Source organism: Corvus cornix, chromosome 1 (assembly GCF_000738735.6).
Source record: "Corvus cornix cornix isolate S_Up_H32 chromosome 1, ASM73873v5, whole genome shotgun sequence".
Classification (NCBI taxonomy): domain Eukaryota; kingdom Metazoa; phylum Chordata; class Aves; order Passeriformes; family Corvidae; genus Corvus; species Corvus cornix.
The window spans coordinates 44828439-45405154 of NC_046332.1; the positions used below are offsets into that span (position 1 = coordinate 44828439).

A 576716-nucleotide genomic window follows, 5' to 3' on the forward strand; every position below is an offset into this window, starting at 1 on the left:
GGCTTTTTCTGTTTTGGTGTTTGAGTTTTTATTTTTACTCTATTGTATTTTTTCTCTACTGATGAAATTCTGTAGTTTTGTTCTCACCATAGCACAAGCCATAGCCATATGAAAAGGATAACCAGCTTTAATTAATATTAAAATAGATTATTAAATTCTAATTGTAGAATCTTTCCTGTTGCCATTAAGTCTAAAAAACTTCTATTAGCTTTTTCCCGGAAAAGCCCCTCAACATGTTTAGGGCTGGCAAACCAACTGCACATTGTTTTGGAAGGCAGCCAAGCATGCAATGCTTTACAACCATACAAGGATTATTTCTAGTTAATGTCAACATAATCCTACTTCTGATGATGGAAAATAGCAAAGTGGAAATATTCTAGTTGGAGAACAACTTCCAACACCTCATCTTTGTAATCAAAGCACTTTCACTCCCAAGCTGTTCCCCCTAGAGATGGAGAATCAAACGTGTGTTGGAGCAGGGCAGGTGCACTACAGCTTCCCAAGACCTTGTGGCACAACATGAAGACAGACTGGCAGTCAGCCTCTTAAAAGCTTGCAGTCACTCCATGAATTCAAGTACAGTAGTAAGCTTTCATCTTCAAGCAGGTCACGTAGTCCCAACTCTTTCTCTATGGAGATATAAATCTTAGAAACATGACAGTGATACATGATCCCTGCGACTTCTTTCTCTTTTGCCAGGCTTTGTGCATCCCTTGGAAGTGACTCAGGGTTCACAAAGAGGGCTACAGCTTTCAGATAGAAAAATGCTCTTCATAAGTGACCACTAGTCACTTAATACCACCTAGTGGTATTGACATTTAAAACAGAGTTTACAAGTATTTGAAAGAAAACCCCCAACCCTTCAACAGAATTGCCAGTATCTATACTTTTGTACATTTTCACATCCCTATAGATTTTACCATGGCTTCCAACTTACACAGTTCTCTCAAAAAATGTCCCAAGATACAGGGCAACATCCAACCTTCATGGCATTTTCTGGCCCCAAAGCCTTGTCATGGTTGTTTTTGCTTTTCCCCCCAAAAGATGTAATCACTCTGCCATCACAAGAAGCAGGAAGGAAAATATATAAAATATATTTAGCAAAACCAGTAAAATTAAAGTGGAACAGAAAATGCAGTCAAGTAGCAAACATATACAGCAGCAGATTTTACAGTTTTTCCTAGACATACCTCTGCACTTTTTTCACACACGCTCTTTAAGGAGAAGGAAGAAAATAGAAATCAGATAGTGTTATGAAAGAAAACATTTCTTTTCCTGAACAGTAAATGGGGTTTATTACTGCTTTCTGCTTTTGAAACTCCAATTCAGACTATATATACCTCTAAGAAAAATAAGAGAAGGACACCCTTTTCTCTGTCCCTAAAGCAAAATTACACTGTCCTCCTTTTACAGACTATACTGGTATTTTAAATAGTTACACTCGCAGGATCTAGACATTATCTGGCCATCTTAAGGGATGCAGGTAACAAACATTTTAACCAAGATACAAAACAGGTATCCAATTTTTCCAGCTTTCCTGAGGCTGAGTGAATTGTTTAAATACATGTGCGCTTATCAAAATCCATGTTACAGTACATTTTAACAGTAGTTTGTTAAGAAATCATGAAAGTGCATAACAGCCTAAAAGCAGGCAAAAAGTACTTCAGAAGAACAGTCTTTCCTTAAAGTGGCAGAAGAATATAAGCTTTCCCCAAAGCAGTGTTGATCTTACGTGAGGACATCGGTGATCATCCTAAAGATTCCACAGTGTGGTGGTGGGCTTTTGGCTTTGGGGGTTTTTTTTTGTGAGTTACAACAATCATTTCAAAAACAAATAACCATTAGCAGTATTGGTGCCGTTCCGAAACTAAAGCAAATGTCCTGACAGCTTATTAAACCAAGTTACCAACGAGGCTTTCAAATCAATACTTGTGTTGGAGTCTATTGATAACTCATTCAGGGAACACCAAACACAAAGACCGGAAGCAGTTTGAATATGCCACAAACCTAAACTGCAGCATCCAAAACAATAAGTTAAAGCAAATCAAACATACATGTCTTTACAACCAGTAACAGTAGGCCAGACACGGAGGGGAAGAAAAAGGGAAGTACATCACACCCATAGCTTTGCTTTACTCTAACTTGCAAAGGCAACATGGCATGTCAGGAAAATCAAATCCGATACCATCTAACAGATGTTAAAGTGAAAACAGCTGTTCCACAAGATTCAAATATAGACAGGAGAAAAACTAGTAGTGAATTATGTATCAGTCACAGTGGGTAGCTTCTTTGTTCTCTTTGGATATAGAGATTTCTGGAATGTTTTCCAAAATAAAGAGGAATTTATTATTTAATCAACAAAACTCACACTGATAGTATCACATTTCATTTCAGAGAATTCCAAAACAGTACTCTCTTTTCCCCAACCAACGTGTTGATAAAATGGCAGACTTTTACTAATCCCTTTCAAGATGACATGGGTTAAAAGTTACGGGATAACACTTGTATCTTGTAGATTGATCTATTTTTCTTTCTCCAGATAAGATTGCAAAGTTATCACTTTCTTCTCCTCCTCCTCCTCCTTCCCTCTTCCAGGTCATGTACAACCTGCTCCTTGGTTGGCCGACCAGACAAATTGCACTTGGAGGGTTGTGCTTTCCTACTTTTCTGTTTGTAAGACATGGCAAATCACTGAAGGAAAAAGTCCACCACCAACTCCACCATGCGCAACTGAAGCCAATATAAGTTTCATAAAGGCAAAATTGATGGGGTTTGTGTATACTTAGACAAACAACTGTGAATAAAGGCTTTGTACCCAAATCATTCAAGTTTATTCCAGAACTTGTATTTAAGGTAAAGCAGAATAGTTCCACTTTCTACATGAAAGGCTCTTGGATACGCTGCTGTTAGTCTTACCAATTGCTTTCAGGAATTTCCTCAAAATGACTTTAAATGTTTCTGTCCTTCCCCAAAATATTCACTGAACTAGACCATGCCAATAGAAATATATAACTGCATAATCTTGCTTTTGAAACCAGTAAAATTCTAGTGATACATACAGCCAAGATATATAGCAAGCTGTCACCACCATAGTTGTTGCGTAGTTTTACTTTCAGGATTTGTGAAGCTTTTTTTTCTTTTCTAAATGATGTGAGTGCATGGAAGTAAGAGAGGAACAAAAGAAAATAGCTGTAGTTTATCTAAATGTAATTGTATTATAGCACATTAGGAACTGCTGCCTGTAACTGAACTTCTCTGATATCCATGAAGTAACATACTGTTAGATGTTCCTAACATGGGAACAGATTATGAGTTTGGAGAATTCTGTGCCAGATATCATCATAAAAACTGTTTAGATTAAATACACACACACACTCTCACACAAATTAAAGACCCAGAAATCAGTATTCCTTTTGAGTAGACAAATACCACTGATAATAGTGACCTGAAAAGTCACTGTTAAAACTTCTTTTGGAAGATGGGGGAAAAGATTAATTTGATTGTATATTCACAGCCGCTTCTGGTAATTGCAGTCCAGTGTGAGATACTCCTGTGGCACCCCTAATCACACTTTTTTCTGTTGATGGACAAACTCATTCCTTAAGTGCTGATGTAAACTAAAGTTACTCCACCAACTTTTAATCTAATTACTGTGCATTCACTGTAGCCAAAGAGCGAAAGGTGTAGCCTAAGCTTTCATAATGTTCCTATTTATGTTTCCACTGTAAGGAAGTATAACAAATGCTTTTTCAGGGATTCAACACAGGTGAGATTTTAGAAAAATATTAAACAAGAATACACACAAATCACACATGGCCAAAACAAAATAATAAAAGTCTTTAGTGGAAAACAATTTTATCCTCTTCCTGCTTATGGATCTTAAAAATACACAAAGTGATCGTTCCAAAATTGAAAATTCAGTCGTGATAAGGCTTGATTACACAACCATTTCCCAAGTCTTATTGCAATAAACTGTGAAATACTTCTATGCAACTTCATATCTTCAACTGTACAGGTAAAACAATACTTGAAATCAACTAGCACTTCACTCCCTGTGTTTTTAATATATAAACTCAACACAGTACTGAATGACACATTTAAAATATTTACACACCTGACCAACAGCAGTACTAGCATTTATTGCCTTAAAACTGCATGTTCACTGCATGGAGGTTCCTTATTTTGCACAAAGAGAACAAATAATATAGGTCTTTTTTTTTCTAATTAAAAACTCCAGAATGGTTCAATGGGAGATTCAAATGTGTGGGGAATGCTATTAGAGAGGTTTTCATCAATTTCAAGTATCAAGCTGTAACAGACTGGAAAATTACATGGATAGTATCTTTCTCTTGAGGTTGGAAGGGCCTTCCAAATCAGCTTAAGAGTGGCTTAAAAGGACAGGAAAAGCAGAATAGGGAATGGGAAGAAATGAAAAAGCAGAATCATTTTTAATTCATTAAAGAGAAGGGAAAGCCTTCTCTTTAATGAATTAAAAGGGGTATCTTACTTCTCAGTTTCTAAGGCCCCAAGAAATCTCACACTGAAAAAAGGGTTTTATAAGATAGCTGAGAGCTTGAGGCTCTAGAGCAAAACATACTTCATGATTTGCTTCATGATCAGTGCTAGAAAACATTAATCTAATTTACTGAAAACAGAGCACAATCTACTCAAATGCAAATTTATGGGGGGTGGGGGAGCAGGGCTGGCTTTTAAAATTTTAATTGTAATCATTAGACTTTGGTTATACTGAGTGACTGGAACAGACATGGGAGAAATGAGTGGTGTTTGTTCTTTGCAGAAAAATGTAAAAAAACCAAAAGTAAACCAAACAAAAACCCTACCACCACAAGCAGCACTTGTCACAAGCAGAGGCACCGAAGCCTGAATAACCAACAACTGTCCTCTCCCTCTGTAGATCAGAACTGAGGCACACTGGTGGGGAATCTCACCTTATTTAAGAAGAAGCCGCCATTCCAATTGGCTGTAATTAAAATAATTACAATTTACAGCAAGCATGACTGTACTGCAGTAGATCAGTCCTGGGAATACTGCACCACTGCTGCCGCTACTGGGCTTTACAATTACGAAAATCTTCTGTTTTCATTACAGTAAATCTTACACCTCACAAAACTAAAATTAAAGTATATAATATTTACATAGCATCTCAGATCCTCAATGCATTTTACAGGCATAAGCTAATCCTCACAACATCCCTGTGAGGTAGGTAGGTGTTAATGCTACTTTAACAACAATACAGTTCTAGTGACTTGCCAATGGCCACCGAGGATCCAGTGGAAAAACATTACAAAATTAGAGGAGCCTGGCTCCTACTCCTGCGCTTATATTCATCAAGCTACTTCCATAAAAAAAACACCCCTTCTTATGTAATTACTTAACCAAACCTGAAATTACTTGAAGTGTTTTACAAGCAAAATGCTGCAAATTTGTATTTTTTAATAGTTTTACAGATCACAAATTAGAATTCGCTTTCCCTTTTAAAGAACTAGATTTTAAATGGACAACTGACTGCTCTGAGCAAGCTTATTTTCTAGAACTACATGGCTTAGACATAAAGGGATTTGCCCAGACAAACACTGGGGCTTTAGTGAGTTCTACTCACTATGAAAGCGATGACTCCAATTCAAACCCCTCTCTTTTAACTAGTAGGATTTGGACATGCTGAGAAAACAAGTTTCTCATTCCTGAGAAAAAAGGTGAGCCCTTTTATGACTAAACAGTGAAACACAAACCTCTGGGCAAAAAGTAGCAGATTCTGGCGGTAATTCAGTGAAGCGAATTAAGGCATAAATGCACATGAAAGTGGAAGTTTCATGCATCCAGTCCACTTCTCCCTGTCCCTATGTATCTGTGCTTTCAACAAGGTCTTGAATTTTATGATTGAACTCAATGGTCATGCTTGTCAGTGTTGAAAACTATAGGTTGAACAACAGAAAATTATTATGCCAGCATTAGAACTAACTATTATAATGGGGAAGGAGCTGGCAAAATGGGAAAGAAGCTACTTAATTTCTAGTCTCAGACTGAAAACACTGGTCTAATAATCTGTTTTAGCAAGAAGAGTCTAGACAAATATATTTGTTACAATTATATCACGCAGCATTTATAATTCGGTTTGAATTGTCTTTTTTCTTCCTTCAAAAAACAGGTGCATTTTTAGAACCATTATTCACTTTGCACAGTGAATGGAAAGTCAATGCAATGATGCTATAAAACTTTCAGAACACTTATGTGGAGTCAGCTCTCAGTGTTCACTACAAACAGTCTATGAGTCTTTCCTGTGGACCTCAGTGTGCTTTCACATCCAGATTTACAGCAACTGGATGTGTAGAAGTTCACAGAAGATTCTTTTCTTTTTTTTTTTTTTTTTTTTTTGGTAGGGATACAGAAGCCAAATAGCTCAGGTAGAAGCAGTCACCAAGCCAGCAGGAGTATGAATGAACAGGACTTATTCCCAGAAGCCTTTGCAACCATTTCATGGATGTCACTAAGCACAGACATCTTAGCATTGCTCTAAAAGAAACATAAAAAGGCATGGAAAGATCCCTGTTGAATATATGAGAATGAAAGAAAAATTAAAAAACAGGAAAGTGTAACATCAAGCAGGAAAATTACAAAAAACTCCAAACCCTTACTAGGACAGTTTTCCTTTAACACATAATATTATTTTTAAATGAAGGTCAAAGGAAATTTTTAAACCACCTTTAAAACTAGTCTTTGAAAGTAAGTGTTCATACTTTAGCTGATGTCTTGATACTCAAAAGATGCTGTGTGTCTCTTATTGTTACAACACAGTGGGCCTGACAAGAAAAATAATGGGCATGCACATTACTTTGCCCAGAATACAAACTCAATTTGTGCTCCCATTCATCACAATATGCAAGGGGATTTCAAAACTTTAAAGTTAATAGATATTTTTAAATAGTGAGCCAGCTTTAAGATTAATTAAACAATAGTGACAGAGCTAGTTAAAAAGGATGACTGAGTGTATCAGTTAGTCAGACCCAAACCATGGAATATTCGCTATGATCTCTTTGAAGACTTCAGTCTGGATATCTGACATCAAGCACTTCATAACACACCAGCAGCTCCTACTGCTGCCGATGTTCCCAGGCTTCAGTGCCCTTCATCTGAAAAAAATGAGGTTTCAGAACTTCTGTCCCATCCAATGTACAAACTCAGAAAAACTCCAGAAGCAGTTCCAAAAACAGCAAACCCCAATTTAAAAATAAAAATTCAGCCATCACTACAGTTTGAAACAGAATGATCTGCCAGGATCATTGTATTTTGTGCAAGTGCACAGTCAAGAAATCCTTTAAAGAAAAGCACTAGAGCTTCAAGAAAAAATTGAGAGCAATACCCCTGTTCTAAAATACTACGCAAAATCTTAGAAATAAAATACTATCTGGGAAGGTACGCTATTATCTAAGAAGTTTTGTGGTCACTTTGTAATGTGTAAATCTGCCCTTGCCCAGTTTTCACATCAATTAAAAGAGAAAAGTATAATAAAGAGATGGCATTTTTGGCCTTGTAGATCCATGCTTGAGACACTTACAGATTTAACTTAAAAAAAAAAAAAAAGAAGAAGAGCCTTAGATCACATAGCACAGTATTAGAGATTTGCATCTGTTGTGAGATTCTGGCTATTGTGAGTAATTTTGAGATGAATAGCTGAAAAATGGCACAGAATTGCAAACACGAAGCTCTACATAGCCATATAAAGGTGTATACCAGACTTTTTATATAAATTTTAAAAACACATGGGAAATTTTCAACAGCATAATCTAGCACAGATCTTAAATGGAAGGGCCCACTTCTGCCTCTGTGTATTTCCACAGAAATAATTTTACTAGACATGCAGCATTTGTGTTTGCTTCAGTTTCCTCTGGCTCATGACAGGAGACAAAGCAGGCCTTGCTTTCATAGTCATGTGCTGCTCTCCCTTCTTGGTTCTTTATACTCAGGGCACTATATTCTGCTATGATAAAAGCTTAAGTGCTGATATAAAAAAACCAAGCAAGAGCAGAGCAGCTGGGAGACCTCTGCAGAAGTGGGGCTAGATTCAGCAAAAACAAAAATCTCCTACAGCACTAGACTTCCCAATTACCCTTCCCCACTGGAGTCAGACATGCTTGAGTAAAAGGGTTTGATGCCCCTGTGCTAGCATAATTGTTTTAGCTAATGCCCCAACTTTGTAAAGTTTGCCAGTAATTCACACCTTTTGGGTTGTTATTGCTTAAGCAAACAGTTCAGTGTAGAAATACATTGCAGTTGCGTGCAACCCAGGTGAGAATCAAAACAGATACTGAAAGTAAAACTACACATGAACCTTGCATTAGACACTCATTCCAAAACAACACGTCAACATGAAGGGCTGCAAAAGGTACACAGCAGCTCAGTGCCAACATCCTAAACCAACTCTGAAGAGTAATATCTTGCCTTAAATCTTGCCTTAAATTTCTTACCTAAAGTATATGAGCTTTTTTTTTTTCTTTTAAATTAAGGCAATGAAATGGCTACAGTTCCTAAAGTTCATTTTAGGGGAACAAAAATATACACCTTTTTTTCTCTCTGAACTTTAGGCAGCAGAACATAATGTAAAAACCTGCATTGCATTCAATCTGCAATGTCAGACTGACGTAGAAGAACAGAACTAAACACAAGTTAAAATACCATTTGGTTTTTCTTCCCCATTGGAACACAAACTCAAACTTTAAGAGAGGAAAAATAAAGCTTAAAATCAGCTAAACTGTTTAGAGCTTTATATGTATCTGCATCACACTCTAACATGATTTTGGGTAGAAAAGAAATCTGTGTGTTTATACGACCACTCATATTTTAAACCAGTGCAGGGGGAAAGGCACTGCATTTATTTTATTGTGCCCATATCTGCACATAAATGGAAAAAAATTCAATTCAGATTTTCTGTTCATTTTCTTCCACACCCAAGTATGACAGATTGCAGCTAATACATAATAGCAAAAGCTGATTCAAAGTTGACCTCTCCTATTCCATGGTGTTGCGTTCAAACTTCCAGGCTCTCTAGAATCTGAGATGGCTGCAAAGAACCCAGAGACAGGTACAAGATTTAGTCAGCATTCAGCATTTCTCAGTGCATTTTGCAGAAAGGGTCTAAATTAGGCATAGAGTTCTGTTGTTTATTTTACACAGAGAAGTCCACCAACATTTGCCATAAATTCTTCTAAACTCTTTAAGAAGGCCATCTTCTGCTTACGGTCCAGTGTAGGAGGAGTGCTGCTTGCAGTAAGCTTGTTGAAGGCATCTGCTAACCGCTGGTAAATTACTGGATCTTGTTGAGTTGATAGCAATGTTTCAACTAACTCTGAATATTCAGCCTGTTAAACATAAAAAAAAAAAAAGATACAATATATACAACTTCTCTCATCATGACAAGAGCCAGAATAAAGGCTGTGACAGAAAACCATCAGTACCTCCTCACCTGTCCTCACAGCCTTTCACCTACCTCTAAACCAGATAAAATCCTTCATCCAGGCTGGGTATTTTAGTAAGGCTAAAGAAGTCTTCAAAGCAAGGTACAGTGCTTTGCAGTGCAGAGTAAGATAACCATTTTAAGGCAAAAGGGCCTTCTGGCTCTTTCTTAGCATAGGCTTATTCTTAATGCCTGCCCCATGTTCCACACCAATCATCTCCTCCCACAAGTTCTCCATTTTCTAGGGTCCCTTCCCTGCGACAGAGCTTAGATTCCTTTCTAAGAGCTTCCTACTTACTCTCATGCTTACTTGGACAGAAACAAAAGACAAAGAAACATGTCAAAGATGACTGGAAGGACACTGCCAAGGAACACACACCTGAAGCAAGTCCAAAGGGACCGAGCTCTGGGAGTACAAATGAAGGACACAGGAGTTAGAATGGCAGTTCCCTCCACTCTACCCATGAGGGGCTGGGTAAGGGTAGACACAAGAAGAATTTGCCACCAAATATCACAGGGTCCTTTTCTCTTACATGTTCATGAGTCCCTCTTTGAGGGATAAGGGCTGCTAACAAGAGAGAGGATCCATGGGACAAAGTGGCTTAGCATCGTCTTTGCCCAAGGCTTGCCAAGCCAGCAAGAAGGGCTTTAAAGGGCATGTTGAGGGATGGTGGTAACAACTTGTAGATAAGTAAAGAGAGAGACCAAAAGTATTAAGAACACAAAGAAGTGTGATGGGTTTAAAAGTGCTCACCAGGAAGGGTGAAACAGGCTGAAAGGAGGCCAACCTGAAATGCCTGTATAAAAGTGTGTTCAGCTTTGGAAACAGAAGGAGCTAAGAGCTCCATGGGCAGGTTCAGAGCTGCAACCTTACTGCAGGCATTGATATGTGGTGGGACAGGTGGCATGACTGGAGTGTTTCAAGGGACAGATGGAAGCTTGTTAGAGCTCTTTAAGGAAGAAGATGACAGAAGATTGACATTTCTTGAAAAGTCAGCTCAAATTAAAGATGGTTTTCTACAGACTGGGCAGCAATCTAGTTGAGTGCTTATGGATCATGATCAGAGGAGAAGCAGTAAAAATGACATCATCTTTTGGGGTGGGATCTTGTTACAAATCCCCAGAACAGGGCTTTTAGTGGACTGAGTCATCTCTAAGCAACCTGAGGAAGTTTCCAGATCAGACTTACAAGAGATTATCTCCCTGACATTTGCTCAAATACCAGATGGGCTACCCAGGGGTGTGACTTTGCATCTGCTATTCACAGCTAGTAAGAGCTGGTCAGGGATGTGGTAATTAATGCCAACCTTTCAGCTATCATTAAATAGTGGAGTTAAGGATTCTCAGGAAAGCAAGGAAAGAGGACAGGCAAGTAAGAACCTGGACATCATGAGAGCAGATGTCACCTTATTCAAGACAGGTGGGTGGGATCCTGTGGGAGTGAGCTCTGAAGACAAAAAGAGCTCAAGAAAGCTGACAGGCCTTTAAGGACAACCTCGTCCAAGCACAAGAATGGTCCGTCCAGATACTGAAGAAAACAATAAGGACACAGATTCAGCTAAGCAGGGACTTAATGACTAAACTCCAGCCCAAGGGCAGCACATGCAGGAAATAGAAGCAGGAACAGCTAGAAAGGAGGAAAGAAGAAACATTGTCTGGACAAAAACAATGACAGAAAAATGAACTTCAGCTAAAGTTGAATTTAGCAAAGGACATCAAAGACAAAAAAAGCAGCTTTTACCAGTACTTTAAAAGAAGGAACAGGGAAAATATGGGTTCTACTGCTGAATGGAATAGAAGATTTAATGATCATAGACGAGAGGTAAGACTGAAATAATCAATGCTTTCTTTTGCCTTGGTCTTTACTGACAGGTTTTTCCAGACCTTTGTGACTAGAGACAGGGTTCAAGAAAGAGAGGAATTATGCATAGTAAAGAGGATCAACCCATGTATCTCTTGAGAAATCTTGATGCATGCAAGCTCATGAGATCTGACAGAATCTATCCAAGGGTTCAGAAAGCTGGTTCATGTCATTCATTACTGGCTGCTCTCTATCATCTTTGAATGACTAAGAAAATCATGAAGCAAGTACTCTTGGAAATTATTTCTGGGCAGGTGAAAGTCACAGAACCCAAGGGAATGGCCTGAAGTTGTCAGGGAAAGTTTACATTGGGTATTAGGAAAAGGTTCTTCACCCAGAGGGTGGTTGGGCACTGGAACAGGCTCCCCAGGGAAGTGGTAACAGCACCAGCCTGACAGAGTTCAAGTAGTGTTCAGACAATGTTCTCAGGCACATGGTGTGATTCTTGGGGATGGTCCTGTGCAGGGCCAGGAGTTGGACTTGATGATACTCATAGGTCCCTTCTAATTCAGCATATTCTGTGATTCTGAGAACAGACAGTGTGGATTTACCCAGGGGAAATCATGCTTTACCAACCTGCCTTCTTTGACAAAATGACTACATCTATGGCTAAGACGAGTGCAGTGGATGCCTAAGGTGAGTCTTTCGCAGTTGTGTACTGCACCCTTGCAACCAAGCTGGGATTTTATTGTCTAAATGGGTAAAAACACATGTGTAAAAACACACCTGTACCATCAGCCTATAAAGGATTGAGGTTAATGGCTCATATTCCACCTGGAAGCTGGTTCCAAGTGGCACTGAGAGCTCTCATCTGGACCTTGTCCTGTTAAATATTTTAGTCAATGACCTGGAGGGGGAGGGAAAATACACTCTTCTCAAGTCTGGGGATGAAACCAAACTGGGGAGTGCAGCCAGTGCATTCAAGGCCAGGACTGACATTTAGAGACACTTACTCAGGCTGGTGCAATGAGCTGACAGGAAAGTCACGAAACTCAAAAAGGACAAATGCAAAGACCTGCAGCTGAAACAGGCAGACCTCCTGAGGGTCCCTCCTTCCAACCCAAATGATTCCATGATCCCAAATGATTACCAGGGACACAAGAAATAACCACTCTCCTTTAACAAGTGACTTCTTTTCAGGGTGTGTCTGAATGCCATACCTGATGCAAACACACTAACGTGTAGAATGCTTCACCTGCTGCCGTTGTCATTTCTGTATTGTGCTTCTGAAGTACCAGCATATCAAAAACCATCTGAAATTGCAAAACAGAAGTAGTTGTGTAAGTGTAAACTTAACTTTCTACTTCACCAGCATTTGTTGCTGAAGCTCATCTTCACTTCTGATAATAACAATGAACATGTATTACAAACATCCAAGGTTGCTGTTTGCTTTGTTGCCCCCTTTTTTTATTTTTGAATTTAGGTACCAGTAATGTAGAGGCCAAGTTCTTTTAGAAGTTGAGTCTTGGCTTAACAGCATAAATTCACATCTCAGAGCACTGGAACCTCTTGTTGATTTTTATCAACTGTTCTTCAGAGAAACATGACATCACTTATATTTTTCTCCAAAAGCTGCAGATGTGTCAGAGAAATAATGAAAAAAGCCTTTGCTCTTTCAGAATAAAATACGGAACTTTTCCTCAAGTTTTGGAGACTCCTATAGCTCACAGAAAGTCAACCCGGGAACAGATTAGTAAAGAGTAATATTATAATATTAAGTGAAAATTTAGGATTAAGGAACAAAACTATGTTAACTTAGAAGACACATAAAGACAAAATTATTTAAGTTTCTCATTCTCTCAGCTTGTCTGATGGAAGCTTTTAATGAGCAATCCTCAGAAGTCCCCATGTCAGTTTGGTAAGAAAAGTTGTCTTAGGTAAAACTGAAGTCTATACAAAATCAGAAGATAAGTACACAAATTCTGCAATTACTTTGTTGCCAGTTAGTAGGAACCTGGTTGCTACCAGGTCACTTCAAAATTTATTAAAGTGGATAGTCCTAAAAGGAAAGTACCGAATGCGATATTGAATTAAGAAAACACGTAGTTCATTAGATACATTGAATAAATGACAGCATTTCCTTTCTAGTTCCCAGCTATGATCTTTTTCATGCCTTTCCTTTTAGCACTCTACCCAGCCTCCAGTTCACAGAATCCTGGAAGCTTTCTGTTCACAGCTTCCACAGTAACTGCTAGAAGTGTCAATCAGTTCAAAGCTCAAGTGCAGAGCATGGATATATAAATTGCATTCTGAGAGACTCAGGGCTTTTGTTTATTGGCAATAATGGAGTGGTTCCCTCTACATCTCCATCCTCTTTTGTACTCTAGTCCGATATCTTCAGTTCTTCATGCCCTTTTTCTTCTTAAGCTGCCACTTTTTTTTTTTTTTTTTTTTTTTAGGTGACAGGCTGTTTCCTACTATATGTGTGATCCTGATTAATCTGGATATGATCACTGTTTGGCCTCTGGATGCTACCTTTATGCAAAAAAACAAAGTAACACAAAACGTAGATGCCTTACCTTAAGAAAGTGCCTCGTTGCTAGAAAAAGGGTTGAATCTGTTTCTTGTGCTTTTGCACACTGTTCTGCTAATGGTGTTACAGCCTCCAGACAGAGCTGGCAAACCTCTGAGCTCATTCTGATAATTGGTGTTAAAGAATTGAAGTCAGAGTTTAATTAAATTGTGGTCAAACCACCCAGCTGTGACACTAGAAAATATCTGAAATTCTTGTATGTTTCAAGGTTTCTTTTCACTACAAAGTTGCTAATTAAAAAAACACTAGAAAAAAGGGGGGAAAAAAGGTTCCAACTTCATTACCTTCTTTTATTAGCTACATGCCTTAAGGTAACATAACCCTCTCTGACATAACATTTTCAGAAAGAGTCCCTTATGGTCAAGCTCATCTGTTTCTGACACGTGCCACAGATTAGTAAAAATGGTACTCCCATTATGAGAGGGAGAGCCCATTGGCACCCTGACAGGAAATGCTCTGGAGCCAGCCCAGTAGAACAGCAGCAATGTTTTGTATTACCAGCTGAGAGACTAATTCAGGAATGGCTTTGGGATACCAGCTGAAGGCTTATGAAGTTACACACTCTGAAATGAAGTAATGGAGGAGGCAGGAATGGCTGCCAGAAAAAACTTACATGCTAAGCTACTTAAAGGCTGCGCCCAAGCACCACAAGTTAGAGGCAATTCAGCAAATGTTGGAATCTCAATGGACACTACAGCGAAACTCTCAATCCCCAGAGAGCAGAGCAAGAGTCAATTACCGATATATAATTATAGATGCAGATATTCATAGAAAGAGGAAAGAAAAAAAAACAAAGATGAAAAAATTGTTATTTTTAGCAGGTCCTTATAAAAGCAACTTAGTTTTTTTTTTTTAAACATTCCCAAGCTCTATAAAGGATACGATGACATCCCTAACTCCAGTGAGTACATTAGGCTCTTAAAGAGGTCCTCTGGAAGTTGTGGGATTTTCTCAGGGAATATCTCACATATGAAAGTGATTAATTTGTAATATTGATTACACAGGGATGGAAACTGTCAAAAGAAAAACATGATATTTTTAGATTCAATCACATAACTTTTCTGGCATAATTTTCAACGGTAGAAAGAGACAGGACTGATGCTTTGCACTAAAGAAAAATTAGAATGGCTACAGCTTTATATAAATACAAACACTGTGGTACAATAAAAGATGATTACTAAAGATAAACAGTTGATGGTGGCAGTCTGGTATCTGCTCTACACAAATTAAAGGAGTTTTACTTCAGATGTGCATAAATCTAGTCCTGTGGGGTAAAAGCCTTGCAATCCTTTGGAGCACAATTGAGGGGCTCCCATGGTACATTTTCAGTTTGATCTAAAATGGACACAGCCCTTGCACTCAGCAAGTGCTACCAGATGAGAAGCCATGTGAAGAGGGGACAGCTCAGACACCCTTCAGAAGTGTTCCCCGGGTTCAAAGGAAAACATGAACACAGTGCAACCCAATGAAATGCTGCTGCCCCATTGTTTCATATTTTACTATTCTACTGACAAGCTGCTGATGCCTACAATTGAAAGCCATCTGTATTGTGAAAATAAATAGTTACTTTTAACTAATATCACAGTTTATACTTCTTGTCACATTTCTGACACAATGAGAAAAAGGACTCCATAAGCCACATTTCAGGTTTGGCTGTTGATCTGCAACAGACTTGCTTTTAGAAGAACAGTTTTGTTTAGGATCTTCAGATATACATTTTCTCAGCTTACAGTATTTATTTTCAAAGAGTATCTAGAACTATGGAACAGTTGTTTACATTTAGGAAGTCTAGAAAATTCAAGTTATAGAGGTCGAATGCATATAGGAACAAATTCTGGGAATTCATTACTATAAAGCTTTCACATTCTAGCAGCTCTGTGTAAAAATATACTTACCTTCAGCAGATCTTGTGACATTAGAGGCAGAACTAAATTAACCCCATATAAGACCACATCTGCTGCTGATACAGATCTATTTGTAACTTGCCCAGGCTCATGTCCTCTAAATACTTCATCTGCAGGAAAGACAAAAAATATTTTGCATAAAAGGAAGATTAAACATATTGAAGTAACAGTCCCATTTCTTTATAATACAGACATTTTTAAAAATAGGACTAGTCCCCTCTCTCCAAAAAAACCATGAGGCACTGTATTAAAATAGAAATGTAGTGAGTGGAGGCGGTCACTTCACTCTATATTTACATTCATTAGGACTAAGCATTTCATAATCACTTGTACCAGATGGCATGCTAAACCAGAACACTTCAGACACTGAGGGCTCCCTTCCATTACAGAACATTGCATTTGTTTCTAGTGATAGCTGCTTCATGCCTGCACACATAAACACATAGTGATTAAAATACTACTGCATTTTTATACTTTTTATATATATTATATATTTACATATGCTTTAATATCTTTTATAAAGAGAAAGAGAAAAAAATGGGAGAGTTAATATAGAAAATTCTGCAGTTTGGATGCTGCCAAGTTTTCTCCAGTTACAGGTTAAGGCCTATGTTTCCCATTAACTGGCAGTGACCTTACTTTTATAATTCCTGCATTGAGTCAGCAGCAGTACGTAGAAAACTTGCAATACATTTGATCTCTGGGCATTGCATCTAGGTTTTATTCACATTACTTCATTTCATGGTAAGTATTTTAGTGTTTTCCACACAACTAACATCCAGATCTCAAAGCAAATACTTTACATAACACTGGGTTGTCCATTCAAAGGACAAAGTCTAAATCTGGTTCTGTACTTGTGTTGTGCATGCATGATGAAAAAATAAAATGATGTACTGCATTTTGGAGTACAAGGCTCTCTCTTTCAAGATGTACCTCAGAAAAGCAATTAATATCAAAATATGCTTGGTATCAAACTGAATCTGCCTGGGTTGTTATCTGTGCAAAGTGTATAGAACATTGTGAGATATGAACCATGCAAATGTTTGGCTTATTCAAAAGCAATGCACCACAGCTAACTGCCAGAACATACAACTGCAATTTTACGTGGCAAATACATGTAAGAAAGTAACAGGCTGGGATACAAGAAGGAACCCTTAACTACACCCAGAAATCATAAAGCATGTTCTGTGAAAGAGGAATACAGAAAACCCTCACATGGTGGAATTTTAATGAGCTCAGCATTTCACAAAAGTTCAATCCCGTACTAAGAAGACGATCCATCTGCTTTCTAGCACTACTTTACTACTCCAACTTTTCTACCTGCTTTTTGTTATAAAACTGCTGGTACAACATGTTCAGACTCGCAACATTCAGATTTCAAGCTGTTTTATACAACCCCAATTTATTTTGTAACAGCAGTAGTAATTTCAGATGTTAGAATATTGTGAAAAGTCCTTCCATTGCTACTTTAAATAGCAATTTTCATATCCGGATCTAGTCAAGCCTAAACTTCAGCTTTTCCTTTATATGGACTGAACACAAGCCCCAAAATGGTTCTTACAGTTTAGAAAACAACTTGTGGTTCATCAATCACCAATTCCTTAATACCTGTATCACTGAAATCTATGAATTCTTTTGATAGAAGATTAGTGAGAAGCTCCATAATAAGAAGGAGATCCTGGTACTGGTCTTCTTCTGCTGTAACATCTATCCGTTGTCGACCTAGATTATTCTTGGAATACACCTGGAGCAGAGTTAGGCAGGCCTCATACAAGTTCATGGCTTTGGCCTATAAAACAATGTTACATAATAAGAAAACTTCCATATGCTAAAAGTGACACACTTTGTTCTAAGATGGCATTACTTGGTAGACAATACATCAAGATTTTAATTTCAGTATATGACCACTTTTGTACCAACTGTAAACAAAATCATCAAGGAAACAGCCACCTGAGACTATAAGAACACTTACAGCCATATATGGATGTGCTACTGATTGAAAGAGCAAAACATTACTTTTCTTGATTCCTCAGTCTTAACAAAAATCCCAACAAGAGTGGCTTGGAACAGACTGACACATCGCACTAATCTCACAAACTAGATTACCAACAAAATCCCCTGGGGACACACTTTAGTTATAGAAGTTTGGAGCCACAATATGCTGTTTGTACATACCCAGTTTGGAATAGGCAGGAACTCTTCCAGACGCAAAAACATAATTAGCCAACACTGCAAAGATCTAAGTGCACTGCACAAACTCAACATTTTAACTGTTAACTTCTTGGGATCTATTAATGCCTTGTCGAGGACCAAGGCAGTGTCTCTATGGTATGCATTTGCCACATAAAACAGTGCTGCAATTCTCCTAGACTAGACTTCTGAGAAGTTTAATATTGTTATAAAAAAATACTCAACATTGTCTGTCCTCTTCTGCCACCCATAGAGTCAGACTAGTGATGAATTGCGGATAAATTTATTGGTAAAAAAACCCTAGTCTAAATGTCTTGCTTTTAATCTTTGCAAGTGTATGTTTTAAAACATAGGAATTCCTTAACAGATGTGTCCATATAGTCTTTCTTTCTCTCTATAAAAATCACTACTTTTTTTTTTTTTTTTAAGGAATAGCACTGTATACACACTTACACACATGCATGTGCACACACACATACTCTGCCCCCTCCTTCCCCTTATGGATGTATTTACCTCTCCAAGATAGCAAATTTGTTTATGTGCAACTTCAACAAAGACTTCTATTATGAGATTGACAGTCTCTGGTGTGTTTTTGTATACTTCCATTAATCCAATGCAATTATTAAGGAAGTCCATTAGGAAATTGAAGAGAATTGCTACATTATCAATCTGGGTAGCCTCAGCAATGCCACAGAGTGCTTCTAAAGTAGCTGTGATTTCCTGTTTCACTTCCTCCTCTTGACAGATCTGCTGAAAGTTTTCTTGGTTTATCACATTCAAGAATCGCTGCTGAAGTGGCTGAAGAACCTTGACATTTTTCAGAAAAGTCACATTAAGATAAGCATACTATTATATGAGATGTGAGATTTAAATAATTTAGCAAATTCATTGCTTTTGGCATGGCAGTACAAGAATCAATCACTTCCACTTTCCAATGACTCAGTTATGTTATCTGTCACATTAATGTAAGCAGAAGTGGTAGCAATTAGTGCTTCTCATTGTCCATCATGGTCTGCAGGCAGGTGTCAAAATGAGCACCTCCATAAATATTTTAGGTAATTTTGTAGTGTTTAAACAAATAACAATGACTTTCTCTGGTTCAAAGCATTCCATTCCCTTCAAATGCAGCATTAGGGGAAAAAAATTGTTACGGCTCATTAATGAAACCACTAAGATTAATGCCCACAGTTATCTTTGCCACATTATGATTCTCAATAGTGAAATCACTTCTCATCATTTGTATTTGGAAACAACTTAGAAACTTCCATAAAAATAGTTAAATGTTTTTTCCCAATTACTTCTAGTACATTACAGTCTTACCTTAAATCACTAGTTTCGTAGCTCTGCCAATAAAAGCAAGTTTTTCTCAGAAGGTCAATGCTTTACAAAGTTATGCGGTGCTTCCTGATACCATTTCAGCTACTTTCTAGCATCAACCTTTCTGGTGTTAAATATTTGATCTTTAATGGAGCCAGGGCATAAAGAGCTGGTCAAGATTCTTCACTATGTTCCACATTAGCTTTTCAATTACTGTCATTATGATTAAGTGATAACAGAATAATTCATAACACCATAAAATTAAAATGAAAGGAAGAAATGTCCTGGTACAAGGGAAATTTCTAATGTCCTATTATAGTCTCTTTCAAACATATTGCTCTACTGTCTGCTTCACAAATCCTCCAATTAATTATTAGTGGTTTCTCTTTAGGTTGAGATATTCTAGATACAATTTAGATACAATAGATACAAGTATTGATCAAAGAGATAATAATTAAAAAAATCATCAGTATTAAATATCAAAATATATTATACAAATTGATTTTGTGTCACCATAAAATTCCCTAAACTAACTTGTTGTACTGCTTGCTTATATGGAGGTAATAGAAGTATCAAAATAGCTTACCTCTGTCCAGTATTGTTGCTTTGTTTCTGTATCCATATGAGCAAAACCTCCTAGAACTAAAGCTTTCATTAGCGTTCTCTGCACAGAACTAGACAAATAGTGAAGAGGAGGGCTTCGCCTTGCAAACTGTTTAGCTAAATTCCACCAGTTTTCACACTGAATAACTAAGTTTGCCCTAAAAAAGAGGGAAAAAGATTTCATTAAAGACTTCACAAAATTGTATGAACAGAGCACATCATGTTTCTAGCAGTTGCCAGAAGTTTTTTGTTGCTATTTTTAAAAAAATTCCTTTATTCTGAGGCCAAATTGCCTTTTGATTTTCATCTTACTAATGCCTCAGCTTTCAGATTTCTATCTCAGATACTCTGAAAATAGATCAATTCATACAGGAGAAAAGCAGGGAAGTGCTTTAGTTTTACACACATACACACACAGAGTTAATGGACATACTGCATGGATTAAAAGCTTAGTCTCATTACATCATAATAAAATAAGCAATTTATTCTAAAACTAGCTCCTGTGGGGTTTAATTTTTTTTTAAAAGAAAAATCCTCAAACATTTTAAATCCTCATACTTCAGAGCAGTCTTTCAGTAGACTGTGAATGCATGATTGCATGTATAATTGCAGGTCAGTTGACAGAAATAAAGCATTCAAGAACTTCCTGCTTCACAGGTTGCAATACCAAAGAAAACTTTGAAATTTGTCTGAATCCACAAAATCCTGTATTTAAAAAAAAGAAATTTAGGTTTACAAAACATATTTCATACTGGCTTAGCCAGCACCTGAACTCCTAATCAACAAAATTAACAGCAACACAAAAATCCTTGCAATAAGAGTGGAGACCAGGACAGTTTTCCTTTCTCACTGTTTAAGAGTGAGGCACAAAAGTAAGAGAAGGAGAGTGCACTTCTAAACAGTAATAAAAATTAGGTGATGTTTTGTCAAATACAGGTCTCACTCCTCAGCTTATCAGACAAGTTTGTGGTGTTTTTTTCAGTTACAGTATGTTACTAATGTAATTTGACTTACAGAGACATGAATATGAAGTGCCCTATATCTGGATTACTGTGGCCAAAAAACTTTAAAGGAAGCAAAAGAAACTTTTTGACTTCCAGAGGTATAGCAACTTACCGCTCTCTCCTTTCCACTAATGTTACTAGCAGTTGTACAGTATCATTTGCAAGGTCCTGCTCTGAACTCCACACTGCCAGGTTACTGATCACTTTTTCTAAAAGGTAACCCACAATCCACTGGGAACCCTCTGTATCAGCACCAAATGCTGTACTAAATGGCAGACTTATCTATAAGAAAAGCATTAAAATGAGTGAGTTTTACAGAAGCCAGAACCCCAAAGTGTATGGCAATCATTGTCAGCAAATTCTTTTCAGGCTGTCACTTCTTTCCTACTTAAATTACACAAATGTTACATAGACAAAGGCAAAGAATATCTGTAACAGAAAAATCTTTGCCAAATTTATCTTGCGATTTTAAGGACAACACCTAAAACAAAGAAAAGTTTCAACCTCATTACAAAATCAGGTTTGAGTATGCCTAGCTTTTAAGGCCAATGAAAGTTCAAAAGCTTTAATAATTAAAAGAAAGATCCCAAAATCACCTCCCAAAAGTGTTTCCATGAATTTAAGACATAAATCCTCAAAATTCAGTGGTAAAAATTATTAGAAATAAACCTAGTTCTTGATCTAAATAGAAACTTGTAAAAATTAATTTTCACCTCAATTTTTCTAAATGTGCTTTCTGCAGGTGGTTTCTTCAATCTACATATCTTTTAGGAAAGATGTCACACTCTGGTCCTGGCACATTAAAATATGCTTCCTTGAAATTGCCTGTTCTCCTATCTTTAAAGGAAGTTTCTCAAGAGCGAAATCCAAAGACTTTGTAGTAACTGTGCAGGGGCTTCCTGTCAGCACACCACTAACGATTGTACCTTTAAGGACTCACGATATATACATGACTGAGGTTTAAAGGTAAATAAATAAGGTTTAAACCTAAAAATAAGGTTTAAATAGAGGTTTCAATCACTTTCACATGCCAACACAAACAAAATGTGTGCATTTCCTAGACACTCTGTTTTGTTTCTTTACACTGTTTTTCACGTGGATCTCCTTCTAACATGATCTCCAATTCTTGCCCAACTGGTACCTTTACAAATTCTTAGCTGTGCTGTATGTATGAGCCGAATAATATGACTTCAAGTATTTACAAGTCTATGTGATACCTATTGCTGTTAAGGAGAGGCCTCCTGAAGCGTTAGTATGCTTAGTTGCTTCAATAGTGGAAATAAAGGGGAGGAGGAGGAGACTTCCCAAAAATTAGAGCCAACAGGACCTCCTCAGGATGGGAGGATGGGTGGCCTCTGTGAGCTAGCTGGATTACAGTTAGTTCGATAAGCAAAATCAGGATCAAATTCTAATCACGATTAGTGCTGTCCAAGCACAGTGAGAAGTTGCCCTTTACAAAGAACGCACCGTTGAAATAATGATATATACAATGAGAATGAGGAGAGAAAGTAGCATGACATTAGCTAATGTATACTACCTTGTGGTGGTGTTAAATATCTAACTCAGAATCACAATCAAGAGCAATCACAGTATTAGAGATGAAATGTAAAATCTGATGGACAGTCACAATTTATAACATCACTGCAGTCAGTGAGTTTCACTCACTACACAGCCTAGGAGCACTGTGTTATTCTGATATGGCAATGGCTATCCAAAAAAAAAAAAAAAAAATCACATTTACAGCAAAATGTGCAAGAAGAGTCCCCTAACAACTTGTATTTCTAATTAGCAAATGGAAGAAAACATCAATTTTCAAACAAATTCCAAAACGAATCACAACCCATTTAACATTAAAAATACTTTAGCATTGCACTTTTAAATAGCTACACTGACATCTACATTCACAAGACAATATTATTGCTAATACTCACAAATAAATTCATAAAAGTTATATCCTTACCTGATCATACAACTTTTCATCTACTAGGAGATAAGTCTTTGCCCAGCGCTTGAGAAACCATACAATATCTTTGCCCATCTGGGGGCTCAGGAGGTGCGTGAGATTTGCCCTTATTGCTCTAGATTCTACTTCTGACACTCTTAAAATAGCAGATAACAACCTGCAGATTTAAAATACAATGAGGATGCTGAGCGTGGTTTTTGGAGAAGCAATGCAACTACCAAAACCACTTTCATTTTTCACAAAATATGACAGAAGGATAATACAAAGCACTTCAACTTTAATCAAGTAAAAACACCTGAATTTATTGTTTTTGAAATGTGAGGCAAGGGGGAGAGAGAGAGAGAATAGACCGGCAAATATCATCCAAAAAGTAAGAATTATGCTTTAAAAGACAAGATTTAAAAGTAATTTTGACATCAAAATTACTGCAACAAAGAATCTTCACAAACATTGTGACAAATGGACTACTTGGGAGTGCCTGAAAAGCTGTTTCGAAAAACTGCTTTTCCCTTCCTTGCACCATGAAGTTTAGTGACCAAACGGGTTCTAATTGTGCAGCGCTTGCAGTGTGACACATACCAAAAAGCAAATACAGAAATGACCAGTTGCTTTGCTCTTGTTCATTACTGCAGGGAAATAGTCTGAAGTAGTAAATCACCAGGTGACTGCATTAATACAATCAGTCCATAAAACGACTTTAAATACTAGCTTCGGTATTAAATACTAGTATGTCAAATTTTGTAAGAATGTGATTGTACACAAGAAATTTAGGAGTTGACAGTGGCCTGTTTCTTGAAGAACTCTGAACTATTTCAGAGGTATTGCCAAAGGGCCTCAAATCTCTCCTTATTTAGATCTGGTTTTTTTTCCTACCACCACTGAGACACTGCATCAAGAAATGCTGTTTGGTGGCTATTTCTTGAAGTGGACAATAGTATAAGTGAGCAATATTCAAGCTTCTGAACACTAGACACCCCTCATTGCTAATGAAGATCTGCTTTTTCTACCTTCTTCACAGAAAAAAAACATTTAAAGAACACAACAATTTATCTTGTGTGAAGCCTCTTCTGTGTCAACTAAGAGTGGAATGCAATCTTCTGAAGTGTGAGGATTCAAACTGAGGAGTCCATTGTGAGCATCAGCCTTCTTGCAAAAAGAGAAGGGAAATCTCTCCTGCTTCTTTTATAGGCTGACAGTGATGTGTGTACATAACTGACAACAATTCCTCATGCCCTGAGGATCAATTTTGCTGCTACTGCCAAGCTTGGGCAGTAACTCATGTTCAAAGTAGAGAAGTTCACTGATGTTCTGGAAAGCATTTGCTAAAGCTGTATGTATTATCTAAAGATTTTGAACTGCCAACTTTTTTTTACTTAAGTAGTTTTAAGGATTTTCTGTAATAGATCAAAGATAGGTTTTCAGTAGAAATATAAAAAACCATTTCTGTTTATTTCCTTTGGCTCATTACCTCTGTTAAGACTATTAGGTCAATCCTTCCTTTTTCAAATGTTCGGTGTTTACATATTGCTTACTTTTCACATTCACAGAAGTCTACTCACATTCTAGGTTTGTTTTTTTATCTCTAAAAAAGCATTTAACACACTTAATAGTACAAGATGCATCCTTACCTAATTACAGAATCAGTTCTGTTGTACCCTGGGATGGAAGAGGCCTTTTCTCCTGGAGATCCCAGTATCTGAAGTGTGGTATTGATGTCAACCTCGGCTGAATGTTTAATGGAATATTCCATGACTTCTGGAGGTATTAGCGGAGTCTCTCCCTGAGTATCATTAGCCAAGAGGTAGCCTTACATTAAAAAAGAAAGAGTGATCACAACTTTCTACCCTAGGTTAACTTATGGCTTTCTGATTATAGAATCCATAGGCTTAACTGCAGACATCACACCAGAATCAAATGTTTATACAGACCCTGACTAACACTGCTTAAATGCATACAAATTAACTTTAGAATCCTTAAAGCCATTCAGTAGGGAAGAAACCTGAAGTGACAAGAAACCAAGACTGGAAAAAGAAACCACCAATTTAAAAACAGATAAAAAGAGACAAGATTTGCATCATGTAAAAGTGCTACAGTCAATTCATCTACTTGGGAGAGGGACAAAACATTTCGTTGTCATTTTTTTCTTCTTCTGCTATGTGGTAAAAAAGCCTTGATTTTACAGCTTCCCCACAGAGTCCATATCATTTGGGACTTCTGTTTCGCTAACATTCCAAATCTGTCAGAGTCTTTCAGGCCTCAAGTCCATGTGCTGTAACACAGTTTTCCTCGCCTAGCAACTGCAGATCAGGTGAAGCATGTGTTTTCATAAAATACTCTGGGCTCTAGATAATATTGATTCCAGCTTTAGTTGTAGTCTTCAATATCTGAGCTCATAACCATCTGTGAGCTACAAACTCCATCTCACAGTGTTACAAAAATATTATAATCACATTCATGTCAACATCTGAGAGCAACTAAAACATCAGATCTTCAAAAAAGTACCACAAAATATTTCATGTATTATACATTTCTCCTAGCAAAGTACAGACCATCTTTAATTGTTATTATGTTTGCCAACTTAAAATAAAATATTTCCATCTAAAAATCAAGCCCAAAAAGGTTCTAAATTCAAGTTCCCTGAAACATAACAAAATGGCAGGTCATAGATCATCAGCACTGAGAAATTCTAGAACTTACTTGATTATCTGTCACCACTGAGTACCACCATTACCCTGATCTCATGTTGGTTCCCTTACAAAGCCATGTGCACCCACACACCACCACTGATACCATGAACGGACTAATTTCTTGAATAGGTTGACTGATAACACAACTCAAAAAAACTGTAACAAAATTAGTTGCAGGAGTTTCCAACGGACATTGATGAAACCTTTACATGAGGTAATCATTAGAGATAGTATTCCTGTTACACAAAGCAGATGATAGAAAGACAAGGACTTTGCAAGTCCTGTATGTAAGATGAAATCATCGTAAGGGATAAAATGTATAGTCAATCAAGAGTAGTTGATATACAGGGATTTTTTTTTTCCTGAGGTGTTCCAGCTGCAGTAAGACTACTGGAATAAGTACTATTTAAAGCTGTTCACTAACCTGTAACTAAAATAAGCCAATGAATATCCTCATACAGGTCATCAAGCACTTTATTGTCAATTGAACCTGATGCTGGTGAGGCAAGTAACTGCTGCTGATGTCTTTGCAACTGTCCATGGAGCCTTGTCACTCGGTCTTCTAACAAACTGTGGACAAATAACAAGAAAGTAGCTTCAATGTTTTTAAACTGTTTTGGCAAATTCAGGCTTTTCCTATGGGACAGCTTTATTGATTTGCATTCGTGACTACTTTCTTTGTACTTACCTTGTGAGAAGAGGTATGCAGTGCTCTGCAGCAATCCTCCCCAGCATGCCCACACTGGCCAACTGGTCACAGAACTGGTCTCTATCATCTTCCTGCAGCTCACTTATTTCTTCTTCTTCCCGAGAGGCCACACCATTGGCAGTCTTTGGTTATTTCAACAAAATTAGAAGCAACCAGTTAGGGTCATACTTGTTAAATTCATTATCACCACAATTTTCTGCAAGGTAATTTGCATATATGAACAACAGACTTGTACTAAATTAGACACAGAAGAGTTAAACAGAGTCAACATGGGTTCATACTGTTTTAAAATCAGTATTTCACAAACTCATTAGCAAAATGCCACATTCAGTTCATTTGCTACCATTTCAGTAGTTCTCAGTTGTCTGAGATCTTACATTAATCACATAATAGGCAGTATTTTTCATGATGAAATGAATGTTAGCCCTTTCATTAAAGATTTTCCCGAACCTACTGTTTGAGGGGACACAGTAGTTTAAAAAGTACCACTAAATTTTAAAAAAAGTACCTTAAAAGTAAATGCCATAATCTCAGTAAATAGCAGACTAATAATCCTGATGATCTCAGTTTTATTTCTTGCTGATGCAGGAGTTGCACTGTTCAATTTCTCAAAACTTATCTTGGTTGCATTATAAAATTATTTAAATTATAATCAGACCTTATTCCTTGAAGAGATGAACCATGATATGCAGAAACCAAGTATAAATACTAAAAGTGTTTCTTATCTCTTAAATAATCATAAAATTTATGCAAGTAACAAAGTAAAATAGAAGAGGCGGAGAAAGCTATCAGTCTGCTTTGTTTCTATAGAGGCCCTGGAAAACTGAATCCACACACAACTCCTTATGCAAACTGCTTTTAACCCATCTTTTCTTTATGCAACCCAGCAAATCATTCTCTTTTGTCAACTTCAAAGTTGCAGCTGTTTACTGAAGGGTGAGCCTCTGCTCTCAAAGCAGAGACTGAAAGTTCCTGTTACCGCTTTGATATTGAACAAGAAGCATTCTAAAATGCCAGCTGTGGCTTTTAAAGGTTACCCATGGGATAAATGACTTATCTCACAGAATGACATGAATTAACCTGTGTATACAAGTTATGTCAAGACCGCCTGATATGAATTCAAAGTTCTCTTGTGAAATACTTCTCTCAGTTTTGGCACTGTTATTACCATCTGTTACATATTGAGATAGCAGAATTACATTTTACACAGCTCTTTTCAGAATGAGGTACCTCTGAGATCTTTGCACAGCATCAAATTAAAGAGAGATTTTATACAGTTATTGAATTGAATCTATGCAATAACTAATTCATCCAACATTTACATCCAACTTTCTGCATAAGAATCTGTTTTAGTAAGATCCAGATTCCTGGCAAATGGACTAATCACCTTTCTTTCTCAATGGCTCAAGAGATACTTGATTTACTTTTAAGTTTTCTCTAGATAGTCAACTGTTCAAAAGCTCAACTGGGAATTTATTTTATCCAAAATGACTACATGATATTCCAAGTTTCTTCTACTTTGAGCATAGTCACTCTACATTTTTTCAGGTATTTATGCACGTCAATTATACTTTGAAGATAGTGCATGGGAGGCAACAATTATAAAAAGGGCCCCCAATTTCACTGAGGATTTTAACTAGAACTCTAATCCAGAAGGAAGGTCAAAAGTTTAGTCACTATTTGTGGAAAGAACAAGATACACATCGATTTGAGTTACAAGTTTACTTATTTTCTTTTTTTTAAGCGATTTCCAACTTTGCATTCCTTTAGTTCCTCTCCAGAATGAGAGAAACAGACTGGGAAATCACAAATGAGTAACAAGTTCAGCATTTTTTTTATTTCCAAAGTCACAAATGGCAATTCTATACTAGCTGCCTTGAGCTACGTAATATACACACACCAAAGGACATGGGCTAGTTACTGTATGTTATCATCAAAAACTACTACAATGAAGGCTTACCAAATTCCTTGTGCCATCAGGAGCAGCTAGATGGCACTGAATGTAGGAATTAAAGACTTGAACAGCATGTTGGGTAAAGAAACCTTTATGGAAATGTTTATCATCTTGGACCAAAGTAAGCCAAGATTCCAGCAACTTATCATATGCCTCCATATATACCATGTCATCTTTGTCAAGCTGTAAGAGATGGAAAACAAACCAAAAACAAATAAAAAATCTAATTTCTAAACTAAACCAGAGGAACATACTTATATTCATCATTATTTTTCAGATGTTCATGTACTGTTGAAACAAACACAAAAAAACCAGACACAAAACCGATCTAAGGATAGCCAAGAAAATATCAGAGTGAACTGATGGAATGCATTGAAAAGGTCACTGCAGCTTTCATGTCTGCTAAGCTTTAAAAACCTGTCAATGTGTTCAGCTATTTCTCTTCACCTGATATTGCAGATAGATTTATAGGTATTCCACTATTTCTGAAATAGAGAGAAAAGACAATGATTCTCTGTTCCAGAGGAAATCACTGCAAGACTGCAAGTGTTCAAGAAACCTTATTTACAGGTAGCCAGTTTTGATGATGAATCACAACTTCTTGTTCTAGGAACAAACCAAAACCCAATTAATTTGTACAGAATAAGCCTGCAACTCTAATTACTTAGTGCATTTCAACTGATGCTTCTTGGTTTTAATTATTCATGTGCTTCTATATAGTACATAAGTTGCAAAAGGAAATACCTTATCTGAAAAACGAAGTCCTAAGTTGCAGGAAAACTAAAGAATCCAAACAGCAAAGAGGCAATTTATTTTAAAAATATTTTTAATGTAACTATCAACTTTTTGTTTTGATGCAAAAATTGAACGTTTGTAAATACATCCACCTTCAAATAACTTCAGCATGACTGTATAGATAAACAGCCTGCTAAATTTCTTAAGAGGAAATCTTACAGGATGGCTCACAGAAGTTACTCTGAGATAGCAGAGCTTAGTAAAATGGTTCAATGATGAAATAAAGAGATATTAAGGCCTTAATCATGCTCCAGACACAAGAATTCCTGACTTCCAGTGAAGTTACAAACACGGTTGGATAAACAGGCAAGGAAAAGAAAACACTGGCTGGATGACTGATTAAGAGGAAAAATTGATATCACATTGGAAGCATTCCAAGATAGCTCCACAGCATCCTTTTGTAACTGCAATGCTGTCATATTTCCAAAAGTTAAAACAGGGGACATACTGATGCAATTGTGAAAACAAAACCTGAAGATGACAAGGAGAGAGGCAAAATTGTATTCAACACTAACATAAGTCATAAATTTAGGAAGGACACCACAACATGTCTTTCTAAAACTTGGCTAAAGGACACACAAATTTAGAGACAGTCATTCAATCCTGAAGAATTTTGAAACGTACATAATATATGTAAATATATAACTTACATATATGACTTTTAATAATTTTTAATAATTGAGAGCATAAACAAACAGACATGTTTTTATGAACAACAAAATACCCTCAAATATATCCAATTCATTTATTTGAAAAGGTACTAAAGAAGTTAATGCCATGAAGAAAAATTAACACCTGGAGATATTCTCATAAGCAATCTAGACTAACAAGTGCCTCCATAAAATAAATGCCCAAACAGTAAGAAGATTTTATCCATATTGAACCAATCTGGTTCCAAAGAAACCTTACTAAAAAGTCCCAGTCCTTATTTCAAATTAGCTACAGCTAGGCTACCAAAGATGTCAGGCAGGCAAACTGCCGTGCTGTCGACTGGGAGCTGAATCATTCTGATGGATCAGAACTCAGATCTTCAGGAGAGGCAAGATAAACCCAGTAAATATAAAGCAAAGATTCTTAATTCCTCCTTATTTCCTCTATGGGAAACAAAAAGAAATTTGGTCCTTCTTCCTTCCTAGCTGTCTGACCCTTTAAAGAAAAAATACTGAAAGTTGGTCAAGCAGCAAGAAGCTGCTAAGAGTTGGAAGCACAGCAAGGGGACTAAATTCAGAATGGTCTCTGTCATCACATGATATTTTTAAAAATATCACTAAACAGGAACAGCACATTAATATTTGTTTTGAGAAAAAGAAGCCTTTGATACAATTTTTATTTGACTTCTCATCCAACATCCTGTTCATACTCTTCACTAATTCAGGTGGATTATTTGATTCTACTTCTGCATAAGCATTAAGTGTTGAGCATGGCAGAGCATAGCTGTGGATGAGCATCTTCTCACACACCCAGTGCCATTAAAGGCAGAGATTACTGGTCCACCTTGCCCCATAAACTAACCCTCAGCACTGCTGAAGCTTACTGCCCTCTGTCCACCAGTGTAGCTGCTCAGGCAAATGTTTCAACCTCCTTCAGCTGATCTCCCCAACCCCAACGAGCAGGTTAAAGCAAAAGAAGCATTTGAACATCATGTTTGGATTGTGGAGTTTTTCCCGTGGTTGAAAATCAGTATTAGATGCTTTGCAGTGGTTTGCATATTTTGATTCAGAACCTCCATATTTTGACAGTTTTCATGGTAGGTCTTCCCCGTCAGGCACAAGAAGCCCCCCTAGCTGTTTCTGCCATGTTCACATGGTAAGTTCTGCTGGCATATGAAGAAGCAGAAATATGGGGAAAACAGCTTTACCAACCAGCAAAGCTTAAGGAGTACACCCGCCTGTGTTCTGCTGCATTTTGTATTTCTGAAAAGCTCCAGCAATATTACCTGAGGATTCTACTGAGCTCAACACACAGAGTATTTTATCTATCAGAAAGCTCTTCATTACAGACAGCACATGAGCTCACAGAAAGTATCACTGCACGCATTCTAAAAGAAACTTGGGGAATACATTAGCTGTGGCTAGGACATTCCTCAGCCAAAAGATTGTTTTCAGGGATGCAAAGTAGTACTTCTACAGGCACAGCACGCTGTATCATTGCACCAGACAGTGGTACAAGTTAGTGTAAGCTCTTGCTGAGAGATTAAGTGTTTTAAATGGCACCATGTTAAGCGCTGTTTTCATTAAACATGATTGTGTATTCCAGTTCTCAAGTAACAAGACGCTCCCTTTAGTTCCTTTGAATTTAAATGATAGCTGCCTATGGTTTTGCTGAATCTTATAAAGGCTTCAGGAGCATTTCTAGATGTATTGGTGAGCACCAGAATACATATTCAATATTCTACTAGAAAACCTCAAAAGCATACAAACTTTGACCAGTGAGGTTTGGAAAGGAGCTGTATTTTAGATTCTAAATTTAAACACCAATTTTTTGGTTAAGAAATGAAAAAAATGAAAAGTGTAAGTTAAGCACTTAATATAATAAATATAATAAATTTTAACCTTGCAGTGAAGACACATCTAATGTTCTTCAATGCATGCTAATTAATACACCTGTGCTCTCTGGTAAAGAAACACATCCATCAACTTTGTAACTAAATACTTCTACAATTATTTTCAAACTCAGGTAAATAACCTCTGTTACTACACCAAACTGTCAAAACAGAAAAAAAAAAAATCATACTTTCTTATGATAGTGGGGAAATATTGGCTAGTATTTTGATAGTCTCATTTTAAATCTACAGCCACTGCACATAAATAGCTTAAGTGCAAGATTACTCACCTTAATTCTTACTTTTTTTTTCCTTAAACTATGTGTCCTTGGTAGTTTTTATTTCCAATGCAACTTTTAGGAGCAGAACACTTGGGCTTTGCCAACTGCTCTTTAATGTTACAACCAAAGTTTGAAAGAAAAAAATCCTCTTAATTCCTGTGCTAGATTTGTATGGACAATTACCATTTGAACTGTGTCAGCAACGAAGGGATGATCTGAACAGCTCAGAAGTATGATGTTAACAACAGACCTTAATGGCTACATTCACTTAAAACAGAAACTCCTGACTCAGAACTCTAGGCAGCAGTTAAGTTACAGTCTGTCCATATGTTCATGTAGTCATTTTAAACTTTCAGGACTGCAGCTTGTTCACTATCTACAACAGTTTCCAGAGGAGTCCTACAACAGCAAGTCAGCAATACTTAAAGCTTTAATATTTTAAATGAATCCATTCACTTAAAATTAAAAACTTAAGAGGTGCTTTAAATCAAAACAAAGTCTGAAACAAAGTCTGAAAGATGCACGCAGTGTGTAATTACGTTCATTACGTTGTGTGAAATAAAAAGAAAATCCTCTCATATGTGATTTCAGAAATACCTGAAACCACTGAATTCACAACAGTTATTAACAAAATACCTGAATTCTCATGTCACTTATGCTTATCACAAATAGAAGCAAAAAAGGCTACCCATTTTTTTTGAGAGCAGTTACTTACCACTTCTTCCAAGGCAGCACTTCTTCCAAAAGAACAGGTGAGGTGTGCGAGGCAGTTAACAAATGAAGAGAAAAGTTCATTTGGAATGGCCGTTAAAATATTGCGAGGAAATACAGTTATCAGATTGCTGATAATACTGGAAATTCCCACTGCTTCAGAGTCTTCTATTTCAATTCTATAGATAGAAATAGCAGGTTTTTGCCATTAAGAAAATTGCTAAAAGGGAATTGGTTTTGTTGATACACATTCAATCAATAAATCTATTTCATAATAAGCCCCACCTACTTTAAACTACTCTTTCTCAATTTAAGCAATCCAACAGTAAGCACAAATTATATCCAGAAATAAGCAAGCCATACCACTTCTCCACACAGATATGCTACAGTCCAAACTAAAGATTAAAAGATGCCATCTAAATTTAGAGAGCAGGCATACATACCCATTGATAGTATTCAGTAATCCCTCAATGAAGTGTGCCAGGTAATCAACTTGTGAACCTTCATCAGGAAAGACTGGCCCATGCAAAGACGCCAGCTGTGCCAGGCACTGTAATGAATCTTGGGCCATATCTGTATCTTCTCTGATTTTTCTATGTACCTTTCAGGAAGTGAGGTAGTTAATAATACATGAAAACAGGGTGTTCTTACAACAGTCACATGGCTCTCAATCCAAAAGAGCACACACCAAAAAAAGCTTACTATAACTTCCATTCAGTCTGAAATACAAGGGTTTCTGCAACTCCCTAAACCATGGCAAACATCAAGATCGTGACTCAGCTCACACAATCTCAAGCCTTGAATTAACTCACTGAAACAAACATTTAGTTAAGGCTCATCAACATGTTGAAAATTGAACTGCCTATTGAATGTTATGTCTTAAAGAGAGAAACAGATGCCAGTCAGTCAGACATGCTGCTCCTTCTAAAAACAGCAATAATGACAGTCATCTCTATTATGCTAACTATGCCTGGGCTATACAGTCTTGCTAAAGTTAGTCAACAAGTTCAATCAAGATTATATAGATGCTTCTTTAGCAGAGGTAAACACTGAAGACATATACAAAAATGAATGCATCACTTCCTTGGCAACACCCTTATATTATACAAGGCCAACAGTAATCTTCCTCTATTTGTGCAAACTCTTATGTCATCATTTTTGTCATTGAGACTTTCTACATTTGAATCTTACTATTTCAGTAAACATATTCTCACTCCTTATTTTAATCAGTCAAGTATGGATTTAAATAATTTTTTTAGGCTCATGCCTATTTATTCACAGAAGATTTATTGAATAAATAAACAAAAAAATATAAAGTAACTTTTTCACCCAGAAGCAAAATTTAGCTAAATTATTTCAGCAATATTATACCAAAAACTACATTAAAACACTAACCATTCCTCTGTGGTGTTATAGTTGCAAGTTCACCTAACTCATAACTAGTTGGATTAGCTGCACAGTTAATCCCTGAAAGATCAAACTAGCAGGAAAAACAAACCCTGCAACAGAAATACCCCTCCTAATATATGTCCCACATGAGGCTGAGATTAGAAATGAAGGCGCTCATTCTAACATAGCAGTCCTGCCTGCCAACTTTTGCAAGGTTATTAAAATTTCTCAGATCACATAAATGAATAAAAATTATTACCATTTACTTACATTACTTCAAACAGCAAACTACTGCTGCAAGCCTCAACCATTGCAAATCAGGAATCTAAAACCAGAACTGACAGCATACTGCCCTGGCTAGTGTTCATTCAAAAATAATGGAATACAGGCAAGCCTTTGTTACTATTAAGTAAAACATAAATGTATTAAAACAAATCTGCATATTATTAAAAGTATTTTTCTTATCACAAATAAGTAATTGTAAACCAATCAAGGAAACAGATATGCAACTCTGACAACTTCATACTGTTAAACAAAGAAGGGTTAACATGTAAGCCAAAAAGTTATTTGCATGTGGAGATTCACAGCTGACAGTAGCAACTGTCTGGATAGTCTAGACAGCTGTTCAGATTGTGTGTAGCTGCTGAGAGTTCTGCCAGTGATTTTTTTTTACCTTTTCAAAACTGCTGGATAAACTTGCAGTAAAAAATATAAAAATAAAAATTTAAATTTATCAAAAATCCTATCAAGTAAGGACATATATCCAAACACATACTGTCAAGCAGCACTGGAGAGTTACATCTACACTGTATTATAACAACTTCGTCCAAGTTTTGAGCACATTTCTCTGCTTTGCAAAAATGAAAAAAAAACTGAGAATGCTGAATTCTCAGATCCCAAGAGATGTAACCTAAGTCAAATTGCATAGCAAATGAATTTATAAGCCAATATATGTTGCTGCTGCAGTAAGTCCTGGCTGAGCAATGACTACAAACTTCTCCCAACAGCTGTAAAAATAAAACAACACAAGTTCTATCCATTTTTAATATTGTGGGGCTTTTAAGTTACAGAAATTGAATATTACGTTCGCCCAACACTACCTCTTCCACAGCCCTCCTGACTTACTCCATTTTAACTTGCATGGATTTCCTTTGTGCTGAGAAAAGTGATGCAGAATTCTGTATGCTGAAACTGGCTAGAAAACTACAACTACATGACTTATTTTCAGCTGTTCTGTTGAGCAAATGCTATAACATCAGCGAACACATACTGTTCGTTTGATCTTTTCTGAGAGCCGTTACACCTTATCTGAAAGAGTCACTACTCTTCTATTGCTCATCGTGCTTTGTTTTGCCTGACGAGTACATGCCCAGAAGTATTAAATGTATAAAAGTTTAGATAACTACAAGCCTTTTTCTGTTGCTAGTAGTCATCAATTTAAAGCAATTAATAGGCAAAATACATATTCAGTACCCTATGAAAAAGACAATACTTCTGTCTGCTTCAATAAGCAAGGTGAAGTGAACAGAATCAGTCCTACCTGATGCAAAAGGAAGAGTCCGACAATACAGTTTTAGAACAGGAAGGAGCTGCTTTCCCTGTGGTCTGGACTATGAAAGTTGAAGAAAGAAACTTACTGTAAAGAAAAGCTCCATAACTCTGCTGTCCAGGAGGGTCTCGCGCCAGGATTCTGTTGGCTTTAGCATCACATTTTGTGAGGATTCAAACATAGCTATATAATGTCTGCCCAGTTATCTGGTGTCAAGGTCAACAATAACATTCCTACTTGGCTTTTAAAAAATCCTAGATACAACAGGATCCATTCAGAAAGAATGTAATGGAAACAAACTTTAAGCCTCTTCACATACACAGCATAATTCATGCATGAGGCCAAGGAATAAAAGGTATTAAGTATTGAAAAAAAGAATGCTCCAGGAATGTTAGATAACAGTTTGATCGTAATTATGAGACATACCATAGTGATACGATCACTTTGATAACCAGGGTGTCTAATGTGACACAGCGAGAAGGGAAAAAAGCAACCGCAATTAACAGGTGTTAAAATTTATGCAAAATAGAAAATAATTTTCTAAAAAATTTTCCTGGCAGCTTTTAAAAAGTCCTTACCATAGCTAAAGATAGCTCATTGAAATCTATATCTTATTTTTCTAAATAGCCAGATATGTGTCACAGAATGCAGATATGTTAGCCCTGCATTAATCTACATTTTCTAATTACACTGAGAAGAACAAAAGCACAAGTCAGCACAAGGCATTGTCATATTAAACATGTTTGTGAGAGACGCCTATGAAAAATGTGCAGGCTGTAAAGACAATTTTGCTACACTCATTTCAGCTCCCACCACGCATAACTTAATTTACAAAATTCTGCAAATGTTCTAGTACAGAAAAAACAGAGACATGAGCAAAAACATTTAAACAAACAGGTTCAATTCTTTGTCAGTCTGATCACACAACAGTTTTTATCAAAAATTTTTGGAAGTACTTCCCTTTGTGACACCACCCATTTCAAGTAATAGTTGCTAAGTTAAAGCAGTTTTACTAATGTTTTATTTGTCTTTCTTAAACCCAGATTATCCTCTTTGATCCCTTTCTAACCCAACCATCAGAGTAAGTAACAGCATGTTCAGCTGCACATAATTTACTTACTGGTAATGAACGGCATTACCTTTTGTACTGTAAGTAACCCAGTGTGATAAAAAAAGTGTGTAAGAAACTAATTCTATGTCTAGAAGCACATAAATTTTACAATGGTATTGTTCAAAACAGTAGACCCCATAACTGTTGATGGGTTTTGTTTAAGGGAACAATATTTAAAACAAGCACGTAGTTTAGTATGAAAAATTGTGTCACAAAGCAGGATGCACGGTTTCAGTTTATTTATACTTGTCTTCTGAGTTTTGCCACAAAACAAAATTCCTAACGACACTGTGCAAAACCATATTCCAAAAAAGGGACTTCTTCCACAGTACAGTACCAAGTGGACCTTCACTGGTGGTATGTGCCCAGGACTGTTGTCAGCACCTTACGCTGCGTAAGAACAATCAGGGGTTTTCACATTAGTGCAAAATAAAGCCAGTTTCACAATTTTCAAAATTATCAATGTATGTTGAGCTATACCAGATCTGCATTATTTCAGATGGCGAAAAACTAAAAGTCACAGAATTTTCTACTTTACTTCCATCTGAAATACTGATGCAATTTAATTGATCAAATATGCTTTGGTTCTACCCACTTAAAAAAAAAAAAGTGCATGAAATTATCACACGCAAGCATCCTTTATCAGGAGTAATATTCTAAATAAAAACTAATTTTATCTGGCAAATTAAGCTATGCCTTTTTTCCTTTCCATTTAGAATGTTTTAGTCAAAATGGTATTTTAAAATTGTTTACTTACAAGAACGTCCTTTGCTGTGACTCTCCAATAAGCTATTGTCTTCCCACAATATGTCCAAGCCAATCATAAACACATTATCGGTCTCTGAAAATGAATTTACTCTTCGCTAGGTTGAGTCTATGAGGGGACCAGCTACAAAATGCTTTTCACATGGAATGAAAGAAGCGCTAGTTTGCTGTCACTATTTTAACAAGACTCACTATTCAGCAGCCCTATCCTGTTATTTTTAGTCCTGTTTCTATGCTAATGGTCCAATGACACATCTGACAACAGGCAATTTGTGGGTAAAATATCTGTTCACTGAACACTACAAATTTTGACTCCACCTATCATGGAGATCTGCACCCGTTTTCCATCGTGTGCTAAATGTACGCAAACATTAGCAGAAACTGGCTTTGGACATGCTTACTGCCATGAAGTACCCCAGCTTATGTTGTGCTATGGTTTGGTCTTAGTAACAGCAGTCTAGCTATACCAAACCTGAAAAAAATTGCACTAAATTACCTTGTACATGGGTGTACACAGGACAAATGCACTCTTCATCACCCAAAATTAACTTACTTCTCAAAACTTACAAAGGAAAAAAAAGTACAGAACAAGCATAACACTTTTTTTCTAAGCACTCAAGCTTATGATTTAGACTTACAACATAGATTTATGATAAGCATAGATTAATCTACTATGACATCCTGGACAGTTTGCGGGTTTTTTTGTTTCTAAAATGAAAAACAATTGTAAACCACTTCTGGTAATAATACAAATGTTTCTAACACTCCCAGGTCTACTGAGCAATGGCTAACTCTTAATACAATTCACTTTGAATGATATGGAAATCCAGGCTAACAAACAGCTACCAGAAGCATGTCAATGTTTCACCCATTTGGCAAGACTTAGGACACTGATTCCTTCAGACACTGGAATCTTCTGCATGAATCAGATTATTCAGTGATGTGAACCAAACTCTATTAAAAAGCATAAGAATATAATTAGATGCCTTCATGTATGATAAGGCTCATATGCTGGCTATTAGTGCCTAGACAGGAAGAGGAGAAGACCATAATGTTAAAGAAGACTCTATTTATGCATGTAGACATTAGCTCTATGCTTGGTTTTGTTTCATGAGCTGGAGAAATAAGAGTAGTATTTTATACATTATAAATTTTTTATTTTAAAACTGACTTAGAAAAAAAAGTTTGAGGTTTTATGTGTTTCTTGGAGGAGCATCTAAAGCAACAAAAATAAAAGACCAACAAATGCGTAGTTTTCCTCTCACTCATAGCCTCTGTCCCAGGAAGGGACTGATAGGTGAAGATGAATATCAAAATATTTCATTTCCACAAAGAAGTAAGTTTGGAACTCAAAAATCAAAGCTGAGATTTCTTCTACTAGAACCCCATCCATAAGTTTGTGCACAGAAGTTAAAAAAAAAAAAAAAAAAATCTCAGAAATGGAAGAAAAAATCCTGAAGTGTTAAGGTCTGAATATCTTTCTTAAAAGTTATTCTAATCACTTTACTTCTGTTGTTTGAAATATTTCTGGACAACTTTGTGCCAGTCACAGACTTGCATTTTAAAAATAAAAAACTGCCTTAGAAAGTTACCTGCCCTCCAGTGATATGTTAAATACTGATTTTATCTGGATTTTTAAGACCTCCTCTGGCTTCCTAGCTAGTGAGCCAAGCACATGGGATGAGTCTAAGGAGCAACCGCCTAAAACTGCTGCAGAGGATTGCTGCCCCCTATAGAGAAATCCTTCACAGACCTTTCCATACCTCATACTCTCAGCAAATACATCCAGCAACCAGGGCAAGGAGCATATGCTTAAATGTTATTAAACACAAGTAGTCTTAACAGTCACGAGAATGAAACAATACTTTGTGATGGAGACACTGGACTCAGATTGCAGGAACAGGAGTAGGAAGTGTAGGAACACCCAAGCTAATTTTAAACCCTGCCGATTCCAGAGCCATGCCAGTTCCAAGGCTCATGACCACCCATATGGATTCTGCAGCTCTTGGTACATTCTGCTGCTATGGTTATGCAGCTTATGGTATGCAAGCTGATCACTTCCAGCCTAACTTGCACTTAAAGCACCTGTGCACAAGTGGCTGCCACACAGATGTGGCTTAGGAGTCACACCTTTCCACCACACACCAGCTGCCATCCAGGGTGTTGTGACCATCGCTGCAAAACTGGAAAAGTAAAACCACTGGGGCAAGAGAGCACAATATCCGCTCCCTTTCATAAAAAAGGTCATTCCTGGTCTCTTTTCCTCTTCTGATATTCATGCTTTTAAGATGTTCCTACATTGCAAACTGATTACAGAATTCATTCAGGAAAACCAAAATGATGAAAGACTAATTGTTAAAAAGTTCAACATCGAAACAAATATGTTTAGTGCAATTATGACAGAATTCAGGAGATCTGCCAATCTTCTTGGGTTTGCCCAAAGTCATCTTAAAAAGTTGCTAGAAAGGATTGACGAGAAAACACATAGTGCCCTAGAAATAATTTCTAAACATCAGGGATTTCAAAGTCAGGTCAGTTTTCACCTAAAAGTGATAGGTGATAAAAGTCTGATAAGAGTAAAATGCAGCTCTCTTAAATACAGCTATTTCATTTACATTGAATGAAATGTACAGTGTACAGTTATATTGACTTTTGCTCTGTATCCCAAACAATAGACAGGATAGTGGCCCAATGCTTCATTTCTCAGATAAAAACAGACTGCTGCAGTAAATTCAGGATAATTCCAGGCTGCTAACAAACACAAAGGCCTATGGAAAGCGCCCATGTTGCTGAAGAAATCTGTGTTGTCACTCCTTTGTACAGGTAGAATAATGTCTGTAGTTGTGCAACAAATCAAACCAGGGGCCACAACCTGCTAAAAAACCCCACATTTTCAGCCAGGTGGTTCCCTGCTCAGCATCATGCTCATGGGAGATGATAAGGCAGGATGCTTTTTCAGCAGCAATGCCAACTTGAATCATTCCTCAAAACCAACCTTGAATGCTCTGTGTGGTTTTCACGCACTCCCATTATGCACAACAGATGCTACCAATCTGGGTTGGACTGAGTTCAAATCTTAAAAGTCTGCAGAACTACATGGTTCACAGAACCTTCCAGACAGGTGTCTCATTCTGGCCTGAGGTTTAAAAGACCTTTTGAAACAGAGATATGATGAGCTTTCTTCCTTTAACTGCGTGGCCAAGGAACACAAAAATGTTCAGATCAGACAAAAACTTCAGTCAGTTCATACAACTGCCGTGGCACCATCAATTCCAATGGAACAGCAATGATGTGTATTAGTAGAGTGCAAACCACTAGGTGCAAACCACATAACCTGCATTTTAAATCCCCTATTCTACATTCACTTGAAAATTTGCCAGCTTGCCTCCAAGCAAGTACAGGCACTAAAGAACTAAGGCTCAAGTATCTCTTTATTCATATACTGTAATCCATACATTGAAGAATAAGGGATAAGTACTTCTATGACAGCTTCTAATGACAGATAATAGACATCTTTCTGTAGATGGGAGACAGCTGGACACAATTCTAATGTTCTGTTAAAGAACTTTTATGTTTGAGGACATTCAGTCAAAGTCCACTAGAATATGGCTACCAGGAACAGAAAAATCCCAAAGTCAAGACGACGACAGAAATATCTCTGGAAGTAAAATGATAAAAATTATAATTCTATCCTCACTTCACAGGATGTGTATGTCCATGCCAATGTGCATTAAAGCCCAACAACATTCAGCTTCTTAACTGGACACTTTGGGTACTCACAATGTACTAAAAGTCAGATGCTTGAAGGACCTTTTGTAAAAGAGAGGGCCGTACTTTTTAGTATTGATCAACTGTACTTCCTTAATTAGTCAAAACATTCATTTAAGAAAAGATGCAGTTAAAACTAGTTCCATCAGAGTAAATAACATTTAACAATACTGTAACAGCACTGAAAAAAGAAACTGTACAGAAGCCAACATGCCACAAGATACTATCTCTGAAGCATCCACAAACACCGGGTAAACTAATATCTCAAGGTGGCAGATAAAAATAACAATAGATGATTGTTGGAAAATGAAATGGGAGAAACTGCACATTACTGAAGGGAGGTTTCCTAGGTCACTGTGCCATGTCCGTCCTACTGCAGGCACTACATCCCAAGATAATTTAAAAATACTGAGCTCCAATTTGAAATTAGGTAGGTGACAGAGCTTCTTCTTTTGTTGCTCCAATGAGGTGGGTATTCCAGAATGCATCTTTCATGGTAGCAATAGACAATGCAGACTTACTGCAACTTTTCTTGCAATTGGTGGCAACACTGTCCAAGACTGCATTTAACAACGCAACACTTATCAAGTTTTCCTATAACAGCACAGAACTCTTGAGAAGTGGTATGTTTTGATCCAATTCTAACAGCTTGGGGATTTGAAGGTGCCACTTTGCAGTAGTCACAATGTGCCACTTCGCAATAGTCACCATACGGTTAATGCACTTTTATGTTACTTCTCCTTTTTGGAGATACAAGAATCTTGCTAAAGATTACATAAATATGCTGCAGATTACTGTGATGCTGCAGGAAATACTGAGAATCAATACTATCTTGCCAGGGGAAATACCAACTGAAGGGAAAAAGTTGTATCTGAGAATACAATGGATCATTTTACTCCATGCTTCAAGTATTAAATTTATGCCCATTGCTTCAGCATATGTACTGTCAAGATTTAGAAAGAGGACACCAAAAGGACTTTAACCAATCAATCAACACAGCAATTCTTACATTCTTACATAATGTGCTATCTATTTAGAAACTACAGCCAAGCTAAGTTTCACTGCCCATGAGCTGACAATCAACAGTTAAACAGGTCATCTTAAGGAAAAGATTTATGCCACAATACAATCAACATGGCACTGTAAACCCCAATAGTTACTGAATATTTGGCAGCTAAGGCCAGCTTTTCTCAAGGATGACTGAAGATGGTCCAACTTCTCTGAAAACAGGTTGATACATAAAGAAAGAAGACGCAAGCTGGTGCTGCAATTCTTACAGCAAAATGAAACATCCAATGGTAGAAAACAAAAAGACAGTATCAGGTGGATCAGAAATTACAAAAATATTTGAAATGGATCCATCAAGAGCACTTAGGTCCGTCCAGCTTCCAGAAATGGCCAGAACCTGCTTAAGAGCTGTAGTATCTAAAGGCCAAATAGCAGAAAACGATTAACCTTAAGCAGTAGTATGGCTTGCTTTGCTATTTCTAGTAACATTTATTTACTAGCACCTAAATCACTTCATATTATATAGACATATAAAGGAAAGCTGGAATTCCAAGACTCCATAGGTTGCATGTATCTATCAATCTATCCATATGGCTCCACCAGTGCAAAGACTAGGACAAAGAGCTCATGAAGAATTACAGCCTTCACTTTCAAACTATTCTAAGATCCCAGACACACCTACAGGTTAGAAGTGATTAAGAGCAGCACTGCAGAGAAGCACTCAAGGGTGATGGTTGATGAAAGACTCAACATGAGCCAACAATGTGCACTTACAGCCCAGAAGGACAACTGCCTCCTGGGCTGAACCAAAAGGTTGAAGGAGGTGATTTCTCCCTGTGCTTGGCTCTTGTGAGACCCCACCTGGAGTACTGACTACAGTTCTGGTGTCCCCAACATAAGAAGGACACAGAACTGTTGGAGTAAGTCCAGAGGAGGCCATGCAGCTGGTAAGAGGACTGAAGCACCTCCCCTATGAAGACAGGTTGAGAAAGTTGGGGCTGTTGAGCCCGCAGAAGAGAAGGTTGTGTGGAGACCTCACAGCAACCTTCCAGCGTCTGAAGGGGGCCTACAGGGAAGCTGGAGAGGGATTCTTTGTCAGGAACTGCATGACAGGACAAGGAGTAATGGGCACAAACTGAGAGGAAATTCAGGTTAGATAGTAGGAAGAAGTTCCTTATTGTGAGGATAGTGAGGCATGGGAACAGGTTGCCCAGTTAAGCTGTGGATGCCCCAACCCTGGAAGTGTTCAAGGCCAGGTTGGATGGGGCTCTGAGCAGCCTGGTGAAGGTGTCCCTGCCCATGGCAGGGGGGTTGGAAATGGATGATCTTTAAGGTCCCTTCCAAGCCCTTAACATTCTTTGATTTTGTATTTAAGACTACATCAGAAGTTTGTGCAGAGGCAGACTAAAATTCAGATGGAACCACCACTGCACAATACAAGAGCGTTTTCTTTCTATTTCAAATCCCAAATCCACTTCCAAAGTGCAGTAATTTGACTACAGTCTCCATCTTATAGGCACATGGGCTAAATTCCTCTCTGAACCCCTGCCAAACCACTTCAGGGACGATAGAAGTGGGATATTGACTTTTAATTCACAGAACCTTTCTTAAAGCCAATATAACTGGCATTCTGCTTTACAGATGTGAACCAAGGAATATCCAGTTTCAAATAAATTTACTTTTGCTGCCTGCTGCATAATGAACAGACTAAAAGAAAACAAAAATACACAGATATCACCTTCTGACTGTCACACCAGGAAAGCAAAAAAAAAATCCTTCACAGTGGATTTGAGAGCAACATCAAGATTCCTGCAGTATGTATAACTTGGTAGCAATTTCAAAAGTTTTAGGAAAAAAGTTTATAAACCAGTTTAAAAATTTGGCTCTTGGGAAGTTTGCTGAGCTTCTTAAAGGCAGTCTGGCTATTAAAACAGATACTATAATGATTTACCAGACATGCTGTCTAAAACCTCTATTAAATACAGAGTATTATTGAGTATTTCTACAATATTTGTCTAGCCTGAACATTTTTATATCTTTTTTTCTTCTCTCCTTCACTAAGACCCTTTCTCTTTCTGATTCCCATTTCCTTCTCTACTTTCCACTCCACCTTTCTCTGGACTAATGATCAGCATATATCTCAAAAATATCAAAACAGAAGCAATGGCACCTGTGTAAAATGAAGTTGACATTTCTTTTCTCTGCTACCAAATACTTTTTTCAGACTGAAGAGACTCTATTCTGTGTTCTAGTATATACCATGTTGTTTTGAGGGGAGTTGGTTGAACATGCATATTCCTACATGATGGGGCATTTTGTCTGTCCCTACCTCTTCTCTGAGGGAGAGAAGTAGGACAGATCAGGCCTCTGCATAAAAATTTATCAGGGCTTAGACTCTTCCTCATATGGTTCTACACTGAAGTAGCAAATTACATGTTTCCTGTTCCCTGCACCAACCAGACAGACCATCAACCTGTAAAACGGGGGTGCTCTGTTTTCTCTTTTATGTAAAATACTTTTAAACTTTAATGAAGAACAGCAGCTTCCATATGTAAGCATCTCTTAGTAAGCATGGTGGAGACAAAAAGCACTAATGGAAGGAAACATAAATCAAGGACTAAACTTAAAAGTTTATACGTTTTATGGTTTACTCTCCTTACAAAGACTTTACTCATCACCCAAGAAGTGACGCAAGTCAAGGGAAAAAAAGGGCCTGACATGAAAAGGATATAATTTGGAGGAAGGAAGTTCCAGCTTAAGACCTGATTGGCTAGTGCAAGATAACGCTGAAACACTGAAGACATCTGAGCATTGAGGTTTTCACGTCTGCTGAATTCCTGAAGTACCTCTACTGTGAGCATGAAGATCTGCCGCAGATCGTCCTCCTACAGTCAGGACGAACACAATACATTCAGTATCTCAGACATTTAGAAACGTTGATCAACAAGAAATACTTTTCCAAAGAGAAAAAAAATTTCCAGCTTCACCCTATTTTTCATTAAAATACAGAAAATACTCTGAAATTGTGAGAACCCCCCTTTTGTCAAAATTAATTGACTACGTTTGCAAAGACTATGAAAAAATCCTCCCATAAATACTAGTCGTTAAAAGATAAAAAACCAATATGTTTTTAATAAGTGGTGGAGAAAAGAGTTGGTCTTTGGCATGAAAAAAAGTTGGTAATTTGTTCCACAACAGTCAGTTTAAAGCAATGCCTTCACAAAAACATTTCTGACTGGCCAAACAATACATCTGAGACAACCAGACTACACCATCTGCAATAATATTTTTAAATACATACATAGCTCTCCTTGGCTTTAAACCAAAGCTATATTTAAGACTATCATTGTTCCACAGAGTATTCGTTTTGTTTGCAATTGGTAGCCAAGGAATTAAAGAGTCCAACAGCATAAAGATCTGTAGCTCTACATTCATAAAATGAGCACAAAGGGGTTGCACCTTTTTGATATAAGTTTTTAAAAAATACATTATCAATTTTCCTGAAGTAGCCAGTATCTGCATTATTTTCAGTATCTGGCCTTTTAAATGATTTTAGGCAAACAGTGTACCTGACTGCACCTGCAACAACAAAGTATTTCAGCTTCTCAATGTTTAAATTCTAGAAAGAGAGGTAGCATATATCAATACAGAACTAGTTTACCTGAAATATACGTTTACAGTTACCATGGAACTCCATGCTTAGTCCAATGTTGCTGGTTTTACTTGAACTTGAGAACTCGCTCAACAACGCCGTTAGAATGGAACAGGCCAAAGTTTGCTATAAAAAAAATAAGGGGGAATAATATAACTAAAAGGTGTCCAATAATGCAATAGCACCTACAGTGTCCTTCATTTTTCTATTAGCATTTTAATACAACTATTACTTCAGTTCCATCTAACACAAACTAGAACAAGGCAAACTTTCAGGAAAATAGATTACTGGATGAACCATTTCTGGAATCATCAGGGCTCCATCCTTAAAAAAGAAATTCGAGTATTTGAGCAATATAGAAGCTGGTACCTGTGTGATCATCACTACAAATAGAAACCAACTTACTGCAAACCATTTCCCAGCCTTTCCATTTACCTTCTCTCCCTGTGCACAGGCCTTTACAGTTATTAGTTTCAGGTAAGATTCATTTTCCACTTATTTCTATTTATCTAACAGTTCAGGTCGCTCTGGAGGTTTTTTTGGCCCTTCTTTGCATTTGCTACACTTACCATGTTGGTATTTGATCATGATTAACTTTATAGCAACAAAAGTGATACAAGTTTGTCAAAAACAACACCTGCAATAACACTCTCCACTACATCTTTTCCCTCTCTCCCCATCAAAAAAATTAGAAGAGGAATCCACAGAAAGCTCGAATGCTTGAAAGGTCTTGGATATCTCCCTCCAAAGCACCACATCCACAAGCCTCAGAAATAACCCTTAAAACTACTCTATTAAAATTATGTCTCTGAAGAGATATAAAAATTGGTGAGAAAAAGGCATATGTTAATTTTAGAGACACAGATTCATGAAGACTGAAGGTTTAAGTATCTTTTTCATTCTCAAAATTGAAGATAAGGTAAATGAAACGCTTATCTAAAATACAACTTAAAAGCCAACTTTGTTGTTTCTTGAAATATAAAAAAAAGCTTTTTTTCCTGATGCCAAAGTCCAGAAACCATCATCACCAGTTTTAATATCTTTTAACTGATCCCTGCACACAAAGAGGAGTAAGTATTGCACAGTGGAGATGCAAGTAGTACTTCAGACTTGTGCTGTACACTACTGTAACAAGCAGAATAGAAAGTGTATACTGCTGAAATGAAAAGACTTTTTGTTAAAGAGATGTTCTTTACAAAAAACTCCAAAATTACTGGCTATCCTCCCAGACTTTTTGGAGCCAAGGTGCCAGGCATGGACAGAGGGATAGGAATTGTTAAAGGGTCATGCATGCCAGCAAGTGTCCAGGGGTTAAACAGAAATATGCACACTACCTCTGAACACCCGAAAGATTAAAGTGGAGATGATACTATTTATGCAAGCTCATACAACAGCTGAGACCAGTGCCATCCACCCACCAACTGCAACATCTTTGTTCAGAAATGCCTCTGAAGTCAGTACCTTGACCCCCCCAGACAACTAGTTATCTTAGTCAGTGTACACTAAATTAACATTCTTATTCACTAAATAAGTTCCAGACAGATCAAACATAGTGGCTTTGTGATAATACACAGGTTTTCTCTTCCACTATGCAGTAAAGCTGTGTAAGTACAGCAGACCAGCATATTGCTGATCAGTTGCTAAGTAAAAGCTTTCCCATTTTAAAGAAATTATTTGTTTCAAGTGCACTATTTCTCATTTACAATCAGCTCTGTCAAACAACATATATGACTAAAGAAGCACTTAGACAGTGAAAACCAGCATCACAATTTAAACTACTCCAGTAAAAGTGCAACTTTGTCACTTCTATACTAGAAGTATTTCTATATTAGCTCAAACATCTCAGTATTTTATTTCCAAATTTTATTTATTTTTTATTTAATTTAGTTCCAAAATTTTATTTATTTCTGTGCAAGGTATTTTTTTAGTTAGAAGAAATACAGATTTGATCTAATACCAAAAAAATCAGTATAGGCTAGTATTGAGTTTTAAATCCAACACTAAAAGTTCCATATGAAAAGAATTAACCTGGATTTTTAAAAAAGAAGACAAAAAAAAACCAACTAAAAAAACCCCTCAGGTTTGACTTCAGGACAATGCTTCAGATAAGACTACATGTTTTAAAGAAATAAGGCAGAGTTTTCTCACGTGACTTTCTAAACAGTTTAAAACACAAGTTTTTATTTGATGCTTAAATTAGTGACTCACTCACATTTTTCAGCTCAAAGCAACCACAATGTAAGGACATCACTAGCTGCAATTACAAATCTGTACACTTTGATGCTCTGTAACATACCCTGATTACCAAGTGCTATCAGTGGCTCCAACAGTACAACCAACCAGGCTAAAACTAAACTGCTTCTGCTTTATCATATTAAGATCTTGCCACCAAGACACCATCCAGACCACCACAGAACAAGCAGGGCAGCAATGCAGACTACCCATCATTTGCAGTTCATTGCCAATTGTTGGAAAATAAATCACCAAGTTCAAATAGGCAAGAACAATAGGAAAAAAGTTTGTTTCCACTGTGATTACAAATACTTAATATTAGCTGCAATAGCTCCTTCCTTTTTCTCCAATTTGTTTATAGGTATATAGTAATTTATCCTTTCTCTTTGGAGAGTAATGTGTTACTGCATGGTAAAAATGTGTTACAGATTTTCTGTGTGCTTTTCTCCTGATTTCAAGGAAAAATTAAAAGGAAGGTTAAATTTTATGACTGATAGTAAAGACATCTTTTTTAAAGTGTAAAGAGCAATGGGTACAGGTAGGCTGACTAAATCTGCTAAGAGTCCAATAAAGCAGCTTGAGCAGTGACCTATACCCCTGATTACAGTGAGAACTAGTTCAGATAGTTTTGGGACATCAGCATCTGCTTTGAGCATGACAAGAGAAAAATGATGTTACTAGATTTATACACCTTATTCCGTCCAGCACACTAGCTCACAGCAAATGCCAGGGCACACTGCATCCCTCTGGTTTACTCCCTCCTACTGAATTCCCAGCATCCCATCAACTTCCTTAACTTGGTATTTCAATACCTGGGGTGCCTGCCCCATTCCCTCACCATGCCAAGGGCCTCATGTGCAATATTTGCACATCCGTACACTTCTGTCGCCATCTGCACTTGCGCTTACCCCTTGCATCCATAAGGAATTGTAAGCACTCCCATATATTCCAGGTCATCAGGGGAGGAGAAGACCAAAGAGAAGATACTGGCCAGTAATTTAAAATTTACTGCAACAACAGGATGAGGTGAGATGGCTTGAGACTGGTTTCCTAGAAGGCAGGTGCCAGCCTCCATGAGTTCAGCTCTCAGACAAGAGCAGAGGAACAGATCAAGACTCTAACCTGTCCTTGCAAGGTCAAGTATTTGCACAGAGCTTTGCAAAACCACCACTGCTTCCCAAAATTGCCATAAGGCTACAGGAATTTATATAGACTTGTGCATAGCAGTAAGATGGCCATTTTCATGAGTACTAACAAATTATTAGCTTAAAAGAATATTTGCCCTGCCATCTAGTTAACTTTCCTGAATATGCAGTAGTACTTCAGAAACTCCGGAATAAAGCTCAAGTAAATTTTACTAAAAATAAAATTTTATTTTCATAAAGTAACTTTACTGAAGGTTAACTACTAATATTTTGAATCACGTTTTTTAATATACAGCTACATTTGGTGTGAAGACACTAAGTACCTCAACACAAATACTATCAGAAGAAAGATTTCAAAAATTTTAAAAGCAACAATTTCAGTGAAACCAATACTGGTGTGCTCGGTGAACTAAAATTTCTTCCTCATAAATGTAGGAAAATTCAATGCACCTAACACATAAAAAATTCTAGGGTGGAGGGTTTGGGGATTTTTTGTGTTTTGTTTTTTGTTGTTGTTTTTGGTGTGGGTTTGGTTGGTTCGTTTGTTTGTTCATTTGTTTTGTGGTGGGGGTTTTTTGGTTCTTTTTTAAACGTTTTTTTTTAAGGTTTTTGCCACACCACAGAAGAGATTAACAATGCAAGTTAATAATACCACACTGTAATAAGTAGAAAATGCACGTGACTCTGGGCATCATATTAAAAGCCAGATCTGAGTGTCTATTGTGCAGCAATGCCATTAACTTCATACCAGTAAGAGTACACCTCTGAACCTAGTTTGACTCATTCGCTAGCAATTTCACTAGTTCTGCCACAAGTACATGCCCAAACAATAAGCCCATCTAACAAAATAAAATCCTTCTCTTGTTGAGAGAGAGGATTGCCTCTGAGAATAGCTTGGCACTCACCCCAGTTAGCTTTATTACCAGGAGTAAACTTCATGAAAGATCGCTATACAAAAAATAGACACTCAGCTGCTCAAACAGAAGATCAATGGGACTTGTGATAAGAGATTAACTTGGCAATCAGACACCCAGTAGTAACACTGTTTTAGTGGTTTTCTTTTCAAATGACTTTAATAAAACACAGACACTACAGAAAGACCATGCACCATTTTAACAGTAAACAACATTTATATATCATTCATAAAACTCACACGCAAAAGGTAAATACAACTTATTCCTCCAAATGGAATGTCCCCTACAAAAGAAGCTAAAGTCATAATGTTTGAAGGGATTTCACACTCGTGCCTGGGCTGCCCATGGAATAAATGAAGTGCTTCATTTGAGGGTAGTTGGATTACAAAGCATCTGAAAGGAAGAAGAGTTCAAATACAGCCTAGGAAAAAATGGACATGTGGTACACCAGCTCTGCAGCAATAAAGCCAACAGACAAAGCTGAATGAACTCCAATACCAGAATTGTTTCCTTGTTTTGAATTCAGAGCAGAGATACAGTTAGGTTGTGAGAGGTTTGATTAAAGAATTCATTTTACAACAAAACCTACAAAACTATCATGCAGTGCCTTTTGCAAGTATCATTTACACCTACAGAAAAAGCAGTAAGCATATCTAAAAGAATTAAGGTCTTACCTGAATAGAGCAAATCATAACATCTACCCTGTTACATTAGATCACTGCCAGCTTGACTATGCATTTAGAGGACTTTTTGTCTCCACATGTATAATGTAAACTCTGTTACTGAAACCAAAAGTAAGACATGTGAAGATTTAATAATATCCCTAAACTACCTAAATTTAACTTGCACAAGAGCAGGAAGAATCAAAGAGTAAATGTATCAGAAGCAGAATTTTCTGTATTGCTCCTAGGTGATAGAATTCTGTAATGAGAATGTATCAAAAGCAATTTTTCCAAGTAAGTTGTTTAAAGCAAGGCTTTCTTTATAAAGGCAGTAATACACTTCTAACTTCCTTGAATAAGCACAGCTGTATTTGCTAACGTTTTCAGAGTATCTAAATCTCCAGAATGTAAGCTGTAACTCCAAACTGAAAGGTTAACAGGATGGCCAGAGGGCCAAAAGAAATATCTTTATGTATGCAGAGTAACTGGGGCCACTCCAACTTTTCAGCGTGGGACTATTGCAAGGTGGGTGGGGGACCCAGGAGCTGAAGTCATGGTTCCCAACCAAAGAAAACCAGAACATATCTGAAGAAATGTAAGCAAGCACCAGGAAGAACCCCCTGATTTTTATCTGTTTGTTCCTTCCCAAATGAGCCAACTGGTGGAAAAAAGCTGTAGAGCAGAGACAGGATGATAGCAATAGGACCCACAGCTGCAGTTCTGTGCTGTCAGCAGTAAGGGACTGGCTGGGCAGTGCACTCCTTTCCTCTATTCCCCTTTCTGCCACTGTGCAAAGACAGATGAGCAGCACCAGGTTAACACATCAGAGCTACAGTGGCACAATAGGCAAGACCTTGCTTCCCTTCCTTGAAGGGAACCAAGCAAACCAAGGGAAACACCCAGGGTTGAGCTGAGAAAGAGAAAATCAATTTGCCTGTGAATCACCATGGGCCAGAGGAAGATAATCTTGTGGCATGTGAAGCATGCAGGCTTTGGACAAAGAGAGAAGGGAAGTAGCAGCCTCTACTAATAATGGAAGAGGTCCAGGCAGAGTTAGCTGGAGCATAGGGTGCAAAACAGGCTTTTCTTTGTTTCTCTGGAGACAGGCAAAGTTGTGAAGCAGAAATCAGGAGGAGAAAAAAAAAGAAGTAATCTCATAAAAGAAGTTGAAGGCCTGAAAACCATTTATAAAGGTAACATATCCTTCTCTAGGTTCTTGTCTGAATGGCATCAGTTGGATCTTCACTCCTATCATAGCTGCATGAACAAATACAGGACTTTCAATTAAACTCAAAATAATGAATAGTAAGGCTAGCTATGCAGTTCGCCATCAGCAGCACCCAAGCTTTAAATATACACCATCCTGACAAGTGCTCTTTGGTGGGCAGGTGTCCTCCCTTCCCCCACTTTTCCCAGTACTCACTCCTGGTCTTTCTTGCCTGCCTCTGCCTGCCATACTGCCAGCTATGTCAAATGAGCTGCATTACACGGCTGTGCTCCACAGCAGATCACCCAAAGAAAAAAATGAGAAGCTGTGAGGGAGAAGGGGCTGTTTCCAAGCAGACTAACAAAGATCCAGTATATTACTGAACACATTTATTCTGAAGGGCGGTACCTTTGAGAGGAAGAATGACGAAACACCAAGCAGCTAAGGACAACAAATGTCTTAAAGAGGCTTTTCCCCTCAAGCCTGTTTATTTGTGTGTCACCACTGTAATAAAAAAAATACATGGTGTAACACATGGAAAGGTTTAATTTCTTCTTTCCCAGTGAGTCTCTGAGGTCACAGGTGAGGGACTCCACAGGTGCAAATCTCATGAGACGGCAAAACAGAAGAAAGAAAGGGTTTGGTATGCTATACCTAGAACAGGTGATGCACATCTCACCACTTGGAACACATCTCCTCACTTCCCAGCCCTGTCTTTGAAACTGTGGCTTTAGTGTAAATAATACTGGGCAGTTATCAATTTCTAGTAGTTATTAAGCAACTAAGCTGAAGACTTGCTGTACTGCATCTCTGGTAAAACCGGTTCCCTTTCAACAGAAAAATCTGAAAACTGTAAAAGCACCCTCATTAATTCAACTACTAAAACCACTTGTATTTTAAAGTTCTCTTACATTTCTATTACTGAATTTTAACCTCACATGTGGACTAGTTTTTGGATTCCTAAAATTCCCAAACCAATCTTTAACACACTAACTTAGGCCTTTATAGAGCACTTATCAGCTTAAATATCCTGGTTCACCCTCTGTTTTTTATATTCAACATGTTTGAAGGGCAATGAGGTTCGTAGAACAAGGTAATAATTTTATTACACCAGAAGACACAGCTTGGGAGTGGGATAATATATATGTTTTTGTCAAAACATGAAAGTCAGGAGAGCCTCTCCAACTCCTACCCTACCACATGAAACAGTAACAGCTAGACAGATTTCCAGAAGTAAAACTCCCTTTAAATAATAAAAACAAGAACTGTAAATACTAAATAAATATAATTAGCTATCCAGGCAGCTATTATAATGGATAGATTAACCTCAATAAAGATGAATGCCTAGAGTTTTGCTTATTAGTATTTCCCACCGCTCACATGAAATCCATTCACAGCACATCCCTCAAAAGCTTTAGGTAATCTGAAGCAGCTGGATCTTCTCTCTAGCCCAACTAGGAACACTGGGAAACAGAAAAACAGTTTTACAAATTTTACAAGAGAAGGAACGGTTAGGATTCCAGAGCTTTTCCAGTGAGTCTTGACAAGTCATCTTCCATATACAAAAAAATATGTAGGCTTCAGATATGGAGCTTTATATTAAATACATTCTACATGCCTACAGTATGCACTGTAGGTCTTAAAAAACATAGCTTCTGTTGCTCCCCAGTCCCATGTCAAGTCTAGCAGCTGGACCCCTCTGCATCTGCCTATACATATGCTGGAAGAAATTGAGGTGTGATCCATATCTCAGTCTGGTTTTAAACAAAATCTATCTGATTGTGTTCACATGCAGACCAGATCCTCCTGGGAGTCAGTCACTTAGCTGCCAGGATTCCTGTCCTTCTGGCAGGGATGAAGGACAAATGAAATCCTTCAGCTGTGCAAAAGCAGAATATTTTAACACAAGAAGAAAAAGCCAAGAAATTGAAAACATGTATACTTGAGAAGAGCTTGGCCCATGCAATTCTCCAAAATCTTGAAATCAGTGATAGAAAACATGTATTTAGAATTTTAAGATTGGCTCATGATACTGTGTCTGCTGCCAGAATCTCTGTCCCCCAGAGATGAAGATTTTGAAAAGAGATCCTGAAATTGCTATTGGAGGGAGATTACAGATTCTCCTTCCTGAGCAGAGGGATGGCTTGTATCGATAATATGGGAGGAGGCAGGAAAAACAAAACTAAGAACTCCAAAGCTAATCCTTGTCCTCCTAGAGGATTACTACCTAAACTCAGTTACAAATAAATAGGCAGCCAGACTAAAAGTTTACTTTCCATTCTCAAAGTTTCTTCTGTGAGATTCATAAAGCACCAAATGGCAGAGAACCAGCAGCAGAAGCCAACACTCCAGGTTCTAAAGCTGGCTCTAACCATGCATCCTTCCCATCCCTGAAGTATTAACTCTCCTTAGTGTCCTGTTATTTCCTTAACATGTACACTGTGTTCCACTATTAAAAGATTACTCAATACTAAAGCCATTTTATTACTCTCATCACAATTCCTCTCCTTATCTTCCTTCCAACCTCCTTATTTTTTCATTCTCAACAGTTCATCCATCAGTCTTGCTCACATGACAGTTTGCTGCTACATAACTAGCCTCAAAATAAATCCATCTCTAAAGATCTTTTTAATCAGTACTTGAGAAGTTGAGGTATTAAGCACATCAAATCCTGCAAATGGACACACACAACAGAGACTACCATCTACATTCACTGCCCTCCTTATTACCCCAACTATCAAGACTTGACCCTGACAAGATATTACTGAAAAGTCCCAAAGATTTCATGTTGCAGGACTGTCTAATGATCACAAAGTTAGTAGAGATGTCTGAGAGAAACTGGGTGGAGTGTTGCAGGGAATGGAAAAGATTAAGTACCTACATTATTCTTGTGAGGTAAAGATGGGTCAAGAAGCTTCACAGCCAACAGGGACAAAAAAGTAAGCAAGAAGCAGACAAGAGAATGCTTTGCTTTTTCAAAATGGACTTTCTCTCATTTAAAAACTGCCGTAGAAAGCCATTACCTCAGAATACTCTGAGTTGGAGGGGACCCACGAGGATTGAGTCCAACTCTTAAGTGAATGGCCCATATGGAGATCGAACCCACAACCTTGGCATTATTAGCACCATGCTCTAACCAATTAGCAGCAGCTAAGAGCTGCCGATAGTTCTTGTTTGAGAGCTTTAAACATTTTTAAATATGAAGTGACCTGCTGCTGACTCCATGTGTAGTGAACCTCAGGCAGGACAACACAAATGGGTGAGCAGAAGGCTGAGAAGGATACAGAAAGTGACAAAAGAGACTGGAAAAAAAATTAGGAGTCACAAAGGTATGACAGACTTCTGCAACTTGAGTGTACAAGGAGGCAAGAATGCGTCTCACGCCACAGAAAAGACATGTCAAAAAAGTGGAATGATTCCTTCCACAGGGAAGCACAGAGGACTGGAAAGTATCTGCCAATCTTTTTCAAAACCTACATCCTAGCCTCTTCCCTGATTTGAACAGACGCCTATAAGTAACTAATATAAACGAATCTCCAGAAACACTTGTGACAGTGCATGGCACTGTCCTGACAGCACATCTTGGATCTTGAAAGCAGTACCAGTCCCTTCAGGATGTGGGCTTCACACCATACCCTGAAGCACTTAGCTGAGAATCCCCACGGCAGCAAGGCAACTGCACCACTGGGGTCCCACATGGCCCCACAGGCACGGCTGAATGCTACAGGGACACTAGTAAAGAAACAAAACCACCCAGCCATATTTGAAAAGATAACTAAAATAATAAATAATTCATTGTATGAATTATTTCATACAACCTTTCAGAGTTGTTATATATTTATACAAGAGGCATGCCCTGACCCCCTTCAGAACGCAGTTTTGGCAGGTACTGTGCTAAAACGCCATTTTATTACAGCTTATTTTTGTACATGCCTGTCCTGGGTGCCAGTACCAGAGTCTCCCTTGCAGCTAAGTCTCAGAAGATTACAAGAACATTTTCATGAATGAGAACTGGTTTACAATATAAACCCTCATATATACATGGGAGCAAGTGCTTATAACCAGTTTGCCAAAGACTAACAACCATATACCGTGCCGTACAGAAAAGACGTTTCAGCAGCATCACGTGTCTTTTTTTTTTTTTTTTGGTATTAAGTGCTATTAGCACACCAGAATAGAAAACATCATTAAATACCCTAGACATTTTCAATACCATTCTTAAAACCTGAGCACAAATATTTTGGAAAAACTATGGAAAAATTCATGCTTGTGAAGAGAGGGAAATTAAATAAAGGGAAATGAAAAACTGAGCTCAACTTGGCAGTGAGCTGAACTTGGAGAAGAGCACCCCTTCCCCCAGCCAGAGCTCCTCTGCAAAGTGCTCTGCTCCACAGCATGCCCAGGATGATATGCTTGGAGCAGGCAGTCTTAGCTTGCTGTATGCTGTGGTCAGTGCAATGCGTCTTTGGACAGTGCATGCCCAGAGTACAGCTGCACAAGCTGGACCGTGCATGACTCAGTTCACAGCCCACACTTCTATTTGCGCCACTTTTGTATCTTTACACAAAGATCCTACAAACTACATGAGCATACAGAGTGTCATGCATAAAACTTGAAAACCTCAGCTGTAACACTGCTTTAATAACCAGACTATGCTTCCTGGAAAAAAACATTAGCTCAGTTCTTCTTAACAAATACCCATTTCTATCTGCATTATTCAGAATCAAAAGGCTAAAACAGTTACCTTAAGGTAAATAACTGTGAAATTAAGGTTTACAAGAGTAAATGAAATTTCCATACCCTGGAGGGATATTACTTGTTGCTCAGAGGTGACACACTATTTTTAGGACCATGACATGAGCTGGATTACTTCTAGTACACTTTGATTGAATTTTCAGAGTTAAACATTTGCCACTCACATCTGTGTAGCACAACTGCTGCTCTAAACGCTCAGCAGTGTTAGGAGCCAGTTCTCTCAAGGTTTTTGTCTGAGAAAAGCTTCAGTTAAAGTTTCAGCATGGAATCTATATACTCTTTGATTTTCATTTGGTAGGAGACAAAATCACCACTCTTTAAGCTCTAGTTACATGCCTCTATTATGACCTATTCTAAACTTATCCCCTGGCATAGCAAACGGAATTTCACTAAATGCATAGATAGATATTGGACACCTTGTTTCCACTTTGAGCTCAGTATGGAAGGTAACACTTACCCCTAGTAGTATGACATTAAATCAAGAATAAGTTTTGTATTTCCATTCCATGTTTTACTTCCGCACACCCCTTTCTCTCCACCTACTCGTCTCCCAGAGAACAGCAGAGGCCTATGCCTCCTGCTCACTATTTCAACAGCTGAGCTGCAGCAGAGAGCAGCACCGCACAGATGGAAGGGGAACAGAGTGTGCAAAGAACCTTCCAGCTAATGGAAAATCTGTTTTAAATCTTACGATTTGATTAAAGAAAACCAGAGAAAAAAAGAAAACAAATTAAAAAAACCCATACCAAAAAAACCCCAAAACAAAAAACCCCCAAAACAAACCACCAACCCACAACTATGTCACTTAAAGCAGCTATTCAGAAAACCATTCCCTAAAAATATGGTCTCATTGTATACCAAAGAAGTACACATACTACCCCCAGTCCCAACACATTAAAATGTCTCCAACTTGGTAAATGATTTAATAGCTATCAACTTAATTACTAATTGGATAAGAGAGGTATAAAATATTTTATAGCCACTAAGTACAAAACCTAAGCTGCTGATACAGACTGCTTAACTTTTGAAGAAAAAAACCTGAGTACTTACCACAGTGGGGTTACCGCTGCTGATTAGCTGGCTGACTTCATGAAAAATGCTTTTGCAGTCGATTGATTTGTCTAATGATCCCCGTTTCACTATCACCGCTACTGCTAATAAAATCTGCTCCCGAACATACTTTTGAAGGCTGTAAACAACATTGCACAAATATATTTGCAAATAATTCTGGACATCGATGCTCAATAAAATTTTAAACACATTTCTTTTTCAAATATTTTGCGTGAATTCGTAAGGGAAAGGTGACAGAAGTTAACTGCTAAGACTAAAAAACAAATTATTCTTAAAATGATTTTGCACTGCTACCCAGGGAAACAAAAATGATAACCCAGCCTTTATGCAGAATTCTGCATGTTCTGAGGTATGTTTTCTATACTTACTTAGGCCTTTGTAAGACATAGGTTAGAAGGAATGTTCGCAGTGACTCAATGCTCGCTTTTTCCAAGAGAATCCATTCTCTTACAACTGCTTCCATTATCGCAGTAGCAGCTTGAAAAAGGACATAGTCCACTTTGCTAGTTTCTGTGGGAAAAAACAAAGGCAACTTGAGTATTAGAAGACGTGTATTCAGCTTGACAAAAAAAATTTTTGGAATTTACTATCATTTATTATTAAATAGAATATTGGTGCTATGAAAACAGATAAAGAATTTACAGCTCAGAAGGGGGTGAAATAGTCAATAATACAATTATCAAATTGTCCAACATTATTCAAGTCAATGACCTAGGAGAAAAGTTGTCTGCACTAGAAGGCTGGTTCAAAGAACAGGAATAAGAATGCTAACAACAGGGGGAATAAAATAAACAAGATGACAGCTTTAGTTCCAATACATTAATTGGTAAAAGTGATTAACCCTACAGGCATGTCAAAGCTGAAAATTTCTGTGCTTGCCTTTGAAAACAACAGTGCATAAAAGTACATGTATTTTATGGGTAATAAAAAGAAGCAAATCCACTTACACTAAAAGGTAACATTTGTGTTTAATTATCCAAGAAAAATTTTACACTGTGGTGTACTTAAAGTGTTCTACTTCATGTTCAAGTTTCCAGTATTTTGAGTTAATCAAAATATAATTTCTGACCACAGTATAGGAATCATTTGCCATTATTATCTGAATATGGGATTACTATGTATACAGATGCACTAAGGAAAGTATAAAAATATGTTACAGAGAAAGGTAACAGTTTGGTGACTACAAAGTACAATTTAAAGAGAAATGCCAGAATATTAATGTAATTTCTGTGATGATAAAAAGATACAGAGATGTTTTTGTTGTTCTTCTTTGCTTTTAAAAATTTTAACTTGGAAATAGCAGGTAGTATCTCAGAAGCCAGTTTCAAAACATTCTGAGCTGTGTAGAAAATACAGACAGAACTTTCAGAAAGGGTGCAGCCACAGGGTGGCAAAAGCATAAAATATGAAATGATGAAATAAAATTCCCAAACAAGAAGCAGAGTTTGAGCTATACTGGGTGACCTGCCAGGACTAGAAAAACTGGTTTTGAAAAAAACTCAATCATGAGATGAAGGGATTTAAATTACTACAAAATTTTTCTTCCCCCAATTGCATACACACAAGTTTATAATATAAATTTCCTTTATATGCAAATACTATATCCAAGATAACAGATAATTTGCTAAAATATTTTAAAGTAATTTAATCAGGCTCCAAATCTAAACCCACACAGGTAAACATGCTTAAATGAAAATAAACCACCTTTAAATCTACTTAACTTAATAATTACTTAAGTAACCACTTAAGTAAAAGATTAATGCATATGTCTAACACATACAAAAACAAATTAAATTATTCCTGCATGGGAATTTTAATTCTGGCACTTGTTACCGTGGGTCTTCAGCTTTTCTAACTGTAAAAAGCTCACACACCCAAAAAAAGAGGACGTAATTAAAATAGGACAGTTTCCCCTTTGCGCCAAGTGCCACAGCCACACAACTGCGATCTCCGACAGCACAGACCTGCAGCCCCCAGCACAGGCCTGTAATTAGCCAGAGCACCATGATCCCCCACAGGAACTTACTAAAGAAAGGAAGGACAAGTTTTGCCAGTGCACTGAACAGCTATAAGCTTGCAGCAGAACACAGAGCCTCGTGCTTCCTGGGTTCAACTCCAGGTTTCTAAAGAACAACATAGTAGTGGCTGTTCCCCTTTTCCAATATGCTCACTTTCTCCATTATTCTCCCTGTGTCCTTCACACACTCTTCTTTCTACGAATGACATCAACATCCTTGTTATCTCTCTCTACCTCCATTCCAGTTCCTGTCTTGACCATTTTTTTATTTCTTTTTAAGCCATCTACTTAGTTCTCTGGTTCCAGCACACCCTTACCAGCACACATCCCTTCAGTACACTTCAACTCTTATTCTTCATCATGAACAGCTTGTTTCCCTTCCCTGGTTCCTGATTTCACAATCCCCGCCTCTTCTTCCTCAACTCCCAAATCCTAACTACCTGTTCTTTCTGTCCAGACTGTACAGATCCTTACTGAGGAAGCACAAAGTTTTGAAAAAGTCTCTAAGTTCCAGGTCTCAGCATTGTAACTGCCTACATTCCTACAAAAAACCTGCCCCACATGGAAACATGCTGGCTTCTCAGTGGTGGTAGCATATGAACAGTTTAAGATGTAATATTTCTAGACATCCAAAAGGTATTAAAACCAGCATCATATTCTTTCCAACCAGCCACATTTAAGATTTCATGAAATTTCATTATTCATTTCTGATCGATGATGAATGTATCACTTAGTTCCAAATGGTCTGCAAACAAAGTTACTTAAGGATGTTTTTGCCCACTTAGTTTTCTCTAAAAATCAGTGTGAAAACAAGAAGCATCAATTCTGCTGACCCATCAAGCAAAAAGTGTGATTGCAGTCTTCCAAACCAAATGGAGTACTACTATAATATACTAAACGCAGAAGAAACTAATTTGTAGAGAGAAATTTTGGTTGCAGGAAAGGAAGCACATCCTGGTCTATATATCACAGTATAACATACGAGTAGGTCTGCAATACTGACATCACAATATTCATGAATTGTAAGTCTCTAACCCAGTAAATTTAGAAATAACTGTTAAAAAAATACTGCAGAATGAATTAAATATGAAAATAATATTTTAAACATAATTCTAATATTTCTCTGTTCATTCTGGCAAATTCTTTAAAAGAAAAGTCACTTTTTGTGGTTTTGGCATGTGTTCTTTTGAGCAAACTTTGAGGTTTCCCCCATCAGCTCTCAGAGTCGGCTTTCACTGAAACTCCCCCTCACCCGTCCCCAGCACTCGCATCTGGTCAGTACCACAGCGCTGAGCAGCAATCTTACATCCCTACTGTGCCTGTAATTTTCAGATTTAGCTGCCAAACTCTAATAAGTCTCTATAGCACCTGTAAAAACATTTATTTTTAAAAACTTGCTACACAACCACATTTATAGCATTTCCATTAAAACCGAAGAAATTTCTGATGAAGGGTGGTATCTGCCTCTTTCCTTTCTCCACACGTACAATCACACAAAATTTCAAATCAATACTCTCTTGCTTCTACCAGGTGAACAGAAACTTCTCTAGCTTTTCCCTCTTTTCCTCTGGCTGGGCTGTCAACAGCAACTAAGTTGTTCAACTAGAAATAAACTAATTTCAGCACCAATGCAAAATCTGGTAGAAGTGTATAAAATTGGATCATTGGCTGATTTAATGGGGAGCACAAAGCCAAGCAGCCACACTACTGGCAGCTGCACAAGCTGCATAGATTAGACAGTATTACAATAATCATGTTGCAGAGGAAATCTATTAAATCAGTTTAGGAACTTAGCTACATGAAGTTACACCTTACAGCTTTGAAACTGACAGAAATAAAACAGAAAATGACAGTAATAGGCTTCACCCTCCATCAAAAAGTACCCCATATCAAAATCAAAACTGATGTCCATAGTCCCAGCTGTAAAAGAGCAGCACAGTTCCAGTTATAAAAGAATGTACACACCTAACTCCATTTATTGAAACTTACCCAAAATATGTTTGCAAACAGCAAATGGTGATTTTGATTTTCTAAATGATAAGAATATGTGCTCAGCATGTTGGCGTTGTTCATTATTGACCATGGAAGGTGGTGCCTGAAAGAAAAAAAAACGTTATTCAAGCACTGATCAAAAACATAGTAAGAGCTATATGTCATGAACTTATAAATGTTTAACAAGTCAAACACCAAAACCAAGTATTTCTTGGCAAAACTGCTTGCTCTCAGGCACAGCCTCTTCTTATATACCACTGTGTATTTACCTCGCATGCACATAGGTGTGAATATCAAGATATGAGGCAGAGAGTGAATAATTTAAGTATAGTTTCCTAATGATGTTTCTGAAGAAAATTACAAGTCAGATCTAAATTCAAACCAATCCTTTTTCTGCTCAGACCAAAAATACCACTGCACATCACTAAGTGCTGCTATGCATGCTCACAGTCCTGGAAGCAAAGCACTGTTTTTTCTTTAGTTCTACATTTGTTTTAAAATATTTAATTGTATAATAAATTCAAGGGATTTAAAAACTACAGTTACGTTCTAAAATAAAGTATTACCAGTAACATACTACCCTCTAGTGTTTAATGTTAAAGTTGACATCCTGAGGACTGGGTGTGATTGAAGAGACAAGCAAGCCCATTTGGGAATGGCTACGGTGGTTCCTCAGCTTACACCCATCCCTATATACACCCACCCCGTTACATCCTGGGCACCTTGGCTGCTAAGGTAACCCTTGCTGCTCTCCTGTTGAAAGCCACCTCCACGGTGGTTTCTACCTGAAAATCAGCTAGAGGTAAAGCATGAAACCATGCAATAACCTGGACCTCTGTGAGGTGCCTACAGAGCACAGACAAGCTGCCTGCACTGCAGCCTCACCTCATGGAGCAACCCCAACACCCCCCTCCCCCACCCTACAAGGTAAACACAACCATGCAGAAAGTACCAGCAGCTCACAGCACCACGCTGCTCTCCACTTCTGTCACTAATAAATATTCTCTCACTTCTGCTATTTGGGATTTATCTGAACACACACATGGCACTGCATTCTTGCAGGGAATTGATACCACAAACAGGGTAAGCAAAACTGATGCACCTTTGAGAAAGGAACGTGCACACACCCAAAGATCACATCCAAACTGCAGAGCAGGATCAAGGTGACAGCGTAGGTTATTGAACGTCAGTGGAACTTCCAAACTCCACATTCCAGCTCTGTCCCTAGCAGTTTGAGGAGAACATGTGTGCCACCTATCTTTCAGTTGTGAGTTATAGCCACTGCTTTGGGAATAAAAGCACCAAGACCTTAGCATACAGACCAAGGTTTTTAACCCAAGTGAAATATTTTCCAGTAGATAAACCATAAGAAATCTGATTTAACAGACATTTCTGTGATGTAAGCTCAACTCTCCTGCATGCAGCAGGAGCTGCTCCTAACCATCTGTGTTTTCCACAGTCTGAAGGACAGTCCTCTGCATGGACTCTAGCTACATTCACTGCAACAGAACCAGCTGTACAGAATGCCAGAAAAATATTTGGAGCAGGTTATCAAACATTCAGGAATGACCTACACAGCAACAGCACTTCAGTCAGAGCTGTGGCAAATAAACAACCAAAAAAAACCAGTCCCCACTTTTCCCCCCATTGTATGAGCAAGCATTTGTGCAAATGCAGAGAACCAGATTGGGGAAGTGATTACCAAAAATCATCCCAGGTTTTTTTCATCTGGATCAGCTGGAACAACAACAAAAAAAGCAGGGGTTTTTTTTCCATCTGGATCAGTTCCCCAGTCTGGTTCACCATAACCCAACAAAAAAGCCTAAACCAGCACAGTAAGGGACATATTGGGTGGTGATAGGCTGCTTTTTTTCAGTACCAGTTATCATTTAAGGTGCATTTAATCTACAGCCTCTGTTGCTGTGCAGTGCCTGGGAATAAATTTTAAGTCTCAAGGAACACACAGCTCTTTCCCAAAGATACAGCATGAGAACTAAGAATCAAATTTCTTGAGACAAGTGACTTATTTTAGTAACTTTCTGCTACCCAAAGGAGAGGTCCTATTCCTTTCTTGGTCCCAACTGCATGGTCTTGTTACCTCTTTGCATGATACTTTCTATCACCTAGTCCACAAAAGAAAAAGAGGATAGAGGTGAAATCCTGGGGCAAGGGGAATGAACATTTGTTACCCTAACAAACATCAAAAACCCAGACAAGTGCCAGAGCCAGTTGCAACGATGGGGAGAAAAGGCGTGGAGAGACATTTCCCTTTCAACACTACTGACCTTGCAGCTCACAGCTCTGCAGTCTCATGAAGCCCCACTAACTACAGCCATGTTAGAACAAATTCTTTGGGTGTGACAAAGCATAACTTTTTGCAAGCCTGGGGTCATTTATATTCACATCCTTAGAGCAAGAAGACCAAATCAGGGCTACCTGATCCAAAAACTATTTTTGCATTAACACATTATATTTAAGCTTGCCATACAGAGATCCTATCTGTTTTCACTGTTCTGTAATACTTTAGGGCACTTTCAGGGATATCAGCTTCAAACTATTGGCACCACTGAAAAAACAACCAGAGAAGTAAAGTTTTACAGGAAATACTTCCTTTATGCTTATAATAACTAGAAAATAGACCTCTTGCTTTATATTATTTTAACTCTTTTACTTCTCTGAAGTCCAGTTACAGAAGACCTTTGACACCTTGGAAAGGCATATGGCACATCATATTCCTGTATTAATTTTTAAAATAACAATAACTTAATAATATGTTACAAACTTTGACTCTCAAAACTGTCCAGAACAGACAAGTGCAACAGTTAAGGTTTGAACTGTAAAGCCACCAGAGGGAGCTTAAAGCTCACAGTCTACTGCCTTCACTGCATTCAGACAATATTTATCTGTACAATGAAAGTAAAGCCCAGCTAATTTTTGCTTTAAGAAAAGGCCAGCATACGCACATTCTGTGGAAATTTCATATTATAAGAACACTGGCTTAGTAAGCCCAAGAGCCCTGTACCCTTCTGCCAGCACCTCCTTGGCACAATAGGGTTAGAAACGTACCCAAGGCATTCATCATGTTTGGAAGGTCCCCTAGAACACATACATCCATTCACTGTTTTCTTTCTAATTGTCTCCTTCAAACTCTTCTCTACTATCCAACTAACAAGGAATTAAAAAACAGTAAGGTAATGAGCAGGCTCTTTTGGCATATTGAAACCATTTGCAGCTATATCACTTTTCTTCCTATACTGTCTGACATTACCTCTAATACCCATTTGTTCACTCTTTTGCCCTGCCAGTTATGTACAAAAACTTCTCCAGGACAATGATCATCTTTCTGATTTTAGCATAACAAGCTACTGCCCCATAAGAAGAGAGTTCCTATATGACACGGTATTATAAATAAAATTACAACCTTTTAGCTACCAAGGCTGTCTGGATACAGAAAAGGACCAGAAGCAGCAGTGCCCACAAACAGGATCCAGCAGGACTGCTGTTTCAAATGGCAGCTATCCACTCAAAGGAAAGAGATTGAAATAAGTCAAGACTAGAAACACTGTAGCAGACTAGCACTAATACTTGTAGGACCACTACACTCATCTGAAAGCCTGGCCAACTAATAAGAAAGTAATGTAACTGCAGAAGACAGAAGACTAACTGGAAAGTACACACATGACTAGGAAACATCTGTTGATGTACATGTGGAAAGAATAAGGGCTTTAGGATTTTTTTATTTTCAATAGGAATAGTTAGATGTATACAGAGGAACTGAACCTACACATATGTATTCAGAAACATCTGCTCTGTACAAGCATTTCCTACCTCAGTAATATACCTTTTAAAAATATAATGTAATGATGACTTACTTGCCAGGATGGAAAGTGCCAAGAAATTAAGGTAATAGATGACAAAAGAAGCAAACAGGTTGCAAATACAAGATGTTCATTAAGACTAAAGTTGAAGTCGCTGTGTATCTGCCACTAACTGGCTGAAGAAGTAACACCACATCCACACTTGAAGTCTGCTTTTTTAGCTCCTTCCTCTTATTTGAAAACACTTTTTGCTTTAAAAAAATAAAAGCATCAAATTCCACCCTCCCAAGTGATTCTGTTCAGGCAGTTTCATGTCAATCATCACAGATCTACAAAATACAACTTTTTTTGATCATATATTAGAAGTTACATTATTTTCTTAATGGTTTTAGACCACAGAATAGAATTGCAGGATCCCATAAAAGTTTGAACTGGAAGGGAACTTTAAAGGCCATCTAGTACAACCCCTTGCCATGGGCAAAGACACTTTCACCTTCCACCCAAATCAGGGTGCTCAGAGCCCCATCCAATTTGGCCTTGAACATTTCCAGGGATGGGGCACCCACAACTTCTCTGGACAACCTGTGCCAGTTCCTCACCACCCTCATTGTAAAAAATTTCTATCTTCTTACAAGGCCAATAAAAAAAGACTGAATTGGCTCCTGACTATGAATCTTGACCTCTTCAATATCTTCAACGCCTCGATTGTTTAGAAGTTTCTTCTAATATCATTGTGCATCCCAGAGAATATTACTTATTGCTTACTTAAGACACTGACAGTATCTTAAAAGTAACAACTTCTACCATTCAAGTGACAACATTATTATTAAAATCAATAATGGAGTAGTTTTTTATTTAAATATTTCGTTAACCAGCTTGCATTGCTACTTCGGCATCATAATTTTACTAAGAAAAATCCTGGCCATGATCAAATATAAACATAACTAAGGATGGGGTGAGCAGCATTCGTTCCTTGCAGGAAAAAAAACTTGCTAAGACAAATTTCGATTTTTCACTTTTGCTATGGCAAGACAGCACTGAATACAACCAAAGTTAGCACCTTTCTACAATTACACTGGGGGAAATCTGCAAATTACCATGTCACAAAGAACAGTCATGCACTCCTCCAGACTTTGCTTCTTGGGAGAACATGGAGAAAGTACGCTGGAATGTTTTAAGCTGACACCCACAGTATTTCCACCTAAAAAAAAGGTCCCCTATGAACAGTACAGCCTAAACACTAGTAGGATTATGGAAAGGCAAACATGCCTACTAAGAGAATTTTCTTGGTTTAAAAAAAATAAAAAGGATCAAATTGCTTGTACCTGCTAGTACTAAAGCCAAGTAGGAGCCCTTCTTGCCAAAGGCAATGTTTATGTCTGCAAGTGAAGTACATTACAAACTTGACAAGGGCAGAAACAAAAATCTAATACTTCTACTGAAGTGTGACTTCATAAAATTCACCACAAACTCTCCAAATCTTGCCTTCCTCACAGTCAAAAGGTACAATAAAACTGTTCCCAAACTCTGGTCTGTGGGCCACTCTTGGCTTATGAAAACCCAGTTAAAGACATTCTTGTTCTTCACAATGGCATCTAGACTCTGCTGCACAGAGCCTGGAAACCCAACAGGGAAAGCTTAGGAAACAGATCTCTATCGATGCACAGGGATAAGCAAAAGCTACCACAGATGGCAATGGCACTGCTGGGTCTGGACTTTGCTGACAGCCACCATCAGGCAAGACATGCTCAGAGAAGCAAGGAATAAAGGAAGCCCAGATGGCTTGCCAACATGTCCCAGCAGGCAGGGAAGCCTAGTAATAGTGAGGCATATGCAAAGGAGAAAGATCATGAGTGAACTTGAGAAGCATGTGCAGGGGAACACCATGTGATGGTGATAACATAGCTGAGGAGTACAGGCAAAAATAGAAGGAGAAAGAGAAAAAAAGGGAAAAAGTAATCAACACAAGGGCAAGCAACCATTTTTAACTAGTGCACGTACTGCATTTAGGACAGCTAAATATGTAACTCCACCCATGTAAGCAATTGTTATAGCTGCAACATAACTAAATAATCAAATGTCATTCAATTTTAAATTACTGGGCTATTCTACCAAGAAGACCAAAACCCACTAAAAACCGATTTCTGTATCTTAAATAACAAAAATACCTTGAAAGAATTACTTCCCAAAATAGTTCTGCTGTATAAGCAACTTATACAAAAGAATCAGACTCTCAGAATAAGGAGATTTCCAAGTTTAACTCTACCAAAGTCATATCAAGCAACATCCCCCAAGACTGCATTGCCCTGACTTCTGTGGAGTCAAGCCATAACAAGTTTCCATTCCAGTTTTAGCAGTAACACTTTTCAAGTGTTTCAAATAAGCTTTTTCCTACAATATATCACAACACCCTCAAAAACTGTCACTTGTCTTAATAAAGTAGCTAATCCAAGAGATTAAAGGGACAGGTCAGGCACAGAGAACTGGACTATTAGCCACACTTTTGTTCTTAGACATTCACCCTACTTATCTAGCAGACACTGATACTGAATGATGCAAGGATGTCTGGTCCTCTCATGAAGCAGATGTCATGAGCCAGCAATTCAGACTAGATGAAGATGCTCAGCTCTGCAGCGTTTGGCAACTGCTTTACATGTGGATCAAACATTACTTGGGCACAAGGCCAGAAGACATTTAGACAACTGGTATCAAAAGCAGCTTCTGCTGTCCCAGTCAGATCTGTCATGGCATGACTTCCTTGCTTTGAGTAATAGTTACTACAGAAAACTTAGCTAGCATAAAAAACATCTCCAACTACGTTCCAATGACTTCCTTTACACTTACCTTTTGGAACAATCATTTAAATTACAGCAGTAACTCATCTTCCAATTTAAAAGATACTCAAGATTATTTCTGAAGATTGGTAAGAAAGATGCAATAAATAACTTCCAATCAGACCTGCACTAGAGACAACATGGTAGAGATGCAAGACTTTCTGAACAAAAACTTTCGTTGATTGTTTAAAAAAAAAATCTTCCCTAAAAGTAATTATGACTTGAATTACTTAAACCCCAGAGTGCCCAGCATTTTTCAGTATATATTTGGAACAAATGTGTGACTGCTGGTGGAATTGCATCCTACACACCTACTCACTCACATCTTGCTTTCATGACGAAACTTAACAATAGGGAAAAAAGAGCTATTTTTTTCACATCAGCTTTTGCTTTGTATTTTTAAGCTGAAATATGTTATTAAGTCTTTTGCAAGTAAAACAGGAGACAAATTGTGGTTTGTAATAAGAGCTATTCTCAGTTTGGTAATGGTCTTATATAAGATACTATACATATACATTAATTGACTAAAGAGCCAAAGTAAATCATTACCATCAGTAACAAAACATTTTCTGAGATAAGACTTCTCTCCAAGGCAAGCAACAAACACTACTGAGATTTTATTTCTCTGCTAACCATTTGGTCTACAAATATAGATTATTACAGGCTCTCCACTGAAATTGCCCTTCATTTATGTGCACAACACACTTCAGATACATGACTTTGCGGCAACCACACTGCAGAGAACTGGATACAAAAAGGTCAAAGTGCCCTTACAACAACTACACTCACACTAGCCTCAAGTCCTGCTCTCCTGTTTCCTTTCATTGTGTAAAGGCAAAATCTTCCTGTTAAGAGATGGGAGATTTAGCAGAAAATAACCCCCCATGCATTCTAGTAACTCCTCAGGTATCACAGGGGCTGGTGGTGGCTGGCCTTAAATTCTGAGTGATAGCCAATTTGGCAACACCATCCTCTGACCATCTCCTGGAGCTGGAGTGAGCTTGGCCTCCTTATCCTGAAGCAAGAAAGAGAAGACTTGATGGAAATGAACCAAAGCTCTCTCTCAGCTCCCACCAATTCCAGCTGCTTCTCTCTTTCCACACAAGGAGGCAAGATACTCGGGTACTGGGTGGAAAGGAGTCTCACCATCAACACACACCACAAACTTCATTGCAAGGTGGACTATCTGCATGACAGGTCCTGGTTCTCCAGCAAGAGACAGGATTCTAGCCTATCCACACCCTCCAAAATCCTGATTGCAACTTGATCATAAGATTCAAGTAGCTCACCCCAGTATTGCTCATTTCTGTGCCTATAAGACAGCACAGACATCACTTTAAAAAAAGTGCCAGGATAGTTACAGTGAATTTCAATACAAAGTTTGAAGTAAAGAAAGAACCACTGTGATCCCTCTTCTACTACACAGAACATAATAATGCTGGTAATGGCAATAGTCATCTTCCAAAGTTCATAACTTGAGATGTACTAATACATGAGCCCTTTATCAGGCTCTCTATACATTAAATACAGTCAGTATCTGCTCTCCTTCTGCAAGAGAAACTTTTATATTGTGTGTGAAGAAGTGTCTTATACTATCTATTTTTTCCTATTGTCCAATTTCAAATTATACTTGCTGAAAGAACAGCTATAACCACCCACTGCTGTAAGGGTGGCATTACTTTTACTTGCATGTAGCCTTCTACAGTAAGCATATGAAGTGGAGTGAGACATCACAGGGATAAACCCCATGCACCTCACAAACAGACCCCAAAACACAATTCAAAAGCCATCACCACATGAAATATTTAAACTGAGAGAGTGATAAATTTTGGGTTCTGAGCATTTTAGGCTTTGACTCCTACCAAAAGGCATTTCCTCCCACCAAGCTGAGAAAGAAAGGCAGGCATACAGGGCAGCCAGTTTCCCTGCCAAAATTCAGAGTTTAGCACTTCCTCTACCATCAATCTTGTTAAAATGTCAAAATCATTTTGTCCTATCATAATTATTTAGGAAGAGTTGATTAAAAGCAAGATAGGGCAGTTTTTAAAGTTGATCTAAATTTGATTTGGAAAACTCCTTTGGGTTTATTGTACTTTCAAAATGGCATGGCCTAGAACACCTACCTTTATTAATGGCTTTTAACTGTTAGGGCATTAATGAAAACTTACAGACACAAGTCAAACACACACAAAGTACAATATCTGAATCATGTAAGAAAACAGATAAGATACAGACAGATACAAGGTACAGGTAAGAAATTACAGTTTCGCAAAAAAGAGGAGCAGAATAGAGGCCAGAGGAGGAAGTTCATCATCTGTGTTAGGTGGAAGATAAGAAAGCCAAGTGAAATTGTGAAATTGAAATTAATTTTGTGAAGAGAATAACATCTTTCACTCAAACCCAGGAAAAATTATGAACTTTCACTGAACACACCTAGAAAAAGGTCCTTCCCCATTTTGCCCATACTGGGAAACAGCAAAAATCCATCTAGTGTTGTACGTAGTTGAGACAGTAAGTGTCTTCTACTTTTACCTTGTTTCATCACTTTTTTCCACTCTTGCAAATACAGCCTGAACAATGATACTGAAGAAGTTACACATCTCCGTATTCATCCTCCAATATGAGCAGGATGGCTCATATTGGAGGATGAATACAGGAGAGCAGACACACAACGTGTATTTTGAGAAAACCTCTTCTAGACAGGAGTTTATTATTACAAAGTTGGGGTTTTTAAATTCTATATAGAAACATTTTGGGGTTTCATTTAGAAGATGCAATTTTTAGGACTCCCTTAAAGTGAGTGCCTGAGTTCACTCTAAGAAACCTGCACAAATTAGCCAAGTCTCAAGTTCTGAACAGTCACAGGGCTCCATATATTCAGGCTTCACTGAAAAATGATCTTGAAGAAATGTGGTCATAATTATATATTCTATTCTCACCACTATTAGAGGGAATATTACTGTAAAATGAACAGGAGACTAGCTCCAGAAACAATACTGTCATTTCTCTTGATATTAGAATTCAATATTTATATATTCCCCACTAAACAATTCATTATCCTGAAGCTACCCAACATCTGTTCCTAATCCCACTTAAAACAACCTCACAAAATAAAGGGTTTGCAGCTTACCCTCCCTAATTCTCTCAGAAAGAAGCACAGTTGTTTTTCTGCTTGGGCTTTGGTGGTTCTTGTTGACAGGTGAGGAAAGCACTATTCATACTCTCATCACCAGAGAGGAGTGTGCCTGTTTTGTAAACTTATTTGCACATTTCCTCAATAACAATGCAAGATGTAGCCATCTGGGAAGCTACCAAGACTATGGTTGAAAGAGAAGTCAAACAGCAGCAACATTATTAGCAAAATAAACAGCAGAAGCTGGTGACCTAAGAGATTAAAAAGCTAAACTAAATGTGAACAGTTAAGACCTTGATGAAAAACAAAACGATGACGCAGAAAAAATGCAAAGTTCTCCATGCACCTAAGATCAGTGAAGGTTAATGTAACGCTTTTCAGCCACTGCTTCAACAAGACACAATTCAGCTTTAAGGCACCTAGTATCAAACCAGCAGCTAGCTCCAAAGGGGGAACACATTCCTTCCCCCCCCGCCCAGGGCCGCAGTCCTGTGCAACAGAGATACAGGCTCCCACTTGGGGATCTCCAGTTCCTGTATACACATATCTACATAGAGATGCTGCGGAGACATCCTCATTAAATCTACCAGTGACAAATGCGTAAAACGTGGCTTTTAGATGAGGGGTGTAACATAAGAGGAAACCAACTGAGCTGTAAGGCAAAATCCAGAAGAGGCAGGCAGGGTCTGCCAGCACAAACAGCAACTTATCATGGCAAGATGATTGAGCAACTGACTTAAGGGATCATGTGAATGCCAGGACCACCAATACAAGACCATGCTGCGGCAGATCAGTTTTGGGGAAGTTAATAACAAAACCTTGTTATGAACTTGAAGACCACCTATTTGCAGAGCCAAACAAAACAAGCAAAAGGAGAAGAGCCTTTGCTGCTTGCCCAAGGCAGAGAAGTGACGCATGTAGATGTTGGGCCAGAAAGGATGACACTTGATCCCACATCACCAGCTTGGATACCTTCCACCTGTCCCCAGACATGCAGTGCACAGAGATGTGACGTCTCTTGTGCTGCCACAAGATACAGGTGGCAGTTCTGCTGTAACTCATCAATGAGCACATCAATGAGCCAGTGTGGTTTGTGCTCATACAATTGTTTCTGCTGCTTATTAGCTCTGATACTGCTTGCGTGCCATCACCAATGCCACAATTAATGATAGTTGGAACATTGTTTCACACTAATAAAGGAAGGTATAACTGACTGTTGGTTATCATCCAATTGCACCACTGATCTACGAGCAAACCAATGCTTAAGTCCCAGAGCCACAGATGCTCTGCGGCACAAGTCAGTGCACCAGCCTCTGGAGTACACACAGCTACTGGATTTTCACACTCCATGTTAATGATACTGCAACTCATTATTTGAATTCTACAAACTGCCCCTGCCCTCCTTCACACACTCTTGGAGCAAAAATCTATGTAGCCAGGATATTTACTTGTGATGTGAAAGAGGCAAATTCAAGATTCCTTCAAAGCAGCCTGAAGAAGTAGTTGAACATGGCTCAATCACTTCCTGCTGTCTTAAAAGCTATCAAGTTACCCATTTCTGAAAGACTGGAAATACAAAGTTGAGGAACATACCACTCACTCCAATACAATACCACGCAGCTTTTCTGCAGCTCTTTCAAGGAACAGATTTCAAAACACATTTGTGAAGGATGCTGGTATTATTATTTTCCATCATTACAACAGGATCCTAGTCTAAGTCGACAGTAACGAAGAGAGGCTGCCTCTCCAAAACTCCAAGGCTGTGGTGCCTGGAGATCTTCCTCTCTTTCCAGCCATGTTAATTCCTTTCCGCCCCTAGACACACATCATTATCCTGTGCTAGCTTTGGCAAGTGGCAAGTCCTTCCGACAGCCAGTCCAGCTCACTAGCCCAGAAGTTAATCAATCCAGCAAAAAGACAAGTAATGTTTTTTCTCTGCCACTCAGTGTTAGGCTAGTTTAGGCTCCTGTGAAAATATAGCCTATGTCTGCAACACACTTACAAAGCTTGGGACTGCAGATGTTCTTCACCTTGGCCAAGGTTTTTGAAATCCCAGGGACCACCATCATAAACTGCAAAATTCCATGGCAAAACACCTTTCTGCACTTCATCAATTTCACAGCCACAGATTAATTATATAAAGCCTTCAAGAGCCCGGGCATAAGGCATATTTTTAACACTACCACAGCTGTGCCTCTAGCATTTTGCACAGCTGCACATAACACAGCTGGCCTGTATGACAATGAAGACCGAAATTCATAATTTCAGCACAAATCATGATATACCTTTAGTCTTTCTTCATATTCACTTTTGTAGTTCTGTAAATTTTGAATTTGGTAGGCACCCTTAAACCAACTTATCTGACTTACAAAGCAACACAAGCAAAAACCTTCATTCACTTGCTCCTACACTAACTTAAATAACTTTTACCGTATTTTCCACTAAAAAAAAATCAGTCTTGATTTGAAAAGAAAGAGAAATGTATATGCTAATTCCTAAGACGTTAAACAACATAATTTGACCAAAATTTCTTACAGGAGCATAGGCAAGCTCTCTTATCTCAGTCAAGGCAGTAGAATTGTCTCTAATGCAACACAGTGAAAATTACTGTAATTAAAAGACTCTTTTCTCCCTGCATTCACTTCCCAATCTAGTTCACTATGCAACCACTCAGGTGGGTGTACTATTATCCCGTGTTTTGGCAGAACCAAAGACAGCACTGTACAGCAGCCACTCATGGTTATGTCTCTGAAGTAGGAAAGTTTGGGGTTTTCCTTTTTGGGAAACAGGAAAGAGGAAGAAGAGGGACTATTTAAAAAATATCCTCCTGTCAGTTTTCCTTCATTCCCAGAAATCCCTATCTAAACAACCACTCCCTATTCAACAAGATGTTTTGGACTTCAAAGTCCAAAGGACCAATGTCTCCTACAGCTCAGATCTGATACCTTGCCTTGTACACCACATCTCCCAGCACATAGGTGGGTTTATGCCACTCACACACCCCACGACACATCAAAATTGCAGAGATCTTATGTACACCTAACTCAGACAGACTTTTTAGAATCAAAACACTGTCAGAAACTGACGAAAAGGAATATTTTACTTATCTGCTTGTGACAGGATCAGCTAAACTTAATAATCAAGAGGATTTCTTCCACCCCTCCATAGGGAAAGCTGTTAATTAACTAATGAACACAGATTAGCATAACAACGATAAGACTCTTAGGAAGCAGGTTAAAGTGAAAACAGCAGTAGGTAGTGCCTGAAGAAGAATTATCCAGATGGAGTTATGGACTAATGAAGCACCCCAGCAGATGAATGTAGAAGCAAGCACACAGTATTTACATCAACTACTCAGAACAAAATATAGAAATATGCCAATATAACGGTGACATGTCAAATGGGTGTGAAACATATTGATTCGAAAAGACAAATACTCCCTCTGTGAAACAGGGGGAATAAACCCTAAGCATGCAGAATCCCATTTCACTAGATTTTCACTTCATCAAACACAATGTTTACTTCTCAAAGATATCAGAATCTCTATCAGTTCTCACTTCTCTAATCTCAATTCTTCACCTTAGTACAGATATGCTTCATGCACATTTATTCTCAGCTCCCAGGTAAGAGTTTCACTAGCACAGTGCACACTGCATGTACTTACCTCCCAGGCCGTAATCTGAACTGTGTGCCTGTAAAATGCACCAACCATACCAGTTCTTAAGCAAAAGAAGAAAAAACTATACATATATATGATGGATTCTTAAGTTACTCAGTACTGCCCCAAAAAAAGAACTGGATGGCTTGGGTATGGTTTTCTGAAAACATCACCTTGCTGCTCTGAAGCAATAAAGAAAAGTACAATGCTAAGTACTATTAGGAAAGGAATACAGAAGAATATCAAAAATTTACAACCATCTAAAATCCTCAAGTACCTACATCACAAAAGAATTTAGTTCTGGTCAGTTCATTCAAATACAATATCATAAATCTAAAAAAATTACAGAGGGATGATTTGATGTATGGGGGACTATCCCACATGAAAAAATGACAAGACCCTCCAGTTTAGCTAAGAGATGACTGGAGTGTGAAATACAATAGAAAATTATAAAAAATCACAAAGGATACTGTAGAAGAAAAATCAGAACACTTTATAGGTATTTCTCATAATTTAAGAATTATTATCAAACAGCAGGCTTCACTCAACTATATTGTGTTTTTCCAAAGACACTTCTAAACCCCATTACATTCAGACAAGCATGTATATATATACAGAGAGGGAGAGAGAGAGGCACTAAATAATATACATAAAAACTAAAAGAAAAAAAAGCATTCCAAAAACAACTGGACACATTTGAGGAAGAAAAACAACGATAACACATCAAGCTTTTCAAATTGCTAATTCAAATAAGGTAAAGTGTCCACTAGTGAAAGGATTATCCTTACTTTTCAGACCTTCTCTATATCAGCAGCTAGAGGCCACCACTGGAAAAAACTCATCTGAGCAGATGTTTTGCCTATTCCAGACATAATATAGCACACATCCTGCTTGTTTTATGGGTGACAACTTGGAGGACTTTCACAAATCTTCTCAGCATTGGAATGATTCATTTGTCTGATTTCTTCCAACAGGCAACCTGCCATAATAAAAGCAGAGCTAGTCCATTTCACCCTTACTATGAGCCATGTTTCACAGTCTGAAAAACTGCCTCACAATGAAGACAAATTGCAACAAGAAACTGAACTTCCTTGTGGAATAAGGATTGTCATGGCCCTTGTGGAAGACAGACTGGCTGGTTATGTCAAGATGTGAGATGGAGAAGAATTGATGAGGCTGATTCAGGAAAACCACAAGCTAAGCCACTTGTTCATCTTGCACCTGAGCTTGAGCAAGGATTAACAACTGAATGGTGTCTGGGCTGAAGCAGAGGGCCCACAGCCCAGTGTTGTCTCAGTGAGGTGCAGAAAACCACCCACGTCTCGGTGCCAGCCCTCAGCCTCACTGCCCCTTCACCGTGCACAGCAAGCCTTGGTTCAGATCTGTTCCTCTGAGGAGACAATAACGGGAATAAAGACCTGGTGAAGGTCTGATGGCTGCCACTGCTGCCCCAGACGTGTGGAGGAGCATACTGAAGTTCCACAGTGCTGCCTTTTTTCAGCCACAAGTTAGGTAGCTCAGTTTGATGAAGGTAATCAACGACCCTCATTATCCTTGTTTACATATTAAAAACCACACCTACCAATACAAAGATAAGAAAACAGATGTCCCCCTACCCCACATCTATGATGGCAGCAACAGGCAGCCAATGATTTTTGACTACAGTCATTCACCCATTTGTCCAAGTATAAAATTGATATTTGAACTCCTCCACTATGGAAGGACAAGAACACAACCCCACTCTGCAGACAAATCGATGGGCTTGCTCATCTCCCCTCCCCAAGGCAGGCATAACTCTGCGTTAAGATTTGTGTCTCTGTGTTGGAGCTTACCTGGGAACACTTGTACACAGAGGTATGCACTTATATTTTGCAGGTCTAATGCAGTTATCAGCAATCTAACAAGAATCTGTAATCTGCTGCTTCAATAAACCAGACTATTCATGACTCCACAACCATGAAAGTTCTTATTCAATGTGACCAGACTTTAGTGCCTAACTGGTTATAAATGAGAAATTAAGCCTATCTGCACCCAGCTCCTCTGATCTCTGAGGAATAGCTAGAAGATAAGGGAGTTTATTTTCTGACAATTTCATACACTTACCGCAACAGCCCTGATCTCCAAGAAAGGTAGGCCAAAAAGAGCCAGCCATACAAACTGTCATGGTTGATGGTATAAACAATCTGGTCTTACTAATGTGGTCTCTCATGCTCTTATTCTGTAAGCTTATTTGAAGCTCTGAAAGTGAAGTTTGTATGACTACTGTCACACTACCCAACTTCAGCCTGAAATATCCCTCAGAATAGCAGGATAAATCACAAACTAAGTGGTAGCCTGAGAAGGTGGTGATGTGAGAATCCACATCACCCCACGCACACACCCAACACCCACCCTTCGAAACAGACCACAGTCAAAGCAGAACATTTACAAACTTTTAAAGAATGGAATTCTTCTGCAAAAGCCTTTGCTCAAATGTTCTTTGCACCTTCCAAGAGCCACACCACACAGAATAGCCTAACAGGGACCTCTGGACCTACTTCGCTCAATCCCCTGCCCAAAAAGGAACTCATTTCAAAGTTAGATCAGGTTGTTCAGGGACTTGTTTGGTCAAGTATTAAACATCTCCAAAGACAGGAGATCCTATAGCCTCTCCACACAGTCTGCTCTACTGCCTTCACCAATCACACTTAATGTGATTTTTTTTTGTCTTCTCTCCAGCTGGAATGTTCCTTTCTGAAACTTGTAACCTCTTCTCTTTCAGTGTGCACCTCTAAGCGAAGTCTGGCATTTCTAATAACAGGAGAGTCTGAGTTAGCAAGTAAATTGTACAGTGAAGGTATATTATACACTTGAGCCAACCTGACAGCTCACTGCTAACAGGAGCAGACCAGCCCTGTACATGTCCAACAATCTAATTTCAGTGCCCCTGTGCTAGCTCTGCAACCTAAATGGCTGCACAGATAGCCAATACATCTTGCTAACCTGACAGAAATCCATTCTCTTGTTTAATTCCTATGTCATCTCAGCAATATTAATATCTTCTGCACAGGGTCACAAGAGAGAAAGCAGAGCTGCAGGTAGAACAGAGCACCCCTTTTTGGAGGGAGCTGTGGTGAACAAGCAATAACCTGTGAATTTACATTTAGGTGTCAGAGAATATCATATGCTAGAGAATTTCAACCTGCTTTAATAAACAATCAGCAATAACTACATGGTGTTAGGCATGCTTCCTACTTCATCCTCTCACTTCTGGGACGAAATTTACATTACTTTCCTTAATAATACAACCAATGTCTTCTCTAATCCATGAAGACGGCTATTAGAACAGTGCTTAGCTAGTACTAATTATATTTGGCATTAATTACCACCTGAGCTAAACAGAACATAATAGATAGGAGCTACATGGTCAGGGGACACCATGCCAGTAGGAAATGGAGGGGGAGTAAATTAATTCAGATCATACAGATGTTGGTGCATTACTAAGCCAAAGTCACATGGGCCAAAGGTGGATACCAGACTGTGGCACTGAAAAACTTCACAGCAAAGCACTAATGGGGATCTTAGCTCAAGTAAACACCATGTAGCTTTACTGGAAAGGAATTACATACCCAATTTTTTATTGCAAATACTTTTACACACATTAAAGAGAGTTGTCACAGTACTAGCCTTCAAAGTCTTATTTGGCAGCTAATGACAACATAAGTTTCATCTTTTATAACAACTCTTCAATTATACCAAATTCCAATTCTTTTTCAAATTAAGCCTTTTGAATGTGAGCTACCTCTAACCTGTTGAAAGGCATTACTGGTAACAAAGGAAAAGCATTTCTATGCAGCTGTAGAAGAGCTTGGTGAGAGAAAAGATTGAGCGTTTCCAGTTTTCAAACACGGCACACCATGGCTTGTAAAGTCCGTAAAGATCAGCAACTTAGAAGATCAGAAGTTAGGCATACTTTATCTGATATCTAAAAAGTAATTTTCCAAAGGAAAACTCAACTAACCCAGAGCAATGAAAAAAAAAAAAAAAGAAAATACTTATCAACGATTTAGAGAGTTCACACTAATCCATACTTATCCTCAAAGAAAGTTAATTAAACACATTCAGGTCTTTTTATTAGTATGCCATTATTCTCCTCAAGGCTCAATATTTCAATTTGAAATCAAGACAAGTATCCAGTAAACCACCACCACTCCCTGCTCTGTGTTTTGAAATGCTGAAACAACTTTGATGCATCCCTAGCCATTTGTATTTTGCAAGGATTGCTACTGTCTCAGCTTTGACAGACTGTCACAAGAAAACCTTACTGAATCCCTCCACAGCTCCCTGCCCAGTTAAAACCTTCTGCCATCTATTGTCAGACCATTCACAGCTCTGTCCTTTCCCATTGCTTCGGGTACGGCTCCACTGCAAGGTGCCCACCTTAACTCATGACCTCCAACACTAGCACCAGGTTCATCACCCTCCACCCCACAAGTCCTCAGATTTTTACACAAATACCTTCCTAAGTCATCCCAGAAGTTTGCTTGATCAGTTCACCCCTCCCATTTGTCACACAGAGATAACTTCCTGCCCTCATCCCCAAGCAGACCTTTTACAATACAGTGCAGTCCCCTGGCTAAATGAAATTCAGATCATCACTGTCCAGGTGCAGTCCTAAAACACAATTAGGCCCCTCTTTTTGCACAGTTGCTAATGAGACAGAACAGGAGAAGGACTCATAACTCTTTCAGTCTCTGGGGTCTCACGTCCACCTTTGTGAAGCACCTGCTGAGCTGCACTCCGCTCCTGCATCCCTCCAAAGACTCGATGATTTTTGAGAAGGAACACAGAGCAATAACCCTAAACAGTTCTCACAACTCTTCCACAGCCAACCCTGCTTAAAACCTGATTCTGGGTCCTCACCCTCATGGATAGCTTTAGTGAATATCTCTGCTTCATGCAGCTTCCTCGGTAAGAGCCATCTAACTAATTATTCTCAGTTTACTGTTGTCTATGAAACTTCCAAAAATCAGCTGTGAAAAAGAAATAGAAGAAGAAAAAGCTGAATACCACAACAAGTCAGGTTTCATACTGTCAGAGCCTGTGGGGAGGAAGGTAGAAATTCAACAAGGATCCTAACATCCATGTGCTTGCAGACCCAAAATGTATTTTTACCAGCAAGTTCAGCAACTATTCTTCAACAGAAGCACAAACACTACCATAAGAGGCCTGCACCTTTTCACTGTATTAAGGTTTTTATTTAATTCAACTCCGTAAGCTGCTTTTCCCTCTCTGTGTTAGCAGAGCTATGCTAGGGAAACAATGCCCACACAAGTTACATTTAGTCTTCAAGCACAGATGCAAGGCTTTGGAGGTGCCACTCCACATGCTATCAGTTTGATACTGAAAACTACTTAACCACCAGCTTCATTCCATACACGTGTTCTGTTACACAGTAATACTTACTAGCGATTTTCCTTATGCAGTCAAACTCTCCTGGTAATTACTGCATTTGTGTTATTTTTGAAACAGAGATACGTACACCTTACCAGAACATCTAACGATCTACACAGACATGTTTTGTACAGCATGCCTGAATCCAAAGCAGCTCAAAGCTTGAAACCCATCACTGGTGGCATACTTTGAGAAGTATTTTTCTAAAAGGACTAGTGCTTGCTGCCAAGCTATTTACCTTTACTGTCCTGCTTGGAAACACATCTGTGTTTTTCAGGCTTTGACCTCACAAACATGCATGTTTTGATGGAACACCCAGGAGTAAAGCCGATCACCTCTCACTTTACAGTCAGGCTACTTCAGCAAGACATTAAAACACAATCGTTCAGGTTTTGGTCATTGATTAATTATTGATATCAGAAAAACTTTGCTACTATTTCTTTGGCTCCTTTGAAAGCCCATTAATATCAACACCTTACAAACTTTATTTCTGTCCGAATCACTTTTTGGTAAGATAAATTCAGTGGGGAAGACTTTCAACTAGACATGTATAGAAGATCTTCAATAAAGATCTGTAAACTATACCTCCCAACACAGAGCTTTTCATTCAAACAAGGCTTCTACAAGAATGCAAAACTAGGATGTTTTAACACCAATGGTCACTACCGGTATCCAGCTCCATCGCACTTCTGATCTTTGCCATATGGGCTTGCTTTTCCACGCAGTTAGGAAAACAAGATAACACACACTCAGCAGGGACATTTAATTGATAATAAACAGATCAAGTGCGAAGCAGCACTAATGGCTTTGCTTCAAGGCGGCAGCACCATGAGTCTCTGGCTCCTCGGTGCTCCTCCACTTAAAGGAAAACTCTGGAACCAGATCGCGCCACTCCCGAGGCCGCTTCCGAACTGCCCAAGGCGCTTCGCTGCCCGCGCTGGGCTGGGGACGGGCGCGACCTCCCGCCGTTCCTCCGTCGCCGCGGGAGGTGCCCGGGGCCCCGGCCCCGGGAGAGAGGGAGGGAGAGTTGCTCACTGGCAACTTCGGCGAGGGGCTCGGCGGCGAACGGTGGCGGTGCGGGGGCTCGGGGACGGACACGCCGCAGCCGGGGCGGGCAGCGCGGGCAGCCGGCAGCCGGCAGAGCCTGCCGGGGGCGGCGGGGAGCGGCGGCACATGGAGGAGCGGCGCGGCATGCGCGGCGGGGCCGGCCCCTACTGCGGGGGCCACAGGGACGAGCCGGCGCGGCGGCGGAGGGACAGGAAGGGAGGGAGGGAGCCCGGCCGAAAGGAGAGCGAGAGGGGGCGGCGGAGGCGACGCGCCCCGGCGGGCTGCGCCCCGAGCCCATCGCCCGAGGGGCGAGGGCAGCGGGAGCGGAGGCGGGGAGGGGAGAGGGGTCCGGCGCGGTCGCCCCATCGGGGGCGAGGCGGCGCTCCGGGCGCGGCGGTGCCGCCGCCCGCCTCACCATGAGCACTTTGGCCGCGTTCTCCAACTGGGCGATCACCTCGGGGGCGCCCCCCGCCGCCGCGGCCACCGCCGCCATCATGGTCTCTCTTCAATGACGCGCCATGCGCTGCATTCTGGGGCGAGGCGGCCGCGCGGCCAATCCCGGTCCGGCCCGGCCCCGCCGCGGAAGCGAAGCGGCGGCGCCGCCGCAGCACCGCGACCGCCGGGCGGGGTCAGCGCCCGCCCCGTGCGCCTCCCTCCCGCCTGCCCGGCCCGGCCCCTCCCCTCACGCCCCTCCCGGCCGCCTCCGGGGCGGGCCCGGCCCGCAGCACGCGGCGGGACCTCCCGAGCCGCGGGCGGGGCAGCCGCTGCTCCCCGCCGGTCGCAGGTCGCTGCACGTGCCCGGCGCGCAGGTTGTTAGGGGGTGGAAGGGACCTCTGGAGATCATCCGGTCCAACCCTCCTGCCAAGCCAGGGTCACCTAGAGCAGGTTGCACGGGAACCCGTCCAGATGGGTTTGGAATGTCTCCAGAGAGGGAGACTCCACAACCACCCTGGGCAGCTTGTACCAGTGCTCTGCCACCCTCCATGGGAAGAAATCCTTCCTCATGTTGAGGTGGGACTTGTTGTGTATTCAAGTGTGGCCATTGCTCCTCGTCCTGTTGCTGGGCACCACCGAAAAGAGCCTGGCACCGTCCCCTTGGCACCTGCCGTGGAGACTTACAGGCACTTCCTTGTGCTTCCCAATGAGCTCAGGTGCCGGCGCGGCTGCAGGCACTGGGTGCTGGCAGTCCCTTGTGCGTAGCAGTGCTTGCAGATCTGTGGTGGGATGAGAAGCTGAGTTTATAAAATATAGCTTAGAAAATGATGGAGGGGGGAGAGGGTAGCCAGCGTCTTTACAAATGAACTGGTTTACAGCAGACAAAAAAAAAAAAAAAAAAAAAAAGCCAATGTTTAAAACAGTTCTAAAACACACTTTTCCCCCCTTATAACCACCATCTGGAGCTCCTTTCATGATACTGGTTGTGACTTACAAGACAGTGTCAACTCTGAAATATATGCTGAAGAGAACATCGTTGTGCACCCATAGGAGCAAAAGGACTCTCAGATTGTGCCTTCACTGGCATTTCATTTTTCACTGGCATTTGCCTTTTAAGCAAATCTGATGGTTTCCACTTCAGTTTGCACACTGGAGCAGACTTGGAGCTTTGATACCTTCAGATGAAGCCAAAATGGAAGATCTGCAACTGTCAAGGAGGCCAGATCCCCTTCAGAGCACATCCCTCACAGTGCAGAGCACTGAGCACCATCAGCTGTTTTGTTCCCCTGAACCCACTGGACCACTCTGCTCTTAACAGGCAGGTGATTCTAGCCATAGTTCTCCCAGCCTTGGGGAGGCATTAGCTGACCTCAAGTGCTGAATTTATGCAAGGTTTGGAGTTTATCAGCCAACTGAGCAGGCTGATAGGAGTGTTGAATGCCTGTAGACTGTTCACGTAATCTGAGTGTAAGTGGACAATGTTTCCATGCAGGTGATACAATGTAATAGCCAAAGGCGGAAGAAGGAATCAAGGAAACGAATGACAGCAAGAAATCCATCTTTCCTAGTCCAAAGAAAAATGCAAGTATTTTTCTCCTAAGAAATGACAGCTGCCAATGCTGAAGAGGGCATGGCAGTGCTTATGACTAGACAAGTTTAAAACTAGCAATAGAACCATGTAAGTGATTGATTGTGGGGTAAAACCTAGGAGGTAATGTAATTCATGCTAGAATATTACATGCATTTCAGGGTAACGTTCAACTTCAAAGTTGAAATGTGGAGAGATCAGCAGGGCTGAACTGAAAGGAGGGATGAATATACAACAGTCAGAGATGGAGCAGTTCGAAGGTAGTGAGAGTGTGACAACACACTTAAGCCCTGGAGTGTGTTAATTGGGCAAACAGTGCAATGTACAATGAGTCTCAGTGAAACAAGAGCTAAAGACTTAGAAGTTAGAAGACAACAAAGAGGTAAAATGTCAAAAAATCCTTGAAAGGTATGAAAAAAACTATTTTAAAGAATTCTGTGTTCAGTAAAGGACTGCTTCAGTCCTTTTTTTCTGTATTTGTAACTTGTATTCAAAATAAGATTCTTCAACAACTTTTTCAGCATGCTCAAAGGTCCTTCATTCTCCTGTGGCCTTGTGTGTTTAGCAGCACACTTGAATAGCCATGAAAGCAATAGAAGTAGTATTTTTCAGGTTGGGAGGACTCAAGTGGTCCCTACACACACCATCTCTTTCTTCAGCCTTCTGATCAAGTTGCTTAGGGCTTTGTTCAGCAGGGTCTTGAAAACCTCCAAGAATGGAGAGTGAACGACTCTCTGGGCAACCATGTCAATGCTTAATTGGTGTCATGGTGACCTCTTTTTCCACTTAAATCAGAATGTCCTCATGTCACTGTTACCTCTCATCCTGCTGCTGTGCACCTCAGTAGAGAGTGTTCCTGCATTTTCTTGATAATCTCAGGTACTGGAAGAAAACTCTTGGGTTCCCTTTCAAGCCTTGGGTTCACTTTCAACCCAAGAAAACTCTTGGGTTGCCTTTCAACTGGATGCAGTTCCCTCACCCTTTCCTCACAGGGCATGTGCTCCCACCCCCACACCAACTTGACTGCCCTCAGCTGCACTCACTGCAATTTGTCAACTTCTTTCTTGTAGTGCAGGCCTGAGAGTGTAATGTGGTTTTCCAGACGTGATGTAACAAGTGCTGAGTAAAGAGGACTAGTACTTCTTTTGATCTACTGGCTGCATGCCTGTAAAAACAAACTAATACATCTCTGTAAAGGTAGCCTTGCTCACTGCTGTGGTGTTCTGCTCACTTATGTTTAGCTTGGTTCCTGTCAGGCCAAGAAAAGTTCATGGCTGGGCCTTAACTGCCCTGACACCCTCACCTGGGACTTTAGCATGTGCAGTGCTGTAGGTTTGCCTGTGCCAAGTCCGGTCTCCTCTCATTGTGGCTCATCAGTTGTATTTTCTCAATGGACCTATGTATTAGATAGCCTTGTTTTCAACCCTTTCTCCTGCATGGACCTTTACTCTGACTCTGTCTTCTACTGTTTCTGGCTTCACTTTCTGTCTGGACTCTGGACATGACTCATTATCTTGCCTTGTCTTGAACTCTCAAGCAGACCTGTCACCACTCCAGCCCTACCCAAATCCTATGGAACTGCACCCTGGTTGGTGAGAGCACTGCCCTGCTGGTCCTGTGGTCAACCTCAGCTTATTCATCCTCATGGAGTGGCCCTGCTCATGCTCTCCTTGCCACAGTCCACCAGGATCTCCAGATTCCCACTTCGGTCAGACTTCAGCCTATACTCCTGTAGTGGTTATTCCATTTTAGGTAAGGTATGACACCACAGGATCCATCTCTCACTTCCCTGAACAGGCATAGTGGTTTGATCAATCTGTATCTATCCCTTCTGCCCTGAAGTTGTCTATTTGTGCACACTTTAGCATGTTCATTAAATCCACTCTTCTTTCACAAGTGGTATGATACGTGCAGACAAAACCATGCATTTTACCATATCATCATCAGGTATATCTTGTCCTCATTTTGAGTGGGAGGACTGAGTGGAGTAATCTTCAGTAAAAATTACATGTTCAAGTATAGAATGAGGGCTTTGGTGGATCGATGCCGTGTTTATTCCAGAGGGTCCCTCGTGGAGACGCTTAGGCAGCACTCTGCCAGCACCTACGCGTGCACACGATCTCACCTTCGCAGGTGGTTGTGAACAGCCGCTCACACACACAGTCTGTGCATGAACCAGAGATGAAGAGGCGAGAGGGGTTCTCTGCCTGCAATTCCGAGGTGTTCAATGGCAGCACACCCGAAAGGAACAGAGGCAAGAAGAACCCCGAACTGAAGGCCCGCACCGGTTTTATCCCGAAAGCTCCCAAAGGCGGGCAGAGCATCCAAAACCAATAGTCTGAGAGTTAGGGGGCAGAGGCAAGGTTGAATGGCATAGTAGGGGCCAATGGGAAAAGGGATAGGAGGGGAGAGAGGGCCAGGGACCAGAAGGAGCTAGACAAAGAGAGAACTTTCTAGCACAGTGTTGTAGGGAGAGACCACTTTCAAGGAAACTTGGGGCATGTAAAGTGGACTTAGCCACCGCAACATTCAAGTAGTCACATTTTCTCTCAGCTGTATTACAATCTTAATGTTCTCTTGGCTAGTCTTAGAAAAGCTGATTGTTCATTTATCTTGTCAGAGGGAATGCTGAAGCTATTTCTGCTGTCGGCTAAAAAAGATGCATCACATTGTTCCTTCACGCTTTCCTCTTTTGTGGTGCTAATCCTCTTAAAATAGTTCAAAGTTTTGGACTCGTTACCAGAAAGAGTGTTGTTGGTAGCGGAGCCTGGGCTTCCTGCTCTAGCAGTCCTTCTCTAACTTGTTTTCTCCTGCAGCTGAGAACAGCCAACTACTGCCAATTTGGGCTAAAGATTAAAATTTTAAGGAAAATGAAACAACAGTTGGTTGTTCAAACCAGTCGTGGATTTGTGTTTGTTTTGTTTTAAATGTGTGAATCATTGCTGTGCACACATACAATAAAACTAGCAAAGGTCTGTTGTAGCCAGGAGCATCTGACTAAGTCTAGTGCAAGGAAATAGAAGTGACTGAGCAGTGAATTAGATGAGGTAAGGAAATCACAGTCAGTAGGGAAGTGGATCACTAGTACAAAAGCACAGTAACAATTGAACACATGCAAGTGGCAAGCTTGGGGAGGAATTAATCTTTCATCACTGGTTAGGTAGAAGCTTTAGAAATCATCCTCTCCTATAAGGATGTACATCTATTTTCTGTGCTTGATTTCCTAAGGTGTTCCTAAGCTTGATTTCCAACTGTGTTCAAGAGATCTCCTCCTACATAGCCTGCATTTATTTTCTCCATAGACCTCACTTCTCTGGCTGGGACGTCCAATTGGCTTCCTTTCCCAGGTTCATTTTTCCTAACACCTACCTTCATTGCATGGATTTCTGCAACAATTCCTGCAATAAATTGTGTAGATGAATTCTGAAATAAATTTCTGCAATACTTCCTGATTTATTGCTGTCTTTTCATCAGTCCCTAGCAGAGGTCTGTTCAGAGTACTGGTTCCAGTACTAGCTATTCCACTTGTGGTGGTCTGTGATGCTCATCTCCAGTGACACAGAAGATCTTCCACCAGACACTTCAAAACAATTCAGATTAAGTCCTTCAGACAACCTGGCTAGACTTCCATACAAATGGCCTCAGTCAAGTTACCTGGGCACAGTAAGTCACTGTTCCCCTCTGGAGGAAAAGCTTCTACCAAAATTATTGTAAGCAAGTTTGATAACATCACCCAGTGCTGTTGGTCACTTGTGCTCAATTTCTTACAAAACAACAGTAAGCAGTGCTGCAAAGCTGGATTAGTCATTCAAGTAATTACTTTCAAGTTCTCAGTTTTGTTAAGAATGGAGTTTGACAGGGAATGCATGAGTCACAGATGAGTTTAACTGGGAAGAGGCAAAATATTAGGTATTTAGCCTCTGCATTGCGAGACTGGGTCTTACTGGAAGCAAGATTCAAAACAACCATATTACACAGACAAGGATACAGGGGTTAAGAATGAGGTTATAGGGAATTGGTGTTTTGTGTTGTTGTGTGTGGGCACACACTTGTAACACTGTCAGAGCAGTGAACAGTCACAGTGGCCAGGAGCAGCCACAACACACACAAGCAGCAGTTGACCTGCCACAACAGCAGCCTGCAGAAGGGGAATTCAGGAGGATGTCAGACACGCAGATGACTGAGTCACATTCAATATTTATTAAACTAATAATCTGCCTGAGAATTGAGGCACACACCTTGCACTTAAACTGGCTTTTCACAAACGAGTCCTTACATTGGAGTAGATTGACATTGGGTGGCAAAATGTCAGTAGAGTTAAAAAATTAGGCTAGGTGGGCAGTGTTACTAGATACAGACATTTGGCATCTTGTGATACTCATTCCTGTATTTGAAGCTGTAAGAGCTTAAGCATTGTTTAAAACAAGTGAGTGCATTAATTGGTTTGCAGGAAACCCGCTATATTTGGTTTTGTATCTGCTTACGTCCTGTGTCTTCCTGACTCCACTTGTCTGGCAACCACTGTGTCAGTGTTAGCAGTGTGTTGAGAAAAGGGAGAGCTGAACAGAACAGTCACTAAGTTTAGCTATTTTGACCTTCAGAGTTATCTTTAGGATTTATGACTGGTTGACCAGAATATGTTGCTTATGATTCACACTTGGAAGTGATAACTTACACTAAGTATTTGGAAAATATGTATGCTTTCCTCTACACAGCCTCTGTGCTGCCTCTACCATGGACTTCTGGAGTATTTGGGAACACTTTCCTAGTACACTAGATGGAGGATGATAGCTTAAGCTAGCCTTTTTCAACATGTCTGTAACAAACACTTAAAAATCTTCATGCAGCAGGATTCTCTGTTGAATGACACAAATGCCAGCTCAGACTGCCAGCTTACTGCCTCTTTCATCTCAAGGCTGTTGTCAAGGCAAACTTACCAACCCAAAAGGGTTCAGTGCAGCACCAGTATATTTTAGGCTACTGTCTTTAAACACTTGTTTCATGTAAGTGTCATTCACTTAAGATTGAGTCGCTTTTGATTAGTACAGGCTAGAGTACTGATGCTTTAGTCTGTCCTCTGAAATTTTTCTGTTCTGACCCTCCTCTAAAGATGCCTGCAAAGGGCTTCCTACTCCTATTAGTTTATTCCTAAGGTCATCTGCTTAGGAGGTGACTTTTCCTTCCTTTCAGTAACTTACGAGTCACAGCCAAGTTGTCACTGATCCTGCATAAAAAGCAAGGACCTAAGTGGAAATCCTCAGCAAGACCCTTAGGTAAGACTTACCACCTTCATGGGCCTAATCTGGATGTGTGACTCTCCCTGTGTGTTGTATAGGTACAAAAGAGTGGGGTCTGGAGAAGCTGACAGGTGAAATATCTGTGGTAGTTCACAGAAGGTGCCAATGGAGCCTTTAACGCAAACACACACACGTGCACACCCACAGGCTTGTTTTACTTGTGTTTGGAAATGCTGCCATACTACTTTGGAGGTTTTCCCTTAAGCAGCTCTGACACAAACTTTTGCTGAAAAATTTTCCTCCTGGATGCAGAAATACCATGGAGTACTCACAAGTTGGTTCATCATCTAGCCATTTCCTATTTTGAAAGGCAGTCCATGGAAAGCAAGCTAATTGCTCAGCTGGCCAGTCCTCTGTACAATCACCATAAGTGTGTGCCATATAATGAAATCAACTGCAATAGAGAATGCAAGGTCCAGTAGTTAGCTAGGCTATCTGAAGGTGGCTAACTTCTGAAGTTGCAGCAGAAGTATGCAACAGGACTTGTCATTTAGTTTCTCTTTACTTTTGTCCCATATACAGAAGAGGCAAGTAGTAGAAATACCTGCCCTGCCAGTGACAGATTCTCCAGTAGCTGAGGGTCCATGGACAGAATGATCATTGCATAGAACCCTTTTACTGCTTCAGTTTGGGTCTGTAGTTTGCACCAGCTCCCTGAAAATCTTATCCTAAGAATGAGAAGATTTTTCGGCTTTGGCAGTTCCAGAATAAACTTGGATTTTCAAAGAATTTCTTTCTTCCCTTGAGTTTTATGGATGGAACATGACAGTGCACCTTAGGAGGAGATTTCTGTTAGTATGAAGTTAGTATGAGCTGTGGCCATCACTCTTACCTGCCAAGTTTCCTGTGGGGATAACTACTGGCACCCTCATTTTGAACCACTGAAAGCCTTGCCTGGATTTTGCACATCCCCCCTGCCTCCCGCAACACATCACAGCACTGCACTGCTAGAAATGGACTCTTCTTGTTAGCCTCATGTGGGTTTGACTGTTTTATTGAAAAAATTAGTATTAATGTTCATTGTGTGTTGACACATTAGAAAGATCCTTTAGCAGGTCCAATTACAGCAGATAGCCCAAACATTTGGTAGCCTTATTAGAGAGATTATTATTAGATTAGTATCCATATGGATCATTGGTATGACCAGAACTATGACAGCCTAATGAAGTCAAATGGGAAAAAAAAATGTTGTCTATCACCTAAGAGCGGAAGCTTACTGCCTAAAATAATCATGTCATTCTGATAAATCAGATAGTGATAAATCAGAAGTGATAAGGGTCCTAAATTTAAGCCCCTCACTTTGCAGAGTCATGTGCAGCCATGCACAAGATGATAGTGTCTAAGGGAGTTAATTTGCTTTTCCTCACATCTCTTGTTGAACAGCTATTTCAGAGTTTGACTTGGAGAGTTGTAAATCCTTTTGGCATAAATAATAAAAGCTTATTTACTTTCACTATATTTGCTGGCACTTGGACAGATAGTATTCTTTCTCCCAATTGGATTTTCTTCCTTGCTTCCTCATGTTTATCCTAGGTATATTTAGAATATTATGTTGCCCTTATTCTTCATTTTGTGAGTTCATATAGAATTAGAAGAGATTTTTCCCATAAATAAATTCCTTTCCATAAATAATGCTTCATCTATTCTGACATGTATTGATTTTTCTCAAAAAATGACCACCAGAATGGTGATGCTCCAGATGACATTTTACAAGGCCATTGCTTTTTTTGTAGCTGTTGGAAATGCATAGACCAAGGTGATAAAATTGTCTCCCCTAGTTTCACATTTGTATCGTTTTAGTGGCTTAGGTGTCCCCAAAGCAGCTGATGCACATACACACATAGGAATACACACATGGCGGGAATTTTGGAGGGCTAATCCCAGAAGTCGCACAGTAAAAAACTTCATGGCATTTTTGTTATTCCATGTATCAAAGTCATTTAGTTTTCCCTTTTACAGTGCTGTTAATAATCTTTTACTGAATGTGCCTGAATACTATTTGCAGATTTCATTAGTGTGCTCTACTTTTTGTTCTCAAGCCATTTATAAAAGTATTAAAATTTGATCTATTTATAGGCTCTCCAGGCCTCACCATGTCCCTTTGCAATGCAGTCTGTATGGCAGAAATACCATCTCTCTTCTTCAGCAGCAGCCCCTCAGGGACTTCACCATGGATTTTCTTAGTACTAGAATAAATTCTGCATAGGGCAATTAATTTAAGCAACTATAAAGAAATTCCTAATCCTTATAATAAATAAGGAACAGGAATTCTCCATCTTGCAGGTGAACCTGGAGGTCTCAGGCAGCTGTATACAAATTTTAGATTATATCACCATCTGTGTATGTGCCCACCTCCTAGCCAGCCCTTCCTAGCAGGAGTTCTAGAGACCCCCAGCCAGCCCCTCTTTCAGCAGCTGAGATCCCTGACCCTGCTTTGTCTTCTCTGTTTTGAGATTTGATGTGGTAGCAAATGGGTACCTTGGTGGCCAGCCCTGTGACCTTAGCTGAAGAAAGTGGCCAGCAAATCCTTTTACTGCCACTCAATTTCCAGTATGAGCATAGGGGAACTAGGGGATAATTCTCTGAAAGTGTTTATTTCCTGGGTTAGGTTTCCCTTTGGTCCCCAGATGTGGTGTTCTAGTCCTGAGAGGTTGATGGACAAGTATTTAATCTTGTCTCTTGTTTTCAAGGGGAGGTTTAGCAAGATCACAGTTCTTCCCATAGATATCTCACCTAAGTTAAGGGCTTTTGCCTGGAAGTGGCCAGAGAAGCCCAGGTGACTGCTGCTGCTTGCTTGCCAATAATGTGCTGTGCACTCAGTTTTGATCAGTCCAGCTGGGGTTCCCTGACTGCACTGCTGAGACACTGGATCTACTGCATGGCAGCTGTAAGCTGCCACTGACAGGAACATGTGAGGAAAGTTATCAATGGATCGATCTTTATGGCTCTAGACACTCCCCTAGACGATCCTCTCATCTCATTTTCTTTCCAATACAATCCATTCTAGTTCTTTCTTTGATAATTTCTATTCTAATAAACTTAAGCATCTTTAGTTTAACTAATAATTTTGTGTGCGACAATGGAGCAACTGCTTTTGAGCTCCAGAAAATTTAATCTAGAGTAAAATAATGGTTTGACTCGTAGTTTTTTGTTTCTATAAAATAAATGCATATCTATATAGGCTTTCCCATTCTGGATCAGCCTTTGTATAGATCTGATGACTATCTTGTCTTGTACAGAAAGCATGTTAGTTAAACCTTAGCATAGCATTGCACAATTTTCTAGGCATTTTTGCATCCTCTCTTTAACTATCAACTCAACAAATTTGTCAGATACATATAAAAGGTTTGCTGACTTATGCATGTCAGCATAGAGTTATTTTACAATGCAAGAACAATCATGGCCAGCCCCTTAACCCTTCAGCACTGCAGCTGATTTAAGAGATGGATTCACATAATGGATGGGGTTGAAGATGAGTGCTTTGAACAATAAGGATATGAAGATGTTATGAGCCAATGCACTGTCACAATCTGCTTTAACTCCTTGATGCCATCACAGCTTTCTCGTGTCACAACTTCCCTGTCAGCAGAGTATTAAAGGAATGCATTGTGAAAAGGTTTTCAACAGTGACTTAATTATCAGTTGTCCATGTGTAATGTTGTCAGTGAAGTTACACTCACGTGACTATGCAGATAAATTCAGGTGAAGTTGCATTTGTTTCTTCAGATAAAGGTTTTGATTTATTTAACCACACAGAAGTTTTATTTTGTGATTACATTTGCATTGACCAGAAAAGCAAATACATAATAATTTGGTTAGCCATAAAGAAATTGAAATATTACATTATAAGGCATTATATCTCTCAGATAAGCAGCCTTGACTTCTCAAAGGGCTATTTGTAGTAGACAGCTGAAATTTGCTGGGAACACATCTTCCCAAACGAAGTCTGTTAAAATTGCCATTGCTTGCAAATATTTTTGTGAATAAAGAAAACCATAATGTTGAATTTCTGAAACAATCTTTTTTTCTTAATGAGCTCCTGATCTCATAGGGGCAAAACCTTGAGACCTATTCCAGATGTAATTCCCATGGAAGCCTGTGCCCAGGGCAGGATTAGAGGTGAAAGCTGATGCCCTGAAATCAATGTGTGATCTGTTCCAAAAGAAAAACAGTAACGTGGAAACTGATGGCACATGACAGGCTCGATTGTACTAATGGATTTCCTGCGGTGACAGAACTACTTTCAGTAGGATTACACTGACATTTTTCAGCAAGAGTAACACTTCTGGCAGTCCCCACCCTGCCCACGCTGACATTATCCTTCCATTCCCTGCACTTCCATTGTGCTCCTCCATTGTGCTGGCATGACTGTCCATGTCACCATGCCCTGAAGTGGTTCAGAAAATCAATCCAGCTAAAATTAGCAGCCAGTGTTTCACTGGGTTGTTTTTTGGCCTAAGCTCTCTGCTCTCAGTGTGCTGACCAGTGACTCAGTTATGCCAGCACAACCAAGGAGACACGGCAGGGCCAGTGGGCAGCAGCAAATGCAACAGGCAACATTTGGATCCTGCCATTGCTGTCTCCTCTGCCTCCAGCACTGCTCTGGCACAAGCATTTGTGAGGCTGCACACTGACCTTTGTTGGACAGCTTTCCTAACCAAAAAAAAAAAAAGGTCATCCCTCCAGGTTTATTTTTCAGCAAGATTAATTCCCTAACTTGGAAGGTCCTGTGGTCACAAAAACCCCGGTCCCAGGAAGAAAATGACATGGAGCTGAAAAGTCATTGCAGTACAGAAAGAGCGAGTACCAAGCACATATTCAGATAGTGCAGTTCCTGAATGTCACATCACAGCTTTGGGAGCCCAGCAGTCTTATTAGTAGCCTAGTCTGCCCCCAAAACAATACCCATTGAGAAAAGAACAATAACAATCTTATAATGGAAATACATCTTGTATCTTACGCATTTTAAAAATTTGCTTCCCAAATACTATGGATTTGACAGAACAACTCTTACTCCTCAGGGATTGAATTGGGTTTGGTTTGGAGATTTGGGAGGCATTGATAGCATGCTTCATTATGAATTTACTGTATGAAAAAATTGAAGTTTAAAACCAACTTAAACTAAAAAAAACCCAACACAACTTAGTGAACAAAAAACCAGTATCAAATTTAAATATTGAGAGTAATTGTCCGATACAATCAAAAACAGTAGGTAAGGGTCCTGCTTTGGCAAATTGAAGACAGCAATCCTAATTTATAATCAGTATTTACACATCATTTCTACATGCTGTGACAGTTTACCTTAAAATTTCAAAAGCAAATTGATAATGTAGTGATAATTTGTCATAAGGAAAATATTCCCAATTAGGAGTTTAACTGAAGAAGACAAGATAATTTCTTGTATTACTCATCTTCATAAGCAGAAGTCCGCCCCGTGCAAATCACCTGCTTCACATTACTCTTAGCTGTAGTGTCTGCCAGCACATTTTTCAGTAACTTTACATAATGTGTCACTTGAAAGTGAGCAGCAGAGTAAACAGTCTTGCCTAAAAGACTAGAACTGAGATAAACAGTTCTGTTAGCCTCGAGGAGAGTAGTATTGATGATTTACTCAGAGGATGGTTTTTCTCAGACTCTAATTGTTCAACAGGCCAGAGGGGTCAAGTTTTCAGTGTGTCACAGTAAAATGCAGTGAAAGAAGACATTTCTAAGGCTTGGAAGTGACATTTTGTGTGCAGAAATGCTGACTAAAAATTGTCCTTTACCTTGTCTTAGAGAAAATGGTGTCATCCAAATGAACTTTTGGCACAGATAAAGGAGGGAGAAATGCCACATGTGTAACAAGAAGGTGTTATGCTGAGTTCAATTTGGTCAGTTCATGTTGGGCATTCAAAGGACTTGTGCACTGAACAAAATGCTAAAGGAAGTTTCTGTTGGGGTGTTGGGAGAGTAAGCGTGATAGGAGTCAGGTCAAGACTGTGTTTGCTTTTTCTCTAGCTGCTGTTTTGAATCTCTCCATTCTTTAAAGCTGTTAGTACAGAATTTGTTTTATTTGCTAGCATAGGTATAACTTACTGTCAGCAACTTCATTTAGAAATAACCCCTCCAGAATAATCTAAGTAGAAGATGCATTAGTGTTCATATGTTGGAAAATGGGAAGAAACACAACACAACAGGTGATAGCAGGTCTGTGGGATCCAACAGAGGGACATTTCAACAGTTCAGACAATGTAATGTCCCCGTCCTGTTCCTCTGCTAGCTGTAGTTATGACATTAGGATGTGTCTGAAAAATAAAACAAGGAAAGAAAGAAGAAATGCAAGAGCATTGTTTTGGACTGCATGAACTCTGAAGCGGAAGGCCAGGGTGATTAAGGCAAATAAACTATGGGACGATGTTTATTAGCCAGGAAGTGGTCATTACTAAATTGTCAGGAAATGTGCTGGAGGCTGATGTACCAACGCCAACATAGCTGTATGTATCAGTCATATTTTCTCAGTGTTGTTGAAATCCTGGAATAATCATGGCAACTGCATTAACTTTTGTTTGAGAACAAGCGATTTCATCTCTCAGCCACTCTTGCAACTGCATCCACCTTTATTTAGAAGGGGTGAACCTGGTTTCTCTGTTGTAAATATTTTGGTGAAGATGGTGCTCATGAAACAGGACTGACCACCACTGTCACAGAGAGTGTTTGGAGAGATGGCAGCTGCACTGTGTCATGATGTGAAATGGCAAGAGCAAACAGGGGAGGCATGAGGAGCACCTGAGAGACCCCTTCAACAGCTGTCACTGCTGGAGGCAGCTTCTTAAAAAATGCCATGACACTGTTTGGAGGGAAGTGGGGTCCCAGAGGCACCCACCTTCTCTCTATTTCATGAAGTAGTTTTGGCAAAATGCCCCCTCCCATGCTGGTAGCAGCCATGCAGCTTCCCAGCTGATTAACAGCATCCTCAACTGGAGGAATCTCTTATGGAAACCACAGCAGCATTCAGCCTTCATGACCTGTTTAAGTCAGGACTGTATCCAGAGGCTCCCGAAAAGGACACCAGCTGCCTATGTGTGGATCCCATCCTTCCTTTCCTATCTTCTGAAGTAAGACATTGTTGCACTTATTCCAGGGGTGCTGTATATTTGCAATGGTGAATGGAGGCAGAACAGCTGGTCTAGCACAACTAAAGGCAAAAGAAAAATTGTCTCCTCTGTCTGAGTTGAGCAGTGGTCCTGTACATGCTCCTCCTCACCTGATGCAGTTGAGCTTCTCGCCATCATCAATCTGTTCTGTTACATCACCATAGGTGGAAAGGGAGTTGTATGGCAACAATCAACCCTAAACTGGGATCCAGGCTGGGAAAGAGAAGAGTAGGTCTCACCCATCAAGCAATAGTAGTCCCCAGAGTAACACAGTGATTCATCCAGTTTCTCTGGCATGAAGAGAAGATGACCTTTCTGTGTGCTTTTTTCTAACTATTTTTGTAGGTACTGGAACTGCTCTTCAAATATTTTGCTGTCACCTGTCATTTGAAGCAGAGTTGACCTTATAGTCAACTCTATGAATGGATGTTTTTTTGAAAACTATTAAAAATCAGATAGGTAAGTGCCCCTTGTTAGATATCAATAATTAATTAAGGATACAGTGAGAACAATATACAATACATAATGTAGTTCAAATTCAAGGCTTCGTTGGTATAAAGTAAGTTATTAAAGTGAAATAAGAACTCTTCTTATTTGGTTTCATATTTGGAAAATTTCAGACCATCAGTTTGCTGCTGGTTACAACACAGCGTAACTTGGTTGTAAGCACCTTTTGAGGTGACAGATATCTTGGCTTTGCTTCAAAGAACACTGAATGTGTGCAAGTGTCTGCACTTTGGCCAAAATATGCAGCAACAGAGAACTTCCATTGCAGTTTCCAAAATTATTCAGGTCTTGGCAGCACCCTGTTCACTTCCTTGACTGGCTGTACAGCAGTCTGCTGTGCTCTGCTCCAGCATGAAGATGATGACCTGACTGTGGCAGCCTGTGTTTAGCAGATTTGTTACAGTCTTGTTTTAGCGTATCTGTGGAGTTGTCATAACTATGGCATTTATTTTAAAAAGCATTCTTGGACACCATTTTTAAAACTGCCAGGCAATTAAATCTGAAATGTGAGAAGTTTCTAAAATCTACCTCAAAAAGATAAAATTCATTTTCCTTCGCAGCCCGGCTCACACTGTGACTGGGGCCAGACTGTCTTTTGTCCTTGTTGGCAAGCCCTTGCCCAGTATGTGCCTACTGGAAAATGCCATCTTCACTTTTGGCTCCCTAAAATACCATCAGTAATGCAGAAAGGTTGGGGGTGGCTCAAGTTATTTCTTTTAACCTAAGGGCATCTCCTGATGGACTGTTTTTAAATGACAACACGAGTGCCTTGCCATGAGATGGCCTTTACCAACCACAGCTTTGGCTTCCATCTCCTACAGCATCTGGGGATTATTATCATCACTACATTTTACTCCACAGAATGGTTTTCCAACACAGCAAGCCTGTGTGATGGGATTACCCTTGGGCTCCACAGTTACTAAACAATGAGTCCTCCTCTCTGCCCAGCTCATGAAGGTGCAGACATCATGGACATAAATTTTTGCACAGTTAACTTGGTTGTAGTTATGTGAAAGCCAAACAACACCTAAAGGGATCAGATTTAGAATGAGATTTCAACACGGAATCAGCATGTCCCTCAAAGGTGGTGCCTGAGGCGTTCTGTGAGAAGACAGTCCAGCAGCAGGGATGAGCCCCATGCAGGACACTCATGCTGAGAGATTAAATTAAATTTCCAGAGCATTTTTCCTGTCCTTGGCTGCTGGAGTGGGAACATTTAGATCAGCAGTTATTAAGGTTAGCACTTAATCTAGTGAGTTCATGGGGTGCTCTCAGCTCTCATTAGCATCAGCAGATGCTGAGGACATCCAGACCTCAGCCTTAACAATCACCAAGAGTAGATCAACAAAAGGGACATCAGTGCCTGAACTTGTGGTGTCACTTATTTTATACAGCCTCAAAGTACACAGCCAGGTCCCATAAATAACTCTTAGGGTGAGCTGAATATCTTATTAGAAGTTTATAATAAATGCAGCCCTTTGTTGAAAGAACCACCAGAGACAACCAATTTTGGTCTAGAGAAAAACCCATCACCTATGTCACCTATTTGGCACCTCTGACCAGAGCTCTGCATGTGTTTGTGGGCAGGAGACACCCAAGCCCAGCTTTCTCCCCTGTGAACAAATAGGAGGCTGCTTTCTCTTGAGCATAGTCAGTGGCCTCATGGCTGGAGCGGGGCTCGGGATCTTGGACCTCAGATCTCAGATCTCCTGGAGCCAAACTTTCTCTTACCCCTCTTGTGACAGTCCATCTCATCAGAGCACTGGCTCTCATATAGTGGAAGCTCTCTTGATTTCACATGTTAAAGATGTTTTATTTTGTATAAATAGCAATATCAAGCTAGAGAGGGACCATCTATCTCCAGTTAACAAGGCACTCCTTTGAAAGATGAATACATGCACTTACCAAAAAAATCTCTTGCAGAAAACTCATATAAATTTATACAAGTTATACAGTAGCATCTGCCTTCATATATGGAATAAAGAAGCTGAAAAATCCTGTTCTGAAGCAGGAACTTCACCCTACACCCCACTCCAGTACCCTAATGAGCAAGACACAATTAGCCACCCTTTTCCTTAGAGATACCCACAACATGTCTAACAAAATAGGCTCTCCTGGTCAGGTCAGCACTCCCTTGTCCACAGTGAGAATCTTGTTTTGGCCAACCTGGCATCAGCTTGAAGGACCCCCAGCAACTTGTAAGGAGTGGAGCAAGGTTTGATGTTTGAGCGTCTTTGCACCATGAATTCAGGGACTCCATGGGATTTGGACTTGGGAAGGAGCAACAGTTTGTGATGGCTGTGCAGCAGCTAGAGAGTTGCCAGAGCTGTCTAAATGAAGGAGAGGCAGCTAAGAAATCAAATGCTTGTAAACACCTTTTAGGAATTGTGGTTCAGCTACTTTCATAGATTTAACATATGATACATTCATCTTTCAACCCACTGCTCAAGATTCTGTTAGGGAGAGGGAAGGGAAGATAATCCTTGTGACAAGTCTTTGCATCCTCTCTGCTTAGCCTCAGTGCTACAAGTGAAGCCAAAGGTAAGGGCAGGCTGGAGGCACCACAGAACAACACATTTTCTGAACCTGCATCTCCCTTGTTTCACTTTTTGTCCACTGAAAGGAAGTGTGGCAGAGGAAGGAAAGCACGCCACCCAGGCACCGGCATTTTCCCCAAAAATCTCCACTGATTCCATACTGGCCACCTCTTGCTTCTTCTCACTGATCAGCTATAGCTGCCTGTTCAGGGACTCGAAGGGAAATGTTTCACCTTTGACTCTCATCCCAGGATTTAAAAATAAACTAGAACCTGATCTGCAAAGGCACAGGTGTTCTTTAATGTCTTTTCCCTGAGCTTCAAACATCCTTTCCTGTCTCTCCATTTCTACTGCTTTTGTCTCAGGACATTTACCAGTATCTTTTCTGACAGATTCTGGTTATCCCCCTTGTGACCACTTAACTGCTGTTACTCGCTTTAAAAATAAATACAGACACCAGGGGAAAGAATCTGAATAGAAGCACAATATGCTCATGTTAATATAAGTACATATTAACTCTGGGCTTCCCAGCACAAGACAAAACCATCTGAAAATCAGGCTACGGAGACTGGATAAATTTACAGTATTCTCCCTGGTATTCTGCAAGCAATTAAAACTCATTTAAAACTCAGCCTGCAATGTGAGTTTGTGATCCACAGTGTCCTGCAGCACAGAGTTTTTCAGTGCCCACAGGAACCGTAGAAGAGAACAGAGGTACAAAGAAACCACTGACTGCATAAATCCTTCATAGACAAGCCACTGTTGATTGTAAAGGACAAACAGCACGTGGAATTTGGGCTATTCAAGGATATTATGTTGTATACAGAACCATTCCACCACTGTGCTCTCGACGCAGAGTTAATTCTGCGTCTGTTGGTGGTAGGGCATCCCGACAGAGATGAGCAGTAATTATCCTACCCAAAAGAGGGCAGCAGTTAAACTTCTACAGCGCAGTTGGTGTTATTTTCAGAAATGGTTTTTAGCAATGACAATGTTGTTTCAAGTAGCTCAATGACTGGGAATTGTGCCAGAGCCTGACAGTAGAAGCTGTTATTTTATTGATATTTCTCAAAAGGAAGTCAAGCCTGATTATGCATGTTGACACTCAGAAAATGCAAAGTAATGTTTAAATTCATAATAAAGGGATGAGGATGATTTCTGTAAGAGCGAGGATGTTAATCATTTAATTTAAGTTAGTCATTGAGCTGCAAAGTGAATTTCAATGTATCAAAAAAGAGCAGACAGAACCAGAGATCTGCAATCTATTTCAGAAAGTTTCCTCCCTGCCCCTTGAGCTCCAGCTGCTGTCACCGGGGTTGTCCAGTTGCTGTCTGTGCCACACCACGACTTGTCCTTACCACAAAGTGACTCCTAAGCCCACTGATCAGCACTGTTTTTTTCTTTTTGCTACTTACAGCCATGCTTCATGCTTTTCCCTACTGCTACTCAGCTGCTAGAAAAGAGATTTTGTTCTTCCAGATAAACTGCTTTCCATCTTATTTATTGGGTCTTTTATTATCTGCTGCTGATGCTTCCACCTTCTGGCCAGGGGAACCTCCAGAAGCTCCTTGCCATCCCTGCCCCAGAGCCCCAGAGTCCCGAGGCTGGAAGAGGCCCCACAGGTCCAACCTCCTGTGCTGAACTCAGAGCAGGCAGCATAAGGTCACCTCAAGGTGTCTTACAGCTGAGGCAGACTAGGAACCAAAGCAGGAATGTGCTGGAAGCAATTTACTCTGCTTTGGCAAAACCACATATTAATCAGGTGATTCCCGAGCCAGCTGTTACAAAACCCTCCAAGCTATCGCCACACCGAGCAATTAGAATTTTTGCAGCTTGCCACCAGGTTTCTCACCCTGTGAAGGAGATCTTGAAGTGGGCTGAATTTAATAGAAACCAAACACAAGAGTGAAGCACTGCAGAGAGAGACACTGCCGTCACGGTTGCTCAGCAGGCTGCCTCCAGTTGCCTCCAACCTGCTTGAGGTTCTTCATTTTGCTGTGACTTTGAGTAACAGGCTTCAAGGTTGTAACAGTATTAACTACCAGGGCCAGGTGCAAGGCTGCTAGGAATATGGAATGGGCTTTGGCTAGGGAGCTACATAAGGCAGGGGTTGGTCTTGACTGCCATGACTATGTGGAATTTGAGTTCAGTCAAAAAAAACCAGGTCTCTCCATCAAACAGTACCAGTTTATGGTGAGATGAAAACATGGAGGCACCACAGAATAATTTTTCCTGGGGGCATCACATGCCACTCTCAGCCTGGCACCTGTAAGGCACCTCATGTGCCTTGCTTAGCTGTGACAGTGGAGACATATGCTTGGCTATCACCCTGGGTGGCTCCATGTCCCCCACGTGTCCTTCTGTAGCAGCAAGATGACAATCTCCTGAGCCATGACAATCCGTGCTGTTTAGCTACTCACTGTGTCAGGCTGTCCCAACTAGTGGGGACAGAAAAACATCCCCAGGGGATGGGACATTAGTGCATTAGTGCCACTAGTATGGGCACAAATACTTGGCTACCACTTGGCTTTAGGAGTGGTGACTGCTCACTGCTCCACTTATGCCAGAGCAGGTGTAAGAATTCCTCCCCTGGCACCACACTTGCTCCCGCTGGTCTGCTCGGGGCCTTGGGTTAAAGGCTTTTAAGTGCCAGCCCTGAAATGCTTTCACATCGCTACATCTTGTCATCCACACTACTCTTTACCTTCCACTGGGAAAGCTGCCAAGCACATCCAGGCTATGGTTAATTGGGCTATGGTTAATTCTGAAAACACCAATAACAAGACATTCCTGCATTGCTGCAAACATGCAGCCACTTGGGACACCAATCCCAGCCACCACTGTTCCCCTGACTTAACCATAGTAGAAAAGAATATTTCCAAATCAGCAAACCACAGCATTTCAACAAACTAAAGCAAACTGTACCCAGCAGTGTCAGTGCCTCAGCTCTGAGCTGGGGTAAATAACCTTTGCTTGTCCCGCTCTGGCACTTCGCAAAGCGACGCTTCCCTGCCATTGGCTCGGCCACGGGAATGGGCTGCATGGAGCAGGCCCAGCAGCTTGGCCAGACCCCGACTCAGGCCGGGGGTGCTGCTCTGTGTGCTCCTGGTCTGTCCACAGCGTGTGGCACCCTCCACCGACAGCACTGCAGGCACCGGCTCGGACCATCACATCCTCAGAAGCCTCCTGTTGTGATTCCCATTTCTAGCCCTGGCTGGAATATGGATTAAACTCCAAAAGAGGGCAAGAAGATTGATAACATCAGAGCTACATGCAGGATGAGGCTGTCAATTAAGTTCATTTTAATTTCAGATATTAGTTGGATTTGTTTGACCGCTTTTATTATTTTTAGAGCTAGTTTAAGTTGGCAGGTCCTCCTATGTGGGAAATTGAATGTTAAAACAATCCTTCAGGCCTAAATTGGAATGCACAGTTGGAAATTTCCAAGAAATTACATTTCCAAAATCTGTTCTGGACACTTCAAAATGACATAGTCGCAGCAGTTCATTTTAATGTTTGCAATTCTGAATATACTGTGTTAAATATAAAATATAAGCCCTTGGCCTTTTTATTACATTCTTTTGGTTTGATTTCTTTGGAAACAAAATATTTTTATCATGTTTTAGATATATGATTGTAAATGCACAAATACTTCCATTTTGTCAAACCAATATTTTCCTATGTGAAGTGTTTTCTTTGGGGAACAAAAACCCACTATGGATTTGAATTTGCCTCCTTCTGCCCAGGGATTTGGTCTTCAGCAACACAAATAGAGTTCCCTGAGGGAAACAGCCTGTCCCCAGCCGATCCCTGGGAATGGAAAGACAACGTTCTTTTGGGAGATACTTTTATTTAGATAATTCTTCCAGAATTAAGCATTTGGGGGGCAGAGCACTGACATGTGTCAGTGATGCAGTCCCTCTGCACAGCAGGGACAAGGTGCACATTGAGAAGATGGATATAGAAAAGGTGTTATTACTCCCCTCGGTGACATGCCAGGAGTGTCCCAGCAGGCTTGCAACAGATCATCATCATTGCTACCAGTGCTCTGCCATTTATCTGGCACTTCTGTCTGTGAAAAGGTGCCTGATCTGTGGCAGTCACCTCATTTACCTATGGCTGTGTGGGTGTACATTTCCTGAAATGGGCTCCTTTTAGGTGAGAGTTGTGTTCTGGCTGTGCACGGCTCTGCTCAGTGGTGGGCAGAGGCTGGGGAACAGCCAGGGTGGTCTGTGCCCCAACACCTCAACAGCTTCAGAATCCTTCATGCAGCCCTTTAGCTGTACTTTCTTTCAGGATATTTTGGCTGGGCACTGTCTGTCCATGCACTCCTGCAGCTACAGTACAATACTCGGTGAGATGAGGCTTCTGTGCAGGGCCACAATGCCAAGAACAACCACACAACCCCCACAGCCAGGCTCCCAAAGGCTTGGAGATCAGCAGATCTGGCTGATGATACCCATTTCCTGTCCCATTCAGCCTGAGGTCCTTGTGCTGGGGGAGGACGTGTCATCCCTGGAGGCTTTTCCTGGACAAAAGTCTGGCTGGCCAGAGCCAGCATGGTGAGTTGGAGGTTGGATGGCAGATCTCCAGAGGTCTCTGCCAACTGGCATTTCTGTGCTCCTATTGTTTGTTCACCCCTGGCCCCAGCCAAAGGAGATCCAGCTGTAAAGCCAGCCTTGATACCCACTGCTCTTTCTGCCAGTCTGTTTGGGTACCTGCAGTCTTCTTGGTTTCCAGCCAAGTGAGTTCCTCCTATAAGAAAATCTTTCTTTTGTTGGAGTTCCATCATAACACCAGGTTAAGCCACACTCTACACGGGTGCTTTTGAAGCTGAATTTTGACCTTTCTTACCTGTTACATTTCATGCCTAGAAAACCAAACCAAAAAGCCTCTTACCCATCCTTCAGTGTTGAGGCAAACGCAAACATATGAACAGCTAGAAACATACATGAAGTATTGGACAACTGAGCCTTTCATAGGAATGTGCCAACGCACACTTTTGTCCTTGTGCCAAGGTGCCAGTAGCAAGTTAGACACATAAAGGTAAATGTGTATTCCCTCCTTTCCTTTTTGCTGGCTGGACTATTGAGAACGATCAGGTCTCTCCAGTGAAATTAACTGCTTTGAAATTGGCATCAAACCAGTAAAAGCCACAGGCAGCTGCTGAGCTGAGCTTACTGCTGCTATTGAGGCCAAGAATGACCAATGCTATGGAAAGCAGCTATCAAGACAAAGTAACCCATCAGAGCATGAGGCCACCATGAGCGGCTGAGGAGAGGCTGCCCCCAGGAGCAGTGATTTCATTTTCAGACTTTGCATTACTAAAGATAACCCACTTTACTGGGTTAACTTTGCCATGTTACTGAGTGACCTGCAGATCCTTCTCCTTTCTAGTTCAGTTTCCCCTCTGGCCACTGAAAGCTATCAGTGCTTCCTTTGGAAAAGAGCACAATTGCGCAGCCAACTGTTGCCCTGAAGAAAGAAAGGAAAAAACCTCACCCATAGCTACCCAACAGCATAAAAGCAGGAGAAAAAAAAGCACTATTACTTATGACAAGCATATTTATGGGACATTTGATGTGGCCTTCACAAGTACAGCCAGGAGTTTAAGGGAAAAACTTTCCATCTGTGGCTATACTTCGTGGCACTTGGTGACCTCCTTTGTGGCACTTGGCTGGGCAAACCAGCAGCATCGTGGTGAGCTCTTGCTCCATTTTGCTCTAAAGCAGCCCAGGGACAGAGGCAGTGTGGGAGCCACATGGCAATGCAGCCTCTCTCTTCCCTGTACAGCAGCACCCAGAGCTGCAGGCCTGGCTCACACGTGCAGGCTCCCTCCTGTCCAGCACTACTCCCTGGGAAGGCTGCTGTGCTCCCAACAAGGGCCAGACCAACAGGAAGTGGAAGAATGTTCTCCCCAACATGTGTACCCCCACAGGGTAACCACTGCACGCTGCAGCAAGGCTGGACCATCTTTAAAGTCTTTTCCTGGCTGCCACTCATGGCCTAACAGGATCAGCTATTTCCCCTTGCCCATGTGTTCCCCTTGCACACTTAATTTCCCCTTTTCATACAATAGTCAAGGGGTCCAAGTACCTGAGGTTTTCTCAGGTCATGGGGATGAGATGGGATGCGGCTTAACTCTATTTTTTGAGCCCCACTGAAGTCTGAAAAACACTTGAGATGACCCAAGGCCTGCTTCATGAAGCCCCATTCTCCTCACACATGCAAAAATAATAGATGCTGTCACAGGTATTTTTCATCTCACAGCACTGACGTAAAGGCACTTTGAAGCCACGAGAGCTGCAAGTCAGTGCATCCGTCAGTCCGTTCAAATCTCTGCTGTCCGTGTCACCAGGCTCCAGTTTCTTGTGCAAGGCCTGGAGCTACTGTTGCATTTGCAGAAGGTGATGCCAGCTTTAAGGATCAGATCCTCAGTTTGTTTTGGTAAGATGGAGCCCAGGACTGCGTTTTTACAAAAAGCTGCCCACTGCTCATTCACTGCTCAAAACAGAAACACAAAGAAGGTACAATTTCCATGTTCTTGCTGCAGCAAATCTCTCTGCCAGGAAAAACATTTTTACACTTCTTTTGGGGTGTGTGTGTGTGTGTTTTAATGGTTGCTATTTCTACATTATCTATTCCTAAGATTATTTCCTGTGGGAAAGATTTCTTACTTTTAATTCCAATAATAAATTTAGTAACAGTTGCCATTTTCTGCCAATGTTTCTGCATTTTGGGATAGTACCAAATTATATGTTCTAAATTCCTCTCCTCATTGCAGTTTCTCTAGGAAAGCTTTTAAGGCAGTTATTTCATACCTCAAAAATTACAGGGAAAAGAATTTTCTTATGCTCATGAGACCAATTTTCCATCCAGTTCCAGGCTATCGCCTGCTTCCTGCATAGCCTCATTCTTCCATTTCCATTTAAAAGTCAAATGCTTCTCTCCCTCATTTAGCTTTCATGTTGCTCAAGCTAGGCACCTGGTTATAACTTCCACTACCAGTTCTTTTGTATCCAACTACAAAACAGTTGCTTCTCAAGAATTGTTGCTGCTGCTCAGCACTGCTCAGCTGCTGGCCCCACTGAAGAGTAGAGGTATGAAAGGCTTGCAGAGGCTCCTTTCTGTTCCTGGCAGCCCTGCTTTATGAAGTTTTCTGGTTTTTAAAGTTATCTGGGATTTCTATGATGGTTTGTTTTGTTTTTGAGGAAGAGGTATTTTAATACCAACCCTGAGTTTTTATAACCTCTGAAAAGAAGATACTTGATGATTTTGCGGGAAGTTCAGCAGAAACAAGAATGCTTAGAGCCAGCCTCAGTACGCGGCACAAGGTTTGCTTGTCCAAATTTCATAAAATTTACTCCTAAGTTTCTGTTTACCTCTGAAATGTCTGCAAAGGATGAGAGGCTTCTACAGACAGTGCCTGATAAACCTGAAAGATTGGTTTTTCAAATCAGTTCTTCTTTAGGTGAAAGGAGAGTTGGCTTCTGTTCCCTGTAGCACAGATTGTAAATCAGTAATGTTCGTGTGGTGGAAGCACCTGTTTCCTTCTGGGCTAGTTTCTCTTGTTTTGCTTAGTTGCAGAGATTCTGTATGTGCAGGCAAATTATTTACATTTGAGAAATGAATCAGAGGCAACAGCCAGAGGGGGCAAGCCAGGGTTGTGGCTGCCCTGGCAGCACCACCGCTGCACAGAAAGTGACTGCGTTCACTTTTATGCCATCCACTGACCTGGTCATGCCAGACGAGGTTTTACCCGGAATCCTGCTCCTTATTCTTAAGGGCCATGAGGACAGAAGAAATTGTCTGAAGGTACCCAGAGATTCCACATCAAATGCTGATGCAGCAATGAGATTTGGGTCTTATGTTTGTAGCTCAACCCCATCAATAACATTACAGAAAGAAACCCATTAAAACTTCTGCCTTAAAGGACGAAGAAGTTGTCTGTTTGAATAATACATAACACATTGTAGATTTTGATTCAGATTTTTAATAAATTCTGCCAGTAGAAGCTTTCAAAGGCAATGATATATCAATAAATAACAGTTAAATTGAGTTCCTGAGAAAGAACCTACCACATGAAAGAATGTCAGATAGATGTAAATAACAAAAAAATGGCATTACTATATAAAAAAGCAGTAATACTGAATCTTACATGAACTGTCACGACACAAGCACTGCATACCTCAGAACATTCCTTTCATACAAATGTAAACAAATACACAATCATTTTTGTTTAGTTTAGGCTGATGAATTCATATGTTGTTGCTTAGATATCTAAACAATGGATAGGATAGGATATGCTAAAACATTAAGGAATAATATGTGGAATAATATATGGAAAAAATAACGAAGCTCCAGATTTAAAAATAAAATAAAGCAAAAACACATTAAAGGAGTGTTTTCCCCAAATGTTATTAGGTCAATCACTTTAAATAGGACTGTTACACTAATCTGAATTAAGGATTTTTGTGTGTGTTTACTTATTTAGTTATATATAATATATATGCAAATACATATGGCTTAATTATCTTTAGTATTCTGATATCATCTTGAATAATTCTCACTTATACATACAAGAAAAAAATGCATATTTTAACATAGTTAAGAACTGATATTTCAAAGTATGCCTATAATTTGACAGAAATGAAGGCCTATTGTGCTCCATCACAGCAACATTTTAACCTCTGGACAACGGGACAGAATGACCTACCAACAATGCCAACATTTTCCGATGTCAGTGCCCAAAACACTAGGATCCTAAACAGATACACAGCCAGTTACGTGTGGGGATGTGATGTGTGGAAAGCCACGTACCTCCAGGTCCCGTAGGTGTCCATGGAGCTGCAGGCACCCAGCCTCAGCCTCAGCCTCGCTGCACCCGGGGCCTCGATGTGTTACGGGAGCCCCGCTTTGGGAGATGCTCCGGTTTGGACGCTGTGCTGCCTCTGCCAGCTGGAGCCACGGCCACTGTGCTGCTCCCTGCCTGAGCCAGCCCCATCCAGGCTCTCCCCAGAAATCTGCTCCGTTGTAATGGTCTGGCTGCTGATCCTCGGTGGGGAAACGTGTGTGCCCATGACACGTGCTTACTAAAACCATCTGTTACATCAGACCACAACATCACTACTCAGGTATAACCTTTGCAATCTGTTTTACAAAATTAATATTGGATACAATCATAAGAGGAAACCATCCACACAATACATTATCAACACACGGTTTAAAATGGTCTAATTTTAGACCCTTAGAAAAATGGATCCACAGGACCTGCCTGTGAATGGCAAGAAAAGGCCATTTCAAATAGAAAAACACTGCTCATGCAACATTCTTCACACACTAGACAATGAAATCACACCCAAGTTGCCACTTGCTCACACTTTCTATTACACTCCAATAAGCAGAAGGAAATAAAGCAGCTTTAAGGTTACGTCACAATTTTGAAATGTGGAAAATACATATAATAAACAAAAATCACGGTGTGAATACAATGGCATCAGTAAATTTAGAAAATTAGAGAGCAGTTTTCTTTTTTTCATTTCTCTTCCTTTTTTTTTATCTTTCTTACATTATTGCACAGAGACCTCTCATCACATGTTCTTCAGCTTAATGCATCTTCCTAAATGTGAAGTAAGTGCTAGGGATAAAATAAAAATGTAGAAAAGAAGAACAGCAGCATGATTTGTCAAAGTTAATCCCTATAATTTAGTAGGAAAAAAACCCTGCTATAAACAAAATATAAGTGCTCTTTATTCATTTAAAAAATAACGCTGACAGTTGCAGAAGTCTGTAAATGTTAATCTGAGTAAGGGGGATGCTGACCTCAAATAAAAATAGGCCTAGAAACGACAGACTGCTGGCCTTGCAGATTTTGGTGAAGACCAGGATTTCAAGTGTAATTATCAACAAAGTTATTTACAGTAGAACTGACCTGAACTTTCAAGAGTGCTATCTTTAGGACCTGGCCCTGCAAGCTTCTTACTCCCCAGGATGTCTCCAGCCTCAGCTGAAGGTACATCTGACCAAGTGCTGCAGGATCAGCTCCTAAAGGATCAGGTAAGGGCCCTATTGGATTTGAGATTAGTTTTATCTGGTACTCTATACAATAATTTACACATATACAGGCTGACAAGCTCCAGTCTGATCCACCACACCTTTGTCTTCTACATCAGACTTCTCAGACTGGCAAACTTCCATGCCAGAAGGTTTGGGATACCTGAACGGATAGCCGTTGTCATCAAAGAATCTTCGGAAAGTAAACTCGTAAAAAGCATGTTCTGTGTGTTTGCTGTTGGAAGAGGCTAGTGGATCCCAGGTCCTGGTGCTGTCACCACTAGTATCATTCCAAGGACTTTCTTCCTCAACTGGATCAAAATTTGAAGTGTCCATTGGATGGCTGATCTTTGGAACATAGGGAGCTGGCTGCCTACGGATATCGGTAGAGAAGTCCATAGAGTGAAAGAAAGAATGGGCTTTAATATCATCTGCTCCATTTCTTCCAAGCCTGTCCTCAGCAGCACAGCAGAGCTTTGTGATAAGATCAGTTGCCTCAGGGCTCAGCTTGATCTGTGAGGGAATGTGCAGTGTGCTTTCCCAATTTATCACCTGCAGGTAACAAAGGTATTAAGGAACTTCTGATCTGGAAACAGAACCCTTCCGATGGCCAACATGAACTGTACAGAAGTGCACATGTAACAAGTCATCTCACAGTCTGCATAGTTCAGAGCTTCAAGAACCCAATTATCAGATTGCATTGCCTGTTAGAAATTACTCTAATGAACCAGAAAAACATTGTTGGCTAGCAGACAAAAGGAGCAATTCTTTTTTTTTAAAAGGCAAATTCCTTCCTGAATGCTCCTATGGTCAGATTTGAGAACATATTCAGTTTACACATGATTTTGTGCAATGACTTCAAGGAATTACTTCTCTTTGTCTCCAAAACATAAAGTAGGAAAAGTGGTGATGAGATAGATCCTTTCTAATAAAGAACTAATATTGCTCAACTTTGAAACACATTGCCAACTGCAACTGTCACTGGCATATCAGGTACTAAATAGGCACTCTAAGGAATTTAAATGGATGAACTTGTGCTTGAGAAATGACAATTCTGCTGAGAAGACTCATAAAACTAATACCTATCACTGCAGTTGCACAAGTCAGTTCTAGTCTGATATTTTGTGTCTTCATTTACTGGCAAAGGATATGTGCTTGCACAGAACAATTTAAAATCAGACTTTTTTAACCATTACTCCTTTCTCTGGCAGAAGAAAGGGGAGTAGGTCTGTGCATGAAAGAGAAGGGAAGGGAAAATTTTGCTACCACAGATTGGAACTTTGCTTCAACTTACCTTCAGCTGGGTTTCTGTGGGTGTAGGAGCCAGGAAAGGAGGCTGTCCCACTAACATCTCAAAGAGGATCACACCAACACTCCACCAGTCACAGAGCTGAGTGTATCCTGAAAGACAAGTCAAAGGGTTGACCTCCACTAGTCAAGGAGAACATGTATAGAGCTACTTGCAATTAAGTATTAAAACATACAGCACAAACTTCTGCCTTTTCTCACACAAAAGGTTTGTGACTTCTCTTGCTGACCTAAATTTTACTGCTGTCAGTAAAGACCTAATCCTGTTGTCCTTGAACCTTTGTGAATAAATTAAATTCTCAACAAAAGTGAATTGTGAAACTGCATCATTAAAAAAAATGAAGGAGTTTTTTGTGCCCAGTCCCACAGCTACGCAGCACAAACTGAACCTCAAAGAATAACAAAAATGTTTAGTGACTGATGTCCACCCTAGGTTCAGTGGAGGTGAATCCACAACTTTGAAAAGCTGCTGGAAAGCACAGCCTGGCTCTACAGACAGAGGAAAGCCACAGATGACTTTCTGAGCAAGTTCCAAGCAAAGGAACAATCTCAATCACCTAACTGCTGAGACAAGACCAAAAGGTACATGTTTAAGGTCTCAAAAAAAGATTTAAATACTGATTTCAATGGAACTTGTGTCATCAGATGATGTAGGATCCAGTGTGAAATCTCTGTTAGAGCAGATTAGCCTTAGGGTCTAGCTTGCAGACAAGTCTGAACACCTGATCTCCTTACTACAGTGACCATGTCAGTTCTGCATGGATAGTCACCAAGTACTGTCCAAACTCCTCAAGCTAAGCTTTTGAATGCAGGGTGTCCAGAGTAAATGGTGGAAAACTTTCTCTTGGGTTCCACAGGTTCTGGCTGGGAACGTGGAGGACGTATTTCCACAAGTTTACATCATCCATACTTAAGTGGCCCGTCTGAATCAGTGATCCAGACCTATCAGCTGGCTACTCACTGGTCCGTGTAAACTTGATAGGGATCAGAGTCGTACTCCTCAAGTACAGATAATCTGCTTTATACTTGAAAAATATCACTTAAAATTATCCAACACATTTATTAGCAGTCTCACTCAAAGGCCTCAGTGTGGACATTACACAGACACACAAAGTATGGCCAAACCCAGTGTCAGTGAGGTGATGCTAAACACTGGAGCACTGAGAGTTCTCCTTAGTCTGACTGAAGTGTTTCTTGCCTTCAGAATGACAACCTTCCAAAGCAGCAAGCTTATTCAAGGAAGAAAAAAAAAAAAAAGTGAAACAGGAGAAAAAGGTTTACCTACCTTTACGAAGCAGGACTTCAGGAGCAATGTAATTAGGGGTTCCAACTAACGAGTGGGCCAGACATCTCTGGTGCTGCTTCTTAGCTCTTTGTTCCAATGTCTTCAGCCTATCTCCACATCGACAGTTGGACACATCATCCCAAAGATCACTGGGCTCCATGCTGTCTTGCCTGATATGGCTCCCTTTCAAATGGGAGAGAAAGTTTACACTCATGGTCATAAAACACGACACATTAAGAGAGAAGTATTTACCCAGATCTAGAGCCATCTCCTACTCTCAGTGAAGAACAGCATTTGAACTTTAAACCCAAAGTATTTTCTTATGCCCTCCCATTCACAATTGGATTTCCATACAAACTGTCCAACAAAATGTCTCTGTCTCAGCACAAGGAAGTATACTTCCCATGGGGGATACAGTACCATGGAGTATACTTAAATCAGCTACACCAATTGCTTATGACCTTTTTGCCAACAGAAAGCAGTACTCAATAGAACATGCAGAAGATGTGTGGACTACTCCAAAGCTGTGACTAAATCATTTCACCACCAAAAGAGACCCTCCAAACAAGAATAAACTGAAAAATTGCTGCTGCTGCCACATTACTGACAGGGTTTTGAACAGTATTGGAAACAAAAGGACTGGAAACAAGCTAACTGAATGAGTCAGAGAGAGACAGGCACATTTTATTGCCATTGACTGTTTATAGAGTTTCCTGATCTGGTGCTTCTGCCAAGAAGTAGGTGCTTGTTTCAAAACAAATAACACAATAACATCCCAGAAAAAGGCTAAAAATACTACCTTTCTGATAGTATTTTGAATTGTGAGTCCACCTGAATCCAGTACACAGTCCAAAGTCAGTCAGTTTGATATGCCCATCGAGGTCTATCAGAATGTTGTCAGGCTTGATGTCTCGATGAATAAATCCCATTTTGTGCACACTCTCTATGGCCAAAGTGAGCTCTGCAATATAAAATCTAGCCAGACGCTCTGGGAAGACCTCCATCCGAATCAGTAGGCTCATCATATCCCCACCAGGGATGTAGTCCATCACAAAGTACAAATTGTCTTTATCTTGGAAGGAATAATAGAGTTTAACCACCCACTCATTGTCTGCCTCAGCAAGTATGTCTCTCTCTGCTTTGACATGAGCCACCTGATTCCGGTTCAGCACATCTTTCTTTCGCAGAGTCTTCATGGCATACAGGGCATGGGTGTCCACTTTGCAGGCCAGGCACACTTCTCCAAAGGCACCAATACCCAGAGTCTTGATTTTCACAAACATAGATTTGTCCATTTTGGCCCTTTTAAGTCTGTTGTAGTTAGACTCCTTCTGGTAGAGAATTTTCCTCATTTGTTCCTGTTCTGCTTCACAGAGGCCAGCCTTTACAAAGGAAAGCAAACCACAAGAGCTAGTACTGTTATATTCATAGCAAGAGAACAATAAATGAGCATTCCCAAAACACATTTCTCAGAAAAATTAACCAAGAACCAGAAAAGATGTATTCATGAGAGATATACTCTCCTGTCTGTCTGTTGAGGTATTTCTGAAAAAAGGGCAAACTCACTGTGCCCAAACTTTGCCTGAATTTGCAGTATCTGAGATTGGTCTGCCTGTCTCATTTGGCTGAACAAGAAGGCATGGGGCAATAATGTCAGACAGGGGAATACAACATAAACCTGACCATGGGATTTGGTTTACACTTCAAATGTGCACTTTGCCACTATACTCCACTGCACATATGTGCACTTAAGCCCACCTTAATTTAAACTGAAACTTAAACCTATGTGCAGCAGTTCACTTTGTTCACAAATGGTTCCCTACTGCAACTCACATTAACAGTTCCTAGCTTGGATGCTATTTGTTTGGTTTTGTGTTGTAATTAAGGAGTTGCCTGTGACCTACACATTCCCAGGTGCCTTGGAACCTTATTTAGAAATTGTGGTTTTTCCTCTACCATATACAGCCTCCACTCTCAAAGTTTTTAGATCTCCTGAACATCTGTCCTACAAACTTCTCTTTTTCCCCTCCCAAAATATGTGCATATAATCCTCAGGTCTGGTCTCTTCTCAGCCACTGCCACCCAAACCCTGGTGCTATTTCCCTCCCAAATGTACTATTTTCCCTCTGCACCCAAGCTGTAGAACAGCTGGCTTGTCTACCTCCTGTCTCCAGAGAGGCTCTACAAGTAACATTTCACAGGGCTGTGGGGAGAAACCTCCTGGAAAAGAGAGAAGCAGCAGTATCCAATCAGATTTTCCTCACCTTTCAAGACAGAGCCTGCAGAGTGCCAACTCTCCCAACTTCAGTACCCGGCCCTCTACTGAGAGCCACTGGTGGCCTCCACCAGCAGAAACCCCCAGGCTGATCCCCAGGCTCCTCTGACAACTCACTTACTGCAGCATGCTCTTTTCTTTCTGCATACCCCAGTTCCAAAAGCCTGAATTAATTGGCATCAACTGAACTACTTTTGAGAGAAAGATCAGTGCCTGGTGAGAAGGGGCCACTGGGAGGGTGGAGGGGGCTGAAGCCGACTGATTAGCAGGCTAGAAAAAGGGCTGCACCTTAGGTTGATTTAATTCCACATCTGTAGTCTAGGTATCTAAAGATGAATGTGGGCAGCCAGACTATGCAGAGAGATCCCCATGGTATAAAAATTAAATCTGTATGAAGAAAGAATGGAGGAAATCTACAGAAATGTGCAGAACAGGTAGGATGAATTTTCAGACTGAAGGAAACAGCCAAACCAAAACAAGGAATACTGTTTTCAAAATGAAAGGTAAGTACATCAATCCATAATAAAAGAAGAGTTTCCTTTTTAAGGTAAAATGACAAGTGTGTTCTGTTCTTGCTAATTCTAGAATAATGTAATATTCAGATAGGCAAAATCTCCTGCGTGCATATTTTCAGTCAGTGATGAGGTTTCTAGGGGAAGGAGTTGTTTTTGTTTGTACCTGAATTATCTCTGAATGAGGGAAAGCTGAAGAGTCAGAAGAGAAGAACTAGCACAATTAGATGCTGTTATACTTCTCTAGAGATCATTCTCTATCTCAGTCTCACAGAAATATTCACTAAATTCAAGCAACACAATACAGCCTGTACTTGCAGTGAGGACGAACTATTAACTGTCACTAAAATGCCAACATTTCAAGAGATTTTCCAAGAATATTCTTTTAATTCTAACCTCAACAAACAAACTCCGGAGTTTTCTGGTGCAATATGAGCATCAAATTAATTGACTTTGGAAACTGACTGCGCTAGGAAAGATTGGGTAGTTAATTATTACCCATTACGTGTTAATAACAGCTTTCCTTAGAGCTTATCCTTTAATGCAAAAGTAGACTAATCATATTCCAGTCATGCCTGGGAAGAAAAAAACCCCTCTTCCTCTTCCACATATAAAAATTACAAACATAACTGCCAGACCAACCATCAGAGCCTGGCAGCTTTGTTTTAAGCAGCACTATCAGAGAGTCAGCTTAGATTCAAAAGCTACAGTTAGGCATTAAAGAAGTTCTATCACCCAAAGTGCATCTCCCCGAGACCTGCCTCTAGAACAAGTTCTGGCAACGGTCCCAAAATCAGTTCAAGCTGGTCCAGATATGGTTACTTGCACAACAGTATTACTTACATGTGTTCAACAGACAACTTTCAGTCAAGTATTACACACTCAGCTGAAAATATGGCACAGTGACTACACTGCCAAGCTGAACCACAGCTTTGGTGAATGAGCAGCAATCATGGAACAGTGAGGAAGAACTAGACCAAAGAGTTTTGCAAGGGCTGCCAAAGTATTGGCAGAATAATCTCAGCCTCAATCCTGCCTTCTAAGTTCTTACCTATAATATGGGGGGATTTTGCTTCATTTTACTTTTCTGGTATGAAGAAATATCATTTCACATCTCAGGTTTTTCAAACAGCCCCCCAGATCTGCACCTACACTTCTAAGTGGATGCAGTCTGGTATAGGGAGGTGTCTGATAGCTACTACTTTAGTGGATTCTGCCTTTAAAATTTTTTTTACAAATTAAAAATAGTAATAATCAATTTGACCCTATTAGATTTTACTATAACAAAATAAGAATTACTTTTGCCATTTCTTGCTCCAATTGTAACCTTCTATTAATTTTCTGCTGGTAGGTCTTTATGACGTTCTCTACATGTTGCTCCATGTAGAACTTGAAGGCAAAAGGTGAGTAGCTCTTTATTCGGGATTCTCGCTTTTCCTCATCTTTGCCATTTTTTCGTACAGGCACCGGAGATGTCTGAATCTGCTTTTTATCCTTGCTTGGTTTTTCAGCTTTAGTGTTCTTGCTGTTTTTATCATTTCGCTCGTTGCTCTCTTCAGCCTTATTGCTCGTTGAACTGGGGACCACACGCAGAGTCTGCTCCACGCCCATGCACAAGCAGTTGACATCAAACTGCTCAGAGGTGCCAGGAAGTAACAAATGCTTGGGATAGGGTGGTGGTGGACACCGCAGTTCCTGGTTACCGTAATCCACATCTAGCTGATAGGCATTAGCTGCTCCAGATGGTGGCACGTGCTGCTCCATGATCTCCAAGCCATCCACAGCCGGTGCCTGCGCAGGCAACCAGCCAGGATGGGAAGGTCCCACTGCAGTCTGAGGCTCGGGTCTCATCACTCGCATGCTCTTCACTGGCTGGAGGATATGAGCAGATGTGACTGCTGTGATTGTGTTTGGAGATGCAATGGAAGGATCAGGTTTTCCTGGAGGAACCTGCCTCATAGACACTGTCACTTGTGGCTGTTGCTGGTGGTTGTTGAAGGAGTTTGTTCTGCTTGGCACTGTGGCATCAGGTCTGAAGGATACGTGTTGCCGTGGAGATGCTTCTATTCCCGGGTTTTGTAAAGAATCTCTGCGTGACGGGGTTGCTGCCTGCCACTGCTGAACTTGAGGATTATTCATGTCATAGAGGTCCATGTTTAGGCTATTTCTAGATGGAGTTAATAGATTTTGTGGTGGACTGTCTGAAAAATCATTAGCAAAGGCTGGACCTCTGGATATCACATGCATTTGATGAGAAGAAGGACTTGTCTGCTTGTGATGAGAATGTGAGATATACAGGCTTGCTGGTGCCTGCTGAAATGCATGACCAGTATTGTTCTGAACAACTGCCCCTTTATTTGGGAGATTGGCATATCCTCCCTCCTGCTGCATCTTGTTTTGGAAGGATGGACTCCGCTGAACACCATATCCCATAGGTTCCCCCTGCACCATAATGTGCTGTCTACTGTAATGTTGGCTGTTGGAGCCATGAGACGCCTGCAGCTGCAAGGCCTGGCTGCTGTGATTAGCCACTGGATAATTAATCACAGAAGACTCCATATTTGCAGGGTATGCTTTCTGCTGGTGGCTCGTTGGTGTGCTGTGAGTGCCCACTCCAGAGGGTCGCTGCACAGGAGCAGTCATAGCTGAAGACTGAGAAGTAGAGATTAAATAGTCCATGTAGGGCCTTGGAACTTCAGTAAGCATATTTGCACCTTCTGCTCCAAAGCCTGTCCCTTCATAGGCTGCATTACTGATCTGATGGTAGGACGGAAAAGATTCATTTGATCCTTCAAAGCTCGGCCTGCGGGTTACATTATTTGGCACAATACCCTTTCCTTTACAAAAAGAACACAGAAGAATGTTAGGAAACAATTCAGGTGAACCAATTACTTTGTATTACTCACCCATCTATACATACAGACATACACCACACACATGCACACGGCACAGGGAATATGTGTTATAAAAACACCTTTCAAAATCTAAATTAAGCACTCTGAACATTTGAAGTTATAAGTGCCAAGTATTCCTACTGATAACGAGCTACTGGCTCACAATATTGCTCATGCCAGGAATCATCAGGGAGTCCTATCAAATCATGAAAATAGAAGCACAAATTCCCTAACTATGAACTCATCAGATTACTCTACAGCCTGTTTTTTAAAGCTGGACCAGTATTACCAGTCATTGCTCTCAGACAGGAGGAAGCCACAGAGCAGGGTGTTAAGTACAACACCAATGGGCAGGAAATAGCTGCTGGAAGGACTTTCCATATAACTTAAAGTCAACATTGCTATAAACTACTAGGCCATCACAGAGTCCATCTTCTGTACAGTGAGCCACCTGCTCACACTTGTTTTCTATTTACATCTCTCTCTTCCATCATTCTCAAAAATCCTTCTTTCCCTCTCCTTCATTTAAACAAAGGCATCATACAGTTTGTCCTGTATTCCTTCCAATGTGTTGGACACAAAGTACCCCCTCATATTACTCATCTTCCATCTGTTGGGAAGGAAAATCTTTCAGGGTGTCAACATATTAATCTTAGCTTGAAGAATGTGCAGAGACAAGATAGCAACATTCCTACAGTGGAAATGTTAACGGCACTTTTCATCAGTTCTTTGATCTGAGGACAAATTGCAGGTGTATAAAACACTGGCTGCGCTAAAAAGACAAGGGGAGACTCTGTGCTGTTGTTATGTTTTTGTTCCTCTTCTGGTTCTTTAGCTTTCACAAATCACAGGACTCGGCCCATCTATGCCTAAACCATTTCCTTTTAAAATCCTGACTTCACAAAGCCTGTAAGAACAGTCATGCAGGCTTGAACATTAGATTACAAGCTTTTTGCAGTACACCATGTCCCAGCTGGACCAGATGCAGCACACCTGAGCACAGCTGCTGACTCCTCGCCTTGACACAAAAGCCCTGCTGCCTACAGACACACAGGGATGTGCACGGCATTAAGACAGGTTCATGCACCCTCTCTGCACACTGAAGAGGCTGCCACCACACTAAAAGATACCTTCATAAAGAATGCAACGTTTTGAAATGGAATCAGAGATCTTTAAAGTGAAATCGGTAATTGGCAGCTCTTTCTCCTGTCATAACATAAGGCCAGCATTACTGAGGCTGTTCTTACAACAACACCCCTGACAGCTCATCTGTTGGGACACAGTGAGATGCACTGATGAGGCTGTGGCAATCTAAAGTATCCGAAAAAATGGGTACTCTGGTGTGGAAGTGGGAGGCAGCCGTAAGACCCATCTGTCATCTCTGTCAGTAGGATTCATGCTGAGCCTTAGGGACAAGCGGACTTTGCTTTCCCTTATCAGAGGCCATAAAAGAAAGTAGCAGCAATAACTGCCCTTCTTTGGGACACATAATTCAGCTGTGCAAATAATCTTGATGTCAAGAGAGCTATGATGTCCACCTCCTTGATTTGTATACCAGTAAGTCTGTTCTGGTCTGACGAAGGAATATTTGGATTTGAGTAACAGATTTCTATTTGAGAATGTAGACTATGAATGAGTACACAGACCACTCTTTGGAAGCAGGTGAATTGTACTGAGGTTCCAGCCCAGCTGGCCTTGCAAGGCCAGGTTCACTTCACTATCTCCTACAGGGCTGCTATGGAACACTGCTGTCCAACACTTCTCCCCAGCTATGACCCTACTTTAAAAACTAGCTTATTGCAAGAAAGAAGAACACAATTTAAAAAAAAGAAGTTCATGCTTACCTGGTGAGGTTTGCTTAATTACACGTACTATCTGTTCATTTCTAGGATCCAAGTAGCTCATCTTACTGATGTACTCCAGGGCTGCTTCAATACTCCTGCTCCCTGTCTGCTTCAGTGCCCGAACAGCCATCTCCTATACAAAGCAAACAAGAATTGAATCACGTCTTGACAAACCCCAAGCACCGGATTGTGAGTTGTAAAGCAGTTAAGTGTTCTTACATTAATAGGAACATTTTGAACACCAGATCACAGCTGCCTGAAGCACAATGGACTCATATTTTGAAAGCATTTGCATGCCTTACACAACTCAAAACTTGTAAGAAGAAAATAACAAAACACACAGCCTACCCAGAGTCTGGCAATTAAAGAAGCCTCAAATTAAAATGTGTCCTTTGAGATCCCTTAAAACAATCTTTGAATCAGGTATGGAAAAGGCAGCATAGTTTCACACTGGATGAAATGAAATGAAAATTTAGCTGCTAGTGTTTGAGAGTATGTCTCTTAGTCACATCTGAACATAGTTAAAACCTTATTCTTTCACAGATGCCACAAAGAAGCTAATTAGGCAGGGTTTGATTTCTGCTCACTAGAGTCAATAGGGAAGAAAAACTGCTGTTTTCAGTATTTCAGACATCATCCACTATTTGTTTGGAAAAGGACTGGGCATCCCAAACTGAAAGTCAGTCACACCGTCAGTCTTTTTAGCTGTATTTTATTGGGCACACATCCACCACTGAGAAGTTAATATGGGTGCCAGACACACGGCCTGAAAACTAAAACGAGAATACGAAGGCTCCAGCTAAACTTCAAACACAACCACAGTTAGCAACCCCTGCTCTACAGCTCCCTGCAGTCTGTTTATACTTTCACTTACGCCTTTCAACAATGACTCTAGCATTGCACAGTTGCAAAGCAAAATTCACAAATCCTCATGAGGCTGCATGGCCTTTGCTGAAATGACGAAGAAACTGAAATCCAGAGCTTTGATGTTGAATTTAACTCACAGAACTTTACCCATCAAAAAGTTGGATACCTACTCAAAAGTAGTTGCTGAGGACCTTTCTATAATCACCTCCAAAAGGCAGTTCATAGAATAGATATAAGAGGAGATAAACTTTAGTGAGAAATGATTAGGGAACTAATTTGAACTGAACTCCCAGCTCTTAGATGGCTGAAGCTGGATGAAATGAATGCCACCACCAAGGATTTGCACGCAAACGTCAGTATCCTATTCTCTTGCCACTTTACTGCTATTTTTAGGGGAATTCTGTCATTGCAACCTGCCCACTGGGTGCTGAATCAGATGGAGGCTGTGCCTCCCTGGCCTGGCTGACTGGCTGCAGATGTGGCAGCGGGGTTGGCACCAGTGCATGGCTCTCCCATGGGTCAATTCTGGGCACTGGCTGGCAGTCAGGAACCTCAGCTGGAGCAAGGCAAGCACATGTCACATACTCTCCAGTTGTTTACTTAGCAAGGGAGGATCATCTCAGGTGACACCAATTCACACTTAGCACAGAGCCACACGCTGGCACTTGGCTGGCCCTTGGCATCTTGCTCTGCTTAACTCAGACCCCTCCTACTCCCTCCAAAATGGCAGCGTTTTCTCCATTAGTCAGAGGTTCTGCTTGGGGAACAGCTATAGCAAGCTGAATATTTTTCATACAATTTATGACTCATAATTCATAGAAAGGCAGTAGTTGGTTTCACATTTCCTATAGCTGAAATACTTCACTGGCATCAACACATTACTAGGGGCAATTTTAATTCAACAGAAAAATATTATGTATGAAGGAAAGAATTTCCCACAATGTTTTTTCCTCTTTCTTTTTTCTTCTTGTGGATACATTTCTAAAGTATTAGCAAAGTCACACCCTAGCGCTCAGCATTCTCATCATCCAGGGACTCTGGGCTTTACAGCCCTGTTCCACACAGCTGCTAACACACTCTGTCCCATTTACAGCAGTTGGATCTAGCCTTAGGTCACAAGTCTTAGCTTCCAAAATTAAATGTTCTCCATAAGCACATTTGGGCTGGTTTGGATGTTGGGCAACAACTGAATTAATGATTAATAAAACAGCCTACATAGTCCATTTCTCCCTCTCTTATCTGTGCTGGCTGTACACAATTCAAAAGGACTAAAATAGGAGAAATTTTTATCACTAGCATAGTGATATCATCTCTGAAAGCAATGCTCTGACCCTCCATACTATAACTTTCTCCTCTTTTGACATTGCCTGTGTCTGAAAAGCAGAGTGAAAACAACGCTGGCCTTCCTGAAGCTGCATGTTCTACCTTCAGTACAGTTTAGGGGGTTCATATTTAAACTTCAGTGGGAATAATGTGAGGAAACAAGCACAATACATTCCACTGTGCACAGCTGGATAACGTAAGAGGCCAGCAAGAGCTTGGGACCAGCAGGTGTGTCACTGGCAATCTCACCCTCGCAAGCCCCCAGAGCAGCAGCAGTCCTGTGCTCCAGCTCCCCACTTCTCATCTTTCATTAGGTCAGCTCCCACCCTCGAAAGGGTTTCCTCATTACACACCCTGTTTGCTCAGCATTTACATTACTGCTGGAAAAAATGAAGTAAGTTTTTTTGTGATTCAAAAAACACCTGTGATTCTCCTGTACAGCATCCCACAGCTTGGGCCCTTTCCCCTGTAACTCTCACAAGACACCAATATCCCCAGTTTCTGATACTATTTCACAAAAACCTCACATCATCTCCAAGCAAATGGAGAGTGACCAAAAGAAAAAAAAATCCAAAAATCCACATATAAAAGGAAAAGGTTTTTCCTCAGAGGTAGATTACATATAATCCTAATTCTCCACCCAGGAGACAAATCCCTCTGGAGGCATGGGATACTCAAGGAGAGTGGAGGGCACCAAGAAGCTCGAGCACTGTTACAGGCAGCCTTTGTCCTCCTCTGCATTGTTTTTCCCACTGCCACTGTCCAAGCCTACAGCTCCCTTCTCTCTGGCAGTCACCTGAAAAGGGCTGTTACTTCCAGCACCTTTTCCTTAGGGACAGAGGACATGCTGATGCATGGCTGAGGATCACAGAGTGTGCTCTGTCCACGGTGGGTGCTGGCTCCTGGGGCACGGTGGCTCTCTCCTTCCTATGTGCAACACAGGAATGAGCTCTGCTGAGCAAGGGAGCATGGCTGGGATGAGGCAGCAAAGGGCTGGCCTCCAGGAGCCTGCTGAAGGGGAAGTTGGCTCCCTGCTGGCAGCTGGGGCTGAAGCCTGGTCTTCATTTGCCAGAAATCAATATAAAGACTGTTTTGAAGTTTAGGAAGAAGGGCAGAGGATGGATTAAACAGTGTCAGTAATTACACTCGCTGGAGAGCAGAGGTTTAAGTGAGATGGAGGGTGTTTGTGAGAAGCAGCAGAATGGCTCAAAAAGGAGGGAAATCAATGCCAAAATCTTGCAAACCAATACACAGACAGTAGAAGGGATGAGGAAACGAGGACAGACACCGGGAGAAGATAAAAGTGCACAGCTACACTGACATGGATGGAGGTGTCTTGATTTTACACCACTCAAAGGTAAGTACATTTTAGAAAGAGAAGGGAAAAAAAGAACCAGAAATGAGCCAGGGGAAAAAAAGCCACTTGGAGCCGTAGCCAATGCCAAAACACTCAAGTAGGCACAGGATCAAATCCAGCTCCCACTGAGGTCAATGAAGATTTCCACTAACTGCAAGGTGGACTGCATAGGGGCCCCTGCTTCACAATGTCTCCTTTTCACCAGGCCAAGCGGGGTCAGCCGAAGCATGGGTTGGGAAACCTGGCTGCTGGCTGTGCTCTGCCGCCCCACAGCCAGCTGCCAGGCCCACGGCAGTGTGCACAGAAACCTCAAGAGAACAGAGCGCACCCAGTCCATCTCATTCTCTGTATTCCCTCTGGAGGATTCAAACATCTCTCTGTGCAGGGCTTTTATGCACCTTTTTGCTTCCAGACATCACTAAGTATTGATGAAAAAATCAAGCAGAAAAAGTAAAGGTGAAGAGCTACAGGGAGAAATGTGCATTTACAATTAACTCTAATAACTCTGTAATTAATGTAACAGCTGCAATATTAAAATGAGGTTTCAGTGGTCACCTACGGTTCTGGACAGATCTAATGGAAAACCAAAGTTAGGCCACAAACCACAAAGCAGATTGAGGAAACTGCAGGATCTCAAATTTGTGGACTCAAAGAAAAAAATGGGGAGGGTGGAGTTTCCCAGCTAGTTCCTACAGCAGGCTACCTAAACCCAACTGCTGCATGGTCCACATGCTCTCTGTTATTTCCCCAGTCCTGCACTGGTAGATGGCGATTTTCCAGCAGATTTCAAGATTTTGCTAGAAGGAAGGCCACCTTTGAGCTCAGATGCACAACAGGAAAAATCCTTATTTGATGGTAAACAGATATTTGGATGTGTGCATATAAAGACTTCATCTCACTCTGTGCTCTGCAGGCAGTGTGAAAGGCTTTCCCCATTTTACCCTCCCGCCTGGCTGCACTCCACCAGCATTGGCAGAGGTTTGCGTTCTTGCTGTACTACAGGGTTGTCCAGCAACATTTTTCATTCAGAAAGCTCCTTGTTGCCAAGATGTATTTATCATCCAAGCGAAGATTGCACAAGAGGTTACAATAAGTAAGACTTTTTCCCAAGAACATTGTGTCTGAAGGAGACAATAGGTCCTCCAAGATTTGGCAAGGGTAATTAATTGCTAACAACAACAAAAATTAATTACTTGCTTTCCATTCACTAAGAAGGATGGGTGACAGATGCAGGAAACAGATACAGGTTCCCCGCAGAAGGGAAAAAAATAAAGCTCATGCCAAAAGAGATGATCCAGCATTGATTACAAGCTTTTCTGCGATAGCCCCCCATTGTAGGATTTTTCATTCATGATTTTAAACATGCAAAACCCAAGCAGTTCAGGAAACAATGTGTACAATGTACTCTATCAGAACCACTGCAGCCCTACAGAAAAGAGAAACCTATTTTGTAATATTCTCTCTCTGCAATTATTCTCTAGTTGGACACTTCATCCACTTTAGTACTCGTACTTTTGTTTTGCCTGTTTTCAGGTTGCTAACACCAGGGGCTAAATTTTTGCACATAAATTCCCATGCCTACCATAACCTTGATTAAAATATTCTAGCCACATAATTAAGATATTATCCTGAGTATCATTAGTGCTTTTCAGTTTTAGTGCATCAAAAAAGCAGGAGAAAATTAGCAGTGGCAGAAACCTACTGAGTGCTGCAGTATCACTTAGTCCATTCAGAAACCATGTAAACCATTCAGAAACTAATGGACAGCTACCCCATGATTAGTTAAGGATTTTCTGCCCCCACTGCTCCTGTTACAAACTCCTCCAAAGCTATCCTGCTTAGGCAGGTATAAACTTCCCTCTCACTTTCAGCCTAAACTATGCAGGATCAGTTTATTGTCTCTGATTTTAGTTTTGATTGTCTTTACATAGCAGTTCTGCTGTTACCTACACAGTGAAGCCCCCTTCACACTAAGGGATGCTCATAGCTGGGCCTCCAGGGCTGAACTTAGCTTTCTTTTGTTAAAGAGGATTTTCATTCCCTTTATTGGTGTAGTAGCCCATCTCTGTATCAAGAAGGATCAGACTGGGACATGATTTTGATAAGAGCTATGCACACCATTCTTGATGATGTGCCAACAGTGGTGGAAAAGTCATCCTTGTGGTGAAGTCACTCGGGGCTTTAAACCTGGCTTTTAGTCCTTGCTTACAGCACTTCTACCTTTTGTGCTCCTGAATTATTTTCAATTCTGCTAGCACTCCAGCTCTGGAGGTCATCCATTCTTTTGGCTGGATGCTCTAGCTCTGCTTTGCACTGACTGTGCATTCCCACCTCACACTGTCAAAGTGCTTCCTCTTTTTTTTCATTCCAAGCTTACTAGGGGCTAAAGTATGCAGAAGAGACACACTGTAGTACACAAAACTGGGCAGACAGAAAAAGAATACAGACACATGACAAAATGTAAGACTCGCTAAGTTAAATCACATCAACATATGGAAAAAATACATGACTGTAAATTAGGAATGGGGAATTGCAGGTAAGGAACAACTTTAACCAAAAGGGTTTTATATATATTTTCAACAGATATTTGCAGAACTAACAAAGGCAGTATGTGCAAAAGACAGAGGGAGGATTTTGTAAACGATACAGTGCTCTGGTAAATGCCCTATCAGAAGAAAAACAAATACAAATAAATCTAATGTGACAGTCATTGCTATGCCACTGCTCATTCTGTTTGCCTTCCAACACTTTTAGTCTTTATTTAGACATTCACCAACAGAAGACTGGTATATTTACTACTCTGCTTATATGGCATCCAGTACAATGGGTTCCTGTTATTGTTTTGTTTATGGCAGCATGATAACTTATTATTAAAATAAGGTAATTAAGTCCAGGTCAAAATACACAACTTGGAGTACTAGGCAAAAAGATGTTAGAGGGTTGAAGTGTCAATTCTACTGGGTCCCACCATGGAAACCCTTGTATCACGACCACCACAAACCACGTCTGAAATAAATTACCTTAATCCTCAAAGCCACAGAATATGGCACATTCCACAGAATCACAAAAGTTGCAAAAGATCTCCAAGATCATCAAGTCCTACTTTTGACCAAACATCACCACGTCAACTAGACCCAGGGATGGTGACTCCACCACCTCCCTGGGCAGTCCACTCCAATGCTTAATCACTCTTTCTGTGAATAAATTCTTCCTGACGTCCAACTATATTCCTTCCATAGATATATTTGCTATTGCTATGGAAGGAATGAGACAAAATAAAACAAAGTAACTAGATCATCTGGTTACTTTTTTTCACTTACACAAACCATCTTTTGGTGATCAAAATGTTTCTAACATCTTTTTGGATTTAAAACAACTCTGGATAGTTAAAAATTAAACAAATGAACCAGACAAGTGATACTAATATTTGAAATCTATCACTTTAGTTTTTGTATTTTACTAGCCCTATAGTGAATACAAAGTTCTTTCACAAGTATCACAGAAAAGACTTTTCTAGTGTTTCTTCCCAGAAGCTTCTCCTTAACTTGATGACTAATCAAAGCTATTTAAGTTCTTCCAAGAGAAGAAAAAAGTGCTATATAGATTTAGCAGCAGGGTACTTATAAAGACCAGCCACCGTAACACCTTCGCCAACTTAAAAAGGTTAAGAGAGGAGAAAAACAGAGAGAACAGCGACTGGAAATACAACATAACTTCTTGTCAGATGCCTCAAAAGTTACCAGTTACATCAAAATACTTTTTAACACTATGCAACTTATACTACCTAGCAGCATAGAACTTCTTTTATTTTTTTTCCTGGTATTTGTTTGTTCTTTTAACTAAGCCTGTGTAGTCCATTCTCCCACCACAGCTCATTGCAAGACTGTGTTTGGCCATGGGAGCTTCATGAGGGACACCTCCTATTTTACACTGCAGTCCTTGTGTTCTATGAGTTGTTCAAATATGGCTCTTCCCCTGAAAAGGAGAGATATGAATTTCAGGCTATAAGCCAATCCATGGTCCCAAAGCTAAGACATTTGGAAATAAACCAAGCACAGTTGCTCAGCATAATTCCAAACAAATGCCTGTAAAAAGAAGGAAGTATTTATAACAAAGCATCTCCAGACAAAGAGCGCATACGTAAACACTTCAAGAAGCTCTCATGAACTATTCAAGAGATGCAATCTGCTTAAAGAGAAAACACACATGCACTGCAATGTGAATTTTCAAATCTGATCAGAACATTTCATCAGACAGCTCCTGTTGATGTTCCAGAGAGTGTGTGTGTGTACTGACACGCATATAGGTATTCTATAACCTGTGCACAGCTGTGTATATGGTTTCCTTTACATTAATCTAATTTCAAGTGAGCCCCCTAAAAGCAATATGTAAAAAAAGACATTACTTTTTTCTTATTTCTTCATGAACTTCTTTAATGAAGAAATAAGACTCTTATTTGCGTCACCAGTCAGATAAAACAAATAATTTTATTATATTTACATACACATTTACTGTACCATTTCTGGAAGCACATCAGGCACTCTGGAAAGGATTTGGAAAGGGGGAGGCCTGAAGGAAGCTGGAAGAGGTCCTGCCCCAGGCAACAAAGCTGCACTCTGCACAAAGCTCAAGTGCCATGAAAGAACAAACAAGCAAGGGAAGAGAGGCCACAACACTAACAACAATAATAAAGTGAGTGAAAATAACAAAGAGCCACCATGAATACCACTTTTTTTTCCCTTTCTTTCAAGTAGGCTGGGAAGGAAAAACAGAGCTGAGCTGCTCTCTTCCAGCCAGGACACAGGCATGAGAGGAAGGGGACCAGGGTGCAGACAGCTTTATCATGAAGGCAACTTAATAGATAGACCTGAGGAACAGTGACAAATAACCTGTTCTCCCTGTCCACACCAGCCTTGGAAAAAGCACATCTGTATCTGAAAAGCTGATGGCAGAAGCCTTGTTTCCCCACATATTTGGTGAAGAGAGTGATGCTGTAAACACCCAAGATCCGTGGTGATTTGCTGCCTATTCAAAGGCTCTAATGTCCCTTTCTGAAGGCACCTGCTCACTGCCCCAGCTTTTCAGAGAGCACACACTCCTGCTTTAGCAATCATACTTGGCCAACAGTACAGAAAATTCCCATTCTGGAAAACACACTGCTTCAGATCCCACATCAGCACAGAGCTGTAAGGAGTGAGCACACAGCATTCCATTTTGAACACATGTAGTACTCCAGGACTATCTATATTACAAAGCTCATAGGGGTTTACATCAATGATAAAAATAAAGGAGGGGGGAAAAATGTGTATTTGTACATCTGCAGTGTTCTAGGTTATCTCCTAGCTACACAAAATCCTTTCTGCTGTGATGGTACCCCAAAGCCTTCTGCACTGTGCTGAGCCCTACACAAACACAAGAGAGGAATCCTATTTTGAAAAGGATTTCTAATTTAAAACAGAACAAACAATTGTATATACAGCCATAACTGTTCCTCATTACACTTTAAGTATGCTCATTGGAGAGCTATTTAAACTATTTGAGTTCAAGTCTAACCAAATGACCCATGGCGGGTCCATCAGCAGACAGAAAGTTGGACAAATGTCTCCTAATATTTCCTAATAGCAGGAGCACTATTATGTGCTAATTCAGAAACCTTATAGTGAGGCAAATCATGTTATAAACAGCATTTACAAATTACTGCACTGGCAAGATTACATTACAGAGCAGCATGGAAGAGCTTTGCTTACTTCATGTGTGAGTGAATGCACATGCACACACATGCAAGCGCATACAAACTCCTTTTCAAAGATCCTATTTTACTTCCCTGAAATATTTTCGCTTTGGTTACAGGAACAGGGCACTTCCCACCCTCTGGACACAGTCTGAAGCAGTTTCAGCCTGGGCTCCAGTTCACTTTTGTCTGGCAGCCACTGCAGTGACCTGCATTCTGTCACACAGTGCTCCAGCCATATGCCTTGCATTAACCAGTGTGGCTTAAGAGCTTCTCCTGATCCCACAAGGTCACACCTTTAGTATTGCAAAGGTAAGGTAACATCCTACAACAGCTTCTGAACCCTGAGGAAAAGGAAACAGAGGGCAATTAGAAAACAAATTCAAATATAAGCTCCTGAGTTGTCTCAAACCAAGCAGCACTATCATCTTTACCGAAACCCCCTTCCAGGTTCCTGTTCACATTTTTTATTAACTAGAGGCGTTATCGCACACACCATCCCCTTTTCAAACCGAGTCCAGCACTGGGCAAACTCTGAGGCTTACGACTATAACTCAAGGAACTACCTGGTATTTCAAAGCAAAACCTTTCTACATGGCACAGAAGTCCAAGACAGTGGAGAGCATTTTACTAAGCCTCTGGATTTTAATTCAAGTTACTAAAGTGTTGAATGCAACACCTCCCATCTCCCTGTTTTTCACTTCTTTTATCCTAACAGTAAAGCAGTTGGGTTGATGCAAAGAGAAGCAAACAACCCTTTCAGCAGCAGCACTGAGTAGCAGAGTTCACCAGAAGCTAATAGCAGACAATATCAGGAGTTACAGCCTTTATAACTAGGAGGAAGGTATGCACGGGGCAAGAATCTTCAAATTCTTGATTCAAGCCACCATTTGGTTTGAAACTTTCCTCTGGATTGGTATGATCCACATCCGGAAAGCAACAATGAATCCAGAAACTCAATTTAAAGACAGAACTCAGCTTGAAAAGACAAGAAAAGTAACACACAGAGGAAGTGTTTTATTATGACTTCTTCATAAGGCACACTGAAGCAATCAGTAGAGCAGGAGAGGTGCTGTGCATGTCACTAATGCTATCAGAAAGCTTTCCCGCCCAAGAGAATGGATAGACTTCCACCAGACTAATTCCTCCACTTTCGCCCTTGTCTGACTCAGCCTAATGAAACACGTAAATTCGGCCAACAGTGCTGATGTTAATACCAATGTAATTATTAATGTGAGGATGTCAATAACACTGCAGCACCCAGCAAAGAACCTATACAAATCCCTGGAGAAAAAAAATCACAGCAAGCTGCCTTCAGGAATTTATTGATTCCACTGGAATCTCACAAACTCTCAACACACAGAGAACACAGCAAAGAGCCTTGCTCAGAAGGCATCTTCAAACCTGGGGTAGCACTGAGCCCAGCCTTGAGGGAAAGGTGCAGCACACAGCAGAACAGGGCTGCTGTTTTCAGAAGGGTGCTCCAGGACAGCTTCACTGCCAGTTGTGGGCCAGGGTCCTCATATATGAAATCTGGCCATGAATAAGAGACGAACCTGCTACTCTGCACTCCGGGAGTCCAGATGAGGGTCCCTACACTCAAGGTGTGCAATCTTAAAAGATAAAAACCAAAACCCAACCTATTCCTGATACAATGCATTTTAAATCACTAAATACATTAAGATGGCAATTCCTGCAAAAGCAACACCTTGCTGTGCAAAGGCCAGCTGTCATTTAATAAGCACCATACAAACTCTTTTAAGTCTGCTCTTGGAATTGGGCTCTTTCATGTTCTTTCTCTAAGGTGGGATATTCTGCAGTATTAGTATTTACACTTATTAGAAACTAGGGAATATTTGCTGCAAGAGCAGCAGGCCATCCATGCTCTCCTCCAGACCCACTTGTCATATCCTGGGCTGCCAGAGTGATAGCATGACCCCTTCCTACCAGCGTACGTATTCTCCCCTTTTTTCTTTCTTTTTAATTTTTCCTTTGAGACAGATGTTTCTTACTCTATCAGGGCAAGTAAATAAAGCTGGATAGAATAGCAGTTCAATGAAGGTTTCATGATGAGCTTATTCCTCTTCATTAGCAGCAAGTGATGTGTTTGCTAATTTTATTGCTCACGCATTAGCCAAAAATGCATTTGGCTGGCATTACATTTACAATAATGCTATTTGTATATCAAAGCATTTCTTTTCAGTGGCCACAGACACCAAGATAAGGGCTTCCCATTGCTCTTCCTTCTACTAAAAAGATACATATATATTATGTAGAATACCGTATTTTTACAGATATTCACAGACTTTATAAATTATTTCTTAGACAAATTGGATACAAGGAACTTGTAAACTGGGTATTCAGATTCAGCAAGATGAGTTATGAGGTTTGCTGTCCAGGAATAAAGCCCCAAAGCATAGAAAAGAATTGTGTCAAAGACTGGAAGAGTTTTTTTGTGCTGCCATAGACAGCTGTTCCCCACAAAGTTACATGGTGCTGCAAATGTGCAATGCATTAGTACTGTTTATTGCATTTCTCCATATTCAACTCTATAAACTGAATTTTGTGCCTAATCCTGTTAACAGTGCCTCTGTCATTTTTACTGAGTGCTGCCTACTTAAGGCACTACAAATTTTCTTTTACTTTATAAGATTTTAACATTTAAAGAGTGATATTCCTCTACCTGCTTTTTCTTGTAACATTATATGGTGATTTGTTCAGTTTTAAACCATTAGAACTTTCAAGCATTGTTTTAAAACCTCCAAGGCAAGGAAAATTCAAGTGAAGACAGCAAAATTAAGCTGCCCATTCATATTCAAGGTCAAGTACTAACAATTTTTAAAACAAGGTTCCAGCATATTCCTGATCTGGCCTTTAGAACTTTACGAGAGTTTTGCTCCCCTAATTTTTCTTTGGGGAGTACTTTAATAGAACATATAAAACCTCCAGGATATCTGGTTGGAATGCATTACCACTGAGCTGTTCTCTCTTTTGAGGATTTGTACCACAATGGGAGCCCAGCTGACATCAAGCAGTAATGCAGAGTCTAAAAGAAAAAATATATCTGAGAAATACAGCTCTGCTGTGAGACAAATGAAGGCTACTTTCTCTCTCAGCCTCCCAGTGCAACACAGCACACCTCATGTGACTGAAGAAACATCTGGGTTTTATCTTGAGATTCCTAATATTTTTCTGTAGAGACACATACACACCGAATGCAAGTGCTGTGCAAGGCAACTTGCCGTATTTATTGTTCACAGTAGGAAGAGACAACACTTTTACATAAAGTTATTATTTTTTAATATTTTGTTGGCATTTTTGAATTATATGCGTTGATTGTAATGCTATCTTTCTTTTCTTTCCCCCAGTTCTCCTTCAGGTAATATAAAAAGGCCTTCATTCAGCTTTTAACATTTTAAAATCAATACGCTCAATCTTGTAATGCAATATACTCCTACACTGCAGCACTAGGGACCTTATTAGACATTTTCCAGAGGTCTCCATGCAGTGCTTAACTTAGTTTCATTAACCCTATCAAATACACATATATAACTACAGGTCCAAAAGTAAGAACTGCTAAACAGCAGTGACTGGCATTTAACGATTTTCAAGGGTACAAAAATATCTCTTTGTACTAAATGCTTTATACGACTCAAAGTTACCACAGCTTTCTGCAGTTGCAAGATAAAACTCTCAAATCTACCAGTGCTAGAGGCAAAAAAAGAAAAAGACAAAGAAAAAAAACTCAGCTGGATAAAATTTCTTAAGGTCAGGCTTTTTACATGTAAAGCAGCCGCAGCAAAATTATTCACATTCTTAGCACATAGCTGACCAGGACAAGATTCCACAGAGAGGTAAACAATTCCCCAAAGAGAGCAGCTGCATCTTCTTCAGATCAGGAGCTACTGGGGGGAGGGAGAAATGCCCACTGAGGTCCCCAAAACTGACGAGAAGCATGAAGACTACTTCTGCTCTGTGATAATGCTCTGCTCGACTGCTCCTGTGCTCCACGAGAATAGAGAAGTGTAAAAATAAGTAAGCAAATTAATAAATAAATGAAAAAGAAATTGAAGCCAGTTCATAACACGCTTTAATTAGTGTCCTAGAGGAACAATGTAAGCAGGAATCCAAGACCAGTTCAACATACAAGAGTAGGGGATAAATATTAGATACTGTTGAACAGAACTTAAAGGAACTGAAAGAACTAAGTCATCCAGCTTTGCTTTTATTGTGTAATTATTTTCAAAATTATACTTTGAAAGTATAAAACTATTTCTTTCTACGTTTTCACATTAACGCTGAAATGGTCCTTTTTTAAACTGGTTTTTTTCCTTATCTTTAGTCAGTTCACCTCAATGTTACTTCTGATGGCTACCAGCCAAGTGGCACACTTTAATAGTCAAGACACACAGTACTGAAGAAGCATCTTTCTTGCTCCACTCCATTTACATGCAAAAGCTGTGAGATGTATTTAGGTTGTTGTAAGAAAAGAAATCCTCTGGGAAGATTCTCCTCAATGCCATCCCCTTAACATTAGTATCATCTCACAAACCTGTCACGAGCCATCAATGAAATCAGCACAGCCAGTATAGAAAACAACTACATCACTACTTTTAGCATTCAGAACTTAGTATTCACATATACGTTCCAGCTGCAAATGTGTCGGCAGAAAACTATTTCTGTCTTGTCCCTGGCTGCCTGTCACTTCTCCCTGTGCCGGAGGTATCGCCTGCTTCCCTCTTGCCTGATCACACTTGCCACCAGGGCCAGCTGGGTTAGCAGAGACCAGTGATTCAGCTGTTGAAGCATTTTGCCCCAAGACAGCTTGGGGTTAACTTCAGCAGCAGCTCAGCTGGGGCAATAAGACCTTGGTGAGAGAAGGAGAAAGATGAGACAGCAGCGAGCAGATGGCCCTCTCTGGAGCACAGCTGGAAGGAGGAGAGCATGTGAGTGCAAGGCTGAGCTTTCTCTCGGCATTTCCTCTGATGGTGGTTGACAGCCAAGGGTGCCGCCACCACTCTCAACTTCTCTGCTGCTTTCTGTGCCTCCCTGTTGTACTCCGCAGTTGTGCTCATGTCCCTTCCATCATCCCCAGAAAGTTATTTTTAACCTGGATCACTTCTCCAATCAGTCACTGTTCAGCTCCACAAACCCTGTGCAGGCACAGCTTGCAAGAATGAACTGGGGAGGAACAAGAGGGAAGACAGGCAGCTCTGGCAGCAACAACAAAAGCTGCTCTCCTGGAGCTCCAGCCCAGGAGTCTCCTCTACTTCCTTCACACCAACCTACAAACTTCCCAGGTGAATAGAATATGCTTGTGATATCTAAGACCATAAGGTTTTTCTTTTTTTTTTTTTTTGCCTCTATGCTGCCCTAAGGAAGTTTTTAATTGCCATATTTTCATGTTGGTTTCATACTAAGTTTAACAAGCTAATCCCTCCCTTACTTCTGCAGTTATCACCTAATATTTCAAGGCAAAACCAGGACATTTTTCAGAAATACATGTGATCATTTAAAAAGATATAGCCAAGGGGAAACAGTCTTACATGACAGGCTATAAATCAACATGTTAGATGAGTAATCTTAAACCACAGGAGAAAGGAAAAAAAAATCTCACTGTATCAAGCCAATAAAAACCCTCTAAAACTCTAGAATATATTGGATCTATTCCACAGCAACTATGTTTCTTATGAAAATACAGTATTTTCAACACTAGAGAAGTCTGAACCTGATTAAACTGAAACAAAGGAGAGGGAGGAAAGCAGAGCAGAGGACATGATTCTACTTATCCTTCCTTCATGGCTGAAGTCTGAGGAGGGAGTCTGAGAAGGTTCAAACAGATACACTCTCTTGAAAAAGTCACTTAGTGCTGACGCATCTGCTTAGTAGTTCCCAGTAATACTGGCAGTGGATCAGTATTCCTCACCTCTCCAAGTCTTTACTCAAACTTTTAGGAGACTCTTATTTTCCAATGCTTTCAACCCGTATCACTGGATAGGAGAACTGGCAATTGTTTTTCACACTTCATTATTACTATTAAGTTCAGTACTTGGCCCAGTATCATTTAGGTAAATGTTCACTGACGACACAAAGCTGGGAGGAGTGGCTGGTACCCCAGAGGCCTGTGCAGCCCTTCAGAATGACCTTGACAGGTTGGAGAGATGGGCAGAGAGGAACTCTCTGAAATTCAACAAGGGCCGCTGCAGTGTCCTGCACCTGGGGAGGAATAACCCCAGGCACCAGCACAGGCTGGGGGCTGACCTGCTGGAAAGCAGCTCTGTGGAGAAAGACCTGGGGGTCCTGGCGGACAACAAGCTGTCCATGAGCCAGCAGTGTGTCCTTGTGGCCAAGAAGGCCAGTGGGATGCATTAGGAAGAGCATTGCCAGCAGGTCGAGGGAGGAGATCCTGCTCCTCTACTCTGCCCCGGTGGGTGAGGCACATCTGGAATGCTGTGTCCAGTGCTGGGCTCCTCAGCACAAGAAAGACACAGAGTTCCTGGAGGGGGTCCAGCAGAGGGCTACGAAGATTATTAAGGTACTGGAGCATCTCTCCTGAGGAGACTTAGGGAGAGGGACCTGTTCAGCCTCGAGAAAACAGAGGGGACCTCAACAATGTATACAAATATATAAAGGATGGGTGCCAAGAGGATGGATCCAGGTTCTTCTCAGTGGTGTCAAGCAATAGGACAACAGGCAATGGGCAGAAACTGATGCACGGAAGTTCAACAGGAACATGAGGAAGAATTCCTTTACTGTGTGGGTGACCGAGCACTGGAACAGGTTGCCCAAAGAAGTTGTGGATCCTCCCTCACTGGAAATATTCAAGAACCGTCTGGACAAAATCCTGTGCCCTGTGTTCTAGGATGGCCCTGCTTGAGCAGGGAGATTGGACCAGATGACCCACTGTGGTCTGTTCAAACCTGACTCATTCTGTGATTCTGTAATTCTTATCATCATCATTATTATTGTTACAGCCCATGCTCAGCTGCATGAATACTATTTAAAGACAGCAGTGTTTCTTTAAGATCTTTAAGGGTGCAAAATATTAAGAAACCAAAAAGAGACATGTGATCGCTTTTCTTTCTTGAGGAAACAGATTCTTAAAATTGAGGTCTACAGCAAAACCACACTGAGCAATATTCTTCTTGAGTGTTTCAGAAGCAAAATGAAAACTGGCCCGTGCTTTAGTGGGGTAACACTAGCAGTAACAAGCACAACCTACATGGCATGGGAGGGAGGATTCATAAGACAGAGTTCCTGAAACTAAGACTCAACAATGTGCAGGACTGCACAGGTGAGTGTCTTGATTTCTGCATGAAGTAAAAAGAATACAGTTTCTCTGCACCTGCTCCACAAAGATGCCAAAGTTAAGGACACATGCCTGGTTAGGCAATCAAGTTTCAACTTCCTAAACTTGCCCTAAGATAACTGGGTGGAGACAGTACTCCTACTGATTGCTAACCTGTGTGCATGTTGCCAAGTACTGTTAAATACGTCCCTGCATCATACCACACTGCAGGTTCATGGGAAGATCTGTGTTTGTATTCTTCCAGCATGCCAAGCCCAAAACAGTGCTAAGCCTCCATGGTGATGATACATGGAGACGGCCCCTTGTATTTTGATGATCAGATTCACTCTACGCTGAGAGGTCATCTTGCAGTAATTCCTACAGCTCCAGAGAAATGGTCTTTTCTCACTTTCACTTTGTGTGCATCTTAACTTGGGCTTCCGGCTGTGTGCACACTGCCTGGGATAGTGCTGTGAGATGCAGAATCACAGATGCAGTGACTCCTGAACAGCAGTGTTCAAGCAGTGCTTCCAAGGCCAACATCTGCTTCCTGTAACAGGCATTGTAACTGTCTATTCCTCTTCTCCAAGGCATCCATCAGCATTTAAAATTGTTGACATTATGGTTAATTTCTTTTAATCAAGCTCTCCAGTGTCTGCCACTACCTTCAGAGACTAAGCACAGAGGCCAATGACAGGCAGGCTTAGACGTTCATGCATACATAAATTTATACACATACAAAACTACGTGTGAAAACCTGAATTCAGGCTTTTTTTTTTTTCACAAATGAAATGTGTAGGATTTATGTTTCAGAACATGCAATAGCTGAGATGTTGGAACTATCTGAAGTACTGCCTTGCAAAAGAAAACAGTAATACAGCCATAGTAGTTCCATATGCAGCCCATTACTTGAGTGACTGTAATGATTCTTGTGTATCAATTTTAATAGTTTTGCAGCTTTTCTCTGTAAAAGGTTAGAGCCAGGAATCTAGAGTAGAAGTACCCTAAACTGTAACAATCTGGCAGCCCAGATTTTAAATAGGATCTTTGTGCTAAAAGCCAAATGTGCTTTCAATGAGTATTACAATGCTCCCATCTAAGCAATCTCTCTGCCAAGTGACTTTGCATTCTTTCCATACTGAAGCGTATGGACTGGGACATCCCACCAGCTGACTACTCATTTATTCCTGCTCTGAACATTTAGCCATGCTTCCAATACAACCTCAAGGTCTCCTCTTGTAGAACATTAAATAAGCAGACAGTAAAAACAACAGAGATCTCTATGCAAACAATAAAACCACTGAATATCATTATCCTTTCATCTTTTCTGCATTGCAGCCTTCTTACACCTCTACCCTAGAGAATCAATCCAGGTTGTAATGTCTTCCGGGTAAAGACCTCATTTTCGGCAACAATGTTGCACCACACAGCTTCACTCCAATGTCAGGGTGTAATGGCGGCTTTTTATTTGGTAACCACTGCAGTGCAAATGTGAAACCCGAAGTGAGCAGCAAAACTCTTGTTAGCAATTTACACTGGTAACACCATCCATATCACACCAAGGTTTTATCAGTTTCTAATATGCAGGTCATAAACCAAAGACCTTGTTCTGCCAGGAAAGATCCTTTTTTTCTTTTTATTATTAATGTCATTACAAATGCTTGGAAAATTATGTGGAAAGTGACATCATAATTTAGAGAAGAAAGAGGGAAAATACCAGGTATGCTACAAGTTACAGGAATATCCTGGCTGGTTATTTTAACTGGTTATTCAGTCGTCCATGTAATCTGAAATCCAAGCTATCAATATTAAAGAGATTTGAATGTACTTCCATTTAAGGCCAAAATCTGTGCCAAACCCTAAGTAAATGGACTTAGCATGTGTGTGTACTGGTGAAACAGGAGGACTCTTTTATTGCTCAAAATAGGCAGCAAAACTCTAGCCTGATAAAATCACTAGGAATTTTACAGCTGATTCCAGTGAGGGCAGAAATTCAGCTGAAGAATCTTCATATTCTAGCATGGTGGGGCTGGGAATATGATCCCAGTCTAGATACATGCACAGTTGATCTGAAATCCCAAACACGCTGCTCTTTCACACAGCTTTCACACAACTTTCTCATCTCACTGCACTCTGCACAGCAGTGCTCAGACAACAGACGGGTTGTGAGCAGATCGTGCAGGCTGTTCACTTTTTGTCTTCTGACCCAAGCAACCACGGTGGATCCCCTGTTGTTGCAGGTGGGGTCTGAGGAAGGAGGACACTGTTACTCAGTAGCTGACGAAATTAAAAGGCCTCCCCATCCCCCTGCAGCACTTCCTGCAACGCTCCATACACTAGAAGTCAAATACCACTGCTGGATCGCAGCTCAGTGCATTCCACTGCACTTTGTCACGCTTCCCTGACCGATACTATGCCAAAAATTACTAGCTTTAACAGTTCTCTGGTGAATAAAAGAGCTTTTGCAACTCTGAAACAGAGCTGAGTTTTTAATTCATGTTAAATCTGCTTTTCTGTTCTGAAGGAACATTTTTAATGCTGCCTGTAATTCCCCTTCTGTGCTTTTTTTTACTTCTGTAGTGACTTTTGTGAAGCTAAAGGAAAAATTCCAGCTGACCAGTTTTAAAAGCCTTAAAGAGACCTCTATAATATGCCTGAAGGAAGTAAAAATATGAACTAGCAAAATACAAAGATGAAAAAGATCCATATCTCGTTCATACAAATCTAGAAATACATGGCAATAAGAGTCAGAAGGCTAACATAGATAACAAAATCCAAAGCACAGCTGAAGTATCCAAAACAAGCCTAGAGCAACATTGCCCGAAATTTGCACATTTACTGTTTATTTACTCAGTACCGAACTGAGCACAATCTTGGAACAATACAAGACTGCTCCTGCAAACATCTTCTACTCAGATACTCTTGCAGTATAGACTATGCCCTAAGAAACTTTCCTTTGTAATCTTTTATGCAAAACCCATGCCTACAATTACCAAAAGAACCTGATTATGAGAAAACTGTAAAACAAACATAAGCAGTTAACAGAGTTAAATGCTCATTATGACAATGCTCGGCTCCTCTCCATAGCAGAATACCAGCATGATGCCTGTGCACCCCAAAAAGGGATCCCACCTCCCTCCAAGTCAGTTAGCTTTGCTCAGCAGATCAAGAGCTGTTGCCGGCTCCAGCCCATTTTTGGAACAGCAGGTTTCACTATCCAACCCCATCTCCAGGCTGACCTGGAAACATGCCTGCCCTGATTTCTCTTTGCATATGGAAATAATAAAGCTATTTTTACATGAAAAGCAAATCCTTTATTTTCTCAAAAGCAAGAATAGCCATTGCAACAAGCACAGAAGCTGGGTGTTTAGAATAGAGGAGGGTGTTACCTGAAAGTACAAAAAGCAAGTAAGCCTTGTGAACAGAGCATGTGGGCAGAATGAGAGGTTAAGCATGACTTTAGACAGCAAGCAAACAAAAAACCGAAAAGAGGGTGCGGGGAGGAGGAATCCAAGGTAACCTGGAGCTCTTAAATTCAGTAAGCTGGGAAGGTGGGGAAAGCACCTCTGCAGTGATGCCTGCGAGAGCCAGCAGCAGGCACACACTGGGGGAACTCTGGTGGGGAACCCCACACCGCTCTCCCTGCTGTGCAGGGAGCAGTTCAGGTTCAGGCTGCTGCTTCTTCCACCCTACAGAGTGGAAGGGCTTTCCCAACACCTGAGCATGATCCCTTCAAGCCAGATACTCCAGTTAAAACAACCAGTTTTCTCCTAATGGCTGAGCTCAGCACTACCACCTTTGCGACCCAACTGCCCTCCCCACCAAGTAAATGCCAAACATCATCCTCTCTACTTTTTAGCACGAGCTTCATCCTTGTTACACTCCCCATCTGCCATCATCATTGTCAGATAACACTCTCCTGTCAGAGTTCAAACCTCAACAGCAATACTTCCTCTATCCATTAGCTGCCATGATCTGTGAGTCAGAAAGAAAAAAAGAAAAGTCTTCCCAGACTGGGAAACCACAAAACTACTAAGTGAATGTGGCAAAACAAACTAGATCTCTGGTCTAGTGGCAGGAGTTTCCCCAAATTCATGGGCTCAATAGTTTGTGTGAAAGGAGGGCTCTGCTAGTTTGCTTCAGGGTTTTGTCTAATGCTAGACAATGGTCCTACTTCCCTAAGTTAGTGGGAGAGAGGAAGAAAAGGAAGTTTTATGCATGGCAGAAACTAAGAGAACTGGCCTGCCCCAGGTAGATGCAGATACTGTGCTGATGCTACAGCTGTTGGTGTTTGGCCTGTGTAGGGCAGGATGAAGACCGAGTTCATGCTCCACTGCAGAGTGGCGAGCTTGGGAGCACAGGCCCTCCTGCACAAAGCAAGAAGTGGTTCTTTGCAAAAAACCAAGGAATCCTGCTAAGCATGCAGCACTGCTACTTGCCCAAAATAGTGCTCCTGCTCCTGGAGGTGCTGAACACATAGCAGGACACTCTGACCTTCCCAGGAATCTGGGAGAAGGCAGCTCTGCCTCCAAATCAGAGCTGTGTCTCAGACTCTCCCTCCTGAGCTGTGTTCCAGTGTTCCAGGCTTGGGGGGCTACAAATTCTCCCTGGCAGCAAATCTGAGCACCCATTTCTGCCCAAGTGAGGAACAGGGCCTGCAACAGCAAGTTCTCAACCTCCACCAGCTTCTAATGCTTACAAATCACAGAGAAGTTCCTGGAAAAATCTGTTGCAAATGGTTTTACAGCACCAAAGTAATACTGAAAAATACTTTTTCTAGTTACTTTCATGTGGTTAAGAGCCCTGAAGGTTCACTTCTCAGCAAACAGAGATGAGGGGTGGGGGGAGGCACACCAATGCAAATGAAAATTCTTGTGGTTTGCTTTCAAATTTGCTGGCACTTCCCAGTGAGGTCCTCTTGTAGTGTGGGGAGCTGGATCGCCACATGTCCTGGCAGACATTGATGACTTTGGCCCACGTGTAGACTCCTAGGCTCTAGGTCCTCAGTTTGCACTGCTAAACACTTCTCTCCACTATTTGCATGACCGCAACACCACACATTTCACAGGTTCATGATAAAACACCTTCCAGAAAGCACTCAATGGACTTAGTGCTTGCAGTAAAGAACATAATAAAAAGATTTTCTAAACAGGAGGGATGGCCAGCGTGCAAGAAATGATCACAGGAAGGAGATGGAAGTGAGCTTCCAGAATAGTAACTGCTGAAGCACCTGGAAGAAAAATAATTCCACCCTGCTCCAGCACACAGCCAGCAAGTTGCTACCACGTCTGGGCAGCACAGATCACATGGGCAATCAGGGAATCATCTAAAATACAGGGATCATCTGAAATAGAATCAAACTGAGCCCGACAACCAGAGAAAACAGGCTCCAGCAAGGTGGAATGAATATCATTTGGAGCACTCATTTGGAGCCAGGACAAAAATAGCCCAATATGGAGTGAATTTATCTTAATTCAAAGGTCTCTGTCTTTTGACCACAACTTTCTATGTTTTTAATTGGTACAACCAGAATTTTTTTTAAACAAGGATACCCCACACAAATTAGTATTTCAAAGGTTCCAATTACATTGATTAAATTGGATTTTAGGCATCTTTATCAGGCTGACGTCTGGCAGGATGGTGGAATGAATACAGCAACTGTGGCAATGCTGAAAGAAAAGCATGAATGGGACAGGTGGCTCATTTAAGCACAGCCTGTGGAGCCCTGACACTGAATGGAAGAAAAGACACAGAAATGAAAACTTATGGGGTGTGCTGGCAAAGTCACGTTACAGTTGCATCTATAATTCTTTAAGATGTCACATAAAATTTTTTTAGATGCAAGGCTGAAGTCTATAAAAGAGTTCTTCCTTAGTAGTTTGCAATTATTAAAAAAATCAACTCATTTAGGGTATTCAGAGGCACACAGAGAAAGGCCTGTAGGAGGTGTTGAATATTAGTCATTCAAGCCAATGGAGCAGAAAAAGCAATGTAATAGGACAACAGGTAAGGAAAGGGAAGTACAGACTTGAAAAACCTAGAAGATAAGAACTGATACAATGGGAAAACAAAACAAACAGGGAGGGAATGAAGCTGCAGATCAGCAACAGTGATCTCTGAATCTCTGCTGACATTTTCTTTTGTTTTGAAATAACCCCGATCCAACAGATTCAAATGGTGGATAAAATCCAAATGTAGCTGTATAAAGACTTTTACAGGAGTAATTTTACACTGCTAGTTGTCCTTCTAAAGTCAGTCTCTTTAAAGAGCAGAAACTTAACTATATTATCACCCAGTAGCAGCAGTCTTCTTTCTAGTATTTTATGCAAGTGGGGTGCAAGACCCTGCGTCTTCGCATGCTTTGGATTAAATGAGCAATTTACAAATCTTGCATTAGAGTAATGAACGACACAGAGAAGGAGGGTAATGAAAGGTACAGAAAACAGTTGCAAAATGCTCGGTCCTTCAAGCAGTATACATTTAAATCTCCCCATTTTCCCATTTACACTGTGTTTGTATTTCTCTAAGTGCACAGGAGACTGTGTGTGCCGCAGTAACAGTTTCACACACGCGCCCATACACTGATAACAATTAAAGACAAAGCAGCAGCACAGAACAGAGTTATTTTCACAGACTTGTCCTTGCCACGGCCATTACCTGATTCACAAAGTTACGGGTACACAGTGTTCTTTGGCTTCAGCCTTCTGAAAATTAACTGACCTAGAAATAATTTTTTTTTTTTTAGGTATTCCCATATCGTCTCTCCATCCTTCGCCTCCCCAGGGAAATATTTTTAATTGCTTGGATTCACTCAAAATGGAGAGCACAAGTTTCTCATCAGGAAAAATCCATCTCTTACACTGCAGGGAAGCAGAACATAACCTCAAACACTAGAATCCCGTCTCCTTAGACTGAAAAAGAAATCTTCAATGCAGTACCAAATCCCATAGATTAAGTTCTTCACAAACAGCTGGTACCATGCAAACACTGCAATCATCCCAATACATACATGCACACATGCATTGCTTGTATGAAACCTAATTCCTACACGTCAATTTGTAACCCAGAAGTTTCTTGTGAACTGCCAGTGACCGCCCAGATGGCAGGACAAGACCATTGGCAACAAACCAGTTTTGCCATGCTGCAGCCATAGCTGCATAGCTGGGAGACCCCATCAAGATCAGGGCTGACAGAACCACCTCAACGGAAGCTGCCTGGTAACATAAAGCCAAAAATATTTCTATCATCAATAGTATTTTGGGTGACCTGCAGCAGATGTGTAGAGCAGGCAAACAGCAAGAGTTTGACTAGCTGAGTTTCATCAGGCTTTTATTAAAGCATCTTCTGTAAATGAGAAACTGGGACCCCTCTCAAGCCTGGACAATACAAGACTGCTACTGCTAGGATAAGACCACAGACCACAATGCCACAGCAACTTCAGCCTCTAATTTGGTAATCAGAGGCATTGTTAAATTTATTTTTTTTCCAAAAAGCTAGGGTATGATAAAAACCTAGAAATAAGGACCAACATTTCGCACTCTAAGCCTCAGCTAAAAGCAACGTAATAATGTCAGATCTAAGCTACACTCACAATTAGGTCATGACCATAATCAGAAAGAGTGAAAAAAGTTAAATGTATTTCACATGCTACACACATAACCTACGTAAGTATAAAGCCCAAGCTAACACAAACACTTGTACCTTTAAGCACACAGATCATATGTCCGTCCCTCCCTCATTTTACTAGTGCAAATTGCATTTGTTCCAGTAGTACTTGATTGTGGAACATCTACTCTAGAGTAGCTACATCCATAGTGAGGCAGCTCACAATCCAGTCAGAATTCTTTCCTAGGTCAAAGAAAGGAAAACCTGGGTCTAACCAGCTGTTTCTTAAGAGTAATTCAAGGAAATTATGGGGAATTAATGGACATAGTCACTACATGAGAAAAACAGCAGCTGGCACCAGCAAGTAAAAAGATTTGAAAGGGCTCGTTCATGTCTCTCCTCATCTACTTTAGATAGCACTGCATACAAGCGTTCATGAGTCACAGAGACAGGCAGCACCCAAGGAGCAAAGAGTGCCAGTACTGGAGCCTGATTTATGGAAGATTAGGGGGACACATGGACAACACACACGGGACATGGATATTCTATAGGAGCTGCCACCACAAGCATCTGCTGAGCAGAATTTGAATGCTGGGCCCATGGGAGCACCAACAAGCTGTGTTCTGCTCGAGATGAGGGTACAGCAACAAAAAAACTGAGGGAAAACAAATGCAATTTTAAGTTATTTTATGTATATTTGCCCATGCTTTAGGAAAAAGAAAACTATCTTTTAAAAAATCACTCCACACAAGGTATGGCATGTACCTGGCATATCACGTGAGAAGTAGCCATGAACTTTTATTTGCATTCTACTGATATTCAATTAGCAGCTTTAACATAAGCTTTTAATTAATCTGGTAACTACTAGAAAAACATTCCTAGGTTGAATTAAATGAGTTCTAAATGCACATCTTTACCTACCTCTAAAGACTGTAGCCTGCAAAAGTCTTGTATTGAGTCCTTCTACTGAAATCTCTGTTTAAAAGTGCCATTCAGTTTTTTGAAGAAAGAAAAGAACCCCCACAGACAACCAAAAAACACTCCACATCTCACTCCCAATGAAGAGATGCTATCTTTCAGTCTCATTATAAAATCACATTTGTTCCTCTCAGATATAAGCTGAAAGAACAGCAGAGATTTAGGCTGAGAACAGCATAAAAAATGCAAAAGGAACAGTTACACCCTACTACTATTGTGATATCAGCTTCCTGTTATAATAATAACAGCAATCTTCACTTTTGGTCACAAGGGCTTTTTATTCAGAGACTGAAGTAAATGCTTATACAGATTTTTTAGTGACTGTGAAGAAGTCATTTCCTTTCTCACTAAAAAAAAAAAAATCCATAGCTCAAAATTCTACTGGCAATTAAATTTTAATAAATACAATTTAAGTATCCAGTGCAAGTTAATCCTGTACCTTGATACAGCAAGATAAAATTTCTTGGTTTTTTATTAACTCCCAAGCTTCTAGAATGTTTATCTGATATGAGGAATAGGCAAGTTTAAGATAACTCGAGATTCACACTTACCTACTGTTGAAGTCTAGCATCTGATTCCTGTCCGGTCATTTCAAACACAATCCTACTACCAAGACGTAATTTATTCTATAGTTTGATGAAGAAGAAAAAAGACTAACAAGAATTAAGGAGAGTTTAAAACACTCTCATTCAGCGCCATATTACTGCCCAGCTGCCAAATCTTGTCGTGCGAAGAACATGCAATCATTTACTACTGTTAATAAATATTTCCACCACCACAAAAAGTCAAGGGAAAATACCTTTCTTCCTTCTGCAGGACAAGCATATTCCAAGTCATGCTCACACAGAACAATAACTACCAAGAGCACCTTCTCAAATACATTGTGGGAGCTGTCATTACACAGACAATCTAAGTATACTCACTAAGCCACTATCATCAAGAAGTGACAGAAACACAGGAAAACTGGAGACAAGAGAAAGGGCTTAGGAGAGACATGTCAGCAGGTATCAGCTGAAGAGCAATCTTCACCTCTTGCTTTCAGCCCCTGGAAAGCTATGACTCACTATTTTTCTGAAGCAACTAAGAACTGAAATGACTTAAGTTGCTAACCTCAGGCATATTAGTGGGAAAACACATTCCGTTACATGCTTTGATGGAAGAACACTGCATTATACTGGAAACCTCTCAGACAGGTTGAAACCAAAAAGGGAGGTTAGAAAGAAAAAAGTATAGGAAAAGGTTATGAAACAAGCCCTCAACACATCTGGTAAAGAGAAGGCAGAGTGAACAACTTACCTTCAAATGATGGATGCAAATGAAACACCCAAGAGACTGTTGACCTGAATTATCAGATCTATTTCAGTTGCTAAAATAAAACCTTTCTCCTGCATTCAGCAGCGAGTGTCCTCATTTGAACATCCCTTTTTCCCTCCCTGCAACCCAGAATACTTCTACAAGCAGCACAGCTTGTAATGACTTGAACCACATTAGCTCAGTTGGTCAGAGCATGGTGCTAACAACACCAAGGGCACATGTTATATCCCTATATGGGCTATTCACTTTAAGGGTTGGACTTGATGATCCTTGTGGATTCCTTCCAATTAAAAATATTCTGTGATTCTCACCTTTAACATATGTCCCACAGAATAACCCAGGCAATCCTGTAACAGCTCATTCTTCAGTCATTTTTCATTATCCAAACAATCTGGACTGAAAACATCCAGAAGATGACTAAGATGTTCATCCTGGAGGTTTTGGTAAATGGCTGGGCAGGCAAAACTCCTAACACAGGGAAAGTTTACTCAGGCAAACACAAAATTTTGTTACAGGACAGGCCAATGTTGTGAAATTAATTCTCTTACTTGCTATTACAAAATTTGCTGTCCTTCACCTTGAAGGCAAGCTGTCTTTTTAGACTTGTCCTCTTAACAAATACGTCACAACAGATATTTTACTACAGCAGAGCTTCAGCAAGTCTGTTATCAAAACAAAACTCTACACTGTATCTGCTTCCTGTCATCACTCCAACAATATGGTGAGAAGTCATACTGCTCAGTAACACACTGCTAGATGGCACATGGATCATAGGTGGGCAAGCACGACCTATATACAACAGGAAGAACAGAATACTAGTTCTACACGCAAAGTGCAAAAGAGGACTTTTTGCCCAAGCTGTATTTGGCAGAACAGAATTTCCCTCACTTAAGAAGTGCAAATATTTGTTCAAATTGAGATAAATACTTTATTTCCCATTCTCAAAACCTGCAACCAAACAGCATTCCCAAATCAGGGCAGAATCTTTGCCAAATGGGTTCAATAAAAAGAAGGTAAGCCATGACGTACAGATTGAAAGAATCCTGGAATGCAAGGAGGACTTAAAAAAAAAAAGCAACCAAAAACCCCACCTCTACAAACTGAATCTCATGAATACAGCATATCACTGATGACAAGGCAGTCAACTTGATATTCTTACACACATTACACCATTCCACAGACACCATTCACTTCCTTGAAAGACAATGCAATTAGTATCCAATGGACAGATCTTCCCCTTCAAAATATCCTGATACTGGCACAGGGCAGTGGGGCAGACTGGTCCATGCTTTACTATGGACATTTATAAAAGCCTCTGGAGAAAATAAAGCCTAAGAACTTCCCTGCTTCACATATTCATAGCTGTACAGCAGATAGCATGGTACTAGCAGTATGTAGCCTGTAAAAAATCCTAAAACGTGATTTTTTTCTTAAAAATAGCAGCCCAAACAAACCATGTCTAGAAATCTTCACCCGGAAAAGGCACCCTTTGCTCAAAGGAAAATTTGCTTGAGGGAAAGAAAAAAAAATAACCCACAAAAGTGACAAGTGTGTAACGTTCAACGGTTCATCTAGAACTGCTGCAGCCCACTCTAAATTACAATGTCAGTGGCTGTTTATGCTCCAAGGAAGTACAGTAAGTACAGTACAGCCCATTCAGGTTGTTGGAATGCCACTGATCATATGCTCAATTGCATCTATTCATCAGAAACACTCAATCCACAACAGCAGCTGCATTTACCACCACACCCCAAACGCCACCCAGTTGCCCCAGGTGATTCCAGTGGCTTACCAGCCCACAGGACAGACACACTCTTGTCCCCCTACAGTGACTGCAAGTTACACTTCCAAGCCCAAGGACTTTTATTTACTAAAGAATGGCATATTAGGTGTGCTTTTGGCTTCAAGCTGTTACAACGAAAAAGGTCTGGTCTTTTGCAGTCATGTTCTATGAGTTTCAAAACTGTTTACGCTGCACTAATTATTTTTGATTGAAACTCACTAAATAATTACTGTTGAAAAGATGACTTAAGCAAACAACAGACAAGTTACTCAATTTGTTTCAGAAAAACAATGACTAATTATGTGTGTTATTTGTTTTCTATCTCTTAAAAAAAAAAAAACCCGGTAATCCTGGCTTCTTTCAGGTCAATAGTGAACTCCCCATTAAGGGAGCATATTTCACTATAAAATCGTAAACTACACAATGGTGGAAAAAGAAAGCTTTCTGGAAGAAAACATGCCATTTAAAAGAACACTGGCAACTTCCTAACCATTTAAAAAAAGTCTGTTTTCACAAGTAACACCTATGATAACTGTAACTGAAAGACATGAGAATTTAATACTTACTTCACGAATTACACTGCATTTCATATACTTGTTAAGTTTACCAAGTGGCTTATAACGAAATTCCTGGCTGTGTGGGTCTTTCATAGAGCAAGAGTAAAGTAACAAAATGTTATGTTTCCTTTTTATTCAATAAAACCAATTTCAATTTCGTCTCAAAACTTAAGAGTCACTTAGGCAGAACAGGGAGCATCTCCTGTAGGATGTGAAATGGTTGTTGTTAAAATCTATCCATGCTACAGATAGAATAGATGAGTGGAGCTAGTAAGAGTATTAAATAGAAGTATCCTTTCCCTAGCCTCTAAAATAATTTTCCTTTTCAATTGTCACTGCTTCCCTTCATCCTTCCAAAAACCCTTATTGTGGCCTAATAAACAGACCGAAGAAGAATCTTGATCCTTGCATGGTGTCCACCACAACAGATTACCCACAAGGTTAGCATTACTTTTCAGTGTTCCATCTAGAACACCAAAAAGCATCAGCCCAAATCCAGCTGGAAAATGAAGTTCCCATAAGACCAAACTGAGTGTTATAGCCATCTATTCCTTCTTCACAGCTTCCTAGAATGCTCACAATTAGAGCTTCTAATGACAAACTGCCAGATGCTTCAGGATGACTGCAGCTGCTGAACAGCTGATGTCTGCACCATGAAGCAGGATCAGGAGGGGTGAGATTTTGTATTCTGCAAGCTTGCTGTAGGGGAAGGCTCAAGTACAACATTAGCTATTCATGGACTGAAATCCTTAACCTCAAAACGGCTGCTCCTGGCATTTGAAAAGGGACAGTGGGGTTTGGGCTTCAGTGCCCATTTACCAACCTCACACTGGCACTGGGTTCAGAGGTAAATAGAAGCATCCCCAAAGAAACTGAAGCTGCCTTCACTTCTCTGTTAAACAGAGATCTGTTAGCTGCCTACAGGACTACAGAAGGTGTCCATGTGGTAGGCATTTAAAGGCTTTGATTCACAAGCAGGGACACGGTAGCTTGGGATCGCTGACTTACTACACATCATAGTATGAAACAGTTCAGCATCTAATTCAAAACAGCTCAGGCATCAGGGGGAAAGGAAGAACCTAGAGGTAGTAATCAGGTCTGTCACCCTACACCATACCACCCCCAAGGTCAGATACTATTCACACCATCTCAAGAAGCTCCACTCATTCACAATCCTTCGGGACAGCGAATCTTCATATGGTCTGGACTCACACTAGGAAGCTCAGCATTTTTATTTACAGGATTCCACTCCTGAAACCTCTGTTTGGACTCTAGCCAAATGTGATCCTGATAAAGCCTAGACCTGAGTGCCAAACACACCTAAGGGACAGGCCCAATAGTGCCATTGCCAGGCAACAAGTCACAGCTAGGGAGAAACAACAAATGGGAGGATGGAAGGGTCATGGCCAATGAGGAGGGGCAAAAAAAAGCCCTACCAAAAATGTGAGCAAAATTTAAGGATGTAGGCAAAACCTCCACATCAGAGTCAGAACCAGGCTCAATGTTCTAGAAGAAGCAATACCATTGTATGAACATTGAAGTCAAAATAGCTGAATATAAAAAAAAATTTACACACATAGTTCATTACACTGCTTTGCATACCAGGACATTTTAACAGGTGTTCAGGTATTTCTGTTTTATACACTAGCTTAACATTACTGTGCTGTAGTGTGCTCAAAGTACTTTCCAAGATTTCAGTCCAACAAGCTAAGTTCTATGTGCGAATGATTTGTCCATGTAACCTACCAAATGTGCATTTCCAATCCAGAATCCAGCTGTGCTCATTTAACCTTGGCTCATACACACAGGGAGTGTTCCCATCCTAAACAGCTAGGGACATTTAGAGGGTAGAGTTCTAAAAAACACTGTTTTCATGGCGTACTAGAGATCAGAGAAAACTCTTGGTTCCTCCAGTTAAATAATTCAGTACAGCATCTTGGTTCACTGGACTAGGAAGTGTTTAGTTGTACTGCAGCACTTCTTATTAGATATGCAATCTGCTCTAGCTCTGATTATCTTGTACAGCATAAACTCTTTGGCATAGAAACAGCACTAATTAATATTTACATAGCTCCAGGGAAATGCATACTGTTACACTGTTTACAATAATGCTTGATGTTAGTTCTGTTATACAGAATCAGAATATGGTCTAGGAGAGCCAAGAGACTCACATTCTGCCATGAATGAATGAGGCCTAAGTTTTGAAATCAGGGAGATGCCACTGAAAGCACTTTGGTTTTAAATCTCTCCAATTTTTATCAAGGACTATAAATGGAAATGTTTCAGCTTGTCAACAACCGCTATTCAATCACATGGGAAAAAAAGTGCTCCTACAACACTCAGAATCTGAACCCAAACCAGCACTTTTTCTCTAAAAAGCAAAATTTTGAACTACTCCTGGACAGAGGTGAAAGTTAATACTGGAAGCACAAGCAAGATGAATGCAGCTCAACGCAAAATGACCATGTTCTGCACCTAGTGAATGGTCTCTGAATTAAGAATACATTCTAGCATTAATGCCAGGATGACAAAAAAAAGCATCTCTACATCAAGTCTCTTATCTGAGCAGTGCTACCACCTCTTAGTAGAAGCAGAGAAAGTGAGAAGAAAAGGTGTGGACAGAATCACTGCTGTCAGCTGAACATCCATCCAACCCCTCCTGCTTTCTGGCTAACAGCAAGTGAGCTTCTTCAAATACTTCTTCAAATATTGTGTCTATAATTTCTTACAGTTACTTCTGACAGTGAACTGGGTTTAGATGTGCCAGACAAAATTCTACCCTATTACTCACAGCTAAGGCTTGTTACTAAGCATTGCAGGGAAAATTAAGAAACAAAAAAAAAAGGAAAAAAGAAAGGTAAAAAAAAGACAAGCTACCCTGTTCAGTCTCAGATATCAACTGGAGAAATCATAGAAGAATCCTAGAGGTCACCATAACTGTCTTTAACATAAATGAACCCCACAGTAGGCACATCTGCCCTGAGTAAGTCCATCTACTCTGCTGCTCATACAGCAACATGACTGCCAGAATAATCAGTGTATTTCCAAGATTTTGACAGCCACCATCAAAATCCTTTCTTTGGTCCAGATAATAAACTTGCTTTGACAGCAGTGCCAATCCCCCCTCCCACCTCATACGTACCTGATCACAACCTGCATTCACCAGTTCCTGGAGCATCTGCCTGTTGACTTCCACGGCTGCTGTGGTGCTCGACTCATTAGCAAAGGGCAGCAAAGAATATCTGATTTCTCGCAGAGCTTTCTGATATGGTCCAAACTTGGGCGTTTGTCTCATCTGCTGCTGCCTTGCAGCATCCTTCCCTATTAAAATCTTAGGGTCCAGAGAAGTTTCACTGCCTGCTCCAATCGGTAGTCCCTGACCTGAAGATTTGGATGGCTGCTTTAAACCTTCTCGAATCTCTTGTAACCTTTGTCTGCTGTTTCCAGAATATGTCGTAGCAGGAAAAGTCTTTGGCCTCATTGTTAATCCAGTTTTCTCTGAGCATAAATACAGCTTTATTCTTTGTTTCTTTTAAATTATTTTGAAAAAGTGTCACTTGATGGTATCAATTTCCTGTAAACATAATCCTTCAAAGAGAAGAAGAAAAGGCAAAATTCTCAAGAGATTTCTGCCAAAGTTTTACTTCAGCTCACAATCTTCACATTTCCTACAGAAAATGAAAATCTGTGGAATCATCATTTTGCAGACTGACAGTGTCTGAAACGAAAGAAAATAAAAGGTACATTCAATTAAGTTGATATTGTAAATGCCTCTGAAGAGACAGCATGAGAATTAATCAAGTGAAAATGAATCCGTTTAACCTCTTAAGCTGTCACAGTCGGATACCTTTTAATGATTTTCACTTTATCTGTTTTCAATAACAGGATTCTAAAAGACTTTCTCAAAATAACCAAGTAATAATTAATTTTTCTTTTAAGTTTAATTTTCAAAATAAAATAAAACCCCTAAGAACTAAGGTTTAAAAAAACTCATTTAAGAATTGTACAGTACCTAACTGTGGCAAGTTTCCTACCCAGTTGCATAACCAAATTCTGGAGAAGCCTATCCTATTTCATAATTAGGGAAGAGTATGCTCATGAAATGTTTTTCCCCCACTTAAGATTTTGTTTATTTTACACTAGCTGAGCACAGTTTCAGAAGTTTATGAAAAAGATTTATAATGGAAATATTGATGACTCTAACCATACCAACTTCTAGCATTTCAATAACAAAGTGAATAACAGAAAGACAAGATATTTTGCCTTTCCATGTGAATAACTTATCAAAGCCTGAAGGTAACAATTCTCACCAGAATTGGAAGGAGAAGGGGGAAAAAGAAGAATAGAGGAAAGGATATATGATACTTCATTAGCTGTGCCTTATAGGGAAGAAAAGGAAAAGAGGTGTAAATGGAGCTATACAGTAAGAGCAGAAGATGAAGAACCAGATCATATAGCGTCCCAACACAGAAAAAGAAGACTTTGAGACAGCTTTATGCACCTCTTCTGACAAGCAGCAGAGAACACCAATGCAGCACAGCTGAGCTATCATACAGCTTGTGATCTCCACGCAGCACAAAGTTACAACAAGAATCCTACCTTAACTAAATCTTCGTGCATCACCGTAATACAAACATGAAATAATGGTGCATTTGGAACAGGATTAAAAAGACAGCCTCATCAAAAATGTAACCTAGCTACTGATGCTGCTTATGCAAATTGGCTTCTTCTGCTATCATTTGCACTTGCGAAGTGACTTCTGAACACTGCACCAGCCACCTTGCTGGTAAGGAAAGAATTCCATTCAGTTGTTTCCAAATCGCCAATACAGAGGATGGTAACACACCGTATGTTTCTCTCTGGCACTCAGAAGCCAATTGGATTTTTTTTTTTTTTAAGGTGCTTCACTTTTGATCATAGCACCTTTATCACTGATAAGAGTTTCTCTGGGAAGTATTGCTCTTTATTTTCACATGCTCATATTAAAACCTCTTTTTGTTGTGATAGCTGCAGCATTTCCCAAAAAACCAACCATTTCCATACATTTACCAGCACTTCTCACTGCCAAGCAAACAGACTGCTACTGTGAAGCCCAACAGAATCTGGACACATTCACTTCTGAAGCCCACCACCACTTCCTCATCAGTACAGTCTGCTTCAAGCTTTCCTCTACAACCAAGGTCTGAAATACAACAGTGAAGTCAGACACCAGACTCCTCTATGATGGTTCACCAGTCTGAAATGCAGGAGCACGGATTAATCACTTGAGATTAACCCATGTCAACCTCTTTTGCTAAGATTTAAATGCTCTGTTAACTAAAAGACACCAATAATGTGTTTGAGGTCTTGAGTTCCTCTACTCAGTGCTCTCCACGAATACCCTGTGACACTAACTCACAGAGAACTGACAGTGACATTTGCCAATTGTTTTAAGGGAAGTGCTAAAGCTGTTCATCCAGATTTTGATGTTTCCACAAATCAGCTATTGGTCAGTAACAGATCAAGCTTTCACTGTCCCAAGAGAAGACAAAAGCAACTGCAGGATCTCAAGAACAGATTTTTTTTTCTACTTGGACAGAATATAGCAAAAGGTAATACACAGACTTGGTAAAAAATAAAACACAGTAGTATTGCAGCCTTCTTTGGATTACATCATAACTAGCTAGAAGATACAGAGCAATTAATTGGTCTAAAATTGTCTTTCTTTTCCTGACAGCAGCAGGCACCATATGGCTGGGTTTAGGCATCTGGGTTGTTCTTCCTTTTCAGTCCCTGTGCCAATCCTCAGGCCTGGGACGGGCTGGGAAAGCTGGCAAGCCCCCCACCTTTTTGCAGCAAAAGACTGCTTTCCCACTTACACACATGCTTCACATAAAGAACTTCTGTGACCTTTAGCCTAAGCTCAAGTCTAATAATGCTGGGTCAAGCCAGCTGGCAACTTCATCAGCTTACATTTACAATACTGCTTAAACCAGAAAGAAACGTTGCTCGTTTAGACAGTATGAATGAGAGCAGCAACAACAGCAAGTACTGGAGCTAACTGAAAACCTGTTTCATATTTTGCAGGGCTTTTTTTCTATAATGAAATATGTAAGATAAGCAGAAAAACTGGAACACTAAATATTACAGATAATTTACAAAGAAAGACAAGCTGCTGGCTTTTTAAAATCTTCATAAGATTTGCATTCTTAGCAAAAAAATAAAACGGCTGTATGCTCTAAAAGATATGTAGTGTGTCTCATTCTGTCTAAGCATTTCTAACTGTACATCTAGATTTGGATAACTTCAAATCCTTCTAATCTGCACCCTGCTTACAGCATAAATCTATCAATAGATTTCTTTCTGCCATCAGGAGAAATTAGAGTTCTAAGCCATTCTGACTAAACAGTCCTAAGGTCTTTTCCAAACTGTTATATGTTCTGTACTAATTAGAAGCTTGCCCATTATCCTGAAAACATGACATTTCAAGGAAGTTAAAGAATTTTTCAGTAACTGATTGTTTCATTTGATAAATACCAATAGCTGCTCTGTCAGCAACCAACCAACCGACGACACTGAAATCATATGCTGGTGTCTGTTGTCCCAGCAGCACTATCTATTCACTCTCCCGCTTCTTCATCCACCAACAGGCTGCATGTGGTAGTGGCTTTGTGGAGCTGGGACACAGGCAAGAAACTAAAGCTCGCCCGAGCTGGTGAGCTGTTTCCCTGTAACTGTGCAGGCACCGGGGTGAGCTGAACTTGCAATCACTGCAGTATAAGAAGGAGTAAAGTTTTAAGAAGCTGCTAGAACTACCTCCCCCTCTCAATTTACAGGTATCGCTTTGGGGGTTTTTTTGGAGGTTTTTTTTGGAACACAAATTCAAGGAGGCAGGAACTGTTCACTTTGTATTGGAGGTCTACGATGGGGGGGAAGCGTTTCAGGAATTTCATCATTATACAAACCGTGCTTCTCTTTATAAGTGGGCACATTGTGGAAGTGAAGAAAAGTGGAAAGGGGATTTTCCCTAAGACGATTCCGCCACTCCTTCCCTTCCTCCTGCTAACAGAACTGTCCAAAAGTGACTCTGTGCCCGTGTCCCACTGCCAGCTACAAGCACTGGCCCAACGCAGAGCTGTGGGAAACATCTCGCTTTCCCCCTCCACAGCAGCCCGGCAGTGACTGACCGCAAAGCCCGGGCACTCCAACGAGCCCTTTTTGCGTCATTTGCGCGAGTGCCTTTCCCGGGAAAGGGGTATTTCAACACGCACACCGCTCACGAGGTAGCGGAGAGGGTGGCGAACTGCTGGGTTTCGGCAGTGACCTTCAGCTGACTGGGAACAGCGGGCCCCCGCCGCAGCCAGACGGGACCCGCGGGCTCTGGATGCCCCCGGCCGGCTCCCGGCGCCTCGTTCCCTGCGACACCCGCCCTGCAGACTCTGCCCGGCGGGTCGCCTTCCCCCCCCGTGCCGCCGGGAGTCCCTTCTCCCCCCACTCCTTTCGTGGGCAGAAGCATCCCAATAACTCAGGCCATTTATTAGCAGCTCCGGCCTGCTGGGGCAGAGGCTCGGACAGGCGGACCCCCATCCCGCTGCGCCGGGGCTGGGCTGCGCTGTCACACGAGTGTCCGGAAATGTCGGAGGGTGCGGGCAGGGCGCCCAGGCTGCGCGGGGGGGACTCACACACGGGACGCTCACTCCCGCTTCCGAGGACCGACCCACGTCCGCTCACCCGCACCCCCCGCTTCTCCACAGGACTTTCCCTTCCGCGCAAGAGCAGTTCTGGGGGATGGGGAGCGCTCCCACTCGGGGCTGAGGGGGAGCCCGCGCCCCCCGCGCCCGCTCCGCTCACCTCCCCGGGGCGCCTGGCGCCGCCGCTCGCCCTCCGGGGGTCGGCACGGCGCGGCTCAGCGGCGGGAGGCGGCCGCGGCGGCGCGGGCCGCTCTCCATCTTCCCCCCTGGCCGTCCCGGGCGCCGAGTGCGGGGCGCAGTCGGGACATTCGCTACATTGTTGGCATTCCATTCGCGCCACGTGACCCCGCGGCGCCCGCGTCATTCCACTCCTCCCGGCGCATTCCAGCGGGGGGAGGGGCTTCCAGGGCGGGAAGGGCCGGGAAGGGCTGGCGCACCCTCAGGGGACCGAGGTGCCGGGGGCCGCCTGCCCTCCGCCCGCCGGCCCCCTCGGGGCGCCCGCCCGTAGGTTTACAGGCTGTACGAAGTGACACTTTTTCCTCTCCTGCCTCCACTTGCTGAGGCGAAAAGGGCTGGGGTAGAATTATGGCATGGCTTGGGTTGGAAGTGACCTTAAAGATCATCTGGTTCCAACGCCCCGCCCATGGAGGGCACCTTCCACTAAACCAGGTTGCTTAGAGCCCCATCCAACCTGGCCTTGCACACCTCCAGGGATGAGACATCCACAGCTTCTCTGGGCAAGATAGGTGACTTGGAAGTGCTCTTCCTGTCACCCCATGCTCCAAACTTACTTATATTGAAATGTCTGTGCTGATAACTGTCATTCCTACCACTATCCATTCCATGCTGGACTAACCAGGCACACAAAGTGGCAGTACTATCAATGCCTACTTGGGGTTTCCTTGGGGTTTCCTTTTGGTTTCAGGTTTGCTTGGGTTTTTTTGAGGGGGTTACTTGTTTTTCATGTTTCATCATGGTGAGGAGACAAGGGAGCTATGAGGTACTGGAGGAGGGCAGACAGGGAATCCACATCTGGAACAAAAATGCAGAACCAAGCTGCAAAGGCTATTTGGATGCAAAGTTCATGTTTGACCTTTTTGTGGATGGAACTACCTGGAACCAGAACCATCAAATCACTAAGACTGGAAAAGATCTCTGAGATCATTGAATCCAACCATTAGCCCAGCACCAATGTGTTCACCACTAAATCACATCCCCAGGTGCCACATCCACATACCTTTTGAACACTTCCAGGAGTAACGACTTCACCACTTCCCTGGACAGCCTGTTCCAATGACCAACCACCCTTTCAGAGAAGGTATTTTTCCTACTATGCAACCTAAACCTCCCCTGGCACTACTTGAGGTCATTTCCTCTTGTCCTGCTGCTTGTAAGCGGGGAGAAGAGACTGACCCCCACCTCACTAAACCTCCTTTCAGGTAGTTTTAGAGAATGATAAGGTCCCCCTATTAACCCATTTTTCATGCAAGCAGGAATATTATGATTTTAGGTATCTCTCTGGTTTTTAATAAAGACAATTCACAATGAGAAATAATCCCCACACTCCCAAATACAGTAATTTTTGGATCTGGAAGGCTGGCTCTGACCCCTCAGCATGACAGATATGCATGCTAGTCATAACCATGCATTAATACAGAGTAAAAACCATAAGAGAGCAAACTTCCATACATATAAGCATATATCTTTAGATCATTAACATGGAAGAAGCCTGCAGTCCTGAAATTCTTCAAAATTCTTAAAATCCTGTTGCAGAGCTGAGAGGTGCTCATTGTAGAGTTTCTCTGTTTGGCAGGGAAAATGTAAGTCTTGCAAATTGTTAAGACCCGTTTAATTATGCGACGAGCCCCAGTGTCTTCCACTGGACTGTGAGCACGTATAAAGAGAAGTCTGTGCATAACTGTCTTTCCAGGATGGGAGCTATTTTTACAGCCTTTTCCAAGCCATGGAGACTATTTTTGTAAATAATATACTCATGGGCAGTCCTGTCTCAGGATATTTCTCTGAGCTTGTTTATCATAATTTTTTTTCAATGTCTTTCATGCAAAATTGTCAATAGTGCCTATACATGAATAATGCTTATTAAAAAATAGTGCTTACAAAAGTGCTGGTTTGGGAGGAGAATAGAGTGCTACATGGCATGAGAAAAATGCAGCTTGGTGCGCAGAAATTGTTTAGCGTCTCATCTGAGGGCAGTCAGTTACTGTATTTAAATTGCTGTCAGAATTTCAATAGTGTCATTGACTGGAATATATTGTACGGCAGGGCGGGGTGAAAGAGGAAGCCTCTCACTCTGGAAAGCTGAAGATGAGGAAATCCACTAGGTTCAGACCAGATTTCAGTGTTGGCAGAATATTGCAGGATAATGTGGCTCATTTTGCAATCTTCAAATACCTGCAAAACTGAAGTAAATTTTAAGTGATATGACAGATGCATCATGGCTTCATTTTCTGAATTACTGCTGTGCTTATCCGATGAAGCATAGCAACATGATTGCCCAAACTAGACATTGCTCAATGGCTTGAGACCTTTTCCCAACAAAGTTCAGACTGGTTTAAAGGAGCAGCATCAAGATAAAAATTGCTTACTCTGTGCTATTATGCTCTTTTGTAAGATTTGCTTGTTAACCACTTTCTTAAATCTAGGTAAAACAGATCTTTTAATTTGTTTTTCTTCTTTGGAATTTTTTGTTCCATTTTGATGCATTCTGATCCATCTGGGAATGAGACTCAGCTGCACTATTTTGCTTCCTGGTTCCAGCCAGCTGCACTTTCTAAATTTCATGCATTTGCACAGAGTTCCTGGGATAGAATTCCCACCAGCAGAGCAGCAAGTACAGGTGAGATGGGTTGCATCCATTCTCCAGAAAGAGCCAGATGTAGAGACTCTGTAGACTATTTCTGCTTTTACCTTTTAGAAATGCAAACTATATGTTCCTCAGAAATACTAGGGAAATTGAAATCAGCTAGGTTGATACAACGACTTGGTTAAAACATGATTTGATCTTTGTAAGTTTTCTGGAGATTACTGTAAAAGTCATCTCTTTGGAAATTACTATCAAGTCTTTCTTCCCAGCTATCTTCTCCCTAGTAAGGTACCTCCAGAAGGAAAGATGCCCCATAAAAAGAACAATGCAATTTGTCTGTGCAGAGCAGCAAATCTGTTCCCAGACGAGACTATGAGATAATAATCGACCATGAGTAAGGGTCATTGTATTTATTCATGGCTCTGCTTCAGTGGGTGATGCTGCTGGATCTGTGGTGATTACAGCACTCACCTCCTGACTTGCCTGAGCAGCTGTCTGCCCCGCTGTGTGGGCAAGTGGGAAGGACCACAGATCCACTATTTCACATTCTTTCTCCTTCCACCCACCTACAACAGCGAGGGAGGTGGGAGCTCTGTGCAGCTCCATCCTGACATCTAATGCTGTGTGTTGCCTCATCCCCTCCTTGTATTCTTGTTACACTGTTTGCTGGGCCACAGTGTCTCTTTCTAAACTATTGTATTTGGAACCAATTACCAAATCATACTGCTAAAAATACTCCTAGCAACCAAATAATTATGATGTGGGTGGATGAACTTTTTCTCTACACAGTACTAATCGCCAATAAAAGCTTGAACCCGTTCAGAAAACTTGAAAAAGAAAGGTAAAGGAATATCATCAGCAATACCTAGTTCTCTGCTAGTTTTTTTCAAAAAGAGGAACACACACATGAAATAATAGTGAACATGTGAATGTATGTATGTATGAGCATACAGACACAAGGAATTTGCTGACAGTGACATTCTCTTTAGAATAACAGTGACATGTTTAGGACAAACCAGTGTGATGTAAAATGAATGATGTACAAGAAAAAAGACTACAACATCACTGAAATGTTCTTGTTTCAATACATTGATTTTCTTTGCAGAGTGATACTGGGGAATCATTCTTCCCAAATCACCAACGCAAAACCAGTTTGAAACAGCAGTTCTGAGTTCTACAGCACAGTACAGACAATACAACCTATATGTGAATATAATATACATGTTTAACCCTGACACAAAATTGCATTTCTGGTGGTCAAAAGTAGGCTCAGTGCTTCAATAATTGAGTAGGTGAAAAAATAAACTCTAACCAAATTCTAAGTATGGTTTAGATATGCTTTTTTTTTTTTCCCCTAGGAGTATGCCTATGGGATCTATCACAGAACTCTTTTGGGGTGGCAAAGATGCAGCGAACGTGAGACCTGGTATTTGAGAAATTCATTTTATTTTAACACAAAATAGTGAAACAGGATAAATCTGACTGGGAAACTGCCTCAGCTTGCACACAGACTCTGGTTAACTGGGTAAGGCATTCTGGATACTCAGACTGCCTTTACAGCACTCACAGGTTCAAAAGGTTCAAAACTCTGAATTTCAAAAGGACCCATGCTCCTATGTACTCTGCTCCCAGCCCCAGACTTTGTATCAATCATTGACTGCAGCTGGAGCCCAGCAGAGCCCAAGAGGACTGTAGGAATGTCGGGACTTTGTGTGGAATTTCACCAGTTGTGCTCTCCATTTGGAACTGAATTGCTGAGCCAGTTGCACCCCCCATTTGGAAATGAATTGCTGTAGTGTTCAGGTCCCTGCAATCAGATTGATGGGTCACTTTGTTCAGATGCAATGCAGATGGCTTTTGAGCAACACAGCCACCCAATCCGGAAATTTCAGAAGTTTTTAGGCAGTGCCCTTCTGATCCTGGAGAAAAAGAGAAGGGTAATGCAGGACATGTGGAGCCCTGGTAACAGGTCTGGGCATCCAGCAACCATCAATCTAGCCTGCAATTATCTTTTCATCAAAGGCCTGGCACAGCAGCATCTCCCAGCACAACAATACCCCCACCACAGCTTTGTCCTTCCTGCCACAGATGCTCTGAATGATTCACACTCTGGACAGAAGGAAAAGGTGTGGGAGGAACACATGCGTATTTAAAGCCCTTGGCTTGGTGCAGAAAATGAGGGACTTTGGAAGTGGTGAGGACAAGGGTAATTTCCCAAAATGTCTATGTGGGAGAAAAAATAAAGAAGGAGCTGTGAGGAACCCCTATCCTGAGGGAACAAATGAGTACTCTAGAGTACTCTGGAGAAGAAAATACAAAGGAATTCCCAGAGCAACTGGTGTGGAGGTAAGGATTCAGGACTAGGAAACTCGAAAGGAGTGCAGCACGCAAAAGCAGCACCAGAGCACATGGGGAGCAATGAGCCACATGTGTAGCTTATGGAGACTACAAAGTGCCCCATGCTCCATGCACACACACACCCCCCACACACAGTACAAGGGCATTCTGCAACCGTAAGGGACCATCCACGGCTTCAGAATGCTGATACACCACTGAAATGTTTCACGTTGATTTGGGTGAGGGGCTGGTAGCCAGGTCTGTAGAGCCAAAGATAACACAGATCAGCTTTTTTCCACTCTCTGTCCCATTTTGGGACTGACAGCAAACCGTTTCACTTCTCCACCTGAACTTCCCTGCCTGTAAGGAAAGAGGGGTAATTCCCATATTTTGGAATTTCCAGGAAATCTCTTTCTGTGACCTATCATTATGTTAAATTGATGTCTCAAAGCCCAGCATCAGAATTCAGCATTAATGTAAAAGAAAGGTGTGTTCATTTCTCTGATCATTTACTGTACCTATTTAGAAGGCCTGGTATTAAAGCCCCGTGCAGCTCTATCCATGAGTAACTCATACATAGGGAAAGATCCAAGTCTTGTTTAAAGATCTGATCCCATTAGATAAGACCCTGGAATAAGAGGCAAAAATTACTCATGTGACAAAGACTGCAATTTACTCATATGAAGCCTAAAATAGCAGTGAACAAAACTTTACTGAAACTGGGTATTTTCAGTTAGTTACTTGCTTGCAAATAATGCCTGGTCACTAAAGCTAAATGTCACATTCCCCAAAAGCAGCACTAGGAAGGCACCTACAAGACACCTCAACAGAGAAATCTGATGGATAATCACCAAGAGGGAGACAAAATGTAGTAGTCACAGCAGGGAATGCACACAGCTCACATTCTCAGGGTTAGTTAGGAACCCATGTCCATTTGGTTGCAAACCAGGCTGAGTCACAGGCATTTTACCACAATTACTCCTAACCCTTCCCAGAGCAAAAAACCAAAAGCATTTCAGGAAGCCTTAAGGTGTACAATATTTAGAAACGTATCAAGATCCTTCTTGTCCTAAGGAAGGACAAATAGGTACAGGCTAGAGAGAATAAATATGTTAACAAAGGAGTTCAGCAGTGAGGGCTGGCAGTCCAGTGCCCTTGGAAGGTAACACTAGATAGACTATAATAATCTCAGTTTACAAACATAGAAATGGTCCTCTCCCAGCTAAAGGCTTGAATGGAGTCACAAGTTAGCACATTTAATAGGCTGCCTTATCAAAAGACTTAATAGGAAAAGCAGTACTTCAGAAAAGGACTAGAAAGTGTCAGATTAGATATAATTTGAACACATTTTGGGTTCCCAGCATAATGTGTGGTTTGGACTTCATGTGGGTCCCAGAGGAAACTATTCCTCTTCTGAGATGTTGCTGGATCTGATGGAGTCTGTAAAAGGAGGGAAATATAGCTGGAAGATTATAAAAAAAATAGTGACCACGGTAATGAGCCTTGCATCAGATCTTTGAACAAGACTTGGATCTTTCCCTGTAAGCCTTGTTATTATGACTAAGTCAGCTCTAAAGGAAAAAAAAATAACAGCAATGAATTTCAACTGATTAAATTCTGAGAGAAACTGGACATGGAACAGAGTAAAGGAAGGAATGGAATAGAAAAAGCGGCAGTGGCATATGTTAAGAAGCACTATTAATGTGTATTCAAAGACAATTAAAATAATAGTACAGATGGGTAAGGAAGTACATGGATAAGAAAAAGACACAGTGCAGAAGAAGAGAACTAGACAGATTGCAGACTGACATCAGTAATGCACAAGCAAAAAGGGGTGAGTTGATATAAAACATGGAAGTCGAACTGTAAGAGATTGAACTATGTGCATTTAAATACTCCAGATACACTGAATAGGACTTCAGTGGAAACAGGGAAACAGAGGTAGATGTCGGTTATAGAAGCAGAAAAAACCTATTTCTACCTCTATTTTTAAAAAGTCTGCTTTTGCATCAAAGAGTGACAGAAGTAGGTGACAGAAGTAACCATAAATTAAAAAAGAAACAGAAGTAAAACCGTGCTGATGCAAGGCAATTGCATGTGTGGAATAGCTACTAAACAAGAACATTCCAGGGAGGCATAGGGAAAATATCAGTTAATCTCGCTATATGTGATGGTGCACCAGAAGGCTGCAATTGCTACCAAAAAATCCCAAACCCATAATAGGGACCACCTCTTCAGAGCAGAGATTACATCTCTGCAGATAAGATGGACAGAGGAGTTGAAGAGAGAAGCAAGGCTAGGCTGTATGAACATTCACAAGGAACACAGCAATTCAGCGGCAAAGCCAGGACCAGAATCCTCATCTACCAAATAATGATCAACAACTAGATCATACTGTCAGTAAAAAAGAAACAAAATTACAGAAGGATGCAAAACACAAAGAGTCAGAGGGGATGTCCAATTTCTCACTTCCAGGCTATTGCCCAGATACAAAACTCTAAGGCAAACCTGTAAGACTTAGGTCTTGCCCTAGTTAATCTGCAGAAGTTCAGATCCTAGCTGCTTAGCCTCTCTTTGACACACAGTAATTTTCCAGTGGTGCTGTAAGCCTATTGCTCCATCTCATTTTCCTAAGTAAACTGGCTTTTCACAGTGACTGTGCCAACAGAGCTGGCCTTACAGCGGCATACCTGCCACATCTGCATGATGGCGCGGAGCTGCCCAGCGGTGCTGCTGGCTCATGGCATCTCCTGAGCTTGGCACAGCGAGGTTGCAGAACTCTCCTGTTCAAGGTCTGCCCTCAGAAGTGGGCACCACGTTTCTTGTGCTGTAAGAGAGGGCCTGAGAGCTGAGCAGTTGTGTGGTGCAGTAGTGAAGGGCAGGGCTCCAGTGGAAGCCTCCACTGTTTGGATTTCCTGCAGGAAGGAAGTGGGATAACATACAACTTGGCAAGGCATCTCAAAGCAGCATAAGAAGCTCCAGTCAACAAACCTCACATATTTTCTTGGGGGAGAAAAAATGATACTGAGTAGAGGAAAAACTACAGTCACACCTCTATGTACTCTGGGAGTCAAAATCCTGTGTGCTTTGTACTTGTTTACACAGCTTTATCAGCAAAGGATACCAGAAAACCGAGAGAAGCATTTGCTATTGTCTGTGAGGTGAGTGACTTGCACAAATAAAATAACTTGGCCTGACCCATCGGTATAACCACAAGCAGGGTGGAAAGATGGGGATTAAGTATCACACGGCCTTGGCAATAGAAACAAAAAATTGCACATTGGGACTTCTCATCCATACGTGCCATATGTCCATATTAAAGCGAAAGTTTTATTGAAATCGGATTCAGGATTACAGCCCCTAAAATGTTGTTGGGGGAAGTTCTGAGAGACCGCTGTGTAGGTCTATTGGGTTTGCATGGCAAGGTTTCTGTAGTGGAGGACTACAGGGGTGGCTTCTGTGAGAAGCTTCCAGAAGCTCCCCCCATGTCCAACAGAGTCAATGCCAGCTGGCTCCAAGATGGACCCACCCACTGCTGGCCAAGGCAGAGCCCATCAGTGATACTGGTAATGCCTCTGGGACAATAGACTTAAGAAGGGGTGGAAAAAAGCTGCACAGCAGCAGCCAGAAAGAGTGAGAAAACATGAGAGCAACAACACTGCAGGCACATAGTTCAGTGAAGGAGGAGCAGGAGGTGCTCCAGTTGCTGGAGCTGAGATTCCTCTGCAGCCCCTGGTGCAGACCATGGTGAGGCAACTGTGCCTCCTGCAGCCCCAGGAAGTCCAGGGGGAGGCAGAGATCCACCTGCAGCCATGGAAGAGCCCAGACCAGAACAAGGGGAATGCCTGAAGGAGGCTGTGACCCCACAGGAAGCCCATGATGGAGCAGGCTCCTGGTAGGACTGGTGAATCTCTGGAGAGAGGAGCCCATGCTGGAGTTTGCTGACAGGACTCGTGACACTGTGGGGCACCCATGTTGGAGAAGTTAGGGAAGAATTGCAGCCTGTGGGAAGGACTGACATTGAAGAACTTCATGGAGAACTGTCTCCTGTGGGAGAGATCCCACACTGGAGCAGTGGAGGAATGTGACAAGCCTCCTCCTGAGGAGGAAGAAGCAGCAGAGACACGTGATGACCTGACTGCAGCCCCCATTCTCTGTCCCCCTGCACCACTGTGGGGGAGGAGGAAGAGAATTCAGGAGTGAATTCAGGAAGGGAGGGGTAGGAGAAAGGTATTTTAAGAATTAGTTTTTATTTCTTATTATACTACTCCGATTTCATTGATAATAAATTAATTTTCCCCAAGTTGAGTGTTTTGCCCATGACTATAATTGCTGAGTCCTTTGTCCCCCTGTCCTTATCTCAACTCATGAGCTTTTTGTTATATTTTCTTTCCCCTGTCCAGCTGAGAAGGGGTCATAGAGCAGCTTTGGTGGGCACCAGGCATCCAGTCAGGGTCAATCCACCACAGAAGGAGAATGAAAAATCCTCAGCTTTCCATAATGCTTTGCTAGAATATCATCACAGAAAAATACAACATGAAAACAGCATCGAAACTGACAGAGTTTCCCCTCAAAAAATGCTTTACCACCACATGTTCCTGTTTGGTGACTGTCATTATCACCGCGTGTCTCCTAGTCTTCTACACAGTCTTTCAACCCACATCTATTTTGAATTAACTTCCCACACCAGCCACTGCTTTTAGCTCACTTCAGGAATACACAGTTCCACCTCTAAAAAGCATCACAGTGGTCCTACACATGCTTTCAATTTTCTAGCTATTTTCTTTCAGTCTCTGCTCTATGTTACCTTTACATACTCTGCTAGAACTCATAAAACCTGAACTCCAGGATTAAAGAAAAAAGGCTCTGAATGTTAGGGGGTAGCTTTTATTCATCACCAGTTAGTAAACTGTTGGTTGGATAATATGTGATTTGCAAATAATTAAAATACAGAATTTGGTTATAATGAATCTGTAACTTAAATGAGTAAAGTCTTCTTAAAGTCTTGGAATGTGATAAACACAGGAATAGGAATATTGTCGTGCTGTAAATCAAAGGGAATAGAGACACAGAAGTCACAACCAATTGTCTTAAAGCAGCATCTCATGACACCATGCAAAGCAACTCGAGCGGCCCTTGCTTTTCTATCCCCATTATTACAAATCATAGAATGGTTTGGGTTACAAGGGATCTTAAAGATCACCTAGTTCCATCCTGCTGCCATTGAGACAGGGACACCTTCCACTAGACCACATTGCTCTGAGCCCCATCCAACCTGGCCTTGAACACTTCCAGGGAAGGAATATCCACAGCTTCTCTGGACAACCTGTGGCAGTGCCTCATCACCCTTACAGGGAAGAATTCCTTCCTAATATCTAATCTAAACTTGCCCTCTGTCGGTTTAAAGCTACTCCCCTTGTCCTGACACTACATGCCTTCATAAAAAGTCTCTCCAGCTCTCATGTGGCCCCCTTCAGGTACTGGAAGCCTGCTCTAAGGTCTCTTCAGAGCTTTCTCTTCTCCAGGCTGAACAATCCCAACTCTTTCAGGCTGTTTTCATAGGAGAGGTGCTCCAACCCTCTGATCATCTTCTTCATGGTCTTCCAATGGACCCACTCCCTTGTTACGTTGGGGACCCCAGAGCTGGATGCAGCACTGCAGGTGGGGTGTCACCAGAGCAGAGCAGAGGGGCAGAATCACCTCCCTCGCCCGGCTGCCCACGCTGCTTTGGATGCAGCCCAGGATGCAGCTGGCTTTCTGGGCTGTGAGAGCACATTGCCAAAACACACTAAACTTGTTGTCAACCATCACCCCCAAGTCCTTCTGCTCAATGCTACTCTCAATCCATCCTCTATCCAGCCTGTATGTATGCTTGGGGTTGCCCTGACCCAGGTGCAGAACCTTTACACTTGGCGTTTTTGAACTTCATGAGGTTCACATGGACCCACCTTTCAAGCCTGTCAAGGTCTCTCTGGATGACATCCCCCCCCTGGGGGGGGCATGTCAATCTCACTACACAGCTTGGTGTCACTGGCAGACTTGCTGAGGGTGCACTCAATGCCACTGTCCACATCACTGACAAAGTTGTTAAACAGCACCAGTCACAATATCAGCCCCTGAGGAATGCCACTTGTCATTTGTCTCCACTTGGACACTAAGCTGTTGACCACAACTCTTTGAATGTGACCATCCAGCCAATTCCCAATCCATTAAGCGGTCCATCCATCAAATCCATGTCTCTCCATTTTAGAAATAAGGATGTCATATGGGACCATGTCAAATGCCGTGCACAAGTTCAGGCAGATGATGTCCGTTGCTCTTCTTTTATCCACTACTGTTGTAACCCTGTTGTAGAAGGCCACCAAATTTGTCAGGCATGATTTTCCCTTACCAAAACCATGTTGGCTGTCATCAATCACCCCTTTTTCCATGTGCCTTAGCATAGTTTGCAGGAGGATCTGCTCTGTGATCTTGCTGGGCATAGAGATGAGACTGACATGCCTGTAGTTCCTTTTTTCCCTTTTTAAAAGTCTTCTCTGTGCTCTGGCCATTTTTTGCTTCAAGTTCTGCAATTAATGCACAGTTTCTCACCATGCTCCTTTGTCCCTTTAGCCTAACAAGAGCAGTCAAATTGCTCTTCTGTCTATTTTCCACTTCTCAAAGATTCACACATAAGTCCAGATGCTCAAATGCCATGCCGAGCCCATGGTGTGTATGGAGCAAGAGGGCAGGCTCCAGCTGTGACATGAATTTCAACGCACACCAGGTCTGTTTAGCCATTCTCTGTGTACTCAGCAATATGGGTGTGCAAATTCAGAGATTACTTTTTAAGCCTTGTGAAATGTTGTGAAATGCAAGCAAAGACTGTGTTTGTATGCAACAAGTGTTTTCTTGGCCACTTGGAATTTCAGTTACTGCTGCTTGTCATGACCATTTGAAACATCACACTGAATCCTCATCTTGACAAATGAGGGGAAGCGTGGGTGACACAAAATGTGTAGTTGGAGATTTTTGTCTGGTGGCCCCTGAAACATGGCACTGCTGATCATTCCATGCTCCTCCCCTGATTGCACCTGATCATTTCTGCCTGCAGCTTTCTAGAGGGTAAATGATCTTCTCTTCTGTCCATGACTATCCAATTGTAGATCCCTGTGGCTTTTAAAATTTCTTCTCCTGAAGCTCTTGCTACTATTACATGTTAATTCTGCCTCAAATAGATTTTGTTTGATATAAAAGTATCAGTTCTCTCAAATCTGATTTCTGTACTTCCTCTATTTTTTTCTGAGTTCAGGGAGGGGTTTTTATCTTCTTTCCTTTTATTTCACATCACTGGTCTCTCATGAAAGGCCTAATCTGAAGCATTTCTCTTCTGTCTCAGTACTTGTTCTTGAAGTGGTCCTTGCTTTTCTATCACCATGACTACAGTTCTTCTCTATGCTCTGGCCATTACCTGTTTTAGCTACTGTAATTCACGGATAGCTTCTCTTTCAGTTTTTCTGAACTCCCTTTAGCCTAACCAAAAATTTGTTAATTTACCTTCTCCTCCCCTACACTTGAAGGATCCCATCTCATTTCTTACTCTTGCCATTGGCTCCCTGACTCCTCACTTTTTAGAGGTTTTCCTCTTCTTTGCCCCTGTTTCCTCTCTTGCTTCCTGAGTGCCTCCTGATGCTATCCCACCACAGTACCTCTTGTCTCCTCCCAGCCTCTGTTCCACAGCCTGCCTTTATTGTGGAAACTGAGTGAGTTGAAGTAATGCCAGTTTTACAGGGAGGACTCATGCACAGAATCCTTGACTCCTGAAGGTCACCTATGAGGTTCATGGCAGATCAGGAATGAAACTCCAGTGTTTCTGAGTGACATCCAGTTATTCAGCCCAACAGTTCCCTTCTGCAGATCTGTCATTCAGACCTGCTGCCCTGGTGATTCTTCATCTCTGCAGGATCCATTTTTCCCTGGAGACAATTTCGTTGTGCTTTTTCTTGACCACATTTGACTCTGAATTCTTTGGGAACTACTTTAGTGGTTTTGTACTTGCAAAGCACCCAGAGGAAATCAACAGACTCTGCTCACTAATTGAAACATTTCACTGACTTTAGCTTGAGCAATATAAAGCTGCCTTGAACAGCCTAAATGTGCCTCTGTTAAGATTTCAGATAAGATCTCTTGCCAGAACTGTGATGCTGCCGTGGTAACAGTGACGGTCAAGGTAAAGCGTTGGCTCCAAAGCATGGGAACAGAAAGCATGACCCCATATGTTCCCTCGTCTTCTGGAATTTAAGGCACAAATATTCTCAGAAAACTCTTTGTGTTTTAGAGGATGAAAAATCTTCATTGTTTTTCTGGATTTATTATTGTAACAGGTTCAGAGACTCTTGGTCCTCCTTCCACTAAATTAGCACAGCACTGACTGGAGTAATGGCTGCTGCTGTCCTGAACTTGGAGCGTTCCCATGGGACCACAGTGTGTTAATCCCATGTAGCACCCAGCTAGCTCTTTGACTGTCTTATTCCCAGAATTATGCAGCTGGATTAAGTATGGATCAGCCTTGGTCCCCATAATTTTACACCCAGTCTCACCAGAACCAGTCAATGAGTGAATATCAAGTACATTTATTTAGATTGTACTTTAATAATTTACCATAAAGGTGAAAAGTGTCAAAATTGTCTGTACTGACATCAGGTCTCTGGTCACTGCCTGTCCATTCAGTTGCCCAGAGAGGCTGCGGAGCCTCCATAAGTGGGGATTTGCAAATCTGACTGGAGATGGTCCTGAGAAACCTGCTGTAGTTGACCCTGCTTGAGTAGGGGTTTGCAGTGGATCACATCAAGAGGTCCCTTCCAACCCCAGGTATTCTGTTACTGTGTGAACTCTTCCAGGTTTGTATCACCTACAATCTGTATGTTCCTTCCAGGCAGCAAAGAGAGCTCCTACACAGCATGCAAAGCCCTTTGTCTGAAATCAGACAAAGGGTGGAGGGAGGAGGACCCCTGTTCACCCTGTAAAGAAAGTTTAGCTGGGGAATTGTTCTTTTCCTAACCTTATTCTCCTTATTCACATTTTTTATGAGTAATACTTGAGAACCCAGAGTACAACAGGCTGAACTTATTCATAGTCTGAGCATTATGAAAGCACCCTCTGAGGCAGTTTCCTCTCATGCTGCCACACCATTGAAGGCAGCCCTGACCTTCGGGGACCACCCTCTTCAGGAATGGAGGGTTATTCAGCCTGCATCCTGTTTGAGAACCACACGCCCCTCCTGAGTACTGGCTCACGGCTGGAGCAAGGGCATTGCCATCTGTTTCAGTGTTCTCACTGTGGACCAGCACTCCTGAAGGGAGCAGTTGTGAGAGTGTGACCCACTCTTTCTGGTACTGAGTCGGAATGAGCTCCCTCCAGGCATGCACAGCTAAAGCAAGATTGATCCCACAAACTGCAGGCAGAGGTGTCAGCAACTTGGCTGGCATCAGAAGGAAAACACACCCTTGGGATAGCCTTGCATATCATTTAACCTCAGCTGAATTCATGTAGGAAACAGTGATCTGGCTCCCTCAATTCATATTCAAGATAAGCCCTTTGAAGTCCATGTATTCTGCAGGCAGGGCCAGCTTGGCATTTTTGCCAAGTCGGTGAAACATTTTAACATCAACTGCTTTCTTTTCCCCAAAACAACAACTGGCTCTTGTTCTGCTTATTTTAATCCTGGAAAAAAACTTCATCCCATTTCCATCTTGTTCTGCATTACTACTACCATTGCCGCCGTTTCACACTGATTCCAGCAAGAGGCTGGAGAAGGAGAGAGCAGGTTGCAGAGCACAGAACAGACTGTGCTCGCCATTCTTTATGCTGCAGAGAGTCAAAATAGTCCTTCCTTATAGGAAACAAGGAAGGATCTAGTTTAGGCTGTCCTTCTTCACTATGGCAGATACTTGTCTAATCTTAAAAACTCCAGTGCAAAGATTCCACATATTTGTCCTTGGGAGCTTGGTCCAGTGCTTCATGATGTGTTGGAGGCTCAGACTTGGAGCTACCCTCTGTCCAGATTTGCTAGATATTTTCTTTTTCTGCCCAGAAAATTTGTCTGCACAGATGTTTGAGGATTGTCTGTACTGAAGCTTGGATAGGAAGGCTACACATGTGGAAAACCTGGATATATCCCCAGGACTGACCTATTGTACAATCTGTGTACAGGAAACCAGACCAGGAAGCACTGGTCTTATTCTATGAATGGGTTGTGGTTGCTTGGTGAATACACAGTACATTCCATGTCCCAAAAGTGTGGGATTTAGTACATAAAGACAACATAATTGATTGCAGAATCAGAGAGAAGTACTGGATTCACTGCATGGGCATTGCAGAGCATGGCAGAAGTGAGAAACATACTGAAACTGGGATCCTGAAGACACACAACAGCAATTGTGTGATGCTGAGGTTATTACACACCGACACTTCTGCGGTATGTTGGGTCCTGCTTTGAGTTGCACTTCTCCTTTCGGGCTTGGCCCAGCCTGCCTAGGCCTCTACCTTCTCATTCTTCCCCAATTATTTTTTCCCCCCCACATTAGGTTCACTAAGTACCAAATATATTTTGGCAGGACACCCTGAACAGAAGCACAGCAGCCCTATGCTGGCTGCAGGACGTGACACACTCACCTTAATCATCCAGAGGTGCTGCAGCCCCCGTGTGCACTGCAGGTGAGGGCAGAGCACTGGGGTGAAGAGCAGGGGAAATCAAAAGGTACTGGGGAGTAGTACTTCCCTTCTTGTCTTCCACCACTCCTCACTGTCATGCTTTTATACTGACACAGCTGTTTGCATGACCACAGGATGACCTAGAAAAAGGGAAATTCCACTCAATAATGTTTTGGATTTTGTTTGGGTTGTTTTTATTTCAGCCAACAAGCAATTGTGCTGGTCTCATTGAAGCTGCCACTTGACTGTCTCTGATCAGAAGGGTGCAGCAGGGCGAAACGCCCCTTAGACCAGTGCTGTGTAGAAGATCACAAATGAGGTGGCACAGTAGCAGTGCATGTCCAGCTTCTTCATTCCCCCTCTGCCCTGTCCCCTTACTCTTGCCATCTCCTCCACCGACACTTGGGTATATTGTGCAGTGTCATGGGTGGCTGCTTGGTGAACCAGCCCAGGCAACCAATCCAGCTGAAAAAGAACCCATTAGAATAAAACTAAAAGGGACCATTTTCAGTGCCATCACTTCCTCAGTGAGGTCCACTGCACAGGTGGAGAGGAGAAGGACGGCATGGATTGGCTCACCCTGTGCTCCTGCCTCAGCCTTTGCTGTGTGAAATGACAGCCTGAACATAGGCACTTTCCTCTCACCTAAACTAACTGTATTCTCATATTTTGTTTCTCAGCACAATCTTCCATTCTGAAGGGAAGGGTGGTAATTTTTCATGAAAATTCACATTGTTTTGTTAGCAAATAAACTCATGTTTGACACAACATCTGCCATGTCTGCCAGATCGACAGGGGTTTTCTTTCTCTGCTCTGGCTCTTTTCCTCCTTGTTTTATTTTTCCCTCCCAGTACTCTCTTAATTTAGACTGGACTCTCTTGTAACAACAAGTCAGTGACTTGCTTTGGGCAAAACAATTTGTACACTAGATTTATTGTCTTCCTGCTTGGATGTCCATCTTGTAATGTCTTCCACATCCAAGCCCATCCAAGTTTTTTTCTCTCTTTTTTCCTCTGTACTTTGAGCTTAGTGTTTTGAAGGAAATTGATCAAACTGAGCATTCTTGTGAATTTGAGCTTGGTTGCCAAGAATGTAAGTGATTCATACCCCTGTAAGGAAAAGTGCTGGCAATAAAACATTCCCCATTCCCCCTTTTTTACATGCAAAATACTGTTACTGCTCAAAACAAGCAGATCTTTTTACTCAGAACAAAGTGTTACCCTATTAATTGCACAACAACTAGAATTCTTAAAATACCTTTAAGCTCTATTCTTAGAAGGAAATATTACCAGCAGAGGCCTTGAAAGTGATGAGATGTAAATTACAAGCACTAGTACAGCACAATTAAATGGTACCTTGCCTCATATCCTTCACATTGTTATCTTACCCTCAGCAGGACCAAATTCCAGCAGTTTTTCCTTTATGCTTTGTGTCGTGGATATTTTAAGAACCCTTCAGGGAAATACTAAATAGTTTCAGGGGAGAAATGTGTTATTTCCTTGCCTGAGGACAGTGTAGGAGCTGAATCAGCTATTCAGTGAGAGGAGTTTAATGTCCCAGTTTGTTCCCTATGGCGGTGCTGGTGTGGCTGGACAGGTGCACACCTTGGCTCAAACTCCCCAGGGACCTGCCATGGCCACATTCCCTGTGCAAGGACACCCTGCCTGCACCATGCCTGTCTCATTCCTCTTCTGCTACAGTGCTCCAGCTAGTGAAGGTTTTCACACTTCCATCAAACAGCAAGCCTGGTGCTCTGCACACTCCTTCCCCAGAAGTCAGAGGGCTTGTTTATAATTTGGCAGCAAAAAAAAAGGTGGTTTGGGATTAAGGATGCATTGTTACAGCCAGGAAAGCAGGATTCATCTTTTCTGGAAGTCTTTTAAAAGCTATACATTAGCAAAAGACTGCATTGCTGTTTGTCATAGTTTTTGGCTTTGCTCCTGGCTGGACCAGGAAATGGCGTGCACGAAGTACAATTCCCACATTTCAGCAATGCCTCTGCAGCCTTGTTCCATCAGTGACACACAGGTAGGGCCAATAACACTTGCACCTGATGTTTTTCAATCTTGTCAGGGACCAAGTACCTTTCAAGTACCTTTTCCCATCTATTATCTCTGCCAGGTAGCCACTCACAATCCTGGTGGCTGGGATCACGGGATTGCTGTCCCAGCAAGAAGCCAAGACTCATTCAGGCAGCCTAAAGAAACTGTAAACTCTCCTGCAGTTCAGCTGTCAGCATCTGTACAGAGCTAACAGAGCTGTATAACTCACATCCCGCAAGAGCAAGAGGAGGATGAGTTTTGGAGCTCCCAGGAGCAGGTGCACAGCTCACTCTTGGTGGTCTTCCACCACTGACACCACAAAAATTACCAGCTTAAGACAAGAGGCTCAAAGAACGCAGGATGAAAAAGCATTCACCAAAATCTAGGCATTCCTGAGTGCAAATGCAGTAGGAATTTCTCCATGACTGAACAAAAACGTCATCTGCCATCTAAACATATAATGAAAAACGTGTAATGCCTCTGTAGGCCAAATCACTTGCATCAGCTGGCCACAGCTCAAAGAACAACTACAGCTATGTTCACACAAATACAGAAATCTTCCCACTTCGTTTGCAGCCCAAGATGGACGGATGCTCATGAATCTCTCATTCTGACTGGTCTTCATGGTTCCTCATCAGAAACCAATTAATAACTTCAACAGTGTATCATTTCATCCTTGGTCATGGCTAAAATCCTTTCTGAATCTCATTCATGTGACTGTTTGAAGCATGTTTGAGCAGCAGCTCCGTATTTTTTTGGTTGAAGCCAGGCCCAAGTCTGAAAGAAGCTCTCTGTTGAACTTCAACAACATTTTAGGATCTAGCCCATACAGCAGAATCTGTATGCAGGACTTTAGCAATAACTGTGCCCTGTGTTCTTAATATTTCACTTTAAAATTTTCAAACCTTTGTGCTTAGTAATTGCTCACCTCTAACAGGCAGGGGGATCTATCCAAATCTCTGGGAACAGAATTCTTGTACTTTTCATATTTGAGAGTTTCAATTCCTTTTCATATAATGGGTGTTTCTTTTTCTAGTATTAGTTTGGTTTTTTTATTTGAAAATCCTGAGGTCTCTTTTTAAAGGTAACTTTGAGTCATTATCGCTCTTTATCTTTCAAAACTCTGAACACCTGCATTAAATTGGTGTATCAGCTCATAATTACTATACCTTTACATTCCTTAAGCCCAAATAAAATAGAGCTTATTTTATCTTGCTTCACATTGAAGAAATCTAATCTAAGAGGTGTAGAAGAGCTATTTCTCCTGCTCTTCTATGCCCTGAAGTTTTATAAAAATGATTCTGAATTATTCCTAGCTTTGTAACAGGGATAACAAAACATAAACCTAGCTGTAAAGAAGTGTTAATCCAAGATTTTTTTTTCTTATCCTCTTATTTTTAAATAGTTTCTTTCCTCCCCCTTTCTTCACTTCCAAGAATTTTCCCTTCAGCCAGTCTGTGAGGCACTTACTTATTTTTTGGAGTGCTGTGCTTTCTGATACAACTTGTGAACACAAACAAAGAGTGCTGCTCACAGCAATCTGAAATGTGACAGTCTGTCATGCTGTCACATAACTTGTCACATGGTACAGCCAGTCATTTGAAAGCACCAGCTTATGGACAGATGTCATCTTCTGACTCCAACTGAACCACTGCAAGAAGGATGCCTTTTATTTCCATCCCCTCTGGCTCTCTGATGTACCAGCAAAGCTGCTTGTGTGAACCCTTCCTCACCCACTCCAGGCAAGAGCAGCAGGATTTTTGTAAATTCTTTAAGCATGAAGCATTTGCCGAGCTATTTCATTGCAATAACTTTATGGAGAGCTCACCATGACCAGCTCTGCCAAGAGAGCTGATGGGGAAGGAACAGCAAGAAACATAAAAGCAGTGATTTCTTCCTGCCAGCACCCTGGGCACTGTGTGCACTTCTTCCCATGCCCTTATGATCGCTCACTTACAACCCCAACGGGCCTTCGTTGCTCTGCAGCAAAACTTCCTACATTTACAATTTCCCCAGCACCTTCTGCCATGTTCAAAATGAAATGTAACACAACTGATAACCACTGCCAGCAGTACATACAGAGGTTACCCTTTTTTGGTCCAAGGAACAGGCATGCACAAATTTTCTAGGAACTTTCAAAGTTACTGTGTGCGGGAGCTGAAGTGATTCCACCTTGCATTGTGCCTACAGCACATTTTGTTTTACTGGCGCTGTTCCTGCCACTACCATTAGGGTTATTTCAGTGTTTCCACCAAGCACTGTGTCTCTAAGGAGCTTATGGTAACCAAGCTGTCAGAATTCATTCTGGACTCAATCATCACGTATCGTAAACTCCCAGTGATGGACATTTCCTTCCTTTAAAAAAGATTGTTAGAGTTAATTGATATTGCATAGCATTCAGAAAAGAATTTGGTTTTGTACAGAATTATTCAAAATGTTGTAGGTCATTTATCACAGCCAGAACATTTTTGTCAAAAGTGGCCACTCAGAAAAAAGACACAAAAGAAACCAAAAATAAAAAGAAATTGTGCTTTCTGACCTTCTTGTTGAGCCACAAAAGATATTTCTGCAAGACAGCTGAGCTGTCTCAGGGTGCTGAGACTTTGCTTTGTGCTTGACAAGGCTGGCCACATGGAACTACTTATTTTGGAGAAAAGTTTTGCTTGACTCTTTATGACGATGCTTCTGGAGGCAGGACCCACATAATGGCTTACACAACATCATTCTTTCTTATGGAGGATATGCACTGCTCTCATAAACCTTCTGTGGGGCTCTGTGAGCCCAGAATGAAGCCAGAAAAAACATGCCTCTTACTTGGGCTGCCCAGAGAGGATTTACTTGTCAACAGTTTCCTCATCGTTACAGGATCAGTGTGAAAGGCCACAGACACGGGAGGTTCTTTGTGTTAAGATCCATCATACTGGGGCAGAAAACAGAGAAGGAAATACCTGTTCTGGGCATGCAAGATCCATCTTTATCCATTTACTGTTTTCAGTAAGAACAGTGCGTGCCACAGACTGGAAACTTCTAGGAGTGTATGGCAAGATGAAGAGAAGTGTAGCCAGGGAGCCACATATAAAATATGTATGTGTTGGTACACGCAGTTGGAGTTTTCTTCTTCAGGAGAAAAAGCTTAAGTACTTTAATATTCTTTCATGGGAAGGGGAAAAAAAATATTTAGGGGAAGATACTGAAATAACCATCAACCGAATCTGTTAACACTTACTCATGGAAATGTTCCCACCAAAGCAGGAACAGGAATGTGTCTATCTGATGAAGACACTTGCCCCCTTCTCAGACTTTTGTGTTGTGTTCAAGGATGGGATCACATTAATCTAGGAAGCAGGCAGGGAAGGGATTTGTCTGCACAGGAAATGTGGAAGAAAATATGAAGGACATCACTTCCAGCTGCTGCTGTTGCGAGGGAACACACTGGCTGTGCCATGCAGGCCACTTGGAGGATAGTGCTGTTGCCCTCAGAGCAGCCAGCGCAGGGCTGAGGGTCAGGCAGCCTCTGTGTCCTCAGGGAAAATCGGTTCGCTCAGTGGGTGGCAGCAGCATCTGCAACTGGGGAAAGCACCAGCAATGAAAGTAACCTTCACACTGGGTTGGTTTCTCACCACAGCTTCCAGTAGTGGAGCTGACCCAGTGAAGGAAAACCAGGAAACACAGCTCCCAGGGAGCACAGGCAGGGACCCACGCTGCTGACCTAGCTATCTGCAGTGATATTACAGGCTGACCAACTTCCAGTGTTGGTTGTCCTCTCTAAAAAACACGTCTCGTACACAATTTTTAAAATTTCCACTTATTGAAATGACAACCCATTTGTTCCTCCCTTACAGTGTAGGAACATTTTTGTACTGAGGTAATTTCAGACAAACAGTAGGGGGGAAATCAGGAATCTATGGTAGAGTATTACCCAAGTTATAAAAGCAGTTTATTACTCTATTGTGTGTCTAAAATTTCTGGAATAGTGTAGCAGATGTATTTTATAGAGAAATGACAACATGTTTTAATGAGATCCAGGTTTAGATTCTGGAAACATTTCTTCCTTACTTTTATATTTTGTAACTGAGTCTACAACTCCACCAGGAAAAATCAATAGAATATTTAGTAGACCTCACCATCTCACCTTCACGGGTATTTGTATAGAGAAGAAAATATCTCTATGTGACTTTTTCTTTACTTGAAGTCTGTTTTCCTCTGCTGACAGCTACAAGTTCCAGTTTGTTCTGATCTCCTCCAGGTAAAATTCAAGCAGGCATTACAATTTTTTGCTGGACCTCTCTTGCATAACCTATACTCTCTAGCTGATCTAGATTGTGAGCAGTTTTGCACTGGCTCGGCCTGAAGTGCTGTGGCTCTCCAGCTCCCTCCTCACACTGCTCAGTGGATGCAGGCAGGGTCACATCCTGCATCCTTCATCGCTGCCCACCGTGGGGAGCAGCACCCTAAGGAAAACAAGAGAGATCCCCACTGTTCCCAGCTCCTGAGTTCAGGCCTGTGGCAGAGCTCAGGAGCAGTGTGGACATCCTTCTAAATCCCTCACATGCCCAGTTGTCCAATATTGGTCTCAGCTGGCTTCAGATAAATCTCAGGGTATTTTTTTTAATGTTACAGTTCAGTCAAGTGTATTTGCTTTATGAGACTATTTCTAACACAGAAGCACATCTGAAAAATGTTATTTCTTTCTCAAAAGTACGTGAATGCTGCAGGTTTCTGACAAACTGCTGTTGGTATCAAAAATGAACAGAAGTAACAGAAATGTGAGTGATAACTCTCATCTGCCTAATACATTGTTCTTGGAATATTTTTTTTCTGAAACTGAAAAAAAAAGCATCCTGAGGATACTCTTTTAGGAAGCACCTGATGTGGAATAGTTCCAGCAGAATGGCGGAATTATAACAATTGGCAACATCACAAACCACTTTCAACTTTAATCAAGGTCTTACACTGGCAAGTATGAGGCAGCTTGTTTACAAGGCACAGCAGTGGCTGTGCCTCATGTACGCTGCCTGTGTGCCTGGAGCGAGCACAAGGCTGCACAGCCTGACTGGTGCTACCGCCACATGAAATCATTAATGTTAAATCATTTTGCAATATTGTAGATCAGTAAGTCATCTTCAAAGCATTTTTACTAACTTTTGGTCCTTCTGACGACTTTACAGAAAAAAAAAAAAAAGAAGATAAAAATATATATGTAATTTATATACAAGTACAGATTCCTCCCAGGTAGCTAAGTCTTGGTGCTCCTGAATCAGGATGCTGCCTCAGGGGTCTCTGCAGGCTTTACACATCCAGTGCCAGAGTACTTTTCTACATCCCAGCCCTGCCAGTCTGTCCTGCACTGACTCATTCACCTCCTGCCTCACGGGCAGGTTGAATAGGACCACAGAAGCCCAAGAATTATGGTGCATTTTTTTAGGAGCCCAAATCACCTAAATTCAAAACATGGAACAAAAACTGAAGCTTAAATGAAACCAGTGTCATTGTCTAGCAGCACTACAGGCTTCTTGAAATTCACACTAACTTTGATACAAAACACAGGAAATTAGAACACTGTAGTGAAATCTACTGCACACAGAGCTTTCCGAACATAAAAACACACCCATGACATCACCATGACACAAGGAGTAGGAAATACCAGCAACTGTATTGCAAATCGTATTTGCTAAGAAATTGTGCCTGTGTTCTTCCTCCAGCAGTTAAAGCCAGTCTGCAGTAGAAGCTCCAACAAATTTGAGACTTTGCTCACTCAGTTGATTGTAAAGATGTTCAAAGTTGATTGTACTGTTGCCAGAACAGGGTAATTGAACTTTCCACAGTCGAGATAAAGACCAAGTCCTCTATCAAGCAGGCTTTATGGGATACACATACTACCAAGAAAAATTAAGGGGCTGTATGTAGTCCTGGTTAGAAAGAACTCAGAAACACAGCCAATAAGCCAGAAGTCCTGGGAGCTTTGGGAACCTGGAAGTAGTATGCTGCTGAGGATAATTCAGCTTCCTTGAAGTCAGATTCATTACACTCATGGTTCTGAAATGTTTGGAGTTCCTTATTCTGGTCATGTTACAAGTTTTCTACTTTCTTGGAGGTTTGCCTCAATGGTTGATATCCCAGGCTCAGCTATGCCATTACTTTCTGTATCTTCCCAAGGACATTTGTTATTTGCTACAATCCTTCCGTTCTGCCTAGAAAGTTTTAAGTTACCCTGTACCAACTGCTCCTTTTGTTTTTTCCTTTCAGTCACACTTTACTCACGGTAAGTGTTTTGTAGGCTCCTTGACCCACAGTGCTCTTCTCTAAAGGGCTGTGGCAGCTTTGCCCAGTCCCATATCCTATCAGCACCAACTCGCCATCTCATTCGTACCTGTCCTGGATGCCCCAACAAACAATTCACGGTTTGCTATTTAAATAACCACTTCCTTAGGAACATCTGGTAACAATACTTAAAGAGGCAATTCACACTTCCAAACCACTTGTCTCCTGCTCTACAGGCACTCACAGCTGAAAAAGTTTTTGAGTCATATTTTGGGCCTTCACAACAACAAAGGCTGGAGACTTGCTCCTATGCACAGTCTTACCCTGCCTCACTACCTCGGTGAGGAGCTTTCATTTTCCTTACAGCACACCCTATATATATGTGTTTGCATGTACAGACATTTTTTGCACAGCATACAGCATCCCTGAACAAGCAGAGGAGACCTCACGCCTCGCACAACCTAAGGAAATGTGAAGGGAGGGTGAGGCAATCAACCATCTCACTGGCACTGAAGGGACACCCCCTACTCCAGTCCTATTCTCTCCCTCCACCTCCCAGCTGCTCCTGGACCTGCACTTCCCACCACTCACCCTGCACCAAACAGGTCTAGCAATCGTGGAATCAGTTTAGAAAGTGTCAAATGAAATTAACTGACAGAGAGCCAGCCCCCACTAGATAGTTTCCTCTTAAACTGGGGAACTTAACTTATTTTTGGAAGCATCTAGTGAGATGCCTGGCAGAAGGGAGGGAAAAACCCCTCACGTGACTAAGGACAAGCAGCGGGAGCTAAATCCCCCTCCTCTGGCAAAAGCAAGCAGTTGGACCAACTCCAGTACACGTGAGACCTCAGCCTAAAGCTGTGGGAACCCAGCTTATGGTGTTATGCCTTGTTTAACCAGACAGCCCCATCCTGAGTAAAACCCGCACCCCGCAGTCACATCACTGCATTTTCATCTCCACATAATTTTCAACCTTTGCTTCCAAACACGTAACATAAGAATCTAAGATTTTAGACTGATAATAAATTTTGTTGATACAGTTCATGCATAACAATTAATTAATGTTTTAATTTACTTAAAACTCAGGCCCACTAGAGTAATTTTTCACATAAATAGTGTACTCCAAAAGTTCTAGCAGAAGGAACTACTCAGATTTGTAGCAGAACTTATTTGTTACAGCTGTTCCTTTAAAATACTTGATTCTAGACATAAATTCCTTTGTTTCGGAAATGGTAGTTCACACACTGAGCCCAAAGTGTGTATGATCATGGCAGATGTAATTAAATTTAGCAGAGTAATAAACTGCATAGTTGCCTGAGAAATCAAATCCCACAAATGGTGGCAAGGCTGAGTCATTGCCCATGGCAACAAAATGATGATATGCTGTAACTTAATGTAGATTAAAAACTGTACAACACTATCCAGACTACTACAAAAAGAAGTTAATAAAAACTGAGTGTGAACTCAGTTCCTCAAACCTCAGTAGGTTGCTGGTTCTCTCATCTTGTATTTGGTGAGCCATAAATCAAAATTTTAAACCAAATACTGTTGGTTATATTAGAGCGAAATGCAAGAGCTTTTTTTTTATAGTATGGACTCATAACCCTTTTTCTTCTTTATGATGTACACAGAAACATATGTGAATATATTTTTACAATATTTTCCTCCCCTAAATATTTTTTTAATAATTAATACCTTTGAAACATGCATCTACAGTGTTTGGAAGAGTGAAATCAAACCACAACATCACCCTTAGAGCACAGGTACTCCAACACTTACAACACCTTTACAAGCACCTGCTTTTTTTAGGATGCAGAACTTACTATACTTACATCTGGTGCCAGACTTACACTCAGGACAGCAGCCCAAACACACCCTGAACTCCCTGACTCGGAGACGTACACTGCACAACAGGGACCCTGAGACAGAGCTCCAGTGGCACCCATGCTGATCTCTGCTGCAAGCACCAACAGAGAATTGTGCAACAGAGCAGTGCAGGCACACCACAATAATATAGCATTGAATACGGCTTAGCGGGGTGGTTAAGGGATGGGAGAATGTGTGGCATGAGGACAGGCTGGGAGAGCCGGGGCTGTTCAGAGAGATGGCTCACTGTGTGGGAATACTTGGCAGGCAGGAGAACACTGACAGCCAGGCTTCTCAGCGATGCCCAGCCACAGAACCAGAGGTAAAGGGCACAAACTGACAAAAGAAATGACCTTTTTTTTTTTTCTTTGTTTTAACTGCAAAGGCAACTGAGCACTGGAGCAGGTTGCCCAGAGATCTCCATCCTTGGGTATATTTAGAATGGACACAGAGCTGACCCTGGGCAACCAGCCCTTGCTGATCCTGCTTTGAGCAGGGGTTTGGACTCGGCAGCCTCCCCCAGAGCTCCCTTCCAGCCCCAGCGAATCTCTGCGTCCCTGACATGCCATTATTTTGCACCTGCAAGCACATATGCTTCTGCATAATTTTACAGAGAAACTTAATTTTGTTTTACTCTCAAAATGAGAAATAAATTCAGAGGAAATAATCCAAGTGTAAATTCTGCGAAAACAACTGAACCCCTCTCCCCACACTGCTCTGAGTAACAAGCAACTCTCGACATTTTAAAAAAGCTATCACATCACAAAACCACGTATTTTTTACTCTTTTATAGACGGTATATATTTCCACTTATTTTGTGAGACACAACCACAGACTCAAATTTAACCTAATGAAAGAGTCCACTGATAGAATAAGACCCCAAGACCGTAAATGGGAAGCGTATGCATTTGATCTTTCCCTGAATGCAACATTAAGGGAAATTATAGTCTAAATAGATTTCCCGCTAATTCACTTCACCCTGCTGCTACTTAGAGCGGCGGATGGCGCAGCTCCCCTACCTCAAAGCCCTGCACTAAGCCCAGCTCCACCCGCGGCTCCCCGAGGGAAGGGCGGTGCCTCAGGCCCGGGGGAGGAGCCCCGCCGGGGCCGCCCCCGCCCCTGCTCTCGCGAGATGGGCGGCGCGCGGCGGGACATCCGGGAGCGGCGCGGCAAGATGGCGGTGGAGTCGCGGGTGACGCAGGAGGAGATCAAGAAGGAGCCGGAGAAGCCGATCGACCGTGAGAAGGTGTCCGGAGTGCTGGGTGGTCGTGCCGCGCCGCTCCGCCGGCCGCTCCAAGGGCGGAGCGGGGGTGGGGGGAGTGTTGAGCGTCTGGTGACGACGTGGGGCCTCAGGCCGCGGGTGGGGGGGGGGGGGGCGTGGCGAACGGCCCCTCGTCCCAATCCCCACCCCTGCGGCTCCTCGCCCCCATCCTCACCCCCATCCTCGTTCTCACCCCGCAGACGTGCCCGCTGCTGCTTCGCGTCTTCACCACCAACAATGGGCGGCACCACCGCATGGACGAGTTCTCCCGCGGCAACGTGCCCTCCAGCGAGCTGCAGATCTACACCTGGTGAGTGGCACCTCCTCTACGCCTGGCTGTGGCAACCGGGTGAGCGCGGCCTCGCCTGGGTCCCAGGTGCCGGGGGGAGTTGTGCAGGCTCCGGTCGGAGCAGGAAACGCAGGGGAGTTTTCGCCGCCGCTGGATTGGAGCGGTTCTGGCTGTGCCCTGGCAGCTGAGAGGAGGCATGTCTGGAAGCACAACTTTGCGCAGCAGTGAGCGCTCAGCCACTGAGACTTAGTGCGGCTGAATTGCCCAATTACTGCTGCATGTAATCGGTGGCTTGTGCTGTGGCGATGGTTATCACAACGCATCTACTCAACGCAGACGTTTTCCTTTAATGTGTATATTTGTTCCAACAGCCCCGTTTATCCAAGAGAAGTAGTTGTCCCAGAAGGCTTGAACTGTAGTGTGAATGGTTTGTTGGTTTAACTCAGACCCTTCTGAGAGTGGAGTAATGAGTTTTCTTTTTGCATAACAGAGAGCTGCTTTTTATCACTGTCAGATTTATTTATTTATTTATTTATTTATTTTTGAGAACTTGTTGTAAACATGTTAGGTATTGTTTGTAGTATTTTGAAGAATGCCTTTGAAAAGGACTTAGGCTACTTTTTAAACCTGCCTTTGTCTTCATGATGTTTGCCAGAGTTGTAACTCAGTATGTTGTGTAGTTGAAGAAATCCATTTTTGTGGCTACCAAAGCATGCAGTTCTAATTTACTTCTAAGTGGGATTTATGGACTCTGTCCAGGCTGTTGGTGGTGTCTGAGTTGTTTGCCATCTGCAGAAGTCAGAATGGGCATTGTCTGTCAACACACTGCTCCTTGGTTGCCTGAAGCTTGAAGTGAGTGCACAGTCTCTATAATCAGAGACGCTTTCGTTGCGATGATTGAGTCCTTCTGTTCTTGAAATGCTAGACATGAGCTGTAGCCCTGCTCTGGTTGAAGGCTGGATAAAGGACCGCTGCCTGCTAGGGCACAAATGGAAAACTATTTTTTTTTCTGCTTTTCTTACATTTCCACTAATAGTTATTATTAGAGCAACTATCTCTAATACAGATGTCAGCTTAAGTGAGGAAACTCTTACATTGTGCCTTGTACAAATGCATTAATGCATTTAAAAAAATAGGCTCCTGCTGTTTAAATGGTAACTGTTCAGAGAGACGTGGAAATGCAGATGTTGAAATGTGCATAGAGGTGAAGAGATTCCTCTTGAGTATGGCAGTGAATCAGACACAGTTGCACTGGAGCATGTTGGCTCCAGTGTGCAGTAAGCGGTGAATTCTCCCAGGTGTTACAGTCGATAACTGTGGTCACAGGGTATGCCAAGGCAAAGAAACGTATGGTTAAATTGGAGCAATGTATTGATTCTATATTAAAAGTTTTGGGAAGCTTTTATGACTGTTCCTTTGAGAGTGTGAAGCACTTTGGTTTGTTTGTTTAATCTAGGATGGACGCAACTCTGAAAGAGCTGACCAGCTTAGTGAAAGAAGTTTACCCAGAAGCACGGAAGAAGGGCACACATTTCAACTTTGCAATTGTTTTTACAGATCTCAAGAGGCCTGGCTATAGGTAAATGAAATTTCTTCTCTGAGTTAATAGAATACTTTGGGCACCAGAGCATTGGATTATTCTTCATTAACACTGATTTTAAAGTTCAGAACCCACATACTAAATTTCTTAAGTTCTGTATTATGACTGCTACAAACTCTAAATTGTGCTTGATGACCATCCCTGTTAATGTGTTCCCAAAACAATGAGCCAGTGTACTTGAAGGCTTTGATTGCTGTATTGGCAGCTGGAGCATGGCCCTCCAACTTGAGATAATGCTTTCTTCCTGGTAGGTCTTGCACCTGAGTTACAGCAGTGATCTTGTTGCAGGTGTCTCTCTTCCGAAATGGCATGAGCTAATCTTTGTCAGTATCCAGTGGATGTACCCTACTCTGGAATCTGGCGGGGTCTTGTGCTTTGTCTGTATGGGAAGGGGGTAAGGGGTTCTTGCTAGTATTTAACATAATAGGGTAGAGGGCTCCACTGCCCTGTCAGAAAGAGAGTTTGGTGTAGCTTTTCTTGGTGCACCCAGGAGTGCAGAGAAAACTGAGCGTTTTGAGTACACAGCCACATGTGTGCAGTGCAGGGAATGGCATGGGAAAGGGGTTGTGATCTGGTGCAGTTCCTGTTTTGGACATCTGGAGAGATTGGCCGCTGATAACTAACTTGCCTTTCCTCTGCTACTCACAGGGTGAAGGAGATCGGCAGCACCATGTCAGGCAGGAAGGGCACAGATGATTCCATGACACTGCAGTCTCAGAAATTCCAGATAGGAGACTACTTGGATATAGCAATTACTCCTCCAAATCGTGCACCACCCCCATCAAGCCGCATGAGACCTTACTAAACTCTTCCTTCTCTGTATGATTACATATTCTGTTTACTCCTACTTGCTGTTCTAAAGCAGGCTTATTTTTTTGCTTTTGTTGCTAAGCACCTGAAGACAAAGCTGAACATTGTAGAAGAAAGTTAACTCTTAAACCTTAACTTTTAGTTTGTTTAGAAGAAACCCCTTTAGCAGCACCATCATCCTATCCCTCATTGTTATAGTTTGAATAGCAAGTTAGTATGTCCAGTGTTTAAAAGACTTCCATGAAATATGACCAGGAGGATTACAGGTGTTCTGTAGTTTTGTCTTGTTTGGAATAAAAGTTGATGTTATTAATCTTTTGATCGTTTGTGGTGTATCAATGCTCGAGGCTGCTCTGTGTTAGAAGTTACTAATGAAGCTGGGGGGTGTTGAGGGATGGTCAGCAGTCAGCTTCTAGAATCGGAAAATGGAGGACGGGGTAGCTCAGGGATCTCAGTTGTCCACGGGGCAACTGGAAAACTGGTGTGTGTGGTGTTGTTTGGTACCTGAAGGAGCAGGAGGAGGAAAGGGTGACCCATTTCTCAGCAAAGTGGTGCAGTGTGGGACTTAGCTTGCTGCTTGCCAGATGCTGAGTTATGCAGGTGCCTCTGGTCTTCCAGCAGGGTCCAGCTGTCCTCGGTCCTTGGCTGAGAGCATCCAGCTGGTCCAGGCAGGACCACGTGCTTGGTTTCTGCACCTTGAGCCCCTGTGCTCAGGGCAAGGCAAGAGCAGGAGTAGAAGCAGTAACTGCTCATTAGAACTTCCACTTTCCTCACCTAAGGCCTGAGCAGAGGCTTGGACAGAAGTAAATGTTCCTGTCTGCTGAGGACAAGGTGTGCTTTGCTTCATGAGCTGTGATCTATTTTGGGGTTTTTTCCTCAAAGGAGTCCCTTGGTTCAGTATAGCCTGAGGGATTTTAGGTTCAGTTCAGCTCATGGCTTAACCCTCTTCTATCCCCCTTCTCTGGGTTCTGAGTTAGGGAGCTGCAATTTCAGCCTTCATGAATGTCTCTCATTTGCAGAATCACCTACATCTGAGTCACTTCTCCCCTAAGACTGAAAAGTGCTCCCCACCTTTTTTTTAAAGAGAGCTCAAGAAAAGACACTTATAAATGCTGCTTGTAAAGGACTGAGCCTGAAAGTGGCAGTGGAGCTGATTTATTGCCAGAATTGTCATGGGTGGGATGTTTTTCTGTGGCACAGTCACCTCTGATCTGAGGCAGTGGTGCTCCAAATACTGCTGCTGTGAGGAATCCATGTCAGAACAGCTCAGGGACTTGTGTTACCAGGGGCAGGCTTGCTCAGGTTGGGGACGCTTGACAGACCTGGACAGACAGAAAAGCAAAGACCACTGCTAAGTGGTCTCACTGATTGCCCCAGGGCCTCATCTGTCATGCAAAATGAGTGCGGTAACCAGCACCTAATTACAGAATTGCACAGCTCCCACTAAAGGGAAGGACAAACCTGCCATTAGAGGTACACAGGAATATGGGCATTTCCTCAGTTTTGTGTGCTGGTTTTTGCTTTAATTGCATTTAAGGATAATTCTTAAATGTAGTCACTATATAAGGCAACAGCAGCAACTGAGCCTGTGGCTGTGACTCAGCTGCTCTGGGAGGTGACTTGACTTTGCTGCTGGAATGGGAGACATGGCCAGGGAATGCTGGTGTCTGCCCAGCTGGCGGAGAAAAAGAACAGCTACTGCCTTTATATGTGGTGGCCAATATGAAGCAAAATTGCCAGGAAATGAACGTGCGGAACTGCCTTCAGTAGCAAATAGTTCATTCAGCTGGTTTGGTTGAGGAGTTTACCTTTCCTTGACTGCCGTGAATGTATCAACCTCAGCTGATTTCTTCCCCAGCTGTTTCAGGATAAACATCTCTTGTCCTCAAATCACACGGAAAAGTAATGCAGAAGTGCAGAGCCTATTATTATGGGAAAAGACACTTGAGAGATTAGTGTAGTTCAGGTTGGGGGTTTCCTGCATCAACAATCCACCTGGCAATCCAAGCTGATGGCAGCAGCTGTGAAAGCAGACAGCACCAGGGTGCAACCATCTAGATGTGGCAAGAGGTGGAAGGGAAATGAAAGCTGTCACCAGCTCAGCTCATAGTGCACAGGAGGGAATTCAGTCAGTGACCTGGTTGTGTTTGACTCCGAAAGCTACTATGAAAGTTGAGGAGGGATGTCAGTCCTTAAAAAGAGCAAAATATGTAGAGCACTGTGGTTTGGGGAAATTAAAACACGGTCACCAACAGTGAGCAATCCCATATGCTCAGGAAGTGGTGTAGACAACACTGTATCCAGATTTGTCAATCCACAGGATTTGCGTTGTATGCAGCAATTTGATGAGGAATTTTTGTCCCTCATCAATGCAGCTGGATGAGGTATTTTTCTTTCTTGGATGTTTAAAGGCCTAAGAGACACAACTCTGATACACGTCTACCCTGTCAATAGCAACCACTCCTCCAAAGCTTTTTACCTCCCAGTTGAGTAAGGCAAAGAACTAGGATGACAGCTCTCCAGAAAAGGTTTCCTGAATTTGACATTTCTCTGAGGTAACCCCCCCTGCCCAGCAGCCCAGGCAGCTCTTGCCTCCTGCCCATGCCCTGCCAGGGATACCACACCTACCCCCACTTCCCTTCCAGGTGTCTCTCCAGGCCTCTCCTTCTCCCTGTCCTTTCTCAGAGGGCCTTTCTTCTCTGCCTCCAACCAGTGACAAACATCCAGATCACTCCCACAGGTCTCCAGCCTGTGTTCCCTGGCTTCTGGCTGCAGCAGCAAGCCCGGTGAGCTGGGCTCCCTGGCAGGTCAGAAGCATTCCACTTCCTGCCTGTGGGGTGCAGCACCATCAAACAGACCCAGCTACAGAACCGAGATAACTTCCCCTAATTTCTTTTTTTACCCTCAGCAGCACCTACTGGAGGCTGCCCTGCTCCCATAGATGGGGCTTGCTCTTTCTGTGTCCCTTCTGGTGTGTGTTTCCTGTCTGTCTAGGTTTGGCTTGCCATGAAGGACTGTCTGCTGTGTGTCCCCAAGCAAACTTGACTCTTAGTTTCAATTTAGTCCCCTCATTTTATGCACCTAAGGCAATGGTTTTTTTCAATCTAATAAATAGAAAAGAAGATATATCAAAAATGCTATTTTTTTCCTCACCAAGAACCCCCCCACCGTTACCTTGTTACACCTTACATAAATATTGCTGCCACTGTTGATCATTAGCCAGGCTTTCAGTTAACAAGGGGAGGAAAAATGATTCTTTTCCACATGCTCAGGCCTTAATTAAGTTTTCACAGTCACCTTCTGATTTCATTACCCCTCCAATACAGGTACATATGTGTGTGTATACACATGTACATATGTCCAGGAACAGAGACTACAGCATCAGAAGAGCAGCCAGCTCCTTTGCTGCAGTGGCAGCACAAGCCTGATATAAATTCTGCAACACCTTTGGGAAAGGTCCTGGTGTGGGGGTTAATTCCCTCCGTAGTTTAAGGAGTGAGGACAACTCACTCATACACACATACATCAGTAACCTGGGCACTACTAGACACAGTCCTCCTTCCATGTTTGCTGTCTGACTGGAGCAGTTGTGGACACTTAAATTCTACTTTACAGCTCTGGTCAAAAGCAGAAACAGCTGCAATGCAGCAGGAAAATATTAAGCATTATCAGCAAGATCTCACTTTTGTAATGGAAAGCATGGAAAAATGAGGAGGTCTCTGAAATCCTATTGTGTCAGAGCAAGTGAATGATGACAGCCAGGGTGGTGTTCAAAGATCAGCACTGTAAGTAATGCAACAGCTAAGGTTCAACCTGCCAAAACCAAAGCAAATCAATTATCTGCTGTTGTTGTCTCAGCTCTCGTGCCTGGACTTTGTGTGACTTGGGTTTAAAAAAAAAGAGTATTTCCCACAAATGCACATTTGTGCTACTTTTTTTTTTTAAACTCTTCAACTTGAGTTAGGCAAGACAAGTTCAAAGAAATTAATGGATCTGGTCAGCTCCCTACTATGATGTCAATTGCCTCTTTGTAAAAATAGGTATTGGTGCAAGAACAGCATAAGGTTTTACATTTAAGTTGATATAGGCAACATCAGCCAATGTCTTCCTGTTAGAGAGTTGTACTCCTCTGGACTAACACACACATGCTTCCATAGTGTGGCCACTGGATATCTTCTTTGTTCCGTATAAATGCCACAATATCTGTATTATTGTCCCATGGGGAAACAACAAGGTACTCCCAAAACAGAAGGCAGATCCAACACCAGCTACAGCTGTTGATGGAGCATGTGCAACCACTGTGAGTGCTGGAACATTTGAATAGTGACAAGTAAGAACAAAGCAAATATGACATTTTACAGGAAATTTAAAGCATCCATGGTGCTTTAAAAAAACAAGGAAGCCTGGACTCCAATTATTGCTTCAGTGGTTAATAAAAACATCAATAAAAGCACAGTGGGAGGCACTAGAAGTAATGCTTGTCAATTATCCCTTTGACAACCATCTGGGAAGTTTCATTTCACTGAGAGATCTAAAATTGTGTTCAACCTTAGGCAAAGTATTTCCCAGATAAGAAAGCACTGACCACCTTATTAAGGGGCTTCCTGGGCAGAACAATTGAGATGCTCCTTTGACAATAAATGGCATTAGGGAGAGAAGCTTCTGTTAGCTGACAAATTTTATATATTTAAAACAAACAACAAAAAAAGAGAAAATATTAAGAACCACAGCAAATGAAGGAAAAGTAAAGGCTACGCCTTTTTGGTTACTTTTCAGATGTTCTTAAATACTAAAGAGCAATTTTGTGCTGGTTTCAATCTTTTCTGAGAGCAGGCACTGCTAGGAGATGTGATCCTGTTCTTGCCCTTCCCTTACATCTGATCCAGCACTCACATGGGCAAAAGCTGAGCTTGAGATTACTGCTGGGAAGGACAAATGAGAAGAGAAAACAAAAGTAATTAGCCTTTCAGTGTCTTGGCAAGTGAAGAAATCGATTGTAAAACTGTACAATCCCTAGATTCTGTGCAGGGGAATTGGTGAAACAGCCTCTAGTGGAAGCAGCCCCCCCGCCCAGTTAAACTAAATAAAGCACAACACAGAACCATACTCTGGGAATTTTGCTTGTTTTCAGGTGATGACTGTACATTGCTTCTGCAAGAGGTTTGCTACTTATTTAGCTGTTTATCCAAACTGCACTTCCTGACAGGCCAATGCTGTTGAAGAAATTCACTCCACAACAAACCAACATGTAAAATTTAAGTACTTTTTCATCATTCCCACTTTGACACGTTACTAACTTTAGAGTGCAGCAGGATGAGCCTTTCTCATATTAATGATATGTAGCACAAAATATTAATAGGCAAGCAAAATGATGCGAGTGCCTTGCAGTGAGAACCCCAGCACTGCAAGGTGCAACTCCACAGTTCCCTAATGCAGGAAAGTACAGTGGAGTGCTGAGGTGTTCCCAAGTTTAGGGGAAAGACTTCCCAAAGCTCTTTTGTGAATTTTGTTAGTTGAAGGCAAGGGGAATACAGCAAGGTCTGGGACAGAAGTGCTGTTTGTTCCATTTCATATTAAAAGGAGATCTGGCTTGCCTCTGGGCAAGAAAGTAGTCATAAAGTGCTGTGGAGGGAAAATGCAGGCTGTGAAATCCCTCCTGTTTAGCGGTGGTAAATCTGTCGGGTTGAAACACTCTTGCTCTGCAGCAAGAATACTTTGTACCTTTCCAAGGCCATGAAATTTCAGAACCAGCATTCACCCCACCAGGCTTCAATCTATGAAAAAGCTGGAAGTGGGTGTGGCCTTCACTCTCTAAAGAGGATGGGTAGAACAAATAAATGTTCTTATAGTAGACAACAAGCATTTGAGACAGATTTATTTTGTATCCCAAAGTGTTAATTAACCTCACAGACTGACACATTAATACATACTTTTCTTTTAAACAGAAACTAGCTTTTTCTATGACAGCGTGCTCAGGTCAGAACTAGTAGAAAATCACCTTCTCCAATTAATTTGATGTACACTTATCCTGGAAAACGACTGTAATAGCAGGAAAAAGGCACCTTTACTTGTTAAATTTTAATCAGGACAAGTCTGTCTAAGCAACTGAAGAAATACTTGTAGGCATCTCTAGATGTTTGCATATTCTGAAGACTTAAAAAAATGTGGAGCTGAGAGTTCAGAAAAGCATCCCCTTATCCCTATCTCCTGGGACAGTCTCTCCTTTCTCATGCGTTGCATGTTTGCCCTCATATAAATGATAGACTTTCAGTCAACAACTGGAAGACAAATGATAAGAGCAGACCTGGAGTCAGAGGAATAGCTGACACTGCAAACAGCAAACTGGCTCCAAACAAGGGTATGCAGCTGGGTTTTCTAGTGGAAAACAGTAAAAGTGCTAGTAGAACAAAGTCCTAATTACTATGACTACCAAAAGAGTGCCAAACAGCTCTGAGAACTTAAGCTTGGTCAGCTACTGCAGGGTTAGATGTGCACATTTAGAAGTGACAGCAGCACTGAAGAGAATACACATGGCAGCAGCAGGAGCGGAAGCAATCACCTACACTCCTGCCAGCCAATTCTTCCAGCAGTTGAAGATACACATAACCAATATCAATTCCACATTTTCAAATAATTTAACAGTCCAGCCAGACTACAAAGAAACCAGATGCGTAGCACCTGATAACTATGTCGATGTATATTAAGAAAGAAGCTGCATGGGAAACACTTGTCTGCCAGAGAAGTAATAGCCAGTCTGATGCAGGAATGCGTCAGATACATCTTGGCACTGCAGAAATCACTAAAAGCACCAAAGTGCTTTAAACAGTAAAGACGGAGTTACTCTTCCAATACAAAAAAAATTACTTGTTTCTGTTGATGATACCAAAGACTGTTGAGGTACCCGACTTCAGCCTCAGCCCTGAAACGGTGTAGGAGTCACCAGAAGAGCCAGAGATACCCACTTTTTTAAGCACTATACTGGACTTTCTTTCTATTACAACCTAACTGCACTCTCTACAGCCTACTGCAAATGCAATCCTACACAACAAACAACTGAACATGAATCTCCATTCCTCTTTGAAGTGTAATATATTTAAAACCCCTCAATATATTTTGGCAATAATGTCCATAGAAAATTAAGCACAAGCTGTTAGTTCAAACAAGTTTATCCACATCATGGATAAAGAATTTTTCTCCATTAAAAAAGCTTTTTCTTGGTATGGCTCTTTCTTCCCACCAGTATTTCCTTTTGCTTTTTGAACTTGTTATGATTTGGTGACAAGATCCATGAATGTGAAACAGTTTCAACATGGTCTTCAGTTTCATTTCAGATGTTTGGCCTGAAAACTCCACGATACCCTCTGAAAATATACCCAGATGTGTTTGTGAGCTTATTTGAATCGTATTTTGAATTAGCAGAAGACAAAAATATTGAAAACTTGTCTTTTTTATCTTGACAACAAAAAATGAAGGATCAGCTAAAGTGAGATTACTCAAATGGATTCCAACTCCTAAGTATAGTAAGATACCAACTTTTATCAGTCTCACTCTGGGTTTTGTTCCTTACTGGAACTCTGGGGTTTGTACCTTTTGTACCTCCTATTAAAATAATCTGTAGAGACTCTAAGTTTAACAGATAATCAACTAGCATAATATATATATTACATTGAATCAGGAATATCTACACTTTGATAAAGTTGTCATAAAAACTTCTTTATATTCAAATTGATGGTGTTCTTTATAAAACTATTATTCACTTGTTCTAAGGTTACTCATACTTATTGTACCTTTTCAGTTCAAAGAATTTTGTCTTTGTCAAAACAACTGTGAAAACAGTTCTCACTTAGATACTTTTCACCAAATTCTTTTGGTTTATTGCCTAAATTTACTCAGAAAGCATTCACTGGTGCTTTGATTGCCACAAAGCAAAGTATACCTACAGATAAACCCACAGTAAAACTCTGCCTTCCTTTTCATTGGTGGTTTTGTTGGTTTTTTTGTTTGTTTGCTTTAAATTTGGGAGGATCCAAACACACCATCAACTATAATATCTGTTCTTTAAAAATGGGTAGTTTTTACCATGCCAAAATCCAGTTACTTAGTCACAGAAGCAAGAGCTGTTTTGGTAGTTGAGGAGCAAGCAACTGCATGAATTTCTCAGTACATTAAAGCCTCTTTGTACCTCCTACAAATAAAATTTCTTAACCAAATTTGTAAAATGTAATCATACCTGTTCTCTTTGTTGCAGTAATCAGTGGAATCACTTTCATATCTTGTAGTATTTCCTGCCTTGGTCTCCATTTCCTTGGCTTTAGAAGAGTCTACCTTATGATTATATTGGGAAAGAATCTATAGGAAACATTAAACAGGAATAAAAAGGATTACCTAAGAACTCAAAACAGATGGATTACAGATAGAACTAGGCCCTTTTAATTTTAGTATTTTGATATTAAAAATAGGGGAAAAAAGCATATTAGCTAACCTTTAGAACATCATCTGGTATCCTTGTTATTTCTGGAGGTGGAGGAGTATTGAGTAACTGGTCATAGTGTTTCAGTTTGGGAGGGGAAGAGTCCCCAAAATGTTTAAGATTCTCATCAGAGCGCCCAGCAAAAGGAATTCTATCTTCTTTGTATTGTGTATCTTTTGCATCCTTCTTTGTCATTGACTCAATCTTCCCCCCTGGCTTTACCTGCTGCTGCAAAAGTAGTATTAAATGCCTTCAGTTAATTTACTTATGTTAGGTAAAATATTTAGTAAATGCTCTTACAGAATTATGATTAGAAAAAACTTTTACAGTGACATAAGAAAAAAACAGTATTGGAAAAGAATACCAAACTGAGATTTAAAAATCTGCTTATGGCAAAGTAAGTGAAAATGTATATAATTGCTATTTACTACCTTAGCTTCTGCTTTTAGCCATCTTGTTTGAAAATCTGGACACTGTGGTGTTGCTGCATGACTGGGAAAAGGCTGTTCCTTTGTCTCTGGCGACCTTGATGATACTGTACTATTTGTTTTGGAAGAGACCTTCACATCAGGAGTACAGAACACAAATACCATAGGAGAAGCCATCCAGTCAGCTGCTGCTATCAAGGGTGAGCGAAATAAAATTAAAAATATATGCGTGCACACACATATATAACTATTAGCAGTTCCAGTCTCATTTTCTAAAACATGTTTATCATTTTAGTTGATATTTTGTTTGATCCATCCAAATTACAATATTCCTTAAAAGCAGCAAATGCAGAAACAAGTAGTCATTCTAGTCCCACTACTGAATATAACAGAAGCCCAGCTTAAATCAACATTGCTTTCCCTTCTCATTTACCCAATCGTCACTATGTTTGTCCCAAGATTTTTACGGATTTTTAAAATAACCTATTTCTCCTCTCAAAGAAGTTTTAGCATCACTCTTAAAAGTCTTAAATTACTGTCTTGCTAGCCCCTTTCTTTCCTGTCTTTAAACAGATCCAATGGGTATTCTCAGAAAAAAAAAGGCTAAGTTGGCAAAACAGTACTTTTATTTCAAATAAGGGTAAGCTGCAGTTACAAAATGATTAATTCTGCTGCATAATTCCAGTTGGATATGAGTGCAAGAATGAGGAAAGATTTATACCTTATAAAGTGAGAAACTTTCCCATGGAAGCCATCAACATTTTTTAGACATTAGTACTCATACAATGACTTGCCCTGAATTAACTATATTTAACCAGAAATACAATTTAAGTTTACCATGTGCTTACAATGCATTTACACATGCATTCTGTAAAAATTCATATGTATATTTATTTCATATATTTTTAACTTACCATTCTCAGCTCTCGTACTTGATTTTGATGCAGGAGTAACCATGATTTCCCTGACTGTCATTTCTGGCAAATTCCCTCCATTATCATCTCCTTTAACCAACCTGAAAACCAAATCCCCAATTAGCTCTCAAGTATTATGAAGAGGTCACAATTAAAGGAATTTTGCCAACCTGATCACTTTTCTAGTATTCATTAATGAATACGCAAGTAAAAAAATAGTTTTCTCAAATATGAATGTTTTATAGATTTATTATCTGTGATTCTTCTGCAGTTTGTAGTATGCACATGTTCAGTCCAGCCACAAATGACCAAATACATTGAGATTTCAAGCTAATGCATTAAGAAAAAAAACCAAACCCAAACCAACCAAAAAGATGTCCGTGGTAGGACAGATGCCTATTCTGTGTTGGGGGTTTTATTTTGAACTGCCTGTTGCCTAAGCAATTCTATAGAACAAGAGGAAATCTTTTCTGCTTTTAAACAAATAAGAGTCTTGTGAACACTGAAAGATTTTTAATTGAATTTTTAAGTTTAAATAAGATTGTTTATCTTAATCAAATACAATAGAGCTTTAAAGCAATTTTAGTAATTACATAACTATTTCAAGGGAGAAATTCCAAAATTATTTTAAAAGAAAATTTAGTGATTTCAAAGTAACAAGCTATTTAATATCAATTCCATAACACTGGAAACAGAAATTTTAAAAACTATTTTTTCATATCCAATATATTCTAGTGAAAAAATGGCACATGCAGTTAAGAGAGAGTACCAGGCAAAATGTGGAAGCTTCCCTAACCGACACACAAAACTGTCTCTTTAAAGAAAATTGTTTTAAGTGTTTAAAAAGTAATCTTAACTATGATAATCAGATTTAGATCTTCTCTACAAAATGTCCAAGCTTAAAAAACCCCCCAATAGACAGTATAGGCAGGATATGAGGCAGTATATTTTACTTAGATGAACACATCTCAAACTTTGGGTTAAATAAAAAAGTAACTTTTCAAGTCAGTTTTATCTTTGAAGTCTTAGAGATAGTTGAAACCCTATGATTTTTAGTTTTTACAATGGGTAGAACCCATAGAATTTTTTAAGTGGTTTTCATGCATATGATCCTTGTTTTCCAAACAATTTCTCTAAATATCAAGTATTTAGGTACTGTCAGCTTTTAAAATTGAACATATTGCTAATACTAACTATAAAAACATGACCTATTAACTACGTGCATGACCTCACTGCTGCAATTATTTTTCTTTATAATTAGAACAGTGAAAATCTAGAGAAGTCTTTTCAGCTCCAGAAGACTGGAACAAAAGGAGCAAACTGTAAGGTGGGGCTTATGTTAGAAACAACACAGTGCTTCTATAAATTTACTGAATGCTTTACAAACTGTTTTCTGTTAACACTACTAAAGCTTCTGAAACCTTTACACTGGCTGTATAATATTTATGGCAGACAAGCCCAGGCCCAAACCCATGGTTAAGGAAAACAACAGATCACATTGTGTTTTTCTCTTTGCAAATACATTGTATATGGAAAATTCTTATGGTGCAGTCAAGGCAAGGAGCACATCAGATGTATTTCATGTCAGCATTTGGCACTGCAATGGGTATGTGAAAAGATGTGTACAGAGTTAAATAACGCAGGACCAACCAGCTAAGAGATAACAATCACCCACCTGAAGACAAAGAGAAGGGTGATAGCAGCAAGTAATTAGTACAGCAAGAAGAAAATACAGAAAATTCAGTAGACAAACAGTCTGAACTCCAGTAACTTACTTTTTGATTGTCTGCGAAGTTTTATGAATAAGTGACATCGTATAATCTTCATTCATACACATGGTATGTTCACTAATGCCAAAGTGTTCAAGTTTTGGTGTCACACACTCATAATCATCCATCTTCAGCTTACATTTCGGTGTTTTGGGCAAAGCACGGGGTGTTCGCAGGTTTAGTGGAGTCTCATTCTTTGGCTTTTGTTGATGTGCGCTTGTTGTGTGCTGTGCTTTCACTGCACTCCAAGGCCTGGAGAAAGCGTATTGTGAAAGGCCAAAATCAGAAAGCTGGAGGTTGTGCAGTGGGTCTTTGGGCAACAGTGGCTTCTCAGTACAAGCAGATAGATGAGGTACATCATTTGCTTTTTCTTCATCAGATTTATTCTGGACAGACATTGCTGATTCACGGTTAACTTCCTCCTCCTCCTCCTCTTCTTTTTAAGAAAAGGAATGAAAAGAAAATTACGTCAGAAGTTCCTGTTTTAAGAATTTATAAAATAAATTCGGACACTTCCCCAGTATTCAAATTTTTTTACTTGTTATTGTAAAAAATAGATTCCTTCTTTCACTTTAAAGTATTGAACCTGAAGCTACAACAGATAGCAAAAGCTTGTATCAAGCTAAACTATATTTATAAGTCACATATTTACTGAATTTCACTCTGCTAAATATTATTCACTCTGGTAAATATTATTTCTAGTGAAAATGAAATTCAAAGATTTTTACACAAGAGTATTTTTCTCCCTGCATAGAGATGAAAGGTTTTTGGGGAAAGAGCAAAGGCTGCAGGCAGTACTAGAATGCTCATTCTTCAGAAAAACAGTATTGAAGAAAGGTTATGAAGCAGCAACTAAAAACTTATGAGAGAAGATAGTTTTTTAGATGACAAGAGTCCACTGCAAAAATATGTAAATGTGTAATCTGTACATTTCTGGAGTTAGATAAACCAAACCACCCCAAAACATCGATGAATTTCTGCATGATGTAGTAAGTGAAAGGGTCTGGAGCGCAAGTCCTGTGAGGAGCAGCTGAGGGAGCTGGGGGTGTTCAGCCTGGAGAAAAGGAGGCTCAGGGGAGACCTTATCACTCTCTACAACTGCCTGAAAGGAGGCTGTAGCCAGGTGGGGGTCTGCCTCTTCTCCCAGGTAACAAGTGGTAGTACAAGATGACACAGTCTTAAGCTGCACCAGGGGAGATTCAGGTTGGACATTAGCAAGAATTTTTTCACAGAAAGGGTGATTAGACATTGGAATGAACTTCCCAGGGAATCACTGTCCCTGGAGGTGTTTAAGGAAAGACTGGACACGGCATGGTCTGGTTGACTTGGTGGTGTTCAGCCACAGGTTGGACTTGATGATTCAGAAGTCTTTTCCAACTTAATTGATTCTGTGAGGTGGGTAGGGGGAGGGAGGCTATTTAAAGTAATGCACCTTCTGGGATGCACTGGTATTTTGTCTTCAGATACGCTTAGCTTAAAAATACAACTTAAAAATAATTTAACCTTGTAACTCTGTTTGGAGACTTATTTAAAAGCAAAGAGAGTATAGGAAGAAAGGTACTATAAAAATCAGAGCCTTCTGCCTTATCTGTGTGAAACAGCTACAGTAGCTTAACTTGGACATCAATATGGTTCACAACCATAATTTTGTGTAAAGACTGGACAATGCTTAGGGAAGGTTAAGGCCCCATCAAAGGCTTTTTGAAGACTGATTGGGCTCTTGATACCAAAAGGAGTATGTGTAGTACTGACAGCTGTAGTACTTTAACTCATTTGGCACATCTGGATTTTTCAGACAGTTGTGTGTGCATTTTCTGACTGGATTAAGGACCTCCTTCCCCCAACAATCAAGCTGCCACTGCTTGTCACATGCCACCTAATTCCTGCACATTCTTCTCTTGCCCCATTTGTGCTGTGAAACAGACATTTTAAGATTTTCTCTAGGATGGTTTAAGTTAATGAAACCACCACATATGAATACAAACCAACGGAGGTGCATCTACAATAGTTCCTCATGCGTGAGAAGCTGAAGCAGCGTAATTCTCTGGGTTACAAAAACATGCTTGCTAACACGTTTTCTGAATATAATTACTGAAAAAAAACCAAACCTCAACACAAACTAACCTAAAGGCATGCCAGAAGATCTAACTCCAAGTGTTTGTGTTTTGGTTTATTCTTATGGCACCAATCACAACAAAATCTTTTACCCTCTGGATATTATTATAAAGCAAATAACATGGTTGTACTTGATCTCTTAATTAATAGAAATATACACATAGATAAAGAGAAACATTTTACAAAAATGATACTGTTCTTCACATACTGTATTGACAAGAAATATTACCTGTAGAGTCTTTGACATGTGGTTTGTAGCCATATTTCTGGAACAGCTCTCTTATTTTTCCAAGATCTGCTGAATTTCTTTGCATCAATATTTCACTTGCCTTTATAAAGTCACGAATTGCTTTTTTTTCAGAGCAACTGCTATCAAGACTGGCACTAATATCTTCCTTTGGGGACAGAGAGGGGGAGTGGAACATAAAAACACTGGTTTTCAAATCATCACAAGCTAGTTGTTTACACATGAAGCATTTTGGAAGTAAGTATTCAACTGCAATTCAGATGAAGATAAGCAGTGAATTTAGGTCTTTTCTACAGCTGAAAACCATGAGGTATATACACCTACAGAACACCAGGAATATATGGGGCATAAGTGTATAAAAACTTCTAAAGGTAACTGTAATGACAGTTCACAATATGATAACTACTTACTGGTAACCTTGAAAAAAAAAAAAGCTTTAACTCCAGAAAAATATGAGATTAGTTTGGACTCTTACTCTATATGTACAAAGAATTATTGCAGAGCAAAAGGTAAATCTCACATTTATATCACTCAATTATTTCTATATTGCTCATTTCTATAACCCATTTTTCCTACTTCTGTATAAGAAATAAACAACATTTTCCACAAGTTTAACTGAATGGCTGAAGGTACTGAAACTTCTGTGAAGATTGATATTTTTCTAAAGGCTGCTCATGGAAAACAAGCAAGCTTATATTTTTTGTTGGGAGCTGCTGCTCCTGAATCATTCTCCTCATACCTTGGCACAGCTACAGCTTCCTTGTAACCTTTGTTCCCTGCTTACCTGAGTGACGATAGTGACTGCAAACTAATAAACATTGCTAAACGTACTTCAGGTCACCCACAAGTTTTTGGGCATTACCCCAATACCCATGGCCATTATGAGGACTCAGAGGTAACTGAGTAAAAATAAGGGTTATAACTGCTGACCAACAAAGCTGAATTGTGGCTTACTGATCAAAACAGAACCGTAAGTTTATGGAACATGCACATGCATGTAATTTTTCAAGAAGGAAGTGAGGTAAGATTTTACCTTCTGAGTCTTGATTTCACAGTGGAGGTCATGCAAGACTGTTGTTGGAGATTCATCTTCGTAGTCTTCGAGATTCACGTTCACATAAAAGAGTTTGGAAAGTAAAAAAGGTGTCTTAGTGTTTAGCATGTGAGTAACATTCTACGTGGGAATGCAATTTCCTGTATTAGCAGACGAGAGGCTGGACATGACCCAGCCATGTGCCCTCACAGCCCAGAGAGCCAGAGGTGTCCTGGGCTGCATCCAAAGCAGCGTGGGCAGCAGGGCCAGGGAGGGGATTCTGCCCCTCTGCTCTGCTCTGGTGAGACCCCACCTGCAGTGCTGCATCCAGCTCTGGGGTCCCAGCACAGGGAGGACATGGAGCTGTTGGAGCGAGTCCAGAGGAGGGGCACCAGGATGGTTAGAGGGACAGAGCACCTCTCCTACAAGGAAAAGGCTGAGAGAACTGGGATTGTTGAGCGTGGAAGAGAGGCTGCTTCAGGATGAATTAAGTGCAGCCTTCAGTACCTGAAGGGAGCCTACAAGAAAGATAGAGAAGGTCTTTTTACAAAGGCATGTAGTGACAGGACAAGGGGGAATGTATTCAAACTAAGAGAGAGCAGATTTAGATTAGATATTAGGAGGAAGTTCTTTGCTGTGAGAATGGTGAGGCTCCGGAACAGGTTGCTCAGAGAAGCTGTGGATGCCTCATCCCTGGAAGTGCTCAAGGCCAGATTGGATGGGGTTCTGAGCAGCCTGGTCTAGTGGAAGGTGTTCCTGCCCATGGCAGGGGGTTGGAACCAGGTGATCTTTAAGGTCCATTCCAACTCGAACCATTCTATGTTTCTATGATATTAGAGATGTTGGATTTGTACATTAGACAGAGCGAGTCAATACAGAAAAAAACAGAGAGAACCAGTTTCTGTCGGGTACCCCGCACAGCAAAAACCTGCCCTTTGTACAGTGTGTTAAACTCCACAGAGAAACTGCCCAGGCTTCCACTTTAATGTTGCAGCTAACACTGTAGAAATTAATGTATAGAAGATATTGATAAAACGGGTTGGTCCCTGGGCTGTCAAGAATTACTTAAGCTAAAATTTTATCCTTAAGGAGCTTGCATGAAGTCGGAAAAAAGTGATACAGACACCAGTGAAAAATAAGTATCAGCAGAAAACTGAATTCTTCCACCGAACTTGCACGTGGGCAGATGCATTGTTCCATACACGACGCAGCAGTCGTTACTTTTTTCACTGGAAACCAAGCCTAATGCAAATGGTGTAAAAGAGGGCACCTGCTACGTAACATGACATAGAAACACAATTAGAAGCCTGAGCTATCTGCCCAGAGAGAGAACATGAGCTGAAAATGTTTTCCTATATCGATCCACGAAAAGAAGGAGAAGCAAGAATGTGATTCCCATTTCATCCCGATCATCCTATCTTTCTCCACGACAAAAACTCAACCACACACCCACAAAGGCGCTCAGAGAGACAACAAGGAGCAGCCCAAACAATTCACAGCCGAGCAACCCGCAGGCTCACGCCCGGGCCTACCAAAGGCCCTCCCAGAGGAGCACAGGGGGACAGTGGCAGGCGGGAGCGCAAATCGGGCAAGGAGCCCCGAGGAACAAGCGCGAAGCCACCAGCCCCAGGCGTGCGGCCCATGGCCGGGGGCTGCACTTACCCACGTCCTCCCGGAGCATGGCCCGCTCCAGCTGCTTCACATCCTTCTCCACCGTGAGGGCCAGGTCCCGCAGCTTGCCGAAGAAGCCCCTGGTCACGTCCATGGCTCCGAGTCGGGGAAGCGGAGCGCGGAGGTAGCGGGGCCGGGGCGGCCCAGAGGGGAATGGAGCGGAACGGGCCGAGTCGCGCGCGCCACTGAGGGGCTTCAAACTGCCGCCAGCGCGAGCCTCATTGGCGCTGCCGGGCCCCGCCCGCCGCCGCCTCTCGCGAGAGCCGCGCTCCCCGCCCGCCCGCCGCCATCTTGGCTTCTCCGTGGGGAGCGGAGCCGCCGCCGGAGCTTCCCGGTGAGTGAGGCCGGGAGTGGAACTGGGGCCTGGGGCAGCGGCACCCTCACGGGTACCCGCGGCTTCGCTTCTAAATCGGGCCAGAGAGTGGGACGCCGGCGTGCGGCTGCACCGTGGGAACGGGGTGGGTTAGCTTCACTTAGCGGCAGTGCTGGTAAAAGTCCCTGGGTGACTTACGGCACCAAGGCTGACAGCGTTCATGAAGCGTTTGGACAACTCTCTCAGGCACATGGTGCGGCTCTTGGGGATGTACTGTGCATGGCCAGTTGGACTCGATGGTCCTTGTGGGTCTCTTCCAAGTCCGCGTATTCTGTGATTCTGTAAAGCTGATGAAATCCGGTGTAATGAGAAAGCCGGGCGTGGGCGGGTTTGGGACTAATAATGAACACGGTAACGAAGAGCACGTGTGTAAAATCTAAACGTCATTCGGCCTTTCCTGCCCACTACAGCCAGTGTGTTGTGTCAGTCTGTTCGTGCTTTCCGCTTACGCCACTTGGTCTAATTCAGGGTATTGCTTCTCTCTACCATCCGATTTCCCTTGGACAGAATACAAGACTAGGTAATTACATACTAATAAGCTAACGGAGAGCCTGTAGTTCAAAACCTAATGCTAGGAAAGGCCAGATTTGGATCGAGAAGACAGAGCTGGAAGTACTCCGTGTACTAAACACAGCTGTTTGAAGAAGGCATGACCAAAATGAACCCTTCATTCTTGAGTATCTGACTGGATTTTTCTTAAATAACTTATGGAGTATATGCTTTAATTGTGGAGTAAGGATAACTGAATAAATTCTTAAGCTACACAGATTTCAGTTCCCCTTTTCTGATAAAGTTTCCAGTATATCTGGCCTTGTGCTGCCTGCTGTGTGTGATGGTTTGTGAGTACCAAGTTCTGAGCTTGAACCTTCAAACCAGCCAGCTAAAAGGCAGTGGAGTGAATGCAGGGCTTTTAATTTTTCTTGTCAAAGTTTTATTTTTGTCCCTAAGGTAATGAGTATTTTATATTTCTGTTTATGTTTTAAGGCAAAATGTTTTTAACAACAGTATTACTGCGGAAGAGAATTCCTGGAAAACAATGGATTGGGAAGTACAGGCAGCCAAGACAGGTTACCACTTCAATGAAGCAAGCAATGATCCGAAGGTTGGAAATTGAAGCAGAGAATGAATATTGGCTCAGCCGACCTTACCTGACACAGGAACAGGAATACAAACACAACACAGAAGAGAGACGTGCGAAGTGGGAAGCTTTCAAAAGCCTGAAACAAGCCAAGTTCCCTGAGCACAGATACATCAGCGATCATTTAAACCACTTAAATGTGTCAAAGAAATGGACATGTTGAATAATACAGCATATTTATATTTGGCACATGTCATGCACTACCCTAGAATCTGCTCTCGTACCTGTTACGGTAATTCACTGTAATTAGGGTGTGTGACAGATAAGACTTTGCTGGGGTGTACGAAGTACAACATTAAAAAGAGTTCTCTGGAACAGTGTCTATTTTCTTATTGTTTTGTTAGAGAAGTTCTGTGTGTGGCTCTCTACCATCTGCCCACCCTCTGTTCTTCAGGGCTTAAACAGCAAGTTACCAGGTGCAGTGGTGGTGATTTATAGATAACCTAGCTTACAGCTTCAGTGGTTGCCTTCTGAAAGCCTGGAGAACACTCCTGCTGTGTTGAAAGGGCTCATGTGCTGATACTGGCCAGATGGCTCGGGCTAGCCACTCTCCCTTCCTCGGGGATTGTTCTGTGTATACCAGTACTTGAGACACGACTATGACGCTTGCCATCAGGCGTGCAAGGACCAAGGGGAACTAGAACTGCAGAGACAGGAGGATGAGGCTGGAATTCATGGAATATTACAAAATGTTCCATTTTTAAAAAAACTTTCTGGAAAGAATTGTTGATTTTAAATGCCAGTGTCATTGTCATGTTAGTGTCAACTTGGGTGTTAACAGCCCTCTTACACAGATTGTTCCTGATCTAAAAGGAACGTGGCTGATTCCTGTTTGAGTGGCTGACTTCTAAGTCAGGCTTAGTGCCCTGAAGGAATAAGTTAGCCACAAGTCAGGTTTTTTATTTCCCCACAAGACCCAGTGACCTGGAAGATGTGTCAAGAGTGAGTGTAATCTAGGTTTGTTGCAGCTGAAGTGTAAAAACTGGAACAATGATGTTCTGTTTCCCAGGTAGGCAGTTCTTGTCACTGATCTAATATACAGATGCTACAGCTGAGCACTTTTCAGATTCTTTCACATACTTTTATTAAGTTGATGTTGCATTCACTGATGAATTCAAGTGTCAAGTCCATTCATATCACTTTGGAAAAGAGGCTTAAAATAGTACTTTTTCATTAAACATGAATTATACTTCAGAGAAGTATGAGCAAGTCTGAACACTGATGTACAAAATCTTGAATGCACTTTCATTGGTTATAAATGACTTGAGAGAACTTTATGGAAAAGTACACATACAGGGAAATTGCAAATTCAATTAAAACATGAAGGAACTTCCAGGCAAAGCAATGTGATTTTGTATTTAATTCATTTATAAAAGCCCGTTTTAAAAAGTTACTTCAAGTATTAAACTATAAATGGCAACATTTTCTCTGTGCATAGGATGAGTCCTATCTGTAACATACAAAAAAATACAGTAAGTACGTCATTATTACGGGTATCTTTTACACGTCGTCCCAAACTTAAATACAGCTCATTACAGGTTTAGGCAGCACAATTAAAAATAACTTTGTGGAAGCAGAATAGCTGGGACATTGTGATTAGTGCAAATGTTGATGACCCTTCCTGGCAAATACAAAAGGAACTGCAGAGATAACCCAGGGATGTTTCATTCATCTAAGTTAAAAAGGGGACAGACTTAACAGCAGGAATGCTGCCTCTTTCTGGGATAGCTTTATGATTGTGAATCGTCCTTCAGGAAGATTTAAGTTTCCCACAATAAAGCTGGTAACAGGATAAGGGACAGGAAAAATCAGAGAGGACCACGCTAAGTCCTTAAGTTGTCAGTAAGCAGTGTAAATGGAAGGGAATCAGCATGTCACCACCAATGCTTTGGTGACAATAAAAGTAACCCAAATACTTCATGTCTGACATGTCTGCTTGACTGCTGAGCATGAGCTCTCTGTTTCTTGGGACAGGGGGTGGGAAGAAAGATGGGGAAACCTCCCCAAACCAAAGAAAGACATCCTGTAAACATTATCAGACTTCACTACCTAATGGAAACAAATTCAAGTAATTGCTTCAGAAAACAAATGGCCAAACCCCAGTTTTAACCTGCATTAAAACAAACTACGACTTGTAACTTCATGTTGTTTCATGACAGTTACATAATTAAGAAAAATGTGTATAAAGCTCTATATACAAAATAAATTGATACAAGTAACAAATGTGTTCAGTACTAAATCACTTCATGTGCAGCTGCTCACTTTGGTGCCACTTAGGGATAGAAGAGCCTCTGACATTGCACACCTTGCTGTTTTTTAGGTACTGTGAAAAGACGTGTTCTTGAGCTAAAAGTAGCTGCTGTTTGGAGCCTCTCCAAATGGACACCCAAATCCCCCAGTTAGACACAATTTTAGAGGGTGTCTTTGGAGAACATACACTATGAAGCTCAAAGCTGTTGTGGTTTTGTTGTTATTTAACTTCCAATAAAAATCTGGTCAGTCTGCTCCAGATCCAGGCAGATTTGGTCAATCTGTGTCAGAATCAGCACATCTTGGTAAATCTGCCAGACATAAATGCTGCTGCAAACACTGCTGCAGTTTCCCTCCTCTTGGGGCTCTGCTTAGCTACAACTGGACCATATTTGAGTTAGATCATGAAGTCTTTGTGTGCATACCCAGTGGGACTGAAAGTCATCCCAACCCAAAAGATGATTTATAATAAAGAACCACACAAGATCAAAGGAAAAACACAGTACCTGAAAACTGTAGGTATTCAGCACTCTGGAGAACAGGACCAATTTGTAAGAATAGCATACCAAAAGTAGCTTGGTACTTGCAAATTCCACACTCAAGAGGCAGCTTTAACAAAAATGTTACCATAATTTCTACTCAAATCACTAAAAATAGAAGTGCCCAGACTTCCTCTAAAGTAACCCTCTGAATATTTAAAATGGAGGTTTTTAATCACATCTGACTTGTATCACGACAGTCTCAAAATAATACTGTAGGAAGTCAATTAATTAGTGACAGAAACCTACTCCTCTTCCTGCCCTCCTCCCATAATACGCCTTCACTAGGCACAGCAATGATGCATGTGTTGTACACTCTGTGAGTAAATAACACTAAGAAAAACACCACTATTGTGCAGTTTTAAGTAATTTCTATTTATGGATTTCCCTGCCTCATATTCACAGGGACAGGTTTATTTCAAGACATTTCAGAAATACGGAGGATAAATCACACTGAAATCTTGCCCTTCATCAGGTTTCTGTCCTCACATTGGGAATTTAAAGCCATTTTTTTGATTTTTTTGAGTGTATGTAGATTTTTTTAAAAGAGAAAATCAGTAAGAAACACGAAAGCAGTTTCTAATTGCAGTCAATCTCAACTATCCTACAATAACTACTACGTATGGCTTGCAATAGTCATTACTTTGATGGATCTAAAAGCTTAAGGGCTGCTATTTTTAATGACAATCAAGACTCCCTGATACAGAGTAAGTTAAAGCACAAACCAGCATTTACAACACGGCCAAACACCCTAAACAGTTGTTTTCTCAGGATCCATCCCCCTTCTGATCTGAACATGTCCTTCTCACTGCATTCACTGGAAGGTTCCAGCTCTTCTGTGCATGGGCCAAAAGAAGCCACTTCCTGCAGCCCCTGCCTCTGCTCGCCGGGACACGTACAGCTCCCTGCAGCCCAACAGCCAGCCAGCCATCCTGCTGCCTCACAGACTGCCTGGCACAGCACAGGGAGCACTCAGGACAGAACCCAAAGGCACAGGATGTCATCCTGCTGCCTTAAGACATGCCCTGACCCCTCCATCCCACTCACTGGCATGCCCTTAGAGTTCAGCAGTGCAATTCCCTTAGAGAACTTAATTCCTTTATATCAGCCTGGGGTTTCCCTTAGTCCCCAGTTCCCCAGATGAAAAAAAAAATAAAAGGGGTTGGGGGTGGTGAATGTGGAAGAATCATCTGTGACTGATTTTACTGTGTTTCATATTTGTCAAAGAGACTTTCAGTAATGCCTGCTTTTACACCAACAGTAACTCTGGCTTTAGGATTATCCTAAAACCACTGCTAACTCTGGCCTCAGGATTATCTAAAACCACTGCTCTCCTTTTCTCACTTCAAATATGAGGAAAAATCTAGGACAAAATACTCCTGTGATCTGCCTAAACATGTCAAAAATGTCAGTTCTTCATGAAAAGCCACAAAAATGTCCATCAGATACACAGAGAGGTGGTTTCAGAAGAGCAGCACTCGCTAGAGAATGCACATGGAGTTAGCCTAGTCTGTTTACTTTCAGTTTTTCCTGTAGATTTACTATCCTGACTTAAGAAATCAAATAAGTTCTACTGATGTTGGCCTACAGGATACATACATTCATGGGGGGTTATATGAAGCACTTTGGGGAGCAGGTGGGGGGAGCAGAGACCATACTGCTGAATCAGTGATACTTAGGATTCTGACATGTACTTTGCTTATAGTTCTGCTAGATGATGTCTGTGCATGGACATGTTATTTCAGCTATAATACACTGATGCAGTAAAAGCCGGATGATATCCCAGGCCCTCCATGACAGTTCCACCAGTGTTTGGGGCTGCAAATTTTGGTATTCAGAACAAGCCATTTGAATGTGCAGTCTTCCTTCTCTCTTATCTTCCCCAAGAAATTTTGCTGGTGCAATACTGCTGAGAGCTTATATTCAGATGGGCACTTCTCACTTGACATTTGAGAAGAAAAAGCTAAACCTTTCAGACTAATGTGTAGCAAACGTTTTTGTAAGTTTTGGAATTAGCAATTGCAAAATTTCTTATACAAAGTTTGAAGAAACATTCTGCAACTTCTATAAAACATGCAAGTTTGGACCATTACGTCTGTCTCAAGAATATCCAACAGTGAAATCATGTTCACAGGTTCTCAAAGAGTTCTTTTTCCAGAAGATTAATATTTAAGAAAAATTTATTATATCCAAAGACAAAAAAATACTTATTTTAAACCTTGAAGTATACTTGATACCTTAGTATTTCCATCCTAAACATATTTAACTCAAGTAGCAATCAGTCTGGGAGACAAACCAAACAGGTTCTTTTGGACTAGAGCATCAATTTGACTACTACCTTTAGTCTGTATCAAAAGGGCTCATGTTTGTTTGTAATCAGCATCAGCTGAGTATCAGAAAAGTTACAGACAGAAAAATCGTATTTGTCACTTTTTCCACGTGCAAAATTCCAATACCACCCAAAGATGAGTTAGCAGTCTTCTCTATAGAGGGGTGAGGAGAAAAAAACCCCATGTTGTTTGCTGTAGGTCTTGAGCTAAGGATGGGATGGACTTGATTCCTCACACAGGAAACACATTTTGGCTTTTGTGAACTGGTACATTGCTGCACAAAGCCATCAAGTCTTTAGCAATTTCAGCATCACTTAAACTGGACTTGAAAGTGGGAGACTAAAGGATGCAATTTTTCAGTGTGCTAACACAGATCTATGATCCAACACTAATCTTCTTGTAAGTACTTGATATTTGTATTTTAGAACCAATAAAACCTCGTGCCTTTATTAAAAAGATAAAACAAAAGTATAAAACAGTATTTATAAACCATGAAGAGTCCCATGGAAAAAGCAGTAGTCTGCTGGTTCCATTTTCTAGCAACACACAACTGCAATATGGTTTTTCTCAGGGGTACTTTACATTTTACTGCTGCCTTACACAGAACACAGCGAAGAGTAACAGAAAATATAAGAACTTTTAATTCCTTTTTGGACTGTGGCCTTTCCTTGTAGGCTGACCAACAATTGTTGGAAAGTAATAATCCATGTTTTTTTCAACTAAAACCCAAGTTTTCTTCTTTGAGCTCTGTCCTTGATATGGTTAAATAAATCAAGTTAAAATGATGAGGAAGCTCAATCTTATAGCAAAAAAGCAACACCCAAGTTAAAGGCTTTTATGTTGTTGGCATTGCCTTGCTCCAAAGCACAGCTAGTAGAAGGAACCCTCAGTCCCAAAAGACTTGGAGAGCTGTGATCATAGGGTAGACTGGTTAATAGGAAAAGAGAAGACATCATCCAGTCCCTTCCCCATCACCTGCAATCTGAACTATGTATACTCCCACTTCAGACTTGCTGACCATGCTCTATGCTGATTTTTTTTTTCCTTCCTTTTCCTTTTTTTCCCCTTCTGTACTCTGGAGACCTTCTATGGAAGTGACTTCTGCAGTGCCTAAGGTATGAAGTTTGCCCATGAGGAGGTAGGAGTCTCTGCAATCTACCCCCACCACTGCAGCATAACAGAAATGCATAGTTCCCACTCTGGACCTTGTGCATCCAAGCAGGGCACTTCTGGATCTGGCCCTTTGGTAGCAGTATATAATTCAGTGTTGCATAAATGCACATTAAGAATCTTAAGGCATCTGTCTTAACTTCCCTGCTCTGCAATAGTGCTTACAAGAATCCATTGTACTGTGCAGAAACTTGAATTTCTTTTGTCTCTTCCTAGAATGTTCATGTTCCATTTTTTCCTGCTCAACTTCTTCCAAATTAAATTAAGTAATATTCAAGCTCAAAATGTGTTGCAGAAACCTAATGAAACAAAAAAAGTTATTAATGGAATTATCCAATTAACTTTGAAAAAACACATCATAGTGCATTACACAAATGCACCTGGGTAAAGTAATTTACAGACTTCTGGTTAAGGAAAGTAGTTAAGGCAACTTTGACTCAGAAATAGCCTTCTGGGAGGTGTGGGTTTTTGTTTCACACCACTTATGTTTTAGAAGATTATCTGTGCTAGGAACATCAGTCCATCACCACTGATCTGTCTAAAGTATCCTGGATCCCTGACTGGCAATTTGATTTTTGAATTAAATGGATAGATTTGAGGACACAAATGGTATTTGCCTAGATGAGGCTGGGGGACTGGCCTTCTTTTGCAAATCAAGCTCTGTACACTAGAATAAGCCATGACTTTGCTTCTGCTGCATGTTAACAGGCCCAAAATTTAAAAATACAACTATTGGCTTGTTACAGGGTATTATGGAAGTGCATTGGACAGATGCTGGATCTCACAGGTACTGCACAGTTGCTTACAAATGCAGGACTGGAACTAACTATCTTGGCCTACAGAAACTGTGATCAAATCCAACTGAAATCAGAATGGTTCAAACATTGTGTTACTGAGTTAATTTAAGGTAACACATACCCAAATGCTTTTGCATTGGGTGCAATTATGCACTTTTATTTATACAACTTTTAAAACTAGTGTAGTTTGGGCAAGTGTGACACAAAGTACAGATTCTTCCTTTATCAAATCTGGCCTCACTTTAGGAAGATAGAAACGAAATTAATCTCACACTACTACCAATTAACTGTCCAACTTAAGACAGTCATTTATGCTCCCTCTCTAGGTCAGTGGAAAGAAAGATTAAGACATTTCTATAATACCCTATCAAAGGCTGCTGGGATGAGCTGCTCTCAGGGACTTCTATTCCATTCTATGAAGAACAGAAAAGCCTCTGTAACCTACTTAGATCTGATTAGGTTTTATATAGCTAGAGGCTGAAAGGAACCCCTTCCTTTGGACATTCTTCTGCACATATATATAGAATTAAGAAAAGTTGGAAAGGGGAAATGTACCATTGGTGAGTTCTCACGATTGAGTAGGTTTTTCAGAAGTCCCACTAACTAGTCTAATTTTGGTTTTGTATGAGTTTGCACTGAGCAGTCTGACCAACATCAGCCCAAGCATCACACCATCACCTGCAAAGACCTTTTAGAAAGATTTTTTTTCCTTGAAACAAGCCAAACCCCTTCCAAAACTATAATTTTAGGTCAGAAGCCTCCTTAAAAAAAAGGAAAGGAAAAAGAAAAGTGATCCTAAAATTACTGAGCGTACCAAATTCAAATGTAGTGTTTTGTTTCTGATAAAAATGGGAATTACTTGCAAAATCATCCCCCACCAAAAAACCCAGAACAACCAAAAAAAAAAGAGGCAGTGTGTAATGACTCAGCTCTAGCTTCTACAGCTATTAGTTGACCAAATAATATTTGTTTCTCTTCCAGAGCAAAAAAATTAATGGGAGCTTATAAGCTCACCACAGTAGAAAGTCAACATAAAAGAAGTCTAATTTAGTCACTGAAAATATACCAAGAGAAGTTTCATATATGCACCAACACTCACTGTATTTCCTAAATGCAAAGTGCATGCAGAGCACTTTAATGCAAAAACATTCCAGAAGATCACTGTCAATTCCAAATGTGACAGAGCTGCCTATATGCAGACACCTGTATTTACTTACCTTCCTTCCTCGTGCACATGCAGCTTCCTAAAGAGCAGAACATGGCCCACCAATGTATGACCAAGACATTTAAGGAGCTCTTCCTTAAGAACAGCTCTTCCTCAAGACAGCGTTTCATCTTGGAATTGCATTTAGCATCAGATTCTTTTCCCTAGTCAGGTAACAAATCCAGCACTACCCACTTCAACCTGAATTACAGGATTAATCTGACCCATCCCAGACCTAGCCAGCCCATGTTTCCTGCACTACAGCATTACTCCCATTCTTGTCTTCTCAACAGTCATTCTGAATTTTGTTTAGACTTTTCTATTACTCATCCAACATCAGAGGACTCCTCCGCATTCCATGACTAGTTGATTTTTGACTTTGAGATGTCTATTTTTATTCATACATGTACAGAAATAGCAACCAATTATGTTAGTCTTACCTGTTTCTCACTGAGATGGTTGGTTAGTAATTAGCTGAGATCAGCTTTCCAATGAAACTATAATATGCTTTTTTGCACCTAGAACGTGAGAGAATCTCAATTATGTGTTTTTGCAGATTTGCATAACAAATAGCAAAGACTTCAAACCAGAAAGCACATTTACTGTGTTGTGCCTATTTTACAAAAATATTTTCTTCCCCCTAATCAAGCATAAAAGATCCCAAATCTCAGAACTGAAGTGCAAAAGTGACAGTTATCTATCCATCTACCACCCACTACCTTAACATAGTAACTAATTTTGGAGCAGAGCACGGGATGCAAGTTAGCCTTAAGTTTTAAACATGCAGACTTGATTCCATGGAACACATTTTCTCCTACATTACTCCAGCCAATTCCGAAGGACTTTCTAGGCCTCAAAAAAAAAAAAAAAAAAGGAAAAAGGAAAACCCCACTATAAACAAAACCATTACCTGATTTCACATTTTCCTCTTCAGGGCCAGTTTCCACCCACTGACAATCACCAGCTAGCAACCGATTTTGTGATTCACTGAGTGGTCGAGTAGGAAAGGACTGATTGGCTACAGAGCTGAAAAGTAAGCAAAGTCAGCAGGAATTCTGTAATACCGGTAGCTGCTTCAGACAATTCTAGAATAGTGAAATTACTTAAAAGCAAAACTAACAACAAAAAACCCTACAGTGCCAACTGGAAATGGCCGCCTGCCCCCAACCCTAATTCCTCTATAAGCTTGTTCCAGTCCTCAGTCTAAAATAAGCCCTTACCTGACACAGGGCACTCAGTTCTAATGGTAAAAACCCACAGACTGATACACGAGAAATGGCACCCTGACAATAACACTGCCACACAGCTAGAAAGAAAACCTACGCAGCACCATCTGGAAGAGCAACCAAATGCCATCTTATCCCATGCAAATGCCAGGGCCTTCTTCTGAACAATCTTCTGAACATAAAAGGATACTTTGCCGTTTGCATAAGGGTCCTGCTCTTGTGTAAATTCCACAGGTTATGTTGTACTGGAAGCAACTTCTTCTCTGTATTGCCTTTGAACCCTCTAATGTCTGGTAACTCAGGTGACTGCTGTTGGCAACAACCTTCAGCTACAAATTCACCAAACTATGCAGAAGACTTCTAAAGTGGCAAATGTAAACACCCCCAGAAACTGCACACAGAGACTCTTGTCTCTTTGAAAATACACGGAAGATACAAAACATGCAAATTTGGGAGTGATAAAAAGTAATGAGCTAAAAACCCCAGCATCAGAGATCTATTTCTCTTGCAAACTGTCTCAGCATTACCTGTTTAAGCATGCTCAAGGAGATGAAATACAAATAATACCTTGCCTTACACAAAAAAACCCCAAACAAACAGACAAACCACTTCATTTTTTTTTCTATGGATGATTATTCAGTTTTTCCTAGGACTTTTTTGATTGCTGTTAAGAGCCAGTAAACTCTCTTACTTTCTATATTACTGTTTCCTTAGAGCCATATCCTCTGTTACCACAAAACCACGACACAGTCCTAAGTTTTTAATGTTAATCCATTCTGTCCTTCACTGAAGACTTACAAACTTACTTTGAAGATCATAAGAAGCATAAAGAATTCAAAAACTAACTCTGAAACAATTTTTTTCTCTAGATGAAGTACTAAACAGTACAAAATCAGTATCTTAAGTGCTGTAGTTACCTTTTGGCAGGTTCATTTTGGCTTGAGACTGCAAGTTGCTCTGGATCCATAATCACCAAACGAGTTGGGAAAGTACATCCATCACCCAAACTAAATGAGAAACAAAGACTCAAATCACTGTTGGTAGTTGACTTAAATGAACTGAACAAGGACCCATGCAAAAGGCAAAGGCTACAGGCTTGAATCAATTACCTGAGTACAGTGTTGAACTCCAGACTTTAGCAAGGCAGTTCTACCACTAAATCAGATCATCAGTTAATTAAATCTTGGAGCTCAATTAATTCCCACCCTATCACTCAGTATGGATTGCTGTGCACAGCACAAGTCTGTGTATTTCAGAAACACAGACATATTTCTGTAGACTGTAGCCCTAATCTTCCCCCAAATCAGTGTGCACACATAGTGAAGACTCTCTGGTGTTTACGACCCCAGAAGTTGTATCATAAATAACATTCTGGTTGCCATGCTTTCCCCTTCACTCATAATTCTGAAGTTAGCTAAGCCTTCTCTTAAAGTTTATCAGGATGAAATGTGGTAGCAAAACAGATTGATCCATCTACAGTGGGGCTTCTGTCTTTAATCACATGGTAGTTGAGCAAACAGCTGAGTCACCTTAAGCTTTTGGTATTACCTCTGCTGTTTGATACCAGACCTCAGCTTCACAAACAGGTTCAGCAACAGTTTTTACCTGATACACAGCACCTCAAAAGCAGTGTTGAAACAGAGTTCCTACTTTGTTCTGCTGAATTCTGGTAGTGGTGGGAGAGGGCAGCATGTCAGTCTTGCTTCATCAAGCTTGTCTGCAACTCCTTAATGCTATCTCAGCTGACATTTTAAATCCAGCATTTTTCATATCAGATTTTTTCCCCTCTGTTGCTTATTTACATGCACATTCTTAGATGGCTTTCAATTCCTAAAGCGTCATCTACAGCAAAAGAAAGCTGTCAAGTTTTTTCAGGGGCAAGAGGGGGTGCTTTTAAACTGAGGTTGTTTTGATGCAGCTGTTTGATCTCCTCTGAGTTGCTGATTTCAGGTCTATCATCAAACACTAAGACTACCACCAAAAGGTGTACAATTTTTGCAATACGCTTCTCAAAGCTTTCCAAACTTCTGCATTTAAAAGGTTCTTGTTAACAAGCTCCCTGTCTTTGAATGAAAACCCTGTGCAGTTTGATAGCTTTCTCTTGCACATTTTCCCTGCACCAGTATTTATTGTACCAGATATACAAGTTGGCTTTTCAGCTGTGCTTTATTTTTTAGTAGAAAGGGAAGCAAGGCAGAAGTCATGGAATCAATTTATTCCCTAATTCATTACTGTTCAGACTAAATACCTGGTAAAGATAGGGAGTAGCCAATACTTCTTTTCATCTCCAAAAACTTCCCTTAGATTTTTGCTACATCCAAGAGAAAAACCGTTTTTATCAGGACCATTTCGAAATGTGGGTGCACGAAATGTTTCTGTAAAACAAAAATATGCAATTCCTTAAACCAGTAAAGAGTTGGGGAACATGAAGAAACAAACTCACACTTCTCTGCTGTGGAACCAGTGATGGGCAAGGTGAGGCGATCTTGATGTATATTGGGGGAGGGGGGGGAAGAAAAAATAATCTCAAGTAATCAGAGAGAAAAAAAATCACAGGGTTAGTGAAAAATAAGAAAATCAGGTAGGCAGAACAGTCACCTTGTCAACCTTCCCTCTTTACATTTAACAGAGTCTGAGACAAAGCTAAGTACCATCAGCATGCCAAAGATAACCACATACATCCCTTATTCCTTGGTGACTTGCTCTCTCTTCAGCCTTCTTTGTGCAGAAGACTTTCCCTTTTAGAGGTAATTTACTATAAGCACTGCTGGACCTAAGCCCATACAGAAGAGGTTTTTCCACATCTGCCAAGTTAGGAAGCTGAATTAAGAGCATCCCGTGCTATCAGAGGAAGATGAAATCTATTACATTAGAAACAGACACAACATGAACTATAGCAAACCACTACCATTTTTCTACTCAGTCCATTTACACCCTTGGCCAAGAACTGAGAAGAGTCATTCCTCTCCCTCCACACCAGTAGCTTGTCTTTTTACATCATGATCCAGAAAGCAGATAAAGTACCATGTTGCCAATTATGACCACTGATTTTTGGGTAAGGAATATGTTAAAGTTTTCTTCAAAGCTAAAAAGAAACTGTGAATATTCCTTATTGTAGATATGTCAAAAGAAAAAGAATTCAAACAACTCTCCTGCCAACCAATCAAAAAAATTCTAGCAAAAAATTTCTACCTGAAAATTATTTTACTTTTAAGCAACCCACTTATTTTTGAGGTTAGAAATTTAAATTCCATTGAAAGATATAAGATTTTGACTTACTCAGTTGTGGAAATACTCATCAGTCCCTGTTCCCCCGCACATCACAAAAAACACCCTGAAGTGGTTCCTAGCAAGAACTTCAAATATTTTAATTAACGCTTGGTTATGCTGATCAATGCCATTTAAGACATCTAGACATAAAAATTACGGGAATCTCTTATTATGTAGGAAATGTGCATCAGTGTTTTCATTTTTATTGCACTTTTACAAGCCACTTCCTAATAATAAGGTCCGTTTTCTTTCACAGGATTTAGGAATACTGTTTTGTATGTAGTTCAAAATGTAGTGCATGTTCATATACAGTAGAGCCTCTGACTTGGTAGGGGCTACCCAGCTACTCAAAGTATTAGAACAACAGATTGGCAAGTAGCAATTGGGTTACATACTTCACACTATATAAGAACCCAACAAACATGCATGGTGCCTCAGAGGTCTCAAAAATACAAACAAAAGAAATGAACAGTCATCATGAATCTGAATGCTTGGCTCTAGCAGAGGATCCCCCACAGGCTTCATTTTCCCATATGTTTCACCTTTAATTATTTACACCAAATATGCTTTTTATTGCACAGTATTTAAAATTCAATTTATATGTGATGGCATACCATGTAGGCCTCACATTCTCACTGAATTGTCATTTTTCTGGACAAGGAAAAGTTCCATAATCCAATTAACTGACCTATAGTTGATCTGTTTTTGCCAACTAGCCAGCAGTGGTAGCTGAAGAGTGACAGTATGCTGATGAAGAACATGGCTGCCACAAAGAAAAGGAATAGTACGTGGAACTTTGCATGGGTATCTGGCAATTCATTCTGGGGAGAAAGAGAGAAAGAGATTAATATGTTAACACTTCCTAGCAACTAAGGCAGTATTGTTGCTGAACATTTCCTGCCACACCCAGTCTGCTATAGGTCTTTCACCTCAGTTTTCATGAAAGAAGAAAAGCACCAGCCCAGCTTTCCTTTCATGTAATGTTAAACTGGTATACAACAGCATTTAAATCTCATGGGTACCCCTTCCCCCAGGTTTAGTATTGTGAGTGCATGCGTTCATCTGTGGTTTTCAAATGCACTGTAGGAGGCAAGGCAAAACATCTTCTATACCAGAAAATGTTAACTGCGCAGCCACAGCCAAAGAGACACGGGGAAAATATGTCCAAAGTCACTTCCTCGGAAAGGGAAAAAAGTGCAATTCCTGGCACACGGAGTAATACTGAACCTAATTCTGAACTGGTATAATGAACGTAAAAGGGAAATGGTTGTCATGAACAAGTCCTAAACAGGACATCTTCGATTTTTGATGACCTCAAATGTTTAAGCAACCACAAGCATGTACCTAGCAAACCGCATTTGCCACGTCTGACCAGGCAGAAGTGATTCACCAGAAATCTATGTGAGAAACAATTTCAGTATAACCACCATAAAGACACCAACTCCCACCCATATCAGATTGTCCATTCCACCCCGGACTATTTTCAGACTTCCACTTCCAAAAGGCCAATGGGATTTGTAAGAATACTATTCCAGTCTAATATCCTCAAAATCACAGCACTTTTAAGCAGCTGACCTTTAACAACATTATGAAAGCAGAGAGGCTATTTTTACTCAGCTATTTACTTAGCATTACTGCCATTGCTTTTTCCATTAGTGCATTCAGTACACCCATTTATCTACAGCTGACTTTCTTTTTTAAGCTAAAACACATTTCAATTAAGATCAAGTGCACATAGGTATATCCATTTCCCTGTACATGGCCTGTATTCACAGGAAACAGATTACAAGTCTCCTTCCTTCTGTGATGATGTAAATACCTGCCATGAATGCCTGGACTAGAAAAATTGTAGTAGGAACAATATTTAAATAATGACAGCAATATTTTACCTTTGGACAATTCTCTGCAGCTTTCCTGTGGCAAAGCTTCGCGCAAAGAAAGACAATTTATTAAACACTAGTATTATGTTAACACAAAGTGTTTGAAAACAGCACAGGCTTTGTTAAGAACAAAATGGTTGGTGTGCAAATGTGCTCTTGGATGTGCTGATTTCCAAAGCACATCAGCAGCTTTAGCCCCTGTTCTCCAAGAAAATGGAGAAGTATGCAAGAGCCCACTACTAACTTCCAAGGCATGAAATTTTCTACTGAAGCATAGAAGTATTGGAATTCAGATTGTGACTGGATCACTTTCAAGTGGTGGCTCAGCTTGGACAGCATGACTATACCAATTTCCTTCTTTGCTAGTTGTTTCCATCACAGGTAAGGTTTATGTGAATATTCTGTATGATGAAACCGTTCACAAAGGTCTGAAAGAGCTCAGAATACTCCTAAGGTATAAAGTAATGGTTTATTAATTAAAAAATCTTTCTGACTTCAGAACATATCCATTACCATTAGATGTAGTTTTAGCCAAAGTCATAAAAAATAAATTGCCATTCTTTGCACAATTTTCTTCGTTTAAAAAAGACCAGATAACACATCAGTACAGTTTTTCTTCTTCCTAATTTCCTTCAATACAGAGCAGTTTGTAGGACGTATCTTTAGTACAACTCCTGAAATTGAACCAGTGCTTGAGAAAACAAAGGAAGAAACAAGAAAGCTGTGTTCAGATTAGCTTTTAAATTCCAAACTTTATACCTAAAGAGTGGTAATTAATCTTGGCTAAGAGGTTAGCACTTAACTAATCCATTGTAGGCAAGATGTATGGCTTTTAAATTACATTAATCTGTGCAGAAAGCTTAGGGAGAGCCCAAGCATCTACATTAGTCAGGCAGATACACACAGCATTTTGAAAATGGTGCTGGCTACCATAACATAATTCTACAATAAGCAAATGACAAGCAGAGTCCAGCTCTCTAAACTGCCATTTAAGTTCAGTTTCCTTTTTACTGCCCATCTTATTACTTATTTACTGACAATTTATGCAACAGTCCCTATTCCACCTGCAGTAGTGCTATGTTGTGTTTTACGATCCCCTGAAATCCAGCCTAGCAAAATACTCCACTTGCTGCTTATTCCTAAGCTTCATGTTGAAGCCATAAGTCTTTCTACCTCAGAGCACATTGCAGTGTTCCCCAGTTGCCCAAGTGATTTTTGTAACTTGAATTCCTATGACTCTTTTGAAATTACATATTTAAACAAAATAATTCTCTACAAGGAATTCTCAGGACAGTTTATTTTGATACTGAGAAAGCAGCAGCAGCTTAGTCTTTGTGTTTTCTGTGGTTCAGAAAATCTAAGTTTATTTCACTTGCATCTTCCCATACCAGCAGCTCTATAACCTGGAGGATTTTTTGAATTATGCATGATTAATCTGCATGATCCCCAGGGTGCATTTACCTCTTCTGACTACCCAGTTTCAGCCACTGGTTGTAACTTCTTGAATGACAGTTGCGGAACTGAAGCATCTTTCAAAAAAGGCCAGTTCTTTACTGGAGAGAAGCATGCAGTCTTTGAGTGTGTATAACAGGCTTATTCACAGTGGTCTAGCAGCAGTCCACATGCCCCCCGCATGTGAAAAGAGAATGAAACTTCACACATTGGTTATTTAAGATCATTATGCTTAGCAGCAGCACAGAAGCAGAGATCTGCAGCTGAGAGAGCTGTAGAGTTTACAAAAGGAAGCAATTTGCACAACACAATCTGAACTACTTAGCACACAATAGGCTGAAGCCAGTCACTATTCAAGAGTCCCCAACAAACTCCTTCACATTCATTTGACTGTGTATCAGGTCATAAAACCCCTCAAACAAAAAAGTGCTGTCTGAGCTTGATTTGTTCCTCATTTTTTAGTAGATAGGTCTAGCCTAATCTTGGAAAAAACCTCAGATCTGGTCTATGTCCTTAGTGTATAGGCAAGAGGAATGAGTTCTAACTAATGATGTGGAATCACTCCGTTTTTTTACTCCCACTTTTGTTAATACAACCAAAGTTTTGCAGAAGCACATGCCATCCACCCAGGGCATGTATCACATCCTTTATTTAGCTATACTCAGGACAGAAAATTAATTTGGAGGACAGTGAAAGACACCAAAAATGACTGGAAAACATAACGGTTTCAAGAAAGAGGCAGTGCAGCAAGAGTAAGAGTAGACACAAATATAAGCTGGGAAGCACCACCGTGCACTGTGTAAACAAGGCACCAAGCACTGGGTGTCCAGCCAGTGAGGTGTTTGTGTCAAATACATTTGGTTAAACTGACATTTTATCTGCTCATCTTTAACAACCTCTGAGGTAGAAATAAAAATGTCATGAGTATAGAAAAAGCAGTTATGAGTATAAATAAAGCAGTCACGTTCCCTTGATCTACAGAACAGATTTTAGCATCAGGGTGCAAGCCTGTGGTAAACATTTCCAGCGAGTGCACCTGTTCCACTATGGTATGCACAGAATCAAGACCTTTCTTCAGCACTTCTGCATAGAGCATGAAAGGTGCTGTGTGAAAGTCTTGCACATGTAAGTGAGAAACACAAAGGCTTTCTTCAACAGAAGGATTCGGTAGGTGTGCGTGTCTGACAATGTTTCCAAGTATCTGCGTAGGAGCATCACATCTCTATGCAAGTATTATCAACAGTGCAAAACAATGGATTGCTACATTTGTGTAGTTAGCATATACACCTCCACAACCTCATTACAAGTTCTTCCCCCAAGCTACATTCCACAAGAAGCAGTTCACACTTCTGTTCAACACTGGATATATCCAGCAGTTTGTTGCACAGTCTCTGAAAAACATCTGTGAGGAAGCAAAAAAACCGCACTACCTTCTGAAAGTATACTGTAACATTTCCTATAGTCAAACTTTGAGGGGAAAAAACAACATTGATTTGCTCAGTTTGTTAGAGCATGGTGCTAATAACATCAAGCTTGTGGGTTTTTAATCTCCATATGGGATGGTTACTGAAGAGTTGGACTCGATGTTCCTTGTGGGTCCCTTCCAACTCAAAATATTCTGTGGTTCCGTGCATCCAGAGAGCCTCCAACAGATAATGTCCGAACAGCAATCTGTCTGATACTGCAGCAGACAAAGCTGAGCACTAGAAATATACTGAAGCAGTCTACAGACAGCACATGTCAGCAGCATTCTGCTTTGGTTTGCATACAGATGTAGAGAGAACCTTCCAGTCAACACCACTTGCCTAAAAGCTTACATACAAGTGATATACAAAATTTTGCAACCCTACATGATTATGGAGCTGCCACCTCCTTCTGGAAATGTACTTTAATAAATCGGTTATAAGATCAGAGGAGTCTTAGCTTTGTGGAGTGGGTGACTTAATGAGTAAAGTGAGTCAGAGACCTGCTCTACTGATAAGATCAGGGCATCGCCAGATTCTGTCTTGGCAGCATCTGGAACTGAAAGCAAGAAGTGCAAGTACACAACTACATTGTCTATTGTTACATTTCAGAAGTAGCCCATTCTTGCAGGAAGCATTTTTAAAAACTAAATTTAAAAAAAAAAAAAAAAAAGAAATCCCTCTTAAGTTAACTTCCTCTGCTCAAGAGTCCACTTCATTATTGTGTCCGGTGAGCTTTGGAAGAGTCCTGCTGCAAACGCTGGTATTAAATGTTTGTTCATTGTAGTCAGTTGTCCTGTGGCCTTTTTTGTTGCACTAGCAATTATAAAATAAGGTAACAAAGCAAAGGGGTTTTTTTTGGTTTTTTTTTTTTTTTTTTCTCGAGCACTGACTATAGTAAATGTGCAAGAGCACATCTACAGTTTCCTTAGAAATTGTGTACAAAGCACTGGAAAGCAGCCAGGCAGATGTTTGGAAATGGCACATTTCACGGACTGAAAATTTAACTATTTATAGCCAAGCAAGACTGAACAGCAGAATCAGACCATTTAATTTGAAATATCTTTTAAGACCCAGCTATGACTGATAAACACATTTATGGCTTTCATCTCACAGTACTGACAGCTCAATTCCCACATAGTTCCTTGCTCTCCAGTGACAGGCTGCTATACAAAACTGACAAATTAAGAGAAACAGTACTTTGGCAGATCAGACCCACAGGTTTAGATGAGCATAAACAAATTTTTTTGCACCATTTGCAACTACCATTTGCAACTTACCTAATGCCAATTGTCTCAAAGTACAGCTACTTTGAATACATGAGGAGCAAGCTTCTCTTACCCTGACATGGCAGCAACCTTTTGCTCCAATAAAGATTATTTTTACTGCTGCAGATAATGACTGCTTTTCCCAGTTAATCTGACAGCAGCCAGCATCTAAGAAACACATGGTGTTATTTACTCAAGGATGTGCTTGAGACCCTTCCACTTGCGGTAATTTTTCGCATGCTCGTTAATGGAAATGGATTAAGGGAATTCTGCCACTAACACTTCAGCCTAGAGACAGGAAGGCACAGTACAAGTTTTTGTAGATGAAAAGGAACAACTACAGAAGACACTCAGTTCAGCCTGGAATGTGAAAGGAACAAAACTGATAGGAGCAATATAACACTGACATACAAGGATGGTTGCCTTCACATAAATGTTATTAAACCTACTAAGTTGCATGTATGTGTATTATCCCTTTGACAACTGATAATAGTTGCAAGGAAGATGTATAGCATCCACACTGTACATATCTTAGCATTCTACCCATACCAGATCAATAAAAGCCACTAATATCAAGTTCAGACATGCCTACATAGGGACTCCAAAACAGAGCTCAGTCAGGTCCCAGCAAATTAATCTGCCTTATCTGGCAGCAGATTATCCACAGACAAGTCTAGGAAGATACAAAATTGTTATTTATATTTCACATTTGTCAGTATTTTTATATATACATATATATACTCATACATACATGTAATTGTTTGATATGGCCAGTTCTTTCTTTATCTACATATCTGTACCCCATAGTCTCATAAAAATCTGAGCTGTGCCACTCAATTTTGATGGAGCAGAGAAATTGCACAGTGTCGTCATCAAAACTCCTTCCCCTAGTTACTCATCCTGGGCAGTGTAATACATTTAATTCATCAAAATTCATAAGGTTCTCCTGCTTCAGTCACTTTGATTGATGTCGTTAACGATAGTGAACCACAGAACAGAGTAAACTGTGAGTGACAACATGCTGATGCAGCCTTCAATAACACATGCAGGATTAAACAAATGAACAACAACCAAAAAAAGCCTTAGAACTTACTGTCCAAAACTTTATGAAGTACTGCAAGACTGTAGCAGCAACAAACAAACAGTACAGTAAGGAATACATTAAAAACAGGAGGAAGAATTTGTAGTTAGAAAATCCCACACAATTATTCACCCTAGAAGGAGGGGAAAGAAAAAGAGGTTACTAAGGTTTACAAAAAATAAAACAAACAAAAACCTCACAATACATTCAGCTTTTGCAGAGCAAAATGTGTATGATGTCAGTGGTATGTCCAAAATATTCTGGCACTAGTGTTTCAGAAGCATTTTAAGCCACTATTTGGAAGGAAATTTCTTCCCTCAGGCCGAATGATATGGGCCTCTCAAATGAATTTTGCCCCCCATGATTCTGTAGGACAGGACATGAGCTGGCAAAGCATTATGATACAGACAGTCTGCATAGGAAGCATCTCCCACTACAAACTAACTGCAGTCACCACAGAAAGTTATATGAACCTTGCCATCAATTTCAGTGGACGCTGCTTTGGTTACAAAACCACCTCTAAGTCAACTACTGGTAGCAGTGTTTTTCACAGTGATAGCAGGTAATATTTTTACTGACTACCAGTGAATACAAAGTGCAGAAGAGTGGGTCATACATATCATCTAGAATCGAGAAATGATTCTCCCAGTGCAGTGGGTATCTCCTCTCCTGCTAACACCACCAGCGTAAACAAAAGAAAGAAATGCCTTTTCTCACAGTCTCATTAATGCCAAGATTTCTCTATACATGGAGAAACTGTACAATTTGGACTCCTGGGCTTACAACTCTATGCCACAACAAACATTAGGAACAAGATTTATTCTCACACATTAAAGGACTTCTGTGAAAATCAAGGTTTACTTCAGAAGGGCATTTTTGAAGCAGCATTTAATTCATCATTCTTATACTGAATTTATTTTAAAATAAACTTACCATGGACAGTGGTGGTCCATTTTTAATACACATCTGAAAGAGAGAATTTCCAGCAAGTTAAGACAAAAAATACATTTTCTTTCTAAGACGCAACTTTAGCTTCTACAGTTTTGGGTGCTGTATTTTATTTATTGATTTGTTTCAAGTATTTTGCCCTACTGTATCTTTTTCAAGCCCTTCTCAATCATACCCACATTCTCTATATTAGAGCAGCCATTCTGTCACCCTAAAGGACCAATTGAGATTCAGAAGAGTTATGAGGAGAGTTTCTTAAATTAGCATGGGGAGCATTACTGAGCAACACCGTGTACCAGTTCATTAAGCCACACTAGTTTTATGCGTGCCCAGAGAAAACAAATCCAAAGGATCTTTCAGGGTTGTGTGGATAAGGTATGTTCGCCTGGCATTCACTTCAACTAAGTCTACCTAAGGGCTATTTTTGCTACCATTTTGTTTGCTGCTTGCCTTTTTTTTTTAAAGCTAATAGAGGAAAAGAGCAGCACAAAGGGTAATTTGAATAGTCCATATGCCATTTTAATCCAGTTTTAATGTAAAGACAGATACTAGACACTTCAGACACAGAGATGTTCATTGTATTTGCTAACAAATTTGACTTTAGCCAAAAGACGTTTATTAGGTTCTTCAGTTAACGAGATTTCCTCAAGCTCAGCCTACTGAAGTCTCATGCAGAGCCTCAGCCTCCAGTGCCTGTGCAGACTTCCCTGATGATTCACAAAGAAAACAGGGAATAGCAGTGATGACTTTGAAATGTTAAAGGCATGTGATTCTCCTGTCAATTTTTGAGATAAACATTTTTGGCATTATTAGTAGAACACATCTGTTTAGTACTACAGGAACAAGATACAATGAAACAGTTCAATAATAAGCCTTTGCTGGTGCTGGTATCTCAGACCTACCTTTCTTTACTTTCAATCTATGATTTTTTACTTTGTAATTAACTTATTTTTTAATATAAGATTTGTTTTACAAAGCTACAAGCAGGTTTCCTAAAAAGTTCTACCACTTCAGACAATAGGGCTGCACCATAATATTGTACCACTGGAAGGAACTGACCCACTGAAGACATGAACACACTAAAGTGATGATTTCAGGAAAGAGAAAAATCTGTAATTCCAGATTCAGACACTTACATGTCACATGCAGAACAGTGGTGGCAGCGGTCAGGTTTGATCAGCTGGCATCGATCACAGTATCTGATTGCTGTATTCAAGTGCAAGGGTCAGGTCAGTAGAACTCATCTGATTTTATGAAAGCTTTCCCCCTTAACATGAACTGGATCTTAAAAGAGCTTCCTGCCCTCCCCTGCTACACCTGTTCTCACAGATTGTCACACACCTAATCCCATATGACATGTAGTTTTGATTTTTTAAAGAAATGTAACATACAAAAGTATTCAAAAGAATCTATTACTACTCTACTGAGTCCATTTTCATTTACTCTTTGACTCCCAGTTTTTCCCATCCTTCATCCTCTGGCACTGATCCCCCTTTCACCTCTGCAGAGGGTACTAAGGCATCCCATTGTGAAACTACATTCTTTCAGCAAGTCAACCTTCTGCACTGGCTTTCTCTATCCACTTCACCAAACAGTGATCTATCAGACTGTTCAGTATATCAGTTCTTCCTCATCTTTCCTGGATATTTTTAAACAGACTTTCAGGCTTTCCTCAATGGAAATAAGACACCAGCACAGGCAGCTTGAAAGCAGAAGGAAAGCCAACACCTACAGCTAAACAGAATTGATAAGAGCTGGCAACAGCTTCCCAGACCACTCCAGGAACTTATGACTGGGATTCTCTTAAAGGGAAGCTTGTATTCAAAAGAGCCAGGTGTCCTTAGACTTTATTTGGAAAAGTCACAGTAAACTTCAGCAATGGTTATTCTGCGTAGTTTATGTTTCTGGAAACTCTACAGGGTTGCTAGTTTCAAGAAAGAGAAAAAGATAGATACACATATAAAAGCTATGAATTTTTAAAGAATATACATATGCATAAGACAGCACTTTCACAGATCATTCATATATAAATTGGAATAAAATGGCTACATATATTAAAAGCAAATGCAGAAATAGTCCATAACTAGATTTGTACTGAATTGCAGATGGGAATGAAATAACGCTTATTTGTTTTTCAATTGCAAAAGTATGTTAAGATCTTAAGTACATTTCTCCTCATGCTGAACCAAAACAGGTCAGAAGGAAAAGTTTAAATGGGGATAAAGATGATTATAAAATTGAGCAACACGTTTGAATTTCCCTATTTCAAGCTATCTTACCTATATTTCTTTGTTGTGTTTATTTTTAATAGCCACAGCTAGAGATAGCTGCTGTCATCTCTCTGCTTTCTAGAAGATATTTTTTTCTTTTAAATTTCAAGTAGTGGCTTTATGTTGAGATCACCAGAAAAAGGACTGCTGTTTCTCTCAGGAATTAAACACCAGGCCCAACAAATAACAAAACATATGGCATTTGCAATATGTGCTTAATATACTGTTCATTCAATAGCAACAAATGAATAAACCAGCAACTTCAGGAGCATGGAATTATCTTTATATCTCACCTCTTGATGCTGTTGTTGTATAGATAGGCAAGTCTTTAGCAGCTCTTCTCAAAATCTCCTGCTGGGATTCTGGTCTCTCTTCTTTTTCATATTGTTCTTTATCAGCTTTTGACAAGCAGAACTAGGAGGGAAGGAGAAAATGGATAGAAGGGAAGAGATTAATTATTACTTTGTTTTCCAAGGAAAAGACCCTTTGGGTGCCCCCACCCAATGACCCAACAGCACCATGTAAACAAAGAAAAAGAATGCTACAAGAGATCCTTGAAACTCCATGTTTCTGGATGTATTTTCGAGAAAATAATCTTTAACTCCATTCCATTATCTATAGCATCTTCTCTTCAACACAAGGGAAGGCAGAGACTCAGGGTGAGCTTTAAGGTGCAAACCTTCCTTTAATTCTCAATAAGCATAAATTAAGTAATCTGTGAACAAGAGGAAGGTGCAACAGTCCTTCGCTGCTACAAGGCGCTGAAGTTCTCTTATCCCACTTCCTCTCTAACACAGAGAGGAATACAAACCACATCGTGGGGGAAAAAAGGCAGGTGGGGGTGTGGTGGGCTTCACAGTTCCAGCACGGAAGCTGAAAGAGTTTAACTGGAATTTTAACTTAGGAATAGTGAACACTAAAGTTGTATTGAAAGAAACTCCAGCAAAGCCTGTACAGTTTGAGAGTGCGTTACAATTCTGAGTAAAGCCTGACGAGCATTCCTGTTGAAGCCTCACTGAAATATAAGCCTTTACCAGAAAAACCTGGAGAGCTTTTACTCATTTGTGAAACACTTAGCTTGGTATCCACTGAAATAGTATTTACCAGTAAGCCCCACAAAACACAGCGTGCTGACAAGGCCCTGTGCAGCAGGGGCTGAAATTGCTATTTTCTTTGGTATTTTTCTGTTCTGAAGCACTTCTAAACTCTGAGCTTCCTGCATGGACTACAAGAGCCCTCTTTATGAGCACATACACAAAGCATTCATGGTAAAGAGTGGAAAATGCTATGTGTGCAGCTGGAACAAAAACAGGCTTAGTGTGATTTATTATGACCGTATTTTCCTACCAAAAACATGTGCATGATTAGTTCACATGGATTTTCCCCTCATCTTGTACTTTTTCCTCTTCTGGATTACAGTCAGTTGGTAAGCAACAACGAAGACTCCACTTACAGAAAGGAGGAAGCAGTAAGACATTGCTGCAATTTCCCTGTGCTATTTCCTAACCCAGAATGCAAGCAAGATGCCTCATAGCTCACAGAATCTAGTTAAGCCTCCTGTCACATATAGTATCATCCCAGTAATTGAGCCTACCCACCCTTCAAGGGTGAAACATGAAACATGTTTAAATAATACCCTTTTAAATAACCAGACACTAGAATTAATCTATGTGAAGGATGAAATTAAAGTTTAACATTTCAGCCATCACCAAGAGTTTGACCTCATTATTTACATTTAATCACTCAGATATTTATTCAAGTATGAAAACTGGAGACGCTCACATCAAAAGTTTAAGACAGATGTGAAACATCATTCCAGCAAACAGTGGTGCAAAACACCTTAATCCCTACTACCCTTGTGAGTCTGCTGGGTGACCCAGGTCTCTGTGACCTGCAATCAAGCAGCGGTTGCAAGAAACACGAGTACTCCCTCTAGATGACATTTCAAGGAAAACCAATGAGTGAATAGAAAAGGAACCAAATAACAATATTTAAAACCTTTTAAATTTGTCCACGTAACATCATAGTATTACTCCAAAAATCCTGGATAGGATTTTGGTTTTCTGAAAAACTACATTTCTGTTCTAATTTCAGAACTTAACAGGGCCATGAGACCACAGTCTCTTAGGAAAATAGCAGGATATGTTAAAAGACATCAAAAGTTGTCTGTTACCACATAGCAAACAGAATTCCCAATGAGGTTCCAGCAGTTCTTATTGAAAACAGAAAGAATCCCTTTGTTTCCTTCCTCTTTCTGGATCTTGTATAATGCTGATTGTTCTTTCTTAGGACAAATGTACAGGGATTACACTAAGACAACAGCAGCTGCAGAATCTTTTTTTTAGTTCAATAGTAAGATCACAGGATGCTATTTGTTTTGCAAGAATGGCCAATTTGAATGACTAAAAATATATACGTTTACACTCTCACACAATGGAAAGATTCTGAAGTCATGTTTGTTTTTAAGTATAACCAGCATAAATTACTCACTGGTACATGAACAGAAGGGATTTTCCCAGAAACAGAAAAAGTGGTGCAGGTTTTTAATTTGGTTGGCTTTTTGCTTTTCAAAATTTTTTTGAGTGTTTTTTTGCTGTTATGGTGGAATAAGTCTTTTTTCCCTTCTTTTTTTCTGTTTAAAGCTAGCTGTAGAAGAAAATTTTATTACATCTGATCTATCTTCACAGTTAATATACAAAAAATTCATTACGTGCCATATGCCCAAGCCATCCCTTTCACTTGCTGAATACAAAAAGCCTGCTACATAATCACTCTAACTACAGGAAAACTACTGTCAGAATAAGTTTGCTATTAATGAAGAATTCAAGCAGACAGTAAAAGTTACTAGGCATTAGCATTAAGAGCAGCTCTAGTTCATACAGCTTTATAAAACTTAGAATAACACCATTTCAACCATATTTTAATTACTTAATCTGCTTAACTTTACAATTTTCCTGCAAAACCATCCCAGAGAAAGCAAAAACAAATTACCCTGAAGACAAGCCCCTCTGAATTTTTAGGTTTAGCAATTCATAGAATCATAGAATCATTTTGGTTGGAAAACACATCTGAGGTCATGAAGCCCAGCCATTAACCCAGCACTGCCAAGTCCACCACTAAACCGCATCCCCGAATTCCACATCTATACATGTTTTAAAACCTCCAGGGATGGGGATACAGCCACTTCTCTGGGCAGCCTGTTCCAGTGCTTGACAACAAGCCCTTCAGTGAAGAAATTTTTCCTAGAATTCAATCCAGACCTCCCCTGGTGCAACTTGAGGCCATTTCCTCTCATCCTGCCACTTGTTACCTGGGAGAAGAGGCCAACCCCCACCTGGCTACACCCTCCTTTCAGGCAGCTGTAGAGAGTGATAAGGTCCCCCCTGAGCCTCCTTTTCTCCAGGCTAAACACCCCCAGCTCCCTCAGCTGCTCCTCACAGGACTTACTCTCCAGACCCTTCAACAGCTTCATTTAGACTTTTTGCTTAGCTAAACAGCAGAATAGTGTTTAGCTTTTTACACTTTATATTCTATAGCTTTAACATACAGATCTCTAAACCATAATTGAGCACTACAGTGCAGTGTTTGCTTTTTCTTTGAAGCATGGGAATAACTCTTCTCAAGAATGTTTAAGGTTGACATTAGCACTGAATGTCAGTCTTGCCAAAAACAGAATAAAAATTCAACCCCCACAGAGCAACCTATGCCTCAAACAGTTTAGGCAGTCTCAAAGCCTTGTAAAAACAAGGAAGAGAAGGGCAGTATTTTAAATTCAGTGCCAGTATTTAATCCTTACATACACACACATTACAGAAAACAAGATATTCCATCTCAGGCTTATTGGAATTAATATGGTTCTTTTTCAAAACACAACTTCTTACAGTCATCATGCATTCTTTTGCCATTATATAAAGCTTCTTTATGTAGTCACGTCTCAATGTTCCTAAACCTTAACCCTTGCTTAATAAGTGGGTTCAGTCCTAAAGGTTGTAAGTATACATTGCATTGCTATCCTTTCTTACCCAAACAAAGGTCCAAACTGCCTAAAAAGGAAATATAAAAATGTCGTCACCGCATTTCGTTTACCAGTTTTAAAAATTTCAGGCTTCAAGCAAGCTACTTCATAGCATAGCACTGTACAAGACTGCCAAACTTGTGATGATTTAAACACACATTTCATATAAGGAAATGTCATTACACAAAGCATATGGTATTTTAAGAGTAACTTGATCATTTTCATTCATGATGCACTGTCATGCTGTTCTATTTTAGATAATGAGAAGGGCAAGGTGAATCACACAGTACTGCAAACAAATTTCATCACTGAAAACTGTTCAGCTATTTATAAAAAAGGCATTGACACTTTTTCTAACGTTGTATTTACCTCATTAGAGGGGGTTGCAGGAGATGTGAAAATTGTCTTCCCATAGGACCATACAAACATGACAAATGACAGATGAAAAACCACAAGGTAGACAACTGCAATAAAATACAAATAAGAATTCGGTGAATATAGCTGAAAAGAACAAGAAACAAACCTCCTGATCTTTGAGGAGGGCTAAATAACTACACTTAGCACTCTAGGACTGTTCACTTAAAAAAAATTCAACACCCACCCTCACTCCCCAAATGTGATAGCTGTTCTACCTCAAGGAAATAATATTTTTATCATAGATTCACAAAATGACCTTGAATGCTTCCAGGGATGGAGCACCCACAACTTCTCTGAGCAACCTTTGCTTCTGCCTCGCCATTCACACAATAAAGAATTCCTTCCTAATACCTAATTTAAATGTGCCCTCTTTCAGTTTGAAGTGATTCCCCCCTTGTCCTATCACTCCGTGCCCCTGTAACACATCTCTCCCCAGCACTCCTGTAGTCCCCTTCAGGTACTGGAAGGTGCTATTAGGACTCCCTGGAACCTTCTGTTCTCCAGGATGACAAGCTCCAGCTCCCTCAGCCTGTCTTCAGCTGGAGAGGTGCTTCATTCCTCTGATTATCTTTGTAGCCTCCTCTGGACTCACTCCAACAGATCCATGCCTTTTCTGTGCTGGGACCCCAGAGCTGGATGCAGCACTGCAGGTGGGGTCTCACCAGAGCAGAGCAGAGGGGCAGAATCCCCTCTCTGGCCCTGCTGCCCACGCTGCTTTGGATGCAGCCCAGGACACCGCTGGCCTTCTGGGCTGCGAGCACATGCTGCTGAGCCACTGGGGCTTCTCATCAACCCCTATGTCTTTCTCCCCCAGGGCTGCTTCTCAATTCATTCTCTGCCCAGCCTGTACTTGTGTTTGGGATTGTCCTGACTCACGCAGGACCTTGCACTTGGCCTTGCTGAACTTTCCAAAACAGATTTTGAAGGAAAAAACAAATCGACAAAACCTACCCCCCAAAAACCAACCAAACAAAATAAACCACAAAAAAAAGCCCCCACAAAACAAAACCACCCCCACCAAACAACCAACCAACCAAAACAAAAAAACCTCAAACCCCCAAACCCCAGAACTGAACACAGCCTCACATCCGCACTTCTGGCATGTAAGTGACTAACCTTTTTGAATAAAGACGACACTGTAATTCTGTTCTAGATTATCACACAGTACTTGATTACTTACTGACCTACATAATTCAACATAATTTCTACTTCTAATAGAAACAGCACAGTACTGTGCCATTACAGAAGGCACTGGACATCAATGACAGTAAAAATCCCCAAACAGGGGTTTGGAGAGTACTGCACTCCAGTCATGCCAGCTGTGAGTTAAAGATTTTTATTATCTTCTTTCAAATCACCTGAGAAATACCAACTGGAAAAGTCCTATTATAGTCACAGTGGCAACAAAATGTAGCTGGCTTTAGCAGGGAGCTCAATTGATTTACTAATGAGTCTGTGTTATATGGCTGTGTTAAAGACCAGAAATCCAGACCTTATGACCCAGGAAGCTCCTTCCACTCTTGTTTCCTCTAATGGTTTCTTTTATCACTTGTCAAGAGGAAACAGATCAGCTGTGCCAGAACTGCAAGTCTTAGAAAAGTCATATTAAATATTTATATTATCTTCACTTGCAGTAAGTAGGAAACTTGACCTACTTTTCTGTACAGATAGAGTCCTCTAAGAAGCTGCATGATGTACTTCATGGATGGCAAAAAAGGTTCAAAACTTTGGGAACTTCCAACAGCTCAGAAAATGCTTGTGCACAGTCACAGAAGACACGGCTTTAATTTATCATCTTTCAGGATTTTCACTGTTTATTGCAATGAAAACAAAAAACTGCATTTGAGCTTTCTTCAGATAATTATGCTTTTTACTTTTGCCTCTGATTCCTCCAACCTTAGAGGCAGATTTGGCAGATTTTCAGCTGTGGAGCTGACTGAAAATGCAACAAACAAAACCTTTTTCTAAAGTAATCTTAAAACTGTCTCCTAATAGGAAAGAACTTGTGTATTACTATAGTAGGCACTACATAATTAGGAATTGTCTTTCATTAAAAACATACTGTACATTCAAACACGTGGTTAAGCAATTAAAGCATGAGAAAATGGTTTGGAAGAGAGGAGAGAAGGATGTGAAACTGGAGTGGAATCAGTGGCACACACCAGAACTTAGGTGGAAAAGAGGGCGAGAGAAATTGAATAGAAGGAAAGAGGAAATGAGATACGGGGGAGGGCAAGGCACAGCAAAACTCACACAGTAAACAGTTCTATTCTGTCCACAAAAATCACCCCAGAATTCAGATTCTTTTGAAGGATTATTTTTAGTGCACACACAATGCATCAAACAGCAGAACCTCAAAGCTTTGTCACAGGCTGTAAATGCCCCTAAAAAACACAGAATAACAGGGACCACGGCTGGCTGTGTGAAGGGTACAGATCTGTGCCAGTGCTACCAGTATTTATTAGATAGAGGCAGCTATTAAAGTGCTCTTGTACTCTTCATGTAACTGAGATCTTGCAATCTGTCACCATCATTAAAAACCAAGGGTCAGTACTCAGTTGCCAGTGACGGGCACCATCCAGGGAAAGAACCTGCAACTGGCAGTCCATACTGGCTTCACTCTGAATAAATTCTTGCTTCTTTTCCTACTCCCATGCTGCCACTCCTACTGTGATTACACATAACTGTCCTGTCAGTGCTCCCCAGGAAATGAGAGGGAGGGAAGATACCATTTTTGACAGCTTTACTTTAGCACTCCACCTACCCACCACTTTGGGTATCAGTAGCTCCTCTACAGACTACTCCCTGAAGCATCTTGCATCTGTTTCCAGTACAAATGTAAACCAGATTCATTCCTAGTCAGTTCATTTTCTTGTAATTACAAGCTAGATAAAAAATACAACAAAAATCTCAAACCCCAATATCTGCCAGTTTAGCCAGACTCAGTCACAAGGGAAGTCTTGGCTAAACTAAGGCAATCCAGGATTCTCAGTGCCATGCTGCAACCAAGTGAAGTCAATTCTTTTTAAAGGCACTGATGCATACTATACCGTAATTTATGGCTTCAGGAAGACAGTGTCTTAAGACATGCTTTCAGAATTCTTCTAAAATATGCTAAGCCCTCCTAAGATTTGCCCTTAACATTCTTTTCTGAATAATTTTTAATACTACTTCCAAGGCAGAGTCAGATTACAGGGAGGCAATAATACAGAACAGTAGTATATTATACTGTTAACAGAGATTCAGAGTTGACTTTATTCCCCTATCCTAACGGATATAAAACTGGACAAGAATATAAAATTACAAAGAAAAAATGAACCTTAATGGGGTGAAGAAATTGCCACTAGTTCAATCAAAAGTTGCTGTTATATTCAAATCATTTTGCTGCGTACTTATTACACCAAAATATGGAGCAAAATACACTTGCTAAGATGCATGTTATTGATTTGCATAGCAATGTTCCTGGTACTTTGGTCTTTTGACTCTTCTGATCTTGATTCCTGGCTATCACAAGCTGGCTTTTAAGAACTTTAGAAAACTTATGCCAGCTTTCTTTTCAAACAAAAAAAGACTTCACATCTCATTTTTAAATCAACCTTCATGGTTGATAAATTTACGCATACAGGATGCCTATGACATGGTTCAGAATGGGAGGTGCAAGCAGCATGCAGGTGACGGCTATTAAGAGCCTAACAGGTTCCAGTGATACCGTCACTCTCATTAATTAATCTCACATTTTCCTTCTCTGGTAGATTTAGAAGAACCTGTTTCAGTCAGATAGGCACTGCATTTGAAATAGAGCTCTGACTATGTGACAAAAACATTGCCAGGTTTCCTTAACTGAGACATGGATCTTGCCTTTCCAGCAGAAATTAGAACGTAAAACTTATTCATCTACAAGTCAACAGCAAGCACAGCAGCAACTTGCAGAATTTTGTGAAGTCTATGTAAAGCCCAGCTGTGAAATGGGATGAAAAAATCCAATGTAACACAAGCTCACACCTTGAATGGCTTACAGTTTATTTTGAAGATTTTCCTACTCTTTCAGCTCTCCATTAGAAGTTGAAAAACAACAACTTCCATCAAGAGTCCTTCTTTTTACAGTGTTCTGGTAGATATTCACTGGGAAGAAAACTGCTAGATTAGCTTCCAGTTCTTTGCTCTTTTGCAAAATATTTAAGAGATGAGAACCTCTTACCAGTCTGAAACAGCCATCTGTAGACGGTTAAAGTACAAATCTGTGCTTAATCTACCACTTGTGCTCCCCCATAAGCTGAAATGATCTCCCAAATAAATAACCCAGCAATAATATGATAGAATTTTTTTTTCTTAGTTTGTATCTCTATCCTGTGTACGACCACCTGCTGTGGCATATACTTGCTAAAGCCAATATGAATATTAAAATTTCTCAAAACAAGGCCTCAAACACTTGACCTGGAAATTTAAAATTATAATGTGCGGCCACTTTTGAAATGGTTGTGTTTTGCACAATTCTAACTACTCCTTAAGAATGGGATTCTGAGGAATTTGGTAAGCTGTTTGGAAAACATTAAGCGCTATAACAAAAATTAATCCTCTTTCAGAAATCTTTCAGGCCACAGGCCTAAACAGAAAACAGAATTCTGGATCTGCAACAGTTCCTTCTCTCCTCTCCTTTTTCTGTTTTTAGCAGGTACCCATTTAAAAATAATTGCAAACTTAAATCATAGTTGCATTACTTGCATTAGTCACAGGTCTTGTCATCATCCCAAGTTTGTGGTATTAGAAACAAAACAGACTCAACTGTACAATATTTACCTTGTTTCTTAGCACTAATCTACTCACTACACAGAGCTCACACATAAAGGAGTACATTTAAACTCTATGTCCCTTAGGATTTGCATGCAAAGCACCTATTCACATATTCATAAAAAATTTTAAAAATTACCTTTTTCTGCAGTTGAAGAAATAGTAACTGGAAGAGAAAAAAAAATTGTTAAGTAAATTCATACAGAATTAAATGTTTGGCTAAAAGTGAGATCTATGAGGCAGTTGACTTGTTTCAAAGCATACTTCAGGTGTTAGCAGGGCCTCCCCACCCAAGACCGGGGTAAAACAGGAGTCAGTGTTCCTCCTGCCAGCCCTCGCCCATACTTGGTGAGTTACTGGAAGAGCTGAAGGGATGCAGTTCCCTGCGCTAATGAAGTGAGCACACTCCACAGACAATAATTAGACAGATATTATGCTTATTCCCCTTCCTATATGCACCTAACTAATTTTTCATAGTCAACAGCACTGGAAAGCAGAAAAGCAAATTAAAGCTCCTACAGAAATCCCTGTGAAACTGTTACATGTAACCTACTTCCTTCTCTTAATTTCTTCCCCCCACTTCTCTCTTCCTGTCGCATACTATTTTTTGCTTTTTTTCCCCGTGACCTGAATTCTTCAGGCATAGTTAAAATCTCTCCACCTCCTTATCTCCTATAGCCTCATCTCCTTTTATGCCAACAGCAAATTCCATTGTTCAAATCTACCTTGTATACTGCCTGGCTAGTACATCTTCCTGCCCTCAGGCTTCTCCAAAACCTTCACACTTAGTTTATCAGTTCAGGTATGATGCTGAACAGAGAGCTGCTGTACTCGCTGGTTGCTGTGTTCATATCACTTCCCTTGCTGGATCTCTTCCTCGGACACTGAATTACTGAACCTCAATGAGGAAAGGATCCTTCCTGACTCCATCTTACACAGTAAATTTAAGCTTCTGGTCCCCAGCATGAGCAAAATCTTAATAGAGCACACTGTGCCTCCTGCAGTTTACCTCACTACACATTGCTTCCTCTCTCCCAGCTCTGACATTTCTACTGTCATTAACCTGTGTAACGGTTCAGAAGAGGTTTTTCCAGATGCACACTAGAGTCTTAAATCTGCAGGGCTTGAGTGTGCATTGCAGACTTCCTTCTGAAGGGCTGCTTTGTTACAGAGGTGGCATTTGTCACTTACCTGTAGATACCTACAGAGAAAGGGTCTGCAACTATATTACACAACCATGCCTCTTTTTATGGGCAACAAGAGGCATAATGAGACGTCATCTCAATGTATGGATGACCCCTTTTTGTTCAGACATGCTTTAGGGTTTTTTCCTTCTTTCTTGCCACCCTCCCTTTCCATCAAATATCCACCCTCTGTCTGTACACAGAAGCCTCTGTGAAGTTAATGGAAAAGGTTCTGGTTCCTTCCACCTAAAGAAGGAAGAAATTACCATTTGGAATAGAACAATGTTGGCTTCAAATTCAAGGAGGTCAATCCTAAAGAACAGCTTCATTTCACATTAGTTACGCATACTTGCACAGCCTGCTCCCGTGTTTCTGTCTGAAACTCCACTGCATGCTTCAGAAGTCAAATTATTTTTAAAGCAAATCCTGTGAGCATTTTTGCGTAAAATTTTACTAGTGTGTTATTTCTCCAGTTAGAATGTTTTCAACAATGCAATGAGAAGATAAAAATTATTTAAAAAGTGAAAAGGAAAATAAGCTTGCAGAATATGGCTGTTTGCTCAACTTAAAAAAATATTAAAAGTACTTTAGATTTAGCTTTGTTTTTGGCTCCTCATATCTTAGGAAAACACCTTTGCACACATTCATAAACATGTATTTCCTTGGACAAGAAATATAAAAAAGTTCTTAATTATCCTCTCTTGGGGGTGGGAGAACATTGCTACCCGTAAAACTTCAGGAAATAATTTTGTAAGTAATTCTGGTTAAAGCACTCCTTAATTTGTAGCCTCCTTTCTGCTCTCAGCACAAAACAAAACTGTGAGCCAAATCTGATGTTTGAAGACTCAAAATAATGAACAGGTTGTACAAGCAAAAACAAGACAAAAGAAAAAGATAGTATTTTATCACATGTGAAACTTCACCCAAAAAATCCTTAAATAACCTTCAAAAAATTAATTAAAGCTTCACAGCACCAGGAAGATAATTCCTCTTTCATACATAGGTCCTTTAGGTTAGAATGCAGTTATTGGACTGCGTAGAACAATTTTTGTTCGAGAAACTCCTGTAGTTTGAGGTAAAAGCCAACATGGAAATACTTGTGACTTTCATCCTGTCTTAACATCCTCAAATGAAATAAAAAATGCCCTGTTCTCTTCTGTCTCAGAGGCTCATGCAAGTTAAATGTTTCTGTTTCTATCCTTTTCACTGTTCTAATGCCCATTGCCAAGTAGATTAAATGAACAGCAACCCTACTAGACCAAATTCACTCAGCAGATGGCACATGAACAGTTTTACAGGATCTTTATACTACAAAGCAAAGCCTTCCTTCACATAAGTTAATAGTCAATCGTTATGTAAAAAAGACTTTTAAGTATTTGCTAGGCCAGCCATCTAACAGGAAGCTTTGTACCATCAAGAAACCAATTCTAGCTTTTGAACTCTACTTCAGGGGGAAAAAAACTTGCAGAACATGACATTGCCATTGTGGGCCCCATCCCTGGCTTGTAGTTACAAGTTTGCTCCCTATCACTTTTCTCCTCTACTGCTTCTGATGTTTAGATATTGCTGCCAGCTTCTGCTAAATTAGTACCATTTTCACTTAAAACATTTTTAAAACATTGTTTCTTGTTTGGGGCATGTGATGGGGGAAAAATCCCTAGGCAGCACTGCCTTTTTGCATATTGATTTTTTTTTTTAACAAAATAAACACTGCTTATGATTTATATGTTAACCTCAGGATGCAACAGCACTATACACCAGATAGATGCATCAGCAAAAGTTAGTGCCTTAAGCACTGCAATTGACACAAACTGTCCATAATTCAGAAACATAAGTGGTGTAAAACAGCTGCTCTTTTGAGGATTGTAAAATATATTGCCACATCAGTCTATTGCTCAGCTACAAAAGGAAAAATATCCTTTGGATTGGTTTCTTAGTATTACGTTTCTAGAACTTAAGAAGTTCTAGAAAGATAGTGGTAGGGAAGGGTAAAACATGACTAAACAGTGAAAGCTGCAGTTTACTTCAATGCAAAGAGCTCAGAAGCAGGCACGTGCATGCTCGGGCACACGGAATTTTCACTCTGGCCTCAGAATTTAAAAGGATTCAACCTCTCAGTGCTATAGCACCAAGGGAGTCGAACAAAGTGAACAAGCCCTGTCTGTCTGACTGCAGTGCCTCAGCTACCTCAGGGTTTCCAAAATCAGTCTAAGGAAGGAGTGCAGCAAACCTGCTTGTAAAGAGAGGTAGGCAGGCCTACACTGAACTTCATGCTGCTGCAGCTTGCCAAGAGGCGTACAGGAGCAACATGCTGTCACAGCTGGTCCACTGAGCAGCTTACACACTGGACCTCCCAATGTTTTGGGGCCCCTGCAAGATGAAGCACACAATTTGAAGTATATGGGATCACTTTCTACAGAACACTACCTCCAAAATACACCATACAGCCTTTATTAGGCTGGATTCAAATGTACTTTAAAACCCCGTCCACTTAGGGGACAAGCAGAAATTGCATGTTTGACTTTCACAGAGGAAAAAGTTGTCTTAGTTTTGATTTAGATGCCTAGCATGATCCCTGGCAGCAAAGACACTTTTTCCTTCATGACCCCAGTTGCTTGTTACACTTTCCTAGATACTCTTCCTCAAATTGTTGTCTGTTATCTTTCATCTCACCTAGGTCACAAGAATGAAAGAGGCAGAAGCCTACAGTTTATCACAGGAAACAATCCTGCAGACACAGGGATATCATTAGCTGTATAACAAATGAAACTGGGGGAAAATGTCATTTGTTGGAAGCATTCCTCTTGGAGTGTGAACTGATAGAAATGTCAGCTTCAAAAAGTTTTGGAGCATTTTTAAAGCTGCTTCAAGGAAACCTCTCAGAATATCTCATCTCTGAAAAAAAAAAATTTTAGGGAGCTGGTTTGCTTTTAGTTTCAGGCTTATTTTCAGGGTTGCTATGAAGTGTTCAAGCATCTTCCAAGTCACTGCATAATAGGAAAAAACCAAATCTCTCTATTCTGAGGCAAAGAGGTGCAATGATCTCCCAAGACCTTGCAAGAGGCATGCTAAAAGACAAGACATTTGCCTTCAAGCTTGGAACAAACTCCCCCCCATCACATCTTCTTACTCCCCTAAAAGGCATGTTCCAACCATAGCTAGATATGCTTCCTGCAGAGGAAGAAATTCAACTAATATAGAACTACAGCAAAGGACAAGAACTGATCTTGTTACGGAAGTGCTATGCTTATTTCCCCATCCACGCCCACAATGGCTCTTAGCAGGAGTCACACTTCGGTTATTACAGCCTTTCCACAAATTTCAAAGTAACATTCACTTGTTGGCTGACATTCCTCAAGGGTGGGAAGAAGGAGCGATAAATGTGCAATTGCATCCCTTCACCAGATGCATAGCCTTAACTTTTCTCAGCTTTTAAGGAAAAGGATAAAAATAAATAATAAATAAATAAACATACGTACGTGTGTATATACACACACGCACATACAGACATACCTATCCAGAAGTTACCAGTACTGAAGTTCAACAGAAACCCCCCACAGGCACTGCCCTGCCTGCAAAGGCAAGCACCACTGACATCATCTCACGCGTTCAATTTGTTCAGAAAATGGCATTTTATTGAAAGTGTAACTTAGATTAATGGTTACATAATTTCCATTTGCAAATGCAGACCTTAATCACTCACAAGAAGCTGGTAGAAACACTACTGATACAAGCAGGACAGTGAGTAAATTTCCTTGAGCAAATACTCATTTGGCTTCCGTCACAGGGCAGCAACAGAACACTAAGACCTTAGCACTTCTCCACCGTTCTCTAAAAGCCTTAATTCTGTGACCTTTCCACTGAGCTATTTCTTATTTCCCAGCTGGCAGGCACCCACTAGGTGCTCTCCTCCCTTAACAGCTGGGAGTTGTTTTAGACAAATGACTCAAGACGACTGAGTTGACAGAATCATGTAGTCAAAAGCCAACGCAGGAAGATGCTGCCAGGTCCCTGCTAAAAGGCTCTGGGGGTCCAGCAACCACATACTCAATTGCCACCTGACGCGATGCGCGTGGGAGGGCGGAAAGAGCGTTGCGTCCGTCCTGATTGCCTCCCACCAGAGCCACTCGGGGGGTGCAGCGCGAACACGCTTGGGCACACTCTGACCCACAGTAGTTGGTGGATATTCGCAGCCACTCACACACACAGAGCCGGACAGCTCCTGCTGGGAGCTGCGTCGCCGGGGTCAAAGAGGCAGGAGGGGTCCTTTGTATGGCATTCCGAGGGGTTTACTGGGGTCCCCGCTCGAAGGGACCCAGGGACAAAGAACACAGAACACTGAGGGGTCCGGGGTTTTACCTGGATCGGCATCGGGGGAGGGCACAACATCAGAGCCTATCCTTTGGGGGCCAGGGGGTGGAGACGACGTGGGGTGACAGGACAGTGACCACTGGGGAAGGCGAGGGGTGGAACAAGGGAGCCGGGAACCAGTGGGGTATGAAGGAAAGGAGAACTATCTAGAACATGGACTTAAAAGGGGTAAAGAGGGGGTGGTCTTAGACCTCTGAGCCTGCCCACCAGCAGACCTCCACTGTTTTGGGGCTCTGTGGCTCCTTGGTCATTCCTGCAGTGGACTCAACCACTGCAACAGCCACCATGAATGTCCTCTGCAGAAATTTGAGCTATATGAACTCATTGAATATGAATTTGAAGCTATATGTTTTACCTTCATATGGTGCTAGACTGATATATTTCAACTTCAGCTATCCAGGAATAGGACACAGGTTTCCCCACTCCAAGTGCACTGCCAGGGAATTCAGAAAGCAACATTTTATAGAATGGTGCTGCAGAAGTGGCTCCACAGCCCTTTGTGCTGAGCCAGCATGAGGAGTCACATTGCCACACCATGTCCCTCAGCAGCAGCACTGCCTGGGGCTGGGCTGCAGCATGGCTGCACCATAAGCCAGGTCTAACACTACACTTGTCTCAGCGGTGTGACCTGTGGTGGACAATTCTTGCTACTAGGGTGCATAAAGTTACCCCTCTTAACCATCTACCCACTCCCCCCGGCAGACAAACAGCAAGAGAGAGCACTCGCCTTCACAGACACTTGGGGTCATGTTTGAGCTACCAGTGAAGGCAAGTCTGTGTGACCACAAACAGCAGGGCATTGCAGGGCTGAACGGGGAATGGCAGTGAGTGGCCTCTCACTGTCCTGGGTCACGCACAGTCATGAGAGGGGAAAGAAATGCTGTCAGGGATGCCAATGCTTTAAAGCCAAAGCCCAAAATCCTCACAGACCCTGTGCTCAGCAAGAGCACTCGAGAGAGTTGCCTTGTGACTTCAAGTGATCAGAAGATGATGCCTTCAAAGGCACTGCAGGTAGTGCGTGTGTGAGAAATGAGGGGTGGGAGGAGAAAGCAGGAAGAAAATGCAGCGAGGGAAGAGACACTCTGGTACAAAGAGGAATGGTCTGTGTTTTATGACCACATTTCCCAAGCTCATGATCACCATGCCCACTGCTACAGAATTCAAAGAAGCATTATCACACGGACAGATAAAATGAATTAATATTTCAAATAAGGCAGTTCAAGCTGCACTGCAGAATGTTTCTGTTATTTGTTACCAGCCGTCGTTATGATTTGTTTTATGGTTTAAACAATATGAACATGATTCTTTCGCTAGAACAAGTAATTTAGAGCAGCCAGGGGCTTGCTGCCCAGAAAATATTCTCTTATCACAATAATAAAGCAGCTTTTTATTTAGCCAAGGTCTTTTCAGCCTCAATGCAGAGAGTATATGCATAAATACAAACAGTCTACAGCAGAAATTACCATAACCAATGCAAGATACTTCTTGGGTACTGAGTTACATTTAGCAATGAGTTTAGCTATGACAACTGGGAACATTTCTGCCATGTATTATGGGAACAGTGAATTCTGTGCTACCACTTTCACAGTTCAAAAACATAGCTACAAAGGCAGCTGACTTCTGGAACCCACAAAATCCTACAGATGGTTCTTTGCCTCTGCATCTACAAAACATTCTTGAAAGTTATACCAAAGGTCTCCTAATGGTCTTCTCAGCAAGGGTGCCTGCACTTTTTAAACTATTTCAAAACCAAGAGTTACACCTGGTCAGCTTGCAGAAGGAAGTGTCGCCAGGTCTCAGCCTCAGACCCACACTTGCGTCTGTACCAACTCTAGTGTATTAAGAGATGTATCAGCCCAAATAACTAAAGGCTTTTTCTACATATGAAGTTAGCATCCAGCTCCAGCAATGTACCAGGTCTGCTGTCCCTGAGAAGCCCTATTCCCCAATAAGCACTACTCACTTTCAATTTACCATAATTGCTCAAAAACCCCCTAAAGTAACTTGATTTTCTTCAGCTATTTAATCACTATTGACACTGCTCATTCTATTTGCATTTTGATTTATTTTAAACCCTAGCATTACTTCTACACACTTTCTTCAGCTGGTTACTCATACTACTGGACTTCATTCAATTCTTTACCAAAAATCTGGCTTTTTCCTAACCGCTTTAGTGCTCAGTAGCATGGAAGTGCTGTGCATAAATTTCTTCCAATATTGCCTTTATGCTATCAGACAGAGCCAAAAGAAAGCCAGGTTTCCTCTTGAAAGACAAAGAGGGCTCTTACTTGCATCAGTCAGTGAGCTCTGCTCCCTCCGGCACATGAGAGAATAGGAAAAAACAGAATTGACAGAAAGGCATGGAAACTCAGAAGCATCTGAGTGGAGCTAGGTAATGTCCACACCACAAATTAATTATACTTACACTTGAAGGAGAGGTATTTATCCTCAGACTGGCCAGATCAAGCTCACAGTAACACTACACTCAAGTATCTGCACATCTGAAAATGCTTTTTGTGTTGGGAGTAACTCCAGTGGTTCTGTAGTTGACACTACTAGGACACTTGCAAGAGATAGGAGTGACAAACAGGATAATCGCCTAGTATCATGATGCCAGTATCATGATGTTGTACAGAGCTGTCTTACACATCCTGCACAAGATTAGGTGTTCTGCAGGTCATACCAGAAACTGAGAGTATATTTAAAGCAAAAACTAAGGCAAGCAAAAATCCCACTCAACCAACATACATTTTCATAACAGTATTTTTCAAGTAATTAACAATTTACCAATTCTTTTTGATAAAAAGAACACTAATTTGCATTTTGTGACTGCCAGTCAATAACTGCCTTGAGTATAAATGTCACTCAAAGCTGTCTTATGGCTCAGGACATTACTAGTAAATCCTTTTACTTTTACACCAGACAGATGACAATAAGCAACAGTCTTTATTTACCCATTCCACACAGCTGTGAGGTATGATAGCAGGAGGGCAGAGGTGTCAGTTCATGGAGAACAAAAATTCCAGACACAGCTGCTGTGACCTGCAGACCTGAACCTTCATCCCGCAGTGAGAACGGTCAGCAGCCGAGAGGGACCTGCATTGCTAATCAGGCACCTTCTTCATGTTTGGCTTCAGAATCTTCCAAAATCAGGTGTTTCCTTGCTTACTTACTGTCCTAGTTTGCAACAAGTGTTTCCCCAAATGTCAGGATAAAATCTCCTTGCAAAACTCTGTGGATAAAGACCTCCTTGTAAATCTCCTTACAAAGTATTAGGCACTCGGTTTTCTGAGAGGAGGATTTTGCTGTCACCAAGTTCACTGGGTAAGGGAAGAAATCAAACTGCCCAGCAAGCTGACCTCCTCCCATGCACTGTGTCAGTGGATTCCCTAAATGAAGGTTCAAGCTTGCAACATTGGTCAGTTTTGACTGGTATTTGCCACCTGAGGTTAAATAAGGAAGTACCTATGATAAGAGCTAATTTTCAGCCAACAGCACATTGGCAACAGAGCAGCCAGTAATGTAATTTACATGAATTCCTATCAAGATATTAATAAGCCAAACTCCTGGACACAGCCTTTTAAGGAAGTTTTGTATTGAAAAACATGTAATTTAAAAACAAGTATATTAGTTGTGGGAAAGTAGCGATGGCGAACTCCTGTCTTCAACATACTGGACTTGTAAATACTAATAAATATTTAGTATTTTAAAATTATTATTATAAAAATATTTATGGAATAAATAAAGGTTTAAAGACTTCTCATGGTGATTTAGGGAATCTGTTCACAGACGGCTTATCAAGTTGGTTGATAACAAATGCTGCCATCTTTTGATGCTGGCGGCTTTGCTGCTTGCTCTTTTTGTAAAACAAAATGTTATACATTAAACCTTACTTAGACTGAAACATCTTGAGACGAAGCTTGACTGTAACTAAATCTACACCCTCTAGTTTTTTTGCAAAAAAGGAAGAAATAACAGCAACTCCCCAGCAACATTAAAAAAAATCCAGATGCTGCGGAGAGAAAAAACCACTGGTAATAAAAGGACAGAGAGTTATGGATAGAGGACAAGACCAGGACACCATTTTGTTGCACCAGGTCTCATTTAAATACCAGACTACTTAGGAATATGAAAAAGTGAGAGCACTAAGACTGTATGAGCCACTGCAAAGGGATTTTTGGATACTGCAGAACATCTAGACTAAATCTTAGTTGTACTCCCGAGTTAACAGAGGCAAGCATACAAAAGAGCAGAGCCTATCATCTATAGAGCTCTCATTCAGTAACTATTGCTTCCAGCAAATAAATGAAACCAAAAAAATCCTCAGAGCTCACCTGCCTGCTGACAGTTTGCCACATATTCTTGGAAAGCATTAACTTAGGACTCTAAGAAGGTCAACTGGAATACTATAAAACCTAATGCAGTGTGTGCCAAGGGGAGAAACAGTTCTCCCTGCTGCCCCACAGAGATGCATTAGAGCTCCCAGGGCAAAGCACTGGATGTAACACAGCAGGGCTGGCACGCTGCCTAACAAGAAACAAGCAGGGCTTGATGCATGCATGACTCCTACTAAGAGAATTAACTTCTGTCATCTTCCTAGGTGATCACATCCTGTAACACAGTTGCAAGAACATCCGTGGTTGCAGGTATCGAGTAGGGCACTCCGGTGGGAACTTATGTTTGTGGCGTCCAAGAAACGACTGCTGCTGGTTTAACACAGAAGTCAGTGACCACAGTGAGTTGTAGGAAGTTGGATCAGGAGAGCGATTACTTCTAAACACCTACAACTAGATGGGAGTTGGCCCAGACCCTTGAACCTGTTGTCTCCTGAGAGGCTACACAGAAACATCAATTGGGATAGGATCAGGGGTGCATCCACTGGCCTAAAGACTCCAGAGAAGCCATGCAGCAGGAGGAGAGCACTGTCACATGGTAGGAGACTATCACAAAACCAGCCAGCTGAGGCAGGGAAGCGCAGCTCCTGAGGCCCTGCATGTGCCTAAAAGCTCTCCCAGACCATTTCTACTCATAAACAGATTCCTGTTTCCACTCTTAATTTGGCAATAGGGTTTCTTAAGTGTGGGAAGTAGTGAGAAACATAGGATATTTACAAGTTTGAGGATGTTAACAGAAAAAAGCCACACAAAAAAGAAAAAATAACTGAATCTAATACTCAATGGTCTTTAAGCTTTCCATTGTCAAAATTTATTATTTGTCTAAATTATGAATTATTACAAAAGTTCAAGGCTACTCACTGCACCACTTGCTGCTTTAGCTTTATCTCAGCAGGTATCTACCATGAAAGACAGCCATAATACCTCTGTATGCAATTACTAAGCTGAACTCAAGCTTTTTAAAAAATACAATTATTTAAAATCCCCCAACATGAAACTTAAGGAGCAGCAGATGAAAATATACACACACAAAAAACATCCCCACAAAAATCCTATGCATACATTGCATCCATTTTCAGATACCCATGTGAGTGTTAGTCACATAAGATTTTTCAAAACAGAACAGAAACCAAACTCTGCTCCAAGTTTTCGGCTCCTTTGCAATGTTCAGGGTAAATCTGCGGGTCACAAACCAACAGATGTGAAAGCCTTCAATCGCAGCGCTGTGGAAATACACTTCCTTTCTCTCTTTTTTTAAAATCCAAACTTGACAAAGCTAAAAGCAATGACTACTTGGCATGAAGAATGGTACAGTGACAGGGGATGCATTCACAGCCATGACAAGGCAGTAGATGAGGCACTTGACATATGTTTTAAGTCCACCACACACAACTGCAAACCAGCTTATACCATAACTACCTGCTTAGGTCTCCTCAAACAAATAATATCTGTTTCTTTCAAGGTTACTTACATTTAATCTAAACTTTGTTTCATTCTCTCTGCACTGGCATCTTGCCTAATTACAGATTAATTACTTCCAGCTCTAAAATTTTTTTGTCACAAAAAGGTTTAATAAAAGGAAAAAAACCCCAATCCCAAACAGCTATCTCTGTGCTTAGCACTTCACAAGAGATACATAAAAATCCCCCACACTGCAGGCAAACACACATCGAGATGCACAAGAGAAATACCACAAATAAAAGAATGCTGCTTTGAAACCCTCACTCAATCTCTCTGTAGATTGTATGATTAAAATGGTTCCATGCTTCACATTCAAGACAATGCTGCACCATCCATAGCACCAGAGAGACTGCTGCAGAAACTGCAAAGGCAAAGCATGCTGCTCTTGTAATCCACTTGTCTTTGACAACCTCACAAGACAATTTTAAGAGTCAAAAGAAAAGATGAAAAAGGAACGGATGAGCCATTTGGTCTTTTGGAAAAAAAGGAAAAGCAGAGGCTTGAAATGCTGCAGAGGGGGAACTTGACTTCTAGCACAGATTAGAAAAGATGGTCAAAGATTAGGTATTCCACTGAAGATTGTGGGGAGGAGGGAAAGCAGAAGAGTGGGAAAAAATCTGGCTTGTTTGTTTCTTGATGCAGGAGAGGAAGAGTTAAGCACATCCCACAGAAAACAGTTTAGTGAAAGCAGAAGGAGGTACTATTGGGGAAGTGGCTAAAAGAACAAATGAATTTGTTACAATTTCATTATCCCTTTTATACCTGATTCACACCTTGGTGAAGATTCAGCTTACACAAAAAAAAGTTGTCTGTGCTTACTTCCCAAATGTTTTTATTAAATTTCATACATTCTAATGAGAAAAAGAATGGATACTCATCCTATTACAGAAAGATTATGCATCAGCTGGAAGAAGTTAATGACTGAGATCAAAACTCCATAAAAGCTGTTTCAGGAACCTATAGTTTGTAACACTTGTAAGGAAAGTACATGTTAAACCAGCATAAACTCTTACAGTTGTAGGAGACTGTTGAACAAACAGTGATGTACTGAATGGGTGAAAAATGAACAGCATGAACCCTCAGCATTTACAGGCACAATTTTAGGCAGACCATTAGAATCTCACTCCCATTTTCCATCATTGTCTTGAGTTCCAAGAGTAAAAGCAGGTCCAGTGCCATCCAAGAATTTCAACTATCACAGGTATATGAGAACTCAGCTCTGACACCCATATTTTAACACTGTAAATTCTTTGATTATGAAAAGCATATTACATTAACTCATAAAAATATGAGCCAATAGAGCACAAATTATTATTTATTGAAATTTCAACAGACAGAAAACCTGAAGTTCACTGTATGTAGAGGGTCAATGACCTCAAAGTAATGTCTACTGAAAATATATGCTGGAAATTCTGGTCCTTTTATCCATAGTGTCTTGCAGGAAAACAGAGACTCATAAGTGATGAAGTAACATAAAACCCCTGATTAAAAATGAAAGTGACATTTAGATCACTGTTCTAACTCTAGAGGCATTAAGAAATCTCCTACTGCTGTTACCAGAGAAAAATTTGAGAGAAGTCATTTTCCATAATATTAAATACTAATTCTATCCCCGCCCCTTCAAAGCAAGAAGAAAAGCTTTATAGTCCACATCTGAAAGGCAATCAGGAAGTACTGCATCATGGCTACAAGAAAGTAAAACCACAGGAAGAGCTCCTGCTTTGGCTCAGACATTTACTCAGCTCCTTGCTTTCCCTAAGCCCCTTCTCTACCCTACTGCAAAACCACCCTGCCCACGGACCAGTTTCAGACAAGTGGTGAGGCTCAGTGAGGGTCTCACACAAAGTGTGCACCACTAAGTTTCATCAAAGCTGTTGGACGGTAGAAGAGACAAACCCACGCTCCCTGGTAGCAGAGAGCTGCTCTGAGCTCAGGTGCTCATTTTCTGCCTAGTCCCCAGAGCAAGCCAAGCACCACCAAAGCCACTGTACCACACCTCTTTTTGACCAAATGGTAATTAGGGATCAAGGAAAGATGCGAACTACTGCAGAGCTGTCAGGAGTGGTTTAGCAGATGCAGGGGCTGGGGCGGGCACTGCAGATAGAGGGTTAGGAGGGAGAAGAAGGGATGGAGGCCTTCCGATGACAGAAAAAACAGCAGACACAAGACAACTCCTCAAGAGACCAGGCTGTTGCACTTGCAACAATTTTTTCATTAGAGGACTGCCAAGAGAGCAGATTGCATTTTCATATAAAAGGCACATGCCCACCTGTCCCTATAAACTAGTATGACCAATACAGTGCAAGGCACCATAGAAGATAATCTTTCTCCCCAAGCTGAGCACTTAGTTTTCCAATAATTTGTATCCAGTCTGAGAACCTCAACAGGAATTCTGATTATTTATAATATCAGAAAAGGCTCTCATTAAAGATGATAATATGCATGCTTATGCTGAGAGATTACAACAAAATGAAGTGTATGCAGAGCGGTTCCATTTCTATATTTTTACATTCATGAGAGGCATGTAAACATAGTTAACTGTAACTAATGATCTAACCTGTTTAATTTCCTTTCCTTTTCTTGAAAGGTAACCCTCTTTTCCTACGGGAATGCTTTTTACATGTTTAATGTGCAAATGTTGTACCTCGGTGCTGATACTTCAGGTTTTTCTGTAGCTTGAAATCAGAACTGCTGTTGGTACCACCTTACCATTGCTTGAGAGATATTGCATTAGCATTTTCAGTAGGGATTTCTTCTGGAGGAGGCAGATGGAATTACCTTCTCTCTGTTTATGCAACAGATTCTTCAGATGGGAACATTTCAACTGATCACCATGTGCTTCTCATAAGGGCCGTGCTTTCGGGAAATCAGAGCTTGCTCCCTACTGACAAGAGACATTGCAGTCTCCTGGAACAGCAAGGAGTGTAATTTGTACTATTAACATGAAGTTATGCATTCTAAATTACAAACTGCTTTGTTTGCCAGGATTTTAGACACCCTAGACATTACACTGTATCAAAAAAAAGCAAACCTTCTGCAACTAGATGCTATGAAAAGAATACACAACTAGTTACTCCCATAGCTTTCAAAATCACAGTCTTCCATACTTTGCAGAGCCTGAGGCATGAAAACACTCATACATTCACATTTAGCCTATAAATATGTAAAACAAGTGATTATTCTTGAAACTCCTGGCCAAGGGGAAGAATCAGGGCTGTGATTTTTGGAAGACAGAGTTTGCAGTGTAGAAGTAAAAAGCTAAGCTGATCAATTTTTAGTTTTTTACTTTTTAATAACACCAGTCAATACACTTTAGTTAGGAGCTGCAGACAACTCAAAGTTAACTTCCTCTTCTTTTTCTCAGTGCAAGACTGCACTACCAAAGTCTGCTAGCGTTTTAGCAAAAGGGTTGCTATAAGAAACAAGCGGGCTTCACCCACCAACTCCGACTATGTACGTCAGAACAGTGTCCTGTGACCACCCTCTGACCAGTCTGTATTACAGCCCATCACCTACCAAAATGTCTGGGATAGATAATAAGATACAAGTCACCCACAAACGAAAGAGAACCACAAGAGAAGTGCTTTACTCTTTTCGAGCATCTGAGGGATGTGGTAAGCAAACACAATCAGTCCAATTCAGCAACAGCATAATATAGCCATTGTTTTACAACAGCAGTGTTAAAAGCAAAACATGTTTTGGTAACACGAAGGAGCACATGAAATGGTTTTAAACTAACAAAAAGCTATTTTGCAACATCCTTCATGTGTTGTGAGGTGTGTTTTCTTGCAAACAGAGCTCTGGGCAAGTTATGTGTGAAAAGAAGAAATAGTCTAGTAAGAAAGTGTTCATTCAGATTTTTCTACTTCAAAGCACTTTAAAAAGCCCTCTGAATGAGATGTTGCCTTGAGTCTTTTGCAGTTCCTTCGGTTACATGTGTTCACCGAATTTTTACACTCTGCTGACATTCCCTCAACTTACACACATTTGGCTGTTTTCACCTTTCCAACTAGTTCAATAGCTAATTTACTTGATGGATCACACAGCAATAGTGGTCTAAACAAGCCAGTGTTCAACATCTTCAGAGAGACAGAAGGATGCTGGCAGTTCCCATGGGAGGAGAACAATAGACAAGCTCATGAGTCTCCTTTCATCTTATCCACACCAGTCCTCCTCGGTGTTCACAGCCAGTATGTAATATAATTTAGGGTTATACAAGAGGCATAACCCAGTAAATACATACTAGCAGTGAATTACAGGGTAAGCCTGAGTCCATCAGACACCACAAGACACTGAGCAATATCTGCGCACCCCATCAGAGAAGGGTGGGGCAAACAGCACAGAGAAGCAAAACTGAAAGGAAAAGGCTGAGGTGACAAACGAAAAAGCCCCAACTTTACCATCTCCTACTTTATTAGGAATACTTTATGATACTACACTAACCCTGGCTTCCCACTTGATCTAATAACTGAATATATGCTTAACCTTTAATAAATGACCAAGGACTACATGGAAAAAAAACCCCAAAAAACCAAAAAACCAAACTAGGAAGAAGTAATAATTGGGGAAATAAAGGCTTTTCCTCTTCCCATTTCCTTATCAGCACCACATCTTAACAGTAATCGAATTTTTAAGAATAACCTTTGAGAAAACACTGGTGTCTGTGGGGTTTCAATTTCTCTTTTACCCAGTATTTACTCGAAATTTTCTATTGTGTCTCCTCTTTTCTAAAGCTTCCTTTCCTCCATCTCTCTTTCCTTTACGAGGCACACATCAGCCTGTTACCAAAGCAATAAGCCCTGCTTCTGCACCCGCCCCATGTGAACATCTGCAAAGGCCTCATTCATTAGCCGTGTGCTGGAGGGACATCCTTGCTCTTCTTCTTTGTAGCGCACAGTGCAGCAGCTCCCAAAAACAAACAGAACATAGGGAGCACCGGCAGAAAGAAAGCATACCTGCCAAGACAAGCAGAAAATCCTGCATTTTGCTGTAAATCCTCTCAGTCCTGGTTCGAACTCAACTGCAGAGTAAAAACATGCAAAGGAAAAAAATCCACAATGCAAAAAAGACACAAACACAAAATCCTTTTTCTCTCCCTTGGTGAGATGACTTTTTCTCAAGAGTGTAAACGAAATTCAACTGGTTAAAAATAAACAAACAACAAAAAGACCCAAACTCACAACAGAAAAAACTCACAGACAAATAAAATCCTTGGCCATCAAGCATGATTCAGGCAAGTAACAACTGAAAAATTCAGTGACAGCAACAGAAGTCAGTAAGTACTTTGCTTATTAAATGACACTTTTTCTTAAAAGCCTGTATGTGCAGACATTAATAAAGCTGGTTCGTGACCAAGAAGTGCCAGACTTAGAGATGCAAAAGTTCTCGCATCAACAGAAGCCAACTTTCTCAATAATTTTCACACAAACGAAACCCTAATGAGCTCAGAAGGGCTCTTTGCAGCTTCTCTATCTCTACGATAGAGAAATCATTCACCAGCACCCAGTCCTGACCCACTAGGTGACCAAGACACAGAGCTGGGACTCAGAGCTTGAGGCTCTCCTCCCAATTCACACAGAGACCACCTGTGCGACCCTAGGCAAGTCTCTTAATCACTGAGTTTTTGTTCTTTTCTTAGGAATAGCCCTAATCTGCCTTTTGTCATACTAATTAGACTGTAGTGGGTACAGAAAACCTGTAAAACGTGAGTCTATAACCTCACACAGCCCCTTTCAGGACTACTGTTACAGCTACCCATGCCCCAGACCTCCAGTAGATTGACTCAAATTTGTTTTCAAATGTTTACAGTTTTAAACATGATTTCCCAGAAAAGTTATTTATTCACAAAGACAACTGAACAATAGTAATTTGGCAAGTTTGGATACACTGACATATTTGCAACTCTCTCATGTCAATCTTTCACATAGTACCCCAACATGCATTATTTTACAGCTATGTCTCTACTATTTAAAGTTCAAATAACATTTTTGCCAATGGTTCATGTTCCAGTCCAGATCTCTAAATACAAAAGGCTGTGAAATAACATCACCATACAGAAAAGTTATCCAAAATACTAAGTCATTGCAGAAAAAAAATGAAAAGATTGTTTCTCATGGAAGGCTGTCTGTACCAGTTTACACAGATATAAAGTACATGCAAACCTTTTTTTTTTTCTAGCTAGGATATCTAGCTAGGGATATCAAAGCATGTAGTTTACACAAATAACAAGTAGTACCAGGACCCACAGGTACTAGGCAGACCTATGTGTAGCTTAAAATAGTTCTTCGTACTTTTGAGGTCCTTCTTCATTTCAGCTTCCTCACTTAAACACGCCAAATGTCCAGTAACCCGTTCCTTAGTTTTCCTATGCTGCTTCCGAGTTTCAGCAAGTCTGATGAATACTGCACATCACAGTTCCCCTCCATTTACTCAGCCCAGAGAAAGCCAACATCCTCCTGAACTGAACTTTCCTCCTGAAGACAGTAAAGGGTAAATATCACCCTGACCGACATCGGCTGCAAGTCAGATTTATATAAAGATGAGCCCTCGTCCAGAAAGCCTCGATACGGCCTGACAAAATCCCGTAAGCCCTAAATCCTTTCCCCAGCCCGCTTAAGTTGGATGTTTCCAGCTTCATAATGCTTCAGTGGCACCCGGCTTCTTAATTAAAAGGAGGGAGGGGACCCCCCCATACACCCATAAGGAGTTACCTGATACATCAGACGGATGAACAACAGTAAAACAGAGGGGAAACTCCTCCCGGGGAGCCACGAGGGGCTGAGCCCTTGAGAAGTCCCTGTCCCCAGACGAAGCAGCTCGGACCCCCTGCCTGGGCCTCCTCCTCTACCCCGAACCCGTTCCCCGCGTCTCCACCGGCAGCCCCGGGCCGGGACCCCGCCGCCATGAGGCGCCTGAGGACGGGAGGACAACAGGTAAAGCCGGCCCAGAGGGAGCGAGGGACCGCCCGAGGCAGGGTCTCCTCCCGCCGCCTGAGCGAAAACCTGAGGCGGGTGCAGGGAGACGCGAGCCCGCCGGGGCGCAGGGGAGGAGGCGGCCGGCGGAGGGTCCTCCCGGCGCCCGCGACTCTCCCGGGTCCACTCACACACACACAGCTCCACCACGTAGGCGTAGTAGGACCAGGCCACGACCAGGGCGATGAAGGCCACGGGCACCCAGGCCAGCACCTTCTGGCAGCACTTGAGGACGTGGGACGGCGCCATCTTCCCTGCCGGGCACCGCGGCAGCGCCGGCGCTGCGACGGGCGGGCGGCGGCTGCAGCTCCGGCCGCCGCTGCGGAGCCGGCCCCGGGCGGGCCCTGGGCGGGCCGCAGTGGGCGGAAGAGGGGCGGCCCCAGCGCCCGCCACCGCCTCCTTCTCGGGGCGCCGGAACGCCTCACCGGATCACAGAATGGTTAGGGTTGGAAGGGACCTCGGAAATTATGCCGTCCAAGCCCCTTGCCAAAGCACGGTCACCTAGAGCAGGTAATACAGGAACGCGGCCAGGTGGGTTTGGAATCTCTCCAGAGAGGGAGGCTCCACGATCTGCCTGGGCAGCTTGCTCTGCCACCCTCCATGGAAAGAAATCCTTCCTCATGTTGAGGTGAAACTTCTTGTGTTTTAGTTTATGGCCATTGCTCTTTGTCCTGTCATTGGGCACCACCGAAAAGAGCCTGGCACCATCCCCTTGGCACCCGCCTTGGAGATATTTATATGCATTGACAGATCCCCACTCAGTCTTCTCTTCTCTAGACTAAACAGGCTCAGCTTTCAGTTTCTCCTCATAATAGAGATGTTCCAGATCCTTCATCATCCTTGTGGTCCTCCACTGGACCCCCTCCAGGAGCTCCGTGTCTTTCTTGTACTGAGGAGCCCAGAACGGGACACAGCGCTCCAGATGTGGCCTCAGTGGGGCTGAGTAGTGGGGGAGGATCCCTCCCTCGACCTGCTGGCCACTCTCCCCGATGCATCCTTCGCCGTGCACCTCGGGGGCCCTCCGCCCTCCGCCTCCCCCTGTTCGCACCGGCGGGGCCGTGTTGGGGCGGGATCCTCCTCCAGTCATAAAAACTGGTCTTGAACCTCCAGGTTTTGCTCTTCTCCGCGGTCCTGGCCGGGCGCGTCAGTGTGCGGCAGGAAGGCGGTGGGACAGCTCCGGGCAGTCATCCCCGGCCGCTGCCGGGCTGCTGCCTCTCCCTGTCGCCGAGCACTTACACCGCTCAAACAGCCTGTTGGGTGCCGCAAAGGGAATTTATGAATGACTTATTGCTATTTGTTTTATCGGCTGTTTCCTGAACGGCGGTGAGCGCCTGACAGCTGCGGGCACGCCGCGGCCTCGGGCGAGCACCGCCACCGGCGGTGCCTTGCGGGGCTCAAGCCTCTGGAGCACCTGAAATCTTTAGCCTTACTCTGGCAGTGCTGTGGATGGAATCCCGGGATCGGAGCGGCCCGCGCCAAGACAAAAATCCCCATCTCCCTGCCGAGTGACAGGCTGCTCGCGCCGGCTGCGCGTCCCCAGCCCCAGGCGGCTCCCGCGGCGCTCCGGTGCCACCTGGCGGCGGCAGGAGGGACCGCCCGAGCCGAGCCGGGGCTGCCCCGCCCCGGGGAAACAGACAGCATCCACAGGGAACAGACAGCGTCCCATCCATGGGGTACAGACAGCATCCACAGGGAACAGACAGCGTCCCATCCATGGGGTACAGACAGCATCCACAGGGAACAGACAGCGTCCCATCCATGGGGTACAGACAGCGTCCCATCCATGGGGTACAGACAGCATCCACAGGGAACAGACAGCGTCCCATCCATGGGGTACAGACAGCATCCACAGGGAACAGACAGCGTCCACAGGGAACAGACAGCATCCCATCCATAGGGTACAGACAGCATCCAAAGGGAACAGACAGCATCCCATCCATGGGGTACAGACAGCACCCATAAGGAACAGACAGCATCCATACGGTGAGGCTGGAACAGCTCAGAGGGGTACCCTGAAAGGAGAAGGCTTGGACACAAGAGGACTGGGGGGCCTGGGGTCCCGCAGTCCCTGTGAGCCCCTGGAGCTGGTGCAGCGGGCAGTGGCAGTTGCCTTGGCAGGGACAGGGCAGTTTCTACAGCCTTGCCTTTTCACAGAACCACAGAATCATTGAGGTTGGAAGTGACTTCCAACATAAAAACTGTCAATCCAGCACCACCATAATCATCCCTAAACCATATTCCCAAGTGCCACACCCAGACTCCCCTTGAACACTTTGAGAGACAGTGACCCCCTCCACCTCCCTGGGCAACTTATTCCAATGCCTGACTACTCTTTGAGTGAAAACAATTTTTGTTCAAATATCTAATCTGAACCTTCCCTTGTGCAACTTAAAGCCATTTCCTCTCATCCTCACCTGTTGGTGAGATGGCAACCAATAATAAGAAGAGTGATTGGGAATGCAGAAGCCCAAGATGGGCCTTTACAGCCCCATCCCTGGAAGAGTTCAAAGCCAGACTGGATGGAGCCATGAGCAACCTGATCTAGTGGGTGTCTCTGCCCATAGCAGAGGGGTTGAAATGAAATGATATTTAAGGTCCCTTCCAACCCAAACCATTCTGTGATCCTCTGATCCTCTCAACAACTAACAGGGCAGGGACACGCTGGCCAAATGCCCAAGACGCAGTCTCTGTATGTGTGCGAATGTGTGTGTGTGTGTTCATCTGGGTATCAGAGCAGAGGAATGAAGCAGTGACCTCTGGCCCTGATGTACAGAATATAACTATGGAGCAGGGAGATGTGCCCAGGGATCATGGAAGGATGAAGATCAGTCTGGGATCAACTCTGTGTATGGACATGCTTGTGTATGCTGTGTATGGGAGCAGGATCAGGACAGTATGGAAGTGGATTGCAAGACTGTATGCAGTAGTGCAAGGGCTGTAAAAGAAAGGGATTGCCGGAGAGGGAGAGAGCCGGCGTAAGAACTTGGTGTGGCCCATTCCTAATGGAGAGCTGTACGGCAAGGGAGGAGTGACTGGTTACATGGACAGCATCTTGGTCATGGGGTCTAGTCACTCTTGAGAAGTACTGGTAAGGATGGAGCAGTTTGGATTTAATGTGAACTAGGACAGTCCTGGTCTGATGTGCTGGTTAGCATATCAAGGATATAGTCGAAGTATTCCAGTTCCTCTAACCTTCATTAATTTTGGCACCTGAGGACAGGCTTGAGTGGTAAAGATGGCAGTGCTGGGTTAGCAGATGGACTTAATGAACTTAGAGGTCTTTTCCAAACTTAATGATTTCATGATTCTGTTTCTTAAGGGTGTCAAAACATGGCGCAGCTGCTGGCATGTGCTTTACCTCGAGATCTCATGGGACTGCTAACACTTAGCCTCAAGACAATGGGAAAGGATTTAAATGCTTGGTGTCTAAATAATATTCATTAATAATGCTTTTAGAAGTACCTGATTTTATCTTAGTTTGATACTTGTATGTGCTTTTAATCATTTAATCACTGTGTTAGTTTCTTTGTAGTGTATTCAGTGAAGAGACATCATACTCCCAAGCCTTTAGGAATCTAAAGGGAAGGCACCTGGACCTGGGAAGCAAAGTTACAACCAACTTTTACAAAGCATGTGCTGTGTGTAGCTGGCTGTTACTGTGCACTGACCCTCCTCTTGGCTGTGTTCCACCAACTTTCCTGACAAAATCCCACGGCCCTTCACAATAAGCACAATTCCTAACACAGAGCACAGCCATGAATAAAGAGGCTTAGCCAACAAACAGTTCACTATGGTAGGGAAGATGTGAGGGGATCCAACATGGCGCTCCCCATCCCAGTCTTCTTTGCTGATGCTAACTCCAATTTCACCCACAGGGATATCAGTGAAGCCATGTGCATGTTGACATTCCCCCCTTTCATCACGTCCATACTGAGCTGCAGGAACAGCCACCATGCGTGGTTTGGACGGAGTGTGACGCTGGCAAAGCTGGAAGCTGTAACATGGCTAGTATTTCAGTTCTGGGTCAGAGAGATGCCCTGGGTAGGATGGAAAGCCAGTGGGAGCAGCATAAACCTAGCACAGGACAAACTATTTTTGACCAGCTACTACCCAGCAACATTTCTGTGCAGTATTTCCATAATGACAGGAACTGAAGTGAAACTGAATTAAACAAGGACAACACCAAGGTTGTGAGGTGGCAGAGAGGGACTATTTATCTCCAGGCAGTGCCCCCCACTGAGGAGTTTCACTGCACTAGAAGCCCTTTGGCACAGCTGGCAGGGACTATCATCTTCCACTTCTGAAAGCCACCTGGGATGTCTCTACAAGGACCTCTTGAGAAGAAATCAGCTCCTTGAATAGAAGTCAAGCAGGGTGGAAGGAAGCTCTGCTAGAAATCACCGAGCACCTGTTTGGCTTCAAATGGCTGCAGTGCAGCTTGTGCAAACTTTGCTGCGTCATTTCTGGGGAGGGACAAATGATGACACTTGAAGCAGAATCTGGGAAGATGAAGAGCAACTCAGAATGCCATGCTGTGGGAATAGCTGCTCACTACACTCACTGGATCCCATGACTGTCAAAGATAGAAACTAATTTCAGCCATACTGATTTAGTCCTTGCTTACCTAGCATCCTTTTGTTCAGTGATATCCGTATTTCCTAAATTTTTCATTTATTCAAATAGAATTTTGTTTCTTCTAGTAGCATTGTTTCTTTTAACTTTAGGACTTATCATTTAATTGTGTCCTTTTCTCAAGATTAGTGGCAAAGCATCACATTTTGGTATCCTTTCTTCTCAATAGCGAATGTAATCATCTACCCTGTGACTCATCTGCCATTGCTCTAGGAAATACCTTCTGTGCATTTTTAAAGAGATGTACACAATGTTTTCAGTAATGTTTGCTCATTCCAATCGTATCAATCTCAAAGTAGACTAAAACACAGTAAGAGGCCACATAATTAAAAAAAAAATCTGTATCCTGAAAAAGAAGAGGATTTTAAAACACTTTATTGGCAAGTCTTAAAACAATTGGTTTTCTTGGGGGCGATTTAGAGCTACCAGTTGCTCCATGGGCTAATATTAAAACTGACAAATTTCCCCTACAGCAGTGGATCTGGGGCATAGTGTTGTGGTAGAACACCTCTGTAGTACATCCTTTCTCCAGGAAAGTACTTGTGGCATTCACAAAGTACAGGTTTAGTCCAGCAAGGCTCATCTTCTGTGCTCCCTTTGCAGTCCATGGAAAAAGGCCAGGCCCTCCAAGGTTGTTTCAGAGCAGAAAGCTTGCATCTGAAATCACATGAGAAAAACTCCCACACATTGCTCTGAATTACCTATGGAATATCCCTCCTCCCAGCTTTTCAAATCTGTGTGTCTGAAACTTGGCCAAGATAAATCCAACCCTAAACAGTGTTCTGCAAGGTGGTGTGTTTATTCTCCCACAGCCTCTTGCCTCCCATGTTACTTCCACCACTCGGTCAGCCTGGAAAGGCAGGCCACCCTTCTGCCAGAAGAGAATCATAGAATCATTTATACAAGACTTCCAAGATCATCAACTCCAGTCATTAATTAACCCAGCACCGCCATGTCTACCACCACTAAACCATGTCCCCAAGTACCACATCTACACATCTTTTCAACACCTCCAGGAATGGTGACACAGCTGCCTCCCTGGGCAGCCTATTCCAGTGCTTCCTTCCTTTATGTGAAGTACTTTTCCCTAGTATCCAATCTAAACTCACACTGGGCACATAGGTGAGGAAAAACACGGCCTCCTGCTTCTCAGGGCATGAGGTGTTGCGTCCAAGCCCATGCAGCTGGGAGCACTGCCGAGCAGGCTCCCTGCAGATGCCGGTGTGCAGGAGCAGCAGCCGGGCTGTGAGGACGGCAAGCAGAGCTCTGTGCTAGGGCACTCCAGTTAATGAACTGGAAACATTATTAACTAAGCCAATACCAGCCTAACGGGAAATCTGTCTTCACATATGTTGTACGATTTTTAAAAATTATTGAACCAACTAGGAATTGTTTAATCAACAAAGTGAACAGGAAACATTCGAATATCATGAGAGTGAAGAGACACGTACTTGTTTGCTGATTAATTTTGTGCATGCTGAAGTCTCTCAGGTTTTCTGTCCTGCAAAGGGCTTTCGGCTTCTTGTTGGGTGACATCTTCAGTTTCTGTAGAAGGAGCTTCTGTGGCCAGCTGGGCACTAAAAATCTGTGTCTACATCTGCCATGCTCATCTTCATGCTTCCCTTGTGACCAACTGCATTACAGGAGCTGTTGTTGGGTCAACTTGGATCTCACTAGTAATGACCACAACATCATTTGGGCATGTATTTTCTGCTTAGAATGACTGAAGACTTTTTTCTGCACTGGAGTAGTTTCCTGACCCAGCTGTGACTATTTTATAGGAAAAATTAAAACTGAAGGTATGAGGAATGCTTACCCTCTCCTGTGAGAACTCCAGCATGAGAAGAAAACAGTATTTTAAATTTCTGATGTATACTTATTGATCCCTTTCTATGTTTTAGTCCAAGTATGGTCAATATACCTGAATTTTACACTTCCTCTAAGCAACAGGGTTGTTCCCATTCTTGCCCTTTATTGGGCAGTGATCCTTATTTTGTTCTATGCACTGGACATGTGAAGTGCCATGAAACCACAGCCCATGGCCTGGCTTGTTTGTCTGCTATGCAGAACATGTACTACTCATTGTTGCCTGTTCTGTTGCAACCTGCCAACTTGAGTTAAACCCAGAGGGACTTTAGCTTTTAGAAAGAGGCTTGTACAAACTGAGACACCAGAATTAATTTCTAGAAACAACCAGTGAGTTTCTGTTACTTCTAGTATATCACACTGCATTTTTGCCTTTGCTTCCTTTGGAAATGAAGAATAAATGGTTCTTAAACATTACCTTAAAGTAAACAAAGAAATGTAAAAAGTGTTATTATAGGGATACAACAACTACAAGTCTGTAAAGGAGTTTTATGCTGTAAGTGGCTGCATTTGCTCTTGTGTATCCTTTTGATATATGTTATACCAATTTTTGAGACTTCTGCAATGTGCAACGTGTTCATCTTTATTCCACATAACATTCAGATGCAATGTTGTAGATTAAAAAAAATCAATTTTATTTAGTTTTTTTTTATCTTTCTGTTCAGAGGAAGAGTTCCTAATGTTAAAACAAGTCATAATTGATATGTTTAGATTGGCATCTGGCATGAATCTTAAACTAAATTGTGTTGAGTAATGCCGACAGACAGGCTGCAAATACCACGCAGTCACTAGAAGGAACTAAAACATCAAACACTAAAACTATGATGAATTTCTTAAAAACCAGGGCTTATCTAAATACATAAACATCTCTTTCAACCTAAGGTATTAAAAATGAGATATTATTTTAAGACTGTTTTATAAAGCATTTTAGTTGACAAATAACAATAAACTACAAATTAAACACAGAGTCTGATTCTTCAACTCTGATGGACAAGTCATCCCTGGCCTTTAAAGGAGTTCCTTCCTGGTTGCACTTTCAGGATAACTTCTGAAAATGACTCATAACTCGATTTTAATTCCCCCCTTTTTTTTTTTACTAGAGACACAAAATTCTTATAAAATCCAAGCATGTATCTTTGCTTTTCCTCTGAACTTGGCACCAAAGCTTTTGCTGAAAAATAAAACTTGAAATCCCTGAAAGAAAGCAGATACTGCTGATTGCACAAACCCAGATAGAAATGAGCACTGAGGAATTAAACTCCTAGATACACTAAAGCTAAATAAGTTGATTTTTCCAAAAGAAAACCAAACAGCTTGTAAGAAGGAACTAATTAGTAAACAAAACAAAACCACAAAAGCAATAAAAACCATCATAAACCTATTAGCTTCACACAGAATAAAATGTTAGGGAATAATCTTCATTCCAAAGTAAAAATGATTTGCCAAAATATGAACAGCAACAAATAAAAGGCAGCCTTGCATTAAAGCCAGAGCTGGCACGAAGCACACTTTGGGTGAACACACACACACTTCTGTGCCACAGAAGTTCTTTTCAATAGTGTCATTTTTTGGATAATTTGGTGAAGTGCAGCTGGCTGTGGTACTGTGGTGCCAGTCCCACTGCCCCACCTTTGCTCCCACCACCAGAAGCAACAAGCAATTTCCAAACACACAAAGTAAACCAGCCACCTGGTATCCTGCTGCCCACAGAGCACTGCACGAGTTCAGTTTGAGGGGAGGAGGCTGAGGCGTTTACTGTATTTGGATTCTTTCCACATGGTTAATTTCATTTGGATCATTTCCTGGGGGAAAAAGGGATCCTTGATGGTCACTGGTGCCTGATCTTCCAGTCTCAGGACACCCCCACAGGCATGGTCTTGTTCTGGGTGCATGTCCATGACAGGACTAAAAGCATTATCTCTTTAACACTTTAGATTAAAACTCCAGGCTGAGGCCATGGAGGGAAGAGTTGCTTTGCTGGCCTCTCACTCTGTTCCCTAGGAGAGATCATGGTGCCAAGGCTTGGGCAGTAGGACCTGTCCTCAGCACAAATCTGCCTGACAGCTACTGACACACCAAACACATTCTCAGTAATCTCAGTATTCCTCAGGTGGGACCTTTAGAGTTTCCCAATGCATTCTCTAGTGTCCCTGCACTGAGTGCAAGCTGCCCTGATGTCTCACCTATCATGGAAATCTCCCCTCTTCTCACATAACTCAAAGAAACGACAACCAAGCACCACATGTTCAGCTTAGTTACAACTTTAAGAAAAACATAGCTGCTGTCATGCAAAGAAAGGATGGGTATTTCCTCACTGAGTGGTGAGATTTCTTGGTCATTTTTCTTGAGACATTTCCCTAGTCCGTGTTTTGAGTCTATTATCTCTGTTATCACTAACCTGTCCTGAAAGGTTAAGCTTTCACCCCAGCTAAGACAACTCAGACAACTGAGGGGGGGAAACAGGAAGAACCTTGACAGCTTTACATATATATCTCCTATATATCATGACCTATATATCTCCTATATATCATGACCAACCAGGAAGAGTGATCTGGACCTGTGACTATTGGCTCCTGGGATTGTAAGAAAGACTAAACATGTAACGTGCACACCTGTGTACACAGAGATGCACCTTATGTTATTGCTAAGAAGTGTTCATCTGTAATTTCTAAGTGTTAGTCTTGATTTGTTCCTCCTTTTAGTGTTTAAGATCTTAGGTCTAATTTTGCATTTGGAGTAATAAACATTTGTACTTGGTTTTTTATTGGACACATTACTTCAACAATTGCTTATTATAACCTTGAATTCCTGAGATACTTCAGCTTTCCCTGTCACAGTCTTTAGTAAGATAAAACAACTACTTGTTATGCATTCATCTTCTGCAATACAATTAAAGCAAAATAGTCATGAGTCAAACTGTAGCTACCACTGTGTTTGATAGAATGAGGATTTTTTTCTTCTCATTTATACTATGTGGAAGAGATCTGAGACACTCAATGCACACTCATTGATCAATGTACAACTGTACAACTGTAAAGCCTGCATCAAGCCTATCAGTCTTGTATTTCCAGTTTAATATTAACACCATGAAGGCAGACAAAGCAGACATCCACACAGGAAATGGTGTAATCAAGCACCAGGAACCAGTACATGAGCAGATCCCCATAACGAGGTGTGAATTTTCCTTTTTGATTTAGGATAACTTGATTTAAAATGTGTTGTGCAAGTGATTTTGCCTTGTGGACCTCTGCCCTTACTGGAGAAGGAGAGCTGCTGTGTTAGTGGCTAACTGAAATGATGTCCACTCCTTCAACAGGAGATGATACTGCTGTGATGTTCCTGCCTGGGGGCACTGTTAAATCCTGTGTGTCCTGTATCCTACAGTGCAGGGTCAGACTCCACAGAGCAGTAAACAACACTATTCCCCAAAACAAGAGTATTTCTGCATGGAGTTGAAAAAGCGATACCAGTTCTGTAAACCACATTCATTGCACTGGAACAATTCTAAAACTATTGCATTAGAGTCTGGGTTAATGACTTTAACTATAGCTAAAAAAAAGAGCATTTTTGATTCAGTTATTATGTAAACAGGGCAGATAAACTCCCCTAAAGAAAAACCACTTAAGCAAAAGAAAAATGGACTGCTTTAAAAAGGACTTTTCCCAGTTTGCTTCCACAGTTCTTTGGCTCCTTTAATGCTTTCTTTTTTCACACACTTCCAGAAACCTTGAATGCCTTGCTGCTGTGGTACCTGTTAATAAAGTTAAAGTGTGTTTAGCATTTACTCAAAACAGACTCCTATTCTCAGACTGTGTAAATACAACATATAATGTTGTGCTGCTGCTTCCATAGTTCACATGTGCAGTAACAAGTTCTTAGTGTCAGCACTCCTCCCAGATTCATATGCAGTAAGGGCTATCCAGTTTAAAATATATATCTTTTTCTATTCATTAACTCTACCTGTGTTTCTACAAGCATTTGCAAGATACTTGTAGCAATCATCTGTGGTATTTACAAACAATTATGTCAGCTTGTTACCCTCAAACCTCGATGAATTCGGTTCCTCACGACGCCAAGAAACTCGCTGTGGCTGAGGCAGTCATCTCCATCTAGATCAAAAATCTTGAAGATGGTATCCAAAACATTATCTGACAGATCCTGTCCTGTTGCCACCTTCACTGCTCTCTTGAACTCAGCTAATAAAGACATAATATTACATCACAGGTGACTGATATTGCAAAGAAAATGGAAAGCACATAAATAGCAGGATTCTGTCCAGTTTACAATGTCTCATGGGTATCCTGACTGTAGAATTTGGATGTGTAAACCAGTAAACTATTAGGAGGCCTCAGTTCATGTATTCTTGAGCTTGCTTATTCTTTTGTAACACTATCCTTATTAATTTTAAGCCTTTGCAACGCACTACTTCTCAAGCAACAGTATGAGTGATAATTTTTGCTAAAAATAGATGAAAACTTACATACTTTTGGCTGTTACCTGTTCATAGGAATGGTGTTTGCCTCACTACGCTCTCATAAAGAACCTTACCATTTTATCTCAGGCCAGTTTCATGACAATTCATTCTGCAAGAAAACTCTTCTCCTCAGAGAACAGTACGTTATGATATGCTCCACCTCAACTAACAATCTCCTCAGCAACTCTGCAGAAACACCGACCATCAAATGGTCAATGCACTGCTTACAGCACACGGCTTCATACACCTGCAGTTCTGGTTTTGAGAGAAGTTGGCTACCTCCTCTTAAATGATATTGAAGAGTTAATGAGGGCTTGTGGCAGAAAAAGCTGCCATACCTCTCTGGAGATGTATTTTCATCTTCAGCTTTTTTTTTTCCTTCTCTTTACACCACCATGTGCACTACAGAAATACCCACTATCCCCCCACTTTTGGTCCCGTGGTGCACAGAATTTGGAGTTTTGACTCAAGGAAGATGAGGAAGTGTGTGGGGCTGCCACAAAACAGCAGCTCATAGGAGTGACAGGATTATTGTTTATTATAGCAAGCACAATTGCAACACATGAATTGGATGCATTTTTGAAGGCATCATGGAAGTTTGAACTTCAAAAAGGAACTGGAGGTTATTGAGGTATAGCAGTATTATAGATTATTACAGCAAGTTGTCCAATGAAGTCATAAATGCAGTATTAATGTGCTTCTGCTTTCATAAACAAGGGCTGTTTATAAATAGTGCTATAAATATGATTAGTTCTGAAGCTTACTAGAGGGAATGGCATTCCTGACATAGCTCTCATCTTTGTCTCTTTCAACAATTCCTGTACAAATGTAGTTGATTATTTCACAGTTGGTTTAAATAGATTTAAGTTGAAAATCCTTCTGTAAAAGTATACCACAACTTGAAAAAGACATAAAATATGGGATGTTTACAGTAGTGTTAATTTGGTCTTTGAAAAGATGTTAACTGTTTCAACTCTTGAAGCTGAATTTGAATCCAGACATGGCACTGTAGTTTTTTTGAATACAATATGAAAAAAAGGAGAAAGATCTTCTACAATAGCGGGGCATAACAATCTTCAAACCAAGAAGGGCCACCTTATCAGAGACAAAAGATGAGTTGTGAACTTAGAAGAAAAATAAGTTTAGAATGAAAGGAAGGACTAAAAGACTGTCTTATTTTTAGATAAATGTTCACGTGTGTGAATACACAACACGTACACACATGCAAACAGCAAAATGAAGAACTCAGCCAGATTCAGGAGAGGATTAGACATGTAGACATGTAACATCTGTGAGTTACCTCAGCAGCTGACTGCTTTCCATCACAGAGGGGTTCAGTGCATAAACAGAGTAGTAATGAAAGTCGCGAGTTCTAAATCCCCCAGTTTTCTTTGGTTCAAATCCCATCCAAACACTTCTCATTCAAGAACATGTATTTCTCTTTCCATCTTCTCACATCTCTCATGTTTTTTCACATGAGCCCATCAAATATTAATTTCAATGGATGTTAATACCTCCCACATTTCCTTAGGAACTTTCTATGTTGTTATTTTGAAATAAATTACGGGAGTTGTCCTTCAAGTGCAACAACTAAGTAACAACCTCAAGATTAGAACAAAAAGCATTTGTAGGTCCATAAAACTTTTGTTGCATTGCTCCTGTTTCTCCTATATGGGAAGGAATCAACTCCCCTCCTCCAAAACTTTATTTTAAATCCCACTTTACTACATTGTTTCTTTTTGATCGACATAATTGCATAACACTACATAAGCACATGGAGAAAGCAATATGGACAAAGCAAGAGATTTCTACTGTTTAGTTTCTTCAGGAAACTATAAGGGAAGAGCTTTATTATTACAAACTGTTACTAAAGCATATATTGTTTCAGTAAATCCTTCCTCATCTAGAATTAACTTGGACTGAGAGCAGCCCTGTGGAGAAGGACTTAGGGATATTGAGGTTAATTGGACATGACCCAGCCATGTGCCCTCACAGCCCAGAAGGCCAGCGGTGTCCTGGGCTGCATCCAAAGCAGCGTGGGCAGCAGGGCCAGGGAGGGGATTCTGCCCCTCTGCTCTGCTCTGGTGAGACCCCACCTGCAGTGCTGCATCCAGCTCTGGGGTCCCAGCACAGGGAGGACATGGAGTGAGTCCAAAGGAGGGCCACAAAAATTATGTGGTAATTTGGGATAGAGCACCTCTTCAGTGAAGAAAGGCCAAGAGAGTTGGGGATGTTCAGCCTGGAGAAGAAATACCTCTGGGCAGACTTTATTGTAGACTTTCACTGTATCAAGGGGGCTTATAAGAAAGAGAAAGAGAGTTTTTACCAAGGCCTGTAGTGACAGGACAAAGCAAAATGCTTTCAAACTGAAAAATGGTAGATTTATACTGGGCATAAGGAACTGTACAAAGTTGTGGCTGTCCCATCACTGAAAGTGTTCAAGGTCTGGTAGGGTGGGGATTTGAACAACCTGATCTAGTGACAGAGTTCCCTGCCTATGGCAGAGGGTTTGGAAAAATGACCTTTAAAGGTCCCTTCCAACCCAAACCATTTTACAATTATGCTTTAGTCTGCTGTGATTAATCCACATATGATAGCACATTAGAACTTATAAATGAAAACATTTTGGAAACTTTTTATTATTATTTTTTCATAAAATAGAACTAAGTCCAAATACAGAGCAGTATAATATTTTTGGACTTCACTGTGTTACTTTGGGATAACTCATTTACATTAGTTCCATAATTAAAATGGATTTTTTTTCCTTTAAGAAAACCCATATGAAAGGTGTACAGCACTTACCCCGCTTAACAGGACGATTGGCTACAGTAAACATCTGCATGGCAATAGAAAAGTCTTCCAGGTTATTTGTGAACTTGCAGAAAGTCTTGAATTCTTCCAAACTGATGTTCTAGAGTATCACAGAATTCAGATGATATATAATGACTAATACATTCAAATCCCAATTATTCTATGTCATTAAATCTGGTGAGACTTAGTGTTTAGATGTGATTGCCTACTCGTTGATATTCGTATTTCTCAGTTGGCAAATCATCATTGCTCTTATTTGTATAAAATTCAAGGGCTGAAATAATTCATTTGGCAACTGGTTACCTCATTAGATAACCACATTCAAATGAAAACCTGGGCACACAAAGGAAGAAGCAAAACAAAGCATACTTTGGGTACCAACCTCTCCTGCGTCAATTCTGTCTTTCACATTCTGCCAGTAAATTTCATTGTTTTCCTCATCAGTGAAGTACAGCAACCATGCTGCAAAGTCTTCTTTTCTCATGACGCTCAAACCCTTTGCAAACTTGATGAATTCCATTTCTTGGACTTCTGTTTGCAGATTTTCCATGAATCTAAGCGTAAACAGATATTTTCCAACAGTTGATACTTCCATCCCTGATCACCACTACTCCCTTAGCTACTAAGTGCAGCAGACACCAGCTCTGAGCCACAGACACTGTCGACACTGTTGTTTAAAAATACCCCCCCGGTTTAATTTTCCCGGTGCTCGCGGATGTTTCCACGGCTGCATTTCCATAAGGACACCAGCAGGACGCGCTCTCGGCCTGCACAGGCGGCTGCTGCCAGCAGAACTTAGGGACACATTGGACATCTCGGTTTACTCGTGTTTAAGAATGCGCAGACAACCAGATAAAAGAATTGGTAAGGCAGCAGCATAATGAATGAATGAAAAAGGACATGGTAACTGAAGGCCTGACACATGATTTATGAGGTTTCATATTAGTAAGAGAGGAATGACAGGACCGGAAAGTCTGAAAAGATGAGGCCATAATAATCACAAAGGTGAAAGAGGAAACTTGAATTAATGGCTGTAGGAGAAGACGACTGAAAGTCTCAAAGATTGTAACTACATACAGAGGTTTGGCAAATCAGTTTTGTGCTCACTAGAGGATGGATTAGAGGGGATTACAATTGACTTGTAGAGAGTTCTGAAGAGCACAGAAAATGATGTTGCAGGGGTTTGGGAAGGTAAGAAGAGAGCTGCCTGAAAGTTAACAAACATCAAGGTTTTTAGGAGACACCCATTCTTTCAGGAAGGAAAGAAAAAAGTATTAAAAGAAGCAAGTAACAACCTGCAGGTACAGAGCTGGAACTGTTGAGTTATAGCTTTGAGTTTCCCCAGTTTGGTCTACATGGCTAGCACTAATTTTGAAAAAGTTAACACAGACAATACTGTGTGATCCATTTGATATTTTCCACTTCAGAAATGGGGCAATCCAAAAACAAGTGATGACTTTTAAATAAAGGCTAGAACCAGTGGTGCTTGCCAGAATGCCTTCAGTATTTCAGAAGAACCCTGCTTTATTGAGTTGCAAAAATTATTGACAGGAGGGAACGAAGTACTCCCATACTGGGACAAAGCAATTAGTTGGAGAAGAGAACAGCTAAAGGTCTATGTAGCCAGTATCAACAGAGGCTCATTTGCTCATCAGTGTTTGCATGGCCTCACTGGGTTTGAATTCTTTCCCTTGAAATTATGGCATTTGAGTCCACACAGCTATCTTTAGTTCTTTAATGAGATCACTTGGACAATTAGTAGCTCAAAGCTCCGTGAAGTCTGTAAGGGCTTAGCTGAAGACTGCTGTTCCAGCATAAGCTCTCTCTTGCATTTTTTCCTCTAACAGGTAGAGCTGCACATGCAAATAAAGGGCCAACAAATGCTTCACAGCTCAGGACATGCAGGTAAATAAAAGCGTGATAGTGGAAGTGAATTCATGTTTTAGGCTAGGGCTGAATTAGGGTAATACTGAGGAGGGGTACAAAATGCTGTCACATTTTATATGTGCCTTTTTCTGGTCTAGTAAAGGGGATCCCACAATATAGCCTAACACTACCTCCACAGTCCACCTTAAGACTTGACACATTTTCAATTCCCCCACTCTACCTCTCAGAAGTGGATGAAACACCAAAGGACCAGTTAGTGCAACCAGTGTGACCGGGCAGCTCCTTGTCTCGCAGAGCAGTGAGAGCTGCCTTGCACAGCTTGCAAACCACTCTTCTGTTTTCAGGCCCAGCTCCTGTCTTTGTAACTCATGAGGAGACCGCTGCCTCTGGCCAGCACCACAGCCAGTGTGTGCCAGGGAGACTGGCTCCATGGGCCGGCACAAGCAGCCCTGCCGCACCCACAGCCCCCAAGAGTGTCCTCAGGTCTTGGGAAAGGAGGTCGAGGAGCAGAGGGAGAAGAACAGCATGGACCTGGCATGTAGACCAGGCATGGAGTCAGCCCAGCAGAGACTGACTAGGGCCACTTGGCTGCATTTTGAGAGCGGCTATCACAGGCAAGGAGAAGATGGTATCTGGGATGTGTGGCTTGTACTTGGCTGGAAGTCACAGCCAAGACTGCAGAACAGTATCTTTGACTGTAGTTTCTAACCCATGTAACATCTGGTCTGGAGGAGAAGAAGTTGCTGAAAATGAGGTCACTTAAAGAAATATGCCTAGAACTTGGGTGCAGGGAAATGAGATAACATGTGTTTTGTTTTCTTGGATTTTTATCTATGGAAGGTGGACATATTTTGCAACAGACTTAAGGTCTTGAGACCTGAGCTACTTATCTTGGGGGCAAGCTCTCAGTCATTTGCTTTACTGGTCGCTAGCCACAAGCGACGACATAGAAACAGATTCTTCCACTTTTTCTGAATATTGCATTTCCTTAAGCAGAAAAGCCTTGGTGACCTGCCCTCTAGCCACACCCAATAAAGGCAGGAAAGCTGAAAGATCAATCATTTCAACATGATGAGGAAGGAGACCACCAAGCTGCACACATCAGCCTGCTGAAAGGGGCAGCAAAGCCACAGCAAACAGTGAAAGGTTTGGCTGTGGCATTTTCAGCGTGTTCGTGCTTCTGCACCCTCTTCTAATTGAAGTTCATTTTAACTTGTAGGCTTGCTCCTGGCAAGCCAGAGTGGGAAGATTTCCTGCTGTATCAACTGCTACTTGGAGCAGTAGCTGAAATGTGCAATTTAAATTTTATGTGATAGCTTCCTGTATTACAATAATTAAAATACTATGAATCATCGCATCAGCATTCTAGGTCACTCTTATTCCCAGATGTGAGAGTTAAAAATCCTAATGAGGTTTTTTTAAGTGAAAGTTATTAAAAGTTATTAAAAATAACTTTCTGGTTAGGAAGTAAAACTTGATACATAAATGTCAAGACACCACTAGGGATACTTCCTTTTGTATCTTCTGGATCACAGTGCAATGAGTTTCAGCTGCAAAGTCCTCAAAATGGATCCATATATTAGAAAAAACAAGCACAGGAATGAAATTCCTACTCTCCCAAAGTCAGTGGGATCTTGGCTGGGGACTTTGTAGGGAGTCAGAATTCAAGTACAGGAACAGGATTCTGATGTGCTCTACAACTAAAAAATAATTACACTGGGAATACTCTTATGCTATAGTAGCTTGAAAATAAAAGAAAGCTCCAAGTTTCCAAGTAACAAAAAGGAGAGGTAAACCATAAATTTATAAGATGAGGAAAAGGCTAGGAAAAGAGAGCACTTTCCTTAAGACGGCCCACTTTATCCACACTCTCTAAAACACCCACGTTGAAGGCCAATGGCCAAATTCGTTATCGTGTTACAACAGCATCCAGAAACCTTATCAGGATTTATCCCTCATTTTCTAATGTGCTCTACTTTAGAAAGAGGGAGTCTCTCAAGGCTTTTGGCAACTCAGCTTTAATAGTGTTAATCCACCACAAATAGAAATGAAAATGAATAAGAGAGTGGAGACCTCAGGAATGCAGCTATTCCCTCTCCAAGTGGAGAAGCGCTAGCATTGTATTCTTTATGGCACACAAAGTAGTAGATTGAAACATTAAAGGAAATGTTAGGGAAAGTTTTTTTTCTGCCTCTTGACCTGAACTGTCTGTGCAGAGCTTTAACATTCTTAATGCAGAACTGACCAGTTCCTGTCACACTGATTTTTAGGAAGGAAATCTAACAGCAAAGTTAGTGATGGATATACCACCCCAGCATTTGTACCATGCTTTGGCTCCTCTTTGGACACCAAAGTCCTTTTGAAGAATTGATAACCCTCTCTGCACCAAAAGACTGTGGCAAACCAGCTTTGAGTTGCCTTTTTGCAATCTGACTTTCAAATCAGAATATAGAAAATCTAACAAAGGCTTGACCATTAACCTTTAGAGAACATTTAGATCTATGCTTGTAAATTCAGGTTTGCAAGTGTTAAGGCAGTTAATTGATCTCTCAATTTTCAGAATTGCAGGCAAAACCCTCTTTGATTTACTATCCTTAACATTTCCAAACCAACCAAACCAAACAACTCACTTGCATTTATAAGTGTTCTGTAGAAACTAACCAAGCTATTCTTTTGCTAAGCTTACAGGAAATAAAGAAAAATATTTTTCTCAACCTCTTTACTAAGTATTTGGGAAATACTCAGATTGAGTTATGATAGGAATATCATGAAGCCAGATTGTTCCTGTTCTCTACTTCCTCACTGCCTGATCTTGGCTGTACTTGATGTAATCTCTGTGTGTATTAGGATTCTCTCTATATGAACACACATAGATAAAAGTGTAGGAACAGAGACAAGTAAGGAGGCAATCACACTCTATTTCTGCAAAGCAATTCCAAATTCCCAGATGGAAATCACTGAAAATGTACAAACTGTCATCACAGCAGAAGCACAGATTGCTGGCTGACAATGTTACCTGAAAGAGATCCTGCATCCATGCACTGGCACACACACACCACAGCCCCCCAAAAATGTCAGCACTAGCAGTGGGGTCCAGCCTGGATCATTCTGGCTTCTTAAATGAAAGGTTTCAAATAAAATGTATCAAGAAATTCAAAATACTGAAAGAAAGAAACAGGATAGGTAGGGAAAAGGCATGATCTGTGTATGGTTATACCATTTGTGACCTTCAATCTAAAGCAGAAATAAAAAAAGAACCGTAATTAAACAATATTTCTGGTACAAAATTCCATTAACTGATGAAAAGTTTGGAAGCAAGAAATCAGGTAAGAAAATGCCATAAACTGGATTTGAAATGTTAATTTTCCTCATACAGTTAAAAGATGCCCATTATTTAACTATACTGGGAAGTACTTTTTTTGTAAGACATCCCAGGAAAAAAAACAACAATCAGTGAGTTTTTTTGAATATCCTTTCCATACTCTCTGCACTTTTTTTTTCCATCAAGGAGACTGTGACAGATTTAAGCTTGCTTGGGGACAGATTACAGAAAAAAATCACAGCAGTCGTAAACTGTTTAGGGAGTGAAATACTGTCTCCTCTTTTATTCAGGATTAGACATACTTAAACAAGATCAGTAAGGGACGTTTTTCAGGGGGAAAAACCCCCAGTGTCTGTCAGGAAGAAATATTTCCTATACCTAGAAAACGAAATAGTTTCCTACTCAGAATAAAAGATAGTACATATGATATAGCTGGACATTAAAGCACAAGTTAAATTTGTTTTTTGGAAGGAAAAGACCAAAAGTTATTTCTGTATTAAGAACCAGGAGAAATCCATACAAAAGAACAAAAAAGCCTTGAATTCTGGGGCCATTCTCTACGATAGGATCTGGTATTAGAAGATGAAAGATTACTGAGGTGTAAAACTGAGTGGTGGTCATGTGAAACAGAAACTTGTTCAGATCTTCTGAGAAGAAAGTCGGCTTCCTGTATTAAATCTCCCTTTCTCTGGTACATGATTTTAGGCTTACTGAATATTCTTCTACATTTTCTTAAAATGTTACAGGAAAATACTGCTCCAGCTGTATTTGACTAAGAGGCCACACCTTTAGTAGTGATATACATAAACATACTCCAGAAATTTAAATTTCCTAACATTTGCCAGGGCAAGCTCTCGCCTTTGAAATTGTAAATTCTTATTAATAATTACTATATTGTCCTTATGTTAAGGACAATACAACTAATAAGAACTAATCTAGTAGTCTGGAGCTGAACATGTGTTCCCTGAGTCCTACCTTAAGGAGCCTGAAGATCTCTGAAAGTACCTTTACATTTGACGAAAAAAATGCCTGAGGATTGTCCGTGTGTGTATGAACACCTGTGATTTCCTAAGGAGCAAGCACCAGCAAGCACCTAACCATTTTCCCTCCCTATCCTAAGTGTGCCTCCTGTGGTCAGGGCAGTAGGAAGGGAGACACAAGAACTGGTTTACAACAGCCTCATTGCTCCAAGAGATGCAAGAGATGTAGACAGTTTCCATTTTCTTTGTGCCATCTGAATGCAAAGAAAGAAGAAGAGGGCAAATTAATTGCCCTGGTATATCGACTGTGGCTGTCTGACATTTTTAAAATGTTTGGACTGTGGGCTAAAAGGCTTTGACAAGGCTGGTGTACATGTAGTTACAGATGGTTGCACACTTACAAATGGATTTTCTAATGCCACACAAACTGAAAAGAGGGAGCATGAGGAAAATATATGTAAGTGATGAGATGAGAACAGTGGTCTCAGCTTTCAGAATTCCCATGTAAGTACAGTGAAATTTCACAATGAAAGTATTCCTGTTTTTTGGGGGAGGGGGTTCTTTTTGTATTTTTTGTGTAGGGTTTTTTTTTTAGTGGTTTTGGTTTTTTTTTTTTAGTAGTTTTTAAGGACTCTGCAGCACAGCAATATCTGTGTATTTAACTAATGTGACAAGTTTTAGTGTGTCCTAATCAAACTTAATCACTTCTACTTTCTACTAGGTACTACACTGATCAATGGAAAAGCTTTCTAGGCAAGAACTTGGAAAATGATAAAAGCATTTACCATCATTATTTTCAGCTTTTGACAATGATCTATGTCTGTACAGCTCATCAGTCATTTCTTGCAAAAACAGTGTGGCACTTTGATCAAACAGCCAACAATAGCTTCCCACATAAGGTAAAGTGTTATGAGAGGCCATCAGATAGAAATCACATTTTCTCTGAACAATAGGAACCCAGAAATGATGTGCTTGATTTACTAGCAAATAAAATCATGTGAAAGGTGATATCCTCACAGAGGTTAAAAAGACAGCGATCCTTTTATTCACCTTTCTGCGTGTTAAATAAACTCCACTGTCACGCTGCAGCTGAGATGGAGTGTCTACGCAGTGATAAAGAGGCACATTCCAGCCCTATGAAACGTAACTGCCATTGTTGAAAAATTACCTGCATTAAACCTTACACTTATCCCACAAATTTTAAGAGCAAGATGTGGGAGTTTGATTTTGATTACAGGCCTCTATCTGTGTGGCAGGCAAAGGTCTTTAACCTATGCGTTCTGAATGTACAAGGTACATAGTTTCATCAATGTCATGCCTCATTCGGTCAATGTAGGATTTTATCTAAAACCTGAGGCTTTTCAGTTTACACTGTATATGCAAACACAGCCTTTTACTGGTGCTCTCTGCCTTTTGTTTCATTGAGAGGATCTATGGTATTTATAGAAAAGGGAGCTGGAGACATCTTAAACTTATTTTACTCACTTAGATTCCTATTCGGCTGAGGTCTTCAAAAGGGAAAGGTTGTTTATTTGAAGACTGGTATGCACCAGAGCCACTGGAGCCAAACACTTTTTAGTCTACTGATTGCAAAAACATTCATTTTTAAGAGCACTGCCACACATTCTCCACTTCTGAATACAAACTGAAGTAAAACACATTAATCTATTTTTGCAGTCTGTAAATGATTGATTATTTTTGTAGAAAAGGTAATACTGATGTAGATAATCTTCTCTTGATGCCATGCTACAAGATGTCTGTCAAGATTCAGACAGGTATCTGCATAGTCCTATTGCAGAAGTAGTTCAAAGGGTAAAGGAAAAGGCACAGGGAAAGTTTCAACAGAAATTGGAATTTGAAGCAAGTGGAGAAGTTGCCTGTAGCTTACCATGACAGCTCTAATGGGGAAGGAGGTATCTCAGCTCAGAAAATATTTTTTAATTGATTAGAAATAACTTCTTTTGTGATTTGGTCACAAAAAATACTCATGAATCACATTGTTTTAAAGTACACCACCACACAGCTGCTAAGAATGGGAGTCCCAACCCTCCCAGCCCACTGCTGCTTGGAGTTATCACAGTGCTCAGCTCCTGCAGACAGCAGACTCTAGGAGCTAAATGGGGAATTCAATCATGCAAAATCATGAATAATCTCCACTTCATTGCTTAACTTTCTGAATCAACTCAGTGTGAGGTCAGATTAATGCCAGTGTTGGTACAAAGCACGGGGGGTAGGAACAAGACTGGTTCCTGTTAGGCTTGCCCAGCTGAAAAAATACCTGAAAAACTCGGAAAAGCGAAGTTTTTCCTTTCCTTGTTTTCCAAAGAAATGTACCAGCAACATGGTATTAACACCACAGCTGTCCAGTTCTGTTTCCTATAAAACAAAAGAACTATATGATTGTTATGCACTGCATGACCATTAATACTCACCATGAATCTAAAAATATTTATTTGAACTAGAATTTCACAAGAGATACTTGAAATTTAACTACTGTTCCCAAAGCTATTGCACAGCATCTCAGAGTTAAACAACTCTTCCACATCAACTGCTAATAGTGTATTACAAATACACTTCTAAATACTCTGTATGAAAGATAAGAACAATTTCCAACCACCATCAGTGCATTTTATTATCAAAATGGAGAAGGTTGCAAGTTAAATCTTTAAGAACCTTTATTCTTAGGTGAATAGAAGGCTTAAATAAAGTTAATATCTGTAAGGAAGTTTTTAGTTAGGTATTTCTAACATGTTACAGCCATTTAAAAACATTCATGGTAGTCTAATAAATGGAGCTAGGAAAATACAAACACTGACAACACTCTATTATAATATTGTCTTACCAGGCTTCTTGGAAATTTTCAGCGTTAGTGACTTTTAAAAATGTTTTTAAAATCCCAAGAAGGAATTTCTGCAGAGAAGTGATACACACTGTTTCAACTCAATCTTTAACAAGCCTAAACCCACACATAATGCTGGATATTTCTGCTCTATTCTTCTTTCAGCACTAGCATACTGGCATTTCTTTGAACACAACAAAACACTAAGAAACATGAAGAGAGAATTTTTTTTAAAGTCTGTAGGGATTTCAGCAAACTATTCTTATGACATCCAAATAGACTCTGTGTCTTTTATCTGGTTGAAGAGGTAAGATGAAAGACAAGAGTCTATTCATAAGATTTAACACTAATGATTATTTAGCTTTCAGCATCATCAATAACAAGTCCCATTAGTCCTCCATGTTTCATGCTTACTGCATACATGACACAGTTATTTTATAGTTAAAGCAGTAACATTCCTCATTTCTACTACAAGCTACAGTTCACCAGATGCCACTGATATGAGTTATGTATGAGTGAACCTAGAAAAAAACACTTTTCAAGCCATATGCAAGCTGTACTTACTGAACTTTTATCATTTAATTGCAGGCAAAGAATATTTAAATACCCCCAAGATCCATCCTTCTGAAGTTTAAACACTTCAGATTACTGTGAAGACTGATGCATAAACATTGGTATATGCTTTTTTGAAAGCCAAAAGTCAAAAATTCATGTATGCTTATTTGAAATTCAAACCCAAACTATTTATATCAGAATGCAAAGTTTTCTAAGAAGAAACAGAGAAGAATCCACATATCCCTCACTGCAGCTAGATTCTAATCTGCTTTTTGTGGGTTTTGCTTACATGTTTAAAGGACACTTGAAAAATGCAAGAAATAAATTTGCTGATGTAATTTTATAAACTGAATTCATGATTCCACAATTTAATGCTTCTAATTTAATTACTCCATATTATAATCAGTGTTGTACTGAAAACAAACTGAAAAATGAGGTTTAAAACAACCTTTTCAAAACTGAGTCTGTGACTGAAAAAGCTCTTTTCTTCTATTCATATTTCTCTAGTTACAAGATAGAAAAAGGCATACAAACAATACCTACCTCATCTTATCTAAGATGACAAAGCCTATCCCTGGATTTATAACAAATATGCACCTACTTGCTGACTACCTTCTTTATCAGTTGAAATTCCACAGTGAAGTTGGCAGATGTCCAATCACTATGTTAGTGAGAGTTAAATATATTTTAAAACTACAAAACAGTACATTTCTTTAAAGCATAAAATGCAATAGGAGACCACAGAGACTACACCTTAAGGGTAAAATTTCAAAAAATTGCTTTTCCTAAAGTTAATGCTATTAAATTAAAGTACATGTTAGTACATAATTCCTTTTTGTCCACAGAACCATTAGGAGCTTTTGCTGCTGATCTGTATGAATTAGTACCGACATGACAAATCTTTGTTAGAAGATAATGAGAATTCTATTAATATTTCCAACACCTCGCCCTCCTGAGCTTGGGTAAAAGAATAACTTACACTTGGAATGTCTCTCTTGGCAATGAGAATGAAATGGTAACCCAATCCCAAGCTGTAAAGCAGACCAGACTGGTAGCTTTGAATCACTATCTAAACGGAGTGAAAGTTTGTATTCTGGTGTATCTGGGTGCTTCAGGCCCTGGGAGGGTGCAGCATAGAACCCTTTTGATGTGTGCATTTTACAGAAAGCTGAGGCACAGAGTGGAAAAAGGATGGATCACAATAGTCTGAGTTTCATCTTGATAGAAGCACAGGATGGGGCAGAGACATGTATCACAACTGGGGAACTCAGACATGTTCCAGGGTCCATTGGTTCAGACAAAGAATCCCAAAGACCACACAATCTGATGCCACACAAGTCTATGAACTAATGAACATGTGTGCACATATTACAAACATAGGCTAATTTTCCTAGAGTAATGTTAACGCCTCCTACACTTTTCAAAAGCAACATGAACTGCTGAATTATGCAATTATTCCTTTTTAAGTAAGATCAGATAACACAAGTTATTTCCTTATTACATTACACAGGCTGTTAACATAAGAGGCCTGATGCTGCAAACACTGAGTCATGGGCAAAGACCTACCTAATCCTGTAGCTCCCCACTGAGCTTTTGACATTAAGGACCTGATACTGCAGCAAGTACCAACAAGTGCCACTGAGAAGAAACTTATCGCACAGTGAGATGGGATTTTCAGAATAATGTACCTAACTGATTTTCAAAACTCATCTGAAATGTTAATAGACTTACTGTCTCTAGATTCTTACCACCTTTCCTTGCAGATTTTGCCTGAGGCATGACTGGAAAGCATTCACCATGATTAAAATCTGCAATTCACTTCTTGTTCTCTTGCTTGCTTCCTGAGAGATGGTATTTGCTGTGCAATGTCTTATTTCACTAGATATTGTAGAAATAATGTGTATTTTGGATTGAATACGTTTTTTAGTTAACACAGAAGGAGAGTGAGTAGATGGAAGAATGGGCAGAGAAGTGAGGTTGGGCAAGGAGGACAATATCTTAGTTTCTGTCTGCTAGTGGTGTCCCTAATCTTTCCAAAGGTAAGACTATATCTTTGCAAATTTTTCTGAGTCCACTTCTCTGGAATCTTTGTTTTTAAGCTGCTAGCTCAGTCAATTCATCATGCCAGGCTTCTATCCCAGGCTAGCTTTGCACACTGCTCATGAGAATTCAAGCTTTCTGTCATTTTGAGAGTCTCCAAGATGCTGGGATATATCCTACAACTCAGTTCTGGTAAGAAGGTTTAAAAGATGTGTCCATTATGAAGTTTATCCTAACAGTTACAGTCAGACAAAAGAACTGTAAATAGGCCAGCTAGTGGGACCAGGAGAGCCAGATTTCCAAAAGCAGGCCTTTTTGGCAAAGCCCAGCCAGGCTCAAGTGGGTTCCAGAATGAAACGATGTATTTTATGATGAATCAACTTTCATCATAACGTAAATGCATACTAAAGCTTCTTCATGTTTTGCAATGTATAATCTTACTAGGTAGGATTTAAGAATACCTCAGGTCTGATGCAGAAGGGCTAAAATGTGCACAGCTCATTCTACAGATGGTATAATAGACAATATATGAGAAGTTTGATAGAACATCTAAACAATAAACAGCATCCAGTAACACCCATAATTCCTATTACTGGGAGGATTAATTGCTTTTTAATAACAACTAATGCCATGGAATCACTCTGCTATACACTTAGGGCCTTTAGTAACAAAGAACATGTAACTTCATGGACATCCTCAGGTACCAGTGCATCAACCACAGTTCTGCATCAATTCATAAGGAGGTGCAGAATAAAAACGGTTTCCACCCCAAAGGGGCTAAAACTAATCTGGGAGTAGATGCTGTAGGAGATACTTTATGCCCCAAATAGAAACAGGTTGAAACTTGTCTTGCTGTCAGCAGGTCGACTGTGCCAAGCAGTCAAGGAATGGCACTGTTGCACTGCAAAGCCCAAGGCTGCCTGACTGATGCCCTGCTGGCAGCCTGGAAAAGCAGCTCCTACACACAGCTGGGGACAGCTCCTCACAAGAACTCAGGCCTCGCTTCTCTGTTGTGGCATGCTTTAAAAATATTACTTTACACAAAAAGAAGAGATTCCATAATGAGGACCCCCTCGGGAGGCGTGATGTGCTATGAAACCCACTCTTTTGATCAAGGCAGACTTGGCCTCAAAGGCGGAGCACATCCATCCTCAGCACGTGCAAACCCTCTTGCTCTCGGCGCTGAAAATGGTGCAGGCGGTCTGTGACCAACTCCTGGGACAGCCAGCCCCTGTTCAGACGTGTTTCTTTCTCTCTCTTGAGATTATGATGTCATCAGATCAAATGGAAAAATAAAGTAACTTCCTTGTCCATGAGGTAAAAAATGACCCAGCACTTTTTGAATAGCCTAATATTTTGGTGTCAGTTTGGTTCTTTAGGGTATTTGCCTGCCTGGAGAGCTTTCTTTAAAGCACACAGGAACATCACACTTTTTGGTTTAAAGTATTGAAAAGCTTTCCAACAGAATTTAATGTTAAATTGCTGATAGCAAACATACATATTTATGTTGGATAAGATAGGTCAAGAAAAAATGTGCATTCCATCTGAACTGAGGGGTTACAAGATTAATGACAGACTCTTTGGGGAGGGATATTCATTTTAGTCTTGGACTAGATTCTTGTAAAATTTGATGTGTAGCACCCCTGTTACAGAGTACTGCTGCACTACAAGAGCATAGCTCCCAACCGCCACCTTCCCTCAGTTTTAGGCAGTCTTTAGTTATACTGAGCTAGGCAGACTTTGAAGCACTGGGTAAAAGACTTTAAACCAGTTAGAGATTCTAGGGGAGCAGATGAGCAAGTTAAGACCGCCTGCACAGTTCCTGTGGCTGAGGAGATGCACCACAATTCTGCAATGTCCGAAGGTCCAAGTGTAAATCCTCGTATTGACCAGGTAAGCAGTGACAAATGTGTGAATGGCTAATGCCATTTACCTCGTTTAGACCCACAGAAAAAAAATATAAAAAACAAGAAGTAGACAGGTTAAAACAACTGATACACGAATAATAGGAAATTATTAATGTGAGTCTAAAAGTACACCGCATATAGTCAATTTTAATTCAAAAGTTTTCTGTTTAAAAGAGATTAGTAGCTGTGTTTCCAACTACTAGTTAAATGTTAAAAAAACCCGAATCATACTTTTCACACTTTTCACTACATGAAAATGTAGTCACTAGGGAATGCAGAAGTATATGTTTAATCATCTGGAAATGAGACAATGCACCTATTTCCCAACATTAATTTCATTTCAAGAACAAATATAGAACACTCTGTATTGTCATTCCTTTTCTAACAGTACCTAAAACTAATTTATAAGTTACATAAAGCACATTAAATTAGAGGTATTGGAAGTACTTGAGAACTCATTAATCTAAATTGAAGGGCCTGAGAGCAAAGTCCCTGATCTAGACAACTGGTCTGTCCAGTAGATATTTGCCCCCTTTGGCACAGTTTTCATGGCTAGAACACTAAAGCACCTTACACTGTTAGAGTATCCTTTTAAGGAACTCAGGGCAGTAACACAAAAGCAACAGGTGCTGTTCACCGGGCAACACCTTTTCAAAATAAACCAAATCTTCTAGTTCATGCACTTTCCTACTGTAATCTAGACCACCTCCAGGCAGGGAGTTTGGCTCTCCTCTTCCATGAACCGTGGTCACATGTTCAGCTGGATGTTTCATATGAAGAACAGTTCTGCAGGATGCCAGATGGAGCATTTCCTTTGGCCTGTGGGGAGGGTGTTTGAGCTGAGGCAGTCACTGCCTCTGTTGACTTCTGCATCATTTTCTCCAGTCTGATTAGGAAGAAGCAGGTTCCAGTCTTTTAAGTCTCTCTGCAGCTCTCCTTCACCATGTGCACCTCTGCTACGAGATTGCCTGCTCTGCAAAATTTAGCATTTTTGCTAAAGATGGGGTCAGTTAAGGCTGGGCAGATTTTTTTTTTGCTTTTCTTCCAGCATCAATTACAATGTTGGAAAAATAGAAGCCCTCAATTGAAATACATGTATCTGGATAAGCAATTCCACTGTAATCCCATTCAAGGGCCATTACTAAGTGGTGAAAATTTGAATTTTAGGTGTGTAAGTCAAAGTCTCAGTAAAAAAGGCAGGGATACAAGCACCCTGGGAGAACAGCAAGCTGCTTTTTCTTTTCCTCATATAGTAACTTGATAAGTATTAAATGGTACTACCATACAGTAAATAAATGACTGGGACCTTTGTCTACACACTGTACAGGGAACACACCTGGATATACCTCCTGGTTAAACAAAGTTGCAGACTACCATTTAAACTGTATTTTCCTAGGTTGGTGACATTTGCCATCTGGTATCAGAGACTGGGTTTACTCTGAAAAACCAGTGAACTGAGAAGGTGTTGTAAAAATAAAGAACCATTCCAAACACCAAAATTCTGTTGCAGTATCTCAACTTTCAAAAAACTTAATCAACTTAAGCCCCATATTTTTATGCTTCATTGGCTTTGCTTGAAAGCAATACTATGACTGCCGTAATTATTAAAAATAAAGGGTAAAAATACATCCACCAACTACACTGTATAGTCACATTCACTGCTTACAAAGATAACCAATTTCTTTTGTGAGAGACCAAGACAGGAAGGAAAATTAAAATTAGGAGAAATATGATAATTTGGATTTTGCCAAGTAGAAATATAGAAACCAGAGTAATTTCAAGTTAGCTGTATTCCCCAAAGCTATTTAATTCTTCTTTCATACTGTAATTCCATTTATAATCTTCTAAGAAACTGTATTAAATAACATTTTCTGGTTGCAATAACTTCAGATTTTTCTCAATGGAGAACTCTGAAGACAAATTTTGAAGCAAGACAAAAACAAAATAGAGACATTCCGGCTCAGGTATTTAATTAGCTCACAATAAGCTTATGTGTTTATAACTAATCTGTCCAACTGTATCAAAGTTTCTCTGGAAATTTTATACTACAGCTGTGCATTCATGCAGAATAAAGATCCTTTTTCTTTCACTGTCATGGCAGTTAAGTCTCAATAGAAATACGTTTTGAGGAGCAGACAACCCTATTAATCCTAGCTATTTTAATCTGGTGACTGATGAAAAGATTCAAGAAAGGAGATGGTTGTTAGTCAATCAAATAATTTTTAACTGAATTGAATACACACTGAGGGAGGAAAACCTTTGTGAATCAGAAGACAGTTTATGCCTAATAAATTTTAATGGTGTCAGCAATAGCCACTTCCACTTTTTCCTCAGGCAGGTGAAAAAGTAAAGAACGTGAGCAACTCTGTAGAAACTGCTGACGCGTGATTCACAAAGCAGAGCCCTGTATAAACTCCTTACTGAATGCTTCCAACATGAGCAGCCACGGCCTCATGCCCAGAGTAAACTGAAAGTTTACAGCTGAAAGCAAGTTGCTGATGTAAGCAGCATCTAATAGTAATAGATGGAAATAATGCAATTGTACTCTCCCCTTCCTTAGAATCATAGAATCATTTAGGGTGGAAAAGATCTCTAAGATCATTGAGTCCAACCATTAATCCAGTACTGCCAAGTCCATCACTAAACCATGTCTCTAGGCACCACACCCACATGTGTTTTGAACACTTTCAGGGATGGTGATTCCACCACTTCCCTGGGCAGCCTGTTCCAGTGTTTGACCATCCTGTAAGTTAAAATTTTTTCCTAATATCCAATCTAACCTCCCCTGGTGCAACTTGAGCCCATTTTCGCTTGTCCTATTGGCTGTTAAATGGTTCATCAGCTTCTTCTGAGGTGTTTTCAGTATGCTCAGGATTCCCCATCTCTATTTTCAGTTTCACTCAATGTCACCCAGGCTACAGAATACCTTGTTTCTGTGCTGACTACAGACTGAAGAAGAGACTCTTCCTGAGAAGAAGGGAGGTTGTAGGTGGCTGGATTCAGGGGAAAACAGAAGAGAGCAGGAATTTACCTGTCCCTTTCACTGATGAGATATATTTACCATTTGCTAGTGGTCCACCAAACAGCGAAACCTCTTTCCCAGCTGGGAGATCATACTCTAGGATTGTTTCTTCTGGTCTGCATCTATGCCATCTCTTTCTGGAATTGGACTTAAGTAATCCTTGCCTTTGTCACCTCAGTGACAATAACCACATTTCAAACAAACTCAGTATAAGCTGATATCACTGCAACAGCAGCACTTGGGTAAGCTTAAGCTGTTGATTTCCGTTTGGAAAACCTTCTATTCTCATATGGCACTATGGAGTTTTTTCTGAGTTTTTCATAAATAGAAGAGAGTTACTTTGAAAGAGAGGCTCATGGAAACCTAAGAACCAAGTGAGAACACAGTCATGAAACACACTGATTGCATACATTTCATCAGAGGGCTCAGAAATGACAAACATTTTTCTTCCCCAGTTAGAAAGCAGTTGACAAATCATGTCCTTTCATTTAATTAAAGCACTAATACTAAGGCTTACATACTTACCTAAAAACTCTGAAAAAATAACAAAGTTCATGGGGAACATGACAATGTTTTTGTAAGGAAAATGTATCTCTGTTTCATACCCAAAGTACTGTTTCGTCTCCAGCTGCTTTCAAGTCATCTTCCTTCCCAATGATTCTCTGTAGCTGTTATTTGTTGAAACATGAGAAAAGAACAGGAAAATTACAAATTTGATCTTGTAAGAGTCTTCTTTTTCTGAACCTTGCTTAAATTGCACCTTTCCTTAGTTATGCATATCTGCAAGGTTCTCTAGTCATGACAAAATAGTTGCATACTTGAGGATATTTTGCTATTCAGACACTTTTTCCCAGGAATGTCTTATCTACTGTGGTTAATACAACCAAACATGAATCTACCTCTTGCAGCCCAGTGCTTACTCTATTTTTAGAGGAGATTTTCTTGCACCAGAAGGTTAGTTTTCACTTCAGAAGATTTTCAAACTCTGGGATATAACATCAAGGATCATTCCAGAAATAAAAATGATCCTGATTTTCATGCTGTCCTTCTAGATGGTTTTACATAGTTCTGTTATAAACATGATCTTCTAGACATGAAAAACATACCTGTTCAAATGAGGTACTACAATAAATGAACAATTAAGAATAATTTAATAAAATAAGGAAACATTTTTTTCAGAACTGGCATTTGGCAGAATGTGGTTTGAGTTTTCCCCTCTACCCCCAGAATAAATTAATCTTGAATGTATTAGCTAAGAAGATTTTTAGAATTACTAAAATGATTCACATTTAAAAACCTAACTTCCACTGTCCCAAATAAAGCTTTAAGGTAATATAAACAGTGCATTAATTTGCAGTACCTCAAGTGTATCAGAGCTGCAAGGTTTCTTTGACTGTATTTCAGCTTTGGAGGTGAACATTGCCAAAAGAACGAGTGATTTAATATAGCACAAAGCACACCTACCTTTCAGACATTTGCATGAATCCTCAAAAGGACAGCAGAAATGAAAGAACAAGGGACTTAATACATTTCAGGTAGAGATATGGACTTATGCTGATCATTCTGGATCAGCAAACTTTAGAAAAGATGCTTTTAAAGCTCAAGGATTTTAAAACTGCTGGTTTGCTTCTCAAACATTTCTGAGTGATTCCTCAACCTGCTCATTGAAACTGGGAATAAGTTCATTACCAAACTTCCACAGCCATTATTTTGGGGAGTTTTTAAAACTCTCCTTTGGTCTTTTCTTTTTTTTAAATTTTTTTTCTCTTCAGAGCAGCAGTATGGGCTTTTTCGGATTTGTTTGCTTTTTTATCCTCATTTTTTTAGTTTCTCAGGATAGGTACTTTCTATTATTAGTTTTGAATGGCATGTCTTAATAGTACTTATCAAAAGAAATGCTATAAAACAAGGCAATTAAACAGCATTTGTTCCTCCAAATTATCTTAGTTTTTGATCATTTACAAAACAAATGACTAGTACAGTAAAAGCATTATGAATTTCTTCATAGCAAAACAGCATTATAGAGCTCTGGATAAAACCACAATTGCTTGTCCATATTCTCACTGAGAAATCACATTTTTTCTTACCTGAAAAATCAATCTTTTTGATCACACGTAAGAAATGCAACTGCAAATACTTTCCAAACAAGAGATAATATGATTTAAAAAAAAATTATTTTATTTCTAAAGGACACTTGAAAAAATCTGCAGGGGCTACTAAAGAGCACAGACATGCAGTATAATTATTTTCACAAGTATTCTGAAAGGTTTTGCTTACTGTTTTCTTACACTGTATGCACATTCTTACAGTGCTTGAAACTATTTCCAGAAGTTGATTTTTTCCAGCACAGTGCAGCAACTACTCACCAGAGGGAGAAGAATTCTGCTCTCGAGAAACGGACTCCTCCATGTAACATTTATTTGTATTAATATTTATATCTGTTCACCACTCATGATACTAATGGCTAATTCAAAGATAATGAGACCTATTATACACAAGTGGAGCCTCTACTAAAGACAGAAGTAATCTGTTCTGAACAAGCTGGCAGAAAGACTATGTCAGTCTTTAAAAAAAAAAAAAAAAGGGTGATTTTGCAGTTTGATTTTTCCAGTTGCTTGAGAGGGATCAATGCTTGTGGATGCTCTAGGACTAGAGAAGTGCTCTGTGCCAAACCACCACAACTGCTGAGTGTCAGGCACTGGTTCATTCAGCCTTAGATGAAGCTCTACAAGTATTTTGTGGTACCTGCTCTCCAGCAGAAGTGTATAGACAGTCTACTTAGAAAGTCTAAGTCATAAAGCTCTTGCATGTGCCATCAGAGCTACTCTGCCTTTATTCCCAATAGTTCTGCACTGTCATTAATTTTACTGAGACATCTTTAATCAGGACAGATTTAGAGAGTTAGGGAAATTCCTTACTTGCTGGGGATTTTGGGAACTTTGGTAGCCTTATTCTTGGTGGGAGGTCTCAGATTAATGTGCATAGGTCTGGAAATCCCCCTCACCAAGTCTCAAGTGAATATCTTGTAAGTGCAGAGTTCACAGAAGTATCTTACTGTCCTCACAGAGATGCAGATAACGTGGCTCTGAGAAATGATTCTGCACTCTGTCAGGGGCTTATTAAAGGGTGGCAACTAGCATCTGTGAACATGCCATTTCCAACTCGTCTTCCTCACCCTGGAGTTCCAGGCAAAGCAACAAAACCTTCTTGGCCCTAATACTGAAATGTCTCTTGCATTGTGACTGTTTACCACAGAAACGTGGATGAAGCAGAATTACACTGGCTTCAACCCAAAGAAATAGGGAGGAGAGAGAACAAGAGTATCCCTGTGAAGGGAGAGACTTTTACTGGAAATGAGGAAAATGTGCACTGGAACGGAAAGGCTACGGAGGACAAGATGAGCTCTCTTGTTGAAAACATGGGGTTGCATTCAAGATCTCCTTTCCTGAACATCCATTTTTGTTAGCAGAGAACACTGGGAAATTCTGCATCTCACACTCCTTAAGTGTCTGATCCATACAGATTTGAACAGCCTATATCCATGATGTAATGCAGGCACTGAGGACTGGGGTTGGAGTTTCTGCTTGTCACACATCTCCTTTTCCTGAATGACCTGCTTGACACATCGTGTGCCCGTTCTTCCAGGAACATGAGAGAACTGAGATACACACAATTCAAAGAATGATGGACATTCTGGAAACCAAAAGGCAAGTTCTTACCTCAAAGACTCTACAGTCAGACTACACAGACATACATAGATGTCTAATCAGTAGATAACGATGGGAAGTGGGGAGAACAAGAGGTGACGAAACAAGAGGATGAAATAGCAATGAAATTACTTTTCCCACTACACCCTGCTTACTGACACTGCCTCTTGATTACTGCTTCTTCACTATCCTTTTCCACTGCATTTTCCTTACATACATTTCCTGATGTTATTTACAGTGTGGAAGTCACTATACAATAGTTCAGATATATTTTCCTAAGATACCAACTGGGACAAGACAAATGACAGATTAGCCACACAATTTACTAATATATTAGCTATCTAGAAACTTTCCATGATACATATAGAACTAGAGTACACAGATTAACATGGACACTTTTTTCCCATTCTTACATTACAAAAATTTTATTTTTAAACCTAATCTATAAAGTTTTGCTTGAAAATAGCCTCCTCTGTAAATGTTAAGTAAACAGTCATGAGAGAAAACTCATCTTCTGACTAACTTGCATCCTGTGGGACTTCTTTGAATTTAATGATTCTTGTGAGTTGACAGAGTAATTTATATGCTGGGGTTTTTTTACCAATCTGTATTATTTTATCAGTATAGCCCAACAAGGAAATGCAAAGTAACAATCTATCTAACTAGAATAACTTTCATTTAACTTGATTGCCTCTACAGAAATCAAATTACTTTTAATGATTTATATAATGTTTTCACCTCTCTATTTGATGACTTTCTGTTGTTCATATTGGCTGATTCAATTAGAATTACCTGAAATGGATAATGGATATTAAATACATAACATACTGCACATCTCCCCAGGAGAGCTGTGCTGTGTTTCTGTAAGAATCTCCTTATTTGCTTAACTGACAGTACTATTTAAAGGAAGCACTGCTAATGTGGCATTTTGGTGCAGAGGCACTACAAGCTGAACATGTTCACTCGTGGAATTACTTTCCCTTGTAACATACTGTTTTTCAGGTGAATAATACAGCCATAACAGACTTCTTTCGGTAATCAGGGCATGGATAATCTGATAACAATTCACTATGATTGCACCTGGTTTATTAGGTTAAAAATATATGCTTTACTAGAACTTGATTTCTTTTAAATCAGCAGAATAATTAACATTTTAATAGAACAAATTCTTCAAAATTATAAGATCTTGTGTAGCAACAAATGCGTGTAGGGCTGTGTTGGTTTTGGCTTGGGCAGAGCTAATTTCCTTGACAGTGGCTGGTACTGGGCTGTGTTTTGGATTTGTGCTGAACAGAGTGCTGATAATACAGAGATGTTTTTGTTGTTGCTGAGCAGGGCTTGCACAGAGCCAAGGCCTTTTCTGCTTCTGTACTGCCGGGCTGGGGAGGGGGCTGGGGATGCACGGGAGGCTGGGAGGAGACACAGCCAGGACAGGTGACCCCAACTGAACCAAGGGATGTTCCAGACCATGTGACATCATGCTCAGTGTAGAAACTGGGGGGAGAAGGAGGAAGGGGGGATGTTTGCAGTGATGGCGTTTGTCTTCCCAAGTCACCATTGCATGTGATGGGTCCCTGCTCTCCTGGGGATGGCTGAACACCTGCCTGCCCAAGGGAAGCAGTGAATTAATCCCTTGCTTTACTTTCCTTGTGTGCATGGCTTTTCTTTGCCTATTAACCTGTCTTTATCTCAACCCACGAGTTTTCCATCTCTTACCCTTCTGATTCTCTCCCTGATCCAGCTGGTGGGAGAGAGAACAAGCAGCTGTCTGGGGCTTTGTTACTGGCTGGGGTTACACAACAACAAGGATATCTGCAGGTTCAGTTAGGGGCTTCTGGGAACATTGTCTTGTAAAATGATCTAATTTAAAGTATTATTTTCAAATAGTACTACTAAATCTAAAAGTATTTTTCAACATTTTAAAATAGATTTTAAGTATGGCTCATCAATCGTAACCTTGCTAAGAGACAACTCACTGAAAAAAAGGTGATCAGTGCAAAACACATGTGAACAGCTACTGTATCATTAATTCAGAGTTTAAGGCTATGAAACATGTTTCAGGCTATCAACAGGTCCATCTTTGAAAGTTTTAGATTTTAAGGTTCTCTAGAGTTGTGTGTTCATGATTAGCTTTAACTTTACCTTAGTCACAGAAAATAATCTGAATTGTAGTAGCCACGTCAGCTTCTTATATAAATGTCTCTCCAGTTACCTCCAGTAAGAATTAAGGATCTGATCTAAGTTGAGGGTTTCTATTAAAAATTCTGATTGTTAATTCTGCACTCAACTTTTGACAAGAAGTACTTAGTTAGTCTCCTGATAAATATTTAAAAGTTGAATAAGCTGTATAATTAAGCCAATTCTTCTTTAAAAAATCAGAGCAAGATTTTCTTAGTTTTTAAAGCATCTACCTTTCTCCTCCATAGTTTATATAAAATATGGGAAAAAACCTGCTGTTTCTTTTCAAAGTGTGAATTGATAAAAATTTTTCTGCAACAGCAAGCAAAATTAATAAAGACCAAAATAGGATGGTGTATTAAATAAATTATTCAACACATTTAGAAAACAAAAGGCTCTTCCAGATGATTATTTAAATTAGCTCATGGGACTAAGGGATGTACACTAATTCCTACCTTCCCAGTAGAAGATTTTTAGATACAATTCAAAGGTAACATTTTTAAAAGCGGATTCAAATATGATATCTTCTATCATATGAAAACTTCTATCACAATACTTTGGTATGTGCTCCTTTCATATAAAATATTTTAGTAAGTATATAATCATAAAATGGACTGAAAAATAGGCTGATTTTAATGAATCTTCATTTCGCAAATATAACCCATGGATCTATTTAAATGCTTTAAAATTAAAATGTGTAAATACACCTACCTTAAAGAATTCTTTCATTTCAACTTGTTCATTGCCATCTGCATCCAACATTTTAAAGGCAATCTGAAGTCCAGTCCGGGGTTCTGCAACAAATTTTGAAAGAACTTTATTGAAAATATCACACACTTACAGTAGAACTCAAACGCTGAATGTAAAATGAATATTGACTCTGCTTCAGTCCTCCATTGTTATGTACATACATGGTATTTCCAGTGAACCATACACACCTCTTCCAATATAAGCAAGCTGTTTAAAAACCTTTTTACTATCATTTCAAGGGATAATTAATGCAATGGCAAAGTAAGAAATGCCAGCAGTGCCTAAGTACAACCATGAATGTCCATCTGACCCCAGCGAAAATACTGTATCTCTTACTGGCCAGGTCTTAAGATATTCCCAAAGGATATCTCTATAATCCCATCTCACTTCTGCAGTCTAGCCCTGCCTTGTTTATTAGAGCTCCTTTTCAGGTGAGAAGAGTGGAAATTGCCTTCAGAAGCCAGTAATTACTGCCACAGTGGGTGAAAGAGCTAGTGTACTCCTCAGGCACTTCGTGCATGCATGACCGTATGCCAGCATTTGCAGTCTCCCTAGCAGACAGCCTGATGCTGTGAAGGGAGCCAGCTCTCTTGGCTCCTGCTCCTGCTGTGTTATCCCAAAGCCTTTTTCTCCCTTCCCTTCTCCTTCCTCCCTAAACAATATTCTCAGATGTTACTGTGATGTAATAAACTACTCTTTCTGGCTGTTTTTGATGAAAGCATGTTTTGTGTGACCCCCATCAAGCTGATGTTTTTCAGGAATTCTACACAATTATCCCCTGCATTTCCTTCACTGAGTGAATGTTTCTTTTCAACACAAAAATGTAATGAGCTCTGAATCTTGAAGGTGCTATAAAAGCATGGTGTGTTTTGAGCTCCTTCCCACAATTTCCTGATCTTACTTCGCTTACAGGAGGTGGCCTTGATCATTAGCAAGCCCACACAGGAGCAGCATGCTGCTGAAATGTAGTTACAGTTCACTGCAGTAGCAAGCCCATATCCCAGTAATCTCTGGAGCAGGTGAATTAATTCCACAACGCAGTCTGTCAGGCATTAATATGAAAGCCATGGACTTATTGTCTCTGGAATATATTGATGCTTCCAAGAACAATGCTGGACTCATGAGGAGAGTGAAGCAGTATCTCTAAAAAACTCTAATGCCTTCAGAATTTTGCTTTGGCAAATATATTCTTCTGGTTGCATTCTGTAAAGTTTTAAGCCTTGCTTTTTCTTTACAGAATCTTTCTGCAAAGGGAGCAAGTTAAAGAAATATCCCATTCCTTTTAAGTCATAACAAGATGGTTAAAAAAAGTATTATTTTTACATTTTAGAAATAACTATATCTTCAGCAGTCAACTAATGTTTTACATGAAGCAATCTTGTGATGCAGGGATATTTTATAAATACCACTGAAATCTGCACAGCAGAGCTGTCCCCAGCAACTGGGTTGATTTAATAATCAAAACTGGCTTCCTTTCCAAGGAAATGCCACATGCAAAATTTGTGTTACTAGTACAAAAGCAAGAAAAGGCTATCCAATAACATATTTAGAGAATAAAAGTAATTGATGTATTTAATAGCAATTCATACCATCTGTGCTCCAATTTTCAGATAAGAGAGCTGTTAGTGAAAATATAGACCTAAAGCTGCTTATACTGTTCAGAGATGACATACTTATCTGATATGATGTCACCCCAAAGGTATGTGTTCGTAAAATAAGCATAGTTCAAAGACTACCACAGATATATTTGTATTTAATTAGAATCAGGCAAAATTCCAAAATCTGAACAGAAGAGCTTCATTCTGGCTGTGAGTGCAGGTTAGACCTAGGTGCTTCCTCTCCTGACCAAGCTGTCAACTTGTGTGACTGGGTAATTGAAACAAAGCTCCAAGCAAAGGTGACAACTTCAGTTCCTGGGCTTCTTCACCAGGCAGGACTCCATTAACCTATTGCTAGAAATGAAATTCAATACAGCACTGGAAGAAAAAAGATAGTGATGATACAAGGCATACTTAAAAGAGAAAAGAAGGTTGGGGGGGAAAAATAAAACCTTTGTCTGCCACAAAATTACGTTTTCAAGTTCAGTGTTATTACAGAATCTGATTTTGTATGACAGGCAGCATGGTCTGGTCAGCAGTGTCCTGGAACCAAAGTCTGATCACTCTTTTTCTGTTTCCCTATTGCTCTGTTGGTGACTCGGAAGTAATTTAAATATTGATGTCTGCTTTAAGAAATCTCACTTTAATTCTGACTAGTGAGAGAGACAGGTTGTGTAACTCGGGGCTGACTGACATGGGATACTTGTTAGGCAAAGATAGAGGCACCAAAACTTGCTGACATTTGCTTTCAAACTGGTAAGTATGATAACCCTCTGTGTAACCAAAGCAGCAACATAACCACTGCATTTTTATCCTGCATCTAAAAGTGCCTTGTTTTTGCAGTTCAATACATTCCTATATAAATTCTGTGAAGAATAATGTTACTTGATTGTCTGGAGAAGTGGAACAACTTGCTCTGATACTGCTTCAATTTTCTAATTGTTTCAGCCAATAATTCAGCATGAATTCACTTTCAGCTGCCATAAATTTCTAAAGAAATAGAATCTTTGGCACCTCTTCCTGCAACTTTTACGTATTCTTCTGAAGTTATAATTTGGCTGTCATGGTTGTCCTTTTTTAACATAAATCCATCTTTTTTGAGTTGCAACAAATATTTGAAAATCAGTATCCTAAATGGGCTAAACTCCTGTCTCTGATTTTAAAAGCCACTTGAACACACAGTGTAACTCATGTTCAAGCAGTGTGTAGCATGGGACAGTCACCACTGCTGAAGCAGTGTATTTGTACATTAAATCTTAATGCATATATAAACATACACATACTGTGTACTAGCTGAAGTTGCCAAAGAGATTACCCACCCTTCGTGCTGCGTAACAGGAACTAATGCAGTTCTGCTGAGAAATGAGGTAAGCTGCAGAAGGGCCCCTTGAACTGTGCAAGAGGTGTGTACTGATGGAAGGCTGGACATACTCTCTCCACTCTCTGGAGACCAATGTTACTTGTTCATACTACACCATGAGAGGGTGGATTTCCAGAGCAAGGAAAACTTGTCAACTTATTTAAGCCCCAGCCACAGACCTTGCAGCCATGGAAGTGATGAGGGTCACGTGAGGGTCATCCCTCTACAGTCTGTCAGGAAAGAAGTGACTGCTTCCTTCTTTCCTTTCCCCATCCACTGATACAATAAATCTATTATGCCTGGTTTTTTCCCTTGCTGAAAAAGTTAGACCTGTATAAGTCAGTCAAACAAGACTACATGTGGACAATTCCATGGACATGCATATGGACCACTTCTAGGGGTCTTGCCATGTAATGCTCACTGACACATCTTGAATCTTGGTGTTTTTCAGCATCACCTACAGATCAGAACAAAACAGGGGGTGACAAGCATGGCAGTAAGTAAGTACCAGACAATCCCAGATTAATTTCATACACAAAACCAAAAAATGCCTGTTGCTTGTAGAGAAAGCAAGTACCAAATAAAGGTTGTTTTAAAATAAAGCGCCTGAGAGAAAAAGGAAGGAAGCAAAGGAGGGGGACAGAAATACATGTACAATACTGGGAGGAAATAAAGTCAAAAGGAACATAGGATAAAGAAAAAGGACTTAAAAGTCAGACAAAAAGACACTGAAGAATTCTGCTGTTTCTGTATTGCATGCATTGCATATGTGAACACGAGAAAAATGGGCAATGACCTGTGAGACACTACAGCCGTTTTTCACACCACTGCATGAGCTATATTGCTAATGTCTCATTGTCCAAAATGACTAAAACTGCTGTCCAGAAGAAAAATTATTTCTCTTCCCATCTAGTTCTTCTTCCCCTTATTACGTGGTTCTGTAACCAATATCCCCCCCTCTCAAAGTATTTCAAAAGACTTTTCTGATCCCATGTTGCAGCGAGTACCATGATTTTTGAAGTATTGCTATGGACCAATGATGACACTGATATCCATTTACATTAATGCATTATCACTCTATATACAATAGTTTTTTATGTTTTACTATAATGCAGAAATTTAGAAGCAAAAAGGTATCAGAAAAAAGTTCTTGGTGAGCTGTTAGTAGCTGAGTATTTGTGCCTATGTATTTTAAATATATAATACTTACTCGTAAGAATTGTCAGCAAAAACAGATATTCTGCATAAGATATCAACCCTGAAAAAAAAGTTAAAGAATTACTTGTGGAAAAACCCAAAAACTTACAGCAAGATTTGAAAGATTAAATCTGACAAATATTAAAAATGTAGTTTGACATTACATTAAATACATTTATTAAAATAAGCCAGGTTACTATATAATTAATTTTTCACTTCTGTTTTTAATACTCTGAAGGCAAAATTCCCTAACCCAAGACTCATCAATGTCCATGTCTAACCAAGAAAGTAAGGTTTATTTGGTATTAACAAAAGGCCTACACTAAATCTTTGGATTCTCACTGAAAACATTCAATGTTTATATAAAAGGCAAATAAATTAAATGAGCTTCGTCACATTTAGTACCTGGGAGGAGAACTACTCTAACATTACCCTGAAGGATCAAAGTCCTCCATCCTTTGGCAGGCTCGCAAAAGGCGGAGAATAGCTTCCCTCTAATTCTCAAGGGAACATGGCAACACGCAAAGCTGCCAAGCTGCTAGATTGTGCTGATAGTACTGCTGGGCCTTGTGCCAAGAGAAGGCTTCTTTTTTTTTTTTTTAAATAGGAACATGTCCTTTCTACAAGGTGAAAGTATTTTCCCCCCTTTTGAAGGAAAATTCCAGTGTTTTCTTTTGAAATACCGCCTTAAGTGAAAAGCCTGAACAAACACAAAGATGTGATAGCGTCAAAATAGAGTGTGCAAGCTAAAGATAGAGAGTGCAGAATGAGGGTGGCTAAACAACAGAATCTGAACCATCTGCCCTGCAATAATGTTTGGGGAAAAAAATGTAAAGGGCTTTTTTATAAATCACTTTTCAAAATAACTGAGCTACTTTTAACTTGTGAGCTAAACATTGTATAATGCTGAAGCTGCTTAAAATAATGAACTTCAAACATGCCTATCTGTGCAAAGATAAACTATTTTTGTAATTTATATTTAGTTAATTGATAGATAAGGAATCCACTTAAGCTTCAGTGATAAACAATTAACTGCTGATAAACTACTATGCAGAAGCAACAGCATTTGTATTTGACCTCAGATAGTGACTTAACACTTCTAAGTACCAGAGCTCAGAAATATTAAATTGCTAAATGCAAGAATCTGAAAATCAAAGCAAGTCTTAGCGAAAGGGAGGTCTAATGCTGATCCTGTTGCCAACTCACTCTGGTTCCATATCTCCGCTTTCCTCTCCATCAAAATAGGGCTATTTACCCGATTATCCTACATGAATTGTGTAAACCAGCACAGTACTACAATCATACAATACACTGTGGAAATAAAAAATACTTTCAGCTCAAAGACTTAGTCTTGCTTACAAGTTTAAGCATTTCTGCCATTGCAAGAATGCAAATTATTATTTTCATTGCTGTAAAACTTGGAATGGTATTCTTAGATGAAACATCTAGGTTTTCTACAAGTTCAAAACCAAATAAACAGAGAAAGAACTCCTGCCTCATCTTTTTTAGCTTATATGCCTAAGACAAGATTTAAAAACAAAAAAAAGGGTAGAAACTAATACGTGGAGAAAAGAATTCAAGCAAATAGTGTGATAAGTAGTGATCAAGATTCCTAATTTTGTTTTGTGTGTGACACAGCAAAAGAATGTTTAAGGGAAGAATATAAAAGAAGACAAGGAGGCAACTTTCCAGGTCTGTATAGAAAACACCTCCCAGTCAATGACTGCAGTTGTGTCAGCACAAAGATCCCTGACTGAAAATGTAACCACCAAGCAATGAAGGACAGCATCACTGGGCAAGGAGAAGTGGAAGTCTGCCTCTTGGCTATCTTGAGATGCTCTGCACAGGGATAGTCTAATGAAGACCTGGAAGCTGAAGACAAGAGGCTTATGCTAGGTAAAACAGAACCACGAGAGCCCAGTGTGGGGATACAAAATAAGAGATGACACAGTCCAAGAAGTTGTGAAAGAAAAATATGTTTATTAAAGCTTTTGGATGGATATTAACATGGCAGATTATGGCTGTTAAAGTCTGAGAAAAAATAAAGTTGTAAAATTGAGATACAAAATACTGAGCCCCTGGAGAATTTTAGCTTTATAGATAGACAGGGATCATTATACCTTATAAAATTTTGCAGAAAGAATCTGCAAAATTTTTACGGAGATGGTAGGATGTGAAGAAAAGGTCAATTTAAAGATAACACCCTGCTGACTGGCTCAAGGGAGAAGCACTTGAAGAGGGCTGGAAAGAGGAGCCTTGCAAGAGATGGCAGGAGTGAGACACAGACTCTTTTTGTCATCCTACTGTAATCAGATTGAAAAGTTGCTATAGTGAAATTGGTAAAAAGGTAAATATAATAAAAATATGTAGAAATATTCTGGATTGCTCTTTAAAACCTGACTCAATGCTTTAAAGAAAACTCACAGCCTGATCGATATTTTCTGGAAAACTGATTGTACTAAAATAATTTATCCTAAGATTTTTGAATTTGTGGACTATTTCCATTAAAAAACATATTTTAATTTAATTGTCATTTTACTACGTGCAGTGAGTGGCCAATTTACCTCATCCATAAAGTAAACTAAATATTTTTGTAATTTTCTTTTTTATTTTACAGCAATCATTACAAAGGTACTCAAATTAAAAGATTTAATGCAGCAAACTTGAAAAACCCAAAATAAAACAACCCACTGAAAATTAAATTCATATCCAAGCAAAATTTAAAGACAAAAGCTTCACACACTGTTGAATGACTCAGCATACTTGCAGCCAAGAACGAGCATTGGCAAAATACTGTCGCATTTTCTAAAGCTAAAGGAACCTCGCCTATCCCTCCCTAGAAATATCTGTCCTCAAACTTACCAGCAAATGCTGACAGTACAATATTCTTATTTCTGAATAAATCATAAGTATACCTACAAAATACGACACAAATTTTAAAACTGCCCACTAGAAGGCAGAATCCCCTAGCATTATGTTTTACAGACTGGACTGATGGCAGTTTTTCCTCTCCTTGACATATAAATAACAAATTGAAGATAGTTAAAATAACCTCAGCTAAACGGTTAGATGGGGTAGATTCATTATTCTGGTACTTGTAAAAACATAAATATTTTCATTTTTAAACTGTGATAATAATGCATCTCAAAGCAAAAGCATCAAAGTCACTAAACAGGCACCATGACCAAAAATTGTAAAAACTCTAAGTGTTGTGGGGACATATGGATGACTGCACTGAATGTTCCTGCATCATCTCAAACTCCTACCTGACCTCTGAAGGACAGGGATTCGGACACACAGTGCTAAGCAAGGGCAGATCTTCGCCAGAATGCAGAAGACGCCAACTCTGAGAGTAGCACTGAGCCCACTTCCTGCCAAGCACTCAAATGGGAAAGGTGCAGTAAGAGGAGGCTGCACTGATTTGCTGTTTTCAAATTCTCTTGCTGGATTCCCAGTTTTCCCAGGCAGCATGGTCTGGGGATTTGCATCACTAGAAAAAGAAAGGCTCTAAAAAAGCAGGTATAGAGAGACAATATCCAAGAATTCAAGACTGGGAATACTTTAAACCCAATCCTGGGAAGCCTGTGATGATTAGTACTTTGAAAAGGCAGGGAATGACAATTTAGTACGAAATCCAGCCTTCCCTAGGATAGGAAAGAATTGTTAACTTGTTCAGAGATGTTTCAGGGCTTCTGGGGTAGGCTGGGGCTTTCAGGAGTGGACTGACAAGCAAGGCACTCATCTGGAGACTCTTGCAGGTCTGCACAAGGATGCAAGAAATGAAATGCAGGCAGAAGAGGCTGTGAGGCTGAACGGAAGGTGAAATACCGCAGGCTGAGATCAAGGGCTGCTCTCTTGGCATAAGCTGCCAGCCGTGTCTGAGGATCTGCTGTGCATGGAGAAAGCATGGCTCATGCCTGCCAAGGAACTGCAGCAGTGCAACAGCAGCTTTATTTTCCAGAAATGTCCATGTGATAAGGGATTCAGGCTGAACTGTATGATACAGAAAGTTTGTGAATAGGTGCTGTTGGTCTTTCTCATTAGTTTGGGAATTTTGGTCTTTGTTACTGTGAAATGGTTAATTGCTCATCTATTTGGTTTTCTTGATCCTCTTGTTTCTTTTCTCTCTTTATGTTAATGAGATGTTTATTTGGTGTTCTTTAATTCCCTGTTGTTACACTAACAATATTCCAGCTCTTAGTTTTCTCTTTGTGTAGTCCAATACAAAGTGGAAATGCTGGGTGAAAAGAAAACAAAGCACATCAACACTGTGAAGGGTTGCAGAGCTCCTGAAGAGGGAGAAGTAAGTTCAACTGCTCTTGGAATCGGGGATACCACTTAAGGCAGCTAGGTACAAATTTTATTTTTATTCTTAGTTTCTATGCATTTAAGTTATATAGAGAAACAGTCAGGTTATTAACAAAAAGTCCTTAAAGTCCATTTTGTGTTCAAGTCATCCCTTTAGCACCTTTCTCTTCCAAGTAGGCTTTTCAGTTTCTTTCATGTCTCCTCCTGCACCTCAGAAGGCTTTCAATTCCCAGCCCTTTTACTCTCTCTTGCGTAACTGAGAGATTTGCCAAGGAGGCAGCCACTGGATAGATGGAGAAGTAAAATCCATGCAAACGTCTTTAAAAATACATTTGACTCATACCATATAATGAGATAAAAAGCAAGACGTATTTTTCAGTATCAAAAGTGCTCATTACCTTTATCACCAAGCTCTCTAAAAAAGGTTGGTCCTGGTTTAGCTTTGGCAACATACAGCAGTGCAGCATCTACCTCCTTCAAAGACACAAACAAGAAAATATAAAGCCAGTTTTGAAAGAGACTTAATCACTTCAGTAACAGAAAGAATGCAAGTTCTTTTGAAGAAGGAAAGGAACATTTTGCTTACCTTTTTTGTCAGTTTCTTGGCTGAGGCTTTGCCTATAATAAAAAAAAAATCGTCATCATTCAATAACAAACTGACTTTAAACTTTGATCAGGTTCTGTGGCATTTCTTCAGAATTTTATGGGAAAATGCTGAGTAATATGAAACAGAATATTTTGCAACAGACAGTTTGTTTCTAATTCCCATAACGATCATGAAAGGACAAGATTTAAAAATAATATGAGCAATCTGTTCAAATGTTCTCTCAGCCTAGATTAAACCTCAGCCCACTTTCATTTCAACAACCAATTTACTAGTATGACTTTGCATACTGCGAGCTACAAATGTCACACAGATTCCAAAGCAAGACTACACAGTAAAAAACAACTGTAGTATTTACAAAGGGATTTCCAGGCACACATGATGATCCTTGAAGTGCAGGTTGAGAATGTGAAAGCTAAGAAATACTAAAAAGAAAAAAGAAGAAAATTAAAATGTTGATGTTTCTATTAAGCAGAAGTAAATTGAACAACTCTGCTTTCTGAAAGAGCGTAAGACAAAAATCACACAAACTCCTAAGTGTTTCTTAGCAGGTTCAAGTCTATACACTTGAACAGAGGAGCCACTGGCAGCAGTATAGGTTGTGCTCCTGTGTAAATCACATGTTTAAGGAGCTGCAGTGTATCAAGGGTGGAACACTCCAGCTGGTTAGGAAGGGATCACAGAAACCCGGTGGTCATGGACCCGCAGGAGCTGTGCTCCATTCCTTCTCAGTCTATCTCCTCAGCATTTCTCCTCATACAATTCTCCAAACCCTGTTGTCCTTCACTCTTACCACTCTCAGCCCATCATTCTCTTCCTTCACTACCATTTCCTCTGGATTCCAGCCAGCCATTCCTGCCTATTTATTCACACTGAGTAAGCACAAGCTGAGCCACTTGGACTTGCTCTGCAGACTGGTGCCCCTGTGTGCAGCAGCCTGCTTTGCTCCATGCTCAGTCTCCAAGGTTACTTTGCTGCTTCACAGGCATTTTGCATCCAAAGGGTCACCAGTGTAGCACCACTATCTGGAAATGGACATGATGAAGGCAGCCTGGTGGGCAGTTGTCAACAAACATCTACCAAGCATTTCCACAGGCCCATAATTTGGCAAGACGGAGGTGCTTTGTCAGTAAAACAGCGAATTTCCACAGTGCTTGCAAATGGCATGCCCAGCTGCAAGGGGTCTCCACTGGCAACTTTTGGCTTGGAACATCTCAACTAGCAATAGCTCATTTTTCAGCACAGGCAAAACAGTGCCCTGGCCTCTGCTGCCTGTTTTGCTGATAAATTCCTCTCCCCACACCCCCTCCCCCAAATCAGCCTAAGGCAGACACCTGGCACATAACATTTCAACACAAATGTTTACGTTTGACAAAAGTTATAAGCAACTAAAATGAGGCTTTTAATACTGGAGTGTTGAGTGACCCCAGCAACAGGTGTTGCCAGTACCACCTGTTACTGTGGATGAATACATTTTTGTGCAATGCCTATACATACATTTACACCCATACACACATATATATAAAGCTCCATAGGTAGATACCTCCTAAGTCAAACAACGTATGAAATCCTCTACTTTGCCTCATCTGAGACAAAAGAAGTCAGACTAATAACAGTCTGGGAGAAGAAGCAACAACAGCTACATTCAGTAAGGCTGAGTCCTGAGCAGTGTGGTGTAACACCACAGTTACATCTAACACCATTCCCTGCTGCAGAGCATTTTCATGAATGGCTGTTTAGCAAATTAAATGATTTAGAGCTCAGCTTTGAAATGTCGCTGCTTCTGTACGGCATGTTTCAATATGAAACTATACTTCAGCTGCTCTTCTGGCCCTGGCAGACCCACCTAATGACCAGTCTTACAGAAGGGAATGAGTCAGGCTGTAGGTCTGTGAAAAACAGTATCTGTATGGCTTATTGCTCTGAAAAAAGGGAAAAACCACCCTGCAATGTTTTTCCCTGTACACACTCCTTGTACTCGCTGTCTGCACTGAAGCCAGCCATAAACCCTTATTTAGTTAAGAGCAACTCTATTCATTCCATTCTCCTGATGATTCCAAGAACATCACATCTGGAATGGCATCTGATACCACAGCAGTGCACTGGGGAGTAGCCTTCTGCCAGCATCCAGAAGGATGATGAAGGGAGACAAGCTGAACTCTGCGAGCTGGAACAGCAAAGGCATGGATAATTGGTGCAAGGTAAGGAGAAAGCACTGGGAGCTACAGCTGAGACAATAGTTGGCTGAGTTTGTGAGGCTCTACACTTGGTTAAGTCTGTGTTTCCCGTCTTTGTGTTGCATTCAGCGCAACAATGCTGAAACTCTTTAGCTACACCGTTTTTTGGGGAACAACATATCCACATTGAGAATTACCCTATTGTGATAAAAATTAAGAAAGGGAAGGGAAGTCTGTTGTAGATGTATGGGCTCTCTTTTCACCAGCCAGCAGTCACAACTGCAGCTGCCTAGAGCTCACAGAAATGGCTGTGACAGCCATCAATATCTGCTGTCTTGCATTCAGCCACAGTCACTCTCCAGAGGATGTTTAAGGTGCTGACATGTTGACTGATGTCTTTCAGAGGTAACAATGACACTGAGATGCTCATGCTATCCTTGCATGGGTGAAAGGACTGGTGGGGGAAAAGAAGTCTTTGCTGAGTGGCAGAAGAGGGAGAGAAGAGTCCCATCACCCCAGGACGTGGTGAGAGGCAGCACCAGCTGGGTCAGAATCGGTCCTTGCAGTGACTGGATGAGAGGCAGCTGCTACAGTACGACAGGAAAAAAGGCAGGAGGGAAAGGGACAGATTGACAGAGAAACCAAGAGATTTCTACTCTTCAAAGCAGTAAATACACCAAAGTAATAAACGGTGAAGTGTTTTAATGGTGCTCTTCTCACATGAGCAGATGCCTGGAAGCATGTGTACTGAAGGGTAGGAATTTTTTGGAAAAAACACCCTGACACTTGGGACAGTAGTGTTATCTTTCATACTGGGATTTGTGTAAGGTATTAGAATACAACCTTATAATAATATAATCATTTAAACTGTAGAATGAATTTCTTCCAATAATTATTTGTATGTTTTCTAAGAATTAAATGTAGTTATATTTTATTGGTACTATCACCATATAAAACCATGTGTGAAGACTGAAACCCCTGTTTTCACTTGGAAACTTTAGCTACTCTTATTGTAGCACTCATAATATTCCTTAAATGATAATTTAGCTCTCGGTACGTATTTTCTCCATTTATTTACTTTCTAACAGTGAGATCTCTTTAAACACCAACAAGGAAATCTCTATTAATATCAAATGTGCAGCCTTCTGAAGAATCAGGTCTTTTAAGACCCTGTCTAAAATAATTAGGAGAAGGTTAACTCCTCTCTGCAGAAGATGCACTGCAAAGGTTTGAACAGTTTTCTTAGCCAGTTTGTACACTGAAGAAAAAAAGTGCCTCTTCCTTCCTATGGATTAAATATTGATGCTGTCATTCTTCACAAATGAATACAAATACATCAGGATCTAAGTCTCTCTCTGAGGAATACAGGCAACAGATATAATTATTAGGGACTATTTAATCTAATAAGTAAAAGATCTGTATGATTCAATTATCTATGGTCTTATTCTTTTACCTTAATAGATTCCTACTAATCGGAAAATTAATGACACACTACAAAACTTGCTTGTAGTAGTTAGAGTCTTACTTAGATGTGAAAAAAAGAAACTTGGAATTTTTATTGTTTTGAACTTGAATAAATGAGATTTTTTTTTTTCCCTACAGACCTGTCACAACTATGATGGAATTCTTGCTTAAAGGACAGTGAGCATTTTCAAGGGTTTCTACATATTTTACAGATGCCATCATCTAATTTTCACCATCTATTGCATATCCATGAAACAATGAGGTACAGATGCACTTTTCACGGACAAAAAGGCATTTTAGCTTTTTAAGTTGGATGAATACCGAGTCTACTTATAAACACACAAGTTCTGTGCTGTTAGCCAAGAAAGTTAGTTGACAACTGTAATTAAGAAAACAATGCCAAGAGAGCTCCATCAGTCTCAATTTGCCCTTGGCAAACCAGGGTATTTTGTCACTTATGTTTCTTACAATAGAAGTGTTTCCATCATCTATCATTTTTTACACTAAGATGTAGAAAGGACCTGACAGCAATGTTAGGATTACTGTTAGGAAAGGGCTGAATTAAACAAGGCTGAACTTGCACACACAGTAACACCCATTTACACCTGTAGAGCTAAGGAATGGCTTAGATGTGACAAAAGATGTTTAGATTCAAAGAATGAACAAAACCACTAAGATCAACAATTCTAACAACAATAATCAAAGGACAAAGCAAAAGTAGTTCCCACTATTTTCAAGAAAACATGTCTGCAAGATTGCTTTATTTCTGTAATATGGAAATTTAAATTAAATTTTAAATCAATCTTTCTCCACAGCCTGAACTTCAAGTGTGAACAGTATAAATTAGGTATCTTTTCCTAGAAGAAGAAACTCCTGCCTCTTTTATCAGTAAAGTCACTAAGATGGTTTGACCCGAATCCCTTTTTAGCTCCATTTCAAACAGCCACAATTACAAACAAAAATAAAAGAAAAACTGACCTCCCAGCTTTTTAATTCTGGATGGCATTTACTGCTATCTTTGCTGAATATTGACAGGTTCAAGGTCATACTGAGGTACTATAAAACTATTTGGTTTTTCATGAAAAATTAGGATGAGAACAGCATTAAATATATTCACAATTGAAACAAACTCTCATTCTGTGAGTGCAACAAAGCTTTTAAACTAGATGGGATTTCAGCACTGTCCGAATCGGAGGATCAAGGCATTTTAAAAACCACACCCACTGTATGCAGCTCATGCTGTGGCCTTTACAGCAGAGCCCACCCTGCAGCCTTGCCTGCCATGGGAACAAGAATGTGTATTTCTTCCTTATAACTGGCTGCCAGCTTTCACACAAGCTGAACTCTGAGAATCCTGCACCAGTGAGCTGGGTTAGATAAGAATTGTGTATGTTGATTTCCTTGGGGAGATGCTGTTAAAATTTCTGTTTAAATTAGCTTGAAATGGAAGATCTTTGAAATTCAATAGCTTGTATTTCATTCTCAGCTCTCTTAGATAATTTTAATTAAACTGGACAAGGATGTTATATTAACAAAGTGTGCCTTTTTTACCCACCTTATTTTTGTTCTCATTCTTTAAAGCTCTTCTGTGCATTTATAAAGTACTTACTGCTAACGAAACCAATAAAGGAAAAAATTCAAGCTAGTAATTGGTTCTTAAGGCCTCCTTTTGAAGTACTGGTGATATTGGAGATAAATTAAGGATAGCAAAAAAATTTAAGGCTTTTGGAAAGCACGACAAACCAAGTGGTCAGATTGCTATGCTGGCTCCTGGCAAACCAATATCTGAATAATAAATGAGCATGCAATTTAAATGAATTAAGAATCTACTTCAGCTAGAAAGCTTTTACTGAACTACTGCATTGCTCCATTGAAAGATAATTTATAAAAGTCATTTCAATCACGTGAATTAGTGAATTGAAGCACCTGAATTGAATTCAAGTATGCCCAGTGGAAAAGGCAATTTGCAATAATAGAAGCTTCTGCTATGCTTTACAAAACAAGCTTTGCATCTGTCCTTCTTTATTTAAAGCAATCGCTCCTCTGAGGAAACAAGAAATACAGAGTGCTGGGATGGGGCCAGCGCTGGCAAATCTCCATTTCAGAAGAGCAGTTGCATCAGAGCAAGTCAATACCAGGAGGTTTCTCAGTGAGTCAGGCAGCCTGGGGCAAAAAGGGTGGGATGCTGATGCAGGGAGGAAACATCAAAGGATGACACAGTCTTTTAGGAAACTGAAACAGACAAAAGAATTAAGATAAGCAAGTTTTCAAAACCTCTTAAAGAGACCATGGCACAGAGTCACCAGGAGTTCCAAAATAAGCAAAGGCACCGGGGTAAAAGCAGATGATGTGGTGCCCACTACAATGCTTGCAAACAGCTCAGTCCTAACTGGGACTGTAGCAGGAGTCTTTGGGAATGGCAGGGAGAGCAGGACAACTTCTCCTTAGATATTATCCAGGGAAAGTGACATACTCCCAGATCCGCTCTCTTTCTAGTAACATATCCAAGCTGCAGGTAAGGAAAAGCTGAGAATATGTTCAAATTTCCAAGCTTACCACAAGACTGGTACTGCAAGGACATACAGAATATACAAAGTCACTTCTCTCCCAAGCAACCGGAGCAGTCTAACAGGCTTGTAAGGGCAGCCCTGCAAAGGGAGCATGTGAAGCAAGCTAAGACTTCACGTGAAACACACAAGCAGTAAGAAGTCAAGCAGAGAGCACAATTGCAGCTGAACATTTCCCCAGCAGGAGAGGCTGCCAGTCCTCAGGGCAGGCTGAGAAAGCTCAGCACTGGACGGAGCATATGGAAAAAAAATGTGTCATGTGAAATGCAAGTCCTCAAAGTCCCAAATAAGCACCTCATGCTAGGTTCCTCTGGCTTCATTTAGATGTCTAAAAATTAGGTGCCTAAATCTGAGTTAGTGATCTCTGTGCTGCTTTGCTGTAACTATGATGGTGTGAGGACAAACACAGAAAAAGGTTTATAATTAACTTCGAAATCTGCTGCTCCTATTTCAGATCTGAAGAAGAGCTCATATGCCCAAAAGCTTGTCTAATTTTTCCAACTTAGAGGAACTGGTCTAATAAAAGATATTATCTCTGTCTACAAACTTCATCCTGAGTAATGACCCCAGGCTCTCTTTATACTCAAGTGAGAGAACCAGACACAAAGAAAGAACAATTTATTCCAGGTTGAGACAGGTGTCCAATCCAGGTCTTGGACTTATCTGTTTCCTTCCTTCAACTTTAAAGAAATGCTACAACTACTTCCTCTGACCTGACATTCAGCTTTTGTATATGTAAATTGAGCAGGTGAGTCCTTCTGCATGCAACCAGATAACTCACACTGTGACTGCTTTCTGTATTTGTTACAGAAATCTGTAATCTGTTTTTTTCAACCTCCTACTTACCAGCCCAATGTTAGCAGTGCTAAGGGCATGTATTCTCTGTTTTAATAAGAACTTAATCAGATGCAAGGACAAAAGTTTACTACAGTTCAAGAGACAGAATGGCTGCATAATTGCAGCAATAAAGTCTTATTAAGGACAACTAAGATTACCTGGAAGGAGCAGTATCCATAATACATGTTTCTGAGACCAGAAGGGTGGAGAACAATTCCTGCAACTTACAGAGAACACTACGCAGTTCAGACTTTTGGGGTAGATGGCATTTCCTGACTCTGCACAAAACCATGGACCTTCCCACAAAGAGCAGGCAAGCAGAGCCTCAACCCCCAAAAATTCCTGTTATAATGTTTGAGATTGTAGTCAGTCTTATCTAGCAAGAAAACAGCATAAACTAGACTATGCCTTTGAGAAGATTCAATTAATGAACTTTGATCTACTCTGAATTAAAAAAGGTATAAATTGTGTAGCATTACTCTCTTTAAGTCATCATCTCGTATTACTAACAAAAACTAGTTTTTAAATACTACAGCATCAGAACACACACTAGGTTAGGATACTAACACCGGATGAACATAAACTATTATGACAGCCTCCTAGCACTACAGGTTTAATTCTGTTCCTCTACTAGGCAGTGTTAGAAGTCATGATCCCTGGCCTAAGGATTCTGCAATCTACTTTATGGCTAGAGAAGATTATTATAGAACAAATTAAGGGGCATAAGGACAACAACAATGAAACAACACAGTTAAAAATCTGACTGCATGCACAACTTGAGCAAATTGCATTTTAATTGTAAGCAGAGATTAATTTGGATTCAGAATGAAAATGTGTGCAAATCATCCCACAATCAAAATGAAGGAAGAAAAAGTCAACGTTTTAACAAAGCCAGAAACTGATTCTTATCTCACTATACAAAACTTGATTTAAGCCTATGTGCTCAATATAAAGCCACCATTACCACTGTAGCAACCACTCCTATTGTCTCATTCAGCTACTTCCTTTACAATATGCATTCTGAAGATCTTCCCTGTCGTGACAAACTGTTACTTTTCACATGCATCTTACAAAAAAGCCAAAAAAGTAATCCCCTAAACCAGTTAAAGACTAAGCACAAGAATATTAAAGATTGCTTATTACAAATTCTGTTCTCTTGCTGGCAAATGAGGGGCCAGGTGAAGAATTCATCCATTGTGTGGGAATTTATCACTAGCATAAAGCTACCTTGCTAACCCTGGAATAAGGCAAAAGAGGACATGTCAGAGAGGACTATCTTTTCCACCTTTTTGCTTTGATGCAATTTATCCCCTAAGCAGGAACTGCAAATAATTTCAAACTGTGTCAAATTATATGAAGTAACTGTATGGTTTATTGCTCTTTGATATGTAATAAACACTCCAACATGAAAGAATTATAGATAATAATGCCAGAAATAACCACGTGGGTCAACCACTTTGTCCTACTGCTCCCAATAGACTTTGGCTCATGCATTATCTCATCAGTTTAGCTGCACACAAATACATGTTCACACATTTGAAAGATAGTATCAATACTAAAATTAGTTCAGAAAACAGCCTCAAGAGGCACCAGGAGAGGTTTAGACTGGAAAAATTTCATTACTGAAAGGCTTGTCAAGCTTTCGAACAGGCTGCCCAGGGAAGTTGTAGAGTCATCATCCCTGCAGGTATTCAGAAGACATGTGAATATGTTGCTTAGGGCCATGGTTTAGTGGCGGACTCTTTTCTAACCTAAATGATTCTATGATTCCTTGATTTGGCTTCAAAAGACAATAGAATCACTAAGGTTGGAAAAGACCTCAAAGATTATCGAGTCCAACCGTCGATGCAGCACTGCCAGGTCCACCACTAAACTGTGTCCCTAAGTGCCACATCCATGAGTCTTTTGATTGCTTCCAGGGATGGTGATTTCACTGCTTTTCTGGGCAGCCTGTTCCAATGTCTGATCACCCACTCACTGAAGAATTTTTCCCTACTACCCAGCCTAAACCTTCCTTGGTGCAATTTGCGCCATTTCCTCTCATCCTGTCACTTGTTACCTGGGAGAAGAGACCGACCCCCACCTGGCCACAACTTATTTTCGTGTGGTTGTAGAGAACAGTAAGGTCTCCTGAGCCTCCTTTTCTCCAGGCTAAACACCCCCAGCTCCCTCAGCTGCTCCTCACAGGACTTGTGCTCCAGACCCTTCCCCAGCTCCGGTGCCCTTCTCTGGACACGCTCCAGCCCCTCAATGTCTTTCTGGCAGTGAGGGGCCCAGAACTGAACACAGGATTGGAGGTGTGGCCTCAGCAGTGCTGAGTACAGGGGGACGGTCACTGCCCTGGTCCTGCTGGCCACACCACTGCTGATCCAGGCCAGGATGCCATTGGCCTTCTTGCCCACCTGGGCACAGCTGGATCATGTTCAGCTGCTGTTGACCAGCACTCCCCGGTCCTTTTCCACCAGGCAGCTTTCCAGCCACTGCCCCCAGCCTGTAGCACTGCCTGGGGTTGTTGTGACTCCAGTGCAGGACCTGGCACTTGGCCTCGTTGAACCTCATACAATTGGAGCTGGCCCTTTGATCCAGCCTGTCCAGATCCCTCTGCAGGGCCTTCCTGCACTTCAGCTGATCAACACTCCCACCCAACCTGGTGTCATCTGCAAACTGACTGAGAGTGCACTTGATCCCCTTGCCCAGATTATCAATAAAGATATTAAAGAGGGCTGGCCCAGATACAGAGCCCCGGGGAACACCACTAGTAACCAGCCCCCAGGTGGATGTAACTCCATTCTCTACCACTGTCTGGCCACCCAGACATTTATTTTACCCAGTGAACAGTGCACCCACCCAAGCCATGAGCAGCTACCTTCTCCAGGAGAATGCTGAGGGAAATGGTGTCAAAGACTTTTCTAAAGTCTAGGTAGACAACATCCATAGCCTTTCCCTCATCCACTAGGCAGGTCGCCTTGGTGAAATTAATTAAACTGCTTTGTTTATGAAACAGTTTGCTTCTTAAACTTATTCATCCAAGCACAAACTTCAGGATACTGTTGATATTGCTTATTCCTAGTGGAACAGAAAGAAAAAAAATCTATTGATTTGAAGTAATTTAAAATCTTAAAATCAAAACTGGAAATATTAAGTGGGAAAAATATTTATTAATGGTATCAGCATGAAAAATGCGGTGATTACTGTAATTCTCTTCAGATATAGGACATTTATAGTACTTGTGTCCAAGCAGTAAATAGCTGACATATTAGTGCATCTAGGCAATTTAAATTACTGCAGTGGGTAAGCAACCAGGAGCACTGACATTCCACATAAATTGCATGGGTCCTCAAGAGTACTGTAAATATAAATAGCTACTTAGATCCAGTTTATATAGTAGCTCACTTTTTTTACTGTTTTTCCTGTTTCACCTTATCACATATCAAAATTATTTACACCATCATTAATGTTTTCTCTTTTGTTATGTTTTGTACTCTTTTTAAAAGATTTACTTCCACTACAGCAACACACAGTAAAAGGTCTTAGAAATATTACCAAAAAATGTTCAAAGAGGTGATAGCTGATTGGAAAAGTATAATGGAATTTTACTAGAAATATCAATTTGGTAAACTAGAAAGAGGTGGCTGATGTTTTCCTATACTGCTATTGTGAAATCTGCACATCTCAACAGCAGGATGTCTGATTTCTATTGCTGCACTATTCTAATGATGGTGGTAATCATGTTTCATTCTCCTAGTGCCTTGTCCTTCCATCAAGTGTATAGAATTTGAGGCCTTCAGGGCTCCACAGAGCAAACACATCCTTTCCAACATCTTATTGTTCTTATTTCCTTCCCAGTAGTAACATTCTAGGGAATATATCACAAACAGCACCTTTTCTGTGATTGTGAAAGATGGTCTCAGGAGTTTCTGAGAAGCTTGTGGGAAAACCCATGAAGTAGGGCTCCCCCATGGTTAAGGGAAATTACCTCACTCACAGAATAGCTTTAGTTGGAACAGAGTTCTGGAAGTTACTGCAGTAACCAGAAAGTCCTTATGTTCTCATGATGACAACAGGAAAAAGCTCAAAGCAAGGTCAGTCAGAATATGTTGCCCAAGACCATGACCAGTTGGGTTTAGCATTTGCTTGCAGACATTTGTTTCTAGAAGGGTTACGAATACAAGACATCTCTCTAATTTAATACAGTCACCTGATCAATCCTTCCAAAAAGAAAATATCCACTTATGTGCTTTTGTAACATACACTAACACCAAATACATGCAATAGTTGGTAGGTTTCATATGCAGTTTTAGGATTTTGCCCCCTTCCTTATCCTATAGGGAACAACATTCTTATGCAGTTGAAGTCTGTAGCCTGGCTTCAATTCTCACTAACAACCTACAAGACAGCCTTTTTGCCTTATTTCTTGAGCCTTGAGAGTACTAAGCACTGGATTTAATAGCGAATTGGGGCATTTTACTGAAAGGAAACAATTCTATATTGATAATTTCATTAATGTGAACTGTGTGTTTAAGCTCAGGGCCTGGGACATTTTGTCTTGCTGTCCAGAGCACAATAAACACCAAAAATTCAAAACCTTATTATGCTTCTCTTCCAGAACAAAAGCCCCATTCATGAACATGCAATTTACAGTGACTAGCTGTCTGAGGGCATTGCTTCTGAGTTTACAGAACAATTACTTAATAAATTATAACCAATATAGATTCTGCTTAGGAATGAAAGGATTAAATGAACACCCACTAGGTGGTGTTCAACTACTGTATGGGGTGACTGGGCTAGGTACAGCTCCTATTCACCTCTGCAGCAGGCTTTTCTTGAAGAAACAACACATACATTTGTATTAGAGGACAAAAATGGGATGAAATAATTCTCTTAACTAAAAATTTGGAAATGCTTTAGTAAATTATTTACCATCTGTGTTGAATGTCAGTAAGAAGAACTTCTAAAAGATACGACAAATACAAGCAAAAGAAAGCACACAAGGTTGTTTTGGATCCACTTGCTTTATGCCAAAACAATTTTTGCAATTGATGATATTATCCATCTGTTCTCCACCTTCCCAAATTCTGCTGACATCATCCATTGAAAGAAAAGGGTTCATAAACACTCACCAAAGAAACACATCCATTTTGCAATCAGTTTTATTAAAAGGATGAACTTAATTATTAGATTCCTACTCTTGCAGAACCTAATGCATCACTTTCTTTTTCAGCAGAATCTCAATAATTGCAACTAATCCCCATTAATGATAGTGAATCAGCTTACGACAGGAGAAAAAAGAAAGTAATAAAACTGATGTTTTAAGGGAAGAGACTTTTGGCATAGGCGCAGTACTGTAGCACTTCAGATGTTTTAGATTCCTGGAGATGACAAGGATGATAGTGATAAAGGGATTGCTATTCAGAGTTGAGTTAAGCTAATACTGTCATGTCAGAATTTCCAGAAGGAAGAACCTTTTCCTTTATAAGGCTCTGAAGTGCAACCTTACGTGAAAATTTTAGGAAGGCCATTTTACTGCAGATGATACCCCAGTGATGACATTACTTGTTCCAAATGCCATAGTGAAAAGAAAAGGACATTCTAATAACCATGTTTAGGAAATTACAAATAGAAGACACTGTCTACTGCTTGGAGCTTCTACTGATGCTGCACAGCCCTACCTCACTATTTCCATAGCTCTCCAAGTTCAAGCATTATTGCAATCTCTAGTTTTTCTTTCCTTCTCCCTTCTCTTGTTTAACTGGAGTTTCTTTCAGTGGCTGACTTGCTTTCCTTCAGTTGATGGTCCAAGTCATTCTCACCCTTATCTTTAAATTAGCCTGGAGTTTCTTTCCACTTCTAAGATTAGCTCCTTCTGTTATTAGCACATACAGAAGCTCTAAGCAAACCAGTAACAGCCCCTGCTGAGTCTGACTTGTTTATACATCATTAACATCTGCCACATAGCAATTAACAGATGTTTGGAAAGTTTTCCTACAGCAGGGGCTCCAAGGGTATGTAAATGATAACAGGATGCTCCTGGTTTTTAAGCTATGAAAGATTTAACCTATTTTTGCCATGCAAAAAGCTTAATGAAGAAATTTTGTTAGGTTCTGTTAGCAGAATGAAGACAGCTACATAAAACTAACCTGAAACATTGCCTTTATTCAGTAGACAAGGTGGTAAAGGGAAGAGGAGCAGGATCATGAAAAGTCTGACAACTCCCTTAAGACTCAAAAGAACTGAAGTAAAGAGAAGTCATGGAAGAGCTTAAAAACAGGTGTTAATCATACCTTATTGCACTGGTTAGAACAGCTTGGTCAATTTGCAACCTAGATAAAAATTAATGCAGCTAATAGTATGTTTAAAAATTAATTATTGACATGATGTTCATCAGCCTTCTATAGTAGAACAAACAAAAAGTCTTGTGCACCAATTAGAGCACCTCCTCTACACTAAAGAATGAACTTTTCAGACTGAAAAAGAGAAGAAAAGAAAGCCATCACTTGACCCTTTGACTTCAAACTCCTCACATGATAAAGAAAAAAATCTGGCAGAAAAAAAAAATCTAGACAAAGAAGATCAAGAGTTTCTTTAAAAAAAAAGTTTTTCTTTTCTAGGACAGTCTTATTTTCTCAGAAAATAACTTTTCTCCCCCTGAATTCAAATAATCTGATGAAGCAAACCTCAGAAACACATTTGGCTTTACTCTGGCTTTTATTTTACAGTCAAATTTTCTGAAGAATTCTGATCATATTAAGCACCAAAGGAAACATCGTAATAGGTCAAAACAGAAATAGAACAGAAATATTTATTCAGTAAATATAATGAAGGAGGCAAATGCAAATGCAGAAATACACTTTACATCAAAATTCCCGCTAATGTCTCATTTAACTTGCAGCAGCCTTCAGTATACTGGGCTTCTGTGTCCACCACTTCCAATTATCCTTGTTGTCTCCTTCCTGCCATTCTCAGCTTCTCTGACAAAACTAATTTCTCCTCCAAGAGCAATTGTGGACTGAAAAAATGTACAGTTTTTTCCTTTTCCTAAGAAAAAGTGTACCTCATCTGAGGGTCCTTGACTGTACAGGACCTCCTAAAAGGACATTATTTGCCAGATCTCTCTTTTTCCATTTTAATCGCCATACAATGATTATGTCAAAAATTTCCCCACCTAAGAATGCAGAAAATAATTTGCTCTACCGCAGTATCCTCAGCCTGGCAGACACATGGGAAGTACAAATGAGGACCAAAGCACCTGTGATGCTGGAAGCTGTTCTGCAGGTAGTGACTGCGAGTGGAGCACAGAATACACACATTTCAGCATTTTGCTCAAATGAGCATTGCTTCGTACCATTTTTCTCCTTAACTAAAGCTGCACTTTGACATTTCAGATGTTTCAGCAACAGCATTAATTCAAGAAGTTCCTGACTTCAATCCTTGTTCCATCCCTTAGACCGCAGGGGTTGCTAGCGGAGTGAGCCAGGGAATGACGCTGGCTTTACACAGATAAATCAGACTCAGAAAAGCATGGAATAAAGATACCTACATGAAGCTGTGGAATGGATGGCCTCACCCAGACAGAGGAGATAAAAATAAACTCAGGTTTGCTTAACCTAACAAGACCAATGCTGAGTGGTAACTTAATTATCTATAATGTATCACAGACCTAAGGTTCAAAAGAAAAAAATCCACTATTTTAGGAAATGGGAAATGTTAGCCCAAGAGCAAGAGGGTTTTAACAGACAGTGACTACTTTTAGGGTGGATATCAGCAGAGTTTTTAAGCAACAGAGGAGATTTCGTGTTACAGTTTTCCAGTATAAGCAGTAGTTAAAAATGATTTTAAATTGAGTATGAAAAAAGTGTATGAGGTCTATATTTTAAGTTTGTAAACTGCTGAAATAGGAGCTGACTTTTAGAACATATATGATAAATTTTGAAACACTTAGCTATGAAATGCTTAAGACAAGTACTAAGCCATGAAGTATTTCCCTAACAGAGGATACAAATCCATAAAAACACATTACAAGATATTACATGTTAACTTAGGGGAGCAGTGGCAATAAATATGAGTCTTCTTACAATGGTTTGGCTAAACAGATATCCTTTCTTCTCTTTACAGAAATACTGGACATAAAGAATAACTACTGTCCTCTTGAAATGAGCATTTATTTTAGCTGCAGAGGAAAGAAATTGAAATGATGAATCGGATTTTAAATGGGCTTTTTATAGTTCTCAAAGTTGGTACAAATGAAAAGCAAACAATGGACAGCTTTCTTCTAGTGAAAGTGTAATTTATGTTGCCCAGTGTACTTTTAAAATGACCATACTGGTTTAAAAGACCTGCTCACTTTTTCAGCAGTAGAGACTGCCTTTACCACCATACAGATGGCAAAAAATGTCTCTCCTTAGCCAGTTCAAAGAAAGCCAGAGAAGCAGATGACATTTTTGAGCATTAGGTTTTATACTTTTTCCCAAGAAACTGACAGTGAAACAAAAGGAAGCTCTCACATTCTGTATCACCAACAAATCCACAGAAAGGAAATAAATGCTATTGCCCGGGTGTGGGTGACACACAAACAGATGCACACCCCTTCCCGAGGAGAATCAAAAATGAAACAAAAAACATTTGGAGAGTTAAAAAAAGGAGGAAAAGTCCTCCGTTTTCTGGAACTGGCAGTTTCTGTGGTGGGATATGTGACTTACTAAGCACTTGTCAATACCGACGCAGCAGCAAGATTTCACTGTCTCAGCAGTTCCAGAAGTATCAGAGGTATTGGCACAAGGGACACGCGTTCAAGACTCGAAAAGAAGGCTGGCACCTGGGAAAACAAGCTGTATCATTCTGAAGACTTCAAACATCAGTCCTGAAAGACAACTGGATTAAACTGGATAACATCAAAAGGTAGCTGTCTTGGCCATGTCTTCTATTTAAATTCCATGCAAGGAGCCCATTTCAAAATTTTTATTAAGCCAAGTACGATTGCAACTCTTGGTGAACAAAGTCCCTGGACACTGGCATTTTATGTATACTGATCAGCTGAAAAAAGCAGCTAGAAAAACCAAGAGCGGCCAGGTAGGATGGATTTGGACCTACTAGTAATGCTGAACTACTTTTTGTCTGGTAAGAACCAAGGCAGGATTTGTTGGAAAATGTGGTATTTTTCTGTTAGCTGTGTCTGTAAAATCCTTTCACTTTCAGGCTTTTCCAGGTCTGAGAGGAAAGATTTTTAAAAAAAGACATAACCATCAGAATAATCAGGTGCTTGCCAGCCTTATGGATGGTGGTGTGAGGACCTGAGCTCTCTGAGGGACTGGACAACACTGGAAGACTGGTTTGATTACTAAGAATAGTCTCATCTGCATTCTCCTCTGCAGTAACGAAGCTGGCAACCCAAGGGAGGGCACTGCCACATAAGCAGGTGGCTCTAACAAGAGGAACCTGTGTGTTTTACACATGGAAAAAAGTCTTTGAACTCGGTCTTTGCTTTTGTTTCACAGCAGATGAGGAAGGCTACTGAGCACAATTGATACTATAACCCACTGCAGGTGCAAGGTTGGGGAGTGAAAAACAGAGCATAACCTGGCCAGTTTCTCCCTTAGGGAATCGATGCCAGTGTTCTCCAAACAGGGAGCAATGGAACTTCTCAAAGGTGCCCCTGGAGACGCCAGCTGTTTGGCAAGTAAGGACAAGTCCTCTCACCTACCAAAGCAGGCTGCACACCTTGCCTGCTGCTACTGCCTAGAAGAAAAGTGATTTATACTCTGTGGTTCTACTCTAGGCATTTTAAAAAAACTCATAATGTAACATTTCTGATGAGAACAAGCAGGGGAAAAATAGTAGTCTGTATCAAGGTTACTCAAAATAGGATAAATCATATGACTAATACGATAAAAATTCAGCATTGGCCTAAGGAAAAGCATGGAACCATCAGCACCAAAAGAGTTACAAACAACTTAAAATATGAGGCTAGAACGTGTGCTAGATTTTGGCAGGAGCCTGACCTGCACTCCTGGCACCTTCTATTGTCTGCCAACAGACTGCAGATCCTCATCAGTTCTTAAATATCTGAATGCAAGCCAAGGAATTTTAAAACCAGATTGTACTTCTGAGGGATAAACCAATACCTGTCTGTGTTGAGGACATATGTTGCAAGAAATTAAAATACATTTAAGAGTGAAAAAATTCATTGAGTCTGATTTTCACGCTACATCTGTTAAGACTTAATTGTCAGTTAAGCAGGATGTTTCAGAACTGATTAAGTTCCACTGAGTTATTAAAAAAATAATACTGAAGTAATCTGTCAAAAAGTTTTCGGAACCTGTGGGAGAACAAATCCCAGAGATATTTTCTGTGGTATGTTGACAGTGTGTTATAAAAGTAGTTGAAAAAGCGTGTGGTGTTCTAAAAGAATAAAAAAAATCTTTAAAGATAGGAAAAATATTTAGAGACCAAGAATGATTGTATGAGCTCTTGAAATGCGCCCATATGTTTAAAAAAAGTGACTTCTCTGTTAGGTATTTTAAGTATCACATTAGCATGTCACAAAACTGGAATACTTGACTAAAGCAGAAACTGTTGCAAGACTTCTGAAATTCTAAGGCAGACGATGTTTATACAACAAGCAGACTCCTGTTATTAATAACCAGATCTTTCCATTACTTGCACTAAAAGTATTCTGTATGTGCACAATATATTTTCATTCGTTTCAAGGAATCTGTTTTCCATTCAGATGCCATTAAATAACCAATAACTTTCACACTTTAAATAACCAAATCCTTCAAGATGTGCATTGAGACCACTTGCCTCTTGCTCAGAACTCTGCTGAAGCTTGATTGCTTTTATTATTGGTACTATTTTTCTGCTGAGTTTTTAAAAATTGCTTTCATTCATTGAGAAGCTCTAATTTATCTTCTCATTGAACTGTTTTTCAGAAAGCTAAATAGCTAGTAATGTATTTTCAAATCAGGACACCTTGCCAAAGTTTTTACCTAAACAGTAGCATTGCAGCCAATCGAGGTAAGAACTCTCAATCTGCATCACTCTTCAGCCAGTCATCAATGCCACAAAGAGAGAAATAGGAATCAATCACAACAGAGGCACCAGCTCAGTATAACCTTACTGTTGTCTCACACAGATATAGCCACAAACATACAAATGTAATTAATGCAATGTCAGTATAAATTTAAGGATCAAAAATATATTTTCCTATTTGACTGTACAAGGAATGTATCTCAGGTACCTTCAAGATGGTTGAAGGTTTGGAAATAGAACTGGAGCAAAAAAAAAGACACGCTTCTTTTTAAGTGATTTTGCTTCATGGTTCCCTTTCCTCCTGCTCTCCCATCTGACCGTGCACGCTTCCTTGCTGCTGCAGCTGCAGGGCTACAGCGCTGGAAGCCAGCACTCACCTAACACCTCTGCTCTCAGCGCTGCTCCCCTCGCAGCTGTTTTTTAGACTCTCAACCAAAGACATTCTTCTGAAAAATGGGAGCAAACAAGTAAGTTGGTGCAGTGGCCAGTGGTTAACACACCAAAATAGTAGCCTGGCCAACAGAGCAGACTCGAATGCTGCAGGAGGGAACAAGCCATTTCTCCTCAAGAATCCCATCTTTGATTCTGTTGTGTAATACCTTGTGATGCAACCATCATGAAAGTGCATTAGTGTTTGTTTTGAGTTCACAACAAAACATTTGTCCAGACATAAATACACATTATCAAGATTATAGTAATTTCTGCCATATTTCTAAACAAAGAACTATTTACCGTCAAATTTGTTTCTAATAAACACACAGCCTATGTACTTTAGTTATCAGGGTTAACATCTAATTGCTGAGGACAAAAGAAGAAACAAAAAACTCCCTTATTTAGCTTATCTATTTACCAACAATTGGCTGAGGCATAACATTTGACCCAAAACAATATATTATTTTATGCAGAACACCAATTTTATTGTTCTACTCGGACACTTAAGGCAAAGTAAAAGTATGTTACTTTGCAGACTTTGAAAGGGTTGTGGTAGGATTTGCTAATGCTTTTCTGGGTGATGAAGGATAGCTGAAGACGAAAAATCCACAGTATGGAATAGTTACAAGGCATACATTTTCAGCAATCAATGTTTATCTTTGCTTGTGTGTGCAATTCCTTAACAGGAATATTATTTTCCTTTACTCACAACCCCACTTTAAGAAGTGAGTAAACAATGATGACTAAGAAGCTTTGGTTAGAAATGGCTGATTTTGTTTCATTTTATAAAATTCAGAAGAGATTACTATAATGATGTTAAACCATCATGTTATTTCTTTGGGTTATCTTCACTTTGCCTTCCATCTAGCACTGGGCAAGGGGTCATCCTTGTTCTGCATACCCAGCTTGCAGAGCTCTCTACTCTGTTTGGGGAATTTGAGCAACAATGACATATCTGTACTAAAAAACCACTAAATGCACAGATAGACAGAAAACACTTTCTTTGTTAACACATTAGAAATTTGAGAGGATTGAATTCAGTTCCCAGCTGTATCAATGGCTCCCCATATAACACTTCAATCCCTACTTCCCATGTGAAGCTTCTCCATTTAGACAAGCTTCAATCTCACTCTTTGAATCCTAGATTTCAGATCTGACACTGATGCATGACTCATATTAGTCTGATTAGTTATCGCATATGAAATTCAGGTCAAAATGAAGACACTAAAGCATAGGCGTCTGAACTCCCGTCAAAGGCAAAAAACTCAAGACCCAAAAATAAAAAGACTGACTCAGCTCATTCCGAAGTGCTCATCTACCAGCTGGTCCCTCCTCGCTCTCCTAATACCACTGACTGCACCAGCACTGACCTCAACTAAGGACAATGGAGAAGTCAATTTTTTAGCCGCCACAGCCTTGCACTGTGTCCTTTCCTCAGATTCCCTCACAGCCATGACCATGCTGGTGCTGTGACATGAAGCCGCCTGTCCTATTATCAAGCCTGCAAACACACCATAACTTTGCGCCAACTCAGAAAGCTTGAACAACTTCTCCAAGGAAACTTAGAATACACTAATCCTCACTGACAGAAAGGACTCTGCCATGGAAGTATTCCCTCTGGTACCCTGGTACTGTAGAACACAGAAAAATCTCTTTCACTACAGCTGAATGAATGAAGATGCTACAACACATTAAATCTAGATTGAGCAGACACACAAGTCTTTACTTAGCAGGTGTCAACTGTTATCAGACAAGGCAACCTGAAGGCTTGTTTTCTACCTGGAAGAGGAATAGAATAACCTTCTCTAGAAAAAAAATGAACATAAGCACAGTTCAGAGTCAATGCATTGCAAAATCTTCATTTCCTGAAGGAGTCTTGCAGTCCTTTTCAAAAATTAACACAGATTTTCTTATACATTCTGCAACAGCACATCAGAGATGGTATTTCCATGGAGCTCTAACACCGTATTAGTTGTCTAATCTGGAGTATGAGCCCAAGTATGCACAATTGTGTAAGACACAAGTTTTACGTCTCAAATATGCTCCTGCATTGCAATGAAAATTCAGTGTAAATCATCACAGTTTAATCCTTCCCATACCTGTTATCTTAAAAGTGCTAGAATTTCCAATGCAACATAACAAGTTTATACTATTTGTATTGGATATTACTACACATTGTGAAGTATTTTTACATTACAATAAGAACAGTAACAGAGAATACTTTCTCACTAAACTATCATTGCATCAGGTATGACGATTTACATGAACACCCCACAGATTACCCAGAAAAACTTGGCTGGTTTTGCAATGGTTTGCCACACATCCCTGTGGTAACATAGTTTAAACACAAGATTACATGGCATATAGCCATGAATCCAAAATCCGCAATGGTGCATTTAGTATGCACTGCACTAACTAGTAGAAAAAAATGCTGTCATTAGTTTTACACTGGCACAAATGCTGTGCCACACTACCACATCTCATTTACTGTTTGCCACTGTTTATAAAGAGGTGGCTGCTTCCTTTCATAAAATAACTAACAGCAACACAACTAGGCACATATTTACAGAGTAATTTGGTGTGAAGCACTGCCTCTAAAAGCAAGCAAATTTTTTTTTTTGGACGGTGTCTTTATTCCTTTAAAGAGCTGTTTGCTTTGTCAATATGCAGAACAAAAAGTCTGTCAGGAAATTCTGCATTTGTTATCAGCTGATTCTCCTTACATGGCAGTACTGTAAATATTTCTCTTCATTATCACCCTGACAGTAAATAACTTTGGAGGTGTGATTTAATTAACAGGAATGCTGGTATTTCACAACTTTTGCCTACCTTAAAGAAAATGAGTAATAGAGAAACCCATGCATCAGGAAACAAATGACCAGAGGTAGTGAACTAAGGTCTACCAGGCAGGGTTCAAGATCACTTAGGCTGGATGACAGCTGATATATTTGCAGTACAGTTCATCTGTTTTCTTATCTGGTAAAGTGTTCTATAATAAATCATAATTTATTGCATGTTTTGCAACCTTGTCAAAGGGCACACCTAAGATTTTTGCTTCAGTAATAAACTCCACCCAACTGTGAACAGGAATTCACTTGACAATCTGCACATAGCTAAAATATTTTGGTATTTTCTAATGCTAGCACCAACAACTCATCTGGTTTACACAATACCACATTCACTTTCTACTAAATTCGATTATGTTTAAAAACTAACAGAAGATTTCAAAGTAATTCTCCAGTGACAACCACCCATGAGCAAAAAACCCTAAGGCTGCTGGCCAAGGTCTCCTATTCACAATTCATAACTGTTTCGCATCCCTCTTTTTGCTTGCCTTTTTTCCTTGTGGGAGTATTTATCTCTGAACAGGGACAGATCAACCTCAGCAATATTGCTTGATGTACACAACTAAACTGCTCGTGAAGCTGGTCATATGTTTCTGCATATTGTCTCTAAAAAGAATAGCAGAAACAAAACTTTAGAACAACCCAAAGTCTTCCATATTAGTATAAACAGCATTAAATTGGAAAACTCCAAGCAAATATTTATGAAGCTGAATGGTTACTGTCAGGGTGCTTCAGATTCTCCTGAGCAATTTGGGTTTTTTTACTTATTAGTAATTAATCAAAAATTAATCAAAAATAACCAAATCATTACAGCCTGAAGTTCAGCATTATAAGACTCACCATTTGTATGCAGGATCACATGTTAAAATTGCATCTAAGTATGCAGTAAGTGAAAGGCTTTCTAGGATAAGTGGTGGTGCCATTCTCCTTTCTAAAGGCACTGTTCAGGGTGAAAGAGAATTATTTTATAATACAAAGCTTCCAAAATAGTTGCTGTTTTGTTATTAAGTTCACTATCTTGACCTACTCTGAATATACCAGGATAGACACTTGAAATAGGTCTGTTTATCTTCCTCATATGAAACTCTTCTAAACACAATGAATAAACCACTGCCTTTAAAATACTTCAAGTGCCATATTTCTCTGCTAGTCTGCATTCTATGTCTGTTCTAAGTCACATGGAAATGTAAAATCCCAAGCAAGAGAAATCAAGAGAATTGCTTGCCACTGTGTTTATGCTACTGGCCAAAGAATCCATACCAATGATGGTTAAAAAAAAAAATTTAAGAACATTAGATTCAAGTATCAACACTTTTCTACCAGGCATCTATGATGCTACTGCTGCAAGCCTGACCTCAATTTGAAATGCTAAACAGTCATTAGAGCAAAGATTTTTTTCTTGTCATTATTTATTCGTTTCTGTTTAATGCTGTTTCCTACTCATATTAACAAAGCAACTGAAATTAACTTGGCTGCATTACAAATAAATACCACTGCATACCACTTCATTAAAAATCTGCATGTATACTATTATACTTGGAGTAACCAATTAATATGTATGAACTGCTAGGACTGAAAAACACTCATCTCTCTAACCTTGTTTTCAGAGACAACTGTCTGAAAACCACACCTTCAAAACTAAAAGTTTCTGTATTCACCGTCTTTCAGGCTGAAAAACTCAAAATAAGATCCCTTTAAGGTTTTTAGCTTAATGGCTTAAGTTTCGAAGGGGAAAGAAGTCTAACATCCATATATTAAAAAACAGTCTTTTAAAAATCTCCATGACTCTCAAGGTCATAAAGTCCTTCTAAGGATTTATATTCAGCTTTGTGTAATATTAGAAGCTGTGTGTCAGCAGTGAATCCATGTATCCTTATCACCTATAGATTTTTGGCAGTTACAGGAAAACTTCTTTTATTATAAATACTTGTGTCCTACTCTTTGACTACTTGCAGCTCTTTTCTGCCCTAGGTTTTTGACAAGCTTGAACCAAAGCACATTCTGGTCTCCTTCTTCCTCCCTGTCTCTCAAACCCTTTCACAGGACCTTGAATTCCTTTCTGTATTTCCAGTTCAGTACTCCCAAGTCACTACAACATTTGCTGGTAGGTGGGCAGAGCATCCCAGGCTTTGAATGCCTTTTGTTAGACAACATGCTCTCCTGGTCAGCAGGTGCAGATTGCAGCAAGCAGCTATTAAAGCTGGGATTTCTCTCTCTTTCCCTCAGCAGATGAACTAACAGAATATTTGTCCTCTAAGTGACAATCCTCTCTGGAAACTGTAAAACTTAACCTTTCAAAAGCAAAAGTAAAATCTTGTGAAAACTGTAAAACCCAAATTTTTTGAGGAAAAAAGCATATATAATTAAAAAAACGTACGGAAATAACAGAAGATGATACAAAGACAAAAGAAGCTTAAGAAATGGGGAAGAATTAATGAAGCCAGAAAACCTGCAGAAAAGAACAACAAACTATGCACTTTTTATTTGTGTGCTGTTCCTACCTTCTTCTCAGAAAGTATGCTTTTAAAAGTACTTCTTGAAAATACACTTACGATTTTAATTTGTTCTTAACTAGGTTTTGTAAAAATCAAAGATTTGAAACCAAAAATGTAGAACTGAACTCTGTACTTTATTACTCTCCTTCAACTCACTCCCACCACTGCCTCTTCTAAGAAAACAGGTCACAGAATTACTCACTGGTGAAGTGGATAGAAGATAACAGGGCCAGAAATGGTATGAACAGTATTATATTACACTCATTCTATTTTCTGTGGCACGTCAGTAATTGAGGAACTACATACTGATCAGACATGAAAATTATGCAGAGATGTCATCATCAAGTCACCAGATTTCTAAATCATCAGCCTCACTTCACTTGTGTAAAGGGTAGTGTTGTCTGTGGAATCCATATGGGCAACATTTATAAGTTGGCTTCTGCTGATTTAGGTAACATAAAGGATCTTATCCCAGTGATTTGCAAATGACATCTCTAAGGGGATCTGCAACTTTCTTTTCCTTCACAAATACAATGACGAGAAAACAACTTACGTTCAACTTGATCAAACATTACTGAGAACAAGAAATCTCTTGGTGTCATGTAATGTTCTCCTTCATATTCCAGTGATGCAAAATGCATGAAGCGGTGCTTTCGAAGCGACAGTCTTTCATCCACTTCTGCACGAATGACATCTGCCTTCTGAAAAAGAAAAAAAGTCCACTGCATTTGTAGACCAAAGCTGTAATTAGAAAAAAATCCAATACCCAATCTTGATTAACCTCGGTACTTTGCGGGTAGCCACAACAAAAAGCTACCAGCAATTAAAGCCTTTATGGCACAGTCTTAAAGAATGACATGCTTATATATCATGTCAAAGTATTTTTTGCCTTCACTGAGAGCATGCTTTAATAACACAGGCAAGCCAAATTAATGGCTGGATGTCACCAAAGGCTGCTCCTGCTTCCCCACTCCCCTGCTCTTGGCTATATGGTCCTGCACCTCCTTGTTTGCCAGCTCTGCTACTTGTTGGACTCTTGCTGAGCCAAATTCAGCTCACTAACTCAAAAAAAACCTAAACCCACCAAACAGTAAATAGTATTTTGCCAGGTTAGTGGCTGGCTCAGTAAAGGCTGAAATGTCCAGTGTATCCATGCAAATGACCCATTCCTGAAGTTAACTATCAAACTGTGGAGCAACTACTAAGATGAGAAAATAATGATCTTCTAGCTTAAGTATGAGCCTGTCTTTCAGAGAAGTCAGAGATGGGAAAAGCAATGAAAACTCCAATAAGAGAGTCACAGATTGTATCACCAAACCCAAAGTCAAGCAAACTAGTCAAGCAAACAAAACCAAACTAGTCAAGCAAACAAAAAATTTCCAACTTCACCCTCTCCTTGTAAATATTGAGAGATTCAGGATCAAAACCATGAAAGTTGACAACACTCTGATGAGTAGCACCAGCACTTAATGGCAGCAAGGGAGGATACAGACACAGTGAAACTGAGATATTTACACTTTAGGATTTCAGAGATGGTAAGTGATAACAGGAAAAGGAGAAACTCTAAAATTCAGAACTCACACTGTGTATTTGAACATTAATCATGGAACAGCAATTAGCATCATAATATTATATTATACTGTACTATAATTCTAAATAGAAGGCTTCAATTTGCCATTTAATCCCACACCTTGCACCTCTGTGTTAGCATTAAGAACTTGTTAAAATACTTCACTGCATGACAGGCTACAAGCACCTGTTATAGTCAATTTTAGTTTCCTGTAATGTAACGTTTACCTCAAACCTCAGGTTTCAGTGAAGGGTGGGAGGGAACCAACAACAAGAAAAAAACCCAAAATACTCATAATTTAGATTTAAAACAGTCATATTCTGATATGCAAGGAAAATGTGGGCTACCTCTAAGTATCTGAAACCAAGACTTGCTTTGGTTTAGACAGAACTGCTTTAAGCTTCTTACAGTATATAGCTCTATCATGGCCTGTAACATGAGTGCACTGCTGCTGTTCAGACCTGCATGTTCTGGAAAATGCTGCTTAAAAATAAATCAAATGTAGCAAGAAATGTAGCTTCATACTTTTAAAACTTTACGGGACAAGTGACTCTGTAATTGCTTAGTTAACAAGACTCAACAAATGCTCCAAATCTCAAATGAATAGTTCATGGTTGCTGGGTATTAACATGCTGCATTCTTTCTAAAATCATCTCCTTCTCATAGTAACATAAACAATTTTTGCCCACCAGCAAATTTTTTTAAAAAGTGGAAAATGGTTTCACAGTTGTCCTTTAAACAAAATTATGTAATGAAAAGCAATCTTTCTGCACAAATACAAAATAAAAAAGTTTAGATAAGAAGTAAAATGCGAATTCTACAGCATCTTCAAACCAAGTGGATTTTCAAGTTTCTTAAGTCTTGCAGCATTTATCTGAATTCTGCCTAAAGCTAAACTTGTTACTGATAGCAGAGCATTGAATTTCAGCAATCTGTGATTTTAACTGAAATACATAGGTACCAGTTTTGGTCACCACGATATAAGAAAGACATTATGCTGTTAAGAGAGTGTCCAAAGGAGGGCAACAAAGATGGTGAAGGGCCTTGAGGAGAAGTCATATGTGGAGTAGCTGAGGTCACTTGGTGTGTTCAGCCTGGAGGAGACTGAGGGGAAACCTCATTGCAGTCTGCAGCTTCCTCATGAGGGGAAGAGAAGGGGCAGGCACTGATTTGTTTGCGGTGCCCAGTGACAGGACCTGAGGGAATGGCCTGAAGCTGTGTCAGGGGAGGTTTAGGTTGGGTATTAGAAAAAGGTTCTTCACCCAGAGGGTGGTTGGGCACTGGAACAGGCTCCCCAGGGAAGTGGTCACTGCACCAGCCTGACAGAGGTCAAGAAGCATTTGGATAACACTCTCAGGCACATGGTGTGACTCTTGGGGTGTCCTGTGCAGGGACAGGAGTTGGACTGGATGACCCCGATTCATTCAATTCCTGATTGGGCCCCTTCAAACTCAGCATATTTGGTGATTCTGTGATGTTCACATATTAATTCTGAAGAGTGCCTTGTATTTGGAAAGGAACCTATTCCCATCACAGTTACAATAACATGTGATTATGGACTCATCAAATCCCCTTCTTTTTGTGAATCTGGCATCCCTGATTTGCAAAATAGCCTTGGCTAACTTCTTATGAATGCCAGCTTCAAAACTAGCACAAATAAGGATGGAACACGATGAAATATATCAGCTGTGCCATCTTCTACTTTTTTTTCAAAGCTTTTGCAAAATTCCTGACATCCTGTCACTGTTGAAGAAACTTGTCATCTGCAAAGAGCACCCTTCAGGACATGAGCACAAGCTCAGGTAGAGCAGCTACCACCTTGTTTAAAAGCTGTATCCCTCCCTCTTCACCAATACATCTCTCTCCAATCTTCAATAAGCAGGGATGTCAGACCCAGCAAAGACAGCTGGTAAGGGATGGAAATACATGGGAAGAAGAAGAAAGCTCTTATTTTTGAAAAAACAAATTATAAGCATAACTGCCATTTGTTCTTCAAAGAGATAAATGTTTGAATAACTATTCTAATCACTATTCCAAGCACCTAACCAAAGTTTAAATAAAAATTATGTTTTGAAGAAAAGGCTGATTCAATCACTTAAAATTAAGATTGATCTTCTTTTGAAGTACCAATCTAAAAAGTGCAGAGGGGAGCAAGCTCTCTCTCCACAGTTCAGTATCCTTCCCACTTCAGTTAAATCCTGACTAATTTCCAAGTAGTTTTTCCTGAGTCATCCAATGAGTCCTTCAGATAAAAAAACATTTGACATTCCTGACATTTTTAAAAACACTGTGAAAGCTCATTTTGCTCATAAAAATGCATGCACTGGGCAAAAAGAAGAGTTCTCCTCTTCAATTCTATTCCACAAAATGAGTTTCAAGTGAAGACGGGTATACTGTAAGAAAAAATTACGTATTTAAGGCTGAACCTCAGATATTAAGGTATCTGTAATCTAACACCTCAGCAGCTTCCAACAGTGCAAACTCAAAGCAAGATGGATACAAAAATTCAAATTTAGGAGGCACAACGGGTGAGAAGAATCTATTACTATTACCACAAGATTCTTGTAGGCAAGTTTAAAATAACTCTGGGATTGACTTCAAACCACGAAGAGCTATGTGGCATTAATGGTAAGGCTTGGGCTGAAACTCCACTCTCAGCTTGTTCTCCTGTGTGTGGGTCCAGCCCAGGCTTCAAACACTGGGTGTTCCTGCGTGCTCCACAGCACGCCCACAACCAAGAGAACTGAGAATGGAATTTCAGCTTTAACTTGGAATTTAGTTGCCTTTGTGGTTTTATGTCAAGCCTCAAGTGCCAATTTCAGAATGTGCATGGTAAAGCTATGAAAGCTGATGGTAAATTAGAATTGAATGACATGAAAAGGGCTACAGGAGGATGCTCTGCAGTTGACAAATTAATGGATCAGGAGCTGACCAGCTACTGGTGTCTACAAGCATTACCAAAGACTGTTCTTTCCTCTTCCTGGCTTCCTGCACTGAGAAATACCTAAGGGCAACAACATTACTTCAGACAATTAATTTTCAGGTTGATATAATTAATCTGTTTATCATTCAGTCTCTTAAATTTAAGATGCTATTGAAGAATTCATGGTGTTCAATCTTTGGCTTTTTTTTTTTTTTTTGGCATGAAAAATAGCAAGCTTAAGTGAAAGAAACCCCCTATATTTACTGTAGCTTTGAATTTTTTTTTTTCAAAGAAAACATTGAATAAAAATGAAGGGTTACATAAATAAAACCTTGATAACCCTTACCTGTGTTTAGAGTAACACTGCTGATCACTGTGATGTAATTTTTGGCAACACTAATTTTGTATCCATTAAAAATCGAAGTCATTCTGTACAAACTCAAATATATGCTGCTGATTATTAGAGAGAAATTACTTAAAAATATCATATGTACTTATCTCTCTCTTCAATTTAAACTCTTCCCCTTTCATTCATTTTACTTTTTCTCCCTTTGCACAGAATTTGGTGTTTTAATGTGCTTGTGCCTTTCAGGTTTTCTGTTTTAATCTTTTCTGCTTATAAAATAGAAGACCCTTTCCAGTTAATTTTTTCCAACATAATTTTTCTTTCTTTACTCTACTCCTCTCCATGCAATTGACTTATTTTGTCTCTTGGTATCCTTTCATTGCCTTTCTTTCTTCCATTAACTACATACCTTCACATTTCCTTTTTCCTTGGGAAAAAATAAAATTAAGCTATTTTAAACCTTTTATCCCCCCCTCATCTGAAAAGAGAATCAATAATTTTTTTCCTTCTAATCTGAAAGAATTAACTTGTAACACTCATTTTACCTGCTAAAACTAAACCAATGTGTGAGATGTAATTAAAATCCAGTTGGTGCCAGCGGGATCTCTGGGAGCCTCAGGTTTTGATCCATTAATCCACACTAGATCTACAGAAGGATTTAGCAACTCTGTATCAAATTTCTGTATGACTGATGAAAACTTTGCAGTTAACTAGTGTCACTATTGCATCTCAATTTCAACCCAATCCATTTTGAAATGATCAAAATAACAGAAAATGTAACTCGACCTCCAACCCCGCTGCACATGTTAACACACCCAGCATGCATGCTGAATGCACAGAGGAATAATGTTCAGAGCTGAACGCTTCAACGTTTCATATGATGCAATAATTGATAGATGAAAAAGAGTTTTGACAAGAAATCCATTTGACAGAAATATGTGACTTACCGAAAGCTCAAGACCATAATATTTAAGAAAGCTTGTGTAAGTATGTGAAAATGTAGTTTTTACTTTCACAATAAAGAATGTGAGCTGTATCTTGATCAAATGCACCAGTTACCAAAACCAACACCAAGTTAAAGAAAGATCAGAACCAAAATGTTCTGATGATGTGAATCGATCTGTATTACTTTCTCCAGCATTATATTTTCTGAGCTTGCAAATCAAACTGCTAGCCTGGACATAAAGTAAGCCAGGGAAAAAAAAAAAAAGCACAGGACTCGTACAGAGAACGTATTTCTCTGGAAATCAATTCTATGTATTTATGTGACCATTTAGCAGTGTGAAACTAAACAAACAACTACATTACGAAAAGCTCTAACAGTCTTGAAATTCCTAAATATGAAAAAGACAAGAGATCAAAAATACCTTCTCAGGAGCTACTTCGGAGATAGAGAACAGGCTGTTAAATAAGGACAAGAGAAGAATGAGAATGCCAAAGTCCTGTGTCTGGTTGCTCTTAATGGCTGAATAGAAACACTCAAAAATTAGATGAAGCCCTTTCTATGCCCTAACAGGTGCCATTCCCCTCCTTTCTTTCAAATAGCTGCTCAGTCAGTTCTTCTGTGCACCAGAATTAATTAGTGATGGTTATGTTTGAAGCAGCAGCTGAGCAGTTTATTTGCATCTAAACATCTGACAATTTTGGTTTTAGTTTTTCTCTCCCTCCCTTTGCATTTCAGACTAAATTGTGCACACAGAGCAGATCTACTGTTACAAACACCCATACCAAATGGAGAACTAACTCAAACATGAGGATAATACAGAAAACAGACTCAGTTTATAAAGGTTTTTGATTTCATCATTTAATTCTAGAACTTCTGCCTTAGCAGAGCTCATTTTTAAACATAAGCTTAAAACAAAGCAGGAAATGAACACATTTCCCCTAACAGAATATAAGAAAGGCAGATAAGGTACCCAAGCTCTAACAAGCCAGGAAAACAGTTAATTTAACAAACCATACATTTTCACCTCTACTTGCAAGTTATCACACCAGCCTACTTACACATTCCCCTACTGAGGCTGACACACCACTCAAACACACTGGTGCAGAAGTACTAATACATACAGAGCGGCAGGGGGACCACATCGATGCCTCAAAGACAACACACCCAGGAAACGTGTCCATACAGCTTTCTGGGAGAGCTCATTACATTGTGCTTGACAGTCAGTAGACTTGGGTGAAAAATGCGTTGTATCTACTTCTCGCTGATCTTTCTCAGTCAATCACTTCACATTAAAGTGCAGTTAAAACGTGAAGACACAAATACATTAATCTTTAAAAGTAAGAGGAGCTAGATATTTTTGAAAGGTACTATGTATGAATGTTAAACAATACACGGTGCTTAACTATTTGCCTCTAATATCACAGAAACACAGAATGGGTTGGGTGGGAAGGGACTGTATAATCATCTAGTTTCTATCCCCTGCCATGGGGAGAGACACCTCCAACTAGACCAGGTTGCTCTAAGCCTCATCCAGGCTAGCCATGACCACTTTCAGGGAAGGAGCATCCACAACTTCTCTGGACAACCTGTACTGCTGCCTCAGCACCCTCATAGGAAAGAATTTCTTCCTAATATCTAATCCAAACCTGCCCTCTTTCATCTTAGAACCATCACCCCTTGTCACATGCCCCTGTAAAAAGTCCCTCTCCAGCTTTTGCGCAAGCCCCCTTTAGGTACTGGAAGGCTGCTTCACAGGAGAGGCGCTCCAGCAGGTTGATCATCTTTGTCCCCCTCCACTGGAGGCACTCCAGCGCATACATGTCCTTCTTACCTTGGAGGCCCCAGAGCTGGATGCAATTCTCCACATGGGGTCTCACAAGAGAGTGGAGGGGCAGGAATCACTTCCCTTGACCTGCTGATCAAGCTCATTTTGAAATGCCATAGTATCTTTATCTCCTCCTTCCCAATTCAAATGATGTATGGAGTGTCTCTCAGCACACCTTCCCAGGAGGAGCTGGGAAAGCCTCTAATCCATCTGATTTTGCTTACCCTGAGTTTGCAGATCTTTAGGATTTTCAAGTTGATAGGACTTTACCTCTTAAGTGTGCTTGTGCTGTCAAAGGAAACCATATGCCCTTTCAAATAACTGCTCATTTTGATTGGGTAACTCAGATAGTAGCTCTACTTCATCTGTTCTGAACTACATCAAGAGATAACCTATTTATTACACGAGATTCAGTTTTAACTGCACACCCTTCAAAATGGGAGGGGTGTGCAGTTAAAACTGAGTAGAAGTATATATGCCTGAGTTTGAGAAGTGCAACTTCAAACTGTGGGAAGTTTTGCAGTCCAACTCATGCCAGCTGCATGGTGCCATACATTTACCTGATGATTTATAGCTTTAAAAGGTTTTTACTGTCATAGTGCTTGGTCCTGCAACAACTGTACAGACAGGAAAAAAAGTTAACTGCTTTAGTAGTAGGTGGTTGAATGCTAGACAACTTTTGTTCTGAACAAGACAAATCCTGAACTCAGTGCTCATATGGAAGAATTTAAAGGAGAAAATATTTAATGCTGGACGTAGTGACCTAAGCAGAAGAACCTAAGGGAATGCATGTTTAAAACCAAGACTGGGAGAAGATGACAAAAAGGGGAGGCAATTTTCCAATAAGTAAACTAAGCAATACAGAGTCAGATGAAATTTAAAGAGATGAAGGATAAGGGAGCTAGATTTGACACAGCAGACAGTCAAGTGACATAGTAAAAAGCAAAGTGGTTACACTTTCAAGAGGTTTTTTTGGGTTTTTTTGGTAATTAAACAAATGTATTGTGTTAGCATTTAGTGGTTGTGCATACTTAAATATATCCATGTTCATGTATGAATAAAAGGGACTAGAAACAAGATGGCTACTCTGATCTGTGTAAAGGCTTAAAGGCTTAGCAAGAAGTGGTAAATACAATGGAATGGGAATTAAGATAGGAGGGAGTTTAGTGATTATTGGAGGAGAAAAGTAAAAAAAAAAAAAAAAAGAAAAAGAAAAGAACACCAGAAACATACCAGAATTTGTCTCACAAGCTTTTTAAAACAACTTCAAAGTGCCTCTGTCAATGGTTACACACACTTTCAAGGGTTCTGTATACTCTACATTTGCAACAATGTGCCGAAAGTACTCCCGCAAAGCCATTCCACGAGCATGATGTTTTACACACAATGTAGATGCTTCAAGGGAAACACTGTGAAAGAAACTGCCTCTCTGTCATCAGAGAACACAGTCACTTGCGTGTTTTCGAAACACATTTCAGAATATCCATCTTGTTTAAGCACTATTCTTAACATGTTTGCACATCCAAAATGCTTTAAACAGTGGCTGATGGCACGGTGCCTCCAACAAAAGTAGACGTGGAAGAGCCTTGGATTGCTGTATCACTCCCTGAAACATGCTGTGTGCCAAATATAATTATGCAAATCCCATTAATTTTTAACCTAGGTACTTTGTACTTGCTCTGCCAGGGAATTTTCATCATGACCCTGAGACAACATTACAAGAAAAACACTTGGTGCTTCAGCTGCCAACCAGGCTACCACAGCACTGACCAAAACCAACCATGCAGCAGCGGAACCTATGGACTTACAACTACTTCTCCACCAAAGACAAGCACTCCCCAACTGGAAATACCCTGTGACTTCATATTCCTGGACTAAGAGCTATGTTTCTGTATTGAAGAGTAAACAGAACTCAAACCAAAGCAAACAGGACATGTACATAAGACCTAAAAATGCTTATATGATGCTATGAAAGAGTGAAAAAAAAAGTTAGAATCTTAAATATCCAATTATCATATATGCTAGCTCTCATCAGTTTCTGTAAATGAGTGCTTCTATTTAGTCAGCCTGCAAAGACTAAAAAAAACTTGTAGCTGTTATGAATTTATCCAAATTTCAGCATTTCCCTTTTGGAAGGCTTTGACATAAAGAAAATGCAGTTTAAAAATGCAATGGTTCTTGGAAGAAAGTTCTGCTGGCCACTGCTCAAATGAGACAGGAGCCCTTAATCTATTCTTCATGCAAAGCAAGATCTACACGGTTGTGCTTTAAGGCTCTTGTTTTAATCCACACATGTATTTAACAGTGTTACAAGTCACTGTACATTATACCAGTGAACACACCAGTTGAATATATTCTTAGGATGGCTTCCTACAGCAAAACCACATAAAACCCAGTAAATACTGGTAAAGGAATTAGGAGTTTTACAGTTTGTAGTTTGTTGGGCTTTTTTAAAATAAGAAACAAGCAAAAACCACCCACCCCCCCAACAAAATAGAAGAGGCCATTACAAGCATTTGTTATAAATCTTCTGAAATTTAAAAAAAAAAAAAAAAATTAAAAAAATCACTCTTTAAAACAAATAAGAGCCCAAATAGTAGGCAATCCTCAAAACATACTATTCCCTTAAGAAGAAATGTCTAAGAATGCTAGATGTCAGGAAAACTGTGTTCAGAAAGTGTCAGAATTCCCTTCTGTGATATGTGAACACTACAGAGCTAATTGCATCACTCTTTCCCCAGAAGCCTGAAAACTTAGAAAAAGGTTTTGTGAGCTTTTCTCCATTTATAACAAATTTTTCAAGATAAAGACACCCAAATTGAAAAGAAAAAAAGAAAGGACAGATACATATGCTCCAGGTTCTTTTGCATAAACAACCAAATTGAAAACAAAAGGAATCCCTAACTGAATGTCACAATATACTTTTTAATCTACAAGAATTCTATCAGATTTTAACCCCCATTATTAGCTATGCTACACCAAGATATTTTCTCAGTTCTCACAGAGTCTGGTACTTAAAAAGGTGCCGTAAGTGAAGGGAAGTTAACTGATTAGGTTGCCATAGAAAAGACTACCACCACCAACCCTCCTAAAGCATTCAGCAGCATCTGGGAAGTGTGAAACTTTTCACTTTATTTCAGTGAACTAACACTATTAGATAAAACTTCCAGAGCAGCAAATTAATCAGAGAATAACAACTTAAAAAAGAGAAAACAGAATATCTTTAAAGCTTTTCTTTCTTTTTTTTAACTTTTTTTCCTCTCTTTATTTATTAAACATTTAGTCACACAGATGAAAAATGGCTAACAAGTTAAGCTCTTTAGAAGAGTGGTCAGAGTTATGCTCGGAGGATTTAGCAGGTCCCAGGAGGTACCAAAACAAATATCCATATGTCCTGTAAGATTAATACAACAATAACAACAAAGTCATTGCAACCACAAGAAATGTTTATACTGTAATTAAGTTGTAAAATTATATTTATTTCTCCATAAAGCTGCTGATTTCCCTTCTAAACAAATCATTTGTTTTCTGTAGGAGTCACTGATCTTGTGACAATGTCATGTGTAAAACCTGAATGTCTTAAAACACACTATATTTTCCAGTGGCCAGGCATATTTTTCATAGACTTGCTTATTTTTTTAAACTTTCTTCCTAGGCAGAATTTTTCTTCTACAGCATTTCCATTTGACACAGAGATTACATATGGAAAGACTGGATGAAGAGAGACAGCTAAAACAGTTCTGCTGTGCCACTTGTTCAGAAAACCAGTGAAAATTTTAAATAAATTCTGGTATTCCCATCTACTAATTAAATATTTTCATCAACACTAGTTTCTAAAAAATTCACAGTAAGTTCAAAATATTTGAAAAAATAATTCAGAAATCTAGAATTTCCCCCATTCGAAAGAACATACTTACTTTGAACTAAGCACACATTATTTAAGAAAATATTTGTGTAATATTTTAAGTTTTCAATAGGTTGCAAAATGCATCACACACAAAACTGGCAAGGATAATCTTAGAAGTCCCAGCACATTGCTGTGTAGATCAGAATGTTTAAAATCAGTTTTTGACAGCCCCTAATAGAAAATCCACAGAAAACTGAACAGATGAGATGTAGTTAAGGGCACCAGCAGAAGGTAACAGAAGTGTGAATTAATTGAATTAATTAAATTTACACACATACTGTATTTGCAAAGAGGTCTTACTACCTTTAAACTGGATGTCAAGCAGATGATTGTTCAGAATATTAGATTTACATCAGAAATTCAGAAGATCACTTTTCCATTCAGAATTTTCAAGAGTTATCCTAAAAGCTGTATTCAGTATGAAACTCTGTGAAGAGAGTAACACTGACAAATATTTATTTCAATTTGAGCTATCAGAGAGTGTAAAACCAGTGTTTTCCTGATTACAGCAGAGTTGTAATGACCCTTCATTTTCTACCAGTGTTTATAAATTCCATTCTCTAATTCTGTACTTTTCTTCTATAAAGAAAGTTCAAGTATGTGTTCTCAATCCTCCCTTCAAAGCCTGTCACTGCTGCACCTTCAGAGAGAGTGCAAGGTCACAACTAGAACTAAAATTTTCTTCTCTGCAGCATCTGAATCTAGGAAAACCCCATACCTAGAAGGTCATCCACTTCTCTATGCTACATTCCTCTGTACTAGAGATAAAGCTGTTTTCAGCCATCCTGGCTGCACCTTAAACAGCTTTTGCAGAGGTTGTAGTACCATTTAAGCAGGTCATCAAGCATGTGCTGATTTTCAAGACCTCAGTAGTTATCAGTGTTGCTTCATTTATCAAATCTGCCATATTCTTGGAAGCAGACTGTGCTATTAGCACAAACCTTACATTTCTTTGGGAGGTCTAAAACTCTATCTGATGCAATTTTCTCTTCTCCTCTTCAAAGTCTTTAAGATTATCTTTATCTCAGACTTCTCTAGGGAAATACTTTGAGTATGGCATTTAATTCAAGAAGGATGAAATGATGTAAAACCCAGACTGAGTCAAATTAATGCTATCTTTGTCCAAACTCTTTTCTCTCAATAAAAAATGACTTCTCAGACATCCTAAGACCTCAGGTATGTGTACATTTTTTCAAGACAGACTGCCTATTTGTAAATGTTTACAGTACTAAAAGTACTAAAGTACTAAAAGTAATGCATGTTCGTTTTCTCCTGCTCTGCTGGAGAAGATTCACTAGCCACCAGGATAATTAAAGGTTTGAAAGCACAAATGGATGACTTGACTTCTAGCTGGTACTAATCATCAACCACAAACCCCAGGTTCATTCTGGGGGTAGCGCTGAAGGCAGGTGAGAGACGGGTAGAAAAATGTTACAGGGTTGTTCTCACTGTGCTTAGGAAAAACCTTGTTCATTTTGAAAGACAATGAAAGAGGAATGTACACTTCTTAGGTCTCCACTGCATCTAGGGCATGGGCTCTGTCAAGCTCAAACTCTCCATGCCATCATATGCATTCATCCAGGCAGCCCTTGGGGAAGCCCTGCAGTGAAAAACAGGGCCCCAGGGCACCCCTTACTGCAAAGAGACATACTCATTTAAGGAAAGAAAATACTCTGATACCCTGCTTCTAACTGCAGAAAAAGTGGCTTAGTACCCCTTTGCCCAAGGCTCCATAGCCTTGACTTGGCAGTCAATTTTGTGACCTCCTAGCAGATATAGAGATTTCAAAAGCACTTCTATTCAGAAAAACAAATAAATGCACACATACACTGTAAGACTTAAACTCATGTTCAGAGCTGAACTCATGCAGTGTCTAGTCCTGTTTTGTAAGTATTTAGAAAACATTTAAAGCTTTAGGTCACAGATGATCTCAGAAGAAAGGAAGAATGACTGCTGGGTCAGGCCAAAGGTCCACCTCATCCAACATGCTTTCTCTTTCCTTATTGGTCTGTTGGCTGCAAGGTCAGAGCATCTCTATGAGTTGGACATTGCACTTAAAATCCAACTGCAGTGTGTATGCATCAATTCAAGCACTGGTCAGAAGCAAATGCTTAGGAAGGAATGAAAATATTCTCTCAGTATTAATTTATTTTGAGCTCAGGGACGCCCTGAGCTGGATGTGGTTTCTACGTATTTAACAACCCTTGGCTATATAAGTGCCCTTGGCACTCACCCAACATCTCCTTGAGTCCATGCAAACTTCTAGTGCTTTAATGACTTTTGGCATGGAGTTTCACACATCTATTGCCTATTCTGAAGAATTGCACAATGGATAATAGACCCAGGGAATGTAAAGGTCATGTCAAATTGTATGCTAGTTTTGTGACCGAGGCAAACTTAAATATAATTGATTATTTCTCTCTCTAGTATAGATGTTTAATACACTTCAGTCTCACAGTAAGGTGAAAAAAATATCCTAAGTACAGTTTCCATATCAGTTCATAAACTGCATTAAATAATAAGATGATATCACCACAATCTTTTTCATTAATGACCTATCCAGGGATATAAAACTTTACTTCTAAGAGAAAATGCTATTTCTTTATTCCACTAACCAGCCCTTTAAAAATTCTTTTACAGGCCACCTCTTAAGTCCTTTCTTATCCATTTTAATAAACATTACTTAATAGATCTGCACACTGCCAAAATCCATTATCTTAAGCTGTAAATTGATAGCTGGAAAAAATGCTTTAACTTCAGGCTGAATATAAGCATTGTGCCTGCTATACATTTTGTTTTCTGTGAAACTGCGGCTGCACATTTCAAATTAAATTATACATAGTTTTACTCAAAACTGATCTAGTTTCTCACATGACATTGGTCTCATCAATCCAGCTAGAAGAGTTTTATTATTGCCAAACTGTTTATAAGGTAACATCTGAAGCTCTTCAGACCTGTGTCTAATGATTATGCATATCACTCTAACTTCTGGAAACAATCTGAAATGATGTTATCAAAAGCGGGTCAAAAGCAACATGGTTGAAAATCAGATTTTATTTTATTTAATTATTAAAGATTAACATTTTAAAATACATCTTTGGGATAGATTTTTTCCAGAATTCAAGCACTAATTGGGAAGGGTGTTAATAACAGAATACATTTCTGGTATCTAAACTGCAGAGATTCCACTGACTCCAGAGTGACTTAAAGATCAGGTTCTTCTGTGGGTATCTAAAGACATGTAAATTTAGATGAGTAAAGTAGCACAAGCCTCCCACACAGTGCCACTTTATGGCAAACATCTGCAAAGTTTTGACTACACTGCAGAGCATCAGGATACACTCCCCAGGGTAACTCTACATAAAGCAGCAGTTCTAACTCAGCACTGAGCCTGCAACAGCATGAATAGAATAGTTCCCAGAAGGGCTCAAGCCTTCATGGAGGCCAAGGATGTTTTTAACTGTAGTTAGAGCAGTGCCAAACAGCATGGTATGGCCTTCTGGATAGACATTCCTCAGGACTGAGCAGGAAAGAAGAAAAGCTTGCTGTCTCTCAGCCATCAAGCTTGCTGAAAGCAAGGACCCACTGGCAAGGATTCATGAGGGAAAGGAGATCTACGTATAAGTATCTTTGTTTTGCCTCTCCTAGATGCTTGAATTTTCTCTGATTAAATTTCCAGCTTTTATTGAGATAAAGTCAGTTTGCTCTTTTTCTGGAGCCTCCTACAGGATATGTTAGAGATGGTTCCCTCTCAGACCATACTTGACTTGCTGTCCCATCATTACATACCATTACAGATACTGAATAATTAAAAAAGGAATCACTGGCTTGACTTTGCTTCCGGGAAGTCAGTTTTTAATGACCTGCTTTGAAGTGATTCTACCTATATTTAGAAATCTGTGCTTTAAAAGCTTCTAGTTTAAAAAATGAGAGAAAAAAATGTAATGGGAATTTGGTTTATATTAACTTTATCCTCAATTCTAGAATCAAACATTTGTATATATAAAGCCACTGTAAATACAATCTGGTTGCCAAGACTGTGTTAACACGCAGTACCAAGTTTTTCCCATCAGCAAACTGATTTACTGACAGTTCCAGCTCAGCTGGCTAAAAGCAGATTTCTGACAGGCATGGGAACAACTCTGGAAAGCCAATCACTCAGCCTGTGGGAAAGTCATAATGAGTAAAAGTGACACCTTGCTTACGATACAGGTGACAATGTCACCAAGAACCTTCTTCATGACATAACTGAAGACTGTCTATGTCTGTGGCAACATTAAGTATAGAACAGCAATATGTTTGGGTTATCTTTGAGAAGTGCACTGGCTGTTTAGAAGTCATCACACAAGAGCCCTAATATTTTTATTAGTGATTTTGATGATGGACACAGAAATAGAAGTAAATTGAAAGTAACAGGTATGCCTAGAAGCCATGATCTATAAGAAAAAACTGAAGAGAGACCTTTACACTGCAGATATCATGGCTGCTATTTAATTTTGAAGCACTTCAAGTTCTGCTTCTGCATGCTGTCAGGAGCCACCTAAATCTCCCTTGCCACAGGCAAACCAGTTTCTGTCCTATGTCACTCCACCCCAGCTGAGATGAGTGAAGAGGCACTGTCACACCCCAGCAAGCAGAGCAGTACCTGGGCAGATTTTTGCTGACACACAGACCCTCCCAAGATCTCTTTTGACATGCACACCCACAGAGCTGCTGATTATTCTGGTGGTCTGCAAGTCACTGGGAGCTGACAAAAAAGGGTCAGCTGCCCTTCACATAAGAACGATACTATCAAATGCTCAGCAACTGGCTTTGATGACAGGCTACTTTCCAACTTGCACTAAATTGCCATTCAGAGTTAACAGCAGCCATTCACACTGGTTTCATTTTGCTGTCTACAAAGCTCCCAGGCTTCATAACTCCCCTTTGGAGCTTCTCCACTCCCTTGGTAATGTATATGTAATGTACACGAAATTTGGGTGCCTGCCTCGGAGGTAGTCTGCTGCAGTCTCGTGAGTATCTACCTAAAAAGGCAGAATCATAACTGGGCTCTGCTGCATACCTCTGCAGAAGAGAGATAAATGGCCCCAGCACATTAACTACAAAGACTACGGGAGAACTGTCCTCATCATCACAACTATGTGACAACAGAGAAGAAGCAGTTGGGACCAAGTAACTCCAAAATTTTCAAAGCAGGGTATCAAAATGGAAACAATTTCCGGGAGAAGTTAGCTATTTACACCAAGTTTGATAAGTTGCTTTCTCAAACTTCAGTCCAGTGACCCACTGCATTTGGTTTAGATAGAAAGATGCAGACAGCTAATTTTCTCCACAGAACTGAAATCCATGGAGTTATCTCTCATTTATTCACATGCTGTCCTACTGCTCCTGCAGCCACTAGCTAGACATTAAGAGCTAAGCATCCCACCCAGCCAAGTGCTGAATCCTGAAAAAAAGGGATTAAAAGAATTTAAAACTTAAATTAAAAAAAATTAAAATAGTTTAATTGCTTTAGCGTATTTTCCATCTTAACTACAATTTTGCCACTTACACAAACTCTAAATGTCATATTCTTTAATATGCTTCACCTTTCTCTCTCTAGTTTTTTTAATGGAAGAACCAGGATTGACAAAACAGCAAATGCTCTAAAAACATTTCCAGACCTGTGGCAAACTGTGTACTGGCATCATTATCCTATCATGGAATTGCAGAAGCACTAGACAGGCAGCCTTATATTCCAGTTGCACGTCTCTAAAATACAGAAAAGCGCTGGCAGAATGAAGAAGTTATTCCTGATACCCAACATGAAGAATCTGGGTGCTCCCCAATGTACTTAAAACTAGTCTTAGCAGACAAAAAAGCATAACTCACAGAAAAAACTATGTGCCCTCCTCACTACAAGCTGTATTAAGTCTGAAAACTATGCAAACTTCACTCAAGTCGCAAACCTTTAAGAGGGAAGGTGGGAAAGGAAACAGCTTAATCTGCCTGCCTTCAAATTTAGAAACCTCAATCACAAATTTATCTCATTTGTCATTCCCTTTAATTCTTTTTATGAAGTCTATAGAATGTATGTATATTTTGTATTCCAACAGACTTTCTGAAATAATAATTTATTCCAGATCCTTATCATTTTTATATGCAGTTCTCAGTTGACTATTTCTATTTCATTATTTTTAAGATTACTCTCAGTTTTTACCTTGGACAGAGACAAGGATATATGTTTTACTAGATAATCTTCCCTAATCTTTAAACATAGAACATTTATCTCTGTTACTGCTTTCTCACTCTTTCCCAGACATTATATTTCTTGTGTGGCACGTTGACCAATACTCTGTACAGTATTCCAGATGGAGCCTAACACTCCTGTAACTGTATCGTCTCTTATTTTGTATTTTATCCCTCTGATACAACCTAGTAACTTACTTTCTTGCAGCTGTGCATAAGCCCCATGGTTTCAATGATTTTTCCACAATAACCTTCAAATCCTTTTCCTAGTCAGTGTGCTGAATGATTGTTCCATTGCAGCACACACTGTGTTTCCTCTGGTTTCTTGCTCCCAGACTAATTATTTTACATTTTTCCACAGTGAACCACATTTGCCAGCTGCTGGCCCAGTCACCTAAACAGTTCTAAATCCTTTTGTATCTGGTTGTATCGTTCCTAATTCACTGCTCTGAATTTTACTATGAAAAGGGCGGTGGGGAGGATAAATGTCTGCACACAAATATACATTAGTTATATGGGAGCCATATGCATGTGATCAGTATAATTAATCATATGGTTTTGAAATCTATCAGGCAGCTTTGCCCACCTCACTTGCATTTTTCCAATAATCCATCTCTGCTGGGACTACTTCGATCACTCCACACTTCTGACCAGCTTCATACAGCTGCCATAAAAAAAACCCACCTGTCACAAAATCCCCTTTTACTTTCCCAAATGTTATCCTGCCACTTTGAATCACACTTACCTGAAGTACAATATTCAGCCTTGAACAGCCAGCAATATTCTGTCTAGGATCTGGGACAAGTTGATGGCTTCTTTCTGTGAACCCTTGAAGATGGAAATGGGAGCTAGGTTCACCAAACATTCACAAACTCTACCTATCTAAGCATGTAGTCAACAGCTGTTTCCAGATTCTATTTGCAAGAAAACGACCAGAACTTCAAATAATAGCACTGTGTTTTGCATGACAATTTTTAGTAATATTTCAAGTATTTTAATTTTCCTTCCTAATTATACTACTGATGCAATGTTAAAGGAGTCTCTGCTCATCTCATGCCAACAGCAACTCAAGGACATAGACCACTCAAATGAGGGGAGGGCAGATAATCATGTAAGATAAATCATTTAAGTTGCTACCACTCATACAGCCTGGTCTTTATGTACAGTTGCTCCTTCTTTAAAGGAAGTCCTAAATTGCCACTTCCTCGTGAATTTTTAAACTCTGACAGCTTGATGTAGAATTTTGCACTGTATTAGTGCAACAAGTACTTCCATTTCCATTTCCAAGCTTGTGGAGTTACAACTCATAGTTTAAATGATACCGTACCACCTTCTACCTCAATGGGCAAGTTACTGGACTCATCTAGTAGCTGAAAGCTTCCAGCATCACTATATAATCATGCTTTTCTTTCATTGTAAAAGAACAAAGTTCAAGCATTTGCCCCTCTTCAGGCTATCAAGTCAGAAAACATTTTAGCACTGGCTAATAGTGCTATGGCACTGGCTACTCTCTGTGCTATCAGCTCAGAGAAAGCTTTAACAGAACTTGCAGATTTCCATTATTTCTTCCATCCAATCTTTATTCTCTGCCTTTAATTCCTCTTTCATAAAACAATATCACTCTTGAGACTATCAAAGACTATGTTTTAAAGAACCATATTCATATGTTTGTGATGCCATTCCTGTGGCATTTCAAAAAAATTACTTAAAGAATAAATACTAGTTAAATCTAAAACCTGATTTAAATTTAGTAAACTTGTAAACTTGTACTGATTTGCTGACAAAGATGGTGTGGAACATGAACTAACTTTGAAGACTGCATGCAGTGGAGCATCAGCATTTGGCAACATGCTAGTTCTACCTACACTACAGAAATGCTGCAGAATAATCATAAACTCCCAAATTAAATGTGCTCTGCTTTTTATTCCTAACAATTTGAAATGGCATTCTGTGCTTAAACAGACCAAAATAAAATGACTTCAAGCTTTTTAGCTTAATTATTACTTCTAGCTTCTGCCAGAAATCCATTAAGGCTACAGAATCTCACTCTAATTCTCGTCAGTTGTCTGATATTTGATGAAGCAGTTTTCTGCTGCATTCTTATTAATTCCAGGTAGGTTTTGGTTAGTTGTTTTTAAATTTTTTATTTTTTTGTAACACAGGAAAACATGAACCAACACTTCAACTTTTTATTAGAAACCACTAAGTATAAGTTATCTTCAAACAGAAGAAGTTCAACCAATGAACAGAGCTGTTCATTGACTGGTTGACTTCCCCTTTACAAACTGCAAAGACCATTTCCTCTGGCAGGGGCACTGAAGTGTGACATTAGTGCCACTTTTTAAAGTACTTATGGTGTTAAATAAAGTGCAAGAACTCCCCAAAAGGAGTTGAAAGCCATACTGAGGCAAAAATCACACTAGTGAAAGATAAATAAAAATTCATTTCTCAGAAGATGAAGTATAAAGAAAGGAGATAGAGTCAATAACTTCTGGCCACTGCAGCAAACAGAAGAAATGAGTTTATCTGAAATTAGTTTAAATTTCTCTTTGAATGTCAAACAACGGTTAAGCAAGGTCACCTAAGATGATGGACAGGTCATTAGCTCAAAGCCCACAGAACTCATTGTCTACATGCTTGTGACAAATTCCCAGATCCAGACTAAAAAGTAAGAACTTTATTACCCCTGACTCCTCCTGGCTTCAGTAGAGAATGATGGGTGTCTCACTTCGCATAGTATTTGGACACCCAAAATTTGATTTATCCTCTGATAAATCTATGTCTGCCTTAACTCCTTCCTAACCAAGTGTTGTAAGAAATGAAGCATAACAACAAAAGTTGGTAAATAATAATAATAATAATAATAATAATAATAATAATACATAAACTATGGCTGACATTAATAACTCCAGCTGCCTGGGAAAGGCAGGAAATCTTTGTTGATGAAAATGAAAATACTAAGCATTATCACTTTCTTGCCATAACCCAGGAAAAAGAATAGACAACAGCTAATACCCAAGTCACAGCAACCACAGCAGTCGTAGCGCTGCAGAGAGAGAAGAAAATGGGAATGCCTATTCCAACTTGCTCCTGCATTTAAAAAGTTTTGTTATTCTTTATGGAAGTGTGAGAATACATCCTAGAAGCAAGCACTACTCAGTTTTAGATAAATTTGGTCAAACCCCAAAGGAATTGTATCAAGAATTAATATTGCCCTCTACCTTTCTAATCCCAACAAACACCAGAAAGTCCTGCTTTAACTCCTACTTTCATGGTCCAGAGAAAAGGATTTTTGATTTTTCTGATTTTTTTTTTTTAACTTATTTTTAAGGTCATATACATGCTATATTTTCTAAAAGTCTAAATATATAAAACCCATATGTTGACCACTATGGTTATCTGGGTTACAATTAAGTAGTAGGTCATTCTTTCTTTGGTAATTCAGATGCTTGATCATAAATATAACCTATGCCTCTGACTAGAAGGCTGCCTTCATTTTCACTATTTGACACAATTTGTCTGGAACTCAGCGTAAATACAGCTCTATAGCGGCAATCAGCTGCGACTCCAAGCAATGTGCTGGATGACTAAATGTTCCATTTTTGACTGCATTGCTGGAAGAGTCAACATAACCCATCACACCAGTGCAAAAACACATTTCAGCAGAATATGCAGATGATGATTGTCCTTCCAAATGTGGAGATGTCAGTGGACTAACACAACTGCAGCCTGCTATTGCACACAAAATACTGCACCCTGCTGAGCACTATCACCCCAGGGACCTGGGCAATGAAAGGAAGAGAGACACACTGACAGATGTGTGGCACCATTGCCCTCTGGCCCATGGGAGTTATCCCTGTCTTAGCTGCAGGAGAATCCATGCACACTGCAAGACACTGGGTTGCACCAGCCCACAGCCATTTTGTTAGTGGGAACAAAGGAGCTGTACAAACTTCAAGTTTCATGTATGAGTGATTTAAGGGATTTTTTTGGCTATTGGGCAAGAGCACTCCAATGGTATCTGCAAACGCAGGGAAAAAGTCTCATCAGGGGCTTTAGTGTTGGTAAGTGATTTTTGGTCCCAGCTGAGAGATGACTCTGGGCAGATGTGGGCAGTAGTGACAACATTCTGCTCTTACACCTATGTCACTATCAAAAAAGATGCACTTACAGGTTACTTGGTAAAAGGAATCAAGTGCATTCAATAGGATGCTGTTGAAAGCAAGAAAACTGGCTTTGAAACACCTCACTCACCAGAACACTAAGGTAGCTTCTACCAAGCCCCTAAAAGTACACCCAGCTTCATCAGAGCATTGCAGCATACTCACTGGAAAACATGTATTAGGATGTACCATAATCATTACTGTGAATAGAATATTTTACTTTTTAGCTTATCTTCGACAGTGATAACCCATTTTCAAGTTTCAAAATCTGACAAAAAGCATGCCTTCTTCCAAGGTCCCAAAGGACAAAGCTAAGATTGACATGCTCACGGTCTTTAAATTCCTTTCTATAGCCAGAAATGGACAGGAACTCCTTCTGTGTCTTCCATAATATGTTGCAAACACACCTCTGTCTTAAAAACCTCCACACAGTACAAAAATCCTCACACAGAAACAAATAAGAACAGTTATAGTAGATCATGGAGGTGGAGGGGGAGGAGAGGAGATATCTCCATATATCTCCATTGCACCTTCTGAAACATTTTTAGCGAAAGGAAAAAAAGAAGAAAAATTAAACAGTGGAGAGAAACAGAAAAATTAGGAACATTAACTAACTTGATTGGAAAGGACCTGTTAAGACCTTTGCTTATCTTTTTCATGAGCTACTAGGTGCATCTGAAGAAAACACGGACAACGGGGTGAGTTTACACGTGTTCAAAGCACAATTATCTTGTCTGATCAAGCCTAGGGCTCCTGGGGACTTCATAACGAAAAATCATCTGAGTCATTATTGGACTTGCACTCTCCCTAGTTCCTTTGATCAGCAAACACGTAGTTATCACCCACACTTACATGCTCAGCATTCAGCACTTCATTTAAATGACTAAAAGAGACCAACCATTCTTGGAGATATATGCTTTCAGAAAATCTAGAAAAATGAAAGATAAGCACAGCACTGCTTATGTTTATATTTGGATACTTTCTTCACAGTCATAGAAGACACAAATGAATTGCATGGAGTTTCTGCGTTACCTGTGGAAAAGATCCTGACTCTTCAGCTGAAAAGACAGAGATGGTGTTATACCACATCTTTTGCAATAAATTACTATGAAAAATGCAATTAACATTTCACTATTTGAACACATTAACAAGCCATAACACTGTAGCTTTCAAACTTTACTCAAAGAACCTTATCTGGAGGAATAAACAATACTTTACAAACTCTAACAGTATTGGAACTTGAAAATAAATCTCAGATAACCTTCACAATAGGTGATGTAAGAAGGGATTAGGGTAAAGGAAACATGCTGAGGAGGAAAGAAAGATCAGCTACCAGAAGTAGTATCAGGGAATATTTTCAGAAAGAGATGTGCTACAAGCCTCTCTGCATCAACACACAACTAATGGCAATGCTAGGGAGTGAGACATTTTAACAGAAAATGATAAGCTGTATATTCTCAATTTGTTGGCATCAAGGTAGAACATTTAAATGCTGAATTAACTCAACATAATACTGAAGGGCCCAACCTGATGCACATAGACCACAAGTGGTAGCAGGACCACCTGAAGTGTGCAGACAAAGCTTTTTTCACACTGGCAGCTACCTTTCTCCAACAAGTCAGAGTAAGTCCAGGTGTGTGAGTTTGTAGTTCTGAATTTGAAGGGCAGGATGATGACGGGATGGAGTAACCAGCCCCTCCTGCAGATGTCCACAGAGCAGGGCAAAGACAGAGACTCCTCCTAAAGCCACTAGTGCCTGAGTTTTCATTGGCATGAATTTTGGGAACCCTTCATGTAGTGAAGTATATATCTTATAAGACACTGGCAGGTTACTACTTGAATATTTTCACGCAGCAATAAGGAAAGCAAACATTTCTCACACATTGCAACAAAGAATTTTACTCTGTGATAGGAAAAGTAACAGCAGACTGTTTGTGATAGATACAACCCCAGGAATGAGTGTTGAAAATGTAAAAACCAATTTTGCCGAGTTTTGCAATAGTGCTTTGAGAACAGACATAAAATATGTCAGACACTGGAGAGATTCTGCTACAATCCCAGTTATATGTTTATCTAAGAACAGTTTCTTTATTAAACTATTATGCACCCAAAGCAAAACTCCAAAAATTTTGTGCTAGCAAAGAGTTAAGTCTTCAAATACAAAACTGACAATGCAGTAACAATGCAAAGAAAGTCTGAAATAAGCAAGCACAATCTGGAAGTAAATTTGAAGCTAATCCCTTCTCTGAGAACCTGTTAGCTAGAAGAGTTGAGATCCTGCCTCAAAAGGTGGTCCACTCTGGAATGACAAGAAGATCAAAGTCCCTTTTGTCCCAATTACACCTGATGGCTATCATGATGCCATATTGTGTGCAAGCAAAACTTCAAAGCAGTCTTAAGGGCTCTTACTCTTTTTTTTTTTTTTTTCCCTAATAAATTTAACAAAACTCCTTGTGTTAGCTAGTTTTGATTACCTCTGGACTTCTCTGAGAATACAAATGAAACAGTTTAATGTTACACATTATCTGCACAATCCCTTACAATGCCCAGACTCTGCACTATGCAGATTTTTTCTCTATCCATCTCCTTGCTTAGGAAATGAAGGGAACTATTCTGTCATCTGACTTGTTGAAGCAGGGTTTCTCTGTGATGTTTTCTAAAGCTTTACTTCAACTTTCCTATTAGAGAAAAACTTATCTGTGTAATATTTTGAATTATCAGAATCCAACACAAGTTGTCATTTTTTTAAACAGAGCACATACAGCCAAAGTGCTTCATTTTCCCTTTTTAGTTGCAAACATTCAAACTAACAGAACGTCAATAGTTATTTTCTGGATTGGCCAAGTGCACAAGCTGAAGTGTGAAGAATTGAACTTCTAATTACTAGCTGATTTTAATTTTTTAACATGAAAACAAGAATGTATTCCATTTCATCACAATAATCTTACAGGTATGCTCAAACCTAGGTTCAAACTGGAAGAGGTGTTTTATTTATGAGTAGAAAATAGCTAGAGAGAGAAGAAAATTTGGGAGGGAAGGGATGAAACCCTGGAAAAGTAGCAGGATGAGAAGAAAAAAAGTGCATGCAAAATACAACAGCACCGCTTAATCAGCACTAGAAAAGCATATTACATGGATATTACAAATGAAATGATGGACTGATAAAATGACATCAGACTGAAATGATATTCAGTACAACAATTTACTTATCTTCCATTTATCACAAAATAATTTGGGCAAATCTTTTTTGCATATAGAAATGTTGTTTCTGTTGCTAAAAAGATTCAAGATTTGTGGCTTCCTTGTGAAGCATTGCTCCATTGAACTTCAAGAGAGAGCTCAAGCTAAACCCAGACAAGATCAGTTCACTGCTGTTTATCCTGAATGATCTGAAATTTCCAGTAGTTCCAAGTGGCAAGTAATTTACACTAACTATGGAAAAAGTGCTGCACCCTTTTTTTGACCTGCTATAAAAACAGGAACATACTGTGCTTGGATACTAAAAACGGTCCCCTTTACTCAAGAGAAAAGAAAATAACATTATAAACATCTACTATATTTAATATAGAATATTTTTACATGTCTTATATGTTAAATATAATGAAAAATGAAAATCCATTTTTCCGGATTAATTTAGTTTCCATTACTAACAGTTACATTATAAAAAAGCCAGCATGTTTTACCAGCTTCTAAGGGCCCAGTCACCAACTGTGAATTACTATCCAAATGACTGTATAGTTTGGCTAACTAAAATTTGAGTGATTTAAAAAAACCCTTATCAAACCAGCACAATATTCTGCCTGAAGAATATAGGAAGCTAAGCATGAGTGAAGAACAATACCTATTTTTCAAACATACTACAAAAGGAAAATTGACAGGCAGATAAAGACCTAGCTTGGAAAATGAAAAAACAAAATTAAATACCAGACCTATGTGCCTGATAGACACCACTGTGCTCCAAGCAATTAATATCCTTTCCTCTCTTCCCGGCAAACAATTTTCTACCGGGAAATGGTAAGCACTATTTTCACACACGACCATTACTTAAAAGAATAATGTGAACATTATGCTCTAGCAGGATAAAAACGTAACTAAACTACAAAACCTGGGAATTAATCAACTGCATATGTGATATATTCGTTGGTAAAGCAGAGAAAAATATTGCAGTAAAGTGAATTTCCACACTGATGTATCACTTCACACCTTCAATACTGAAAGCTGGCTTTCTGAATGTCTGACAGGAGGTATTTAATTTAAATATTAAAGCACAAACTTGACACTGCATTAACTTGAAAAAGAAAATGTGTCAATGTTAATGATATGGTCCACTGCAAGAAATTGAAAATCTCTAAGAACTGGGATTAAATACACCTCACCGCAGCAGAAGCTATTTTTTAATTTGACATTTCAGAACAGCAGCCTGTAAAAAGTGGATGGAAACTTTCTACAAACGTAGCATGTCATTTAAAATGAACCAAAATGGGACACCACTTAAAGTCTATATCCATAAGTAGATGTGTGATTTAGTTCGTCTTAGCAGGAGTCATCTAAAGACCAGAAGCCAATTGTGCAAGCCCACACAACTTGTACTCAAAAGGCAAATTTCAGGCAAAAGCCACTGATCTGGCTTTATAACTCACTCAAATTGCTAATGGGATATTACAGCTCCCCTTATTTTCAGTACCCTACAGCAACACAGTTACTTGAGTTACATTGCAAGTTAAAAACATAAAGATCCCTCTGCTAAGAGTAATTTTTAAAACATCAAAGCACATTTTCAAACATAGATACTTTATTTCTGCAGAGAGAGAACGAAGCTGCAGGTGACAGATCATCTACCTCCCCTTCCTCAAAGCACTGTTCTTTAGTACAGACATCAACTAGAGAACAAACTGAAACCACAACATTTGTTTTCGGGACAATGAAGGTGTGCAAGATTTCTTTCTCTGGCTGAGACAAGGAGAACTGATTTTAATCTACAATATAAAATATCTAAAATGCATGCTGTAAAAGCCTTTTACTTATACTAACATTTATGTCTGTATCATGTTTTATTTTAAAATAAAATTATGTCAATGAAGTCCTTTGATCCTTCTGTTATTAAGTTAAAACTTTTGGGCTGTATGCCTTGCATACATTTCAAGCATGTTATAACTACCGTGCTATTTAACTACACAGGGATTATATGGGAATTACTAGAGGAAGTTTGATCTTTACAGGAAAAGCAAATATTCAATCACCTTTGTAGAACTGATTTTCAAGGTTCATGTGGTTATCTTTTCTCTAGACAATTTTCAGCATATTGATTGTGACTTAGATTCACAGAAATGATCTGGCAAAACAAACTTTTACTAAAGTTAGTTATGACTGAGGTACAGTGAAAACTGCATTGCAGACTTTTGTCTAAAACTAAACAAAAAACTATGATGCACGACTAAACATACAAATCTGCAAAATTAAATATTTTACATTTCAGCTTGCAGTTACAATTACACTAGAAAATAGTCCTTTTTTTTTGTTTATATAAAATATAATAGCAGATGCAACACACTATTTAAAGTACTATTTATGGTTATTTTACAGTATGTTGATGGTTCAGTTTCTGCTACCAGGTTGCAAAAGATAGTGAAAGGAACATGAACGCTATTTATTTATTTCACCTTCAATGTAATGTTAGGCTAATTGTCATCTGTAACCAAAAAAAGGAAATAATAATTTAAAAAAAAAGGACAAGGGCATTTAAATTTACCAATAACAAAGCTCTTCAAAAACAACTTCTTGTATACTACAGTCCAATTTATGAGGGATTGGTTAATCATAACTTTTTTTTGCAACCATTGGTCACTTACTCTGTCCATTGTATTAACATAGTGTAAGAATGATGGGATTATGTAAAAGGAACCCTTGGCCTCAGCTAGAGATTAAGTAGTCAAGTCACACTCTTTCTATCCTGCCACCTTGAAAAATATTTCAAAGCCATTCTAAATCCATGCTAAGGTTTTAAATACAGAGAGTTTTCAAAAGCCATCTGCAAAAGAAACCATGCTAGAAATAAGCCAGCTAGCTATTTAAAAAATGTCTGTGATTATTAATCTTTAGACAATCACAAAAAACTTCAGAAAAACTCAACTCTATCAGCTATTTACAAAACGATTTTAACAAAAAATCAGTACTTAATCTAAAACCATAAGCACAAATCCAATTTGATAGATGAAAAAAGTAAAATATCAGGTAACAATGTTCACCTGTTCTGAGCTTATCAGAATTTATATGTTTATTAGAAATTGCATCATGGCTGAAACTATGGTAGCAGAATCAGTGCCTGTACTTTTTTTTTAAATACTGACTAATTGGAAAGCAATCTAAGAAGTTTAAAAAGCCTTGCAACTTAACCCAGTCTTCCCTGAATAGAGAGGAAACAAAAGGTAGATCCTTAAGTCATCAAGAAAGGAATTATGCTAAAGATATTTCAAACAAGAATAGAGGATGTGCCAATGGAAAATACATTGCACCTTATTAATAATTTTTTCTTTGTTATTTCAGATTTTAATAAAATGAACTGCCACACAGCTTACCTCCAGCAAGGTTCAGAATATAAGAGCTATTTTATGGTTTTCACTGCACTAATACATGAGTGCAATTCAAGGATGGGAATCACCTAAGACTTACTACCAAGCAGTTCTCCTCTTCTATAATCAAATATGTCAAAGCCATTTTTGACACACTCTAAGGCACAGAAATCAGGAGTCCAAAGATTAACAACTAACTTTCTTCAAAACACAGAGCAGAACACCATTTCTTGATGGACCACCTCAAGAATGACTTCCTAGGTAACTGCAGCAGCAGTTATACTGGAACCAGACACACAAAATTATTCTCTCCATCATCTGAATCCAAACTACAAACTTCCTGTCTGATCTCTGCTACAAAGAGAGCAACCTCCTCCCTTCACCAAACCACCCCTTGATATAGTCCTGCTTTGAGGTCAGCTCCCTAGGCACTGCAACAGAAATGCAAAATACATCACCTTGCTAGGACAAGAGAAGAGGCCATAGCCCAACATGCTTAACTACATAAAACCAGAAACTTTAGCACTTCTGCTCTGAGTAGAACTTTAGCACTTCTGCTCTCACACCCTAATCAGCCTAAGGATAAGATTTGCCCAAGAAAAATACTCCCAGCAGGAAAAGATCTCTTCTGAGAGGATACAGATATTGCACAGTAACTTCTTGCAGTACAAAAATGAAAAAGTGGACAAAACACAGCTATACCATCACCTAATGCACCTATAAGTACCTACTATCATAGTCAAAATAATATTTAGTGATAAAACCAGTAAAATCCTCCCCTCATAGTTATGTACTTGTCAACAGAAAAACTGATTGTCAGTTGTGTTAACCACGTAAGACAAAAACACTGCTGTAATGAAGAATCTATATCCCTGGCACAGAATGTGCTCTCCTCTGCTCATGAGAGGAAAGTAATCCTAAGGATAAAGAAATCAATCTACATTCAGGGTGAAAAACAACAAGATTGTGAATTGTGCTTAATGTTTTGTCCAGTGTCATCTTCTCAACTCTTCTGTGATTTTTTAAAAAAACCAACCCAACCACCTACCACAGTTAATTCAAGCTTTGCCCTCAATCAATATCTTGATTACTCATATTTCTACTTACTACATTTTATACTGTAGTATAAATGCTGTGTTGAACATTAAGGCCTCAAAATCACAGACTTAGAAAACTTCCTTAGTTATAACTACTAGTTCAGTCATAACTCAGCCTTCCTTCTTAAACGTAAGATGGAGTGATAGGACTCTAAGGTGCCCATACCTTCCATACCTTCACTGAACAGTTTCAGAAAAATCCAGCTAAGGCTGACTCCCGGCACAGAGAATTTCAGAGTGAGCAGTTACATTTTTACACTTGTGAACAACTGGAAACAGGCTTGTAAAGAGAAAAGTTAGGTAACCTTATCCACCAGCAAAGCCACTGGAGCTACCTGGAAGCTGCAAGCATCTGTGACTTCAGAAGTCCATTAATTTTAATGATGCCCCATAGAAGAGTCAGGGCACAACTGTTGCAGTAGTACTTAAAAGTAGGCATATATGTATAAATAAGTACCTGTGTGCATGCAGACACATAAATGCCACAAGTTATCTGTCCTCTGTGAGAGCTAAATATTTATCTGCAAAAAATGCCAGGTACTTTACCACATTGTATCAGAACACCACGGTTTAACCATGAAGGCACTAAACCACATCCCATTGCCTTTTCTGTTAGGAGGGATATAAAGCAAAATCATTAAATCACCAATAAACAGTTATTAGCAGATGATAATACAGCACTTTCACAAACTAATGTGCTTCAGCAAAACACAGTTTAGGGAGGCAAACATTTTTTTATAGTGGAGAGGTTCAAACATTATGGTGAATATTTCAGGATGTGTTAAAGAGTTGGTCACAAGGACCCAACCTCTAATGTCTGCTAATACACATCCTAAGTGGTTGTAACCATCTCCTTCACAAATCCCTAAAGAGCACTGTAAATATAATGATCTCAAAGTCCGTAAGACAATGCATGTCTTAGCTACCTTACTCAATTAGTTGACAATACAACAAATATTGCTAAACCAGTGGCTTTATGAAATAACTTTGAGGGTTTATGACAAAACAAAGCTCAGTGAAGACCATGCCTTTCAGAAATATTTGCTTGTCCTTGCTGTTCTCCTTGATGTTTCCTGGACTGCTGCTGTGTACACAGACATATGGCTGTTTCAGAAATGTCAGTGATAAAAAGGCAGTTTCAAACTAAATCTGTGAAAACACAGTGTGTCTGCTTGGTCCAGCAAATAAATCCATTTGTAAAATGCAGTATGCTGCAAATAAGCATGACTTCTAGTCCTGCCTCTGAGGGTAGTGTTCTGGGAGGCCAAAAGTCATCTGCAGTCACTAGTTTTGACAAGGGAAGGCTAGACCACAAAAGGGTGTCCAGAATACCTCTTTTTCCAGTGTACATAATATGCAATGGCTCACCACCGCCACAGGGTGTCACAAGTTTAATAAAGTTTAACAGAATTCAAAATGTTGCAAGGGAAGATGCAGGGAGAGTCCAATTACAGCTTAACAGAGGGTATATTACCTTGGTTAACAGCATCAGCAGCTGGGAAATTTGTTAAAAATTTTAATGATCAACAGCAGCTACAAGCAGGAGTGGGTGGCAGTGAAATGACTACATTTCACAATAGCTATCCACTTGAATCAGTTACTTCTAAATGTCTTGCTCCTAACTCAATTTTTGTGCCTTTTTAGTCTGAAAATTGTTACCACTTAAAATAATAAGAAATCCTTCTTCAGGATAACCACAATTTCTTAATTTCCAAGGTCAAAAATAAATGAATAACCAATGTATTAATCAAATGATTAATACTTTTGACAGCTATATTACTTCTGCAAAGGGATCATCACTGGTTTTGATATGGTCCTTCCCTGGAACAGATACATTTCATTTGGTAATATGGAAGCAAGAAACTATTGGGGGGAGAAGGGTGGGAGGAGAAGGAGGAGATGAAATGTACCCAAATGGGTGAATTTTAACTACTGGAAGAAGAACCCCACATACCCAGTTTGGGATTTTCATATACACGTGTGTGTGTACACAAACACATACACTCTACTGCGTGTGTACTGCGCTTCACGTATGTACATATACACAACACACAGAGAGAGCGGGAACATTCAATACAGGGTATCATTTTATCACTTAAATATTTAAAGGAATAGTATGACTACATATCAAATTATTACTGTTTTTCAAGTTTCTTGTGAATGTGCTCCCAACTCCATGCCAACCCATCACCCCATTTTTCCAAGCAATTTAGCAGGACTGTTTGCTTACATCAAGCTTCACCAACTACTCTAATGCTTGTGTGCAAGCACAGCTCCCTAAATTTTAGAAAAGTATTTAAATGTCGAAGAGGCTGAAAAGGGATTTTAAGTTCTTCTGTTTTCACTCATTAACTTATTTTCTACTTAGCTCTGTAAATATTGATGTTTGATGATGACATTTCAGTTGAGAAGTCTTGAGGGCAGCAGTTTATAGGAATACCACACACTTTGCCAGGTTTCCATTTCTGCTTTTTAATACTGCAAAGGCAGCCTATTGCTACAGAATGTGAAGAGAATGTAAGAACTTAAAGCCAAACACCTTTGACCCTTCATCTCCAACATAACAGCTTGGTGTTTACTAGACTCAGGAACACAGGTACTCAGCAGATCATGGCAGATCAGAACAATTAAACACATGCAAAACTTGTTAAAGTCTCTTTCCATTTGACAAAACACTTAAGTCTGTGCTCAGCCCTACAGACACACTTATGCTCACTTAGTTTAACCAGAACTTAAGCAGACAGGGATTAAACATAATTTGAAGATCTCTTTTGCAAAAAAGCCTTCTAGCATGCTGTCTTAGCTGAGTTGTTTTACCACATTTGAACATTAAGTATAAAAATGATGTTCTGTGTATACACACAGATTGGTCTCTCTCAATGACATAGCACAGAAAAATTTCTAGGCAATTTTTGCATATTCCCCATATTCTGCATTCCAAAGTTAGGTCAGGTTTCCTGATTTGGCTTTCTGCTTTTTAATATTTGATCTTCAAAGTGGCTGTAGAACATTTAAATTTTGTCCCACCTGCCTTCTCCCATTTTTTGCTAGCTAGTCTCTGCTAAATTTTTCTCTTTTGTAACCCAGGTGAAGCTAGCATAAATCAGAAAACTCAGATAAGTCAGTGGATTTATCCTGATTATAGATCAGAGAACCAATTTAATTTTTATTAATGTATAAAAAAATTACAAGCCTGGCTGATTTTGAAGTACTGCTCCAAGACTACTAAGCACCAGTCTTAGCTATAACATACACATTTGGACAAGCAGCAATGCTTTCATTTAAAAATATATATATACACACACAGATACACACTATTAAGGGAAGCGAGAAAAATAAACCTAATATTCTTAAAAAATGAACACACGGTAAACTGATTGTGGATTTTTAAATAATTACTGAAAATCACTATTTGAATTAAAGAAAGGGTTTTTACTTACATATTCTAAAATTACACTAGTGAATTACCATTATGAATTATAAACCTGTTTCTCATTAAAGTCAAAAATATGTAAGTAAGAAGTTGCAAGACTTTTCACAGCAGCAAGCCATTGGTTTTTGTCGCTCTATGACAGCTTTCTGCTGATGAGGCGAGCTGTTTTACTCTGCAAAGTTACAACTAAATCCTCTTCCTTTGATGCAGTTTTGAACAAGCCAATGATGTGATCACACTTGTGTCACTAAGCTTTTCTTATAAAACACATGATGGCTTTTTTTTTTTTTTTTTTTTTTGTTTAAAACAGATTTACGACAAATATTGCACATTCCCGGAACAAGAAAAACACTTGTTACCATGCAGTAAAAAACACTTCTGTCCTTCACTATCCTAGGACTAAGAAAAGTAACATAATGAAAAGCTCCCTGAATGCCCAGAAATGTACCAAAGCTATGTGTAACACAGACAGACTTCAGATCTCTAATGTCAGAAATGTTGGATCACTGTCTTTTTGTTTTAGTTCTCCAGGGGGGTTGAAAAATCATGACAGGAAAATGCTGTATCAAAAGCTTTATGTAGCATGGTCAGAAGAGAATAGATTCACTCCTCCCTAACAATAAATAATCTCTTCCTCCAAGTCATAACCTTAATCCAAGTATTGGACTGACAGCTTCCACAAAGAAGGAAGAACAGATGCACGATAATGCATTTCTAATCTCCTAAGGAAGCACAACACAACAAAAGAAAGCCAAAAATAGAAAGTCAGGCCATCAAGGTATCACCAGAGGTGGTTATTGTTCACATTTACAGTGATCTTTCCCCAGATTCTGCAAAGAGCTGAAGTTAATGGAACATTAGCAATGGCCTATTAGAAATAACTGAGTGAGAAAGGATCTAGTGACTGGCATGGCCAATGGAAAAGCATCCTTTGGGGAAATTTATTTTAATTCCTTCAGATTTACAGTTCCTAGAGAGAGTTTATTTTCTATGTTTCTAATTTTTTCTCAACTTTAAGGTTGTCATTTTTCATGCCCATTGAAAAGCTTCTATAAAATGAACCACCTACAGGCAGACATAGGAAGGCATAAATTGGACTTTTATTCCTTCCTTCTCTAAGAACTGCCACTTTTCCATGATGAGGAGAACGCAATTACACTATTGTAATTTTCTAATCAGCATTATGATATCTAAAGCTTTTAATAATCAAGCTGATAAAGGAATGCTCACAGAAAGGAAATAAATAGCACATGAGAAACAGTAATATGATCATAAGTCCTTCAAATCAGAAGAAAAGCTTTGGCATTCACTTAAAAAGAAAGCATAATAAATTGAAAAGTTCTCTTACTCCATTAGCTCATCTAAACAAAATGTGTGAAATTAGGAATGTGTATTAACTGTTCTTTTGAATTCAACATTTACTTCAAACTGGAACAACATCCATGAAATGGCACAAACAATGCAATAACTGTTTACATGATATTTGTAATAGAGAAAGCCAAGGTATTAACAGTCTTTCATGACAGTAAGGATTTCATGAAGTTCCTTTTAAGAACTACTTTTTAAAAATAAAATAAAAGCATAAATAAGAAAACCCCCCAAAATAAACCACTGAAGAGATTTCAGCTTTCCACCCCAAAAACATTCTTGCTGTTGAGTCAGACAGCATTTTACAGGGAAGATACAGAGCTTCCCTTTGAGGGAAAAAGGAAAGAATGCCAATAATTAGCCACCCAGGAGGCATTTGTTTCACAATATTTTTGTTACTCCATAGCTTCCATTGTGATAGGATTTGTGAAGACTTACAAGCAGCCTTGGAATATAGCTTCTAATTCAACAATGCTGGCTTGCCGTAAGTAACCCTCACTTGTTTGTCAGAAATCATCAAGGTCGTTATGTTTTGCTTGACGCTTTCAATGGGCACAGAAAAGGTAGGATTTGAGCTAAAAAACCTCAGCAATTATATAATGCTTTTCTCACTTCCATTTAAAGGGACAAAATTGTTTTTGTTTTAAAAAGCAGAATAGAATACTTACAGCTGATTAAAACTTGCAGATAGAAGCAACTGAGTAAAACAAGAATTCTGAAAGCTGATTTAAAAAGACCTAAATATCATAAGCCCAGATGTAAAAATGTCATAAGAATTCACCAGGATTCTATCCAAAGACACTGTAAAACATAAATAAAGGAATTACACAGTAGTCTAAATGATGAAAAGAGGTGCTTTCCTCCTGAAACAATGAAAAAAAATTTCTCATAACCAAAACAAATAAAAGGTGCTCTGAAAAGACTATTGTCAGTCCATTTTTACAGTATCTCGGGTCACAGTCTGGGAACAAAACACTGACATCAAAGCATGAAAAAGCCGCATTAGAGCCTACTGGAAAAATGACAGTGTAATTTTCATACAAAAGTTTATGCTTCTAGAATGGGACAGGATTTTAATTTAAACAAAGAAAACCTAACCCTTTTCTTAACGATCTCAACAGGAAAGGCAGGTAAGACAACCACCACACCAATCTATACATACTTAGTCACGTGTTTCCTCCACAGCATGCATATTACTGGGACAATGCACAACAGCCATGGGAAGCTTCCTGTATTTTTTCTCAGCAGGTTCCAATGTGAAAGCATGAACATATATACACATACACAGAGATGTACAATATTAAAGTTATTTAAGTTTATTTTGCTGGATTGTCTATATAGAACTCTAATGCTTCAGTATATGAATGTTGTGAAATAAATCACATTGTGGTTTTGCACAATTTCAAGTCTTTAATTTTATTAAAAAAATTTAAAACTGTGACACATTTTAGAAGAATCCTTCATATAACCTGAAATTCTCCATTGTAACTGCTAGATAGTTTCAACTTACCTGCTTATCTGCTCCAGAACAAGTATTTTGATTTTTCTAAAATCAGCACACTTAAGAAAAACCAAACTATATATCAACTGTAAAACTTCATACCTAGAACTTTTAAGGGAATCAAATGAATCCTTACTCAAATCAACTTTTACTGAACTTTCTCTACTACATCTGTAATGCAAATACACATGTATAATGACAGAAAATACAGCAAAAAGAAAAAGCACAAAATTTGAATTTAATTAGTATACATTTAATTTTACTCATCAAATCCACAACTATCTGAAGCAACAGAAGTAGGTTACCACTGAGTCACAAACGGTAAGTCAACCACACTTCTTCAGCTCCTGCTAGTCTCCTAAGTAGACACTTTCTATTCTTGGGCCTAAAACAATTAAGGCTTCCCTGACAAAGAGTAACTTTATTCCTTCCGCTCATCCAGGGACTGCAGCAGTCTTCATCTAACTGATATGATATTCTAAGCAGGTCTGATTTAGAGCAATCATTATCTTTTGGAGGGAACTGATTTACTATATTGCAGCCACTGGCGTAACCATACTCCCAAAGTACCAGTTAGAACAAAAGTCATTACTTGAAGCAAAAGTGCTTTAGAGAACACAAATATGTCTTCTGTCATTTCCAGATGAAAACATCCTCATCTCAAATAAAGATGTTATTACACTTTAAACAAACACAGGGCTTTGACATCCATCAAATTAATGACTCAAAAAACTACACCAACAAAAAGAGGCAAATAACTCCAGAACTGGTATAGGCTCCAAGAGAGAGAGAGCAACTAGAAACAAAATTTATCCTATCTATAAATCTAACATAATTGCAGTTAAATATTTGAAAAAAGGATAATTTATTGCACTATCCTAGTTCTAGTCTACATACACTTCTTCCAATCATTATAAAAAAAAAAAATCTTTGTAACCACACATCTAGATTAGTGTTACAATTATTAAAAATGAAAATTAAGTCTCTAAGCAAAGCTACAATTCTGCACAGAGGAATTCCAATTCTTCCTTCATCTCAAGACATCTTCCCAGTTATTAACAAGTAGCAGCACCTCAACAGAGTCAGAGGACAATGGAAATAATCAGTTTTAACAGAGTACATTACTATCATACTGTGTATAAACCAATTTAGGAAGAAACCATACAAAAATTTCATAGCTGTCAAACACTTCAGATGTACAGGGTAGCATTTTTTCCAAACACTGGAAATCTTACACACTCTTTATTCAGAATTAACTATGCTTTAATTTGAAATGGCACCACTCAAAAACAAGAAAAAAATTCTGATTTACATACTGGAATTAAAAAGAAATTCCACAAGCTCATTCACCTCAGACTAAAAACTCAGAAAAAAGAGTTTTCAGATTTTTTTTCCCACAACATAATGATTTCAGGGAAATGACAGACAAATCAAATTCTCTACAGCAAGACTACTTGGAAGTCCCAAATCATTTATTAACCATTCCTCCAAAGCACTCCTTACCGGGTCTGAGCGGAAGAATTGCAGAGGTATGGTGTCTGGCTAGGAAGCCACACTGTGCACTTCATACCACCTTGACACAAAGGTGGCAGCCGGCACAACTGGAAGGGTCATGGCTTTGCTCAGCCCCAGAGGAGGTCCAGGTATTGTCTGCCTCATATTCCCACCTCTGTTGGGTGGTGTGGGAGATGGTTCCGGTGAAAACTGACCCTGGCTTAGAATAGTCTGGAGAGGGTGAGAACTTCCATTCTGACAGATCCGGAGAGTTTAGAGTCGTGAAAGAAGTTTATAATTAACTGAGGGGAAAGGGTAAGCAAAAGAGGAAAGCAAATAAGCATCAGAAACACAGAGGGAAATACTGACCTTAAGCAAAGATGTAATTTTATGGCTACAGACTGTAGGCTTAAGAAAACATGAGTTGTCATCTGGTTAGCAGTGAAAAGTGCCAGTGGGACTGAAATTGTGATAATTTTCAACAAGCGCCAGCACTTCAAGAATAGCAGTGATTTTGAGCAGATATCTGGGCCCAAGAAACAGATTTAAGTAAGTCCACCCAGGAGAGCTTAACTCACGTTGTTAGCTGGAGAAAAGACAATGCACTGAGCCGTTTGGAGCATGGCTCTACCGCTTGCCTTATGAGAGAAGTACAGGTCACATCTTTTCATTCCACTGCAGTTAGAAAATGCAGCTTACAAGATGGATCTCAATGACATGGAAAGGAGGAAAACAGAAAGTCTTTCAGTAATTGATCAGCATGAATCACACTTATAGAACCCTACCAGAGATCAGCATAGCCTCACTTCTGAGACAGTAAGAGAAATATTCATTCATGTGTCACTAATAATATCACATTTACTTGAAAAACCACATAATGATCAGCACATATTTAAGAGACAAAATGGTTTTACAGGTAAGGTAGAAAAATGTGTACCTTTGGCACTTGTTGAACATACACAGTGTGCAAGGTTTCCTAAATTTTTCCTGAAGTTTTAAGGCTGCAGAAATCCTACGGTGATGGGAAAAAATAGTTTAAAACTTGTCTCCAGGCATCTACTTTTATAACTACTAAATCACAGGACTGTTACTCAATTCCTATCAGAAGTTCTACTCTCATCACAGCCCACAGGGGTTTGAAATGGTACTGAATTGCACTTCTTGACAGAAAAGATGAAATTACTTCAGTAGCATCTTATTCCTATACTATGACTTTTCACTTAAATCTTATGAAGATATTTTAAAGTATTCACAGCATGGGCAGAAGTTAAAACACTCTTTGAGGATTTGCACTTTCTAAATTTTATTTAAATAATATCCCATGTAGGCGTTCAGAAATTTTAGCCAACCTTTTTAGCTTACCAAAATGTGACCTCTAAAATGAAACACTTACATAACTGGTTTTATAACAATAAGATTATTCCTTTAATAGCAGAAGAAAGTACAGACTTGCCAAATCCTTTTCCCCAATATAGCTGTAGCAGTTCTAGAGCAAGGCATGACATCAGTAGGAAGAGAGGCATATAACCGGTTAGGAGTGACACTGGAGTGGGAAGAGGGAAACCCTCAGCCTTGAATGAGTGCAGACCCCCAGAAAAGGAATTTACAGCCCCACCAGCCCAAACAGAAAGGAAATGTCTGAATCATCAGAGAGCCCTTTTCCCCACCAGGGAGTTTGTCCTTGAGGGCAAAATTAATGAAAAAGACTTCATGAACTGGAAAGACAATTAGAAAAAAAAGGGGAGATTTCTGCCCTGCAGGACAAGCAAATGCCCCTTCAGAACTCAGAAGGATACCCACAAGAGGCAGAAGGCCACCTCATGCCACCAGTGAACACTGCCATGCCACCATGCTGCAGCATTTACAGAAATAATTTGAGAACTTCTGAACGTCAGACTCAAATTTCAAATAAAAAAGGAGACAAGACAGATGAAGAAAATATACCTTTAGGTCAAGATAAAAAGGAATCATACTAATTTTTCTCATTTTGTTTCATGCATTTTTATGTACAAGAGAACTACAAGCTTCACCAGGTGGCTTTGCAGTGCAGGAGCACTTGCATTGCGTTTCATGGATTTACAACATTAGTCATGTATTGCAGCTCAGTGAAAGGTGCTCTGCGAGGGTATTTCACATCCCATCAAATGAGAGCTGTGAACTTTACATCAGAGATCAAAACCAAACAACAGTATCAAACCTTGCAGTAATTTCAGAAAGACACAGAGAATGTAGCATGTCTACAAATACAGAAATTATTTCTAAACTGAAAAGTTCAAAAACTGATACCTGTACAGAAATATAGCCTTTAGTAAAATCTGTTGTTTTCTCCCCATATCAAGCCATTTTCTGTTTCTTTGCAACATAGAAAGTCAAAGAAAAGATTTCTTCTAAATTTTCACAGTACATGGCAGCAAGAGATGGTTGTAAAAGAGGTTTCAGCACTGAAAATTTGATGTGTCGTGTAGAGATACCATAAAACAAAGACAGGAATCAATTAAATTAAATTATTTAATTAATAGCAAGTTGTTCTACAACAGTTTAAAATATGGATGAGACAACCAGCTGCTAAACAGAACAGCTCCTTAAATAATTTAACTGGATTAATTATTTTCTAGTTTTGATGTAATTTACTTGTATGACACATAAGTCCGTGATTTATACTCAAGGTAGAAATTAATGTTGTCATTTGGTTGCATTTTTTCTAAAATCATTTCTTGGTTTCTAGCTGGAAGTGTTTTATAAACACTCAGCTTATGATTATTTTCAAGTACTAGGAAAGGCAAACTGGCTACAGTGCTCCCAGAAGGGGATCAGTATGTACAGTGCTTTCAAATACTTATTGAAAAAAAATCCTAGGGAGGTTTTAAGTGGGCTGTGCCCGTTCTGCAGCTCTATTATACAGGGACAAGAAAACATAAGACAACCTCGCATTCATGCAGGACAAATAGCTGCACCAAAAGCACAAATTACACCTAATTACAGGGTATAACTCTGTCATCTTTCTTTTTATAACCTAGCCATTTACACACTTTGATTTTTACTTCCATTTGGGTTTATTAACATCAAAGCTTTGTCATCACTTATCTGTTTCTACAGACTTTTCTACCTGAGGCAATAAATAAAAACTTCTTTGCATTTCAGCTTTTCGGATACGAAGAAGGTTTAGTCTACATTGTTCTTATGATGTTTCATGCTTATTAAACTTTCGTATGTTGTTATAAAGTTTATTGCCCTTGGCATACCGATCTTAAATGTACTATAATTAAACTGACTCTCATTGCATATAAATGCATTAGCACTATCCTATGATAAATTTTGTTCTTACTGTTAAGGCTTTTTTTCACGTAATTACACTGTCTTGCATAAATCTGTAATGGACAATTTAGTCTAATGCATTGTTTAGCTTTTTGTCAAACATAAAATGGCAATGAATTTTTAATTAAGCTATACAGGGCTTCTTCTCTATACGGATTACAGCAAAAAACCCCACGTAGATGACAATCCCTGGAGAAATGGAGAAAGTAAAGTTAGTCTTAGAAGGCCAAAATAGTCTGGACAGTCATGTTGAAGAGATACCTCTCAAATTCAAATGAGAGAAAGATGAGGGACAGATGAAAGCTATGATTCTACAAACACAAATATATTGTCTAAAACTCATTTGAAGATAACAACTGCTAGAATTCAAATTCCTACTAGAGCACTAAAAGGATATTTCAAAACAAATGTCTCTTGAATCAAATATATTATGTTTGAATCAAGAGAAGAGTTTATCACTTTGACTGTCCAATACGAATAAGATCTCTACAGTCTGGAGCAATCTTTTAATGCTACTTTTATTCCTCTGCCCTCTCCCCACAGAAATGAAGAAAAGGTTTCCTCACTTTTCTTCTCAAAGAAGGTGAATTCAGGTAGGGTGTTGTGCAAATGTAACCACTGATATTATCTCACTTCAACCTGTATACTTCTGTTCTGGACAGTCATTCAGTCAGACACTTCTAGAAAAATAAAGGTTAAAGAAACAACGTTTTTTAAAAAAATTAATTTCCACCTTACTCTCAAAAGTGGGGAAATCCATAGCTACACATCTTTAACCAGCTCTTCAAAGCTTAGCAACGACAAAAATTCAAAGCCTTCTCATGCAATTTACTTATTATTTCATTAATTGCAATACAGAAATGTTTCCCTAATATTTCCTTTGAGTTCTTCTTGATAAAGTTTTGACTGCTCTTACTTATCAAGAGCACCATCAACACAAGCAACTACTCCTTTACTTCTTCTGCAACAGCCTTTTACAGATTAGAAAACCACACTCTTCTTCACTGTCTTTCCTTCCACAGGCTAAACAAATGAAGCATCCTCTAAGGGACTCCTCCTATCTTCTGATCACCTGTGATGCCTCTGTTCAGCCTCAAAGCAGTTCAAGTTTTCCTTGCAACATCTCTCCCAAGCAGGAAACAGCGTTCCATCAGAGACTTCAATACTGTTCAATCATGAATAAAGTTTAACTTTGCTCATTTTACTGGCTGCACTTCTACCTGTAAATCCCAGGGGCAGGATTCTCTTTTGATACAGTATAGTGCTATCAAATGAAAAAAACTATCATATACTTTTCTGAAGGACTGCACCTACTCATGTGCAGATTATTTTTCCAGTTTTACAAGACCTTTCTGAAGTATGGTCTCATTCCCCAATCTTTCCCGAGTTTTGTGTCATCTGCAGAATGACTCCAGCTACTCTCTATTCTACCATTAAGTACACCAGGTAAAAAACACAGAAAGGGAACCAGACTCCAGGCAGGTCTGTAGAAAACACCTGCTCAATATACCTTTTCATTCTGAGAGCAATCAATTGACAATTAATCAACAGAAATACTAATCTAATCAATTTTGCACTTACTGTACACTAATTTCTCCTAGATCACATTTCTCTGCATTATTTATAAAAATGTTACAAAAGACAGAATTATGAAGGGCTTTAAATAAAGTAAAAATATATGACAGCTACTGTTTTGTTTTTATCGACAGGTTCAACTGTTTTATGATACAGAAAAATTAAACTGATTTGACATTATTTTTCTTGGGAAGCCCATGCTAGCAGTTGTTCATCGCCTCATTACATAAAAACATAAAAACAGTTTTACAAATTTTATTTTTTTTTAGGACATGAATATTAAGATAGCTGAACTCTCCCTCCTTGACTCCTCTCCCCCCTTTGACAACTGGTACTTTTACCCTTCCCAGTCCTCCAGTATTTAATACACCCTGCACCATTTCTCAGAGATAAGGCTGCTATTAGATACCTTAGGAGGTGATCTGCTAATTCAAATAGCAAACTTTGGCACTGTCCCCAGAGACAGTTTTACCCTCCCTTTTCATATTTCATACATAGGCACCAGTTAGAAAAAAAATCTCAAGAAAGGCAACCTTGAAGCCAGAACTTTTCCAAGAAGCAAGCTTTTTGCCTCCCTACTCTCAATAAAACCACTGTAAAAATACTGTATTAATTTGAAGTAATCTAAACTTGGTTATCTTGTCTTTTGTCACGTGTCTCACCTGCACTTGTATTCTTTGCGATTTTTTTTCACTTAAGTATCTTCTGGAAACCATAAACTGGTGAAGTAAATCCAACAGGAGTACAACCACCTACCTACTGGAACTATTCTATGACTACAAACATAAGGGAAAATAAGCACTTCAGAAACAAGAAAACTATAGCGGGAGCTTGACTATATAGAAGATGAAAGGGGATAGTAAGACATGGTAGAAGTCAACCAAATTAAGCTTTATGAAAAGTATTTAAAGACCCTCCTATCTGAAGGTAATGAAAAGGATGATGATATTTATAATGTTGAAATTAAACAGTTGAATAAAATGGAAGTGAAGATTTTGTCTCAATTTTAGATTAGGAAAGTACGGTAAGATACAATAGAAAAGGGCTTATTATAGGCATTTTGCTGAATACTACAAATTTAATACTTCTGTCAGTGGACAGAAAACAAGGAAATCCTAGAGTACGGGTATCATGTTGCCTTCCCACATGAGCTCATGACACCACAAATATTTAAGTTTAATTTTGGAACTCATTAAGAAAAAATAAACAAGGCAGCAGATAACGTTCAAAGATGAGCTACAATAATCTTGTAAAACACATCTAGAGCTCAATCTATTTCTTCCATCTAAAAAGAACACAGAGCAATTTATTTTAGTGCTGTTCTTACCTAGAAAAATATCACAGTTTCTTTGTTTTGACATGTATAATCTGCAGTCATAACAAGATTAAACAAGAAGATGCAAGTTTCAGATTGGGGACAGAGCATAAACAACAACAGTAAAGTGGTAAACTGATGATATCTCTAAGAATAGCAATGAAGATGGCTTTCTTAAGCCCTACAACAAGCAAGCAAAAAAAAACAATTCAGTGTTTAAGATGGAAAATGCACCTTGCTCTGTTCTTTCATGCTTTTTAAAAATAATTTAAGACAGGTAGCACTGGAAAAGACTATCACTGTAACTGGTTGAAATACTAAAATTCCTATTAATGTAAAGGCTAATGCACACTATCTGCCCAGGACTGGGAGCCTGAAACATCAAGCTTCATGCACATGAGCTCCCTGCCACACACACCCACACACAGCTGGAACCACACCAGGCAGATGCCTTAAGCCACAGACTACCTTACCTGGAAGCATGCCTCTCTCCCTCTCACATACAGTGCACACAAGATGGTTTTTTTTGTCATAAAAAACACAGTTATCTTATTTTTGAGGACATAAATACAGTTATATACTCTATTTCTTCGTGTGTACATGCACAAACACACACAAAGAGCTATATATTAACAGCTGTACTCAGCGCCCTATTAACTGGAAAATAATGGTACTGGTATAAAAAAGTTACGAAGTTCATAGTATTACATATTTTTTGTGCCTGTTTTTTCTCAATATTATTGAAAATTTAAAAACCTGATATTTAAAAATATCTACGTGCTTTCTAATTATCCTTGAAACAGAGCAGTAAAATTTTATTAGAAATAAAACCTCTAGAATAAAGTTCAGAAAGTGAGAGGTTATGTTAATACTATTTCTTTATAACATTTGGCAAAACATCATTAGAATTTCCAGTGGGTTCTATATAGATTGCTTTGGCATACATAGACAAGCAAATTGCATAATTTTTTTTCAAGGAAACCAGCAATTTTTTACTCTCAATTTGTGCTTCAGAATATTTCAAACTTAGAGCAGCAACCTATATACAAGCACCATCAAACACACACCCACAGAAACTACTAACCTGAGGTTCTCCTTATAGAATTTATCTGTATTGTCTTCTCCACTCCACTGTAGGACCAGGCAACTGTGAGAGACTGGCAAGTTAATGGCTCAGACAATCGACTATTTTAAAAAAATATTGCCCTAGGGTATATTACCTTGTCCCGCAGCCATAGGGAGGAGGAGAGAAGATCCAGCAGCAGGAATTGTGCTGCAAGATTGATTTATTTCATGATTTTACAAACTCCTTTATAGACTTTTTTCTTCATAGTCTCATTGGACAAAGGATCAGCCACCCCTTGGGGTGATTGGCTACAATCCTAAAACATCCATTGTCAAAATATTTTTCTACTGTACTATAAACAAGACTTTTCAAGGCTGCAGGTGTTTCATTGTTTACAGAACTCTGCTACTATCTCTGTGAGAGAGAAAAAGTCTCTCACGGACTTACAAAATAGCAAGAAAATCCTTGCTAGCAGCATTTTTGTATCCACAATCGACCATTTCCAAAAGCGGCGGGTGCTTTGCTGATAATGCCCAAAGTAACAGCCCCGGTGCAGAAGGGGGGCACACCCACCACTGGAGGCTATATTGTTGCATTTCTATAGATAATAGTAACCCTAACAGCTACATTTTAAAATATGCCAAGTACCTTACTCTACCTTAAAGTTCTAAAGCCTGCACGTAAGCATTTGTTATGAACCTCCTGAGAATTTTGTTGTTTCTCCTGCGCACCGCCCAGAGTAAATCAATCTTCCCCTAAAGCCGCCGAGCGGGCTGGGCCATTAGAGCAACACAGATTTCAACCGCTACAAAACTGCTATAACCTTACATCCTAAACCAGATTTACATGTCATTTTCTCCAAAGATACATACACTGAAAAGAGAAAATGTACAAAAAAATACATTACTTTTCTTGAGTCATTTGTTCACAACTGATGAGGGTCTGGGAAACAACCACAGTTAGAATGACAAGCTAAATGTAGTTAAGCATAAAATATTAAATGAAGACACTAAGAGGTACTACCTTCTTTGATTTCTAACAATGGGAGTGGCACCTCCCATTAAACTCATCCACTCCAATTTGATTAAACTATTGTCATTGTTGAGAGAGAACTGCTGGAACACAGAATTAACAACAGCAGTTTCAGTTCCAAAAGCTATAAAGAAAGGCAGTAAATCAGACAATATTAGAAAGGGAAGACAACTGGAAAAAACAGAAGTAATTCAGAGCCAAAATATGCCAAAATATGAGAACAGATCTTCAGAAATGTTAGGACAGTTTCTGAGGGAAATTAAAGGAGGAAATTAATTAACTAGACATCTAAAGTAATGCAAGTAATAGGAATAAGTGAACAGTTAAGATTCTATATAGATAGAAAACAAGTAGAGACGTGTGAAACCGAATAAACATTTTTTTACATAAAAATTTTAAACAGAAGTTTTACATTATAAATAGAAACCACAACTACAACAAAACATAGTATAGCACAAGAAGGATATCAGAAAAAGAGAACAGGTAGTGGGTGACAGTCATGGTTAAAAAATGCATGTAAATGTCAGACATTTACATCTCTGTATACTAGAGATACAAATGTCTGACATTTCCAAGGTCATAACACCTACCAGCAACCTAAGTTCAGCCAAGTTATTCAACTCAGATAGTTTTGGCAAAAAATGTGCTCCACAGTAGACAGCAGTAAGGACAAGGGAATTTGAGACATGAATTTTTTAATGCTTCTACAAGGCAGAGCTAATTGCACATTGAGTAAAAAAAGGTTTTTAACAGCTGAAATTCAGTGTACATAAGCTGAATGTGTATTAATGAAGGAGGATGGAGGGACATAATGCGTAAAACCAGACAGAAATACATAAAAATAAGGAAAGAAAAGGAAATGCTAAGTGATGTGAAAGAACAAAGAGAAGATGCACTAATGGTCACAAATAATACAAACAGCTAAACAATGTACCTGAGGACAGGTAGAAAATGCAATACTTTTGCTTAAGAATAAAGGAGTGATACATTATGAAAGTTCGTACACTACCAACTAATCAGGATCCACAATGGCACACAATTCTCAAACTGACCAGAACTACTGCAGCACAGCCAAGCAGACCTCAGGAGCTGATGAAAAGATCTCCTGGTTGCAACAAAACAATCATTCCAAGACATATCTGGTTTTGAAGAGTTTCAGGTTTTATTCACCAACAAACTGTAGCATAGCAGCGGGCACATAACTTGGATATTCAATAAAATGGTGCAAGCAATGGCCTGCCTTTAAATACCACTGACAAAAGAAAAGGAAAAACAATCCAGGCAAATTAAAGGGAAGAAGAAATTTTACAGAATGCACAGTCCTAGAGAGGTAAGTTTCAGCATATTTCCTTCCCTTCACAAGTTATGCCTTGGAAAGTGACTGATAATCAGCAAATTCCAGACCAAGGAATGCCATTAAAAGGGGAAACAAGCAATGTAAAAAAAATCCCTCTGAACACAGAAGAGATGGTTTACAAAATGGAAGAAATTATGCATGGGCCAAAATAAAAAAGAAACAGTATTCTGCAAAAGTACTAATGTTGTGTATTGAAGTAAGGGCAGGTAAGTTTACAGATGAGTCTACAAACAATGATAAATAAGTTAAGTAGAAAAACTGTTTAAAGGCAGGGACATTTTTTCATTAGTATCATAGTTTTCTAGCATAACGGTGACCCTAGCCCCTACGATTTGGGGTTTTTAAACACAGACGGTGACAAAGTGGGAAAAAGGGGAAATTGCAGCAGCAGAATATCACTTTTAACATTAGAGAACATTAATTTCTTAATAGAGAAAATGGCACAGAACCTTACAGAGAAAGGCCATTTATTCAACAACATAAACCTATTACTGACGTAAGAACTGGCAGCCATTACCAACACAAGAACATTATAACCAACAGAGAAAGCTCAAATTCTAAGACACTCTTAAGAACATGCTACCTAAAGCACAGCACAGTTTAACAGACCAAATCACTACATTCACTGCAGAGTGCTCACTGCTGCTCCTTTTCCTAAGGATCCCTCAGAGGCAGTAAGACAGCAAATCCTGGGCCACATACGCTTCCTAAATAGGATTAGAATTTATAGTATATCCTTGTTCACCTGACAACACAGAAATGATATTTTTTGTTCTCTTAGAGATGCAGATGTATTAGCAAGGCTATAGCTTAGCTGAGAAAGCTTACTGTTCAGCTGACTTTAACAAAGGACTATGTAAAATGTGCTGTTCTGCAGGTAACTGCAATCCAGCCTGGTTTTGAAATACCTACCAAATTTAACAATTATTCGAGCATTTCTATTGAAATTGCAATAGAAATTAAGCACAATACTTAGGCTCTTAGAATCTACCAGATTCCTGATTAAGTAAAGCCTAACTTAAACATATTGCCTGCTTTTAAAAAGGTAACATGTTGGCTATTGCGCTTTTGACACTTATGGCTGGATCCAGAATTGGCAACTGCCACCTGCAGCTTACAGATGGACAAAGGATCTTTTAGCCCATAGAAAGAAAGAAAGAAAAAAGAAGTTTTTCAGTACACCATACAGTACTCCCAACTCTACTGCAGCTGTTTCTTCATTTGTAAATGTAATTAAAGACAATTCAGACTTTCTCCAAGTTTATCTTCTGCTGAAAGTTTTCAGTGGGACAAAACAGTCATGCTGTGGTGGTAAAACCAGCTACTGGTTCTGGGCCACCAGCCTTCCAGTTAAAGCACCACTTCTGCATCTCTTGATTAGTCTGCAATTTTGGGATCACAATGTAGACCAACCTCAAGAAATCCATAATTTTCTCTACGATGTTTAAAGAACACAAGAAGTGCCCTCATCCTGTGAAGACAATTTGTGTTATTACTTGCTCTAAGAGAACTACTGAAGACAGGATGAAGAAATGACTAAGCACATCATTATGTTCATCCAACCTGGATGGAACAAGTATATTCACAAACAGAAAGGAATGATGCATAAATATCTGCTGCTGGATATTTCTGGAATCAGATGTGCTAGATTTCTGAAAGATTTCTGAATTGACAATTCCATTACTTATTTCAAATAGGTTTCAGTATGAAAGATGACATCCTTGTTAAAAAGAAGCTTTTAATTTAACTTTGTATCTGTTAATTATACACTTGAGATACTTTGCACTATATTCAACTGCAAATAACAGAATAAAACATTATTTGAATAAAACATTAGAACAGTCCATTTCTAGCTTCCATTTTGACTTCTACCTGAAACATAAAAAAGAGACAGCTGTCTTGGACATTAAATGCTCAAAACCAAAAGGAGATGGTTCATGACATAACCAGCTGCTAGATGCTGCCATTTTATGCTGCAGACACTAAAAATTTTTGCATTCAAGTGAAATCTGGAAATGTTCATTGAAAAGAGAAAAAAAAACCCTCTAAGCCAGTAAATCCTGAGTAAAAGACAGTTCCTCCTTAGGCTGTCCAACCTCAAGTGGCCAGCATACTACAAAAAGTGTCATATACACTTGTGCAATTCCTCAGTTCTTCCTTGGCTGAACCTGGATGGCTGTTCTCATGTTTTTCTGAGAAAAGAATCACTTCTCAACTGTGAAATCAGAAATATGTGGGAGTTCGGTTAGCAAAGCACAAACTACAAAACCTTGAGCTACATGAGTCTTATAATTATTGATAAATAAAATGTCTTACAGAGAATTTCAGGTGATATACTTCTCTTAAGGCAAGCAAGAACAAGAGTGAAAACCATTTTTTTTATTCCAAGTTCAATAAATGAGGGCTACAATGTTGTACAACTAAGATCAGAGGTTAGGAGAGCTTTCTCCGGAGGCTCAATCATATGGTACTGAATTCCAACTGAAAAAATATGTTTGAGGATAACAGAGGAAATAATACTACCTGTACAAATTAAGACAGTTCAGACAACAGCAAGTTTCACTAATGGTCTCAATAAAGCTTCTATATTAAATGAAAGACTAAATATTATGTGATTTTCCACAACAAATAAAGGTAGGGCTTCTGTGTATTTGACGTCTCCAAGCTACTTACTGAGATCTAATGGTATTTTCCATCTCTCCATTTATGCTTACACTTTTGCAAGTCTAGAAGTGCCTGAAAGGAACTGTTTTTACCTATACATATTTTCCATTAAGATTGTTTTCAAGTCTGTATTCATAACGCTCTTTCTAAATATGTTTTCTGAATAGCTGGAACATTAACTCTGAAGTAATGACTACCTGTGGATTCCATAATCCTAAAGGTTATTACTTTGCATCAAGACAGATGAGTTGCAAAAACCAAACCCAAAAACCACAGGGCCAGATACAGTCCAACAACACTATTAGACCGTACATCATGAACAACATTCTTATTCAAGTTCTGTGGAGTACAAATAACATCTAATTGGAACAGCAACAGCCCAAAACATTCCTAACTTTTCCCAGTAACCGTTCCTTTTATTTTAGGAAATACAGTGTTAAAAGAATGTTAGAATTACCTTGTCAATCAGTTCAAAGTTAAAGAGGCCAAAAGTTCAACATTAATTCAAGAGCCATAAAATCCTACTGTGCACCTCCATCAAACTTCTTTTTAAAGCCATCTAGATCCTCTTTATCTCAATTCATACCCACTGTACCTTGTCGTCTCCACCACTCACCACTGTGAAGTGTCTGTCTCTGTCTTCTTGATGACCTCCTCCTGGGCACTGGAAGGATGCTATTAGGTCCTCTTGAAACTGCTCCTTCTCCAGGTGTAACAAGTGCAGACACCTCAACCTCTCTTTACTCAAGTGTTTCAGCTCCCAGCCATCTTGGTGGCTTCTTACTGAACTCAGTCCAGTTTGTCAATACTTTCTTGTACTTGAGAGTCTAAGACTGGAAGTGTCTTGGACTATAAATGTCTAAGAAATGCCAAGTTAACAGGGATAATAATTTTCCTTCCCTCAATATACTACTGAAACAATCCAGGATACTTTGCTCTCTTTGCAGTCAGGGCACACTGCTAACTTACGTTCAGGATGCTGTACAGCAAAACCCTTAGATCCCTTTCCACAGAACTCTCCTCAAGATAGTATTGCTGCAAGGAATTCTTTCTTTGTAGGTAGAACTTTGCATTTTTACAATTTCATGAGGTTTCTGTTGTCCCATTTCTCCAGTCTATCTAGGTCTCTTCCCAACAGCAGATCTATTTCCGTCAGCTGGTTGTCTTCAATCTGGTGCTGCCTGCAAGCATGCCAAGTGAACCCTGTCACCTCCTCCGGTTCGTTGGTAAAGATATTAAAAGGACTGGTTCCAGGTCAGACCCCTACACTCCACTTACACTGGCCTCCTTGACCATTATCCTCTGGGGCTGATCAACCCTTTCTTTCACTCATCTTGTCCACCCATCCAGACTGTGGTACCTTAACATGGAGGCAAGAATACTGTGAGCGACAGTGCTGAAGGCCTCACAAACATCTGAAGTAAATACCTCCCACTGTTCTCCCTTCATCCACAGAAAAACCAACAGGTCTGTACCCTCAGCATTCTACATGCATGAAATTAAGAGCAGCACCATAAACTGTGTGAACAAGAGTTAATGTAACAGTACTCATATGAAAACTGCAGAAATTATGAAAGCAAAAATACAACTACTCAGAAACTGAAATCTTTCACTATTAGATAGGTAAATACAGCACAACTGTGAGAACTGTCGTATTTTAGACAGCAAAATTATTCCTTCTGTAAGCTGTCATAAAAATTAGAAACCCCTTTTTATGCAGGAGCTCACAGTTCACAATACCAGTTACATCTTGAATCAAAGAGCTACTAATCGTAACTGTAATACATTCATATTAAGGCTGTTTGGAATGACAAAAATTGTATCCTTTGTTATCAAGTTAAATTTCAACAAAGTAAGCTACATAAAAATGAAGAAGCTATTTAGAAGAGGCATCTCAAAGTGTAAATGCTTGCACGTGACAGGGATCATCCATCAAAACCACCAAAATGGTTAAACACACATCACCTATTAAAAACAAGCAAGCAAGAATAACAAAAAAAGCCCTGGGAAAAACAGCTTGATTAAAAATAACATTGCAGAATGTTATTTTAGGTAGAAAAGAATCTTTTTAAAAACGGATGTTGGTCCTTAACAATGAAAACAGAATGGGGAAGTATTTCCTATAAACTTTAGCTGGCTAACTAGAAATTGTAAAAAAGGAAAGCAAAATAGGTTTTAAAACCAACTTTTTAATAGCTTTCTCAATTCACAATTAAAACCAATTGTTCCAAGAACAAGCACGAAGATAAGAAAGAATCATGAAAGAAGAGCTCAAACAAAAGCACCGAAAAAGCTGATTTTTTTTCTCCCTGATGCTCACTATAGAAGAGCAGATGGAATTTGCCACAACAGTCTTTCTCCAGAGGGCTAGAATAGAGACAGCCTTTTATGCAATCAGCATAAGTTAATCTAGATAAAACCATTAACAAGTCATCAAGATCAGACAGTATTCACCCATAATTTCCAGACAAATTAAAATATTAAACAGTTGATCTAACAACTGTGGTGTGAAATTTATTCCCTAAAAGTGCTCTGTAAGACTGCAACGATACTCAAATAGCGTACCATTTAAATAAAAAGATCAGCTTTCTGGGCACAGCCAGGGAAGTTTGGTACACGTAAGCCAGGCATGCACCAAAGGAAACAGTTTAAACTGTAGCAAAACCAGAAAGACTAAGCATATGGATAAATACATGGGAAAAGCCAGTAGCTTTTGTAGTGGTGTTGCCTTTCCCTGGTCTTAAAATTAAGAACCAAACATGGTTTAAGGGAAAAGGGGTTTTTACCTTGGTATTTATTTAAGAGTCCTTAGGGTGCGCCACTTTGTCCAGGTGGAATGTGCCAAAAAGCACACCAACAATCGATTGTGTATACAATCTACAGACCTTCCAAATTACCATATCTATCAAAGATTCCCCAATGAGAAGCTTAAATGAATAGCATGATATCCCCCCATCCCAAGGAATTCCCCCCTGGATGGGCCTATCTTCGTTTACAGGATGTGTTCTAGAGAGGACCTTGGTTTCTCAGGATAGCGTGGGGCTTTCTGGCCCCACCTGCAAGGCCTCCAGGATGTTTGGTCTCCTGGCTTAATGGAATATTAGGACTATTCTAAATTATCTGGCTTAAGAAATTACAAGTATGCATGATAAAAGCACTGAGGATACATAAAAGCTATAAAAGGGTACATAAAAGGTATATATTAAAAAGGCAAAAAATAATCACGGCATCAGTGGGAAGTCATTACTACTAGTAGCAGCTGAAGAAGTGACAAGCAGCTCCGTAAGTGTGATTTCAGTGTCAGGACAGATCTAAATTTTCAAGAAGTTTGGACAAGCTACCTAACAAAAGGTAAGAAACCTCCCAAACAAACTGTGCTAACACAAGACAAAAGAGAAGATCCTACCAGAATTAAATAACTAGTTAAAACAATTACAAGCCAAGAGTGAAAATAAACCATTTTCCATATGAGAGATTTTGCCAGCAGAGCTCCTAGAGCCAGTGTGATTCAGCACACCTAAGGTCTAGAAATCCAGTTTAAAAAAGAAGTCAAAAGGCTTACTAATTATACAAAACTATTTGGCATGACTAAAAATAAATCTGATCAAAAGGTATAAATGACTGGATAAAATTCCATGTAAATGAAAAAGAAAGCACATAGAAAAAGAAATTACACATGATCACAGAATCACTGGTTGGAAAAGACCTCCAAGATCATAAAGTCCAAGCTTTGACCAAATACCACCATGCCTACTAAACCAACCATATCATGAAGTGCCACTTCTACTTGTTTTTTGAACACTTCCAGGGACAGTGACTTTACTACTTCCCCAGACAGCCTCTCCAATGCTTAACCAATCTTTCAGTGAATAAATTTTTCCTAATATAAACTTCTGAACTTCTCTTGCTGCAACTTGAGGCTATTTCCCCTTATTCCATCATTTGTTATGGGGGAGAAGACCTCCACGAACAACAAAACTGTAGAATGTTTCTTTTCAAGTTACTAACAGCAAGTTTAACACACAACAGGCTCTAAACACAGGGGACTGTTAAGCAGAACTATTTTTTAATACAGGTATCAGTAATTCAAATTACTTTTTTCAAGTTATTTAATAAAGATATACAAGAAAAAGTACAATTCTAATGAAAACAGCATCATCAAACAGCCAAGTAACTACGAGAAATTAAGTGTATTTGCACATTTCTGCTCAAAGTGCATGTCTTTCACATCTTCTACTGCTTATATATTAGTACATCTGAAAAACAGTTCTTGCAGCTGGTGTCGGTATCTTTATTGCTACACAGCAAGGTACCAGTCTCTTGCAAAGGCAGAGTTCTAGTAAATAGCTGTCAGCAAGTCTATGCGTGACTGAAGTCAAATTACAAATACTAAAGGAACAGGTTTTTGAACTTAATGCCAGCAAAATATCATGTATCTAATCCATGAAAGAATTACAGACCTTAAGTCTGCTATTATTTTACTATCCATACCATTTACTTTTTGGTCTGCTCCACAGCTTTGTTTAAACTTACTAATCAATGGTACTTACCAATAACACTTTCTACATATATACAACAGGAAATATTTTTATCTTTAAATTATCTATGTATAATATTACATCTGCAAAATTTATAAATACCTAAAAATGTTACTAGTAAAATTAAATATGCCTTTAGTAACAAGCAACTTGGTTAAGTCCCCTGAAATCTCTGCATTTAACTTTTACAGTTACTTATCAAATGCAGCTCTTTCTTGTCAATAAGATTTGAATGACCAGAACTGCCTCCTAAGAGAAAAACAGAGTAAAACCCACTACATTAAAAAAAACAGTAAAACAAACCCAAATGACACACCACATAAACTCATGCTCCCCTCCAATTCCAGAACACGAGAAAGACCCCTCTTTAATTTTCTATGCTCATCCTAAGAAAGATCTTGCTGACCCCCAAGCACACACAACACGACAGCATCAATGCTTCTGCTTGTTTTCTGGAATGACGTACCACACCAATTTTGGCCACCTTTCTGCCAGACCAGTTTAAAGCACTGTAATTTTACTCATAATTAAAATAGAAACACCTATATATTAATCTTTATTTAAATTACGTAAGCTACTAACAGCTTAAGAAAACAATCTGCACAGTTATTGAAAGGTACTGAAAGAGGCATGTGCTACAATCAAAACTAATCTCATAAATGAATTATTATAAAGAAAATAATTTCTTGTCTTCTAACATGGTAAGAGCACAGATATTTATTACAAAGCACTCCACAGATTCCAGTTAAATTCATTGAGTGTCGCTAGGAGAGTGAAGCAGAACAAGTGATTGTAAAAACAACATAGGTTTGCGTTTGGTTTTTTTTTTTTTAAATACACACAAGCCTGATAAGAACCACTATACTTTGACGCATAATTTTAGAGGGGATGTCAGGAAAGTCTGCAATTATTTTTGAATTCATGTGAAAAACTAGGAAACAGAATATGACAGTCTGGTCTAAAAAGTGAATCAATTACTAAGACGAAAACCCAGATCAAGAAGAACCAAGACTGCTGTGTTAATCCTTCCTGGGCATCACATTACTCAGAAATTCCACATTCTGTATATTTAAATATGGATTTAAAGTAAAGAATGATCACATGCAGAAGATCTGACACAGAAGATTAATGATAAGTAATGAAGACTATGTGAATGGTCTGTGAATGGCCCAGCATAACACAGGATTAGCATGTCAGAGAACAGTATCTTCTCTCACAACTGCTACATGCCATCACATCACATAACAATGCTAATAAAATGTTAGTCATCATCAAGCCTTATCCTTTTTAAGATGTAGGCATCAAGTACAGACACATATGGACACAGTAATACAAGAAAAGCAAGAAATTTTAGTTTATTCCTGAAGTAAAAACATGCATGACATAGAAAAAACTCACCCATTTTTTTAGACGCATGACAGTACTTAAAAGATTAAAAAAAAAAAATCCCCTTGTAATTTAATACATTTATACATAGAAGCTAAAAATATTCTACAAATGAAGCAACTTCAAATGGTCAATACATCTTTAGGGATGGGGAAGAGGTGTCCCAAACAAACACTCAAGGCCTTGCTGTACCCAACAATAGTCATGTGCCTCATAACCAGAGCACCTCATTCAGACAGGTAGCACAAAACTCACTTCTCTGGTGAACACCAGTGAGTGTGACTGCTCCTGCTACACTGTGTTGGCCATTACTGGGTCATAGGTTTGTTTCCTCTTTGATTAGAAGTATAGAAAGGAAGGCAATAAGCTGGGCTGAGCAGTAATCTGAGAAATTCACTGATAAAATACAGATTCTTATGGTTTCTACCTGGGCTTTAGATAAAATATCCATTTTGATTACAATCTGTATGTATGATAGCATCTGAAAGCATTATTTAAATAAAGCATAGTCCAGTCCTTTCACTTCAGTCTTGCTGTCTGACATCTCTTATAGGTCACATGTCAATTTAGCAAGCACATATTAAATCTGTTTTTCTTGAAGTAATCTTCAATCAAATTTTTCTAAGCTAATACTTTTTCCACTTGAAAATATTTAACACCAGAGATCAGAAGCTTTGGGATGCCACTCCCATCAGCTAGTAACGTCCGTTTTTAAAAATTATTTGGAAGACTTGAAAGGAACTTCCTAAAAGCAATTATGTATTTGGGGGAATACCAAACAAGAAGTTAGGTACAATGTGCATTCTTATAATATGTGTTGTGCTTCTAGTTTTTCTCAGATATCAGTGCTATCAACTTAGCTCAATTCAAACATCAGTGAAGAGTGCCAACCAAGATGCAATTGTGGAATATTTTGTGTCTCATTTAGTGGGCTTTTTTCCACCCTTGAGGAACTGGTTTTGGCACAAAACTGAACCCAAAAGCCCATCTCTCTCTCCTTCCTCTTCTCTCCACCAATACATGCCATACGCATTTCTTATAAAACCAAACAAATCTAATAAAAATAAAATGAAATTTCAGAGGTTTTAAAAGAAGCAATACCAAATGAGATTTTTTGGAGTGCCTAGTGTGTCTGCTTAGTAAATTATTAATCCAGGATTGATTTCAATGAAGTGTCAAGTCTAATGGAGCCTACAAAGAAATTACAGCAATGTTTTTCCATATCCTGTTCATGAAATAAAATCAATTTAGCATTTTAATTAGAGAAAACCTTTAAAGAAACCTTTAACAGTTGATACTAGGCAACTCAATTTACAGTTCTTGAAATTTTATTAATTATTCTAAACCTGTTAATTACCCCATAGCTAATGTTATGTCTAAATATTAATTCCTTAAAAGAAAATGGCTTCAAGCTAGTCATTAAAGCTTCTACTGAGGGAAGACCAAGCTATCTTTAACTCAGTAGCTTAAAAGCCCTAATGAATTACAGAAGGCAGGTAAACAGAATGCATGTAATTACTTTCAGTGTCAATACAAAGTAACTCTTAAAAAATAACATTCCTTTCCAAACTGTATATTGTGTGCCTTTTCATTACTCATATTTAACATTTTGTACCTATCTACTAAGACACACATTCTCATTATTCATTACAACATAAAAGTTTGCAGTTTAGGGACCTGTATACTTTACTATGTAAATCACATAATGCTATGTTCTGGTTGGTACAGCAATATCTGTACAAATTAGGTGAAAGAACTTTTAGAAAATTGATTGCTTTACTTACTTGTGCACGGATAACTTGAAGCACATATTTTGTTTCTTTAAGCTATACTACTTACTGTAGAAAGAAAACTATTCCATTGTCTCGAAATCATTTTTCACAGATATGTTTTAGTTTCAAAACAGGATACAGCTCTCCATTCTTCCTCAAACAGATGCTTGTTTTAATTCAAAATGCACAAAGAAGTTCAAAGTGGGAATAGGGTGGCTGAGAACGCTCTTTAGAAACAAGAGGAAGACAACATAAAACTGAACTGGAAGAAAGAATTAGAAAATTCTTACCTGGGAAGACAAAATCACAGAATAACCTGAGTAGGAAGGGACCCACAAGACTCATCATCTTCAGCTCCTGGCCCTGCATGGCACCATCCCCAAGAGTCACACCATGTGCCTGAGAGGGTTGTCCAACAGTAGGTCAGAAGTACCAGTGGGCCATTTTCCCATGCTACTCTATATAAGAGCATCAACATAAGATTTCGATATTTATTTTCTTATCTTTATTTTGATAGGATTATGAATGAACAGATAACAGAGTGGAGAAAGAGATGATAAGCTATTTCTCAGTGCTACAATTTTTTTTTCTTTTAATGTAAACACTATTGCCTTTGGTTCAACTTCATATTAGCTTCTCTTTAGACACCTAACACACTAAATGCTCGGGAAAGCTCAGTAAAATTTACTAGAAAAGGATAGTTACATAGCTTAGACAAAGTAGTTCAACTACAATTTTAAAAAATGACTCTTTTTAGAATCAGAGAGATTTGCCAAAAATGAAGCACGACTCTCCTGTTGGCACAACAGACTATCTAGTCTAAGGCCTATTTGATACCATTTCACACTACTATTGCTCAATTACATCTAGTTGTTCTTAAAGACTCTTTGTCTTCTCAAGTGCTTATGGCTCCCCATATTTAACAGAGATGATCTTAATGCCAGTTCTCCTAAATGTGTGAAACATGAACAGGGTTGGACAAGGACTCTAACCAAGAAACACAGTGTTCATCAAATATTGTATCTAAAAGAAGTCTTTCCAGTGTGAGGATGAGGAGCTATAAAGATCCCCAGGGTATAAGCTGGCAGCAGCTGTGAATGACTATTTAGGTCCCACGCATAAATAGCTTTGTTCCAGAACCACAGAGAATGTTAAATGACAGCATCAAATTAAACACAAGTTTTTTGGCTTCTTTTTAAGAAAGGCTGTGGGAGTGGAGGAGGACAGACATCAATGTACTATGTTCCCAGTGCTAGAGAAAGAAAGTGCCATCCCTTCCTTTATACTTTCCACTGTCCAGTATTTCTAGTTCTTTGCATCTACAATTATAAACAATATTACACAGCACTCAAAGTAGGAAGATTTTCTAAGAAGGCAGGAGAGGTGAAAGGCAAATCAGTTTAATTTAACAAGCTTAACTTATTATAGTACATCTTTGAATAAGGATTAATTGCTATCAACACATCAGAAAAACAAGTTATTTTTAAAATAGATTTTGGTCACTAAGCTTTTAAAAAGTGAGTATAAATACTCACGCTGGAAACGCAGGTCATTTTATATTTTCAAGGCATGGTACCTCAACGAAGTGCAGGTCACAGTTACCTTGGGCATAATGATATCCTTAGATAATCTCAACTCAGCTTGACATTAAATATTTATGTGAAAGGTCTTGTTACAAAAGAACTTTTCAGTAACAATGAAAAGTAATCATAGCTGTTAGCATGAAAAGTTGAAATTAAAAGCTGTAACACTATAAACATTTCTATTTTGTTAAATGCTTTCATAACACACCTTTTTTATAAAGAGGTTGCACACTACCAAACATACAAAGCTACAGTCTATACTTTCAGGCTTCCTCTGGTCATTCCATAAAACAAATGGCCAAATAATCCCCATAGTCAAAGACAACCTTGGAGGAATTAACTTCACAAAATGGTGTATCCTTGTCATCAAAAGATCTGAGCATAGGAAGGAGAAGGCCAACCCTGCAAACATTTCTGAGTGTCTTTAAAGTTTATACTTTAGAAGACATAACATAAAGTTTTATGGCTAATTCATCTTGCTTTCAACTGGCCAAGAAAATGGGAAAAAGTGGAAAATTAGGTTGGTGGAGAAAATGGGAATAATACGTCTCAAAGGTTGGAGGATGTAAACTCCCATCCTGGACATGTTTAGGGAGTGAGTTTTACTGTGGTGCTTGATTACTTGTGGAAATATATAGGTGCCTTGCACTGATGGCTAATTCCTTCTTCCTTCTGTTCTTCCTCTTTGTGTTCAGAAAAATGCATCATACAGTTTTTTCCTCCAGTGTTGCTATAAAGTAGCCAACAGCTTCTAGTATCAGAATAAGTTGCTAACATGACAGAAAGGTTAAAAGGAAATACCACCACCACCACCACTTAATTTTGCAACTAACCCCAATAGTGCTTATAAAACATTGACTGAAAAGCCATCTTCTTAAGACGACTCGCTTACAACCAGAAACTGAGAGCAGAGACAAGATCCAATACCCAACTCAAAGTAACAGCAAGACGAAAGATGGTGTCTGCAGGGGAGATTCAAATGGAGCTCTCCATGTCCAAGTGTCAGGAGACAAACACTGCCCTAAACTGAAAAAGTGACTACCAACAAGTTGCACTGTTAATGAAATTACCTCCACTGTATGCCTGGCCCCTGGCAGAGTGGGCCACGGGGAAGATCAATTACGCAGAGGGCTCAGCACACTCAGGGATTGCTCTTAATGCCCCGGAATGTGCCTCAGCAGAATGCCCGTGTCCGGCACCACTGGCTGGAATCCAAGCAGATCCATTACCTTCCCTTTATACATCAGCTTACCACATGCCTTGCTGACACCAGAGATATGCCTTTCCTCCTCCTCTTTATTTTTAACTTTAGTATCTTTAACACAACTGAGATGCATACTTCAGGCTATACCATTAAGGAGGATTTTAAACCCAGTTTAGCACTTGGTAAATTATTGTGCTATCTTTCCAATGCTAATCTAATAGTTTTAAAAGCAGCAAATTAAACTAACAACACAGTTCACACAGATGATTACATGAGTTACACTGAGTTACCTGTACTTTGAATACCAAGTTATCTGCATATGAATCCTTTAAATGTCCCTAAAACCAATTATTTTTGACTCGAAAACAATTACTTTGATTATTTCATTAAGAAAAAAAATAGTCCTTATCAGGAAGTTTTTAGTATATAGAGGATAGAAAAAAGATAATGATAAATTTCCTTACAAAACTGATTTTCTTCAGTTGTGGATATTTACTACACCTAGTTGTACCCAAATCTGGTTGAGAAATAGTGTACCTTTGAAATTCTGTGTCTCTTTTGCTCTGGCTCCCAAAGAATCATAATTCTATCCCAGACTAACAGTACCACAAGAACCGAAATATTTTTACTTGGGAAATAAATGGACAGCACTCCAGAAAGCGCCTTTTTTTTTTTTTTCTTTCAATAAATCAGCATACACAGTAAGTTGGTTGATAATACACTTATCTGATCTGAAAGATGCAGACTGAATTTTGTGTTTTGCTCTATCCAGATCATGGATTTGAGACTAAATAGTTCATATCCCAACCTTCAGACTCTCCTTATTCTGAAAAATTACTTCTCCTCTCGATCCCTGTTGTACGCAGTAGAAATCTTCCTAAGATTGTCAAAACAGCCATATTCCTACTTTGCAGACTACAACTACCTGCTTTGTTTTCAGTGGGAAAAAAACTAATTGAAAAAAAACTTCTGCCCATTCTGCAGCAAACTTACTGCTACAGAATAGTCTGAGGCTTTCTGTACAGAAATGCAGATACCCAGGACTTACTAGCATAGTTATCATACGCTGAGGTGCAGCCTTGTTGCTTTTAACAAGGCCACTAGAAGTCCACACCAAGCCTGGCATTATGAACACAGCTGTTCATTCCTATGCTAATAAGGTGAAGAATTAGAAAAAAACGAATTGCAACACTACACTCCCAGACCACCACAAAAAATAACAGGGGGAGCTTTTATTCCCACAGTAAAATCTCAATTCAGGATTCATAGCTCAGGTGTCATAAGTTTACACATGTTTTGCTGCAGTACATGAAAACCCTGTTATTAACAATTAACTCAACATACAAGATGCTACAAAAACAGCTGACATAAAGACAACCTAAGTTTATATTTCTAAACTATTTCCATGTAACAAAAAATTCCTTCTCACTGTTTTTTCTCTTTTTTCAAACTTAAGATCTTCTCAAGCTGCTTCTGCATAGGAAGTGATCTTCTCCCTCTTTCTCCCTGAAGGTCAGCAGCCCTCAACAAAGCAAGAAAATAAGTCATATGGAGCAAACTCGAACTATTAGGAAAGGAGTAGGATATTAAATGGATAGCCAACTAGGAGTTCCACAAGATTAAAGCAGTCGTCAATTTCTACAGCCTTTTTTCTATCACTACAGGCTTGTTTTTCACTGTGGTAAGTAGTACCCCTTGGCACTTCAGTGAAGTTTCTCGCCTTGTGATATAACTCATCAAGGCTCTTCCTACACTTGACTCTAAAGTCTAAACTCTAAAGTAAAGTGTATTTATACATCAATCCTTCCATTTAGTTTCATCATGAATACTAGCAAAGCATTTGATATCAATAAAGTATTAAAGGGCATCATTAAAAACAGTCCTGTGGAGAAGGACTTGAGGTATGGTTGGTAAAAAACTCAACATAATCTGTCAACGTGCATTTGCATCCCAGAAAGCCAACTGCATCCTGGGCTGCATCCAAAGCAACGTGGCCAGCAGGGCAAGGGAGGGGATTCTGCCCCTCTGCTCTGGTGAGACCAGCACAGTAATGGTGCTCCCAACATAAGAAGGACACAGAACTGTTGGAGTAAGTCCAGAGGAGGCCATGCAGCTGGTAAGAGGACTGAAGCACCTCCCCTATGAAGACAGGCTGAGAAAGTTGGGGCTGTTGAGCCCGCAGAAGAGAAGGTTGTGTGGAGACCTCACAGCAACCTTCCAGTGTCTGAAGGGGGCCTACAGGGAAGCTGGAGAGGGATTCTTTGTCAGGAACTGCAGTGATAGGACAAGGAGTAATGGGCACAAGCTGAAAGAGAGGCAATTTAGGCTGGATTTTAGGAAGAAATTCTTTACTGTGAGGGTGATGAGATACTGGAACAGGTTGCCCAGAGAAGCTGTGAATGCCCCAGCCCTGGCAGTGTTCAAGGCCAGGCTGGATAAGGCCTTGAGCAACCTGGTCTAGTGAGAGGTGTCCCTGCCCACGGCAGGGGGGTTGGAGATGATCTTTAAGGTCCCTTCCAACTCGTAATATTCTACAATTCTATGAAAGTCACATTATTGTTCACAATACTGAGAAAGAATCTCATCTCTCACTTAAATGCTTCTAGCCCTTATGATCAGAAGTTTCAGGCCTGGAGGTTCAAAACTAGTAAAAAGAATTCACATGACCTTAAATAAAAACATTACATTTTCAACCAGTTGAATTTTAAGGCTTGATTTATGATTTCTGAACTCATATGACAAGTACATCATCCTACCATGAAGTTTCACTTACTCTCTTGTCAAAGCACTGTTTTATCATTGCTATGTGGTACAGAAGTTGCTTATGAATATATATAACAGCTATATAATTTATTTTAATGTCAGACATTTCATGGATACCTACTTTATGAATAACACAAAATGAATTATGCTATTTCATATACTTATTGCATAGAATAACATTTTTTGAGATAACTGCAACAACACAGGGTGCTTTCCTCAGTGCCTTAGGCATATATCAGTTCAAAAATACAGTAGAGAAGTCCCTGGAGAAGAAAAGATCCACTTTCTTATCCCCTGCTTCCTCTACTATAAAAGTATTATATTAAACAGGAATATTGCAGGACCAATATTATAAAGGAATAAAAGAAATTTTTGCTAAAAAAGCTGAACAACTGCTTTTATGAACTGCCTATAGGAGAAGTTTCACACATTCAGCAAAATATCTCAACATAGAAAATTATTCAGCTGATGCACAGGCATGCTTTGCATAGTGTTGCTAGCATTGTCACCTTCAAATTCTTATGAAAACTAGTCATGTTCTCTGCTCTTTGCAAATTATGGCCTGAAGGACCAATGCCCTATCCACAATTAAAAGCACATCATTATTGTCTCATGGCTATGTCAACATCAGTAACTCATCATCTGTCTATTCAAAGTTTACCAACAGAAAAGACATGTTCTATAGCTTGGTGTGGTGGCCAAAAAGCTTGTGCAACCTTCCCAGTTACAAAAGCTGCTCAAATAAAGGATTTTGGGTCCATCAACTTTGTCTTGCCACTCACACTCACAGGGACACTCAATGGGCCAGAAGCATCCCACGAGCACGCAGTGATGGGAAACTTACAGTCTCCAGGTCTGACATAGCAGGAAAACAGCCTAATCATCACCTCCAGAATGCAAAGAATACTGTATACATGAAGTTTCATACAATTTGAAGAACTGCAAGCAACTTTTAAATCCACTTACAGGGGTCTAGTCACATCAGCTGGGTGTTTCCGACGGCCAGAACCGGATGTACGCAACATGAATTCATCGAGGTGATACACAGTCACACACACTACTGAACCATATGGAAGGGTGTCATTCCATCTTATTAAGACCACATCCAGAATTTAATCCCTACGCAGCTTGGCCCAGAGCCACTGTGTCTGCTTTCCATTACTCATCACCTTCTAACTCTGCATTCAAAGCTGAGCCCAGAGCAGTATGTTTGCTTCAGCAATGGAAGTAGTTTTGCTTCCTGCTGGCACATCAGCCCCTCACATGGAGTCTGCTGCTCCTGGAAGTGATGGAGAGTGACCTAACCCACAGGCTACAGGAGATGAAGAAGGAATAAAGATGCTCCATTACTCCCACAACTACAGTCTCACAAATCCTACCCACAAAGGATTCAGCCACGTGATGACTCTCAGGATAACCACTCCCTGTTTGCTGTCAGTACCAGAACTCTGCAACACTGGAAGTGGTTACCTCCAACCACTGCCAGAGAGAGTGAGCATACCCTGCAAGGAAAAACCCATCTGTACTGGAAAACAACACACTCCTTTAAAAGTTTTACACCAAGGAATCTGACTACGGTTCCATGATTTCTGACAATGCATCTTGATTGCACTGCTGTCATTTCAAGAAGCAGTACTGTTGAGGGACTCTGCACTGCAGATAATAAAGTGAGGCACCCATGAAAAGCATTCAGTAAACAAATGGTGTATTATCAGTGAAAGTGCATTATTTTCCATAAGACTGTTAATATAAAGAATCTAGTATTTATTGCTATACAAACTCTGCTCAATTAGCGCATCCAACAGTTCTGGTGCACCTAAATATTTAGATTTTTCTTTATAGTTTTCATTGTTGAGGCTGAAGAGAAGCAAGAACACAAAATTAAAGAATAACAATGCAACACCATTTGGCAATATGACATTGTCAGTTTTCCAAATTTAACAGCAGTTAGGAAAAAAGTATGTCAGCAATTTCCCACAGTATTTTTCTGGAAGACTGAGCAGGAACATTACATACAATCGGTATATTCAGAATAAAAGAAAACAGTGTGTTCTAGAAAAAGTAATTTTATACCCTTTACACTGTTTATCATTCATTATGGTTCTTCAGCTAAACTAAAATCTAAAGTTTTAAGGGATTTTTTTAAAAATCCAGAAACAGAAACTTGCTTTAGTTTTTGCTATTTTTGTTTTCCATGTTGCGTCCTTCCTCAATGGACATAGTAACAGCCTAAATGCTGTTACTTATGACTTTTTAGATCTTTAGTACTCTTTTTCAAGAAATTTCCAGGAAAGAGCTCAAAAAGACAAGCACAAATGCCTTTGCAGAAGTGCTTAGCTACAGCTCTATGTGAAAAAGTTAACAATTGGGTTTTTTTCCCAGAAGGAGAAATACTGCAACAGTAAAACACACACATACAATAACAAGCAAGCTATAAAACCAAACTCCAGCTCTGATATAATACAGAAGTTGGTTTAATTTGAACGACAAATTACAACACACATTTTACCTGTGTATGACAAAATAGAGTATGTTTCACTATTATAAATTAATCCAAATGTATTTTAAGATTTTGTTGAGAAGTTTCCCTAGAGGATGGTCTTAATGGTTAATAGGATGTCTACTCCAATTCAAATGAAAAGAGTTCACAGAGCTTAAAAAATTCTCACTTAAGTAAAGAAAAAAACAGCAGCATGCTCTGCCAGATAATCTGGTGGAGGGTTAGAAGAAAATAATGGCAGACAAAACAAGTCACAGTGCAGGAAAAGCATCTACACACTGCAGAGCTTACTCAGCTGAACACCACTGGAATCTGTGTATTGTTTTAGTAGCTCTCTTTCCATCACTCACTTGCTCCTTATGTGCCTAGCCACAGGATTTCTGTAGAATCAGAACATGAAAGACTTAATTTTTCTGACTGCAAACTTGCTAAAACATATCCACATTTTCCAGGTAGCTGCTGTAACTGTACCATTGAAAAGAAGTATTCCCCTAAATTGCATTAGTGACACAAACATTTCAGAAAGACAAACCAGATCTTGCACTTGTCTGAAGCACTGAAAAAGGGTTTTCTCTGATCTGTGCAGGTTAGCAATAAAACTTGCTTTTAAAGCACACAAACAAATAACTTCCCAGGATGCTCTACTGTGGACACAACTGTACTGTTCATGTTTGGAAAAGAATTAATTCTGTGTTTTGGATTTGGAAACAGTGTTGATACCCACAGGGATGTTTTCCTAACTGCTGAGGAGGGCTCACACAAAGCCAGGGCCTTTTCTGCCTCTCACCCCAGCCCACCAGTGAGTAGACTGGGGGTGCACAAGGAGTTGGGAGGGGACATAGCCCGGACAGCTGACTCCAGGTGACCAAGGGGTGTCATATGGTGCCATGCTCAGTGTATAAAGCTGGAGGCAGAAGGAGGACAAGGGGATGTTTGGAGTGATGGTGTTTGCCTCCCCAAGTCACCATTATGCATAGCAGAGCCCTGCTCTCCTGGGGATGGCTGAACACTTACCTGCCCATGGGAAGTGGTGAAAAAAATCCCATTTTGCTTTGTTTGCACATGCAGCTTTCACTTTACCTGTTACACTGTCTGTATCTTAACGCACAAGTTTTCTCCTCTTTACTCTTCCAGCTCCCTCCCCCAAGGAGAGAGGGAATGAGGGGCTGTGAGATGCGTAGTTGACAATCGGGATTAAATGACAACAACAAAATGTAGGAAAGTTTCTCTTAAGTGGAGATGGATCTCATGAAGAACATCTAAGAACCACAGTACCAAGCCTGAATGAGTTCCAGAACCATTTGGATAATACTTTCAGGCACATAGTGTGACTCTTTGGGATGGTCCTGTGCAGGGCCAGGAGTTGGATTTGATGATCCTTCAGGGTCCCCTTCAACCGAGCTTATTCTGTGATTCTGTAACATGAATAACTAAGCCAAGCATTAATTCACTTCATTTGTTGCTTATTGAACAGTACAGATTTAATATTAATGCTTTACATTAGATAAAATCATCTAAATTGATCTGGGAAATGCTGGTTTTAAATTGATACATGTTGCATATTGTGTTTTTCATCTTTTGGAGATTACAGTGTTTCTTCCTGCTGTTCCACATCTTCAGCAGAAGCCTATAATTGTTTACTTATTCCCAAACACAGCAGTGATACTACTGTATTCCCTGATGCCTAAGACCATCAAGCCTATTTTTCAGTAAAAAAGGTGCCAGATGTTTTATCCATCAGCTTTACTGCATTTCCAAGTAAGAACTATAACCTGAGGGAAAGTCATTAGAGTGTAATGAGCAAGGGAAAACATTTCATCGTGACAACCCCAGGCTATTGAGACCACTGTCTCTTTGCATTTAAACAATATAAGGCTATAAAGTAAAGAGCACTTTCTTAGTCTCCATGCTGAGTATAATTTTGATTTTGCATTGCCATTAAAAACACCAAATTACTAGGCAAGTCCACAGTTGCTTCAAAAACAAGCCCAGAGAGGACTGGTACAGAAACTGCACTATATCTCCAAACCAATTATTCTGTCAGCCATGCTATTAAGGTTTGTTATATAAAAGGAAAAGCAGACTGTCAGATAATGTGGTCAATACGTAACCATTAAGACTTTTCTCTCCTGAAAAATAAAGTTCATTTTGGCAAATTTGTGAGATCATAAAATATAATTACAAAGTCCATTTCGTGATGGGGAGCAATACAATATGACAGAACTTCATGCTTTTCTCCTTGGCAAGATCTCACATCAGTGAGCCCATGCAGTCAAGTTCAAAGCCCAGCCTGATCTGGCAGCACACAGACCTCTGCCTCTTACAGGGCCACCAGAAGAAGCTTTTGATAGAACTTCAGGCAGATTTCGTCCTTTAAATTCTGAGCATATATCATACCTCCATTTAGACTAGAAACTTTCAAAATAAATTCCATAATTTCTCTACTAACACATTCTTATATTTATTTTTTATTATTGTATTCACACAGTCTGTATTTTAAGTATATTTTATACATATGCATACATATTCTTACTAATATATCTAAATTTACATTACAAATATATATGTACATAGCTTTACATGCAGCTCAGTATATGTTGTTTTAATATTACAGCATTATTTGTTAACATATTATTGTAATATCACAGTATCCCCAATAAAAGGCATTATCAAAGAAAATGCCTACTTTAAAAAAAAAAGGAAGATTAAGAAAAAAGTATTTGGAAACACCAATTTTCTTCATTTCACATAACTTTTCCATCTGTGCTAGAGTTTGTGCAGTTTTTGGAGGCAGATGAAGGAGTTTCTCTGATGATTTGGCAAAGGAGCAGGGAAGGTATCAGTACCGATAATGTTTATTAGCTACATCTGCTATAAGCGCTTTTTATAGACTACGTGAGTGCGAGACAGTCATTCTTGAAATTTTTCCTACCCTGAAAGGGACACAAACCTTGAGGAACTACTTGAAATGACGTCTGGTGTTTAAAGCTGACAAGACTCCCTTCTCTTGTCTTTTAGTTCTACGCGTAATAAAAAGCTCAGTGAGTAGCACCAAGGAGCTACAGTCTACTATGTGTTCTGAACGAGCATTTCACACAGTTCCATCTTGGATGATTATTTAAACTAGATTCTGAGTTATTTGTTCTTTCTGCCTAGATTATGTTTCCAAAATGCTGAGCCACTTGCCAGGAATATTCAGTCAGCCACAATGTTACACAAAAGTCTACAAGTAAGTGTAATACAGAGCTCTCACGCTAACCAGCAAATGCATTTGGAGAACAGTACAAAGCAGCACCAATAGGAGAATAGTCACTACAGCTTGTACAGATCTTTTCTTACAAAAACTAAAAAAAGAAAAGGTAATCATCAATATGCTCAAAGTTTCTAGGGAAAAAAAAAAGGCGAACAGAGCTTCCATCTAAGAAACCAAATGAAAAAGAAACTTTGTAAGATCTACATTGAAACCATCTACTGTATTTACTGGAGAAAAAGTCTTATATCACCACTAAATATATGTTAGTTTCTTCTAGAGGTTCTTTTCTTTAAAATCAGAATATTATTTTGTGCAACTCTTTCTAATCAATCTATTTTTTGTTTTCAGGCAAGCTATTTTATCTGTTTATGTTTGTCCATTAACATAAACAGCCAAAGATTCTCAAACACTAACCTTTTACTGCATTAGCTAAAAACACAAAACCATGCAGCTTAACTCACCCCATCTGTCCAAATCTGTCCAAGAATGTATCAAAGTGCCTAAGAAGAATGTTAGTTAGATTTTATTTAATCACTGAAGTCATATAGCAAGAGTGAATTCAAGGAAAAGGTGACAGATCAGATGAAAGATAGATAGCTAAATTTTAACCTTGACCTCTAAGATTACATTTGACATCGTGTTGTTTTAGTATCAATGAAGACACCTGCACAAAGAATCTCCATGCACACAGAGAAGGGAATAAATGTAAATATTTTCAAAGCCAGGAACTTCAGGATATAAATATTTCACATTCAAAAAGCTGAAAAGGATACTGAAGCAAACGCCACTTACCACCATATATTTAAAGTTGTGAAACAAATGCACATACATAAGTAATATGTAAGGGTATAATTAATTATAACATCATGGTCCTACAGATTCCACACTCCCTATACCACATTCTATTTTAGGCACATAACGTGACAATGTCTGTATGTCACTAATGATGAGAATGATGTTTGTGATATATTTAATATCCCAGTTATTGATTTAGACTGCTTGATGGATACCTGATACATACAGTATTTCCATAACACAGTGAAATACAGAATTAAACAAGAGGTAGCTAAGGTTACCCCCATTGGCTGCACAAGAGGAACAGTTTCAGAAATACTGAAGCACATTTAAGGTAAAGAAAAAAGATCGGGATAGGCTGAGCTAGCAATCTAATTGCAGGGGAGATGTATATTTATCAATGCTTAAAAAAAGGAGCAATGTTGTTTAAAAATGCATGTTTTGAGCACACACTATTTTCAGAATATTTTGAAACTATTATCCAAAACTCATTCATTGAAGATGAATTTGGAGGCAACAATGTTACAAGTCATTTACACTCGGAACCAAACCAATTGTAGTACTTCCGTTTACTTCTAGATGCACAGTAAAGAAAAAAAAAATAGGAATATATTCACATGATATACCTGAATTAGAAGGCACGTGTATAAATTATGTTAAACGGTCTCTTTCATATAGGTACCTGAACCATTTCATTAAAAAAATGACTACCCATTTTCTGTTCAGCAAATCTATTGAATGCATTTACCTACTGAGATGACTGCCTTGTCATGACCCATGACAACCCTTTTTTTGGTAATATTTATTGACATAGTAAATATAGCAGTAAAGATACAGTGGAAAATAAACCATGAAGCTGGCAGAGAGATGGATGCTACCACGTGCCAACAAGAGCACTGCCTGCAGCTCACCACAGCTGGATAAGGAGCCTCTCCAGTGCTGGGCACTGCTGGAAAGGAACACCAGGGGTTCAAAGCACCTTGAATCCAACTGGGTCCTCCTCCAAAGGCTGCCAGTCTTGCAGGCCCTTCATCAGGAAGATTTAAAGGCACCATCTTGTAGATGGTTCAAGGATACAACCTGAAGATGCAGTAAGAATCCTCTAACACCTTCCCAACTATGCTACAACCAGAACAGAAATCTAGGGCTGTGCAGGGAACCACTACCTGGCTCTGCGTGCTGTGTCCTGCTCCACTCAGAACAGCAGCAAGGAGAACAATAACCAGCAGCAAGATAAGATACAAAAAGACAGAAGGACATTTTGAGGAAGTTGTCCCTTCCTTTAAGGAAGCTGTAAAGCAAGACAGTGATTTAAAAACCCAAAGAAATAAACAAACAATCCTTGCCTGAAGATGCTCCAAGCCACAACAGCAATGATAATTTTCATTACTTTTACATGGCATTGTTTTACTACATAGATTTTAAGTATTAATAATGTAACCCTGTGGTCAGGTTCACACAAGCTGAATTCCACTGTGAGTCTTCTCTGAAGCCTGCAAGCCATCACTAAGCAGCTTGTTTGATGTGGATTACAAACATTTGCACTAAGTTTCAAAAGCATGTTAAAACATTATGACGCAGACTTATGTTATACATGCTTAATTTTACTTAGTGAGCATCCCAGTAATCGTCTATGTGCATCTGCATTCTCAATTTCTAATAGAATAAAGACTTGAAGATAAACACTTTAAAATATTACTTAGGAGAAAAGAAGCTATCCTGGGATTTTTACTCCATCAAAAGCAGGCAAACTTTTTCTTTTGATGATAGAGTAAACACAAGAATCCTCTTGTATGTTTCTTAGATTAGACTGCACATATCCTTTCTGCGACTATTTTAGAACCACACTCCTCCCTCCAGGCAATTCTATACATCATTACAAATCCTTATGCAATTTTATCCCAGATTCTATGTTTATCAAGACACCTCATCTTAATAGCAACGTTCTTTCCTCAGCATGAACCAGGCTTTTAAAACATTACAAAGATGCCCTCACAAAAATTCCCATTCTAACGCAATTCATCAGTGTCTCACAATTCAAAGCACTAACATGTAACTTTGTAGGAATCATTATTAATGTATAAGAAATACGCTCTTTTTTTCTATTTGGTGACTGAATTTAAACATCACATGTGTATTTTTATCTGGCCAAAAAATCCTTTATATGGAGTTATTATGCACAGCTTACTTTCCTAAGTAACACTATTCCAAAAAGAACCCCAAAACCACATAAATATAGTGAGTGAGAAAGCGTGACCTAGAAGCAGTGTATGCCTAACTTAAGTCACAAACTGATCCTGGTAACTACGGATATGTAAAAAAACAATTAAAATCCCAGAGCTATGCACTTCTTCCTTCCACTGCTCTGTAGAAACTAATTCAGATGATTTAAACAAAATGCTGTTTTGACCTGCATGCAACTGATTACAATTGTTTTGGATGTTTTTTCCAGAAGTTACCAATCAAACAAATATATACTAGACAGGTAACATGCTTATAGCAGACATTATTTTGAAAATTTTTTATTGATCTGGGTTGGAAATTTTACCTGAGAAGAAACCATGCACAAAATATTGGAGCTTGCCTAAAACAACTATATTTCAGCTCAATCTCTTTGGAGACACAGCTCACATCTCAAAGTGTCACCAAAAAACACAGGCAGGATTACAAAACTTTTAAAGCTATTTTTATGAACTTCCTCTGGGAGTCCAGAGGCTTTTACTAAACCCTTGATAAACTTAAATTATATTTAATATATATGCTCTCCCTAGATTATCCTATGAGCTGTGGTACTGAGTTCTCTATAGCCCTAAGATTTGTTTGTATACTATTTTGCCTTTCCACAGTGACAGAACCAAGGGAGCATTCCCTGAACAAACTAGCATTTGGAGAATCTTTTACGGTATCCTGGTTTCTTTAAACAATGTACATTTTTGTACACACATTTTTGTGGTGGGTACACATAGAGACCTGGAAAACAAATCTAAGCTCTAGTTTTAATCACTCACAGTTTTTTACTCCCAGTTGTGCAGAATAATAGTTTTAATATTGTGACATACAAAGTCGCCACTCCCATGTAGTGTGTGGGTAGTGTGACATACAGAGTCACCCCTCCCGTCTTTGCATCTCTTAAGAATCATGGACACTCGAAAAATGATGAAACATTTAATGCAGTTTAAAGTGAAATAAAAAAATTAATGCAGTACAAAATAGAATTGTTTCAATAAATGTATTTTAAATAGAATTTCAGACACTTAAAAATATTTTGCAAATTATCACAAAGTGTTTGTTAATTGTTATAAGCACTATCTTAATATTTTCAGTATGATCAAATACAATGTATGTATTTAAGACCTCCAGGACAAAAACTGAGTCTCCTCTGATCTGGAATAACTGAAGAAGATTGCTGATGCAGGACAGCAGCAGTAGAAAAGGTAAGAGAAAGAGAACCAATCACACTGCAATCATGTAACAGTATTAATAAGAATTGACCCCAAAAAAGGCTTTTAGTAGGCTATGTCTTCCTCTTTACCTCAGGTAAGCTTTATCAAATATTTAAGTGCCAGCTAATGCTCCTGCAACCCTAAACAGAGAATGCTGAAACATGATGTTTATAAGCAGACAAGACTTTGCACACATAAAGCTTTGCACATATATGTGCTAGTAACAACTCCAGTCAGTCTCATTTGGAAAACAGTGACTTAGACTTGGCACAAATTGTGACATGCTGCAGGGATGGCAACTTTTCAAGGGCAAATCAAATTATATTCTTTCTGAAGCGAGTGACCTACACATGGCCATAAAAAACTCAGCAGGGGCAGGATATACTGCCTCTGGCAGCCTGCTGCTTCTCAGAACTTTCTTATCATTTGCAGTTCGCGCCCGTCTAAAATCGAACCTGCAGTCCGTTGGGAAGCTCCTAATTTAGTTGGAGTGGGCCATGTTAGGACAGCAAACTGCAAGCTCTGAGAAAATCAAGGCACAAGAGACAATACTGCAAGTCTGATCAAGGTTACAAACCATATACCATTGTGTCATTTGAATTCCACTACTGAAGAAGAAAAGTAGCCTGTATAGTATCAATGCAGTATGCAGTGCCGTGTGAACATTTTTGACCTGGCTGTGTTGGTTAGGATAATAGAAGAAGCACTTCTAGGGAATTCAACATAAATCCCCATTCTGAGTTACATTGCTAGAACAAAAGCCCTTATTCCCTCCCTTCTTTTTTTCTCCTCTAGATACAAGCTGATTAGCTCATTTTATTAAAAAAATGAAAATTGATCTAGTTTTTCCCAACACAAGCTATATCTGGTTTGGGTATTGTCAGTGTAGCTTCACTGGTAAATAACAAGTGTAGATAGAACCAAAACCTAGTATCTATAAAAAAAAAAGTTTCAGAAATATTATGTTCATTTTGCTATAATAATCTTTATAGCATTTTACAAGCAACACTTACTCCAACATATATTAGTTATATGTTTCTAAACAGTAGGTCAGCAAATGGAGATAGGGAATGAAAGTAACTTCATAAATCATGAAAGACTACATCTGACATAATATTACACTAAATATAGGAAGTTTTATTACTGAAATGTTAACCACTTAGTGTACACTAAGAACAGATAAGTGAAAATAGTGACAAAAACCTGGCCCAAAGTTTTACAGAAAACCCTGAACTGAAAATTTATTGTCAGACTAAACAATTATATTAAAACACCGTAACAAAAGATAAGCCACTACAAAATAAAACAGACACTATCCATACAACTCACAAAAAGAAAACAGATTATCTGACCCTGCAAGACCATTGATTCTGCACAGACTCATACACAGGCTGGATTTCATTTAATCTGAGCTTAAGTCAGAAGTGCCACTAACCAATATGAGCAGGATTAAACCCACTCCAGCAAGAAGAAAGAACTGGAATTAAAAACAGATTTAAAAAACTACACGCCAAAGGTATCAGTCTTTGATTTTAGAATATTCAAAAGCTTCAGAAGAAAAAAAAAAAAAGTAAATACTGAATTTTAAAAAAAAATATATACTTTGGCATGCTGTTTGCCAGCTTCACTAGAAATTGTATGTCTAAAATTGCCTAGAACAAGGAAAAGCTGAAAAACGTCTGACTACTTTGACAGAGACTAGTTTTACCAAGCAAAACTGAAAATCTAAATAGAGTTACCGACTTCAACTACTTAACCTAAACAAACAGGACATATTTACAGTGAAGTCTTTGTCTCTGCAACAAAGTTACTAATGGTAGTTACATCTCACTTAGGACAAGAATGAAAGTTACTCAGTGGCTCAAATTGTGCTTACAGCAGAGTCACACACAGACACGACATTGGTCTTAATGACAGAACTTTTTAAACATAATGTAATGCGGCTGAAAAGCATAAAATCTTATTATATTGGTCCTTTACAGCATGAAGATACATTGTCACTTTGTCAGCTTCACTCTGTCAAATATTTTAAATAATTACAACCTATTTTGCAGCAATTCAACAGTCAAGACTATTACCAAGGAAAATTGGGAAGCACTGTAGCATAATCTCGCAGCACTCTCAGGAGTAACCAGTAGGCCTTGTTGATGAGACAGAAGTATAAACATTTCCACTACATGCTCCTCTGTTACAAAGACAATGAAAATTAGGCTGTTTAATTTCAAATACTTGCCTTAACCTCTATTATTTCACACACCATGCTGCCAACATTCCCACTACATAGCATACTACAACAGGAACAAACAGTTCCATATTGTTTGTGAGCATAAGCTCAAGCAAGGCTGGTTAAGATTAGTTACAATGAAAAGGAATAATAACAGAAAGTAAGGTTATCCACTATGAGAACGTGAAAAGAATCTCCATTTCTCAGGATTCCACAAACTCTGAACTGAAAAAAAGACGGCTTCAAAACTTGTACTAAAGGTGACATACTTGTTTCAACACTGTTTCACTTTGGAATATTTTCCATCAATCAGAAGCCACAAGTCGCATCTAAACTGCCTAAAAGACCTGCAGTGTGCCTCTTTGGCTCTATCACTCTGTTCCTCTGTACACTCTGTTGTGTGTAGCTTTCACAATCCACTTGCAGCATTATGCTCTGCATGGTCATTTCTTAGGTAGTTTCAAAAAGCTCAGTAACGTACATTAGCTGCAGGAATATGGTGTACAATACGTATGGAGAACTAGCTTCTTCAAAAATCACTTTACTGGAAAACTGAAAAGTTCAAATTGAACTACTAAACATTTGCAGAGTCCAGCAATTTACCATCTCCAAAACCAAATCAGTTAAATAGGTCCTAGACTTTTGGACTTCCTCCTGAGAATTACTAAAAGCATACTCGTAGGACTGTCCATGCGTTACAGGGAAGCTACTCCACGAGAACACATCAGCACCAGAGTGACACCCCTTCATTCAACACCCTTCAAAAGTGATTACTTCCCACATTTAACACTTTTTATATATACCTATATACACATCTATTTAAGCAAGAGTTCCATGCATATATGAAATTGGTCTCAATGACTTAAAAGACTTTTAAAACGTAATGCAATGCTGCTTAAAAAACTCACATAATTAAACGTAAAAACAACAAGAAGATACGTTTTCAGTAGGACATCTACTAAGCAATACATGCTTTCCTAGCTAGGAGATGTATACAGAAGATTAAAGTTTAGCATGTGCTGTCCAAGGAACCAGGACTACTAGATAATCTATTTAGAAAAATGCTTATCTAATAAAAATTGAGTTTTCTAAGAAGATGTAGCTTAGATATCTTCCACACTGAATAGTACAATATTAAAAAAAATATATTTAAAAAATCATTCTTTGTTCTTGACTCAAGAATAAAGGTTGTCCTCAAGAACAAAGGTTGGTATTTATCTGCTTGTAGTTCAGCCTGTTTAAACACTGTTAAGAGGTAAGACATCAAAGCATACAAACTGTTGAATACTTCCCAAACCTCTTAGATATAAGTAGATGAATGGCACTGCAAGCATAGACTGACCTCTTCCCCCATCCACCCAAACCCTCTGGCCTACAAAGCATTTAGGTCTTCCAGCTCTGAAGTAACAAATCAGCTCTAATTGACAGTAACTTCTTATCTGAAGGAAGAACAGGAAAAAGCTCACAGCCTCCATGCAAAGGATAAAGCTGGGCAACTGTGTACAAAGAGTTTTTTGTAAACAATAGCGGTCTGTCCTTGAGCATACCCTTCTAATTGTGCCCTGATGCTCCAAGGCAATCACATTTTAGCATCCAGAACACACATTTTAGACATAGTAAAAGGAAATCATTCTGTGTGATGCATTTCAGACAAAGTATGAACTACAAAAGTATACTTTCGTGAAATAATTTTTTTAAGAGACAAAAACATGCATGACTGTCTTAACAGCAGTTTCCCCTGAAAGTTACCAGCAAAACGCGGAGCTCAGTACAGGCCGTGTGTCTGTGCAAAAATTGTGCACGGGTCCATCGGCCGGCACAACCAGGGCCGTCAAGGGGAGAGGGGAAGTGCTCCGTGCAAAGGCAAACCCTGCCTTCTCCCGCTGCGGAAATCGGCGGAGTCCGTGTCGATGAGGCGAGTCTGCTCGGCGCAAGTGACACGCTGCTGATGCCACGGGGGCCGGCGACGCGCATTACCTGCTGGACCACCGGGGCCAGGAGGGCTCCCGCAGCCAAGTCCCGCCTCACGACAGGGTCCGACCACCGTGGCCCCGACCCGCCCGCGGGCCGCCGACGGCCGCCCCCGGGCCCCGGCTCCCCGCACGGCCGCCCAGCCCCGCCGGCCGGCGGGAGTGGGGATGCTGCTGCCTTACCTGAGCCAGGACCGTGGGGATCACGAGCGGCCGCCGGCTGTAACACACCGCCAGGCAGCCTCCCCCGACCAGGGCGGCGGCGGCGGCGACGGCCCCCCATGCGGGCGAGCGGCGCTGGCTGCGCGGGGGCCGCATCCCGGCGAGCCGCCCCCGGAGCGGGGCTCGGGCAGCCGCCGCCGCCGCCGCTCTCCACGCCGCCGACATCTTCCCGGAAAGCGCCGCGGCGGCCGCGCCGCGCATGCGCAGTGTCGGGCCCGAGGCCGCGGAGCGGGGGCGGCTCCGGCTCGGTCCCGCCGGCATCGCCCTGGCCCCGCTCCGCCAGCGGGAGCGACGCCACCCGCACAACCGGAGGGGACGGAGCTGGCAGAGAGGTAACCTGAAAGGAGGGTGTAGCCAGGTGGGGGTTGTCCTCTTCTCCCAGGCAACAGGCGACAGGACGAGAGAACATAGTCTCAAGCTGCGCCAGGGGAGGTTTAGGTTGGGCATTAGGAGGAATCTCTTCACAGGAAGGGTGATTAGACATTGGAATGGGCTGCCCTCGGAGGTGGTGGAGTCACCGTCCCTGGACGTGTTTAAGGGAAGACTGGACGTGGCACTCAGTGCCATGGTCTGGTTGACATGGCGGTGTTGGGCCACAGGTTGGAGTCGATGATCCCAGAGGTCTTTTCCAACCTAACTGATTCCGTGGTTCCGCAGCGCAGGCGGAGGTGCGCCCGTTCCTTCCGTCCCGGCCCGGGGACCCCCAGGTGAGGGGAGGCGGCAGGGCCCCCTTCTAGGCTTCGATTTGGAGACGGGCGGGTTCCTGATGGAGAGGGAAGGCGGCCAGGGCAGGGGCTGGGTGTTTGGTCGTGTCAGGGGAGGGGGCACGGAAGGCCGAGCCTGTGCGGTAGGGAGTGAAAAGTGGCGATGTCAGCAGCGGTCCTCCGGCCCCAGGGGTGTCCCGGCCACCCCCCTGTGTCTGTCACAGAGCTCAGCTTCGCCTCATTCCTTGTTGTGACTCTTATCCCAGAACAGACTCCTACTGCTGAGTACAAGAGGAGCGAGGGGTCACGAGCGGGGTTCGAGGCCCTGCGGGAAGCCCGGGGTACTGAGCAAGGCAGGTTAGGTGAGCTTCCACAAGCAGAGCTGACCCGGTGCTGATGATTTTCTAGGCATTGATGGCCCATATGGTTGTGTTGCTCAGTGTGTGATCCAGATCAGAAACAACAAAAGCATGAGCAAATTTAGAATATCCTTTTTAAGGGCAGAGTAGAGTTTCTAATGAAATACAGATGACAGAAGATGAGTTTACAGAAATTGTCGTGGCAGAGGTGTTAACTGAGATGCATTACAGAATGACTTGGTTGGCAGTCATCAGTCGTGCCAAAAGACAGTTATTCACTGTGAATGCTTCAGAGTGCTTTTTTTTTCTCGCTGCCATAGTTTTTAAAAAGCTCTCTAGGTCTTGGTTGGTTACACGCAAACATTAGTTGATCACATTCAAAAACTGGGCCATCTGGGAATTAATGATAAGGTCATATGAAGTAAAGCAGAGAGGAAATTTAATGTCATTTGTATGTTGGCAGTACCAGTATCCGTGCTATGAAAGTAGTTCACGTAGTGACTCCATGTGAGTGTGGAGAAAGACTGCTGAGAGAACAGCTGCATGCGATTTTCTCTTACTTCGGTCTTTGGTTGAAGGCCTTCAGAAAGTACTCAGTCTGTTTTAGCAAACTGTATCTTTCACCTCTCTTTGATATGACAGCTAGTACTGTGTTGTCAACATCACAAATGTTGTGGTACAGGCTCTGAAACATGGAAATACTTTTTTGCCCTCTATCCACCGACAAAAGGTGATCATCCATCAGTGCCACCAAAGTAATTTTAGTTCACTCTCCTTCCCTGACCTGAATTCAGTCATGAATTCAGTTTCATAGAGAGTAATTTCAGTCATTTAACTAATGGCTCCACAGAATTTATCCAGTCTTCCTTTAGCATGGGGTGTTCAATGAGTGTCAGTCTGTGAAGTGTTTGAGACATCTTCAGGAATCTCAGGACCCAAGTCCTTAGCAGGATACAAACCCTTCAAAAACACCTTCTCTGGGGAACACAAATGACTGCTCATTGCAAAATCACCCAGGAGTGCAACGTTCGGGGTGAATGATTTCCATCTCTACATGCTAATGTACATTGCAAAATCTTTTTCCTATTTCCCGAGACCTAGAAGCTAACTCATATGGGAAAAGCCTTTTTAATCCCAGTATAAAACATAGGAACAAAATCTGTCAGTTGTTAAACACACAGCAAAATCCCACTTCTTCTGTAAAACTTGCAGGAAATTCCTATTGTGTATTTCTGTTTCCCTCTAGACAGACAAAATATTTTTCGTCCCACTCTTATAGTTTGACACATAGTATTTGAACAAACACCTTATAAGTACTTTACTTTCTGTATAAGCCAATAGCAAGCACTTCATGTGTGCTGGCAACGTCTTAGAAACATCTTGTAAAGGATGGCTGAGAGATTTGATTTCTGAATACCAGATCCCTTGATGTTGAGCACACAACCACAGCACAGGCAAGGAGGTTTAATTCATTACTCTAACAGGCATTTTCAGTTTTTCTTTAAGTAAAAACAAATAAGTAGGTCATTTGTCTTTCCTCAGGTAACTTTCCTGCCTGGAACAGATACAACTGCAGTGTGAATGGAGAGCTATTCTCATATGGCTGCAAGCATGAAATGCTGATGGGCAAGTTAAGTGTCCTTAGCTACCCCTTCTCTCTACAGTAAATTCACCTCGTGGGTGCAGGGTTCAGGAATACGAAGCTAGTGCTGCATTAATGCTGCTCACATTAGCTCACAGTCACTGTGCTGGTACAGTTGTGAGTGCTAGAACACACGCCTAAATAGCTAGAAAACACTTGGTGAGTCAGACATAGTCCTGTTTCACCCCATGCAGTATCACTGCAGACTACTTTATGACAGAAAGCAAAGATCTCTGTGGTCTGTAGAAATGACAGTGACAGTCTGGTAAATATAACACAAGTTTCACCAGACAAATTGAGTTATGTGGTGACAAATGCCGTCAGCTACTATATGCTGCAGCACTAAAATGTTACCTTCCTTTCCTATCCTGCTCAGTTTGCTCTCATTTGCTCTTGTAAGCAGAAATCATTACATTTAGCAAGATACCATACCTGCTTTTTTAAAAAATGCTTTCTACATGGTGATTTCAGACTTTGTACTAGAGGTTTTTGCATTGCTGAAAATTTGAAAAAGCAGATGAAAATACTAATAAAATATTTTCTGAAATGTTTAAAATGCATTTTTTCTTTAAGATTCAAAGTCCCACTGAACAGTTATGTAACAATGCTTAAATGCAGTCTTCTCTTTTTAGGCGTAATGAATATAATGTAAAGTCACATCAAAAGACAAAAACATACTACCATAAAACCCTTGTGAGTCCTGTCGTTCTTAGGAAATCATGTGTGGCGGAAACTTACTTCTTTTAGGTTACGTTACAAAGTAAAAAATAAAATTAAAAGTACCAAGTAAACATACATCTCCTGATGCCTGAAGGTCCACTTCCACATCTCAGTGTCTTTTAAGAGTGTTAGGCCAAGTTCCAAGAAGGATTCACTCTGTGCTAGAACTCCAATCCCCTCAAGAGCATTAGGCTTAGTGCCAGCATTCATTTACTATTGGAACAGCTTAAATTAACTCCTGTTACATTCTGTCTAAACCCTTTCTTGCAGCGTAAGACTTGAGAGCTGGATTCAGTCAGTTAGTCTGAGGACCACCCATCATGGTTGTCTGTCTTCCCGCCCTTCAAATGCTGCATAAACTGGATTGGAGAAGGCAATGATCAGCCATTTGTAAGTTGAGAGGGAAGCTGGCAAGCTATCTTTTGTATACATGTCCTCATTTCACGAGAAATAGCGTGGGAGTGGTCTGACTTATTTAACATAAGTACATATGACAGTAAGCTCCAACCAAATGTGAGATTTTAGTAGGCTATGCAGTGTGCTAACAGTATTTTGATACTTTCCTGGCAGAGCTGAACAGACAAGCTAATCAGAAGACAAGAAATATCAGTGCTTGGCTTTGTAAGTCAGGAACTGGATCGTAAGATTGTATTTTGCCCAAAGTCAGACAGCAGATTGAAATGGAAGGTCTCACAAAGCCAGGCCTTCTCTAGCCCCTTCAAACTTATGTGGTCTCTTAAGAATATCACTTCTATTTTACTTTAGCAAACATGAGAACAATCCGCTTGCCTATGATTACAAGACAAACACTCTGAAGCAGGTAAGGATGTAAGCGCAGGGAAGACAAGTTTTCCAAAAAGTGGTAACACAAAATGTTCTTAGCATACTTAGAAAGGTACAGGGTAATTGGACAGAACTGGACAGTCACAGAAGTTGGCCAGCTGATACCTTGATCTCTATCCAGAGTCTCAAAAGTCCTACCAAGGTCTTCATATTGAAGGCTAGAGGTTGACTTCAGGGGTTTTCAAAGCTGCTTTGTGTGCTAGAAAGATTATTATTCACAGATTAGAACCTTTAAGGGTCACCTAGTCCACCTCCCTCCAATAAGCAAAAACACCTTCAGCTAGGTCAGCTTGCTCAGAGCCCTGTTCAACCTTGAGCATTTTTGTAATTTCTACCCATCTCTCCTCCACAACAAAAAAACCCCCTCCAAACAACAAATAGAGGAGAGATTAGTTTCAAGGAATCTGAAATACCTTCCTCTGATGAAGAATCTTTTAACATGACAATGTGCTGTTAATTTACAAAAAGTCCCATTGTTTTGTATGCTTTGGAGGTGGTGGAAATGGAACTAATTACCAGACAGTCAACATCCATCCACTAGTAAAACTGAAAAAAAAAGTGAACATTTTGTAGCTAGATAACACTATTCAGCTCATAAATAAGAGTTCACAGCAATCTTTGCATTTAGGAGCTACACTATAAATATAGCTTATCTTCAAATATTTCCAACTTGCTAAAGTTACTTGAAAGCTTATCATGATAGAGTCCATTTAAAAGGAAAAGAATTAAAATTTATCTCAGATATGTGTCCCCAAATACCTCTCATAGCATTCATTTATACTGACCTTTCTAACACACTGTCTCCCCACACTCTTTGTATTTAGTTAGCTGAAAAACATTTCTGGCTTATGTAGCAAGTTCCCTCAAACTTCAGAATTACATTTTTTAAGTTAAGTTAAAATCAGAGAAAAAAGTTGAAAGCAAAATTCTTACTCAAAAAAAAAGTTTGGGAATGGAAGATACCAGTAATGGAACTGGAAAGATTTTAAAATACAATTTCTAAGTTGGCAGTGACCTTTGTGTGATAAATATTTGATTCATAAAAGAAATGGTACACAGACTGCTTAAACACTAATGTGAATACAAAAGACAAATCAAGACTGATACTCTCTTGTGAAGGAATATGCATTTTTTAATTTGAAAAGTATGTTTGCTATGACTTTCCAAGTAAGGCTATAGGTCTCGATTCTGTGACAAGTTTCATATATTATGCCTAATTTTAAGCAATTTGAAAAATTCTGTGGTCTGAAACAAGTTGTGGTTCTTCAACTGCATAAAATTAGTGTATACATAAATCTTTGAAGACTGGGGACTTTCTTGCTATTAGGTGAGAACTGTGATTCAACTGCTGTTTTATCTTTTAATGATAAGATCCCATGGCACTTTTGCAACAATAATAGAGGTCCACTGAAAACATTTAACGTTCAATAGAATTACATTATGTGTTTTAGCAGTTGTATTTTCCTCATGTTTCCAGCTGAATAGGTTTTACTTCATTTTTCTTCCCTTGCAAGAATTCTTCTGCAATGCTGCTAGCACTGATTAAAGAGAGACCTATATCTAAGTGAAATCCTATCATTTTGACTTTTAACCTGTATTTTTATATTCATACAAATATATATACATTTATATATGTATTTTGCCTATAATATATTAATCATAAGGTTTCCTGAAATCTTATTACCAGTGCTTCCTATGTAAATATAGAATTGTGTTGCTGGTACCTTCCTGTATTTCAGGGAGTGTTTGTTCTCTTTTCTTTCATTCTCTGAAATCTGTGAGCATTGCAACCAATTTTAATTATACCAGTATTTCACCCTAAGTTTTATAGGAAGAGTTGGCAGCAATAACTGTAGTTAAGATTGCCTAAGACTTTCTGCTGTATAGATCCTGTACTTAAAAAGAGAGAGGGATAGAAATTGTACACAAGGGTACAATAAAACATGTCAAGATTAGCAAAGTTAATTTTATCTGTGTTACTTGAAAAACCAGAAGGATTTATTAGGGACTCTGACTTTATATTTTTAAATGCAGTGTGACTGAGACTGATATAATTTAAAATAATTATTGTTATGTAGTTCAAAAAATACTATAAAGATGGCAAGGCATTACTTCACAGTATTACTAAAGAAACAATTATAGAATTATCAGTATTTTAACCTGTAAAATATTTTTAAAATATATGTTTTCTGGAAGTGTTGAAGTGGAAGCAGCATCATGTATTTCTTTCTTGTTTCTTTTCCCAGACTGCAGTCTAAAGCAGCTATTAATAACATGTTGCATTGCTACTGTGATTTATTAATGAAAGTTACTTTAACTATCACGTCTTTAATACTACTGAAGATGATGAAGTATATATAATTATTTCTGTGAAAAAGAAAGGAATTATAAAACTCTAAATTACTGTTTTCTGTAATGTATTCCATTATTTCAAGCAGCATTTTCTTCTTTTGCTCAGAACACTATTTATGAGCTGTGATTGCACATATTTTTGTATAAGCAGGGGAAGGCATGATTATTTTCCATGTATGTATGTTTAGTAACTAAAATTAGTATAGGGTCTGATCTAACCTAGTAGAATGAGTGTGTGGTAGACACAAACCTTCACTGTAAAAGATTCTGCGATCCTTTCATAAAAGTGTTGAAAGTCCTAGTACGAAGTTCATTGTAGTCAGGAGAATCTCTTTCCATAGATGTCTGCATTTGGCACTTGCAGAGCTGAAAAACAGCTTTACTATTCATGTAAATATTGTGGGCAGTCTTGGTATATTTGCTAGTGAGGGATCCTCAGTCTGTAGCTGCATCAAAAGGGGCTGTTGGATCCACTCACAAAGGCACAGTAATAATGGCACTAACAAAAATCCCTGACAAAGCTATGGATAAAGTTGACAGTCCCCATTTGGCACTAGTCATGCGGGAGCTGTTTGGCTGAGCACACCCAGAGAGGATTTTCAAGCCATTACATAACCTTTTTCTAGAGAAGGGAAAGGTCTTGGGGGAACTTGAGGGAGTTGGTATTCTGGAATATCTGAATTGCACGTGTCCAAGAAGGCATAAGCTATACCAAGAGTAAAAAGTTGAGATACACAGACTGTGTCATGTTCACAAGACTTAGGGAATCTCCTATTCACATGGCATTTTCGTGGGTCTCATGTTCTTGCAGCTTAGGTGTATACTGTCTGTGCCTGGTCTATAATGGAGAGATTCAGCTGAAGTAGTCCAGAGGATCCACAGCAAATCAGCCGTAACTTAAATTCTGAGGAACAGAGGAGACTGGTGGGACTAAAGCATGCACAGGGAAGTTGGTGTAAAAGGGCAGGGGTGTGTAAGACATGGGTAAGGTTCATCCCACTGAAAAGAAATGTCTACATATAGGTGTCTGCACCCGAATTTATCACCGTACGCTCTTGTTAATGGAGTAAGTATTCATCTCTGGCATGATTTGTCTCATCCCAAGATAAATGTTGAAGTGGCTCAGTTGAATCTCAACCAAAGAAATACCCATGTCAGTCTTTCTGACTGTGAGGGGAACTGAGATAATTTTTGTTCAGCTGTAAACATCTGCACTGTAAACTGCTTTTCTTTACTGTGTATGGTTGCTGCAGAGATTCTTGGAAAGGAACTCTTGCAGATCTGGATATCAAACTTGCTGGGCACATATGCTGTCAGAGCTGGCAACAAAGGAGATAGACAGAGTTTGATTATGGGGTGCCACCCTGATGACAGATGAAAGCAGGGATGTGTTACTTCAAGGTGTAGCTGAGGGAAGAATGTTGCATGGGAGAAGTTGTGATATCCTCACTTCTCCCCTGTGTACTAACTTGTTACTGGGCATATGAACATCTGTATTTGGGAGCACTGGAATTTATGTCTTTTTTATGTCTTGACTTGCATGAAAAATATGTATATCCTCTGTCAGTTCAGACATTACTCCTATCATCTGCTGCAGAGAGAGTTTGGAGAGAGCTCACAAAGGTAGATTATCCAATGTTCCAGAGGATACCTGCCTACTTGCCTGTGGTAGTTGAAGGCGTTTAGGAGTACTCACTGTACCATGCTAGATTGCCCCTAAGTTTAGCTGGGTGGGGTTCTGAGAGAAGGGAGGGGGTGATTGATGACAGCAAGCTATTTATTGTTCTCCACAGCAGCAAGAGAAACTGCCATTTTCACTCAGAGGACCTTAGGTCAGTCAGGAGCCTCCCACTCCTTAAGCCCTGAGAAGCTCCAGAAAGCTGGCACCAGGGAAGCGCTGAGGACCAGAAGAGTCTGCGGGTAACCTGCTGGAAACCGGGGACTATCCATGGTGTGATCTTACCCCAAATCTACCCATGACAGTGGTCTGTCAGTGCTGATAACATCTCAAACAGCCCACTGCTCTTGTCAGACCTGGATGGACGAAGTGGAAGGCAAGTTTGAGGAATAAGTGTTGCATTATTATATTGAATAAATTGTATGCTAGCAGTTTTTGTTACAGATTAAGTAGGATCTAAATGACTTAACACCCAGGGAATCCCTTTTGTCTTCTTCTCCTTTTAGTGTACTCTCCTCCTCAATCTCTTTTTATATAATCCCTGTTTTATTATATGTAATACTGTGTATATTCAGCAACTAGGTTTACTTGCTGATCACCAGAAACTCAACTGCCACTGGTGGGATGGTACCAGGATCCCTGCAGGGAGAGCAACAGGGGACCTTGCTGCTCTGAAAGGTTAGGGTACCTTACCAAGAACTAGGTATTACAGCATCTGTGGAGGGTCACTAGAGGTTGAGTACCTTTTTTTTTTGTACCATGGAACACATTAGGCTGAAATGGCTTGCCTAAGATCTTAAAACAAGGCAATGACAGAACTGGAAATAATCCCTGAAGGCAGACACTATTTGTAACATTTTCTGCAAATATTGCTTTATTTGGCCAGTTTCTGGTTGATTATTGCACATTTTAAAAAATAAAATAAAAATTTCTGCATTACCAAACTTTTGGCGTCCATGTTTGATTTTAAATCCAAGGATGTCTGTCAGTCTGATGCTACTACTACCACTTTCTTATATCCATCTTACATGTAGTTTTTAAATTTTCCTAGCTATAACCCCACTGATTCTAATTTGTTGTAACTTACATTCTGAAGAGATAGGACAGACTATGGTCCAATAAAAGCAAGTAACAAGAAGATGTAAGAAAAAATGTCTAAAGCGTGGTGGGAACCACTACCATTACCTTTATGCCTTATTTAGTGCACCTCATTCTAATTCCTTTGTATATAATGATACAAGTTAAAAATCCCTTATATTCCCTGAGACAATCTCTAAGATTTAAGATGCTTGAAGTCACTCTCAAAACTATTCTGGACTTCAGTCCAGAACTTATCTTTTGTGTTTCTACATACACTTGATGGCCTAAAACCTAATCTGCCTTATTCATCATCTTCACCCCCTACCCTTAGAAACAGCTTAGCCAGAACAAATATTGAATGTCCTACAGAAGTGGGTTTAGACATTGATATCATCTGTCCTGCCTTCTCCTGTACATGCTGCAGTTACATACTGATACTGTACAAAACACAACTCTATTGTCATAGAGGTAATAAAAAATACTGTGTGTTAGGCTTGTGAATACAAAGTGAGGGTTTATACTGTCCTCTAGCAAATCAGAGAATGGTAAGATGTTTACTCACAAAAGGTGTCTTGTCTCGATTCTCCATAGCTGATCTTACATCAGCCGTTATGAAAGTAAAAATTACTGCTGTCACAAAAAGAGAAATTCTGCAAGAGAAAATTTAATGCAATTTGGACCACTTTGTAGTCTTCAGAATCTGCCACATTTTCCCCGGCACTCAAATGATTTTAAATTATAAGTAGTTTTGCAAAGCTGTTAGCATTATTTTCTCATCTCACCCAAAGTTTTTGCAAGACTTACTATCTATGATGAATCACATCTTTTATTCATATAGTTATAAGTGCATTAAAGTTGTCAGGTATAATTTGCTGCTTTTTCTCCTTTAGATTCAGCCTGGTTTCTGAAAAGACACAAATTTAATAACTAGGGAATCTAAGTTATAATCAAATTTATTGTATTTACCAGACTTGAATTTTGGATGGGATAACATTAAGAATGTGCTTGAAGAGGAAAGAGAATAATTGCTGGTGGGCATTGAATTAGCAGCCTGAAAAATATCTAATAATGTTGTGATCAAGAGTGTTACAATGATGAGAGGACAAAGAGGAATGCTGTTTTTATTTATCTGTAGCTTTTACTTGTCACAAACTGAAATGAAGGTTAGAACCTCAGCCCAAAATCCTCAATTCAGGGGAAAGAGTGTTCTCTTTTTAGATTTTTCGGTGACTTACAGTGTCCCTTTATAATGTAGCACTGCAACTCTGCCTACAAATCTCTAAATTTCTGTTAGAAAGGAGATGCTGCTGTTTATGTGCATATATGAGCACTTGCCACTGTACACAGCGTACCAGACGTAATCCCGTGAGTTCTGCATCCACTGAACTTCTGCTGAATTCTGGATGGGGTTTGTGCTTGGAAGGCTTCTGGATCAGGGTTTCATGTCAGGAAGTGCTGAATAAAAGGCCTGTTCAAAACCAATCAAACAGAAACCCAATAAAAGAAGTCTTTTCCTTTTCTTGGAGCTCATGTTAGTCTCCTCTGAGTCTTGGTCCCTCAACCCTCCTAACCAAATTTGTGGTACAGATTGTATTTTATGTATCGATATGTGTTAAGACAGCCTGTTATTTTGGGATTACATTACTTGTGTTTGTATTGGGGAGACTTTTAATTCCAAAGGTGCTGCCAGTCTGTACGCAATTTAAACTGAAGCAGAGTTTTTGTTTTTTCCTGGGGACTTCTACAGACTTCCAGATATTTAAAATCTGAAGTTGTGGTTCTCTTTGGTTCATCATCTGTTAAAGACTGCTGGCTGTATTAAAACTGGCAGAAGAGTTAAACAAGAATAAAAAAGAGGTGTTCCAGAGAACCAAGATGTCATAGAGTATTCCTCTCCTGAAGGTACACTGTCACTTAGAAATCACTGAGAATAATGGTCACACAAATACAAAGAAAGACAAAAAAAAAAAAAAGTCTGAAATTTTGCTTAATATTGAAAAGCTTAATTAAAGGAAGAGCTCGAGGTTTGAGCATTTCTACTGACCACTTTGTGCAAAGGGGATTGTCTCTGTATGGATGTGGTACATCATTGACAGGACACAGTAAATCAGCTCTTCATCTGGCTCTGCCGTAGCTGTAACCCTCCACAGCTGAGAATGCTCACATCATGAGGAGGAGGAGGAGGAGGATATATTAGCTCCTGTCATTTCAGAAGATGTCTGTGCTACAAGGCAGAGGGCTTGGTGCTGAAGGTAGTTTTGACAAAGAGGTTATGGTACAGGGGCCATAGCTGATGTGAAGATACGCGGACTTGTTCTTGAATTCCCTATTCTTTTAGTCTCTGTTTTACAGACATAGTTCTTTGAGGAACCTTATAGTTTGAGGATGACAAATTTGGTAAAAAAAAGTTGAAGAGGATCTTATTGTTACAGAAGAAGAACTAAATGAACTTTTAGTAGAAAGGGAGGAACATGATGAAATGTCATAATACCCACTGCAAAGTCTCTGGGTGTCATTCTTAAGAGCAAAGTGCTAGAATTTTGTGCTAAATGCTCAGTGATTCAGAGCTTGAGGACACAGTACATGAGTAAGTATTTCTTGCTTTAGTCATCAAACAGCCACATTAAAGCATGACTAAGAAGAAAGGCAAGGCAGCAGTGAAATGTGGAGCTGATGAGATAGCTCCATACTGAGAGCAGAACTGGAGATGAGATCAGAGATGAGTGAATTGAGTTGATTGCGTCTTGCTCAAAAAGTAAAGAAGCAGGGAAGGATAAGAACCTTTCAATAATTATAAGCAATCAGAGGGAGAAAACAAACCCCAGAACACAACACGTAAAAACAGCTCACATGACGCTGTAATCTCATAGCTTATACTGTCAGCAAAAAGAGATTGGATGAGTTTCTGCAGACTCAACACTACTTGCCATGCAGCAGCAGTTAGTACTATTGAAATGCTGGAACTGATGGGAGCCAGCTAGGCTGTTGTGACTGGGAACAGACATCCTCCGAAGAGCATGAGACAGCGTTCTGCAGCATGAGAAATCCTTGCCTGTCAGTCTAAACTGGTGGTTTGTTTGGTGGACTGGGACCTGTATCTCTCATGAGATAGGAATGTTGCCTTTTTCTTCTTTTGTGTGTTTAAATACCCAGTTTGGTTCTCATTGAAGATGGAACTGTCTTTTTTTTTTTTTTTTTTTTGGTAAATGCAGCCTGATGGATATTAATTTTCAGCAGTTACATGTATTCTAAATATCAGCATTAGGAGGAGCAAGGGTGCCTGCATTTGTGAATATATTTAAGAAAGAGTGCAATGTCAGGAACTTGTCCTCTCCAGCTCAGTGTGAATTAATGTTGTGTAATGTTCTGGGCATAACTGACCTTGAGTTGAGCTGTTTATATTTCCCCTTGGAGAAAGACTGGTTAAGCTCATGCAGTTCTATACCATCAAGCAGTTGAAACTGGAGCCACTTGTGTGAATCTTGCCTCAGGAGGTTTGAGGTTCCTGCTGAATATTTTTGGCCAGTGGACAGAAGTAGGATTTGCATTTGCAGCCTGACAAGGGTGGGTGAAGTCTTGAGGGTCAAAGCAGCTGCAGTCAGCCCCAAGTCCCTGAACACACAATAGCTGCGAGCTGTATGCCTGTGCTGCCCACCTAAAAGAGTGTAGAGGAGCCAGACTGCCTCCATGTTTAATAATAAAAGGAGTAAAGACTGTGATCTCTGTGCTTAAATGCTGTTTAAAGGATGTAAAAACTATGTAATTTTACCTTCTACTCAGGAATAGCTTATCTAAGGACTACTCTTGAAAGGAATTGCTGGGAAGGCCAGTTACAGGCAGAATTTAGTATTGAAGTTCGAAATGTTCTTTGTCTCGCGGTGTATATTGCATGCTGTCTTATTGCCTGCACCAGCTTTTCTCTTCAGTTTGCTTAAGAATCATGTGAATAAAAAGGTACCATGAATTAAAAAGTAATATGCTTTTTAGCCTTCTTGGCAGCTCATGTCTGTTCTCCATTTCCTGGCAGGATTACCCCTGTGACTACCCAAATACTCTAAAGCAAAGATCATAGCTGTATATCCATGAAATAGGAAATCTTCAGTCTATGTATCCTGTGAAATAGGAAACCTGTAGTGATTAGACTGGGTTGACATAATTTTCAGAAGAGCTAAGGAGGTATGAAGTGATGTAAAGTGAGTATTTTAAATTTTCACATGAAAAAAGTGCCACAAATTAATGGAAGTGTAATCTCACTACAAAAAGATGAGGCCAGGAATTTTAAACAGTGGGAGCTTAACCTCAGGCACTGAAATCCTTACCTTACTTAGGACATAAGTAAATAAATAGTTAAAGACATTGAGGAGTCACAACAACCCCGTGCAACATTATAGACTTGGGGCAGAGTGCCTGGAAAGCTGCCTGGTGGAAAAGGACCTGGGAGTGCTGGTCAACAGCAGCTGAACATGATCCAGCTGTGCCCAGATGGCCAAGAAGGCCAATGGCATCCTGGCCTGGATCAGCAGTGGTGTGGCCAGCAGGACCAGGGCAGTGACCGTGCCCCTGTACTCGGCACTGCTGAGGCCACACCTCCAATCCTGTGTTCAGTTCTGGGCCCCTCACTGCCAGAAAGACATTGAGGGGCTGGAGCGTGTCCAGAGAAGGGCACCGGAGCTGGGGAAGGGTCTGGAGCACAAGTCCTGTGAGGAGCAGCTGAGGGAGCTGGGGGTGTTTAGCCTGGAGAAAAGGAGGCTCAGGGGGGACCTTATGCCTCTCTACAGCTGCCTGAAAGGAGGCTGTAGCCAGGTGGGGATCGGTCTCTTCTCCCAGGTAACAAGCAACGGGATGAGAGAGAAAGGCCTCAAGTTGTTCCAGACTAGGTTTTAGCCTGGATATTAGGAAAAATTTCTTCATGGAAAGAGTTGTCAATCATTGGAACAGACTGCCCCAGGAAGTTGTGGAGTCACCATCCCTGGAGGTGTTTAAAAGTCGTGTAGATGTGGCACTTAGGGACATGGTTTAGTGTCAGTGGACACAGCAGTGCTGGGTTAATGGTTGGATTCAATTATCGTGGAGTTCTTTTCCAATCTAAACAGTTCTATGATTCTATGAAGAGATCTTAATGAACCTATTTTTCTCCCAAGTACTTCCTGCAGTTCACTTACTGAGCACTCAGGTAAGATGTCTTCAGAGGTTTTGAATGCAATTGGTTAAAAAGAGACAACAACAACAGTTCTGAGAATCTTAGCCTTTCAGTCTTAATTTGTGCTCCATTTTTTGAATATTTGCTCTTATAAATGCATAATTTAATGATATTTCAGTAATGGAAGTTTTTGATTATCTGTTCTTGAGGAGAGACTCCACTTGTAAAACATCCTTATAAATGGCTTACTTTTTCAAAGCATGTTACCAGCATGGTTATTTTTGAGTGTGGCATTTGTGTTACAAATGAGTGTTTGAGATCACTTAAAAACTTACTTAAAAGTCTTAGAGATTTATTTTTACCTTACAGAAATGTTAAGAAATAAGCTTCATTCTCTTTGTTAACAGACAACTCTAATGCCTCAACTTTTGAGTAGCATTGAAGTAAAGTTTCAAAGTGTTTTTGAAGTGTTTCATAAACTCTGTGCTATATAGAGTTTGCTTAAACCGAAGGAAAATGGAAAATATAATAGTAATAACCCCCAAGACTTGTCTTGTCTGAATACAGTGCAAAGATGTTTTAAATGACTAGACAAAAAATTATGAAAGCAGCATATGACTTAAATTATAAATAAAATATGGGGACTACTGGACCAAAACCTGCATGCAGGAAAAATTTAGTGACAATCAAATCTACAGAGAGGACTTCAAGAGCATTTACTCAGCCCTCAGTCCTCACACTTTTACAGTTAAGAGTCACGTATTTTGAGCACCTGGACTGCAAACGGTCTTTCCAGAAATTCACTGCATGACTCTGTAAATGTTTAAGCAGTTCTTAGATTTTCGGCTCATCTCCCTGTGCTTGGTGTACCTGGGTTTTGCTTTCATCTGTTCTGTGGTGACTTCCACAGCTTCCTAATTATGTAAGCTGTGACTTAGAATGGCCCACAAATTCTGAGTGTTTGCAATGATGAACTATAAAAGGATTTTTTACCTGAGGGAATAAAAGACTCGAATTTGCTTGTCTTGCATTCATGTCAATTGTCAAAGCTCCAGCAATAGAGCGGTTCTGTGATAGCTTACCTAAGATGGGAGTTTGCTCTATTTTTTTTTGAGGAGTGGGGTTTGCAGTGTCATCACCATCACCCCACTGGAAGACAAAAGCAGAGAACATCTACTCTAGAGAGCTTACAAGCTCGGTGTATCAGAGCTCTCCTTAGCAGCCCCCAGCAGGGCAGCAGAACCAGGTTCCCAGATACAGAGCTGGAACACTCAGATGATTACAGGGACACAAGGTATGAATTCCAGAAAGGTCAAGCGAATTCCTTGTGCTTGTTCATATCAAGATTTATACAAATAGCATAACATGAGGCTTGGCAAGATAATTTTCCTTTGGTTTTGCCATGTGTTTCTTCACAAGCCTGTGCCCCATTAAAAAAAGCAGAATACCTAATACTAGATGTCTGCCTGATGTCTCAATATTGCATGCTTAGTTCTTGTTGGCTGCAGTGCTACTGCAGTAAAGGCAAGGTAGTCACAGCCAATTTGTCTGTATCTGCAGAAGTGAGTTCTCAGTGCTTGGCTGTGCTATAAAGTCAGTCCCTGAGAATCCCTGACAGTAATTTTCATTCTCCTCCTCAAACTTAGAGCAATATATAAAGCAGAGGAAGCACAGGAACCTCTTGAACAGTTTCTTTCCCCATTGCCTGTCAGTGATTTCACTGCAATGCCTAGAAAAAGCAAAGTAGTTCAGGCAGCATCTATTTCTGGCGTGAAATCCTAGTTGTGGATTCCCAGTGCTGATGTGTTTTTTAGACCCTCTGATGAATTTCTAAGCTCTCTTGGAATAACAGCTTCTGGGAGGGGACTGAAATTCCTATGGCAGATTTCAAGTTTGCAGACTTTGATGAAATCTAAACAACAGGGTGGGAAAGCTGCTTTTTGTCAAGAGCAGCTATGAAGGCAGAGAAGCAAATTCTTGTTAATAGGGAGCTTTTCATCTCCTTGACAATTTTTTCTGAGAAATGAAGGGTAGGATATGGAAACCAGTATGAATTTTGAGGAGTGGGGGCAAAGGAATGGATAATCTTTTCTGTTCCACTTGTCCTCAGGGAGGAGATATTCTAGCTAGGGATAAAGATACAGCCTGGTACTCAGAAGTGTGTTGGTGACCCTCATAAAAGCAGTGCCTTGAGATCCAGAGAGAGGAAGGGAGAGTCACATTGAGGGCTGTGTAGTAGCTCAGAACCACTGTTGTTAAGTTTATTTTTCCTTCTCTAGAAAGCCTGATTTTCTCTTATTTTAGCCTAGAAGAGACAGCTATTGCCATTTATTATCTCCTTGTGTAACAGCAAACATGGGTTGCAGCTGTTCATGGCAAAAATCTGGAGTAGAAAAACTCCTTATCTGTAGATACACATCACAGGCATTTCCAATTTCTCACCAGCAAATGGGACACTATATAAAATATTTTTGGTAGCTTGCAACATCATATGAAAAGATTACAGTGATGGCAATTTGTACAGTGTGGTCCCTTCTCTTTGCTCCTTCACCTTTTGCCCAGTCCCTTGATAAACTTACTCAGATTGGGCAAACAGAAATGGCTTAAACAGAAGATGGCAGTCCTCTGTGGGGAATGGCTTTGTAATTGTACAGTCCCTCGGCTCCCCACAGCTACTGACTTCTCCAGTTTCTCCCCCTTTGCTCCCTGTACAAGACGGCAGGGTCTCCAGTCTTGCTGTAAAAGCAGTAAGTTCAGGAGAAACAAGCAAGATTCTAGTCAGAGATACTTTTGTCTTTGCCAACCAAAAGGAAAGCATGAGTATATATCCAGGGTAGTTATTTAAAGCAACCAGTTATATTATTTTCTTTTCCTTCACATCACTGAATCAGAGTGCAGTTACATACTGTTGAGTTATTGGTGAAATAGCAACAGAATGATTAAGAAAATCATCAGGCAAAACCACGCAAAATATGTTAGTTATCAACAAAGTAATTGGATAACATTTAAGCAAATGAAACAGACACAGGCATGCAAAGGATTATAATAACTGTAGCAGAGTGGAGGTTTCCAAGTGACTGCATTCCAAGTGACCCAACTCTATTCACTACCAGCAAACAGAGGACTTTCTCATCACTACCCTACCTCAAGAAATCACAACGAGAGAGGACAGCCACCCCAGAGGTATCAGTGATTCCCCAAAAGTGGGAAATTATAAATGAGAGTGAGAGTAGGAAAGCTTTAGAGGAAGAAAACAAATTCTGAATTCTGTTAGATGGCTAACAAGCTATATTTCATGAAAAGGATAACTTTTAAGCCTGTTGTGGTTCAGTGGTTACAACAACAGCCAGAGTAAAAATGCAATATATACTACTGAAAATAATTTTTGAATTTGGGAGGGAGAAAAAGTATAAAATTTTTTTGCAGAATGGGAAGAGTGATAAAGTCAAGCTGAAGTCTACAGGAAGAAAGTCACTGACAGTTTTAAAAAGAAAGATTAACTTTCTAAAACATAAAGCAAGAATTCCTAGTGATGGTGTAAGAAGTTTTTTTAGATGGAGACAGTACATTTAAAATAATGTAGGAAAGGACTAAGTTTTTATAGATTTGGAACTGGGAAGGAGGAGGATGATGGAGATGACGATACTGAAATATTTTCTAAACCGTTAGCAGAAAAGGAGAATTCTTAGGAAACACAGGCTACACAACTTAAAGAACTGATCTTCTTATGATGTGTCAGAACACCCCACATGAGCATGCATAGATGTCCTCCCCTTTCCCAAACACAGCCTCCAGCACCACTTCCACCCCTACTCAGCTGATGCAGAGCTGCCTCCAGGTCGCTGCATGGCCCCTGCCCGGCACTCCCTTGTCCTCAGCAACTGCTGCCGTCCTCAGCAGCAGCGGGCACACGATGCTTGCCCAGCAACTGGGGTGCATAGTCCCGTGCTCCCCTTTGGCTCCCCATCCGCAGCTGTGCTCGCCGCTAAGGAGTCATGGTCAGCTACCACAACCGGCTGAAGGGATCGCAAAGACGAATGGTGTCTCTGACTGCCCCATTATGGCCTTGCTCGTCAGCTCTTGTGCTGCTGGTTGGGACCGTGGCGCTGGGTCGCTCTCCCCGCAGGTGGCTGAGCGCTGCTGGCGGCATTGTGAACAGGCGCTCTGCACGGAGCACTCCTCCTGCCGCGCTGCCCAGCCCGGCTGCCCGGCGCCCGCAGCACAGCCCGGCCCCAAGGCGCGGCCCCGGCCCGTCCGCCCGCGCTGCCGGCGCCGTGCGGCGGGGCTGTCCCGGGGCTCGAGCCGGGCTCCGGCAGAGCGGGCCGCGGGCTCCGGCAGAGCGGCACGGCAGCGCTGGCCGGGGGCACGGCGGGGCCGCCCCGCTGGCTTCGCCCGCTAGAGGGCAAGAGAGCCCCGCACAAGCGCGGCTGCCCCTGCCCCGCAGCCCCCGGCCCGCCGCGCCCGGCCCCTCCTGCCCCGGCGGGGTCAGCGCCGCGGGCCCGTGGGGAGGAGAAGCCCTGCGTGGCCGCTGCAGGCCCGCGCTCAGGGCCATTCGGCATGAGATGTCCTGGGTGGCCACGGTGCCATGGAGGGAGAGGTAGTCCCTTCCATGGGGAAAGCTCCCAAGGCCTTTGGCCGTTCCAGAAAGCGGGCATAGAGCCATCATGGAGCTGGCACCGACCTCCTCCGTCGGGGGACGGCACACCGGGCTGCTGCTCTGCCTGCCGCGGCGCACATGGAGCGGTAAGTGGGGCACACACCCAGCTCCTGCCGAGATGGGCAGGGGCCGAGAGGCGCCTTATCCCTGCCCGTCAAGGTGGCGAGGACCTGGTTGCTGGCTGCAGCTCCAGTCTAGCGCTGGTAAGTAGCGTCCAGCTGATGGTCAAGCTGTGTGCCTTGGTTGGTATATGAAGGCCGCCTCATCTTTCAGGTAGTGAACTATCTACAGAGGAAGAATATCAGCCAAAGGAAGAGCCTCGGGGATGCCCTACAGCCTGCTGGCAAACCCTGCTGAGACTGCAGCTACAACTGAGCACCGACAGTATGGGAGCATGAAGAAGGCAGAAACCTCTGACGAGACACCGTGTGTGCTTGGGCAGGGAAGGTGCACAAGGCAAAACGCTGGCCGTGGCAAACAGGTTCTCACAATCAGCAGTTCTGTGAGCTGTGCCACACAAATTGGTTGCCATGTGGAGGCCTCTGCAGTCACCGGCACACATGGCAACTGATTTCCTACCCTTTTCTCTTTCCAATCAGTGGCCCTTTGGCTCTTGAGCTGGAGGGATTTGAAATGGAGTGGACAATCAATTCATTACTAAAATCAGCAGATAAAAGCTATGTATGAATAAACACATCACAGAAATTTCAAATGTATTTGGCAGCTTTGATACTTACATCACCTTATCTACCTTCAAGTATCACCAACAAGGACATGCATTCAAAAAGATTGTATTGACACCTGTGCCAATGCACTTGACTCTATCTGACTGGTAATGGCAGTATTACTTTTGCGTTTAAATCAAGAAGTCTTAAAATGTGGAACCTAATAACTCCCTCCCTAGGATGGTCACAAAGATCATATTCTGCCAGTGTTTAATTACGTGAATTCACTAATTCCTGTACACAGCAAAATACCGTAACACCATGAAAAATCCATATTAGATATCCTACTGTTGCTGTGTATTGCATAGTGACACTGACGCTGGTGTTTTCTTGGAGATTTCCATCTAAACTGCATGTTTTATGCTATTCTAGCATGAAAATTTGATGAACTGGGAACATGCCCTTTCCTGCTGAATTCTGGAATTCTTATAGGAATCTTTTTTGTCATAAATACTGCTGTTTTTTCTACAGTCTCTGAAGTGAGAAAGCAAATACGTTCCTCTAGTTTAAATTCTCTAAACTTCTAGACATTTTTTTTTTTATTAATCTGGTTAACTGAATCACATAGCTTTTTTTTCTTTGTTTTGTTTTCACATGTTTTCTTTATTTCCAGTCAACCTAAGGTTTGATAATCATGACTTTCAGTAATTTTTCATTGCTGATATCACATAAGTTTTCTTTGGAGTGTTAATTTGTGTAGCTGTATTAATAGTTTAGTGCCCTCACCAGCCATTCTGGGGAAATGCTCAATCACATGTATAACACAGCAGGTGGGATCCATGCAGTCCTATCTAGACCTCTGTCATGTAGAAGTCTACATCTAATATAGGCTCCCTCCATACACGAGGAAGAATTAAGCATCTTTAGAGCATGAGTCATGTCATCCTAAAGTAGATGCCTAGAATAGGTCAGATGATTTGTGCCCTAAAATTGTTCCTATTTCTCTATGTTAAAGAACAAGCAGTTTATATCTTGATGTCTCAATTCTAGCAGCCTCAAGTGACACAAGATTAATTAATAGTCTCATATCCAGGTTTATATCATGCTTTAAAATACCCTAAAAATCTTATTTGTCAAGAAAACTGAAAATAGCATTACTTTTTATATTATTCTCCATTTATATATTAAAAAAGAACTTTTAAAAAGTTTTCTGCCTCAAGACATTTTAGTAAAAATTGCAAATGCCGTGTGTTTCATGGGAAAGTCATAAGACCTCTCTTTTTAATAACTAAGTCTTTTAGTTCTCTGTCTGAAGGGTTGGGAAATAAATGAGTTAGATACATTAAAGGTCCAGAATAAGATCCTGATCTTGGTGAAATTATACAATATAGGGGGATTTAAAAAAACAAAACAAAACAAAAAAGAAACCCAAGAAAAAACTGTTTTGGCAGGCTGAATTATTTTTTGACACTCAAAAATTGATATGTGAAAAGATCTTTTAAAACTGGACTAGTTGGCTGAGTACAGGTGAAACAGTTTTCTTTTAAAAATGTCATAATAACTGAAACCTGACAGAGATGTCACGTTAGTGTGGTACATGTGAAGAGTGTGTGCCAGGAGCTCCTCAAGAAATGCAGGTTCCTTCTGACCAGTTCTGCTCTCAGGAGTTAAAATCCTGCATAAAGCTGATGAGTAAGCTCTTGATGACTCACTGTGGCAGATGCAGTCTTTAATTCCAGGAGGGTATAAGGGAAGTGGGTGTGAATCTCTAGTAGAGGGGAGTTAGGGATGTTCCTGCCTCAGTGTCTTGGGGATAAAAGTGTAGGTTTTTAATACAGCCCCAGGTATCAGCAATGCCAAACTTCTGTAAGGGGTAAGTTTGGCGTTACACATCACACATAGATTTTATGTGAAGCAAGGTTGGAACACCACCTACTCACAGATGGGTATAATTTTGGGGATGTCCTGCATAATTCATGTGTGGCTTTGATACTTATGAGTAATTCAGACATTGATGCCTCAACTTAGATAACACTTTTATAACACTAAACTTCCTATAGCAAATAACCTATGGGCTTTCATTTAAGTCCCTTTAAAAAAAAAAAAGGCAACTATATCAATACTTTCTTCTTTACCTTCTGATATTTTTCGTAAGGTAAGCTGGTGTGAAGTGCAAGACAGAAAATACTGAAGCCTGGACTAGAGAAAAAAATTCCATATAATACTCTTTACTGGGACTAGAAATGTAAATTTAAAGCACTAGAAAGGACCTGGGAACCTCTTTCCCAGTTCCTTCTAGACTGAGAGCACACCAGATACGAGGCCCTTATGGTCACTCGGCAATATTCCCCTCTGCTTTGCCAGTGGCACAAACCTTCACTTTTCCACAGTCCAATTTTTTAACAAGCAATTTCATGTTCTCTTCCAAGTTAGCCATTATGCATGGAAAAATCTCCCCATTAGTAACCGTAAATCTCCTTTATTGTTCTCCTTCAAATCTCCTTAAAACTTCCTTCTGACACCAAACACTTGTCACTGGCTGGGCCTGTTGCTTTTTATTCTCAAGGCTGTTTTTCCCTTATCCTTCCCCCATGGGTCTGTACTATACACCTGTTGTCTTTCATCATGGGTTAAGATCATAAGCTCTTTGGGCATAGACCATCTCTCTTATTACATGTGTCTACAGTATCCGACACAATGGAACTGTGAGCCCTGAATGGGGCCTCTGGGTACTGCCATGATCCAGTTGATAAAGAATGATGATTTTTGACATGGTGAGTTCTGCAGTTTTTCCCAAGTCATTCTGCAGTTGTTCACACTGATACAACCAGTGTGTGAGAGCAGTGTCCTTAAATCCTAAAAATAACGGTAAATGCTTCAGAACTATTTGCCAGAGAGCAATGACTTTACTGCTTTGGTGGTGGTTTTTTTTCTGTTCTTGCATATTGAAATGCATGGACTGACATGCAGCAACTGTTTCTTTCTGTGGGTTTGTACAGAACTAGAGTGACGTGACCCTGCTCCAAAGCTTCTACATCCTGTCCTTCAAATTGTAATAAAGACTGCTGGAGTCAAATAAAAGGGGGGTGGCTCATGCGCCACTGGCGTGAGTCAGTTCCCTAAAGGTCCGTGTGGATTCAGGACACAGCTTTTCCCTGCTGCAGTTTCCCCGCTAGACATGGAAACTAGTCTCTCTCCCTCCTCTCGTGTTTAGTCACACTGGCAAGTGGGGGGATGCAGGAAAGCTGCAACAATCAGAGCTGGACTGCTGGCTTTTGTGGTGGGGAAGGCAAGGAGACCCACCCCCTCCACCGCATGCCCATCGAGCAGGAGGACATGCAGAGTCGATTATTTCTAACTAAACGCCTTGCAAAATTTCCCTTCTCTGGAGTTCTCTTTCCAGGCTCCACCAATGACCTTCCCGGACCCCGCTACCTCAGCGGTGCACATCATCATTCACACCGTGCAATCTCTTCCCCCAGCCCCCAAGATATTATGTTTCTCCTCCTTGTCTCCCTGTCTCTCTCTCTCCCCCCACCATTCCCCCAAGAGCCTGTCTTTAGGTTTTGTGCTCAATATAAGGGGCTGCCGGAGCGTCCTCTCCTCGTGCAGGGCTCCGCATCGTCCTCAGTCCTTGAGCTCTGCTCAAAAACGCTTTTGCAAATGCAGGAGACCCTCTGTCCCTTTGCTGATTCACACAGCTATTTTCGAAGGGCAAACCCACAATAACACCAATTCTCGGCATCATAAGAAGAAACAGAAACCCTCTTTCCCCTCGCCGAGTCTCTCCCGAGAGTTTTAAATAACTTCATTTTGAGAGAGGGGGAGGGGTTGGGGGCAAAGAAAATACGTACTTCGCATTGCACCCCTGTCTCCCCCCATGCCGCCTCCTGCTCGCTTCTTCCTTCCCTCCACCGCACTCTTGAGCCAGGAGCCACGGTTGGCCCGCGGGGCGTCCCGGGCGGCGGCAGGGCCCCGGCGCTGCCCGCACCGGCAGCGGCATCCCGAACTGCCCCCCGGCAGCGCAGGGGCAGAGCGGGAGGGCTGCGGACTGCCGGGGCGGGGGGCCACAGTGGAGAAGGCAAAAAATGCGGCGTGGGCAATAAGGACCCCCACTACCCGCCCCAGCTCCCGAACTTCCCGCGCCCCGCCGGTTTGCTCGCCGGAGCTTGAGTTTGAACCCCGCTTGGGACAGCGGCAGCCCGGTTACCTGCGGCAGAGCGGGCCGGGGCCGGGCTGCGGAGCGGTGCGGGGCGGCCTCGCCTCCGCCTCCCCTGCGGCGGGGCCGGGCCCCGGGCCGAGCTCGGGCTGGGCGGGCAGGGCGCTGCCCGCCCCGCTCCCCCCGCCAATGTCAGGGGGGACTCGGGCTATGCGGGCATCTCCCGAGGAGCCCGCTTCCCGCAGCGGGCGGGCGCGGTATATTTAGCATCGCGTCGCTTTATTCCTCCCCCAAAGTTTCGCCCACTTATTTATTTATTTGCCGGCGAGCGCCGCGCTGCCGCAGAGCAGCAAGAGCCGCTCCGCGCCGTGCCGAGCGCTGGAAGCGGCTCGGTATTGCAGCAGGTAGGGCTGAGCGCTAGGACCTCGGAGAATCCTTCCAGCAGCAATCAGGACTACCTTAAACCCAGCCCAATGCCTCTTCCTGCGCCACTCTGCGTGCTGGATGGAGATCCACAGTCAAGAGCTGCAGCTCAGTGCTGGAGTACAACATTTCACAGGGAGCCCTGCAGAAGCAACACCTGTTTCGAGCCAGCCAAGAAAGACACAAGCGCTTGTATGTTGCTGCTTTGCTTGTGGATCGTCAATAATCCTAAACCAGTGGACATCTGCTGAGCCTCCTGAGAATTCTGGATAATAGATTTGGACGTCAAAAGTTTTTTTTCCTTTTTCTTTTTTCCTTTTTTTTTTTTTGGATTTATCTCAGCCAACAACGTGAGATTTCCCCCCTCCCCCTTTGCAGGATTCATGCTGATGTATGCAGTCTGTTATAGAGTAAAAACAGCGCATGCCTTTCTGGAGTCAGAATCCATAAATCCTGACGTAGCCTGTGCATCTTAAAAAAAAATCCCTATAACGCCTAGGTATTTAAGTTGCTATGGTCATTCTTATCTTAAACCAAATGGAGAAACTACGGATTTTTTTCTTTATTACAGTTGGATGGGCTGAAGACCGTATTGCTTGCTAAGAGCTGGGGATATATGCATTTATATAGATATACACATCTATATGTTTATAAATATGTCAGTGTGTGAGTATAAAGTGGTGGTTTCTTAGACTAACTGGTTTGACCTTGAACCTGTACCAGTCAAAACAGAATATTACTTTTATTTATGCATTTAATGGATTGAAGAAAGAACATTTTCTCTGTAACTGCGCTAGGGAGGGGAGAGGAGTGGAATATACCTAATCTTATATCTCCTGGGTTTGGCACCATCATTATTGTTTATTCTCATTCTCTAAAAGCAGAATCTTCTGATGGCTCCCTTAGGTGAAGTTGGGAACTATTTCGGTGTGCAGGATGCAGTACCCTTTGGGAATGTGCCCGTTTTGCCGGTGGATAGTCCGGTTTTGTTAAGTGACCACCTGGGTCAGTCTGAGGCAGGTGGGCTACCCAGGGGGCCTGCGGTCACGGACTTGGACCATTTAAAGGGGATCCTCAGGCGGAGGCAGCTATACTGCAGGACTGGATTTCATTTAGAAATCTTCCCCAATGGTACTATCCAGGGAACCAGGCAAGACCACAGCAGATTTGGTAGGTATTATCCTTAACCCTTTAGTGGTCATGTGATGAAATAATGGGGCAGAACTGCGGGCGGGGGGACGGTGGGGGGTGCGAGGCGTGCGGGAAGGGGGGTTTGTGTTGATCCGCCGAGGGGAAAAATGAATGTGTCCGGGGGTGCAGATGTACACAAGCGGCACCACCGCGGCGGAGCAGGAGCCCTCGCCGAAGTCGCCGGGTGTTTGGTAGCGATGTTTGTGTAGCCCCAAGTTCTGCTTAAGAGCAGACGCGTACTGGGAGGTGGTGGTGGCGGTGGTGGAATTTTTGTTCGGGACGTTTCTGCTGAATGATTTGCTTTCGCGAGTTTAAAGGGTTTTTAATCATTAACCACCACAATTTAAAATTCACCGAGTTTCCTGGAGGGAGTGGCTCTCGTCCTATACGCAAATTGACGAGGGCTTTTCTTTCGTTTTCTCTGCCGATTACCTGCCCTAGTAACTGCCCGAATTGCACACCCTGCCTGGTTCGCTGCTCGGCGAGGATTTACCGGCAGCGCACGCCGACCCGCAGCGGTGCTCGCCGCCCGCCCGAGCCCGCACCCGCACCCGCACCCGCACCCGCAGCCGTGCGGCGCTGCCGGTGGCCGGCGCCCCGGGAAAGAGGGAGCGCAGGTGGGGTCCGGAACCAGCCGGGAATCCTGCGCCAAAACCTGCCTTTCTCGAGCTGTGTGGCGTGTCAGACTGGCAGCGAATTTGAAAAGAGCATTCCCTGGGTTTCCTTTCCAGGGGACACTATTTGTGACTCAGCAGCGAGGGCTGGAGGGCTGATGGCCCCGGCCGCTCCGGAGAGCCTGTGCATGAACACACGCACACATGCACATGCACACGCGAGTCCGGTGGGCCTGGAGCTTCTCGGCTGCCAAGGAGTCTGTTAAAGGCCCGGCAGACTGAATGTATGAAAGTGACTAAAACAGCCTGGCTGAGCTGATTCTTTGGGGTTTTTTTAAGGAGGGGTGCGGAAAATATGCCAGGTTAGCTCGCCAAGCTCCCAGCTGTTGGAAGGAGTTAACTTGTGAGTGAACCAACCTGACAGCACTTAAATTCGGTCGTAAAAACAAAGTCCTGTGTTGATTTTTTTTCTCTCTTTGTATTTTAATGCCAGATGTTGAACGATATCTAAGCTGTATTTTATTGCTTTGTGGAGCTATTTAGATAATGCCGGTGTTGTAGGAGATGATCTCCAAAGGGCTCATAAGGGAAGCGGGGAGGGAGGGACGGGGGAGGAGAGGACCGAGGCTCTCGCATGGTCGCAGGTTCATCCTCCATCCCCCTCCATCCGCTGCTCCCTGACACTCTCACGCTGCTTGCAGGCTCTTCCTCCCTCCCACGCCGCCCGCCCGGGGTCTCCGAGGGTGGGTGCGGGGTGAGGGCAGCGTCGCGGCTCTCCCGGGGGCGCAACATCCACGCTTGCTGGCGAGAAAAAGTGCGGAAAGTGTTTAAGGCAGCCGCGTAGTGAGGGGAACGGGGCGGGGGGGTGTGTTGCAGCTAGGCGTTTTCCTTGGCAGGGGATGCCGTGCGTAGCTGCTGAGCCACCGCCGCAGGTTCCCCTTGCCCGCTGCGGTGCGGGCGCGGCGCGGCGCGGGGCCGGGGGGGAGGCGCGGTGCGGGGCCGCAGCAGGTGTAGGGCGCTCCGCGCACCGGCAGCCGGGGCGGCGGGGGCCGGCGGCCCGCGGGGCCCCGCCGCCCCCGGAGGAGGGCCGCCAGCTGTTCCCTTAGCAAGGCGGCGGTGACCACATTATTCGTGGCGTCTATTTTTAAAATGGCTTTCCAGCCGCAGTTGTAGGAAGCTGACAATTCCGAGGGGCAGTTCTTCCATCCCTTGCAGCGCCTTGGCTTTAAATAGATTGATATTTTTTTTGTCCTTGTCGGTTTGATCTCCCTCTTCCCCCCACCAGGACGCGCCTCGGTGATAACTCTTCTCCCCATGCAGCGCGCCGGTGATACCCCTGCTCGCTCCGGGGTTGGGAAAACCGGGCGCGGCAAACCCATGGGATGCCTTGGGGCTCCCGGCTTCTTTGGGGGCGGGAAGGGGATCTTGGTACTGTTGTATCGGTGCCGTGACATTGCTGTTGTGCTTGCCGGAAGGTCACAGAATAGCAGATGCTATCTGAGTTTTGGTGATTGTAAAGTCTTTTGATGATACTGGGTAGGACTGCGTCCCAACTCGGCAGCTGCCCTGGGGAGAGCGGGCTCACATGGTCTCCTGCGAGCGTGTGCGGGAAACCTGCGCGCGCGTGTGGATGGGGGGGTACGCGTCAGAAGGAAGTTTTTCTCCAGGAATAAGGAGGACAAAGAGAAAACCCCGGGGGCTGCGCGTAAACTCCTCTCTGGGCTCTGCCCTGTGGGAATCCCCCTCCCCGCACACACCTCTGGAGAGACATCAGATAAGAGTAATTCTTTTGTGATGCTATGTTGGATGTGTGCCTATTGCGTACGATAAACCGAGCCATATTGTGTGTCTATACTCGCCCGCTTCTGGGAGCCCTGGCATTTCGCAATTCCTGCAGCAAGATGCCCATCTCTAAAAGAAAAGCTCACCGGGAGAACCCGGCTCTGTCCCCCCCGTAATGTGATCTCAGGTGATCAAAGCCTTATCTCTCCTGGGTCACAAAAGAAATTTTTTTGATGCAGTCTCCTTTAGTGTAGGGCATTGGCTAGACAGTAGAGTCATTGTAAATTCAGGAACTCTGTAACAGCGGAGAGGCGTGCCTCTGTGCGTCAGCACAAGTACTGCATGCACAGCATTAAAAAAATAGGAGCATGCAGGAAAAGGAAAAAAAAAAAAGCTTGTCAGCAGGTGACCTCCGCTCCCCGGGACCTGCTGCTACAAGGAACCGCTGCGTTCATCATCTGCGGGAGCCGCGCAGCCGCCCGCCCTCCCGCCTCCCCGGCCCGCCCTGCCTGCTCCGGCGCTGGGCTGGCGGGGCGGGCTCAGCGCCGGGAGGGCGCGGGGGCGGCTCCGGACGGGGGTCCCTGCGGCTGCCCGCCCCTCTGCTGCTGGATGCGGGTGGGCGGGCCTGCCCCCCCGCCCCGTGCTGTCTCTGGAGAGAGCCAGCAGACCGGGGCGGGGCGGGGGAGAAGGTGATGCATGCGGGGAAGGCTCTGGCCCCCGGGACTGGGAATCGTGGGCCAGGTTTTAGGGGGAGGGAAAGGCGCCGAGCAGGCCCGACAGTCTCCCCCGCTATTGAGCGTTGCAGAGGGGAGGGGATGAGGGGGGGCGGGCAAGGGCGCTGTAAGAGCCTGGAACTGAAGCAGGGCCCTGCTGCCTGGGGGTGCTGTGTCTGTCTGCGCTCCCGTCTTTTAATTGGCATCATGTGGGGGAGCGGGCGGGGTGGTGACAGCTGCGACAGGCGGGACGCATCCCGGCGGAGCGCTCAGCCCCGCGTCTCTCCGCGCAGCCCCGCACCGCAGCCTCGGCCGGCGGGCGGGAGGCCGAGAGGGAGGCGCCGGGGGCAGGGGGGCGCCGGAGAAGCCCCTTCCCTCGCCCCATCACTGGGCTGACCTCCCGGCGGCTTCTTAGCCACGAAGGGCTCGGCCTCCCTCGCCCCGCTGCTCCCCGCGGCAGCCCGGGGAGAGGACAGTCCGGCGGGTCCCTCACCGCTCCGCCTGCGCTCCCTTCCCCTGGAAGCCGTGCAAAGAAGTGGCTGGCAGAGATACTTGTTCACCGTCTTCGTTGTCATAGATGGTGTGTTAGAGTGCTAAAGGAAAGCGAAACTGCTCCAATCCGTTGATACAAAGAAAGCCAACGTGTAGCTGGAGACAAAAATGAGCAAAGGGCAAACCAGCAACAACATGAAACCGTGCAGTTGCAGGGGTGTTCATTGCCTAAAAGCCAAGGAAAATGCTTCTGTAGACCTGCTTTTCACCAGAGCTAGGACAGATGAAAATTAAAATTTCACTTTTTTCAACAACACACCTTCTCTCATCTGTGAGCCTGTCAGAAGAGCACGACCAGCATTTATGTCAGGCTGGTGTCCGGCACCATTCAGCATGGTCTGAGTTGGATCATGTAGAAGAAGGTCTGGTGTGGACAAAAGCTAGTGTGAACATGTAAGGAATAAATAGCTTCCCTGAAACTTTCTTCCTATCCTTGTGAAGGAATGGGTCTATGCATTGAAGTGGTTTCATGAAAGAAAATGCTCAGTGAGAAGAAATTCAGCACCCCATGTACTGAGACAGTTATTTCCTCTCTACTTGTCTTCCCTTCCACATTTTTAGCTATAAATAGGGCCCTAGCTTTCAAAGTTTGGAGTTGTCCTGATTTTCATTTGATATAGCCTCATTTTGAAAAGGATTATCTATTTAAATATCTAGTGCAGGTCCTAAGTAGTATCTGTATATTATAGAAACTATACAGTGAAAATATTCACAGAACTGTGGGACAAGTGCAATCCTTAAACTGACAAGACTTCTGTAAGACTGTATGCTTGGCCCCAGATAATCTCTTGAAGGACTTAATATGGCGCATAAAACTTGCTGTGAGTAGGCTTTTGAGTATTTCAAATGAAGAAGTCTCTATTCTGATCTCAAATACATGGATGCTCTTTGCCAAGTACCTTAAATTAATTTTCTGCACTTATAATAGATGTGACAGTGCTTTTTTTGTTCTTTGATGCACGAAGCAGCATGCATCCAAATATTTGAAATGATGACAGCAATTAAAGACTACATTTGGACTGATATGAAAGATGCCAGACTCACACACTTAACGTAAGATTTGACCTCAGTTAAAATTGCTTGGTAACATGTATCAAGTAATATGATATTTTGGTAAAAGCTTTAGAGAAAAAGCCTTAGTAAGAAATCTGTAAGTATTGCATGTCCTGATATAATGGGAATTTTTAAATGGTTTCAATGGATCAATTGTATCTGAGATACTATATATACCAGATAAACGTCGTGCTGCCACTCAATATTACTTAAAGAATCCATAATTACTAAGTATTTCCTCCCAGTATTTTTTATTTGTGCATATGTAGAGAATAATTTAAAATGCCCAGGCCTTAAAAAAGGGTTATCAAAACAATAATACTGTGGTGTTTGTAGTGCTGAATAATATATAAGGTAATGATCAATAGTCCCTTACAGGGAATACTTTTCATCTTTGCATTACCTTGGCTATAAATTTTCCCTATTGGCTTCAAATTGTGCTATGTTAGATCTATGTGATTCATGCCTGCTATTGATTAGTGCACAACTATTTTGTGGGAGATGCCAAATTAATTGTTAAAAAAAGCCACCAAAGTGCTTTTTTATTGGCCATGTGAGGCTCAACACATACTATACTGTTATTTCAGTATTTCATGTACATATAGTTTCCAATGAGCTTTAAAAAATAGTTAACACAGTGTGCTTAGACATGAAAATTCACATATTGAAAATGCTACTCTGTGCAGGACACACTTTATTTTGTGACTCAGAAAGTAGCGTAACACAGCAGCATGCTTCTGAATGTTGCTGGATCACTTCCTGTGAGATCATTACAGTCTTAGATGAGCACTCCCAAAGAGGAAGAAATTTCCATGTTTTTACACAAGATTCCTAGGTTTATGCCAGGTTTGGCCAGTAGCATCCTCACTGAAGAGGTAAGCAAATTGCAGGGAAGGCTGCCAGAAAATCCCCAAACCCTCAGAAGCAGATGAGCCAATACTCGGTACAGACACTTGCTGTACTGTGCACATGGATGCTGAACCTTGGTGATTCACAGAAGCAGTGCTTCTCTGCAGAGTATTCCTACTTCTAAGTGCACAAATGTCTATGTAAGCTTGCTGTTATGTGCATGGGTAAACTTAATAATGTACAAACTATTACACTTAGGCGTAGGATGTTTTAATGTCTGAATTTTAGAAGAGTAAATAATAACACATCAGAGAGAATGGTTACTATCTAAACAGAAATGCATGACACTGGACTATACTAAGGATTTTCATATCTCAAGCCTCTGGAAGATCATACTGTGAGTAAACCTTTCCCTGTATTCCTGATTCATTGATGTCTGAAAGTAGATCTTTTGGTACCATGTGTAACATTGTTTTACTTCACAATTTTGATGAAAATGTATTTTTTCAGAATTTATTTTGCAATACAAGATTCAAAGGTTCCTCACTTCTGCTAATTTTGGCAATTTAAAAAGATTTTTTTTCTCTGAATGTATATCTGTTGTGAAAATCAGTATAACTGAGCTTAAGGTATGTGTTTAGGAGTAATGAGAAAGATTGAGAGCAATCTTTTAATTTGATACATTAATGCTGTCTGCAGTGCACCATTCTAACAAAGGCCCAAAGTGCTTGAAGTATTATATATTAATTTTGTCCTCATCTTCCAAACAACTCAGAAAGTGGGAAAAAAGCCTTGAAAATAGTTGCTTGGCACTCAGGGATCAGTCATATCTGGAAAAAAAAAATCTTTCAATGGAAACAATATGTACATTGTTTGCTTTTTCCTTCATTTCATAGGTATACTGGAATTTATCAGTATAGCAGTGGGCTTGGTCAGCATCCGAGGAGTCGACAGTGGACTTTACCTTGGAATGAATGAGAAAGGGGAACTGTACGGCTCGGTAAGTTCCTGCTGCCCTTGGGCAGCTCTGATCCTTACATTCTGTGGGGGAAACACTTGCTAGCTCCTACAGTCTCCCGTTGCACTATGTGTGTGTTATGTGTGAGCACTCTTTCTGCTCTAAATATCTCGCAATCTAATTCAAAATGAGACCCTGTGGGTGATGTAATGAATGTAGGAGAAGGAAAAGGTGGCAAAATCAGGAATGAGTAATAATGCAGATGAATGACAATTTAGATACAAACAATGGAGACTGATGGCCAGAGCTGGTTACTGAAGACTGAAGGATGTACTATAAGATTTGTAAATGTCTCCTGTAGAAACCTAAATTGAGACAAGTGTATTCCTTTTGTGTGTAGGCAGAGAGCTTTCTAGGAATTGACAAAACAAGGTAGAGGGGGAGGGAAAGAGTGGCATATGTGGATGAGAAAATGAGAAACAGGAGTGTGACAAAAGTTATAAAAAGTATAGGAATGAGGGCAAGAGTCTTGGTGGTCTTGTCCTGAAAGTTTCACAGGTGCTCCCTGAGGGATGGCAGCAGGAGTGAGTAACGGGTGTGAGGGAGGAGTAAAACTTGGTATTTCAGATGTGGGAGTTTGCCAGCCTACCTGCAGCTGATGGGTGACTGTTCTTGGCAACATGGGCTGTCTTCCATCAGAACAAAGAGAGAGAGAGAGAGAGAGAGTGTATGTGTTGTGTGCGCGTGCATGTGTCTGTATGACGTGGCTCTTACCTGGGAATATTCGAGGCATCTGATGTACAATGGGGTTCATACCCTGGGTAGATCGTGGGCAGGTGCATCTGGAATTTGGCAGGTAACTCCCCAGATGGTAGAAGGCAACTTCTTCTAGCAGTAAAATATCAATCTCCAAAGTTTACAAGGAATAGAGAAGCAGGTTTTTTGAGGAAGAGGACGGCAGGTTTGAAGAGTAAGCAAATGTCTGAAGTGAAGCTGTGCATTCACTGGAGTTCATTAAAAGCAGAGAAGTGACAGCAGCCAACTGATAGTGTAAATATTGCAGAGAAACACTCAAAAAGAAGTTAAAGTGATAGAGAAGGGCTTTGAATGTAGTTGAAGATAGCTGTGTCACAGCGGACTAGCAGTACCAGGGAAAAGGGCAGGGATGGCAATGAGAGTAGGAGAAAACATGAGGTGGTGGTGGTGAGTGGGCAGGTGAAAACAGAAGGAGTACGAGGGAAGTCCATCTTCCATGTATATTATCCATGTAGGAGTGTGAGCAAGTGAAACCAGGAAAGTCCAGCAAAAGTGTTTTTGTAAGGGTGTCTAGGTTCACTGATTTCTTTCTGGTAAAATTTTGTGTGTGAGAGAGGAAAAGGATTACCTTCTGAGCAAAGAGCAGGATAGGTGAGGAAGCCAGAAGATATAGATAATGACAGTGTGTGTGGGAGGCAGAAAAAGAGGTGGTAGAATGAGGGGCAAGGCTGGGATGGAGAATGTGTGGACACAGGAGAAGGGAAGATGCCAAGACGGTGAGAGCCTGTGAGTGGGAAAGGCCAAAGAAAAGGGATTTAGCATAAATGTCAATATGGAGGAGTTAAAGTTTGGAGGGATGGAGAGGGAATGAAAAAAGGAATGGATGCAATGACAGATATAAACAAGTTGCCTGTGAGGAGTAAGTTGTCATAAGTCACAATCCTTGTGCAGCTGATGAATGTGATAAAGAACTAGCGGAGTACATGAGTACATCAGGTTCAGTTAGGCAGCAAAAAGGCAGAACAACAACAGTAATATGAATCAGTAATGTTGATAATCATCAGTAAGAGTAATCGTTAAAACATATAAACATAGTGAATCAGTTGGTCTGCATAATTCTGAGAAAGGAAATGTGTTTATTGATAAAGCTTAAATGCATAGACTTGGGGAAGCAAATGTTACATCACTTTTCTGTGCAATTTATGTTTTGTATTTGCAATATGTTTGACTGTCGGAGTGAATTACTCGAGACATTGTTTCCTGAAGAAATGTGCACAAGAGATGTTTACAAAGATGTAAATTACTAAGCTCACTGCATTTATAAAATAGTTGTTCCATGAACAGCAGTTCTAAAGGAGCCTGCATTCTTAAGGGGTTGTGTCTCATAGTATAAGATGTGGGTCTCTCTGAACTTCAGTCCCTGCAGTAGCACAAATTTCTCAGCCTTTTGTATTTCATGTATGGAGAAAGAGACAGTATTAGCTGTCTGTGCTCACCAGGCTGTCAGTTTGCAGGGATTACACAGTTCACCACTCCCAAGTGGGACGTGCAAATGATTTCTCTTCTTTACCCTGACTCTGATTAGTTGCAAAACTGATAGGAACTTAATAAAGACCTTTGCCTCCTGATTGAAACTGGTTGACAAGCTAAGGAAGGAGAGACAAGCAGGCAAATGGATGTACAGTATAATTAGATAACCTCCTTTTCCTCAGAAATGACACTAAAAATATGAAGCCATTCATAATGGAGAACTGGAAATCTATGAGGCTAGAATGCAAAGTTCAGGTTAAAATCTGATGGATGATACATCTTATTGTCAGTCTCCAGAGATGGGACATACTAAAGAGTGATGGTAATTGAATTACATTACTTCCAATGAAATATAACCTCTAATGGCTACTCAGTGTGATGATGCTTTAAAGCCTTGTCAACACTAGCAATCCTAGTGCCTATATTTCAGCAACTGTCAGCTCTCTTAGAAACACTGAGATAAGCAGGCCTTGGAGCAGATTTCTGTGTAGAATTGGCTGGACATTTTTAAGTGACAGTGTTTTGCTTTTGGTTTTGGTCAAAAAATGCAATTAATTGAAAATGAAGTTCTCTGATGGGAATAAATATTGCATTTTGAACCAGAAGCAAGGCACAATCCAGCACAGAATTATCTCTCTGGCAAAGTAGAAGATCAGTTTAAGTGAGATTAGTTTTGAGACTGATGTGTGGTAGACTGTGAAAAAATTAAATCAATTTTTCACCTGCATTAGGCAGAACAATCTCTTCAGCTGAACTGTTCTGTAGCACCAGTAAGTTGTTCTTGTGCTGCTGGGCTGGGAGGTGTGATGCCTTATCCCTCTGTCATGGTTTCTTCCCTAAGGGCTGTAAATAGCATCAGCTTTGTCACAGAGCAGGTACCCTTATGACACTGTAGCTCTGTTTCCTAAGGTGAGAAAACCATTTCCCACAGACAACTAAATAGCAGCCTCAGAAATACTTGGTCTTGCTCTACGTCAGCATTGTGGATCTAAGTAGGTGCTTAGATTCACAGCTTGTGAGGCATGCAGTACTTGACACTATTGGAAACGATGCCCTGTGTCTGACACCATCATATTTATATTGAAATTACTGCATGAAAAATACATTAGGCGTGAATCAAATCAGTGACCTAAAGGACTTCTATCCTTCTATATTTATGTTTGAAACATTTGACACAGGAAGATCTTTCCCAGCATATTTGTGGTGGCACTGGAATTGGGACATATGGCAAAGCAGAGCAGCCAGGATGGGTGATCGCTGCCAGTTTTCATGAGAGATGACAGCAAAGGCAGTTTCAGCATATTTTGATCCAGACATGTTCCTCTTAGCCTTCTCAAAGTTCTGCTCTCCTCATAGATTAGCTGCCTAACAAACTCTTCCCAACTTCCCGCTCTTACAGGGGGCAGTTCCTACTTCATTTTCTGGTCAGAAGAGCACAGTGACTCTCATGCTGCTTTCAGGCAGATGTGTAACATAATGTGGCTGTTCTCAAATTCCTCCTCATGCCATGGATTTAGCCAGGGAAAGCTGAAAATACATGCACATAGTACTGCAGAGAAACCAGTGGTAGCCACCTAACAATGACTTGGAGCCTGGTTAGTGCCAGCAGCTTTCCCTCCTGTCTCATCTGTCCCCGCTTTCCCTTTACCTTGCCTTTCCCTGGCAGTCTGCAGCTATGACTCATCATGTTTCACAGCAGCTACTGTGCTTGTCTCTGGAAAGGAGGAAAAATTCAAACTACAGATAGGACCCAAAGGGTGTTATGACAAGACATGAAGACCTTTTCCTTCCCAAGTGCCAAACAGCTCTTGCCAACACGTCTGGCAAGAATATTAGCAATTGTGTCTTAACTGTGTTCCTCAGGCCATGCCATGGAGGGAGGGAGGGAGGGAGGTCTTTCTGATCAGTCCCAAGACCTTCGTGTTTTTGTGGGCTGTCCCCATTGTCATGCTGCCCTTGGGAATATTAACAGCTGGCTCCCATGTGGCAGGCTGTGATGTGTCCCCACATCACAGGGTGCCTGTCGTTCCCACTTCAGGCTGTCCTCTGAGGAAGTTCTGTGCTACCTCAAGCACAGACCAGGCAGGAACATGGGACACCCTTGCCTCAGCTGCCCTGGTTATCTTGGGCTATTCTGCAGTAGAGGGCTGTGCTGCATCTGACTGCTGGCAGCCCTTCCACACTGATCTCCGATGGACATGCACCTGCCCCATTCCTCTTCTCAGACTAGGTATAAAGAAAAATCCTTTTGTGGTGAGGGTGGTGAGGCGCAGGAACAGGTTACCAAGAGATGCTGTAGATGCCCCGTCGGTAAAAACATTCGAAGTCAGGTTGGGCAGGGCTCTGAGCAACCTGATGCAGTTGGAGATGCTCATTGCAAGGGGGTTGGACTAAATGAGATTTAAAGGTCCTTTTCAACCCAAATCATTCTATGTAATGCAGGTGCCTTTGTTGCTCCTTGTGCCCTTGGCAGCCAGCAAAAGACAGCTCAGGTTGGATGCTCAGGAGGAATATTGGTAGTTGGAAGATCTGGAGCAGCTACCAGGAAAGCTGTGTAGGTGGGAGGAGGAAGGCAGGAGTGGAGATGGTGGAGTTGTTGAGGAAAGGGGAAAGAGTGCTTGGAAGGAGAGCTCAAGGGCGTGTACAAAGAAAAGCTTCATTTGCTCACAGAGCAGCTAGGACAGGGCAAAAGAGTCCAGATCAGGAGCCAGGGAGGGAAGTTCCACACCTCTGGGTTTCAGACTTTCAGGGTGTGTGCTGCAAGGTGAGATGTAGGAATGCTTTTAACAGGGTAATAAATTGGTGTCCTTCAAAAAGTGAACTGAAAGCTTGATCTGGGAGACTAAACTTGCCTTTTGCTCCTAAAACGCTAGGGAGAGGGTGGAGGAGGAGGAGAGAGGGAGAGAGAGAGTACCGTCCTTGAAGAAACATGTTTTCCCAGTAAGAGTGCAGGGAGGTGACGATATGGCTCTTTATTGTCCCAGCAGGGCTGCACCTGCAGTGTTTTATGCTTTTGTTTGGGTCCCCACAGTCCTGAAAGGGCTATGAAGCTACAAAGACTGGTGAACAGAAATTTTTCTGACAAAACGGGACAATTTGTCATAGTTCACTGAAAATTGCTTGGTGTAGGCAAGGATTTCTTTGGCTACATTCTAAAAATATCTTTTATGTTCCTGTGCAAATAAAGGAAGGGAATTGTTCAGCCCTTCAAATGGTAGGTCAAGGTGCACGGAAACAACATGAAGAAAAACGCAGGTTGAAAGTGCATGTTGGGAACAGCATTTGGGCCAAGTATATGATTACTACAGGTATGTAAGAACTGGATAAATAAATAAATTACCCTCCAGTACCATCATACTTTCCTTTTAAATACCTCTGATATGAAGCAGTTCCATATGTTTCTGATTGACTTTTTAAAAATAATAATCTGGATTACCTGTTCATTATTTTCCAGTCAGGTGCCATGGTTGATATGAGCCTGGAAATAGGACAGTTTCAGTGCACAATTTTTGGAAGGAGAATTAAAAGCAATTTCCTTGAGTGAGGGCAGAGACTTCTAGGCTGCGAGTGGTCAAATCTCAGGAGGAATAATGGCTGCGGCACCAGGTTTAACACCCTTCTGCCTGTGTTTTTATTATTACTTACAATAATAAGATGCCTTCTAGGAAATGGTATAAATGGAGAGACAGAGGATGATTACTATGGCAGCTGACTCACAAGGAGTGCTCAGGCTTTCTGCACGAGCATCTTTGCTCAGGAAAACCTGTCACTCCCATGAACAAAAACCCGATGGTGTCTTTTACTGATGACAGTGACTTGTGTCTCCCTGGGTAAATCTGCTTTAAGCAGGAGACTGCAAGAAGCAGGCCTGTAGTTAATTTGATGGGCAAACTCAGAGATCTGAAGAGGCCCAGTTCAAAAAGGTGATTAGGGCTCTGAACATGAAGGAAACTTGAAATTTTGTCAGAGATGCAGAAATCCTGTGGAAATGGTGTCCCAGCAAGGGTGAAACTGCATGCAAGGAGTTGGAGACTAATAGGCTGTAAGTGCTTGGCAGAGGGTCTGCAGAGAATGGGAGAAGGGCAGGTTGCAGAAACACTTGTGTCTTAGAGATGTAGAAGCATGGGAATAAAATGGAAATTGCTTCAATAAAGCTGATTTGGGCCCTGAAATGTGTACTGAAAGTTTTACAAGGGGAAAACTTTTTAAGCTATATACCCGGAAAGGGAACAGAAATCTTTACCAACATGGTGTATTCAGATGGGAGTGTAAATGCAATACAGTCTGAATGTGGATGCTAACTGGGCTAGCCCTGTTTCTGATAGACTCCTTTGGGGCTAACATGGGTCTGGGGAGCTCCCTGTTGTGGGATGAGCAAAGGGAGAAGGGGCAGCCAACATTGCTACTGAAAGAAGTGGCTATTTTCCCTCCAACCATCCCCTCCCTTTTGCTGGCACAAGTGTTTCTTTGCTGCCTGGGGAATTGAAGCAGGAAACTGGAAAACAAATCTGGCCAAGCAAAAGGGCTTCAGCCATGGCAGTTCCCTCCCAGGTCACTGGAAGGTGCAGCACAAAGGTAGGAGCAAGCCCCAGGTGAGGGAGTGTTTGCTCCCTCTGGGGCAGTGCAGGTGTTTTCCAGCCTCGAGTGTGGGTGTACCTCTGGCTACGTGGTTTGTGTTTGGCTGGAGGGCTATCAGTCTGACTTGGGATGTGCTTGGGGCATTAGGAGCATGCTTTTAAATGAAGGAGTAGAGGGGGACCTGGAAGTACATGCAAGATGAGTTTACTGAAGCAGGATGAATAGTTTCAGGCAAGCCTAGTATTTTATTTTTGGTAGGAATTTCTTTTTCTAGAAATGGGAAATTGTGCTGATCTGCAGGCCTGTGTTAGGGATGACCCACAGAAGAGAGCGCTTGTTACAGTGGGTAGAATGTTAGTAGAAGATTTGTATGATAGATGGTGAAAACTCTGAAGAGAAGACAGCAATGGGGAGTGCTGAAAGGTATTAGACTGGAATGAAGCTATTAGTGGAGATTTTATGGATTGTTCCTTGGACTGGTTTTATTCCCTGGTTTTATTAGGGACATTAAACATCTCATCATAAAAAGGTAGTGGTGTGTTATTGAAATTTTTTGCAAAGCTGGGAAGTATTTCCAGCACAGGAGGCAACCTCACAGAGGGGCCTTGGTGACCTAAAGGGCCTAAAATGTTTACATGTGAGGCTCAGGGAGAGCTCTGTCAGTGACACTGCATACAGCACTAGGAGGATCCAGTCTGAATGCAAAATGCAATTGGTCACTGTGTTAAAGAAGATGAATTGAAACCAAAAACAGGTGCAGAAAGGGCTTACTGGGATAACCAGAGGGATAAAAATACTATCAAATGATAGACTCTGAAGATCTTGACTTACTTAGCCTGCAGAATGAAAAGCAAGAAGGTACACTCTTGCTCTCTGCAAATACCTTGAGGTGTAACACCAGGGAGGGGAAAAAAAGTCCTAGAAATAGAGTACAAGAATGAATTGGCTTGAATGAGTCACAAGAAAGCTTAGGCTGGATAAAGAGGAAGATTGAGATTGTGAGGAAGTGGGATTCTGAGCTGGCCAGAGGGATTTTTACAGGGAGGTGGGAGATGAGACATAAATACTTTCTCTGCACTGTACAGTGGGAAACAGCTTTGTGACTGTGGACATTTCTTTTGTGGTGGATATAGGTCTGAGAAAAGTTCTTGAGTTACCTCATCTACTTCACCCTTGTAGATAGCTTCTCTCAGAATTTGGATGGGCAGCCTTGCTGAAAGCTGGGTACTGTTAAAGGGTGTTCCCCACAGGTACCAGCGTGGGGAATGAGAGCAGAAACTGCAACCTGCTCAGCAAGGTGTGAAGGACTGTGTAGAAAAAAAAAGTATTTTGAGATGTGGGTACTGGTGTAGGAAGAACTGATGGGTCAATACATAGACTTGACACAGGTAATATGGGAGAAACCTTGGTGAGAAACTGCAACTATTATGGTTGTTTTTAAACTATGGCTTTGGTCTTTTTAAAATCAGAATTTCATAACACATCACCAAAGAGGGACACTTACCAATCGTGTCCTGCAAGATAGATACTACACTTTTCCTCAGGTTTTTGATCTTCCTCAGAGGACTTAATTTCAAATGCTTACTAGGTTTGAAGATAATTTTGTATGGGAGAAAACCCTCAGTGATCTCCTTGCCTTAGTCTGAAATTCTAAGCTGATCTTGGATTCTCACTACATGCCTGGGACAGGAAGGTATTAGAGTATCCTCTGTATAAATTATGTGTGTGTGTATATGCATATACATATATTTATATATACATATGTTTATGTGTGTGTATATGTATAGATATATACAGCTAAGCTTTGGTAAAGCAAGATCCTACTCAAACCTTAGTTTAATGATTTGCTTTTCCCTAACTAAAGATGTCTGAAATTTTGTGTTCTCATGAAAACAGGAGACTAGAGGTGCTGCTTCAGGAGGCAGCCAATGTGACCTTGCAGAAAGCCCTTCCAGAAAGGGCAGTTCTGGTTCCCTCCTTGTGCTGCATGCTTCTGTTTTCTTCTGTGCTCCAACACTGGCACTCATCTGACTTGTCAGTAGGTCAGCTTAGGCATATAAAGCCACAGAAAAAAGTTTAGCTTCCTGAACTGGCTTGCTGCCTGTTTGGGCAAGCACTAAGGCTCAGTGGGGGACTCAGGTGCAGTGTGGGATGAGAGGAGGGTTGAGCACCATGCTTTTGACAGCAGGGAGTTGTTAAAATGGCACAACTGCATTGCAAACCCAAATCCCATCCAGCAAGCACGAGTGGGACATATTCAGATTCTTTTCTTTGCATTTGTGTAGCTCCCTGTCACTGCAGCCCTGAGCGTTTTGGGAGCTGGCTGTGCAACCATACAGAGGTGTGAAAAGCTTCAGTGTCTTTGGTTGATCTGAGAATACTGTGTTGAAGTGACATGCTAAAAGCATCAGCAGCAGTGACACACTGAGATGTGCTTGGGGATTATTCGCTGCATCAGATAAAGATCTGATGTGCTCTGTTTCTGATTCAGGAGCCAGTGGGATGTGAACGTGGCACTCTCGCCCACTTTACCATTCATCATTTTCAAAGACAGAGTAGAAAAAGTCTGCCCTGTGGGGACTTCATTAGGAATTTTGACTAGGTTGAGATTTGCTTTGCAGTTTGAATGTGCATAGGCTGATTTGGTGATGTGCAGTAACGTGGTTCATTTGTGTTGCATTCAAAAAGCTTAAGAATTAAAGCTTGTTATAGTGCAAATCCATATTTCCCCTCTCTATAGAGCCCTTTTGTTTCTTTTTCATTCCTTTTATACTGGCAGATATCTGCTGCTACTTTTGATTTGAAGATAAGGTTTTATATTTGTGTTCCACAGGCTGCTGCTGAGGTAAAACTTGTGTTCTGGTGCGGATGCTACATACTTTTGGGGTCTGTCCCAGGCTGTGCATCTTTAATTTGCTAAACTTTGCTCTTCAAATTTAACACATTTATAGAGGCAACTGTGACTCGAGAAATTTTGACTTGACTCTATTATGGTTGAAATACCATGGCCTTCAGTGGAATCAGGATTGGACCTGCTCCTGTAAAACCACCAATTAGTTTTATGGTTGTGTCAGCAGATCTCAATCAAGATAAGAGCTGTATTGTATTCATCATTTTAAAAACCTAAATCTAGACAGGGTTCCTGCCTATGAGAGTCTGCAATCTAGAGACAGTCTTCTAACATGTAATCTTACTTTTTCATAACAAGGGGGATTTTGGCCTGCTGATGCCTTTGTCAGGACAGCATATACTGTATAATCTGAACTCAGGACAGGAAAGTTATTGGCAAAGATTTCAGGAAAACCTTTTGATTCATTTTAGAATGTACAAATGTTGTAAAGTTTAAACAAAATAGGAATTTTTAAAAAAAACTTTAAAAATCTGAATTATTTGGAAGATCCATGTTTGCAGGTACCCAGGAGACCAACAGCCTGGTCTTTGAGCTCTTCAGTCACTAGTTCTGTTGAAGTTGTTATTATATATCTTTTGGGTTTTTGCAGACAGAATGACAATGTCTTTCATCAAAGCTGAAATTAACTGCATGACTAAAGTTTTAGCCATTGAAAGACAGGCCCACCGGTGTGCATGTGAGGAGTAGGGGTCTCGTGGAGCAGCAGAGCCACCTGATTTCCTTTAGTGTTTCCCAAAGGCTGGGTCAGCCATATCACTGACAACATAAGTCATGGCATAGCAACACCAAAGATGTGTGGATTTTCTGAGAAATATTAAGGAAATACTTTTTATTCTACTCAGAAAGTGAGATACTAAAAATTGTATATCTAAATCCATGACATTATGGTGGGATTGCCACTGGGAAAAGAATGGGGGAAGTGTCCAAAAAGTCATCCCTGGAGAGACTGCTTATGAGAAGTGTGACAAGGTATTTCAAAGCCAGTGTGCACATGCACATTATTTACATGCTCTTAAATTGAGTTACTTTAGCAGAAGAGGAAACGTGACATCTTTCCTTCAGCAGCCGCTGTTTGTAATGCTGGCCTTCCTTCCTGTCCAAAAAAGGTGGCAAATTAAAACAGCCTCATTTTTAAACAATTTAAACTGAATATGCAATTGAGTCCTGCTAGGTAAAGATCGTAGTGTGCCAATCCTTTGCTGTAGTGCCCACCAAAGCACTGTAGTTTTTAAAATTTCTGTCAAACTTGCTGGTTTCCAAGACTTTAGTGGACATGCGGCATTTCAGTGAGGATCTTTCCAAAACGTGATAGCTTATGATGCTGTGTTTGTTTGATGACCAGAATGTCATCCAGAATGACAATGTGATCAGTAATGTCCTTGTCCTCTGAGCTAGTACCTAGCTAGTAGCTTTGCAAGAAATCAATACCAAAATTTAGAGACAGCCTTTTGTTCATCAGTCCTTGACCAAATCATCTTGCTGAAAGAATAAAACATTAATTACTTTTATAATATACATTTACATCACTACATATGTATAATGATTATTTGGTCCCCACGGCAAAGTGTTTTATGAAGGGTCCTGAGCACTCTGCACATCTTTTTCTGATGGCACCTTGTAGCTGACAGATAATGTACTTCTTTAATGATGGATAAATCCATTTTGTGGGGTATTCACTGAATGTAGAGACTCATGCAGATTAAGTACTTTTTATCTCTCACTTTAAAATATATTTCAGCATGTGAGTTTAGCACGCTTAAGCAGCACATTCTTCTAAAGGGGGTCTATCTTTCCTTTAAACCTGTGTTCTGTGCTTAGAGAACCACAAAACAAGGGAAGAAAAACACTTTGTTCCATCTAAGCTGGATTTAAGGAAAGCAGGTTTTATTTAAAAATCTCCATCCAGTTAAAACCTTAACTGGTACTCAGGCTAAAGATTGTGTGTAGCTGTAGAGTAGCAGCCCTGGTTTGACATACAGGTTGTCTTTTGATAGAAGAGAATTTGTGGAGTGGGGAGCCGGGGGAGGTCAAGTTACAGCTTTCAGTAAATCTGAGCATGCCTGAAATGGTTCTTTTAGTGTCTTAAAATATTTTCTGCCTTTTTATCATTGCAAGGCTGATCCACATTCCATTTAAGCTGATGGGAACTCTTCTCCCATCTTCCTTAAAAATTGGCTCTGGCCCCTGTATCAGATTGCATACCACCTTGCTTTCTGATTCCTGGAAGGGTTCAGCCAAGCGTTATGAATTAGATGCTTTGATAACATTGATGACTGCAGCTCTTTATTGTGCCAAGAGAATAAAAAATAAAATAGAGGTCAGAAATGTGACTAGTAAATGACACAGTGTGGGCCTGGTCCTGCTGGCGTGGAAGGGAGGGGAACAGACCTGCTTGTTTATTTGTTTTCTAAGAGTTGACTTTGTCCTGGTCCTGTTCCCTGTTGTGGTGTCAGGAAGGAAGCTTGTCAGCTTCCAGAGAAAAGACACTGTGACAGCTTATGTGGCCTGAGATCTGTCCCTGGAGTTTTGTCATGACTTCCAACAGCATCATGAGCAGATCCTGGGTGTTTAGGTGAAAATGAGTTTTCACCTCATGCACTTGGCTGAGCAGCTATAAACCGAGCCTTTATGAACATGAAGCATGGCTGTTGATGGGCAGCCTACGCTGGCAGATGAGAGCTCAGGCACAGTGGGGTTGCCCATCCCATAATGATTTCATGTCCAGGGAGGGCATGCTTAAAGCTTGACAGATGCTGCAAACTTGAAACCTCAAAGGAGAGGATATCAGTAAAACCAAGAGCTGTGGAGCTGGCAGTGGCAAAAATGGGTGGAGGCCTAATTGGCATCTCACCCTCATGTCAGAAGAGCTCTTTAAACAGCCCTGGGACAGCATAGTGCTGTATGCCAGTCTGGTCCCTCCAGAGAAGGTCCAGATAGCGTGGAGAGCAAGGGAGTGGGAGAAGAGCAGCAGCGGGGCAAAGGGGTGAAGCACTGAAATCCCTCCTGCACTGACAGTGTCCCGGGATTTTACTGTTGATACTGGAGTCTGCTTGCTTTGTTCAGGAGGCTCTGCTTTTCTGCTGTCTGCATCAGGATGTGGAAGTACCACAGTGTCTGTATCTACGTATGTATTGTGGCTTTTGGCAATCATGATCCCAAGGGGGTCAAGTTCTGCTGGGTCTTGGGATCTTTACAAGCTTTTTGTATGAAAGATACTAATCTTTAAACACCATCATAACTGCTCCATGGCAGCAGCACAGAACTGTTACACTTGATTTTTATTTTGTAAGTGGCTATTGATGTATAATAAAAACTTTATACAAATTAACTAAGAGGTTTAGGGGAAGAAAGTAAGATGAATACCGCATGTACTCTGTGAGAGTACAAGGTGACCTCAGGTAGGGAGAATGCAATTGCCTAACTGTGGTTTTGCCAGGACACCTTGCCTGATTTCCCTCATCTAATTTCACGTGCTGTGAAATATGAAATTTGTATGAGTGGCAGCATTGGTGCCTGTTTGCTTGTCTCTCCTCCGGCCTTGAAGGGTTTCCTGCTGTCTGTCAAAAAGGCTTTTGGAGAACTACTGACACAAACACAAAAAACCAGTCAGCTAGTCCTCTTGGCAGACCCTTTTTTCCTCCATATATTTTTCATGTTTTGTCAAATTATCAAACAAAGCATTCTGAAAAGACTCTGCTCGGAGAAACTCATCAAAGAAAGCTCTGTGACACTTACCAAGTCAGACACACAGTGTACAGGGCTTGACTCACACTGTGGTCTCATTTGGAAAAGAAAGTGGTGCTGCTTGGACACTGGTATTTGGCTTCTCATTGTGGCTGGAGGTGGTTCACCCAGCCAGAGACTAACAGGCTTAGCATGAGAGTACAGAAAACACCACAGCAAATGCTAAACTAGACCTTTATTTATGACAGCTCTGGATGAGTGTTAATTATTAGCTGAACATAGTCTGTTCTAGAGGCTGTTTGCATTACAGCATGGGAAGGGCCAATGGCATGTAAAATGTGTGTGTTGGTAGGCAGAACAGCAAAGCAAACTGCTTCAGAAGAGAACAGGGCTTTTCTTTGTTTCTCTTCACTATATATGCAGTTTTTAGTAATGCCATGTAGCCATAATGAGGGATTTGCATGAAATTATTTAGGAGATTATATATTTAAACAAGATTTTTATTAAGACAGGGTAGATTAACAAGGTATTAGTGTGCAGCAGGTATATAGGAAGTGCTGACTACATCAAATATATCTCTTGTTAATGGTTGTTTGGACTTCTGGATTAGGTGTTTTCCTGTTTCTATTGAATCAGTGTAGCAGTTTGCAAAAGGGAAAACTGTACATGGCATAAAACAGAATAGTTTACTTGGCATGAAAGGTATTTGTTGTGATTTTAGGAATGATGGTCTGAAGAGGGTTTCTTTTGGCGGGTTTCGAAATAAAATGGAGTTTTAGCTCCATAGGGTTATTTAAAAGAAAGAAGGAGTATTGATATGTTTTATACAGGACCCTGTACTGTTCTTTCAGCTACCAAGCAGCACAAATGTCTTACATTCTTTAGAGTCATGAAACCATTCTCTGAGCAGTGTACATGTGTTTTATTTTTCTACTTATTTACAGTTAACTACTTCACATGGATAGCTATTCTAAAACAAGCTAGCAAAATTTTCGTTGTGATGGCTGTAACTATGCATTTTATTAATTTAGAATCTGACTTTTAATCAATCAGCCTGGAAATAGGATAACATAATTATTTTCCTCCCTTGTTAGATGGTGGAGAATGTAGAAAGGGAAAGGGGTCCTGGGCTTGCTATCACCGACCAGGCATTAGCAGATTTCTGAATTAAATATGTCTCAGAGTTTTGTCTTTGCGGTATGCGCATTTTTGTACAATTCAATTATTTGAACATTCTGAGCTAAATAACAGGGTAAAAAAACAAACAGGTGAAGTGTAGAAATGTAGCAAAATGAAAATCAATCACTTTGTGGTTGAATACTCTATGAACAGTCCTCACAGAAAACAAGTGGAATGCAGTGCAACATCTGATTTATATAATTTTGAGGTCACCTCCTTATTTGGCCCTGAATTAAATGATTTCAACAAGGCAGGCAGCCTCCCCTTTCACAGGAATGCAGGTTACTTTCCATAGCTGTTCCAGTTGGGTATGTTTGGTATTTGTGTCAGCTTTCGACAAAGATGTCCAGCAACTTTAATTATGGTGCAAGGAAATATTTGCACTGGACAACTGATAGAGAAATCAGTTGCTAGAATAAAAGCTGTATTGTAGGGCTAAATCTTGCTCTTCAAATGTACATAGAGGGACTTTCTAAAAGTCAAAGCCAGAAGGAGAAATGTGGTCAGGAAACACCATATCCTTTCTATACTGGGAGAGTTGGTTTTCAGCAAGAGTTTCCCATCCTAAGATGGTGAGACAAGAGGGTGGTGTTGGCAGGATGGCTCAGCCTCACCCCTGTGTTATGCTCATTTCTGGCTTGAATAATGACATGCATACTTAAATGTGACTGTAAGGTAGTAATGTTACATAGGGCTGTGGTGGTACCTGGTTTAGGAGTAGACTTGGCAGTGTTAGTTTAATGGTTGGACCCAAGGATCTTAAAGGTCTTTTCCAACCCAAAGGATTCTGTGATTCTACATAAATTACTATCCTGGTGTATGCCGATTTCTGTCTCTCTTGGTACTAGATGAGACATTATTGTAAGGATCTCCCAGGGCATGGGGAGAAGGATGATATGGGATTTTAGTGTCCCACATTACTTACAGGATCTGATCCAGAGTCACCAACACTGATTTACTCCAGTGGTGTCTGACCACAACCAGAATTTCTAGGTCTCCTAGAAGGAAAAGGTTTGAATGTATAAAGAAATTATTTCATTTCATTTCTTTGAAAGGGTGATTGTTAATGTCCCTACCCATCTGGTCCCACATCCTGATTGCTCTGTCAAGTTCACGTTGAAGTATTTTCATCATGTTTATATGTGAATTTCAGAGAATTTTGAAGAAGGACAAAGGAGATGTAGCTGTCTTGTAAGTGAATAGAGAGCTAAAACAGGATAAGCTTGTAAAATGAAGATTGAATTTGTGAGCTTGAAATCCATTTAACTCATCCAGAGCGCAGTACAATGCAAACCACCTGATTCAGGGTCCAGTTATGTGCGCCACAGCACTGCCATGATCCACCAAACCTGCCAGATAAAGAGAGGCTATTTTAACGTTTCTCCTTCAGGGCATGGGGAAGTACTGTTCTTGCAAAGATAGAAATTTATGATGATGCTAAAAAAAAATGCAGATGAAGTGAATAATTAATGAATTCACGACAGGACTGAAATATCTTCCTAAAATGCTTCTATTTTTAGCAGGGAGTTCTGCAGTGCTTTTCATGTGATCCTATTGCCTTCTGAGAGCAGGAAAACAATTTAAATTAGTTTCTCTTTCCCCATGGACCTATACAGACCCAGTATATAATACCCCTTGGCATCTGCTTCTGCCTTAAAACAAACACAGATGATTTTAAACCTCATGAAAATAAAACACTAATGAAATCTATACTTAATCTTCACTGCAGCTGAATACCTTTTATAATAGTTTGTACTTTTGAGGCTATACAAGGGGAATACTGCAATGGGTGTAACTGGCAGCTGCTGCTGGTCTGGTAATGCTCAATGTGGCTGCGGATTTGAGCTGGCAAAGGACATGGAGGCAATTACCAAGAGGAGGTTGCAGGGTATGGCCCATAGATAAGGTTTTAATGTGAACAGGTTTGTGCTTCTTTTGCCTATAACCTGAAGAGAGTATTGCTGTTTGAACTACTTTAAACTAAAAATGTCATAGTCAGAAATGCCTCTAAAATAAGCTGTCATATCCTCAAAGGGATACGGTCACTGCCATAGTGAATTTTCAGGTGTTTAACACGTGAAACCTGGTCCTGTCTGGGATTTCTCCTTCCTGAGTGGTAATGAGATACCCAGTGCCCATTAAAGGGGAAGTCAGTAGCAGCTTACTTGCTGCCTTTCTTGCCTACTGGAGTTGCCAGAGATTTAATTTAGAAGAAACCTCCAAATCCCAAACCTTTAGGAGTTAGGGAGGGCCTGAGGAGGGCTCTGTCTTTGCAGCTCAATTCCCAGTTTGTACAGGTGCAGAGGGGCGCTGGCTTCTTTTCCCCATTTGCATGGGGTTTGTTTCCCCCACTGGGGGGCTTCTGTAAGGTGTGTGGGGTGCTCCTTGGACCTGGCTGCTTCCCAGTCCTGATGGGCTGCAGAGCTCTGCCCTGGGAGCAGAGTGCTTGCCACACAACACAGCAGTGAAATATCTGGGCCGAAGCACATTGGTTTGGGAAAGGGTTGTGAGCTGAGTCTCAAGCAGCAGAGGTGGCCCCAAAGGCACCTGCAGCCTCAGGGCAAGCTGCAGGCTTTGGTGATGGTGGACCTTGGGAAGCTCCTGAGTTAAGTCATGGAGGGTGGTTTCTTAGGGGTGCTTGAGCTGTGGGACCTTAGCTGTGTTCAGGCACAGTTTTATAGCTTAGGTGCCATACATACTTTGCTGCATCTGGGCCTTGGTCTCAGTTTTCCCTTCTCTGTACATCTATATAAAAGGACTGTTTTAAGATTTAATGTCTGTAAAACACATGCATTGTATGGAGCTTTGTAATAATTATAAATTGATCCTCAGCTGGAAGCTGGGTGTGATTAATGTGAGTGCTATTGAAATGAAAACTTGTTATGAAAAAATATACTGAATTATCACTATTTTTTTTCTTGTGCCAGGTGAAAAGACTATTTTCAGGCTTATTTTCCCCAGCTTTCTATCAGCTCTCCCATGCTAGAGCTCTTCTTTCCAGTGTTTTTGCTCAGTCATTTGTGCGAGTCCTTCCTAAAATGAATCTGATTATCAGGTGGCTGCATTTTAAGCACTCTATTAAGCAATTTTTAAAAAACAATTTTAAGCAATCTATTTAGACGAAAAGGATGTAGAAGGCAACACAGACTGAAGAAGTGGGTGTGCTGGAAGGAACAGGAAGGAGTGGGATTCTGTGGTGGCAGGGGGATCTGATGAATGGTTGATGTCCTCAGTGGGTCCCGTCAGTAGGGCAGGACACAAGGACAACCCTGGCAGTGCAAGCCTGGAGGGCTTTTCCTCAGGGCTTCATGTCAGCACACGGTGTTCATGTCCCTGTTTGAAGCTCTCTTGGGTTGTGACTTTGTGATACAAATAATAAATCAAATGAAGGGTAGCAGATTGTATGTTTTTAAATTAAAGAAATGCATTGAGTTTCATTGACTGCAATGAAAAGATACAGAGACTTTAAGACTGTAAATTTTATTGCAGCCCTGCAAACTGGTTCTGGTTTCCTTTATTTAGATCTGTTTGTTTGAATGCCTGCACTCATGATTGAAAAAATTAGTTATAGAAGTCCAGTAAGGTCTTGTGAGCTGCTTGGGAACAATCAGAAATAAAAAGTATCTGTTTTCAGCTTTGTTGCTGCTGTTTTGATTTGGGCAATGAGGCTTTGGGGAAAATAATTTTTCTTCACATAGGGTTATCCACCCTTGTGACTGCCTCCTGAAATACCCAGCAGTACAGTTTACATAGCTAAAACTGTTTACATAGCTAAAACTGGAAGTATTGAAATAGTTAATTCTGTAATTTAGCAAGGAGGTACCAGTTTCAAGCCATTAAAAAAGTAATTCTTTAATAAAAAGTAGCTTATTTTAGTGGCTATCTCCTTACTGCTCTTTCTTTTCTTTCCACAGGAAAAATTAACCCAGGAGTGTGTATTCAGAGAGCAATTTGAAGAAAACTGGTATAACACATATTCATCAAATCTATATAAACATGTGGACACTGGAAGACGATACTACGTTGCGTTAAATAAAGATGGGACTCCAAGAGAAGGGACTAGGACTAAACGGCATCAAAAATTTACACATTTTTTACCTAGACCAGTGGACCCTGAGAAAGTACCGGAACTATATAAGGATATTTTAAGCCAAAGTTGACAAAGACAATTCACTTGAGCCCTTAAAAAGTAACCACTATAAAGGTTTCATGCGGTGGGTTCTTATTGATTAGCTGTGTCATCACATCAGCTCCACTGTTGCCAAACTTTGTCGCATGCATAATGTATGATGGAGGCTTGGATGGAACATGCTGATTTTGTTCTGCACTTAAAGGTTTGTCCTCCTGGAGGAGAGCCTATGCCCACTCGCTTGATTTAGTACGAGAGGGAGCGCGAGAGAGTGAGTGCGAGAGAGAGAGAGAAAGGGAGAGGATGAATGGGAGTGAGAGCGCGAGAGAGAGGAACCAAGGGGAGGAGGAGGGTGAGGAGGAGGAGGAGGAAGGCCTGATGCATGCTGGGGAATAGACACGCTTTTAAATTTTTGATCAGTTGTACTTCGTCATATATCAGCATAGCTGCCATACTTCGATTCATCAGGATTTTTGGCTGGTGGCCTGCTCAAGTGTACGCTGCATTTACAAAGGCATGGAGGGTGCAGTCTTACTTAAACAAGAGACTTTTCAGTTAATCGCTCTCTGGGTCTCACCCCACTGAGTTTAAAGCAAAGACCTCTTAGTAAAAAAAAATAAAAATAAAAAGTTAAATTTATTTATAGAAATTCCAAAGGCAACATTTTATTTATTTTATATATTTATTTATTATATAGAGTTTATTTTTAATGAAATATGTACAGGCCAGATAGGCATTTTGGAAGCTTTAGGCTCTGTAAGCATTAAAATGGCAAAGGCCACTATGAACCTGTGGTAAATTCATGCAAGTAAATATAAAGGTGCATGGATAAAAAAAAAAGCCAACAATAAAAAGGTAATAATAATAATAAATTCTAGTGACCCTCATGTACTAAAGGCGACAATCTCTTTTGTGCCCGTATTATTGTACAAGTATGCACACCACTCATGACACTGAATCCTCACTCTTCTGACTGCTTGTTTCATAGCTTACCCCAGAGGATTAAAGAGAAAACTGGGTCTTCAACTTTTTTTTATGTGTCTGTAATATTTCCTCTCTGATAAAGTGACTTCTTACATCATTGTAAATTTCACAGCTGTGGAAAATATAGGGGTTGGAATATATTCTACTTGTTAAAACCTATTGCAGATTATACCAAAGCTAAATGATGAGTATGCTATTATTTTTTTTTCCTAAAGAGAATGCCAGAAACAACATAAGTAACACCAACAACAATTATACTAATTTTAACAAAGAACACATAAATATTTCAGAGGGCAAGAACCAGGTTAACAGGATCACTCTTGTAAACATGTTTATTTGTGCACTTGACTATCTACTATGAAATTATACAAGTTCCATAGGGGTCATTGTAATATCTTTTATGGAAAATTGCTTTCAGTGTGAACTGTCATAATACATGATATTAGCACCCTTCCTAAAGTAAAACTTGCAAAATGAAACTAATAAATCTCTATCAATAATGACAATGAGGGGGACAGTATTAGACTTATTTTTATTGTTTTCCCTAAAGTATGTTCAAATATTCATGAACCCCAAGGTGAGGAAACAGTATCTAATACTTAAGGGTATGTAGCATTTTATGATAAGCACACAAACATATTGATTAGCAGTTACCATTTGGAAATTAACCCTCAGGAACAGGCGTTTTTTTCCCTAATACTCTGAAGAAACAAAAAAAAGGAGAAAAAAAATCATGTTAAGGTCCATATGACAAATGCATTTTGTAGTTGTTTTATCCCTTAGGATTTGAATGCAGTGCCATTAAGTTGAGTGTAGCCTTCGCCACTGGATATGTTGGGAGCAGGGCTGGTCCTGACACCCTGGCTGTCTTCAAACGCATGGGGGCTGAGCGCAGATGTGCTTTGGAGGAGAGATGTAAAAGGTTGTAGCCTACTTGTAATTAAGAAATTTTTGAGCTAAAGCACTCTTGTTCCTCTGATTTATATTATTTGAAACTTAATTCTGTTCTGGAATAACCTCTGGCTCGGTGTCCTGAACAAATGTTCCCTTTCTGTACTGAAGCAGGTAGGAGGAGCCATGTCTCAACTGGCAGTATCAGTAATCTTAAATGGAACATGGCATTTTGTTGTAATTGTTTATGAATGATAAAATACATAAATTACATTAGTTGATTTGAAGGATACTTGTCTAGGGACTGTTATTGCCTGGGAATTTACAGCCTTGAGCTGCAGCCCACGCATTTGTCTCCCACCCTTTGGGGCTGCTGAGGGTCAGTCGGGTGCCGGATCATTTGTGTGGGCGAGGCAAAGACCGTAGGGGAAGAAAAGGTGCTTCTGAGCAGGACTAGGGCTCATTGCTCTGTGTTAAAGGGATCAACCCCACCACGAGGAGGGGAAGTTACAACTCTCTCCTGTTTCAGTAAATCTGACATACACCAGGAAATTATTTGCAAAGGTTAAAATTACTGTGAGTCGAGGCCGCAATACTAGGCCACAGTTAAAGTCTTAATGTTAAATTGACTTGGGTTTTTAGTCATAGGCTAATCATTATTACTAGTTAACACGTTTCATTTAATTTATTTTTTTTTTTGTATTTTTCTAAAGAAAGGATTAAACTTGAGAAAAATGTTATGAGTTTATGGCAGTCCTTATAAATAAACTGTAACCGATTTACTCGAATAACCCGTAATGGTGTGTAAATACTGACTTTATGTAAATATAGAAACATGTAATTTAACTTAGGCATTATTGCAAGACTGGAAGGCTCAGGAGCTGGCAGTTTGCCACTCCCTGCAGGTTCACTGGGTCAAATTTGGCCTGTTTCGGGTAGTGAACAACAGATTCTGTTCAGTCCCTTGTGTAAAATGAGCTATTTCTGTTTGTTTTCTGGCGGGGGATGGGCAAAACCATCGTCACCTGGGTGCTGCTTAGCTCCTTTGCCAAGGCGTGAAGTGGTACGGATGCCCTCCTGCTCCTTATGTGATCCTGCTAAAACAGGGCTGCAGAGAGCTGACACGGCAAAGCAGTGAGGCTTGCCTGCCTCTCCTCCTGTGCTGTGGACAAACAGAAGTCTTCATTTTCTTGTGCTGTCCATCTGGCACCTTTCTCGAGCACTAAAATTCACTCGAAGACAAACCTGAGGGAAAAAGAAAAGAACAACTGGTGTTATTTACTTGATATTCTGTAATGGTGTGTAAATACATACAGAATTCTGTAATTTGTATAAATATATTGCTATAGAATTTTGAAAATTGGTATTATTTGCTTGATGTCCCTTCAGAGCATTTTCTTATAACTGTGCACATGTGTAATAATGGGATGGCAAAGAGATGTCCTTGCTTATTCCTAGAAAGGATGTGAGAATATTCCAGGAAGCCAAAAATCATCAGTATTTTCTATGCCTTTTTGCTAATTTGGAAAAAAGCAGGGAAATGTCTTTTTGGCAAAAATTGTATTAGCATTTCACCTGAAGCAGACCTCTCTGGGCAAGAAGCACAGCCCAAAAGATGATGGAGATCCAGACCAGTGTTAGAGTATGGGCTGGTTTGGAGCTGCATTCGGTAATGTGTAAGGCAGCACTCCCAAATGTAAGTGGGGTGAATGAAACCTGGCAGAACTGGGCAGTGCAAAGAGAAAAATCCTAGGAAAATTGCCTTAAGTTACTACCAGTCAGTGCAGGACTCAAACTGCCTGCCAACTGGATGGGAAAAAAGAAGTGAGTCTTTCATAAATGACAGGGTAGAAGATGTGGAGGCTGCAGATGCGACTCTGGCCTTAAAAATCAAGCATTTCTGTCGTCCCCCTGAAAATAAGATAAGTGTGAGTTTAATAAATATACAAATAGGAGGGAGCTGAAGACATGCTTCCGAGGCAGTTTCTTTGTATACAGAATATGACAGGAGGTAAAAGAAGATGCTTCTGTAGCTTGTCTTTCACAGTCACTAGCTTATACTCTGCTCTGCTTCTTGTATCAAGTAAAGAAGTGACTGTAAGGTCCAGCTCTGTTACTCATGATTATAGGAGTAGAAGCGGATGGGCTGTGAGCCACACTGAATACCTTTCCACGTGAGCTCCTGTCCCAGCTAGTGAATTCTTACAAGGTCCCCATGAGATACACTAGCAAACCTCGAGATATGACCAGGCTCCTTACAACTGCAGTTTGTTTTGTAAAAATTGAGAGGTTCCAGAGTCTTTGAAATTTTGATGAAAATCTTGGAAACTCAGCCCCCTACTCATGTAGCTGTATAAGTGCAGGCAGCTGTATTTGTAGGTAATCTGTGAAAAGAAGTAACCAACAACGTCATCCTCAATATTTTATTCCACATGGCCCATCGTTTACTGATCTGAGAATAAAACCAGAAGACTTCTGTTTTCCAAAATTTTATCTCTGTTCTTATACTGTTAGAGCTCTCCATCGATTGTTCACAAGGCAGTTCTGTCCTGCCTTGATGTTATCTTTCACCTTACCATAACACTACAAGGTGGTTTTGCTCTCCTGGCCCCAAGGAAGTACCAGTAATAAAAACTCATCTCCTCCTGTCAAGAAGCTGCAACAGCCTGCCCTAGAGTTGGTTCCTGAACACTTTGGCCTTGTGAAGTGTGCAGGCCACAGATAACTGGCACCTTAAATTTAGGTCTCAAAAAATGTATCCATCAAGGATAAGAAAGACAACTAGTGATTATAAACAAAAAATGCTATTGCACAAGGTGTCTTGCCAGCTCAGATGCCAGAAGTTTGAAAGCAGAAAATTGATGTTCTGGTAATTTTAAGTGAGAATAATAATCAAATTCCACCTGCAAAGTCATTTATAAAATCCAGTCTTTCTGCTTTTTTCCTCTCACGGTTTTATATCTTTAATAACTTGTGTGAGTGTTTTCTTCTACCCAATAATATTGAAAAAGAGTCTTCTATTTTTCATTCATGATTTCTGAAGTCCAGCTGCCTTTTTATAATTTTTCAGAGTTATTCTGGTCTGAACCTTGGGGCAGGAAAATTGCCATGTGATTGTGGGTTAGGATAGAGGATCACATGCATTGCAAAGCTGCTGCTCTTGTCCTCAGAGTAGCTGTTACAGTCCATAGGATGACTTTGTCTTACCATAGCTATTACATCGAGGGCAACAATGTTAATTGTACCTTAATACGTTGTATATTGTTATTATCATAGGAGAGACCTTTCCAAATGATCCTCAAGTCATGCCAGCTTTATTAAACCTGCATCTGTTGCTTGAACACCCTCTCACAAATATCCTGTCACAGAGAGCTGTGTATAAAATAAATTTTAGCTCTTATTGTTTAGTGCTGCAAAAGGGATTTCACTTTATAGCAAAAAAAAATAACCAAACCTGAAAACCCAACCCCCTTTTCTTAAGGTTGAGGGAAGTTATTTTTATGTGCACTACTCACAAGTAGCAGCTACATAGTCAAAAGAATTCTGGAATTAGACTGAACTGTCAAAATGTTTCTCACATTTCTGTTTTCTTGAGAAATCACAGGCCGTCAGATTATAGTCATATGCAAAATATGCCCTGTAGATTTTTTTCATGTCCAGAGGGTCTGGATTTATGTATATCTTACTGTTGGAGGCAGTCAATCTAGGTGAAAAGAGCATTTCTGTAATGTTGGAACTCATTTATTTTATTGACAACCTTCCCCCTGCCCCCGCAAAGAGTAGCTTTAGTTAAAATTATTATTGTTATTTCTACCCTTGTTGAGAGAGTAGATGTAAACATTGAAAGAGTGTCTTGAAATACTCCCTCACAGCTGTGCTCTTGAATGTATACTTCTTTCTTTTATATTTCTTATGCAGTATGATTTCTATTGCTTTCTAGAAACCTTTATGTTTGTTATGAATGTCCACACACTGAAGTAGTTGCAGTCAAATGATGTATCTCTGACTTCTTTGGTTAAACCAATTTTCTCTTTCTAAATCTCTAATGTTTTGGCAAGGCAAGGCAGTAACTTCTCAGGTAGGACTCTTATTTTTCCTTTTCTCGTCTTCCTGTCACAATCCATCTTTTTTATTCTTGGACTGTAGTTAATTTCACAAACCTTCACAAAGAACCTGCAGGGTAAGACTGTAGGTCCATCTTATCTTCATTCCAGGGAAGCAGAAGACTTGCTGGTAAATAGTTCTCTGTGCATCTTCATTTTTGATACATATTTTGGTTTGACTCCAGATGAAACCAGTGCTTATATCTTCCTGTTCAGGATGGTTCGGGTCTTTATCTCACTGTGTCCCTAGTATGAACAACAGAAGGGTGTTCAATGTATAATGTCAGTTTATTCGGGTATGGTGTATCCATTCCATTTCTTCTTTCACTGAATGTTCTGTGCAAGTCTTTGTTTATTATCCATTAGGATCATTTAACATCTAACACTGTAGACATCGCCTTATTAACTTGAAATCTCTTGATCAACCACTTTGTATTACTTTGTGTTGGCAACTCATTGAATTACAAGGATGTGTGTTAAAGATGCACAATTTGGTTGTCAATGCCTTTTGTTGTAAGACCTGAACTGTTCTCTGAAGAATGAAAGTCAGGTACGCATCCCCAATTCCATTAAGGATGTTTTCCTCACTGTCTCCAGTTCACTCCACTGTCCTTCAGAGGAAAGCAGTTCTTTTGGCCTGCCTGTTCAGTGTGCCTGGGGATCACTCCCAAATGGCCTGCTGTATCACGTGCTCTCCTGTATTAGCTCTCTTCCTTCTAATAAAACCCCCACTCTTCCCGCACTTTTGCAGCTGCTTCTTCCTATCACCTTAATCTTCCGAATATAATTTTGTGGTATTTGGGTATTGAGGCCCATACTATCAAAGAAACCTGTATTTTATAATTGTGATTGAATCCAGTGTAATCTCATTTTCAATCAAGTCAGTCTTTACCCAGTAAAAAAGTTTGGAAGAAACAGTGAAGGAAAAGAAAACTGTGTTACCCCTTATCTCAAGTGGGTTTGAAGGAGGCTAATGTGAACTTGCTCATGCTAAGATCCCTCTTAACAGATTTCCATACACTTAACTGTCTTTCTGGGATTCTGTTACGTCCCATTACTTTCCAATTGATATTATCTGTCATCCTAGCAAAAGCTTTTGTCAATGTCTATGAAGTTGATGTACAGTGAACTCCATGAATGCTCTGTGAAGAGGATGTTGTTACACACTGCCGTAGTCACTGATATTTTCTGTTTCTTGAGATCAGCCTGCTCTTTTCCAAGTGAAATGTCCCCTGCTTGTTCCAACCCCTTTAAGAGTGTGCCTGCCAGGCTGCTACTTTGTGTAGAAAGGAAGCTGTTGTCTTTTGGTTTCTTGTACTGTACAAGAAGTTCCCTCAGCAAGAGACTACCTTCCTCATTCCAGGACCACAAGAAGGAGTCCATACTTGACTTCAGTAGAGTTTGCACTTTTTATCTTTCTCACCTCAGCCCATATTCCATGCACTTAATTAATATTTCTATTTTATGGCCTTATTATCTATCTGAAAAATGCATTTTTGGTGTATGCCAGAAGGCTATTCTGAGCAGATTGCTGTTTTCCTTCTGGACTGTCTATGAGTTGATACACACACACACACACACACACACACACACACACACACAGGTACTCTGCTAGAAGCATCTCATAGCCTTCCTTTTCTTTAAGACAAACAGGTCTGATTGGTTAGATTAAGGAAGGATGCTTGTCCCAGGAGTATCCCCACTCTTCTCTAGCAGCATCATGGAAAACAAGCAAAGTTCTGATCTCAGTTGTCAATAACTGTCTTTGCTATACAAATTTGGTGGCTGTGACATCTTAAAATAAACCCTCAAACTAGATGAACAACAGGCTTGACAGTACATATGAACCAGTTTATTTCCTGTTCTTCTCTTGCATTGCTTAAATAAACAATTAAAAATCAGCCAAGGTACTCTTGAGTTGAAATTTTGAAGTCAAAGCCGTGTTACTTGTAGTCATATTTTCAGTTGTGATAATAGGTAAGTGTTCCACAGCTCATGAGGTAGTGTGCATCTGAGCATCCATTTCTTTCTTAATGGAAAACATGTTTTACTCACAGAAATGTAGTCTTGGAGACCATATTCAGCTGTTACATGGGTATGCAAAGCCTCTAACGCACAGTAGAAATGCTTACCCCCCACCTGCTGCATATGCCCCTTAAACCTCCCCCCAGCTGCTGTTGCCCAGCTCCAGGGTTAACTTCCACTCAGGCAAAGCTCTCACTCAGGCTGAGAAACTTGTCTGCGCTGCAGGGAAAGCCTCTCTGAAACAGGAAAGCTATGTCCCTGTGGAGAGGAGAGAGAGGCAGTAAAGAGAGATGTGTTAAAAACAGGGTTCATCTAAGACGGGGTACGAGGAAGTTCCTGGGTTTGCCAGGGGGGAATTAGCACACTGTGGAAGCAGGGACAGAGCCATACAGAAATACAAATGCTTCTGTTTCTTCTCCCTGCTTTGCCTGTGTGCTACCCCTTTTCCCCCAAGCACACCCTCTCTTCTTCCCTTTCCAGCTATCATGAGTTGAGGCAACAGATGCTTCTTAGCAATGTTAGAAGACCATGTGCTGCACATCCTTAATGAACGATCCATCTTGAGGGTTAGTTCCATGATGGAAGTAGTGGCGCTAAAAGGATTCAGACCAGAGAAGAGGGCCTGGTTTGGGGCTGGGAGACTCTTCCTCCATATACTGCGGTCTGGGACATGAGTAGGTGCTGCAGAGCCTGCTCTGCCGAGGTGTGTACCAGGCTCTGGTGCTGACAACAAAGGTGCCTGCTGAGCAAGGGCTGTGTCTGGTGCCAGGAGATGTCTGTGTTCCTTCTTTGCAAAATTCCCAAGTGACCACAGGCAGCTATTGAAGATACAGGCAATTTGTTCCTAATTTGTCTTTGCATAAGTGAGTTTAGGGCTAAGCCCTGGCTTGGAGGAAATCAAAATCTGCATGATCAGTATAACTGATGCAGGCTTAATAGTAAGAGGAGGTAGGATAGTTGTGGAGTTTTCCTCTCTTCCACAGTTCTCCTCATCACAGACGGGAATCAATAATTTTTGTAGAGGTGTTCCTCTTTCTAGGGTCATGCTTATTCACTGCTTTGTCTCCAACAGCCAGTTAGGATGTGTTTTTGGAGCTATAGCCTTCTGTAGGAATAAACAGGATGAAAACAACACCATGAACACCACAGAGAGTGAAAATAACAAGAAAATAAGATATGTTTACTTCTAGATTGGCCTGAACCCAAAGTCAAACATCTCAAGTAGGACGACTTGGTAACCACGGGCTACTTCATCCATTGCTGTTGCTGGGGCCTGGGGTTTGTCTCTGTGGGCAGCAGCAGGCAGGGTGCACAGTGCCTGATGGGGGAATCTCCCTGCCCTTAACTCACCCCTCCTGGGGTATTGGGGGTAAGGGCTGGTACAGGAGGGATGTAGTGGCCCTCTTATTCAGAGGAGCAAGGAAGGACCAGCCCTCCCAGCCTCTATGCACTCGAACAGTGGCACTGGTGAGCAGGACCAAAGCCATTCCAATGCTGGCATCAATCCCTAACCTCTCTCTCAGCAAAAGCTCCCGGAATTTCAGAATTAACATCCGGTTTAAAAATGAGGTTTTCTCCTGGAGCTATTATTTGATCAAGATAAATGGGAAAACTTACATCTTGGTCTTATTTTTTCAGGCAAGCTATCAGTCAAGTCCACAGATCAGTGAGTTTTTTCCTCTTTTCTTTGTATTTTACACTTCCTAATAAAAACCACAGGCAATTGCCAACTTCCTCCCTCCTTGAGGAGGTCATCGGTTCTGCGAAGGCATGGATGGGGGTATGTTATAGACCAATTTAGGAAATTAGGCTGCACAAAGAATATCATTGCAAGGGGACTAGAACAGTAGGAGATGAGCCCGTACTTGAATCCATGTTGTAATTTTTGGACAACAAACCCCCAACTTTCTTGCTTCTGAAGTCTCTAAGTCATTGGAAAAATGACTTAAACAGCAACCAATAAAATGAATAACTACTTGGTAGTGAGTGGAAGAAGAAGAACAGCAGTGGCTCTGCCACTTGGACCCTTCCACTTCAGCTCACTAAGTAGCTGTTTCATTTACACAATCTTGGAAGCCCGTTGGCTTCCCCTTGATTTATTTTCTGCTCCTTTTTTGACTCAGGTCTCATCATCCCTGTCCTTCAGGCAGTGCTAGGATCTTCATCTGCCCTTGCAGGTAATTTGTTGTGAATATCTTGGTAATTCTCTAAGTTACACCTTCTCTGTTTCACACTTCCTTCTTGAACTGTGTGTGGTGCAAAACTGGGCACAGCATTTCCCATTTTTTACACACTGCAGACTTTCCCCATCTCCTTTATCAAAAGTAAAGGGGCTCCAATGAGAAAAGTTCATTTCATACCATGAGATGCAATTATTGAACCCTCATCCTCCTCCTTGTCCCTGTTTTAAAGTATTAGAGCATCATGTCAAATTATTTAAGCACATCAAAAGGAGGAGGAGGAGGTCTGCTAGAAATGCTTGGCTGACAGGACTAAATCTCTGCATTTGCTGCAGATTGTGATGCAGCAGAGTGTGTTCTTCTTGGCTCCTTCAGAAGAAAGTGACCTTCAGTAGCAAAATCCTTTCTCTGAAAGCAAAAACTCATTTGGTATGTTAATTATTCTGTAGCTAGCAGTCTTGGTTTTAATTTATGTTCATGACAACACATATTTGGGAAGAAGCAGTTGGAAAAGGGTCCATATTTACTGTGGAAACTGGACCAAGGGAATTTTAGGGGAATTTTTCCTGTTTTGTTTCACATGCCTTGGCTTTACTGGAGTTTTCGTGCTGCCAGTATTTGGGCTGACCCGTCCGAATTGCATGAAAAGGTGGCTGAAAAGCAAAGTACAGAGAAATAGGTCAAAATATAATTTCCCTTCATGTGACTTTTACTGCTTTAGTGCTACAGAAACTTGCTCCCTCCACATTGCAGGCAGTGGGGAGGCAGCAGCTGTGAGCCCGGGCCTGTGGCATTGAGGTGGGCAGTGCTGCAGCCCAACGAGGTGGTCAAGGCTGCTGCTCTCAGAGCTTCCCTGTGTGAAACTGGCTCACCTGTGCACAGGAAAGACTGAGGCTTGAGGCCAGCACAAAAAGGGGTCCTCAGCACCCAGCCCCTGTGGACCAGCAGTGCCTGAGGGGCTGGAGGACCACAGAGGCAGAGCCAATAGCTTCAGCAGTGACAGCGCAGCTGGGGCACCTCGGGGACACTGGGAAGGGTCCTGTGGGCTTGGAGATGGACTTCAATTCAGCTTCTGCTTAGGGCACCCTTTGCTTGCCTTTCTCTTTACCACCCAAAAATACCTACCTAGGCTGATGATTTGGTTCCAAAAGTCAAACATTGTGACAGCTGCCAGGCATAACACTGGGTCTTGTCTAATGTGCCAGCTTTGATTTTCTTTGCTGCTGCAGTGAATAAGCAAAAGCAGAGCTCCTGACCCTAGGAAAGACCAGCAGTGTGAGTCAGGAGTCGGCTAAGAAAGTTCCCTGTGTCTAGGTAGTTGCCATTCTGTAAATTCAGCTGCCTCTCTTGCTGGAACAGAAAAAAGGACAAATTAAGGAAACTGTACAGTTCTGCTACTGTAAATACTGTGTTCTTTCAGCATTTGTCATCCTTCCTGAAGAGATTTTTCTTTTCTCTAATTCCTGGTGTCCTAATTAAGACAGAGAGAGAAAGATACGCAATGGGCAGCACTGCTCCTTGCCAGGTACAGTTTATCAAGCAACCCGAGCAAGCTCAGACTGTTAATTTTGTTGATTAGGTCAGAGACTGCCTTAATTGTCTGTCTCAGACAGCAGCGACCACCCGACCAGGCTTTAGCAAATAAAATACCACAAATACATTCTGAAAAATGTGAACATAATACTCGTGAAGGACTATTAATGTGTACAGAAACTATGCAGGGTGCAAATACACCTTTGTCCTGACCTTCTACATTCCTCTTAGTTTAGTCCCAATGTAGATGGCCAGTTATGGTTTTATGATATAGATTACAGGCAAGTGCTTGTTGCTTTTGTGCCAGTCAGAGATTTGTTGTAGGCTTCAGCAAGGTCTGAGTTTCTCTTCTTTTGTATCTAAAGAGAGGGAAGCTATACAAGTTATTCTACAAGCCAGTTTAATTATAAATATACACAAAGGTCACTGTTATGTCTAAGTGGTGTGTATTTTTTTGAAGCTGACACACTATATCCAGAATCACCAACTGCAGATGTAAAAACCCCTCAGTGAAACACATCTAAGGACACTGTGTAACAACTAGGATTATTTCTCACTGTATTTTTTAATATTTTAAACCCTCTGAAATGAAAAGAGTCCATCTCAGAGGCATAGGAGTCCTCACTTGCTACCAGTGGAAGAACAATAGTAATCAAAATCTTCAGTGAGAAAACTTCAGCTCAGCTAGACTGTTCAAGAGGAAAGTCCTGTCTGAAAAATATATTTTCTATATGTAAAATTTAGACACTATTTAAGCTAGACATTTTCAGTAAGACAAGACTGAGATCATGGAAGGTCATGCATGCAACTTTTGTTTTTCATACTCTCTTCTTCCATGGGGGAATCACAAGATGGGGCAACTCGAACGGGGATTTTGGAAGTTCCTGCAAGCCACAAGGAGGTCTAAAGGACTGAGTCACAAAACATTGAATTGTTTTGTTATTCTTGTTATGGCAGACCAGAAAGAGCAAATTCGTGAGTTAGTGTCTGATGTGACATTACTTTAAACCAGAAGGAAACAGGAGGTGGCATTTCCTCCTCACAGGCTGAACTGTTGTGTTAAGGTGGAAATCTTCTGAATGTGGCTGCAGCGTAGCTGCTGTGTCCTACTTTGATGTGATTTCAGTTGCAGTAAAAGGAATACAGGGAGCTGATACTTGCATGTCTGGGGTGTGAGTTACACAAAGGGCTCAGTGCTACAAACAGTTCATTGCTGCCAGCTCCATATGGAGTTTGGTTTCTCATACTTTCCATTTGACACTATCTTCTTGTTAGTGTAGATAAGGTATTTCCTTTATGGGATCTTTAGGTTTTACCCCTGTTCACCTACAGCCTCCAGCTAGATGGACAGAAAGAAGGACATCTGGGGACATCCCCATATGAGTGATCCTGCATCCAGAGCTATGGTAACAACACTCAGAGATCCCCCTGGAGAGGAGCAGCACTATGGCTCTCCTGAATCTATTCACCCCTAACTTGCTTGACCTTTCCAGTGCAAGTGTACCCCATGAGTATCTGTCCCCAAACCACCAGAAAGGCTTATGCTTTCAGGACAAGTGGCTGCAGGTCACTGTTTCTAAGAACACCACACTTGCAAATTCCTAGAACACTTTTGCTCTGTGCAAGTAAGCTGGGAACATTGTTTTGCTAGACAGAGTATGCGAATGACCACCCTGTGCCCATTTACTCAAGTCCTCTGGAATGTGAATAGATTTGCAGCACGAGGCTGAGTACTTCTGTTTGTTAACTTAGTGGAAACCACTTGGCATAGGAACATGTTCGAATCATGATGCAGGCTTTTGAAATTCATACTGGCAGGGGATCCAGCTGAAAGGAACTGTGAAACCAAACTCGTTTTTTTTCAGGTTAGTGTACTGGAAAAGATTCTAGAAAGTCAGTGCTGCAGGTTTTCCATTTCTGTTCTGACAAAACTGATCCTGAAATTACCTGTCTTGATGTACTGAAATATTTCTAGCCCAGATAGGTCATGAAATGCTGAGCCACAAAATGCAGGACATACCTAATTAACCAAAATAATTTCTCAACATATTTGCCATGTTACATTGTGTCAAATGTTAACAATTCCGTGGAATTTAGAGAGATGAATATTCAGAAACTGCTACGTTTCTTCTCCCTCCAAACCCACGTGGCTTCACTGAGACCCTGCTGCCTGCAGAACCTGTCTGTGCAAATGGTCATTGAAGTGTAGGCATGGTCAGAGCTTTCATGTTCAGCTTCTTTCACATAGTAACCTGTGTGTTTGGGTTCATGTGGCACAGGGACACAAAGCAGGATAATTAGGAACCTTTTTAATTACAGTTTTGTGAGCTGCCAATTTTTATAAGGCTGAAATTCAGCACCAAGTAAAATCTACTTGAATGTATTACCTTCCTTTGTTAAGAGCATACACCTTAAAGTAGGACTATTCCCAGCTCACTGAATACTCTCAGCTCCCATTCTTGGTTTAACCCAATTTTAGCTGCCACAGCAGATACTGGAGCTGATGATTGATCATGATGCTTCTAGTGCTCAGTTAGTGTAGCCTTGAAAATTTATAAAGACTTGAAAGAGGAGAATGTATGATGATGCTGGAACAGCATGAGGGTAAAATCTATCAGTTAATGAACTTCCGGCTAAAGAGAATCCATTTCACCCCCTTAAGGAAAAGGATTTGATTTTGTATCAACGTACTTAAAACAGAGATCTTCAGAGTTTCCCAAGATCTCACTTTTTGCTTTAGATTTCAAATAATAGCGCATGTAATTCTGTAAACTTTTAGGTAATCAATAGAATTTTATATGTGAGCTTAAGTATTGTGAATTACAGTCTTTGAGAAAGCTGTTTTTTAACAAAATGTAGCTACGAAAAACTTACAGATTGATTTTTTTTTTTTAACTATATCTAAAAATAACTTCATACACAAGTGAATTGATTTTACCATAATTTAAAAAGGAAAGGGAAGTCCAGTGTAGCAATGGTGAGCTGGTGGGGCTGGCCAGTTGAGAAACTAAAGGGTAGAGAACTAGGAGCAAGAAAAATATCTGCTCCTTTCTTCTCACTGTCTAACTCTTTGCCTGCATGAGAAACGGAATAAAGTAAGAAACCTGTTAATCTGCAGGGTGTTCTGTACCAAACCCTGGTTAAGACTGAAGAAGGTTATCTGCAGTGCTGAATGAACTGAGTGGGATGACAAGGGTAAGAAAATACGAACATTTTCTTTTGAACATTTTACTTTTCTCTGGAAATGGGTTTCAGGATAATTTTTGGCAGAGCCTTTGTGGCCAAGCATATCAGAAGCTATTGCACTGGCTTATAGACATTTTTTTAGAAGTGTTTCTAAGCAGCTGCATAAAGCAACAAATTGTCTTGAGAGGGCAAGTCCCTCAGCCACTGGTGTCAGCTGTGAGTTTGGACAACCCCTGTGGATATAAGCGGATCAGCTGAGCAACCTCCATGCTGCTGCTGGTCTTCTTTGGACATGTTTTACCCTATCTCCCCAGCACCCTTTCATAAATAATGACAGAGAGGAAACTAAGATGAGTATGTGCTTCTGCAGGCTCAGCTCAGTATGGTGTTATACATCATTCCCCTCTTGCTTATGTGCTGAACTGTCAGTGCAAGCAGTAGGTTGTTTTTATATTTAGAAAGTAAGGTATTAGCTGAGTGGCAGTTCATCTGGCACGTGGTTTGCTATCTTTCTGTGTCCAGCTTTTTGCAATTTAATTTTAGAAGGCAGCATTTTCCACCTTCAAAGGAACATCTTGGCAATGGTGTTTTCAATTCCCATTTGTTAGAAGTTATTATCAAAGAAAATCATTGTGCTCATTGTGCACAGATTGCCTAGTACAAGCTTCTTTCATTGCCTTAAAAATGTCAGATTGACTCCAGGGGAGCTGACACAGCATCCAGTGTGTTGGCCTGTACCCAGCCATGGTGACGCTGCTCCTTTACCATCAATACTGAGGTATTGAGAACTTCATTACAGATCCAGTGAACACAGAGAGATGAACAATAAAATACAGAGATTATTTTTTAATTGGTAAGCTGGAAGATGCCTCATTGCTCCTGATGGATATAACAAGGTACAATTCAAGCTTAATGTGAGGTTGAAGTGGCTTTTGCTTTACAGATTGTCAAAACACTGGGAGCTTTAAAGAAGCTTGACATCCCAGATGGACTGGTAGGAAAGGGCTGCCCAGGAAGCCTGGGTGGGCAAACCTGTGTGGTGGTAGCTGCCTGTATGGGACAAGGAGGGGAAACTGGAGGGGAGTTAGTGGGAAAAGGGTCAAGGTCTGTGGGTGAGTGGGGAAGCCTTTGAGGGAGCGGGGCAGGACACACTTTGGGGTGCCTTGGGGGATTGGATAGTCACTGGGTCAGTGAGCAAAGAAACCATTTCCTGAGGTTTGAATCCTGTTGGGTTCAGGGCAGAAGAACCTTATGTAAAGTCTCTAAATAAACAGGACTGCAGCAAAAAATAAAAGAAATTCTTGTTTGCGTCATTTTCCTCCCAATGGAGACACCATGTAGAACACTGTAATTTGGTTACTTACTCAAGTTGCAAAAAGTCTGGGTATTAAGGAACAGGGAGGGAAAGGGGATATTCATAGACAGCAAATTATTTAGAAATGTGGTGTGAAGCAGAAATAATTGGTGAAACTACAGAACAGGAAGGGGGAATTTTTTCCAGTAACAGTTAACCATAAAGTAACACTGAAAATTATTCCTCTATCTTTGGTACACAGAGCAGGATTGGGACCAAGCTAGGCCCAGAAAATATTTCAGTGAGGCAATTTTCAAACCGGAGATACAATTATTGGGAGACACTTGTAAGTTTGAAAGAAGACATGGTGTCCAGCCTTCAATCACAGCATGTTCATTTCCAAAATTAAATATGTGGCCTGAGCCATATATTTCTAGCGAGACCTGAGCTTGTGCCATCATCACCTAGAACAAGGGGGCTTTTGGAAATGACTTTCTCGCATTGGTGTGGGTGCAGGTCCCGAGGATGGACACCTCAGAACAGCTCCACCTGCTATGCTGGGCATTGCGGAGAAGGCAGCAGTGGGATCTGCACCCAGACTGAGATGGGCTTCCTTATGCAGCAGCCAAGCCCAGCAGAGGTGCAGTGCAGCACGGAGGAGGCTGCACCACCCAGGGAATAATGCAACTGCAAGTAAACTGGCTGGCTGACGCTCAAGATGCCCAGCACCTATCTCAGTTTTGCTCTGTGTGGGGCACTTTTGCCCATGGTGTGGGGAGTTAAAATACTGTCCTCTTAATGTGCTGAATGTGCTGAGTGTGCCATGGGGATGAGATGCTGCAAGCCAGGCTGGGCTGCTAGAGCTTCCCAGAAAGGTGGTAGCTGACAGCAGGCAGCACTGCCAAATGTTTTTTCTCAGCCTTTAATAAAACTGTGAGATTCCTTTTACAGCTGTGCAGTCCTGGAGAAGCTGGAGGCTTGCATGGATTTACACGATGGCAGAGTTTGTCCCTGGGTGTATAGGAGGGGGAAACTGTTAGCATTCTTGTACAAAGAATATGACCAGAGACAGCTGGCAACCTATTTCTGGTACTCACCACTTCAGTTTCTCAGATGACATCTGAGAGAACCTACTAGCATTTAATTCTCATTAGTACATTCTCAACAATTTTTGTTGCTTGCATGATGTGTGAATCCTGAGCCTCTTTTCCTTCTCTATGCATTAGGGAAAAATCGTCATGGGAGACACACATCCAACAGTTTTCTCCAGCCTTGTGATTCCCACTGCAGTGTGCTTTGGTTTGTATGCAGCCATCACTGCCTTTAAATAGACAGTGTAAGATTACTCCACCCTCCTCTTCCTTTGTTTCTCTGCTCTAAACATAAAGAAGTGAAGAATGAGCCAAAAATGTCACAATATATAAGGAATTTGTGTCAGCAGTCAATAAACTAAAAAATCTTGAATGCTATGATTTAAAGTACTGTAATAAGGGGTGTCTGGAGTTTACCAATATATGATCAAAAATAGGGTCAAAAATAGGAGGGAGGTGAATCTTGTTGTCTGTTTCAGGCTATGTCAGGCTTTAGACTGAGGTACAATTCAGTCTGCTTCAGGCAAGTACCTTCAGGGCATGCCTGAGGTGAGGCAGCGACACTTTCTGGAGGACAGTCTTGCTTTGGAGAAAATGATGGAGTCAGCAGTCTCTGCCAGATTTCTGAGGATAAGGAGGGGGGGAGAGACTGGACTAGTGGATGGTATCCCTGGTGGTTTCTACCTGCAGCAAGATGCAGGAAGAGGGCAGCTTGTCCTGGTGATGAAAGGTCATGTAATCATGCTGGGAAGGAAGAGATGGAAAGTCTCCAAAATCAAGCAGGAGGATAATATTCAGGTGGATGGTGAACAACTGTGAGCTGGATGCAGGAAGATATCTAAAAAGGGACTGAGGGTACAACCAGTGCATGAAGGCTACCTAGCTTTCAGAATGAGCAATTTTATTCTATTGCTTTTGTTTTCTTTGTGAGGACTGCGCATTCTTGGCTTCTGCTTATTTCACTTTATGCTTTTGCCTTAGGCTGTCCTTAAAGTCAGCTTTAATATTGGAAAAGAGAGAGGAAGAATTGATTTTGATTCAAATGTGAGCTTGTGAGCAAAAGAGGACTTGTGCAAATCTGTTAAATCGCCAGATCTAGACAGATATTCCATTTTTTCCAGCAGTTTCTTGTACTGAGACTGCCTTGAGGCTGAAGTCCTCACATCTTGGGAACAAATAGGACAGTATCAAACCTTCATCTTACCTCGAAGAGGGACCCCTGATAGCATGACCCTTCATAAGGTAAAGATAATGTTTTTCTATCAAACAATACAGTGAGTTTCTTCTTAGAGTTTGCTGAATATTTTTGGTCTCTGACTAAAAGAAGAAAGGAAATGAGCTTTTTCTTATGGCTGAGAAACAGTAGGGGAATGGTTGGTAGAAAAATGGATTAATAAACATAAAAAGCCACACATGGCAAGGAGAAAAGCAAGCTGCCCTCGTGTCTATCAAGTTTTCCTTCTACTTCCATCCTCTGAGGTCAACCATCACTGCAACTGAGACATGGCATACACTGTAGGAGAGGAAGATGTTTTTAGACCTTTTTGAGCAAGAATGTGCCCTTTGCAGCAGCTTCAGGTGTCCTGGATCTGCCCAGCTTTGCCACAGCACCAAATGGGTCTGGGAGAACTTTGGAGCTGTGTGCAGGGATCCCTCCCCACTGGACGCTTGCTGCCTGGAGTGGGTGCTTGTGTCTCCTCTGTCATCCATTATGGGGATCTCAGTCTGCTTACTCAGCCTCCTGTCTCACAGGCATGCTTTCCTCACCTGCTCCTGGGTTCTTGTGCGGGAATACATTTGGGGGAAATTCCTGGGCTCAAAAACAACACCGCAAAACTATTTACACTGAGACTAAAATGATGCTAGTTTCCTCTTGCCCTCTTTTTCAGCTAATAGACAGGCAATGAAACACACCTCCCCTAACAGGTCGAAGGAGTAGCACTCATCCAGGTGTCACTGGTTTTGGGGTGCAGTGCCCCCACCAGTGCAGCAGTTGATGCCTGGGAGTTCCTGGAGGAGCTCTGCAGGGAGACTGCAGCTGTTTGGTTCTTCCTGGCATGACTATGGGAAGAGTGATGTGAGGTGTGTTGGGATGGCCAGGCAGGATGTGGGCAGGGGCAAGGGGACTGAGGCAGGAAATTGGAAGCTGCTGCTGATGGAGCACTTCTCACCACTCAGGGCTGGCAGGAGCCAAACTAGAGAGTGGGCAAAGAGAGCACCAGAGCCTCATTCTCAGAGACTTGCTCTGGTCTGTCCGTGGGGCTGGTTTACACACTGTAGTGGTCTTTTGTCAGAGTTTTCTGCAGTGCAAGATAACAACCTCTATTTCTGGTCACTAGAAGACTTGTGAGTGAAACACACAAGCTGGGAAACAGCTATGATGGGGGCCAGGGTAGAGTGGTCAGAGACTTTCCAGGAATTGCCTTGGGATGTATTGCTATATAACACCCAATCCAGCTCCCTTGGAGGACTTTGTGCACAGCTGGACTCTGCAAGCACTCACCCCTCCACACACACCCCCACCCCACTGACTCTCAGCCCTTTGGCAGTGCCTTTTCTGGGAACCACTATGTGCTGCTCAGAGGGGAAAAGTAGGCTCAAATTCCTCCTGCTGGAGAAGGAAACCTGAGGAAAGACCATACATGGATGTCAGTGTTGTTTGCATCGTTGGATTGGCAGTGTTGTTGCACAAAGCTCTGTGATGCATCTCTGGTTTGCTTACACCCAGGCTGTGTTTAAGCTGCAGACTGCAGATGACCTCTGTATGATGTGTATCTTAGGCTGGTTTGGAGTCTAAACACATACAGTTATTTCTGTACAATCTCCATTGAGATGCAAACCGAGCTCAGTTTTTCAACTGAGAGGGTACAGGATGGGAAATTCCAGCTTCTGAACAAGGAGAGAAGAGCTGTGCTCTCTCCCAGACCCTAGTGCCAGGCTTGTGGAGGAGGGTGCAGAAGATGTGCTGCTTAGAGGTTTTGAAGTTATTCTGGGGGAAAATAAAAGCCAGGAATTGTACAGTAGGAGTAATCCCAAACCAGTAGGGAGGTGAACTGCCTAACCCCAACAGGTGCTTTCTGTCCAGTTTTCATGGAAGCAGGGTGGTGGTGTGCTTGGAGCAACAGTAATTAAGACTCTGAGGACAAGTTAGGAAAACAATCACTGGGTTTAATAACCACTGCACATGGAACACAGCCCCCCCACCAAAACTCCCCATGGGGTCGTGGCAGGGGTGCCAGCCCTTGGGAGATGTCCACTTTGGTGGCGGGGACTGGTTGTTCCAATGATGCCTCAGACCTCCTCTACATTCTTGGAACAGCCCAGAGTCTTTAACCCTGCCTTCTCAGGTGTGCTTCTAAACTGGAACAATACCTCACCCTCCCAGCCCAGCAGGGTTACTTTCTTGTGAATAAATTTTTCGTCTTTCACACAGCAAGTAGAAATCCTGGGTTCAAAGAACTCTCAGGCTTGAGTAAAACTAAAATGTGAAAGGAAAAAGCACATAATTAGCTTAAAATTTTCTAAAGATACCAAATAATATTGCAGAACCAAACCCATCCTACCCCTGTTTGAACTCTGTAAACTGCTCCCCCGCCATTCTACCTTCCATCCTGTGTCCTGCAACCCGCACCATATCTAATCTCACTATATTGCACAAGGTGTTTTCTAACATCCAAAGTATCTTTTAGTGTTCTGAATGCTCTTATCAACATCTTGGTGTAAGCAGTAAGCCTGACTAGGCAAACAAACACTTTTTCCCATTAAGATTCACTTAATAACTGACCAAAAATTCACCATCTCCTATTAATAAAATGCTGAGCTACAACCATCTCAGGCTTTTTGAGCACACCTTCTGAATATTTACATCTGGAAAGTACACAGTGTTTACAAGAACTCATGTTTATTTATCCAAGAACACTTCCACAGAAAAGCTTCTTTATGACTAGCTGTACATTTTCCTTTGCCAGTTTATTGACCTTTTGCAATGCATGGCTATTTGTTTGGTAAAAACGATAGCACTGATCTTAACCTGCCATGTGTAATACATCTTGGTAACTTGCCATTTAAAAAAATATATTTTGGGTGCCAAAAAACCCCCCCAGTCACTGGGAAGAGGGTTTGAATGCAGTGCAGCTCAGTAGTAAGCAAACATCACTATCTGATGACATTTGCTAAGAGGCTGTAGGAGAATGAGTCCATGCTGGGAGCTCACTCGTTAGCACATCCCCAGTGATCCTGCTAGCACTTTTAAGCTCTCCTACTAGTTTTTATCCTTGGGCCAATGAGGCCAAGCAGCTGGGTGCTCTGCTGCTCAGTTGGCCCTTCCAGGTGCTGCCGGCACAGGGCTGGCTGGGAGACGGGCGCCCAACTGCTGCCTCTTCCCTGGTTAATGGGACAGCTTTCAATCCCCTCTCTGCCTAGTCTGGCATTTCCTCAGAACTAAGCATATTTGTCCAAGAGCACTTCCGCAGAAAAGCTCCTTTATGCTTTGCTGTACATCTTCCCTGCCAGCATCCTGACCTTTAGCACTCACCCACAGGTTTGCCTCAAGAAAGTTCATTCCAGCAGAGTCCTCACTGAACTGCCCAGAGGCCGGCGGACACCGACCTGGGGATGGTGCTGGCTGCCAAGGACCACTGTGTGCAGAGCTGGGCTTCCACGAAATGCGCCTGGCTGTGCCAGCTGCTGCTGGTTTTCCAGCTCTGTGAGTACCTGGCTAAGCAAAGCTGAACTGCTCAGAAGTGAGGGAAGGCAGGAATGACAGAGGAAGGCATGTGGGCAGACTGTAGTTGTTGACCGACCCCCTCTCCTGAAATTGCAAGGGCACAGAGTCTTCAATTTAGTCCTTTTTATGAATTGAGGTTACCTCCAAGTTTGAGTTAATTAAAGATTTCATGCAGCATTTCTTTCCTTAGAGAGGAAGCTGTTTACTTTACAGGAAGAGATTTGAGACAAAGACCTGAATTTCTGTTTCATTATTCCACAGTTTCATATTAGAGTAGCACAGGAGCAGAAACTGAATTTGGTTTTCAGTGATTCCAAGGGCCCTAAGCCCAAGTTGCAGAGTCATAATCACTGTTCTTCAGTCCAAGGAATAACCAGACCTTGCAGGTTAGAGTGGCTGGAGGATATAGGGCTGGAAAGTGATATTTTGGATGTCTGAATATGAAGTGCTCACTGTGCCACTGGTGGTAACTGCAAGTCCAAGGTGGGACCTGAGGACAGGAAATCAGTGCACGAAGGCCCTGAGCACTGGGTTCACAGTGCAGCCTGGTTGGGTTGGGAAGGGAGAATGACTGACAGTCAGCAGAGAGGACCAAGAATAACAATCCACAAGAGTAAAGTAGAAGGGGGAGAAGTATCACGAGATAAAGGTCTACTCGATTTTCCTTTTTCAAAAGGCAAGGAAGCCATGTAGAAAAATACACACAAAAAATTTAAGGTTACATAATTGAGAAATGGAAAGGTGAAATCTGTTTAAACAACACATACACCTGAGCAGCCTGGTTTAGTAAAAGGTGCTCCTGCTCGTGGCAGGGGTGTTGGAACTAGATGATCTTTAAGGTCCCTTCCAATTCAAACCATTCTATGATTCTATGATCCTTTGATGAGCATCTTAATAGCAGGGGCAATTAATCATTGAAGGGCTTCATTTGGAGGCTTTAAATCAAGACTAGAAACCTTCAAACACTACCTGTGATCTCCTTAGGAAGACATTGTTTTTAACTGAGGAACCATCAGGGTAAATTCTGTGCTGAGCTTTATGCAGGGACTACAGCTACATGTCCAGTACACTATGGCTGGGGTAGCTCTGGCATGGTCTGGGAGTGCCATACACTGACCTGAGATAATGCCTGAGCCTAACTTCGCCTCTGCCTCTGGCAGACTCTTGGCCTAGATGAAGGGGTGCAAAAAGAGCAGAAGACGCAGTGAGTTCTGGAAAAGCAGTGAGGAGGTAGAGGCGTCTTGGGAACCTGGCTAGGCTTTATGCTGAGTCTCCTTCCCTGGTTTGTGCAGTCAGGACTCAAACCTGGATTGCCAAGGACAGGGCCTTCTGTCTCTGCAGAGGAGGAGCAGTCTTTGGGGACCTACATGTGGGCAGAGAGCAGATGTCAATAAGCTACTGCACGAGTCATAGGATATATATATCATCAAGCTACCAGTGGAGAAGAGAACCACAATTCTCTGTAGCCTGTTTCCACCCAAACTTTCCACTATAGCTGATAAAATAATACTTTTATTTTCAAAAGCTCTGAGGTCTGATTTCAGTATCTGCAGTTCTTCCTTTGTGAGTACCAGAGCAAAACCAGTGAGCCATCAGGTAAATGTGACTAACATGTGTGTACTCTGTCTGCTCCTAACTACTCAAAACTTAATTTTGGTGAGCCTGGACTTGAGCCCTCTGGGGATATGCAGAGCCAGGCAGTAGGTGTTCATTGAACCAAGATGATCACAACAGTCCAGTCTGACTTTTAAACTGTATAAAACCTCCAAAGTGCAAAGCAACCTAAAAAGTTCACTGGGAGTTGGTGCTATTCAGTGTGTCCCAGGTCTGGGCTGTCAAAGAGTGATTTTAATAGCATGTTAAGTTTGAGATGCTGGAACATAATCAAGACCTAACACAAGGAAGTAGCTTTTAATTAACAAGTTCCACATGCTATGTATAAGAAGTAACAGCCATTAAAATTTATTAGAATTAAGTTGCATATCAAAACCCCTTCAAAGTTGAGTTTGACTGCTTTAATTTAAAATGAACATTTCTACATTGAGGTGGCACAAAAGAAAATTTGCTTAAGTTTGATTTTTATTCTACTAAAAAGGATTTAACAGCTTAGAATATATGCTTTACTTCACACCATACAACTGGTGAAAATTGGATAAATTATACTGCTTTCAGCAATACTACTGGCATAAACCATTAATAATTTAGACTCACAGAGTTTGTTTTGTTTAATTTATTTCCAAAAAATAATTTTTACTGTAGAATGCTAAACTAACATGTAAGCAAACATTTATATTTATATGGTGAGTTCCAGCCAGTAAAAACCATAACTAGATTAGAATTAACTGTGTTTGGATCTTGAAATTCTAGAGAGTTTCATCAAAAGCAGTCACGTGAAACCAGAAACTTGAAGAGGTAGTTTGGTTTGATTGTGCTGGGGTTTTTGAGCTAACATGAATTATAGCATTGCTGCAATAAGAACTGGAGAGGTGAAGTCCTGCTTAACTGCATCCTCATAGTACTGTTGTCTCCAAATTCTCCCTAGCTTTGGCATGTCATTTTACTAGGCAAGAGGATAGCTTTTAATGTTCTTAGAGTGTCATAGTGCTTTGCTGCTACCTCAGTAGGACTGGAATTGGCTAGAGAATCAGATGATGGAATGTGCATATTTTGAAGTCCTGTTCACAAATTAGATCACACTCTGTGGTTTCGTACATTTTTCAGCAGGTTTTAATGGTTGCACAAAAGCTCATTTGGAATTTGTATTTAAAACTAAAATACCTCAGAATGTAGCTGTATGGGGTGAGGAAGGAATAGACAGGGCTGGAGGGGACCTCTAAGGTCATTGGATCTGGTCTCTGCTACCGCAAGTAACCACATCACAAGGTCCCCTTCAAAAGCAATTCATAAGTCTTCAGAAAGCCTTCTCCACCATGCAGAGCCTTTGGTATTAAATGCAGCCTAACTGTATAGCACATACATTCCTGATTAAAAGGAGAGGGAGAAAAAAATTAAGTCTGTTCTGACTGAAGTTAATATTTACTAAATAGTGGAAACTGTCACTCCACCCACTAAAATGTGATTAATCAGAGCTTGCTCTGTTGCCCCGCACAGCCAAAGACAGGAACTGCTTTGCAGGCTCGTGTTGTGCACAGATCACCAGCCACCGTCCCTGGAGTGTAGCTGTGCTGCCCACACGCCTGTGGTAGGAGGTTTTGGTTCAGCCTCCTGTCTGCTGCTGCTGTATTGCCTGTGCCCCACACTCTCAAGCCAGCACAAACACCATAAACGTCATCAAACAAGTAAATATTGTCATTTCTTTGGCTGGGATTCTGAAGCTTTTGATTTAGAGTTTTCAAGCTTTTCTCCATAATCTACAGGCCCCCAGGCTGCTTTATGAAAGTGATGGCTCAAACTCCACTGTGTAAAATTTACTCTGTGTGTCAGGAAGAAAAGCTTATCCCAAGAAGGCCAGGCAAGCCTACATGCTTCCTGGCATACCAGGCAGCTCCCTGTGGGCAGAGTGGTTCTTGCATATGATTTTTCTCACAGTGTTTTGTATCCCAATGTCAGTATGGACTTTAAGATATGTTCTGCTTGTCTGTCCCTGTTGCTGTATCAGTGGCCCTTGTACAAGACACTGCATGGAGGTCACAGGAGGATGCTTTGACTGATGCCTTTCTATGTTTTCTAAAAGGCAAGCTGCCTTTCTGCAGATCCAGCTCCCTACCTGTAATGTATGCTCTGATGATCACTTGTTTGAATGCTGAACACCTCATGCTTCCCTAACTCCTGCTCCTTCCCGGGCACTTTTCCAGAGCCCCACAGCCAGGCTGCTGTGGTGCTGCTGGGTCTCTTGCCACTCACACAAGCAGAGGTCCCCACATTAGTTAAGGGGATCACTGAGATCTGAGGTTCCCACCTCCAGCAAAACAAGGTCTTCAGAATTAGTATGAGCTTTAGCAATTCCATTTTCTACTCTAAGAATCATGCTTCAAAGCCTCTTGTGCCCATGTCTTGCACACCCATGCAGGCCCATCAGTGCTAACCAGCACATCCCACGCATCCACCCCTTGGCTCTCCCCTCGCTCCCTTCCACTGCTGGTGGTCAGGCCTGCCTCTTTGCCATGCCAGCTGTCTGGATTAATTGCACTCTCCCTCTTTCCACCTCACCAATTCCCCATCTGTTTTTCTGCTATAGCTTAAATCCCTTTTGTTCTGATCCTGAATCACTGACTTCTACAGGAGCCTGCACACAGACTGTCCTTGGGAGCAGGTCCCTCCCTGCCTCCCACTCCACGGCTCCAGATGATGTTAGCTTGAGGGGCTTATTGCTGCAATATTGAAATTTTCCTTGTCAGGAGCTGGATCCTGAAATGCTGTGGAAATCATGCTGTATTTTTTTGGGACCCTATTAATTTAGTTGAATTCAAGACTGCTCTGAGGGTTTGTCTGGAGAACATCCAGAACATGTAGCACATTGCAGGGTTGAACCTTTCTATCCTAAACTGTTCTATTGGCATGCTACAATGCACAGTATAGCCAAGCACACAGGGAGCACTGATCCTCTCATTTAATTTAAAAGACATTTTGTTCATCCTAGCAGTTATTTAACGCCATTATCTATTTATTCAATTTAGTTAACTTAATGCACCACGACTTAGACAACATATTTGGACTGGAGACAGAGACCATCATGTTAATTGAAACTGCAACACGGTTCAGTTATTGTGTAGTCATGAGAACTTAATTGTGTGATCAGAAACCGTTATTTACTGCTGGTGACTCTTTTGTATCCCAAACACTGGCATTGATTGTAAACCAAAAGGCCAAAAATTATACGTAAGAACAATCTTCACAGCCTCATCTGTCTTCTGGATCTGGAAAAGTAGTAACACAAAATGCCCGGTTCACCAAACATTTCTCAAGAGTGAGGCAGCCTTTTTCACCCATGGATGAAATGATTAATTGGCATATTTATGAACAGTTTGGTTGTGCACTTTCCAAATGTGTACTTCAAAGTGTCTCTGTTTTCTTGGTGCTGTGATAGATAAAACAGGTACACACGAGATACCTCTGCTTTCACAAACATGAATGCGAGGGACCAGCGCACATCCAGCGCAATTACAGGATAAGCAGAGAGACGTTAATGTAAACTGTTACTGAGGAATGTGCGTTTGGGCAATTGAGTCTCCCTTTCTATGCGCGGGAGCCAAGCAGAGGAGAGGATCAAGGCAAGCTTGCAGGTGAGCACAGAAATCAGCAAAATAGAGAAGCAGTATCTGGGAATTATCTGAAACACCTAATCCATATAAGAAATTACTGTACCAATCTTTTTTTTAATATGTTGATAAATGGAATGGGGTAGATTACACCAGCAAGGAAATCAGTATCTTTGGTGGAGATTTGAAAATTTATAGAAAAGAGAACAAATGGTAATCATCACTTGATGTAAACCAAAGGAGAAAGCTGAGCTTCAGGGGCTACAATTAAGCCTGCTTTTAAGGTTTGATCTTGCAAAGCACTGAATACCCTCAGCTGCCACTTCAGTCCAAAGAAGTTGAATGTCTTTTGCAAAAAGTGGAGTCAGCGGTCTTAGATGATTTATTGTATTCAAATTACTGAAGGTGATTTTGTGACACCAGAGGAAAGTTCTAGAAGGATCTGGAAGGGACACCAAAATCCTGTTAGAGAAAAAAAGCAAGTGGTGACATTGGAGCAATGAGACCCTCAAAGGGGCCAGAAGGGTGAGGGTGAGTTACCAGACACCTGATTAAATAAGGGTTCACAGGAATATCAGTGTGAGGGCAGGAAAGGGGAAGATTTGCGGAAGCAGTCCCTAGTGCTTTACATTATTCCCTGTGCTCCTTGACTCTATCTAGTTTCATGTCTGACTATTCCACCAGATTTAAGCTGGCACCAACAGAAGGAAAGCAGGAATTGGCAGTAATGTGCTCATGTAGGGACCCAGAGGAAAATGGGTGCAAGGGCTTGCTGGGCTGCCTGGAAGCCTTCCAGACTTGGCCCTTCTCTGTGCCAGCTTTACTTGTCCTCTGCCTTTTGTCATGGTCACGAGATAAGGCACAACTGCGTCTCACTGAGGTACCTGATACAGCTGTGTACCCTCTTCCCAAGTTCCCACTCTGCCGTCCTTCCCAGGACTGACATCCCATCCTAGGCATAACACCTCAGGCTTGTACATGCTCTTTTGCCAGCCCTGAGGGCCCAGAAAACTTCTGTCCTGCTCAGTGTGAAGGTTTTACCATGGGTGGAAGGTATACAAGCTCTACTCAGCTGCTCTTACCGTGATGTCTGGTGCAGGCCTGATCTTGGCTTTTAAGCAACTTTCCTTCATTCTTCTTTGGCATCGAAAAGCTCCAGCCATTATAAAATTACGTTTTCCCTGTAAGGCACTGCTAGAAAGGCTGAAGTGTGACAAGAGACCTTTCCCCTCCCAGCTGTGTTGGACTGGCTGGATTGGACTGCCCCAGCCACAGGTGCTTCCTCTCTGTGTTCCCTCCCTCTTCAGTCCCCTCAGCCCAGCCAGCCTCTGCTCTTGCAGCTTTTTGGAGGAAAGGACAAAGAAAGTGGAAGGTTTACAGAAGAAACACTGAGCCCAGGAAAAAGCAAGGCTGAGATTTCTGCTGCTGTCCGTGGTCACTGAACAGTCGTACTGGGAGTTCTTGATGGTTGGGGGGCAAAACACCTCTGCTCTCTGATACCCACACAGCTCCCACCCACTTGAGGCTCCTCAAGTCTCCTAAGTGTCCAGCAGATCTGAGCTGAATCTGAGTAAGCTGGTACAGAAGTGCCAAGTTTGGGATCTGGGAAACACACAGGGCACTTGGCTGGCACCAAGCTACTCATTGTTAATGGATCCTATCTCTCTCCAAGATTTATTGACTTGAGCAGAACTCTGGGCTGACCAAATTATTCTGGAGGGGTCTGTGACACTTGCTGACAGGCCCTACCTGTGCTTATCTTCCTGTCCTACCTCCCAGCAGGAAATGAGCTCGAGGCTTGAGTATATATTGAGAAAATATGAAGCTTAGGACCAGCAAGTGTGTCTGTATCCAGTTTGCAGCTCACAGTTCTTGTTTCAAGAGCTGTATGCTATACAACTTCAGATCTCTGCAAGAGCCCTTTAGCTGCCCTGCCTGCACTGTGAAAAGCGTTACACTATTTAACAGCTGCTGCAGCATGAAATGACATGGAGAAACTGTCCACAGCGGAAGAGGCAAGGATATGTATGTGTGCATGTAAGATGGGCAGATATATCTTGGAAGAAAGGAAAATGAAGAATGCGAAGCAAAGCCATACCTGGAATTCATTGGGCTATCTGCAAAACTACTTAAGGGGGCCTCCTTTGGGTTAATTCTTTCATAGGTCGCCAGAGAAAATTACAGTCTGGTTGAGTTATTTTTTTCACATTAATCTCTCTGCAGCAATCACCACCTTCTTCTTCATAATCTTTAGATTAAGGGATGTATTAATTATTTATACATCTCCATCCATGTATGTGGATGTTTTACAAAGCGAATAAAATGAGGTCTTGTTCCCAGTAGAGTGTGTAATTTAGCACAGGCAGAGGCAAAATAGGCAAAAACTTAGCTGAGAAAGCAGCAATGGAGAAGAAACTAAGACAGGAAGTTCTTGCAGAGGAGGCTGTTTTTTTGAGAAGAAAAGCAAGGGCATTCAGTGGCTGGGGTGGGCTGTTCTGCTGGGAAATGGAGCTTGAAAAGAATGACCAAGACAGGGGTGTTTGGAAGAAGGCAGGGTGTGATTCAGAAGAAGCAAAGTCCTGTGCAATGGCAACAGAGATCATATGGGGACATGGTTGGGTTGTCCAGGATCTCTGGTGTGGCTGAGACAAGAGACATGTTGAATAAAAAAATGTCTGGGTGGGGAGAAAATGAAAAATTTCAGTCCAGTTTCTTTTCAGTGCTCCAAATCTGTCTCTACCTTTTCTATTTATCAACTGAAGGCCATGATGATCTGACCACAGGACTGCTTAAAACTCATTTCAGTAACTGAAGGAATAACAGCCTCACAGACACAGAAGGATGGGCTGTCCTCCTCATGTCACTGTTCACAGCTTGTGCTGTTGAAGAAGTCAAGGTTCAATATTTACTCCTGGATTGTTGCTGCATTTCCCATGAGCTGTACATTGAAGGGTATGGCCTTTGCTCCTGCACTTTGCTCCTACCTCTCTGCTCCTTCCTGAGCTGGTGTTTCCCACTGGAGCAGATCTTCAGCAGGAGGAGACAGGCATAGCAGATGTGTGTCTCATTTCTGCTCATCTCATCTGCCTCTGAGTGTAGTTCATGACAATCACCAAGAGGTCCAGGTGGTTCAAATGCAGGTAATTTGTAGAACCAAGAAGCCACCCCTCCAAACTTCCTTCTTAGTTTGGGAAAGTTGGAGGGATTTTGCATTGTCTCAGAGTTAGTACAAGCAGCTCCCCTGTTCCCTCTGCTGAGATGCAGCCTGCAGCTTAAAACTCTTCCTCCTCAGCCTCTTATGACATGCAGCCCAAGTAGAGCTGACAGAAAATTTGCTGCCACTCTGTGTGCATCTGGAGGAGAGTGGGGACCTGGGGACACCCACCTCAGGAGGGTCTGTGTGCCCCCCAGCTAGCACGCTCTCTCATGGGAATGGCTGATTGTGGCTTTTGGGTGCCTGGTCAAAGAGATTCTTACACTGCAGTGTGACAGGAAAACTACCAGAGACTGGACATCTTTGCTGAGAAATGATCTTACCCTGTGAATCTCTGAGATTTAAGAGAAGATACAGTTTGACATATCCTCTATATATATTGCTGCTCTTCTTGGGAAAAGCACAGAAAAAGAGCTCTCCTGCATCTCATAGTTGTCACTGGACTCATGAGGAGGAAAACTCATGCTCAGATTTTTGATCTAGACTGAGCCAAACCCTTTTTTTTCCTGTTAACTGGATGCTTTGAATACCAACATGTTGCAAGAACTCTTTCCCTTTCTCTGTCCCTAGATTTCATCTAGTTCTTCAGACCCTGTTCCTGAGTAAACTTTAATCAGAACAGGTAAGTTTCTGTGAAAAATGGTGACTTTCTTGAATTACTGTTTTCCAGCAAAGAACTGCTCAGTTGAAAAATTCTCTGCCAAATCTGTGGGTAAGTACTTGAGAAGGGCTACCTTTATGCACCTGCCCTGCCCTCTGGTCCATCCCTTGTAGGACAGTCCTGCCACCCCTCTCTCCACAGATTTCTCACATTTACAAACATGTATTTATTTATACGTTGTTAGCTCTTCCTACCAACCCTTGCCCTGCCTGTGCAGTTCCCATGGTACAAGTATCCTGTAAAACATTTAGCTGTTGCGTCATGCTTGCACTGAGCTCGAAGTCTGTCTGTGTGGACCTGCACACCCTGGCACGCCCTTCCTTATAAAAGGGTCTGTTAAATGTGAGATATAAGATCTGGGGTCGCTTACACAGTTTTATTTACGTCTCTATTAAAGCAGTTTGCTGAGGTTTCTTAGAAAAAGTTCATAACACTTTTCAAATAATTTACCACTCAAAGTAAGTGTTTTGCCCTAAAGACTTTTCCTGCTCATCTTTCTCTGTCTCCCTCCTCTAAATACAAAATGAAACTGAAACAAATGGCATCAACAAAAATAATAACATGAAAAATCTTTGCTGATTTCCTGGAATAACAGCCTCTTCATTTCAGTGGAATGGCCTGGGGGAAGGCTAGGGATGCACTCTAGCCTAGTTGGGCTTTCTTTTGTAAATGTTTTCTGAAAAATGACATTATTTTACAGAGGTGAAATCAGTCTCTCTTCCTGCATTTCTCAGTGCCCCTTCTCTCCTTGCGTGACACCAGAGCTCCTCTGTTATGCATGAGAAGGTTGCTGCACAAGTGATGGATGAGTCAGCCAAGAAAGTAAGAGATGTCCTGACCTCAGTTAACTGCTGTAAATATTTTTCATGATTTAAAAATTGATTTTTATACATCTTGATAAGCATATAAAATCAGTCCTTCCATGAGCAGATTTGAATTTAGCAGTTTACTAGGTAAGTTGGCTATGCACTTTAGCTTTGAATTATTTATTTACCCTACAGTTCTTCAACCAAAGATACTTTCCATAGCAGCTTTCTATGTCACGTTACTGGTAATATACAGTGACTTAAAGGAACACATACCTATGTACAAATCATGTGGAGTGTGGGCTTGACATTGTTTTAAAGGTCATTGCTATTTACCACCAAACATATTTTCCTGCTTATTTAATAAAGGCATTTTTGGACAACAACACGTAAAATGTTTCCATGTCATAGTCAATAAACAGCTTTTCTAATTAAAAAGGTGAGGAAGGTTTATATATGGGGGAGTAGGGAAATAATGGATACAAGACACAGCTGCTGATATTTGGATACCACTTTGTGAGTGTAATATAATACTAACTACTCAGACATAAATCCCGTGCACTCAGCAGTCCGCTAGGCAACTGCTTGCCTCATGTCCATATTTTAATTTTTCTTGGAAGTGTGTGCACACTGAGAACCTGGTCACTTAACAGCTGGATTATGGCACTGGTGTTTTTTGAGTTCTTGCAATTTATCGCCTGTTTAACAGCAATTCACATGCTTTCCTGGTGAGCACTGTCCCATCATTTCTTGACCACTTCTAGTTGTCCCTGTCTGGTTTATGTGTGTGAGAATGGGCCTGGATCCAGTAAAATATTTAAGCATGTGCTTAACTCTGAGTACCTGATAAAGGAGAGGGCTTGGGAAGTACTGACACAAACACTCCTCTAAGTGCCCGTCAGTTATGTCTGAGAGCTCTGGCTGCAAAGAAGAGAGGGAGGATTGATGCTGTGATAGACAAAGTCTCTCACAAGAAGAACACAGGCAGGAGAAAGAAAGAAAAAAAGAAGCTCAAGCAGGAGGTAGCACATCCCCAAGGCAGCAGTTAGCTGTACACTGGAAGTGCTGAGCCACTGACCTGTCCCAATACCCACCATAAAGGCTGATGTCCATGTTTCTCGCAGCTGGAGGCAAGACCTTCTAAGTGGTCCCTGCCCATTTAAGGAGCAAGTGTCTCCTGCGCATGTGAGATGCATACCAGCACTGCGTCAGCAGTGAATCTCATTTATGTGCTCTTCCTTTCTGTGCTGAAGGCATCCTTGGCACTGCTGCACAGAGATGCTTCCCAAAAGCAGGCCTTGCAAAGCTCCACTCCTTGTCTTCCTTGGGTCTGCAGCTTCCTTGACCTGCACAACCACCACACCTCCATCCATGCAGCATCTCCCAGTATGGCACTGCAGCAGGTGCCTCAGCAGAAACCAGGCAGAACAGATACCACACATTTTCTTTGTGCAGTTTATCATTAAATAATCATTAAATTTGTGATTTGGTGCGTGGTTCGTTATCACTAGCTTTTAAATGCCTGCTGTATTAATTTGTTTCTCCCAGTGTTAGTGGTGGAGTCCATTCAATAAAACTATGAATTTTTCTCTTATTGTAACTGTGTCAGTGCTCCCACCTTAAATAAATCATAGATCCCGGAGAAACCTATTAAAAGAAAAAAATCACCTATGTCAGGCCTCATCCACTTTTTCTGGTTCAAGAGAAGCTGACTCCATTCAGGTGGGCAATTTAAGCTGATTGGTCACCTTTTCCATTGAAAATAGGTAATTGTGCTCTACTAAGGACATCCAATAAATGTCACCTGTTAAGTTCTTCCCTGTTTGCAGATGTTCAGTGATTTTCTCCCAGTTTTATGCAGTTTGAATTAGTATTTGAAGTAGCTAGAGAAAAATACTTTAAAAGCAAAGAGAATACTTCCCACATGAACATTTTCTCTGGACTTCTTGGTCTTTTAATACAGCAAAACTGGACAATTCATGTAAGACATGCAAAGAACCATATATTAAAACAGCAATTTTACAGCAAAAAACAGCAATGAAGAAATGTTTTTTGACAATGGTTACACAGATTTTCCTTCCAAACCATTTAATTTAAACCACATTTAAATACATTCACTATATTGCAGTGATTTCATAAAATATTACTTTAATTTCAATATCCATCAAAATGTAAAACTTTTAATATAGAAGAACTCCTTTAATCCTACTAAAGAAAAGCACTGGAGCAAAGTCTTTGCCAAAAATACAGATACTCTCAAAAAACCATCTTTGAAACCCTATTGGAAATTTTGTCCTTAACCACTATGAGTTATAATAAAGTGAGCTGAATTCTCTTTGTTTTCATATTTGAAATATCAAGGGCCTAAGCATGGTGAATTCTAGAAGAAGAAGATATTTTTAACTATTTAACTTGGGAATTAGTTTCCAAGAAGATAAATACTCTCTGAAAACCTGTCTTTTCTCCTCAGTGTTTTGAGGTGTTCTGTGACCTGATGCTTCCTTCTACATCTTAAGTGACTTCGTTTCCATAAAACTCAAGCTATCTGAAGGTTTTGTCGGGTCAGTGTTCAATTAAAAAAAAAAGTTTTAGTAAAAATTCCACATGTGGGGCTGGAGATGTTGGGTTATGAATAAGAAGATTTGAGGTTCTCAGAAGAATAACCAATAAAAAACGCAGTGTCTCAGCAGTGTTTCGTTTTCCAAACTTGGACAAATCATGTTAGGATAGACACAAATGATTTTCTCAAGTTCTAATTCTGATAAAAGTCATTACTACAGCAGGTTGGGTGAGTTTTCTCCTTTCTCAGGGGTAAGACTGAGCAAACACAAAGCAGTACTTTTTCCATAGAATCCTCTGGTGCAGCTCTCAGGCCAGTCCTACTGAGGGTGAGGCACTGTCTGATGAACGGCTCTGCAGCCCTTTCATTAGAAAGGCTTGGAGTTGTGTCATATTGATAAAAAACAACCAAAAAACCCAAACCCACCCAGCCAACCAAAAAAAACAACCCACAAACACAACCACAAATCCCAAACAGACAGTTTTGAATTTTTTCCAAAACTCGTGTTCATCCCACATTTGCTGTGCTGTTTTGGGGCAAAGTCACAAAATGTGCCTCCCCTGTTTCACAGCCAGCACTTTGGGGAATTATCCCACACTTGCTGGGGCAGACTTGGCTTTCTGAACCCTGTGTAACCAGGGGAGCTCAGCTCCATGGGAGGTGAAATTCAGAGCCCAGACAGGTTTGGGAGGCACATGTGCAACTTTTCCAGCAAGCTGGCTAGCTGCTGACATTCTTTGAGCTGAGAGGTTGCTCGCAGACAGTAATGCCAGTGTTGCTGTTGGTGCAGGGCGCAAGGATAGGGCCCCTTGTGCCATTGGATTCAGGTCACCCAAAGGGGATGGTCACCGTCTAATCCCTGCAGGGGGATTAGGACACACATCTGCAGAAGCACCTGAGCTCCACCCATATAACTGACACCTGAATCCTGTTTTTACCAACAAATACATAGCTTTAGAGAAAGGTGGGTGGAGAGGGCAAGAAAAGCATGTTCACAAAGTTGAGTAAGCTCACTCTGCGCACAGCATGATAGTTGCAATGTCAATTATGTTCCCTAGCTTCCAAGAAACAGCTGACCACGAGAATGAAACTTGTGTGGGAGGAAGAGGGAACATGCTTGGCTGCTGGCCTCAGATGCAGGAGTCGCTGCCACAGGAGGACAGGTTAGTAAGAAACTGGACTTACCTGGAGCACAGTGTAAGATTTCCCAGTTTCAGCCTCAGTTCCTTCCATTATAATAACTCTCAGAGGGAAAAAGGGAGGGGACAATGGACAGGTTTTCCTCCCTGCTCAACTTTTATAAGATACTCAGCTGCAATGATGATTGTGATAAAACCGTTTTCTCCTATAGATGTGGGAGGCTTGTAGTTGTGACTTGTATTTTCCCTCGTATTAAACTAACACGGATATGTAATCCTAGATACCTGTACTCTCAAAGGATATTGAGATGAGAGCTACAGTAACTCTGGGAAAAGGGAAGATTATTCCCCTTTTTATCTGGACAAATTTTAGGATTCTCTGAAAATAATAATAACATTAAAAATATTGTAGTCTTATGGTTTCACAAAGAGGAAACATTAAACTTGGGGTACTTTGGAATAAACAGTATGTCAAACAGAGTTTTATGGCTGCTTAAAGATGTTCATGAGTTTAAAGACTGATTTTTCTTTTCCTTGGGCCTTTACATGCTGCCGATATAGAAAGAACAGTCATCAGTCATTTTTAGCTGCTGCTTTCATAAGTAGGAACCAATAAAACATTTTAGGTTGGACACGTACATGTTATGTTTAGAACAACCACCCACTTTCTACCATATGCTGTCACACTCTTTACAGAATGAAAAAGACTGAGTTTCCCCACTTGTTTTTAAGGTGTTTTCTCTTTAATACCTTCCTCCATGCACTTAATTTATTTTAAAATTTACGAATGACAGACACTATTTCTTTTTAAAATTAGACTGAAATGCAGGCAGTCTGTGTTTCATGGTTAGGGTATTGTAATACTTCCAGCTTTATATTTCCTACTTCATGAAGAAAGTTTACTGAAATGGACCAAGCTCTACAAGTAAGTTGAAAATCTAGTACAGACTACCTCATTATAGCATGTGGATGAGCTACAGAGTACCCAAGTGTCTGGGGTGCAATCCAGCAAACCACTTTGGAGGCATGCAAAGAGTCCTGGGAAAAAAGAGAAGCTATTGTGCAAGTCTGCAAATGTTTGCAGAGCACATTGTAGGTATTTTTCAAGATTGGGCCAAAATGCTCATGACTTTACAAAACTGAAAGTTAATGAAATAATATGAGATTTCTTTATGTCATGGTCTTATCTACAGGTTATTTTGTAACAGCTTATACTTTATGTAAAGCTAAACCAATGTTGAGGTCTATGAAACAGCGGTAAATGGGCCAAAATTAGGGCTGTGCATGGTTTCATGTCTGGTGTGGTAGGGAGGGCTGAACTGCCTATAAATCATGCTCCTAATGCTCCCCCATGAGCAAGGACCCTGCTGGGTCTATCCAGCAGCATTTTAACTGCCAGCATGGAGCCCACAGGGGGGCTGATCCCTGGCCTGGGTGTGCTGTGAAAGTGCAAAGGTAAACTAAAGTCAAAATTGACCCACAGTCCTGGCAAGCGTGGCAGGATAGGATTCCTGGGCGGCATGTGGTGGAGGAGGCCAGACCACACACATCCTGGTGCTACCACCATCACTGGGAGTTTCATAAACCTTCCTTCCCCAGTCTGAGAGGACAGTTAGCCATGCACGTTTTGGCTGAACTGCAACAATGTGCAGAATACTTTTGAGATGAGATGGACTTTCCCCCTCTCCAAGATACCTTTTGCATTTCTAACCTGCCTCGTTAAAGTCTATCTGGAAAGCCTGAGGTAACCCCAGGCGGTGGGGAGACTGCCTGGTAACCAGGACAGTTTTCTGATTTTATTCTCTGCCTTTTTCTACTCATTTCATGCACTTTTGTCTTTGAGTATTTTCAGACGGGGTGCATACACGAGCAGAACAATATAGATCTAACCCGTGTCCTCAGAAAGTGGGTTAAACCACAGGCTAGCTTATGGCTGCTTGCTGTGTGCTGCTGCAGGGACAAGGTGGAGGAGATGATATGGCTTCAGCTGATGGAGAAAGCAGTCATACCCTGCATATGCAAGTCACTGTTTTTTGAAACAGAACTAGCCTCATGGAAAATGCTATTTATTGCTAAGCTTTCACAAAGGTTACCGTAATTATAGAGCCATTAGGCAGCAGGATCTAAGGGGCAGGGTCTTTATCGACCCTGAGCAGCAACTAATGCAATCTGAGATACTCTAAGCAATGCCACCCAGCATCATCAGACTATCCAGTGAGTCTGCATCATGCTCCCATGCTCACTGAATCAGCTGGATATATAAAGAGAGAAATCTGAAGAGCAATAGCTGGGCAGTAAATCAGACAGCAGGGAAGGGAGTGCATTGCCTGGTTGTAAAATGGGATTTCTCTGAGGTGGTGGTTTTGGGAGAGTCTTTTAATCTATAAGTTGTATTACTGGATCAGTTCAGCTCAGAGACAAGTTCTTACTGGTGCGGCACTTTCTTTGTGAATGAGTGGTTGGTTTGATGCTTGTGATCTGCCATTCTTCAGAGTCTGGAAATACAAGCCCTAACATAGTGGCAAATGACACAATTTACCAGTACAGCATATTTACTCCACTGAAAGTAGTACACCCATAATTGTGAAAGACCTTTCCCACATCTGTTCTCCAACTATTCACCACCATCTCCTTGCCTAGATCCCTAAAATGACTCCCTTCCAGTGTTGACTACCAGAAGGGGGTATAAAACCCCTTGCCATGGAGGCATCATGCTGTCACACTCCTTATAACTGTGATTATATTTTGATAATCTTTGGTTTTCCTTCCTTCATCAACTGAATTGTTTATCAATGTCACCAACTGCCTCATGTAAAACCGGGTTAAACACAGTGAGGCAAGGACCAAATAATTTCTGATTCTTTAGTAGAGCTTAGTCCCGACACCTCTTAAAATTTTACCCCATAGAATTACCCATCATTCTTTTGCAGAGGAAGATTATTACAACTTTCAAAACATTGGTAAAGGATGGAAACTGAAGGAGGAACTGCCTTCAGTGTTATCCAACATGACCCTACTGGATCTAGGAGTAAATAGAGCTCCCTTTCCTTAGCTCAGAGCTGCTGAAACCCATGTCTCCTTTACTAAGAGCTGCTTGGAAACCCATAAAGCCTCAGGATCCAGTGTTTCAAAAGTACCTAATCACATATTTCCATCTTGCAATCTAGCCATTAATATTTAAAGAAGCCCCTAGCAACACGTTTTAAAGAGCAGCTATGTCAAACTGTCATGGTGTCAATTCCTTTGCTGAATTCGCTCTATATTCGAGTGGAGCATGTCAGTGCTGTATGTGAATTCTAAATCAGCATTAAACAGTGGTTCATTCCTAGTGTAACCATTGCTCCTTACAGACCTGCTGCAAGGTACATATTCTGGTTTTGTTATCATCACAGACCATTTCCAGGAGAAGCGGCATTCAGGATGTGGCCAGAATGGAGTCTCACCTGTGAATACTGTGAAAATCACCCTTCATTTTGTGGAGTCCAAGGTCAATACTATCCCTGTGAAAGAGGGAGCAGGTAACCATCACCTGTACAGATTCTGTTGTGATCACTGTCCTTAAGCATTAGAATGTTCCTATGGGAAAGCTAAAGAGCCCTGTAAAGGGCCTTAGAGCCAACCTTGCGTGTGGAACACCTGGGAAATAACTACACAAGCCGTGTGCATGCACGTGGAGGCTGGGAATCACACCCTTATCACATATGTGAGGAAATGGGGAAAAATCTAGGTTGATAAATGAAAATAAGAGAGAACATGAGGACAAAGATTTATGAAGAATAGATGTTCCAGCTCCAGGCACAATGCATATTTGTTCTAAAGCAACAAATCCACAGAGTAATTAGAAAATGTAAAGCACAGTATAAATGCTAAGGGATATTTGTCCTGATGATTTATACTTATATAACATTCTCTTCCAATTAAACTTACAGCCATTTAGCTATATCTATATTTTTGATCTGTTAGTTTTGTAAGAGTAATGGACTCGGTCCCACTAAGTAGAAACGAACCAGATAAGCAAACTCCGGGATGGGAGTGTGGACGCGCAATTCTGCAGTTTTGTGCTTTATTCTCACAGGATTTACAGGCAAGTGGGAATATTGTGGTGGAGAAAAAAAATCTGGCATTGTTGCAAGAATGGTTTGGAGCTCATCAGACAATCTATGCATATTTTCACAAATATTTGGAGGGGGGATGGGGCGGGGAGAGAAAAGTACATAATTTAGACCTGCAAAGAGGCATGTTTAACTTGCACTCTACTCTGACCACTTACATGGAACTTTACTCCCCTCTACTCTCTAAACACAGATAATTGCCATGGCAACCACTGTATTTCAAGACTCTTACACATATACTCGCACCTTTCTTAAAGAAACACAGAGCACAACAATGTGGGATCGACATAGTAAATCAGTGGGCTGTTTTTTATTTGTTGTTAGCCAACTGTCAGGATTTAGGGAAGGGCTGGAGACTTTCAACCCGTATCAGTTTCAGGCCAAAACCAGAAGATGTTTAGACAGACAATTTGACATCTTTACTAAAAAATTGGATGTTGTTTGGTAACTCTGGACAAAGGAATGACTGATGATTTCTCTGGGTGCAGGGTGAGAAGATTCCTGAGCTAGGGAAGGAGATTAAGGGCCTAATACTGAAAACCAATGAGCCACCTTTAGGATTAGACACTAATTTATCAGAGCAAGGACCTGTGACACTCAAGGAACTCCTTGGTAACACAGTGAACTTTCAACATTGCCAGACCTGGAGGGTAAATGCACTGGATGAGTGTCTTCAGCTCCATTGCTACTTGCTATTTTCAAGTTTTTATTCCAGCAGTCCTACAGATATACAGACCCAGCCTCCTAGGTGCTGTGCAAACACAGGGCAGGAAAACCCCTCTACCTCCAGAGCTAATGATACAACCTGCTCAGAGAAACACCCCAGCCTGTCACGCCTGGGTGCACAAAGGGCAGGGAGCGGGAGAGGTGCCGGGGTGTGAGGCAGGTGCAGAGCCAGCAAGTCAGCACCAGCCCTGTCCTTGCCCCGTGCTGCCTCTCCCCAGGGGTTTCCTTGTTTACTTCAAGTGTCTGACACAGGTCCAGGAAAGCAGCACCTGAGGGAAGGTGCCAGGCCTTTGCCCGGAGGGCAGCATCCAATGTGCAGGTATAAACATTGTTGGTTGTTTCTCCCCAGTTATCTTTGATTAACAAATCAGGAAGTAAGAAAGAAGGATCAGGGTTGTTTTGTTTGGGAGCGGAAGATGCTTTATGTTTTGTTGGTTTTTTTTTTTTGTGTGTGTGTTAATGATCTTAATCTCAGTGTTTGCAATCTGGACTTCTACCTCAGTTGGTTCTCACGTACTTTATGAAGCATTACTAGATGGCATTATGAAGATGTGAACTTTCAAGGAAGAAAGGTCTTAGATATTTGAAAGAAGCAATATCTGAAACAAGACTGCATGGCTAAAGTGCAATTAAGCCCTCAGTTCTGAAGTATTCCTATACCACAAAATAGCACCCCTTCTCCCTCCCTTTCAAAAAAAATTCTCTGTCTGGGAGCAGGGATATTAATTTGCCTAGATGACATGTTGATCGTGGCTTTTTCTTGGGAGATTCTTTCCCTCCACCGCTGAAGTACAGCTCATCCCCCTTTGGCCTTTGGTATTTGTAATAAATTACAGGAGTTTGCTCTGAACTGGAAGTCTTCATGGCAACTTCATCTGCTAAACCATTTATATTTAGTTTCCACAGAAGGATATTTGCACAAAATAATAAAACTTTTCCCCTCCTTCCATGGAGAGTGTGATCATATGAGAATCCAGTTGACACAGAAGCATTCCCTTTTTTTTGCAGTTCTGGAGAATTCTGCTTAGTTTAAACACACCCATAAGCATCCAAGAGCTGGTCATGTTAAACTGGAGAAGGAATCAAGGAACCTTCTTTCAAACATTCCTTGGAATCTGCTCATTCACAGGGGATACTGTAAAACAGGTTTACCTCGAACAAGCAAAAGTCTTGTACCCCATTCTCTGAAAACTGATGCTAAACTTTTCCATTTCAGCTGCCTCATAGCCTTTCACTAAAGAGGGAAGATGAGTGATAGTTCATTAAAAACAGGACAGAAGGATTTGTCTACTTTATTTACTTATTTATTTATATATACTGGAATTTAGACCTTGATTTTTTGTTAGAGAACTTGACAGAAGTCTTCCACGATTGCCATTATTGAAATGATATCCCAGGTGCATGATGTAGCATTTGAAGGCAGTTTTGGGAGAAACTACAATCTTCATAGTGCAGTGAGAGTTATCTCTTAAGGGGACACATCATCAGGATATGAATTTTGTTTCTTTTAAAGAAAAGGAAAGCAGTATTCATATTACCTGGGTACTTATCCTGCTGTGATCCAGTTGGGTGGCCATACCAAAGAACAGTGCTAACACAGGGAGGCCACTTCCTGCTGCTCCTCCAGTGCTGACAAGGAGGAGAAACGGGCTGGGATTGAGGTGCTGGTGCCTGCTGTGCTTGGAGTGGTGCTTTCTGTAGGGGATTTCAGCTAAGCAGACCTCTCCAGTGGCTCACTGGTTTTGTGCATCTTTTCAAATCAAGCCTGAATTTGGCTTGCAATAGTAAAAGAATTTTACAAATTTGCAAACCAGAATACCCATCTAGAGGTTGCTGCTCCCCAGCAAATGGTGCCAAATGCTGCTGCTTCCCCACAGTGCCATTCCGCCCTTCCCCTTCCCGAGGGAAAACCTTGGGGCTCTCCCTCCTCTATCTCACCACCACTCCCCTGCAGACTTACAGGAACTTAATTTGTTTTTGAAGCTCTTCCAGGTTTGGCTGAGGTTCGTCAGTGGCTTCAGGGGTTATTGGGGGGGCCTGACACTGCAATCACATATGCTTGATTTACTAAAAAAATCCCAGAATAAATTCCTTGCAGTTTTTTTACCATTGAAATCAAGCAATAGCTCCACTATCCACCAGCTGTAACTGGTTGACAGACTTTTCATGGGTCAGACATTCTGGGAAGGCATGATGGCACACAGGTACCTTCAGGCGGAATATTGAAGCTACCACCCCAAATACATTGTCTGTTTTCTGGGAATTTTCCATCCCACTGGGGTCTTCAAAAGGGCCCTTCTGTATACCTAGAAAGAAGGCTTTGTCCTTGGTTTTATATCTCAGCTTGCACTGGCAAGAAAGAAGTACAGGAGGTAAGTGATTCTGTCCCAGTTCTTTGGCCAAAGGACGGTTCTGTGGTTAGAGCTTGGGAAGGGTGTGATCATAAACAAATCTTCTAGTTCCCCCTTTAAATCTTTCTGAAAGTCATGAGATGTTGAAAGGATACATGAATCTGATGATTCTTGATGTCATATGTTGGATGTCATATTTAAGAGGCAAAATGTAAATGGCTGTGCAGATATGTAGCATGGAAGTTTAAATGTCTTACTGCTCTTTACGAAACAGTAATGGTACGTGTGCTCTACAGGCAAGGATAAAACTCAGGCTGAACTTCTTTTGATTTAATGCTAGACTAGGTCACAGGGTTGCAAAATAAGGCAGAAACATAGAGTATTTGAGAAACATATGTGCTGATGCACAATTCATAATAATGGCATAACCTTATACCAAGCAGGACAGTTTTATTTGAAGTTCTGTCATTTACTCTGCAGGGTATTTTCAAAGATTTGTGTTTATTGTCATGGACAATATGTCTGTTTAGAGTGTGTTAAGCAGTATTTTTCACAACAATTTAGTACTGATACTTAAATTCAGTCAGAATCTTAGCCAAGTTGTGTCTAGAGGAGAGACAAAGAAAGATAATGGCAAAACAAAGATTACTTTAGCAAACTGACAAACACTGTGGTTTGCCAGCCACTGACAAACACGAACAGGCCAGTCTAGGACAATTTTGTATACACAGTGTTTTACTTTGGGAAGGTGTATGCTATAAATATACTGCAAATACCATGAAGTCATGAAGTTGTCTATAATATTGAATGACTATCTCTAAAGTAAAGCATAGATGTGATTAAATAATGAGTGGATAACTAGCAAGGTTTAAATGTAGCTCCATGGGACTGAATAAAGTCATTTAATGTCTTTCTTTCTTTGCTAGTCTCCTTTGGCATTGGTCTTCCTCTTAAAACCTGCTAGAACTTTTCACCACAGCTGTAAACACTCATGGCTATGATAATACATCTTTTTACTTTCGGGCTTTATCAAGTCAATTTGTACATTTTGTTCCTGGCAAAAAGGGTCAGACTGTGTTCATTAGCTTCTGTTCCTGACCTGGATTCACCTCACCCACTTTTCACCCATCTGAGGTGTTCATGACCTTATACTCAAAGATGAGGAAGAGGTGAGAGAAACTTCCAGAAGCCACTGCTTTAGATTTGTATTTGACTTTATTACAGGCTGAGATTAACAGCTTTCTGGTTTCTTTTCAGCTTATATAAAAGAGACTTGGATGACTTGTTCATACTAAAATACTTAATTTTTAGATGCCTAATCTAGGATGGAGGAAACTTACCTTGTGACAGTATATAATAGCCCAATCAAGATCTCCCAGGATTTTAGCAGTAGCACTGATCTTTCTGAATTGTATTAGAAATGGCCCTTGGCAGGTTTTAGGTTTGCACTTCCTTTGTCACAGTTGCATTATGTTGGCAACAGATCCCGTGGATAGTTAGCACATTCAGGGTGTGCTCCTCACATTTTGAACAGATGTGCTCCCAGTTTATTGCATAAATCTGTTTTATAAATCCTGAGGTACAGAGCATACCATTTGATACCATTAAATATTATCCCATTTCAATTGCTTCACTCCTTAAGGTCATCTAGTTCTTCCTGTTTGTTCAGATTCTCCTCCCTAATAAGAATGCTTTCCAAATTTGTGTTATCAGAAAATTTCTTTAGCAAGCCAACATTTTCGTGGCAAGGTACTTCCCCACTTGCTGGTTGTCTTTAGTTGGTTCCTGGTGCACCTTACAATTCTTGTATTAATCCCCACTTATTCCAGTGGGGAGTATTTTACAAAGAAAAATTATATCTCCCACATAAATTTATTTTTTTAAAATTTAATCTCTCAGAACAAGAGTTCTTTTGAGTCTGGTATGTTACTTTAGGTAACCTTTTATCCTGTCTTCTATTTATCTCCATGTCTTTAATGATTCCTATCATACATTTTGTTTTCAAGTTGTACAGGTTTTGAATTCAAACCATCAGGTTCCAAAGGTCTAGATCATTCCTTTTCTCTTCACATTAAAACTAGGCTTTCCACTTTCTTGGACTTTTTGGTAGGATGGATTTACCAGAATCCCATGCTGTGTGTTCATTCTTATGTTCCAATTTTCTCAGCATAATGTAAATAATAGCAGAAGACAGATTTCCAGGTTCTCCACCGTGCCCACTCCTAAGGAAATAACACAGGGTGTTTCAGCTCAAAACCTCATCCTTTGTAGAGGTCAGCAGTTTGAGGACCACATGCATGTCCATGTTTCACCATGAAGCAGATCTGCACTGAAATGAACACACTATAATCGTGTAGATCTGGGAAATATGTAGGTTATTTAGAGATTTAGCATCTCTCCAGTCAATGCTTAGCCAACCACTTAATTCTCTATTCTTTGCTATAGAAATAAACATTTTTGGCCATTCACTTTTTTGGACATTCTCTTTACACGGTCAAACTCAACTTGCACACTGACAATCTCTAGTTAATCTGAGAACTGTTGTGTTTCTGTACCTGCTTTTCACTCTTGCTCCCAGTATCCTTCTAATGTGTTTATTCAATTTTATTTTTCTTGCTGTGATGTGATTTCTGGAGAGTCCTCCCCTTTGCTGCTTCATTTATGAATAATCCAAATGTCTGTGGTGACCACACACTCACTCTCCTCTTTGGCGTAATTAGTACCACAAACTAAGCTCCTCAAAATCCTCCTGATGGCTCACAGTCTCCATCAGCAGATTAAGTGCCCCCTCTCAGGGGTAGATACCCTGGCTGGCATTTAGCATTTCTGCCATTTGTCACATCTGTCACTGGGGTTCCATCCATCCTGCAGTTCCACCCAAATGTGAAGCCTGGTGGGTGGTATGCTCAAGGACTCACTAGTCCTTTAGGACAAACAACAAGGTTCCTCCTGCTTCCTTATTAACAATATACCTCAACAGTGACATCTGCCCATATAACTGTTTGCTCTTATGTTGGGCTGATCACCCCTCCCCAGCCATTGCTGCTGAGAGACACCTCCTCAAGCAGTGGCCTCATCATGTCTCAGGCTCTTTCTCTGTACATTACTTCTCTCTGTCTGTGGCTTGGGACCTATCTCAAGTCAGTCTGCCAGCCCTATGCCTGTGCCTCTACCTATCCACACACCAGCTTTCTATGAGGTCATCCTTTAGACACACCCTGAAAGTAGCTGGCACATTTATTAAAAACTTTATAGGCTGATGAGTTATGGAGTTTGTCATTCTTCCCTCCTACTCCATCATATTTGAGCTGTTGACCAGTTTTCAAGCTCCCATTGTTTGAAAAACAGAATTACCTCATGATTGCTGCTCTCCAAGCTAATTTCTATGAAAAACTTTTCTACAGGCCTAAAACATGATCAGCTGTGGCTGGTGGAATGACTCTGGTGAAGAAATCCTTCCACTGTTCACTTGAGAAGAGTCCTTCATGTGATGGGAATGTTTGTTCTTTGGTCTGCACCCGAAAGCCAACATCGTACAGACTTCAGCTGCACGACACAGTTCTGCCATTCTTCCTCTTTACAATAATACCAGAGCTGCCTAATGTCCCAGCCTGGTCCCTGTGTGTCCAACCATTAACCCAGCACTGTCAAGTCAGACCCCTCCGTATCAATTCACTAAAACAACGCTCCAAGCTGGACTCTGGGAGACAGGGCTGACAGTGGGGAGAGGAGGTGGGGGGATAAACAATCTCCTTTCAGACATTTTACTATTCTGGCTTCATGTGCATCATGATGAAAACTGAACCTGTTCAATCAGATTCAGTCCCAGTAAAGCTTTATTTTGTTTTAATTTTTCTCTCTCATTGCTAGTGTTTTTTAAGCATCTATGACACGGTGTCTTTCAAAACATAGTAACTTCAAAATGTGGTGATATATACATTATAATCCAAGATCCATAATGTAATTTCTCTGAACAGTTACACAAAGAGTTCCTCAAAGCAGTAGTTCCTTTTCATTATAAAAAAATCTGGAAAAGTTTATTTTTATTACTTCAGATTTTCTGATTTACAGGTGTTTTTTTGTGTTTAGTTTTGCAAATCCAGATGGTTTTCAGTAGATATTGGTGTAGTCAGAATGATTATGACATCAGCGCAAAAAGAAGGGATTGTGTAAAGGAATAAAAATAGTTTGTACTTTATATGTATGCTGTTTCAATTAACATGCTTTAAACTCAAATACTTAGGAAACAGTTGGAAGAAATGCTCCTTTGTGAAAAATCAATATCTGTGTTTTATCTGTGGTATCCTAGCTATTCCTCTGGGCTGTCAAGGCCTCCCACCAAAAAAAACCCCAAGCGAGATAAATGTCAGATGGTAAATAGGTTTTATTAGACCTTGGATATTTAACATGCAAGAAAAATATTTCAATATAGTTAAATAAAATAGAACTCTCCCAGGGCTTCTTCACACAAGAACTGGTCATGATGGTGTGAACTGACTTCGCTGAAGGGTGGAAAAAATTGAGAATCTTAGCTGTGAAAAGCATTCCTTATTTACACAGTTATATCCAACAGCAGCAAAATGAACATAGGCTAGGTAAACTACTTTCTGCACTAAAGATTTTCTTTTTTTTTTTACTACTGTACTTTTTCAATATAAAAGGCTTACTCCAAGGTGTAATTTCTTTAAAGTAATGAACATGTATTGAAATTTGTCCTTCATCTTCTAACCAATATCCCATTATGGTTACCAGATCTAAATATAGCTCTTGCCTACAGTCAGGGAACATAGTAATTTTACAGGTTTTTATATATTTTCATTCTACTTTTCCAATTTGTTTCACCCTTTTCAGGCTTCTGACACCCACATTGTCAGACATGAAGCTTTGCACACGTTTTTTCTGTGAAAATAATAAGTGAGGTAAAATCCAGAAAAGTTACAGTTCACATTTAGTAAACTGCACAAATGTTAAATCTTTTTCTGGCATCTATAAGTTCACTATTTTGAGGTCTGGAAGCTTAAATAGTATGTACACATTCATTATTTTATATATGGAATTATTTTTACTTTTATCCAGTACATGGTATACAATTAGGATTTTCATAAATCTGTAAAACTTATGAGGCAAGATTTATGCAGCTATATAGCCTCAACATTACTGACTGTTTGGAAATCTTAGCAGTAAAGTGAATCTTCTGAAAACTTAGTTGATAAGACTTCAAAAAGTTGGAAAGATTTTCAATCTGGTAAAAAAAATTCCAGAAATTTAGTATATCAAGGGTACAAGGTAACTTGTTTAAAGTGAGATCTGTCTGCCTCTGTTATCATTAGTGTTTCCTGAGAGACAGTTTATGGAAGGTGGTTTTATGATACATTCCTGAAACACCTCCAGATTTCAAATATGCAATATAAACCACCTTATGAAAACTGCATAACTTGCCCTTGATTTATAAATAGTACCACACCTACTTTGTCCGTACAAAATTTTTAAGTCCTAATGTATTCAGTTAGAAATAAAAAAGCTTAACACAGAAAGATTTGTTAAAGAACCAGATAATGAAGGGACAGGAAACCACCTTCTAGATTAAAGTGTGTTGCCTATTCCTAAGGTAATGGATGGAAGAACTTAGCACATTACCAAGAATGGTTGGAGAAAACCCAAGAAAAATTTCTCTTACCAAGGCATGTTGTGAACGGTTCCTTTAAAGGCTTGTGCTTAAAAGGTAAAGATATTTGCAGTGCTCAAGAGTATCAATGGTTTATGAGTAGCAAATGAAATAGTTTCAATAAAGAATGGTCCTCTTTGATTCAGGTAATCACAAATATTTTTGCATATACAACCTGAAATGTGGAACCCTAGGACTATCTTCCACAGCACAGGAGATTTTTCAGTCAGTGTTCCGCAAATACCTTTTGTATGAGAGTCACAAAAAGTATCACACAAGGCTGTCCAGGACAATCCATTAACCATGTAGTATCTGGCAACCCCCTCCAAGTGTCAGTCTAACTTGGACCACAGAGAAAAAAAGACTGATTTTTCCAAGATGTACTTGTTCTGTTTCCTGGACCAATTCTTTTCTGGTTCTGCTCACTTGAACTCATTACTCTCATATTTGAACTCTTGCTATTTTTCATTCCATGCATGACATGCTGGTCTTTTTGTGGATCCACTGTTGTGTTAGTATAAAAATGCCTTGAACATCTTTTTATGAGTCCCAAGATGCTCAGCAAATTAGAGGCAGTTATGCTGAGACAGCCTCAAGAGGTGCAGGTTTGACGCACAGTTCTTTTTTGTTTTCTTCCCTCTTTAAAAATCCAAGTCTAATGAAAATGTGTACTTACAAAGGTACTGTGTTTCACTGCCTTATTTTCCACCAGTACTTTCATAGAAATCTCACTTGAATCAGATCAGTGAACACAGACCAAGGGTTTTGAATGGAGTCAAAAGGACAATTTTTCATCTCTTGCAGATTGTCTAACCTGCTTTCAGTGCATAAATACTGTCAAACATCTGACCCTACCACACACTCTGCCAGTCAGCACACCTTCACTCCTGACACTAGCTTTCTCCTCCCTTGAAACAATGGACTAGTTTCTCTCATCTTGTTCAACTCTGCTGAATGTATGGATGTAAGTTCGCTGCAAAAATATGAGTGAAAATAGAAATAAGTGAAAATAGATTTGACTTCACAGCGTCTTCACAGGACTCTATGTGTCTTACTGGGGGTGCTTGCACTGCTCTCAGAGTGCTCCAAAATTACGCTAAAATCTCAAGGTTCTCTGTAAATATTTGCTTATATTTTACTGGTTTCTTCATCACTGCAATGCTACTGAGTACGGATTGAAAAGGACCCAAAGTTGTCCCTGGTTGAAATGTGATAAAATCAAAGCAAGTCCACCCTTCCTTGGCAGATCAAGTACTACTAAAAGGGGTAGATCTTACCCAAGGGTAGCTGTCTAAAAGCTGGATGTCTGAGCTAAGTCAGTGCTCTAGGATGGGCTCAGAGAAAATGGAAAAAGATAGGCACTGCCCAGTTCTTCACATCTAATTTAGGCTGTGGTTCCCCGAGAGATAGTGAACATATTACAGCTTACTGTTGCTGAAAAAGTAAGGTGCCTCCTTCCTCCACCCTCCTCTATCACTCCTGGTCATCTTCTAGCTGTTTACTTTCTGCTGTCTCATCAGGCCCTTCTGTGAACCAGCCATCCTGGTGGAAAGTAAGTCAAGTAAAACAAGGGAAGGGGGAGGAGTTTGAACCAGAGAGGAAGCATGAAATGCCTTCTTTTTAGTGGAAATGTGATGTTGCACTGGGTCAGCTGCCCATGAAATTGTTGCCTGAAGCTTCTGCTGGGCTCAAAACTGGGATCACCTCTGGAAGCAGAGAGAGTGTTTTGATGACAAAGAGAGTCTCAGGACTAATTTTTGAGTATTCTGCTTTGATCAGAAAAATTATTAAAGGGATTTCTCGGCATTTTTTATTACTGTAACTCACATATTTCTAATTCAAAAACTTCCCAGTTTGTGAAGAGACAAGCTCTCTCTGCTCTCTCTGACATTCAGAGCTATAAACTCAACACGGGGAGTGAAAACTAAACTAGTCCTGTTGTCTCGACCCTCTTCAGCTCCAGGACAAACGTTGCTCAGGCAAAACTCTCAGATACTTGGGTTATGTCACCGCGTTGTCTCCAGTTTGTACTTGTATCTTCCTAGTCTGTGTGGGAGCTTGTGCTTGGCTTTGTAATGCTGTTAATGATGTATACCTGTCTTACCAGTGTGACCCCTTCAGTGATAAAAGGAATAAAACATAGAAAAAATCTCCCATTATCACTAATGGAAGAAGAGAGGTCTCTGAATTTGTGCATGGGAAAGATAAACATAGTGAAAAAGGTGCTGATTTTACAGTAATTTCTTGGAGTAGAATTCTAATGCATTTTCCTGCATAGTACAAAATTTAAAATGAGTATTCACAGGATTTTAGAGCATGGGTTTCTAACACACCTAAGGAGCACAGATATCAACAAGGTAGCCTTACCTACAAAATATTTTCTGCATTTTGCATCAGTGGTGAGAGATCAAGGAGGCAACTTGTTCTGTCTCATGAATTATGCATGTACACACTAAAGTTTTCCATTCTTGATTTGGTCAGTCTCAGATAAATAGTTAAAAATAAGCATTTCTAATTTCTGTGTCTTTGCTATTCCTTTTGTTACACTTATAAATCTGGGAGAACAATACCATGATAGCACTGAAGCAGCCAACGAATTGCTACATATTACCTATTCTGTTCCAGGAAAAAGATTAATGAAGAAAAAGAAGGCAAAAAATAAAGATGGGTATAACAGATTTTTGAATAGAACATTCCCATCAGACTGTTGTGATGTGATAGTAATGAAGCAGGGGATGAAATCTAGTGGAGTTCCATGCATGTATTAGATGTGCAAGCAGGAAAGCTGCAGCTCAAAATGGAAGAACAAATGCTGAACCGCATAGCTCTGTTAAGAAGCTTGTTTGACTGTTGATAGCATCAGGGGTTTATCAGAAGAATGTAGTATGGTTCACGTGAGTTGTACAGCAGGCAAGTAGTTGTAAGGGCAGAAATGTTGTGGTAGGGAAGTGAGCTGGTGCCTCATGGCTGCACTCTTCAAGTTTTACTGTGGTACAACAGCACTTTTTTCCCATTTGCTTTCTAGATAAGTAGGTTGTCCTGAGCCAGCAGTTGCTCAGGTGGCCAAGAAGGCCATTGGCATCCTGGCCTGGATCAGCAACAGTGTGACTGTCCCCCTGTACTCGGCGCTGCTGAGGCCACACCTCCAATCCTGTGTTCAGTTCTGGGCCCCTCACTGCCAGAAAGACATTGAGGGGCTGGAGCGTGTCCAGAGAAGGGCACCGGAGCTGGGGAAGGGTCTGGAGCACAAGTCCTGTGAGGAGCAGCTGAGGGAGCTGGGGGTGTTTGGCCTGGACAAGAGGAAGTTCAAGGGGGATCTCATTGCAGTCTACAAGTACATGAAAGGAGGCTTTAGTGAGGTGGGAATTGGTCTCTTCTGACACGTCTCAAGTGAAAGGACAAGAGGAAATGACCTTGTGCTGCCCCAGGGAAGGTTTGGATTAGAGGATAGAAAAAATATGTTCACTGAAAGATCACTGAAAGAGTGGTTAGGCTTTGGAACAAGTTGCTCAGGGAGGTGGTGGATTTACCACGTCTAGAAGTGCTCGAGATCTGTTTGGATGTGGCACTTGGGGATATGGTTCAGGGGTGATTTTGGTGGTCCTAGGTTAACCACTGGACTAGATCATCTTGAAGATCTCTTCCAACCTTGATGATTCTGTGATTCTTTGATTGTGTCTTGCCTGTTTTCAGTCTCCGGATGACCTCAAATCTTCGAAAAATGGGATGAAATTCTTCTACAGGAGTTAATTGGTTTTAATGTAAAGTAATGGTATGGTAATCATAGGTAAGTTCAACTAAGGAGCTGGTCTGGGTCTGAGCTCTGACTGAAGCCCAAGTTCATATCTTGCCCATGCTGTGGTGGGTGTTCTCACATGTCAATTTTAGGTCAGATCAGGGGCCTGCTGCTCCTTCCAGGGATCCAAGGCAGGTCTGCTGTGTATAGTCCTGTGTTTTTCAAAAGTACAGGACTTTATAATGGGCTCTCCTCATAACCCATGAGTTAAGAGAAATGCATTGTCCTGAAGGTTTAGATTTGAGAAGGGGAAAATAAACTTCCTAAATGAGTAAAACGTATTTACCATCTGAACCAGAAGACATCAGGACACTGGTGTCACCACAGGCGAAGTGACTGGAATTGAGAGATGATTGAATCAAAGATTGTAGATACGACTTACATGTATGCATAGAGGACTTAGAAGCCCAGGTCCCTATTTGGTATGACTTAAGGATTAAGGAATGCATGCATCTTGGCTGCTGATACAGGTAAACCCCAAATTCAGAAAGGGTGCTCCATGGTGCTGCAGTCTTTGCTGAAAGAAAAGGTGCGATCTTCCTGGTAGAGGCCAATACTCTCTGAGCACCTTCTCTAGATATTTCACACATGGGGTGAATTATGCTTAATATCAAATTAGTTATTTTTACATTACACAGGACTTCTGTTTTAGTAGAATGATACAAAATATTCTGAAAACACAGTACTTATGTAAGTCACACTTAGCAAATGATAGCAATTGCAATACAAAGTTCAGTTACAATATGGGTGTGATTCCCATCACTGGCCTCTATAATATCTGTGTTGTGTCTCTATAATCACTGTACTAGCTGTGTTGGGGAAAGTTGGATATAAGGAAAAAAGTTCTCTGTTGAGATGGTGGGCAGTCCCTGGAAGAGAGTTTAAGGAGTGTCTGTTCAGCACTCTTAATCATATGTTTAGTTTTAAGTAGTTCTGCAAGGAGCAGGGAATTTGGCTCGATGATCTTTACAGATCCCTTCCAACTTGAGATATTCTATGGTTATGTGACTTTATGACTCACTGTCATCACTCTGGGCATCCCCACTTTCTAGGAAGGGATGAGTCTGTTGAAGCCACTTCAAGCCCACTGTTATCTTCAAAATACTTCTGTTAGTTGTTTAATTTTTATACTCTGTATTGGGCTGACACCCCTCATAATCATCTGGATAACTCAGGGAGACATTTACACCACTGGCTGATCCACTCAGCTGCTGGTAGCTGTTTATTGAAGACAAAGATCTCCCCCTGGCACCCTTTGTGCTGAGATAAAGTCAACTGCCCTGCATTATTCTCTCAGTTTCAACATTGCTGTTGGCCATCTCCTCTGAGCCTTATTCCACTGTAGGGGTTTACTGGTCAGTCACATCCACTAGCTCTCAAACATACCCTCAGTAAAAAAGAAAAAAAAAAGGAATCAACCCCCCACAAATACTGTGTATTAAATCCACTTTTGAACATATCTTCCTGAATTCCTCAGGCTGTGACCATGCTCAGAGCTGCCCTCTTGGCATGAGGATACCAGTCACCAAAGGGCAGGTGCAGATGTGGCTCTGCTGTCTCCTCCTCCATGCCATGAGAGCTGCTTTCTTGCTTCCTCCTGCATATGGTCCCTGACTCCCATTCACTCCCAAATGCAGGGTATTTTTGGGGACAGCTAGGTGGCACAGGCTGGATCCATATGAGAGACCTTGCTAACAATTTAGCAGATTGGAAGACTGAATTTTGGTGCCCAAGGACATGCCTCTGGCTTGTTTCAGATACTGCTGATGGGGCCCTTATAGGCTCACAAACATATTTAGATGCCCTGTGAATCAGTGAAAAGTATGTTGCTGTATGTTGTATCTTCAGACATATCTGAACTTGGGACACTTCACATTTCCAGCTGCAACCTGATCCCATGCTGAGATGAGCCCTACATGGAGCTTCTTTCCATTATTCTTGGATATTGTTTTTTCACAGACGAGAACATGAGCGAGTGCCTCAGAGACAAAGAACTCTGTGCTCCAGCAGGTTCAGGTGGTCAGGAGGTGGACTGGAACAAGGCACAGCCACAATATCAGATAAATGAGATTGCTGCCTGCATCAGATTTGGCCTTTAGAAATGTTTCAATGAACACAAGCAAATGGGAATGAAATTATATAAACTATTTAATATCTGTTATATTTTTTTGACTTTTAAAAAGTAAAAAATATGTTCTTCTACCATTCACAGGTGATCTCATTTTGTATGAAGATCTATCAAAATAAAAAAAAACTACACCAAACAATAGATCTCTGAGAACGGCATCATGCGGGCCATGTTTATTTCATTACAGACAGAATAATTTTTCTCCTTTATTCCCCATTGTATGTTATTAATTCTATAAGAATGCTAAATAGAAAGTGAAGGATTTTTGTTTGACAACATGCTGGACCACCTCTTTCCAGATTAAGAAAAATGATGGCAGTTGGGCTAGCTGAAGCTACTTTGCCATGGAGTATTTTCTAACATGATTCTCTTGTTAGAAATGGAAGTGCAACATCACAGCAACATTTCCTTTTCACATTACTGTCACATAAAGACAATATGGTAGAAAAAATGTTAATAATTTTAACACCATCTCTGTGTAATGTAGAAATATGGTTCCTGCCTCTTCACACTCACTTGTAATGTGTATAGGCAAAAGAACAGCTCATATTTTTAGGTTTACGAATAGAAAAAATTAGAGATATTGCACATGAGGATATGCCCAGTATTATTTTATAGTCTGGAAGGGGGTCTCTGTGCCCATATATATTAAAGTGTGCACCTGCCTTCAATAAGCTGACATCAGGATATGCAACTGAACTGTATGCCAAATTTGCCTTGTAAAGCAAGTGTAAAAAGAGCAGACTTTTGCTCAGAAAAAAAAGAAAATAAGAAAGTATTATTAAACAAAAAGCAATTTTAGTTGAGATTTGGAAAAGAAAGTGTTTGAGTAAGGCCAATGGAACAATGGAATCAAAACTCCAATGACCGGAATTGTAATGGACTTTTTAAACTTCTCTTTTTGGAAAATCACAGCAAATGTTTAAGGCAGTTCAGCTTGTCGTGGGCTTTTGTGTGGATCCTTCCAGTTTTTCAGATATATTTTCTCTGCTGGAGTGACTGACCATGTTTGCTTAGACCATGTTTGTGAGGAGGACTGCGCCCACCTGGTGCCTGCTTTTAAGGGCTGCCTTTTGGGCTGCTCTGCCTTGCATCTTTGCAGGGACCAGACATGCAGGGAGTTTGAGGTCTGAGAATGGCCAAGATTGCATTACAGCAGGAACAACAGCCCTCATCATCTTGTTCGCTGCTTATCTATTACTGTCATAATCTACAGTACTCCAACTGAGAGGATGATTTGGTCTCACACGAACACGCAGAAAGGATCTTCAGGTAAATGAACAAATAGCACTGAATTCTGGCTGAAGCAAAACACTGGAGGCTGTCCAGCAGACTTTGATGCACCACAGGCCATTTTATTTCTTGCTTGGATACTGTCAGCAGCTCTATGTAGAGCTGCACGTAGCAAACCAGCAAAAGCCATAATCCTCTCACAAAGAGCAATGCAGGCTGTGTGCAGGAGCTGAGCAGAGCCAAAGTGTCCCTGCTATGAATTATCCAAGGGAGTTGGAAGAAAATATCCCCAAGTAGTTGCAAGCTGTGGGGTGTTACATGTTCGTTTGTGTTTTTTTGTGCTGCAGTGTTTGTTTGTAGGCCTGATGCCCTGTAGGCTGAAGGAGAAGTGAGTGAAGGGGGAGCAAAGGGGAGGAGGGAAATACAGGGTTCTCAGGGAGTCAGGGCTTGGAGAGAGTGTGTGGGATTCATGGGCCCAAATGCTGATGTCTACATCTAAGTCTTGATTCTCTATCTGGGTGAGAGGGAAACAAATCTGGACAGTTTCAGATGTCATGTGTGAGAGGATTAGCTTTCTGTCAGTGCCTCTGTTTCTCCCATGACTGTGGCAGGTAGGACTGGCCAAGATGGAGAGACCAGCACTATGACAAGAAATGAATCCAGCCACATATGGCCTCTTACCTTTCTTGCAGAGTATGTGATGGTTTTGCAAATTTCTGAAGTGCTGTGGCATGTGGAGGAAAAAAAAAATGGGCCCTTGTGTTATCTCTGGGTTCGTACCAAACTAGTAGGCAATTCCAGAGGCCTGGTGCCTCAAAGCTGATCTTGGTTACATAAAACAACCTCAGGTTAAAGAGAACAGTGTTATGTATTGAAATCTGCCATGTGTGATCTCTTCATCTGCTTTCAGGATTAGAGGGCTGATATTAAAGTTGATTGCACGTAGAATAATCCAGAGTCAATTATGCTAAGCATTTATGTGAACACAACAAACTTCTGAAATCTGAGGACTGCAAATGCCAGAGATTAATTCCTGTGATCCAAAGGCTAGATGCTGCTTTTTAATTACAAATCAAGAGAATATTCATAATGACTCTGATCTATGAATTTATGGAGCCACCTCTGCCTTCTGCTCCCTCCCACTTGGTGTAAGTAGGAGGAAGGCTGAGAGTGGGATAATCAGTGTGATCTCAGAAGAGCTGTGCTCCAGACTGCCTGACCCTCCACTTGCACAAGCTCTGATAGAAAGTGGAGGAGTCCTGCAGTACCCTTAAATGCAGTTCATCAGCAGAGGTGGACAGTCCATGTCACAGGGCCTTTGAGGTTCACTGAAGAATATGATTTGCTGGAGTAAGTAGTGTATCTTTGGATTACCTCAGAAGTCTTTCTTCAGCCTTTTGTGGTTTTACTTACAGACATCTGATCCAATTTTTGTCTCCTGTTTGCACGACAGAAGAGTTAAACTCTACTTTTAAAAGCTTCTGTCTTCCGACACATAACTGGCAATTATGTACAGAAAAGGATCTATGCCTTTCAGAACTCAGGACCCTCAAAATGAGTTCCTGTTACAAGACTATCTGGAGCATATTTTGATACAGATTCTGCTCTTTTGGAAACCCATGAAATGATTATAAAAAGAGAAGGAAATTGGTTCTGAATGTTTCATTAAAGAAATAGCCTATTAACACTGGGTTGGTTTAAACCTGTGTGGCAGTTCAGCTTGTGGTGCATTTTTGGAGGGCTTAAACCTGATTTTGTGTTTAAAGATCCCAGTTTCATCTGGAGCAGTTTTGGAATGATGGGTACCTTGGAGCTCTGTGGCAGTGGAGGGTGAGCCCTCACAGGAGGAGGAGCACTGGGGATCTGCAGGTGAAGGGTCAGGCTGACTCTTTTCAACCAGCCAGGGACCAGCAGGGTCTATCAGTGCAAGTGGTGGGCTGGAGGTGTGGCTCCAAATCTGGAAAGTTGCCCTCCAGGCCCATGTAGTAAGTCATGGCTTCCAGACTGTGTGCAGAAACATGGTGTACCTGAATCCTGACTCCAGCTCTGATTCTCACTGCAGGCTTGGGCCAGGAGAGGAAAGGATTCAAAAGCACTGCATTTGCTCCATTGGGGTCAGTGTTCAACCTCTGGGGCTCGCTGAGCCTAATGGCTTCTGCCTCAGTTCCTCTGTCCATAGAAAGAGTTAAATTTATGAACTGGGGTAACTCCTGTAAGAAATGCAACGTGCATAGTGCTGTTAGATCAAGTTTCCCATCTCTGTGAACCCCCTCATGTGAGTTTACTTTGGGTTTTAGTGCAAACTCACACCAGTGTGCTTTTACGCTTATGTGCAAGAGGAACTGAAGAAATACACACTTACTTGGGCAGGTGCATTGTAAGCTCTGTCAGGAACAACTGCACCGCATCATGCAGTGGGAATTAAACAAGCAGCTTCCAATGGAAAAGTAAAATTGCAGTTAAACTCTGCCATCAGTAGCTCTAGTATTCTAATGCAGCAGGAGAGTAGCAGAGCGGTGGTATGGTAAGTTAGAGACACAGAATATTTTGTATGTCAGGCAGAAAGGTTGCAAAGGAATAAAAAATCTGCAGGCTTCAAAAAGTACCTGAATTTTTTTTCTCTGTATTGTTTTACTTGCTTGCAAATGGTCTTTTCCATTGTAAAGCATGTTTCAGAGAATAATGGCCAGACTCCAGGTTCTAAAACTGATGATATCAGCTCTTCAAAGCTGCCAGATCAGAAACATAAAGGTATACATAAAAGATTCATTTCAGTGAGAGCTTATTCATTATTTTCAAAGCAAACGAACTTTTTCCCCTCCTACAAAAAATTCTCTTTCATTAAAATGTTTATACTGTGGTGTGTGTATGAGGGGCTGTCCTTTGAACGCATTTCTTGTGGCCTACAGCATGGAAGAATTAAACTGGCATTTAACCAGTAGATTAAATGTGGGCAGGACCCCTCTGTAATGTGGTAGATAAGCAGGTGAACGCAAGATAGGAATTAATATCTGTCTGCTATAAGAATAACAAGTAGAGCAATATTTCCCTAGAAAAGTTCACTGAAGACTTAAGAAAGACAACAAATGACATAAGCCTTATCCTCCTCTTTATCTCTGCCTTCCCCGAATGAATGTTGTACTTCATGTAGAAAGAACACAATATTTCATATCTGAAAATCTGAAATAACCTTGCAAATCAGTTATTCAGAGTAGATTAAATATTGCCTCTCTCTCTCCCAATGTATATTTTGAACAAATGGAAAATAAGGGTGTATATAATTACTACATGTGAGTAATTGTAAACAGCAAATTTTAATAGCGCTATCACCAGCAATAATGAATTACTTGTAATGCCTCGGGATTTCTCTCATGAGCCTGATAGCAACTGTGTGAACAAAGGGAAGAAAAGGCAGGTTCATCCCAGAGAACTCACTGCACATTGGACAGGAATGGAGCTGGTGGACAAACACAGGCAAGGAGTTGAGAGGGAAATGGGACAGCAGCAAGTGCTGACCATGGAGCCGTCAAGCACTCTCATGGCACATCAGACAACTCTCTGCCTTCCTTTGGGAAGCCTGAGGACCAGATAGTTGCTCACACGCCCTGCAGGGGATGCTTTGGATTCCATACTTTGTTTTGCAGACTTCTTTTGGAAAGGGTTGAAAAAGTCAGAGAAGACGTTACTCTTCCATGAACAAGGGAGACCATAACATTGTCTACACCAGATACAGACATGCTAGAGAAAAAAAAAGCCAAGAAATGGGCCAATTAACAGCTGGATGAGATCAGATACTCACAGTTAAAGCAGAAGATACAAATTCCATGCAAATAGCTACTGTCAAACCCTGATACAAAATCCCAGGCAGTGAGGTTGTAGTAGATGTCAGCAAATCAGTTAGTCCATTCCCTTGCTCAAAGTCAGAACTAATTCACTTAATTTTTTCCTGCAAATATTTCTTCTACAAGTTGAGTAATTCCACTGATAGGATAATGCAACCTTTCAAAGTAATGTATTGTAGCTACAAATGATCTGTGACAAGACTTTTTTCAGAATTTCCTCTGTGGAAATTTAGGATGCCTCATGTTCTGCCTCAGAAAAAGTAGCACAAATTCTTCCACTTTTGTGGAGACAACTCCAATCATAATCTAACAAAAAGCTCCTGTTTTCCTTGGATATAAACTCAGACTCCTCTTGGCCTTTCCAATGCCAAGAAGTGAGGGAGAAAGACTTCAGATACCTTAGAGTGATCCCTTCATCCAGTATGTCCAGAATGAGGTTTGGGTTTTGATAGAAAATCAGTGTGGTGACTTGTGGACTGCTTTTAATTTCCTGTAACCATGCTTTCCTTTCATTCCCTATTTGTACTTTGTAATTGGTTATTTCTACCTACCTATAAAGCTTATTTAATCTCATGCTGATCTTTTGCAATCTGTATTGAGTTTCTGAAAAAATCATTCTGGACTTTAGTCCCATCCCTAGCTGAGCTTCTGACTTTTCACCACTGTTGTTACCAGCAGTTAATTCAGATACACAAGACGCATATTAATATATCAATGTATCTCTCTGCTGTCTGTGTATATGTATATAGCCGTGTATGTTTATTCCATCAAACAAGTAATTCAGAAAGATATTGATAATAGTGGACACCTCTTTTTTGACAGTGAACCACCAAAAATTGCTCTGTGTCTGGTTCTGCATCTGTTTGTGAACTATAGCATGTACAACAGTTCTGGGCTTACGAGAATGTCAGAATAAGCAGTGTCAAAAGATTTACTAAGATCAAACTACATGTTAATTAATGTTAAGCTATATGATATTTACTATTTGTTTTCTTTCTCTATGGTCCTTCCCTCATCCACAAAACAGGTTTGCCAGTTCTTGCAGGAAATTAGATTAGTTTTGCAGAATTGGAAGTTTACAAATACACTTGCTGCTACCACGTGCTCCACTTTTTTTAACTGCTTTTTCTTTCTTTGATGTATTTTTAGGAAATTATTTGTTCCATTACTTTAAGGGGACTTAAAAGTTGAACTGGCCTATTATTTCCAAGGTTCCTTTTTACATCTGTTTGAAAAATAAGCATCTAATGTGCCCTTTTCCAGTCACCTGCTATGTGACCAGTCCTCTACATCTTTCCAAAGATAACTGATAATGTTTCAGAATTTGTATGAGCCAGTTTTCCAGACATGTCTTGGTCACTTTCACAGGGCCCATTGATTTACAAGTTACCTGAATACTTGTCATTCCTTATTTTAATATTTTTTAAAATTTTGTTTCTGTACTTGTTCTGCTAGTGACAACTAGCAAAAGTTGTGACAACAAAAAGCAAAAAGGCATGAAACACTTGGCCCTCCTTGACATCATCTGTCGAATGTTTTCCTTCTCTGATGAGCCATCTCTTCCAAGTTCTTCCTCTTACATTAAGGTACCTATAACATAATTTCCTGTTGTTTTTAAAATTTTCCTTGTTTGCATATTCAAATATATCAAACACATATTTCTGCAAACCACAAATCTACGCGTATTTTATGAGACGTGGTATGTCCATGGATTCTCATCCCTAATTACTATTGCTTCATGTATACCTGTTTCAGATGGTTCCAGGAGCAAATTGTCTTTCTGACATATCTGAGGCGATTGCTGAAGCTTTGGGTTATGGTGCAACTTGGTGTATGCTGGGCCTTTGGGGACTGTAAGTTCTTTTGCTGTATTTAGACAGTTGTTGCCTCATCCTTCTATGTAACGTCTGTCTTTGCTAAAACCACATCCTCTGGTTCTTGCTCATATTGCAGCTAAACGTGGATTTGGTGCCACTTGTTACTTTCCTGCTTAGGAATAATTTTTAACATCTTTCCTCAGAATTTTTTTCTTTCTGCTACGGGATGATCACTGAGCCCATACTTTTCTCTTTGTGGATTTGCTTTCCGCTACTCTTTTCTGGGTTATCTGTCAGGTTGATGAAGTACAGTGTGTGCTCTCACCCTTGCTGCCTGTGTGCTGCTTTCTGATGAGGTGTCCCAGGACCGCTGCAGTGACCTGCAATGGCAGCTCCTCTCATTGGGAGAGACCTGATATTTTGAACCTCCTGGCACTTTTGGCCTTGGCCATTGTGAAGACTTGTATGGGTGTCTTGGATTATTTCTTGATAACCTAGTTTAGTTGCATTATTAGCAATTAAAAATATTGCTCTGCATGTTTGGAGGCTTCTACTTTGGTACACCTCAGTTCATTACATAAGCCTTTGAGAAATTCAAGTTCTGTATGTCAGAGAGTCAGCAGGTGAGTTTTGAAATCACACTAACTTCATCTGATATGAGAATCTTTGGCTATGGAATGAGATTTATGAACTAAATCCAATATTGCAGAAAGCTTTCCAACATTTAATACAGTAAGAGAGACCTGGATAACATTTCTCAGCATTTATGTCCTCTGAGTATATAAAACGTAGTGACCCCTTCTTAAATAAAAAGTTTCACATTTTACACTGGAAGTGTTTGTCATGGCATTAGTTTTCTTCTTAATGCAGGGAAGACTTTGTGCTAATAGTCGTGCGGTGCAAGCTGTCAACTCTGCTGTGTGGCGTCCTGGGCAATGAACTGAGGCAGCAAAATGTTACATGAAGAGGTGCAAGAGAAACAGGGTGGTGGGAAGTGAAGAGTGGGAGGGGAAGAGTTTGTCCAAGAAAATCTATTTTTTTTTCTTTTTAAAGACTTACGTACAATATCCATGTCCACCAGCAGCATGGAAATAGTGAGCAAGCAAGGCAAAGGAGTTCTACTGGGGCTGAGGAAATACTGCATTTATAGGGAAAAGAAAGCATAAAATTTTCCAATTTGCCTTTAAAGCAAGAATTTGTCTATAAACTATGAAAGGTACAGCTCACCAGATGTTTTGTAACAATTGGTTATGTATTAAAAAGTAAGCTACTGTTTTAGTCTTAGAAATAAGAAATCAAATGACTTTTGATTGTTTCTGATGTGCAACATCATCAACATATGTTTTCAATGAATAGGAAATAATGGGCTCTGCAGTTTTACTGAAATTGTTACTTTGTTGCAACTTTCAAAGACATTTGTTGCCCTGTTCATGAAATATTTGTATTTCTCCTTATGTCAAAGGCACAGTATTCAGCCTTTGTCCTGCTTTCCCCATTCAACAGGATTTACATGCACTAAGTGAAAGAGGAATTTGTCCTCTAGTGGCTTTCCTGCTATTTTTTTCACTTGACCCAAAAGCTAAAAAGTAGCATTGAATTAAGCAAATCCTGTGAAAAGTTCTGTATAAAGAAAGCGCTGCAGACCACCTACAGTGTGACACTTAGTGAGATGAAAGGATATTAACTTAGGAGCGCCTTGTGCTTTCAACAGAAATCTTGTTCCTTGTATCACAAACAAAGATAACTAACATAATTTAATTACACCCTAATAGTGGTTGAAATGTATATGTCTTTTGGCATAATGCAATTTTTGTTTAGAAAATAAAGTATCTGCACATAGCCTACAATTTTGCAGGAATTCCCTCCTCTGGGAAAAATGTTACCAAGGGGCTGTTGTCTTATGCATATTTGCACATACTATTTATGTTAACAAGCCTGGGATTTTTTTTTCTCTTTTGAATTGAAATGAGGTTCAAGGGGTAATTTTATTCCTTTCTCCTTTATTTTAAGACTCTCAGTATCACAATGTCACGGCTACTCAGGTCCTATAATATGTTTGTGGCTTCTAGCATTCAAATGACAATGAATTGCCAGAAACAGAACCATTTAAATTAATTTTGCTCTTAAATTATAGAAAAAAAAAATATACATAAAAGCTTCAAAAAAATCAGGAAATATTCCAGCTGAAGGCAAGAGTGAGGTTAACGGTACCCCTTTAATCTTTGCAGAGCCTCAAACATTTACTTGTACTGGAGCATTAGCTCTATGTGGATATATTTACATGAAACTGGAATGTATGAAAACCAGTTAAAGAATGTCACACAAATGCAGTGAAATATCTCCTGGCAGCTCCTAACTAAAGTTTTTATGCTAAATCTACTGGGCTTCCCTGGGGTGACTGAAACCAGTTTGTTGAATATTCCACTGGGCTTCCTATTTTTATATAACAAACAATAGCTGGTTTGGTTGGTGGTTTTTTTTTTTTTTTTTTTTCCCCTGAAGAGAGACTTAGTAAAAGCACTTTTGGCTAGGTAAATATTTACATTTTTGTACCTAAGGGATTTTACAAGTTGGAATAAATTATAAATTAACAAAACAATTTTCTCTGTAGAAATATTAATTTTTATACAATGATTTGAAAAATAATTGATATGCTTTCTTTAAGAGTTTTTAAATATGTTAAAGATGGATTTATCATTGATGATCCTCATGCCAACACCAGTCACCAGTCTCACAGTAATGTTGCATGGTTTTGTTTAATCGCTTGTTGCAAACTTTGAACTTTGGAATTGATTTTCTCAGCCAAAGATCCCATTGTGGAAAAATCCTGTAGACTTTAGTAAGTGGTAATCACCTCTACATACTTGTAAAAATAATTCTAGAATGTTGTCATCTTTGCATAATGTTATATGCTTAAAAACTATCATACCAGGAATGTTTCCCTATTACTACGGTTTCTGGATTTCAGGTGTTTTAAAGTCTTAAAAGTTATACAAATATGTTTATGGTTATGAAGGAATATTCTCTTTGGCATTTTGCTTCATAGATACTTAAAGTAAGATTAATTGTACCGGCCTGTGATGTATTTGCTACTGCCTCTCTCCAGGCTGTGGCTACAGGGTTAGGTACATGACAGAACAGGGCGTTTACCCAACCCAGGATTAAATGGGGTTCCTATGCTTCCAGCAGAAGCTCATTAAATTTCTGTACTACCCCATCCCATGAACTTAATATACTATGGGGTTTCCCTGAGTTAGAGTTCACAATTTACTCTCAGATATTTTGTATATCCAGGTGTACATACTGTACCACATGACACTTTGGGGATTTACCAAATGGTAATGGCTCTTGGTGTCTTAACTTTCAGGAATTACATGCACTGCACCTGAGTGGGGAGGAGAGAACAACGCAGGACTCTGTAAAAAAACTGGTCGAGCAGCAGCAATTTTAAAATTTTTGCATAAATTTGGTTTTGCTGAACAGTTCATACAATATGCAAAATTTTGTTTATAGCCTTTGAAAATTAGCCTACACTTAGTGTTAACCGCAGGACAGACAACCACTTAGATTTTAGGCTTTTGGTGCTTTATCTCACATAAACACCCTTTTCTTGTGGTTCTTACAAAAAAATTGAATACAAAAACCACTGAGCTATGAATGGCGGAAATCCAGAGTCTGGAAAGTGGCTGGGAATGGAGCTCACATTATCTCTTGTAAATTTCAGCAGCTTCAAATAAAACTTATTTCTACTTATGAATAATTTATGAGCTGATTCTCTTTTCCAATTAGCTATTAATGACTTGTGTTAACAGACTATTTAGACATTATTTGCTACCTGGCACTAATGTTTCCAGCATTGGACAGCAGAGTATTGATTATCCGTATCAACTGATTCTCTTCTGCTGCCAAACAAGACAACTTCCTGCTGCTGTGCTGGCAGCTGCCAGTGAACTGAAGTAGGAACAGGTGTATTTCCCTACCCTGGACAGAAAGTGCAGCTCATGTCAGTGTACCCTTCTTCACAGAAGAAGTCCAAATGGGTAGGAGCTTCTACCTCTATGGGAATTGTACTATACTCTCACAAGAACACTTTTTTCCCAAGGACTGCAGAGGTTTTACACAAAATTTTACTATGTGTTTCGTTTTTTTTTTTTTTTTTCACATCAGCATGCTAACGTTCACCTTGTGATCTACTGTAGGCTGCAGATATTCTTCCGAGTAACCTTTGTCTACACTGCCTTTGCCCATCAGGCTCTCATACTTGAGGGATTTGCTATTGGTCCCTAACTTAATGACTTTGTACCTTCTGGAACCTTGCACCCTATTCTTTTAAGACCACTTTTTCCCTATTATTGAAGATATTTTGAATGCTTACCCTTTAACAGGCATGCAGCCACAGTCAGCTGGAGATCATCTGTAAACTCAAACACACATTATACTGAGTTGCCTGGATCTCTCACAGTAATATAGAGTACCAGACCTTGCTTTAGGATAACAAAATTGCTTCAATTTTGATAAAACAGTATTGAAAACTGCTTTCAGAGCAAAGAATTTCCAATAACATTTGCAACACCTTCTGATAGGTTCCTCTGGCATTTTTCCAGTTTATTTGTGATCCTCCCCTGAAGCAGCTGCAAAACCTTGTCAGTGGCACCTGCGAGTGGCAACTGCTTCTTCCCTACCATGAGCCCTGTCACTCTATCACAACTTATGGAGCACTGGGACTAAACACAGGCATCAACAATTTTCTAAAGCTCAGTGTTGACTCTAGCTAATGCACTGGTGGCCTCCAGCAAGAGCTAGGTAATCTTTAATTACTCAAAAAAGCCCCTCGACGTGGAAATCGGGAAGGCTGATGTTGAAATCTTTCCAAATTGCTAGTTTAAGTCTGTATCTGGCACCATGCGGGTGCTGTGGGCAGCCCACTACACAAACCTGCATGAATGCAGACCATTTGTATTGGTGGCTATAACTAATTTTAGCTTGAAAAAACAAACAGTCTATCTGTGGTTATATTCAAAAATTGTAGTGGAATTCAATTATGAATGCCTGCTCAGAGCCATTTAAATCAGAAGTTGCTGTTTTTCAAAATACAAAAATGCTTTGTTTTTTAGAGATACAAAAATGAAGTTGAACATTAGGGTTTGGAAAATGCAAAAAACGCAGTTTATACTTGCTCGAAAGAATAACAAAGCAAAAAATCCTAGTGAGACTGGTGAGGAGATGAAGTTAAAATGAGTCTTTAACAGTCTTCTACCTGGTGTAATCACTTACTGCAGCTGCAATAGCTTCTTATAGTAATAATCATACTTGTATAATTTCTTTTTTTGTACTGTGGTGGAACACCGTATTGCAGTGTAAGTGGAGACTTCTACGATTATCTCTGTGTGCTGTGTTCAGCACTTTTGGGCTGAAAATCATCTGCCTGATTTTAGTCCTAAACTTTTTTTTTTTAGTTTCTATATGATTTATGTGTGAATTCCGCTTACAAGGAGGAAAAAAAGAATCCTCTTCTGTTGTGAAAGGATTGGTCTTGTTTTCAGAAGTGTCAAGTAGTCAGAAATGCCAGTCAAGTCAACAGGAGCTGCAGGTGCTGAGCACTTCAAGTCAAGCCACTCCTTTTCTTGTCTTCATGTGTGTAACCAAAATGACAACATTATAAGCTGAAACTTTCCTCGTAACTAGTCTCTGAGAAGGATTAGTCTGAAGGCTGGTTTTCTGACTGAATGAGATGATTGTGGTGTTGAACAATTGAATTTCACTCCCACGTATTTGCTGGCACTATGTAGGCTGCAAGGCAAACCTAGGCCCCTGAGCTGGGGGTATGTGTGTGCACCCTCCTCTTCCGAGCTCTCACGTCTGCAGTTTTCCTAAGGAAAGTGTTTTGGCCAATGCCTCCTCCTACCTTCGGGCTTGGAGAAACTGCTCTCACTTTATGATTCAACAACTGACCATTTCACACCCCCATACCTCTTTCCCTACTGTAACACTGAGCTGGGAGAAGGGATCTGCCTCTCTGGTGCTAACAGCTAATGACACTGATCCAGCGGTGCTTGTGTAGTGACATCAGGCAAACCTGAAGAACCTACTTCACTGTGCTACTCGGTGCTGTGGACACTGCTATCGCCACCCTGAGCACAGGCAATTGCCCAGCAATTTGGAACATCGCTAAACCCACACATGGCCCTTGTGTGTGCCTACATCACGGCGTAGCCTTCAGGTGGGCCCTTCGGCACGTCCTCTTTGTTGCTTGAAGTACCATGGTGCCTGCAAGATCTTGGCACTGCATGTAGGAAGGGCTGACCACTGCACAGATGGATCTGCTGCTGAGTGAACAAAACAAACAGAGAGCAGAAGAGAAAAAGGCAGAGCTTAACTCAAGTGCAGTGGTACTTGCAGTGTGCATGTGAGCTGCAGGGCAACCAGATGCTAATGGAAGACTGCAGACCACCTTGCGCTCACCCCTTCCCTGTGGACCTCCTCATGGGTTATCTTGATGTCGTGTCCAGAAACTGGAATGCAGGGAAATTGTGTGATTTATCCGATGCCACAGAAGATGCCTGTGGCAAAGTCAGGATCTGAATCCATCTCTCCTGATCTCAGGCTGACGGTATCGCCAAACCTTTCCTCAGCTTTCAGAATACTTGGCATTTCCCATGCGTCATCCCACATCATGGGACAAATGCTGTACAGATACAGTAACCCAGCTCTTGTTTATTGCTGGCTGGCCATTTTAGCTCAGTCTAGGAGGCACTAAAGGAGTCTAGTGATTGTCTTTTTATTAGCTCAGTTTTTTTGCTTCTGCACTTGCCCTCACAGGGAAGAAATGAAATATTGGGAGGTGCAGGGCTATACAGCTAAAGCATAACACCAGGCACCCGGGACATATCTCACTGTTTTAAGGAGATGTGCTCTCAATAGAAGCAACAAGCCTAGTCCAGTTGCATTTTTCTAAAGTGCCTTCTGTTAACAAGAATCTTCACTGAAACTAGTGAGTATTTTTCATAAAAGCTGAGGGAGCGACTTCTTTATAGTGTGATTCATGCACTGAGTCAGCCTGTGCATCTCCAAATGGCCATGGCTGACCTCCCTCATCATGCACGAGATCAGCACAATACCTGACCTCAGAAGAGATGAAGCCAAGTAGAGAAAAGAACAACCAGAAGCTATTTATATCAAATGAGGAAACACGTGCGACGCCATATGAGGCAGCTTATATGTAAAGCCTTTCAAGTCTTCCACTCCAGGGTACTTAGATTGATGACTATGAACATGGTAAACATGAAGTGCTATTTTGTGTTCCCAGCCTGAAAAATGACAGCCCTTCTGCCATTATAAAATGTTATTGCCACTAAAAGGACTTCTTGTTTTGCAAGTTCCTTCTTCAAAACAAACACATTAGAGAAATCTTTGGTTTGCTGCATGGTAGGTGAGCCAATGTTATCATCAAATCTGAATAAACAAGGGTTTATTTTTAGACATTAAAAATGTAGCATAATAAAGGTAGTATTTTGCAGAAACATTTTGGTTTATTCTTGTTTTGTAATGCAATCATTTTTACTTAATATATCTTCATAATTTCTTTTTTTCTGTGCAGCCTAACATAAAAATCAGAACAAAATTTTAAGAATATTTCCAGTGTCTGCTTATCCCCCAAATGTTTGAACAATTACTTTTGGCTTCTTTGTCATTTTGGGTGTCTTTAGCAATTCTTGTTTAGGTAACACTGTGAATGCACATTTGTGGGTTCCAGTTTGACTTACAGGAGTGCAAACAATTAGCAGCTGTCTCAACAACAAGATTTATGAAGTTATAACAGAGCCGAGCACAGCTGAAGAGAAACCTAGTGTAGAAAACTTCTGGATTTTTCCAGCAGGCTTCCAAACTAGGGGTGGCAACTATGTACATGTTTTTATTGCCACTGTTCTGTATTCCTTATGTGACTGTCAGGTGCCTTTTTCACCTTCTCAAGGCTGACAGAGTCATATCATCAACATTTATTCTTACTAAAGTGTTAGGTGACTGCAGCATCACCTTCTTCTACATAAAGGTAAAAATTGTACTTCCTTTCCCTTGGGGGAAAAAAAGTGTTCTTTCTTGCCTCATTTTACAATTCTGATGTCTTTTACTGCTTTCTTTTGTTTCAGGAGCTGTGAATATGCATTGCCTACTTTCCATCTTCTATTGTAGTGGCTGAAGTGTCAAAGCATATTACATGAAGTGGATGAAATTTAACCCTCTTCAAAAAGTGCAAAGGAAGCAGGTTAGAATAGGATCCTAAAATCCATGCAGAGTGAGTGGAAGTGTTTTAGAGAGTGGAAGAGCACATATAAAGGAAAGAAAAAGGTTGAACAAAAGATTTTATAGACATATCCTGAGTTTAGGATTGTTTTTATAAATATTTACCATCAATTATAACACTAATCAGCATATCTGAGACCTTCTGCTGGTACAAATTGTCTGTCTGCTACTGTAATGAAGCAGTGTTTAGAGGTGTTAATTTTTAATGGCATCTGCTTTCATATTGGGTCTTGTGTGATGGCAGGAATAAGTACAGAGTTATGAGAAAGAAAAGAGAGACTCAGTTTGAAACAGAATGGTTTTATACTGCCTGCTCCATGCTGGAGCTAGACAAAACACTCTAAAGAAAAACCAGCTGCCAAATTCTATTCTGCCAAATTCAAGGCATTGGCTTTGTCTTGCATCTGGAAAAGGCAGACAATTACAAGGATATTAAATGCATGGGACTGAAGAATGATGAGGCAACCTCGGAAAGGACCAGTATTAATGTCTCTTCAGATCCCATATGCCAAGAACAGAGCTGAGCAGAATGTATCCAAAGCTATTTGAACATGGCATAATCCTCTACCTGAGGACCTTAACTGTGGCTGTTGCTGAGCCTGCTGGTTGTGGCAGCCTTTAGAAACCTACTCCAGAATATAATGAAAAAATAATACCGAGAAGGAGCCCCATTTCTTGGAGATTTCCACAAGCCCTGTTTTAACTTTGTTTTTTTTCATGTGCACGGATTAATATTTTTCCTTAATTTCCTCTGAAGTACCTATACCTGAGACCTTCATGTATTTCTCAAATAAACCACTTCTAAAGGTGGAAATTTTTAAGGAAGTCATACACAGAATACATTTGATAGATCAGTTTCATACCACAGAAATGTTTGCCTTTTGATCACATCAAGAAATAAGATTTGGGTTTTATTTTTTTTACGTTTACATTTACATAGTGAATATAGCCTGATCATCCTGGGGAAATGCAGCCAGTCCAGCCAAGGCCATCTGCACAGAGCAGTGCCACAGCACACACACTTTTGCCTTCATGTATTGACAATTCAACTTGCTTCTCACTGGACATGAGCACTGCTCATCTGAACTGTCAATAAAATACACTTCAGGTGGTAAAATTCCAGAGTCAGATCTAACATAAAAGGTACAAAGCAACTGCCACTTCATCTGTACATAAGTCATGCTGTGATCCATACAGGTAATCCCGCAGAATGCTGTATTTCAGACAGAGCCTTATGCTTAAATGGATGCTCAAGGTTTCATGACAGGAATGCTAACACCCTGCTAAGTTTTAAAGCCAGTGTATTTCTCAGGTGGTAGGACTGCAATTTAAAACTCTTATTTCTTCATTTATGACAACCTTGCTGATCTGCACATGATGGATGGTTCTGAGATATGTTCCAATGAGATGCATAGGAAGAATGAACTCCTCTGGCTCTTCAAAAAACATGCAGTCAAAAGACTTGTAGTACAATATTAGTTATCTAATATATACAGTGTGAAGAGTTCATTTCAGGAAGTTTTAAAAAGCACATTATACAGAAGATCCATTGTTGAAAAGTTGCTAAGAGGTTTCATGGTAAAGGCAGAAGATATAGTTACAAAATGTAAATAAAAGATACTTAATAAAATGGCAAAGGAACTCTGTGAATGAAATTCCTCCTGTGTAGCAGCCCATTCAAGGTTTATGATCACTCAAGTTCCTCCTAAACCCCCAGCAGAGAATTTCAGTCTTTGAGATTTCATCTAGATTTTGCTGACGTGCAAAGACATGTCCTGGATGGAATCTGGAGACCAGAGGAATGAAAAAAGACACTTCAAGTGCACAGAACAGCTTTTAAAAATACCTTTTTCATCCACTCCCCTTGGCTAGCTTGACTGAATCGTTTAAAATTGCTTGTTTTGTTAACATCACTAGTTGCTACTGCCTGGCCATGCACTGCCAGGTTTTTGCTGAGAAATTAAACTTTCTGAACCAGAGAAACCAATGAAAAACCCTCAAATCTTTCCCCTGCTGGGGCCCCTTTCAAGAGTTCACCTATTTGCTTATGTCACTTTTGTTTGTTTTGCAGTAAATTTAGTGCCTGGATAGTCCCTTTAGCAATTTACTTGTATGTTTTGCCACTATCTGAAGTAGTACTTAGCCAAGGTCTCTTGGGGGAAGGCAAAGCACAGAACATTTTTTAATTCCATTACCAATTTTCTAGGTAAAATGATTAAAAAAACTACCTTTCTTAACTGCAGAAAAAGAATATTTTTTTGAACCTTAGCAAGGAATATTAATAGTTTGCCATGTACTCTGTTGCTAAGAAAAAGTAATAATTGTGAAAGCCTAGTTACCCAAGCCCTTAGTCTTAACAGACTAACTTGCCCTTAGTTTCTAGGAGACAGAATGAAAAGAAGCAAAAACTGAATAAGCAACTCCAGATTTTATTTACCAGCTTGTCTGTCTCTCTCACTGTTTCAGAATGGAATGAAATAGAATTGCAAACAAAGAATTAGATTCTCACTCAGAGGTAGAGACTGCTCCCCCTGGCCAGGTATTTTAGCACCAGGGCTGGACAGCAAAGGTCCCGGACTCACTCTGGCCCCGGGCCGGCAGCAGCCAGAGGTATTGCCACCACAGAGGGGGTCTCATTTCCCTTCTCTCCCTCCTACCCTGAAAACTGCAGGGCAAGACACTCCCTGGAGGGCAGTGAAACCCCTGAACAGCTTCCTCGAAACTTGCTCATAAACTCAGCCCACACACAGCACAACCAAGCCACTTCCATGGGGTTCTCCACAGTGGCCAGATTTATTTGATCATATGGGTGTCATATAGACTATTAATAGCCAGGACAAACAAAATACAGAAAAAAATAGAGCTTAGGGTATTGCCCTGAATATGAAGTTTAGTAAATATTATGATTCCAGCAGTACTTGGGTTCAGCACTCAGTCTTTACCAAATTACATGCACTCCTTCATGTCCTACTCCTATGGCATTTGTTTCCCTTCCCTTTCTCATGAGTGAATGAAAACAGAGAGAACAACCTTCCAGGAAGAAAAACCCCCAAGAAAATAGGCACAACTCGAGATATTCTTGTAAGAAAGCGAGGCCATTCCAGGAATATAAAGTTTCTCTTGCCCTTTCTCTAGTGAGATGCCAAAGGCTGTGTCTACACAGCTTGGTGTCTGAGCTCCCTCTCTTGAGGAGAGTCCTGGCATGCCTGGTAGCATGCTTATGCACATGGCCATGGCCAGGCACCCAGACTGAGCTGGAAGCTTGTAAATGAGAGCTGAAAGGTGGCAAAGATAAAAAACAGATTCACAAACTACTTCTCAGCCACAGTTTACTCTAAGATTAATGGGAGTTCATTTCAGGGCAAAGACAAACAAGCTGGCTGAAAAAACAGGAATGTTAGCTTCTCCTGTCCAGGGATGGATGGGTTTCATCTTGACAGATTTTAGCCATCTAAAAGTCAGAGGTGTCTCCTGAAATAGTTGTCTTAATTCTGTGCACAAGGAACAGTGAATAGGCACTTCCAGAAGGTGATTAGTCCCATTCCATCCTCTCCCATCCAAGATTTGTAACCCCAGAGAGGAGCTTGTCTCCCTCTATTTTCTCTGGGGAGGGTCTAGAGACTAGATCCCTAGCTCACTCCTTCCTCGGTCTTTGTTCACTTGTGCTTCATTGTAGGGAACTTTAGGGATGACTGGAAGGTCGGTTATGGCACTCCTGTGGTCTAAGAACTACTGTGAACTGTCCTCTCAGACACATCCTACGGTTTGAATGCTATGTATATGTTAATCCTGCAGTGAGCTGGTGTTGGCAGGGACTGAAAAGAGCATTATTCAGTCCACAGCTTTTAAATTGCACCAGAGCTTAGAGTTCATCTGCAAGCTTACTGGAACACTCATGCACAGAAAAAATAATCTGACTTCATGCTCACCAGACGTACCTCAATGCCAGGGCCGATTTTGCAAAAGGTCCAATTTAAAAATCAATTTGTTTGGATTGGGATATTGTTTAAGAATCAGATGGCTTTCAAGTCAGTGAGTAGTCTCTTTTTAGTAGAGATTTTGTAGATATGACTTTCATGAAAACAGGCTCAGCTGACCTTCTCTTTCAAAAATTTGTTGGCTGTATGCTCCTTTTACTAAAGGTCAGGAGTAACCTCAACACCTCAGATAATATTAATGAAGGTGTTAGAGTTACTCTGATATAAACTTTGTATAAAATAGCCTAAAAAGGGAACATGGATTTACAAATTGCCTCAAGACCATTTCAAGCATGGTTCAATAGGCAGATGCTTCTGCAGCCACACTGGTCTATAGTGCCGTGACATCTTCTCAAACAATGTAGGTACAACCTGCTCTGGCCAGTTTACAGTGGTCAGGACACTCCAGAAGAAATGGAGCCAGAGCAGATGGAAGTTGCCTGAAGGCCACACAAGTCAAGAAGGTAGGATCCATTTACTCTAGCATTAGGTGCCAAAAAGCTGAAGTATGGTTTAAGCTAGTGGTCTAGCCTGCTCTATAACCAGTGCAAAGATGGAGGTCACCCTGGAGTTGAGCCAGCTTAGTTATTTTGTTTGGGAAGGAACGAACCCTGTCACAAGTGCCTGGGCCACCTCTTTGGATGAGGTGCCTAACTTTTAGATGGCTAACAGAAATCTTCCCACCAAGATAAAAGAGAATTGCTTCTGGGCCAGACACTCAGCGGTTTTACCTGCAAGTAAAAAATGTGAGTGAGTGTAATCATTGACACAAATGGTCACCAGACTGGTAACAGGGTGCCAAGACAACTCCCAGTTGGCGAAATCATGGTTTTCTCCTTTGAGCAGAGTGTAACTCCTGTACATCAGCTGAAGGGTTAAAAATTTAAATCTTGGCAGAGACAAGGATAGTGGGTTTTTCATGAGGCTTAGGGACATGGAAAGGGCAGATTACCCAGTTGTCACCTTTTGCCTACTCCCTTTACCAACTGCTGACATGAAGTAGAACTTTTCTGAACATGAGGATTAATGTAATGGCTGCTTTTTTCCTCAGTATTTTTTTGGATGAAATTTGATCACTCTTCTCCACATTCCTATTCCTCACCTTCTCTGAGAAGCAAACACAATTATTTGAAAACAAAAGCAGTCTAGGCCAAAAATCTCAGACTATATCTCACTTGAACTCTCACCAGTATTTCTCTTTTTAAATGCAGTTAATTCCTTTACAGTCTGATCACTGTGAAAACTGACTAGCTCCAAATTTCTTCAATGCAGGATTTCTAAACAGCTTCACTGCTCTATTTATTTATAGATATGCACAGCCCAAGACAATATGAATAATATGTAAGATGTCTCTTGTTCTGGTCCAATAAGGATGGCAAAATTAAAATGTTACAGTACTGCAGCATCTTTGGAGGATTAATGTCACTATGTTATTGAGGACGTTGACAGAAATCCTAATCAAGAATGGATAGGCTGACCTGAGGCCTGGATCTCAGTTGTTCAGGTCTGGTAAGAATAAGGTGGTGTTGATGTCTTCCAACACATGCAACCTGGCATCCTTTGGCAGGGTGGCTTGTGCAGCTTGGGGTACATTGAGAACTGTTCCTAAAAGATTGTATATTATAAGAGTCTTTCACAATTCCTGCACAGGCTCTCATCTAACCCTCTATTTTAGCTTCTGTTTGCAGAAGGTTTTTGGTTGTTTTCTTCTCAAAGATGATTTTGAAAGGTATCAGTTGCCTCAAAGATGCCATTAAGGCCCAGAGCAGTAATGTAAACACCAAATAAAGATGAAGGAGTGAGCTTTCCTTAATATTTTGGTGAGAGGGCCTTCACTTGATTGGCTACGGTCAGTGGCTTTAACATTTAAGAATGAATGTATTTTGGAAGTGTATTTCTGAGCAAAATCTGAAATGAATCCACATTTTCACAAGCTAGAGAGTTTTATAGTTTTGAGGACAGTAATGTCTTGCTTGAGGTTGTTTATTTTCCCATCAATTTTATTCGTCATTTCAAAGAAAACAAAAAATAAAAAATACCTGTGTCAAGAGCAGATATAATTCACTCCATTAAATGCTGAAAAGCCTCTTTATATCTAAATTAAAACACATGTCTAATTAATTCCCTTTAACTGCGTAAATACCTACACATTTTTTAATCACATGAAACATCTATTTTCCTAATTGTTACAATAAAAAAAAATGCAAGAAAAATACTTAGGAACATTGTTAATATGATAATTCAGTGTTATCTCAGTTAGCAAGTCAATTAAGCAGATCAAGGCCAGAAGACTTTATGCTTCTTTGACTTGACTCCTGCTGAGTTGAATATGACTTTTTCTATTCAGAGATCAAGTAACCACACTGTTAATTGTACTAGAGGTACACAAAGGGCATTAGAGGGAAACATAATCTGACAGGAAAATCAGAGAAGCCATAGGATGGAAACAACTGCCAGCCTTTATTCAGGATAATAGCCTGCTATGCAAATGAGAGTGGCAGCTAGGAGGCAGTTTCAGTTCTGTCCAAACATTTTATTTTTATAGTGCTGTAATAATGAGCCAGCACAAGGATGACTGTGGCTGAAAACTGAGTTAGAATGAGGCACTAAGTCAGGCCAAGAATGCACCAAAGTACATCTCTGGAGCCTGTTCACAGCAGCAGCTGCTTGGTGTGTGCTGGAGAATTCCCAGATTTATCTGCGATTTCAGTTAGGGATTGAAGGATCCTTTTTACCTCACATTTGTATCACTCTGCTTTTAGTGCCTGGCAGCAGCATCAAAAACACCTGAACCCTCCATTACATGAGAGCGTGAAAAGCATAGCACATATGGGGTCCAGTGGCAGAAGGAATAAAGCCAGTGCTTACACTTAGTGATGGACACAGTTTTCTTCCTGCTTTATTGTAGAAAGTCTGCTGTTTTGCAATAAATATGAAGGGAGAGAATCTGGGGGAAGGCAGGGAGGAGAAAAATAACAAAATAAATTCAGTGGGATTGAGGAAACTGCACACATAGTATTGGGAGGGGTTCTGGAGCTGCAGCGCTCCCCTGGGTGCTGATTGCATGCCTACTGTGGAGTTGCTTTGATAGACACAGTTACAGCAGGAGAGGAATATCTGAAATGAGGTTGAAGAGAAAGAACTCATGGTCTTTTGAGACTGGGGAGGAGATGCAGCTTCATGGGAGCAGAGATACCGGAAGTATAGTTAGTGGCAAAAAACACGCTTGATATTAAAAAGATTTGTAGCACTCAAGCCCATGACTACTCAACTGGGAGATTCTACCTGGTATAAATAGAATTAGTTTGGTTTGTTTCCTTCCTTTTCCCCTGTAGCATCTTAGGTGAGCTTGTGTAACCTATGAAAAAGTTTCCTTTAAAGTCTCTCAGTGAATCGGGCACCGGCCAGCCTGCTCTCCCACAAGGGAGCAGCTTCACTTGTGTCAGGCTGGTGGGTGTGCTGTGGAGCAGAATCTGACCTTTTGACCTTCACGTAGTCCAGAAATAATTTGGGAAATGTGGAAGTTTTTCTTAGCTTTCAGCTCTGCGGTGGTTTGTAATCATAGCCAATACATAGCAGTAACAAAAGGAAGCTGTCACATTGATAATTCTGCACTGAATGCAAGCGTAAATGCTCTCTTTCCACAAACAGCTAGTTTTTGGTGCCATTCATCTTCTGAATGCAAGCTCGGATTTTACTTTGGCTCTTTTGTAGATGTTTGTTTTTGCAATTTGGACAGGTGAAACCAGCAAGTATGCAATTTATGTAAACTAAGTGGTCTGTAAAGTGAAAAAAGCTTTAAAGTATACTGGCTGCAGCTCTGATTTCCACTCCAGCAACTCCAGCACAAGGACAGGACATGTGGATGAGTTCTTTATTTTGAAAGCAAGTTCCTTTAGAACAACAGAGTGATTTTTGAAAGGTGTGGATATATATGAATTATGAGCTTTCTAAAAAAGTCCCACAAATAAAACAACAACCCAATGACCCAAAACCTCAGAGACAAAACAAAAAAAGTAACCTGTGAGTGAACTTAAAGGCTGTTATATTATTTTTTTGAAAGGAAGCTGACAATCTCTGTTTCAAAATGAAGACTGTTCCATGGAAGAGATCTATGGCTGGACTATTTTGCTATGGCTTAGTATTAAAAAAACAACCCATCTGAAAATTTTCCCACTAGATATCCTGATGAAAACCAGAGTAGTGGCATAGATCCAAAGGAATTAATGGAGATATATCAATTTGTACCTACTGCAGGTTTAACTCTTGATTTGTATTCAAGAGCTTCAGCTCCTAGGAATACAACAAAACACTCTGATTTTCTCTGCAGTATGACTTAGCAATGGATGCAGTAAAATACCTCTAAGTTGAGAAAAAGAACAAAGATGATGGAGGGGAGAACTGAACAAAGAAGAAAAGTCTAAGTGGCTTCTCATTTATCGTTGGACAATCTCATGTAATAGAGAGCTGAACTTTGTTTTCTCAGGTACCTCTATGGCTCACTCTGTTGTGGGAAAGGAGCTGTGTGGTGCCGTCAGTGACAACAGTGATTCCTGTGCTGGGCAGGTCACCAGCTCAGGAGCAGGTGTTTTGTCCTGTGGGTAGCCCTTGTCAGTCCTGATGTCTTCTGGATCAAAGGTGATAAGCTCAGCTCTAGTGCAATAGATAGTGGAGTGGCCTGCATATTTTTGCCTGAGAAAAACAAATATTCTAAAAATATGGGCCAAATAAGCTAATGTCATCCCATATAGGATTTCTAAGAAATTTTAGCAATTTTAGAGATAAAAATAACATTAACTGGAGCACTACCAGCTAAAGTAAACCCACTTCCTAGTAGGGGAAAGACTTATGTAATCTTGGTGGTTAGATGGACAAAATGGTAAATGGGTGAAATAACAACTGCACAAAAAGAGTAAATGCATCCTGCCACTTTCCATCTAATGTGATGCTTCATACATCCACCCTTACAAGAATGTATCTTTGAACCAGTTATTTCTCTACTAGTGGGCCATTAGAGTGGCCTGGAAAGAGGTAATACTTCTGTTTTGTAATAACTTTTACTTTACCAGCAGGTGAGGCAAACTTTGAAGAGAGGAAGCGCCAAATTTGATTTAGTTATCTTTACACTATGAACAAGATCTTTATTCAGCGTTTCATACTCTCCCATGTTTTAAGGGTTACTGGTGAGACCTCTATGGAAATAACAGTAGACTGGGAGCTGGATGAGCTGAAGGAAAATAAAGTCCTACATCACAAAAAGGTTTTCAAAGACTGAAGCAGCACTTTGTCTCATGCATCTGTGACCATGTGATGACCATGGACTGGTCTAATAGGAAAATACTTCAAATGCTAGTAACTGAAATACGTTAAAAAATACAGAAATGGCCTAATTTCTGTATTGTGCATAAAATATCATGAATAGTTTCAAGAAGCTGACCCTGGATCTGGTATTAATCCAGCAGAAACTAATTTTGGTCTCAAGTATGAAAAGGAAGAAATGATCAAATAGCTATTCAAGTAAGCTTATTACAGCCACACTTCCATTTACTAGCAGTTCAATGGTATTATGCTCATCTTTGTACATTCTTTATGTTTGCTGTTGATTTTTTTGCTTCCTATTTTGTTGAGTTCTGTAAGGTCATCCAGAATGATTCACATGAATCTAAAACATGGCATATTTATTTACTGTCAGTTATCTCTTTGCCAAAATAGAAAATAGCTGTAGACTTAAAATAGATCCTTGCATTATTCTCCATGGTCTATTCAAACTCAAGAATCTGGAGCCACTAATAGAGCCAAATTAAAATCCATGTGACTGATAAAATTTAACACATACAATAGAAGATGAGAATACTCAGAGCCTGTAGTTTTTAATGACAAAACAAACCAATAAATCATATCAAATGGTTCATATAAACATGTAATAAGAGCATTTATTTACCTGTCAAAGCCTTGAGAAAAGTATTTGTTAGTTTGAGCAATGCAGTAGTTGCTGAGTGCTTTGCTCTGTCTTCAGATTTTGATGTATGAACCAGATTCACTGGAAATGAATTGGTTGTTGGAAACTTGTCTTTTGGATTTTGATTTCCTTTGGTCTCCCAGACTGCTTGCAAAGATATTACGATCATTAAATATGGCTATTTCTTTAGACACTTAAGAGAAATTCAGTTCCCCTGGTACTCCTGGTTGTTGGAAAGGAACTCTCTGTCCTCCAGCCGTAAGTTCTCATGTAGTGACTGCGTGCTTTGCCACAGCCAAAGCCTGGTACAAAACCCACTTCTGAGCACAGGTGTTGCCTGTAACATGTTGACACAGTAAACATGTCCTCTCTCTCCCATATGACTTCAGTCCTGATGTACCACTGGAGCTTTGGCAGGAATAATGAACTTCTGCTCCATCATAACAATAGACAAAAGAGAAAAACAAGGGTACAGGGCTGCTTTATTTAGGTACATATTTTAGCCAGAACTTTGTGTGCGGTGAAAGAACTAAGGGAAAAATCTATCTGCTTCATCTGTTAGTGGCAGAGAGAACCACAGCTATAGAGAGAACTTCATATAATCTCACCACTCTAAAATTGCCTAGGGATACTTTGGGAGTCTCTGTAAAGTGATACGAAGCAAAAATCAAACAGATATTAGAAAGAAAATAATTTTTGTTTAGAAAAGGTCACCTGCACTGTAGAAAAGAATGCTGAATACATTCTTAGAGGGCCATAGTCTTCACTTTCCTTAGGAACCTCTGCTGCTCAAAAGTGCCTTTCTTAGGTAGCAAGTATTAAACAAGATATAATATCTCTGTATTTTTGGCCTCTGGTGGTAATTGTACCGGACTTGATGAGGCTGACTGAATTCCCACAAAGCACTTGCTTCTGCCTGACCATACTGTGTTTTCCCCAGGCAGGGCCACACCTGTTGCTGAAATGGCTGTAGGATGCTATCCGTGAAAACGAATCCCACAGCCTATATGGTAGAGAAGAAGGGATGGTTTAAGGATGCTGTCTGAATTCATACTGATGGGTGAGGCACAGGACACCAGACTACTAGCAAAGGCGAGATGAGCATTTGATTTTGTTATCGTTCTTATGGGCACACTGCTGCTGTGATCTTCAAAGCTGTGGTTTCCTTTTCAGTGAGGATGGAGATGCCTTTTCATCACAGATAGAGAAAGCCTATATTATTTTCAGAAACTGCAAGTGTAGGCTTAAGTCAGGGGTGTTTGCTAGCTAGGGATTGTCTCTTAAATCCCTCTGGTACTTGTGGTGCTGATGATACTTCATGAAAGATGAATTATATGTGTCTTTAAAATGTCAATTTTATCATGTCCATTAACATAGAAAGACTTTTATTGTTTGAGGATATGAACAGCAGGTTACCCACAGAAGAAATGATTATGATCCTCTGAATTGTCCTGTGCTGAAGAGTACATGAACGACTGTGTGACAGGAGGAAGTGCAGCTGCCTCTGTTGGACTACTCCTACTTTTTTTTTAACATGCCTATTTTTGTTGGATTTTATTCTTCACAGTATCCCTGAAGTATTTATGACCAAAATTCTTTGCACATGATTACTAACTCTTGAAAAGAGTCTCTTTCTCAAGAGACCTTTAGATGGCTGGCATGGTTGACCACAAAGGCAAGGCAGAATTTCATTCAGAAATCAAAGAAAAAAGACATGAAAGAGAGAGCTGAAAGGAAAGGGAAAAGGGAGTTTGAATATGCTTTACATAGGCCTATTGAGTTCACATTTTATTTGTAGTGGGTAACATGAGGAACAGTACTGAACACTGCAGTGGAGCTCCAGGGAGCTTTTTAATTCTTTCCTTGCATCCCAGAATTGATTGTTTTCTGAAAACAGGTACCTCAGGACTCTCTGAGTAGCTCCTAGCTTTTTACCATGTTTTCCTTTGTTTTCACACTGGTGACTCTCTTGTTCCCAGACCCAGAAAAGCCATGTGACTCTCATCCCCTAGTGCATGAACTGACAACTAAACTGCCCCAAATTTTAGCCTGCATGAATAGTAGGAGCTGATTTTGTCTCCTGCCTTGTGCTGCTGTGTTCTTATTTACCTGTGTATGAGCTGATTTTGCTGGAGGGACAGGGTTTTGTGAAATCTTAAAATTTACAGGCTGAAGGAACAAGAGGCTCTGTCCTGGTGTCCTTTTTCTTAGTCTGTGGTTTCACTGCTCAACCTCCCAACTTCTCCTAAACAAACTCATTGCTTCCATAAATGTGCACCAGGCAAGACCCATTGATCAGCCTCACTGTTTTTCTTTTTAAAATGATATATTGACTTTTCACTGTAAAATGGCACTTTCTTCCTCCCTTCCATACTCAAACCAAAAAGGCATGGATGCCTTGCCTTAAGCTTTTGGAGGTTAGGGTAAGAGAAAGGCAGACACTCTTGAAATCTTGTTGTATCATGTTATGTTGAATGAAAGGACACTGAGAGTTTGACCACTGCAGTATGTCTCCCTGGGCTGGGATGAGAAGAGGCTCCATAACTGCACTTCTGAACGGCTGATGCAGAGGGAAGCTAGAAAGGATGGATTTGATGGCAGGCATGGACTTGTTCACTTTCTTTACCTGCACTGTGACACCTGCACAATGTTAAAGAGAAAATTTATTAAATCACTCTGTCATGACTTGAGACAACCATGTAGTAGCAGTTGCCCTGAAAGGCATCTATCAGAGACTCTCTGAATGTCAATATCAATGGCCAGAGCCATCTCCTTTACATACTGGTGGGGTGTTGAAGAACACTGGGCTCTGCTTGCAAGAGATGCAGAGTCTGGTTCTAATCTCATTTGCATCAAAGTAACTCCACTGAATTTGTATAGTTTGTATTTGATTTACACCACTTGAAGACCCAGGAGGAGGTGTCTTATGCTGCTTATTTCTATTATATAAATTCAACAAATTTAAACTCATCTGGAACAGTCAATGTCTATTGTCATCTATTCAATTTGCTTTGTCAGAAATTTCTGCCTTTTTACTGGAACAGTAACCCCCAAAACCTTTGTGTTTGCTGGAAACTGTAACATTAAACCCTGGATCTAATACCCAAGACTTATGTTAGTTCTGTACACCTCTTTATTGAGGTCCCTGGTGAGTTTAGCTGAAGTTAGTAAATGCTGAAATCTATCTAGTGACTCTCTGGGCATTGTATATGACTTCTGCCTGGCAGATGGACGCTATGGTATTGAAGCAGAAGGAGAGTTTAAAAAGGCAGCTGGGCATTAACTGGGAGGCAGTAGGACATGAACTCAGCTGATCAACAGCAGAGAAGTTTCTAGCCTAAACTTACTGTTTTCTTATTTTTTATCCTTTCCAGATTAAAGACAGTGTAGAAAATGAGTAAGCCCCCTTAATGATAGGATATATGCAGAACAAATAATGTCTCCCAAACAGTCTTAGTGTGCTTCTATTTATAGTGAACTGAAGATCCAGAAAACCATGGGGTAAATCTGTTTTTTCTGAGGGCTCTCACTGTACTCTACACTACAACCTGATTTGTACAATAAAAACCAAACATAAGGTGTTACTGTCCCAGCAGAGCAGACTTGCTGTTTCTTAATGTCCTATCTTTTCTGTTGTGGAGCTAATGGTTGTTTTACTCCCTGATATAAGTTAAGATCACTACTGTTGTGGCTTTCAAGTTATTAACAAGTAGTAAAACACATAAGGAAATTAATAAGTTTAGTTTATGCATATAAGTAAGTTACATGCAAGGAAAATTTTACAAGTAATGCATAAAACATGCTGAGATACATATATAAAAAATAAAATTAATAACTGGATTTTGTTATTTTATGAAGTGGTGATTTGAACTTGTGGGCTAAATTTTCTCATCAATTCTCACAGAATTCAATTTTCTCCAATTTAGGCTGGTGTAACTGAGGAGAAATTGCTCACTATGTTTAAAATAGAGACAGAAATTACTCATAACTAAGGCACTACTTCACTACTATTCACACTTGTTCCCTTAGCACTGTTGTTGCTGTTGTTTTTTTTCTATGGCAGCAAATAAACAAATTAACATAAATATTATTTGGTAGGTTGTTCTATTTAAATGTGTTGAGACCATGGAGAGAAAAAACATTAATGATGAAAGCTGCATGGAGAACCACCTCCTGCAGACTTTGTGTCTCTGTGATTTAAGCAACCACTCTAAATTATTCTCAAGGTTTCCAGACCAATTTTGTTCAACCTTTAGTTAAAGATCACTTCTAGCAGGCAACCAGTTTTATTAATCGCTTGGGTGGTCATATAAGCCAGTGTGCTCTGTACACATATGTCTTGTAATAACTCTACAGTGACTATAAAACTGCTGCACGTTTTATTATATGGTGACATATAGGCAGGAGAGAAGATGTTATAGCTGTAGGTGAAGCATATTTCTTGTAGCCTGGAGTAGTGAATGAAACTGATATGCAGGATTTAGAAAGAAAACCCCATCACTAGAGACAAAATTACAGTGTGGTGCTGCTTTTCCTTCCCACCAGTTTCTGCAGGGAGATCCGCAGTGCAGCCTGCAATTCCAGTCTACAAGGGCTAAAAATAGGTTCCCAGAGCTTGCTAGTTGCAGCACTTCACATCACACAAGCAGGAGGGTGCTGGGGGTCTGGGGTGGGGCCCCCCATGATCAGCAAACCGCACCAGGATGCAGGCACTCTTGAAGGAAAAAAATACCTTGTTTGTGGATTTCCAGAGGGAGGATGATCGTCCAGGTGCCCCTTTGTCTTTCTGTTGCCACCAGTGAGGATGGGGACCTGGGGGTCATCAGAGGTGGGCACAGGGGTATCTGGGTGTTGTGTTTTCTGCACCTCCCTCCAGCCATGCCTGCCCTGGTGCTGGTACTGCTGCCTAGGGAGCAAATTGTTGGGTGCATTCGGTGCAGCTGGCCCTCGCCTGATGTCAACCCGTGTGTACTGGCTATAGATGGGTGAAGTAAAAACAGCCCCTGCTTTCCTGTTTACGCACTCAGGCTTCCTCTGAGAAGTTCTTGAATAAAAACAGCTGGGCTTGACAAAATAGCCTTTCTATTTATTGCATTGGGAGCAAGCATAGTGATGGTGGAAAGGGGCTGGGTTGACCTAAATCGCCTGCTCGCGGCTGCGGGTGGTGTGACACCGGGTGGCTTTGCAGAAGGGGGCTGCTTGTGGCCTGGTTGGTGTGCTAGGCCCTGGGTCCAGGGGCAGCCCATGCTTACCACACTCCACCACACTTACAATCCCTTTTGTGAGAGACCAGGCAAGAGAAAAGGTCATTTTAGTGGCTTTGTGGCATCCCAGGCTCCTTTCTTCTACCCTGATGAATTCTTTCTTCCAGTCCTTCTCAGTTAGGTGGTTAAAACTGGATTTTGGGTGTTTCCCAAGAGCAGTAAATGAGGTGTATTTTCAAATATGACTAGAGAAGCATTTCTATAGATAGGAAGATGTTAGATCCTATATTTTAATAGTCTCTGGGGTAGTGGCTGTGACAACTGCTGCTCCTTAGTTCACTGTGAGAAACAGGACCTAAATTATTCTTAGGGGCATGGACACAGGATAACTGCAGTTGAAAGGGACCTTGGAGTTCATCCAGGCAAAACTTCTGCTCAAGTCAGGGCTAACAAGGATACGAGGAAATGGAATGAAGATGTCTCAGGGGAAGTTCAGTTTGAATATTAGGAAAATGTTCTTCACACAGAGGGTGGTCAGGCACTGGAACAGGCTCCCCAGGGAAGCAGTCACAGTACCAAGACTATGAATGTCTATTCATATACAAAGAATGTCTATTAATCAGGTGGTTTACTTTTAGGTAGTTCTAAGAGGTGGAGGGAATTGGACTGGTTAATCCTTATGGGTCCCTTTCCAATTGAGGTATTCTATGATTCAGTGATTCTAACTTATGGCTAGGTCTGATTGCTAGAGTCCAGATGGATTTTGAATACCTCAAAGAATGGAGATACCACTAGCATCTCTGAGCCCCTGTCCCAGTTTTGCACCACCCTCACCATATCTGGTCAGATTTTCCCTTGTTGGAGCCTTTTACTGGTACTTCTTGTCCCTTCCTGTGCTCCTCTGAGAAGACTGTGAGTCTTCTCTCCAACCTCCCACTATGTAGTTCAAGACAGCAATTAGACCCCTCCTTAGTTTTCTCCAGGTTGAAAGACTCACCTCATCAAATATCAGCTGCTCCAATCCCCACAGCTCTGCTCAAAATATTCCTAGCTGGACAAAATCTCTCTCCTGTTGGGGAGTTCCCAAAGGGGCTTAGTTAAATTGCTCAGTTAAACGGGCTCAGTACTCCAGATGGAGACACACAAGTGCCAAATATAGCAGGCAACCTCTTCCTTCCATCTTGCTACCATGTTGCTAATTCAGCCAATGCATGGTTAGTCTTTGAAGGATGCACTGATTGTTCATATTTAACTTGTTGTCCAAGACCAGCCCAGCACTTCCTTGCAGAGCTGCTGTCCTCAGTCTGTTCTCCTGCATCAGGTCAGTGTCAGCTCTAGTACCTGTCTCTGAGGAACATTGCTCTTCAGTGTCATTCCTTCAAAGTGTTGACTGTTGCTCTCTAAACCTGCCAGCCTAGCAAGCCTTTCACCCATCTTGGAATCTGCCCAGGGTTCATGTCTCCCCAGTTTGTCTCCAGGGTTGGTGCTATGAGGGACTACATCAGCAGCCTGATGATGTTTAGGCAAATGACATGCACTCCTTTGTTTCTTCACAAAACCAGTCCTCCTGTTGCAGAGGGCAACTGGGTTGGCCAGGCAGTTTGTCATTGGTAAATTTATGCTGGTTGCTCCCAGCCACCTTCCCCTCCTTCCTAAAAATGACTCCTGTGAGGATTTCTCCATAATCTTTACCGGAACTAAGGTAATTCTGACTATTCTGTAGTACTCCATCTCCTTGATTTCTTGAAGTTATTTTTGATTGACTGTAATATTCTTCATATATGGGAATTATTAAGAAACAACTGTATGTAGAAGACAGATAGCTTTCCATTTCTTTATTTAGTAGAGACAGCATAGCATCATAGAAATGGAAAAAACTGAAAATAATAATATAGGTGAAAATTAGTAAGTATGTCTGAAAATCAGAATACAGTTGTAAATCTGTACATCCCAAATGAGGCGTCTAACTATTAAAGCACTTAAATGTGTTTTCAAGTGTAAGAGTTTGAACACTGCAGCTCATTTAAAATTAAAGACTTCGATGGCATTTTGATGGACTTTAAACTAAAAATGTGTGCCTAATTTTGTAAATCAGAGCCTCTCACTTGTGAGACAGCCAAAACCCCCAAACTCTACCATTTGAACAGGAAAAATGCTATTGAAAGAAGCTAGTAATAGGTCAATGTTAGTGTGTATAGACCAAGCAGCAAAGGGCAAAAACATACTCATTCACAGGAAGCCAGGTGATCTGTTCAAAGAAACAAGATTTTTTGGTATATCTGGATAGAGGAAAAAAGGAAAAAAATGTTCACCTGTCTCTTCTGTCTTAGGTTAAATTGTGAAAATTTTCTGCGGGGCTGTTTTGACAATTTAATTTCAAATGTGTATAATGTGGCACTGGACATTGTGTCCCTACATGATCAGATGGCCATCCAATGGGCCAAAACTAATTGCACAGTTGAGTCAAATCGATTAAGAAGTGAGAAACATTTCTATATTAAAAAAAAAAAATCCTTTTTTATTTCATCTCATTGCTGGATTTCATTGTTCATTTGCTGTTGTTCCAGGCATAAGCCATTTGGCTTACACACATGTCTGGCCCACATTCCTGCAAGAGGTCTGCATTTACTACGGTGAGAGAGTCCATCAAAGAAAAAGAGAGATGTGAAGAGAAGATTCTTGGAAATTTGATGACTGGAAAAATGATAGTTCTTGCCAAGGATTTTTCTGAAGACTGGAAAAAACAACAGGACTGGGACCAGCTATCTGTGGGGTAAGGGAACTTTTAGCGTTGACGTCTTCCATTCCTCAGGAAGACACAAATTCCAACCCATTAATCTCTGGTGGGGTCAGCAAGGTCTCCTGCTGTTCATAGTGCATCGGCAGTCAAAAATATTCTCAAAACATTTCAATAGGATTTGAGACCTCTATCCAAAACATTTTTTAAAATGTCATCTGACAAATAGTATTTTTAGCACAGCCTGATATTTATTAAAAACTTAAGAAGTTGAACAAGGTATCATGAGTTAAGAGTTTACAAAAGCTGAAAATCTTTCTAGTTGTAACAAATGAAGCCACTGACATTGGTACTAAATCTTACAGGGTATTTATTAGCAAAAATGATAGTAACTTTATAAATCTAGACAGTGTGTGACAACAGACACTGATTTAAGGAAAAAATGATTTTGAGCTATGGTAAGAAGAGGTTTTTCAACAACCTTGGCCTCCTTGTTTCATGTATAAAATTTCACATCTGCTGGTAAAGAACACCCCTTGTCCGACTGTCAAAAAAAAAAAAAAAGACAGAGGACTTGCTCAGATGATTGAGCCCTACAATGGCAAATATGGATGATTTCTCTTCTATGCCTGAAAGGAGGAACTGTAAGGAACACTGCTGGTCTCATGATCAAATGATATGAATTAGGCTATCTGAAATCATCAATAGCATGGACTCCTTTTGCCACTTACACTGTTGAACTTACAGAAAAGTTTTTGAGTTTCTCCCTGTAGTTGTAAGGTATGGATACTTTCAGTGAGGTTTTCATGCATTCACAGCATTCTCAGTATTTTAGGAGGGGCAGTAGCTTAGAGGGATAACACCAAATATTGCAGAATTTCTGATGAAAGTGTGTCAGTTGGCACAACTGGGTCCTGTCAGCCTCAAGTAGACCAGTGTCATCACCAAGGTGCTCTCTGTCACTAATACCACAGTGCAGGTGATAATTAGTTTTGCCCATAGGTTCTGTCAGTTTAGCAAATGTTTATTCACACTGAAACATATTTTACTGGTAGACAGTTCCAAATTCAGACTAATTTCAATTTTCTATTATTTTTAGCAAGTTTTGAGTAATTGTTTTCTGAGAACAACAATTACTCCTTTAAAAAGTTATATATGTATGACTCCAACAGAACACAAGATATCCTAAGACAGGAGTCCAGAAGGTGCCTGCTAATCTTTTCCTGTAATTTTCTTGATCCTACAGTGCCTTGTACTGCTGAGGAAATGAGATAGTGAGCCAAAACCAGCTCCCCAGGGAGCTGCCAAAAAAGATGCTTTGCCCCTGAACTGTGAAGATGATTCTTCATATTTTGCTCTTGTTAAGAAAGTGATATCTCTGCACAGACTTGTTTGGCCTTCTCTATTTGGGGCAATGATCACAACATGAACAAATCAGACATGCACAATAAGGGGAAGACAATCGTGCGTGATTTGCACCATCGCAGGAATAGCTTTCGCCTGTCAGTGCTTGTCTCGCAGGGTTTGGGTGGACTCTGCAATGCAGAAGGCAATGAGGACATCTGAAGACTAAGTTGTTTGACACAGAATCACAGATTCACACATTCACAGAATGGTTAATGCTGGGTGCGACCTCTGGAGATCACCTAGTCTGACTCCTCTGCTCAGAACAGGGTCACGTACAGGAGGCTGTCCAGGACTGTGTCCAGTTGGGTTTTGAATATTTCCACAGATGGAGACTCTATAGCCTTTCTGGGAAACCAGTCTGGACAAACGTTTGACCACACTTACAACAAAAATGCTTTTTAAAAATTTTTAAGTGAAATTTCTAGTATTCCAGTTTGTGCCCATTGCCCCTGTCCTTTTACTGGATACTGCTGAGAAGAGCCTGGCTCCATCTTCTTTACCTCCCCTCCCACTGATAAGCTCCACCAAGCCTTCTCTTTCCTAGGTTAAACAGTCCCAGCTCTCCCATCCTCTCCTTGTATGACAGCTGCTCCTGTGCCTTCGTCATCTCTGTGGTCCTTCCCTGGAGTCACTCCAGTATCTAAGGAACTCTTTTGTACTGTGAGCCCAGGCTTGGATCCAGCATTCCTGCTGAGTCTCACCCATGCTGAGGGAAGGGAAAGGGTGACTTCTCTCAGACTGCTGACAACATTTTCCTAATGCAAAGCAAGATGCTGCTGGCTTCAAGGAGACATTGCTGGCTCATGTTCAACTTGGTGCCACCAGGGTGCCCAGATATTTTTCTATAAAGCTGCTTTCCAGATGGTCAGACCCCACTTGTATTGGGGCCAGGACTTGGGATTTCTCTTCATTGAAACTTCATGATACTCCTGTTGATGCATTTCTCCACCCTGCAAGAACCCTCTAAATGGCAACATGTTATGCTCATCTGGTGCATCAGCCACTCCTCCCAGCTTAGTATTGTCTGAAAACTTAGTGAATGTGCGTTGTGTCCCATGATCTAGGTCATAAACGAAGACAATAAACACTATGGGCCTCAGTACCAACCCCTGAGGTGCTCCACTAGCAACCAGTCTCCATCTGAACTTCATGCCACTGATTCCAAATATTTGAACATGGCAGTTCAGCCAGTTTTCCCGCCCATCTTGCCATCCACTCATCTAGCTGGTGTTTCACTTTGTCAATGAAGATGTTATGTGAGACATGTTGAAACCCTTGGTAAAATCAAGATTAAAAACCTTCACTGCTTTCTCCTCATACACCAAGCCAATCATTTCATCATACAAGTCTATCAGGTTGGTCAGGGATGCCTTCCCCTTTGTAAATCCATGCTGACTGCTTCTAATCACCATTTTGTCCTTCATGTTTGTAAATGGCTTCCAGAACGATTTGATCCCTCACCTTCCCAGAGACTGAGGTGGGGCTGGCTGGCTGTGGTATCACATATCTCCTTGCCCTTCTTGAAGATAGGAGTGACATGAGATCTGTTCAGTTGTCAGGATCTTTTGCTGCTTGTCATGACCTTTCAAAGATGATTGAGATTGACCTTCCAGTGACATTGGCCAGGTCCCGCCGCACTTGTGTGTTTGTCCTATTCAGTCTCATGGTCTTGCTTATATTCCCTAATCTGATCCTTCTCTACCGTGGGTAAATCTTCCTTGCTCCAGATTGTCCTTCTTGTCTCATGGCCTGGAATTGCTGAAGGCTGCTCTAATTGTAAAGATCAAGGTAGAGAAGTCATTTAGAACTTCCAAGTCTTTTGTCTCCAGGTCTTCTGCCCCCTTCAGCAGAAGAGCCACATTTTTCCTAGTTTTTCTTTAGCTGCTCATACACCTATAGAAGCTCTTTTAGTCACCTTTTATGCCTCTCCTCAAGTTCAACTTCTCATTGTCTTTGGCTTCCAAAACCCTGTTCCTGCACATGCAGACAGTGTCTCTGTAATCTTGAGTCACCTACCAGTGCTTCCATCTTGTGTATGCTTATGCTCAGTGACAATTCATGTCTCCACCCCTCCCTTCTCCTTCCCTGCTGCTTGGCAGGCAGACAGCTAGGCCACTGCCAGAATTGCTCAAAGATGTAAATGGTTTGGCTGTCGTATAAGGCACTTATCTTTAGGTGACTACCCCACACTGCAGCAGCAGAAGTTGCAGCCAGCAATTGAGTTTCGAGGTCTTGAGTAAAATGCCTGCAGTTCCCATCAGTGACTAAGCACTGGATTTTGTTTTCCCTAGCTCAAAGTCAGAATCTCAATTACTGTGTAAAGTGCTGCGCTCTTTTCCCATGCTGATGGCTTGATATCCAGATTTAAGCCCCAAACACATTTTCAGAACTTGGCAGGTGTAATGAAGCACTGAGACAGCTTTAACTGTGGCAAAGATATCGAACAAAACTGGCATGTGGAGGACAGGAAGCACATGAATATTTCAAAGGCAATACAAATGCTGTTGCTGGTCACTGTCTTTTGATACATCTTTGTTAAACTTTGACTAGCCTGTGATTTTGCTGGAAGTGAAGTTTTCTCTTAATAAAGCAAGAGGAACATATGCTATATTGGCACTGTTCCTGTGTTGGGGACTCTCAGCTTTTCCCTCCATCCGTTTCTTTCAGGAGTTAATTGTCAGAACAGCAGTTGTGACATTATCCAACTATTACCATCCTTGTTGACTCTGTTTTTCTTACTAACAAGGTCATTTTTGTGAGTATTTCCATAATGTTATGCAACACCTAACCCATTTAACTCCAAAGAAGCAAACATAACAATAGACTGGTTAATACCTTCTATCATACTACTCTGTGAAAAATTGTCATTTAAATGCAGGCTAAGAGGCCTCAGACACAAAACGGGCCAACCAGATATGGGCAAGTCAGTGTAGAGAAAAGAAACAGAACCACAGAATCATGGAATCACAGAATAATTTGGGTTGGAAGGGATCTTTGAAACTCAACTGGTCCAACTGCCCTGCAATGAGCAGGGACATCTTCAACTAGATCAGGTATAATAAGTAGGACAGTCAAGACTTAGGTGACTTCATTTTCATGACTTGCCTTAGTACTGTGGATACCTCTGCGGCAGTAGGCAGGGACAGAAGAGGTGACTATCAGGTGTTCCCCGTATTTTTGACGATCTGGTTGCTGAAGTGCCTTGTGGGCCAGCAAGATCTGCAGCTTCTGCTGCTACTTCAATTGCTGCCATCTAGTGTCACCTTGTGGGAGGACAAACAGCAAAGGTTGTGCCTGTTCTTACTGTGATGAGACATGGGGAGATGCTCCCCTTTTTCCTTCAGAAGCAAATTGACCAGCAAGTGTGATTTCAGCCATGGGACAAGCTAGCATCACATGGCTTTTATCTCTATTTTACCTACTAGCTCAAGGCTAGAGTAGTTATGCAGGAACCCTGGGATATGGACACTCTTTCCTGATAAAGGGATTTGAACCCACATAATCTATTTCCTGTGAAAGTGCCCTCAGTAGTAGCATAAGCACTTTCTGCTTCTAACCTGTTTCTTGTACTGCCATATGTGATCACCCTCTTGCCACTTCTAGGGATGCCACCACAGTGGCCTGGACTGCTGTCTTGGTTCTGTGCTGTGCTAGTAATTTGGATCATGACTACAGTGAGTCTTTTTATGAGTTTCTTGAGGCAAGCAGGACTTCTGGTGTCCTCTCTCTCCTGCAGTACTCCAAAACTGGGACAGGATCAATATACTTCTTGGAGTATCAATAGGGCAATTGATTAGTCTGGGTACGTAATTACCAACAACATGCAGGAACATATTACAATGAAAGGTTATCTGAAACAATCAGATGAGATTCTGTATGTGCTGTAATTATTTTAAGAAACAGCCCACTCATTTGATAGTATTTTCTTTCCATTAGAATGTGATTTTCAAAAACTTTATTTTTCCTGACCACAGTATCCTAACTGATGAAGAACACCCACTTACAGGGAAAATTTGAAGGGTTTTTGCTAATGGATACAGTGGGGCTTTAGGGTAGAGTCATAGGTCCTCAGGCTTTGACTGGAATTTTTTAGGAGCAGGGATCCTGTGTGTGCAGTAAATACATCTATATGTGTATTGTCTAGGGTATTAGCAGAACTATTCAAGTGCGAGTAAATATGGGAATGTTATGTTGAAAATCTCAGTTATTTCTAATTGATGAAGATACCCTGGTGTTTATACAAACCTACACAGTGACTCACAATGAAATGAAGTCAGCAAAATACCAGACGTTTTTACATCCAAAACAGAGACAAGTGCCATATGTTCATAAAATACTTTTCTCCTTAGTAAATGTTTATAAAGAAAATGAATGGATAATTTCCAAAAAGAGAAACTTGTGTAATACTATTTTCAGATAACTGAAGTATTTTTCATGTAAGATTTTTTCTTTTCATTTACTTATTTTCTTTGCAAATCAGATGACACACAGAGATATCTACTATAACACTCATAGATATTACTTTATTGTGGTCCCTGACTACCAGTACAGCAAAAAATATAGGAACACATTTTCCCCTGCAGACCAGAACCTCCTGACTGTTACTGCTTGATGGTCCAGGATCTAGTGCCCATGGTCAGGCAGAATTGCACCAAGTAGATACTGAGCCTGGTGGAACGTGATGTGGAAGACACTTTTCACCTCAGACTTAGTCTTGGAAGATACTGAGTTCAACAGCAACTGAGCCCTCTAAGGACATGGTAAGAGTTACTGCTTCTCCCCCAGTTATGGGGGAATTGAGTAGAAGCAAATTTAGTTTTAGTCCTGACCTGATACTAAATAGTCTCTTACTGAGCTTTTTTGCATAATCCAGAGTTTTATCTTTTCTTCAATTGCTTATGGATCTTTTAGTAATAAGGATACCAAGCTACTGATCAATGTTGAAAGTATCAGCAGATAGACCCAAGCAGATTGTACAGGTAAGTAGCAAGTGTTTGCTTTCTTTTACAATATGAGGACAAGGAATCATTAAATGAAACTAGTAGGGGCAGTTTCAAAGCAAACAAAAAGACAAGGTTTCATTGAGAAACAGAGTTAGGCTGTGGAATGCCTTGATGAGAAATACCATGGCTCTTAAAGGTTCACATGGGTTCAAACACAACTGAGCGCATGTGTTGGAGTAAAATGTCTACTGAGAGCTGTTAAAGGGATAGATGCATTCCCAGCCAAGGAAATCCCAAGTTGTTGAGGTCTAGAGAGTATGAGGTCTTACTCCAGGCTTGCCTTGTTTTCATACTCTTCCCTCTGCATCAGTTCCTGGAGCTGAGCAATAGGCTGGATTGACCTGTGGTGTGAATCTACTCTTTGTGTAGCTACATGTTTGAACTTTGTCTTCCTGCCAATAAAGATGGCAAAAAAGCAGCTCTCACATTCGGTTCCAAGCAGTGTTCAGTAGCTCGTAGCGGATTCCAGGTATCAGGAGAGTTGCAGAATAAAAAGAATACAATATGGTGTGCAATATGAGTGCATTATGATAGCCATCCTGGGAAATAAAAGAATGGGAACAAGCAACGTTTTTACTTCATCTGTCTGGGAGAAGAATTATTCATTTGACTGAGTTGCAGACCTTCATTATCTGTGATAATACACTCTCTATTTTTGTATCCAAAAAGAAAGTCATAGGAAAACCCCACACAGACGTGTGGATTCATCCAGATTCTGTGCTGGTGTTGAGAATTAATTTTACCTGGTACCTGTAGCTGATCATACTATTGTATGATTGTAGCTGATCATACTATTAACAAGCTATTGTAGCTGATCATACTATTAACATTTTAATTTGCTTTCAGGGTGCTCAACCAACCACTAAGCTTTTGTGTTTTCTTGGACTTGGCTGTATTTTTGACATCTGCAACATGATAATTTTCCTGTGTCACTGTTCACTTGGGCCAATATAAAGCATCCTCAGTTATTTTCTAATATCTGAATAATTGTGTGTGAGGGTAGGGGATGGGTTTACCACCTTTTCCTGTTGTACTGGAGAATTTGATATCCTGTGGTCTGTACACAGAGTCACGTCTAATATTCAGAGCTCCTTCCTTAGATCATAATGAGGTAGGAAGTGTGCCTTGTGGGTTGCCCTACACAAATTGACTGATAATTTACCATTGTCTTAGTGGTAGTTCTGGAAACTGTGACCCATGTTTTGTTTGCAAACAGGTTTTTCTTAATCAGATGTGGAGGTATACAGTCTACCTGGAGCTTTGTGCCATAAGGGACCATGTCTTCAATCAGTAGATCTTTCAGGTTTTTATTCCTTTTGTAAATTTGTAAGCTGAAAGTTGATTTTCATGATTGCGAGACACAGGAAAAGACAATGTTTGTCAAGCCTGTTTTGTTAGCTAGAGCTGATGATAAGGCATTTATAGCTGGCTGACATTCTCTCTACCAAGCCAATGTCTTGAAACCTTTGTATGAATCCAGTATTCAACAACTGAGTCCTGGCATTTGCATTTCCAGGTGTCAAACTTTATATGCTTATCCCCAGTCTTTACTGGTTGAGACCTAAGCCTGTGCTGGAGTAGTTTTTGAGGGTATTTGTTGGTCCTTCAAGCCCAACAATTCTTTATCTCTTGCAAGTTCTCAAAGTTGTTTTGCATCCACTGGGCTGCTGTCAGGACAGCCCTAGCAGGATGCTGATCCTTGCTGCTGGATGAAGCTCTCTGTCCCAGTGACTGCTTCAGACTTCCATTTTCTTACGATCACAATCCTCATTGCAATCAGCCTGTAGCCTTGTTCAGTGTGCACTGCAGGGAGCAAGGGCCATTCCCTCTTCTTGCAGTTTTCCTTTTGGTCTGTCTTTTCTTTAAGGTATTTACATAAAACTTTAATTCATGTATTGCTACAATGCAGAGTAGCTCACTATTACAAGCTTTGAATTTCACCTATTTAACTTACAGGGTTTTTTCTCAAAGCTAATGAAATGGCTTCTGGCATCCTTTTAGCATGTGTACATTTTCAAAGCTTGGCTTTAATAAAAGTAAATTTTTTGTTGTAGTTTTTGCCATTTTTTATGCTGGTAGTTCTGTTGTTATTGTCTTGTATCCATATTGTACATGTTAACCCAGGGCTGTATGTGTATAGACATCTATCATCTTTTGCTATCCTTGTAGGTTTCTCCGAATGCCAAGCATTATCTTAATTTCCTATATTTGTTACTGTGACCAATTCCACATATAGCTTTTTTTGGTTGGTTGGTTTTTTGTGGTTTTTTTGGTGTTTTTTAGGTTTTTTTTGTGGGCTCAGAGAGTACAAGAACTGCTGTTTCAGCATGTCACAGCACATAAACTACTCTTCAGCAGGTGTTTCTGCACAGGCTCCTACCCTGTGGAGAACAGAAAGTAACCCAAGAGCACAAATGCAGCCTTTGCATGCCCCATGACACTCAGCCAGTGGTGGGGCTGGGTACGCCCTCTTGCACTGCCTCCTGAAAATGGGACCACTCCAAAGCAAATTCTTAAGCTATCTACAGACCTGTGTTTGTCCCCTCTCTGGTCAGAACAGGAAGTAATATCTCACTTCAAATGTGGCTCCTAACCTGGGCTTCATTTCAAGCGCAATGGAAATAGGACAAATCAGGCTGAGGAAGAAAAAGCCTGTGCCCTTCCTTGGGTTGCAGCAGCAACCACCACCCCCATTTAACATGGGAGAGAGAGCTGTTCTATCCCAAGATAACCCCATGGCACCCACACTATGTGCATACAGCTCCTCCTACTCCATCTGCACCCCACCTAAGTCTATTGGTGAGGACCACGTCCAGCTGATTACAAACTGGGGTCAGCGTGCCTACCAGGCCCAAGGGATGGCCTCCCTCCATACATTAGTACTGTCTTGATATACATTAAGCTCATCAGAGTCTCGTGGTAAAAGAAAATGAATCACAAATGAATGGAGAAAAAGAGAAGCTGTTTTCACATGGGTTCTGCAAACTATGTTTGAATTCACTGTGTACTACCTGAAGAGAAGGCCATGTGCAACTAAAGGGAATATGAGAAAGGAAAACAGTCCCCTGACTAGTTTTCAATTTAGTATCTGCCTTCCTGCCTTTTTTATGGGAATATGTAGTGCTGTGGGTTGGGAAATAAACAGATTTAGCTGGAAGCAACAGATCTGCTTCTTTAGTCTCACAGCACAGCAACACTTGAATAAACACGAAATGTCCCTGGGAAGAGCCCTCCTGAAGCTGCTGCCAAGTGACAGACGGATGAGTTGAAAGGTTGCAACGAGGGAGTCAAACAGAAGGGCACATTCATTAATGCAGAATACAAGGAGAGAGCAGGGAGAACCAGTCCTTGAGGAGGCAGAAGGAAGACTTGATACTTACTCAGCAATGAAGTACTGCCACTGGGAAATATGGTAGCATGCTAACAGGATTTTTTTTGAGGTTTTTTTGTTGCCTTTTTTTTTCCTAGTTAGAGAAATTTCCCTTGAAACAGGAAGAAGAAGCTTGGTAGAGGAGAGAATACTCTCAGCTTTGGCAGGTCTGTGTATAATTATATAATATTATTATATAGCTATATAGTGATAGTATATTCTGATATAATATTATCCTAAAATACTTTCCCTGTATGTTGTACTGAGAGGAGGGTAATTTTAAAAGCCTACTGCATTACTACATCCTTTCTACATGTGTTGTTCTTGCTGTAGGGATGAGGTAGGAAACACCTCGCCCAGGAATGTTATACAGCATCAGGTCTTTTTCACCACAATTGTTACTAATTCCCATCATTAATTAGTAATTTCAAGTCTTAGTCTCACACTAGGAGGAAACTAGAGGGAGGGTATGCAAAATAACTGTCTGAAAGTAAGTCTGGTTAACTTCAGAGAGACCTGGGGTGAGGCCAGATCCTGTGTTCTCAAAACAAGTGAGAGAGCTTTCAAGGCAAGAGCTTGTGAAACGAAATGAAACTTCTTTTCACTTCCATTGCTAATTTTATATACATCTAATCAGAAAAACTTGTTCAGTTGTCATATTCTGTGTCATATTGCAGTTCTTTGCTCTGAAAAGCAAGATGTCCTTATGTTGCAGGTCTAAGTCTTGCACAGCAGTTCTATGCTTGGCAAAAGGAAGGTATTGTAAGAGTCTCTGTATTTTAGAGATCTTGGACTGCTCCAGGTCATGGAAAGCCCATTATTTCAAATGTAAGCAAACCCAGATGGCCTGGATGTGTCACCAGTCAGTGTGGGCTCTGAAGCTACTTGTTTTCTGAGTTGAGTACTACACATCTTCCTTTCCTCCAATATGTGCCTCCTCCTCTCACTAGCCTCATCCTCTGATCTTCTTCATCTGGGGGCTTCTGAAGGAATCAACAGGAGGCAACAATGTTCCTGTTCCTACAGTATCTGCTCAGGGTGATATTTCTCCTCTTGATGCTTTGGAGGCTTCTCCACATTCCACATTTTTTTTCTATGTTTTAAATAGGCTGAAGAGGATCTCATCACAAGTTAACAACAGAGTTCCCTGTTGACTCTTACAGGTTAGACCCAGGATATACTCTTACAAGATATACTCTGTCTGGAGAATGCAAGGAGTGAAGGCAGCAGCTAGAACCTCCATGGTCAAGAGGTGGCTTTAGCCCTGTTCAGTTAATCTACAACAATTTGTATAAATCTGTGAATTTATGACAAAGCTCTGATTTTTTGCTTCTGGAGGTTAAGCATTTGATACTTCTGAGGATACTGAATATATATATGCAAATTTCTGACATTTGCTTGCCCTTATGCCCTGGGGTGACTGACTGTGTGATACTATATTCCCTATTGTCTGCCCTGTGCCTTCCTGTGAATCCTGTGCCTTCCTGTGCTTTTAGGCTGGGTCCGAGAGAAAAGGAAAAAAAAAGAGCCGAGCGGTTTGTACTTCAAGGATACTCCCTAGCGTTTTTCCCTGCTACAGAGAGGGGGAAAGCATCTTCGTTTTTTTTCCCCTCAGCACTTGGCTCTCTGCAGCAGGGAAGAGAGTGGCATTCTCTTGTTTTTTTTGGCTAGCTTCTTGTTCGTTAGCTAAAGCACGGAGCCCTGGGACTTTGGCATCCTCTTCTTCTCTCCTGGACTGTTCAGCAACACCAGAACATCACTGGGAGGCCTTACACCCCGCCCCAGGGGGCCCAAGCCGCACCCCAGCTCCAGAGAGGAGAGACCCACACCACAAAGAACTTTGAATTTTACCAGGTTCTCTCCACAGTGAGAGGTTTTATAATTTGACATTATTCTTTTTCCCGTGCCTGCATGCACTTTTGCTTGTTAAATAAATAGTTATTTTCACTTTCCTCAGAGGAAAAAAAACCTGGTGGGGGAGGGATGGCTGTAACCTACCTTCTACCAGAGGATGTTCATTTCGGACATTCCTCCCAACTGGTCTCAAACAAAACACCTTACATGTTTTTTTACCCAATATAAATCTTCTGCCTTACTATATATAGGTATTCTACTGGAATCTTGTAACAGATATGTGTCTATGAGCTGGAAAACAAGGAAGAAAATTTTACTCAAAGAGAAGAGGATGAAAAAGACACTCTATTTTTTCGGTGGTTCATGACCATATCCAGAAAGTTTTCTTTGACCCCAAAGGTGCCCATGATTTCACAGTGCATTGTGCATCTTCTGCATTACTGAAGGTCATTTTCTAAGACACAACATTTAATAAATAAAGTGGCTCATTGAGAGAGCAAGTGCTAAAGAATCACAGTGGACATCAGCAGATTTTACTGACCTTGCAGGGATAGTTTGGAAATAGTTTGCCTCTGCAATATAGTCTTGCCCATGCTGCTATTTAACATAAGAAAGGATTCATAGCTGCAAAATGCTTAGGGAGTTGCACCGAGAAAGAATTCCAGAGGAGTGGTATGAAATCATGCAAACTTCCAGGTCTTTGCTTATGAATAAAATATGAAAAATTGCTCACCAAGCGAAGATAGCCATTATGTTGAAAATTTTAACAGCAATTAGATTGCTTGCAATTGTGGAGAGCATGTGGAGCTAGAAGATATTATATTGTTCTACCCATTCGGGACACTCTCCTTAGATACACAATATTTAAACCTTTCAGGTGTTGAGAACACGGAGAAAACGTACTTTTAGAGAAAAGTAATATGAGGCCTTGGAAACCTGAGAATGTCCAGAAAAGACAGCATGTTCTCTAGTAGCATGTTCCCTAAAATATTTCTTGAAAGCTTATTTTAACTTTAAAACCCTCCTATCCTAGCAAAGATTTATTTACACATCTGGAATTAGATATTTAGGCATTTTCTTAAGAAGTAGGTAGCTCCTTCTCCTCCTACCAGTCCTATGACGTTTTCCATCCAGATGTGGATAAAGAGCTTGGCTTGGACTTCTGAACTTTTTCCCATTCAACATAGGAAATCAGACAACTGCAAGATTCTCTAACTGTCCTATTATAAAGCACCTATACGTCCATCTCATGCCAGAGCTTCCTCCGTGAAATGCTTCCACAGAAATACTAGGAGCTTGATCCCCTTCAAGAAGGACTGGCAATTAAAAGGCCTCATTCCACCCTGAACCCTGGTTCTGTAGTAAAGGCAAATCTTTCTAGCTGAAGAAAATGTCTTTGCTCATAGTTAGAGAGCTGACTGCCTCTCTCAGACTGAGATCAAAATATGAAACACTTGCCTCAACTTTCTGCATCACCTTGTTACTTACTTTAGTTCTAGGAGCAGATTGCATAAAAAGTCTTGGACTCCAGGGTGAATCAAACTCCAAAATGACTTGATTTCATGCCCTTTGATTCTCCTGAGATGGGCTGTGCTGGCAGGGCAGTTATGTTCTGCTTCAAGACTGTTAGCTACAGAAGTATCCTTCAGATGGAGGCTTGATTTCCTTGAGCTCATCCTACTTTGTAACTACAGACGGACATGTGGGTGTGAGTTTTGATGACAGATTGTAGCTCTAAGCATGCTAAGCATAACTTTAGGTAAAAACAAAAGCTCTTAGTCTTCAAGGGATATTCTGCAAACATGGCAAGAAAACAAATTTAATTTCATTTCACTTTTAGGACGTGACTTGCTCACAAGAATATTGAGAGGAAAAGAATGGCTTGGCAGAGCAACCACTTCTGCAATGCTTAGATCAAAATCCTGGCATGGTGTTTGAACAGAAGTCATTTGTAGTGATATACATTGTATGCTGCCTGGCATGCTGTTCCTTTTTGTTGAGCAAAATATACACAAAAAACAGAGGCCATACTTTGTCTGACAACACTTCTGCAAAGTAGCCCAACTTAAGCAAACAATTTTGCTAGGGCCTGATCAAAAGCCTGCAGAAGTCAGGGACAAACTTTAGCCCCTTGCAGAGACCTTGCTGCCATGCCCACCTCTGTGCTGGAAGGGTTCAGTTCCCTGCTCAGCTGTGCGCCTGCTGCATCCTGGCCAGTTGCTCCACACAGAAATCCACTTCCTTGTGTTTGCTGCCTTGCTGTGGGACAGGCTCTAACAAGCCTTCAACACTAACTGGCTTTTCATGGCCGGAGTTCAAACATACAAAATGAAGCGTACCCCATGTATTCAGGCTCTTTCTACTCTTTAATCAACATCTTTCTTTACTTCCCTGTCTAATTTCACCCTTTTTAATTTACTGTGTAAAACAATCACACATTTTTCCTTTCTCTAGTGTACAGTGTACACTTCCTCTAATTACAGCCCCCCAATACCTTAAGAAAGATTCTATGTAATTTTTTCAATGACTGTAACCATTCTTTAGCTTGGGAATGGAACTTCAGCTGTGACCCTACATGTGGACTGTTCCTAATATTAGGGGTCTAGTCTTTACAGTGTGACCACTTTGCTAGTAAAAAGGGGGTTTAGAAGAAAGAGAAATTACACCCTAATGAAGGATTGCCAATTCTCACACTATTATTAAGAGTCTCACAGTATTTTGCTTGAAGTCTTAAGTCCTCAAGGCAGGTGCTTGAGTGAAGGTCTCAGCTTTCTTTCTTCCCCATCCCCCCCTTTTTTTTAAATTTCAAGGGAATATTTATAGCTCCTAAATTTATAAAGAGAATCTTTAAAATTTCATCCTGATCTAGCAGAATCAAGAGGCAAAGAGAAGCACCTCAGAAAATTAAAAACCATGATTTTCTAACCAAGCTTATGAACCAGTCCCATTTCCAGAATAAAGGACTGATCATATCAAGAGACAGAGTAGTCTACCAAGCTTCAAAAGACAAGAAATTTTTGTGAGTTTATTGACTGTTATTAGCACATGTCACTATTTTAATATCCTTTATCTCAGTCCTTCACCGGATTCCCAGGATGATGACCTTGCCTAGATCTTTGGGTTGACACTGTAATAAAAATTATGTGTGGAGCTTGGTAACACCACCTGTAATTAAGGTTTCCTAACCTTCTGTATTTTAAGATCCTGCTTTTTGTTGCATATAATTTGCCAGATTAACTATACAGACTGTAATTACTCAGGTGTTTGCCTGGGATGGAGGGAACCTTTTTCTGAGTAAAGTTTTGTCTTGAAGTGTTTCTCTGCTTCCTAGAACAGGTCTAGGGGAAAAAGTTCATGTGAAAACAATTTGCATGAAAAAAGTTGAATGGTTTCACTGACAATTGCTGGCATTTGCCTGCTTTGCACCAGAGGCCAGGGCTTTGTCAGGAAACAGGCACTACTGCCAGGGGTGTGCCTTGTGCTATCCCTGAGAAACTGTCTTCAAATATGGCTCAGTTGGGAGCCCCTGCAAATCACAAGGTCACAGATGTTTGCCTAAGCTTTGGTTAAAAACCTCTGCTGCTATTCTGCAGCCTCTGAAAGTTGATTGTCACAGTACTTAACTCTTGTTAGAGAGATTTTTCTAATATCTAGCTAAAATCTTCCTTGATGTAAAGAAAACTAAATTCTTCTTGTACAACAGTGAGTGGATATAAAGAACAACTGGTCACCATCCTCTTCAGAATAACCTTTTATGTATTGTAAGACTGTTATCATGTCCCTGCTCAGTCTTCTCATTTCTAGACTAAACAAACCCCATTCTTTCAACTTTTTCTCATAGTTCCAGTTTTCTAAACCTCTTATCACTCTCCTTGCTCCCCATTTGGCTGCTTTCCAGTATATCTACATGGGCTTTTTTGCTGTGCAGTGTCCCAAAATGGACACAGTTGCAGTAACATAGAGTAATGCTGAACAAGTACCGCTCCTGCATCATATACAACATTTCTTCCAATATCACACAGAATTAAATTATCCCCTTTTTTTTTTAAATCAACATCAGTTTATAAATGCATATTTAATTTGTCCTGCACTGTGACCTTCCTCTTGGTGGTGTTGCCTGCTCCTTTACTCCTAGTTTTACTAGCATTTTACTTCTCCTTCCTAAGTATAGGGCCATGCATTTCTCTTCACCAAATTTCTTTTGGTTAATTTTAGACAATGCCTCCAATTTATCAAGGTCAGTTTCAATTTTAATCCCAACCTCTTAAAAGCTTTCAGCTCCCTCCAGCTTGACATCGTCTGCAAATTCTACACATTTTCTCTCTTTTCCATTATCCAAATCATTAACAAAAATATCAGATAGACTAAACATTACAGAACCTGGTTGGACCACACTTGAAATTCCTTCCCAGCAGAATATCAAGTAGCAAAATTACTTTCTACACACCCCTGGCGGCTGTGTGACCTCATGTATTTACATGCTCCTGTTTTCAGTAGCAGCAAGAACATCAAAAGCAGAGAGCAGGAGGCAAAATTCCTGGCCCAGGAGTCCACCTGTCTGCTGCTGCTGGGATGGTGCAGTGAAGCCCCCCAGAAAGAGAAGTGGCAGCTGTTGTGGGTATGTAGAAAGAAACAAAGGGAGTATGGAAGACTGAGGAGCAGAGACAACCTGTGAGAGGCAGAAGGGCTGGTTTGGAACCATGGCACACTTTAGTGTCTGTGCAGATGCTCCAGGGAGCAGGACCCGACCGTCTGCCCTGGCAAGCACACCTGCAACCTGCCACTGAAGAGAACAGGTTCTTGGGGCTGCCGTTGTTAGCTCAGCATCAGGGATCGAAGGGGTGATGAAGCTGTAGTTTTAGACTGCTGTTATCTATTTAAGAACGGGAAGCTGGAGAGGTTATTGTATAGCAAAAAAAGGTTAAAAATATATATATACACAAATAAATCTGTGAATGTTGCAAAGACGAACATTCAGTACTCATAAACCACAGAAATGAAGGCTGCTGATGGAGATTAAGTTTATTCCCTTTTTGGGTATGCTTTGCAAAAATTTTTAATAGCTTGATTTTCCAGTAGGGCTCAAGGAAAATGGTACCAAGGAGCAAATATTTAGGTAATGCTACTGCTTGTCTTCATAATTCAGTGCGTTTCAACATGCTGTATTTGCCACACAGTTGGGGGTTCATGTAACACAGGCTCACAGTGGATTGCACTTAACTTTATACAACTATTTTAAAGCATTCTTATCAGGTTAAATACAATTCTGACAAAACCAAGATGATAAGGAAAAAAAGGAATCATCTGGAAAATGATATCCAAAGACTGCGGAGTCTGTGCATTTTTATTTATAGATTAAGATGGTTCTGCTGGAAGACGCTGGATATAGGGAAAAGAGGAAAATTTTTATAATGAATGTTGATCAAACAGTAATGGAGAAATTACTGACTGACAGAGGACATCTCTTACAGGCATCACCTGTCAGGCCGATCAGACGATGGACTTGTGGTCATTACTCAACAGACCAGGCTCCTGGAAGACAGAAAGTAATATGCAGATACTGTGCACCAGGTGAACTAGGATTACAGGTAAACAGGAAATAAAAGGATTTTTCATGTTTTTTAATATGAAAACATCCCCTTTCTAGCAGGTTTTTTTCCTCCATTGTGTAAATAATCCTGAAATATTTATGATTGTCAAGAAAAAATGTACTTTAGGAAATGGCTATTGATTATTTAGTCTACTGGTCCTTCTGAGACTGGAGCTTTCTTGGATCAAGAAAAACCCAAAGAACATGGAATCGCTGCTCGTCTGGCTTTAGGGATTTTCTTTTTTTTATTAATGACATGGAAGATAAAATCATTCATCCACCAGTATCAAGGACACACTTTTGCAAGCTACAGAGACTTTTTGAGTGTTATGGTAAACCCAATGTCCTCTAACTAATGACATAAATCCACCCTAGGCAGAGGTACGGACATTGGCATTATATCATGAGTTACAGAAGCTTTGAAACAGGTCCAGTGCTTAAACTAACTTTTGCAGTTAAGCAGGCTTTGGGATTGGATCAATTTACACTCCTTTTGCACTGTTTACTTCAGTGGTACTTTTAATGGCAGTGTTAATAATGGACGTATCATGCAAAGGTACTGCTCCCCTCAGATTCATGGTAGATGTTGTCCACTTCACTGAAAGCAAGAACGGATTCTGAATAAATTTTAGGCATGCAGTGAAGCAGTTATCCTGAAGTTTACTGTCTGAATTCTCTCATGGGTCAATGCAAAGAGTAAGAACGCCTGCAAAATTTCCAAGCAGAGGCAGACATGTTTGCCCTCTGGAAGCATTCACAAACACATACTTCTCTCCATTAACTATAAGGGAAATTTGGCACTTTCTTTCAGGGAGCAGGTTACTTATACACTTAAAGTTTAGGTACAGGTTAAGAGGTGTTGTACACAGTACATATTTGGTTTCTGCTTTGCAAACAAGAGAGAGGCCCTGTGTGCTCTAACATGTGCCATGCATTGGAGAAAACCTAAGGGCAGTGGGCCTTAATCTCATTTTAGCCAGGTGTTAGCCTGGGGTAACTTGCTAATGACAGGGGAGTCTTGCCAACTTTGCACCTGTGCAGTGAGATCAAAACTAAGTCCATTAACGATGTATTTAGAGCTGGCTGGAGAACAGCAGTTCCACTTCATGATAACTTTGAACATTGAAGAATTGATATTTTTCCTATATTGGAATGAAAACAAAACCTTCCAAGCACTTCGTCAGAATGTATCTGAATGGAAAAATGCATTTTTGGATCAAAACCCCATCACGTTTCTGTCTGCTCTCTCTCTTTCTCTTTTCCTCTAATCTTAGAAGCCTCCTTCTTTCCCACAAGTTAACATAGCCACTTTTCCATAAAACCTGTCAGCCTCAGCAGAGAATATTGGTTTGGCAAGAAACTTCAGGAAAAGAGCTTCCAGACACAGCCATGGGTCCATTCCATGCAAAGATATAACAATTAGAGAGCAGAGAATAGACAAGAGTAAAAGGTTAACGAAACAATAGATTCACTTTAATCAAATCCTTTCCTGAGGTTTGATAAAGCTTCTATAAGTTCTTGCATTGTTTTTGGTCCTGTTTTTTAATTTTCATCTCTGTTGGCTTGTCCACTTGTGACTTGCAGCTGAGACTACAAGCAGTAGTGCCAAAACACCACTGGAAATACCATACTTTCTTTTGTTCTGGCCATAGAGTATGGTTGGTACATGTAGTTGGTATCCTCTAGAGGAAAGAATCCTGTTCTCCTTTCCAGCTGAGGCCAGGCTGGATCACCCAGTAGTTTGCAGTGTTGCCAGCACAACCTCAAGGTGACAAAGAATATGACCCTCTGCAGGGCAAGGGGAAATTTGAGGCTATTTCTCAGATTTTTTGAATGTCCATAAAGGTAACCAGTCACCTTTGCTTCTGGGTGCAGCTTACACTGGGTTCTGAATAACCTTCAGGCATGGTACTTTGGGTAGTACTCTTGGTTACTGAATATCAACAAATCCATCTTTTTTTTCCCTTTTGCCCAGAAGAAGAGGTCATAAAATTGTACCAGCTCTGAAAGCCTTAATTCAAACCTCTTAAATTGCTGCTCTGTACTTTTCATGTCAGAAGTATTTTCCAAAAGTGCATGTGTCACCTAATGTGTTACTTTTTTTAGAAACAAACAAGTATTTCCTGGAGATTGCTAAATGTCAGTTATTTAAAATGCTGTATTTACCCCTGTTTGAGTCCTGCTCCAGGAGACAGAAAAGAAAGTTCTTATACTCACAGTTAACTGCAGCTACCATGGCTCATTAAATACTGTCAAATTTTGTTATCATTCTTCCTCTTATCCCGCCTCCCTCTATTTTTTCCCACTTAAATAGATTGGACATTCAGAGCATCTCATGCATGTTGGAGGAATTTCTTGATGTTGGCAACAAGCTGATAGAGTGGCAATCCCCCACAAGCAGTGCAGCAGAGAAGAAAAGAGAAGATTTTGGACTTGCCATCCTTACAGAATATTTCTGCCAACTCAGGCAATACCAAAAAAGCACATATTAGAGACAGCAGAATAACCAGTGATGCACTAATTCTCTGTAGGGAATACTGAGATAGCTACCAATAATGAAAACTAGCAATTACACAAACTCAAAACCTAAACTAACAAGTGGGGAATGTGAGCTACAAATAGATGCTCACTGATCCTCATTCTTACAAATCCATCAGCCCACAGGACACCTTGCAAAACAGGAGCATCTTTCTTCCCCAACATGAGCCTCTGGGAGCACATGGATCCCTTTCCTGTACTGTAACATAATTTTTAGAGAACAGCAGGTTAAGCTGAGGGTCTTGGCTGTACCTTCAAGAGGCTCAGTGAACTTAGGCCAACTCATCCAAGAATCAGCTGGTGAAGGGTAAAGGTTGGAATCAAAACTTCATTCCTGTGGCATAATGAGAGAAACATCCATAGCACAAAACCTTTTCTAGGCAGGAGAGAAAAGCAGGCCACTCAGAAACCTGCTGGATGCTGTCAAAATGATCATCTTTGGTGTTAGGGACTATGGCAAATTGCACTCTTGTTTCTGCATTGGGTATGTTTTCTGACCTTGTCTTCTTCATATATAGCAAAGGACGGACTCAGTACAGATATCTGTGTCTGCTACTGAACTGGTCACCCTTCTAGTCAACAGAGAGAGTGGTCAATGAAATCTTAAGGTAAAATTCGTGTACAGGTACTCTACACAGGTAGGACAACTTGTGTCCCTGAAATGCATCCTTTTTTTCACAGCCCAGTACAGGAACCTTGGCTTACTATCTCTCATGTAAGTACCTATGTTGTAAGCCCGAACTAGGTTATATGAATCCCACCCAAAATAGCATTCATCTTAGAAAATGAAAAGCCAAGCAGTCGAACAAAAATTTGAGCAGGGCATCATGACTGAAAGAGACTTCTCCCACCAGATGGTTTCTTCCTGGGACGACGAAGAGGATGAACCATGCACAAGGGTATTAATTTGCTTTGACTAACATATAATTAGGACGTGAAGAGATGCACTACAGGTGCAAGGCAGTATAAGAGCCTGTGTGAGATCAGCATACAGTAGACCAAAGTTGGTTTAACTAGAGAGTGGGTTGCACACAATTACATTGTTGAAAGACTGATACATACAGTTACTGTTTAATGATAATGGTGGATGAAGAATATTTAGAAATACAATGCAATGGGGAAAATGCATCATATTTCTAAAAAGGAAATCCAGGTGAATCTTTGTATTATTTTAAAACTAAATGCATAGCCTAGTGTCCTGATTTCAGCTGGGATAGAGTTAATTTTCTTCTAAGTAGCTGGCACAGTGCTGTGTTTTGGATTTAGTACGAGAATAATGTTGATAACACACTGATGTTGTAGTTGTTGCTAAGTAGAGCTTACTCTAAATCAAGGACATTTCAGTTTGCCAGAGAGCAGGTGCACAAGAAACTGGGAAGGAAAACGTCCAGGACAGCTGACTCAAACTGGCCAAAGGGATATTCCATACTACAGAACACCATGTTCTGTATATAAAGGGAGGTGAATTGGTCAGTGAGGGGCCGATTGCTGCTTGAGAACAAGCTGTGGACTGTCCAGTGGGTGACAAGTAATTGTGTTGTGCATTACTTGTCTTTCTGGGGTCTTATTCCTCTCTCTCTCTCCTTTTAATTATAATTGTTATTGTTACTATTATTTTGTTGTTGATATTGCTGTTGTTTCAATTATTAAACTGTTCTTATCACAACCTATGAGTTTTACTCCTTTTCCCAATTCTCGTTCCCGTGTGGGGAGCAGGAGTGAGTGAGTGGCAGCCTGATGCTTAGTTTCTGGCTGGTATTAAACCATGACATCCAATAATTGAGAGCTGAGCCAGAGAAATATTTGGTATCAATACAATTGGGACATCTAACTGTTAAAATCAGAGCTGACACCTTCCGTTGCTGGTATAAACTACACCTCTAAAGCTCTTCTTGCTGCTGCATCTCAAGGCAGTTCCTTCTGTTACCTCCACCTCTTGAATCCAAAAATTCCACAGGCTGTGCCCATGTACCCTCTAGCCTGGCACCCTGAGCTGGCTGTCCACAGCCTGCCAGTGCTTCTGCTCTGCAGCTCCATCTTCCATGGGTAAAACCTTCTTCTGGAAATGCCTCCTGGAGAAGAAGATTGTTTTGAGTCTGGTGGGGGACGTACCTGTGAAAGCTTTTCAGAGCTTTCTTTTTATGATGCCTGTCTCATGTTTCCAGTCCATATATATTGTAGCCTGTGGTTTAACTAAACATTTCTGTCTTTAAGACTAATAATTTGAAATCTCCCATTATCTTTCTGATTGCCATGGTCGAGGCAGGGTGACTCAAGGTTTTATTGGAGCAAAGACTCTTCTTTGAAATGTTAGTTCTGAGTCAAAACTTTATTCCAGCCTGGGTTTTAAGTGACCCGTAAGTATCTGGTTAAACCCTATCAGGACCCACAGAGCTTCTGGCCTGTGTTTCAAACTAAGCATGTGCTTAAATAATGAATTTAAATTAATGCTTCTTGTATCAGGGCTTTGGTTGATAGGTTTTTTTTCAATAAGCTGGTATAACATTTCTTTCTAGTTGATGTATTGATGTCAAAGTGCCAGAATGGTTAGGTTGCCAGCCTCTAATTTCAGATCTTTCTTTTCCTTGCTGCTCTGGGATAGCAGCCACTGTCTTGATTTTACACAAAGTGTTTGATCCTCCATGCATGTAAATAAAAGTCAAAGTTTCCATTCACTTCTGTTGTGCAGGAGTACTTCCACAACATACTGACAGTTCCCTTGCCTCGACACTGAGGCACTAAATTAAGAAACATGCACTTTTATCTCCAAATCTCTGACTTTTTTTCATTTAAAAATACCCTAAAAAGCAAGTACCATCATTTGCAGCTTAAAAAAAAAGGAAATATTTTTTACCTTACTGTTATAAACAAACATCCTGTTTTCTGCAAATTAGGCTGGAGAGCTTTGGTCTAAATATGAGACAGAAAATGGCTTTTGCCTAGCCTTATGATTTTATATAACGGTAATTATATACACGAAAATTTGTTTTCCTTCAGGAATGTTTCTGTCAACAATGAACATATTGCTATACATTATATCCTTTCTCTCTATTTTGTGTTCACTTGCGATCTTTAATATGATCATCACTGATGAAAAGTTTTATGATATTTCTAAAATGAAATGTGAGGGTGCACAATGAACATAGAATTATAATGTCAAACAGCTCAGACATGAAGATAGACAAAATCAAAATAGTGATCAGACAGTATCTGGAGTCTTAGAAAATGTGAGGTGAAGAACACGATCCTAAGAAAATGTTGGAACAATTCCGCAAAGTATATGGCAGATACTCCATTAATGAAAGCCTTTAGCTGACATATATTACTAAGAAGAAACTTGTGGTCCAGTGTAGGAATCATTTAATGTTCTGTGTTTTTATTGAGGACATCAGTCCATTAAATGATTACAGTCACTTTTTGCATTAAAATCTGTTATCTAGCAGTAACACAACAGAGACATTAGTCAGGACTCTGAAATCCTACTAAATTTTATAAATTACACAAAGGTGAGTGATTCTTAATTATTTCAGATTTCAGTCTCTTAGAGTGGCTTGAATCCACTAGTGAATTCAGTCAGAAGAAGTGTTTTGATATGGTTGAGGGCAGGGGAATAAGGAGGGCAGGTGATACCTGCAGGAAAAAGATTATATCCTGACAGCCTTCCATCCTGCCTAGGATTTCTGGGCCAGATTGATGATTAAGCTGAAAATGAGCTCTAGTGTGGCATAGTGTGGGTTTTCCCTATATGAACAGCAATGCAATGGTTGAGTAAGAAAGACAAGATAAATTTATTTATCTACATTTTAAGTAATCAGCTGCTGCTAATTGCACAGTGTGTAACATCTTGGCATGTCCACATTCAAAAAGTGAGACTCCAGAGGCTGGAGCAAAGGGACAGGGGAAAAGGACCTGCTGGTGAGAGACTGGAAGCCAAAGCATTTGCCAAAATAGTCATTGTGAGATATCCCAATGGCAATGGGCTAGCAGCCTCAAAGCGGGGAAACACTGCCTGCTTTTTGATGGAGAGAAGACAAGGACTCAGCTGGGGACTGAGCAAACCCAAAATAAGTGAGCTTGAAACTGGCTGTTTTTCTGAAAGATAAACATTAGTAAGGATATTAATCTCAACAGAGGGGTAGCTGATAGAAGACCAAATGAAATATTAAGATATTTAGGGGATCTAATAGTCTTCTTGCTCAGTTTTTTACATGAAAGCAGCAGAATCAGGGACAGTATTATTAGAATACTGACCTAGTCCATGCCACTCTTCTCTCATGTGCTACGATATTTCACTCCAGGGATGCTGAGAAGAAGATAAGTTTCCATGGAAGCAAGAACAAAGGTGAACTTTCCAAGGAGTAATATTTAAATCCTGAGCCCTGAATTTCTGCATGACCTGGAGATTTTGTACACCTGGTTGATGGGAAAGATTTTGAATCTAAAAAATTACTGACTAGAACTTCAGTGAGAGTTCACTGCAGGAACCTGGACATTCAGTGGGAGTTCTGTGATTCAATTGTGGAATGCAGATACATGGAATCCAGAGATGTCTTTAATTTGAAAGGTCACTGTCAGATCTATTGCTTATACGTATCATGGGTTAGAGTCCTACAAATGACATCAAAATAAAACCAAAAGACAAATTCATACATATCAAATTCCCCCGAAACTGGGGATTTGGGTAAATTGGGACATAGATAAACCCATTTTTGACTTTAAGTATTTAACATTCAATTGAGGAACTTGACAGACCAAAACTACAATTTCTCATCAAAAGTTTTATAGGAGCAGTATAATTTTGTAAAGTTCAAGCTTTATCTTCCTCATGTTCACCTCTAGCTCACAGAGGTGAACAGCACAGTTCTTGCTAGTTCCATTATCCTATGTTTCTCATACTAAGGGGTAGGTGAACTCTGTGAACCTAATAACAACCTAGTTCTAGTCATTCAAAAGTCAAGTATGTCAGCCTCTTAATAATTACCACTGCACTGAAAGACTTATTCCTGCTTACATCAGGATATGTAAGCAGGCCCAGTATTTTTTTATTCTGATGTTTTAGGACATTTTTCTACATTTTTCTGTAGAATATTCCATTCTGCTTCCTTTGCTTTGATATTATGTCACATTCTCATGTTTTCTCCAAGGATTAATGATTACAACTTATGGTCACTCAGAAGCATGTATCCAGTCAGTATGGACAGTGGAATTAAATCTTGCTAGAACTTTTACTTCTGTTTTATTTGTATTCTATTGTCTTTGTATTAGCCTATTTGAGCTTTTAATGCTCTAAGTACAGTTAAGTAAGTATTATGGGAAAATAATTTTCTTGATGAATCCATTAGTCTTTTTAACCTGACTTTTTGCTGAAGAGCTGGATCAGAAACTCTTCCACTCAACTGCTTTTGGGTTTGCTTTAAATAAAGAGATAATTGAATGGGCAAGAGATGCCATTCACAGCTTTCTGGATTCAGATAGACATCTACTGTGGGTGGCTGTGTAGTCATACAGGTGATGAGACTCAGCCTTTAGGACTGCTCTTTAGTATAGTGCAGAGGAGGAAACATTATCTTGTGGGAGTGGTTAAAGAAGGAAGGCATGGACGTTGTCAATATCCATTGTCCAAAATCCAACACTGATACTTCTTCAATAGGTCCATGTGTTGGTGAAAATGGAAGCAGCCTGGTGACACCTCTGAAGAGTCTCCTGCCGTGTTTTCGGCAGAGCAGGGTGGTTGAAGGGCTAGGTCTGCTCTATCAGCTCTGAGGTATCATGGCACAGGCGTCTTCAGTGCAGGAGAGATCCTGCCAGTCCATTTCTCTGAAGGGTAAAAAAAGTGTATTTACATTTCCTTTTTCCAGGTAGGAAGGAAAGGAAGGTAGGGGTGTCATGGGGGAGGAAATGAATAAGATCGATGGAAGGGGCTATTCTTTTAGGAGTCAGTAAAGGAAGTCCAGTGCCAGCCATGGAAGATGTTGTTTAGGAACTGAAGCAGCCAAAACCCATGGTGGGTGAAGTTCATTAAATCAGCATCTGCCATCTGAAAACTGTACAGATCCAGTGTTGGACACCATGAACTTTTATCAGTTACAGCTTTGGGCAGCACAGTGGGACTTTCATAATTCCTGTGCTCCTGAGTGGTGTTCATTAAAAGAGAAAAAAGCAGCTGAATTTTAGAAAAGCTTTACTGATGCTATCAAATTGTTAGGATCCAGAGGGCACTGCCAGCTATGTGAGTCCTACCCAGCCACCCTCAGAGCTTCCCCTACCTGCCCACAACACAGGACCCTATGCCAACCCCCTTGGCTGCCCCCCATCTGCCCTTTCCCTGGACATGGCTGTAATGGCAGGATGGGCTCTGCCTCCACCCTGGGGAGCCTCCAGCTCTCACAAGCCTCAGGGAGTCCCTGGCCCACATGGTGCCCTGAAACAGAGGATTCTCCTTAGGACCCTGGGAGCCAACTTCTTTCGCAGTAATCCATCAGTGAGGTGATGGCATAGGTAATGAGTGATTGCATACCTTGGCCTCATGTCAACGGAGACTTACATGAACCAGAGTACCTAGTCTGGATCAGAAATGATATGCTGAGACTGATCTTAATTCAAACTTGTAAATCACAGATCATAAACTATAATGAGACTTCACTTTAAGTAAGGATGAGAAGAAAATCTGTGTCCAAAACACCTTGTATACAGTGCAGACTTGGCCATCGGACATGACGATGACATAATGTTGGTCTTTATGGAGTCAGCCTTTTGCAAAAAGCCAAATTGACTGGACATTTCTTATTCTTTTAAAAATATATTTTATAGTAAAAGAAATTATCTTGATTTAGACTGCTTGTTGTACAAGGGACAATCTGCTGATTCCTATTTTTGAATGTTTCAATGAAATGTGACAGCTGAAGTCAGGTTTTCTGACCTTTTATTTTGAGAGAAATTAACAGAGGATGTTATCTCTTACTTTTGATAACCTATCACTAACTGAGCAGAATTTGTGAGAAACTGATGCTGAATTTTTGTGGATATGGCCCTTCCATATGGTTGGAAACTTCTGAACTTAAGGAAAAATTTTTCTCTGGCCAGAAAGGTTGAATGGAAAAATTCAATTATTGTTTGATATGGAAAGAGAAGGTGAGTCATGCTTATTTCTTCCACAGTGAACAGCATGGACTTTCTGCATCCAAGGACACAGAAGTAATTACTGCTAGTGAAAGTGGGAACAGACTGACCAGCATTACTGAGATGTAAAGGCCCTAATGTGATGCAGCAAATGCCCTGATGCCCTTTCGATATGGTAACAAAAATTTTTCCACGGAATAATTTCTTTACTCATATTTTGAGTAAGTTTGATAGCTGCACCTCTTACTGTCTGTAGGAGGCAGTTTGATTGAAAAAGGAGGGCAACACTGTCATGCAGAGAGATTGCTTTCCAACAGTTAATGCTCATCTGCTTGCATATAGCATACTGTAGTTGAAAGTAGGTGAGAAAAACCTCATGGATCATTTGGGATTTTGTAGCCAGTTTATATATTTTTAGGAAAACTAGAAAGCCTCCAGGTTGCATATGTACGCAGGGGTTTGTAAGGCATTTGTTCTGTACTGAAGTAATTCTGGATCCTGAAGGCACAGGCAAAGAAGAAAAGGCACTCAGGATTGCAGCTGGGATGCTGTTCTTCCCCTGTTCGCATCTTGGAACACATACCCTGTGAAAAGAGGCTGCGGCAGCTGGGTATGTTCAGCTTGGAGGAGAGACAGCTTCAGAGGGACCTAACAGCAGCTCCCAGTGCCTGTGGGAAGGTCGGTCAGGGTACAAAGCTCTGCTCTTTGCAGGGATGCACAGAGGAGAAAGTACAAATGTCCGGAACTGAAATTAAGTTGAAAGGTGGAGGGGGCAGGGGGTAGAGGCAAGGGGTGGGAGATACATCACCTCATCTTTGGAGGTCTACAGACAGCGGACAAAGCCCTGAGCAGCCTGATCTGAATCAAGTCTTGAGCCTGCTTTGAACAGGAGGTTGGACTAGAGACCTTCAATCTCCTCCAACCTCAACAAATAGATGTCTGGATAATAAAAAACAATGTAGCATGACCTGTTTAGCATTACAAAACAAGATATGCTCTTTGTAAAATCTGATGTATTATCATGATTAGATCAATTATGACTAACTTTACCACTTATTATATGCATAAAAAAGAATATACTATTTCCTTCTTGACTCTAGTCATCTTGCTCTTTTAAAATAATATTTTCCCCATTGATCTTAGTCATAACATGAGCTGACTCATCTTAAAATAAATTATTTACATAATCTTCCCATGGTCTCTATGCTGAGGTTCTTTTACTGCAAATAACTTCATAATATTTGATCACTGTGTGACAATTATGTCTTTCCTGAATGGACATTCTGCTTTTAATAAAATTGACCAAAGAGATTATCTTCATGAGCCCACAAAGGACTCTGCTATGCAGAGAGTGGAGGTCATATTAACTAGTGTGAGATGATAGGGTAGATTTCCTTGGAAGAGCACAAGCTGCAAAGGGTTTGTATTTTAGGCCATAAAAATTCAAATTTGGCTCTTCAGCAAAGATGGAGAAGAATACTTTCTGCCAAGACAGAAAGAGGATTTACTTCCTAACACCATCTGAACATGATATGTTCATTTCAAAGAAGAGATTTCCCCCTGAAATCTTTTTTTCTGAATGCTGTTTCTTTTGTTTTAAGATGACCTTGAACTAGAAAGGAAAAAAAGTTATTTGATTTTCTAGTTTTTTGCCTTGATGCTGTACCATGATTTTTATTTGTTTACATATAATCTGCATCAATATCAAAAAATAATTATACGGAAGACATATAAAATGCTTCTGTAAATTTGCCACTTCTAATTTTTTTTTTTATACTGTGATCTCTTCTTTAACCCTTGTAGTGCTAATCTAGACCTCTCATTTTCCTCACATAACATCAAAGAATAATTCAGGCTTCTCTTTGAGAGATATATGTAAAAGCATTTACTATATCTTCCAGCATGCATCAAGATATTCAAATGGAGAAAATTATTCTAATTCCACTTTAGTGCCATTAAAAATATATTTTGCAAGCTTATTTAAACAACTTAGGCTCATTAGAGTTAGTGTTTAGTTCATTGAGCCTTCTTTTCTTTAATGTGCTAATACTGCTCCTCAGATGACATTCATGAGTGCCTGCAGGACTTCCTGGGTGACTCAGGCCATAGGATACTGCTGCAGGCTGTTAGTTTGGATGGGAGGTGCCTCAGGACAATCCTGTCCTTGGGGCCACCCTAACGATTCCCCGCTAGCAGATCCTCTCTGTGACTGTTACACTGGAGCCACGTTGCTGGAGAGACAGTTTATGCCAACTGCTCCCTCTTCCTGAGCAGGTCCCTGGCACTGGGAGGAGAATGCAAATATCCAGGTAGTTCAGTATGGTGCTCCCCAGAGCTCCATACTGAGCCCTCTGCCTTCTCTTACGGGCAAGGCAGGACTTGGATTTTTGGCTCTATGGCAGCAGTAGGAGAGATCAAAAAGGGCTGTGTGGTCTAGAGAGGGCACCTTGCAGCAATCTTGGCTATATCTTTTAATGCTTTGCTTTGCATGTGTGTCACATACACGAACAAACACTGAGATGTTGGAAAGATTTGTTTGCAAGGTATTTACTAAGTATTTTGAAGGTACCCACAAGTTCCAAGAGTGCAAGAAAGAGGTATTTCCCTACTTGCCCATCGCGAGGAATTACTATACCTTTTTGGTCTTCTTGCGAGAGAGACCTTCTGACCAAGTACAGGATTTTAACTAGCTAGGAGTAGAGCTTAACTGTTATTTAATAGGCTCAGAAGCAGTTATAGATCAAACCAGAAAGATCTTCTGGTTACATGCCAAAGTAATAGTACCATATGGACTTTCTATGCATAAAGCATTTCTTTTAGAATCTCATACAAATTCCATCAAAAAAAGAGAGTGTTACCCTCTAAATGCAAAAAACCCCATTTTCACATTGAAAATGTAACAGGTTCCCTTTTATAATGGTAAAACCAAGGTTTTGCTTTACATTTCCTTAACGGTTTATCTAGTTCCTCTGATTTGGAGTTGTCAGACCCAGCATTAAATAAGGAGAAATGTCTTTCCATAGTGAAAGTGGGACATTAACTGCAGTGACCTGGCCAAATTCCAGTTGAAATAATCGCACATACTTAAATAAAATGCCCTTTGACATTTCTGTTAAGGATAAACATTATTTATCCAAAGCAATCTTGAACTGAGGAATACTGATAAAAAAGTCTTTGCATTTCATGGGGGAGTGAGCTGTATTACATGGATAGGCAAAACTAATCTGGGCTATTAATGTGCCACCAGGTGTAGAAAGGCTGATCCTGTGGAAACCAGTGGCAGAACTTCATTATATTTCCTAAGTGCAGGATTCCACTTATCATTCCTGTGTCTGGTTTTGTCATCAACTTGAACGGCATCTTGTGTAAGTTACTTCACTGCTTCACAGAAAAGCTTTATCCCCCCCCTCTAAATTTACCCTAATGTAACTTAAAAACTGACCACAACCTTAAGTACAAACAATAAGCACTGTATAAAGTATCTTTTTTGATATAATTAATATGAGCAAGGCAAATAAACGTCTCTTTTGTTTAAGGTTTTCCATTACAGGACTCCATTTTTCAGTTACTTGTGTCAAAATGACCTGAGCACACTTATGTTTTCCATGAAGGGTAGGGACTTCAGCCTCAGGTCTTTTGGAAATTACACCACAAATGGTGTGCATTTTTCTTCCTATCTGTAAAGAGGTCCCCACTTTTGGCTGAACTATGTGCTTCTTGAAACCTTAGTTTTTATTTGCTCAGCAGTGACCTGGCAGAAATTGGCACTTAGGTTTCCGAAGACACCATCTGCACTGGGCATCCTCTGTCCCAAGGCTATAGGAGATGAACATAACTTTCCCTGTAATTTCTCCTCCTGTTACCATGTGTGGCTATGGCACAGCATCTAATAGCAGGGTCTAATATCCTCTGCTCCTGCTGCTTTTCCTTCTGGTGCCCTAGCAATGAAGAGATGGAGGCAACCTGAGGGGAATGGGAAGGATGAAAAATCATGGAACACAGGGTGAGGGAAAATCTGCTCAGAGCAACTTACTCAGCATCACAGAAGAATTCAGTGGTATGCTCAAGCATAAAATTTGCTTTTCCTAGAATAGTGTTATGGTTGCCAGATATGCTGTGTAACATGGGATTTCCTGAATTATAGTCTCAAATTCTGTGTCCTCTATTAAAACATGCAGGTTATTGTTTTCCCTGTATATTTCAGAACTACAGTCTTTTTAAAATCTGATTATCTACTACTAACTTTGATCTCCATCTTCTCTGTGGGTGTTTTTGTATTTCATTCCTCACATTGTGTGGATAAGCCCACTTCTGAGGGTCATAACAGGAGGTAACAAAACCCACATATTCACATGTAGGATTTATACCACTGCTAGAGCGAGGCATGCTTCGCTGACCTCAGGATGGGCTGCAAATGGACTTTCAGAAAAGCGGGTTTTTGGGTAAGGAAGGAAGAGTGTAAGGCTGAGCACAAGCTGAAATACCAGTTTTAGTTCTGGATCTGAAAGTGATGAAGGGTTGGGGAAAAAGGCCTTCTGGTGGTAACCCCAGGCCCCAGTAGAGGGGGCAGATGTGATAAAGGGGTCATAGTGATGTCTCATGCTGGATAATTGGTTGTGAGACCATTAGTTTCCTGACACCAGATACGTCCCTCTGAGCAGCCCAATCTGAATGGAGTAACACTATTCACAGGGATTCTGAAGAAAACAAACTTTGTGATCAGGTCCAGTTTTGCTGATCTCCACCTTTTTTTTCTACAGTTGATATGTTGGGGTGTTTTTGAGGGTCCCTGTCCCACTCTGGAACCCATCTGAGAGCCTCCACTTGAGCTGATATTCAGTGCTATTCAATATATGAAATAAAGCGACAGTGAAAGCCATCAAGAAGTGGTGGATATGAACAACCCTGAATACATCTTTCTTGTGCATGTGCTGGCACTTCACAGGCCCCAAACTTTAATTTCCAGGGACAAGCAGGCTTTGTGGTATGCCTGGCAAACACACAGCTGGCCTCAGCAGACCACATTATCTGTTGACAAAGGCTGCCCTGGAGGTGCCCTGCCCATATCCTCAAGTGCACTCCCTCCTGCCACCTCCTGAAGATGAAGCTGAATGGAGGTTTTTGGGGAGAGCTGGATCCTCTGTTGCCTCCACGGCCTGATGTTGTGGCTCACCTTCCCCCTTGCCTGTTCCTGGTGGCAGCAATGCCTAAACATTGTAAAATTTTGTTTTAAACAGCTCTGTTGTCCTGGTCTTCCTCAGCATCCTTTCCCCTGTGGCACCATGTCTCCATGCACAGCTCCTCTGCACTGTGACTGTGTCTGCTGAAGATTGCCTGTGCTTGCTAGAGTTCCTCTCCCTATGCCCCTTTCCAGCACTCTCATTAGGAATTTGCATAATTCTGTGCTTGTAATTAGTATATGCTGTTTGAGGCCTAATTATACTGTATGTTCTGGTTTATCAAAAGCTGCTCATCTGTTGTGTGAAAAACAGTTTAGGAATCTCAGGCTGCCTTCTGCAGGAGTCCTCCTCCTTTGAAGTGGGAAGATCAGAGTCATGGCTGGGTCAGCACAGCACGAGTTCTGCCTCCGCTCAGGGTGCCGGGTGTCAGCAGCGGAGCAAGATGGGCTCCTGCTGTGCAAACATGGCTGGAGTGCTTCACGTCCCACAGTGCAGCCCAGAGACAGCCACAGTCCCCAGCTGAGACCTATGAGCAAGTCATGTCAGAGCTGCATTCCTTCTGTCTTCCTTTCCTTTCCTCTCTTCTTCCAGTTAAATTTTCTTCTTGCTCTTAAGCATTTTCTTTTAGTAGTGACACCAGCTAACTTCTTTTTTAAGAACAGTTGATATTCACACAACCCTGGAAAAAAATACTTTGTACATAGGTCATAGGTCAGTATTTTCAATGGAAATCATAGTGTGTGGTATCACAAACTATTTTAAATCTAATGAGAAATGCAGGAAATCCTGCAGGGAAATGAAGCTGACCTTGGTGGCTGTGACTGTCAGCATTGCATATACTAATGCAGTGTAGAACATGTACAAGCCTGGTCTTAAATAGGGAGGCACAAATATTTATTCTACCTAATATTTTATAGAGAATTGGGAGTAGATAGCTTTTACAATCACCAGCCCCAATATCTATTCTTTTGAATGAAGGAATATATTTTTAAAAAGAGTTGAACCTGTGTAACAATAAAAGGAAGAAGAAATATTTTCAGCATGAACTACAGGATAAACTGAACCAAATCTATCCCGACACCTTATTTTATTGCATTCCATGTTTGAATATATTACTATGAGTTTTGGGCCGTGGGGGGTGGAGGTAGAATATCTGGGAGTTATCCAGTGTAACAGCAAGGATCAGAAGGAGCTGGTGTCACTCACTTGGGAAAGCTGGCACTTGCAGGCATTAGTAACAGAAATGATTGTTTGTCCAGAGCAATCATCAGGTTGCTGGTTTTGGACAGTACCTCTTCTCTTAAACAAATGAAGATCTCTTCTCTTTACAAACGAAGAACCTCCCTTACCTTCTTCTCAGTGTCATTAGCAGGACTTGGGCTATCTGGAGCAATATACGGTGATAATAAATGAGATTTGCCAAATGCAACGAATTGCTGACTGAGAAGTGATCGATTGGTGAGGCAAGCTAACCACATGCCACTGAGAGATGTATTACATCAGCCTATCCTAGGAAAAGAAAAAAGTGATGTGGAACTTCACCTTTTGGATGTGTTAACAACTCAAGCCTGTGTCTAGAGAGTAACAGGACAGGAGCGAACATCATCCTGTGTCTCCCATGGAGGCACTCAGCAGAAAATGAAGGCAGTGCTCTTGTGTATCGCAGCACCTGCCAGCAGCAGGACGGTGCAGAGACTTGCTGCACACAGCACTTGCCACAGGGCATCCAAACACACTCCATCCTGGAGATCTGACAGATTAAACACAGAAGGAGATGGATGGTGACATCAGATAAATGTGACATCAAGCCAACAGATCGTGTTAGTGGGACTCTTTTTGTGTGGGGTTTATGTGAACTCTTCTGTTTTCTAGAAGAAAGGAGAAAGTTTAACATGGTTTGCAATGAAGTGTCTGCTCATGCCAACAGAAAGCTGCACGTGTCACATGCTGAGGATTTAAAGAGCATGTATAATATGTAAGATCAACCCATATATTTTTATATGCATACACTTACATAAAATACATCTTATTATGAAGCATCAGATATGTGTGTGCTAGTGGAACTATACAAATTCCCTGACTATTCCCCATACCCTTATTCTGAAGAAAAAAAGCAAGACTGGTTGCTGCAGAAGCCTGAAGAAAGAGAAAAAGGTTCCTGACCTGAAAGTTAGATGATGTCACTTGTCCATTTTAAAATACGCTTGTGAGCCTCACTAGGAAAGGTTTCAAAATACACACCCCAGTGCTTCAATTCTGTCATTCAGTCATACTGAGTCTGCAAAGCAAAATATGAAAGTGGTGTCAGAATCAAGATGCAGAAATTTTGTTTTGGAGAAAGTCAGACAATCCCAGAGGATACCTGCAACAAGTTCAGTGCCCTGAGCATACAATATGCTCAGAGTTTGTGAAAACTGCCTGACAGGTTTTCAATAAGTCCTAGAATTGAAAAACATATCAAGATACTTATTTTTAGTGTCAGCAGTAGGCAGTATGTCCATAGAAGGATATTTTGGCATCTGATCTGATAGATTCACTTATATAATTGAAATAATATCTTGGCTTTCCCTACTGTTGGCTTCCTAATGGGGAAAAAACCCTGAAAAGATGAGGACCATGAATCATAACAAAAATTGGAAATTTTGTGGTATATATTATCACTTGGCTTGTTTTAACCAAATAATTTTAGGGAACCATGTTATTTTCCTGCCAGAAGATTTAAATGTTCTCTGAAGTCAGTGATTCAGCAGTGTTTCTATGAGAAAGATTGTTTTGATGCTAACTCATTAGGGAGGATAAAGTCAACATGCGCATTGATTTTAAAATTCTCTCTCAAAATATATACAGCTGATTGTTTATTATCTTTGAATATGCGGGAATTGGCACAAAATTTGTTTAACTCTTTAGAATTGGATTTAGAGAACTTAACAGGAAGTCTTTTCAAGAGACTCGCTTTAGTTCACATTCTGCATCATGTGCAGCTGTCTTCTGGGTCAAGGTGTTTGTAGGAAAGGAGATAGATCATGTTCAAGTTCTCATACTCAATTACCCTTCACTAACATTACAGGCACAAACTGGGGTTAGTAAAAATTCTTATTAGCCTTTATAAGATCTAGAAACATTCATTATCCCCTTTTTCATCCCAGTTTTTACACTCAAACCTAATCAATCCATGACAGTAAGCATGTATTAAGATGGTTTATCATAAGGAGACTAATTGCTTCCTATATTATGGTGTATGACTTTTTGGTACTATGACACTTGCAGGAAACTGTCATTACATATTGTTTGTTGAGAATTCGATTTCTTGTGGAGAAGTATATCTGTGCCTCCAATAAATCAGTTCTTGGTGTCTGTGATAGCTTAAAATATGTGAGAAAGTGTATGGGAGAGTAATTCACTGTGAGTTCAAGGAGAAACAAGACATAGGAAATCAAAAAGTTCCCAAAGAGACCAGACATCATGTGAAGGTGAAGGAGAAGAGGAACGGGGATGATGACTGTGCTGTACTGACTTGGGCAAAGGGACTCGAAGGATACTTCCAGCTTGCTGGGTACGGTGAGCAACCAAAACCTTATTGATAAACTCCAGAAATTCCACCACAGTACTGCTTCCCTAGCATGTAACTAAAGTAGGATCTTTCTCCGACTGAGAGTTACAGCCATAGAAAAAAACACACAAGTTTATGCTATCTTTTTCTTTTGTTTGCATGTGTCTGACTGAATAACAAGCTGAATAATGGAGCTCTGATCCTTTTCAGGTCTCAGTTATACTTCATACATAACATTAACAAATATAAACTATTGTAATCAGAAGAAGTCATGATGCATTGGTGACATTTGCAATGCTTTACTTTTCATCATCTGCTGTACCAGGGAACCTTCAGAGTCTGCTGCTGGCCACAGTGTGCAAACGTTGCCTCTGTGTTTTGTCTGGTCTAAAAGGCCACACTCCTGAGTCTAAAATATGTCTCTATGCCTGGTGAAGAGTGTCTTGGCTGAGCTTTCCACCTGCTTTTGCAGCTGCACAGTCCTGGCACACAGCTAAGTGAGTGGCTTGCGACTGTGGCTGAGAAATCCTGAATGGACAGGAGGAATAGCAAATTTCATGCTGTCACCGTGGAAAAGCACAGGGCTCTCCACGATGACCCTCCTTCGTGTTGGCCCCCTGTGTTAGATTATATGGCATTCGTTTTTGAAGTGTCACTGCAGGAAGATTTGAGAGCTGCTTTATAAAGTGTAGTATTTAAACCCTGCTTTGTTTTAAGGTGTGTCAATATTGTGCTGCTGTGTTAGGCTGGAGAACTGAGGGACCATTTTCAGTTTACTGCAGGCCACTGGAAATACTTTTATGT

The 576716-nt window shown here is 40.5% G+C and overlaps 8 protein-coding genes and 2 long non-coding RNA genes across 25 annotated transcripts; 5 read left to right on the forward strand and 5 right to left on the reverse strand.

Moving 5' to 3' along the window:
- Window positions 1-1070: 1070 nt before the first annotated feature.
- Window positions 1071-82324, reverse strand: XPO4 (exportin 4). The gene is made up of 23 exons (XM_039565055.1): window positions 82099-82324; window positions 61758-61863; window positions 58120-58261; window positions 57731-57869; window positions 45775-45891; window positions 44845-44998; window positions 35550-35662; window positions 32967-33124; window positions 32528-32702; window positions 28201-28377; window positions 26220-26362; window positions 25956-26101; window positions 24473-24650; window positions 22842-23001; window positions 20994-21163; window positions 19861-20035; window positions 18471-18764; window positions 17376-17556; window positions 15759-15877; window positions 14746-14876; window positions 13850-13967; window positions 12491-12583; window positions 1071-9374 (listed from the first exon to the last, which is right to left on the reverse strand). Exons 1-23 carry the CDS (start codon window positions 82177-82179, stop codon window positions 9177-9179), a joined length of 3468 nt encoding a protein of 1155 aa, XP_039420989.1. The 5' UTR covers window positions 82180-82324; the 3' UTR covers window positions 1071-9176.
- Window positions 82325-107153: 24829 nt separating this feature from the next.
- On the reverse strand, window positions 107154-156124 carry LATS2 (large tumor suppressor kinase 2). 2 transcript variants are annotated; one of them, XM_039565068.1, is made up of 9 exons: window positions 155985-156124; window positions 151297-151872; window positions 119352-119484; window positions 115913-117450; window positions 112626-113208; window positions 111827-112009; window positions 110528-110634; window positions 109397-109785; window positions 107154-108282 (listed from the first exon to the last, which is right to left on the reverse strand). In XM_039565068.1, exons 2-9 carry the CDS (start codon window positions 151633-151635, stop codon window positions 108273-108275), a joined length of 3282 nt encoding a protein of 1093 aa, XP_039421002.1. In that variant the 5' UTR covers window positions 151636-151872; window positions 155985-156124; the 3' UTR covers window positions 107154-108272. The 2 variants fall into 2 exon arrangements, with proteins under 2 accessions (XP_039421002.1, XP_039420998.1); XM_039565064.1 differs by having other exon boundaries at window positions 107154-109785; window positions 155985-156123.
- A 7592-nt stretch (window positions 156125-163716) lies between these two features.
- On the reverse strand, window positions 163717-202686 carry SKA3 (spindle and kinetochore associated complex subunit 3). 9 transcript variants are annotated; one of them, XM_010400522.3, is made up of 10 exons: window positions 202445-202684; window positions 200783-200847; window positions 199732-199897; window positions 197394-197823; window positions 195619-195719; window positions 194708-194895; window positions 194289-194504; window positions 194037-194155; window positions 171639-171817; window positions 163717-163900 (listed from the first exon to the last, which is right to left on the reverse strand). In XM_010400522.3, the coding sequence occupies exons 1-9, from the start codon at window positions 202545-202547 to the stop codon at window positions 171772-171774; spliced, it is 1434 nt and encodes a 477-aa protein (XP_010398824.1). In that variant the 5' UTR covers window positions 202548-202684; the 3' UTR covers window positions 163717-163900; window positions 171639-171771. The 9 variants fall into 9 exon arrangements, with proteins under 9 accessions (XP_010398824.1, XP_019141957.1, XP_019141954.1 ...); XM_019286412.2 differs by lacking the exons at window positions 163717-163900; window positions 171639-171817 and adding exons at window positions 187015-187128; window positions 187615-187728; XM_019286409.3 differs by lacking the exons at window positions 163717-163900; window positions 171639-171817 and adding an exon at window positions 190540-190728 and having other exon boundaries at window positions 197394-197820; window positions 202445-202686.
- Window positions 182964-186125, forward strand: SAP18 (Sin3A associated protein 18). The gene is made up of 4 exons (XM_039565185.1): window positions 182964-183092; window positions 183308-183417; window positions 184853-184975; window positions 185645-186125. Exons 1-4 carry the CDS (start codon window positions 182979-182981, stop codon window positions 185799-185801), a joined length of 504 nt encoding a protein of 167 aa, XP_039421119.1. The 5' UTR covers window positions 182964-182978; the 3' UTR covers window positions 185802-186125.
- On the forward strand, window positions 194819-200820 carry LOC104690022. The gene is made up of 3 exons (XR_751918.4): window positions 194819-194904; window positions 196880-196945; window positions 199864-200820. It is a non-coding gene; the product is annotated as an uncharacterized LOC104690022 (long non-coding RNA).
- Window positions 202687-202691: 5 nt separating the features above from the next.
- On the forward strand, window positions 202692-204284 carry MRPL57 (mitochondrial ribosomal protein L57). 3 transcript variants are annotated; one of them, XM_010400515.3, is made up of 2 exons: window positions 202692-202787; window positions 203811-204284. In XM_010400515.3, exon 2 carries the CDS (start codon window positions 203816-203818, stop codon window positions 204125-204127), a length of 312 nt encoding a protein of 103 aa, XP_010398817.1. In that variant the 5' UTR covers window positions 202692-202787; window positions 203811-203815; the 3' UTR covers window positions 204128-204284. The 3 variants fall into 3 exon arrangements, with proteins under 3 accessions (XP_010398817.1, XP_019141961.1, XP_010398818.1); XM_019286416.2 differs by lacking the exon at window positions 202692-202787 and adding an exon at window positions 202823-202911; XM_010400516.3 differs by lacking the exon at window positions 202692-202787 and adding an exon at window positions 202943-203019.
- A 739-nt stretch (window positions 204285-205023) lies between these two features.
- Window positions 205024-255030, reverse strand: ZDHHC20 (zinc finger DHHC-type palmitoyltransferase 20). Of its 5 annotated transcripts, none has more exons than XM_039565142.1 (14): window positions 254845-255030; window positions 236472-236498; window positions 231497-231591; window positions 227406-227526; window positions 225979-226048; window positions 224828-224860; window positions 223907-224027; window positions 218640-218675; window positions 217439-217571; window positions 215729-215855; window positions 214398-214487; window positions 213165-213280; window positions 212695-212772; window positions 205024-210552 (listed from the first exon to the last, which is right to left on the reverse strand). In XM_039565142.1, exons 1-13 carry the CDS (start codon window positions 254960-254962, stop codon window positions 212735-212737), a joined length of 1125 nt encoding a protein of 374 aa, XP_039421076.1. In that variant the 5' UTR covers window positions 254963-255030; the 3' UTR covers window positions 205024-210552; window positions 212695-212734. The 5 variants fall into 5 exon arrangements, with proteins under 5 accessions (XP_039421076.1, XP_039421108.1, XP_039421091.1 ...); XM_039565174.1 differs by lacking the exon at window positions 254845-255030 and adding an exon at window positions 254453-254542; XM_039565157.1 differs by lacking the exon at window positions 218640-218675.
- Window positions 255031-261773: 6743 nt separating this feature from the next.
- Window positions 261774-402116, reverse strand: MICU2 (mitochondrial calcium uptake 2). The gene is made up of 12 exons (XM_039565227.1): window positions 401902-402116; window positions 325147-325294; window positions 300733-300764; window positions 300545-300620; window positions 295852-295899; window positions 291645-291727; window positions 285654-285716; window positions 276964-277061; window positions 268879-269050; window positions 268488-268596; window positions 265250-265407; window positions 261774-264962 (listed from the first exon to the last, which is right to left on the reverse strand). Exons 1-12 carry the CDS (start codon window positions 402103-402105, stop codon window positions 264858-264860), a joined length of 1296 nt encoding a protein of 431 aa, XP_039421161.1. The 5' UTR covers window positions 402106-402116; the 3' UTR covers window positions 261774-264857.
- Window positions 402117-402156: 40 nt separating this feature from the next.
- Window positions 402157-415293, forward strand: LOC109144747. The gene is made up of 2 exons (XR_002045681.3): window positions 402157-402272; window positions 410354-415293. It is a non-coding gene; the product is annotated as an uncharacterized LOC109144747 (long non-coding RNA).
- A 10924-nt stretch (window positions 415294-426217) lies between these two features.
- FGF9 (fibroblast growth factor 9) lies at window positions 426218-456076 on the forward strand. Its single transcript, XM_010400510.4, has 3 exons — window positions 426218-427532; window positions 434013-434116; window positions 452627-456076. Exons 1-3 carry the CDS (start codon window positions 427256-427258, stop codon window positions 452870-452872), a joined length of 627 nt encoding a protein of 208 aa, XP_010398812.1. The 5' UTR covers window positions 426218-427255; the 3' UTR covers window positions 452873-456076.
- Window positions 456077-576716: the final 120640 nt, after the last annotated feature.

What these genes read in the sequence shown, in the direction of transcription:
- XPO4 (XM_039565055.1), bottom strand. Translation starts at nt 82,179, where the DNA reads ATGATGGCGGCGGTGGCCGCGGCGGCGGGGGGCGCCCCCGAGGTGATC. An exon ending in TTATGGAGCTTTTCTTTACA is followed by an intron (nt 33,125 to 35,549) that starts GTAAGTTTCTTT and finishes ACTTCCTGAAAG; the next exon opens with GTACATAGAAAAATCAGAGA. An exon ending in CTGATGGCACAAGGAATTTG is followed by an intron (nt 26,363 to 28,200) that starts GTAAGCCTTCAT and finishes AAATAACCAAAG; the next exon opens with ACTGCCAATGGTGTGGCCTC.
- LATS2 (XM_039565064.1), bottom strand. Translation starts at nt 151,635, where the DNA reads ATGAGGCCAAAGACTTTTCCTGCTACGACATATTCTGGAAACAGCAGA. An exon ending in TGAATGCAGGTTGTGATCAG is followed by an intron (nt 119,485 to 151,296) that starts GTACGTATGAGG and finishes TGCTTTGTATAG; the next exon opens with GAGATGGCTGTTCGGGCACT. An exon ending in TGGAGCAAGAAATGGCAAAA is followed by an intron (nt 113,209 to 115,912) that starts GTAATTCTTATT and finishes TCCTTTGTAAAG; the next exon opens with GCTGGCCTCTGTGAAGCAGA.
- SAP18 (XM_039565185.1), top strand. Translation starts at nt 182,979, where the DNA reads ATGGGCGGCGCGCGGCGGGACATCCGGGAGCGGCGCGGCAAGATGGCG. An exon ending in AGCCGATCGACCGTGAGAAG is followed by an intron (nt 183,093 to 183,307) that starts GTGTCCGGAGTG and finishes CTCACCCCGCAG; the next exon opens with ACGTGCCCGCTGCTGCTTCG. An exon ending in CTCAAGAGGCCTGGCTATAG is followed by an intron (nt 184,976 to 185,644) that starts GTAAATGAAATT and finishes TGCTACTCACAG; the next exon opens with GGTGAAGGAGATCGGCAGCA.
- SKA3 (XM_019286406.3), bottom strand. Translation starts at nt 202,547, where the DNA reads ATGGACGTGACCAGGGGCTTCTTCGGCAAGCTGCGGGACCTGGCCCTC. An exon ending in CATGCTCCGGGAGGACGTGG is followed by an intron (nt 200,848 to 202,444) that starts GTAAGTGCAGCC and finishes TGAATCTCGAAG; the next exon opens with ACTACGAAGATGAATCTCCA. An exon ending in TACCAGATGATGTTCTAAAG is followed by an intron (nt 194,156 to 194,288) that starts GTTAGCTAATAT and finishes TGTTTCCTATAG; the next exon opens with ATTCTTTCCCAATATAATCA.
- MRPL57 (XM_010400515.3), top strand. Translation starts at nt 203,816, where the DNA reads ATGTTTTTAACAACAGTATTACTGCGGAAGAGAATTCCTGGAAAACAA.
- ZDHHC20 (XM_039565142.1), bottom strand. Translation starts at nt 254,962, where the DNA reads ATGGCGCCGTCCCACGTCCTCAAGTGCTGCCAGAAGGTGCTGGCCTGG. An exon ending in CAAAAACAGATCAACTATAG is followed by an intron (nt 215,856 to 217,438) that starts GTCAGTTAATTG and finishes TTTGTTTTACAG; the next exon opens with AAACATTTCGTGCACCCACA. An exon ending in AGAGGAAAATGTGAAATCAG is followed by an intron (nt 212,773 to 213,164) that starts GTAATGGTTTTG and finishes CTCACGTTCTAG; the next exon opens with GTGCAAAAAAGCATATTATA.
- MICU2 (XM_039565227.1), bottom strand. Translation starts at nt 402,105, where the DNA reads ATGTCGGCGGCGTGGAGAGCGGCGGCGGCGGCGGCTGCCCGAGCCCCG. An exon ending in CCAAGAAACTGACAAAAAAG is followed by an intron (nt 300,621 to 300,732) that starts GTAAGCAAAATG and finishes GTGTCTTTGAAG; the next exon opens with GAGGTAGATGCTGCACTGCT. An exon ending in TAGAGAGCTTGGTGATAAAG is followed by an intron (nt 295,900 to 300,544) that starts GTAATGAGCACT and finishes CTTTTTTTTCAG; the next exon opens with GGTTGATATCTTATGCAGAA.
- FGF9 (XM_010400510.4), top strand. Translation starts at nt 427,256, where the DNA reads ATGGCTCCCTTAGGTGAAGTTGGGAACTATTTCGGTGTGCAGGATGCA. An exon ending in GCAAGACCACAGCAGATTTG is followed by an intron (nt 427,533 to 434,012) that starts GTAGGTATTATC and finishes TTCATTTCATAG; the next exon opens with GTATACTGGAATTTATCAGT. An exon ending in AAGGGGAACTGTACGGCTCG is followed by an intron (nt 434,117 to 452,626) that starts GTAAGTTCCTGC and finishes TTCTTTCCACAG; the next exon opens with GAAAAATTAACCCAGGAGTG.